Below are 481,646 nucleotides of genomic sequence, written 5' to 3'. Positions count from 1 at the left end.
ATATATTATATATTTGCAATCTGTGTTCTTACTTTCACAGATGTAATAAGTACTAATGTACCATTAAAATAGGTTTTTCAAAATGTTGTTTTAATGCTGAACAGACCTAATAAAATGATCTGCAAGATTCAGGGTGTCTTGACATGGGCACTACATGCGGGATGGGTCCCGCATTTTAAAGTGATATTTAAAGAATCACTCATTTTGCACAAACAAATGTATGGTCACACATTAGCACAAATTTTCTTTTTTTTATTAAACTGTGGGAAATTAAAAATTGTATGTGAAACATTGAACCAACAATTTATAAGCGGCATTTAAAATTCCTATGTTATAAACTGATAAATGATAACTGGCTCAACTATATCGTCATAACGATTGATTATTATAAATTGCAATACATAAATCTTTCTTTATTGGATGTATCAACATTGTTAAAAAAGCAAGTGGTCTGTAAAAATATTGTAGTGTGAAAGTTTATTTACAACGGTATTTGTCATGTTTTATGGCCATAAAATTATTTATAGAAATATGAATATAAATTAATATTGTTTGCATAATAAATATTTCTTAATGTTGGAATCTGTCCCAAGAAACAACTTATCACAAAGTGTGAAGTAAGCCAGCCCTTGGCCCCAGCCCTTGGCCAACCTAAATCTGGTCCAGGTAAAGTGTAATTTGGAACTCGGACAACCAAAACGTAACGTAAACTCAACTAATGTTCGCTGTGACACTTCAGTTTTTGATGAAAACATTTTTAATCGAGTCTTGACACTTTTCTGTAGGAAATGGTTAGGCACTATGGATCTGAACATACCTCAAACAAAAATATAACATTTACTGCTTGATACAGTAAAAATAAATACTTTATTGAAGAAAAAAAATTCCCACACAAGAAAAAGTGTGAAGTACAAGTTAAAGGATATGATCATTTTAACACCTTTTCTGAAAATACCTTATCAACAACCTTTATGAGGTTGAAAACAACCTTTACAGTCTGTGGAGTATTTCTGATTGATGTAATTTTAGTTTCAGGTGAAAAGTAAAAAGTATTGTCAAAAATTATGGCACCTTTGTGTTTAGTGTGCTTGTTGTAAATATGTTCCTATGGGAACCAGATGACAACTCCATATTTTGTTGTTTACACCTCTATTTTATGACATCAGGTGTTGATTCTAAATCATTTGATTTTTAATATTGTCACATTTTTTTTTATAATGATCAAAGTTTTATTTTTTTTTATATTACTTTTTTTTTATCTTATTAATTACAATGTCTTTACTGTATGTTGTGTTAAATACTTCAGTTTTGTAGAGAAAAAGAAATGTTAGTGTATCCCAAATTGTCCTCTAGTGATGGCTCACATTTAGATAATGTCTGCTAGTAGTTCCTAAGACTAGGACATCTACAAATGGTGGAAGAGCTTTTGCTGTGGCAGCTCCAACTCTGTGGAATTCCTTACCAATTTCAATCAGACAATGTACTACTCTAAACTTTTTCAAGACCCAGTTGAAGTCTTTCCTTTTCATTCATTTCAATTATTGCCACTTCTTGTCTATATAATTTATGTACATTAAGAGCTTGCTTATAATGTGATATATAAGAATGTACTATTATTATAATAATAAAAAACAAAGCCAGAACCCCAAGGCAGCTCATATATAAGTTCATATATAGTAGTTATTTTAACACTACAAGTGAACCCTGTAGTCTTCCCTCTGGACTAACCTGATTTATCACTGGATTGCTAAAACAGGTTTAGGGTATATTGGTGGCGTCATGTCCCCACAGTACTCCCCTGGCGTAAGGGTTTTCAATGGAGTCCTTCTGTCATTTTGAATTTAAATCAATGGGGGTGGTCTGGTGGGATATCACCTGTTATTTTTTATTTTTATATTGCTATAAAATAGTATAATAATGTTTACATACAATGTTCTAATTTACTGTTTTATTGTGACACTTGATAGAGCACAAAAATGCACACAATTTGTTATATTTTTGTTTACTAAACAAATTGACTTGCTTACCAACTCAAGGCCATAGCGAGAGGTTAAAAACAGACAAGCAAAGATGCTTTAAATATAATTATTAATTAATATAAAATATGATGATCTCTGTTGGAGAATTGCCTTGCCTTGCAACCCTGTACCCCTTTTACACTGATCTTGAGAGGAGAAACAAGTTGAACCATCCCTATACAAAAGATGTGGCTTTTTAAACCCCATTTACATTGGATTTCCAGCTTCAGCTCAGTGTTCTAAATAGCGACATGTACTCATTTCTATAGCAAATTTAAGCCTCGCCATATATTTTTCTCCAGTAAATATGCCTACACTACTTTATTGTGATTATTTTCTAATTTTGTCTAAAAATATAATCATACATTTCAAAAATCTAATTTCAATATGGCCATGTCTCAGGTTAATGAGTGGTTACAAAATAAGTGTATGTAAGATGTAAGAATGAGTGAATAGTAATCAACAAAACATTAATGTAATTGGTAAAAGGATACCTACAAACGCAACAACATTATTCAAGTCATAGTTGAACACTTCTCAAGTAAATCCAAAACTAACCACATAATATGATACTCCTAAAGTGGACCACTGTAAATGTTTGCATAATCAAACGACAAATTAGCTTTAACTTATTATAAACTACACATTGTTTCTAACATTAACTAGCAATGTACCTAAATCTTTATTTTTTCTATTCTTTAGATTTAGTTTTATTTTTAATTAACATATTTATAACCCCCACAAACAACAAGAAACAAAATTAACAAAAGTAAAATTAATTTTTTTAGTATGAGGTTGGAAAGATATCATGTAATACTGATGAAATGTAGTTTGAATGGTTTTTTTTTTGTGTCCTATTGTTTTTAAGACAAAGAAATAATTCATGGCATTTTAATTAAACATTTTTATTGGATGACTCAGGCTTATTACATTTAAAACTGTTTGCTGCCCTCTTTTATTTTACCAGATTGAAGTCGCCTGCAGAGAACCTTTTGAGTAGAAAGTTTAAACATGTTTCAAAAGTGATTATGAAAATAATCTGTTACTATCACTGACAGAAAACCTTGTTAGAATCTACTGCATGTTCACAAAATTCTTGAGTACAAATCTGATTTAAATATATGCATAATTCAAGTTTTATGCAAATTTTCCTTGTTGTTGACCTCATTTATTTGAAATTACTAATATGTAATAACACAACAGTATGGAAAATACATCTTGTCCAGATATTTGTGTCTGAAAAAGTTGATGAGCATAGAATATAGACAGATTTATTTCTTGTGTGTTGCATTGTTAAGCAGTTGTTTAATGTTATTACTGTCCTGTACATTATTAAGCTCTTAGGTATGTTGTGGTTTGAACCAATTCAGTATTTAACATAAATTAGATTTTGAAAAATTTAAAAAAACCTCAAATAGGTAGTTCTTGTGAGCAAATACATTTCAAACCCGTAGATTAATGATAAATATTTTTATGAAATCCTACATCAGAAAAAACATAGGCTACATAAACTACTGCAGATAATTTTTACCAGCCTCATTATATTCATATTGTAATGTTAATGAAAAGTAAAGTAAAGAAATGTTCATTGGTTGTATTTTCATCATACTATTTGTAACATATCTAAAATAATTATTTAGAGCACGGTTATTTAGGCTAGGCATGGTATAACATACATGAGAATAGGATAAAAGAGGCCGTCCAGTCTCCTACAGAGCAACACAGTAAAAGCCTACAGCTTATACATGTTACACACAATGAAAGTTACAGTTCCAACTACTAACGCAATTGGATGTGAGGGCCAAGAAAAGAAACCATTTGATTTTGGCCCCCCTGGCAGGCAAATCGGCAATGCCTTCGGAAAGCTGGTCAATTCCTCACATTCTTGCCGTAATTAAGAACCGCTCAAATGGCAGACAGTCCGATGATCGGTGGTTTTTGTGACGAATCATCTCGCGTTGTTGATTTTGTAACATGGTTTATGTCATTGAGATGGGTGTCGAGGTGTTGATACAAGATTAAATTAACAACTTGTCATTTTTTTCTATTATGATATTCTAGATTTGACCATTTTGTTGTTTTTTGTATTCAACCAAAAACAAACCATTTATTAAATACATATTACAATGATTGGTAAAGAATAATGTGTACAAAAAGATTATTTTTATGTAGTATTATGTACAATTATCATTCATAGAAAATAGGAATATTTATAACAATATTGAATTTCTTTCTGAGAATCAACATGTATGTATCAATAAAGTTTTGACAATTTTTACCTAAATTTTAACCAAAAAACAACAAAAATCCAGAAAATGTTGTTGAAAAAATAGTTTAAATACAAATTATGACTATCCCATTATCATTTATAGAAAATAGGAATATTTCTATTTTTTTTTCATTGATTTTTTTTTCAGAACAAACCTTATGTATATAAAACAGTTTTGACAATGTTTACCTAAATTCAACAAAAAAAAGAGTTATAATTTTACCCAAAAAAAGAAAATACAGAAAATGTTGTTATTAGCATAGTTTCTTACAAATGATGACTATCCCATTATCTTTTTGAATGTCACTATTTATAACATTTTACATCACATTTGATGATTCGACAACGTTCAATTTGCATGGAATCACGAAATATCTAATGGCTTATACCAACTGACAGTATCAAAGCACGCAACCTTCACGATTTAAGTCGCATGTTCATTTACGGGCTGTGAGCATGTACCGCGTAGAATTAAGAATTCTTTTGGAATGTAATACTTGTAAATGGCTTTTGCAACAGTCACTATCATAAGCGGCTCTGTATTAGATCAATACTGCCCGGTCAGGGGTAGCCTGACCGTAATGAAAATTGACAAGTAACTAGTTAGAGGCTTGCGTTTGTGTCAGATATTAATACGAAGCCGTTCTTTAGTTACAGTTATTCTACGAAAGGTTGTGTTGGGCTTATTAGTGCAGTATTACCGATTCATACAATGTTCTTCATACGTCATTACAGAATCATTACAAAATAAACATAGATGGTGATACAATATGTCTTCATCATTTGAGTGTGATACAACATTTATATTTATTTATTCTGTCTTTATACTGAATGACACTTTCAGTGCTAAAGCATTTATTTCCAAAGTGGTTCAGTAGAGAACATTAACAATATAATAACAGATAATTCAAAGATAACTAACACAGTAATTTACATTAGTACACACACATTTACAATAATTTAACTAAAACATACAGATATAAATAATGGAAGGAATTTAATAAAAGTATTTTAAAATGTAAAGTTTATAGTAACTTTATTTGTACCAATGTAAACACCAATCAAAAATATTTTAATATTAGGTACTACTATTATTTTCATCCTGTCCATTTACTTACAATTTTATCTTACACCTTATTTATTTATTTATTTATTACCATCTTTACTGAGGGTAACCTATCCAGTTCCAAATAGAACTGATCATTCAGGGCCCTCGATAAAACATACTGTACATACAGTACAACACATAAAATATTAAATATTCAAATGACATAATATATATTAAAGGCCTATAAATTTACAATGATTATATAAAATTCATATAGAATTCTTAATAATAGAAGCTGCTGAGAAAAATGTTCAAATTTGGTTGCCAAGAATTTGTTATTGTTTGTATAGATAGGTAATAACTATTTTTCTCTATCTATTATTTCTTCAATGTTTGTCTTGTTTGTTTCATCATTCCCAAGGTTATTTTGTCTTTTCCAATTTTCCTTTTTATTTTCAATAGGTTGCAATTTCTCTTTTCAGGGAACATCTTCATTAAAATAAATTGTGATTAGCACATTCTATTGTATACAGTCAACTCTCCCAATACCAGACTCTCTGAAATCTGGAAACTCTCCCAAAACCATACTTTTCTTGAGGTCCAAAAGGTCCCAAATTCATTTTTACCATTCCGAATACTAGACTTTCTGAAAAACGAGACATATAGGCCAGCCCAAAGGTGTCCGGTATTGGGACTAATAATGTTGTTATGGTTATAAGTACCATATTAACTTACCAAGTTATTATTTACTATGACAACTCAGTTTAATTTTTAACAACTAATGAATATATACCTTTCGACTGACTGCTAGACAGATGATGAAAATGTTAAAAAATGTTAAAACCAGACCACATCTAAGATCTGGTAAGGTAAAAGTTTATAAATGTATTGAGGAGATGAACTTGATACAAACTACATTGAAAGCCTACTTGTGTGTACTTAATATACCATTAAATACTGCAATGACGTAAGTACTCGTTGACAGCTACTTAAATACTATAAATAAACATGAATTTATTTACCAGACTCAAAATACCATTTTTTTTTCATCAATAATTTGTTTTATGAAATTTTCATTTTATACTGAATTAGATGTAAACTGTTCTTTAGATGACCTGTTGTTCAGTTATCAATTACAAATTTCTATTGATCTGAAAATAGAGAAATTCATTTTTCGAAACTATAACAAACATTAAAATCAGTTTATTTTTAAAAGGCAGAACATTATTCGTAAAAATATAGAAAAACATACTTTTTATTGGATGGGTAAATTTGGAAAGAGCTGTACGACGTGTTTCATTCGTCATCGAAGTGATGGATGATAGTATTATTCATTTACCAAGCTATTTTATCACTAAATTTGCAACTACATACTGTACCCCTTCTTTCGTTTTTCATACTATTTATTTTATTTAGAACAAAATAAAACTTATTTCCAATATTAATCTTTTTATTCTTTAATTCCCAAATTGGATAATCTAGTTAAGATTTTCTGTCAACCCTCCTAAAAGTTAACAGGTTATTTATTATTTGCATTTTGAACACCTGTTACAGGTTACTATAACCTGTTACTATAACTGAAATTCAATTATAATATTCTGTAAACTTTTGTTTCTTTTTAGCCTTTTATTTTATTTCATGTATTTGTTTGAAAAAAAAACCTTCTGGGGCTTCTAAATAGACAATGAAGCTCTATAGGTCATAAGACACAAGTCCCAGCTTAAAGTTTACTGACTATTAGCATTATCACTGCTGCTGCTAAGATTGGGTGTGTCATCAATTACATACTGTACTGTATCTGTCTTTTTATGTCATTTTTATGACGTCAATGAAGTATAAAGGTTTATTGTTTAGTTTGGCAATAAACAACGCTTTATTGTTTACTGAAAATGAATCAATTTGTATTTTTGATGAAGAGAACTGTTAAAAAAACCAATGAATATGAAAAATTAATTAGAAAGAAAGAAAACAAAAAGCACATTATGAAGAAAAAGAAAAAAGTTATCTACAAGGTAACAAAAAAGTTATTCAATAAATTACATAAAACAAAATTTGTCATTTTTATGCAAAAGTAAAATCTTGCATTCCTATTGGTCCAGAAGAAACTCATTTGCTGACAATAGCCAATAGGAGTTGTTCTATTGACAGTGTTCTGCAAAAGATTGTGATATAGTTGAAAGCCTTTAGAATTTAGATACCTAACTAGCTAGCTAGGTTGTTTTGTGTGGAAAGTCCTCCAGTGACTAGGCAATCGTTTGTTGCAATTGTTAAGAAGATTTACTCTGAATGGTTCTCATTTTAAAAGGATTTATTATAATTGAAAGGACTTGCTCTGAATTCCTAATACACTGTCAAGTGGCTGGATTACCGGAGAAGAAAGGGAGGATCTTGCCCTGACTGTGATCAACACAAACTACCCTAAGCTGTCGTGCCACAAGCCTAGACAATTAGTTATTCGTCTAATTGTAAACAACTTTAGTTTAGGTAGGCCAATACTATTTTTATTCATATCTAATTATCACATTGATGTTTATTAATTAAGTTGTAATAGTAAATCTTAATGTAACGTTTTTGTGTTATCTACTACTAACTACTTGTTGGTTCCAAACTTTTCATACTTCATTTGTTTTTTGTTTATCTGTTAATAATCTTGTTAACAAATGCATTTCTTTCTACCATCTATTACTATTTCCATTTTTTAATATTAGACTAACATCGAATCTTGAATCTTCATTTTGTTTCTACATTCTACTAGTCACCATAGACTAGGTCCCAGTGAATCTGCTTTTTTTTACATGATTTTTGTCATAATTTTAATACATTGGTCTTTCAAAAACTAGTACCTAAGTTCAAACTTATTAGTGTACCCTCAAGGTACCGGTAATTAAAGCAACATTAAATATAAGAGTGTTTTTCCTTCAGTAAAGCTTAACTTTCCTGTATTTTTTAAAGCCTTGGTTCTATGCCATCATAATACATTCTATATCAAATTTACTTTAGTGACTTGTAGCCTTAGGTAAGTAAATATACATATTAGTATGAACTTGAAAAACACAGTTCAAGAAACTGCTATCAACTAATACTTTTATCAGGATTTAAATATATTATCAATATTTACTTATATTGGATAACACACATGATGTTTTAAAGCCTATTGAATAAAGTATACGTCAAGTATAATGTATTTATCTATGGGTCTATGATTATTATAAACTATATAATTTGTATACAAAGTTTTTAAGGCAAGACTGGGTAGGTAAACCTTCTTCTTGAGGTAAATAATGCGCTGTTTTCACCTTGTTAAATCTCTGGTGGTTTGCTTACAGTTTCAACAACAATACTCTACTGTATTAAATAATCATGCTTTTAATTCTATCATGGAAGGAAAGAATACTTTCCTGATTGACTATCCCAAGGCTTTTGATTCAATCCTTTTTTAAAATAGTTTATTCCCTTCCAAAAGAACCAGCATGTTGGAAACAATTTATATATTGTTTCACTAAAGATCATTAAGACTAAATGTTAAACTCTGAAATTTGTTGCACAAAATGTCTTGTTTTATACAGAATGCATTTTACATACTAGGAAAGAATTTGGAACTTTTTTTGGACCTAACAGCAATTCTGATTGCAAGCCAAGGATTTTTAAATCTTTTTAAAAGGACACTTAAGAAAAAAGGGGTTTGTTCAAATTCACTAAATTCAATTAATGTGTTTGACCTACAATGTAATAAGGTTTTCCTTCTAAAGATGTTTTTACGAAGGAAAAGTAGAGAAGATTTAAGAATACAGCTTGGGGTGGAATTGTTGACAATATTTTGTTAAGAAGTTGAATCCATATTGATTTGTACGTATTGTGTTAGTCTAGGCTAGTTAATCCAGATGCAAATCATTAAACAATGCTTATAGGGTTGATAACCTGTGTTCAAATCGCTACAAGAATGCTTAACTATTGATAAATCTAGCCTACAACACCTGAACGGAAGTGTTTTCCAAGACAATCAAGAGAGGCATAGACTGTATATGCGAAAGAATTGACTTCGTTGATCATGTCCTACTTGTCTGGTACTGCCAATAGTTCATCATTTTTTTTGCCATTGTCTCTGTTAAAATATTATTTCAATTTCTTTCTATTTTATACTTTTGTTTATATTGTAATTTACATTTGAAATGTTTAGTTAAATTTGCATAAAGGTCTGTCTCTATTGTTTTTCTTTTCCACATATTTAGATTTTAAACTTCTACATTTTACATCTTTCTAAAGATAATGATATTATAATAATATTGTCATTGATACTGTAGTCTTGTATACTAATAAAAAATGACCATTGACACTGAAGTCTACAAGATCTAATATAAAAATTAAAATGTTTTTCTTTTTGTATTTACTGTACAGTCAATTTTAGAAAAATACCCTTAAACATCTGCAGAATATGGATGCCTATTTAAATATGTGAAGTATCATATCTTTATATCTACAATCATTTATTTATCCTTTTTGTATTATAATTGTTTGTTACGATGGAATGCAAAACGTATATTTATTTCTTTCAGTAATTTTAAAAGTCGTAAAAGTATCTGTAGATTTTGAGTGAGATAGTGATCTTGTGTGCAATTAACTGTTGATGGGTTTTGATTGTTAAATTACCTAGAACGAGATTAGTAATTCAAATATTTGTTCGATTGAGTAGTTTTTACATGAGAATTGTCAAGTCGTTTAAGTTTACTTGCACTATTGGAATTTTAAATAGTTCTGACTGTTTGCTTGGCACAAGTTTGATATATTTTATTCACAATGCATCTTTGGTAATTCAGATTTATTACCTCTTTTTTGTAATAAAATAACAGATATTGTTGGAATATTTAAAATATTTTCTATTAAAGTAATGCATTGTCTAAACAATTGAAATTTATATTTCCAAATGAAAAAAGAGAAAGTTTCTTGTTTGAAATTGATAAATTACAGTACAGTATGGTATTTGAATTTGTTTTATTTTGAGCTAATATTTGATTCTAATAATAATAGAAGGTAGAGCAATTTACATAAGATCATATGATGAACAGTATTAGCATGGTGTTAAAGGCCCACTCTTGAGATGAGATTCTCTGTGACTTAGTAGAGCAATGTAGTGTGATATAAAATTACTACATGCTACCTGTAGGCAGATATACAATATAACAAATGATATCAACTTTAAAAATCAATCGTTTGATCTTTGAAGTGATAAGAAGCTGTCTAAATATATAAGTTACAAAATTGACATAACATTGGCTAGTCAGGTGTGTCAGTATTTTATTGTCACATGCATGTTTAAGGTGAACTATAAGTGAAGTTTACTATGAAATTTAACTTCTGTGAGTCAAAAGCAAAATGTCTCACAAAACAGGTGCTTCCAATCTATTAACTATAAAGCAAATTCAAAAAGTGTTGATAAAAATTCATAAAAAAATATGATTTGGTTAAGTGTTTATTGTTTGTGCTTTTTGATATTTGCAAGATTTATGACCGTGTGCTGAGGTATTTGCCCTCTGACGCCATTCTGTAATTCATAGAGTATACCGACATCTGCAATTCATATTTAGTTTCTACTTTCTCTGGGTTTCATTTGTGTTCATAAAAATCAATGGCAGTTTTATCAAAAGCTGTGATTGTTGGTAAATTTAGGGTTGTTTTATGTTGGTGCCTTGGGGCAAAAAGTGTTGAGGTCTTTTAAATTGTGATGGACCCAGTCCAAAAGTTTATAACCTGTAACATTGTTTATATATCTGTTTACTTCATCAGAATTAACTTTTGGAAGAACCAGATTTTGACACAACCAACTCTTTTATTGTTATCCCATTCTTTTCAACAATTTGCATTACACAGTAGTTCCTTCTTCTTTAAAATATTGAGAAAATCAGTAAACTACTTTATACAATTATGTCATTAAGCAGACCAATTTAATTTCTGATTACTTTTTTACTTGACATAGGCCTACTGCAGGTATTTTAAGTTCTGCAACTTCTGATGAGGTTTTTAAATTGAAGTTAAGTCTGTGGAAGCTGTTAATTATAATCAGTGTTCAGAAGAATAAAAACATTGCTGCATTTTATAGAAGGTAGCAGCCTATTCTGGTTGCTATGCAGTCTGTCACTAGTTGTAGTGTTTTTCCCTTGAGTTTAACTTTAAATGACAGTTAGTGTACCAGCCTAGTTTATTGTACCTCTGAGATTGCTTCACCTGCTTTTTAACATAACTCTACAAACAACCAACATTCATCACTTTTGAAGGGTTTTATTTGTTCCTGGCTTATGCAAACTTTTTAATAATAAACTTTGATATGATTTTTATGGCTTTTTATAAAATGTTCCAAAAAAATAAGTTCACTGCACTATTTTTGTATTTTGCTTCTAAGTTTTTCTTATTTTTTTTTCTTCTAAAAATTCTTGTTAACTTTTTAATTTTATATCCACATACACATGACTTGGATAATAAATTAATAGATAATCGAGTAAATCTCTGAAATTAGAAGCAAAAGTTATTCCTGTCTTTTTGGGTCCAAAGCATGCAGTCTTCTCTAAATCATGTAGAAACACCTCCATCATGTCTAAACCATATATTCTTTCATGTTTAAACCAACATCCTTGGTTTATCTGCAGGACATCTGCCTGTGATTGGTGAAAACATTAGATTTGTAATAAAGTCATCATTTTACACCAAGTTGTTCCAATTTGTTCAATGTTTGAAAGATTAAGGTTACTTAGTCTCTCATCAATTGAATAATGATGTCTGTTGTTAAAATTGTATGATCTAACTGTAATTAAGGTAATTAATTTTGACCTCTTTGGAGGTCATTAGTCCTGTATTTCATTGACATTTCCTATTTAATCTCTTGAAGATTTATCTATTTACATTTACAGTTCTTACTAAATGTTTATTTGAACAATTATTATTATGATGAAATGCAGCAAATATTCATTTCTTCCTTCTTTCTGTTTCAGTCATTCAATTATCTCTTCATTCTACATTACTTTAGTAAAGCAAATCTTTAAATTCTGAACTGAACTGCCAATCAGTAAATGTTCTTGTAACATATGTTGATTTATTTGACCTTTCCCTTGGGCTAGAGGTAGTTGACACTGCTATCTGATGCGAAATAACACTTTTTATTTGAATGGTATCCAACACCAGAATCTGAAAGTTTAACATATCATATTTTATTTGGGTACACAATACTTGCTTTCACTTTAATTAACTCTGGTACCACAATACTTCCTGGTTGCATTAAACAAAATGCGAACGAATTTGAGAAAGGATTTAGTAGAAATAAAATAATTGAAATGCTCTATATATAATAGATTTTATATGAACAGAATGATTATTATAAATGGTCAATGGTTGGTTTGTATCTGTCTTGTCTAAAGCCATGTCTTTGCTATCAAACTTTATGTTACAACAAAATGTGATTTGGCCATATATGGACATGATGATGTCATATCACTATATTTGGGCATATCACTATTTTTGGCAAACTAGTTTGATAGTGTAGACAGAGCTTAACTGATCATTGAAAGTCTGAACATCTTACAATTTTATTTTTATATTTTGCTTTTCAATTGTCAATGAACTGTGTTGTTTCTACCTTTATAGGTGTGCCAAACCTGAGTGAAAAGTGAATAATTTGTATGGAAACCACTACTTCAATGCGGACGTCTCCGTCACCTCTTATCTAAGCCTGGTTTCAATAACTTCCACTAAAAGTAAGTTTTTCTACATGTCCTGTTTTTGTAAATCTGAATGGAAAATGTAAAAGCACACACACACAATTTCAATAAGCTGTTTATTAATCTGTCTAAAAAACCTTTAATTTTACCAGTTTCTGACACATCTTTTACAAATTTGTTTTTGCAATATTGTTCAAATACAGCATGTTTTCATTGATTGAATTTTATAACTTTTATACTAAGGGGAGATACACTTTAATTATAATAATATCAAAACGTTAGAAATATAGCAATCGAGTTAAGGTTTGTTTTTATTCTAGCCTTAGGCAACGAGAGGTTCAACTCAAATCTAATAGCTTGTCTAGCAATGAGACAAACTGCTATAATGTGTGCTTTGAAGCCTGTAAAATGCATTCAGTAAATGTAGTGATTTGTGAAATTAGCTAGGCCTGATTACATGAAAGACCATGAGCAACATAGTATGCTGGAGGCTGAACAGAAGCACTCAACTGCTTTGTAGGAAGTGCTGTGGTTTTGTTTTGTATCTGAATTCAAGTGTTTAAAATTGATAGAATCCTTTGGGAAGTAGAAGTAGTAGTAGTTAAATCATGTTACCTATTGTAAAATAACTATTTACTGTTTTTATTCACTTTTAATTAAGTCACTTATCAGTACAAGTTTAGTTTTTCAAGATTTGGTATAAGATTTCTTCTTCAATATTAAGGCTTGTCTCAGTAACTTCAAATCAATCATTCTATATAGATAAATGCATTAGCTGTCAAAAGTGAATTGATGGGTATTGAAACATTTCAACATATTAAAGATTATAATGATATCAACTATGATTTTTACAGTTATTACATCATGATATAAGTGATAGTTTATTACTTTACACCATGTAAATATTTCCATAAAAGGAAATGAACTATAAGTGAGGTTAATGAGAGAATGTCTTGATGTTTTGGTTTTTCTTTAATCAATGAATATTGTGTCATTGGTTACTGGTATCTAAATCTCTAGAATACTCCATGATTTTATTGGCTGTTCACTTTGTTGCATTGTGAATTTGACATCCCTCCAAGTTGTTAGAACATTAGAAACATTGTTAAAAATGATGATTTTAGAACTATTTCCTTTTTCCTATCATTACTCGGAAGTTATAGACAGTTCCTGCATCCAAGTTTTTAAGAGGCATGGGATGTACAAGGGTGCTGGAGTGTGCCATTAAAACAACAATGCTGTCCCACACTTTGATGTGGTCTCCCTAAGGTGTCAATCTGCAGCTTGGACCAGTTGCTTCTGATTGCCTTTGCAGGTGTTGGACCCTTCTAGGCAAATATCAAATCAAGCAATTTTCAAGTCAATCATGTGACCCCAACAAAATAGTACATATACTGACTTAACATTGCAAGTTTGATATCTGAGTCATATCACTACCAAGCTTTGATACAAATTAAGTTACATTTTCAACAACTAGGTTGATATCCAATTATGTTTCCAGAAGTTTAGATTCCAGAAGAACAAAATAATTTGTGTTATGGTAAAATATTTGATGAATTACTGAAAGCCTATACTGCATACATTATACTGTAAAGACATTTTTACATTTGATTATTAAATAAAAAAATAAAAAGAAATATAACATAATATAACATAAATATCAGAAATTTTGTTCACTATGATTTGTCACAAATTCTACACAATGTCTTTTATTTAATAAGTTTCTTTTCCTTCAATAAACTTGTCACACTTTTGTAGAGGGCACTATTATTGAATTTATTTAAATTTCTGGATGTTATCTCACCTCTGATCTTTAATTTCCAAACTTTTACAACAAACACAAATAAACAATTGCATCAATTGCTCCAACATCTATTCAAAGGTCAAAGGTAAGGAGAAATGTGCTGATTGAAGATATTGACAAGAAGTGTATGTGAACAAAGTTATTTTTTTTCTTTTGCCTGGGGTATTCTACAATGTTTGGTCAATAAATAGAAAGAGAAAGGGATGTAGAAATTATTTTTCTTTAAAATCTCATAATAAACAAATGAAAAAGAAAGACAATGTTAAAAACAATATAATTTTTTTATAAACAGTCTTGAAGCTATGTTAATGTTCATTTTAAGAGAAATGTGTAAAAATTGAAGTTGTACGAAAAATGAAAGCTATTATAAATGATGCCGTGTAAATGTCATGTTTAATTTGTTTAATAAATGAGTTTGTTTTTGCATTTAGACTCATTTACTCGTCTCCTGTAGTTTCCTAGTGGTGCTGTCAGTTCTGAAGTACTTTGTCGCCGCCAAACTCATACTTTAAAACTGCTCCTCACAGTTCCATTTTTAATTAAATTGTTCACCCTGCTTCGTAACTTTGTCATTCATCGTAACTTTGTTTCTCTATTTAAATAGATACATTTTAGGGTTGTCATGGTTGATCATGTTAAGAATTTCTAAAAGGGTCATGTAGTAACAGGAACCTAGAGAGCATAGAGGGTGTACGCAACAGTCTGTTGGAAGCAATAGGGCCTACGTAGGTCCAGATCCATCACAGCAAGACACAAAACAATTCACTTTGTGTACATATTTCTCTCGTTTTAACCTCTCCTATTAAAATATGTTTTCATCAGCGGACCTGCCAAAGATCTTGCCGAGATTTTGAGTTAATGATTTTCCGCATTTGGCGGCCATACAAATCCCAGCATGCAATCAAGCTGATTAGGTTTTGGCTAGAATAGCTAACAGACTACGCCAGCAGGGTACACATCATTTTAAGCAGCCTTCTCTATGCAAAAGGCCAGCAGAACAGCGTTTTAAATTGTTTAGCTAAATTCACAATCAACAATTAGGACGATTATAGGATATGTAATATCTAAGTCTATATTTACATAACAAATAAGTCTTTTTAAATTGTCTCTGATTTGTTAGGTCACATGTTTTACATATCATCCATCCAAAGTTTCAAATTTATTGATTATAATTAATGATTTAAAATTATACAATTTACTATAAAATTGTATTTCGGCATTTAGTAAGTTGTATAAACTTTGCCCTTTTATATTTTATTTAAAAGAAGGTCATTCTTAAAATAATTAAACTATGCAGACCTAAACAACTACAGGTTTGTCAATAAGTATCTGTTTGATATCTTTCTAATTTTAACCCAAAACTATAAAAATAACTATTGAAATTTATTTAATATAATACAAATGTAATTGTTTTCAGAATCTATTATTTTCATACCACTGAATTTGTGTTAATTGTTGCTATGGTTCCCAGGAAGTTTGTATAACATTTCTATAATGTTTGTTGTTAAAAGGAAATATATGTTGTTATTGTTTCTTTGTTTTGATGTGGATGTAATGTACCGACATACAATGGACAGGTGATTTTGTTTCGTATCATGTGATCAAGTTGTACGATAGTACATTGATAACTCGTTTTCTTAAAAATAAATGTTTTCATATCCTTGGGTTGTTGTTGGAGTCCCTTTGAGCTAAGTTGTTTTAGTGGGGTGTTAGAGGGTGTTAATTACAGCTGCAAAACTCTACCTTATCCACCTTTTTATTGAGCTGGAACTAATCAAGCGCAAGTATCCTGACCTGGTTGCCAAGGATAAGAGTCAAAGGTCAAAGGAATTCATAATTGAAAACAAGTTTTCAGTTTCAAAAGTAATTGTTTGACCTTTTAAACATTTTTTTTCCATTTAAGTAATTTCAAATGAAATGTTTGAAAACAAACAAAATATTGTAATGATGCTTGCTCTTCAAAATGCAAAAACAAAACTCATTTTCTTATCAACTTAGTACTAGTCTAAGATATTTTCAGTATTTCTGATTATTAAATTATAATATTTATATAAAGATAGTTTTCTTCATCAAACTACAATTTCTTATAAATTCCTATTTTTACCAAATAATATTTAATAAACTCAAATTTATAGACGTACTGTATTTAACTGTATTATTTATTTATTATTTCATTTAAATATTTGTTGCTGATATAATAAAAATAAATTTATATACCATCTTTGAAAATAAACAAAAAGTATTTAAATTTAGATTTTACGAAAATATAACACTTGGATTGAATTTAAAATTGATACACATGTATGGAGATCACTGTGGGGTGACATTCTGGGCTAATTTTGGAAGATTTGTACACGTTGCTGTGTAAACTTCTTTTCAAAACAAAAGTTAAGTACTTATAATAAGATCATACTTTAATACTCACAAAGATCGGTTGAAAAGAAATGACTACAAGAGGCACTCAAAAAATTAATTTATATTGAAGATTGGAGTATGTATTTAATATTCAATTTGCGAAAATCATGATCAGTAATTTAATGCTGATGTAAGAGTAAACCGGACATTGTCCATTGCATGTCCACATTGACCTTTAGCCTTTGACTTCCATCTGATCTCCCCTTTAAAATGCATACCACCTTTAAAAATTGGCACCCTGTTTGTGACATTAGGTGCACCTGGGGAGACCATAGTCCAAGTATATTTCTGTCCTTTTCTAATTCAATAGATAACTTCAGTTACAACTGCATGCTGATTCTAACTAAATCAAATTTACTATGAGGGCAGAAATAGCAGGCTCTGGTAGCGACACTCTTGTAGTCGTGGTGAGATTGTTGCATGATTTAAAGGGGGGTTCCGGGTTTAAAATGAATAGTAAAAAATGTAAAATATATTTGTTTGTCTCTTGAACGGTAAAAGTTTCAATTTATATAAGCGCCCAGTGAAGCAGAACGAAGGCTGTGAAATGAGGCCAGATTACAAGTGCAGCTACGGCGATATGACACTGTGTTACAGAATAGGAAATTCGTGAAATGGTCAATCTTCCGACGACTCGTTATCATTAACCATATCAATTACTTTTGTAAAATTATACTTATCTGATGTAATTTTAGTCGGTCTTCCCATTTATGAAGTCAATTTTCTATGAAAATTTATCAAAACAGTGAAAACTTAGATATGTTTGCACTTTACGTTTGCCGATTTTCGCACTGACTTAGGGAAAGCCTTCAAAATCAATGAAGCGTAACGTATACATTCCTGCTGAGCGAGGAGAGCGAGACGACGATACACGTGCTCTCTCTGCCCATGCTTGGCATCGTCACGTGATAAGCAGATACAGTATACAATACCAAACTGGTCGGGTCGAGTATACCCGTCTATAATCACAACATGAACGATGTACAGTATTTTATTGAAGGTCGACTCGACCTACCGGAATGGTATAGATAACATAGCTCGAATGAGAGAGTTGGAATATTTGTAAACATAAGTATTGCTAATTTTAACAAGTGTATCCTATAGTAAAAGGCCTGGTAGTATCAATTCGCATAGGGTCTACTACACTAGCTAGCTCAATTTTTAACTGGGCCGGATCGGCCAGGTCTCCTTCCTACTACCTGGTCTACTTGCTTGATGCAGTATCCGCTTTTTTGGAGAGTAAACTAGCCTAGGCCTATTTTAGGCCTACTTAGACGACCGGGACACCATACGTGCGGACGGCGATCGGACCTTGTTTTGCCTCAATATTTACAGCCGATTTTGTAGAACGTTTTAGGTTTAGATTGTTTAGGAGTTGGGTTGATAGGATGGGTTTGGATTGTTATTTATGGGCCAATCGTTTAGTAGTAGGCTAGCTATAGGCCCAACCATGATGGGCCCCAATGTTTTAAAACGTAGGGTAGCCATCGTGGCATGGAATCCCTAGTCAGAATGGCTCTCACCCATGACAAAAAATGATTTAGGCTAGGCCTAGCCTAGTACTTGAAGCCGATAATACGATCTGAACTATTCGAGGTATAAAAATACTATAACTGTATACAATCTATATATAATCTGTACTAAATTTTGTATTTCATTAAATGTCAAATAAATATATGCTACTACTGTTATTATTACACTTTAGGCCTAGCTTAGAAAATCTACAAAAAATGTATTTCACAATGATCGGGTGGTCGTCGTTTGACAGGGGAGAGAGATGTAAATTAGTTGACAAACACAACGTACATGACGTCGCGAGTTTGGAATCCACTGATGACGTGATTTTGTGAATATCTCATGAATATTAATGAGCTTCCCTAAGCTGCTGAAAGACAGACTTTCCATGAATTTACCCTAAAATGTATATGAAATTTAATTTTTTTAATTTCTCGTTATTACTTCTTCATTCTGACATGTCTATATTGTTATAATATTTTTTATTTAATAAATAAACGATATTTAAAAGCAATTTTAAACCCAGAATCCCCCTTTAAAGATCTACGAAACACCATTATTTTTTTCTTGAATGTCACATATTAAGTGTCCTCATTTGTACATTATTTGATTTCATTTTAATAAATATCAATTTGGGGTTTAGTTGAGTTCTTATAACTAATAATATTTAGGTTTAGTTTATTATAAAATAATTATACAAAGTAACAAGAATAAATGAAACCGTATTAATTAGTCTTCATTTTATTCATCAAGAAGGAAAATTTGTTTATAGAAATGTTTGCGAACTTCTTTCTTTCCGTGTTTTATATTTCTGGGAATGTAATATAGACGCAGGATGATGATGCTGATAGGTTTACTGATTTTTACCTTTGACCTCATGTTGTGCCAGTTTGCAGGATTATAGCCTGGTTTGTTGCTAAGCTCAGACATTGAAAAGCCACTGGAGTGAAACCAGTGCCTGAAGCAGATCAGATTGCAGGATTGTTACTGAAAATTATTTGGTGACCTGTCACAAACACTTATGCCTAGGCTGTGAGAAGTTTTGGAGCAGGGGATTATTTGGTGGCTAACGCGGGTATTTCTGAAGAGTTACTATTTAGAAACTGGCTTTCATTATAACAAACACATTTTCTTCATTCAGTGGATATGATATAGTTTTACTACTGTAAAGTGTTTAAGGAGTTTATCACTTAGATATTATATCAGTGGTATTTGCTTTCACAACAATACAATAAGTACTTTGTTTGGAAATATTGGAACTATATGGTTTATTATTAAAGTTATTCAATAGTATAGTGACTGGATAAAACGTGTATAATATTAATAATATGGAATATTTATTTTATACCAGGAGAACATGTCATAAAGAAGGTAAGTTTGAAAAAGAAAACAACTTAATAATATAAGTATTGGAACTGTTGTATGTTATTAAAGTTATTCAATAGTATGGTGACTGGATAGTGTTTTTATTTTATATCAAGAGAAAAACATTCATAAAGTCTAAAGAAGGTAAGTTTGAAAACTTGTAAATGGATTAGGACTTATTTCTCCATTAAATACCAAGTGTAGTAATTCAATTAAATCTTAATCAACAACTTCCTGATTGAATTACTGCAGTAATCACTGAAGCATTTTAACTGTTCAAGTAAAATCCAATAGTTTTGGAACTTACACTAGTTTTGATGTAATCTTCATGTTTATACTATGTAGTGTTTGTGAGTTGTTTTTTAAAAAAAATCTCATCAATTTCTCCAGAAGAAAGTAAATGAGCTTTTTATAAGTCAAAGATTGTTCAAAACGTTCCACAGAAAACTAATTTGGAATATTTAAACAGTTATGTTCATATATAGTTATAATCTTCTGTTTTTTAACATATTCATATATCGACTTGTAAAAGAAGGAGAAAGAAAGAAAATGTAATCATTAGTTGATTATAACCAACTAGTTAAAGAAACCTATATTAATTACAAGATATATATCGTTATGATAAATATTTTAAAGTAATAGTACTGGTGGTATATAATGTATTACTTTGCACTGTTCTCCAGTTATATCTATACGCATACTCCTTCCTAATATATTTATATATCTTATTGATTGTTGTCAGCATCATAATTTGTCCATATGTAATTAATAGATTATTATAATTAGTCCTTGATTTTCTAAGCCAGGTTACAAGCTTGTTGATCAACTTTACTCCTTAGAAAAAGCCCACTGGAGGCCACTTTGTCACCTGTTTTGCCAGTTAGGAGAAAAGTGATTTAATGGCCTAGAACAAAGACTTGTGTGATGTGAGATGCCATATATATTAGTGTTGCTTGGATTTAAGAGACCCCTATGCAACCTTTGTCAAAAGTAAAATTTAAAAATGATAATAAAAATATAATCTAAGAGGTCAATATACTGTACTTTTAAGAGAATTGTGTTTTATGATGTTTAACAGATGGGGAGGAATGAAAAAATGATTTTATTTTCAATTATAAAAACATAACTCTTAGTTTTTGACAGATTTCTGATGTAAAAACTATGATTAAATTTAGCAGTTCATTAAAAATGATTAAATTATAACTTGGTTGTAGCATGGAGAAATAATCTCCATGGTTGTAGATATGGAAATTTAGATGTATGTAGGTATTTATCATTCAAATCATGTTATCGTCGAGAGTTACAATAAAGATATAATATTAATTTATATAGTGTAGAAAATAGGATTAGATTTTAGCGAGATATAAATCTATAATTCATACAAACTATTTTAATTGTCCATAAAAAAACTTAGACCTACTAACTTTTTGTCCTGTATGCAGATCTAGAAAGATTTAATTCTCATTTTGATTTATGTAGTATAGTACATTTCAGTATCTTGTCTGGTTAATGAACTAACAACTTAAGATAAACATCCTTATGACGTCAATTATGTATTCCTTTTACAATGTATTACAATCTTTTCTATGAATTTCAGATATATATCCTTATGTCGTCAACAATGTATTCCTTTTACTATTTATTACAATCTTTTTCTATGAATTTAAAATAAACATCCTATGAAGTCAACAATGAAGGGTAGGCTGTGCCTGTCCCATGAATGTCAATGACCTTATGACCCTAAACCATTATCTTGTCTTTATCCATAATCTGTTTCTTAATCCCAACCTTTTTAAATTCTTAATAAAACTTTTTGATAAAGTGGTATCAAAATAGCATGATACAGCAATTCTACTAAGTAACAAAAATAACTTCTGAATTGGATACTATTTTTTAGTTTGAAATGTTTGTCAAAAACAATTTTTGTTCCAAAATTATTATTTCAGCAGACTCTTCATACCGTCTTTTTGGACAAGTAAAGTACCATATCAAACCAGTAACTACAGTACTTTTGTTTTTTTTTTGTACTCTTTTTGAACCTGATGAAATTGTTTAGCAAGCTGCTTTTCTTTAGTGTAATCCTATACACTTTTATTGCAGCGGCTGCTGCCTCATAAACTGAAAACAAGCTGAAATCATACATTATTAAATTTGTGGGAAAAGAATAGATTTATTATTAACACGATGTTTATATATGATAAGCCATAATAATACAATATACAAAATATTATTAGGTAAGACATACAACATTATTTATGCTGAATACTATAAGAGAATAAACAGAATGTGTACCAAGAGAGAACATACATTTGAAAACAAAATGTTTTTGAACTGAATTGAGTATTGAAATCCCAAAGATGTATCATTGACAGATTTACTAGGTTCAAGTTATAAGAATTATGAAGAAGTAGTGTGTTGTGTTTCTTTTCTTCCTCATTCATATGCTGAATTATTTGAACTTTACCCAGAGTTCATAAGTTTGTGATTGGAGAATTTTGAACTCATTATCTGTACTTTTGTTAAAAGAAAGAACAATAATTAAAACTGTTACTTTAAAAAGCCGAGTTTTTTTTCTAAGAAATGTTGTTTAAACTTCATTTCAAAGTACAGATATTCAGTATTATTTAGTAATTATTTGATTCAAAAGTATAATCATAGACATCTCATCTGATATCTTCATTCGCAGACTTTATCGTAAACAGATTGTTTTTAAATTTTGCTTGAGAAATTCTCAACGTACACCAATTATAAGACAATTGAGAATGAATTGAATGGCTTGAGAGAATTGGCCAGATCACAATTATAGATTTCGCTCGTTCTAAAGCTGAGATTAGATAGCGATTAGCTAGAGCTTTTGCCAGCTTACTCGGCAATTCCTAAATAATCATTTAAATTCCCTTATTACCCACTTGTGTTTACTATTATTGAGCAAAGCGGCCAATAAAGATTTCTGCAAGAAATATTGATATGATTTCAATTATTTCTTTGCCCAAGTGAGGGAGATAAAATCTGTTGAAATTCTCCTAAAATCATTTTTTTTAAACTTTAATAATTTAATGTTTCAGGAAAACAAAGTAAATAATTTAAACTGATCAGAAACTTGCTTCCTAAAATTTCCAAAATTAACTTGACTAAATCAATAAAAAAAACTTCTTCTTTCAATTCAAATTCAAAGTTAACATATTTATATCTTTTCCATATGATATACAAAATGTAAAATCTTAATTTGGTAATTAAATTTTAAGAAATAAAGATGTAAACATTCAGAAAGTAAACTTGTTTTTCTTTTGGAAAACATATGCTGTATAGCAAACCTGACTTACTAACAATACAGTTATAAACATTTGATTAAATGTTGCAGTAAAGTTGCACAATTTTATTTGAAAAACAGTTGAATAATACATCATCAGAAGAATTTTTAGTCAGACCACTCTCCATTTTAGATGGAGCAGTTAGGAATAATTTATTTTAATCTAATTTATCCCTTTATGGGTAAAGCTACTAAAAAAACATTGTTTATAGCCTATTAACTACAAAAACCTAGCCGCAATTATATTGAATCTTTTTAAAAGAAGAGAGATCATCAAAGAAGAGGCATTTTAAAAATTTATTTGGCGTCAGTGTGGAGAAGAAATTGTTAAAAGTGCAAGCAGTTTAACAAATTAATTCAATTTTGAGTGTTTGAGTGGGAGTAGATGTGTGAATTTGTGTAACAGTATGTACTGTATACCTTCTAAATTGAGTATAATTCAGTCAGGCTGCTGTCTCTGGTCTTCTCATTTCTCCATTTATAAATATTCACATCACTCAAAGTTAGCTGAAATATATAGTGACTTTACCTAATAGAAAACATCAAAGGATAATAAAAATTTATCTGTAAGTTATTTATTTATTAAAGGAATCAAAGCTACTGGTATTTAGAAAGTGGAAAGAGATTTTATGTCTCGACCCAGACAATAGTTATAGTTCTGTGGATTCCATACATCATATATAGAAATTGGAAATTCAATTGTATTCCTGTATTACAATTGTTGCTGTTTTTTGGCATTAAAACAAGTTTGTTTGTCTAATAATTATTTGTACTATATTGAAATGATTTGTACAGTATATCAAATGAAATCTTTGTTTGTTCCATTTATAAAACTTTGTACATATATAAATTGTTTTCCTCGACAAAAATATACTAAAACAAACAAAACATTCACAATTACATCATACATAGATAAAATTATTATTTTGTAAGTTGTATTTGATTAAGTACAGTATAATCTTATAGCAATAGTTTTCACTTCTTCAACAATATATTCAATTATATATTTAATTAAGTTCTAATAATGTCCAATGGGAATTGTTGGTGTGACATTTAGACCTGTGTGATTTCAAATTTCAACCTCAAAAACTGAAATATCTTGTAACTCTATCCTTTGATTCTCTTTGTGTTGCCGTGGTGATTAAAACACTGAGGGGTATGTAATTATCAACATGTGGCTTAAGTTGTTAAGTTTCAATTTTAGTTTACTTCTGAAATTTGAACTTTGACATTGATGAAATTACTAATTTTTGTTTGGCTGCTTCAGTTACAAATTAAAAACTTAATTTTTGATATTGTAAATTGCTATGAGCACAAGACTGTCCAAATGATATTAATTAATTTAATCATAATGAATTTCATATTTCCATGCTATTTTAATTTTTTCTTTTGGTACAAAATTAGAAATTTATATTGTTTTACCCAAAGTATATTTTGTTGCTTTGAATTTTATACAAAATTAGAACATAGCTTAAAGCAGTACAGCTGACATTAGTCGACTTTTAGCATTTTTAAGTCCCTCTAGGCCACAATTCGCTAAGCCATACGACGAATATTTCATTTTGACATTGGCCATGTTAAAATTATGTCCACTGAATTAACGAGAACAGGTTACGTGTCTTACTAACTTTTTTCCAAATGTTCCGCTCCATTGCCTTGGGCGTCAATCTTTCTCTGTCCAGTAAACCAGTCAATGATACTTTGTATCATATAATTCTTCCAGAGGGCTGAAATTCCTGAGGTCAGAGTTTAAAGTTCAAATGTTGTTTGTATTTGCAATTGTTTTTTTTTTTCATTTTTTATTATTATTATTATAACTTAGTTTTATGTGAATTTGTTTTTATTTCCTTTAATGTTTTCGATTATTGTACTAATTCAAAATAAATCTTATGTAATGTAGACTCAACTAGCATTTTTGTTTATTTCAGGCCCATTATAAGAACAGAATGATGAATGGATTATAGATTTATTAGCAAATATGATTACAAGAAGAATTGTGTTGTCTTGTTTGACGTTGGCAACGTTTTTAGCCAATGTTCATCGATGCAGGGCGCAAGGTAAGGAAAAAATTGTCAAAACTATGCATTATCAAATTTTATTCTTACACCAAGTGTCACTATTAAAATAACAAATAAAATACAATTGAAAAATTGGAATGAAATTTCATCTGTGTTTGGTAATATAACAATTTAAATATTAAAATGTTAGATCATACCATTTTCGTCTGGACTATATAATTCTTCAAGCAATTCGAGTAATGCACTGCAATGCCAATCAAGCAACTTAACATTACAGTAAACTATTATGTGTTAAAAAGTTATGTTAGAATCTTTATGAATTCTGAAATTCGCAATATTATGTTTAAAAATTGGAATGATATCAGTTAAACTATTGTGTATGAAGAAGTGACAACCTTTACTGTGACCTTGGCTGATTGGAAAAACTCAGTCTCTGCCAAACACAATCAGAAGTTACTCAGTGACATCATTACCATTAACCAATCAAAATGCTTGATTTCTTTCCTTAGCTAATACCACTGTTGCATTTTGCTACTCCCCTGTTGATACACAGTTTTATTTTCTCTTCTGCCTCCTAAAGACTATTTGAATTCGCAGCAGGCGGCCTGGTTAATCGACGTGAGGTGGAGTAGATAGCGTGCCGATGCAACTCATATAATTTTAAACCTGACCCATCCAATATGTATTTAAGAATTGATGCGTAATGTTTTAAATAGTTACTGTAGCAAATGGACTTGATTTAAACTGACTTGTTATTGCCTAATATTTTTAATCAATTTAGTACATGCTTAAGTCACCAAAAGTGTAAACATTCCTTCTATAGTTTATTGGTAGGAAATCTGCGAGTGTCAAACTATTACTTCTGTGGAATATTGTAATATGCCTTTAAAATTATATAATATAATTTACAATACTTGTATATCCAATGTGTAACTTTAAAGTACTCAAATTTTTTTTTTAAATGTAGGGTGAAATTTGTTTATATATAATAAAAAAATATATATGCATTTATTTATAACTTTTTGGGGGTTGGGTTAGGCCACACATAAGAACTGTTTTAATTTTCAGTGACTGTCTCACAAACTTCTACATTGAAACAAAATAAAATGATATGATTGCACTAAAAAAAAGTAAATATTGCAATTACTGCAGATGAAGCGCCCTGATTTTTCTTTTACTGTAGTGGAATCATTCTGACATTCCACATTTATAGTTTTTGTAGACAGTGTCAACTTGCATAAATTTATCATGTTTTGTTTTTTTTTATAGACGAAGCACCCTCATTTTTAAAAGAACCAAGTTCTCAAGTAGTAAAGCCTCATAGTCGTGTGAGGTTAAAGTGCGAATTTTCGCCAAAAGACGCTACTGTTCTTTGGACATTTAATGGACAGTCCTTGCAAAATACCTCAAATGATATAGAATTTCGTCATAATCAAATAATTATTAACTCTTTTCGGAGTAATGGACTTAACTCTCACGTTGGAGAGTATCGCTGTTTTGTAAACACAAGTATAGGATTAATAGTAAGCAGAACTGCCAAGTTACAAAAAGCATGTAAGTATGTCGAATAATTCATTGAATATATTTATTCTATCAAGTTGATAAAATATTGGTGTGGAGTGGCCGAACGGTTAAACCATAACCAAAAAAAATCAGTACCAATTCAAGACTCTTCCCGTCCATTCTTCTGGTGGCAGAACAGGTTTAATGAGACTCGGTGTACCAATCTGGCCTGTGTACACTTTAAAGAACCCACTGCATCTTTCAGAAGAGTAAAGATTTTCTTTTCATTTTAGATATTAAAAGGTTAAAGTTAAAGCCTCAACTACAGACCTCAACTTATCTAGGGGGAACGGCTGTGATCCATTGTAACCCACCAAAAAGTGAACCAGAAGCGATTATACAGTTTGAATATAAAGGACAATTAATAGAAAACACATCAGGTAAGCCAATATAGTACTCTATGTGGTATCTACTAAGATGAGAGGAATCCCTCAAACAAATTACTAAACTACTAGTCTGTTTAAATGGCCTCATGGTTGTCTTTGTCCAGAGTTACTATACTATATTTCTAGGCCATGTGTTTAAGTTTGAAATATAGATTCATGATATGAATAATTGAAAAAGAAAAACGAATTGAAGGAAACAATTTTTAAATTTAAAGGAATAACTAAAACAATATCTGTTTTAGAAACCTACTTCACTCAATTTAAATGGAAATAAATCATACCTTTGCGTCCGACTTGAAATAATACAGTTTCTTAACACATTGTTGTACATAATTTTATATCTGCGATTGTTCGTATACAATTTGTACAATAGAATATTCTCAACCTTTATATTCTAAATACATTTAATGATGGAAAAAATATTTAATACAATTTTAAAATATACTGTATGTTGTTTTTGCATTCAATTATGATGAATGTAGTTGAACGACCTAAAATGAAAATGTTATCCAAAACAGGTGCGTTACTTTTGACCCTAAGGAGTCAAAATTATAACATCGATTCATCATATTTGTTGCTGTGTAGATTTTGAGTGGATAAGTCTGTATATGAATAGTTATTTAATGAGTTATGCCAAAGGCTTGTGCATGCTCTAATCCCGCACCTTTCCTTATCTTATCTTTTTGATAGATCGCTGTTATTGATGAAGGTTTTTTTAAATAGAAAAGTGCCCCTCTCAAATCACCTCGCAAAAATCCGGAGGTTACGCATAATGGGCGTCTACACCAGTATTTAGTATGGTGTGCGCCCTGTAAACTAACAAGAGTTTTGGTAGGCAATGTAATAAAAAGAAGTGCGGGGGTGGCGGGAGAGAAATATAAATGATTGATGAATTGTACTGTAGATGATTATGTCAATGAATGTTAATTTGTCGTTATATTTTACTATATTATTAGAACGTCATGTAATATTAAAATCAGGCAGTCTTCAAATTCATAATGTAACTGAGAATGATGTTGGTACCTACACGTGTACAGGATACAACACAATATTAGATATTAGCAAAAGAGCAGAGTCAAGTACTGAACTCACAATAAAACAAGGTAAGATCTCAGTCATAGTCAAAAGCGATCAAAGTAAAGATTCTTAGCCTAAATTCTTGGTATCGGGCAATGAAAAAGAGAAGGGAAATCAACAATGAAAATGATTAGTTCTTTGTTTTTGAAATCCTGTATTACTTTTGTTAATGTTATTTTTTATATTTTGTACATAATTTAGTGTTTTTGAAAATGGGCCTATTGTTAAATCATTTTTTTTTTCTCTAACTTTTATTTTACTTACTCTGGACGCACATACATTCAAGTGTGCCACTGTTTCAAAAGTATAGCTTCCAAATAAATTATTATTATTCCTACTACTGTAATGTGCACACAGAGACATCACCTCTTATAAAATGAAGTACCTTGCATGCAATGTCTGTTCCATGATGTGCATGTCTATTTCTTTTGTCGTCAAAAGAGTTTGTTACTTTATAATTAGTAGAAACAGTTCTGCAGTATTACAATTGTTCTATTTTGTTGGCAGATTCTGGTGAATCACTTAACATCGTAGATGTCTCTGGAGCATCCGTTTTTATTGGTGAAAACGCCGTTTTAGGATGCGTATCAGAGGATTATTATGTACGGTGGCTTCGTAAAGAGGACCAAATGCCAGATAAGGTGGAACAAAAGTGGGGCAATCTTTATATTGAGAATGTTAGAAAAAATGATATGGGAGAATATACTTGTGTGTCATATTCAAAGAATGGAACTGTTACTATGGAGAAGAATGTTCATTTACAAGTTAAAAGTAAGTTCACATGTTAGGTATGGTGTATTCTAAGCTCTGTCTACACTATCAAATTAGTGTGATGTGCCCAAATATGGTAGTGATATGCCCAAATATGGTAGTGATATGACATCATCATGTCCATATATGAACACATCACATTTTTTTTGTCATAAAGTTTGATATTGTAGACAGAGCTTAACAAATAAAGTTATCATATATCATATAATCACAGTGGCTTAGTTGGCATGCTTACTACCAATCCAGGCCCAAGTACTAGAGTTTCAAAAGCAATGTGTGTGACAAATCTTTGGTATTCATTAATGGTACAGCATTCTGCGTGCCAGAGTAATAAAAATACTTAAGAAAACATTGTTAATTAAATAAAAAATAATCTTTTCAGTCCGTCCTGCCATCAGAAGTCCACCAAAGGATACGTCTGCCGATCCCACAATGACTCTCACATTAAAATGCAGTGTTGTTGGCGATGAAGATGACATCCGGTGGTTGTTCAATACCGTTCCTATTGACCCTCTAGACACAGACTACATTGCAGATGGTAAGATTCCATTAATGCTTTGCCACGAATATATTTATTTATTTTATTTATGTTTAATTAGGTTGGTTTGTGCAAGCAAAACTCATCTTAACAAAAACTGACATATCATCTACACTGTAGCAAATGTGGGCGCATTTTTTACTTGGCAACTTCATTTCATTTATTTATTCGACCAATAAACAATAACAGAACAGAAACAAAGCACAATGGTCAGGTGCAACTAAAGCAAAACAATTACTATAACTCAAAGAGTTAGTTGCCCCTTGAAGAGTCTTTTTGTACTCTCTATACTTTTGCTCACAATTGCGTCATTCCGTTCATTGTACTAACAAGAATATGTTCTATGTTTGTTTAGGTCGACAGTTAAAAATAAAACAACTTAGAGTGAAACATCTTGGAATGTACCAGTGCTATGTTGAAAATGAACTAGGCTCCGCACAGGCTTCTGCTCAGGTCAAGTTTACACGTAAGTGCAAAAGCATACTTGATATCAACAATTTCTCCCTGAAAAAATAATTGTTAAAAAATTGTTTGTTGAATATGCCATTTTAATGATGCATAACATTTATTCACCTTGACTAAAATTGGATCAAAAACAAAATTATTTACCTTATAAAACTGTAATTTAAAGAAAGAAAGTATAGTCAACTGGAAACCCATTGTCTTTAAGTCAATGAGTTTCTTGTTAAATGAAACTTTTTATATCTGTCTTTTATAGGGATTATTATTTGTGATTTTTAATCAAATTTTGAATATTGTTTAAAAGCCAAATTTCAAGGGGATGAATACACTTAAATACTAACATGAAAGTTGATTTATTTTTAGGTGGATATGCATTGCCGGTTTTCATTGAGAAACCTACCAACATGACTGCCATTGAGCATGAGCAAGTGTTTTTCGTGTGCAGATGGCATGGCCAACCATTCCCATTCATGCAGTGGTGGAACCCTAATAATGAACTAGTCAGAAATGGCCGCCGTTTCTTTATTGACGGAGACCCACAATCAGGTAAATTAAAGAGATACAAATAAAAGTAGAAAGGTACTCAGAGAGTGCAAACCTCCATCTAGGCGTATGCAAATGTAATGATGTGTTCCCATACAGCTATGAAACCATCCTTTAAAATCTTGTAAAAATTGGGCAATAACTAGTAATCCTAGAAAGAAACACAAACACACATGTGATTGACTACATAACCTCTCTCGCCATTCTGGCGGAGGTAATATGCGAAAAGCTAAATCAAAAGGGTAAAGTAAAGCAGCCAGAAAACACTATTCCTTCATCAGAAAATTAAATATGTTATGGTATTTAATTTGTTTAGCTGGACTTGAAATATCTGGTGTACAACCCCAAGATGCAGGCTGGTATACCTGCTCAGTAAAGAACTTAGTTGGTGAGATAAGAGCAAGAGCCTATTTGAGTGTCATAGGTAAGAGTATGTAGCACTTAGTAGCACACTACAACACACCATCATTGCACTTATGTCTATATATCAAAAGTTCGAGAGAAGTGCCTGACCAAGCTGTTTAAAAGACAGTGGAACCATAATACATAGTCCTTATATCAGCAAGCATTCAAGGCACACACCATTATGTATTATTGATTTATTACAAATAATTGTTTTTCAGGAATGAATGTTAAAATACCTACTACCCAACATACACCTTTATTACCAACCAGACAGCCTATAGAGGGCGCATTTAGCGATGAAGCACTGACAGTGACAACCAATAACGTGCAACCACCTATCAAAAAGGGAGCAGGTAAAGGAATTTTTAATTTTCACTTTCACTATGTTTTATTTTACTGTTTGTTTACTGTAGTGTGATATATATATCCTTTTCCTAATGTTACCTTATTTGTAAATAGTATTTTAACATTGCCTTTTGCAATTTGATGTATTTTTCTTTGTTGTTTTATTGTCTTAATTATACCAATACCAATAACAAGCAAAACAAATTTCCATTTTCTTGAATCTTGAGTTGATGTAAGTCGTATATCATTGCCAAATACCAATTTAATTTCAGTGCCTAACCAACCTGGTAAAGCGGTCGTATCCCAGGTGACCGACTCATCAGTAGATATCACCTGGACCTTTGAGGATGACACAAATGCTCCGGCCAGTGAGTTCTACATCCAGAGGTTAAAGGTGCGATCTGTTGGAGAGTGGATGAATACATCAGCAACGATTCCATTGAGTGCCCGTGAATACAGAATTATTAATCTTACTCCAGGTTAGTACATTTTTACATTTTTCATTTCATGTATTCGTCTCAAAACAATAAACAAAACAATAAAATACACAAACATAATAAATAACAGCCAGAACATGAGCCAGGGCACCCCAAAAGTGAACTAAATCACTGTCGGGTGAGGACCCTCAAACAGGGCACCCCAAAAGTGAATTAAATCACTGTCTGGTGAGGACCCTTAGACAGGCCCTCCAAAAGTGAACTAAATCACTGTCGGGTAAAGGACCCTTAGACAGGGCACCCCAAAAGTGAACTAATTCACTGTCGGGTGAGGACCCTTAGACACAAAAACAGTACAACAAATACATTTTAAGATAAATATAATATGTAAATATGTCTATTCATATTAAAATCGATTATAAAACAAATATACAGATTATAATTCAATACTATTAATAGTTAGTGTTATTTTTCATTGTTGATTGGCTGTACTGTACTTACAAATAATGACTATCATTATTATGACTAACAAAATGTTACGATTGACATGGTCGGCATTGACATGCAATTGATTGTTTAAACTCTGAAAATTCTTATTTTTAGTAACAAATGCATGTGTTTGTGTTTTCAAAATAAATTGTAAAATTGTTCATAAAATATTTCGTTCACAGGAACAATTTACCGATTCCGCGTACTTGCGGGGAATCAATTTGGTTCTAGTGAACCAGGCGAGCCATCGAATCGGTTCCTTGTTGGTAACGAGGCGCCTGGTCCCCTTCGACCCGCCCCACCAACTATTACAAAATGTGAGGCAGAAAGTGGAAACTCTATCATTGTTGAATGGAAGGTAATAACATTACATTCTACATTCATCACAATTGACATCTAATCGTGATTGGTCAACTCACTTGTGTCACGCTATGTCCTAGTGTTACGCCCAAGTGGGAATTACAGCCCTTTGTGATTCTTTAAACCATGATTCTACAGTAAAAGTAATTCATATTATGTTATATTTGCACTGGTAAAGTCATCTATTTCGTTACCAATCAAATGTTGAAATTATATTTTTTTTTACACAGTACAAAAGTGATTTGGAAAATCAACCAGTTGATGGGTTTTTTATTTATCACCGAGCCGATAGAGATGATGACGACGAATACGAGGCAAATATGATTTATGACACTGAAATAAATCGACACATTATCAAGGACTTGGAGAACGACATGTTGTACGACATCAAAATGGAAACGTACAATGCAGCTGGAAAAAGTGGATTTAGTAACATTATGTCAGTTTCCACTGATTGTAAGTAGCTTACTTTCTTATGTGGGTTCATCCTACTTTTATTTCTTCATTGTAAGTAGTTGATAATAGCGAGCTTTCACCTGAACGTAGAGTCGAGTTGTTGTTAAAGTGGAGTTGTGGCTTGGTGATTATGATGCTTGGCTACCAATCCAAGGGTTCAAGTCCTGTCATATGTCAGGATTGTTTCTAATGACAATTACAACTCCACCTCCAAAGACTTGTAATACGACTTTATTTTAGAGCATCTTGTGTATATGTTTGTCTTGTGAACAGGATTGCCACCTTTAAGAAAGATAGTGAATGAATTCGCTTATGGTTATCCTTGGCAATTTGCCTAAATATATAAAAAGAACAAAAATCTATTTTCCAAATATGCAACGTACAAGCTCCGACCACGTAAACCAATTGATCTGCATATATGTGTAATTACAAAAACCTACATGTGTCGAGAATCTTATTATTTTACAAAACACAGTAAAAGCTAGACATTAACCGAAGGCTATCAAAACATGGAATTATTCATTAAATTTTGACTGTAATTTAACATACTGTGCGATCATGTATTTCGTCCACGTTCCTAATAAGAATGGAGGGATACATAGAATATTTATAATCAAAAATTGTATTCTGATTGTAAGTAATTTTATTGTTATTTTAGCTGTGAATATTGGATCATCTTCAACTTTTATGAAGCCAGAGTACAAGCCACCTGTTACACCCAAATCACCAGTAGACATAGCACCAGAAGTACCATACAATAACGGTAGCGGTACCACTGGAGCTGGTAAGATATACAGAGTATTATGTTTAAAAGTACCCATGTTGTTTTTAAGTAGATTGTTGGATTCAGATTCTACAAACCTATGGTAAACACCATTCTTTTGCAAATCCTCTGTGCATCCTGCTACATTGATGTATTTATAGACCTGCTACTACCTCCTTCGACTTGTTGATGAAGAAATAAAACCAAAAAAAGCCCATATTCTACATTTTATTGAGCATTTATGTTTTTCTTTTCTAGATAAAGAGGAGATTTTGTACATTTGCATTGGTGTAATTCTAGGTGCTTTTGTCATAATCTTTATCATGTTTGCTGGAATGTGTATCTGGAGATCCAGGCAGCCTAATGGAATGTTTGCAGGTAACATTCTACTGCCGTTACTGCAGTAACATTTTTTTTACTCTTTAAACTGTTTGTGGATATATTATTTAACAAATTGTTTTGACTAATCATGCGCAATGTTTATTATAGTGACTACCTCATATTTCACATGTTATATCAATAAAATAAAAGTGGTTACTGCAGTAACTGCAGAAGAATATTTTGACATGATCACTTCATAGTTGCACATTGGTATTTATCTAGTATTGTATGATATAATGACCTGTAAACCTTTGTTCTTGTTTTGTAGCTATTAACTGGTCCCAGGGATATTATGGAAGATCACCATCATATTCTAAAGGCTCACAAGATATTAATAACCGTTACATGAACGGTTGTCCTGGTTACGATCAACAATATAAAAATGGCCCTTACAGTATGAAAAATGGTCATCTGGAACCAAGACCTCTCTATCTGATGCCTCAGGACACAGATCTTCCAATCGACGTTTCTCAATATCTATCCGCCGAAGAAAATGAAATAAATCAGACTGGATTAACTTTAGGCAGTCAACACGGGACATTAGAACGGCGACATCCGACGTATGTGCGTCCAGTGAAGCGTGAAGACTTGAGAGTGACCCCTAATGGTGTTGTTTGTCGACCTACTTACAGTTGTAATGGAAATGTTCCTCATGATGGTAATAGTGATATTTCTATTAACAGAGATAATAGATATAACAGTAACTGTAATTTCTGTTGCCAAGCAACCAATGAAGATGTCAATAAATACATGACCCCCAGAGATTCCCATGATTCCTTAGCTCATGAAAAGAAAACAAAAGGTAGGTTATTTTTATTTTTCAGTAAAGATAGTTTTGTATGTTTTATTTTTGTATGCAACATTGTTTGATTTTCATGTATGTACATTTTTTTTTTCTTCCCAAACTAGATGATCACACAACAGTTCCGACCTCAAATAATAGCCAACAAAGACGAAACAGGGAGGACAACACTTCAAACGAAGACACTGCAATGTCACGCTCCCGTTCATCGTCTGCCAATTCTAGCCAATCAACTCGCAGTATTGTTGAGTCGGATGTATAGCGACACCTAATGGTGTGACCTTATTGTACATGTGTAAAATTATTAAAGCAGATAGGTAGTAATTTATCTGTAAAACTTGAGAAATATTTGTAAAATATGCGTATGTATGATTTATTTTATGTTGTGGTATATATATATAAATTTCTATTTTAACCACAGTCTTTATGTTTTGCTGTATTATGTCATTGCAAGTGCCGCATAAAAATAAAATGATTAAAAATTTTAGAAAAATCATTTAAAAAATGATTTAAACTTTTATGAGAAGTTGTTGATGTTATCAATTTTGTGTACAGAGATTGTGTGTGAGTATTTAGTATATTTTTATTGACAAATTGTGTGTTGATGATTGAATCAATATTGTGTCAAATAGTAAATATTGATGTAAATGTTAACTTGCTGTTAACATTCTGGAGGTTAAAGGCTAAACAAGCCATTTAGGGTTGAGGGCAGCACTTATTATTTAAATGAGTAAGGGGATTTTATCTCAAATATATTTCTGCTATGTTTTATAGGAAGTATATATACCTGAAAAAATGAACTATTTTGTGATGACATGCTATAAATTCGAAAATAATGGTTTTTATGTTTTAATGACTTTTTTTAACAACATTACTTTTATTCTTATAAAGTGCTTGGATTAAGGTTGCGAAGGAAAACAATTTCTTGAAATTATAATGTTAAATACCTTGATGTATAGTATTAGATACACTGCAGGGAAAATACTTAATATATAAATATGCAGACTTTTTAAATATTTATACATTTGAGCATAAATAATGATAAGATATAATACATTGTCTTCAGTATTATAGTAGGGCCTATTATTATTTTAAATAATGCAGAAAAAAATGTATTTTTAATAATTGTCAAAACATTTTTTGTAAATAATTTTTCAAAAATACCTAAACAATATAATTTTTTTTCTAAATCATAATTTTAATGTGTTTATGACTTGATTTTATGTAATGAACGATGTTAATGTACAACAGAACAATTATAATTATTACTACATTGTTGAGTAACATTTTCAAGACATCATTAGTGTTTTTTACAGTGGACAGAATCAAATTAATGTTTTTATTGTTTACGCGAGCACTTGCTACCAAAAGTTGATGTATATAAGGCCACGCCCATCTCATTTTATATTGTAATTATTATACTAACACCTTATAAAATGCTGTGCAAACTTCCTTGTATTCAAAATAAATTATATTAGAAGCTGTACATAAGGGGTTAAAGGGAATGAACATTTGGTACTTTTATTTAATGCAAAGAGTACTGACTAAAGGACAGTATTATTAGTGATAACACTACTGAAAATGCGCTGAATAAAACATGTGCAAAACGAAGGTTGTATGTGTCCGTACGTCTGTATGTCCGTCTGTCTTCATGAGTCTTGAGAAATCATCGTCATCAGTTAAAATGTGTCATTATCATCAAAATAATTTTGTATCCTTTATATATTAATATAATACAGTAATCATTAATATAAAAATCTCATTATAATTACCATTGTCATCAATTCACTTTGATCATATCATTATCATAATAAAGGATTATTATTTTTAAAACAGGAGGGGAATCCATGGTTTTTAAAAACAAGGGACTGTTAATAACAAGGTACCGCTAATAACAAGGGACCGGCGCGCTAATAACAAGGGACCGATAATAACAAGGAACCGGCGCATTAATAACAAGGGACCGATAATAACATGGAACCGGCGCATTAATAACAAGGGACCGATAATATCAAGGGACCGGCGCGCTAATATCAAGGGACCGCTAAGAACAAGGGACCGATAATAACAAGGGACCGATAATAACAAGGGACCGCTAATAACAAGGGACCGCTAATAACCAGGGACCGCTAATAACAAGGGACCGCTAATTACCAGGGACCGCTAATTACCAGGGACCGCTAATAACAAGGAACCGCTAATAACCAGGGACCAATAATGAAATGAAAATAATAACAAGGGACCGCTAATAACCAGGGACCGCTAATAACAAGGGACCAATAATAACAAGGGACCGCTAATTACCAGGGAAACAAGGAACCGCTAATAACCAGGGACCAATAATGAAATGAAAATAATAAGGGACCGCTAATACTGCAATGTAGTCTTATTTCTTCTTCCTCTATTTGTCATTTTACGTTTTCCACATAATGGCATTATATTTTATACAATATTTTTTTCATTGTGAATGTCAACAGGAAGCGCCACTCCCCTTTCTGGTTCCTCCCCTGCCGTTATTAACTTTTTGAATAATCGTCGCCATTACCAACATTCACCAAACTGACAAAAAAACATTATAATTTCCCATCTCTTTCCCACACCTTTTAAATGTAAATTTTTATTTTTATAGTATTCATTCATCAAGTTTTTTCTCCTAATAATTGCATTTAAATACTTATTAGACTTTCGATTAACACAATACGGGGAAAACAAATGCCGTTTCCCCTTGTGGCATATATTTACATATTATACCATTCACTTGAGAGTAACACAACAATATAAGACGCACTAACCATGTAAATTGGAACTATTATAGTATTGTTGATAACAATATGTAATTAACCAACACAACTAATAATGAATATATATATATGTTTTTTTAATGACAATCTTCACTAAAACAAAGGAAATTGTAAGTACTGATTTTAATTACCTGGTCAGCCTATATATACAGAATCTCCGGGAGTAAAGTTGGTTTGGTTGGTTGGTAAAGTATTTGACGGATATCGTCAGCTATTAGTTAACTTACGGTATTATTAAGGAAGGCATCATGATGTTGATGGTGTTTATATTGCTGATTTCATTTGTACAGGTACGTAATGTGATACTGTAGTTGATGGGTAACTTTGAGTTTGGCCAAAACTATTAGTGGCTTAACCAATTTGGGGTGTGGGTTAGTTACTTAAAATGTCATCAATCATAGTATTCCATACGGTTAGAACTAATTGTTATGGAAGTAAGCCTATACTATAGGCCTATTAATTAATCGTTATGATCTTGCAACCAGTCTTGAAAAAAAAATCTTTTGAGAAAAAAATCCTGGGCCTGTTGCTGCTGAGAAAGAGAATACGGATTTAACCCGTATTCTACATAACGGTATTTTTTGCCAGGAGATACGGTACACATAAAGTTAAAATTCAAATACCGCATGCAACGTGATCTTTTTTTCGCAAAGAAATTCTTCCGAAACAGAAAAATAGGCCAATTCCAAACACGTGTTTTGAGCATACAGTATTTCGTCTTTTCAGGTGGATAATATTTAAATTGTCATAATTTCTATATTTACATGACAAAATAAACTTTGTGTTGTAATGTTTTCAGGAGGGCAGCAGCAGACTTACAATTGACGAGAAGCAATTCATTGTAGACATTCATAATGAATATCGAATGAACGTAACGCCAAATGCGGCTGATATGCGCAGACTTGTGAGTATTTCAATATTCCTTTACTAAATTTGGTCGCAACAGCGTCAGCGTCGTGATTGGTCAAAATTACTTGCGTTGCGCTTACGTTCTTGCATTGCGTCCTTAGGAACCAAGCGATAATCGGCCATTTCAACTTGCACGTGCGATACAGTAACTTTGAACCAACCGCTCGCTACGTCGCTTATGTGAACTGCCGAGTGGCGGTAAGCCTGGCTATGTTTAGCGTGTACCCATTGGCAGTTAAATAATAGTTACGCCGGTGTCACACAGCCGCAATTACGGCTCTTTCGGACATGTAATTGCTGGTAACCAATGATGAACAACGGTAAATAGCCACAACTGTACACATATAAATGTAAAAAGTAAAATTTAATAATAATCTTTGACAACCAATTCTTTCTTTTATAATTCAAACCCCCAAAAAAAAACCCACAAAAAAAACCCAACCAATTCTCAAACAATGATACCGTATTCCTATTCCCCACAAACTTTATGCAATTCCCCAAATTTCCCAATCCTTCCAAACAAAATATCAAATACAATAATATCACAAGATGAATAATTAAACAATAATAAATGTCCACAATATCGTTCCTTCTTGCCTTCTCTCCTACGCTGACACAAAACAAAGTAGAAAGATAAAAGTTAAAACGATTCTGCAAATAAACAACTCCCACGCCTCTGCTCCCGTTCTGCTTGTATTATCAATTATAATTCTTCCTATTTTCTGACATATAAATAAATCAAATATAAAGTTAAAATGTTTCTTGATGTCGTTCTGCCCTGCAATCCGCTCCCCGACCAATTATTTCTGTCTCCTTTTCCACGTAAAATAATATCAGTATCAATCCAGTTACTCTTCAATATTTCCAAACAATTCTTTACATGCAACAACGTCTGCTGTTTCCAACAGTTATTTCTTCCGTCAATTTACATTCACAATTTCAATAAATCCTCAGTAATCTCAACAATTAACAGTTCTACATTTGAGTACAGCCTTATAGTATTACTTCCAACTCACAATTTATTAACTTCATGTATATCACTTTATTTCCGTTCTGCTTCAGCTCTATATCACCATAATTATCTCCAACTCACAAGTCATTAACTTCATGTATATATCTTTATTTCCTTTCTGCTTCAGCTCTATATCACCATAATACAATTACTTCTTCTCCTGTACGTCTTAGTTTCTCATATCCATATTCACCTATCCCTTTCTGGCTTAACATAACATAGCCCTCCTTCTCTGTCTCCTCTCAATTTCCATCTACCTCAAAATTCCCTCAATTATCCACATATCACCACCTTATCCTTCTCCACCAATCAGCAACTCACACACTAACTTAACTCTTATACCTCTCCTCCAATCAGCAAACACCACACAATCCTTCTCTGCAACACAACAACTCTGCTCCACTGGCTTCACACAATAGCTTCCTAAAACAAAAGAAAGGTTCAAATAGTGAAAACAAAGGAACAGTAAGAATGACTTGCAAAATATATACACAACTTTATGTCACTTGTGACATTTACTCCCCTCTAAAAGAATAATGTATCAACATTTTCTCCATACCGTGACGGGTCCTATTTACACTCGACTTAAATAATCAGCTCCTACATTTTCACTGCCTTTAATCGCCTCTATTCGGAACTTGTACGGTTGTAGAGCCAGGGCCCATCTCATAATTCGCCCATTGGACAATTTCGCTCTGTGCATAAACACAAGCGGCTGGTGATCAGTTTCCAACGTGAAGTTTCGTCCATATAAATAAGACTCAAATTTTCGTACACTCCATACAATGGCTAAGCATTCTTTCTCCATCACTGAATATGCTTTTTCTCGAGGAAGCAGTTTCTTGCTAGCGTACGCCACGGGAAACTTCACGTCACCATACTGCTGCATTAGAACCGCTCCCACTCCATATTCGGACGCATCTGTTCTCAAAATAAAATCTTTGTTTAAATTAGGAAGGCATAAAATTGGAGTACTGTTTAATTTTTCCTTAAGTTTAACAAACGCACTTTCCTGGGCCTTCTCCCAACATATTCGGTTAGGTTCCCGATTCTTCGTTTTGTCGGTTAATGGACAAGCAATCACAGAGTAATTAGGAATGAACTTTCTATAGTAGTTGGTCATCCCAAGGAATGACCGGAGTTGTTTCTTTGTTTCTGGTTGTTTGGCTGACAAGATGCTTTGTATCTTCTCCACTCGAGGTTGAACATTTCCTTTCCCTACCACATGGCCAAGAAACTCGATTGTTTCATAACCAATGAAACATTTGCTTGGTCGAGCAGTTAGATTGGCCCTGCGGAGACGTCCAAACAATTCAGACAAACATTTCATATGTTGATCCCAAGAAGCTGTGTGAATTAGAATGTCATCAATATAATTAAGTGTATTATCCATTCCTTTGAGTAATTTTCTCATGATACGACTGAAAGTAGCCGGTGCATTGACTAAGCCGAACGGCATGACATTAAATTGAAACAAACCGTCTGGTGTTAGAAAGGCTGTTAAAGGTTTTGACGCTTCATCCATGGGAACTTGCCAATACCCTTTACTTAAATCTATCTTAGTAAAATAATGATCATGGGCCAACTTTGTGAACAGTTCCTCTTGGTCCGGAATCGGTTCGGCGTCAAAAACTGTAACCTGATTAAGTTTTCGAAAGTCCACGCAGAATCGATTTGACCCATCCGGTTTCTTTACCAATACTATTGGAGAGGCAAACGGTGCCCCTGAAGGCTCCACTACACCCAGATTTAACATCATATTTACCTCATCCTTAATGGTACCTCGCAACGCATGTGGAAGTGGATAGGGCTTGGAACGGATTGTATCATCAGTTTCCAGCTTGATTTCATGCTGCCCAAGTGTAGTCTTACCCGGTAAATCCGTCAGTACATCTTTGTAGTTTCCGATAAGTCGGTGCACCTCATGCTTTAGTGTATCATCCAGGCTTTCGTTGATGTGGATGTCGGCTGTTGTTTCTTTTGCTAGTAGAGGGTGGAGCTGTAAAAGATTCTCATTAGATAGATGATAATTTTGGTTATTTGTAAATGTTTCATTAGGTTCGCATTCAATAACAGCGGTGCTAGCTAATTCAAGGATACCAGAAGGCTCAGATACCCCTAAGGCAGCACTAATGTCTGCGGTTCGCTCATAATACTTTTTCAAGAGATTGGCGTGAAATATTTTGAATTTCCCGTTAAGGTCAATTTGGTAGTCTAGATACCCAAATTTCTTTACAACCTTAAAAGGACCTTTCCATTGAAGCAATAGTTTGTTTTTGTCTGTGGGTAATAAAAGTAGTACCTTATCCCCAACCTCAAATTCCCGGGACTTACTCTTTTTGTCATAATATTGTTTGTACCTGACCTTAGATTTTTGTAGATTCTTCTGAGCCATCTGACAGGTTTCATGTAGTCGTTCCCGTAAATCCATAACGTACTGGTAGGTGGTTTTTGTTTCTGGTGTTTCGATTTCTTCGGTCCACAATTCCCTTAGGATGGACATGGGTCCTCGTACGGTACGGCCATATAACAGTTCAAAAGGAGAAAACCCTAAACTTTCTTGTGAAGATTCCCTAACCGCAAAAAGTAGTGGGTCAATGTAACGATCCCAATCAGTAGGCCTTTCTGCACACATACGTTTCAGCATTTGTTTGAGTGTTCCATTGAACCGTTCGACCAAACCATTACAAGCTGGGTGATATGGAGATGTCATTACCTGACGTATAGACAACAACTTACTAACTTGCCTCATGACTTCAGATGTAAATTGTGATCCCCTATCGGTAAGCATTTCTTTCGGGATACCAAGTCTAGAGAAAACACCAACCAAGGCCTCAGCAACCCGTTCAGCTTCAATATTTGGTAGAGGCACTGCCTCTGGATAACGAGTAGCAAAATCTATTATTGTGAGTATATAACGATTACGACCTTTAGACATGGGGAAAATGGGACCAACTATATCAACGGCAATCCGTTCAAACGGCACCTCGATCAAAGGCATGCTTCCTAGAGGCACTTTCGTAACTCTACCTTTTTGTACAGTTCTCTGACAAATGTCACAGGATCGACAATATCGAGTAATATCTGCAGTTACCCCAGGCCACCAAAATGTGGTCAACACTTTATCTGTCGTCTTTTTTACCCCTTGGTGTCCTCCTAATAAGGTTTCATGGGCTTGGCGCATTACCTGGCGTCGATAGTCAGCTGGCACTACTAGTTGGGTAAACTTATCCCCGTGTTCAATATTAGGAGAGGAAAATTGCCTATATAATAGGTCTTTATGATAAATAAACCTAGCCTCGGCTTGTTTGTTACTCACAGTTGTAGTTTGTTTCTCTGCAAGATCCTTGAATTTTGCAAGGCTGATATCTTGTTGCTGGGCGGTTTTCATAATTCCCGCTGTGATGATTTGCTTGTGTATTTCTGTAGTTTTAAGTGTTCTGAATGGTTTATCCATAGTGTTAGCTTGAGACCGGGTAACAACAGAACATCCTTGAAGATTTCGCTCTGTCCATGTGGGATCTGGATTTCCTGGTGCTCGTACTCCTGCAATATTACCTAATATCAAGTCATAAATAGGGTTATTCATACATAGTGCATACGTCTTTCCTGAAAAAAATGGAGTATTAACATGTATTAATGCAACCGGTAAGTTGCGGACCGTGCCATCAATCAGCACACAGGTTTTCTCCTTACCAGTAAGTTGTTCGGCTGATACAAGATCTTTCTTCACAACCACCCCACTACAGCCACTGTCACGAAGAACAGAGACGCAGCGTGACCCAACACAACCTGTATAAACGGGCATTTTACTAATTGAATTATTTAGAGCCGCTGTCATAATTGGAAGACAGTGCCCACATTGAAGAGTGACCTTATCACCATCATTATTGATACAACATTGATTTAAAGACTCTGACATTTTCGTAACCATACTGGCACCCACATCGGGAATTTCTTCTTTGGCTTTACATTCGTGTTGTTTTGTACATTTCTGGCAATCAGACTCTTTTTGTGGTGAAGTAGACAACCCAGCGCAACTGTTGGCGTCCTGTCTACAATTTCTGGCAATATGTCCTGTTTTTAAGCATCGGTAACATTTTGGAGGAGAGTTTGGCTTATGCATAGTTGAGGCTCTGCAATTTCTAGCTAGGTGACCTACACGATGACATATAAAACAAGTTGGACTACGGAAACTAGAAGGGCTTTGTGATGAGGATGTACTGGGAACATTATTAGAGGAGAGTTGAGGAGAATTTGGCTCTTTTTGTTTAAACTCTATTGGTTTACCAAATAATCCCCCACGAGCTTCCAAATATTGCTCCGCAATTTCAGCCATCGCTTGTATCGTTTTCGGTTGACGTTCCCTTAGGAACAGAGCTAGGTCCTTCCCACACCCATCGGTAAACTGCTCTCGCAGCAATAAATCTTTTAACCCCTGAAAGGTTTTTTCCCCCTCTGCTAGGTCAATCCACCTATCAAGATAATTGCTTATCCTCGCAGCAAATTGCGGGCCGCTTTCTCCGTATTCGGGCTTAGCTGTTCGTAACTTATGTCGAAATCCATCGGCGGTTAACTGAAACCGTTTTAGAAGAGCCAATTTCAACAGTTTGTAATCGTTAGCTTCAGCTGACGACAACCTGGAATAAACCTCGAGAGCCTTCCCAGTTAGTAGGGCACTTAAGTTAACCGGCCACTCAATTTCTTTCCACTCCTGACTAGTCGCATACCGTTCAAACCTTTTCAGATAGGCATCTAGGTCATCTGTTCGATCATGGAAAGGGGGTAATTTAGGTTTACTGGCCTTAACCCGTGACTCAGGATTGGGTAATACTCTACCACCCGGCCGTGCCCGATTCTTTTCTTGTTCTAATTGGATTTCTAACCTTCGCATTTCTATAAGATAGGCCTGTTCGTTTTCTCTCTCTTTTTCTTCACTCGCTCTTTTTCTCTCTGCTTCGTCCCTCTCTAGTACCTCTCTTCTCTCTCTCTCTTCCTTGTCTCTGTTTCGCTCCATTTCTTCTCTCTCCCTGTTTCTCTCTTCTCTCTCTAGTGCTCTCTCTTCTCTCTCTCTGGCAGCTTCCTCTCTCTTTTCCACAAACTCTCTTAATTCCACTCCATCTAACCCCAACGCTTTTCCTGCGTCAACAATTTTAGTGAGATCCATTTCTTAAGGAAAACAAAAAATATATATATATATATAAGTATCCAATATAAGTATACAGTATGCCAATAATATGGCAAATAGACAATCCAAGAATCACGTACAATTGTTTCATCTACCACTGTTCACGCTAGGTTACAAAGTCTCCCGGACGAGCCCCCATAAATGTCACACAGCCGCAATTACGGCTCTTTCGGACATGTAATTGCTGGTAACCAATGATGAACAACGGTAAATAGCCACAACTGTACACATATAAATGTAAAAAGTAAAATTTAATAATAATCTTTGACAACCAATTCTTTCTTTTATAATTCAAACCCCCAAAAAAAAACCCACAAAAAAAACCCAACCAATTCTCAAACAATGATACCGTATTCCTATTCCCCACAAACTTTATGCAATTCCCCAAATTTCCCAATCCTTCCAAACAAAATATCAACAATCTTCTTATTTTTAAATAAATCCCCGAAACCCCCCCTTTCAAATACAATAATATCACAAGATGAATAATTAAACAATAATAAATGTCCACAATATCGTTCCTTCTTGCCTTCTCTCCTACGCTGACACAAAACAAAGTAGAAAGATAAAAGTTAAAACGATTCTGCAAATAAACAACTCCCACGCCTCTGCTCCCGTTCTGCTTGTATTATCAATTATAATTCTTCCTATTTTCTGACATATAAATAAATCAAATATAAAGTTAAAATGTTTCTTGATGTCGTTCTGCCCTGCAATCCGCTCCCCGACCAATTATTTCTGTCTCCTTTTCCACGTAAAATAATATCAGTATCAATCCAGTTACTCTTCAATATTTCCAAACAATTCTTTACATGCAACAACGTCTGCTGTTTCCAACAGTTATTTCTTCCGTCAATTTACATTCACAATTTCAATAAATCCTCAGTAATCTCAACAATTAACAGTTCTACATTTGAGTACAGCCTTATAGTATTACTTCCAACTCACAATTTATTAACTTCATGTATATCACTTTATTTCCGTTCTGCTTCAGCTCTATATCACCATAATTATCTCCAACTCACAAGTCATTAACTTCATGTATATATCTTTATTTCCTTTCTGCTTCAGCTCTATATCACCATAATACAATTACTTCTTCTCCTGTACGTCTTAGTTTCTCATATCCATATTCACCTATCCCTTTCTGGCTTAACATAACATAGCCCTCCTTCTCTGTCTCCTCTCAATTTCCATCTACCTCAAAATTCCCTCAATTATCCACATATCACCACCTTATCCTTCTCCACCAATCAGCAACTCACACACTAACTTAACTCTTATACCTCTCCTCCAATCAGCAAACACCACACAATCCTTCTCTGCAACACAACAACTCTGCTCCACTGGCTTCACACAATAGCTTCCTAAAACAAAAGAAAGGTTCAAATAGTGAAAACAAAGGAACAGTAAGAATGACTTGCAAAATATATACACAACTTTATGTCACTTGTGACAGCCGGTTATAATGCTAGTGTAGAAGTAGTAGCATAGGTTGTTCTTTCTGGCCTACCACCACCCAATTATTACGGAAGAAGGATTGTAATTCGTCCCGTTTTAAAATAATACAGTATTACAAAACTAATGTAACTAAGTGTGTAATATTGAACTGATTTTTATATGTACAGGAGTGGGATGATGAAGTAGCGGCAGTTGCCCAGAATTGGGCATCCAGGTGCCCTGGTGGTCATAACAGTAACGAGTATGGAGAGAATATAGCATTCAGCACTTTGCCTTTCACCGGTAATATAGAAAATCTATTTAAAGCTGGTCTGAAGGCATGGCACGATGAAGTCAACGACTATAAATACAAGACGGGAGAATGTTCTGGAGTCTGTGGCCACTATACACAGGTACGTACTGCAGCGTTTTATTTCATGCTCCCTCCAAATAATGACCACTCTTGTCAGCTGTGCCATTATAGAACATTGGTGTTTATGCAGCCATAGATAATTTTCGAAAAACATACCACTTTTTTCAAAAAAAGAGAATGAAAAAGTGGAAATGTTGGTGATGATGATTTTACCAATCACAAGCGAGGAAATATTTGAACTATTGCTTGTGATTGGTCAACTCGCTTACGTTGCGTCTATGTTCTAGTGTGAAACAAGCTTTAAGACTAGAATGTCTGTCATTTTTTTAGATGGTTGATACAAGAAGTATAAAGATTGGTTGTGGTACGAACTATGGAGAATGCTCGGGCAGATTTCCTTATATTTTAGTCTGTAACTATTCCCCAGCGTAAGTAGAGAAACAATAATATTTGTATTCACACTAAGCACATTATTTGACTTCCAAAAATGACATTGTATGTAATTGTATGGTAGAGCTGCAGATACCTTTTTTTTTTTTTGCTTAAGTGGAAACTATAATGGAAATAAACCTTATAAGAAGGGGAAGACGTGTTCAAAATGTGCCGATGATACTAGGTTTTGTGTTGATAAGTTTTGTGGTGAGTTTGAAACTATTATTTTCACTGATAATTCTTTCAGAAATTAAAACGGTTGGTTTGTTACAAAATGTTTTTTGTTGATTTTTTACCAATTATTGTACCAGTTTGATTGGGAATTATTATAACTATTATTTAGCTTTATATGCACTACACTGTATGCAAAACAGAAAAGAATTGCTCCAGTGGAGCAATAGCCTTCAACTATGAAGTTTGCTCCTAAATGGAAGAAAAAGAAGAAGTAGAAAGGAATTTCCACCTAGAACTTTTGTCCAAGTCCAAGTAAAAAAACAATTGTATTTAAGTGTAATAATTATTTACTTTTTGTTTCATTTTCTTTTGTTTAAAAGCTGCTGAATGTTCAGGGAACTGCAGTAAGTAACTGAGTTTATTTATTTATTTTTTTATAACTGATGATGACTGTTTAAGTACTGTAATGTGACGTCGCCGATCTGTGGCAAACATGCAAGACACATTTCGAGCCACTGTGTTTGACCAAATGAATTGAATTGTAATTGATTGTGGTGGTAATGATGCAGCGGACGAGGAATCAAATTGATATTTCTTATCTTTAAATCCAAATTAGAGTGTAAGAGAAAATGTAAGAAGGGCGAACTGGACAAGAAGACGTGCACCTGCAACTGCTACAAAGAGAATGGTTATTACGGCTCGTTCTGTAAACGTAAGTATCATTGTTTGAGAAAACGTATTTAAGCCGATTTTCCACCAGGCGAATTTGTTCGCGCGAATCGAAAGCGTCAGTTTATACGCATGAGTAGAGAAGGATTTGGAAGATGGACACATGAATACGCATGCGTATAGGCATCGAGCATGAGTTTTGACCTGGTTCAATTGCCAAGCTTACACTTTTTGTTTGTAATAACAATAACTATGCCTAATTAATATTTTAATCACTGTAGAGAAATGCAAGAATACCGACGAGTGCATCAACAGGGGCTACGATACATGGCCGGACGAAAATGTTTGCGTCGGTGATTATTTCACTGACTTGTGTCCTCTAAAATGCCATCCAGACTGCGGTAAGATCCATTACATTTCATCAAAGATTGTTTATGCGCGTAGCCGCGTGATAACGAAACATTTACGTTCTATTTGATTTGCCATTGCCGGACCGGAACCGTGCTGGAACAGGTGTGAAAGACACTTTAGTCGGTTTCATTCCGAAGACATTTATGTTTAAGAAAGCTTCAAATCTAACCGTAAACTGTGCTTTAATGACAATGATTATAGGCCTGCTAATCAATGGGCACGATTAAAACATCGTTCTGAAATCAAATACAGCTAATTATCATGATGATATAAAAAAAGTGCATTTTGATTCATTTGTAAAATTGTCACTTTGGGACAAACTAATTAGCCTCATTATGAGTTACGCGCGGGAGTTATCACGTGATGATGAGCAATTAGGAAGAACTAAATGGTTATGACACGTTTGGGGATACGAACACAATGTATTTGACTGAATCAATTTATCTGACTCTATAATAGCATTTTGATGATCTAATTTGGTTAAATTAAAAGACTTATTCAGAACATCTGTAGGTCCGTTAGAAACTGATGTTGACGACCAATCACAAGCGACAGTTCGGATAATCCACTTGATTGATCAACTAGCTTGCGCTGCGCTTAACGTTCCTAGTGGGAACGAATTCTTTTTTTATTTTTTTTTATTTCAACCAATCTTAAGATGACGCGATTAAAGTGTGACGTCATTATGTATTTTAAGTCTTATCAATATCCTTTACTTCTGATTTATATTTTAATCTTACAGAATACTTCAAAAACAAGAAAGGTTAGTTTGTTCCAGATAGGAATTCGTAGGCCTACCTATGCTGTACAATGGTGTAGGCCTACCTATGCTGTACAATGGTGTAGGCCTCTATCAAATAACAACATGTCGATTTACTTCTTCTTGTCATTTGTTCTTATATTATACTTAATCCGTAACATTAAAATGTCTATTAAGTTATGGTCGTTGTAAATTACTGATGAAATTTATATCAGGACCTAACGTAAGACCCCTTAATTAGTCAGGTAGAATTATTATCCTATATTATCATTATTTAAGGCTACTAAGAGTTTGAACAACATTTATAGGCCTGCAGTGACTTTAATTAAATAGTAAAATTTAATTTACTATACGGGTAAAACATTTACTACCAAAAATACTATACAAAGATTTTAATAATGTTTTTGTTTTGGAAATTGTCCGATTTGTAAACTTGTTACAAACCCCATTGGAAATATCATTATAAAAATAAAAAATAAAAGTTCTATGTCCAGTTTTGTCACTATGTTCATAAGTATTAGCTAACGGTGTGACAACACTAAATGGGAATGTACTTTTGACTATTCCAAACGTTATATTGACACCAAGTTTAGCAAATATAAATGGAAATACTCCTTTGACAATTTGACAATATGCCAGAACTAAGCTTGCTGTATAGTTATTTATACAATCGGAATAATAATTAGTACCTATGGAGAAATAAAATAGTTCCAAATGAAGAGGTAAAAGTTTGTAATGTACGACTAGAGAGCGATATGATACAGTGTTACGTAATACATATTTAATTGGATACAAGACTATATATAAATGTTTCAATTTGAAAGAGTGTGTAGTGTTGTTAAACTAACCTCGTCGGTCGGTAAAGTTTGGATTATTCTGAGGAAGTTGCCAAGATGTTTGTCTTTAAAGTGTTAGTAGTTGCATTGCTTATCGAGGTAAGACTTCTTCCTTTCGTATAAAGTCAGTTCTTCTCTTAAGTACTATATTATGTTAAGAAAGCTAAATTATACATATGTTAATGAGTGTTTATTTTGTTAATTAATGTCAAATTTATTAAAATGATTCTTTTTTCAGAGTTCTACTTGTTACACAGCAGAGGAACAGGATGAGATTGTACATTCTCACAATGAATACCGAAAACATGCAAAGCCTAAAGCAGGAGACATGCGCAGACTGGTAAGTTGTCAGTTCTGCGCTACGGAACAACGTTAGTGACGCTGCGAACTGATACAAAATTGACGCGCGCGTACAAATGCTGTACAATTATTATTACCTGGTCAACATGAGCAAACTCTTGAGGTTGTAAAGACCAGTTTGCTATATAGTATGGTAAACAGAAGAAAACTTTACAACTGGTCTGCACTGTAGCAAACTAAAGTGTATAGTCTAGGCTTTAGAGTTTAATCGCGTGTTGTTGTTAAAGTGTACGTCTTTTCCCTATTTATCGTTAACGCATCCTAAATGTATATCTTACCCTAGACAATTCCTCTGAACGCTTTACCAAGTTCATTAACTGTTGTAGTTTCATTATTCTCTTTTAGGTGTGGGATGACGAAGTAGCTAACATGGCAGAGTATTGGGTGTCAACCTGCCCCACAGATCACAACCCAGATCGTAACAATTATGGTGAGAACATCGCGTTCAGCACTGTACCATTTGAAGGGGACATGCTACTCATTGGAATCGATCGATGGTATGATGAAGTTAAAGACTACAAATATAAAGAGGGTGCATGTACAGGAGTATGCGGTCATTATACACAGGTAAATCATCTTTCTGGTTCTCACACTAAACTGGTTCACACTACTCACATTTGTTTCTTAGACTCACTTGGACGCCACGCAACTACGTAAGCGCAGCCCAAAGTTGACCAATCACAAGCGACAGTTTCATCGCGTCGTCATTGGTCAACTTATGTGCGGTGTGCTTACATCTTTGTGTCTCTATTGGAAACCAGGCTTTAACTAATAATAACTGTATTGTTGTAGCTTACTGAACTTCTCAACTTATTGGCAGGTCGAAGATGCAAGGAGTTTGAAAGTTGGCTGTGCAAGAAATTTGGAGCCATGTGTCAATAACAAATACCCGTATGTGTTCGTATGTAATTACGACCCCGCGTAAGTACTTCTTAATTTGTTTTTTTTTTTCAAAACTCATACCGGTAAATATCCAGTCTCGACGCAAACTGGCACAAAATATGATATAATAAACGGTAATCGTAATCTATCTCAATTGTTATGGTGCCACTAGCTGGAGAAGTGTTTTGAACCTGTTTTTCTCCGAACCATTTTAGTAAAAAGAAACTATTTTTTTCTGTAGGGGTAATATGGTTGGTGAAAAGCCGTACTCAGTCGGAAAACCGTGTAGTCGTTGCCATGATGACGCAAAGTATTGCGATGCCGACGGATTTTGCAGTAAGATTCTTTATTATTCTTAAAACTATATTTAACTTTTTAACGTATATATATTTTGTCAATATCATCACAAGAATCTATGTTGTGAAAATTGGTATGGTGACAATTCAGATATGTTTGCAATTTGTTTAGGCCTAATTTAAATAAATTTTTATTTTTTTATTTTTTTTTTTACAAAATGCAAATATTTACTACATGATATATTTCCTATTTTGTTTACAGGTGACTGCACACCTGGATCAGGAGATTGCGGTAAGATCATCATAATTTCATCCAAATCTTAAATCTTGATTTAGCAAGTAGCCATTGTCGAGTAAGTTAGACTTAATTATTATGCATGTGTCTTTCACCAGAGTGCAAGCGAATTTGTGCAAATGGCGGAACTCTAAATGAAGAAGATTGTTCATGTACGTGTGACACAACCAGCGGATACTGGGGAAGTTTATGTACTGGTAAGTACTCAGAAAGTTTTTTTAGAAAAGAAAATATGCCATGTAAATAAATCTATAAAGTTTTATGAAAATGTGACATGCATTGCGTAACTATTTCTAAATGAACCACGCATAACGTAAGAGTTGAAATGGCGCCATCATTATTATTATATCTCTTATTCGTATTCCAGACAAGTGCGAGAACTCAGCGAGTTGTGATCAGTATCTGACATGGGATAACTCCATTGTGTGCGCTAATGACTATTTCTACCAATCGTGCGCCCTTAAGTGTCAACCAGATTGTCGTAAGTATCGTTAGAGGGGGGGTATGGTAATGTATTAATCCCAGGTAGTCGGTTCTTATGATAAAATGATCTGTTGACTCCTGACATCAAATCAAAATATATTTTTGAATTCAGGCAGACGATATCTAGTAACATGCAAATTAAACATATTAGCTTAAGCTCTTTCTACACTCAAACCTTATGAGGAAAAAAATGTTGTGTGGCCCGGTATATGGACATGATGATGTCATATCACTACCATATTTAAGCATATCACTACCATATTTGGGCACATCACCATTTTGTTAAACTAGTCTGATAGTGTAGACAGAGCTTTACATTTTGTATTTGGTACTTTCTTTCAGATGCTTAGCTTATTATTATATTTTTTATTGAATTGAATTGAACTAATTTATATTAGCGAATACTATAATTTATTATTTTTATATTTTTTAGAAAACTCTTAATACCGGTACTACTTATAACCGACTGAATGTTGCATCAGATACGGACGCCGAAACACAATCCTTAGATTGTAATGTATTTGAGCAAAAAAAATCTTTCTTCGATTTTACTTAGGAATCGATGATTAATAGTAATGTAGGCCCTCTATATTATGTTCTGAGTAATATCAGGAAGCGAATAAAGTAGAGGATTAATGAATATTCATGAATAATTCATGAATAATTCATGATGCATCACTTACCCACGAAAAGAATGTATCAGGAAACGATTACAATTTGAGATATAAGTTACATTAATGTAGTAATAAATACATATTTAGTCAAAGCAACAGTATAGTATTGTTTTGTTTACTACTTTGTTTTTCCAGGGGCAAATTTATTCACGCGAATCGAACTTTCTTTTATCTGCTGATTGGTTGCGAATTTTCCCACATCGTAAAGTAGTTGGAAAAAATATTAATGCACAACCAATCGGAACCCAGGAATGTTCTATTCTAGTGAACAGATTAGTAGTAAAAACAAGGCCATATACATGGCTGCAGTCGCGTGCTCAAATTTGAGTTAGTGTTTACCGACCATCCGACCGACCAACCGACCGACATAGTGAGCTGTAGAGTTGCGTTGCATGCGACTAAAAACAGGCTTTTCTATGCGTAAAGTTACTAGAGACTGAACATAAGGACGACGTAAGCGCAACGTAAGTTATTTGACCAATCACAAGCGATGGATCATCCGAATTATAGCTTGTGATTGGTCAACTTGCTTGCGTTGCATCAGGGAACCAAATACAGTAGCTTAAACATGTATTTTCGGAAACGCTCTCCGTGACATTGATGATGAATAGCTTTTCACATTAAAAAATAAACATAGTTCAACATAATAGCTTAGTTAATATTTAAAAACGCTAGCATTCCGATTGTGTTAAATAAGGCGTAACATTGTTTATCTACTGATTTATGCAAAGAAAAAAGAAACGAACCGGAATATTATGTCTTTGAATGTGGTGTAGCCGATAATCGGATGCTGTATAATTAGCACAGATTTCGCCACTACTCAACGCCGATGTCTCGTTTACAAGAATTTTGTCGCCATGAGCAATGACGTGGCAAATAGCGTAATTTACGCCGTTTAAATGTAACTATATTTGTAATAGGTTGTGGTTTATAAATCGAAATATTTCAGTATGGTGTATTCTTTGGATGATTCATAATATCTATATTTGGATTATTCCACACGTTATATAAAGGGATACTAAATACTACTATACTGAAGATATTAAATAGGCCTACTAACTGTCATTTTATTATATTTAATTTTTTTTAAACGTTTTTAAAATGTATTTTGATAGCGCACGCACACATTAACATTTACGTATTGAAAATATAATTTGTACCGATAATTGTATACAGAATAATCTTTATTGTCTTTCTCAAATATACATAAAAAAAAAATCATAACCAAAGACTCCTGTATCGCCTAGTATAACAATTGCCTACCATGTAAGGTTACGTTAAGGGATACATCGGTGTGAAATAGATGAGATGCTGTATTACCGAATATTCTATGATACTGGGAAAATACTGTATTGTAGTATGTGGAGATACAACACTGAGAATTGAACCAGTGTCAATACTATTACGTCACCTCTGGTCCGGAATACATTTAAAATCAGCCGAGTAACAAATTAGAAAAAGAGTATTACTGTTGGCTAACTGTATTATAACACTCATTTAATCTCAATTGTCTTAATGGGAACAAGAAATCTAAAAGAAATTAAAATTTCATTAAAAAATACAAACATTAAGGTGCTAATTTTTAGGAAATTATCATATGAATAACATTTGTATGCAAATTGCAACAATAACTTCAGTCATCAGAAATGATAAAGAAAGATTTATGCTTTCTGTACCATGAAGAAATTACTTTATGTGTTATTTTCCCTCCTTCTTCAGTCACATTCTCCTCCTCTTTCCTCCTAATTTCCTCCTCCGATTTCATACTGTTATGAAATGTGTGTCTTTAAAATATATCATCCGCCTCGAACTTCCTCCTTATTCATCCTTCCATTCCCCTCCTTATTCCTAATTCCTTATTTATCCTTTTCCGATTTCATTCTCCTCCGATTTCAGAGTGTAATAAATGTGTGTCTTAGTTTAGTCTTATAGGCCTATGTTTATATGTAGGATTTTTGTATCAGGTCAGGTCAGGTCAGTTTAGTTGTACTTTACTATAATTATCATTAATCTTGCGGACCGTGACGTAGACATAACGATCTGTATAAAGAAATGTTTGTTTCGTCCCGCCTTTGAGGTACTGATACAAACACCATCTATAGGCTAATAGTAATGAATACATGGACAACCATATGGTGTTGAGAGGCTTTCTGCCGGCAATAAGAATGAAGACATTTGTCTGTGTCAAAGGTTAACAATTACAAACAACATTTTCTGAAAAGATTGAGTATTATCAAGATACATAAGTAGCCATTGTTTATTATTGTCATTATTATAAAATTATCATTAGCGATCTTCGGTAGAGAAGGTTAAATAGATAGGTAGGCCCTAATGAACGGAAAGATGTAAAACGAAAAATAAATCTGGCCATACTTATAAGTACTGTATAACACACCGTTCCTTTCACAATCGAAACGCCAAGATTGGAGAATGTACACCCACAACACTAACACCCCCACCCCACACAAACACGCTATTTCTAACTTTGGTTTCATTCCCCACAACCACCATCACGGTGATTCTTTTGTATGGCTCTGCATAATAACCACATTAGAAAGGTGAGTATAATGACAGATGAAAACTTATTCAAACTGGACATTTAAAATTTAAAATTAAGATAAATTACATAAATTACGAAATGATCAAATTAGGTAGGCTATAATTACAAAAAGGCCTGGAAATCGCGCCTTATATCAACATAATATCATGAAATCGTAAAGCGAGAACACGAAATGATGTTGTTTATTTCTACGCTCCGTTAGAAACGTTTCTCCATTAAGTTCTAGTAAGAATTAAGCACAGCCTCATTGCGGTTCTTCTAACTTAATGTGGTGTAAACTTATTAAGGAGAACCATTCATGTGTTTAGTTGTTAAAACTTAATGATATCATTTATTTTATAATATGTCATACAATATCGATCATGATTTACACGTGCCTATAAATGGTAAAATCGTGAACGGAGGTCCACTTTTGTTTCAATTTTATTTTGCGGTGGACGGGTATAGAGTTTAGAATGGCTTCAGCTTCATCGGCTTGGCTAGTGTGTGTTCTTGCTATATGGTGTATACAGGTACGTCAAATTATTATAAATCATTTTAATCTAATATTATATATAATTTATACAGTATAACGAAATATCTTTTTATAACGTATATCATCATATCTGGCGTTTACAGATTTTAGCCGTTAATTTTGTGTATCTATCTAGACGACAAACACTAACAATAAAACAACAGAAGACTGTATGTGTTAGTTACCTATTATCGCTTCCCAAATGTTAGAGCCACAGTATAAGCTTTGAACGTGTTCGTATTCAGTAAACAAGATTGAAATAATCGCCTAATAATCTTATTTTTTTATATTGTTTTGTACGAAATTTAATCATCTTTTGTTTAAAATTTAACTGTAAATATGTAATTTGGTAATTATCTATCGTTTAGATCTTTTAAAAGAATAGCATTTTGTCTGTTTTAACTAGAATTGTTGTGGGTTAACACCAGTGGAAAAGGCAAGAGCACTAAAGACCCATAATATATTCAGAGCCAATGTAAAGCCAAAAGCAGCCAACATGAGGATACTTGTAAGTATAGGGCTAATCACATTTAGACTTAAGTTTGGTTTCCACTAAGACGCCGTGCAAGGACGAAGCGCAACGCAAGGGATTGACCAATTACAGGCGACAGATCGGATAATCAAACGCGCGCTTGTGTTTGGTCAAACTACTTATGCTTCGTTCCAAGAGACGCAACACAAGGACGTAACGCAACGTAAGTGAGTTGACCAATCAAACTGTCGCTTGTCATTAGTCAACACGCCTGCGTTGCGTTTACGTTCTTGCGTTGCGTCCTAGTGGGAACCAAGCTTTACGTTACGCCTACGTTGTTGCGTTGCGTACTGTGAGAACCAATCATAAGCGATAATTCGTTGCGTTTATACGTCATAAATAAGTTTCGTTACCGGTATGTCGAGGGGAAAATGCGGACGTTGGCATGGTTTGGTTTTATCATATCATTTGAATGTTAGAGGTGTAATCCACTTTGAGCAAAACTTACTATATACTTACATGACTTGGTTCTGGATAGTAGAAATATCTCATGTCGTTTTGTTCTTCAAAACAGGTATGGGATAAGAAAGCCGAAGCTGTAGCCCAAGAATGGGCTGACAATTGTAACCAGTTCCATCGATCCAATCTTGGGGATCTTGGTATGGGCGAAAACCTTGCATTTAGCTCGAGGCCGTATGTTGGCAAACAGTTGGATTCTGGTATTCGCTTATGGTTCGATGAGGTTAAAGATTACAATTACGCCACGGGTAGTTGTAGAAGCGGTGCCGTGTGCGGTCATTATACACAGGTTGGTAATTGAGCAAGTATACACCATGGAGGTATAAAATATTTATATGTTTCGAGCTCCCTCCTTTTATTTTATACCTACATGCCTTTACAGTTCCATAGTACAGTAGATCATGATATACCTCCATGGGTAGATTATTATTTATCACATTTTTAAAACATGACATTTTATACAAAAATTATTTTTTACTATCATGACTTACCCCCATATTTCTCATCCTGATATTGAAATTAAAATAAATAATATAGTAGGCCTACGGTGCTCAGAAACTACTGAGCGAAATGTAGCAACCGACAGATTTATATTTCCGCCCATATTGAAGATACAAATAATTCGAGATTTTGATAAGCTTTTGTGACGACAACAATATATAGATAGATACCTGTTGGTAGGCCTATATAGTTTGAAGAAAATGAGAAGGTTAACATGAATATCGCGGACGTTGCCGTGCACATAAATTTGCAAACAAACAAAGGAAATATTTATTGGCAAATTCTTTGCAAGCATTTTGCCAAGTATGCCTACAATAATTATTAGTTATATTAATTGCGAGGGCTTGATAGTATATTTTTTGACTGAATAGGTTGTTGATACAAGAAGTTTAGCGGTTGGATGTGCAACCAACAGAAAGAAATGTTCGAAGGGATTCCCATACATGTTTGTCTGCAACTACTCACCTCCGTAAGTTACAGTACGACAGACCGACAGACAGACGGGCGTATAAAGTGAATGAATATAATTTTCTAAAATGAATTATAATATTTTAAATGGTCTATGGTCACTATGACGTAACGCGACGTGACGCAAATTCAAGAACGTAGACGCAAGGTAATCGTTGGCCAATGACAATCCATCGCTAGTGATTGGTCAAATCACTTAAGTTGCAATTATATCCTTTCATTCATTCCTATACATTTATTTATCAACAGTTTAAGATAATTTAAACATAAATTGATTAATCAAAACAAGATAAATAAACTGTTTATTGGGCCACAAAGTAGAAGGCTTAGCAAAGTCTCGCGAGGACCCTATGACATAAATGAAAAATAACAATAAAGGATAATGCGTAATGCAACGTCAAACGTACGTACCTCTAGTTGGAACCAAGCTTAGGAGGAGGAGGAGGATGCGGAATTGATTTACGAATTTCTTGTTCAAATATTAAAACAGTTTTCTTTAGTTTTTAACTTTTTATTTAACGTTATGTTATAGAGGTAATTATAATGGAGAAAAGCCGTATGAAGCTGGGCTACCTTGCTCCGGATGTCAAAGTGACACTAGATATTGTAAGGCGGGATTATTTTGCAGTAAGTTGCCACTTTGTTTGCCTTATGATGCAACGACGTAGGCGTAACGTAAACGAGTTGACCAATGGACATACGTTGTGATTGGTCAAATTGCTAACGATGCGTCTATATGCTGCATCCAAAAAGCTTTAGCTGGGGAACTGGGTGGGAATGTATAAAACAGTGACAAATATAAATGTAATTAATGAAAATCTGATTTGCTTCAACAACAATGTACAGTGGACTTTATTTCCATTAAATTTAAACTATCTATTGCAAGCTGTAATCATTATTTTATTTTCCACATAGGTGATTGCAAGCCTGGCAGTTCCGGATGTGGTAAGTTGCACACAAAATACCAAAATCCCGTAGGCCTACCTTTCAGTATCAAGCCTTAATCCCGTAGGCCTACCCTTCAGTATCAAGCCTTAATCCCGTAGGCATACCCTTCAGTATCAAGCCTTAATCCCGTAGGCCTACCCTTCAGTATCAAGCCTTACTAAACGCGCGCCATATAATTTTGCACAAATAATTTGACCAATCACAAGCAACAGTTTTGGGATGAGCCGTCACTAACGTTTAATGTTCGTCTTGCGTTCCCACGCAACGCAAGTGAGTTGACCAATCACACGCTGCATAAGATAGACGGTCCTTCGCTTCTGATTGGTCAAATTGCCTGTGTTGCGTTGCATCGAAGTGGGGATCAGCGACAAATTCCTTATCTTAATGAATTGCTATTTTTAGGATATAACAATTCTAAAATTATGTTTTAAAATTCAATTCCCAAAAGATTGTAGAATTAACTGTGGCAAAGGAAATGCGAAAAACCCTAAAGCCTGCTCCTGTAAATGCAGAGGCTCATGGGGAGCAGCATGCCAAAGTAAGTATTTTAGTCGTTTTACCTTTTTATATACCGGTTCGTCCCGCTTTGATTTCACCTTTTATTATATAATTGTTCATGATTATAAATATATAGTAGGCCTATGTATGCTATAACAAACATGTGTAATACTGTACTGCACTGTACAGTATATACTGTATAATTATTCATTTTTTAACCAATGTATATAGACACATTATGCATTGATGCGTACTAAACATCTCTGCTCCATGTTCACTCCAAATTCTTCAATTCATTATCATCATACCCGTATTTGTTCAAAATTAAATATTCCAACCCATAAAACCAACCACTTTCAACACAACATTAGGTATTCCGGACCCACTTTTTGGAACGATCTGCCACTCCCCATCTTAAACTCTGTTTCTAGCAAATCATTTTTATCTAAACTTAAAAGTCACCTTATTTCCAAATATTAACTTTTCCTCGGTCAATTTTATTTTTTATTTTTTATTTATATTTTTTTTAAAATTTTCATTGTCTGTGTCTGTAATAGGTACGTCCTCCACAAGATGTGTTTTTCATCTTTCTGGGCGTGTACCTTCTTCTTTCGAAATTTTGTTTACATATATATTGTTCATTGAAATCTGTTTTGTATATGAAAGGAGAAAATAAATGTTGCTTTGAATTGAATTGAATTGAAAAAAGACGTGATATCCTTTCCTAAGGCTTGGTTTAGGACGCACGCAACGACGTACGCAACGACGCACGCAACGACGCACGCAACGACGCACGCAACGACGCAAGAACCTTAGCGCAACGTAAGTGATTTTACCAATCACATCATGCAATATGGATTATTCGATCCGTCGCTTGTTATTGGTCAACTCGCTTGCGTTGCGTTTACGTCGTTGCGTTAGTCCACCCGTCGGAATTTTTATCTGGAAATGAGCTCAAGTATTATACGTATGAAACGCCACATGTGCCAAAATATTTGCTACTGTTAATTCTAGAACCTAGTCATTGCGTTGCGCCGATTCGTTTTATATGTTATCTACATTTCTCTTATAGAAAAATGTGTGAATGGACCAGCTTGCACCGGCAAAGGCTATGACAAATGGCGAGACCAAGATGTGTGTCCACATCCATTCTTTGCCGAAGCCTGTGCGGCAAAATGTCAACAATCTTGCAAGGCAAGGAAGAAAAATTAACCATAACTTTTTAAATTCGCAATTCAATCTAAGTGTGCGTTTACATGATGTTGATAATACTTTTACTGACCCAATTTGGAAATAATTTCTTTTTGTGAGTCACTAGAGACAGAATACATTCAAAACATTTAATGGTAGGTCTAATAAACACGCACATGATAAGTTGTAGCTTAAAGGTAACATACCATTGGTTTAAAAAGAAAAAAAAAAGACAAGAAAGTTTTCAACACATTTATATAATTGATGGTTTCAAAGGTTAGTTACACAATATATTATTATACATTGTTTGTGGTTATTCACTACGCTCTTGTGGGCCTAACATGGCGACGATGTAACTAGAAAAAACACAACACAACTGTCAGTAACTGTCAGCCTTGTTATTGCTATAGTTATTAGAAGGTAGTGTCAACGCATGCGTAGTTTTTTCTGTACTAATCAAAACAAAATGGTCCGACAATAAGCCCACCTAAGTTTAGGTGTGCGATTACTCAGGCCTCCTACTTAAACTTTATTCCTATTTTTGGACGCAACGCAAGTGAGTTGTTGACTCCAATCACACAGCGCGACGGTTCAGCGGCGCGGATGACTCGTCTAATCGTTGCACCTGCGTGGCGCGCTTACGTCATCAGTTCTGCGTTTGGCCATCAATGCGATGAACTTTACAATTTCTATCATTTTGTTTTGATTTCCACAGTATAATTAGTTCAAGTTTTGAATAGATATAATAAAATCGATTAGAAATGTTAGTATGTTTGCTTACTTAATTAAGATTGATATTCATCCTGTGTATTAGTACATGTATTATATTAAATGAATTAACAATTTTTGTTTTAATTTTCATTACGATTTTTTTCAATTACAATTATCATGAATATTATAGCCAGGATTTTTAATGAGGCCTTCTTTTTGTCCTAAAAAATGAGCAAGTGCAAACAACTGAAGATAACAAAATACATTTAGGCCTAGTAGATGAAAAGATGAAAGTACATTGTCTGCTGACTTGGTATAGGATTGGACCAAGTGGGGAAAATGGTTATGGTTAGAATCCTACGATTGTAAAGATCATCCTATAGAATAGGTCATCCTATCCTTTAGTTAGAGAATGTAACATCGAAAGAAATGCACGGGTGGCGAGGTGCAGTAACTGCACTCCCTCCCCTCTACACCTCTCCCTCACCAGGTACCCATCCGATATATCCATGAGGGTCTTAATCTCTGTCTACACTATCAAACTTTTTATAAAAAAGATAGATAAAAAATGTGTGTTGTGCCCAAATATGGTAGTGATATGCACAAATATGGTAGTGATATGACATCATCATATGGGCACATCACATTTTTTTGTCGCATAAAGTTTGATAGTGTAGACATAACATTAACAGAGCCTGCTTAGAAGTTAGTTAAGTAAACATTCCAGAGGGCGCTGTCTGACCGTTACTTTAGTTTAGTTTTAGTGCTTACCTTGGTGCTTACCTCTTCCTTCGATCGCGGTGTTGTTGTGTATCATCACAAAATTCGAATAAAAACCTACGAAATGAAGCTGATACTGTTGTTAATTACGGTAATTGTACTCTTCAAGTCAGGTAAGTAATATCAAATAATTTAATTGTATAAAGACCTTCCTTATTTTGTTCGAAATGGATGGATACTCTCTTTGCACACCCTCTCCCTAGCAGCTAGGCTAGGCTAGACACAACAAACTCGTCGCGTAACCAGCAGTATGTACTTGTTGGACTAGGCCTAGCTTGTGAACGCGTACGACGCCCACTAGGCCTAGCTAGAGGCTTGCCGTGACTAGGCCTGGGCTTTATACATAGGGCTAAATAGTGACACACCAACAGTCAGTAGGCCCCAAGTAGGTAGGCCTAATAGACGTATGTACTAGTCCCCACAAACACAACCACTGTCGTCACACACAGCCACTGTGCAATTAATCAGAGACTAAATATCATGCATGCATGCAATAGCATGCGCACAAACCCTGCTTGTTTTGATCCTTAAGGATCGTTAAGCAGTATTCCGAAAGAAGAAGAAGAAGGCCTAGTTTAGTTTCTGACAAATTAATTAATTAGCCTATCTCAGTATCTCTCTGAGATGAGCTGTTGTACACAAAACACAAAATCTATTTTTTCCACTTTATTTGTAGGAACAAATGGTTTATCTATTATCAAAATCCAAGACCAATACGTAGACAATGGTGATACCTTTTATTTGTCATGTATCGCCAGCGGAGCATCAGTTGGAGCGAATATGGGTTGGATTCAAAGGACCATCGACGGGATAAGTATAGGCGCCACATTCAACGACCAAATATTAGTACCGCAGCTTAGAAACCGTTACTCTATTAGAAACACTGGTTCGTCAACTCGGGAACACATACTCACAATAAGAAATGCACAACTGGATGATGCGGGCGAGTGGACATGCACTGCTTATCCGGAATCTGGTCAAATAGACACCATGTCGACTAAAGTAACCGTTCTTAGTAAGTACACTCAATATATGGTGTCAACCTCTCTTTCTCCAAGCAAATATTTGTACAGGCTCTGTTTATGAATTACCGTATTTTTTCGTTGTCGGGGTGTTTACTCAAATAAATACAGCAATGATTTTGTTACAATTCTTTAGCACAGTTGTACTGTAATGATTTAAATGTATGCACAGTAAAATCATAATCCAAGTTTGAACTATTTATAGTAACTAATACATTTGATTTTGTGTACAAAATGTAATGTAGATTTCAATACAAAAATTGTGTTGAATCGCCTTTATTTTGCATATTGAAATGTTACAATATATTGCATTTTGTTGTTGTCTCAATAGCGCCACCAGAAATAACGACAATCTCCTCTCCACCTGTTGATTTGCGGCTTGGTCTCAACTACACTTTGCAGTGTAACGCAACAGGGAGCCCGATGCCAATCATCAAGTGGCGGCGTGTCAACCCTCAATATCTGCCCAACTACATACCGTTTTCAGTTGGATACCTCTACAACCTAACTAGAGTTACAGCCAATCACAGAGGTCTGTATGAGTGTATTGCGTCAAACGGTATCGGGAAAGCTGCTCGTGAATCGGTCAAAATTACTTTTTCTTGTAAGTATAATTTTAAATGATTTTCGCTATTAACATTTTAATTAGTTGGTCATGTTGGTGACTTTGTGTTCTCCAAAAATCATGTCCAGCAAATTGTACAGTATATCAAATTTACAAATATAGCCTTTGACTTCTTTTGGTCTATGTTTTTAATGGCTAGGCCTAACCTACCACTACTAGATATATTTTATGTATAATTTTCTTATATTTTGTAATACCGGTTAGATCCAATTTAGTCTAGCAAATTTTACTGGCAAAACCTATTTCAGTAGAACACTGGGTGACTGGTACTACAGTTTTTATTACCTTACCTGTTTCAACATTAAGCTGAATAAGTGTTTAATCAATGCATTCACTGTGAACCTTAACACACATCAATATTTGAATAAACTATGTTAATTTAAATATTGCTAGCAAGCATTGTATTATTAGCATGGTTATAGCTCCATGAAGTTTTTTTCATTTCATTTATTCATTTAGCATCTATTCAACAATACATTTAAAATACATAACAAAGAAAAAAACAAACAATTGGAATATTAAAATTGATTAAAACCAAAGTGAATGGATGCAAGGACGACCCATAAAATCAACATGTCAATTTATTTCCAATGGGATCCATTGCAAGAGAAATCGGAGATGTTAAAGTGAACAAGGATCATAAGAAGGACATATGGAAATGTGAAAGACATAATAAAAAATCACATATAAAATGTTAAAAAGGTAATATAAAAAATGTACAATAAAAATATATATATAAAAAAGTGAAGAGCAACAATATCATAAAACCGGAAAATATAAAATCAGATAGGAATATCAACGATGAGATTCTTTCTTAATTTAATTTTTAAAATAGATTGATTATTGATGGATTTTAGATCATTGGGAAGAGCATTCCAGTCCTTGAAGTCAATTTACTGTACCTATATATTTAGGTTAGGTTGTAAAATCATGATTTCTGTGAGACTGTAGTGTAGATTCTAGCTTCTTTTATCTGATTAACTTGATACACATTTTCTACAGTGGTTTCAAAATATTTGAAAATAGTTGGTTGCATGATGTATTGAATTTTGAAGGCCAAAATTTATAGATACAGATTTGGAAATATTTAGATTAAAAAAAAAAAATTTACTGATGTTTCATACCAGATTCAACAATTGTTTTTTTTTTGTTGTTATTAAATGGTTAAATGGTTTTTGACCATTTTTTAACAACCATTAGTAATACTTTAATTGAATTCGTAATCTTTATTTTTAATTGTGTTCGAAAATCTAATATTCTCTGAACCTACTGTTTGAGCTATTTTAAATATAGCTTAAATATTTTTAGCAGGCACTGTTTGACTTACAGAGCTGTTTACTCTGATAAGTACAACACTGTGATGAATTGTGAATTGCCTATAACAATTCTATGAGTCATACGTCATATACAAATAAAAGTAAAATTGAAAAATATAATAACAATAGCACAGGTCACACCACCTCATCTAGGCTTTGAATACAAACACATTTTAGATTATTCCATTTCTAAAATAGGGGTGCTATTTTACCAGAATTATTTAATTTTCTTTATTAAATGTCTTTAGATTTATGTATTTATTTTATTTTTTCTTAAACACTATGTGTACTTGTTTTTGTGTATTTTCATTCTTATTTAGTTTATTTTCTACTAGTACTAGTAGTAATAGTTTACTCTCCCACTGTGTGACCTGACCCGAGTCATGTTGCGTTGGTGAAGCTTTCTGTTATTTGATACTCGTACTATGTATTCATGTTGGGCTTAGGAATGTGTGTGAAATATGTCTCTTTTTTATTTTATACACACTATCTTTAATTTCTTTAAAATTTGAAAATAAGTTTGAAAGTTAAACTACTAACACTAGATATTAATTTATAATTATATTATAATTTATTAAATTTAATTATAATATTGTTATTATACATCTCTTCTTTATTTTATTTTATTTTTTTTAAATGAGTAAACACTAGTTAAAGCAAAAGGAACTAAAATTAAGAATATTTTGACGTTTCGGTTATTTAGCTAAAACCATCTTCTGGAGTATCCTTTCTACCACAGTATGTATTTGATCCTACTCTAAATATTTCTTATTTCCAATTCCAGAGAATATTACATTTTATTATCTAATTTTTATTTACAGTTTTTGTTGAATATTATTTATACACCACAGCCTAAGGGGACATAGATTATCTAAAGAGGAATGTTTTTCTTTTAGACAAGCCAGAGGTGAAAGCAGTGAGGGAAGAGCTTGTTCTACCCAAGAATGAGGCTGGTAACATTAGTTGTTCTTGTGAGGCCTTCCCAAAGGTCACCAGAGAAAGTGATGTCAGGTGGTACAAGGGCTCACAACTCATTTCGTATGTATATTCAATTCTACTACTGTGTATAACCATAGAGAGAACGATACTAATAACATCTTTAGTCTGATGTTTTGACTTACATTGACAGTAATGTACTCAATGATCAGGACACTGAGGACACAATACAATTAATTACTTATTTTTACACGCAAAGTTTTCACAATGTACATTCGGTAAAATTATGTCAGACTAGGGCACTCGCCGACACAAAATAATTTGTAATTATCACCCAACACAATCTTAATATGTATTGTGGAGGGGACCGATATAAAAATTATTTTTTTTTATTATTAATTTTGTTTATATTTACGATTAGTTCCAGTGATACTCAGAACTATTTGATGGACGTGGTAGATGATAGAGAAAGTGACCGTACCGTAGCTATCTTGACCATACGTAATGTGACCAGTACAAGAGGAGGGGAATATAGATGTCGATTTAGGAATCAACAAGGTGAAACAGAAAGATCCCTCTCTGTGACAGGTGAGAAACAAACTTACCAGACAGGGCCTTGCGTTTGGTTGTTGTAGTCATTCTAACAAAACCCAAGTGTACAGTACAGACAAGATGAATTGCGACTCCCAAGCGTATGCAATATTAATCCTGACTTGTTTTACTCTGGACTTACGATAGATTTGATTTAGTACTACAGTACATAACCCAATGTAACCATATGGGCCAGTTGTTTGGCCAATATGTGCTAGTGCAATCAAATGTAAAAAGAATAACATCTTAAAAAGTTCCAAAATATCTTGATAATCAATTCAACTAATCTTGATTTTTAAAATTTGCTTTTTAGTTGGAGCAATTGCTGATCGATGTAAGTAACAAACTTTATGCACTTTTGTGAATTAGTATTATTGTAGCATTTCCTCTCTTCACCCAGGTGTACAAATGGGTACCTGGTAAGGTAAAGACAAAACTTTGCGCTGATTACTAGCTGTATTATGGGAGTACTATGTTTCCATACGCATTTGATCCAAAATGACCGGAGTAATAATATACAGTATACAGCGCTTTATAAACCCAGAATATCATAGTATATTAATAACGCCCTTAGAGCACAAATTGCATATTATTATATTATCTGTACATTAATATTTGTTTGTTTAGATGCTGGCAAGGTGCCATCTGGAGCGTCCACCATCACCCCATCAATCATCATCTCAACTGTCTTCATGATTTTTATGGCTACTTGTTTTCATTAATATCATTCTTCATTTTAATACTAAGTGTCTTAAAGCGTACATAAAAGCTAAGCGAGCAAATCAAATACTTGCAGTGTGTTCATTAGGACATTCATTACGACACTCGTAAACAAATCTATGGTTATAAAGCACTCAGAAATACACATATGGTTATAATGCACTCCGAAAAAAACATATGGTTATTTAATTCACTTAGAAACAAATATCTGGTTATAATGCACTCATAAACAAACATGGTTACAATGCACTCGGAAAAAAATATATTTGAACACAATTATCTGCAATTAGGTAATCGACATGGATCTTGGTAGGATTCGAACCCACTCTTTACTGTACTTTTCCGTTCATTTTCAAATTAATTTGTAGTTAATCCTGAAAAAGATTTCATATCAACACAAAGTGCCTAATGTCCACTTACCTGGATAAGTAAACTTATGCCTTTTATGTTATCTGTGTAATTGACACACTGTGTGTACATATTGAGTAATGTCAGGTAGCTAGTAACTAAAAACATTAATCATGCCAAAAAGGGTTTTTTTTTAAATAAAAATATCGGTTTTTTATATAAGCACATTTTGTATAGATGAATCACTAACAGGTTAACCATCTATTTTTACACATTTTTATATATATGTTTGCTTTGGTATTTGTGATTTAAAATGTTTGTTTAATAGTTTTTGGTAAGAAGTCAGATGAAACATCTTATATCATTTAATAATATACATTCCAAATGTAAAACAGATTTGAGGTAGGAAAAATGAAAGCGATTGAAAAATAATGATTTCACTTAAAAAAATAAAACGTTTAAATTTAACAAAAAAAAACTGATAGACAATGGACTTCCGGTTGCCTGTTTTTTATTTAATTATTCATTTATTAACAAATTGTATTAAGATTTGACTTAATTAAGTAACTGATAAAAACACACATTCCTCTAATGAATAATCATGAACTAATGAATAAACATTAACAGGAATAATAAATAACAAAGAAAATAATCAATAAGAAATTGGTAAAACTTCCGGTTTAATAATAAATAACAGATAAACATAACACTATATATTTTTTAAATGATTATGTAAAGTTCAGTATAAATACAGAACGAATTGAGGACTGATATTTAAAACCAGAACTTATTTCATCATATTAAAACAAACAAAATGTATGTTATTGCAGTAAAATGTAGTTACTGCAGTAATGTTGAGATGATCACCTTAAGAAGTTCAGCAGCACAACTTGCTTTGTTTTGTTAGACACTTTTAAGATACTTTTTAGTTGTATATATTTACTTTTTAGTTTAGTTGTATATATTTCATGTTTATGTAGTCACCATATTTTTATACTGTATAGTGTGGGTAGAGGCTGATGTTGGGATTCTAGTAACAGGGTTTATGTAGTGCAAATAGTAGTTAGTATTTAGAAGGGTAAATAGACATTGCAATAATATAATATACCTTGATATTCTAAACATTAAACAGTTTTTACCCGTTTCCCAGTGCTGTATCTCCACATACTATCTATTTCTGAAGTATCATAGGAACATTTGGTAATACAGCATCTCATTTATATCACATGTGGTGCCTGTATCATGTAAGGTTAGGTTAAACTAGATACATGTGAAACACATGTGATGTTGTATTCCTATGATACCTCGGAAATAGATACCGTACCGAGAATCGGCTGATATTTTATACTTTTTTTCTGATCAAGTTGACATTCATTGTGAACTTTAAAAGGTTTCATAACAATTTTTTTCAGCTGTATATGTACATTGTTAATTGTTTGCGAAAGCCAAATTTTTAGTGATTTCAATAAGAAATATCATGTAGAGTATTGTTGTTTTGCTAGAACATTAAATGTGTTTTAAAAGAACTTGTGAACTTATTATTTAATTCAGCCTTTTATCCGATTACACGTGACGACATGAAATGAAGATAAACGCCAGTAGAGTTGCATGACATGATTTGTTTCTTAAAATCCAGACTTGGAACGGAAACATTCTCTACCAAGACACTCAAAGGCAGTATTCTTCTTTGCTGGTACTATAGCATTGCCTTGGGTTATTCCACTCAAACTATCCAGCTCGTCGGTTTTTGTCTCGTATAAAATTTGGCCAACAATCAAGAAGATCCTACCATTTACAGAAACTGCTTTATCTTTGAACCGAGTAGGAATTTGAGATTGTGGTATTTCAAACTGCTTGCCTGAATCTAAGTCCATAGGTATATCTTTATCAATTGCTTGCCTGAATCTAAGTCCATAGGTATATCTTTATCAATTGCTTGCCTGAATCTAAGTCCATAGGTATATCTTAATCTAAGTCCATAGGACAATACAGTGCTTTAACCATTTGTACCATTTGTATACACAGCCGTTGGATATTATTACTGATACATGATTTGGTTTTTGAGCCATGACTGGCTCTTGTAATCAATACAGAAGTACTCATCCAGATTGATATTGTAACAACTACACAAGTACGTCTGCCACAAAGAGAGTGACCAAATCGAATGTACTTTTTTCAAAAGCAAATGATGTAGTGCAGTTATGTGTCACAGGTCTCCCATAGTTCTAAATCACATAGCATACAGCTACATCATCATGCATTAATAGATCATCAGATAAGAATGATGCGCAAGAGTATCTCCAGAGTTTGCTGCACGAGTTGATGTTAAAGAAAAGATAGTTCACAGTATCTTGCAGTACTTTTGTTCACTTAGTGCACCGTCCATTGCAGGTATAGCATGCCATGTATTGTGCTCATAACATCTTGAACGTCTAGCTTTGAATGTAACTGAAACCTGCAAAAACAAATATTAGGCCTACTTGTCACAACTACGCATTTTTTTCCGGAAAAGTCCTCAGTTTTAACTTAGAGGGAAAGCACCACAAGTAGAAATTCGACCATAGAGGAATTGTTCACCCCGTCGCCTGTGGAGAGTTATTTATTTGAGAGTGAGAAGCTTCTCTACAAACTGAGGTGCAGTCAAATAGGCATATAGGCATGCGTGATGCGATGCAACGATTTTCATACCATACATACCTTATTACTCGTCCTACATCTTTGATATCGCGGTCTTTGCGTTCGAGTTTCTCTAACCTCCTTTATAGCGTGGCAATGCAACGCATCAATGTACAGATCTCTACATGTTTTATCCTTCATGAATGCTTCCACGTACAGGTTCTCCTTTAAGATTCGTGCAGGCACACAATGAAGGTATACGAGCTGTAAGATACCGGCTTTGAGGGGGAAAAAGAGTTTGTTAAAACTTCAACGATATTGATATTGAATTCGAATCTTGCGTAACAGCACTTTGGCGGAGAGGAATATTTAAATTGAATTTAATACGGTACATAATTATTATGTAGTGTACTACCTTACCACACCTCTTACGCAATAACCGACTGTGTACAATAAATGAAATATTCGAACCAATGGATACAATGATTGTTTATGACTAATCATAAGAAATGTCATTTACCAGTAAATTGTTGTCGTGCAGGCAAATCAGAATTAATCCAATCCATAATACCTAAGAACAAGTTCTCTTCATTTAGCACGTTTAATTCCTCCGCTTTGAGTATCTGTATCAACTCCCTACCACCGATTGCGTTCTGGAATTCTAAGTCTCTGAGAGCCTCGGCCAAGTTAGACATCACAAACCTTCTAGTCAAGCTTTGTAAACTTTTGATATCAAATAAATATGCCAGACTGTAGACTTTAATCTCAAAGCTTTTCCCCTCTTCAAAATAATTTGTAGGCCCTATGAGTGTTTTGATTCCATCAATACATTGGTCAATAACCCAATGGCTTTGTGTAAAATTTGCAACCCTTAGGATCTCTAGAACGTTTTCACGCCTCAAAACGACAGATCCTGGATGTTCTATTTCTTCAAGCCAGTCACTAAATCCTCTCTTCGTCAGTTGAGGAAGATGTAAAGAAATGTTAATTTCTTTGCTCTCTCTCAAACCACAGCTGAACAGTTTTTCAAAGAAACTGCTCTGGGTCGCCAGTATTGTACTGTTAACTAAAAAGTGATGTCCATCTACGATAATCACCTTATCCCACTGATCCATTTTGGAACGCATAAAATCTGTTGTACAAAATACAGTAGATAAATTACTGGAAAATGAGTAGTTGTTAATTTGAAAACCATTTACTATTAATTTCCAATAATATTTCCGGGTATTTCTAACATATAGCAAATTGTTTCCTCGTCTGGTCTGTAGACTTTCAGTACTTTTGTTAGACTACTTTTGTTATTCTATCGACTTTTTATTTAAATAGTAAGTACAATATTATTATTCTTTCTTTATTTCTATTCTCATAAAAACATACATACATGAGCATGCATAATACAAAGAGAGAAAAATAGAATTGAAAGTGGGAATCTCAGAAGAATAGCTTATACATGTAGAAACCCCTGTTACAAAAAATGTATTTGAACATTTTGAAAAAGTCACAAGGGCATACAGGTAGGCTAATAATTTGAGGAAAAAAAAACAAAAACAAGAACGTATTGTTTTCACAGATAATAATAATTTTCATTGAATTTCCTTCATTACAAAAGCACTTAAATGACAACATTATTAAAGATATATTGTCCCCCTAAAAAATAATTTTTAAATTTTTTTTTTTGAATATGCCATTTTGATATCACATAATAGTTATTCACTATGACCAAAAACTTGAACCAAAAAAAAAACATTTTCCACCAAAAAAATGTAATTTAAAGCAAAATATACCTAAATTGTCTGGAAGACAATGATTTTTGATTGAAATTAACCATTTCTTTTGTCTTTTTATAAGTGAAATAATTATTTTTGATGATTTTCTTTCTACAGAAGTGAATAACTTTATTAAAACTGTGAAATTGCCTATTCAAAATCTGATTTTATTATTCTTTATTTTTTCATGTTTTTGGGGGACAATACATCTTTAAAGCAACAATGTTTTTTAACATAAAATTTGCTAAGAGCTCAATATATCTTAACTTACAATCAATAGAAAAGGAGTCTGAAAACTAATGAAACATTTGTAATTGTTTGATTAAAATCATTTAAAAAAGGGGAAACTTAAAAAAAATGGCAGTTTTATTCTGAGTATTGCAAAATGTAGGAGTATTGTTGTTTTGCTAAAGAACATTCATGTTTCTTAAGGCTTAATTCGGCCTTTTATCCGATTACACGTGACGACATCAAATGAAGATAAACGCCAGTACAGTTGCATGACGTGATTGTTTCTTAAAATCCAGACTTGGAACGGAAACATTCTCTACCAAGACACACAAAGGCAGTATTCTTCTTTGCTGGTACTGTAGCATTGCCTTGGGTTATTCCACTCAAACTATCCAGCTCGTCAGTTTTTGTTTCGTATAAAATTTGGCCAACAATCAAGAAGATCCTACCATTTACAGAAACTGCTTTATCTCTGAACTGAGTAGGGATTTGAGATTGTGGTATTTCAAACTGCTTGCCTGAATCTAAGTCCATAGGTATATCTTTAACAATACAGTGCTTTAACCATTTGTACCAGTTGTATACACAGCCATTGGATATCATTACTGATACATGGTTCTGTTTTTGAGCTATGACTGCCTTCTCTAGTTTGTATTCAATTTTAAAGTACATATCTAACTTTATATCGTAATAACTGCAATAGTACGTCTTCTTAGAATGACTGCGGCCAAAACGAATGATGTATTTTCCAAAAGCATATGATGTAGTGCAAATATGTGTACACTCTTCACAGGTCTCCCATAATTCTAAGTCGATCTCATTCACCTCGATTTTCCACATTTCTTTGTTGTGCATAGCATACAGCATGCCATTGTGAAACAATACATCATCAAATGTCGAGTATTTTTCTGGTAGAAATATTTCCGCCCAAGAATTAGAAACGCAAGAGTATCTCCAGAGTTTGCACGAGTCGACGAGAAGGAAGATATAGTTGACAGTACCGACGCACTTAACGTACTGTCCACTTGGCGTACGGTCCATTCCAGGAACATCATGCCATTTATTGTCTTCAGTCTCATAGTACAACGGACGTGTACCCTTGAATGTTACTAAAACCTGCGAAAATAAACACAATTACTTTTGTTAAAGTGACAAGATAAAATGGCATAAAATGTTAGGAAGGAGTTGCATGACATGATTTTGTTTCTTAAGATCCAGCATGGAGAAATAAGTTAGGTATTTCTCCATGGTAGGCTATATGTAATGAGTTTTGCACCAAGGATTCATACCTTATTATTCGTCGTACATCTTTGATATCGTGGTCTTAGCGGCCGAGTTTCTCTAATCTCCTTTATAGCGTGGCAATGCAAGGCATCAATGTACAGATCTCGACATGCTCCATCCTTCATGAATGCTTCCACGTACAGGTTATTCTTCAAGATTCGTGCAGGCACACAATGAAGGTACACGAGCTGCAAGATACCAACTTTGAAAAAAAAAGAGTTTGTTAAAACAACGCAGTACAAATGTGAGGGGAGAAGTTGAGCAAAATTCTTGTGTAACGTGACCTTCAGAGGAGTGACGCGTATTACATCAGCACTTCGATGATTAAGGGATGAGGGGTATTTAATTTCAATTTAAGTTTGGTCATATCAGTCAGAATGACTTTAAGTTTGACCCACCCCAAGATATAACATTAAATACGAATACGAAAAAGAAAAAAAATGTACATAAACTAATAATAAATAAAAGAAAACAAAGCTACAATTTCTATTTAAACCATATTATCCGATCTTAACTGGTCTTATAAAATATATATATATTTAACGTTCATCATCTTGAAAGTAAATATTCACGATATTTACCAGTAAATTGTTGTCGTGCGGGCAAATCAGCATTTATCCAATCCATAATTGCCAGGAACAAGTCCTCCTCATTCAACACGTGTAAATCATCCTCTTTGAGTATCTGTATCAACTTCTTGCCACCTATTGCGTTCTGGAATTCTAAGTCTCTGAGAGCCTCGGCCAAGTTAGCCATCACAAACGGACTGGTCAAGCCTTGTAAACTTTTGATATCAAATAAATACGCCAAACTGTAGACTTTAATCTCAAAGCTTTTCCCCTCTTCATAATTTGTACAGTTTACGAGTCGTTTGATGGCATCAATACAGCGGTAAAGAACCCAATGGCTTTGGGTAAAATTTGCAACTTTTAAGATTTCTAGAACGTTTTCACGCCTCATAGCAACACATCTTGGATATTTTATTTCTTCGAGCCAGTCACTAAATCCTCTCTTTGTCAGTTGAGGAAGATGTAAAGAAATGTTATTTTCTTTGCTCTCTCTCAAACCACAGCTAAACAGTTTTTCAAAGACTAAAAAGTGATGTCCATCTACGATAATCACCTTATCCCATTGATCCATTTTAAGTAACCTACGTCACTGTAAAGAAATAAAAAGAACGTGTTTTGTTATAACATACGGTGCGGTGACATGAGATAATATGTTTTATTGTAATGTAATTTCAATTGTTGTTCTGTTATTTTTAATGCAAGCAATGGAATTTCCAGAAATGGATAAGAATAAAGTTTGAATCTTTGAAGTAGTGTTTGCGCCAGAAAAGAGAAAAAAAGACGTCTACAAAAGTGAGGTTATTATCTATGTTGTAAAAATGAAATACAAAATTGCAATCCCGGGCATGGACTACGGTACGAGGCGCAGTTTGGGACATGTATAATTCTGTCTACAGAATTATTTCAAAGTAAACATTCTGTGAACATAATTTCTTCCAAAAGTACAGAATTTCTGCAAAGTAAAATTGTGTCTTCACTTTGGCTCTATTGTTACATAATTATACATTTTGTTCCAAATGGCGCCCCGTATCAGAGGTGTGCCCTTTTTTCCCCGAGGTTTTTTCCCCGAGAACTAAAGAGGACTTCTTTTCGAAAAATGCTATAATTTGTGTAAATTCCCTACAGCCTACAAAAAGATCACAGTATCACCATATAATTATGTAAACAACCAAACATATTAAGAGTTATGATAACTATATCCTCTGAAAATTGTTAATGGACCTAACGTTGGGTATGATCAGTTAGGAGGTTCTCAAAATACGCATTCGGTCAAATCCATCTAAGGAGTGGTTAGTTGGGTGGAGTTGTTGCTGGTGCTTAGGACATAATTGACTTGATATCACTATTTTACTCTACAGTTTATTTCATGCAGTAAATATTAAATATATATTCTGCCTTAATATTATATATATACTATTATGCCTACCGTTCTTCCTGTTTTTATTGCACAGAAGGGTAATCGGGGAGTTTATAGTTTCATAAATGTAAAAAGGCTGACTTCAGAAACTATCTGGAAAACCCAAAATGCCGTAATTTCCAATAATATGAACTTTCAGGTATATCTTCCATACCAAATTGGAGTTCGGAGTACGTTTCTACCTCGCCGCGTCTGTTGTCTTCTTTTCTAACTTTTGTTATTCAATCAACTTAGGGGAACTCTTTGAGACCATAGAGATATCATAGCATGGAACTATAGTTCCATGATCATAGAGATAATAATTAAGCCGAATCTTTCTTATATCTATGATACTTATTTATTTACTTGTATTAAACATTTAGCGAATAGCCCAAGAGGAAAGCACGGGTATCTCTTGAAACAATATAATAATATTCAAATTATTTCATAGGCCTACGTCTCCTCCCTAAGCTTTTGAAAAACAAATGTTTAAAGTCCGTTCTATGCCGTTGAGAATAAATTACTCAAAAAGTACATCGAATTTAGACTATTATAAATTAACTAGCATCAACGCAACAAATTACAATAACTTTGTATTTTGTTTAATTTCAGATTCTAGCTGCGATCTAATGTTAGAAATGTACACGTTTTGGTATTCAGAATATACCTCAAATGTGTGTGCAATATTAAGTAAAATACAAAATATATGCGGGTCGACACGATTCGGAAGCGCATCAGATAATCGAAGATAACCCCTCACGTTGGGCTCGGCTCTCATGCCTCGTCGTCGCGGTGTGTGTTAGCAAGAAAAGAGCACCCTTGCCCTGATTAGAAATGGCTGAAAACGTACAGGGAAGTGGAGGGGGATCGTGGTCAAAATGGCAAATAGCTCTAATCTTTGGAGCTCCTTTAGCACTTGGGGCAACTGCTGCTGCTGTTTATTGTTATAGTAAAAGCGGTGGAGATTCAAGTCAAGATGACGAGAAGACCCCAACAAATACACCCAGCGGTAGCGGGGAAAAGCCTGTTTCTGCAAGTGGAGACGGAGGAGAGATGCCCATACAGCCGGATCAAGTAAGTGTAGCCTAGCTTGGGCCAGTAATCGAATATTATGTAGGCCTAGTATTAAAATTCGTTAATACAGAGTACAAAGTACAGTACAAAACGGTAGCTGGATTATTTTTAATTTTAAATAAATTATTAAATATTATTTATAAATAGGCTAGGCTAGCAACAATTAATTTGGAATTTATTTATTTATTATTAAATATAGGCCTACCTAGGCCTAATATATTAATATAGCCTAGTACTATTACTAGTAGGCCTAATCTTGGAGGTAATATACTGCTATATTATTAGGGCCGATAGGCCTAGTAAATAGAATAGGCGATGGACAATTATAATTACAATCCATTCACTATACTATCTATGTATGTATGTATCATAATATTTAATTTTTGTACAAAAGACTCCACTTGAGAAAGCCCAGGCCAGCAAAAATAGAGGTAACAAGTACTTTAAGGCATCGCACTACGACCAAGCAATACGTTGCTACACGGAAGCTATTGACATCTGCCCTGTGGACAAGAAGGCTGACCTGGCAACGTTTTACCAAAACCGTGCAGCCGCCCGTGAGCAACAGGTACAGTATATTAATATTTAGTTGTAGAGATACTTCTGCAGATATTTTATTAATAGTATTGGTTAAGTTATTATATTATAATATATTCTACCAGTATACTATATTTAATAATTAATCTTCTTCTTGATTATATTGCACAATAGATATAGAAAATATGAGGGGAAAAAAAAACAGACTAACAATGAATATGATATTAGATATATTAGAAATAATGTATTGGTCTTTTGAAGTTAATACGAATATGAAAATATTGGTAAAGGTTTTTTTTAGACTTACTACTGATTGTTAATGTTTGTCTTTGTTTATTACATTTTTAGGGTAAATATGCAGAAGTGATATCAGATTGTAGCAAAGCAATAGATTTGAACCCAACTTACACCAAGGCTATGTTTAGACGTGCTAAGGCACATGACCATAATGGTGATAAGCTCCTTTGTTTAGAAGGTGAGTCATACATAATATAAAAACTAGACGTCAGACCCCAACACAATCAGTTCAAGTTTGATGTATAGTTCTTATAGCAAGCCTGATTCTCAGTGCTGTATTTCCACATACAACAATACTTTCCCACTATCATAGGAATATTCTATAAATATAGCATCTCATATGTACCACACATGGTGCTTGTGGAAATCTAGATACATACCCAGAATCAGGTGGCCTGCTATGGTCCTACATCAATTTGGAAAAAAATATTTAAATTTGTCACCTTCCGTCTTTTAAATCATTATCTAAGAGAAACTTAACAGTTCTTTTCAGAACTATTTAATATGCGTGGTGTACCATAAACTTTATATCTCCATATTGATTTCACTATGCAAACCTTCAAACAATACTTCTTTATTATTTATATGTTGTGTTAGATACAACAGCAGTATGTATACTAGAGGGCTTTAACCACCAACAGGGTATGATGCTGGCCGATAGAATGTTGAAAGAAATTGGAAAGGAAAAAGCAAAAGACCGATACAAGGCAAGTATTAATTATTACTAAGTTTACTAAGTATTCATTATTATTATTAATTTTCAACAAACTAAAATAATCATATCACTGTGTGTGAATAAATAAAATATAAAAATATGAAATATTCATTTTTATGAATACAATGTTAAAAGCCATATTGCATGACATTTAAATATTCATTACTAGCTTTCAAGTATAAGTATATCTACATTGTTATTATTTTTTATTTCAACCATCTTAAAAAAGATGGTAACCCTTGTAGTTTAGCCCAGTGGGTTAATTATTATTCAGGGTCCCTTTTTAAGTGATATCTATAATGAAAGCTTCTTAGAGAAATATTTGTTATTGTTGTTTTTCAGAATCGTGTTCCACAACTACCAAGTGGTCAGTTCATTCATTCTTACTTCTCGTCTTTCTCAAATGATGGTATTTCACTGGAAACTGATCCACCAGCAATTGGTGATGAGGCAGGAACTGATGAAGAACTAAGGTTTGATGCTCATCATACTTACATTTATTTCACCCTTTCAACATGAGTCAATAGGCGTGTATTGTATAAATGTGCGGTTTTCCACAGCACTTATTTGCCAACTATAAAATATCAGAAATTTACTTTCTGTAAACTACATATCATAACATTACGCATATAAAAAAACATACACAATTTTTCATGAGGGTGTTTATTCAAATAAATATTGTTGCATAGGACTGAATAAACCGTTTTCCCCTTCAAAACATATCTCAATATGTGCTCCCAAATTACTGCCAATATTGTGTGAATGGGTTGCTCTATCTGTAGTCTACACTTTTTTACAATATTTTTTTTAAATTTCTTATGCATCCAACAGTGAGTAACTCGCCAATTACAGGATGGATGCACTATTTGATAATTTATCAAAGTCTCATTTGAGGCTTAGGGAGTGGAGTTGAAAGAGTCGTGAGTTACAACCATGGCACTAGGTCAGGATTGAATTGAACCTTTGGATTGGAAGGCAAGCATGATAAACACCAAGCCACAGCTCCACTACAATATATATACTATTATATAGTATATTATACCTTTAAAGTATATTAATTAATATTTAATGTTTTTTAGGTGTTACTTAAAAGCAAAGAAGCTTTTCCACACCGGCAAATATGATGAAGTGGTACAGAACTGCATTGAAGAGATTGAGAGTGATGGAGAGTACAAGTATGAGGCTCTTCTAATGAAGGCCACGTTCTTCTTGTTAATGGGGCAAGCAGAGTGGGCAGTACCAGACCTAGACCAACTGATTGAAAAGGAAGACGCTGATAAGAAGGTAATCAATTTAAATACAATACAAGTTCACTATAAATAAAGTGCACATTTGCTCTGTCTACACTATCAGACTTTATGTGACAAAAAAAGTGTGATGTGCCCAAATATGGTAGTGGTATACCCAAATATGGTAGTGATATGACATCATCATGTCCATATATGGGCACATCGCATACATTTTGATATTGTAAACAGAGCTTTACCTAGAAAGCTTCACATAAATGATTTAAATTGATTTCTGAAACAAGTATGATCGAATACGCCAATAGTCTTAAAACATTCGTTAAGCTCCTTGAAGATATCTAGACATATTGATGATTATTATTTTTCTTAGCTTCGTGCAAATGCTTTGATTAAGCGAGGGAGTATGCACATGCAAGAAGGTAACTCTGCTCCTGCGATGGCAGACTTTGCAACAGCTGTCGAACTTGACCCAGACAACCCTGATATTTATCATCACCGTGGACAGGTAAGCAAGGCGATGGTTCCTTGCCGATGGTTCCTTGCCGATGGTTCCTTGGCGATGGTTCCTTGGCGATGGTTTCTTGGCGATGGTTCCTTGCCGATGGTTCCTTGCCGATAGTTCCTTGCCGATGGTTCCTTGCCGATGGTTCCTTGGCGATTTTTGTGTCATATTATTTATTTACAAACTCTAAAAATATTACTATTTTTATGTCTCTCTATTCCTGTTATATGATTATCCCAATTTACAACTCTTTAATTTCAATCACTAAAACTTTTTTTTCCACAGCTAAACTTGCTTTTAGAGAAAGTAGACGAGGCGGTCAAAGACTTTGAGAAATGCAACGAACTAAACAACGACTTTGGTTTGGCGTTTGCCCAGCACAGTTACGCAAAATATCGTCTTTCTATGCTGCAACAGAGCCCTCTACAGATGCAGAATGCAATGCAGATGCTGGACACGTGTACGACAAAATTCCCAAAGTGTGCAGAGGGCTTCGCACTACTTGCTCAGGTCAGTAATTTGCATTTGACCTTTATGCAAATTAGCTTGGAATATGAAAGGAGTATTGGTTTTTGCTGCTGAGAGTAAAAATAACAAAATTAATAACAATTTTCATTTGATTTTAATGTAGGCCCAGAATGAACAGGGCTTGTTTGCACAGGCTGATGAGAATTTCAAGAAGGCAGTGAAGTTAGAGCCAGATAACCCTACAGCTCATGTCCACAGGGGGTAAGTTAGAGCCAGATAACCCTACAGCTCATGTTCACAGTGGGTAAGTTAGAGCCAGATAACCCTACAGCTCATGTTCACAGGGGGTAAGTTAGAGCCAGATAACCCTACAGCTCATGTCCACAGGGGGTAAGTTAGAGCCAGATAACCCTACAGCTCATGTTCACAGTGGGTAAGTTAGAGCCAGATAACCCTACAGCTCATGTTCACAGGGGGTAAGTTAGAGCCAGATAACCCTACAGCTCATGTTCACAGGGGGTAAGTTAGAGCCAGATAACCCTACAGCTCATGTTCACAGGGGGTAAGTTAGAGCCAGATAACCCTACAGCTCATGTTCTCAGGGGGTAAGTTAGAGCCAGATAACCCTACAGCTCATGTTCTCAGGGGGTAAGTTAGAGCCTGATAACCCTACAGCTCATGTTCACAGGGGGTAAGTTAGAGCCAGATAACCCTACAGCTCATGTTCACAGTGGGTAAGTTAGAGCCAGATAACCCTACAGCTCATGTTCTCAGGGGTAAGTTAGAGCCAGATAACCCTACAGCTCATGTTCACAGGGGGTAAGTTAGAGCCAGATAACCCTACAGCTCATGTTCACAGGGGGTAAGTTAGAGCCAGATAACCCTACAGTTCATGTTCTCAGGGGTAAGTTAGAGCCAGATAACCCTACAGCTCATGTTCTCAGGGGTAAGTTAGAGCCTGATAACCCTACAGCTCATGTTCACAGGGGGTAAGTTAGAGCCAGCTGATTACCCTACAGCTCATGTTCACAGGGGGTAAGTTAGAGCCAGATAACCATACAGCTCATGTTCTCAGGGGTAAGTTAGAGCCAGATAACCCTACAGCTCATGTTCACAGGGGGTAAGTTAGAGCCAGATAACCCTACAGCTCATGTTCTCAGGGGTAAGTTAGAGCCAGATAACCCTACAGCTCATGTTCACAGGGGGTAAGTTAGAGCCAGATAACCCTACAGCTCATGTTCACAGGGGGTAAGTTAGAGCCAGATAACCCTACAGTTCATGTTCTCAGGGGTAAGTTAGAGCCAGATAACCCTACAGCTCATGTTCTCAGGGGTAAGTTAGAGCCAGATAACCCTACAGCTCATGTTCTCAGGGGTAAGTTAGAGCCAGATAACCCTACAGCTCATGTTCACAGGGGGTAAGTTAGAGCCAGATAACCCTACAGCTCATGTTCACAGGGGGTAAGTTAGAGCCAGATAACCCTACAGTTCATGTTCTCAGGGGTAAGTTAGAGCCAGATAACCCTACAGCTCATGTTCTCAGGGGTAAGTTAGAGCCAGATAACCCTACAGCTCATGTTCACAGGGGGTAAGTTAGAGCCAGATAACCCTACAGCTCATGTTCACAGGGGGTAAGTTAGAGCCAGATAACCCTACAGCTCATGTTCACAGGGGGTAAGTTAGAGCCAGATAACCCTACAGCTCATGTTCACAGGGGGTAAGTTAGAGCCAGATAACCCTACAGCTCATGTTCACAGGGGGTAAGTTAGAGCCAGATAACCCTACAGCTCATGTTCACAGGGGGTAAGTTAGAGCCAGATAACCCTATAGCTCATGTTCACAGGGGGTAAGTTAGAGCCAGATAACCCTACAGCTCATGTTCACAGGGGGTAAGTTAGAGCCAGATAACCCTACAGCTCATGTTCACAGGGGGTAAGTAACATACTCACTAGGAACTAAGGTTTGTTTGTCCAATTTTACAACTGATTTTAAGCACGTTCCTTGATAGCTTGATTGTTATTTCTTTGTAGACTTTTACATTTGAATTGGAAGAAAGATGTGCAAGGCTCCATAGACATGATTAAAGAAGCGTTGAAGATTGATGAGAAGTGTGACTTTGCTTATGAAACATTGGGAACAATAGAAGTGCAAAGGTAAACAAATAATGTATAGCCTCAGGATGGGCTAATAACCGAGTTGGGTCTAAGGGTGCGCTTATTTCCAAGTTAGCATGGGGTTGTTATAATAGTTGCTTTTTATCTCAATGGATATATGACCACTCTTTTGGTTTCCATATCAAAGTGATTCAATTGATTATATTAATAAATTTTGAGTGTAAATGTAGTTTGAATGTCAATGAAATATTCTAAAACAAAATTTAAGATGACAGGGAGTGGGTAAGGTACGGTTGTGTAATAAAAATTAGCTGAAATGGACCAAGACACCAGAGTAACCCACTGAAATGTACTAAGAATACCAGGGTAACCCACTGAAATGTACCAAGAATACCAGGGTAACCCACTGAAATGTACCAAGAATACCAGGGTAACCCACTGAAATGTACCAAGAATACCAGGGTAACCCACTGAAATGTACCAAGAATACCAGGGTAACCCACTGAAATGTACCAAGAATACCAGAGTAACCCACTGAAATGTACCAAGAATACCAGGGTAACCCACTACTGTTTCTGAAAGATGCACTAGATTCTTCACGAGCCAGACCTAAAGTTCTTTATCCGTGAAGACTTGTTCTTCCACCAGAGCCATAATTGAAGGATGCCCTGTGCCAATATTATGGCTGTGGTTGGCAGCCCCACTCATCAAAATATTTGTTTTATTTCACCAGAGGCAACATGGATGCTGCAAAGGAATACTTTGAAAATGCAATCAACTTAGCAAGAACAGAAATGGAGATGACACATCTGTACTCACTGTCAGTAGCAGCTGAGATACAGAGTAAGGTGGCCAACAAGTTAAACATCAAACCTCATATGCCTTTTACATGATCTAAGAATAGCAAACATGATTGGGCTACCTATCTATCTGTCTATCATCATAAAGCAGCCATTCCGATTATTATGTCTTGTTTGTACCATATTTTTATAAGGTCAGAGGAATACATTATACAGTTCTTGTCAGCATCTCTCTCTTCTTGAATCATCAGCTTTTAACCGGATATGATATAAAGATATATATACTGTATACACAAACAGGTCGCATGAATTAGAGGTTGACAGATTATAAATATGGAGCAGCCTTGTTAGTCCTAGATCCTATCTACTCCATTTGTCCAAGAGCCAGATTTTTATTTTTCCCGTCAATCTGTCTATAATTCTGGCTTAAAAAAACAAAGATAAACTTTTGTCATTCTCTGTCAAATTCCACAAGCAGACTGGCAAGTACCGTATAACCTATTTCTCATTTCCTAATAGATATAATTATCCTATATTAAATATTTTGTATTGACAGATAAAAGTTACCCAAGGAGTATTTTGAGACAGGTGAAAATCATGAATTAATTTTAAGTCTTTAAACGTAATTGTCACTTTTTAAGCTGACATGTTTTAACTGGTCAATGTTTTATATCAAACCCTCTTATTAAAATTTAGATTTACATATTTCAGTCAATAATGCTATCTCAATAATAATATATACATTTCAGAAATAAAAATGAATGTTATCACGTTATTATTAGCTCTAATATTACTACATATGGGACAGGAATTTTGTTTTAAATGTCCAAAATATGCACTTTTAAAAATTCAATTATTATGCAATAATATTGATGTAAATGCGTATATACTGCGTTATCATCATCTTATAGACGTATAGTAACCATTTATGTCAAAAAATAAAAGGGTCGAAAATCGGCCATTTTTCGAAATTTCGAAACTGGTTACTATAGCATAATAAACATGCACAGAGTCGAATAATGGGTTCTGCGCATGTCAATTGTGCTATAGTAACCAGTTTTATCGACAAATAAAAAGGTCGAAAATTTGCCATTTTTTGAAAAAATCCCTCTACTAGTACAGGGAAATTTTCGAAAAATGGCCAATTTTCGACCTTTTTATTTTTTGACGTAAATGGTTACTATATCATAATAAACATGCGTAGAGCCGAATAATGGGTTCTGCACATGTCAATTGTGCTATAGTAACCACTTTTGACATAAATGTTTAGTATAGTATAATAAACATGCGCAGAGCCGAATAATGGTTTCTGCGCATGTCAATTGTGCTATAGTAACCAGTTTTATCGAAAAATAAAAAGGTCGAAAAATTGCCATTTTAAAAAAAATCCCTGTGCTATAGTACAGGGAATTTTTCGAAAAATGGCCGATTTTCGACCCTTTTATTTTTTGACATAAATGGTTACTATAGCATAATAAACATGCGCAGAGTCGAATAATGCGTTCTGCGCATGTCAATTGTGCTATAGTAACCAGTTTTATCGAAAAATAAAAAGGTCGAAAATTGGATATTTTTTTGAAAAATCCCTGTACTATAGTACAGGGAAATTTTCGAAAAATGGCCAATTTTCAACCTTTTTATTTTTTGACGTAAATGGTTACTATAGCATAATAAACATGAGCAGAGTCGAATAATGCGTTCTGCGCATGTCAATTGTGCTATAGTAACAAGTTTTATCGAAAAATAAAAAGGTCGAAAAATGGCAATTTTTTGAAAAAATCCCTGTGCTATAGTACAGGGATTTTTCCGAAAAATGGCCAATTTTCGACCTTTTTATTTTTTGACGTGAATGTTACTATAGCATAATAAACATGCGCAGAGTGGAATAATGGGTTATGTGCATGTCAATTGTGCTATAGTAACCACTTTTGACATAAATGGTTAGCATAGTATAATAAACATGCGCAGAGCCGAATAATGGTTTCTGCGCATGTCAATTGTGCTATAGTAACCAGTTTTATCAAAAAATAAAAAGGTCGAAAAATTGCCATTTAAAAAAAAAATCCCTGTGCTATAGTACAGGGAAATTTTCGAAAAATGGCCAATTTTCGACCTTTTTATTTTTTGACGTAAATGGGTATAGCATAATAAACATGCGTAGAGCCGAATAATGGGTTCTGCACATGTCAATTGTGCTATAGTAACCACTTTTGACATAAATGTTTAGTATAGTATAATAAACATGCGCAGAGCCGAATAATGGTTTCTGCGCATGTCAATTGTGCTATAGTAACCAGTTTTATCGAAAAATAAAAAGGTCGAAAAATTGCCATTTTAAAAAAAATCCCTGTGCTATAGTACAGGGAATTTTTCGAAAAATGGCCGATTTTCGACCTTTTTATTTTTTGACGTAAATGGGTACTATAGCATAATAAACATGCGTAGAGCCGAATAATGCGTTCTGCGCATGTCAATTGTGCTATAGTAACCACTTTTGACATAAATGGTTAGCATAGTATAATAAACATGCGCAGAGCCGAATAATGGTTTCTGCGCATGTCAATTGTGCTATAGTAACCAGTTTTATCAAAAAATAAAAAGGTCGAAAAATTGCCATTTTTAAAAAAAATCCCTGTGCTATAGTACAGGGAATTTTTCGAAAAATGGCCGATTTTCGACCTTTTTATTTTTTGACGTAAATGGGTACTATAGCATAATAAACATGCGCAGAGTCGAATAATGGGTTCTGCGCATGTCAATTGTGCTATAGTAACCAGTTTTATCGAAAAATAAAAAGGTCGAAAAATGGCCATTTTTTGAAAAAATCCCTGTGCTATAGTACAGGGATTTTTCGAAAAATGGCCGATTTTCGACCCTTTTATTTTTTGACATAAATGGTTACTATAGCATAATAAACATGCGCAGAGTCGAATAATGCGTTCTGCTCATGTCAATTGTGCTATAGTAACCAGTTTTATCGAAAAATAAAAAGGTCGAAAATTGGATATTTTTTTGAAAAATCCCTGTACTATAGTACAGGGAAATTTTTGAAAAATGTCCAATTTTCAACCTTTTTATTTTTTGACGTAAATGGTTACTATAGCATAAAAAACATGCGCAGGGTCGAATAATGCGTTCTGCGGATGTCAATTGTGCTATAGTAACAAGTTTTATCGAAAAATAAAAAGGTCGAAAAATGGCAATTTTTTTAAAAAATCCCTGTGCTATAGTACAGGGTATTTTTCGAAAAATGGCCAATTTTCGACCTTTTTATTTTTTGACGTAAATGTTACTATAGCATAATAAACATGCGCAGAGTCGAATAATGGGTTATGCGCATGTCAATTGTGCTATAGTAACCACTTTTGACATAAATGGTTAGCATAGTATAATAAACATGCGCAGAGCCGAATAATGGTTTCTGCGCATGTCAATTGTGCTATAGTAACCAGTTTTATCGAAAAATAAAAAGGTCGAAAAATTGCCATTTTAAAAAAAAATCCCTGTGCTATAGTACAGGGATTTTTCGAAAAATGGCCGATTTTCGACCTTTTTATTTTTTGACATAAATGGTTACTATAGCATAATAAACATGCGCAGAGTCGAATAATGGGTTCTGCACATGTCAATTGTGCTATAGTAACCACTTTTGACATAAATGTTTAGTATAGTATAATAAACATGCGCAGAGCCGAATAATGGTTTCTGCGCATGTCAATTGTGCTATAGTAACCAGTTTTATCGAAAAATAAAAAGGTCGAAAAATTGCCATTTTTAAAAAAATCCCTGTGCTATAGTACAGGGAATTTTTCGAAAAATGGCCGATTTTCGACCCTTTTATTTTTTGACATAAATGGTTACTATAGCATAATAAACATGCGCAGAGTCGAATAATGCGTTCTGCGCATGTCAATTGTGCTATAGTAACCACTTTTGACATAAATGGTTAGCATAGTATAATAAACATGCGCAGAGCCGAATAATGGTTTCTGCGGATGTCAATTGTGCTATAGTAACAAGTTTTATCGAAAAATAAAAAGGTCGAAAAATGGCAATTTTTTTAAAAAATCCCTGTGCTATAGTACAGGGTATTTTTCGAAAAATGGCCAATTTTCGACCTTTTTATTTTTTGACGTAAATGTTACTATAGCATAATAAACATGCGCAGAGTCGAATAATGGGTTATGCGCATGTCAATTGTGCTATAGTAACCACTTTTGACATAAATGGTTAGCATAGTATAATAAACATGCGCAGAGCCGAATAATGGTTTCTGCGCATGTCAATTGTGCTATAGTAACCAGTTTTATCGAAAAATAAAAAGGTCGAAAAATTGCCATTTTAAAAAAAAATCCCTGTGCTATAGTACAGGGATTTTTCGAAAAATGGCCGATTTTCGACCTTTTTATTTTTTGACATAAATGGTTACTATAGCATAATAAACATGCGCAGAGTCGAATAATGGGTTCTGCACATGTCAATTGTGCTATAGTAACCACTTTTGACATAAATGTTTAGTATAGTATAATAAACATGCGCAGAGCCGAATAATGGTTTCTGCGCATGTCAATTGTGCTATAGTAACCAGTTTTATCGAAAAATAAAAAGGTCGAAAAATTGCCATTTTTAAAAAAATCCCTGTGCTATAGTACAGGGAATTTTTCGAAAAATGGCCGATTTTCGACCCTTTTATTTTTTGACATAAATGGTTACTATAGCATAATAAACATGCGCAGAGTCGAATAATGCGTTCTGCGCATGTCAATTGTGCTATAGTAACCACTTTTGACATAAATGGTTAGCATAGTATAATAAACATGCGCAGAGCCGAATAATGGTTTCTGCGGATGTCAATTGTGCTATAGTAACAAGTTTTATCGAAAAATAAAAAGGTCGAAAAATGGCAATTTTTTGAAAAAATCCCTGTGCTATAGTACAGGGTATTTTTCGAAAAATGGCCAATTTTCGACCTTTTTATTTTTTGACGTAAATGTTACTATAGCATAATAAACATGCGCAGAGTCGAATAATGGGTTATGCGCATGTCAATTGTGCTATAGTAACCACTTTTGACATAAATGGTTAGCATAGTATAATAAACATGCGCAGAGCCGAATAATGGTTTCTGCGCATGTCAATTGTGCTATAGTAACCAGTTTTATCGAAAAATAAAAAGGTCGAAAAATTGCCATTTTAAAAAAAAATCCCTGTGCTATAGTACAGGGATTTTTCGAAAAATGGCCGATTTTCGACCCTTTTATTTTTTGACATAAATGGTTACTATAGCATAATAAACATGCGCAGAGTCGAATAATGCGTTCTGCGCATGTCAATTGTGCTATAGTAACCAGTTTTATCGAAAAATAAAAAGGTCGAAAATTGGATATTTTTTTGAAAAATCCCTGTACTATAGTACAGGGAAATTTTCGAAAAATGTCCAATTTTCAACCTTTTTATTTTTTGACGTAAATGGTTACTATAGCATAAAAAACATGCGCAGGGTCGAATAATGCGTTCTGCGCATGTCAATTGTGCTATAGTAACAAGTTTTATCGAAAAATAAAAAGGTCGAAAAATGGCAATTTTTTGAAAAAATCCCTGTGCTATAGTACAGGGTATTTTTCGAAAAATGGCCAATTTTCGACCTTTTTATTTTTTGACGTAAATGTTACTATAGCATAATAAACATGCGCAGAGTCGAATAATGGGTTATGCGCATGTCAATTGTGCTATAGTAACCACTTTTGACATAAATGGTTAGCATAGTATAATAAACATGCGCAGAGCCGAATAATGGTTTCTGCGCATGTCAATTGTGCTATAGTAACCAGTTTTATCGAAAAATAAAAAGGTCGAAAAATTGCCATTTTTAAAAAAAATCCCTGTGCTATAGTACAGGGATTTTTCGAAAAATGGCCGATTTTCGACCCTTTTATTTTTTGACATAAATGGTTACTATAGCATAATAAACATGCGCAGAGTCGAATAATGCGTTCTGCGCATGTCAATTGTGCTATAGTAACCAGTTTTATCGAAAAATAAAAAGGTCGAAAATTGGATATTTTTTTGAAAAATCCCTTGTGCTGTAGTACAGGGATTTTTTCGAAAAATGGCCGATTTTCGACCCTTTTATTTTTTGACATCAATGGTTACTATAGCATAATAAACATGCGCAGAGTCGAATAGTGCGTTCTGCGCATATCAATTGTGCTATAGTAACAAGTTTTATCGAAAAATAAAAAGGTCGAAAAATGGCAATTTTTTGAAAAAATCCCTGTGCTATAGTACAGGGTATTTTTCGAAAAATGGCCAATTTTCGACCTTTTTATTTTTTGACGTAAATGTTACTATAGCATAATAAACATGCGCAGAGTCGAATAATGGGTTATGCGCATGTCAATTGTGCTATAGTAACCACTTTTGACATAAATGGTTAGCATAGTATAATAAACATGCGCAGAGCCGAATAATGGTTTCTGCGCATGTCAATTGTGCTATAGTAACCAGTTTCATCGAAAAATAAAAAGGTCGAAAAATTGCCATTTAAAAAAAAAATCCCTGTGCTATAGTACAGGGAATTTTTCGAAAAATGGCCGATTTTCGACCTTTTTATTTTTTGACGTAAATGGGTACTATAGCATAATAAACATGCGCAGAGTCGAATAATGGGTTCTGCGCATATCAATTGTGCTATAGTAACCAGTTTTATCGAAAAGTAAAAAGGCCGAAAATTGGCCATTTTTTGAAAAATTCCCTGTGCTGTAGTACAGGGATTTTTTCGAAAAATGGCCGATTTTCGACCCTTTTATTTTTTGACATCAATGGTTACTATAGCATAATAAACATGCGCAGAGTCGAATAGTGCGTTCTGCGCATATCAATTGTGCTATAGTAACCAGTTTTATCGAAAAGTAAAAAGGTCGAAAATTTGCCATTTTTGGAAAAAAAATCCCTGTACTATAGTACAAGGATTTTTTCAAAAAATGGCCAAAACCCGCACTTTTTAAAAACCTGTTATTATGCAATAATATTGCTATATATGCACATATATTGCTTTATAATCATCTTATAGACGTATAGTAAATATTTATGGCAATAAATAAAAATATCGAAATTTGGCAATTTTTCTACAAAAATCCCTGTACTTATAGTACAGGGATTTTTTCCAAAAATGGCCAAAAACGCACTTTTTAAAAACCTGTTATGCAATATTATTGCTATATATGCACATAATTGCTTTATAATCATCTTATAGACGTATAGTAACTATTTATGTAAAAAAATAAAAAGGTCGAAATTTGGCCATTTTTCGAAAAAATTCCTGTACTATAGTACAGGGATTTTTTCAAAAAATTGCCAAAAAACGCACTTTTTAAAAACCTGTTATTATGCAATATTATTGCTATATATGTGTATATATTGCGTTATCATCATCTTATAGTAAGCAGATATTTAAAAAATTAAAAAAATCAAAAAATGGCCAAAATATGCACATTTCAAAATTCAAATATTATGCAATAATTATTGCTATATACATAATGCGTACATATTGTGTTTGTAATCATCTTATAGATCATCTCTAGTAAAAGGTTAAAATGACAGTAAATAGCTCATACAATCAGTGCTTTATGATTCACCATTAATTCACTTAAATACTTGGATTCATTTTTTAAACGCTATATACTTCAACATCACACACAAAATCCCACAAAAATATTTACCACAATAGCCTCACTGATTACAATTTAAAAAAAAAAGAGAAGTGTTTAACACATTCCAGACTGTTTCCCTTATACTAAATCAATAAAGCGACCTTTATAATGTACGGCCTATCGTGGCATTGTAATATTATGTACAAACTGGCATGAACAAAAGTTTTAAATTACAAATTAAACTGAGAGGAATCAAGTTAAAATTATTTTGCTGAAGTAACTACATTTTTTTACTGCAGTAATGTATTGTTTCAATCATGGAAGAGTAAAGTTACTATTTCAATCTTTCCTGGTTCAATGTAGAAGTTATCAAGGATATATGATTCACTTATAGCATAGAGATATATTAGTGAATACTATAACAGCATAGAGATATTAGTGTATAATATAATATATCTATTCTTATAGTAAGCATCTATGCTTATAGTAAGCATCTATACTTATAGTAAGCATCTATGCTTATAGTAAGCATCTATGCTAATGTAGTAAACTCAGTAGAATAATTTGACATGATCCCTTCAACAAATATCAATCCTGATTTGTATCGGATTCCATATTTATAGGTATACTCTAGTATAAAGATTAGCGTTAAATAAAAACCACTAATTATATTGACTGTCCAACAATATCTGTGAATATCAATTGTGACATCATCATGTAACCATACTTGCCCCGGTAACCTATCATTATGTTCAGTAAAGCAAGTGACCACCAATTTAAAAAATGATATATAAACTAAAAAATACAAATTCTGAACTGACCATGTTTTGTTTTCAATATTATTTTACATAAAAAGATGGCCAAAGTGTTTACCATGGCCCGGGACCCCTATTAAGGGGACACTTTATTAAGGGGACACCCTATTAAGGGGACAGCCTATTAAGGGGACACTTTCCAGTGAAAAGAATGAAGGGAAATATATGTTTAACACTGTGGCCAACCCTATTCAGGGGACAACTCTATGAAAGGGAGGGGTTTCTTCGGGTCCCGAGGGTGTCCCCCTAACAGGGGTTCTATCTACTATATTATAGTGCAGATGATAATAGAGAGTTTTCAATTTGTGACAACTGACGACCTAGGTCAGGTCAACTGATGTGTCGTTGGTCGTCATCCCCGTGTGTTGACATACGTTTGTCGTCGGATGTCACAAACCAAAAAAAACCAAATTATTTGTGCAGATACCAAAAATATAATAAAAGATGAAGTAAATAATCTATGATGAACTTGGCATATTTTACAATTATTTGAAATTAAATTTGGTGCTTAAATTTATTCATTTTTATTATACAACAAACTAATACGACATTGAAATCAAATCAACATTGACATTAAAATTGTTATCAACTAACATAATTTAAAAAAAAATTGTTTTGAACATAAATGGTGAAAATAAACACACGGTCTTTTAGAAAACTTTACAAGAATAAGACAGAGAACATTGAATAGCAGATTGTATGACAGAGAACATTGAATAGCATGTTGTCAGCTCGCAATAATATTGGAACTAACAGGGGGCACCAAAGCATGGCAGTGCAAAATGCATCATAATTCGAACGTATTTATTTTACTAAAACCTTGAAATAATTTCCTATTTGGATCCTAATATTACAGAAGAGAAATGTTTCTTTTTTTGTTGATCCAGACTGTAACCAAAACCAACAGTCTACTTGAGAAAGCAAACTGAATGTTTGTCAAACGTTGTTGGATCTATTTTAACAACAAAAAAGAAAAAGAATCAGTTGCCTATCTATAGATTATGACATCATTGTTATAAGGTCCTGTTTCTTCTGCGAAAAAATTATTTTTTTAACCATGTGAATAAAAATAAAACTCCAATTTCTTGGCAGTAGAAACGGAACAAATTTGTAATACCTGGTTAAATGGCAGCCTGAAAATAACGGATATAATCACCAAAACAATTCGTTGTTAGAACGCCATTGAACCGGTCAAACCCAAATGGAAAGTTCATGTCAAAAAAACATTTAAATGAATATAAACATTTAATACATATAATTTTACAATATATTTTTAATGTTGATTATTTATCTGATAGCCTATAACATAATGATATGCTTATGAAAAGAAAAATCTACAAGAGGTAAATTGATAGAAAGTAAATTAAGCGTGATTTCATTCCATATATGGAAATGTGTACCAATCTACAATATTTTAGCATACTTATATTGTAGATAGATCATCAAATTCCTATATGTGTCCATTTTGTTACAAAATTACTATTTATTTGTGATGACTTGAATAAAAGGCAGTTAGTGTAGAGCATAAGCTATAGAATATGCTATATGGTGAGTAGTTGTATATTAAAACAATGCTTAACTAACTATAAATTGGTCAACTTCTTATTTCAGAAAACTACATACAAAAATCATATTTCATAAACATAAAACTTAAAACCTAAAATTTATGACTGACCGACATGTATCTATATATTGTATAGCCACCAACCCACTCTCATAATCACAATGTTAGGTAGATATGGTATGTACCTCCGAATCACAAGGCGAAGCTGCAAGCATTACAATGGATTCGTAATCAACGCCTCGCAATCTTCTTTCACTTGCTCAAATGACGGCCGATCTTTGCGTTGCGTCATCCAACAATTTTGCATTATGTTATACGCGTCGTTTGATATGTTATACGCTTCAGAATGATCACGGCGTGGCTGCGACTGCTTTAGTCTACCGCCACCCTCAAGAAAATCAACAATGATTTTGATCGATACTTCCTTCCCTTGATCATCGATATACCTGGATGGAAAATCAAACAAAAACCAACTTTAGGCTTAGTATTTTACTCAGAAGAACTTAAGTGCTTTGTAATTTAAAAGGAAACCAAATGATTTACTTACGTTGGGGCATTTCCATATGTAAACATCTCCCACATCAACACACCAAAGCTCCAAACGTCGCCCTCGCGGCTAAACTTCTGATGTCCGATGCATTCTGGTGCATACCTGAAAAAACAATAACACTCTCGCATCACAAGATCACATCACAATTTCTTGTTAAAGGAATTCAACGATTTTACAAGAAGTACTGCTTAGGTATTCAGCTAAGAGGAGGAAAAGTTTATTTTTATAAAGAACTGACACGGTCATCCCCCCGTGTCAGGGGGATGACAGGCTATCTGATAAGACCGTGATTAATTTAATATTGGTAATCCTTGGTCATGTGCCTAAAGACTTACAATAAATAAAAAGATAAATAAACAATTTTTATCTGTGCTCGTCAACGGTACGCAGAAGGGACCAATCTTCCAAAAGATGTTGCATAATAAATACTCACAAATAGTACAATGTATTATTAACAAGCGTTGCCTTTAAAACTTACCATTTATAAGGCGTGTCTTCACTGCCTCTAACAACATAATAGTCTCTATCTGACCCAAAACTCTTGGCTAGGCCAAAATCAGTGATTTTGACATGGTGTTCACTGGCCACTAGAATGTTTCTAGCAGCTAGATCTCGATGCACAATACACGTGTTCTTGTGGTTGCCAAGGTAATGCATAGCCTAGAAAAACAAGTGATTATACAAATAATTATTTCATCTAGGCACATTGCCAAGGACTGTCAAAGGTTGATTTAACGTTTGTCCTTCGTCTATCACCCTCAAATGAAAGCTTGTTACATACAGTATTAGTCCAGTATTAAACATTGGTTGTTTAATATGAATTTGATTGATAATTTGACGTCCGTCCTTGATCTATCGATTCAAAAGTTTGCAAAAGTTACTTACTGCACAAATCTGAGTACAAAATAAATACAACACGTCATCAGACAGAATGGACTTCTTATCTTGTAGATAATTTTTCAATGCACCAAGTGGAACAAATTCTAAAACTAATCTGAGATATCTTCCTGCAAAATAAAGAAAAAAAAAATTAAATGAACAAATTGTCTAAATTACCTTTTGTCCTACAGCAAGCAACTTGCCAAGACTATCATGGACCTGCCAAATGGCAGATGACAAGGTAGACAAGGTAGGTATTTAAAGTAAGAGATATCCTGATTCAAAAAGGGACAAAAATGCATTAAATAGTACAATAATTATAGTTTACCTTTTGAAACACCTAAAACTTTGACAATATTGTCGTGTTTTAAACTAGACATCCACTGAATTTCACGCTTGAACGCCTCGAAGTACTTGTCATAATGCTTCTCCTTTAACATTTTCACAGCCACAATTTTCTGAGGTTCAGTCGTGAAACCAGAATCCACTTTCCAAATTGCTTTGTTGACTTTTCCATAAAAGCCCTAAAAAAATAGGAAATTAGATTTTAAAGAAACCATATTCAAACTATTCTATTGCAGTTACTGCAGTAAGGCACCAAGTCAAAACTATTCTATTGCAGTTACTGCAGTAAGGGACCAAGTCAAAACTATTCTATTGCAGTTACTGCAGTAAGGCACCAAGTCAAAACTATTCTATTGCAGTTACTGCAGTAAGGCACCAAGTCAAAACTATTCTATTGCAGTTACTGCAGTAAGGGACCAAGTCAAAACTATTCTATTGCAGTTATTGCAGTAACTACATTTTGTTTGCAATTTTTTTTCTTGGTAATCATACCCACTGTTTATTGCAGAGACAACTCATAAACTTATACATTAAAACAAACTAAAATCATACATTAATGCAGTACAACAATGTAGTTTCTGCAGTAACTGCAGCAGAATAATTTTGACATGCTCCCAAAGAATTCATTAGATTACATATCAATAACATAATATAGTTTAAAGGTTTGCATGGCAATTAAACATTTTTGAAAGTCAGGCTTGCAGTACAAAAACATCACAACTGAAATGTTGAGATATCCTCAACTATACTTTATAAGTTATTTACAGAACACTCCAAAATATAGAGGGCTCTTTCTTCTACAAATTAATAGAGATCTTCACAAAAGGAGAACGTCAATTACGCATACCGATCCGAGTAATTTAAGAATTTGGAGATTGCTATCTGGTATGTCAGGCAAGTGAAACTCTTCATCTAAGGTAGGCATCGATTCCTCATCTATTTCATAGTCATCCTGCGAAATCAAATACACAATACAATACAACTTTTGGAATAAAAAAAAAACAAATTTAAAAAGACTAAATTTATCCTATAACATGGGTGTGAAAATATAGGCAACATTCTCAACAGATTTGTGTAATTTACAAGAGCTATAAAAATTGATCAAAAGCAGCTAAAAATTCAACCTTGTTTTGTTATAAAAAAATATATACATATAAAGTGAACCCATTGCTTAGGACACACCTATTCAGGGGACACTTTTGGGGTCCCAAAGGTGCCTCCTGAATAGAACAAGACCGTTAGGCACCAGTCATACAAAGCATTAAATACTGAATTTAACAAGCAAATATAGAATAATGTTCCTTATTGAAATACTCACAGGAAAAGATGCGTTAAAGAGATTTGCATTCTGAGATGGCGGCAAAACTGGAAGGTCTGTTTAAAAAATAATTATACACAATATTATGCATTTAGTATTCATTATGGGTACCATACAGTAATAGTGAATAGCAGAAGATTATGGGCCCGGTCAGGCTTAGTTATTTTAATAATTGTGCCCATGAAACCAACACTGACCAAATTAAATAGCTAAGTCTAAGTTTATTTCCAAATGAGTTGAAGCCTCTAAATATGCATAATATTTAATTATTAGGTACAAACATCTTATTCTTAATTAATTAATTAATCAAATTCCATTATATCACTGGGCGGTTTAGACAACTAATATTAGAAAAGAAAGAATTGGAATTTAGAAAACTTAATATTAGAAAAAAGAAATGACAGCGCCCTCATTCTGACATGGGAATTAGAGGGTATTTACTTGCCTCCATTTGGGTTGGGGTTTTGGTCCTCGAAATTGAAAACATTTGGTATATCGTAAACAAATATGTTGTTGGTTTCCTCTTTGGCCCCTGCATATTCACCAGAGACCTAAAATGTATCAAACAAAAATGAAATTTAAATTCAAACAGCCTAAAAGATGAGTACAGGTGAAAATAAGTACAAATAAAAAATGTATTATAGTAAGAATAATAGATAATATATTTATTCACTTTATACAATAAAATCTCAAAGCGCAGTGGACTAGATAATAATAATAATAGTTCATTCTTATATAGCGCATATAAGCAAGCTCTCAATGCACTGAACATTAATTACACCAGTCATTTTTTTGGATCAAACACGCAAGGAAACATACTCCCAGAATGCAGCTAGTAATCAGCGCAAAGTGGTGTCTTGATCTAACCGGGTACCCATTTTATACACCTGGGTGGAGAGACGCAAACGTAAGTATCTTGCCTAAGAATTCAAGCAATGCGGCGAGAGTTGGATTCGAACCTTGATCTCACGATCAGTAGTCGAACGTCCAACATGCTGCGCCACACGCCCTCACAGATGTAACACATACAAGAACTGTCTTCTTCCTCAAGGGTCCCTCAAGTCGAGTTCTGCTACCACAAACGGCGCTCATTTGTCTGCCGATGCCATATCAAAGTAGGTGCGTGGCTAGTTAATCTGTACTTTTTAACAGAATGTCATCTTCTGTGCCTTGTAGCCTAACCTAGTTAAATTGTGCACAGGTTTGAATAACACACATGAGTCCCATTGTGTTGGTGATCATTTGTTTGAGGGCAGGGGATGCGATGGACCAGTACACCGGGGTAACCCTTTACTCTTCCGAAAGATGCACTGGGTTCTTTAAAGTGCACACAATCGATCCAAGAACAATAAATATTATAATTATTTAGTATCTGTAGATTAGTTAGGTATCTATACCTTCAGCATAACTTGTCTAACATCTCGCAACACGTCTTTAAATGACGGCCTATTATTTGGATGGAACATCAGACATCTGGTGATTATTTCTCCTAGATCTTCACGACACTCGGTGCCAATGGCTGGCATCTTACCGCTCAGATACAGATTTCGCACCTTTTAAAAAAAAATTGTTCATCATTTTTCAATTCATTCAAAATTAATATTTATAAATTAAATTGTGGGAAAGTGATCTCCTAAAGCTCTGTCTACACTATCAAACTTTATGTGACAAAAAAATGAGATGTGCCCATATACGGACATGATGATGTCATATCACAACCATATTTGGACACATCACAGTTTTTTTGTCACACTAGTTTGGTAGTGTAGACAGAGCTCAAAGCTCCATTCACACACGTTAAAACAATTAAACAGCATCGTCTTCCATGTATGAATTTATAACAGTCACCTATGTTAGCTTATTTTGCTAAGCCTTACTTGTTCATTAGGCACGTCTGCAAAGGGCTTAAGTCCATAATTAATTATCTCCCATAACAGTATGCCATAGCCAAATTTGTCACTTGGCAATTCCGGCTCATTTTTTCCCCTAAGTAACTCTGGAGCAGTCCACCGAACTCTAAAAAAAAGAGAAAAAAATAGCTTTAATAAAACTATCAACACTTGGCCGGCCGCAGTCTAGCCCTATCATACATACACCCTTATCCCACCCACTTGGCCCAAAGATGCCAACTTGGACATTTGAGCCAAGGCTGGTGGGGCACTTTACCGGCACACCATCACCCAGTCTAGAAAGGATTATAAAATTTGTATTCATATTTGTACCTGTTCATTCTGATTGGATTGTCGTCTTCCAGCGTATTGAAGTAGTAGTGACCAATCATAAGGTCCGTTAGTTTGGTTACAAATGTAGGGGGTTTGTTTGTTACTAAAACGTTATGTGCTGATATACTACCATGGACAATCTGTTTCTTTTCCTAAAAATGAAAAAATAAAAATGACGTCATAGATCCTTGCAAATTGAAGGCTCTCCAACACTTTAAAAGTTTGACAAAAATAAATTTGACACCTAAAACAAATATTTACCAGAAATTCAAGAGCTGCAGCTATCTGAGTTGCAGCTTGAAAGAGGTACGGCTTTTTCAGGTGTTCTTTGTAAGTTGTAAGATATCTATCAAGCGGGCCTAAGCTAGCGTACTCAAAGATGCTAATGTAGTTAGACGTGATGCCTTCAAAGCGAATGATGTGGGCGTGCTTCAAACCAGACATCTTATCAGCTAGCTGGCTGAATTTCTGCAAAAGAAAACATTCGACATCTATTGGCATGCATTGGAAATATATGATAACTGTAATTTATATCTTTATCAAAATTATTCTAACTGCAGTAACTGCAGTAGCTACATTTCTTTTATACAATTAGCAAGCTAAGCAGTAATCATACCCACTGTTTAGTGCAATGACTACTCATAAACTTTCACCTTGAAACAAACTATAATCATATGCTATTGTAGTACAAAAATCTAGATATAAGTAGAATTATTTTAGACAAGATCTTTTTATTAATAAGGAAATAATTGTTTTTAATTTACCATATTGAAGCCGGACGGAGCTTGTTGTTTTGGCATCTTCATGACTGCATTTACTGAGCCTCGTCCTCCAAGCCTGATTAACTCGCCCACTTTGACCTCAATGAATTTACCGTGACTAGGTAAAGCTCTCCATCTACTTTGATCTGTTAACTCGGCTTCTGAGATGTAGTTGACTTTGTTACGTTGCGGAATTGGCGAACTTGGGGGCGCTGGACATCCTGTTCGACTTGTAATTAACAATGAGTTGTCTACATTGTTATGTACAATATAATAAAAAATATATTATTTTCAAAGTCTAACTACAATTGTAGAAGATTACGTACAGTATAATAGTTGATAATTGTTTCTATGCTATCAAACTTTATGTGAAAACAAAATGTGATGCGCCCATATATGGACATGATGATGTCATATCACTACCTTATTTGGGCATATCACAACCATATTTGTGCACATCACACTTTTTTGTCAAACTAGTTTGATAGTGTAGAGAGTGATTTACTGTTGGTGTGTAGTATTAAAATAATATAGTATAACCCATCCTTTGAAACGCTACTATTCAGGGGACACTGTTACAACAAATGAGGGACAACATATGTTTTAACACTGTGGCTACTATTTAGAGGCACACTATTAATGGGACGTATTGTTGGCTTCTGAAAGTGACCTCAGTGGTTCTACTATAAATAAATAAAATAATTAATTTCTAAAATTGACCTGACTGACCTGTAGTGCCACCAAAGCTTGCGGTACTGGTGATGCACTTCTTAAGAGGACCTTCTAAACACCAACAGTTTTCTGGGTGACGATAAAATTCCATCAATCCTCTCAACGAATCAAAAGAATTCTGATCGTTTAACGATACATGTTCACCTGTATGCAAATATTTGAAATTAAATATATTGTTTAAATAGGCACCTGTATGCAAATAAGTTTTAAATTAAATGATGGTATAGTACACATATGTAAATCTACATTAGTGTAAATAAAAGAGCTAAAGAAAATAAATAAAAAATGAGAATCAATACATAATTGACATTTGACCTTTGAAATTTCAGTGAACACAAAGACATGAGTTTAAAATTCAACATAGATTTAAAAGGTCAAAAGAATTCATTCATTGTGAAATAAATTCAAATTGTTATGGAGAAATTAAATTTCTATATTGTGTAAATGAAAAATATATATACAACTTCAAATATGAAAAATAATGATATCGAGAGTAAAAAACTACATTCACATATTTGTTTCAATTGTTGTTTAAAAACACGGTTTTTTAAGAATTATTCATATTTCTGTGAATTATGCAAATATTGACAATACGCATTCTAATATGAAAGTTATTTATAGTTGATTAAAGCATGAGACAAGTGTAGTATTTACAGAAATCTGTGGAGATAATAATCATTGTGATTATTAGCGCCAGCCAGTATAATAACCTGTAGTAAACTCAAGTCTGTGGGTTAGAAGTCATTAACTTGTAATGTTGTTGTAATGTCAAGTGGGAGGAAGAAAATGAACAAAATCACATTGTTGCCTCATCAACTCAAAATTTCAGAAAATCTGGAATAATTTTTTTTTTGGTATATTCTATATTTCTTTTCTTTTTAATTAACTGAAAATTGTGCTTGTTAATGAACAATTCAGAGCACTATTCATTAACAAGCACAATTTTCAGTTAATTTGTTTTAAAATAATTTCTCATTCTCACAGATTTCCTCATGTTTATCATTTCAAATTAAATAATTAAATTTCAGTATATCACAGGGATGTTTAGAATTCATGTTCTGTGATTGATTGTGTTTATGTACTATTAATAACTGTAGATCTACATTATAAGCTTCCTTAAGCATAAGTATTTTACCTTCTTCTATTTTGATTTTATAGTTTTTGAATTCTTGTCCATACACCACACTCAAACAGTAACTATCGTACTTCTCTGGGTTCTGGCGGATAAGATAAGTGCCGTCTTCCATACCAGCTTTTCGTAGTTTTTCAAAGGCCTCAGTTCGCCTGAAAGTAAGTAAAAAATCTTCCCTTGGAAATAATTGGGGCAGAAAACGGTTTTTTAAATATTTATTTATTAATTTGGCCTGTGTAAAATCCATTTTTTACTCATTTTAGCTACACAAATTCTAAAACTTGATTTTTCTAGATTTCTAAACCTGATTTCTAAAAACAGACAGACATATGTACATAATAAAACATATCAGGATAATGGCAGGAAGGTTATGTCAGAGGTCGTGTGAAGGGTCAAAGATCAATCGAGACACATGTTTCAAGTTGTAATGTGCATTATAAAGTTACACAAAACAAACAACATATTTAGATGAATTAAGACCACACAACAAAAGGAACAGAAATAAGAAATAGAAAGATACAAGGATTCTCAATTGTGTACAATAAAGGTATCAACAAGTCAACAGCCAGCCTAAAACTAGCTTGACATAAGCAAAGAGATTGCTAAATGCAAACTTGGGTTCTCATTCGGACACACCGCTAGTTTACAAGCAGTTTGGATGATCTATCGCTTTGTGATTGGTCAATGTGGCACTTTAGGTACTTGCATCGTGTCCTAGTGGGAACTAAGCCTTTGTGATAAACTCTTTATTTATCATAACCAATTCTTTTATCTTTGACTTTAGTCATTTAAGAGATTTAAGACCAAAAAAAAGTGATTCAATTTTGATATTTTTAAGCCAAATCATTTTAAAACAAAGCTAAGATGATTTTTTTGCTACAGATCATTTGATAAATTTGACCCAAGAAAAATATAGCATTAACTTAATGATTTGAATACAATGGCTAAGAAAGGCAATATGATAATAATGCTGCTGGTGCTGGTAAATTATTAAAAATGATAAGTAAGAAAGTACTTAGATACCAGCACAAAGTACACTACAAGAAAAATGGTTTGACTGACGCCAAAGGGCTGCTATGATATCAGGAAGCAACACATTCAATAATAACATTAGTAAATTTAATATGACTATGACAAAAATAATGAATATGATGAGACAGACGATGTTGATGATGACGATGATCATGATGATGATAATAATGATAATGATTAGATTATGATTATGATGATGATTATGATGATTGCAATGATTTTGATAATGATGAATAAATAAATTGAGGATTTAATAAACGAATATGACAAATATAATGATTAGATTATTATGATGTTGATGATGATGATTAGATTATGATAACAACGACGATGGTGATAATGATTAGATTATGATGCTGATGATATAGGCTAAAGAGTACACAAAATGTAGTGACTGTAGTAGAACAATTTTGACATGATAACATTGTTTACTGTAAATTGCCAGATATAACTGTAACAGTACAGTAGTAGTGTCTATCTAGTTTCTGCTGACGTCCTTCCATCGTCGTCTTTGATAACATTGCTCTGATTATAAACAACATACCATCCATCATTCTAAATCGATTCTAATTTATAAATAAAGCAGGCAGATACTATACTATTATACCTGAACGCTATTTATGCTTCAAGTCTAAATAAAGCAGGCAGATACAGTACTACTGTACACTATTATACCTGAATGCTATTTATGCTTCAAGTCTAAATTATCTGTGGTACACAAGAGATTGAATGGCTTAACAGCAAGACAAACTAATAGGAATTAAACATTAATGGATGCTGAACTTATGACAAGAATCATGAAACATATGTGCTACTGTGGTATAAACAATAATACATAATATTAATTAAATATCCCAGTCTTTTGAATTGCACATCAAATTATGCTTTACTTGGAACCCAACACCTGGTGATTGAAGACTGATTTTATTACCTTCATTAAACCTGTATGTTTTATGAAAAAAACATTTTATTATTTATCTATATTGCTCTACCTTTGTATCAAGCACTACCCCTTTTGTTCATACCCTGTATCAAGTCAAATACAGATTATTAATTACATACAGTAATATCTGTACATGTTATCTCAGCTACAGAATACACACACTATCTATCATCTGTATAGTAAATGTACTATAACATATATCATATAGTTTATTGTTAAAAGTACTATACTGTGTACTGTACATCCTATCTACTGTATTACAGTACTGTGTGTACTATCTGCTGTTCCTAACAATATTCTGATATCATAGCCTATTCTATACCATATGTAAATCAAATCAAAAACATGTACAGATTCAATTAGTTTATAAATTACATTTTAAAAAGTCAATATTCCTGATTTCATTTTTTATTTTCTATCTAAAATCAAATCTAAAAAAAATGTATAAATTTGGCTCAATTCTTTTCTAAATTCTATTTTTTTTAAGTCTATGGGTCTGGGTAATAAAGTAAAACAAAATCTAGATAATGATGTAAAGGAAATGGGCAGATGTTGTTGTTGAAAACTAGAACAAAAATTGCATTGTTAAAAGAAGGAAATATGGTCACACCTGGTATGGGTAAGGAAGTACACAGTGTTTATCCACAAAAAAAAAATGTTTTTAAATGTAAATACAAATAACTATAAATTAGGTTAATTAAAAGTCTGCCGTATATCCTCGGGTATAATCCCACTTCGGGTATAATCCAACAAATACTGTACTTTATGTCTAATTTCACAAACAGGCATATAGGGTCCCAGTATTGACTTTTGGTTGTAGGCAGCTCTCTAGCCAGTTCAGATGAGTTTTGCTTACCAATTGTTTTTTTCTGAACCAGGGTTTCCTCGGGTATAGTCTCACGACCAAAGTCGGCCAAAATTCATGTTCTAGAGAAGGGGAAGGAAGGTGGGGTTATACCAGAGGATATACAGTAATAGATCAATATTTAACAATCTTACGGTATGGGTCCGTGACATCTGTTCTTGGTGATCAAATCAAGAGAGGGCGGCGCTAGTTCTTTACACAAGAAATGATAATAGTCAATAAGTAGCCTGTAATAGCCATCCAACAGAGACACTAGCCCTTCCGCTTCTTGTTTGGTCTTCAACTGCAAAAACTATTAAAAACAATTTATTTAAATATATTATACCTTTTGGTAAAAACACAACAAATAAATAAGATAATGGAAGGACTGCTGATAAAGATCAGGAGTAGAAACAAATCACATATCACTGTACAATGGTGTGTACACATAATACAATCAAGACGGATATTTCTTGTTAAAATGAAACTAGAAAATAGCCAGCTTTCACTTTACGACGAAGACCTTTAACATGGTCTTGTTTTGTGTAGTACAGGTATGTGTGTGTGGTGAGGGGGGGGGGGGGAGGGTGGTGTTCTTTGTTTTGTGTGGTATGTGTGTGTGGTGAGAGGTTCCTTGTTTTTTGTATGTGTGTTTTGGGTTCTTTTGTGTGTGTTTTTGTTTTCACTGTTACTTTGTCATGATAGTTAACAATATTTATTTGAATAAACCCTCTTGAACAATAAAAATCTTTAGGCAGTTATTCAACTAAATACTGTACATTAGTTAATATAAAATTTATATCATAATACAGCTTCTATACAGTAGTTTTTCAATTGGATTTTCCCAATTGATTTTTACATTGGAATTTTTTTCCTTAATTAATTTTTTTTATAATTTGATCACCATATGTACATATTATATTATTTACATTTTTTTAATACAGTATTACAATATTTCTCAGAAAAAAAAGGAAATTCTGTAATAAATAACGTGTTAACTTTAATTCCATGAAAGAAATAAATGTTGATTTGATTTGACTTGTTGATCTATGACACTTTTTACACAACAGTAATTATTAACCACTTGTTGACGTATTGACATCTTTGGCACTCCATACTTGGTAAATTAATGTATATTATACTACATATAACAATCAGTCATTATTCATTACTTTAACATATGAAATAAATGAATAACGTCTGAGCCATGAATAATTAATGCTTAGCATTATTCACTTTTTTTCAAATAAAACGAGCACAGATTTGCCGAGTGTAATGGGAAGAGGTTAACAAACTATGATGCAGGTATTAGATAGTGATGGATTGGAGATTATACGCCAAGACAGGACGCATCCTGTTCACACTGGCATGAATACATACTATGATGTAAGCAATGTAAGGGATGTTGACTTGTTAAGGCTATAATCATGTATTACATTGTCCATTTTACTGTGCAATGTACAGTAGTGTACATTTTTATAAAATGTTGTACTGAAAAGATTATTATAATTTCATTGTTATATATTGAACATTCAATAAAGCTCTGTCTACACTATCAAACTTTATGTGACAAAAAAATGTGATGTGCCCATATACTGACATCATGATGTCATATCACCACCATTTTCAGGCATACGGTATCACTACCATATTTGGACACATCACATTTTTTACCACTGATAGAAACTAAGAAATGTTGAATTATTATTATTATTATTATTATAGTGTAAAGCTCTGTCTACACTATCAAACTTTGTGTGACAAAAAAAATGTGATGTGCCCATATATGGACATGATGATGCACATTTTATTTACATCACACGTTTTTTGTCATAACTAGTTTGATAGTGTAGATAGAGCTTGGAAAATTACAAATATGAACTTGGTTAACCAGCAAAGAAAAAGCAAAACTAAAACGAGAAATACTGTTAAGTTTAAAGTACAGTACTACTATGTACTATAAGCATTCATGCTTCTCCACTATACAACACAAAAAAGTGGAAAACAAAACACCATTATATTTGTTTAAAACATCATGAGGAACTAGCCAACTACATGGCGATAACATCGGATGTTTGAAACAGAATCTAACATATTAAATTTCAGTGAGTTTGTTGTGGGACAGCTGACTGTCATCACATGGTTCACTACCTAAATTGAACCATCTCTTACTGTACAACAATTGGTGGTCACTTTTTCTAATGTGTTCATTTTTTTTTTTTTAAATACAATATGCAGTGTTTGCTGGATAGTTGGCCAACAAACTTCAATTGGTTCGTACAATGGTCATTCATTGAGCCACTGGTCAATAAGCCAATGGACCTAGAGCCACTGGTCCTAGAGTCAATCTGTTTCAAAGAAGCAAAAAAAAGTCTTCTTTTGGTTCATGCCATTGCTATAAGACATTTTACATATACTCCCTGCCTTAACAATCTATAGGAAGAAGCGACACCATTATCCAATAGGGGTGCTCTACTGTTTTCTTCTTTCCATAAATATATTCCTCTCTTCGGAGACAGAGTCTATTGTAGGCTTATCCAGGTAAGTTAGGCTTATTTAGGTAAGTTAGGCTGAACTGTGAGGACAGTTAATGAAAATGTACATGCTAAAATTATACAGTTGCCTTGCTATCAAATACTATAGACAGATGTTTCCTTTGTAATACTATATATTTACATATATATTTATATTTATTGGTCTATTTTTTTCTTTTTTTGTCATTCATTTTTCATGGTTTTATAGTTTCCGTTTTTTAAGTGTTGACGGCCTGATGCACGTCCGCCTCGGTAACACTCAAACAAAAGAGCAGTTGATTGGGTTTAAATACCTAACTTATCATAATGTAGCAGATTTAGCAAAAATAACATAAAGTACAAAGGTAATGTACATAAGTGGATGATGCTCTATTGTAGTACAAAATGGAAAGTTTAATTTGTACTGTAGTTATCAAAAGGTCAAACCAGAGGTCAGTCTTGTATCAATAGCAGTGGCATTTCACTTTATTCAAATTGGTTTTAATTGATCAACAAATTGAAAGTATATTATCATCTAAAAATAAATAGTTTGAGGAAAAGCTATAATTTAATAATTAATAATCATTGATTATATTTATAATTAAAATGAAAAAGGAGCAAATTTCATCAACTTTTAAACTCTTGAACTTGCAGAATGTAACGACAATACATCCACCGATTCTGTTTTAAATAATATATTAAAACTGTAATCGTAATATTTTTTTATTTACTCTATTTTAATATAAAGATATTGTGTCGGTTTAAGTTAAATATAATTTATAGTAATATCGAAACTTGGCAGCTTAAAGGTGCTCTGACAAGATTGCCCACCTGACGACACCTTCGTCTAACTAGTTCAGAGAGGGCGCTTTGACAAGATTGCTCATCTGACAACACCCCTGGCTTAATATAACTACAGTAGTTAGGTTAGGCCTAGAAGCACCGTTTTTAATACTGGTTGTACAGTAGGTATAGATGGCATATAATGGGGTGGATAAGTGAACAAAAGAGTATTAATTAATAAAATAGTACAGTTGTTAGTACATTAATAGCTACACATAAAATTGAGCAAATAAAATAAACAAATATTGCTACTGAATGGAGGCAAGTTTTCATAATTAAAATTCATATTATTTAACAAAATAGTACATACAGTATAAATAACCAGAGGATAAATTAATTTAATTATTGACACAACCTTGCATATTAAGGGTAAATCTTATTAGCATTCTGCTCCCATATCATTTACTATTCATTTCTTTTTACAATGCAAACAGCCCAAACTAGGGCAGCAAAAAAAAGGAAAAAATTTAAATATTAATTGAAATTTATTAATTTGCAGTGCTTCAATACATACAAATTGCAGTTTTTATCGAATATTGAAATATAATTATAATGATATGACCGACTATGACCCTAGGGACGAGAAAATAGAGATTATTTAGCCGTCAGTACAACAACCTCTTCAATAGATAATTCTTAGTCCTCTCTCCATGACAGATGTCACATAACATGCTTTGTACAGTATTTCTTTCTCTTATTTATTGTATGTTTTCATATGGATAGTTTGTCTGAAATAAAGTTGAATTGAATAGAAATAGAATTAAAATGAATGTTTACGATGACTCACCTCTGGGAAACCATTGCGTCGATTTAACTGGACGGTCCAGTCTAGTTGGTCACCACCTCTGTGTCTGTATATATTGATGTCTGTAAGGTCCATCAACCTCCATGTAACAGATGCTTTGTTTTGCTGGGAAAAAAAATGGTCAACTACTTGTAAACGATTAAGAAATTAGAGAAATGATGATGGTGGACTATACCATTTGCGGAGATGGGAATGTAAACTTTCTCGCTCTTTGAGGAGAAAGGCTATTGTTGGTTTATCCATGTAAGCTAGGCACAAAATAGATTGTACATTTATACACTAAGGCATGTCCCGTGTTTTATATCTCACTTTTTTTTTCTAACAATTTTTTTCTTTATTATTAAATCCAAATTTGATAAAGGCTTATTTGAAGAATAATTTGTTAGTATTATATTTATAACTTTACCCTTTCATTTATGCTACTGCATGTACAAGGGAGATATTTTTAAATAAATAAAATACTCTGATTAAATTACCAGTTTCACCAAAATTATTCCCAGCTTTATCTTTATTAACATTTTCTATTAGTAATAGTACATAGGATATTTTGAACTTTAGGCAAAAATACAGTATTTATGAATTTTAAAACTCATTATGAAATGAAACAAGTTGCAGGTAAACAGAATACATACATCTGCCTTTACATTCAATTTCTCTATATTATTATAATTTAATAATTATGCATATACTGTAGAGAGTCTAGACTAAGTATAGTGGAATGACCTGAAGTGTTGTATGGAGTAATATCTAATACATATTTAACGGCAACCATAATACAATCCTTTACAGTGACCACACTGTTCCCTAGGGAGCATATAAACAATATTCTACCATTATTACAGCAGAAACTAAATGTTCTTTTGCAATAATTTCAGTTTGTTTGTAAAGTTTATGATGCAGTGAATGGAATAAACAAAGTGTGATTTGCCACAAATAGCTTGTTAAAACCTGCATCCTGTAAATGAGGTTAAGAGTATACAAATTAAAAAGATAGACATTTCAGAATTTAGGATGTAAGACGATGATTACCGTAATGATGATGATAGTGGTACTATACAATGATTCATGAGATGATAAGGATAATGATTAAAATCATGATATAAATGATGATGATACAATGATTCATGAGATGATAAGGATAATGATTAAAATCATGATAATGATACAATGATTCATGTGATGACGATAAGGATAATGATACAATGAGACATTAACAATGATATAATCATAACCTACGTACCTCTATTTCAATTCCTTTATTTGCAGATATACGTACAGTGCAAGCGGTGTCCCCTCTCATTGCCTTGTACTGTTCCACTATTAACATTGGTTTATTATCAATAAGAGAAGCTAAGAACATGAGACGGTAACACGTGCTGCCGTCCCCACTATCCTCCGTAAACCGGCGAAGATTCCCTCTCACCTTTAACTTCAACCGATGTTTATCAATCATGTTAAGACCACGAAACCACTGTTTTGGCACAAACGACCTAAAGTGCGTGTCAGATGTCAAGTTGACATGTTCATTACATTTATTGTATTGAAGAATGCTGATGACAATTAAACCTAGCCTGTCCTCTATACTCAAGTCCTCAATACGCCCGTGAATAAAATCGTCGTGAAACTGTTCGTAAAGGTAATTCAGAACTTGTTCCTCGTACGAATTAAGTGAGTGCGCGTCGGTTACAACGTGGAAACGAAATCTGAAAACAACCTCACTACCGTTCTCAGGGCATTCCTTAGGACTTAACCACATTCTGCTATCTTTGTAACAAATTGAGAATAACGTAGAACTAAGACATTGTATAGTGAATTTCGCCGCGGCATTCTTGCATACAGTTTCTGCCGTCAAATTCTCGTTCCACGGAACATACAGGATCTCCTTTTGGCCGTACAACTGCACCTTCACAGTGTTTTGATTGTTGGAAGTCATTTCGAGTTCTTGCTGGGTTTTGCACGGAGCATATATTCCCATTTTCAATCGCCTACAACATCGTCCTAGTGGCCATTGTCGCCCAGGCTGGTCTTTGATGTTTTTAGGCATCTATTGAAAAAAACAAACATTGTACAATACAATTAAGTAATTTTAGGATTTACTCAGAGAATAATCTTTGTTTCTGATCTCTTATTTCATTCTTCACTTGTCTATCAAGTTGGTCTGGTTTTTTTTTTTTAAATAATATATTTCCCATTAAAAGAATAAATCTAAATAAACCACAATTGAAAACTGACTGAGAGGTTTCTCCCAGGCACACGTTACCGGATGCAGCACCTGGACCGCTGACTGTCCTAATAATTATCTTTGATAAACATGCTTACTGTATCATTACCACTCCCGAATTTTAAAATACTTCCGTTTTCAGCAAATTTTTTAACAATCTATCAATACTTCCTTGTACTAAAAAGTACAAAAAAATAACAAGTGCTGGTCAAAACAAAAACAAACAAGTTCTGGTAAACAATAATTAATTTACTATTTATAGATAGTAAAAACATCCCGCATGGATTCTCAGTACTGTACAATACATTAAATGCAAATACCTCTACATTTCAGTGCAATACACAGATTCAACATTAACAAATCAGTTAAAAATACTGAATTGTTATTTCTTAGTTGATGACAACCACAAACATCCTGATATTGAAATAAGGAAAACTTGCATTTAAGTATTACAGTAACTGTAAAAGAATTTTTTTTAAAAAACAATATATTAATTTAATAATTAGGAAATTGAATTTGTTTGAGCTAATTAATTGGTTTTAAATTTTTTTAGGTTAAAAAAACATACAGTAGAAGCCCTCTTTATAATTTTTTTGCGTTTCAGTTTTTTCCATCCACAATCATTTTTCAGATAGTAAAATTCCTTGGAATTTCATAGGAAAATGAACAGACGTCAGAACTGCTACAAAACTGGTTTTTATGATGCATTACTGATATACTGTACAGTACTAGGGACTGATTATACAAAGACGATGACTACTAAAGGTCTCAGGGATTTAATTATTTGTCTGTCACTTAATGTGACAAAACATACACATTTCATTCAATTGCCTAGTATCTATGTACAACACACAGCCTAGTGAATCTCTTGCCAAAATCAGTCTGTGTCTTGTGAGTGACGTCGTTGATGCCTCGTGATCTACTATAATTTATGTCATTCCAAACTTCATCTTTATTATAATCAGTAAGTATAAAATTAATTAAATGTCTACTTGAATAAGACAGACAGAAAATACAGCAGTACAGGATATTAGTGTAATACACTGTAGGTCTGAAGATGCTTGCTTCTAAAGCAAACTTTCAACAAATGTGATGTGCCCACATATGGACATTTCATTTCATTATTTATTTGGTCTATTTAAGTATATACATAACAAAAAAAACTGAAATTGGGGAGACCAGGGTCAACCTAAGTGAACTTAATCACTGTAGCTGAGCCGGTTGACCCAACCCCAAAGTCAGTTTACACATAAAAGACATATTTAAGACAAAATACAGTTACAGCTGTACAGACATGATGATGTCATATCACCACCATTTTGGGCATATCACCACCATATTTGGGCATATCACCACCATATTTGGGCACATCACACTTTTTTTTTTCAAACTAGTTTGACAGTGTAGACAGAGCTTAAATTCTGTTTTCCACTTAAGAATTTATTCGCGCGATTCATATTTCAACTACTTTATTGTGACGCGGAAAACTTTGCAACTAATCACAGCTAAGGAATAGCCAATCCGTGCGAATTAATTATCCTTTGGTAAAAACAGGCTTACAACTGTCATAGGAAATCATTATGGCCTTAAAATAAACTGAACAATAAAGTATTGTCTGCTTTTCCTCGATATAGGGTCTATGTCTTATACTAAGTAACCACAAAGGTCGAAGGTCAGTAAGGATAATGTAACAACCCACTCTTCCCTTTACATTTTATTTAGACTTTTTCATGAAGTTTGCAATACTCAGATTGCGTTAATATTACGTAAGTTATAAACACCCTGACATTTTCGACGTCAAATACATTTTGATTATTCCTTAATAACTTTATTGAACAGACGCTTTTAGAACAGCGGCACACGTTTTATGACGGTGCGTTCATAAGTTTAAAGAAAGAAAAAAATAAATAAAAGGAAATGAATTATACAATAGTGAAATAGTACAACACTTAACTTTTGATGGAGTATAGGCCTACTGTATATAAGTATATTTATTCATTATTATTATTATTTATGTTCTTGTTAATACTGTATTATTATTATGAATGTTAATTGTAATTTATTTACAGTGGTACTATTTTTATTATTATTTATGTTTTCCTAATTATTTTTATACTTTAGTCTTTTTAGTATTTTATTAACATTTTTATCTTAGAAAAATCATGATTTATGTTTTGAGAGTTATAATGAATATACATTTTTAAGAAGAAACCTCCATGTAACAGTTAAGTGTTGTTTACAGTGATAAAATAATTAATAATATGAAAGGCCTAAAATAAACCAAACTTAGCATTTGTAAAAATTAACAAATTAAAGTATGAAGTTAAACATAAAAAAATAAACATTTAAAATCAACGAATACAGTAAACACAAATAGTAATTTTAAAAATATTTACAGAGATGTACACCAGTCTTTCTCTGTAACATTAAATACAATAATAGCGAAAATTAATAAACAAAATTATAAAGCAACAATGCAAATTAGCTCTTTTTTAACTCGGATCTTTTTTTCCAGGCAACTTTAAGAAAATTCTTACAGTATTTGTCAAATGCTGTCAAGACAGCTTTACTAGGATCCAAGTTAATATCCCCCCCTAAAACTATAGTAGTTTTTCCATTAACATCAGCATTTATAAATGCGACTTGCGACTATAAAAATAACATGATATCTTAACCAAAAAATATATGATGGATTCCTTTAGCAATGGTTCATAAAGATAATGGTGAGTAAAGTTTGGCTCTGTATTTGCATAACTACCATATTTGGGCATATTACCACCATATTTGGGCATATCACCACCATATTTGGGCATATCACCACCATATTTGGGAATATCACCACCATATTTGGGCATATCACACTTTTTTTGTCAAACTAGTTTGATAGTGTAGACAGAGCTTAAAGCCTTTTTTCCACTGATTAATTTATTCGTGCGATTCATATTCCATCTGTACTTTTTTTTCTTATACTCAATAAAGACAACATGGTGAGTAAAGACAGCAAAAATGTCACAAGTCTGAGATCTGTTGGCACATTACTACACCATCCAGCCAGTCAAATGAGCCTGTATGTGATTATTGTGGAAATGTGACTACATGAACTTTTTAAACCAACCAATAAGAACTCACCTTATTTTTTTTTGGTAAAAAAAATGGTTTAGCCTTAGAGCTAAGATGTGTACAGTACATTACACTTATTATTAGAAAATTGTTAATATTTAATTGTTCGTTTTAATGCAATTAATTTTATTTTAAAATCTTCCAAAATAGTGATTAGGCCTAGGTTTATCCAACAATTGACACTGTTTCACAATATGACAAATAAATCAATGTACAAATATCAACTATTCTAATTAAATTACAGTATTAACTGATTTTAAAACTTTTTTCTGGTACAAAATAAATACATATAAATTTAACAATCATTTCTATTCTAGGCCTATAGACTATTGTAATAATTTGCCTATTAAATGGTGTTTAGGCATACAGTAGGAAGTCTAGCTAGGCTGGGCCGATTAAGCAAATTGTCAATTGACTAGGCCTGCTAGAACCTAGCATAGACTGGCTTTCCAGAGCCTCTAGCTATGCCAGTCCTAGCTAGCGTGGCCTAGGCCTACCTTACTTAGAGCTAGGCCTAGCTAGGCTAGTAGGGCCTAGGGCCTAGAGTATAAATAGTAGAGAGAGGCCTACAATTTACAAATGAGGAAATAAATGTATAATAGGCCTATATGTTTACAAGAATATAGGCTAGGCCTAGGTTGATCATAAAACAATTCTACTAACAACGAGTCTAAGGTTGAATGAAATGTTAGGCCCAGGGTAGAGTCCACAAACAAAGCATTCGTGCACAGGGCCCGGCCCGGGTGTACAGCGAACTGTGTACGCCGCTTGAAATGATAGAGAAAGAAGAATGCAAATTGTGCTAGGCTCAAGTGTAACTTACCTACTACAGAGAATTTCAACAACACCACGCCTGAATTTGGATGTTTAGAATGCTGTAATTGGCACCATTAATTATTGTTTTGAAGCATCTACAGATAAATAACCAAATACCATCATGAAAGGCTTAAAAATCACATATTTTATCATCTACAAAAACTGATTGATGTTTTTATAGAACAACCAGTGACCTAAAAAAGCTCTATGCCGCCGCCGATCCTCTTTCTCTTCTCTCTCTAGAGCGGAAATGACATCTTGAAAAAACAACAACATGATAAACAACCGGCGACAGAGGGAGTACTTCTTTCTAACCACTATCAACTAATTATTTAATAATAAATTGAAATCATTTAATTTGGATTAAAAAAAAAATTATGAGTATAATTATTTAAAAATCGTTTGGCACAAGCAATAGGTACATTTTTTTTGTGGATACGTACGTGTTGGATAAACGAAAAATATTTACTCAATACATTTATGGTCACTAAAACCGCATGTAAGAAACAGTATTAGATTGTGTGTGTAACGAAAAACTTTAATTTCTTTATTATAACGAAAGTTCTGTTCAATTATATAATACAAGACTCAACCCACCCATTACACTCAGATATTATTAACTAGACTAGACTGACACAGAAAACAATTTCGACAAACCATTTCAGATTTTCAACACTGTATATGGCATGTCATTTATTTAATCAAAACTTTAAAAGATAGTAACTTGTATTCATTTATTTAAAAATGTATCACTTTGTATTATTTTATGATCTACTATGGTACAAAACATATCTCTCAAAATTGTAACATTTTGACAATAAAGTAAACTTGTATCTTGTATCTTGCACCAGCATAAAACAAATATTTTAATAAGATAAACATGGTTTTTATGTTATCATATTGTGTTCGGTTTTGTCCTATGTTTTAGGTTTCTTCTTTTTATCAAGAAAATTACCACATATGCAGAGATTGTTTAAGTGTATTTTATAATAACTATACATTTAGGCCTATACTGTACGCCGCGCAACAACAATAAAACGGTGGTATTTGTAGTAACACGGTCTTTCCGGCAGAAGTGTACACAGTTTCAGGAAATCGAAAGAGATTGTCAGCTTTTTTCACATTTTCTTTCTAAAGTTATATTCGCGAGCTATCAAAGCGCGTATTCATAATTCATCTATTTTTCGTGACGCAAACAAATGCGCAACCAACCACATCTCATAAAATTGTTCATTCGTGACGGTTGTGCGCATCGCTCGCTTAGTGGTGGTGGTGGAAATCCTTGATGACGCAAATATTGACCAATCACATCCCACGGATCATTTCTAAACTGTGATTTGTCAAATGTTTGCATTAAAAAATACGCTATTGCGCTGCGTCACAGAATCAAGAGAGCCTTTACGCACAATCATACATTTTAGGTATTATAAAATTTATTTAATTTTTAACTGTAATTTACAATCTGTATCATAATGAATGATTTACATTTTTATTAATACTAAAATATGGCATTTACCATTACTACTTGTATTATAGACCCTTACTAATAATAATTCAATTTTAATAAATATCATAACCTGAGATTGTGTTAAAATAAATTATTCTGGTGCCGCCCCATATGTTGAGACCTTTACGCGATATATTACATTACATTTCAATTTATATAGCGCCTTTACAAGGATCAAAGCGCTTTACAATTACCGATCATCTGGTGAACATAATTATTTCGGGAAAATATTGCGACAAAAGAGGTAGAAATTAAGCGTCCATATTATGGGATGTCACTTTCTTTTGTAGACCTCAATTCGGAATTTTATATCATTGTCAATTTGTTCAGAATCGGCAATTTCTGGATCTCTAAAAATAAAATAAAAAAAAAAACAATTAAGATACCATTGTAAATATTTCACAATGGAGCTTGATAATAAATAGACATAAAGACACTAAATGAACACAAGATCATTTTAAGTAGTACTTTAAAAATTCCCAGTATGGCGCAACGCAAGAACGTAAGCGCAACGTAAGCGATGTAATTGGTCAACTCACATGCGCTGCGTCCTAGTGGTAACCAATCAAAAGTACTGTATATTGAAAAAAAAAATTCTTTACCTAATTTTGATAAATGAGCTCCAATCAATTTCTGGAAAGAATGCGTCACATTGAAAATCTTGAAAAATTCTTGTCAAATAAATAAAATCACAATATTTTGCACCAACCTGCAATAAATGTAAGAAAGTTTAATAATAAAACATTTTATTCTAATTCTAACCCCTAAAGTAGTTCAATTCTAACCTTTAAAATAGTTCAATTCTACTTTATTTGCGCATACTAGAATTATCCACATCATTCACATTACCTTATATACTTCAGTTCCTCCCAAAATCCAAACACTTTCAACTTGGTTGGTTAAAGTTTTGCTATTGACCAATGACAAGGCCTCTTCTAATGATTGGCAGAGGTAGTCCGTCCATGAATACTTTTGTCTGATAAACAAATTAACATTTAATTAATATTATAATTAATTATAATTATGCTATTATAGTTAAAAGGCGTTTTTATATAGCTCGTGTGAAAAGGAGTTCTCTTTAAAAACCAGTACCTTCGTCCCCCGCCACATTGCCCTTACACAATGACGCTTCATTTTTGTTGTTGTAAGATAGGCTTAACAATAATAATATTTTTAAAAGGAAATATGAAAAACTTATATCACTAACTGTATTGTTCTGCTAAGAACTATTTTGATGGTGTTTGGGTATTTGGAACATTTTAAAAGCATCGCTATCTTCCGACCAAGTATCACCACATTACGTCGACTTTCATCTTTAACACTCGTTACAGATTTCACTAAAAAGTCGTGATCTTTTCTACAAAATGAAATAACATCATAAATACTAAATATATATCTATTTCATTACTTATCACTATAGTCCCATATTGCAGATAATACAATTGATATTGGTATACTGGTCAAATCAAAGCAAATCAAAATTTATCAAAATCAAAATCAATATTTATTGCTTCCAAATCATAAGAATGGTTGAACAATAACATTCTAATAATAAAGAAAATGTAAAAAAACTAATTAAAACAGAGATGCTTTACTTAAATGTAAAACAAAATAGAAGAGACAATGCGTAAACATAATGGATAGGCCTACTAGTAAATTATTATAAGCTATACTTACTTTATCCGGGGCCATGGTAGTTTGCCACCGTACCCAATGCCTAAACCGTTACACACCGCAGCTATCATCTTGACTTTTTTCTTCGTTTCTGTCATATTTTAATACTTCTTCACATACAGGCTTCCATGAGTTTAACTGTTGCTTACTGTTGGTCTATTTCATTTTACGTGGACATTTTATATGGACATGCCAATGAAGGATTAAGTTGCCTTATTGGCTGTTTGTCGGTACGTGACTTCTCGTGAAAATTTAAATTTGTGCTGGTTTGGTATGATAGTCTGTCGTTTGACATGATAGTCTGTTTGGCATGATAGTCTGTCGTTATTTATGTATTCCTACAGTTTATAAGTATATACAATCAAATACAGCCACAAAGAATATTGTGCGCCGCCGCCGTGCTCATTTAACAAAAGGCAATGCACTTCTACACTTGATCAACTTTTAAAATCATTATCGATTAGTGATTGATGACACGTTTCAGTATTCTGTACATTAAAGCTGTCAAATGTTTTTCCTGAAAAACTGTTCCGATTTCTGGAAAGAAAGACCTAATGGATCCGATTGCGTCACGTTTTTAACTAAGAAAATAATAATTCGCAAAAGCGTTTCTGACGCGAAAAAGTTGCAGCAAAACAATCAGCAATGTTCGCGCGTTTTGCGCAAATTCACGTCACCTATGGAAACAGTGTCGAAGGAAGCTGCATGGTTCCCATGGATGCAACGCAGTAATTTGACCAATCACACCACCGGCGAGCTGTAATTGGTTAAATACGTTACACGTACGCCATTGCGTTGTTGAGTGTCCACGAGAACCAAACAAAATATAGGCTTCACGTACAATCATAAAAACATTTTGGCAGTAGCCTCACAAAGAACAGCGCCTCCATCACCTAAACATCATGAATACGCGCGCGTGCGCATATTAATACCGTACATGGTCGGTCCTCTTTATTTGAGGAGTTGAGTTTGAACTTACACAGAATTGAAGACGACTATGATAAAGTGGAAAACAATTTAAAAGTACATTTTATATTCAATTTTATTATCATAAATATATTAATATTTTCCATAAACATCCTAATTAAAAAGTTGTTCGTACACTTGTTACGGTACCTATATTCCTACATTTTATCATACATTTACAAAAGAAAATGTTATTATAAAATCCTAAATTGTTAACATTTTATTAAAACCCAAATGATACTGCGGCTAAAATATGGTATTTACCATTACCTTGTATTATAGACCCTTACTATTATTAATTCAAAATATCATAACCTGAGATTGTGTTAAAATAAATTATTCTGGTTCCATATGTTGAGAACGCGACACAACAAAAAAGGAGGTAGGAATCATATACTGTATGTGAATTCACTTTCTTTTGTAGACCTCAATTTGGAATTTTATATCATTGTCAATTTGTTCAGAATCGTTGATTTCTGGATCTCTAAAAAATACAAAAAAAATAATTTATTAAAAAATATACAAATATTAAAACTAAAATAAGCGCAAACAGTATTACTTTAAATAAAAATATTAAATTATGGTTAGGAAAAAAGAAAACTTTCTTTACCTAATTTTGATAAATGAGCTCCAATCAATTTCTGGAAAGAATGCGTCACATTGAAAATCTTGAAAAATTCTTGTTAAATAAATATAATCACAATATTTTGAACCAATCTGTAAAATGCAAGAAGTTGTACTAAATGTTTTTATGTCAAACCGTATGTTACCTTATCCTTTGCATTATTACTTTATCGCAAAAGGCGCGACGCATGGTGGGAAGGATTTTGGAGCAAACGTCACGACGCATACGTACGTGATTTGTTGTTTGATTGTACGTACGCGTCGTGACGTTTGCTCCCAAAACCTTCCCATTATGCATTGTGCAATGACGTTTCTCACGAAATCAAGCTATATTTGCGATAAACCTTATTACCTTATATACTTCAGTTCCTCCCACAATCCAAACACTCTCCACTTGATTGGTTAAAGTTTTGCCATTGACCAATGACAAGGCATCTTCTAATGATTGACAGAGGTAGTCAGTCCACGATGGCTTTTCTCTGACACAAATTAACAAGAACAATGATATTAATTTACTATCATCCTAATTAGGTCTATTATTGAGTAGAACTTGGTTCCGGGCTTGTATCCAACGCAACGACGTACGCACAGCGCAAGTGAGTTGAACAATCACAAGCGACAACTCGGATGATTCATCGCGTCGTGATTTGTCAGCGGTGCGTTGTTCTTGCGTGGATCCAAGCATTCATCTCAAGGCTTCCAACAGCTGAATTCGCATCTAGGAGGGCCCTAAACCACCCGAAATAATCCTTGCTTCCACCACCCCTCCCATCAAAGACCTTAATTAGCTGCAACAACAATAATATTAAAATATCTCTTTTTTTGAAAAAATAAAATATGGAAAACAATAAATGAATGACTAACTGTATTGTTCTGCTGAGGACTATTGTTATAACGTTTGGGAATGATTTGCATTCTGCGTCAAATATCATTGTTTTCCGACCAATTATCACCACATTTCGTCGACTTTCATCCTTAACACTGCTTACAGATTTTCGTAGAAAGTCGTGATCTTTTCTGAAAAATTAAATATATCGATATTTAAACAAAGAAAACAGATCATCGGCTAGGCAATACAACGATAATTAAATCATGGATTGGAGGAAAGATTAAGATCAATCGGCAAAACAAAAATGTAATTTATAGTATCCATCATAAACCATATATATGGCATGAATGGCGTTCCATACTGATTTACATAATACGAGCGTACAATCATTTACTAATAATTATAATACTTTACTAGCGAGTAATATTATAAGCTATACTTACTTTATCCGGGGCCATGGTAGTTTGCCACCGTACCCAATGCCTAAACCGTTACACACAGCAGCTATCATTTTTACTTTCTTCGTTTCTGTCATGTTTTAAATATTTGTCAACGCAACGCAGATTTTCCAATTTCATGCAAGACGACTAGACGTTCACTACTACCGGTACTGTATTATTAATTCTGGAGGTATATAACATATACCATACTGGTAAGTCGACATGTTCAATCACGTATGGGGCGCCAAGCTGTAATTTATTCGGGAATTATTTTCGAGGATACGACACCTCATGACTTCCTAATTCTTATTGAATAGTAGTGACATTTTTTTGTAATATTATAACAGATCATACTTAAAATCACGACGAAAAAGAAAAAGTATTGGTCTACAGAAAATAAAAACAGAATACGAACATAAGAATAAGGTCGAATATCTATCAGATAAATAGTAAAAAATGGTACTGGCGCCGCCCTACTCGTTAAGAAGGCATAAATCCGTTCTTGTGCTCTACTTGATGGAATTGAGTATTAAGTACAGCTATTTGACGAGGTACACTTTATTAAAAACAAAAACCACTATTCATATAAAATACTAGCAGGGCATCGGAAAACCAAGCAGCCAAGAGCTGAAACCGTTGCATACGATTAGAGAAATATTGTCACTTTGTTTTTAGGTGAACCCTTCTAGTCTGTATTTAAGTCTCCCTAATTTTGTATAAAATGCGTATAATACATTCAATTATATATTCAAGACATACCAAACCAATAGTCGAACATGTTTGGCCGACTGAAATGGTACAGCCAGTGTCGCTCTCTATTCTGCTGCCCTCTATCGTCAAACAAATTCCGATACAAAGTTGCTTTGTATAATATCTTGTATACAATGTTTATTTATTTCTCGATGGTATAAATTGTGCAGTTATAACTTTGAATATCGACTGGTATGGCGAAATGCATATTTTCTCTTCTTTTATGTAACCGGGTAGATATAGAAAATATATAAGTTTATTATTATTACCAGTTAGCTAAACTGTCATGATCTCCTACGATAACTTAAGGTCCAAAGTTCAAACCATATCACAAATGTCATTTGATTTGAGCATTGACCTGTAGCGTATGCTTCACACAAAACAAGAATAATAATTCCAATAGTTTTGTACTTTTTTATTATTCAAATTTCACAATTATTCAACGTTGTGAAGAAATAGCAATATGGCGCCGCACCTATTTCTTAACTATTATGATTGTAATAAATGAGTAAATCTTGGAACATTTTATAAAATAAAAACTCAAATTAAAAGTGAAGTACAGAATTATATAATCTATGTTGTTAAAACAAGTGAAAATAGCTTATCAGGGTATTTAAATGTGAAAAGTTTGGTAAATAAAATTACGTTTAATTTGGTTACATTCATTTTGGTTTACAGTACTGTTTATATACGTTATATTAGCAATGGACGACCGGGCGATGGACGACCGGGCGATGGACGACCGGGCCACCGACTCACTGCGTCTATACGATTCTGAGTTCCATATATTTCATACCTTATTAAACACTACAACATCTAAGACCTAATTATGTCAAACAAAGTACAATGATTTAACAAATTTTGTGCGTAATTTTAAGTAAATTGGTTCCGAAGAAACATTAATATATAATATTATAAAACATACTAGTCTTTCAAGTATGACCAATCTAAGGTCCATGTGTGTTCAGAAAAGGGAGACCAGAACGGTACCACAATCATGGGTTTAAACAATTTGAGAAGACCCATTGGTATGGTGACCAACCTAAGGTCCAGGTGTCTGTAGAAAAGGGAGACCAGAACGGTACCACAAACCTGCTCTCAAACAAGACTAGTATATCTTATTCATATACAACTAGAAACATAGAGAAACTTAAAAACCCCGTCCATTATAATACAACCAATAATATAATTATTAACTATAAACTATCTGCTATATTTAATCAAAATATTTCGCACCTTTATATCTATACTTAATCAAGGTGTAAATTGATTTTTAAGGTGCATATATAATTATTTTTAAAAAACAACCGTAAAATTATTATCTAAAATCTGGAATGATCATTATACTAAGTATGAACTACCTACAGACTTAGACATACCAAAATATATGTTTATCCAATTACAGATGTATTTACAAGTTATTATTTTTTATCAATTTCATTCATATTTTTAAGAAAACAAGGCCATTTACAAATATTCAGATCTTTAAAATCTCCAAACTTGAATAAGTTTCTGGTAGTTTGATGATCAATATATGATACGTACAAAAGTTAAATATGAGTTTAAAAAAATGACAATATTTATATATTATTTCAACAGTGCATGAATAGATAAAGAATATAAATAGCAAGATTCCATGGGGAAAGGGTGATGCGGATATATACAGTCTAAGCTTAAATACAGTGCACTACATACTAAGTGAGGTACTTATGTTATATATAGTATTACTGAGTGGTCTTTGTGTCCTAAATTAAATGAATTTAATCTAGATCAGGTAGCAAAAAAAGTATTTTACAGACTTTTCAACTTAAAAACAAATCATGCACCAAGACATTTATGCTTGTGGAGAAAAAAGGTTGGAAGAAAAATATTTGTGGGTTTCTGGGACAAATTCTTGTACTGTATAACAACTGTACAAAGGAGCATTCAACACAAAACAAACATTATCCATCCATTTCACACTGGCCAATCAGGCTCCTGCATCTGATGTACGCTTGACAGTAACTCCATGACATCTTGACCAGGTACAACATATATATTTCAGCAGTACTGTAAGAGATAAGAAAAAGATAAATTAATATTGGAAGTTGTTCAACCATTATACCAATAAATAAGTCATTAGATGTTTTGCCCTACTCTGACTTTGTACTTTATACTAAGTACATTTGAGAATTTGAGAAGTAGTTCTCGGGTGGGACTCGAACCCACGACCTCCAGATCACTAGCCTGGAGGGCAAAACATCTAATTACTCAACTTCCTGATGCAAAACTACAATTACAATAAATAAGTCATTAAATAAATCAAATTCTATAATCAAATAGATCAAGGTGTCCCCTGAATAGAGCGGGGTTTTACTGTACATACCTACAAGAAATTTTAGAGCCTGAATCCTTTGACACACTGGTCGGATCGATCAGCCACCAGCAGGACTGGAGCGGTTCCGAGGCCAGCCTTCATCATGGTCAGACCACATGGCGACTTCATCTTGCTGTCTTCACCATTCACGCGGCAGATAAAGCGGCCGTCGCTGCTGTACATCAACACGGATGTTGTGGCACTAACAAAGATGTTGTCGCTGTCGTCCATGTAGACACCACGTGGGTTCAGGGCCTGGCCGCCACTTGGCATGACCTATTATAAAAGAGACGGTTTGAATGTTATACAATATCTTTGCTACTAAACGCTTCCATACACATGATGTAGTATCAAAATTATATTTCTAAAGATATAGCTATCAATTCTATAAATCTCTATACACATATACAGTATATAACAACTCTATTGAAAAGTATACTGGAATTCTATAGAATATATATAAAAGATATTATTACTGTATAGAGAAATCTTTAGAAACTCATTGCACTGGGAAGGTTTCAAACCATATTTTAAACTTGCTCTGAGTTGTGTATCTTTGCTAATAACCTATATAATTAATATTTTTGTGGGCATCAATTTTTAGAAGATAGTTTGAAAGTGTATTTGAATAGTAAAAGAAAATAAAGCCACTGTACGTTATATTAACAACTTCCTCACCTTGAATGCTTTAAGGAATCTGCCTTCAGCATCCAACAACTGGATCCTGCCGTTTCCTTCATCAGCAACAGCCATGAAGTTCCTAGAAGATGTCGCAATAAACCAAGGATTACTGAACTCTCCATCACCCTGACCACGTCGACCAACGGTCTTCAGCAGTTCACCTCCATTGCCGAACAACTTGATAGTCTGACCATCACCAACTGCGTATTTACCCGACTGGAACGAAGCCACACCAAGAGGACGAGACAGATCACTGCTTCCGAATCTCAGCTTCAAACTACGATCCATTCTGGTAACAAAGATTTGGTGGTTGTTGTAGTCAGAGCAGACAATCTCATTATTTGGAGTTGTCGCCAAACTGATCGGGCAGAACGGTTTCTCAAGACCTGCAAATGTAATTTGATCGTAGAACTTGCCAGCAATGTCTCTGATCAAGATTCGGTTGTTACCGTAATCTGCAATGGCATAGGTGTCATCCCACGCTTTAGTGACATCATGTGGTTGTTTCATGTCTTGCGAGTAATTGACGGTAACCTCCCATCGGCTACGGACTTCAAATTCCATTGGTGAGTCTCTGGTTGACTCGTCGAATAGCTTAGCATCTAGTCTGTATCGTCCAGGCGTATCAGGATTGAATGCAATACGGTAGTTACCATCACCAGTATCGACTGAATCAACGAGAGCCACGCCTTTTGAACCAGGGCGGGTCAACTCTGCTACGACTGGGGCACCACCTTGTTTCACTTCTAATCCATCATGTCCTACGGAACGGACTACAAAGACTTGCTCGGTTCCGATGAGCGGATAGGAACCGCTCGCCCTCTCCAGACGAGATTGGAAGGCAACGGCAGGTGTTGTTAGAACGTTTCCAAGCTTGAGCTTCACATTTTCATTGATGATTGACTTGAATCCGATGAAACTGTTTTCTTCTGGTTGACTCTTGAGTGGCACGTCGAGTTGCTCAATGATACGCTGTAAGGCGCTCTTCTTCGCAAACACGACATCACTGCGGTTTCCATAGGTCAACAAGTGACCGGTCTTTTCATAAGTATCATGAAGACTGTGCATGACCTCGCCAAAATTGTTAACTTGACGACGTAGTATATCTTTCTTTGATTTTGACTTCATCTTCAATTCTCTGATGAGCTCTTCTTTACGTTTGTCAATTGCTTCATGCATTCGTTCCGCATGTTCAACAATTTGATTTTCAACTCCTTTCTCTTCCTTCTCCAAGGTTTCGGCTACGGAACGTGTGCGTCCAGCTACCTCTTCGAAGGACTTCAAACGTTCGGCAAGTTTGTTACGGAGGCTGTCGATCTCCATGGCTTGTTTTTCGTAGACGTCCACAAGATTCATACGTTTGTGATCTTCGTGACCACATACCGCACATTTCATGCAGATGGGTACTTCACATACGGTACAAAAGAACTCCAACTCGCATCTTGGATGGTACGGGCAACTCGTCGGTTGCATCATGATCTTTTCTCGATCGGAGAGACTGTTGTATTCCTTCAGAGATATGATGCGATGGGTTTTGGTTCCACGCATGCGTTTATGCATCTTGGAGCACTCTGGACACAGTGGACATGGACAGTCAAGACACCTGTCGCTGGCGTCTTTATCGCAGCCATCGCAGTTAGGTACGTCATCTTTTGCGGTTCCTCCTTGCTCCACAAATTCAGAAAGATTGTGGATGAAATGGCTGTCCTGGAGAAATACAATAACATTTAAGAATGAATTACACATTTTTAAAAAAAGATGTCTTTATAAAAAATAAGCAATAATTTATTACAAAAAAATTTATTTTTTTGGCTATAATTTCAGAAGAAATTAAAGTGTTTATAGTAAATATTAAAATGTTTTAATTAATAACTTTAAATACATAAAAAGGAAAGCAAACGATACAATGCCACTCTCTTGTATGAACACAAATGCTTTATAGGTTAAAAAGTTGTTAATAACAATGACTTACTAGTAGGCCATCAACACCATCTGTCGACAGAGGGCAGTCTTTACGACACTGTGGACAAATCAATCGACCATCACTCTTCTTGACGTGCTGCTGGAGACATTCTCGGCAAAAGGCATGTAGACATGGTAACGATTTTGGGTTCTTCATGCGATTACGACACATGGAACAGTAGAGGAGGTTCTCCACATGTTTTGACGAGTTCATGGTGGGATTTGGTTTTGCTTGTCTACTGCTGGGAGCTTTACTATTCAGCCAAGGTTTCTGTTGAAGATACAATAAATAAATCCTGTTAAAAATAACATACATAATACTAAATAATTATAATTCATTCAAAAAGCTTTGTGGATTTCTTTTGCTTATTCCTCTAAACTTGCTCCTGTAGAATAAATATACTACTGTATGTATCAATTATTAGAAAACATAGAAAATGGACAGAAACAAATCAATAAACAATAATAATAGTAATATTACTAAAAAGATCATTATGACATCTACATAATAAAGGGGGAGATATGGGATATATTTTTTTATCATCACAATTATAAAGATTGTCACATTTAAAAAGGTTATTCTGATTGTGATTATGATAATATATTAAATATTATTGATTTAAATGGCATTATCAATGTGTACATCTTCCCATCAACATATCCTTTTAACAATGTAAAATGATGTATCACAAAACACAACATTTTAACCACCACTAAACTTTAATTAATAACCCCTCAGGTCCTGGTTCCCACTTTTTCCTAAGCACGACTGACTGTGCTCTTCGTGAAACAACAAGTGTCCCAGCAGTGAGAACATGCTTAGTTCCTATCAGCTAACGCAGCCTAGCGCCCATCATCATCGTCCATCTATGAACGATGTTTTACCTTACGAGAGCTCAACTTACCTGCTTACTATACCTATGGTTTTGCTCCATTGGCAAATAAAACCAAACAAAATAGTACAAAGAAACAGATAGTAGTACGAAATCGTTCCAACTAAATGGTAAAATACGCACCACAAAACAAGAGATGACACAGTAAGCTAAAACAATAGAAAAACGCTCCAGTCAGCTCGTTCATTCGTTGGGAAAGGTGGGAGATAAACAACGCCTACCAAATACCTAACTGATGACATCATCAATGAGTCCAACCATGTAGTAGATTTGAACAATATTTATTCATTACTCACGTTTCACAAATTTGTTTACATTCATAATTACTAAGCTGATCCAATTTTTCTGTATTATGTTTATAAATAATTACTCATGATTTGCTGGGATTTTGTTTATTAACAATTTTAGAGGAAAGAAGTTAAAATTGCAGTCTTTTTCTTGAGTGTGATATACCGGAAATACTTCCCGATGGTTACTCATAACGCACGCGAACACGCTTGTGGTTTTGGGTCATTGGGTCATGTGTACAAATAAACAATACAATCGAAATGTAAATAATGTTTTATTTTAAATAACGCGTAAAATCAGACTTATTTATAGTAAAATAATATGCATGAGAGAACAGGGCATGGTTACTTTAACCTTCGTAGTAAATTTATCTTTATTAATCATGCTTGTCCAAGGCCAGGATATCCAATAGGAGGCCTACCTCTCTATTGGATGAAATAGAACCAACATGGTACAGTACAAGCTATATATGTTCAGCTGCGATAACCGAACTATAAACAAAAACGTTTATTTACAAAACAAACAACTGGGCTAAAATATCATCTGTTTATTATAAACTGTAGTATACTGCATTGACTGTAGGCCTATAGATTTGTATAACGCTATATGAATACTGTTTATTTAGAGTAGTATAATAGGCCTACTTGGTGTCCGATAGTGTTGTAATTAATCCCAAAGGCTTTCCTATCCGGATGTAATCTAAAGTTTATGACGATGACGTCATCATGGAGCTAAGCTCGATGGTCTAAATAATCGATTCAATATGTATTTCACATTCATTGACTTTGTACAATCTATAGACAGATAAGAATGTAATACAGAGTTGTACCATGGAGCTATAAAACATTTTATAGCTCCATGTTGTATTTTGAGTAAATACAGATTCCGTAGTCCAAGTTTTAATATTACTCAGGGGACCACGGGTTATTAGATTATTACATATTATTTTGTCATCTTTCGGTTTATGCATTTATTCTTTATTTTGGATATTCATTCATTCATAACCATCTAAAAGATAAAATGTACTGGGCTCTAGCTCTATACAAATAAGATAATATAAATAATAATGCATGCTTTATTTACTAGGCATAGAAAATCATTCCATCTGCATGTTTAGAGTAGGCCTACAGCAAGGTCTGGTTTTCAACATTAGGCCGATGCGGTAGTATCATTATGTGCAGTTTATATATCATGGAGAAATATGCTATATATACAAATACAATATCGCATCTCTGTGGTTTATTATACTAAAATGGGTCGATTCTTTAAGACGCGCCGAGCAGCAATCTTTATATTATAGCCTATAATGGATATCATCTTTTAGGCGCGTAGTACAGAGTAAAAAGGTAAACATCATCAGTACAATCCATGTCATATATGTATGATATTTGACAATGGACTGTTAATGCTAAACAGTATAATTATGCTATATATCAATAAACTCATCATACCAGAGATAACTAAGTGGAAGTGTTATTTTAATGCACTTCTCCACAACAAAATAAAAAGCATGGTTGGTGCACGCCATTACTCGCCACACGCTTGTAGAGTTAATACGATAGAGGCCACGCCCGTCTTTCATAAAAGCAATAAAAATATTCGATTAAATTATGACTCACCGACATTGATAATGACATTGTATCCCAATTGCATATACAATGATTTTAAATATTCCTGTAGAAAAACGCTATAAAATACGGGTATTCACTCGTCTTGAGTATCTAGCGATCTCTCGCACTACAATGAAACTATCGCCTTAGGCACTGCGATCAAAATATGATAATTTTAACAATCAATACGTAACACACTTATATGCGTGATCAGATAAAGAGGTTTCGGTAAATGAAGTGAAATAAGTCTAATATAAATAAGAAAATAACTCGAAATAAATGAACCAGCAAATAATAATAAAATAACAGCAACTATCGCGAACTGTACAACACTATGCCTCGATATAACCCGGAAGTTTGGCTAAAATGAATCATTATTTAGGAATTTACTGTGGTACTATTGCTCAATAAATTACAAGTTCGCGTGTTTGTATACAGTATTTAATTTTGCACACGAGCCGTGGTTACTCAGTGGGCGCGTACGCATAATAAACCAATCAGTGGAGAGTGGAGTCACAGTGCTTAGCAACGAATGGCGGCGTCATCGAGGGCAGGAGAGGATACGCTATGTAATGTGTATATACCTAGTCAATAGACACTTTCTATCTGGACCTACTGTGGTGTATGTATGAAATAGTACATCCCTACATAATTATGTACGTTTTCTACCTGAACTTTATCTATAAATAATTTATTTTTTATGAAAAGTTCATTTGGAATCATGGCGTCCAGAGGGCGCTATTTAGAATCAGACTATCGGCTGCAAAGTGTACTGTTCAACTGTAATGCACTTTACTCACTACTAAACAACAAGCACGTATCTCTTCAAACCTGATTTACAACTATAGAATAAAATGTCCCAATGCAGCCATTAAAGTCCATCCACGTACTACAGCAATCCATTCAACAACAATGCTTATTATTATATTCATAATAAAGTCATGCCCCGTGATTATTGTTATTTTCCCATGGGGTTCTTGTTTACCGACTTCACAACATGTTTTTACATGCAGTGATTCCAAGCATACAGTAAGGGAAATACACTAAGTACACTCAGTAGTCTAAGTAACTCATCTATTGGTCCTCGGTCAGCCAGTCCTATCAACGAATTACTGTGTAAAAAGGCCTGTAAAGAATTCATTTTATTTTTTTCTATTCAAAAGCAATCATAACGGTACACAAATTAACAAAGAGACAAGTGAGGATGGGCATTTATTAAGAAGATTTTATAAAATTCAAATAATTATCACGATATCCTATCCTAGGGTAATCCTGTGCTGAGAAATACAAGACATTAAATTAATGACATCATCCGAGAATATCCATGTATCATGAGAATGCTTTGGAACATGAACATGGATCGGAATGTAATTTGTAATGGCAGAGGTTAGTTCCCGCTGAGAGGGGACGCTTAGCTCAAATTTCATACCCACATGCGTATGGATCTGTCCAATGAAAATGCTTATATAAATCAATATTTCTATTATTACACGATATGTTAGGTGCCTAGATGGATGATGAATGTTTAGCACGAAGCGATCGAATCGTCTTGTGATGATGTTGTTAATGGCGCGTGGGGAGGAGGATACACAGACGAATCCAGTTAAATAGGGAGAGGGGTGGGGTCGCGAATGTTGCAACGAAAATGTCAAAGGAAAAAATAAATATATTTCATTGTACAACTTTTCGGCCCACGAAATCCTGAATCCGTCATTACTGATACAATGACATGATTAAGGGCACCATACTACTGTAATGTATAGTGCATATCAAATAAGCAATAATAGTTTTAAAATAGATAAATACATTGTAGTAGGCCTACTCACCACCGGTATAATTTAGAACTGGAAATCGAATGGAAGCTATCAAGTTTAATACTGTCCTATTCAGGCCTAAGACTACAGTAAGACTACTGTATACTGAATACAATCAGGTAAAATCTAGATCAGGCGATCAATTATAGACTTGTGGTGGATCATAAAAAAATACCTGGCTTTGTATGATCATAGTTTGACAGAGTATAAGAAAGGACGACTTAAGTTAGACGCTACCATTTAGACAGACTAATCCTCACAACCATTGGTTCTAAGCAATGACTTTATAACCTCTGTGTGTCAATGCCTTTAAATACAAATCTAACACCCTTTAATTATAGCATATATCATGCTTCTTATTCGTTTTAATGGTTTTAAATCCAGAAGCAAGCAACTCTCATTCAATAAAAGTAATATGATATCAACAACAAAACAATGATTTAGACAAGGACAAGATAATAAATACCTAGTCTTTCTACTTAAAAGACTCCGACGGAAGTTCTTTAAGAATTGGTTCGGGTCACAGATTCTGAACAATTGTCTATACGTGCAAATACATACTTTATAATATAGATATTAATACGTTAATATAGCTGTATGATCCATTCTTAAGCAAGAGTGTTTGTTGTTCCATTAATAGAATTACTGTACCAACTGTACTTTAGAAAAGAGAGAAAATAATGAAAATGAAACGTGGTCCTCTTAAATATGGCCCTCACGTACTGAATGAAGAAATACTAACTTATTTCTCCATGCGTACTTGTACCCCTGTACTCAACACCAAGGAGGACGTAACGCCAAAGTAATTTGTCCAATCAAATACGAACATTTAGTCCAGATAATCTCTCGATTATTGCGATTGGTCAACCTATTTGCGATGCGCGTATATGTGTCCTTGCGCTACGTTACTAGCGGATCTAGTCAAAGAAAATGGATGCTCGTTCGGTTCCAACCATTCAAACGAGTTTTATATTGTATTTTTTACCTTAATCAATTCTAAAATTGACTCAAAATTTTATCCAACACGTCCGTCATACAAATGTCAAATATTGAATATTTTTTTAAATATTAGGATTTTTACCGTATTTTATTTTATACAATAATGGCCTACTTTACTGTGGCCTCTATGTGACTCTCCATTAATTCCTGCAATAAATTGGCGAGGAGCCCTGGTAGGCAAACAATACCACCAAACAAACGTGAATAGTTCAGTATTGTTCGTTCTTCTTTTTATTGAGTTGAGTAGAGCGTCTTTTGAAAATCGCCTATTGTGGTTGTAATGGTTGACGAAACATAAATTCAGTAGAAAAGGCTTGAAAAATAGCCTGACCGAGTACAGGCATGCTTGAATAAACAACCGGATGAAAAGAATGAAGGAAAAATTCATTCATGGTATTTTTATGATGTAGGCCTAGTGTATGATTCAAGCCCCGTTTCTTCTAGAAGCAAACACGGTGTTTGAACAGAACCTTACAATATTAATCATTACTGTTACTGGTATTACAAATCTACCGTGCTTTCCGCATAGTCATGATTTCAAAGCATATCGGCATAACTATATCCCACAATACATTCAGATATAATAAGTAACGGTAAAAGTAGCAAACACATTGTTCTGGTGTGAGTGAAAGGGGAGTGGCATCTTATAAGTTTTCAGTGGTATTACAGTAAAAGCATGCACTTAAAATAGGTCCAAATACATTATGTATAATATGTCCTAAATTATTATTAATATTCATGGGACTGGAAGCGTCTCACTGTACACATACAAACTACTATTTAATCTAAATAATGATGACCAGGCGAGTCACATGCTGTCATTTTGACCTAAATAATACCATCCCCCATTGGTGTACTGTAAAATAAAAGAGAGTCCATGCAGCGATAAATGTCAAATTAAGAATGAAGTTAGTGGACAGCCGGTGTGCATTTTTGGCCTATTCCACCACATGTAAACATTGCCAATGTTTAATCTATACATTTTGTTTTTGAACAAAATCAGAGATAAAATGCGATTTAATACACATCAATATTTCGACTGAATAATAATACAGTAAATCACAACTCAAAGTACCGATATTCTTTTTCGACTAAGATCGGTGCAAGATTATAATTGGGTACAAGATCGTCGACAAAAAGTGGCCGTTTTCATCTGGACTATTTATTGATATAATTTGCATTAAATTTGTTTTCAAATCTTTCTTCTCCCCTATTAATTTTTCCTATATTGTATAAAAATGCGTTATTGTTAAGTCAGAGTACTACACAAGTGGTCAGTTATGATAACTCGGCTGGACACGTACGTCTGGACCCTCTGGACCTAGTAGACCATGGAGTAATTACTCCATGAGTAGACCTACTACATGTACAAAAATACACTTGATCATAAACACACCAAAATGTTACCAGGATTAAGAACAATCTATATGTTTGCCACCTTTTTCAAATATCCGAAATAAATTGAGGAGGGGCGAATTACCGATGTTAACAAATCTCCGGAATGCGGGTGCAATTATTTTCGTCATCAAGGCCGATAAAAAAAACCCTTCATAACAATTTTCATATCTTTATATACCGTTTGAAAGCAATGATAACTAAGATAACCTATTAAGTGGTACTTAACGAGGTCATGATTGGTATGAAAATTTGTTAAGAAATTCGCCAAAACAATGTACAGTACTGTACTGTGTACTATCCCTGCGAACGAAGCTGTTACTACCAATTCAATGCAATTAGTACTCTGTGAAACCATGAAACATAACACTGCCTACCACAATGAGTCACTAATGTTAACTACATTATTGAATCTAATTTAGAACACAACAAATTGATTACATACCTGCAACCAAATATGACAAGAAACGTTCCCTAAATAATTTTGTTTTCGATTCCGGGTTCGAATTAGCCGGGTAGCAAAACTGAACCGCTGTCTACTTGAGCAGCTCTGGTGGTATGTGCGGTAGCTGCTAAACTAAAAGCGTCCCCTATTACGGGGATACCAAGCCTATCGCGATTAGTCAAGTGCACTTGCATGTTGCTGCCGGACTGCCACCACCAGACGGTATTGTGTCCGCCAGGTAAGCGAGAGACATTGTAAACACTGCCCTCAATCACCACAAGAAAGAATTTGGTTATTAAAAGATGGATCATGAAGGGCGGCAATCAACAACTTAATACAAAAAATGATAAATAAAATAGCTTTAACAAATTAAATATAGCTTTCTCTATCACTAATAAACCTTAAAGTATAATATCGGATGCACTAACACATATCTGTTGTCTCTCTATCACCTGTAAAATCGTGGAAGCCCATGGGACCTGTCAACATGTATATGTTGAAATAATTGAATATTGTACTAGTGTATCTATATAGTAAGAGTGAAGGCGATAGTCTTTAGTGTGAACCCGGCCCATATCATCTATCAAAGGCAAATATGACCATCCATTCTACACTTCTTATTCGTTATTGCCAAGAATACCAATCAATCAATCGTTCGATTTATAGCGCAATTCCAAACATACAAAAACAAAAAATTGGCATGAAACACCAAAGGGCGAAATCCCTAAAACTGGGTTCCTACTAGGACGCAACGCAAGGACGTAAACGCAACACAAACGATTTGACCAATTACAGTCGAATAAATCCATCGCTTGTGATTGGTCAAATCCCTCGTTGCGTTAGTCGTTGTGTTGCGTCTCTAGTGTGAACCAAGCATTAGATGTAAGTGTTCCTCTCTTATAATGTTCTGACATGTTCATAGAGCGCCATTTAATGTTTTAAGAAACCATAGTTGGTTGGTTATTTTCACTGTATTGAATATATGAACCAAAATGACAACCATTGACACGAAGTGAACTAAACCAAGCCAGTGTTTTTTAGAGCGTAAACTGTAAAAGACAAATCTCTATTATGATGCTAATACACATCAATTCATACGTTTACAAAATAAAACCCGCATTCAATTCAGCTCAATCAAAAGTTAAAACTACAGCTACGTGACTAAATCTAGCTTTTGTTCCATTTCTTTTGAAAGCAAATGAAGCCCACAAAACATAGTATTGATGAAGGTAAAAACGAAAGTGAAATACATTGAGGGCGCTAGTGTGATTACTCAATAAGTCATTCATCGAACAGCAATCTTGAGATCGAAAACAAGAGTTCTTCCCCCGAGGCAATATTAATGCTTATTATTATTCCATGTTTGGTGTACTTAATCTAAATTAATGTAAGTAATTGTTCCATCAAATCAGCGGCCAATAATATTTTATAATTTACGATGTTATCCATGCATTATTCAAACTCAATTGAAACATACTTTGATATGATATTAAGCCGAGCTGCAAGAGGACGGTTACATTTAGATTTAAAATAATAATTTTATATCTCCCTGATTAATTCTAGAGCTCTGTATGATGAAGACTCAATAATTGAATTTATTATAATAATAGAATTGTCAATAACCAATGTGGGTACTGAATAACATGGTATATTGAATGTTTAAATTCAAATGTCTGAGTCTGGGTGGTTTACCGTATATTTTAATTGAAACGTTCTCTTGCCATATAGAGTCTAGGCCTAATATTTTCATTACATTTATGCATCAACGTTGTGATTGATCAACTCGCTTGCGTTTGCGCATACGTCATCGCGTCGCGTCCATGGGAACCAAGTTAACTGACTATTTTTTACACCTACCTCATCGTCGTCGTCAGGCTCCTCTTCTCCATCTGATCGATGCCAGAGGACAATGAACCCTTGACTGACATCTAGATCACCTACGTCATCCTCCTCTTGTACGTATTGTTCTCTATAATCATCTTCATCCTCCTCCTGGTACCGGTAAACGCCACGCTCTTCAAAAACGCGTTGGTCATTTGCATAATGCGTTTCATTATCCTGATTTCGCGTCAACATTGCGTTGCTATAATCCTCGGTAGGCCTCCTGACAACATTGTCTAACATTGCAATCATTTCGTCCCTTTCTTTAAATCTGCTTTCAATTTCTTTTCTTTTTCGAATAGTTTCTTTATTTTCATTTTTTATTTCTTCATCATTGTCTTTTGTATAACTTTGTTTTTCAAAATGTTGTCGTATGTTTTCAAATAGTTCTTTATGTCTAGGCCTATCAGAAATGTCATTTCGTTGCACGTCATCACTAGTGTTATCAATAGCATGTTCATTTTCGCGCATCTCCGTTGTCGTTGTTTCTTCACTTACCAATTTAGCTTCATACGTTATTGTCTTTTCATTACGAGTTTCTTCGATTATTACAAATTTTCTATCATCGTAATATACCTCGTCACTTTCGAATTCCCCCTCTTCGAATTCATCATCGTCGAAATCATCATCGTCGAATTCGTCATCGTCAAATTCGTCATCGTCATCATCATCCACGTCATCATTATCATCAATATTGTCATGGTTGATATTATTCTCGTTTACTTTGTCGTTTTCTAAATGACATTGTTGTTTCTCTTCGTTCGTCACTGCGCGTTCGTCTACAACCTCTGGTTCGTTGAAGTGTACGCGCGGTTTGGCAGACGATTCCTCAGATGTCGTTTGATCTTTTTCCGGTTCCTGCCATTCTTCAAAACTAGCCATGGTCTTGATTTCACTCTGCCTGACGTCATCCATGTAAACAACCGCTTCGTATTGGACTGGTTCTTGCATCTCATCCTCCTCTTCATCCTCTTGTTTCTCCTTTTCATCAGTTCCTCCTAAGATTTCATCAATGTCATCGTCGTCGATTTCATCTCCGTCCTCATCAGACGAACTGCCACTAACAACTGTTGCGTCTTCTGCTCCCTCGAGGTCATCTGCTACATCATTTAAAGTCTTCTCGTCAAACGCTTCAGACTTGACGTCTCCATCAGTAGTCGAGTGGAGCTCTGATGCCTCCACAACGGTTACTTGACTGCTGGATTCAGACAGCTCCACGTCATCGTCAACCTCCAATGACTTGTTTCTGGCATCGAGTTTGTTCTCAGCGTCCATATACGGATGAGTCTGTTTCAGTGGAGTCGTGACGTCTTTCGTGTTCTTCGTATCGTCACCTGGCGTACTGGTTTGAGGGTGATCCACGCTCGTGCCATCATCGTCTTTCTCAGAACTCTGTGAAACCAAGACAATAAGGATGTTATACGGTATGATACCAATTGCTCAACTTAAGCACTGACTGCCTTTGTGCTTAAGGGCAGGGCCTGGGGTCCACCCATGGACCTATAAATTAGGTCTATGGTCCACCTATCAATAATATCTTTAAGAAAAATTGAGTCACTGCAGCCTAGGTTTTTAACTGCAGTTCACTCCCTTTCTAATGGATAAACAAAAACAATACGCGATAATTGATGTGATGGCAATTAAACGAGCAATTCGAATTTGGAAAAGCCAGAGTGATGTAGTAGGAAGAAAAATGAAGATATTGAGGAAAGAATTGAATGAACCTTTGATGAGTCAAGATAATATTTTTAGAATAAAACGAAGGAGCATCAAACCATGGAGGTTAAATTAGAATGTACACCTCCATGATCTAACGTGGATAAATGAAACAAAAGCCTACACGTTGTGTTTTGTACTCCAAGATTATGTTAACGCTCGACTGCCGATGGAATTGTTAATTCCAGTCGACAATACCGTGTTATTATCAATAAAGATAATATTCAAGAGCGTGAGAATAATTTGAACAATTCCAAATATGTATTCGTTAAATTTTACAATTTTTATCGTGATAGGCCTACTTCTAATATTTTTAAAACAATATTATTACTAATATTATTAATTCATTTATTATTATTAACACCACACCACCATTATTATTTCTATGTAGGGAGAATACAATATAATATTCGTATAATATTCATATTTAAAGTTAAAATATAATTTCATAATCGATAAGTAGGCTCATAAAACTGCAGTAAACATCAATTAAAAGTCTTAAACGTGTTCACGTATCACATTGTGTAACGTCGACTTTATTGAATAGACTGGGGTACCCCTGGTTTCTATTATTTTCCTACACAATAGGCAACAAGTCAACGTGGTTTGAAAGTCAATAGAAAGCGTCCCATTTGCCTTTCGTTTTAGGCATAAACAATCAAAATCGAATGTGCATTATGTAGGAGACATTTCCCATATTTATTTATCGCCTCGCACCACAGAGACCCCATATTTATTGTGTAATCCTGGCCTATACAGGCTCTAAAGTACCGTAATTTAAAAAATAGTGGCTACCGTGAGATACATTTACAGTTATGTACCAGTAGGGTCTATATATTACTGAATTGAGTATCTACCAAGACCTCATGAAAAGTGTTACAAAATTCATGCTGGATTAAACAACCAAGGAGAGCACAATTTCACTCTCCTTGAGTATACTTTAGTTTCCTCAATGAGCAAAGAATGAATTCTGACTTGACTGACTGTCGCCAACTATTTCACACAAAAACCCCTATTTAATCCAGTGGCCCAACAAGACATTAGTATGAATGTGACACGCCCACCTCCTGAAATCGTCACTCGACTAAACTATTTTGTATCGACCACCTTAACCTTCATTTAAATATATAATATTTATCACTTAGTCATAATAATGAAAAATTAATAATAAATATCAATAACCAATAGGAATATCATAATGACGTCATAACTACCATTGACACCTATGAAAATATTTTATTGATATTGTTGAGTTTACACGTGTGAGTGAAGATGTACTGAATTACGTAAGGTATGCACATAATCTTCTTAATCCCTGTACTATATTGCGGAAAACCGAACAACAATAGAAATAGCTCAATATATATCGTAGGCCTACTATTTTGGACGGATTTGTTTAAACATGGAATCCGTGAATCTATAGACCAATGTACATTGTATTTAGGCAATTCGTATTCAATTAAAAAGTGTCGCTGGGGTGTGACATTCTGATAAACAATATCGGTATAAAGGTTCCTCATCGTATTATAATCAAGGCCAGGATGAATACATGATTTCTCCCACTATTGTATAGAGTGTCATTAATAAAATGTGAAGTGAGGGCATTATGAGATGGGCAATGCAGGATTCTATAATTTGTTTCTAAAGCCCAATTTCTATCAAATAAGGTTCAATACTTGGTAATTACAATTTACACACCCTTATCCTCGTGTTTTCCCTGAAGAATCAATCCGGTAGTAAACGATTACCTTTAAGGCATGTTCAATTTTTGTTAACAAAATATTTCTAAAAAGAAATTTTGCTTGTAGTATTAATAATTTTTATTATAAACAGTATTACTCAGATTTACGGTAAATCTAAACAGCTCGATCATCACAAAGGGAACCACACGTCGGTGTAATCCTTGTGGGCATTGTTTAACGTTTAGGCCTCCGCGACTCACTGTCACGACGCACTATTGCCTTTAAAAGCAATATAAAATTCATTGCATTAAATAACAATAATGTACTTCATTAAGACTTAAAGAGGCTAGGCTAGTAAAAAAATTGATTTTTAACAATACCTACCTCCATGGTAATCAACAAACGCCGCCGAAGCCGATCGTATCAATTGGATATCGGTTGTGAATCGACAGGGCTAGAAATTATTGATGTGTAACTGGCTTGTTTACTCATCGACATCCCCACGAGTAATAACAAAGCGTACAATGAAAGGAATTACACAACGCCGCGTTGAACACTATAGCAGTACCGGGGTGTGAGTTGGCATGCTAATATAAACCCCCCACAAATTACTAAGCCAACACCACGTACTGTTACATTTACGTTCAAACCGTTATAGCTGTATTATCAGCCATGTAGATCATCGGCGTCGATCTAGATATACCAGTTGCATTAACAATATGCATGTTGGTTTGCTTGTTAATGTTTACATTGCTCGGTACAGTAGACAAATAATACACTACTTCTCACATCATTATTGTGACTTGAATCAATAAAAGAAATGTGAGACTATAGCAACACTATAAAAACAATCTATTGTTAATGTATAATCACAATGAATGATAGGCAAACAGTGTGTACCTGAAACGGAACGAAAATTTCAATTTTACCGGAGTGTTCCGCACCGGTTAAAAAAAAAATAGTCTAGGTCCTACACGGTGTACGATTCTGCTTAGTACTGATAAATAGTTCAACCTTTTGGCACATATGGCGTGCCATACGCATTGAGAAAATACTACAGTATCATAAAAATGTTTACTCTCGGATTTACCTAAAACCATTGATGGCGCTGTTATGAATTTACGTTATATCATAACTTACTGTATCAAACTCGAGCGAATACAAGTATCACAACCAATGCGACTCGTTCGTATCGCGTACTCAAATCCTATCTAACATGGACTTTGGTCCGTTGACGTTAAACAACTAATGTACTTAAAACAAAGAAGTATGCCCAGAGATAATGAACACATATTTAATATTTTTATTATGTCACATCTTTTTATTTATAATATATCACAAATATCATTTCGACAGAGGTAGTTACACTACAACTTACAAGAAAGTGGATTGTTACAAAATAAACACACAAAAAACAAAGCTGAGTCGTCACAGATACATTTGGAAAACAGTTATTTCTAACTCATCATCGAACGAACGGTCAACAAACAAATGAAAAAGCAAAAAAAAAAAATATAGACAAATTAGGAAGAGCTACCGTACGTGTGCAAATCATTTTCTCCTTTCTCCTCGCCAGTGACACGTTAGTTCTACAGAACTACAACATTCGAGTGTTATCACTCGACATATACACAACATCACATGTATTTTACTGTACCCTTTACATGTCAGAGTATAAATAAAGTTTTTGAATTGAATAAAATACACAATTTAGCGTAATGATTATAATGATATATTATGTTAATTGATAATGACGTCACTTGAGTAAATTTTGTGCCCAACATTGATGCGACAAAATATATAAACATAAGCGATATAATAATTATGCAAAAAAATGACGTTTCGTGACGTAATAGATGCGTATCTCGAACGTGATCAAAGCGTATACGTTCAGCATTACGGATATCACCAATCAGCAGGTTAGCTTACATTGTGTTGTACAACTATTTGTTATTCAAACAAAATTAAATTCCTACTATTTTTGTATAAGTAGGCATCCTAATTTAAATGTCATCCTTGGACAGCATCATAGAATTCGAGTCTAAGGACGAAAAAAACAAGTTTCAAATAGGCTAAATAATAAGTCAGTATTAATATAATCTAGTCTAAGTAGTTGACATAGGAAACGAGTTGCTTAGTATGTTAATGTTAGTTATACAATTATATAAAATGTATATAAATAATTCAAAAATGATTGCACAAAACCCATGTATTTATACAGTCCGTTGATGATAAATATAGCAGCACCTTCTTCGCTCGAGTTGTATACAAGCAGTATACACAAACAACAATCAATACAGTGCGCACCTTCTTCGCTCGAGTTGTATACAAGCAGTATACACAAACAACAATCAATACAGTGCGCACCTTCTTCGCTCGAGTTGTATACAAGCAGTATACACAAACAACAATCAATACAGTGCGCACCTTCTTCGCTCGAGTTGTATACAAGCAGTATACACAAACAACAATCAATACAGTGCGCACCTTCTTCGCTCGAGTTGTATACAAGCAGTATACACAAACAACAATCAATACAGTGCGCACCTTCTTCGCTCGAGTTGTATACAAGCAGTATACACAAACAACAATCAATACAGTGCGCACCTTCTTCGCTCGAGTTGTATACAAGCAGTATACACAAACAACAATCAATACAGTGCGCACCTTCTTCGCTCGAGTTGTATACAAGCAGTATACAGCAGTATACAAACACCAATAGATATTAGGCCTAGTTCAACTTATTTATAATATTATAACAAATCTTGTTTTCAACAATATTATATGCTATTTCATTTGTTCTTGTGCTCTAAAAGAATTGGTATGGAAGGCCACAGAAGCCAAAAATATTGAAGTACGTCGTAGCACGTCATTACGTAATGAGCCGACCGGAATGTACCATTATCGTGGCGGTATCATACGACGGATGATGATGCAACGTTTTTGTTCTGCTGTTCAATAATCGTGACCACTCGTTGGAAGAACCTTTTAAGGAAGGAACGAAATCTTTGTTTAATCCGCAAATATCAAACAGTTTTTTTAATAGTATGTCTTATCTTTAAACGCTGAAAAAACAAGACAACATTCAATGGAAAATCATTTTCAACAACGCAGTTCATCATTATACGATACGATACTGGCTGCATACATACGGTGTTTCATGTTTCGTTATTCCATGTACTTTATTATGTTGAAGTCCATTCTTGCTTACTGCATATCTAGCACGTGATTTAAATAAGATATATAACATATTGCTAATCTTAATATCTCAATCTTGGACAGTTTCTTTTCTGGCGGTAACGTTGGCAGCAACGTACGTAAATCTCCAAAAGCTACGTTAAACGCTTCTACGCGTATACGTTCACGCGTCGCATGCGCAGTGCGATACTTGGCTGTGGACCTACGTCTTCGACGTCTTTCTTCCCTCGACAACGCGAGATGGTCACTGCGGGATTTTGATGTGTTTTTATTCTCGTTCTGTTCAGGTCGTCCAGTGACGTCATCTGGTACCTCCTCCTTCACCACGTTTGGTAGGATCATACTGGGCATTGCAATGTTTTCGTTAGTTACAGTACACCGTTTTGAATCACTGTTAGAATAAATAAAACATGAGGTTAATGTATTTGCAAAATTTACATTTATATTAATTTACAGGCAGGTTTCCCGTACTTAAAAGAGTACCGGTACAAAATAGTATACTGTTATTCATTAAGGGGAAATTATATAAATATGAAATTGAAAGAGTAAAGTCTTCAACAGAGTTAAAAGCAACACATTTTATTCCTACAATTTATTAGCGAATGACACAGTAGGCATATGTAAACACTTTTTTGTATAATAGTCCCCACTATTAAAGGGACACATTCGGGACCAAACAAAATATCCTCGTAATAGGTATCTCTGGAATAGTTTCTCCCGAATAGAGGTGCCCCCTGAATATAGGTGTCTCCTGAATAGAGGTGTCCCCCGAATATAGGTGTCTCCTGAATATAGGTGTCCCCTGAATAAAGGTGTCCCCTGAATAGAGGTGTCCCCTGAATAGAGGTGTCCCCTGAATATAGGTATCCCCAGAATAGAGGTGTCTCCTGAATAGGGGTATCCCCTGAATAGAGGTGTCTCCTGAATAGGAGTATCCCCTGAATAGAGGTGTCTCCTGAATAGGGATATCCCCTGAATAGAGGTGTCTCCTGAATAGGGTTGTCAAAAAGGAGGAGCTCTACTGTTGCACCTTTAAACAAATGCTATGATTCTTTGCTTATTAAAATGTATTCAAATAAGACCACACTAAATATAGGTACATAGTCTACGTGAATTTAACATTTGGCTTTGCTAAATGAAATGATTTACTAGTATTACCGCGATTTTCTAATCAAAAGCGCTCACACATTTCATCATTATTAAGACTACAAAAAGAATTCTAATTGGCGCTGTTTTGCCCCGGAGAGATAATTTAAGGTCGTTTGTCATTGTTTGTACTTTCTCGGTACAACATTCGATCCTAATTAACTTCGGTTAATTTCCCTAATTATCATGCAAGCAAACTTATAATATAATCCGATATTCTAAAATCCATGAATTGTAGATAAGACCTAACTCACTAAAGCTTGGCAGCCACTATTACGTAACGTAGACGCACGCGCACGCGCAACGCACACAATTTCCGCATACTGTATTACACTACCACTAAGATTTGGATACGTAGTAAAAATAACATTGCCTATTTACACGGGGTTTTTTTTCAGGGTTAGCTATTTTTCCTTTAAAAAATTAAAATGATTAGTTAGCCATTGGCTATGTGTGTTCTTCACTAAGTAAATTTTGAACAACGAATAAAATGATTATAAGGAATTAAAAAAAAAAAACTGAGACTGAATGAATTCTGAGACAATTGACAATAAACGAGAGGCAGTGGGCATAATCGTTTGTATCATCACAGGTACATAAGATGCGTACAAGAAATATAAGAGTAAGAAAAGTAGACCTCAAACGAAAAAACAAAACATAGTATGTCATGTTTATCCACAATTCACAATTACAATTTCAATAACATTTACAACAACAACAACAACACCCAACAGTACACCAAAAAGAAGCGAGTGTTTGTCAGTTTGGTAACTATTATTTAAATGCATCTACATGTACATATACATACACCATACAACAATTATGTACAAAAAAAGTAAAAAACATTGGTCGCCCACGACCGGTCAGCACCGACCTATATAAAACAAATTAAAAAAAACATGTAACTATTAAAAGTACATCCATTGGGGTATAACATCGACCTCCCGTCGGAGTAGACTAACTGTAGGCCTATTAATAAAACATCAATGTTTTCTCACCTTACTGTATCCATTATATTAAATTCTTAAACACGATGTAGCCCTATAAAAATGGAACCTTTTGAGAAGACGAATGCCAACAAGCAACTGTTTATACCGCGAGCAAACGCCGGCGCTTTATAAGTTAACAACTAGTACTAATTAACAGAAACAACTCTTGATGAATAAGAACATGCCGCACCTGATGCCATGCCCTTCACATACGTCAAGCACTTCTACGTGTAATTTTATCAATTGGATAGTTAGTAAAGAGTGATTTGTTTGTTGGCACTATAGCGCATTCCGTGTACTAACTGTGATTAGTTATTTTTGGTATCATTTGCTCCTCCTTCGTGACGTAATATGCAGTCAAGCGTGAACGTTAATTGGCACAACTTTGATTGTCAGTCAGTCGGCTGGTCCCTATAGATGACTTGCTAAGCATCTCTTCTCATACCAAACGTTTACTAAATCCTAACCAGAAGAACATGGTCATCAGCGAGTACCGTAACATTACTGTTTACTGCCACTTTACACAGACATCATCAGGGGAATCTTTAAAAACATAAAGCTGTGTCTACACTATCAAACTTTATGTGACAACAAATGTGATGTGCTCATATGGACATGATTATATCATACCACTACTATATTTGGGTATATCACTACCATACTTTTGTTAAAATATAGATAGTGTAGACAGAGCTTTAGGCCTATATTACATTTGATGTTGATAAAATATAGGTGGACTATTACAAATTCGTCCGCTTCAAAACGCATGGTTTGCAAGACAATTGGCAACGAATTCAACAAACATATTTTGATGATTGATGGTGCTATAACCGTACCGTCAATATGCCTACAGCAGTCTAACGCGAAGGAGGAATAGTCAGTTTATTACATTAATTTAACCGGTGATATTCTTTCGTTTTACAAGGAGTGAGTGAAACTTATTTTAATTGGTTTTACTTTAGGCCTAACACACTTCTCTGTAGCCGCTTCAGAAGAAAGCTCCAAGCCTGCTTCTTGTCTGTTTACCATGACAGATGGGTTAAGTAAGCTGCTAATCTTCAAAGATGATAACATACATCATTAGGCCTACGATTGACAAGTGTAATGTTAACATATGGGTTTGAAGATGTCAATTGACGGTACCACCACGAAAACACACACGCGAAAAAATTCAGTGTTATCATTTGCGCTTAAAAGTTTGGGTCTTTTTGTGATTTTGAATCATTAAGACATGGGCAGTTAGACGATATAAATTATAGACAAAAATAAACGAATTTATGTATAGCGCGGCAAAAAGAACTTGGGAAAATCTTCAAGATGTACAATAAGTTACTAAGTAAATTAGAAATTGATAATAACAGTTTATATAACTACTATTATGTATAAAATATCCTTTACATTAGTATAGGCTGTTGTAACAAAGAATAATATAATATGAGTCTTAACCAAATGATATCAACTATTGCAAACACTACAAGTTTCTACAAAAGCTGTTAAATATAAATAATACTTTTCTATAAATACCAAAATAAATAATTAAAATTGTTTTTGTTGAATATACACTTCTTAATGTCACTTAATACGGTAGTTTTAACTTTGATTAAAAATTGGATCGAAAAAAAAAGATTATTTACATGAAAATTGTAATATATAATAAATAAATAAAAAATTATCGTTATCTTTTTATAAGTGAAATAACTGGTTTTTTTTTGCACATTAGTTCTACGAAGTGAATAACTAATCAACTAACTATTAAAACTGTAAAATGGCCTATTAAAGTCTAATTGTATTCATCTTCATTTTTTAAGAATTGGGGTACAATACATCTTGAACACAAACATTATTTTACAATATATTTTCCAAACGTTGATGAATATTAAAACAATGCATAAGTAGATTCGCTAATTATTAAATGTAAGCTCGCTGTGCTGTTTTGTATCGTGAGGAGCCTCATTATGCATTCCCTCCCGCGGCTGAGATCTACAAGACATGCTACTCAGGCCTAATGCACATCTGTTGACAAGAAAAGATAACATTTGGAATTGTAACTTGCTGTAGGTTTGATTGTTTTAATTAGACATTTATTAAAATTGTATTGAATTACAAATGGAAATGACCATGATGAATGGAAATGAATGAATGAATGATGTTGATGGTACGTACGGACGTGGTGCTTTGGTGTTTTCGATGGGTACAGAGTAGGATAACAGTCTATTTTACCCCTTTCACACTTACTTTCAAACTTGGTATAATGATGATGTTATCAATATTAGACCTGCTATTGATAAAGGTGATGTTGCCGATGATAATATTAATAATGATGTCATCATCATGACAGAATGGATTGATTTTTGTTGATCGATTTACTTGGAAATATTATGTATGTATTGTTTTGCTTGTGTTTTTCTGCCAAAAAGAAAACAATTATCATTGTACTATGTATGAATGCCTTAATAAATCGAATCTGAATCCGAATCTGAAAAATGCTAAAAATAATGGGTGTTACTCTGAGCCTATAATACTCGGATTGCCATCCTGAAAGAAATCATCACAATCACTGTTTATGTATATTTGTTATTTTTGGCTTATTATTTAATACAAGGTTTATCTCTAACCAACCTTCTTCAGTGTAGCCTATAGTCTATGTTGCATTGTGTTGTCTGTCTGACTTTTAGTATTTCCTATTAAAATATATAGTTACTGGTATGTCTATATTTAGACCTGGCAATAAATGAACTGGTAAGCGAGATGTATGCAATATAACATGCTACCGAGTCTTGTCGCAACATTGGCCGATAAATATGTTTACTTATTGTTGTCTACTAGCATCTTTAGCCATAATGTGCGCTTATCATCTTAAACATTGTTTCATAATGTGTGTTATGTTGTTATAACCCTAAGTAGGCCTATTATTTTTAACGAAACGTTGCATTCATCGGATTGGGCAAAGCGGTCATACCATACTTAATTAATACAATCACAATTAGGCCTAGGCCTAAAGTAACTTAAGTGTGAACGAAATATGAATTGTTATTAAAAATATACCATTAAAAATTGAACATACCTTCAAGTGCGCAAGATGTGTGTATCTTTAAGTATCGTACTTAGCGACTGGACGAGTTAGGCTCGCTTCCAACAGACTATCGACATATCCGGAAAAAAGGTGTGTTTTGATGCTACAGATAAAATAAATTAGAATGAAAACAACTTACTTGACACTCCTCACAAATGTCCTCTAAATAAATACGACAGAATAATGAAATTAAGCTTACCTTCAAAAATACGAAAACTGATGTTTGACGCGACGACTGCGCGGTAACTTGAGTCAATTGTTACGTTACACTCAGCAGCAGATGTCAAAAATGAATATGATGATTTTTGTTATTTCAAAGGTCTAACAGTAACGGATTCACCCGGTCTGTAAGCGCGTTTTATGTCCTGTGTGTAAATGAATATTTCGTGTTTCCATGTGAGCCTAGTACTTCAGTTCGACACAGCGTTTCTAATATTTCGTAAATGCAAGTACTTAAGCATTATACATTAGTTGTCTTCTTACCGTAATATATTTAAATGGTGATTGGTTTTACGTCTCGGGAGATGTTATCTTACGTTCAATGTAACCTGCGAGATATCATTAGTATACTAAAACAATAAGATGATTGGTTGAGTGTTTATCTCAATGCGCATGCGTAAAGCCATCTGTGCGTATTGCGTTCCACTTGAACGCGTTGTAAGGGATATATACATCTTAAAACAAAGAACTGACTCAAGTTACATTAAGATCGGATTAACATAGTAAGACAAGTAATTACTGCATATGTTACGGAATTATCAATTTATGCGTTTGTTAAATCAGTGAGGTTAAATAGTTAACGATTTCTCGACTCGCGTAATACCCGAAAGTTCAAACGGAACGATCGGTTGTCTAAACCTCAAATAAAGGCCAATAATATTTATCTTAATTTAACAAAATGTGATTTTATATTTTACGAATTAACTATTACTGTATTATTATCAATATGTTAAGTCATGGAGGTAGCCTATATACATCCATTGTTAAATGGTAGGCCTAACATACAATTGGGTATCTGTTTCCTTTTTTTTAATGATTCTCCGATACGGCTGCACTGTCTCTTCCTTAGTTACAATTTAAAGATACCGAATAACAGCTTAACATTTAACTGTGGAAGTTTCTCTGGGAATCTGTGCAATTAACACATAATACAATTGTTATCAATATCAAATGACATAATTATGCCAAAATAAGTATAATAGACGATACATTACAGAATAGACTTTTATTAAACTATCTATCAAATCTGGATACAATATTCGAACATGATTATTCAAGGTGTTAGTTTGTACCACAATGTCAACTACCTGAGTATAGTACCATTTTACTGATATTGGTCAATGTTTAAATTAAGCCTCTGTTTTTATTTTTTATTTTACTAATTGCAACTACACTATGGATATAGGCCTAGCCGCCTATATAAGAGAACATTATTTCAGAAGTCAACAGTACTGATACAGTATCCATTAATGACGGCCATGTGTCTTCAGAAGACGGCTACAAAAACAGTGGTTTGTGGTAACACATTAAAATTCTTAATTAAAATATTAAATAGCGTATCACAATAGAGTATCACAATGTTTCTAAAAACCGTCAAATATGCTTTGTACTGTTGTTTGTTACACCGGCGTGTCATCCGGGTTATCTCATTTACTTAAATCATGTTCTCTTATATTTCATACTAGGCCTAATACTAATATAATATAATCATAAAGAAAAGTAAATCTGTAAAATCGTACAAGCGACAGACTCAAAGCACTAAATATATTATACATGGCGCAACCAATGACAATAAACCTTAACATTAAGCTTATATACTAGAGCTTTTTACTGAAAGAATAACCACAATAATACATTTAAAAAAAAAACCAATTTGGCAGTGCAAAACATTCGCAGCACATGGTATGAAATCTAAGATATTCTATTATGTATTTTAGCCTAATCCATAATTTTTAGCGTACCATCACATTGTAGAAGAGCCTTTTCATGAACCAAAAAAAAAGACTAAATTTATTGTGCCGAAATCCATTTTACTTTGAGTGTATCAGGAGTATCAAAAGAGGTCAGAGGACCACTGTCGGCATCAACAATCAAAGCATAGACTCACACACAGAAATATTAATCAATATAAATAATTAATATTAATTAGGAGGCACAATGCAAATCAGGCACTTTAAGTTTTTGACAGTGGACCTAGTCCGACCCCTTCAAATTTACCGCTGTACACACTGTACGGTATGCATCGTTACCAAAAGGCCTACAGAAGGCATCCTTTAGTTGTTTTTCATTATCTAACATAATGTGTCTTAATTCAAGAGTGCCCCGCTCTTTGTCTCATCCTATCCATTACATACCGTCTGCCCAGCTATTTTACTAATCTTCGTTTTGTTCTTAGATTCTAATCATGTAAAGTACGATATAGAGTGATTGGCAATCTGTCAGGCTATTTTAATTATTAATTATATCGATGCCAATCAGGGATGACATTTTTGTACTTTTACAATAATTATATAAATCAAATTATTTTATTACAAAAATAAAAAACGTTTGTAAAATACAGTATTAAAATTAGTACATTACATACAGGCAGTTACAAAATGTGCACCTTATAGAAGATTAGTAGCAACATGTTATCAATCTTCCACAAACTTAGCAAATAAAATACTGTTTTAGTTTGAAGAAAATATATATATATAAATATACTATCCACATAAACAGTTTTACCTTCTACTCTCAGTTCAATTGGTAATTTACAAGCGTCTTTATCATTTCTTTCTATTTGGCTCTACATTTTGTATCGAGCACTTTAGTTTACATAATCTGCTTTAAATTCACCACTAGTTATATATGTATATATCTAAAATAGAATAGAATTTCTTCTATACCTGTAAATTAGCCTACATATATATATCTTAAATCTATTAATATTTATTAGAATCTACACACCATGTTTCTATAAAAGATTTTGGATAAAACATTACCCTATTTGGTGAGGAGTAGCTTTATCTAATTTAATGATAGTATTCGATGAGACATTAAATTAAGTTGTATTTCTGTATACAAATTGCATTCTTGTAAAAACACTATTACAAAACAAACGTTTATGCATAGACAGAGTTGTGTAAACATTATTGTTAATATACCTACTGCATATCTTTTACAATTTGTTTGAGTTAGTCAGTTATGTTATCTTTTTAAAAATCTGAACAATACTTATCAATAAAAAATCTACATGCAAAACTAGTTACTCCCAATTACATTAATTATGTGTAGAAATCTTAATCGTTATAAAAAACACACCATCTAAAAAAGTAAACATTTAAAGTACTGTAAAATAGTTAGAGATGTAAGCACTAACTCGACCCTAACTACAGTGTATATTCATTCAATTCATCTGAATACTATACAAATAATGAATGATTATGAGTTGAATGGGAGAATATTTTCATGAGTTGGAAGATAAAATAATTCATAACAAATGAACATATTTTTCAACAAAAACAAAACTTTCATTATTTGTAACAGTTACATATAGTAACCATTAGATATTATAAAAATAATGAATGTTTATGAGTGGAATGGTACAAATAATGAATGTTTATGAGTAGAATGGTACAAATAACGAATGTTTATAAGTGGAATAGTACAAATAATGCCATGAAGTGAATGATGAAAGCTTATATTTCCACGAGGCGAAGCCGAGTTGAAATAAATACAATCAAATGGCAAGTGCGTTATATTCATAAATATACCATACATTTCTAACCATTAATAAATAAATAACTTCAGCATGCAATTGCAATATAATTGTATTCAACCTTGTTATTGAGGTGTAATTAAAATTAAAAAAAAATTGCAGCAGCTATAGCTAATTTTATTACTTACCTACATATAATAAAATAATGTATCCCATCACCTAATTATTAGACCATTATTTAAATATCACCAAATTTCTAATTTCATATTTATGTTAATTAATTGCTTAATATACAAAAGTTTATTCACTAAAAACAAATATTGAGGAATTACTCTGCAGAATTATTGTTTGAAAATTAAAATAAAGAATGAAGCAACAGAGAATAAATATGAATTGTAAGGTACGAAAGAAGAAAAAAAGAATCAAAACAGATTAACAAGGAAATTCATTGATTATTTAAGATTATTTACTTTAAAAAAATACATTCTAAATTACTCAGCGGATATTTCAAACCTTCAAAATTAAACATTTGAAATTCGTATATATTGCCATAAAAAAATTAATTTACTGTTGTTTTACTAATTATAATATTCAATATCACAATAGGTCATAATTTCAAAACATACAAGGTATACATAAGCAATGTGTAACACATCTTAATATTATCTGCCTGTTTAAAAATCTAGTAAGCCTTGTAATAACAACATTTATAACTACTAAAATCAACAGTAAATCATTTAATACAGTGACAATTGTTTAAATGTTTGTATGAAGGTTTGCATGTCAACTAGTAACAGAGAACATGTCGTTTTGTGATGACCAGGAATTGGGTCATGTCCTTTCAATCAATTGACCAATCACTCTTTCATTTACGAATGCGATAGTCCTGGTCAAGAGCTCCACCACAATAATTGTAGGACAAGTAAGTAATCTTAACAAATAAAATGATAAGCAGCAATAAAAAAATTAAAAGGAAATTTTTAACATGTAAACTAATTAAATTTCTTTTTCCAAATTGTAAAATCTTTTCTGATACAAACTTTATAATAAGTTTGATTTACAGTGTCGATTCTACAAAACCTGCATCTTCGTTGCAGTTATTGGTGCTAATACTTTCTTCCAACTCAACTCCATCTCCAGTCTTTGAATTATTAAAACTAGAATATCCAGATGAATTCGAGTCAATTGCGTTTGAGCTGCTATTGCTTCCTCTGCCTGTACTTTTGCTGTCACTTTCTGAAGCAGAATCAGGAGCTTCTTCACTTTTCAAAATCTACAACAGATGAACAATATAAATATATAAAGATACATTATTGAAAAATTGATCTTGATTGTAAAAAGTTGGAAATGGAAATAAGAATTTTATTTTAGTTCTTTAAAAGCCATTGTCTGCAGTTGTTTATGTTTTGTAGAAATAATGCATATATTGACAGGTTAAAAAAGTAGTTTTGCTTTTATCTTTGATATTTGTTTTTTGATAAAATACTATACAAAATGCAGTGGTTGAAACCCTAGAAGTTGGAAACCTATCGCATATTCAAAAATGTTTTGGATTTTACTTAATTGTAAATTAAGTAAAAATATTAAATAAAAGATGATATATATATAATAATACATATAATAATACATATAATAATAATAATAATAATATTTATTCGGTCATCAATGTAAAAATAACCAGGAATGAGAATAGGCTAAAGCCCAAACAGATTCTGCACTCACTCCATAACATACAAGCAGCACAATGAATACAATCAAGAAGACTACAATCAAGACAACAGTTATAACTGCAATTTTCCACCCTTGAAATGATGTTGGAGACTCAGCAATGGCATCATCAGAATTTACTAAAACAAAAAAGAAAAATAAGCCATAGTATTATTATTATAATTTATTTATATAATGCACCTTTAATCATTGTTTTGATGCAAAATAAATCTATGTTTGATTATTATAACATTTTTAAACATTTAAATTTTACCTGTGCTATGTATAGTTTCATTCAACCGATCAATCGTTTCAGGATCTGAGAATACAACAAACACTTTTGTGAAAGATATAACATTTTATCTCTTAGTGTACGTGAATTCTGTAATTCGATTGGTCAATATGTATGAGATATAATTCCGTATTACGCCCATTTACTCAGTCAAGCGGATTAGAAGGGTAATATATCCCGTATTACCTGTTTGATGTTTCTACGCGCGCGTTGTTGATGTATTCTAAGAGATAAAATCGTTGCACCCTGCTTGTTCTTACAAAATACGGGAAATATCTACGTTCTGGTTCCATATTCCATACGTTCATGGAATATGGAACCAGAACGTAGATATTTCCCGTATTCCGTGAACAAGCAGGGTGTAACTAATAGTATACCAATGTAATAAAAATATAAGCTGATTCATTAAAACATTTTTATAAAAAAGCATTTTTTTTGTACTTACAATAAACAGTTGAGATGTCTTCTTCAAATAGTTGGCCTTCACTATTTGTTATGCCACATGACCATTTTGTTGAATTATCATCTTTTGTTACTTTGTCAATATGTAAATACATATATTTATTAACCTGGTCAACGATTATCAAATACCGCGGGTTATAATCATAATCGTCACTATCATAGGGATATGAAGCAACAGGTGTACCATTTGCTTTAAAAAAATATTTGTAAATAGGAGTTTCTGTTTCAGTTCTACAAACTAGCGTACCATTCTCCCCTTCAACAAACTCTGCTGGAAATGATTCTAAATCTAAAAAAAAAAACACAGATTCTTATTTAAAATATACAGTAGTGGTGTTACAATAGTTATGAAGGAGTATAAACAATTTTATGAATGGCATTTAAATTCGAAATAAGAACACAAACATAAATTGTAATAATATATCCCCACTATGCAGTTACATTTTATGTAGACATAATATTATCAGTTAAATTATTAAGCCAGGGTTTGCAAAGACAGAGGAAGGTAGGTATCCAAAAATAACGCAGATGAGACTTATACGATGACGTCACACAAGTACCAGCACCCCATTGGCTGATTATGACGGTAATGCAATTTTACCGTACCTTTAGCAAACGGAAGTTAGGATAGGGTACCGTATCTTTAGCCACGGCCAATGGGGTGCTGGTACGTGTGTGACGTCATCGTATAGGACTTGGATTTTTTTTTCATATCGCGTCTGTAGAGAATGCCTATCGGCGGCGCCAGCTGCATGGATGTGTGCGCTGATTCTGTGACTCAGCCCCGGGATAGGCCTAGCATCAAAGAACTTATAACACAAGAATCTCCTGTTCGTCCGAAGCGCGTAACAATTTCGAAAGGCATTGTGGGATAGAATAGAGCTATGGGTGGCGCCATTGTGAGCCATGGAGTAGGGCGCCCGCATCAAATTAGAAAGTCAAAATCATAGAGGGGATCTGCTAATACTCTATGGGGGTAGAGTAATTGACTTCCTAGTTTGGAGGGGGCACTTCTCCATGCTGTGAAATGGCGTCGCCCAGTTTGACCTTTTAACCCTGTACTTCCGATACTGTGTTTTGAATGCAAATTGAAGAACAGGAGATTCTTGTGTTATAAGTTCTTTGCTAGCATGCAATGTTGAATCCAGAAGTTTAATAACTGGCGACAACGTCGATGCTGTAATAATAGAGCAAGTTCATGTGGTTGGTGGACGTTACATAAAGCGTTTAAAACATGCACTCAATCTCAAATATTATTTCATTATACAACGTAGTATTATAATTCGATATGTTGATAGCCAAATTAGAAGTAAAGGAATTATAATTTGTTGGAAATTGTGTTGCGTCTAGTTCATTCGTCCATAGTTACTATATAGGAGGGTTGTATTTTTATTCCAAATGGCCTATTTAGGCCTATATTTTTTATTAAAATTTGTTTACAGACGGTGACCATAAACAACAAGCAAATGCGAACAATAAAGGGGCCCTCAAATACTATAATTTAGACAGTAGCCCCAGGGCTGAGTCACAGAAATCAGCGCACACATGCAGCTGGCCCCAGCCTGGCACCGATTTCCCTACACAAACAAACTCATATAATGAGGCTATAGGTTATAGTACGTAGTCGGCCTCTTTTGAAACGGTTTTCTGTATTCTAGAATTAAAAATCAACATGTTTTGGCTTTTCAATAATTAATAACAGACGTAGGCTACATTTAGTTTTTGTCACACACGACGGCGATAATAGCGATAAATGAAGCATAAAGAAAATGTTAAGCGGTTGATCACTGTTTTCACGATAAGACAAATCCAAAGTCCTTATACGATGACGTCACACACCCCATTGGCTGATTTAGACGTAATGCAATTTTACCGTACCTTTAGCAAACGGAAGTTAGGATACGGTACCATATCTTTAGCCACGGCGTTATATAATATTTTTGAATTTTAGTCCAAAATCGCCTCAAAAGTATGATTTTATTGATGAAAATGCAATTAACACTCTAAATACATCCTACTTTGTGTAATTTTACACTTGGTGGGGCTTGGTTATATAATTGATAGGGCGGCACTACTGCAGTTTCACACCACACCGTTATATCTTCGATTTCTCACCTAAACTTTCCTTTTTCACACTCACAACATAATATTATGTAAAATGTTTATACAATTCGACCACTTACGAAGTAATTTTTTTTTAATAACAATACTTTTCAAAACATTTTAAACGATACTGAACTCGCTGTGTCAACACATACGAAATGTTCGCCATCTTATATTTAACAATTAATTGCCAGAATGTATGCTTCATTTTCCCAAAGACAGTGTCACTATCTTTGATTTTCCCCAAAAATGTAGAAACTACAGAGGGCAGTGTTATAAAATCCGATTCAGAGCCATATATATAATGGCTCTGATCCGTTCACACATAATAGTTTTGAAAGGCAAGGCATGTTTTCTGCTGGCCTAATAGAGGTTAAATTAATATTTCATTATTATTATTATTATTCATATTAACAGGGCCTATAAAAGAAAATTATAGTCACTAATCAATACATTCACTAAAACAAAAACAAATCATTTTCTATTTTTTAATACAGATGAGTGATGATTTGCTATGTTGATAGACGATTAATTTTAGATATGTGTTTTACATGAAATTGAAATATGGTTTATGATTTTTAAACTGTGAATTGTTTAAAAAAAAATAAAATGTTATATGTACGGACTCATTTCTTTTGAAAGGCATTTTTTATTGTGATAAAGGTAATTTAACAGTGGCTAAATCATGGAAACTGTTACATAATGGCCCAAAATTGTATGATTTATTATTAGGTGAGAAATCGAAGATATAACTGTGTGGTGTGAAACTGCAGTAGCGCCCTTGGTTGGGTGGTTGTGTTTGGTTTAAGGAGGACTCCAAAATTTACTGTAAAATGTTAGCCCACTAGATAGATCACTGTATGATTACGGTAATAGGCCTATAGATAGGCCTGGGCGGTAACGGGACGATTCGGCCCTGAGACGATTCGGCCCCGGGACGATTCGGCCCGGGACGATTCGGCCCTGAGACGATTCGGCACACTTACATTTATCGGATTTGATATGCATTTATAAGCATAAAATAAGCTTTTTTCCCCAAACTTTATTTTCAGAGAGACTATGGGGTAGCACTACTAGGGATAAAGATGCAATAAAGCAAACATTTTGAAAACATTGTCGAAAATAATCATTTTTTAGTCACGCGCGCGATGTAAATAAGTTACGCCCTCTGTTGGCCGCTTGGCGAATGCACGAAATAAACAAGGTTTTCGAAGTAATTGAATATAAAATTACGTTTTTTTAGTAATTTATTATATACATTATATCAACTTTGTCAATATCAATAAAATACGGATTGTTAAACACCTTTAAAAACTTGATAAATAAAAAAAAAATGAATATGAATTTGGTCTAAAGTGAGACGTTTCGGCCCACAAAGTGGGATGTTTCGGCCCAAAAGTGGGCCGAATCGTCCCACCAAAAGTGGGCCGAATAGTCCCGGGCCGAATCGTCTCAGGGCCGAATCGTCCCTGAACCGCCTGGGCGGCCTAGCCTAGTAGGCCTACTTGCCTTTATTTAGGCCTAGGCCTAGGCCTAATAGAGTACACAACATTCCGAGTTTAACAGCTCTCTTAATCAGTCTCATAAGTCTGCTTAATTTCTTCGTCATTTTCAAAGTTATTCAAGACCTTGTAAAAAATAAATATGGATATACTTAAAAGCCTAGCTAGAGCAGCAGCCAAGATTACATTTGCTGGGCCTGGGTGGTGGCGAAAAAAAGACAGATTTTTCTAGAATTTAACAGAACAGAGAAAAGTACGAAAGCCCATTAATGCCATTTTAAGTAATGGCATTAATGGGCTTTTTTATATATGTTGCAATTCGTTTGAACGGATTACTAATTCGTTTGAACAGATTATTAATCCGTTCAAACGAATTACTAATTCGTTAGAACGGATTACGTTCGAAAAACATATACTTAAAATGGCATTAATGGGCTTTCGTAGAAAACAATAAAGTATTATTATTATTTACTAACGACAGTGTGTGCCATGTATAGCGCCGCCTCCGCATTTTTGACTTTACTAATCTTAGAAAAGTAGGCATACGGGATGGTTTTCCAAATTTTACTGTTTTATTACACAGATATTTACTGGGACATTTGAGAACCTCCTTGGGAATTATATATTTCTCTGGGACTATATTTTTCCCTCGAGAAAAATATAGTCCCAGAGAAAAACAAGAGAGGTTCAAAATGCTTTTAGGCCAATACACCGATGTGTCAATATCTGTTATATTAAAATAACAATAGCAACAACTAATACTCGGTAAATTTAAAACAAAATGTATTAGTAGGCCTAAAAATAAATTGTTTTGAACCATTTCTCACTAACTGATTATAATCCGAAGAAGTCATCGGTTAACAAAAAAAGTCAATGTACAGCGTACTGTATGCAAAATATACAACTATTATTTAAAGTATGTATTGTCCCTTTGACTAATTCCAAAAAAAAAAAAAGATTTCGACAAAAAGTGGGTCATTTTAAAGTATCATAATAGTTATTAACTTTTACCAAAAATTAGTCGAAAAAAAAATCATTTAACTGAAATACAGACGTTTTTTTGTTCAAAAAATAACTTTGACTTCCAGTCAAAGTTTTCGATCAAAACACATCTCATAATGCAACGCGCTTGTTTGGCTACTCTGTATGCATAATCATAAAATTTCCTCGCGATCTGTGTGAAAACACCTTCTCAACCGTGACGAGTTGTAAACAATCCTAATTAGCATCATGCATAATGCATACTCGCGGTTTGAAATCTTAGTTTACTTTCGCTCTTGACGAAATGTAATCAAATTAATTTACCTGTTATTACTTAAATTTGTTGTTTTTGGCTCGAATTTTCGACTTAAAGTGAATAACTTTAATATTACTTTTAAAACTATATTGATCTTAATTTACTATTTATGATAACAAATGATAAACTATGACGAAATGATCTAACGCAATTTAACTCCGATAGATGCAATAATAAACATGTGTCATTTATATTCTGTTCAGTTTTGACCTTTTATAATCAACAAAATAATTCATCGTGTTTATACAAAATAGATGGATAGACGATCTATTACAAAAGATAATTTTATTAAACCATATCAATCACATTGGACGCAATCATTTGAACATGTCGATATGGAAGCCCTTACCCGACATGTAGTTTGCCACCATGTCTAAAATATGCATTGTGATTGGTTATACTTTTTTAAATTTTTTATATTTTTTTTTATTTTATTCAATCGAAATCAACAGCGATAATTACCGCCACTAACAGGTTTGATACAAACAAAGCCAGGACTGTTTAAAGGGAGTCCGTTTAAAGCACCTTGATTGGTCCTAACGTTGATCTAGGGCTTTTCTCGTCCAGTGCCCACCTTGACCAGAGGAAAGGCATAAGCCAATACGTCTGAGGAAGATACTAGATGCAGGGGCTGCCATAAGAGTCAGCAGTGCTGATTTCAGATGCCAAACGGGACCCCAACTCCATATACAGCACCCAATATTCCCAGATGGTCTCCCATCCAAGCTCTAACCAGGCTCAACGTTGCTTAACTTCGGTGATCTGACGAGAACCGGTGTTTCAACGTGGTAAAGCCGTATTTACTACTGTTTTATAAATGTTTAAAAAAAGACGGAGTTTTGTCTTAATATTAGTAGAAAGATAATTATTTTGGCACATATGGCGTTTCATACGTATACTAAAATAAACAATAAGACAATGAATACAGACTTGGGGCAAGTCTAGTTTAAAATAAGCGTTTCTACCCTAATATTACCTCATAAAAGAACCATAAATATTCAGCCTCACAGAAACGTAAACATAAAAAATACCATATCTTAAATTAGATTTAACAATGATAAAAATTACACTTCCATATTTACAATTGGAAGAAAACAAAACATAAAATATTATATAAAAATACCATTATTGGTACCAATACCATACCTAAAAATATCAATGAATTTATAAGCACGATAAACCATGTGTTTGTTTTGTTTCACACAAAGCATTTGGCAAAATATTTATTTAAAGCTATTTCAAAAGTTTTACTATAAGCGCTTAAATAATAAAATGCAGTAAATAAATGAATTTTAAGAAAGCCTAATCATAATAAATACCTCTTTTCTACATAAATACAAAATACAAATTTCAGCCTAAAATACAAATACAGAATAGAAAAAGAACTTTGATCCACAGAATTGATATTTAAAGGTGCACCTTTATGAAAGTAAAAAGATAACTAAAAGAAAACATATTCCATGACATTATAATTATAATCAATTGGAAGAAACTTACACTGTATTTACGTTTCTATGGAATTTCAACTATCGATTAGATTGTATGAAATACTAAGTACTGTACTAATTTTACGACACTGTTCAAAAGTTGGCCTACACATAATTAAGCTACATTAAACATTATGCTACTACGCTGTACGCTTTAGTTAATATGCAAATGAATGTCGACATCATCCGTTAAAGTTTAACAATAGACAATTCATAATGAGTGCAAGTGGTTTTTGTTCCTTGCTCCAACTGATATGCATTCTTCAGGCATGCGCTGTGTAGTTTGAACCGGAGGTAGCTTTATATAACCACTATGTATTAATGATGAACCTTTTATAATACGGAAATGATATTTTCCTTTCCTTTTTTCCTCTGAAAACTTAAAAAGTACATTATATAAATTAGTATGGTGTATATAAATTTTAAGGATTACTTTCTCGATAATATAGTAATGTAACTTATTTCAACATAGTAATGGGATATACGATATCAGAAGAATAAGAACTTGTTCAATCAATTTAATATAGCTAAAAACTTTTTTTTTTATGGTTGAGGGATTCCAGAAACTCCATAGGTAAATAACGTCCTGAAAAGCTTTAAATAAATTGTAACAAATTTTTTTCTTCCATCATTCTGGATTGTTATAAGTGTTTACTGTTTCTTCAAATAACAGACTAAATATTGGCTAATTTAAGCCTACATAAATTAGAAATTGAAGTGACAGATCAAATGGAAATATAGTAGGCCTACTGTATAAGATCAATATCATTTCCACAAATAATAACCAGAATGATATAATATAATACCTTTATCATGTAACCGTCCTCCTCAGAATTTTCTACAGACGAAAGTGTCTTGATATTCCATGTTAGTCCATCTGACAGCATCACAAATATCTCGTAATTTGATACTGGCTCTTTTGATTTAAAAATGAATATTAAATAAGTGTGCATCATCTTAATTAGTTATCCGCTTGGTATACCAAGCGGATAACTCCTTGTAATTGTATGAGATCAATATTTTTTTTCTGTATTATTCTTCTTTCCTTCCTTCCTTTTTGTGAGTCGTGTTCCTCTAAAATGTGTAAACATAACATTTCATAACTTTGACAACATATGGGCATTTACGTGAAGTTGTGCACCTCCTATTTTTGAATGACGTCATAGTTGCGCAACGTGACTTATGCGCAATTTTATGAATTTCAATGATTGATCATAGATTAAAAACCAAAAGTCATTTAGTATTGACACTTTGACAAAATTTAAGTCATATCAGGGGCAAACTTTCTACGGATTAAAAATGGCATGTTTGACAAGAAGTTACGCGCGCACGCGCATTTAAAATTTCAAAATGCGCAAAATTAATTTCTAATCAACTTTTTACGCGTTTCTTGTCATTTTGAGCATGTCAAAAATTCCCACGGGCGCGCAATTTTTTATGCGCGCGGTGCGCACATAGCGTTAAAAACATATTTTTTTCTCTTGAATTATATTTTTCAAGCCTTTCCCAGTGATTTTGAAAACAATTTAGACCTTTTCCAGTTTAAATAACGCCATACGAACACGTTGAATTAGACAATTCGTGCGCGTTTTTTATGAAAAAGCTTAAAAAATCGTCAAAATTATGTCTTTTTTTAAACAGTCATAGTTTCTAAAGTAAACCGTTAACCGTTTATTTTTATTACAAAATCTAGAAGTTGATGAGTTGTAGATATCGGATCATGCATCAATAAGGCTAAAAAAACATTGTGACGTCATCGTATGGCCACACGAATGTAAAATATAGGATTTTTGTCTCTTTCGTTATTGCTCATCACATTCAATGGAGCGCATCGCGCTTATCTGTATTCCTTTTTCTCCTACATTTATATATTGTGTAGGTCAATCAACTTTCTTTAGCATGAGATAAAAATATTTTAATTTTTATGACGTCATCATGCCTAAAAATTTTAATTACGTGGGTCATTAATTTCATCTTTACAGTAAATTTTAATCTGTAATAGCTCGTAAGAATAAAATGTGATAATCACGATTAAAACGTTTTCTGGAAGCTATTGGATTGTAGATACGAATTCATGTAAACATTTTGCCAATCGGATGTTGTGACGTCATCATATGGCCAGTTGAATAAAAAAAGTCGTATTTTCATATTTTGCGTAATAGTTCATCACATTTAAAAGGGTGCGCATCTATATTTTACGTATTCAAATTTCTTCTACACGTTAATATGTTGTTCCTGAGATAATTTTCTTCTGAAATTGCTATCTAAGTGTTTCATTTTGATACCGTCGCCATGTTAAAAATTGGAATAAATGGCGGGTCCCGTAATTTCACCTATTCTACACTGTATGTAATATGTATACAGCTTATACTGTTTGCATGTATATACTATATGACACAAAATTCAGCACTAACAGCATGTCATATTCTTCAGTTCTTGTCATAATGCCATAATCTTTATCGTTGTGCAATATTCCAACGTATGACGTGCACGTGGCGTTTGTCGTGGTGCGGATAACTAACTCGTCAAAGTGACGAGTTTCATGTCTAGTTTGTAATTGGAGTTGTTATATCTAAAGTATGGGTGGTCACTAAATATCAAATAGAGGGGGAAGGGGTTAAAGAGATTAGTGGATTTTTGGTTGAGTTTAACCATTTATTTTGTCATTTTATAAGTGAAAACATTATTTTTTTCGTTTTTTTCTCTATGGAAGTGATTAACTTCATTAAAACTACAAAATAACATATTCAAAGTCTGATTTAATTAATCTTCATTTTTCATGTTTTTGGGGGACAATACATCTTTAATACAAGGCTACTAACCGTTTATTTCAACTTCTGTGTAATCTCTGTTACTTGTATTTCTTTTCTTGAACACTACTAAAAAAGAATTTTTTAAAACTGATTGAATGTTTTATGTGATAAAATACTGTATGATATGCAGAGCTTCCTCTGGATCCCAGCCTACTGTATAGTTGCTTGCTAGGCTTGCAATATATTTTCGATAAATTAGGAAGTTGGACCCATTTATATCACATCGCACCCACCCAAAATAAATCCTGCATACAGCCTGTAGTATTGTTATTAACTTATAAAGTGGTTTTACAAATATGAGGTATTCAGATATATTGTTTTGTACCAATTGATTACATCTGAATGTTGTAATCTACTACTACAGATCAAGAAACAGTGTAGTGGTACAATTTCTAGTGTGGTTTTTAGTAATGCATACATTAACTATGATAAGCTACCATACCCAAGGATTCTTGGGATATATATCATTAAAGATGTGTTTCATTCAGATCATTCATTCACATCATTCAGATGTGTTTTATTTTACTGTACAGTTTTTTATATGTTTCTCTTAAGGGAGGTGAATAAATTTGAATTTGAATATACTTGCCATCTGATGTATTCTTGCTGGTTGTCTTTCTTATATAACCACCAAAAATAAGCAAATTTGTGTTTGTCTTTTTACCACTGGAACAATCTATGAATTTTTAAAAAACATTTGTATTTTACACATGGACATGGATATATCTTCAGAATAACCATTTTTGTAATGAGAAAGAAGTACAACTGTGTTGCCAAATATTATGTAAAACGATGGATCATAGCTCAACATGCCATAAATGGTATTTCCAGTAAAATTCTTCAAATATGGCTATTCTGAACAATCTGACACCAAAACAAAATATATCAACATATTCAAACATTAAAGGTCAAATGTCAATAAGAACTTAATTTATGGTATTTTTTGTCAACAGTTACTATTAAACTACATGAGCATCTGAGCATGTTGCGCGTTTATAATATATTCAGAAATCAATGTCAAACTTAAAGCCTTTGCGGCCATTTTTGTACAAACCTGATAATAAATGATAATAAAAACCACTACACTACAACAAGAAGAGATATGAAACATTAAACTGTATGTATTCCATAACCAAATTACCTGCAAAAATATCATTCATTTACATATTCCAGTCAAATCATGGCACAAGCTAATGCATTAACAATAAGTCCTAGATGATGATCCATGATTGTTTAATTATAACTTTAATTATTAACAAAATAAAACTTTTTCTAAAAAACTTACCAAAATGTACAGAATTTATATCCCCCAAGGATTTCAATTTCTTGACACCTTCATTTATAATCTCATACGTGCCATCTGACTTGAACATAACTAATTGAAGTTTATTAAATATAGGTCTGTTAACATCCACAAGCCTAACAGATATCTGGGCTTGTTGTATACGCACATGTGCAATAGTGTTGCTTCTGTGAAAAGCAGAAAATTCTGTATTTATCATTAACACTAACAGTATTTAGTAACACTATAATTTATCAGTAATGTGAAATCGTTAATTTATAAAACCGGGTAAAATTTTAAAAATCATAAATTTGATTATCATCATTGCTATAAAATCTCACCTGGCAGAAATTTTAAGGCCAGACATTTCATGTCCAAAAATTGCACAATACTGTGGATATTTCTCTGGGAAAACAAAAACAACTACAAAAATTAGAAAAACAAAGATTCTATACATTCAGTATAGTAAAACTATCATACATCAATATCATAAACAGCAAACATCATAACCTAAAGTCTTAATCTAATAAATAAAATGAGAGGATACCATTTAATCTGTATTTGCTCAGATATTCTATGATATTTGCCATATTCTGCAGCTCATTTTCTCTTTAAAAAAAATAAAAACATTGAACATTTTCAAGTAATAATTATACTGCACATGCAAAGTTGTCTGGAATATAAATTAATGAGTATATATAGCCACATTTTATTCAGTCTGAACTTGTTTAAATTCTACATTTAAGGAGTGAAGAGATTCGAGGAATAGGAATAAATGGGATAAAACATTCACAATAGAACTGAATACCTACATAATTATGGAATTCAAACAAAATGCAAAAATTGACAAACATATCAATACAACAGCAAGAACGCTTTCTGTAACTCCCATTATTCTTTTCGTGCCAATAGGAATCTCATTTTCCGGATTACCTAAAAATAATGACACAAAATAACCAAAATGAATAAATATCCCAAGTTAACAATTTAAGTTATATTACACCTCAGGCAATATCTGTATATTGTGGTTTATTTATTTTTATTTATTTTATTTATTCTTTCTTTTGACTGGATTGCATTTTCAGTAACGCAGTACTGCTTTCCAAAATGGTCCAGTTATAAGTTTAAAAGTAAAGAAAAATTATAACATAAATACACAGTAGGCCTAATTTAAAAGATATATACAGAACAGTTAAAAACAAATAAAATATAAAAAATAAAATATAAAAAAAAATGTAGGATCACTTGGATGACATAAGAGTTGCTATATTTTTGAGTTTATAAATATGTTTCCCAGTTACTTTTGTTCTAGTTTCAGTTGGTAAAAGATTCCATTCTTTTGTTGCTCTGTATTTGAAGGTTCTTTTACCTTGAGCATTTTTCCAATTTGGTGTAATTAATGTTTTACAACTTTGGCTACGGGTGCATTTGGGGTGGAGGGAGTCATTAAACTTAAACATTGAGGATAAATATGATGGTGAATGGCGATTAATGCATTTGAAAGTTGTAAGTAGTAGATGTTCCCTCCATCTTTCATTTAGTGTAACCCAATTAAGTGTTTTAAAAATATCGTTTATCGGTGTATATATATCTGCGGATAGCAGAACTCTACCTAATCTATTGAATAATATTTGAAGTGTATTTAAAGTTTCTTTTGTACAATTAGTCCATACAGCACTACAATAGTCAAACAATGGCATTACAAGAGAATTTGCCAGCATAATAGTTGTATGAGATGGCAAGTAGTATTTCACACGTCGTATTACCCCTATTCGTTTAGAAACTTTTGATGATACACTATTTATTTGAGCCTTCCATGTCAATTTAGGATCAAATATAACACCTAAATACTTAAATGATTCCACTCTTTCAATGTTAGTTCCATTATCATCAAGTGAAATATTTTGGAAGTTATTTAAATCTGTTGTTATCTAACCATTTTGATATTTTACAAAAATTTGAGTTTAGATTGTTTTGCAGAGAGTTATAGGATTTGAGGAGCTACATAATAGAGTGGTATCATCAGCGTACATAACACATTTACAATCAACAGCATCAGGAAGAGAATTTACATATATAATAAATAACAAAGAACCTAAAATAGAGCCCTGTGGAATTCCAATGTCAATTTCTCTTAAATCAGAAATTGAACTATTTACATTTACAACTTGTGATCTATAACTAAGATATGAAGTAAACCAATTTAGGGCATCATTACATATACCAATTTCCTTAAGTTTAGCAATAAGTAACTTGTGATTAACAGTATCAAAAGCTTTTTTTAAATCTAAAAATATTGCAGCAGTTACATTACCATCATTATAATTATTTAGAATATAGTCAGATACATCTAAAAGTGTTGTATTTTAGTCCAAGAGCATTAGGGTTTGACCCGGAAATTTCTGGTAACAAGCTAATTTTTTCAGGAAAGGTCGAGAACTATGATTGGAACATCATATTAAAAGTCCTGAAAAATCCTCCTTGTGCTCTCCGAGAAATCCAAGATGGCGTCCAAAATGGCTGCCATTTTAAATTGGTCTATAACTTTGTAACCGCTTGTCGTAGAGTATCGATTTTGGTGTCAAATAGTTCACAATATATACATTCCTATTTACTCTAACAGAAAATTTTGTCAAAAAATGGCCGCTACTACAGTTTCTGGCAGTTTGACCTTTGACCTGGTCTTATCATATCTCGGTAATGGCTTGTCATAGAGAATTAAGATTAGGCCCAAATTGTTCAGAACATGCATATTTTTATTTGGTGTAATGAAATATTTTATCCCAAAATGACCGAAAGTGAGGTTATTGACCTCTTAATGACCTATTCATATCTCTTTACCGTATCTCAAGAAATATTTGTCGTAGAGCATTACTTTTGGTGTCATATTGTTTGGAATATATACATTTCTATTTAGTCTAATACAACAGTTTGCCCTCAAATGCTCGGAAGTAAGTTAATTTATTGAAAACTTAAAAAATCAAAGAGCTACATAGGCAGAGGATTGAATACTGTAGAAAAAATCGAAATCAAAGTTTTAACTCTGCCTTAAAACATGTTTTGGGCATAGCACATCATCAGGTAAAGTTACAAAAAGAAAATATCAAGTCAATAACTTACAAAGAATAACTGTCATTGGCTAATCAAAGTTGGTTAAGTAAACAAAAAAATTGGTTATTCCGCAACATTTTATTGGGTAGTTGAAGAGTGTTTTGTTATTTTCAACAATAACCTTGAGGGTAAATTTTACTGTAATAAGGGTATGAACTATACAAGAAAAAACCAAAATAATCATTTATTTAACTTCGATAGAACAAAGAATATCATGGGGCACGTTAATTGAAATTCTCATACTAGTATGGTTGAAAAGTTATTGCTTTATGATACTGTGAGTGTGAGAATGAAATGTTCAGGTCATATACATTTCGCATGGAAATGCTCAATTGGCAGGGAACACTATGTACATGGCATATATTATACTCCGGATTGTCAAAAACTTGTTAAAGACCATTTTATTTGTAAAAATAATGCATTTTGAAACATGAAACCAGGCCATTCCTTGTTTTAAAAGAGAATGCACTATTGAATGTTCTCTAACGTCATAACGTCATAACTTTTGGGCAAACATGCAACAACACCCATACAGATGAACATGATGATAATGATGTGAAAGAAGCAACAAACACCAAGATGTTGAAGATGCAACATCAGATGATGAATGACTGTAACAGAATGCTGCTGATCAATTTTGAAGAGATTTAAAGACCCTTATTTTGCATATTTTCAATATTTAATAAATCATATATAGGGCATATGGTGATACTTTTTTCATCTTTAAACAGTTAAATATGTAACTGGGGGACTAGCTCAAATGGTAGAGCTCTCACTTAGCATGTGAGAGGTACCGGGATCATTGCCCGGGTATTCCAATCTATTTTTCATAGATTTCAGCAAGAACCAAATAAAATCTGAATCTGGAAAAGAAAGTCTATGCATGCTGAGTAAAGAGCGTTTGACGTGAAATACCTAGGGTATATTCTCTTTTTATCATAAATAAGCCATACAACGAACATTTAAAGCAAGAAATGTTTCAAAATGCATTATTTTTACAAAGTCAACAAGGCCATATACATGGCTGCAGTCGCGTGCGTAAATTTGAGTTATTGTTTACTGACCGACCGACCGACCAACTGACCGAAATTGATGAAAATGTTTAAAAATGTTCACATTTTTAAAAACATTTCCTATTAAATAATATCCAATGTCAAAATAACGAAAAAATATGAATATGAGTTAGTGTTTACCAACTGACCGAATAACCGAAATTGCTGAAAATGTAAAAAAATTTGTAAAAACATTTATATTTGCCTACAAGTATTAATATCCAGTGTCAAAATAACGAAAAAATATGAATATGAGTTAGTGTTTACCGACTGACCAACCGACCGAAATTGCTGAAAAAGTTAAAAAATTTTTATTTATTTATATTTGCCTACAAGTATTAATATCCAGTGTCAAAATAACGAAAAAATATGAATATGAGTTAGTGTTTATCGACTGACCAACCGACCGAAATTGCTGAAAAAGTTAAAAAATTTTGAAAAATGTTTAAAAACATTTATATTTGCCTACAAGTATTAATATCCAGTGTCAAAATAACGAAAAAATATGAATATGAGTTAGTGTTTACCGACCGACATAGTGAGCAATAGAGTCGCGTTTGAACGCAACTCAAAATTGCATATAAATGGTCGGATATGTGCTGTGTACATAGGTATTTGCCAATTGTCTTTTGTTTACTTAACCAACTTTGATTAGCCACTGACAGTTATTCTTTGTAATTTATTGACTTTATATTTTCTTTTTGTAACAATTCACTTTACCTGATGATGTGCTATGCCCAAAACATGTTTTAAGGCAGAGTTAAAACTTTGATTCAGATTTTTTCTACAGTATTCATATCCTCTGCCTATGTAGCTCTTTGATTTTTTAAGTTTTCAATAAATTAACTTACTTCCGAGCATTTGAGGGCAAACTGTTGTATTAGACTAAATAGAAATGTATATGTTCCAAACAATATGACACCAAAAGTAATGCTCTACGACAAATATTTCTTGAGATACGGTAAAGAGATATGAATAGGTCAATAAGAGGTCAATAACCTCACTTCCGGTCATTTTGGGATAAAATATTTCATTACACCAAATAAAAATATGCATGTTCTGAACAATTTGGGCCTAATCTTAATTCTCTATGACAAGCCATTACCGAGATATAAGACCAGGTCAAAAGTCAAACTGCCAGAAACTGTAGTAGCGGCCATTTTTTGACCAAATTTTCTGTTAGAGTAAATAGGAATGTATATATTGTGAACTATTTGACACCAAAATCGATACTCTACGACAAGCGGTTACAAAGTTATAGACCAATTTAAAATGGCAGCCATTTTGGACGCCATCTTGGATTTCTCGGAGAGCACAAGGAGGATTTTTCAGGACTTTTAGTATGATGTTCCAATCATAGTTCTCGACCTTTCCTGAAAAAATTAGCTTGTTACCAGAAATTTCCGGGTCTGCCTATACTTATGAACTAATGCTCTTGGACTATTTGTGGAATGTTTCTTTCTAAAACCAGATTGTGATGGGTTTAAAATATTATTATTTGTTAAAAACTTATATACTTGATCGTGCACAGCACGTTCAATAATCTTAGATACAATTGGTAAGACAGAAATTGGGCGGTAATTATTTACATCAGATTTGTCACCTTCTTTAAAAATAGGGGTCACCTTTGCAATTTTCCAATCAGATGGAAAAGTTGACGTGAACAAAGAACAATTACATATATATGCGAGAGTTTCACATACAACAGGAGCAGCTAACTTTAATAATTTACAATTTATACCATCAAGACCAGAGGCCTTATTGTTAGAAATGTTATTAATTTCATTAAAAACATATTCTGGTGTAATTATATCAAATTTAAAAGTATTCTGATTTACAGCATTATTTATGTTATTATGGTTAGTAGGAGATATAGTAAGTTTTTCAGAAAGTGATTTACCAATTGAAGAAAAGTGTTTATTAAATTGGTTTGCAGTGTCTTTATCACTTGTAGTTTGCTCATTATTCTTATTTGTAACACTATTTATGCAAGATTTGTTTTTAGGAATTAATTTATGGATTGTATCCCAAAGTTTTTTAGGATTATTAGAATTTTCTTTTATAGAATCTGTACAGTAGCTTTTTTTAAGAGTTTTACTTAAATTGTTAATTTTATTTCTAAGTTGTTTAGCTTTTTCCTAATCACCAGCATTGTTTGTTTTGTGTGCTTTAGCATAGTAGTAGTCTCTGTCTTTTGTTAAGGTTATATAATCACTTGTGATCCACCCAGGAAGTGAGAAAGTAGGAAAAAAGCCACCCCTGTAAAAAGCCACCACTGTTAAAAGCCACCCAACAATGGACTATACCATTTCAAAATGGGGGTGCCATGTAATCAACTAGTATTTAATTGTGTGTTATGAATAGGAATGTAGCTTGAATTACAACATTTTATTAAATATAAATTTGGAATACTTAGGACTGACAAATGTAAACAAACGACACAAAAATAAGAATCAATTTTTAATAAACATTTATTCAATTTAATTTGAAATCTCCAAATAAAAAATATCACATAGTCAAGTCCTTATACAATGAATAATTATTTTCTTTGTTCTTACAGGAGCATGTTTATTACATGCATCATCAAATAGCTTTCTCCATGTTGACCATGCAGTATCTACATCATAGCTATGCATAACTTGGTTCCAATCTGTGTTTTTAATGGTATTAATAAATTCATTGTCATTAAATTTTTTAAATGAACGTGGTTTAATAATTTTAGGTGGAACCTTAACTTTTTTATTTTTTCGGATTAAGTAAATTAGTGAATGGTCACTTAATCCAAGACTATGAACTCCAGCAATTGAAATATTTTGGTTGGAAACAAATAATAAATCTATTATGGTTTTACTTGTGTTAGTTACTCTGGTGAAATCTTTGATTAGTTGTATTAGATTACTATGTTTAGCGATTTTGTTAATTTTATCAGCATTACACTTTTTAGCTATCAACATTGAAATCACCAAGTATCACTACATCCTTATAAAGCATAGTACAATTTTGAAACATGGTATCTAATTTTCATAAATATTCAGATGTGGCACTTGGAGGTCTGTATATCGTACCAAGAAGGATAGGTTTAGTGTGTGGTAAGTTTATCTCAATCCAGAGTGCTTCCACATCATCTTCTCTTAAGGTACTTAATTCTTTAAATACTATTCCAGATTTAATATAACATAAAATACCACCACCTGATTTACAGTTTGATCTATCTAATCTACATATATCATAACCATCTATAGTGACTTCCATGTTATCAATATTACAATTTAGCCAAGTTTCAGAAAGGCATAGAATATCCACATCATTAATGTGAAGGAAGACTTTTAGGTGATCAACTTTATTTGGTTGTGGCAACAAAGCCATGTTGTGAGAACCCAGTGATTCATGATGATATTGATATATCAAAATTTGGTCATAAATGTAAATTTAATTAACTATAATAAAGCTCTATGCAGAAAAAATAACAGTTCCTTTTAAAACATTTTGACATTGTAAATTTTAAACAAATTTTACCTGTGGAGCTTTCATTTGAATCATGATCTGGATTCATTATTTTAGGATCATCCACATCTGAAAATAAAACAAACATTTCAGCTAAATTTGTGCTTCCAAAAAAACGAGCGTCAACGAAAAATGTAAATTACCAAAATACAACACCCTCAGGCGATCAAATGTTCAAGATGCTACAGTATCAAAACATATGTAGTTTCTTTTAAAAATTTATCACAAAGTAGTTTATGATTATCTCGCCATTATTGTGAAGGAGGGTGCATCACTATGGTACAAGTATGAAAACCTTATCCTTGAATGCTATTTCCAACAATTTTTACCTGTGGAGCTTTCATTTGAATCATGATCTGGATTCATTATTTTAGGATCATCCACATCTGAAAATAAACAAACATTTCAGCTAAATTTGTGCTTCCAAAAAAAAACAAGCGTCAGCGAAAAATGTAAATTACCGAAATACAACACCCTCAGGCAATCAAATGTTCAAGGTGTATCAAAACAAATGTAGTTTCTTTTAAAAATTTATTACAAAGTAGTTTATGATTATCTCGCCATCATACTACGATCAATGTCAATAAATCATTACTCCAGTCAACATTAATTTGATTACTATGATATAGTTCCAATATAACTATTATTTAAAATTATAACTGATTAAGATGGACAGTAATACTAATATAAACATTACTGTAGGGAATTTTTACATCTATAAATGCATATACATAGCTTTTTATTATAAAACATATTTTTTATACAACTAAAGCTACATTATCAAACTTTATGTGACAAAAAAATGTAATGTGCACATAATGGACATGATGATGTCATATCACTACCATATTAAGTGGACCAATAACATTTCTTAAAATCACACTTTTTTTGTCAAACTAGTTTGATAATAGTATAGATAGTGCTTAGGAAGTATGGTGAAAAAACATCAAAACCAAGAATAATAAGGAATAATGAAATGCTATACTTACAAACTATTTTTATGGTAATAGGCTTTGATGTATGGATGGTATCTGTGATCTGGTGAGTTACTCCACAAACCAGTTCACCTTTTGTTAATGCATCATCCATACTTCTTGATACGTTGTCAATGACAAGTACAACATACCCTGACAAGGTATGGCCCACCGAATACCGTGTTTGGTTTTTTGATGTTGCTATCTGTGTTTCATTTAATCTGCACCAAGAGTCCCAGCGTTCATCAAGTTCTTCAATTTTTGTCACTAAAATATTCAGTGTACAGGTTTTACCTTCAGTACATGTTTTGTCAATTTCTAAAAAAGAAAAAGTTTTCATACAGATTCAGAAGGGAATGTAAGAGCAGCAAGCTAACTTGAAGTCAGTGCTGACTGGCCTCACATTGGGGTAGCGATTTAATTGGCCAATTAGTGTTGCGAGTAGATTTCTTTGATGACGCAGGACCCTCCTACAGACACAAACCAAATGTCTATACTAGAACGCTTCTTATTGTAAAAACAAAAGGCCTCCCACGTACTATGCAATGTACCTGCAATAAATGACTTCACTTGGAGAATGCGAAACATATTTGAAATAATAAAAAAGATAACTAAATTACCAACATCTTGACAAAACCCACCTAATTTTATCGCAACCAAAATAAATGTAAAACGTTTCATTTGTCACCGACAGATCAACATATCGATGTTTATCAACGAATTTTTCAATTTTCACTACTGACTGTTGTTAAATACTTATTGTTCTCCTATTAAAGGTACTATGGGCGTCCCATAGATGTTTGTTGCTGAAATTCATCGTTTTACCTAAATTTGCACGATTTTTCCTATAAAAGTTGGGTTTTAATCATTAATGAGCAAGTATCTATCCTCATTGGGGGTATTTGCAACATTTTGTCCCTTGTTTCTTTCCATTTGCCGTTGTTGGTTCCATTAACACAACAAATCACGTCGTCTCTCAGGGCATAATAAAGTATTGAAATTCTTCAAATGAGATTAAATAATACATTACTTTTCATGCTGCGGCTTTAGCCAGCAATATTTCCTGAGGACTACTCATTCAGAAGCTCATATCAAGCAGACGTTATAGTTCTAGAGGCTGACATTTTTGGTATTTTGTAAACTCAGCCGGGGCATGCTCAAATTACAAACCCATGGCACATCTGGTTACAGTTTTTAATTGAGATGCATGTAGACAGTAATCTGCAAAATCTTAAAGACTTTGTTCTTGCTGTCAACCTAGGCCAGTATTATAATAATTCACTGTCAAATCAAAACTTTATTTTGGCTGCCAAGCTACTAGGCAGATATCTACAATGACTCCAGATTGACTGTCAATCTAGTCAGATAATAATTGAATTTGTTCACACTTGAATATCCCTTTAATTTATAGCACCTCACTGGCCACTCACTTGTTGACATCTAGGCTTGATGAAGTGACCCCCAGTTGACCTTAGCAATAAAGATAAATATGGATGTGGATATAACCAACCTTGGTGATATTATTTGATTTGATTGAGTAATTTGAATTAAATAAATTAAAAGTACTGTAGGATACTTTTTTATATTTTTGTGTGGTTAAGTTAACCACTATCTACTCACATGATGGTATTTTGGTTCTGTACAGCAGGCCAGATTATATTTACATTACCTTACACAACATGTTTTACTACTGACTGTTAAACAAAAATAATTGACATTAAAGGCCCATTTACACTAGGACGATAACGATCGACGATATATATATAAGCATGCATTTCTTTAAAGATGTATTGTCCCTTGAAACACAAAAAAATGAAAGTCAAAATATTCTAAATTTAAATTGGCCATATCAAAGTAATATTAAAGTTATTCACTTTAAGTTGAAAATTCGAGCCAAAAACAACAAGTTTACGTAATTAACAGGTAAATTAATTTGATTACATTTCGTCTGGAAAATCATCGCGAGCGAAAGTAAACAAAGATTTCAAACCATGAGTATACATTATGCATGATGCTAATTAGGATTGTTTACAACTCGCCACGATTGAGAAGGTGTTTTCACACAGATCGCGAGGAAGTTTTATGATTATGCATACAGAATAGCCAAATAAGCACGTTGCATTATGAGATATGTTTTGATCGAAAACTTTGACTGGAAGTCAAAGTTATTTTTTGAACCAAAAAACGTCTGTATTTCAGTTAAATGATTTTTTTTCCCGCTAATTTTTGGTGAAAGTTAATAACTATTATGATACTTCAAAATGACCCACTTTTTTTCGAAATCTTTTTTTTTTAATTTTTTTGGAATTTTACAAAGGGACAATACATCTTTAACATAGAACAAAAGAAATTAGAAAGGGTTTCGTTATAGGACTATAGGATAATCATTTATGCTGTCTTTGATAAAAATAATATTTTTAAAATTCCAATCAAATGACGTCATGATAAATAAAAACAATAAAATCGTTGTATTGTCACGATATTATTGCTCTTACTAATCATGACGTCATTTGATTGGATGTGTGAAAATATCATTTTCATCAAAGGAAGCATAGATGGTTATTCTATAGTTGTAGAATGAAAAGGTTTTATATTTTTTTTATTTTATGTATGAATGCATATTATTGTCTATTTATTGTCGATCGTTATCGTCCTAGTGTGAATGGGCCTTAAATCATGTATTTTCTCCCAAAAACATGAAAAATGAAGATTAATAAAATCAGACTTTAAGCATGTAATTTTGCAGTTTAATAAAGTTACTTACTTCTGTTAAAAAATTTCATTTATAACAAGAGAAAAGAAACGTTTAATTGTAACATTAACAAAAAACCATTGTCTGACAGACAATTGAAGTATTTTTTTGTTTTAAATTACATTTTTTCAGGTAATACATTTTTCGATCCATTTTTAGGTTAAAGTGAATATTCAATAAGCAAATTTGAAAAAAACAACTAAATTAGTGAGACAATATATCTTTTTATATATATTTTTGTCAACAAGCGAGCAGCGTTTTTTTGTAAGAAATATTTCTTGTTTATATACTAATCATTTAATATCATATCCTAGGCTATTATTATTGATTTTTTACAATGTTAATATTTTGCTAAAAACCGTGATTTTATGGCCTACCCTAGTTCATACAATTAATTGCAACTTGTTTACAGAGATGTTTTAGACAGTAGGCCCAAAGGCCTAACCTAGGCTATTTTTTGGAAAGATTTTCATAATTCTTTCTTAAATAATATAATAGGCCTATCTAGGGAGAAAAAACGAGCACCGGCGATAGTTCGCATTTGGCGTTTCATAGAAAATAACGTTTTTCTGGCGGTGGCTCCGATCCCAACTTGTCGGCGGCTCAACTTGGTGGCCTCCTAATCCAGGAGGAGGCTAGCCCTGCCTGGGCCTACACTCTAGGCTAGCTAGCCGCCTCTTTTAGGCTAAATTATATTAATATCTAGCCTATGCTAATATTTCATACTTTTTACCTTCACTAGGTTGCGGAAACACAGCTGGGAGATAAAATATACCTATTATAACTAGGCCTATACTGTGATACAAAATCATCTTTCAAAAATCGACTAAACACTTGACTTGGTTACGTCACGCTGAATACACATAATAATAACTAGCGGGATGCAGTTGTTGAGCAGTTGTTGCTGCTGCTCATTTGTTGCTATTGCGCAATTAACGATCAACAGCTGCTTACCACACCACCGTACCTTTGGAAGGTCATGAGACATTTTGTAACGTCTGGAATCAAAGCCTAAACAACTTTCAAGATACAATTACCTCTTATTTCTTCTTGCTGTGTTTTATATTGGTACAGTATTTTATTTTTTGTTCGTCCCAGGTGTCTGTATTCCTCCTTTACATGATGTGGCTATAGTATAGGCCTATAGACTAGAGGCCTAATTCATGTCATTTTTCAAGAACATTTATTAATTTCAATAATGGCAAAATAACAATACAACATTAAGACATTTTAAAGACCATTATTTAGGATCCCAAAGAAAAGATAACAACAAAAAGTTTTCAGAAAAATGTGTTACTTTAATTTATTTAGTATTTGTATTTATTTTGAATTGAACTGAAGCAATTTTTTTTCTGCAATTTATTAGGACACGTCTTCAAGTCTTAACTTATTAAGTCTAAAAAAATTGAAACATTAATTGTATAATCTGTTTGTACTATTTATGTGTTTTTTTATGAATAAATAACTATATATAATTAATTTTAAGCGGTTGGGTGGCTGCATCATCAAAATTCTAACTGTTTAGTTGGTATGAAATTTGTATCTAAATTTGTATTCTTAATGTTTAAACTAATTAAATATTTGTTTATGTAAATCAAATGCTATATCGTTTTATATGGCGATCCTGTATTGGTGTTTTGATTTTAGGGGTATTAACAATTAGTTTATTAGAAATTAACCAGTCGTTGATGGTAGAAAAAAATAATTAATTAAAAATAACATTGTGGTCTATTAATAACATGTATTTTATAGTAATTATATCATAAGAACATCATACTTGATTTACCGGGCGTAGATTAGTAATGGCAATAACTAAGCTGGGTAACGCATGCTTAGGTTGCTGACCTTTCTTTGTGAACTAATTTAGCATGGTGGTAAAATAATATTTCTAGAAGTGGAAGTACAATAGTTACTATTAGATATTTTCTCTGAAATATTATATAAATGCAAAATATATCACTTATGCTCTTTTAAAAGTGCAAAAATCGCGGATTGCTCATTCTTCTGATTCGTATTCTTCTTTATTCAGATTCACCTGTACCCAATCCCAGTAGCTTCATTTAGCTGTGATTATCACTAAGAACCTTGCATACCTTAATTTTGCTCAGGGCATATATACCTCCATGCTCAGAGGTTTATTTGAAACATTTCCTTCAGGTGATTCTGATTTAAAACTGCAACTATAATATAAATACTGTACAAATAAAATGTATGGGACACAGACGTTTAAATTTTTAGAATGATACATAATGATTTCTATCTTATAGAGTAGAGTAATTCATATGGTTGATTACCAACTATCCTTTAAAATAAATTTTCTTTTTTTTTATTAAAGTATACAGTATGTGCCTAGAACTCTCTTTCACCAATAAATCAAAGTGTACATTGCATTGCTATTATATCTTACCACTATATTCCAATAATACTGTTAACATCAATGAACAAAAACTAAGCCATTCCCACGATCTTGTTATGGTCATTATTTCCAAATAACAAAGCACCAGCCATAAATCAATATACATAACGGTTGATTACTTTAGAAAAAAAAGGTTTACTCAACCTATAAATAGACATATCGTAAAGTACAATGTGCTAATATAAGATAATGAAACTCAACCAACCTATTCCTGCAACGTAGGCCTATTGTTGGGAATTTCCCACTCAGATCCACCTATGGATATACCATTACGTGTTATTTTCTATTGTCAAATTATACATATGATTGCTTTCACACATTATTGTTCCTATTACAGTATGTTGTTTATGCATTTTTTATTAACTATTTACAACTACTTCATATTAGAAGATCAAAAGCATGTCTTAGAAAACATTTTAGAAGGCGGGCCATTAGGTCTGAAGCACAGGGCATGTAAAGGCCTTTAGCCGACACAACACTAAGTAATAACAATATATAAAATAACATCTTAAACAATAAACTGAACTTATGAAGTTCCGGACTGAGATCGATCAATAAAAAAAAAATTAAATACAATTCAATAGACCATTACTGTTATAAATAACATTAATAATGGTTGCCACACTGTCGTTACATAAAATCCAGTACAATTAAATAAATGTCTCAGTTTCATATTTTCATTTTCACACTTGTGCTAAACAGCGCATAGAGACTATTTGTATTTTGCACTATACAAATTAAACCAAAACCATTAGTTTTATTCATTTTGAAATCATTGCAGATTTTGTTCATTGGTATTAATTAGAATATAATTATTCTGTAAGAAATGTTATAAAATTTGCATGAAAATTGTATAAAAAGTGCACCTCATACCATGAGAAATTATTATTATTGTTAACAGGGGATATCACCACTCTGTCAATTTAATTGAAAAGTTCACATTTGAACAAAAAATGCATTGAGCCATTGCAAAAATAAATAAGTGTAGTCGTCTGTTTGGAAATATAAATTTGAGAATAACAAGTAAATATATAATTCATCAAATCAATATTACTTTAAAGCATCGTGCACTATATTTCTAACAAAAACATGTATTTATGAATGGATGACTAAGTTAAGAGTAGAAACGCTAGTAGACCAACCTTGTACTGTACTTTGTCAGGGAGTGCAACTAACATCCCAAAATAATACATGCGTTTTGACCCTCACAAATCTTAGCTCCTTTTGCTCAACAATACAAATATATTATCAAACGTCAAAACGTTGTGAAACAAAAATATTACAAACACACATTTTTTTCACAGCAAAGTTTATTTATTAGATCAAAGCATGATTTAAAAGCAACATTTAATATCAGTAAATAAACAAATTGAAATCATCTTTTGTATTATAATCATCACAGTACAAAAACTGTATGCATGTTTTGATATGTTTAGTCTTTCAGATCCTCAAATACAAAAATTTTCCAATGGTTTACCATTGGAATGTTATACATTGGAGGAAACAGTTTGAGTAAACATTTAGAAATGCATATACTAAACAGAATTATTAAACCTAAAAACCTTACTTCTACTACTATTATACTGTACATTTTCAGGCTGGTTTATAGCTAAAGCTTCAGAAGGAATTATGTATGGCTAGATACCTAGTAAGTCATCCACAGTAAATTTCTTATTAAAGATACCAATCTTAATCGTGTAAGCAGAATAATATATAATACAGCTATCATAAAATAAATTCCTATTTCTACATAAACATTTTAAAATAAACGAAATGTTTATAATATTGTTATGTGAAATCTTATGTTAGATGTCTAACTGTAGCACACAATTAAACCTTTCAAGTTTAGATTTCAAACAACTAATTTTATGTCTTCTCCCAATGAAATTACTATTTCTTTGCAGCAAGTATCATTATTTTCTGTATATCTACAAAGAAATGACTTGCCATCTTTTAATGGCAATATATCTTTACATTGTACAGGACATTCTAATTCATTACCTGCTGTTATTTCAGATAATAATTCACCTGAATGGTTTATCAATCTAAAATGTAAACCATTTTTACGTAGTCTGTCCTGTACAATGTGGCATAAAAAACTGTATTGTGGATATTTCTCTATTTTGATCTCATTATTAGAGACATCCTGATAGATTTGATTTTCAATACATTCGGTTTTTGTGTTGTAATGACACACCTGTCGCAATCCATTTGTTTCTGCTGCAGCAGAGACCTACAAATCAATACAATTGTCATAAATTAGTACATTGATATTTTGTCTAGTTAGGTATGATATTTTATTCATTGAACCTCTTTCATCATCAGAATCAAGAAAACACAAACAAATTTCAATAAAAAAAAAAATTGTAATAATATAATTATATAACGATGAAAAAATCAATAAAACAATAGTCTCAATAAGATATTATATATATAAACCTTATTTATTCTTGAGACTATACAGTAGGCCTACAACTTGTTCAATCAATATTGATTGTTTTTACACAAGTTTATGATATTATTATTATCTAGCCATTAAGATGTACACCATCATAGATAACATACCATATTTTTGCAATGCATTTTTCAGATACGTTTTAAACAAATTAACTGAAGTTGGAAGTATATCAAAATTGACACTATTCCATATAATTGCTCCACGATAAGACAGACTTGGTTTTTTAAAATCGGTTTTACTTGAATGAGTGTCATAATATTCTCAATAATTTCTTACCTCAGTCTCGTCCAGGACGGATGCACTAGTTTGTCCATTACGAACTGCAGTAACGGTGAATTTAAGTACATCTTCTTGAATGCCAGGAGTTTTCTACAAATAAAAACAGTATCATAAAAAATGTATAAACTACTGTATCATGTTTTTTTGTTAATCTAATTTTTAAACTTCATGGGATAAATGAAATTGCTGTGGAATGTGACCAATCAAGATTTTAAAATAATGGGCTACAGCCTAACAATTTTAAAATGAAGAATCCAGCTACTAAAATCAAGTACAGTACATTTAAAATTGTAGTGAGAATAATCAAACCGTTTTCTCAAAAGATTGATAGTCAGCCCCAAAAACACCTTGAAACAACAATTTTGGTGTCTCCTTAGATCTTATGTTGACATACACGCCTTCTCTAAATTCAGTAAACTAAAAACAGGTAAAAATAAGTATAAGTATATATATAAAGGTTGAGGTTTAGGTTATAGTAGATATATACTTTGTTTAGTTTAATGTTAATCTAAATATATTTATAATGCATGTGTTCAAGTTTTTTAAAGACTGTTGTCAATCAATGTAACCAGAAACTTTGTCCAAAAGTATCCAATTCTTTGGATGTATTTTGAAAAACCGAATTTCACAAAACCATCCAAAAAGAATTGTTTGTACAAAATTTGTTGGTTGTGGGCCACCCAAATATAATGCGTTTCGGGTGGGTTGACTTTACTTGATAAATATGGCAATAGGAGCAATGAGAGCGATAGAAGAAGTCTGTAGTAAATGCAGAAATAGTACTAGTACTAATCAGAAGCAGTAGGATAAGTAGCCATCAGTAGTATTAGAAGCAGAAACACAAGCCATAGACTAGCAAAACCTTCAATTCCATGTTGGCCTCAGCATTGTTGATAGGAATTGGCAGCACATTCCATTTGCACTGATCATCTGACCACACCATGAAAGGTATACATTCTAAGTAGAAAAGATTTGAATAAAGCATTTGTAATTCTACAGTAAAAAGAATTTAGTAATTGATTCAATTATTCTGGTTACTGCAGCAATTGTGATTAAATATGTATGTTGAATCTTTCAAGCAAAATATGTGCTTATATTTTCATAATCATAATTGTCGTCAGTGTGTTGTTTTCTATAAAAATAAAAGATACATATATATAAAAAAAAAATGCTTACTGTGGTCTTTCTTGTACCAACCTCCAAATACAAGTTGGCCACTTGGAAACTTTGTGCCACTCAAACGATCTAAAAATGAAGATTTTATAATGTATGAAAACAACTAACTATAGTACATAAAAAAAAAAACCTCTTCCGTGTGTTAGCAGTTTTAATCAAATATTTTAAGATTTTTTTTTTATTTTTCAGGGTGAGAAAGAGGTTGGTCTAAAAATCTAGGGTTGGATTTTTATTTCAGCTCGCTTTTTTATTTTTCTTTAGTTGAAAATTCATAGATGAGTGTTTCTATAGCACCTCTATTTTTCAAATTTGAACACAAAATCATGTTAACACAAAAAGGGGTAATTAATCTAAACACCCACCAAATTGTATAGATTCGATAGGAGCCATCAATTCTGTAAAAGGGTTCTTGGAAATTTCCAAGCTACCATTTAGCTTGTGAACAATCATCGTTGGTTTATCTAGTTTCCATAAGGAAACTGAAATATAGTCATCTTTTATACCAGGCAATGTTACAGACGTCATAAGAAATTGGTATCTGAAAATAAACAGAATGCAAATGATTAATGGACTGATTGATAACTTTTGGAGAATAACAAATTTCCATACCATAAAAAATAACATGCAAAGAAACTAAAATGACACCAACAAAACTTTGTAGTGTGTAGTGTAGCTTTCTTTATTTTTGCATCATCATCTTAGAGGTAAGAATTATAGTTTCATCCTTCATGGTACATGCTACATATATAATACCTACTGTATTTTATTTGTATAATTACATCATAATTATTGCAGGATTCAGTGTTATTAGTAAAAAATTTAACCTTGATATATAATCTTACCGATAATCCAAAACTAATTTGGGCGAAGTATTCAATTCGCTCCCATTCTCTGAACACATCTTTTCAGTTATAGATGCTATACCATCACTGTATGTTACTTTAACCATTTTATCGGCATCATTCAAGATATGACTAATAAACAAAAACAATTCTGTCACTAAGCAATCCCAAAAAATTAGATATGAATAAAATGTGTAAACAAAATAATTCTGTACTTTTAATGGTAGAGAAACTAGTTTCAAATAACTTTAGACTTCACAAATTATTTATTTTCCTGTACATTTTAAACTATTATTCATCTTTAAAAAAAAAAATCACCATTTTTCTATAGGCGATGAAATATTGTTGTTTGTAATATCCACACTTTTTATCACATTACTAAAAAAAAACACAATTGTGATTATTTAGATCTTCTCATTAACTGCTGTGCTCTAAACTTAGTTGTTTTATTTTTACAGATTTTTAAACAAATTAATGTTATCTGTACCATTTACTATACTAGCAAATCTATGAAGCCACTAACGATTTCCAATTAATAACATAATAACAAAAACTAATAGGTTGTATAAACTTTTAATCAGCCTCATTCTGTAGATGAAGATCAGGACAAATTATAATACATTGTAGGTATACACTAAATTATATTGGTACACTCCATTGTTGAGTGGCTTAATATAGGATGACTATAAAAACATGGTACTTTTACTCTTTTGTATAATAATTGTAATACATTATAGATAAATACTGTACTAAAGTATTAAACTGATAAAATATAGGAAAATAAAACCACTATAAAATAAATACTTACCTGTATTGTTTTTTCTGGTCCTGTTTTAATATCCTGTTTCTTCTACAGAGACCAATGATAACGACAACCAAGATAACACAGAATACACCCAAGAATACACATAGTACAATGAGTCCTGTGTTTTGTTGTTCTGTAGTATTCTCGCTGCTTGGTATATCCTCCATGAGGTTCACTTTGTCTTCAAATTGTAGACTCACTATATATATTAAATAAATTTAAAACGTTTATTTGTTTTACATCATACAAAACAAAATTCATGTTATGAAATCATGGTATACAGTATTGCCAACATTTCAATATTTTGTAATCAGTAAAAAATGCAAGACAAACACATTCAGTCTTTTTTAATTTAAAATTTGAGAAATATAATTACCAACGAGTTCATCTGCAGTATGAAAGAATTTTGGGAAAAATTTAAAGAGAAAATATAATTAACTACAGCTGTTTCAAAACATTTCTCATAAAAACTAAATTACCTGTAGAACTTTTCATTTGGTGCCCATTGTCTGCTAAACAAGTCACTGTGTCGTTTTTATTAATGTTGTTAAGAACACTGCCCTTATCATTATAATATATGTCATCATACTTCGCAACATTCATATCGTTCTTATTCCAGGTGTAAACATTTGATGAAGATGAGTTTGCTTTACATTTGCACATGTTTTGTGAACAAGTTATTTCTGGCTTTTCTAAATCTGAAAATACAACAGAATTAATAAAAATAATACAATTATTATCACATGAGAATAAGTAATAAATAACAAGCCATGCACATCCTAAATACTTACTATAAGCAGTCTTTTCTATTTATATGATATTTAAATATATTTTTGCCAAGTTTACTCAAATAGGATTATTAAAACAGAGCTAACCTAAACAGACATTTTACAGATTTAGATTTAAAATCTAAACTAAAAATGGTAAGTACAAATAGTCTTCATTATTCAGAAATATTCTATATATTTCATGTTTTCACTTACAATGTATAGTCAATAGAATTCTCTTTCGATCAAGTGCCGTGCCATTGTTGAAATTTCTCAAGCCACAAATCAGTTCTGTTGATGGTGATTGAATGCTGGATACATCATCAATTGTTAACAACACATTTGATGATATGTCATGGCTCACTGCAAATCCTAAAGCATTTGGTCGACTTGTGCTGGAATTGACAATTTCTATTCCATCTAAAGAGCACCATGATTCCCAATCTCTGATGTTTTCTATATGGACATTTGTTGTAAACGGAATCTTGATCTTACAGATTTGATCCAAATTACACATTCCAAATAATTCTAAGGAAAGAAAAATTCATACTGTAGGCCCCTAATAAGTAAAAGTTGCTTTTTTCCAGCTGCCTTTTTACTGCATATTGTAGACTATTATAATACAAGGATATTCAATCAAATTCAAACGACAGTTCCTGACTGGTAAAGTGCGATACATCACGAACAATCACAATGTGTTGGTTTTGAAAGTAAATATGGGTCGCCACATGTGGCGTTAAGTTGACATGTCCACATATCTGCTGCATTTGTTTTTTGGGTGTATCAGCGCACTTTGGGCAAAAGACGTGAAAGTAACAACTGTCGTCTATTGATAGAAAAGTGCTTATTTTCAACAAAATTGTGTAGCACAATAAAAATCCGAAAAATGATTGCCGATTATTAGTATAATAGTATTAACGTAAAGCTCAAGCTTTGCTCGAAATATTAATGTCAAAATGTAGCACGTGAATCCAAACTATTTTAGTGGTTTTATTTTAAAAATACGATTTGTTGGTATTTTGGCCTGTATTTGGTGACCTTTAACCCCAAAATAAAGCAATAATTGAAATTTTATTTTTACTGCCAAAATGGTTAATAATAGATAAAAATTTCATGCAGTATCAAATCCGTTTTTTTCTAGAAAAAATAACAGCAAATGTATCAAAACTGTTCTTTTTGCTCATTTTAAGTAAAATTTATTATCTATTATTAATTAAAATTCACCAAATATAAAATTATTAGTGGATTTATATAATTTAAGATGTCTTCTTCCTAACCCAATATTAAAAAGTTGGATTGCCACATTCACCATTTTGGACTTTGAATTGATTCTGGCCCACTGTGGGGTGGTCTTTATAGTTTCGGAATAAACTTAATCAGTATTTTGACTTTAATAAATTAACTAATTTTGATTTTAAAATGTATAAAACGTGTATATAAATACTAAATTACTAGACTACTAAATTCTATTTTATTAAATTACGTCATCGTCATCACAGTGCGTAATAATGTATCAAATTAAATTGTAAAAGACTTTTCTTTTCTATACAAATCGCCCATAAATAGTAGGCCTAGGCCTATGTCTGGCCTAGCCTTAGATAATTAGTAGGCCGACCTTTTATTTTTTATTGTCAGCCAGCCAGATAGACTAGAGACAGATAGATACTTTCTAAGTACGTAGGAGGCCTAGTTAATTTACCTTCTATTTCAACAGACGACACAGTTTTACAGTTGTAGAGCAATTCAAATATTATGAAAAGATCTCGAAATAGTTTATACAAATCCATAATGATTTTCAGATTATTTGTTATGGTATTTTAAACGACTTCCTTCCAGCCGTCGATCCTCCTCCTCGTTCACTATCCTCGTAAACGTCACTAACACGCGCCGGCACGTGACATACACAAAAACCAACGCAGCCGCACAATGATCGATGACATAATGGCATAGTACAGAGCCATATATATAAAGAGTTACGACATTGGATTATAGTCACGTGATATGCAGATCAATTTGTGTCAAACTTGTCTCCGTTAATGCATGTAAAGTATAGGAGCAAGAAAATACTTTAAACTTTTTCTTATATTTAAAAAAATGTAATTGCACATTTTGCGGTGAAATATCGATGTGCACAGCGTACAGAAGTACTTGCGGCAAAGAATATTGCGCGCGCGTGCGCTAGTACATTATAAAGTTCGATTGATTGATTTTGGAACGAAACATCCCATAACTACGTCCTATTAATAACAATTTTGTAATATTTTCAATTCATAATGCATGCTTTGATGACTAAATAAAATAATAAAGTGTCGTGGATATATTTGTTAATATATTGAATAGGGTATGAACAATAATAAAATAATAAAGGCAAATTATTACAAATGAAATGATGAACGAGTCTCTGAAAGTTTGTGTCAAAAACACACAGAGAGCCATATACTGTATAAAAAGAGGGGTGAATTTGTGTGTTTTTTGTATTGGTTCATGCTTTGATGTATCCTGACTTGCATGTAGGCCCTAGCATTTATTCTTTTGTTATTATAGACACAATATATATATGTTACTAAATTAATACCATTAGTAAAATTAATTACTAAATAAAAACGGAATATAAGCGTTATTTCATAGACAAAAAAATCTAAAAATAATGCATGAACTATAGGAAAACGCTATACAAAAGAGACGCGCGCGCCCTCAGCGTGCGAATTCTTTGACACAAAAATGGCTTCTAATTTTCAATGTCGTAACTCTTTATATATATGGCTCTGGCATAGTACTACTGGATTGGAGGAGTAGGGGACGAGATAACCACCATACACCGAGATATTTTGCTTTATTTTGGTGAAGAAAATGTCTAAAATGTCACCCTGTTAACCTCGTCATGCACACAGCATTTAAAGTTATAATAATAACTAGATTTAAATCGTCATTATGACGAATTATATGCATTGATTTAAATAAAGATATTGAATTTTAAAATATAGGCCTATACTATATTGATTGACTGATTTTGTCAGAATCTTTAATTATTTATAATGAAGGATAGGATCGGGATAAAACGCAAATTAGCCGGTATCACAATCCGATCAAAGATCCCTCCGCGTATAATGTCATAAACCACCATTGTTACATAATAAGTTACCTTTTCTCTAGATTTCATTATAAATCATATGTATAATCAATCCGAATACCGATAATAAAAATAAATCTTATTTCGTTTCGTTTCTCGATCTCGGTACCTTGAATGCATAGACGCGAGCACAGACCACCACAACTGATACACAAGTCAGTGACAACTGATTCCTCCGTGTATTTACTATGCAGTAACCACTTTGGTGCAGATAGATTATTATACCGCAATGAATTTTTTACTATGATGACATCACTGTCAAAGTATATACTTTTAACTTGAATATATGAACATTTGAAAAGAAGAAAATGTCATTGTTTGATTGTTGAAATAAAAAAAAAATTAATGCAATTAATGATGACGTAATCCACTTTTTTCACTTAATTTCAAAATAAATCATAAATAATACATACAATAAAAATAAAAATAGGTGTTTCCGAGCATTCTGACGATCTATATTAATTTTAAAATTAAGCATATTTTCATCATTTTGTTAACTTACACGTGCGTAGCCTGATCACTTTTGACGTGCTCGTATAACGCGATTTAGAGTTAAAAAGTGAATAAAATATGATGAAATTGCCAAAGAAAGGTTGTAAAACAGCAATTAGTGCGCACTAACGTTTAACGCGCAGTGCACGCAAAAACCTACGCACTCATGGCAATTTTTTAAACGCTTAAAATTGCCTGAAACATCGAAAATAAATTTTGAAAATTTTAGTCGCGCGTACGCATGCGTTATATACGATATGCACGTAATTGTATTGCTATATGATGAAATATGACCTGATTTATGAATACCAAATTTACTATACATGCTTGTGAAGATCTGATTACAAAAGTGATTTCATCGTAATTGTTTATTGCGCATCGTGAAAAGCTAACCAAATCGATTCCTGGTCCTGAAAAATTGACGTAGCTCGATGAAATTGACGGACAAAATAATGGTAAGGAAAGAATAAATAAAGACAAAATCTAATAATAGTTATATACAGCGCATAAAAGCAAAGCTCTCAATGCGCTGCACATTATTACCCCGGTAATTTTTGGATCAAACATGTCTTGATCTAACATAATGTACTAGTAGTAGTAATTTTTTATTTAAAAAACTAATGAACTACTACTACTACTATGTGTAAAAATGTAGAATGTCTTTTTAATTAATGAATTAACTAATTAAAAAATAAAATACAATTTTAGAGGGAATGTTTCGAGTAAATTTTTTTAATTATACAAATGAGTCACTCTTGCAGTATAGAGAATGTCATTCATAATAAATATTCGCTCATAAATGTAGTTTTATGAAATTAATTTACAAAAATAAAAATTTAGTACATCAGAACTCTTTCACCAATAAAGTGTACATTGCTAATTTAAACATTATTAAACAATAAACAAACTTATGAAGTTCAGGACTGGAATCGATCAAATAATAAAATACAATTCCATAGATCTTTACTGTTACATAAATTCAGTTCAAGTAAAAAAATGTCCATATAGTTTTATTCATTTTGAAATCATTGCACATTTTGTTCATTGGTGGAACATCATGTAATTGTATCGTGAAGAGGTTGATTGGAATAATCTAGATTCAACTACCATAAATCATTTATATACTGTAAATTCATTTAGAAAGCATGTAAAAACTCTTTATTTATCTTGTTACCAAACCTACTAAATATGTTGCGCACTGTATAATTTATTTAATTGTATGCGTTGTATTTGTATATTTATACAATATCGTTCTTATTTTGTTTGAATTAATACTATTATTTTAGGGGTCATTGTGAGACAAGTTTTACTTCTAATTTTGATCCCTAAGATGGTCTTATATAAGTTGTTGATTATTGTTTATTGTAATATTGTTTGTTATTTATTGTGACCATCTTAAATAAATGTTATTGAAACTGAAATATTGGTGCCAGTCTACAGAGTACTACTGTACTTTAATTCTAATAATAGATATCTATGTACCTATTAAATGATGATCCAAATTACAATACCGTGTAAAAAAATAGAGATTTTATAATGTCAAAGCCAAACAAGAGAGGGCACTACAAAGACCCTACACATGTGCATCCAGACGTGGCGAAGGTGGAAAATAGACATTAAACTAGAAATGACATTCACATAATTTTGTTTAAAATAAATACATTACTTATTCTATAAAAGTACATGAAATTAATATATAAAAATACTAAAAACCATCAAAATTGAACTCTTTCACCAAAAAAGTGTGCATTAATTAGAATATAATTATTCTGTAAGAAATGTTATAAAATTTGCATAAAAAATTGTGTAAAAAGTGCACCTCATACCATGAGAAATTATTATGCAAATGATATTCTTATTCTTATATTAAATTAATTACTGTAAATAAATTTACTTATTCTTTTTATTAAATATTCAAGTAAAACGAATTTGTCCATTAGTCCTTATTCATTTTGAATCATTGCACAGCATTTTGCTCGTTGGTGGAAGAGTTCACATCATGTCATTGTGTCTTCTTAGTGTCATTTTCTATATCGTCAATAGTGTCTGGAAGAGGTTGGTTCAATGTCTCTGGTAGCAGAAATGCTGATATACCAGATGATAACGCAAGCAACCCAAACACACGGAACATCATCAATTTCCCCTGTAATGATACAGTACAGTAAGTAATACACTACATGACACAGCTTAATATCTCATCCGAAGGATTGAGTATATTCTGTACACTTAAAGCACACAAGGAGAGATAATTTAAACCTACAAATGAATTGTAGAGAGGAGTAGAGAATAGAGATTTTTTAATTGCTCCGCCTATACTTACATACGGTGCAACCATAGGTGCAATAGCGCCCCCTATTCTTGCCGACATGGTACACAAAGCAAGAGCACTACTCCTAAAAATAAACAAAATGACATTTAAATATAATAAATAATAATCAAAATAGCAAGTAGATGAAAAAATTAGTCAACTTATATATCTTATCTGTTACCTCACCTCTTCGGGCCTCTTGTGGCCCATAAGGCTGCAATATCTTATCTGTACTATAGTATAGCTGAGTTAAACTTCCACCTTATCCATCCCTAACTGCCAGTGACTATGAATATTGGTTTCGATAACATAATTTAACTTGACACTAAGAATTTAAGTTCAGTTTACCTTGCTGATGTTGGAGCTAACTCGCTTGAATAAATATAAATAACATTAAAACCAGCTGACACGCCCATTTTACCAATCAAAGCTAACGCAGTTTGTATCATCTCAGCACTACTGCCTGTGTGATAAAACAAACAAAAAATAGTATAAACTTGTTATTATTATATGTGTATAATATCTATACATATCTTAATATATATATTCTATATGTTTATAACGAATACAGCAGATACTTGCAACAATAATAATAATCAGTTAAATTATTATTCTTGTTATATTGTAATGTTTGTATGTTTAAGGGTTCTCACTCGTCAGTGATTTAGTTCACTTTTGGTTTTCCCTGTCTCATGTTTCTCTATTATTTTATTGTTGTATTGTCCTTGTTTTTTTTAGACGAGTAAATGAAATGAAACACAGTCACAACCATTTTCTTTTTAAGAAAGTTGCTGACTAATAATAATAATCCTTAGTAAATAGTTTTCTTTTCTTGACATTTTAAAATAAAATATTAGAGAGACTAACCTGCATTATCTGGAATAAAAATAAGTAGCAGACATGCTAGGCCACCTAATATGTTACAACCACTCAACATCGCACGGCGACCAATTCTATTATTTAAGACATTTTAGAATTACATTACTTATAGAGCAACTTGAATTGTTGTCTGTAGTAGTAATGAACATTGGAAGTAAATAAGTAAACCTTAAGTTATACAACCCAAAATATCTGAGCCAAATAAGTTACTTACACATCAAGAAGCAACACACAGGCTACATACGCTGGAAGTTCAACCAGACCTGAGAGTGCTAGGCTGATGTAGGCATTGCTACCAATATCACCAGCTCCCATTGTTAACCCCATGTATACCACACTACAAGCAAACCTACAAAAACAAAACATTTAATTCTTGAGTTATCCTTTATGGAAATACCTGGTAACATTTTTCTTAAATACAGTTTTACTCTTTTACATATCTACAAAAACAAATTCTGGGTTCGAATCACGGTTGGGAAAGCTTTTTCTCATTATCACAGATTTCTTCATCTTAACCATTTAAAAATGAATTGATTATTTTACAGTATATTTTATCGATGCATATCAAATCCACCAAAAACTCATCATAAATAAACTTGGTGTCTGGTATGAGGTCTGAGTTGCCCGTATAATCTAATTTTAAAAATTGTTGTTCTGTCAATATATAAATGTAACTTTCTTTTAGTGTATAAACTCACCATGTAAATATCTGTATAACCATTCTCCGTCGAATGTTGGGTGTCCTGAAAAATTCAGCATATCCTACCGATTCAGGTTGGCTTACTTTCTCTTTTTGACTGCTTTTAGTTGGTCTTGCAAGTGCAATATCTGTTCTAAGTATTTGTTTCTTGTTTCTTAAAGCCATTTTGAACAGTAGAGCTTCTGCTTGGGTTAACTTCCCCTTAGAAGCCAACCATCGAGGTGATTCTGGCAAAATCCTTAAAAACGCAATAATCAAGTAAGTTCAAGTTATCTTATCTAACATGGTATAAAAACGAAATTGGTTTCTGTTTAAAGCCAAAAAACTGGATACAATTTAAAGTCAAAAAGCTCTAGGCAGTTAACAAACTTACCCTATACAAAATACAAATGACATAAACATAGTATGACATTGAAAATAACGTGACATCAGAGATGGGATGACATTAGTGGTGATAAATTGATGATAATGATGAAGATAATGATGACAATGATGAATGAAGATAATGATGATGATGATAATGATGATGATAATGATGATGATGATGATGATGATGATAATGATGATGATGATAATGATGACTGAGGATGATTATCTTGACAATGATTTTGCTGATTGTCATGACAATAGTGACAATAATAATGAGCTGATATGACAATATGATGGACATAAAATCAATACTAAAAGTAAAATCTTACCAATAAAGAGAAAGATAAAAAATAAATGGAATTCCTGAAGCAAATGATAGTTGTCTCCAGTCTCGTATGAGATAAGCTAAACCACCACAGGCCTAAAGGTAAGACAAGAAAAAACAACAAACATTAAACAAATGCAGGCAGAAATCTTCTGCAATGTTACTTTAAGTTATTGATGCCAATAACAAACTTACAGTCTTGTATGAAAATTCAAAATTTATTATTTTCTATTCTTCATAATGAAATACTATATACTTACTGCAATTCCTACAGTATACTCTAGTATAAACTTACTGCTATTCCTAAGGCAAAGACTACTTGTACCATAGTTCCTGCTAGCACTCGGTAAGAAGCACCTACGTTCTCAGTTGAGTATACAAAAACAACCAATCCTGTGCCTCCTACTGCAGCACCATTGATGAACCTAAGAAATAAGCAAAACAACCTATGATTGGACAAAAGTTTTGAAACAAAATGAAGGTAGTATTTCAAAGTTTTAAGTTCAGAAAATAGTCGTTTGCAGAAACATTTTAGAGTCGATTGCTGAAAATGTCATATAACTGGTAAAATGCATAAATATCTCACAGGAGAATTTAAAACAAAGTAAAATAAAGAATACCTACTTAAGGAATGCAAACTGTAAGTAAGTTTGGGTTGTTCCACTTAAGATAGAGGTGGTTGCCAAGAGAATAATACCAGCAAATAATGTTTTCTTCCTTCCAATAGCATCTGACTGTGGACCCCATATTAAACCTCCAAATAACACCCCTATCATGTACATGGATTGGACCAAACTTGCTTTGTAGTTTTCTCCACAAATAAGTTTAAACTAGAAAGAAAATCAGTGTATCAAAAGTCAATAATTATTTAAGAGTATGTTAGTTTTGTAATTTAGCTAAAAAAAAATGAGGTATTTAGAGGTACTATGAGGATGAAATTAAATGCTATGGTTAATTTCAATAACAATAATAATGACGATTGACATATACCTCAGACACTATTGATGTAAACTCATCTACAAATTTAATGTTCTCACATGACTTCTCCATATGACAAACAGCCTCTCCTTGTATGTTGGGATCAGTGCATAGAAATGATGGTTCCTTAGCAACAAACGCTAAGTTGACCTGCTGGAATGCGAGTAGGATGCCCAACGAGGTCACCAGAGAAGATTGCAGGAGCTGTGCCAATCCGAACTCACCAACTTTTGATAAGGCACTGTCAAAATCCATCTTCTTGTCGTTCTAACTATTCTGAAAAACAATTAAAGAAACGTCATTGTTGTAAAATAAAAATGAGATTGTATTTTCTGGTTGTTGATAATTCTTCACCTATATGTCTTTCATTTGTAAAAGCTAAAACAAATCATTGTTTCTGGACAATAAAATAATGTTTAAATGGTGATGATGGCTGGTACAATCATTTACTAACTAATTGCAGTACTCCAATTATTAATTATTAATATCAATAAATCAACTATGTGTAAACTATTTTTTATCATCTCATAAACAATGTTACTATATGCTAGGCCTAGTAGTAGTTGTTAGAAACTACATACTGCAGTATACTCAGCACTGACCTAGTAAACAGACACAACTGGTTAGGCCTAGGCCTACTGCTAGTATACAACCAATGCCCGCACACGTACACACGGTCGGTCCTCGCCGGAAACTTTTTTGCCTGATGGTTAGTACTACTAGGCCTAGCTATAGCTAGGTACCTGATTGGCCTCTTTTGTGTAAATTTGATAATTGAATCCAGTATTAATTAAGGCTTATAGTACTGTTTTAAAATAAATGATTTCTCTCACACTAAAAAAAAACATCCCATTTATTTTACCTCATGTTCCATATGTACGCATAATAAACTGCTTTTTTTCCAAAATAATGAATGCATTGACATTTACTACAGCAGACGGATGTTTATATGGCACGTGGCAGCAGGGCACAGCCGCACAGCCCATTATATAATGGGTAAATCGATATAAAAAATAGCAATATTCAAGAGCATTATTTAAAATTCTTATAAATTAAATTTAAAAAAAATCTTATTGAAATTAAGAAAATATTGAAAGAAATGGTAAACTTTGTGTTTGTACTAAAATCCCTAGAAGCAAATGGTCCAGCTCGGGAATTACCCTTTTTAGTACTAGGCCCACTTCCTAACTGTAGTAGTACTAGTAGTAGAAGCATACTACTACTACCATCACTACTAATAACGTAAACAATAGTTTTATGTTTGTTTATCTTATATACCAATGATCAATTTTATGTTATATACAATTAGATAGTATAGTACAAGCAATGTGCAAATATTTCAAGAACTACCTCCTACGGTAGCTGTGTAAAAAGGTAAGCCTAGCCCTAGCCTCTATAGTTTAGTTAGGCTCTAGCCGAGTACCTACCACCAGTGTAGTGAGGTGACTGTTATATAATTAACAATCATAAACAGCTGGGCTAGCCATAGTATTAGCCAATTTGTACATACCACTTATTTTGCTTTCAAACAACTCTTTTTGTTTACTTTTCTTCGTACATCACGTCAGTAATTCATTTTATTTGATGCAAGGCTAGTATCTTAAATTATCATTATTTTATTATACTGTATCATGAATGGTTAATATATTCTATTGTTGTTTGTTTGATGTAGGCACTGGTGAACGGTTAAGTTATGGACTTCGATTCTGCTCTAAAAGTTGTCGGTGAATATGGATCAGAGCAAAAGAAATACCTCTATGCATTCTCATTACTCAATTTCTTCATGCCGATGCAAATTATCGGCCTCGTGTTCATCGGAAGAGAGCCTACAGTTACTTGTGAAAATCCTCACAGTGAATCTGCGTGTTCTTCCACTGATGTTTGTAACAAGTATATATATGGAAACGAGTTCACATCCATTGTGTCGGAGGTAAGAACACCGTACAGAAACGGTCTACAATTGTGTTCAACTGCCACTAAGTACCTGCATGTAATTTTAATATCTTTTATTGGAGAAGCAAATTTTTGAGTCTGATCCGTTATTTCAATGTTCATCTTTAAAATGATGATTGGTGATGGTTTGTTTTTATTAAAAGCATAATGCTAATTTTTTAAATAGTTTTGGATGGGTTTTTTTTTTTTAATATTTGAAAATGTATGTTTATATTTTTTAGTGGGATCTTGTATGTGATAAATCGTATAAAGTTTCTCAACTTCAATCGTACTTAATGGTTGGAGTGCTTCTGGGTAATTTTGTGTTTGGTGGCATGTCGGACTACATCGGACGCCGAAGCACCTTCATCTTTGCTCTGATTGGCTTATCAGTGGTCGCAAACTTGTCAGCTTTTACACATTCCTTGTTTTTCTTTTGTTTTTTAAGGTAATGGTTTTAAATCATAATAAAAATAATTCAAAATTATTATTTTATTCAGTATCAATATTTTTACACAGCCAAATTATAATGCATGTATTTGATTGGAAACTTTCATAGTCAACATAAAGATTCGTTGAGTACCTTTTATTCGAATAGTAAATTGTAAACGGATTATGCTCAACAGTAATCATTTGAATAGAAAATGCAAGCTTTTAAGAACAATCTCAACGTTCAAAATACTCTGTTAAGTTCTCAAAAGAAAAACTATACCCAACCGTAAAAGTCTCAATCGAATACGACAATTATCACATTATAAATGAGAATTAATTATCAATATGTACAAGTTTGTGATAAATAAATACTAAAATTTGTTCATTTTGATTTTCTTCAGAATTTGCATAGGTTTTTTTGTAGGCGGAGTAGGTATGGTAGCTTACGTCACAATCACCGAGTGTGTAGGTTCGTCCCAAAAGGTATTTGCTGGCAGTCTATTCCAAGGGGTCTTTTCAATTGGCATTATGGTGAGGCAACTATACATATTATTTATTTATCAAATATATTAGATTAAACATATTTCCGTATACAAAATTGTGTTAAAGACTAATTACTATATATTTTTTTCCAGGGTTTTGCATTAATGGCAAATTTTATACGTGATTGGAGATACCTGGTTGTTGCATCATCATTTCCATTTTGTTTCTTCATTTTCATTTATTGGTAAATAACTTTGCTAAATGATAATATATAAACAAACATAGATTTCTTGAAGATTATTTACTTTCTATAGTACTGCAGTGGAATCCACTTCAAGGGACACACCCCTATCAGGTCACTTTTCTGTTGAATGAACCACAATATGTTTTAACACCTATCAAGGGGACACTCGAGTCGGTCCCTTAAAGTGTCTCCTTAATAGAGGTTCTACTGTATAAAGCCTTGTCTACACTATCAAACTTTATGTGACAAAAAATGTGACGTGCCCATATATGGACATGATGATGTCATATCACTAACTTATTTAAGCATATCACTACCATATTTGGGTACAGCACACTTTTTTGTTGAGAGTAGACAGAGCTTTAGATAAAGAAATACTTACATCAGTTCTCCCTTCATACTATCCTTTACTACCATGGTCCTTAAGCAGTCCTTTAATAACGTATCATTACTATTACAGGATTGTTCCAGAATCTTCCAGATGGCTTGCCTCGCAGGGCAGGATATCAGAAGCAGAAGACATCCTTCTTTATATAGCTCACAAAAATGGAAATGAAGTAAAAAAATCGGCGATAGAATTAGTAGTGCCAAGTAAAACAATATCATCAACTAAATCATATGGCTATACAGACTTGCTTAAGACTCCTGTGTTGAGGAAAGAAATGTTAATACAGGCATTTTCATGGTACGGTATATCAAACACTTACCTATTTCAGAAATGGTACAATCCGCTTCTTCTTGGTCTAATAGTCCATACTGCCTGGTTGTGTGGACGACAGTTCAGTTTTCACTGTTTGATTTTTACAATACGCTGGTAAACTCATGTGTTTTGTACTTTTAATATGATACGATATTATTTATTGTCATTTTAACAACGAGGTACAATGAACAAATTTGGTTGGTTGGTTTACATTTTGATTTATACAATGCAATTTAATGATATTACTACTATATCTGATTAGGTTTACTTGTAGTCTAGTTTACTATGGTCTTACTTTGAGTGCAGGTGACATAGCAAGTAACGCCTACATAAGTGTTGCTCTATCCGGATTGGTGGAAATTCCTGGTATATTTTTCTGCGTCTGGTGCATGGATAGGTAAGATGATTGCATAATATCTGATAGCTCAATATCAACAGATATAGTTTTCAAACTCCTTACTGTTTATATGCAAGCAATAGGAATATTTCACCGCGAGGTGTTTGCGAGTGTCCAGTTGATTACGCCTAATAACTAGGGAAGTGTCTCTAGTACCAAATATAAGTATAGATGTTGACTCTGAATAAAACACATTGACTGTGACACGTATTGTGTTATACTACCATTTGTGCTATGTGTGTGTTTGCTATTTGCAGTGAAAGTAATAAGAGTCGAGTAGTCTTGTTTACCTGTGTAAGGGTTTAATCAACTAAATGCAAGCAGTATATAGGCTTAACTATCATGAATAACAATGTTTACAGAATCACCCTCAAGTATGGGGTGCCAAACATGTCACAACATTGTCTATTACTACAGTATTGATTAATCTTATAGAAAGGTGCACTATATAAGTATTTAATGTTAAGATTTAAGTTATTTGTTGATCTTATTAACATATTTGTTGATCTAATTTACATATTTGCCTTTTTCTAGTCTTGGTCGTAGGAAATGCATGTGTCTGTCAATGATTACAGGTGGTTTCTCCTGCTTTCTTGTTATCGCTTTCTCGCAATCTGGCGGTAAGAAAACTCTCTGACAACCAATCAAGTCTATTCGTGATTTCATGTTTCTTATTAATTTAAGCACACTCTTATTATTATATTTTTTTTTCAGGAGAATTTGGGAAGAGTGTGTCTGTAATATTTGCTTTAATTGGTAAAATGGGGTTATCAGCTGCATTCAATGTGGTTTATATCTACTCTTGTGAACTGATACCCACCGTAGTAAGGTAAATAATAATGTTGTACAATCCTATACTATCTGCTGTTAGGTGGAGAGTGGTGTTTGAGTGCCATGCGTAATGGGTGTGACATGTGCGATGATGAATAATAGTACATTTCACCAATTTTCTTTTAACATTTTTCTTGCGTAGAAATAGTGGAATTGGATTTTGTTCAATATGTGCAAGGATTGCTGGGATATTAGCACCAATGGCAACGTCACTGGTATGAATATTCATAAACTCATTTAAATATTCATACTTTCATTTGAATATTTATAAGTTCCTCCAATTTGGAAAAATGTTAGAATTTATAAGGATTTTACAAACTTTTTTCCATACTACAAAAAAAAATTAAATTAGTTTATTCATGCTTATATAATATTGTGGCTGCAATATGATTGTTTTTTATTTTGTGATACAGGGGTTTTTCAACATGTATGCATTATTTGGTTTCACCTCAGTGATCAGCGGTGTTTTAAACCTAAAACTGCCTGAAACATTCGGGATGACATCACCAGAGAGTATTGATGATGTGGAGAATAGAACAACAAACAAACAACAACCAACTGGTACGACAATGGTGGATAGTGAAACAGTACACAACATGGAAGAGAGGATCACTATGCTACAAAATACAGACACAAGTGTTACATAAAATGCAACTTAATTTACACTTAATTAGTAAAACGGAAAGATCAGACATTGGAGTAATATGCAATATTATGGAGCAAATCCATAATGAATGATTTAAATATACTAAATGAAATTTGGAGAGTTAATACCTTAAATAACCCAGGGTTTAATATTTGTTATAATTAATGATGAGTAAATAGTGGTGAAAGATATAAATATTTTTACAAAAAGTATTTAATGTGTGTTTTTTTATTCGATTTTCAGTCTTATATAACCTGTAAACGAGTATAAATGCGAGTACATATTATTTATATAAATATTGAACAGAAGAATCGGCTCAGCGATACTGTAAATATAAATAATAACGAATAATACAATATCAAACTGAACCATCATCCAAATATGAAAAAAAAAAATTCAATCACTTTTTTATTTCTGATGAAATTTTAAGAGAGTAAGCAGCTTTGTCTGCGCTTCCACGAGGGAGTTGAGTGCAGTATATGCTGACAACAAAAAAAAAGAAAACAAAGTTATCATACAGTAGAAAATTAATAGTATCAATGTAAATATATTCGATTGATATGCGTATAGTTTCTGTAATGCGCGTGAGACTCTTCCATTTTATTGTTAGGGGTGTCTAATTACCTTTCTGGCGAATTTCGTTGTTTGGCAATTCGACGTGATTTTGACACGGTGTACGTGTCCAGTCAAGTTTCTCTGCTGGAGTTTGCTCCTCCTTAACTTCTAAAAACCAAAGTTTTCAAGATAAAAACAAAAATTAGATTTGTAAATTATAAATCTTTGAGATACTGTATGCTTGTACTTTTCTCACTTTTCTCTAATTCCAAGTTGACCTTACCGTGACACAACAGGTCGTGATGGAGCACAACATTTCGTGACCTCACCATTTCTGTCCAACTATTTCTTGACCTCACTGGCACAGTGTGGAGGAACGAAACGCACAACCTATCTGGGTTCATTGAACTCTGTCTTATTAGAAAAACGCCCCTCTGTTGTGACGTGAGTAAACTTTCAACGTCCTTTTGAGCGATGTTTCCATAGTAACAACTACAAAAATTAGGTTTATATGAGTTGCAGTAGTATTTATTTATTTAAATACTATAAATACTACTGCAACTCATATAGGCCTAATTTTAGTATTATAGTTATTTAGTAGTATAGCTATAGGAATAATTATAACTCTATAAGCCTATATAAAATCAGCGCTTTTAATATAAAATTGATATAATTATTGATTGTAGAAGAACACCAAGTTCGTTGTGCAAATGTTTAAAGTATATTATCGTTTACCTTTCAATTGCTTCTGCCTGTGAATGAACAAAACAAAATAAATTCAACCATTTGATTGACAATTACCTATTTTGTGATACTGTATTTGCTAAACGGTGCGTTTGTATTTTACTTTATCGAAACGTCATTCAAACCATATTTTAAAACATATTATTGCCACACAAGATGATGTGTCAGAATATTTTTTTAAATATCAATCAATATTCATTTTATCAGAGAAGAGTAACACTTTACTGTTTCCCTAGTTTTATCCTACCTGTTGAATGATATTTTGTAACTCTGCCTTAATGTGTTCGGGTAATTCTGACCGGTCGCTTTTTAGCTGTACAGGAGGGAATACCGCTCGGTTCAGATCCAGTCCAAATTTACTGTGAACGCTGTCCTTATCCTTAGCGTCTGGCGTGACAACAGTCGTCGGCTTACGTAAAGGGTCTCGTAGGCAACCTGTACGACGTTGTCGGCTCAAGAAGTCCACGACTGACGTTCCTGAGTCACGTAAGAGTTTATCAGTTGCAGACGTTACACATTTTGCGCTCATCCAGTGAAAAAATCGCTTGAAATCTTGTTTATCGATGATATTAGCTGAAACACAGGATATTATTATAATTATCGTCTTTTTGAATGGAATTAAATGTTTTATAAGTCGTCACTATACAATCAATTTTCACTTACTGGGGAAAAAAGACTTTAGTGTATCTTCGGTTCTCTGCTTGGGATGACCAGTATATTTTGTAAAGTGTTGTATAAGAGAAATCCGTCTTGCCTGAAAATATTGTAAATAATATTAATAGTATAGGCCTAAAGTAGTTATTTATTAGTTGTATATATATACAACAGTAGCATCTTATTCACTCATGTACACGTACATAATTGAGAGCGTTGAAGGATACAGGCATGTTAATAAATAAGTCCAGCTACATTAGAAAAATATTTTATAATTATCGAATATGATCGAATACCGTTTATTTGGGGTAAACATGGTCGTCTTTGAACTATTAGTAATTTAGCCAACGTATACCTGTAAGGTGTCTTTAAACCAATAAGTCCATACGTACTCTGAGATGTCGTTCTCATCAGCTTTTGAGTCTACGGCTATCTCCTCTTTAAGAATCTAAAATTCCGTAAAAATAATCAATTAGATTTATGAATCGTCACGGGTCTCTGTCCGGTGGGCCAACCAGTAAAAAACAGTACGTTGCCAGATTACAACCTTCCTATCACAATATCTTATCAACATCCTATCGATCATATCAAAATGGTATCAATATCTTATCAACATTCTATCAATCCTATCAAAATTCTATCAATATCCTATCAAAATTCTATTAATATCCATCAACATTCTATCAATATCCTATCAACATTCTATCAATATCCTATCAACATCCTATCAATATCCTATCAATATCCTATCAACATGCTATCAATATCCTATCAACATGCTATCAATATCCTATCAACATCCTATCAACATCCTATCAACATGCTATCAATATCCTATCAACATGCTATCAATATCCTATCAACATATGCTATCAATATCCTATCAACATGCTATCAATATCCTATCAACATTCTATTAATATCCTATCAACATCCTATCAACACCCAAACATTCTATTTATTAATATCCTATCGACATTCTATAAATCTTATCAACATTCTATCAATATCATATCGACATTCTATAAATCTTATCAACATTCTATCAATATCCTATCAACATTCTATCAATTAGATAGTCAATATACTAACTTTGTGAACATTCTTTGCTTCTTGTATCTTCGTCTTTAAATCATCATGCCACGTGTACAATGTGTTCGTTTCATAACTAGTTCCCATAGCGTATAGTAACCTTCCCAATTCCGTCATGACGTCACAATATCGCGTCAAAATACCAACATAATCTAAAAGAAAATCATGGGGGTATATAATAATAGTAGATCAAAATAGTTGTCTTAAATGACGTACAGGTAAATAAAATCCAGTATAGTAAACGTTCCTCATATTTTACCTTTGATACTTGTTATTGTAAACTCGGTTTTAAATATGCGACCGAGTTTCTGGCTAACAACCTCTACGTCACCAGCCGAAACCGGAAGTCTAACCCTGACGACGTTATGCAAATCACACAGGTGTTCACCTATTTCTCTACATACTTCAAACACCTGTTGATGTTCCGAGTCTGACGTCATTATTGCTCTATAAAGTTATACAGATAAAATGCACGTTTATGAATCAATTTTCTTAACATGAGTAAAAATGACACCATAATTAGGCTAACAAATAAGATAAACATATGGACCCCGAAATATTAGAACAAACTTATAAAAATCTGAACAGAAAGTAAACAATACATCAATTCTAACAACCATGGTTAGGTTTGTCCTCAATCTCTACCGCAGAAAATAATTAGTTCATAGTCCTAATGAGTATACTCCATAGTTCTATACAAAAATAAACATTCAATCCACTATAGCCCTGTACAAAACCAACGCAATTAATACTATGTAGGCCTAGATACTTACTTTTAGTCGTATATTGCTGGTATTGCTATTAAAATCCCATTTTAAATATCGTCTGCCTTGTTCTGTTAAATAGTCAATGGCAACATCAACGTTGTTTGCCATTGTTCTGTTGTGTTAGTACAACACCGTGCTTACAGTGCATACCAAACCATTATTCACATATCCCATGGAAACGTATTCTATACAGAAAACGACACAATTAATTTATGTATTGTATTATTGGTTAATTAGTTCATATAATTCCAAATTATATACTTGTTAACGAAAAAAAAAATTATAGTATAAATATCGAATAATGATTCAAGTGCTGCGCAGTTGACATGTCGTTTTAAATAGACGCGCCGCGTCTCTGTTTTTTTATACCACTCTGCCTCTTGAATTGGGATTTTTTTATCAATGATCTCTGGCAACGAATAATCATGGCTGACAAGGCAGCAAAGACCGTGGCGACGAATTCATCTAAAAAATCAAATGAACAGATTGTTCAAGAATTCAATCAGCTTCGTCAGGAGCAGAGAGCGTTAGCTAGTAAAATGAACGAACTAGAGACAGAAGCAAATGAACATAGGTATTTATCGAATCTGTTAAAATATGAACTTTTGGTAGGCCTACTAGAGCTAGCGGCGGCTAGTAGAGACTCGACTTAGTAGATGCCCACCCGACCAGGCCAGTCGAGAGGTGTAACTGCTACTTAGGTCTAGGCCTACGCTAGCTTGTTCAGTGTTGCGATTAATTACCCACACATGGTGCAGTGAGACAGATGTTATTTAAAGTAAAATAATAAAATAATATGCACTCACTTGAGATTAATTCTTTGTACCATACCTCCTCAGGCTCTGCATTAATTAATATTTTAGTTTAAATATGTTTATTTTATTTTTTCAGTTTAGTAATTAAAACTCTTGGAGGTGTCGATGGAGAAAGAAAATGTTTCCGGTTAGTTGGAGGAGTACTAGTTGAAAGGACTGTTAAAGACGTACTGCCTGCACTCAAACACAATAAAGATGGGGTGAGTATAGGCCCTGGCTGGGCCTAGCTAGGCTAGATAGATTTCCTTATGTGCAGAAAATAAACAAAACATAAGAATTTGTACTACTATATGTACCATTAGGGTTCTGTTTAAAGTAATAATAGTATAAATATGTGCACTATATAATTAATTTTCCTTTTTTAACTGTTTTTTTTCAATTTCAGTTAACAAAACTGCTTGAAACATTAAAACAGCAGTTAGAATTGAAAGGGAAAGACTTGCAAGCATATCGGGAAAAACACAACATACGGATTCGTGGCGAAGAGACGGACGACAAGGAAAAGGAACCAGCGGCTAAATCTGGTGGATCTCAGAGTATTCTAGTTGCAAAGGGATCGTGATGATCTGATATCGAAGAACATACAAGTTGATACAATTTACAATATCTTATGAAGTAGCTATCTTGCAGACAGTTAATATTCTCACTGTTATAAAATACTGTCTTTAACGTTCCGCATTATATTACTGTCAAATTGCTAATGCTATTCCACAGATGTTAAACTGACTGTAATACTATGGCACTAGAAATTGACCAAATAACGTGATTTAGTCAATTAAATATTAATTTATTTCATCAGCTAAGTACAGTTCTTTTCTGAGTAACTGTTACTTCATTGATCTAGATGAAACTTAACCAGTAGAAATTTTGGTGGGTAAAAATGTAAATGAGAAAAAAGTTCTGTACTGAAATTGACCTGTCTACCATGAGTGTATGCCAGGTACAAATTATTCCCCTAATTAAAAGTGTTCATTTTATATAACTTATATTGTTCATTGTACTGTATCATCAATGCATTATTGAAGTGATTTTTATAAAGTGTATTTAGGATTTTTTTTAAAGTTTGATATTTTGATTTAAAACGTGAAACCTGCCACAAGACCTTGCAAAGTATTGAAGTAGCAGGCTTAATTTATGGATAAATATACCAAATGTCATCAGCAACTTAATGTGTATGGTGTTTTTTTTTTGTGTTATTATTTCTCAATCTCTCAAGCATGCTATAATTGGCGATTTTTTGCTGTTGGATGTGGTTGAAATAAAATTAAAATAACAAAACTAGTTGTTATTTGAGCATTAAAAAAAGCGCAACTATACATTGGCTATGAATCAAAATTGATGAAAGATTCTTGTTTACTTGATTTTAGACACGTAAGCTGCTTATACTTCATCAATATTTAAGGTCATATTGCAGAAAAATTGAACAATAATGGATGATTACTGTGAGCTTTTACAAGAGCAGATTTTGATGGCTAAAGGTTCACCAGCCAAGCCGCCAGCTCCGTGACATACATACCAAACACATTTATATAGTAGTTTTAGTCTTGTACATAACATTTAATTTGTTTTACTGGATTGTGTCCACGTACAGAATATGCAAACACTCACAATTCAAAAACGGTAAAAAAAAAACTTGGGAAGAAAACTATCAGATGTACAATTATACGCTGCGAGACAACTATTTTAAATATAGTTGCCTCTCATTATACATGTCTCAATAATATATAACATTTGTATTTGTCACATTGTAACCATTAAAATCCCAGTTTGAATTCATTAACAGAATTATCAAATATTATACTGTAGTAAGAAATTTCTTAGAATATGAATTTATGATACAAACTGCTATTGTTTAACCTTTACAAACAGATTATTTGTTTAAAACCCTAAAATAACATGATTGTAATTTGAAAGTGAGGAAGGGGGAAAGAGGTCAGAACAGGTCAAGAAATGATTTGATAGATACAAGATGAATGTGCTTATTGCACTGCCACACATACTGATATTATCTTCATGGTTTTAACGAATGAATAGTATTTCTGTGATCTATACTTAACCCTAAAAAGATAATATCAGTAGGTACAAAGTACAATTGGCTCATTTCAGATTCTAATTTGTACTAACACTCAAGAACTTAGTGGGTGTAAATCTACAAGTGGTGAAACAATATAAAAACAGCGGCTAGAGCTAAACAGTAATACTAAATATTGTATTTACACATTTTAGTTTTTATTGAATTCTATTCATGTTTTCATATTACATCATCCTATACACAAGCATGGTACATCCACTAATGTGCCCGAGCACTATTGGCAATAAACCACCCATCACAGACAGAATGTTGAGAATTAGTTATTTGAATGATTCAGCATATACAGTAGAACCCATCCGTCGGGAAAACCCCTAGAAAATCTCGCTCAACGAGGAAAAAATATGTTTTAACACCATGGCCAATTTCTGATTCAGTCGCTCACATTTTGGGGGCAAGACATATATTTTGTGTTCTTGCATGCCTGTCCATATTTAGAAGAGTTGTAACCCTTTATTATTCCTATATAAACCCACTTCTTACTTTACGGAAGATTGAAATCAAACTCAAAAACTGTTATATGATAAGTGCATCCTCTAAATAACACATTTAGGATGCTTTGTTTTATGGAACTGAATTTAAAAGTGCAAATGTACAGATATATAAAGAATTGCTTAAAGGTTACGCACAAAAAAATCAAGTGAGCTTTCGTTTTGGGACAACAATTTAACGGCCGTAACATGGACGCATCAATTGTTTCACCTGTCACAATCGTTAAATCACCATTGTCTTGCGTTCCGAAACGAGAGCTCGCTATTGGCTAATTAGATTACCTCACACCAAGACAAACCGACAGCAACACACAATGTGTACATACGGAATTACCGACAAAACATTCAAAAAATCTTTGTACATCTGCGGAAAATGTTCTGTTTGTTATGGTCAACGCATCCTAGGTATGCACGCGACAAGCTTATTTAAGCTTTATTTAATAATAATAGTGTCTATACAGATATTTCTAAAAAAAAACGATTTACATTTCATAGTTTAAAGACGGTTAAATTAATTTCTTTCAATACAAAAAGAAATTTATTTTGAGCTCATCAATACATACTATACAACCATGTCAAATTTTTTATAGTGAGAACCCAAATTGACCAATCATATTAGAGGTTGTAAACGCTATAGTCTATTGTAGTAGAGGTCATGACCCTCCAATCTCTGTATCTTAAAACTATGTTCATTGGTTGTCTTAAGAATAATCAGATTTTACTGAAGCTGAAATCCATCTAGGTTGATTAGCTAGTATTATATATAATAATTTATATATAATTATTTTTGTATGGATAATAACACATGATCACACAGAACACAGATCTTATGTTACTTCTGTAAGTTTATTTATTTATTATTCCATCGGCCGCTGAAAAGAGAAAGAGACACAAGAAATTATTTTCATTTTTACGTTCAGCAATTCATTTCACCATTGTTACGCCCGGACACTATTCCTATTTTAAAATTTCACTACTACAATTCAGAATTTTTTTAAATGCAAATTTTTATTCCATAACTTATAACCAATTAAAGATTAAGAATTTGTTTATAAATGTACACTTACATGCGAGAGCTTCTTTTGCGTAAAACTTCACATCGATGTCCGTGTCCGTTTCCATTTCTACCAGACAAGGTTTGATATCAGCTTTCACAATGCTATCAAAAGAAAAAAGGAACAGGTTTGATTTGAGCTTGCACAATGCTATCAAAAGGAAAAGGTTTGATTTGAGCTTGCACAATGCTACCAAAAGAAAAAGCAATAGTTGAATTCATTCTTTCACTTCATTTTGACCTACTTTGCATGGGAGTAATGTTTGCAATTATTTTGCCGACATTAAATTATACAGACTTACCTAGCATCTTTTAGGGGACCCCTTTTGGGGATTTAGAGGGCTACATATAATAAATCAAATATGATTGAAATACGATAGGAATGAATGATAACTTACTTTGGTTCTATTAAAGGTAATACGATTGAAATTGTTTTTGCGACATTAAATCGTACATTGGCAACATTATCCTTGGCTAGACTGACAATGACGGGCATGAGTGACCTTGTCGTGATTTCTGGACCGCACACGCCTGCCAACACGTTGATGCAGAATAAGCACGTCATACGATGCAGGTAATTGGAGTCACGTGACATTGCCAGAATCTTCGGAATGACTTGAGTATTAGCCCAATCTTTACCAAACTTCTCAACTAACTTTTTTAAGTTATTAGTAGCTGCTTCACGGATGGCAAAAACTGCAAAAAAAAACAACATATTACTTATTTACAAAAACACAAAATTGTACTTTACAAATTATTTGATGTAAATGGGGAATAACCTGAGACTTGTAGTCTACTGGGCTGAATTGTGCACAGGTGTGGACGACACATACCACCACTTTCTACTCCCCTATAAAAGTCCCTTCTTGTTGAGTGCTGCAACCAAACGGCGCCCGTTTGTCTGTCCACAACGATATTTTACTTTGCAAGAAAGGATCATGAGTTGATATGAAAACAATACGACATATTTCTAAATGACTATCAGAATAACAACAATTTAACTCAGTATTTTAAAAAAGAACGGTAAAACGTGTTCTCACCATGATCTATAAGCCACGTCATACACAGACCATTCAGTTTTTCATCAAAGAAGTCAACGCCTAGTTGCCCGGCTAGCAGGGGCATGTACTCTATTATAGCCAGCCTTACTCTCCACTTGCTGTCTTCCGCCAGTTCAACTATTGCCGGTAGTAAAGACTGTGATAACTGCTGTATGCCAATTACTGTGTTTACACAGTCAAGATTACTGATGATGTTGAGTCGTACCTCAGGACATTCATCCTTCAATTGTGTTAGAAATAGTGGCAACATGTGCTCTATTGTTCTGTTAAATAAAAACATAAATTTGTTGTGATTTTTATTTGCTAATTATTTTATTTGCAATTGCTGCAATATAAATTAGGGAAAATGGATTATCGATTAGGAGGAAACATAGTTCTGTACCTCTATTTTTGCTGTATAATTTATGAAAGTTTAGCAGTAAGTTTTTTGTAGCATTTTTTTTCACTGGCGAAAATTTACAATTTTATTGTATTCATTTTATACTGTAGTATTTTAGTATAGCATTTTATTGTATTTAATATTGTATATAAGGAATTCTGTAATTAACCTTTGGATGTGATTTCAAACAAAATAAATGTGCATACTCTAATATTAATAGTAAATTCATGACATATTACTTGCTGTTAAGTTAATGAGATATTACTTACTTGTCCTTGCCTAATATTGGTGACAGTCCCATGATGACTGAGGCCAATGCACTTTTGACGTGTTGGTTGGCATCTATCACAAGATCCTACAACAAAACAAGTTTATAATATTCAAAAACTTTAATTTTAACAAAATCGATATAGAATTGGCGTTGTGGCGAACAATACGCAAGTACTAAGAAATGGTTTGATAAACAAAGCCTCAGTTTTTCACTTAAGCACTTATATCTTGACTTAAGTAAAGAGAATGATAAATTACTCTTATTTACCTTGACACATGGTAATATATTAACCATAATAAGTTGTTCTCTACTGTCCTCAGGTTTTAGATTCTCACAGAATACTTTTACTTTATGTGAAGCAGCTGCACGAACCTCTGCTTCACAATCTTTGAGAAGACTTTGGAAAGCTGGAACTAAGTCTCGGCTGGTCAGCTCTGGACCTACTGCTTCTTGCAGCTACGAAAACAATTGACAAATTTAAAAACCATCAATATATTTATCAGAAATAAGGGGAGATTACTGTTGCTGTAAGATAAGTAAAACAAAACCTTTAATAATTAAGAAGAAAGCATTTCTTGACTTACATCTGTGAACTTGTCGGCAACCATATATCGCACCCTCCATGATTTGTCCTCTGCACAATTTCTAAGTGTTGGCATTATCAATGCTTCTGTATCCTCATCTGACAGTAAAGTAGCAATGGCTACACATGCCTCTACTGCTAACAACCTCACTGAATCCTACATAATAAAGAACATGTAGAAAACATTGAGGATCAGAACATTGGTTAGCAGAATTTATAGAAGACTGCTAACAACCTCAATGAATCCTACATAATAAAGAACATGTAGAAAACATTGAGGTTAACAGAAATGACGTAAGGAGGATGTGTAACAAGGCTTAAATTTATTTTCGTGTAAAGTGATATCAATGGGTGAAGATCAACAGAATTTAATAAACAGATTTATAATATTATTGTTATACAGTGGTACAGGTGAGTAGAGTTGGACCTACATTATAGTGAAAAAATAATTGTAAGATTTTATATTTTTTTTTTAAAAGTCAAATGTAATTCACATTGCCAAGCATAGTCTGTGTTCACACAGGGGTGCACAAACCATACAAAATACAGGTGTTGATGCCTCAGTGTGAAAGGGGTGTTAAATTGGCCTCTACTACTACAAGTTATAAAGTTAGCATAACCGTACCTGTTCATCACCAACTAAGTTGATAAACATTGGTATAAAGTCGCCTTTAACGTGTTCAATCTCTGTAACCTTAACCAGCTCGCCTAGTTTACCAGCCGCTGCTCGTCTTACCATCGGCGTGTCATCGCTACACAGGTTACGGAAATGACTGCAAATAAAAAACGATGAAGCAATTGGAAATTGAACACAATTTTTAATTTATTTTAAAAATGATTGTAATCTTATGAATCACATTGTTGTTTTTATTTACATTATAGGGTTTCAAATACAATAAATAAACACATAGCCTAGACAATGAATGAGGTATGTATACAGTATCATTAGAACATTGGGAAGTTTTAGATAAAGTCTACACTATCAAACTAGTATGACAAAAAAGTGTGATGTGCCCAAATATGGTAGTGATATGCTTAAATATGGTAGTGATATGACATCATCATGTTTATATATGGGCATATTACATTTTGTTGTCACATAAAGTTTGATAGTGTGGACAGAGCTTAAGAAAAGAGTGTTAAATTACTTTCTAAGATCTTGTCTGACAGCAGCAGAAGACTTAGGGTAACTGACGCTGAACAATCCACAAGCTGACGTTCGTGAAGTGAACCAATCACCAGCAGCTAGACGCTTTACCATGGCAACAAACAGATTCTCCATGTCCTCCTTTGAATGTTCTTCCGACAGTTTGCGCAAGGATTCTACAGCCTTGTCTCTCACTACTGTTTCCTCAACAGTTGCAAGGCTTTCCAAGGGTGGCTAAATGAATAAAACACAAGTGTACATCAAATGTTAAGAGCAGCCCACTGGTAATACTACATTTTTTTCAATTGCATTTAGCCTCATCTAAAGAAACTGTTTTTTTATCCAATGTCTGTTTTTGATATTATCTGTTTATTTTTCAATAAAACTATTTCAGACTTTGATGTTATTTTTAAATAAGGATATAAATTGTAAAACTATTTTACAGAAAATGTTTGGGTGGGTAATATGAATATATAAATAGCTGTTCATCAACTATTAGGATTAATAAAATGACAAGTGACTTACCAAGAGACAAGCCACAAACTCAGGTCCACCAACAAGCTGGGTGAATGTACCAAGCTGCTCTGCCAATGCCAATAACACCTCATCCTCATCATATATGGTATCTGAAGAGAAATATTTACTTTTTTAGCAACAATATAATTTCTATAAAAATAACTATTTGAAAACAAACCAAGACAAAGCAATTATTAAAGATAATATTTTCCCCCTGATTTTTTTTCTTTCAATAAACACATCGCATTTCTTATACTACACTGTATAGCCAACTGAATTACGTTAGGCCATTTTCCAACAGCTAAATTCCATTTTAAATCAGCACAACAATTTTTAATTGATGCATGATATACACAGTACATACATGTCAACAATGTGACCACTCACAGTGACAGTCAATTGAAACAATTGAATATTATGTTCTTAGTTTGACAAATGGTTATATAAGTGACAGTTAGTGGGAAACCTATATTAATTAGAGCATTATAGTAGAACTGAGGAATATGGGGAGAACTACATTATCAACAAAGTAATTAATAATTCAAGTAGGGTGATGCAATACAATGGTAAATATAACTATTGGTATTCGTGCCATTAACAGGTAAAGTGTAGATAACAAATGATGAGTCATAAAGGCAAATTTCAAAGTACACAACAGTAACAACTGACAAATTAATTCAATACAGACCAATTTAAAAAACATGTATACAAAAGTAATAAGTTTTCTATTATTTTAAAAAGTCATTGTAATACTGCACAGAGAATGATATATATTATATTGCAATGTTGTTTTAGACATTGATTATCGTAGGCCTAATTGAATATTTAAATAAGGTTATATAACTTCTGTCAAAAAAACAAATGATTGATTGAATTTACCGGTTAGAAAAGGGATGAGTTCACTCCTGGTTCGCTCTACTCCAAGAGCAAGTGCAATGGTAGACAACTTCTTTATACTGTTCAGACGAAGCTAAAAATCAAATAAACGTCATTTCATTAAAATTAGTTAATAATAATATACTGGATAGGCATACACACACCACTCACTATTCCTATAGCTAGCTATGCCTTCTCACTATAGGCTACTACATACAGAGTTCATCAGAACTGTATGTAGGCTAATAAAGTAATACCGCCACACGGGGCCTAGGCAAGCTAAAATTGGATGCGTAAAAAGTACGCAGTACACCGCTGGACTTGCGGGGATTATGCCTAGTTATCTGGCTGCAGCAGCAGCACAATCTCTTCGTCCGGAGAAATACCGGGCCTGGGTTTTTCATGTTTACCTGTATTCTGGGCTACTGTATGTGTGTTTAAAAGCCAAATTGATCGACAAACAAAATCTGTCAGCGCATATTTTAGAGAAGCAATTAGTATAAGAGTTCATAAGAAATAAAACTAAAAATGTACAACTTGACATTTTACTGAAGCTCAAGTTTCATTCGAACCTCCCGTTTGATGTGTCGTCGACGACGGACCGTCTTCCTGCATACTGAAACCTTTGAATTTATCGGTGCCAGACTTAGAATATCAAATATATTTTACTATACACATACACTTAAAAACATATGTAACAAAACAAATATTACCTGAACGTCTTCATTTCGAAGTTCATCAATTAAAACAGCAATTGGGTAGAGCGAATCTTCGGCACTTTCACTTGTCGCCATTTTGAATGGTAGAGCTAGCTGTCGGGTTTCATGCAGTGCTTTTAAAGTTAATTGTTGAGGGCGCTATTTATATATTTTTTTCAGAATTTTTAGTCAAAGATCTTAACTTTCCCCTGAATAATGTTTGTTGCAATTTTAATGTCACATAAAAATAATAGTTATTCACTTTTACCAAAAATGTTATCGGAAAAAAAGGTTTTCTTGAAAACACTGTAATTTAAAGCTTAAAATAATCAAAATTGACTGGAAGTCAATGGGTTTTTGGTTGAATTTTTAATTGTCCCCCTAAACAATTTTTTCTTAATATCTAATTTTAATGTCATATAATAGTTATTCACTTTGGCCAATGGATCGAAAAAAATTATTTACCTGAAAAAATGTAATTTAAAGAAAAAAAATACTCTTTGTCTGTCAGACAATGGTTTTTGGTTAAAATTAAACGTTTCTTTTGTTCTTTTATAAGTGAAATATTATTTTAATTTTGTTTTTTTTTGTGAATAACTTTATTAAAACTGTATTAAAGTCTGATTTTATTAATCTTCATTTTTTATGTTTTTGTGGGACAATAAATCTTGAACGATTTATTTTGTTATTTAAGTGACAAACTTCTTTTTTATTTTATTTTATTTTTTTGTTTGTTTCTACGGAAGTTATCAACTTTACTAAAACTGCAAAATGACCTATTCAAAGTCGTCGCCCCATAACGGGATGGTTACTACGTCACACGTTTACGCATCAGTGATTTTAATGTTAAAAAGAGTTTAATGTGTACAAACGTACAAACGCAACTGTTGAAAGCCTCACAATGCAACGATACTAATTATGTACACTGACGTTTGTTGCTATGAGGGGTCACAATAGATACTTAATGTTGTTGTTAGGTAACCAAGCGGAGTGCCAATCGGGTCAAAATCTGAAATCTGTCGTGCTGCATAGGCCTACAACAAAGATAGTAGTAGTCTGACGACGACTGACCTGATACAGCTAATTTCCTCTGCTTGTTTTTTACAAATTGAAATATTCATTAATAATAATTTGAAATAATAAATATTCCGTGCTTTTATTCGGTTGTATTAAAACAACACACATGACGCCGCTGCTAATTTGATAGGACACATTTAACTCGTACAAGATCGCTGAGGTTTCAACATGCCGAGTGCATTTGAACAGCAACCAGCCACCGCAGGCTCGCTGACCAGCCAAGAAATGGAATTGCTGAATGAACAATTTCCGAACTTCACTTGCATTTGTGAACTTTGTGACTGCGGGTAAGTTTTCAACGACGTTCAATTAATATTAATTCATTTCAACTTAAACCGGTCATATCTCCTAAAACGTTTGTGACTCTGTTATTTCTTCGACACGCATATATGCCTTAACATGATAAGTCAATATAGGCCTACAGGTACCGCTAAGTAAAATAATATGTGACTGATCCCAAGTTAAGAGTATAGATCTTTAATATATTTTGAAAAAGCCATAAATACTTGATCACCAGCACCTGTAAGGCTACCTATAGTTGACACTCAATTATAGTTTGGTACCTGAAATATTTATACGTAACTAAGTTTCCTGTTTTAAAACTAGCGTAGAGACTCTTCCCTGTATTGTTCTAAAGCTCTGTCTATCTGGTTTGACAAAAAAGTGTGATGTGCCAAATATGGTAGTGATGCCTAAATATGATAGTGATATGACATCATCATGTCCTTATATGGGCATGACATCACATTATGATTTTCAATCTGAATTTGGAGTAAAAAACACTTTGGCTTTACAGCATTTTTTTGCTATACCACTTGATAAACATGCCTAGTAATAATTAAGGTTGACGTTGTCTTGGCTATGCTACACTTGCGAACATGTTAGCTTTCACAACTCAAAACGAACGTGGTAATAATTGAGCAATTGTTATGATTCTTAATATTATATCCAAGGCCGCCGGACAAATCGGAAAAAAAAACAAACAAATGTTCAGAGGACGTCAAGAAAGCTGACAGGCATGCAATGTAGACTTTGGAACTGTTGGTTCAGTCATTCTATCAATTATCTACCAAAGTCAAATGCACGTACGACTATCATTTACTCATTAATGTTCGCTGGATCTATAATTACCAACGGTAGTTATTAAACATTACATGATGACGTCACGTGTATGACATGTTTCTAAAAAAATGTCGTCACTGATTACTGTTTAACCCCTACACCCCGGGAAGAGTCTTCTAATCTTCCTCCTCATCAACTATGCTTTAGCATTTTAAAAGCAATAACTTAATTTAAAATTCTTTTATATACTTTTTCAGTCGCCATGTTCACCACAAGGATTGTAAAAAACGCGCTAAACCAACCAAACCAGTTGACAAAGATTGCACGCTTAGCGATTACCAACGCACGTACGTAGCGTATCCTGGCAACCGCAGAAGACTACCCATCATTCCTCCTGCAACACCACGTGATCGTAACCGACCTCCGATGGACTTGAACACAATCCAACGCACAGACTTCGTCAATTGCCCCGTAGTAAAACCGGAAAGAATTACACAGGTAAGCGGCCTTGTGATGACGTTATATTACGTCATAGCTGCGCGTAAAATGCGCACACTGATAATACCAATGTCACACACCACTATAGACGTCAATATTGGGTCAGAAAATAAATATATCCAACTTAACATTTAGAATATTTTTTATGACAGAAACAAACTTACGAACCATCTAACGTTCCATTGGATGGAAACACTGTGTATAAAATGACGTACCCAGGTCACGTGGCTTTTCCGAATATCCAAATGCGCCGACCAATGACGAAACACGGACGAGGAAACACTTCGGCAAAGTTCGATTCCCGAACAACAAACAAGGAGCAGTTTAAACATTGGAACAGTAACCCAGCTCCCGCATTCAGTGAATATCCTTCTTTTACAGGTAACTTATAATTTATTCACAAAGATTATTCAATATTGGTATATTATAGGTTGATGAACCTAACTCAAATTATGTGAACATGCACGTGAAAAAAGTGCTTTAATGGCACCTACCATCAAAGACACTTATTATTCACGTCCCGTGTGATATCTATTTCAACGCAAAGTTTGTGAAGACCTATTTATGTCGTAATAGTAAAACGTTTTGTTGTGAATTAATTTCAGGTTCGATTATTTACCCTGGAAAAATGGAACACATGAAATCAACGACCCAACACGATTTCCCGGGCGCTATTGCTGAACCAGTTAAAATGGTTAAAATTGCCGAAGGCAATTTATCATTAGAAGGTATATAATGATCACTTTTTGTGTTAATATTGTTATTCGGTCTAGCCTTATACTTTTTCCAACAGAATACATATGAATAGTGCAAAAGAACGCAAATAAAACACACGTTTGCGTCAAACACCATACATGACGCGTCGGATGATTGCCGATTCGCGTCAACCAGATGATGTTTAAATACCCGAATGCGTTGGCTACTATGTGCATAATTTACGATACTGGCAACCCTTAAAATATATATTTCATTGCAGGACATCACGATCACTTAACCGTTAACCAGGCTACGTACCTCGATAACGGTACTGGTCACCGAGCAGAACGGGTGAAACGCAACCCCACGATCAAAACGCAAGGACATTTCCACGGCAAGACGCAGCACATGTACGACTTCCCCACGTATCGTAGTCAACCTCTTCCAGCGAAGCCAATTACGCCGCCACCTTCCACGATACGTCTAAGCATGGACTCAAGGTAGTACAGCTAGGCCTACATGCTATTCATTCTTCTTTCTTTTTCTTATATATGACTAACGGTAATACATCAGTACGTGAATAATGGTATTTGAAAGATAGGACTCAAAAGTTAAACAATTCTCCATGGAGTGTTTCGCAAGAACTTCCGAGTAGGCGCTACATTTGGAATTCAAACCAACCATCCTGTCACATGACTCGTGAATCGTCTGTACTTAATATAAAGTGCATTGATCTGAACATTAGTTACGTGATCGTATACAGCAATGACGTCACCGTGTTATTTAAGCCTACTTATTTCACATGCAAATGTTAACGTTATATTTGATTATTCTAATTTTAGGTTAGAATTTAAGACGGAGCAGCAAATGGAGTTTGGAGGGCACGATGTGAAAACCAACCCAAAACGAGAATTAATACGACATGATATGGACGAGTATAAACCGCCAAACGTCAGCTTTGAAACAAATACAACCAACAAGGTACGTACAAAATGATAACGTATTGCGTATTACGTTAATACGGGGCGCCATTTGAGACAAAGACACGAGTAGGTTTGAACCGTGTTGAAACATACCAGTATACAGTGTTTCCCCTCACTTCAATTTATTTATCGATGGGACGTCCCAGCCTGCAGTGACGACACTCGTTCGTTTCACTGGAATAGGGGTGTCCTAAATGAGGGGTTCTCTATAATATTGTACTATAATATTATTTCTGTTTTCAGATGACGTATAAACCAATCGATCTGAAAGCAGCTCACATTCCACCGTCTCACCGCCGACCGCACACCAACCAAAAACCGCGCTCTGCGACGTTTCACGATCAGACAATAAACAAGAAATTCTACAAAGATTGGAAAGTTAAGCCAAGAGTACGATACGGAGACTTTCACGAAACTACCTCATCGTACGTGAAGCCGCAGGGCAGCATGGAGATACAGTCATGGACTGGGGCTACGTTCACTCCGAAGAAATCGGACCCTGTAGAGAATTTCAAGCCAGACCCGGCACCTATTGAACATTCTGGGCAGTTTGATTTTATGACAGTGCATAAGGACACGTACAAGGGTACACGACCACAGTTATGTAAGGCACAAGCATACCTACTACAACAACAGCTGAAAACTCGCAAGGGGCTAAAAAACATGCCAAACAAACAAACAATTGGCGATTATGTCGAAAAACGGAAGGACGGCTTGGCGGTAACTTAGTGGAACCATAAACGGTACCAAGACGGGTTCCGATCCTTTGGTGCATCTTTTTTGGACTAAAACTGTCAAAACCAGTTGGTTGTCCTTTAAATTATATTCAGAAAAAATATCCATTTTAAGGATGACCTTTTTATAACCTAATTAAGAAATTGAATTCCCGTTGAACTCTTTGTCACCGGAATTGAAAATATTACCTTAAATTACATTATCGATGAGCACGTACTAAGTATTATATAAAAATTAAGCATTACCACGTCGCTCCAGCCGCCATTTTATGATTTGTTCTCAGTCCACAAATCACAGTCATACATTATAAACGAATATAAAGAATATTTTTGTAACATAATTCGATAACAATATTTTTTTTTTCATTTGTGGTTAAGTTAAGCGACTCCAATTCTACTTAATGTCATTTTTGTCCTTCTTGTCAGATGAGTCATTTTGAAAAGTTGGTAGCAGAAGTTTTGTAGCCTTGAGAACTGTCATGGCGATTATAGACCCACTCAAATATCATACAATGTTTAAAATGAATAGAATTATACATATTGACTTATGGTGCACTAATACATGGGTACACGTACGTGTCCAGATCTGTGTTCACTCTTGACTTGCCAACAGTCGTTCCATGATGTCTAAATAACATTCATTCCCGAGCCAACATACTTCCAACATACTTCCTGGGGAATAATGTAATATATATGTTTATGTATGTTGTGCCAATTATTATGAACATAGAACAACATTAATAATATAAAACATGCCAATATGCAAGGGTTTGAATTAATGTACAGGATCATTTACCTGGTTTTACTACATTATACCAGGGAAGAGCGAATTCACTCAAAGTAATAACATTCATAATACGGGGCGCCGTTTGGGACATGTTATGTTACAACAGAACCATTGTGTAGATACAATTATTAGTACGACGCCCCGTACCTATTAATAGTGTGTAGGCCTAATTCGTATCGTATCGATATCCTTTATCATTTACTTTCAATACGGTGCTGCTGTGTAATTCACATTGCTTTCACATTTTTGTTTAAACTTCATTTAGTTGATCAGCAGATTGTGTATATTTAAATTTAGAATTCTATGTTTTACAATTATTGTCTATTATGAACGAGCGCAATTGTTATTCGAACCTCTTCCGTATTTTTTGATACATTATGATTATTATCTTTGAAGGGTAAGAAAAGCCTACTGTACATAATAAATATTTATTTGAGTAATATTCATATAAGACTTGTTCTCCTTCTCTTTAAGCTCTGTTTACCCTAACAAAATGTAGGTGAAAAACAAATGTGATGTGCCCATATGGACATGGTGATGTCATATCACTACCATATTTGGACATATCACTACCATATAAATGTTATTATGATGATGATGATGATGATATTTTGTCGCATGAAGTTTGATAGCGTAGACAGAGCTTTATACTATTCAAATCAGCTGGTGTCACACTCGTTTCGCACCAGTACGCAACACAATGCGGACCAAACCCGGCGGGGATACTTCGTCATACGTAAACAAAAGGAAGATGTCCGGCTTAACGAATAATCCTCAGAGCTACGGCAAAGACAATCCACACAATAAGCTGTTGGGCCGATTAATACAATGTGATACAATTGTAACTGTCATTGTCATACTGGTGACGTCACAAATAAGTTTCGACCGTCCTGAAGAATACTGACCTTTCTTTTTTTACGACTCGTCACACGACTAGCAGCTATTGAGTCCAAACGTCATTCTGAACATACTCATTTTGTTTCTCAGTGTGTGCAAAATGACTTTTAGACTCGATAGCTGCGTAGTTTTGAAAGTGACCATCTCGAAAACGATAAGTCGTTATAGAGCGAAGAGGGGCGAGGGACTTCCGGTCAATCTAGGAAACTAATAGTATTAGTAATACTACAGATGATAATGGTAGGTCTATTACAGCTGTTTGGTACTCAAGACAACTTCCGTTTGGAAATAAATTCACAGACAATAATTATATCAAATCTGAACTTTACCATATAATTTTAACACCAAGTTTAACCTCAATGCACTTATCTAAATATTATATTAATTTTAGCAGCATCTGGTAGCCTAACGAAATTACTCAATTTTCGTTGATGGCGCTGTTTATTCCTATAATAAGAAACAGCAGAGCGAAAGGAGACCAGTTGATGTGAGAGCGTATAAAGGCCTTGCTAGTCTATGTCTTAAATATAGGATTTATATATTGTACTACAGGATATCCGTTTGTGCACCGTTTGTCTGTAAGGCAACTATTTTCATATTATGATACATAGCGAATGCAGTTGTCACAAAATGGTGTTACTTTTAAGCGGTCTTTTAATTATTTCTGTAATGCTGACTAGTATGGGTGCTACGACCAGTGTAAACGCAGCCTTAACCGGTAGGTATACTTATATTAATCTAAGATTACCATGAATATAAATTTAGCAGTGTCAGGTTAATTTATTGTTTCCTCACTAATTCCTAAAACACATTTTGAACTGGCTTACGGCTGTGGTCTAGTCTGGCTTCTTCAAAGGTCACACTGGCTGTTGTATATTACACAGATGTACTTAATAATAAATATTAATAAATTATATAATATACTGTACATATATACTTATATATAATATTAGTAACTTTATTCCGTCAAGACAGATCATCGATAATCTTCGGTTTTGATTGGCAGAAAGACTAAACATTTTACTTTTATTTAATGTATTCGTTATTCTTCGTGCACGCGAGGGGATGGTGCACGCGAGGGATGGTGCGCGCGAGGGGATGGCCCACACCCACCTCCTAAATTTACAATGCCAAAAATAGGATATTAAGTTCTGTTCAGCACCTAATTATCATGCATATAACCTTATTTTTTTACAATTATTTTTATCCTGCCTGCCTAGTGTTATCGGTGAGTTATTGAAATATTCGAATTCAGTGGAATTTTATTTAATATTTTCTTTACAAAGAAATAATTTTTTCATTTATTAATAGAAAACATACGATTATGAACAAACATGTGGTTAACAGCAGTTTATTTTTATATTATAAACTCCCTCCCATTGATAGTTAGCCGTATCACACTGGGGGATGTAAACGCGAGTTACTAATGCGGCGTGTGTGGAGGTTAGTGACACCGAATTATTCATCCATATAAAAAAAAGAAAGAAAAGGAAAGTGACATGATAGAAGGAATTAGGAGGAAGGACGTTTGGGCCGGCTGCTCTTAATGAATAAAAATAAAGAGGTTAGGTTAGCCATTACTATAACAAGTAAGCCTATACAAAATGGTAGCATTTGATAGCTTTAAGCTCTGTCTACACTATCAAACTTTATGTGACAACAAAATGTGATGTGCCCATATATGGACACGATGATGTCATATCACTACTATATTTGGACATATCACTACCATATTGGGTACGTCAAACTAGTTTGATAGTGTAGACAGAGCTTTCGTGGTCGGAACCAGCATTCACATTATATTATTTTGCTACGTTCGTTGGTTAAATATTTTATTTAAAAAACGATCATAATATCAGCCATTGTTTTTGGTAAATTGAACGATTCTTTCAAATTTTTTTTTACAATTTTACGACCATTTCGTTTCGAAAAAATAGAAAATTAAGTCTCCTCGCGGCTATAACATGTAATGAGGCGAGGCATTGAATTACATTTAAAAGTAATGGTTATTTCATTGATTAATGATAACACTGTTGTGTGAAGTGAAGCCTATCTCTAAAGCAACTAACAGTTATATAAGTGAAAATTAAAGGAAATAACTAAAATTAGCAAAACAAAAATCTATCTAAATCGAATATATTAATGTTACCTTGAAAATACCGAAAGTGTTACCCAAAAGGAAATACAATTTGACTATTTATAAAATCAATTTAAATGTTAACACTAAACAAACGACAATGTTAGGACAATTGTAGATATATGGACAGCTGTACACAATGTGATATTGTACAGTGACTGTAGTAGTTTAACATTATAACGACCTATCGTTTTCAAGACGCGCCGCAACGCGCGACTAGTCTACGCATCTATGAAACGTCATTGCGCATGTTTCTGATTCGAACAGTCGCTTGTCATTAGTCAACTCGCTTGCGTTGCGTCTCTTATAGTGGGAACGAAGCCTAACTGATGGCAATACTTATTTCGTAACGTGGTAATACCAAGCCGTACTAGGGTACCATAATAGGGTTATGACCGTTATTGGACCCGTGCGTGCCCTCAATATTGCGAACTATGATTAAGCTATAATACTCGTTGCTGATCATGACAAATTAAAAGGTAGACCGGAAGTTAAGGACAGTGATGCAACACACAAAAAAGTTCTACAATATATTAGCAGTTTTTTTCTGCCCCGCGAGATACAGAGGCTGTGGGTAGTAGCGGACGGAGGGAAGTTGTTGCGACGTCTTATACCTATTGTGGTAGTAGCTGTTGTGATGGCATGTGGTGACTCTCCACATCACGTTTGTCCAATTAGATGTGAATACGCCCCGGCAACATATTTAGGACAAGGACGACTGCTTACGCTCATCTATGGCGCGCCATACTCATCGATGCACCCGGATGTCACGCCCACAAGTTTGTATATCAACCCATTCGCGATGAATGGAGCAACCTGTCAATACAATTGAGTATCATTTCTTATATTGACAACCAATCTTAGCTAATACATTACATTACAATCGGAAATTACGACACGCCAAAGTCGTAATAACATCTGCATAGCGACGTACGCACACACTCGACCGACTGAAACATATACTGCTGACGAGGTTGAGAGGAAGTCATACCGAATACAATGCGAGTATTATTATGGAAACCCGGATGACTATAAAACCGATACCCCAATCAAACCGGTTCTTCTCACTTTTCGCACATATACAGTAAATTCCTTCAAACATTTTGCAAATTACTTCTTAGCAGCAATTGATTTTTATTAAAATCGTTTCTTCAATTCCTTTTTTTTTTCTTTTTTCCAATTTCAATCGTACATAGGTAAATTTTTCATTCAATTTGTAGAGGACCTGTCGCTAAAATGTTTCTCATTATTTCAACTTTCACAAGTTACTTCCTATTTAGCATCGCCTTTCCACCTTTCCAAATAAATTCCACCTAAGTAGGCATGCCAATACCCATCCAATCAAATAATAAAAATAAACTTGGTACCGGCAGCTGACATTAATGTGATTCATTATGAGCGCGAACTTAAGTCTTCTACATCCGACTATCTTTGTGGTTCACATTAGAAAGTGGTTCACATGATATAGCAGACAGTTGGATTATCGAGCTTGTTACATAATGATTATTGCGATGATCTGTGGTGAGATATTAACCTTGTTATGCGTCAGTGAATTACAAAATAATATTCATTATTAATTCCTATCATATTCCATCGGGATGTTAAAGGGATAATAACACAATTAATACTCGACACAATATCATTGACATTGAATGTCTGACGTATTTTTACTTTATCTGTGCTTTAAGTTTGAGATGAAATAAGTGGGGTTCTCTCACGAAAGAAAGAAAAATGACGTATAGTACATACATACATACATAATTATTTCATCGTGTTTGTAGTATACAAAGTTATGATGGTTATCTATAAGCTATTAACTTAACATTATAACTGAAATAATAGACCAAACATCAATCGATCGATCAATCAATAAGATTGCAATCAATATTGGCATGAAAAGTGATCCAATAGGTTGTAATTGGCCATTTACAAAATAATAATTATTATTTTTGTTCCAGTATATTTTTCCAAACACCCAAGGTAATGACGTAGGCCTATATACTTGATATTGCTATTTTTTAAATAGTTTATCCATTTTTAAATCTAAAATTGTAAGTTGTTTACTGTTTATTGTGTTTTGTTTTATCAGCCTGTTAGTGGAGGTTGTATCTCTGTTGGTTGTGAATTGAATAAAATAAACATATTGTATAGACACTTTTCTTGTAACAGAAACACTTTAAACAACCTTTGATATTTAATCCAAAGGCAAATGATTGAAAAAATGACAATTCTGTGGGTATCAGTGGCTGGATGATCTTAATGGAAATATTGTAATTGTATCTAATGCTGATTTTAAGTGAAATAAAAGTAGGCCTAATTGGGTTGCCGCCACGAAAGAGAAAAAAGATATATTATATAATATTGGCATGAAAAGTGCATTTAAAAATAGGTTGTAATTGGTAAATTACAAAAACATTTTTTCCAGTATATTTTGGCAAATAATCAAGGTAATGTGCATATAGACATTTTTATCGTAGAGCAGTGGCGTAACGCAGAGGCCTGATTTAGGAGCTCAAGTGGCCCTCCAACGCTGGAGGCCTTGGGCGTATTTAGCCCTTTTTGACATATTTTAATGCCTGTCTTCTCTCTGGGCACTGATCAGGGGCCCCCAAAAGCTCCGGGGCCCTGGGTTTAGCCAGTGTGAGCGCTCATAGCCGTTACGTCACTGCGTAGCAGAAACACTTTGAAACAACCTTAAAACATGCCAGCAATGCACCTTATACGAATTGTTAAAATATAAAGACCAACATCACATAAAATAAATTGAAACCTAATTCGATTAAATGAATAGAATGCATTCTGTGTGAAAGTTTTGGTTTGAATGATTCTATGGTTTTTGGAGTAACATCCAGACGCACTGGAGCGTGAAATCTAATATTGCATTTTGCCTAATGTATTTGACAGGCGTGGATTTGGCACTAAAGCCTCAATCATTATTATGAATATGTTGCTTCAAACGTGTAGTGTAATTCAATGTATTATACTTTAAACTAGGATAGTTTGTTTGTATCGATTGATGTCATATAAAGCTGGTATATTAGTGCTCAAGTGTCAGATCAAGAACTACTCATACTGCTGCTGGCACGCGCGCGTACAAACTGTCTCGTTCAATTGCCACTTCACTTTAATCCCTAGCATGTATTTTATTTATTCTAAGTTTAGTAAATTAATGAATTAATATTATACGTGATTGGGTTACTATAGCGTACAGTGTAGCAGTGTTGAAGGTGATCCGTTTTGGACGTCTGTCACTAATCATTGGCGTGTCATATACACGTAGGACGAACTTTCGCCTGCTGGCGATCGTGTAGGCCTACTCCTCATCAATTAAAACCCGTACCACAACGATACACCTTAAAACCAATAAACAAAATAACGTCGCATAATGCTGGTGTTTCGAATTAATATTAGCAAAAGAATAAATATTTTGGCATATATGGCGTTTTATACGTATAATACTGAGTTCACAATCACGGTCTAGGAACACAATTCAATCAATTCATTTTTATTTCAGAACAAAGTCCATATCATAACACATAACAATATTCAATAAATAAATGTAAGCAAAGTAAAAAATCATGTCACGTGTTTTGATACTACAAGTATGTATATCGCGTACGATTATCCATGGATTAATTCTTTAATCCATGGATTATCCGATTGACTAGTGTCAGCCGCTTGTGATTCGCTACTCACTCAAAACCGTTATAATATTTATATTTCAGAATTTTGAGAGAATTTTAACTTAAGTTGCGCATGCGCTCTGTTATGTTCAACAACATGGTCACAAACATTGTACAGTACATGGGTACTAACTCGTTTCTTTGCGAAATATAAGATACTATGGTAGAAAATGGTCACGATTTAATAGTGGTAGCAGCCGACAGCCTACTTAACGAAATACATTTTTTATTTTACTGTGCAGCAATCTTCAATCATCTCCGATTGGAGAGTGTTTAGTTTCATTTCATTTATATATTTTATATATAAGTTAAAGTTGAATTATGTTAAAAATTAAAATATTGTATTCATGTAATTTTCAGAAAAGTGTACGCGTAACTGCGTAGCCAGAAGTAAACCCGTATGTGGAAGTGACAAAAGAACCTACCCCAGTGAATGTCATTTGAAGAAACGCGCATGCGTCGTTAAGGACTTGGTGAAAGAGTGCAATGGACCGTGTAAAAAAGGTATCTAATTAATTTAGATTTTATCCGGTTTCTTGTAACCTAATTTTATACAAATTTAACATTTGGACTGATGATGATTTGCAATTATTTAAAATTATTCAACAACCTTTCAAAAATGAAATGGTTTTATTATTAAAAAACGATTTGGACGGGTTTCTGTTGCCAAGTAGTAATATTCAGGAAGCCAAGCCAACGTTCATAGAAGCATAATTTTCTTTCTTTCAACACCAATCAACTTAATGTTTCTAATTATGATTTCAAGGCCATTTTTATGTCAGTCATTTCTGTCATGCTTCATTTATTTATACCCAATCCAAGTAATTATCATTTTTCCCTTTTCTAGTGAAAGGACACAGTTGCTGCAATATTAAAAGAAAATGTCCAAAGCGATTTAGATCGTCAGGACCGGTTTGCGGCACGAACGGCGTCACATATCCAAACCTATGTCTATTGGCGGTTGCAATATGTAAAGAGAAAGGATTGAAAATTAAGTGAGTAAAACTGTCTCATACTTTCTGAGATATTTTAATAAAAAAACAAGGTAAATGACAATGGCGACTTGATGATGATGGTAGGCCTATTCTCCACGCTGAGGAGGAAGGTGTGGACCCGGTTATATATTTACTCTTCTGGCGTACAAAACAACGACAACAGCTAAATGTATTCGTACTTTATTTGCTGATCTGTTTTACAATTATGAAGCATTACCAGGCTCCTGTATTCACAGTGGACTCGACCACGAATACAATCTTGCTCTCTATTCGCCCGTTTATGCATTACGTCATTCGGAAATCACTCACGCATAACGGAGTGTAACTAGCGCCATCACTGACTGTTATAACCAAAGATTTACTCATACAGGATAAAAATAATACATTTTGAACTAAACTTTTATGTTAAATGTTTTATCTTTCGTAGAGGAGAAAGTAAATGTAGTGACCTGGTGGTAACAACGCAACTTCCTAGGCTAGTGACGTCAGAAGCGTTTTGTATCGACGAGAAACTTGGGAAGCAATGTTCCGGTGAATGCAAAACAGGTGAGTAATTGATTGACCAATCACGGTGACGAATCCAAAGCGCATGGCTCATCGAGTATAACATATTTCTACTTTGATTTAGTAAAGTTTGGTTACATGTTGATAATTCATCGCTTATGATTTATCGAGTTACTTTCGTTGCATTTACATGGGAACCAAGCTTCAGTCCTCCTCAAAGGTGATGAAAATTACGATGGGACTACTGACGTCATGTTATTTTCTATGTGTATTCAGTTTCAAATAAGGTCATATTTTTCTCCCAAAATGTTTTATTCAGTAAATGACGTTCACTGCTGCGACATACGTACAAGATGTCCACAAGTGTTTAAAGACAGTGGTCACGTCTGTGGCACTGATGGCGTGTCATACGTCAACCAATGTGAACTTGCAAAGAAAACTTGTCGAACAGCAGGTTTGCTCATTGAAAAGGATTACGACGGAAAATGCAAGTCACAGGAGGCTAGGCCTACATCAATGTCAGTAAAACAGACGAGTCCAACGGGAAATGAAGAATCTGTTACCGAAAAGATAAATTGTTACGACCCGGAACTCGGCAAGAAGTGTTCTGGCGAATGCAAATTTGGTAAGTATGAAAAACAGATAAAAAACTTTTCACAATCTATAGAGGGCGCTATTTAAATTACCGAGTAGGCGCGCCTACAGTATCAGTATTTTCCAGCATGATGTTTGTACTAACTTTTCACTGCGTTAAGCATTAGATTTTTTTTTATTCCAAACTTGCTTCGTTTCAATTCTTTGCATGTTCTTCTTTTTATTACAGTTCATGGGGTTGACTGTTGTAACATTATGCAAGAAGCATGTCTATCGTCTTTGATAGAAAGTGGCCCAGTTTGCGGCAGTGATAACATAACATATTCCAATCTTTGCACGCTTTCGCGAAAAGCATGTCGAACTCTAGAATCTGAATTAAGACATTCCTACATGGGTGCTTGTAAAACTCGAAACGAAGAAACAAACCTTGAGACTTTACCTCAAACGGATCCGACGACCCCTACACAGCAACATACACCGTTAGGGGGATATACTGATATTGGAACAACACTATCTTCTACAACAGTTTATAGAATGCTTAGAACTAAAACTAGAGTGCCTTATACAATTAAAAGTCAAAGTGGATATCGAACTACGAGTCCAGTATATTCTAGAACGGAAGAAGTATCGTTACCTCTATCGACTGACGCGGGAGTTTACTGTAACGATACGATAAGTGGTAAATACTGCCCGGGAGAATGTAAATCAGGTAAAAAAGTTTAAACAACATTCTGTTTGAAGGTTTGCATGGCGAAATCAATGTGTTGATTTGCGGTACACAACGTATATTTAGTTCTGATGTTTCTATCAATATACTTTGATTGTCCTCAAAACTAAACATACATGGTGTACAGCAACAACAAACTTCAGAATAATGTCCAATCACAAGCGACGAATCGAGCTGTAACTTGCGCCCGCTGTCCTGCCAAATTAGTTTACGTCTACATATATCCCGTGCGCTCTCGGAAATAGAACCACTCTGTGTTTTACACATAGCAACCTTTTTTTTCATAGGCCTCAATTGAATTTACCAATCTTATCTTTTAGTTAGTGGCGTTCACTGCTGCGACATTCGACAACGATGTCCTGACGAGTTTAAAGAAACTGGACCGGTTTGTGGGACAGACTTGCAAACTTACATAAATATGTGTGAACTTGCTAGAAAAATATGTAGGACTATTTGGTCAACACTTCAAAAACTCACCAACGGTGCATGTGAAGAAGACACTTCAAACGTCATCAAACTTGGGAACAATTCTACTCAATCACCGGTGTTTCTTCGACTAGAATCAACTTCATCATCGCCAACAATATCTACCGAAGGATCTGCTGTTTCCACAACATCAACGATCCGACAACTGACGTCACCAACGACGAGTACACAAAATGTATCTGAAATGACAGTAAATACAACAGTTATGGGGACAACAGTTTCTATAAATAATAATATTAATAACATTTCACATTGTCAAGATACAGTTTTAGGAAAAGACTGCATGGCCGAGTGTAAATTTGGTAAGACATTTATGACACTCATTTGAAAACTGTTTCAATTAGTTTGGTCATTAATTATTTGTTTTATGCGCATGCGTATTTATATTTCCATCTACTGTGCTTCTTTTCGACTCTATAGAGAGTGACTAGATATCCCACAATGCATTTAAAAAAAGCTATTAATGAAATCATCAATCAATGATGAGTTATTAGGCCCAAATAACATTTGATTTTGTTTAAATTTATAATTATACAGTAAGTGGTGTACATTGCTGTGACATCATCGATTCTGGTTGTCCGCAAACTTTTTCAACGAGTGGTCACGTGTGTGGATCAGACGGTTTAAGCTATGATAATTTGTGCGTATTGGCGCGCAGGTCATGTCAGACAGCAGGCTCGACATTGGTCAAAGTTAGATATGGCAAATGTGACGAATCTTCTCAAGTAATAAAAGACCAAGAAACCAACAAAAAGATCGTCTGCGTTGATGAAAAGCGCGGGAAAACATGCGACGGTGAATGTAAAGTTGGTGAGTATAGTTATATAGATTTAGGTTATTTTATTGATGAAATGATTCGCTTAGAAAAGTACATGCGTCTTAGTTGTTTTTTCCACAGGAAATAACGATATTAATATAACAAAGATTTGCTATAGCTTAGTTGGTACGTCAGCAGTTGAAAGTATGAAAGCAGGCTTATATGTAATCCTTTGGTTTATTTGTTTGTTTTAGTTAACGGCCAACATTGTTGTGACATCAGAAGAAGATGCCCAAATAAGTTAAAGAAAACTGGCTCAGTCTGCGGCAGTGATGGTCGCACATACGGGAACCAGTGTGCGCTTGCGCGGAAATCTTGCCGTGAGCATGGATCGCCTCTACATATGGCGCACAAAGGTTCTTGTAAGAAAGTGTCAGAAAAAGGGCCTACAAAACCGAGAAAGCTGTTTCCAGACGTCGTGAGGAATCGCTACGATAATAATCTACCAGGAGAAGGCGATATGACAATGCCACCTTTTCTCATTACAGACTTATCCATTCAAAGAGATCGAATCGAAGAAGGTGAGGAAAAGAACAGGGTGTTTCGAGGTTAGGTTTCCCCGGAACAGATACACGCGCAACGCAAGTAAATTGACCAATCACAAGCGATGGATTATTCGAACTGTGGTTGGTCAACTCGCGTTGCGATTACGTCATTTCGTTATGTCCTAGTGGGAATCAAGATTTAATAGTAAACCGATGAAATTGCAACGATGAAAAGTATGATTTTCATTATTTAATTTAGGCGCACGCCCTCAGGAGGTACAATAACTGTCTACGATGCTCATAATATAAGATAGGCCTACTGTTACTGCACACTTTTTTTTTTTTTTTGGCCAAACTATATCGTCACGTTTCCAACGAGAACAACCCGAGAAAACGAGATTGAGATAATACAGTATATAACGTTTAAATGGTTTTTTTTGGGGTGCTAAATCAGCTCATAGATAAAAAAAAATATTACCATATAATAAATAAAACTCTAAATCTTGTAGATCCCTGCGAAGTGGACTGTCCATCGTGGGACAGCCCGGTTTGTGGTAGCAACATGGTGACGTATAAGAACGCATGTGAACTGAAGAAGATCCAGTGTAAACGGCCATCAATACGTCAGTTATGCGACGCACGCTGCAGGCTTGGTAAGTGTGTATGGTATCAGTAACGGAACTGAACAGCGCCCAAAGGAGAAGCATCGATGGGGGTATAACGCTGAGTAAAATGCGATTCCTCTGGCGTACGTGTGCCTGGCCGAATTGAATGTCGACATTTGATTTGCATCGCACACGAGAGAACACGAGATGTCATATGCTATTTCAAAACAATTATTATCCAGATAACGTTGTCGTAATGCTGATCTCGACATACGTATTAGAATGATCTTATATAGAAAGATAAGACTAGTGCTCTCCTAGTCTGCTGGGTTCCAGACGGAGTTTTGACTTAATATTAGTAAAAAGAAAATATTTTGGCACATATGGCGTTTCATATGAGCTTGTGAACTTTGTATATTCAGACAGAAATCGAAACGTCGACTGGCGGACTAACATAAAAAAGACAATAAATACAGACTTGGGGCAAGTCTAGTGTTCTCCTCTAGTGCTGTGCTAGTCCTGCAGACATACAGAGAGAACAACCCTTTCAATGGGATTCAGTTTCTGGACCCAACAAAGTGTCTAAATAGGGTTGAACAGAGTGTCAGTGTCCGTAATCGCGCCGCCGGGGTGGGTGCAATACATTTATGTTGTACATTCATGTTATACAGATGATGGTAGAAATTGCTGCATGATGATGAAGAAATGTCACAAAAGTTTACGAAACTCGGGAGCAGTTTGCGGAAGTGACGGAAAAAGTTACAGTAATCAATGTGACCTGTTCCGTGAAGCGTGCCGGTCTCTTGATTATAATTTACAACAATTAAACGAGGGACCGTGTCCACCTGACCAACCACAAACAACCAAAATGAGTAAGTGTTCCAATTTGTACATTTTCACGCCGTAAAAGCGTAACGTTTTCAAGCCACACAACCTGTTATACACTACGTGCAGCAGTGTAAACGCGCGTTAAACGCAGTATACACAAGTATAGCAGTATTCCCAATAGGACGCAACGCAAGTACGCGAGCGAATTGACCAATCACAAGCGGATGGATCATCGCTTATGATTGGTCAATTTACTTGCGTCGGCTTTACGTAATTGCGTTGGTCTATAGTGGAAACCAAGCTTTAGCCTACTTCCGAACGCGCGCGCATGTACTACGTTGGTCTATGGAATGCAGTTCGCCATACACGTATCTTATATACATCGTTGATCTGATGTGCTCATCCTCTTAATTAACTTCATTTTTACAACAATGTAAATGCTAAACTATCGTATTGTCTTCCTTTCTTCAGAGTTCTCAATGATAGAGTGTTTATCAACATTTCATTGTCCAATCGAGTTTGCATTAGCTGGTGAGGTTTGTTCAGACGTTGGTACCACGTATCAGGACGAATGCGCACTCAGGTTTGACAGCTGTTGGGGCGACAATCGCAATATTGGATTAGATTATATTGGACGTTGTAAACCTTGACGTCACGTGTCTTCAGAGGTCACAGGTCATCACCAGCAATCTCTTTTTTAAGATAATGCATTTTAATAATTGTTACGTCACAAGCAGATGAAATACAATGAAGAAACCAGAGAGACATGAACAGAATGCGAAATCATGTAAAAGAAAGGGCACGACGATGAACAGGCGGTGTAACTGTTTCGTCGTCGTCGAATGCGAAGTTCTCTCTCTGCACACCCCCCCCCCCCTCCCCCCTCTCCCACCCTCTCTGAATCCTCTTGTTCCCTTCTTATCGACGATAACAAGTCGTTCGTTCGTTCAGACCAAATCTCTCTGTGACGTAAAGGTAAAGGTAAAGTTATTTATATTTGTCCTCAAGCTTAACTGGAAACTGAGGAAATTCGGATTAGGCCCTCCACGGACCCACGGCAGCCAGCAGTGCAGCGCCTATCAGATCTGCACACCGGGAGACGATCCCCTACTATTTTCGAATAGTGTACCTAGTTCCACAGCCACTGTCCTACTGATGTATTGATGTACTCCACTTTACTCCCAACTCATACCCGCATCTTCAGCTCACCACTTCAAATTCTGCTGCGTCTGTAGCTATTCACTGCATATTAATGCGCAACCTACAATAAACACAACTTCCTCTCTTTACTGTTTATGCGCAGTTCTAGTCTAGGTTACAGGCGGTGGTAAAATAGTTTGACACACATGGCGTTTCATAGGTATAACATAACTAGAGGGTGGGTCTAGCATCCTACGCCGAAAGTCAATGAATTCGTTTCACTGCAAGGGTTTCTTTAAACTCTTTCCTACGACATCAACCCTCATATTTAGGCCTACAAATTGTAATCCATACGGTAGTTAAGCTTGGTTCCCACTAGCGACGCAACGCAATGACGTAACGCAACGTAAGTGATTTGTCCAATCACAAGCGATGGATTATTCGAACAGTGGCTTGTCATTGGTCAACTCGCTTGCGTTGCGCGTACGTCCTCGCGTTGCGTCGCTAGTGGGAACCACGCTTTAATACCAATAATACGATTCCTGCGTGTGGCTGTTTATTACGTGTTTTTGCAAGCAGTTGAAATATTGTACATAATATAATAAACACTATTTAAGATTTCTATAGGTCTATTTATAATATTGTAACTTAATTAAAATGTTATGTTGCAGAACATACATTTAAATGTATTCATCTTTTTTTTTTATAAAAAGTGAAACAAAATGATTTGTTAATAAAACAGAGTAATTTTTAATGATTTTTTTTTTTGTTTTATTTTGAAATAATTAGGTATTCCGCGCGCAATTACTTGTTACTTGTCAAATATTGACTGAATTGAAAAAAAAACAACCTGAATTATACGAAAAACAAACAAGCGGCAGTAGGGTTGTCCCAAAAGAGCTCCTGTACATTATTAATATGGATCACCTGTGATGATCTTGCTATATTGAAAATTGCACACAAAAAAAAACGTTTTAAAAGAAGTTACGGTATCATTTTCAAATCTATCATTATTTTTTTTCTTATTTTATTATTAGACAAAATATTGATTTGTGTCCAATCAAACTGAAATATTCTGACATAAAACAGCAGATGCAGTATTTTGTGAGCGTACAAGTGATAAATCACAATTGTGTTCACAGATAATTAGCTTCTTCTTTCAAGTGACAGACAGACAATCGAAAAAACGCGCGACCGGACATCCTGACACGCATGCTCTGTCAGGTAAAACGTCGCGTCATCCACCTGTTTCGAACGGTCGCGGAAACTATTCTTTTTGTATAAATATTGTATAAATAAATGTAAGTCTAGTGACTGTATAATAAGTAGAATATTCATTTTAAATGAGAACCTAAATTGATGATGTTAAACATACTGTGACGTGTCCAAAACACCCGATCATAAAATTAAACCTTTGTGGACAACTGACCAACCACAACGAAACATTGAGAAAACGATTTTCCATTTAATTATTATTTCTTTATTATCATAGAAATCTGTTATCAATTAGGCCTATCATTTATTAATAAAGACTCTTAAAGTACAGTTGTTTAAGTTTAGTTCCCATTGGATGTTGCGTTAAATGACAAACACGCGCAACGCTGGCAATTTGACCAATCAGAAGCGACTAACTGTTGCTTGCGATTATTGGTCAAATTACTTGCCTTGCACGTACGTCCTTGTGCTGCATCATCCAATGGGAACCAAGCATCTATTTTCTGTAAAGCTCTGTCTCTACACTCTCCACTATTTTGACAAAAAAGGTGTGATGTTCCCAAATATGGTAGTGATATGCCCTAATGCGGTAGTGATATGACATCTTCATGTCCATATATGGGCACATTTTTTTGTCACATAAAGTTTGATAATGTGACAGATCTTTACATGTACAAAGGGGATACATATCGTATATCCGTCATCATACCTTCTTTGAAACCCTTTTATTTACACTAAATTCAATCAAAATGGTGCAGGTGTCAAAGATATCACAAATTGGAACAACTGACAACATATTGCCGTTAAATTCAACACATATCAAGTAAACAACACGCCATCCCGGAAAACATCTAACCAACATTGAACCAATACCATTGAGACTTCAATATCATGTAAACACACCTTATGACGGTTTGTATACATTGTGTTTACACGGTGCCTACGGCTCAAAATCACGAAGTCAATGAATCCGTATAAATAACCTACGACACTATCCCCCGGGAAAAGTTTCTTTCAAAGTTGTCTTGGGTAATTATTCGTTGAGGAGTGTGCTGTATTGTGACCGCTGTTCATTTACTGAACGAAATCATTCGGTAGCGTGCTGTGTAGCCGTAGCAACGCGTCTCTCGGATATTTGTCGAAAATTCGACGTAATTAGATGTTTGAGTAACTAGATATCTGAGTAGACCTGTGAAATCGTCATTTTTGTGTGATTTTGATTTATATTATATTTGTTATTAAATCGTTTGGCATTATATCGACCATATCACTTGCTATCAACTAGTGTATACGAAACGCCGTTGGAACAAGGTAATTCGTTTTTTCTTTGTATTGTAAGCCATTGCAAAATATTGTATTGTATCATTGTCACCGCCACCTAAGAAGCAAATACTGTTAACTATGCCAGATGGAATAAAATATTGAAAAACGCGCAAGGTAAATTATTTTTCTTATTAAATGTTTCGATTTTGCTGATGCGATACTATTAAATACTCCAATACCACACTTCTTTACCAAATATCGTCCACGTATTATTCGAGTTAAATTCGAGGACTGACATCAAGTATACTTCCATGCTGTTTCGGAATGTGAGGTTTTTTCAATCAACCCCACGTTAAAAATAGTGCCTCTCTTAGACTAACGGTTTTCATGCTCTTGGGTGGGTTATACACACACCACTAACAATATTCCCTTTTTTTCTGTAGTATTAAGTGTACCTTGTACGTGTTGTTGTGTGGTATGTGGATATCGTGTGGTAGTATATTAGTCGCGTGTTTAGTATATTTAGGAGCGGTTCATTGAAATGATAGTTTCTCATGTAAAGTGTCAAATTAATTCTTTATTTGGCTGTGAAGGCTATGTTAGAATAAATATTTATATTCTTCCCGTTCTGGCTTGTTTTAATCATTATCGTTAACTCAATTCTGTGTAGAGTTGAAAATATATCTATTTTTGTAATATATACATCTACTGGCAAATCAAGTACATTAATAACGTGGCTGGATCTACAAAATAAATAAGCAGAAAGCGGGAGAGTGAACCGCCTAACAAATAAATCTAAAATAACAAAATTTAAGAAATATTTAAGACGGTGATTCACTAACTGTCATCAGATAATGCGAATTTTTTTTAAAAGGATGATACAAACATTTTGTTTTAAAAATAATTCAATAACTTTGGTAGTAATTGTTCAATAAGAAACAAAACGGTTGCATTGACTCATGGGAAGTGAGTAACTGGGATTGCTAGACTTGCTTGTCCAGACCACGATAATATCTGAGTTCTGACCTGTTTATTGATGGGTGGTTGCGACATTTTGTGGAGTCTATCATAATCGAGTTATACTATCGTCACGTGATGACGACACCAGCTTTTTAGACAGTCGATCGTGTGAGATATTTCGGAAACACCCTTAGTAGTTTCGCTCGGTTTGTTTTTATTAGTGGGTGTTCCTGGGCGTTTTTCCCTAAATAAAAACCAAATTGCTGTCTGGACATTTAGAATTCGGTGTAGAAGTTCATGATTAACAATTATTATTCTGAGTCAATTTCCAAATAGAATTAAGAATTGGATTATATCACTCAATACCACCACCGGTCCTGAGTGAGAAAACGCAGTCAATGTTCAATAATTCAATAGATGAGTCCGATAAGCCAAACTGTGGTCTATGTAAAGCCTATTCACACGTGAAACGAAATAAATGATTTCATTTCGTCACCAAAAGCATGACTAAACGAAAAATGCTTTCAACCTATAAAAAGAAACAGATCGACATTTGATTATAAATTATAATGCGTACTAATATTTATTTAACAGCTGCCAACGTGTTTCCGGTCAATCGTTGCTGTGTCTGAACACACAGTAGTACTATCACATCATCATAAAGTTTGATAGTGTAGACAGAACTTTAATGTGAGTATGAACAGTAAACAGGATACAACACTAAGCTGCTTCAGGAAATGTTTTCAAATTTATTTTTTTTTTCAATTTTAATTATGAGTTCATTAAATTCCTTCTTAATTAACTTAATTTATGATAAATAGGCCTACATATGATGACGTCATACGTAACAACCAGTTGATGTAATGACCACTTCATTGATGACAAGATTGTCATTTTAGTCACATTTTCTGTTAATATATCTTCTTCAATCGTGAATGAACTCGGTTATTCCGTACGAAATTTTTAAACCGAATTAGTACACAACAACGTGCCAAAAGCACTTTCCAACGTCATAGCTGGGGCAGTCAATCTGATATTAAAACTTAGCTTTGTTCCGTAAACTCGGTTACCAATCCCAGGGTCCTGGGTTCAAATACTGGCCGATGATTTTTCTCATGACACCCACCCTCAAAGACTTGTAATAATACTTTGGTTTTTTTTGCATCTTTTTCATGTATGCTTGTCATACGAAGTATATTGCCACCTTTGAGGACAGTGAATTTCATCACTATGGTAAAAAAAAATATTCAAAATATAACCGTATTTGCAACATTTTTTAGAGTCTGAACCAATATGTTTTATGAAAATCAGCATCGTTATATCAATATCAGCGTTATATCAATATCAGCGTTATATCAATATTCTGACACATATCACAATAATACAATTATGGAAGTTCGCCAGTGGACCTCGAATACAATGAGTGTGTGGCTTAAAGTTTACCTCCCTAGGGGTAGCATCCATCCGGTGTGGCTTGTATGTGATCTGAGTCAGTATAAGTCACGTTGTTGGGATAAGCAGCTGGGATAGAGGACGGACGGCGGGTCGTTCTGGTTCCTACATCCATTGACTAGTTAAGGGGAACTCTAGGCCGAAATTAAAATGATAATAATGGGTAGTAACGCTGATTGGAAGGGGGATGGGCGGGGATCTTTCACATAAGGTGTCCTCAGCTTATGTAGGCCTACGAAAAGAAAAATCGCGGGCGGTGAGGTGTGTTCCAAATGATCGGATACGACTAACCACTTCCACGAATGTTACTTTTATAGAATCATGGATATTATGTGTTTATCATGTGTAATGTATTACAAATAGGGTGGGGTAATATCATATGATGTGGCATTAAATGAACTTATTTTAAGATTACACATGTAAGCCAGGTTTAAATGCATTAGTTATCATTATTTATATCGTTATACTTTAAAACCTAAGCGGCGATTAGGTCTGCCAAGATTACGTTCGCTAGATGTGTTTTTGACATGTTTTCAGAAGTCATTCGATATTTAATCAATTTTTTATGATTTTTCAGGAACGAATCACATTTCAATATACAAAGTCAATAACACGAATTGTATAACATGCATCTCATCAAAGTATATTAAAAATCAAGTAGAAATCCTATTCTGACATTTATTGGGTTAGGTTTGATATAGATATTTTCTACGTGCTTTGTATTTTGAATACTTTACAATTACCAGCAATGCGCATGCCTGAGCGTACAGTGTACGCGGCGAGTGTGAACACCACGTTAAATTAAAGATGCTTTACTAAATACACTGTATAACAAGTGACCCAGCTCAAACGGCGCTAATATCGGACTTACGGTTTAGGAGGAGATAGAGGAACACATTTTGGCTTAGTGCTATTATACACTATATATAAGTGCTGTCTAAATTGATAAAACCACGTGACTTCAACTTCAATATCATCAATGATAACATGACATTGAACATGACCACAAGTTATCTATGATGACTCCGGTGGTGTGCATGCATGGGAGTGTCGGGATGAGCACTGTATTTCCGATACACGCTATGCTTTATATGTGTATTTAATTTTAATTGATACTAAGCATATACTTATGACATAGAGCACGTTCGTAACAGACAGTCGACGTCTACAAGGCGGTATTAATGGTTTATATATTAACTCACCGGCAATATTGACAAGTTACATTTTGCTATGTATATATTTTTAAAGGTTAATTTGATTTTTTTCTTTCGAGTACATTCTCAAGTTTCAAATCTCCCAGTATGTTTAAAGTTTAAACCACTCGAGACAAAAATAAGCGCACGTACAAAAGACGGAATATTTTAATCAGCGTTTGAACGCGCGCATATAAAAGCAGTATTATTTCAATCAGCGTTTGCACGCGCGCGTATAAAGCAGTAATATTTTTAAAAAAATCGAAACAGTTTAACACGCGCGTCAACTGTGTAGGATCCTTGTACTTGTATTTTTTTTATAATTTCATTAGGTCTAATATTTTTTTGTATTTAGGTTTAAGTAGCATAAATTCTTTCATTTCTAGGGTTTTTTTGGTGGGGAGGGGGTGTGGTGGGGGACCTAAAAGAGATACAGTGACGTTAAACAGATATGTCATTAACCGTTTCTATGATCTATCACATACATCAGGCAAATCAGGAAGTGTTTTAATCCGTGTCATATTAATATAAATTAAATATTATCTCGTAACAAAATGTTCTGCCAGCCGTAAACCTTGAAAATGAATTCAAATTATATAAAAAGCTTAAGCTTAGCATATCAACGATTTGATTTATATTGAAGAGGTACAGCGATTTATATTAGCCGGTACATTTACGTTATGGTTCACATTAAGTAGGCTAGCCTAAACTTTCCCATCCGGCTTAGCCAGCCACGTCTCTCCAAGGGATTAGCGTCCCTGAACATAACCTTTACCCCTACTTCTTCGTTAACCGGGGTAGACTACATACAAGAAGCGTGAAGTGGCCGTCAAGGGCACTTAATAATCGACTGGGGTGCTCGTATAACGAGATAGGGATGTATGTGTAGACAAGGAAAATAAATTGGCTAGCTCTAGTTGAATTTATATAATTGCTGCATTGTGAGAATTAAAGGAAAGGTTACCAGTATTTCGCCGTTGCTTATAACATTAACAATCCTCATGTTATTCATAAAGGCCTACAGTTTTGTTTTTACCATGTATTTTAACTTTAAAATGTTTTAGCGGATATTGGAGATAAACATAACATCGTCACTTAAATGGCTCAACATATTTAGTGTAGTCATACGAAAGTGAAAACGATTATATAGAGAATATATTATAGGCCGAGCTGTTTGACTGTTTGACCTTACAGCCACTGAATCAACACCCCACATGGACCCGGGTTACTTATTCAGCTTAATGATGTTTTGAGTTCTAGGCCTATCAAAATATAATTATGGTACGAAATCGTTGTATTGCTTTGCTAATTTACAATTGACACAATTTTGCTTTCTCTCGCATATTCTGTCATCTGCATCTCAATTTTATTTATTTATTGTGTACACATTTTGAAGATGTGTAATTCTCGCTAGTAGGACGCGCAACGTACGCGCACGCACAACACAAGTGATATTTGACAATCTGGATGAACCGGCGCTTGTGATTGGTCAAATTAGTCTTGCGTTGTGCATGTGTGAAGAAAGACATCTTACAAACTCTAGATTGCATTCTTGGTCAGACTATAACCATAGATGGCCATTATCAAAATGTGTATGAAGAAATTAGAATCACTAATTACTGAGTACCACTTAGGATTAAAACTCAACTCTTGACCCCCATTCTAAATTACAACACGTAGCGTGTCAAATGAGCGGATATCTGAATTACATACTTCCCACCATGCTAACTGCGATAAATGAACAAAAAATGTTGTTAAAATATAGATAAGGAGTTTGCAGTGTACATACAGTGTTGCGAACAATTTTTTTTTTTCTTTTGTATATAGTCTAGTAATACTGCCCTATTTTCATATCACAATGGCCTACTGTCATAAACATGTTCAAGTGTATAGCTAATAACTTTAGCGTTACTCTCGCAAACGGACCGTATCATTGGCCTTCTCTCTGTGGCCAAACAGGAACATTTAACACTACCAATAGGCCCAATTATTATTTTATTATATTATACCATAACAAGACGGGTATACATTTGAAATATCATCACAGGCCTGGTTTGTATATGAGACAAAGAACACGGTTAACCACGTGAAAAACGACGAGGCACATCGCCTATGTGAATTATGACCACGCCCGTTAACAAATTTAAAAATACGCCTCCGCATTGTAAACATGTACTTCGTTTTAACCCGTTATTACACTCATTTCCAATTGCTTAATAAACAAAACTATTTAGGAAAAGTTTAATAACTTTGAGTGTAATGGGTCTAATCATGGGTGGATACAAATTGAGCTGATGACTACCGGAATACGGATTAGAATTTAGCATTATTACGATAAAGAAACTAAATTGTTGTAATCCTATTGAAGGAGGTAAAACCGGTTAGTGAAATATAAAAATATACGCATTACCTTCCTTTATACCTTTCCGTTGACTGAGGGAACGCCAGAATACAATTACTGTATATTTGACCTTAATAATAATTAAGCCTAATTAGAATGTATTAACAAGATTATGAAATGAGGCCTAGTGAAGAAAAATACCTTCAGTTGTTTTGTGATTGTAGGAGAATGTTAAAATTTGGAAAATGTTCAAGTTAGGCCGATCTCTGATTGTGTGTTTGTTACATTGATAAGAAAACCGTGTTTCCTCTCTAGGGGTTTATTAAAATGTTAAAAGCTGCGGCAAATAATTAACAACAATATCATATACGTAACAATACCAACAATAGTTGGAAAATGAATGATGATAAAGCTGCTTAGATGATGAAATGATGGTGGGCAGGGCCAGGAATAAAGCTCTGTTTACACTATCAAACTAATTTGACATAATAAGTGTGGTGCCCAAATTTGTCAAACTAGTTTGATAGTGTGGACAGAACTTAAAGCGATGATAATGTACTAATAAGTCACCAAACTAAAACAAATGTGTAAATGTGTACAAGAAAAAAAAAACGTCATATACAATCAAATATATCGATTCTTATTCACAAACTTCTGATGACGTCATCATTCGTAACCGGTACAAAAGGCTCGTCGCAATGCATGTCAAATCAAACCCCGTACCGTACGTGTCTTTATTTTGGCTAACCTAAGCTCTGTCTATCACCATCAAACTTTATGTGACAAAAAAATGTGATGTGCCCAAATATGGAAGTGATATGCACACATATGGTAATGGAAATGACATCATCATGTTCTATAGGTACATCACGTTTTTTTGTCACATAAAATTTGATAGTGTAGACCGTAGAGCTTAAGTCTCAGTACTCGCGATATCACCGATATTTTGAACAATCTGAGTAATTTCTCTACAAAAGAACTTTTAAAACTGTATTGTAAACAACTTACAGGAGGCAAGTATTATGGTGACTCAATCGGAATTGGACAAACAAATTCATGATAATTGTTTTGTCATTATGTATCATTAATTATATTATTGTAGTCTCTAGAGTTTAGGCCTACTTGGGTTTAGTTGATAGAATACTGTAATATGATGTTGGAGAAGAAATGTTATTATTTATCAAAGCTTCTTTTGGAATGTTAATTTGATCTTTGTAAAAACGTACTAACAAGATTTGTAAATTCCATTATTCACTCTCTGCATGGCGTTTCGTTTTTAGTCGCGTGCAACGCGACTCTACACCTCACTATGTCGGTCGGTTGGTCGGTCGGTCGGTAAACACTAACTTGAGCACGCGACTGCAGCCATGTATATGGCATTGTTTTAAAACTCAGATACTTTTCGTTTTAAAAACAATAATTACGACCGGAAGACAAAAATAGTAAGAAAACACACAATACTGTGAATATTGATGAAGATTGAATAAAACAATTTATCATTAATACAATTTGCGTGGTTAAAAGAGGGCCGCGTTAACAGATTTGTGACGCGGACGCAGCGCGCACACATGCAGCAACGTGCGCGTGTTAAGTTTCATCTATGCAAATTAGAGAGTATGCAAATTTGCATTATAATTTGCAACGAGTTATAGTGTGTGTATGGACAGTAATTTATGCAAATTTTCAAAAATTATCCTCAGCCTTCACGAGAAGAAGTTGACCCTTTGCTGGTGAATAATCACAGGTGGTCACAACTCCAGGTGGTCAAGAAAACGTGTTCCGTTTCCTCCGATGCAAACTTTACCTTATATAACGCGTCGTATAAGTCAGTCGTTTAAAATAGTCCCCGCATATCGTGTGTATAACGATAAGGTAATATGTTGCCTTACCTGTGTCCTGTATGTCTATTTTTAAACCGATGGATTAAGTGTGCGTTGGATATAGGTCAAAGTGTAGTACAGGAATTATAACATAATTATTATTTGATTTTGAGCCACTTATGGATGGGGTCACGGGGTTGGTTGAACAACGCCACTGGGCAGTATGCACAAACGAAACGCGTTCCGCAGCTCAAAGAAAACGCGTTCAGCAGCTCAAAGGAAACGCGTTCAGCATCTCAAACGAAACGCATTCACACAACATGAATGATGTATCAAAACATTGTCAATTTCATGTCTATTACATTTACGCACGTCAGTCGCATGATTTCTAAATTGAGCTAATCTTATATTAATGTATTATTAGCTCGATGATAGATAACTACCGTGTATGGTTAGCACAAGCAAGCGTCGTCAACAACAATCGTTACGTCATTCTTGAGATTAAACGATAGTATTTTGTTATTGCCTTTATTAATCAAACTCATAATAATAATTATTAAATAATGCAATGCTGCTGCATTCGGTAATTGACTTTTTAGTATGATTTATCACTTGCTTAAAAAAGCGTATATCTCCATGACCGGTCATCACTTACATAATTCTCTCGTTTTCTGTCTAACGCGCTCTGCGTAGCGCGCGCTACGTGTGATTGCGTATTTTGATTGGTAAAGCTTATTTCCTATATACTATATATATATACGCAATACCCTAATGCATTATGATCATCGGATATCACGTGACTAAAGTCGGCAACGATACAGGCCGCGTGTGATACAAACTCAACCAATATTGTGTGTCATTGCAGTTGTGTTCTACTTTATACATACTTGTATATGAATGCAACTTGCCATTAATATTACATATATTGTTGAGACTAATATAAAGTTCACTACTTAAGTATTTTTCTTATTGCAGGCTAAATGCGCTTTGTGGATAAATATTACGCTACTGGTAAGTTTTATTTTATATTCAATATTGGTTGCCTGTGGTTAATTGAGGATTCTATACAACTTCTGCATTTAAACTTTTTACTTGAATTTTTGAAAAAAGACCCTCTTCTTACACCTTTAGCAAACGTTGTTCACGAATTTTCTGCGTGCAGTGGGGATAGTACCCTTAGTAATCTGTTTTGATGAGACGTCTCTTAATAGCGGTCCTCTTTTTTTATGAGACGTCCCCGTCATAGCTGTCCTCTGTTTTGATGAGACGTCCCCCTAATAGCGCTCCTCTGTTTTGATTAGACGTCCCCTTAATAGCGGTCCTCTGTATTCATGAGACGTCCCTTTAATAGCGGCCCTCTGTTTTGATGAGACGCCCCCTTATAGCGGCCCTCTGTTTTGATGAGACGCCCCCTTAATAGCGGTCCTCTTTATTCATGAGACGTCCCCTTAATAGCGGTCCTCTGTTTTGATGAGACGTCCCCTTATAGCGGCCCTCTGTTTTGATGAGACGTCCCCTTAATAGCGGTCCTCTGTATTGATGAGATGTCCCTTTGATATAGAGTCGTTTGGAGTCCTCTGTGATGTCCAGTAAAAGTTGGATGTAATGGAATACAATACGGGGTGACCACTATTAAACCGATACGTCGGTGTTTTCATACGTAATAATTTATCCCAAGTAATTAAATAAACTTCGTTTTAATTTCTCCGCGTAATATAAAAAACTGATTATCAATTAAAATAAAGTACAGTATTGCAATGTGCGATGCCGGTGTGGTGGTGTTGGGGGTGTGCGTGCAGGAGCGTATTAAATATACAAAGATTATCAATCGTTTGTCCATATTTCATTTAATTAGCAGACTTATAAACGCAGTTTGTCGGGGTGTATGTAATCGCGTCGGGAACACAAGCTAAACTGATTATTCCCTTAAGACCTGTACTAACCGGAGCACTGTGTCTTTAACATGTTTATTGCGAATGAATCATATCCAGTGAGAAGCCGACTAGGCCCTATCCCTTTTTTTGAAAAACAGAATCTTGTTCCGCAGCCCGGGAATCAAGGCGGGTGGAGCGGTATAGGAATCAGTAAATGACGACACAAGTCACATTGGAACATTTGCACACGTGGGCCAACGAGTTAGACACGTGGAAACATTGACGCTGCGCTCAATACCATCAGTCATGTTTAGTTCATGTGGGAGCAACACTCATGCGAGGATGATCGTACAAAATTTAATAACAAACATCAGAACCTTATGTAATTTATTATTTTTAATATAACTTTAACTAATGTTACCGCTTAGGTCCCGGATGTCTCACCATCTTTCACACTCACTCAGACATCAGTTTGGTTAAATATGAAAAATTTAATCTTTATCATTTCCTGTGTTTATTTCCATCGTCTAGGGACTATTTTTCTTACATCCATTATAAGATGTACACATTTTATTATTGTTTGTAGAATACACTGTCAGCGAAGATTACGCAACCACACACTAATACTTCCAAGATATACGGGTGAATAGCCTTATTATTGATTAAGCCAACTCTATATATCCTATCTTGTAGTGTAAATATCCTTCTCACCCAGTCAAGTATCCTCTAATAATTTAGCCGTTTCTCAGTCTTTGAATTTGCTATATATATTTGTGTCCTCGAAGCATAGAATACGAAGATATTTTCTTCTTTTTTAGTCGCGTGCAAACGCGACTCTGCAGCTCAATGTCGGTCGGTCGGTTGGTCGGTAAACACTAACTCAAATTTTCGCACACGACTGCAGCCAAGAAGGCCTTGTTCTTCTTAGTGGCGCTTTCATACCTGATATTAGTATTACATAAGTACTATATCATAGCGGAATTATTGTGATAGCAATCAGACTCATTATGGGTTTTAATTTCAATCAAATTCATTATGGGTTTTAATTTCAATCAAATTCATTATGGGTTTTAATTTCAATCAAAAGTCCAACACAATATTCGATTAGAGTGGATGCAGAGCTCGTAGAAAGTAGGCCTAGAACTAAGGGAATAATATTAAGTTGACATGTGCTTATTTTGGCGTTTTCTATCATTTATGTTACGAGCACTACACTACACGGAACAACTCGCATTCGTTCGGAAAAGTAGGGGCACACGATATAGGACTACAAGAATCGCTGAGTCACCAACACATTATAATCTAGCATAATACTAAATTGTCTATAAGCTTTATCAACAACAGTAACGGGTGTGTTTCTTGGAGTTTTAGATAAATCTATAGTGTATCATGGATTGTCTAGGCCCTGTGTCTAGGGGATGTGACGATGTATTAACAAAGCGAACACAACCCCGGTTGATTGTCAAACACATGCAATCGAGGGTGCTACAGAAAACACGATATACAGGCTACTTTTGTCGTAGATATGATATATATTGACGTTTTAATATTTGGCGGGATATGATTCCACAAATTGGGACCTGATATAGTTATAAAATATTTAGTTTTAGTAAGTCTAGCAAAATGAATGTTTAAATGAGAAGTTCTTAAATTGTAATTGTGAAACAATCTTGAAACGCGGAATATTCGATGAAAATCGTCTTTTTAAAAGCCATGGGCGTGTTCAATACTGACAATGAGAAAAGGCCATAAAGACAAAGCAAGGAAATGGATGTACACTAAATAGTTCTTTTTCTTCACTTCACTGGAAATATTCGGCATGTTGATGACGGGCTTGTGCAATAGTGTTACATCATAGTAGGCATATTACTTTCTATGGTTACTATGGTTACATATACTGACCAGGGAAGAGTGAAATTATTATTATTATCTTCCCTGATACTGATGGCCATAACGGCAAAGCTGAGAAAATATTCGACGTGAGCAGCCGAAGAATGTAACTTTTAGGTGGATCTTTGACTTTTTACCTAAACGAAATAAAAGTCACATTTTGCGGCGCAAATCAACCACCTGGTGTACCATCAGAAGGCTTATGGATACCTTTGTACTTTTTATGTTCGATCGTCCTTGACATAGGCCTACTATAACGCTTTGGAAACAAATACATTGGCAACAAGATACGTAATAGCATAGTCAACAAGATACGTAATAGCATAGTCAACAAGATACGTAATAGCATAGTCAACAAGATACGTAATAGCATAGTCAACAAGATACGTAATAGCATAGTCAACAAGATACGTAATAGCATAGTCAACAAGATACGTAATAGCATAGTCAACAAGATACGTAATAGCATAGTCAACAAGATACGTAATAGCATAGTCAACAAGATACGTAATAGCATAGTCAACAAGATACGTAATAGCATAGTCAACAAGATACGTAATAGCATAGTCAACAAGATACGTAATAGCATAGTCAACAAGATACGTAATAGCATAGTCAACAAGATACGTAATAGCATAGTCAACAAGATACGTAATAGCATAGTCAACAAGATACGTAATAGCATAGTCAACAAGATACGTAATAGCATAGTCAACAAGATACGTAATAGCATAGTCAACAAGATACGTAATAGCATAGTCAACAAGATACGTAATAGCATAGTCAACAAGATACGTAATAGCATAGTCAACAAGATACGTAATAGCATAGTCAACAAGATACGTAATAGCATAGTCAACAAGATACGTAATAGCATAGTCAACAAGATACGTAATAGCATAGTCAACAAGATACGTAATAGCATAGTCAACAAGATACGTAATAGCATAGTCAACAAGATACGTAATAGCATAGTCAATTATTACACAATTATTACACATCTTTCTAAAGTTTGGTTCCCATTAGGACGCAACGACGTAGACGCAACGCAAGCGAGTTGACCAATGACAAACGACAGTTTGAATAATTCATCTCTTGTGATTGGTCAACTCCCTTGTGTTGCGTTACGTCGCTGGTGGGAACCACTCTTAAAAACTAAACGTTGAAAAGGAGAAAGAATAAGTCTGTATGGAATTTTGCAAACCTGTCACATGGATCATAAACGTTGTTATTTTATTTATAATTAAACATAAGTGAATGTTAAATTGTCTATAATGAATTGTAAATGGTTTAAATATGATAAACATATCAGATAATGAAATCAATCAATAATACATCCAGCAGGTGTTCCACATCAATGGCGATCTTTCGTTTTAACGATACGCCACTCACTCCGCGCCTATCAAGTCGAAAAGTCACTTCAGCTTAATAAATAAACCAAGAGAAATGAATGAGAGAAAGCGCCAGGAACCGAATAAAAAAGTATACGAGATAATAAAGAATATTGATGAAAAAAAAGTGGTAATTGAAGGAAACGAAGGGATACGGCGAGAGGTAAGAAATTAAATGAGGGTAAGAAAGGAAAGGAGGAGATGATACGAAGGGTAGGAGGAAACGAAACGATCGAGGGGTAAGACATGAGATGATACGAAGGGAAAGAAAGGAAAGGAGGAGATGATACGAAGGGTAGGAAACGAAACGATCGAGGGGTAAGACATGAGATGATACGACGAAGGGTAAGAAAGGAAAGGAGGAGATGATACGAAGGGTAGGAGGAAACGAAACGATCGAGGGGTAAGACATGAGATGATACGAAGGGAAAGAAAGGAAAGGAGGAGATGATAAGAAGGGTAGGAGGAAACGAAACGATCGAGGGGTAAGACATGAGATGATACGAAGGGAAAGAAAGGAAAGGAGGAGATGATACGAAGGGTAGGAAACGAAACGATCGAGGGGTAAGACATGAGATGATACGATGGTATTTCGAGACTACATAATCTTCTTCAGTAGTGCCATTCTAATATTAACTCATACCAATAGTTATTTAGAGGGTATTACAGGTGTTTCCATTTATTCTGATTACAAATTATTAACGACGACACCGAACTGATCTCAAATTCCATTTCATTCTTCGTTCATAGAATGTGTTCGTCTAAAGCAGCAACACGCAGGTAGTTTGTTAGCAATTACACTTTTGTTATTGACGCCCACTTTTTATGACGTTTATTTGTAAACGATTCCCAGAATATCAAACCCAAAGAAAATAAATTCCAGTTATAAAAAAAAGAAAATAAAACCCTACTACTACTATCATAAAATATTTAAAACAAAACGATACATCATGTTCCATACGTTCATAATTAATTATAATCATCATAATATTTATTTAACTAGTATAATATAATATTCCGGTTTATTGATCATCTGAAACGTAAAGCGTATCACATAACACCTCTGACGTCATTAATGATGCTTTGTTTTGTTTACGTACACGTGAAACAGTAGAAAAGTTCGAAATTTGCTGTTTAATAACGAGGTACTGGAATTCAACCATGTGACAGAAACAGACCGCCTAAAGCTTCGTTCCCACTAGGACGCAATGCAAGCACGTAACGAAGCGCTGGATATCAACCATAACAGGAGCCGGCCTAAGCTTTCGTTCCCACTAGGACGCAATGCAAGCACGTAACGAAGCGCTGGAATTCAACCATAACAGAAGCAGGCCTAAGCTTTCGTTCCCACTAGGACGCAATGCAAGCACGTAACGAAGCGCTGGAATTCAACCATAACAGGAGCCGGCCTAAGCTTTCGTTCCCACTAGGACTCAATACAAGGACGCAAGTCGCAAGCGAAGACCAACCACAAGCGACAGGTCGCCGCGATTGCATCGTTGCGTCCTAGTGGGAACTTTGATTTAATTTGAAATTTTTACTTACACAATTTTCAATGTTATTAACCTTCAAATACAGAAATAAATACAGTATAATAAATCAGAAGGACACTGTATTATCAATCTGTCGCTTGTGTCGATTGAATTAACGTTCGTATTTACGTTACGTCACAAATGTGGAAAACAAGTTTCCGATGAAAAAAATTTACAACATCGAAAACACGATAAAATCGTTGCCAAACATCACCGCAGTTTTCTAACAACAAATATAATTAAATTCCTAAATGATATATTTTAATCCTCGCTCCCTGGAGTGGTATTAAAGAAGGTTTTTAATAACTTATTCATATGATATTTTTTCATTGCTTGTTGCATGATTGACTTTCTGCTCACTGTAAACAGACCGCGAAACTATTGAACCGTGACGGAAATCACTTTATCTTAACAACTCATTGAGAATGATGACCATTTGTAGATGTGTCTTTGAATGATAGACTTACACATATTGCGAAAGAAAATCAATTTAACAAGAATAAACACTTCTAATCGTATACACCAAAGGTAGGAGTTATTCTATTATTATTTAAAATAACAACATTACTGCAACTGCAAATGATACATTTTTATTTGTTACGGTCGTATTTATTTATAATGCAGTGTGGATCATCACGAAATAACGTAATCTTTTGGTGGCCATGTGGACGCGACGCAACGCAACGACGTAGGCACAACGCAAGTGAATCCACCAATGGCAAGCGACGGTTAGCTAGCGTAGTAGGCATAAATGAGATCTTGGCGCGACATACATGGGTGATCCTCGGTGGTGATAATCATTGTAAATGAGAGCTTGGCGCGCCATACATAGGTGATCATTTTAGTTTACCTAAAAAGTACAGCAGCACAATTTCTTATTTGATGTAGGCCGGTGTTTTTTATCAAACACATAACTAGTAGATTCTATTGTATAACACACAAAGAAGATGATGTATGAAGTATGCATCATCTTCCTACAAATATAACCTCGTGTTTACATTTAATTCACCTTTTATTTTATGCCTCAAAATGAACAATTTCTGTACCTAATTAAACTTTTTATTGGAGTTTTGTGTAAAATATTAACAAAGTAGAAATCAAATGATTGTTGTATTTCCATACGTGTTTTTTCACAATTAAACGTTATGAAAGATATTGTATTGTAGTCATATTGTGCGTGAACATTACGGTAGGCCTACTCGCGTCGCTCGACACGTAAATGCACGCTTAAAAAAATTACCGTATCCACGACGGTACGTAAAATGTGCTCATGGAAATTACTTCGGTTGAGCTTTTGCTAACGCACGTCAAAGAAAAACCGTCCGTTTTGATGTAAATATGTTATAATACTTTCGTGGAATAAAACGTTTGTGAGTTACACCATATAGACCAACACAAAAACACGTTAAACTGTACGACTAGGACTGCGGGGGAAGTGATTAACTACAATATGGCCTATATTATCTGATTTTATTAATCTTCATTTTCATGTTTTTGGGGGACAATACATCTTTAATAATCGCACTATAAACTAAAGCTCTGTCTACACTATCAAACTAGTTTGACAAAAAAGGCTGAGGTGCCAAAATATGATAGTGATATGACATCATCATGTCTATATATGGGCACATCATTTTTGTCACATAAAGTTTGATAACGTAGATAGAGCTTAATACGTATAGATGTGTGTGCTCTTTTACTATGAGGCCCTATCCTAATCCTGTATGTCATTTTCGAAAATCTCTTTCGTTCGTTTATAGATTTAGTGATTCTCGTTTACTTATTGATGCTTAATATATTGAGTATCATTACAAAATGGTCGCCGTGACGTCACCATGTAATATTAGTGTTAATAAGACTTTAAAAGAACTTGAGCAAAGTGTGTTGACCTTTCGGTCAACTTTTTTAACCTATTTCTGTTGGAGAGGGTTGGTATGTTATAACTTGAAATTGTACAAAAAACCTCAACTTTCTCCTTAAATAAAAGTTGTGTTCTTAATAAATTGTGTCAGTTATTGGTTTTGATTTATGAAAATAAGAAGACACAAGCAGGGCTAGTTCGTGACCTATATATTAAAATGGGGGTAAGGAATGCGACCAAAAAGGCAGAAAACTACTTTAAAATATTACAATTTAAACACAAGATATCGTGTACCAACACTTTTGCAATGAAGCATTCAATGGTAAATAGACTGGTTAATAAAACATCTATAACACCTGTTTACACGAAGAATTATAGTCATCACTTGTAGAAACAACTTTACGGTGATATATGTTGTAGTTTTGACATCTAAGAATTATTATACTATTATTATTTTGACCGTTTGTCAATCACAACAGGCAGAGGTGGACTTGTTGTTTCCCCCGTTGTTAATCAGAGGTCATCCTCTTACGTGCCTGGGTCACCCATTCCTGCAACATTTAGTAATTCTAAAAACAACCGATTCCCGTACGGTATCACGTCTAGTGACGTTAAACGTCCTGCAGTATCGAGTCTGCTGACGGCAACAGGCCCATACCATGGCATCTAATTCTTAAATATTAACTAAACTAACCTTTTAATTTCTTACTTATAACTATAACATCTCCCTGCGTACATCCAGTGTCCCGCATGGGATGAAACTATAGTATCCCACATGGGATGAAGGTTGCTGTTAGCGGACGCGATACTGTAGAATGTTTAACGTCGCTAGACATGATACTGCTCGTGTATCGGGTGATGCATGTGTTGTATAAAATGTGATATATGTACTGATATGAATATTACATACGGTAAAGTATAACTGATAGACTAACATAATATTTTATGTTGTTTGCGTGGGAACAGAATTTCATATTTCATTTTCCAGACGAACTCGAGCGGAAATAAAAGGTCGGTTGCTATATTTGATACATTAAAACATGGCTTACAATATGATGAATGCGTTAGTAATATCAAACATTCATAATAAAGCGATTCGAACTTTGAGCGGCAATCTTGCAACTTAAGCATCATACTTGAACCGCTAAGTGTACTTAAGAGCACTGATAAGTTTAAATGGTGTGACTTATAACCCTCTGTTGGGTCATTTATTTTATTTCATTCAAGACCAAGAGCGAATCATCGCCACTGTCAGACTGGTATTGATAGGGGTCACTCCTCGTCGGGCATTCATTGAGGGTCACTCCTGGTAGGTCATTAATATGGTCACTCCTTGTCGGTCGGGGATTCATGGGCTCACTCCTGGTGTAATGCATAGGGGACACACCTGGTCGGACATTCATGGGGTCACTCCTGTTGGGGCATTGATAGGGGTCACTCCTGGTCGGGCATTCATGGGGTCACTCCTGATGGGGCATTGATAGGGGTCACTCCTGATCGGACATTCATGGTAACGGTGAATGCCACTGAAAGTAGCAAGCTCCAATCTAACTTATATATTTTAATTTTTCAAATGTTTATGTTTACAGATAAACTTACTATGAGAAGCACGACGAGGCAATGATGACGTGGAATACGACACACGTGTCTTCAGATGACGTCGACGAGGTGACGGTGTCACTGATTCTGTTCGGGATCGTCTGCTTCTTGTCCGTAGCTGGTGTCGGCCTAGCCATCTTCTTCATGACATTTAACATCAGGTACCGTCGCAACAGGTAAGCCTAAATAAAATATCCTAAAATAAATAAAAACAACTAAATAGATTTACCGTGTGGATAATATTTTGAAAGTGTCCAATATTCTATAAAACCAGAAGGATGTTTTTATACACGGTAAAATAATTCGCGGCAATACATTATTGATTCCAGTGAAGGAGATAAAATATGATGTCATTTCATTTATTTATTCGACGATAAAACGAAGTGAACGTTGATTGCGTCCGCCACCAAGCCGCCTTCAGAATGTCAGGGAGAGGGACTCCCGTGAACAACGCCCAAGATGTGGCGTCGCCACGCACCTGGTGCATATGCGCAGGAGGAGGAGAGTCCGAGGATTCGTATCCAGCGCGAATTGCTGCAACAATCCAATTTGCGATCGTTGACTTCGCTGCCGGACGGAATGGGGACACTGAAGCGATAAACAGGTGTGAAACACCATCTCGCAAAGCTCTGGTTCTGTTGATGTAGATCTTAATCGACATTCAAAATACAGTGTTGCATGACATCATTTTGATCATACAAACGCAAAATGGGAGTAAAGCCTTGTTCCCACTTCAAAGACGCGACGCAATGACGTAAATAATTTGGCCAATTACAAGAATCCACCCTGACGCTGGTTGCGTTGTCTTACTTGGAAACCAAGTCACTTGATTTGTTTCAGAAATTTTACATTTTATTTCTACAGAATTGTCAAGATGTCAAGCCCGAATCTGAACGTCATTATGCAATTTGGCGCCATCGTTCTCTACGCATGCCCAGTTCTGTTTGGTATAGAAGGAGTTGGAAGAGCATCGGACAACGTACTGGCTGGATTTTGTCAGGTAAGACGATGATGATTATGATAACAATGATGGTTGTGAAGCAGGGTTCTCACCAACATGTCAACTCCCCGCCCCCTCCCTAGGCCGACAACAAACATGAATTGGTGGTTATTAAAATTGCTGGGACTAACGCCGACGGTGATAATGACAAGATCTTTTTATGATGAAGGCGGAAATTATCGAGACCGTTGCGGCCAACGACGACGGCAATTGCCAAGACCGTTGTAGCCAACGACGACGGCAATTGTCGAGACCGTTGCAGCCAACGACGACGGCAATTGTCGAGACCGTTGTGGACAACGACGACGGCAATTGTGGAGACCGTTGTGGCCAACGACGACGGCAATTATGGAGACCGTTGTGGTCAACGACGACGGTTCATGAATTTATGTTTAAACCATTTTAAAATAAAAAATAAAATTGTTTTGAATATCAAACAATTCTATAACAATTTAAATGATATTAAATGTTAATCTTACGTAACTCTTTTACAGGCACGCGTGTGGTGTCTTGCGATCGGATTCACCTTAGTCTATGGCACAATATTCAGCAAATCATGGCGAGTTCACACCATATTCAAAAGCGCAGGTGTGAAAAGAACGGTAAAAACTTATTTATCAATGCACTTTGTAGATAATATAGCTACATTCACACTAGTTCCGTTTCACGGAACGGAAGACGCCACATTGTTAACCAATAGAAAATATTATAAACAATAAACGGTGCCGTCTTCCATTCCGTGAAACACGTGTGAATGTAGCTTATAGCATGGGAAGTCATAATAGGCCTTGATGTGTAATTGTCAACATGGACTCGTCTAAATGTCACCATGTTATCAATGAAAATGGGTTCTTCTCATCAATTCGGTCTTAAAGGGTGGCTCCGGCCCGAGCTCCGGGTATAAAATATAGTGTGTTTTATCAAATATAAACCGTTGCAACAACATTGATAATAACTAATCATTTTTCGTTATATAAGCCTCTTTTTAAAAAGGCTTGCGCACATTTTATAATAAGCATTAGAAATGTTATCCCGGAGCTACACTTTAAGATCATCTTCGACGGTGACGTGCTGTTTTGAATTAAAACTTAAACTTATATTAACCTTTACATAAGTGGGTCATGACTGTTGTTGCCATAAGGCCTACATTATGAACTGTTCATGTTTTTAAACACATGATACGAAATGTAATTACAATGTGCTTTAAATGTTCTTAAACATCATTAGTGAAACCGTGTGATTCTGCTAGTCAGTGGGATTATGTATAAATATGGTATTGTAAAACAATATTCACAGGACTAAGAAATAATCTATTTTGTGTTTAAAATTACGTATTACGGTATCAATTAAAAAGGTAAACAAAACCTGTTTTTACTAATGATGACCTAGTTATGTGTTGCAACTCTGACCTTAATATGACCTCAAAGCATTCTACGTCATTGTTGCTAGGCTATGCGTAATGTTCACGATATTTATTTTTAAATTTGCATCGCTGTATTGCTGACGAGTTTTCGCATTTAAACAGGTAAGCACTGTTTTAATCATTCAAATTCATCCCACATAATATATTGGGTAATCAAAAATGTTTTAATGATAATGAGACGTAGGTAAATTTTAGAATTTTCAACAAAAAATAAATACTTCAATGTTCATAGTTGTCAATGTTTTTTTCAAATTAAAGGCAGTAATTTGTTCTTTCTTTATGATGGCCTAGTTAAAGTTTCGTTTCCACGATACAAAACGCAATGCAAAGACGCACGCGCAACGCAGGTAATTAGACCAATTACAAGCGACAGTTTGAATCAGCTTGATGGTGATTGGTCAAATCACTTTCGTTGCTTGTGATTGGTCAAATTGCTTTCGTTGCTTGTGATTGGTCAAACTACATGTGTCCTTGCATTACGTCAAGTGGGAATTAAACTTTAGTTTTAAACGTAATTTTAAACGTAATTATTTAACACTGTATAACAATCCCTAATTTCTCAGTATGCGTAAACGTGAATTTAAACGGTTATTTAATTTTGTTTGATTGAGGTGATTCGGGACGAGAAACTCATACTCATAATTCTGGTGATGTTACTTATCGACATCGGCATTCTGTCCATGTGGACCTTACTTGATCCGCTTACACACACATTAGTACCCATCTCATCTCAGGTAAGCATTGTACAATAAGAAAACATTCTGAAAGATCTCATAACGATATCAATGATGATTATTTTTTTGTATTAATTTGTAATGTAACCGAGTAATGTAATTTATATTGTTTATTAAATACAGGAAATAAATAACATTTTAAAATAAAATATTAATGATGATATTGATGGCGATACCGGTGAGCCTAATTATGTTGTTAAAATAATTACAAGACAGCCGACATATTTCATAACAATTTATAACTATCCTAACCCTTTACATATTCTCTCCCAACTATAAAAAGTCCACAACCACTGAGCCAAACAGCCGACTCGTAGAAAACATATTTGATCTATATGTTCATGCTTATATAGCGCCTTATATAATGTCCAAATTGATTCCATATAATTCATTCATAGTTTCTGCTTTACTTGGGAAAGGTAGGAAACAAACAATGCCGCTACACGAAACGTTGTGCTGCCCTCTATGAATGAAGCCAGGTGTATCATAATTAGCATATATACTTATGTATATATGTATTATTCATTAGTTATATTTCGCCAACTTGTTGAATGCATTAGGTGTGACGTATGAATTGAACTGACTATAATTCACTAATACAAACGCTTTCCATGATTTCGCTTACCTCGAGAAAAATATGTGCGTACGGCTGCCGTAGTAATAATTTACAGGTGTGATTATTAATGCCTATTTCTTATTGCAGGCAAAATTACATGGAGTGCCATCGAACAATTTAGCAGTAAACCAATGCCAATCAGAATTCAGTGCAATTTGGCTCCTTCTTTTCTTTACATACAAATCCGTTACATTAATATTTGGTACGTTTTTATCATGGTCTACACGAAACGTTGTGCTGCCCTCTATGAATGAAGCCAGGTGTATCGTAATTAGCATATATACTTGCGTGGTACTGGTTGCCTTGGCAATGGGGATATCAACGGTAGTGTGGATGTGGCCTAACATCTGGTTCAGTGTTGTAACAACTGTCATCTTTACGTGTACAACTGAAGTACTCTTACTACAAAATGTTCCAAAGGTAGGCCTATGTTTTGTTACATTATAAAGATTTTCCCTAACTCCATTTGATCATCTGCGATGCTGGTCTACCGAAGTGTGTAAAGCTCTGTCTACACTATCAAACTTCATCATGTCCATATATAGGCATATCACATTTTTTGGTCACATAAAGTTTGATAGTGTAGAAAAGGCTTAACTAGCTGCAGCACTGTCGTCATGTCTCGATACAGCTTCACCCTTAATAGAGTATCCAGGCAACATCCCTAATAAATGTGTTTACCTTATCTATAATCCCTACATTACATCTGTCACATGTGACAAGCATGTGTGTCATTGTATCACGAACTTTCACATGATACATTTTAAGATACGATTACATTCTTACAGATGAAGGCGTGGAAAGAGAACCCTCAAGCTAACCTATCAAGGGCGATTACAGCGTCATACCTGGCATGCTCAGGGAATGCATCGTTCAACCAAATTGAGGAAGAGCTATTTTTACTTTCGGCTGAAAATGTTGCGCTTAAAAAGTCTTTATCTGAGGTCAGTACAGAAACATTATATGGGGAAAAAAAAGAGAGAAAGAAGGGTGTGAAAATAATTGGTGTATTCGATTGAGTAAAATTTATGCTGAAAATACGTTAACGCAAGCTTATTCGTTGTATACTAACTTAACGTTCGAATACTAACGTTGAAATCACCAATCGAATACGCCAAATGTTATCGAGCTTTCTTATACTTTGTACACGCTCCCGCGTCGTCAAAATAGTGTCTAAGTGTGTCACTGAAGTGGGTGACTAGAATAGGTGATGATGACGTCATGATATGAGACAAAATAGATGACGTCGATCGACCGAGATAATGATAAAATACATTTCTCTTTAACAGAAAGAAGAAACGATAAAAATGATGCAAGAACACGTAGAGAACGCTAGAGATAAACTCAAACAACTCCAAGTTGATGACGTTCGCCAAGACAGCGGATGTGACGTAGATATGTCGTCATCTTCAACTGGAAACGATGACGTAATAGGGCATACTGCCACTGGTCATGAAAAGCAGCACCGTGATCAACCTGATCCCGGTTCATCATTAATATTAAATGGACTTGCAAGAACTGAAAGTTTAGATAGGTTTAGCAACGTAAAGAAACGGGTGTCACATGATAGGAACAGTTTGAGGAGTATTAATAGTGCAACAAGCGGTAACAACAACAACACCACGAACAATTTTGCAGAATTAAAACATTCAATTGCAAAAAATCTACACGTCGCGCATACGTTATCTTCTACGCTCAGAAGTTCAATAGCCGAGGAGTTAAACTCGTGCCGGAAACGGCCTATGTATCACGAGATAGCAAACACTGAAAGAGACATTGCGCATGCGTTTCAGCAAAGCTATAACTTTGAAAATGAGGACGTTTTATCCGTAATAAGCTCAGGTAGTGTTTTTACATACGACAACCCAGTGTTTATGAGAGGCAGTGATTTTCGCCTTAGTGGGAGTAGTTATTATACTGGTCGTACGAGTAGACATTCGAGTTTTCGTTCCATTGCGAGTTTTGCGTCTGATTTTACAGATAAAAGTCGCTCGTCTTCAGTATCCAGAAAGCTAAGATGGCCGCGATATATTGCACCTCAACAAGACCATTTAATCCCACCACAAATTCATGAAGTACCAAAAATTGTCAAAATTGAAATGATGAGATCGACCGGCAAAATTAATTCCACATACGTATGATTGTTATTATACGAGATAATGTCTTGAAATATAGAGGGCGGTGTCTTAACAACAATGATTTGCTTTGCAATGGTTCTATAGCTGTAGTCACTGTCCATGAACTGTACGTGCCTATAGATCTGCTTGCAGCACCCGCAATTGCAATTTCCAGATAAAATAAGAAGATCCTTGTCATTTATAAGATTATGGGTCACATAACTGATACTAGTAACTTCTAGTTTATAGGCTGCGCCGCCGCGGACTGTAATTTGTCATAGAATGTTGAATGCGCTCGAGCTGCAAGACATGGTTGTGATGTCCTCTTGATATTTTTGAGTTGTTTAGCTGAATTTATATATTTATACGTCTTTTTTTATATTGTGACTGTACCTGTCAGTAATATTGTTTCGTGTAGCTGTTTGATGTAACTTTGACGTCAGTTAGTTGTGCACAAACCAATTTAAAGTTACTTTATGAATTTCAAAGTGGTTTCAGAAGAACCTTCTCTACCGACTCAATCCTCATTCACTTAAACGATTTTATTAGAACACAGATTTCAAAAGGCAATTATGTTGGCATGGTCATGCTTGACCTGCAAAAAGCCTTCGACACAGTCGACCATTCTATTCTGTGTAAAAAATTAGAAGCTATGGGGGTTGGGTCGGTAGAATGGTTCCGGTCTTATTTATCTAATAGAAGACAGATTGTTTGTATCGATGGAACTTTTTCAGAACCCAAACTTTGTACACATGGAGTTCCACAAGGTAGCATATTAGGTCCGCTTCTGTTTATATGTTACATTAATGATATGTCAATATGCATTGAGAATGACTGTAATTTGTTATTATACGCTGATGATAGCGCAATGTTGGTGGCCCATCGTGACCCAGTATATATTTCTAATAAACTAGGGCATAATATGGAAGTATGCAATAACTGGTTGGTCGAAAATAAATTATCCATGCACCCACAAAAAACGGAGTGCATCATTTTTGGATCCAAAAAGAAATTAAAGAATATCGAACAATTCGAAGTCCTCTATAATGAACATACCATCCATAGTTGCAATTCCATTAAATACCTTGGTTTACAAATAGATAATTGTGTGTCTAATGAAGAATATGTTAACAATATAATTAAAAAAGCAAATTCCAGATTAAAGTTCATGTACAGACAAGCTAGCTGTTTGGACATGCAAAGTCGCAAGCTGTTATGCACGGCGTTAATTCAAAGTATTCTTGATTATGCTGTCTCGTCCTGGTATTGTGGTATCAGTACTGTCCTGAAAAATAAGCTTCAAGTAACACAAAACAAAATTGTGAGATTTATTCTCGATCTCGCCCCTAGGGCACATGTTGGTCAGGCCGAACTTTCCGTTACTGGATACCTGAAAATAAGTGATAGAGTTAAGTATATTAGACTAATCCACGCTTTCAAAATATACCACGATATTGACGCTCCTTATCTTAATGAACATTTTACAAAGATTTCTGAACGGCACACTCATAGTACAAGGAAATCCAATGTAAACTTTGTAATTCCAAATATTAAAGGCCAAACCTCTAAAACATTTTATTATAATGCTATTAAAGACTGGAATGATCTACCTTCCGATATCAAGAGTATACAAAAATTAATTGAATATAAACGTGCGTTAAAGGGTCACTTTGGTATTGTGCATTAACCATGCTGATGATGATTGTTTTTTGTATATGGATGTTTCTGTTTATTGTATTAATATGCATTTATAATGTACACATTATCATCTAACTTGCTTGTTTAAAGGACCCCATTGAAATTAAGCTGTTTCAGCTTTATGGGTCATCCTGGTATTTTTGTTGTACTGAGTACCGAATAAAACAAACAAACAAACAAACAAATGCGCGCGCATTAAATTATTTGAATATGAATGAACTGGCTGAAACCAAGGAAAGTGGCCCTCTCTCCTCTTCTTCAAATAAATTTCCACTATTTAAAAACTTTCCACTATTTTTGTCGTTTCCTCTGCCATTGACAATTGTTAGGCTAATCATTAGGCTAATCATGGTATTGGAGTTATTCTAATATTTAATACTGTATGAATATTCAGCATTTTTCAATTACCGCAGACATTTATCGATTTTTTTGCCCAAATGGTAATAAATAAACAATAATTTCATAAGGATATAACAATACCTGTAATTATATAATTATAAATTAATTGTATTGTATTTATTATAAACATTCTACTGTATAATATTATATTGATACAAAAAAAGAAAATACTGAAAAGCATTAAAAGTTGTGTGTTGTAAATCAATCAATTTTATACCTTTGCTTCTGTACAATAGGCCTATATATAGCATGGATTTTTTTTTTCAGAGCCAACAGAAAAGTTGACTGCAATAGTCACAGTGAACTGCAAACTAGGGTCCAGGTTCAGCTAGGCCTGGACCACTCACTGGCCAGGTATAGGCCTACTCAGTAAACCATACATACAGAGACATTGAGTTTTGATATTACATGACGCCTTTAGTATTCAATACTATATAATATAGCCTAGCCTAGGATCCAGGGGATATGGCCCAAGGATCGATTGGACTTCACTGAATTCTATTTTTAAATTAAAATTATTACAACATGGCCCACTTTAGCTCAAACTGTCACAAGAACTGCATTTTGCCATATCTATATCATTCACTAAACTTAGAATAGACTAACAGTCAATTGCTTAATCATCATGATGGGTGGTGTGGCGCAAGCTGCGTATACTGTTCAAATGTCCCGCCCTCTATACCTAAACTTCCTCTCGCGATGTCGCCTGACGACGATGTGGGCCTGCCTGGTGTAAACAAAATCAGAAAATATCCAAGTTTAGAAAGAGTACTTATATTAGCCTACTTACCAGCATACGTTGGCCTACCGAAATCTACACCAACAGTTGAAAACATGACTGAAGATGAAGCATGTATTATACTTGCAAATATTAAGTGCACAAAGATAAGTTTTGTGTAAATTTTAAAGTTCCCGTGCCACATGTGGCGTACAAACACAAACAAACATTCTTTTTTAGTCAACACATCGTATGGTGGCGCACTCTCAAATAATTCCAAAACGCCTACACACGAGAGGTATATTCAGAGCGTCATTCTGGCGACTGGAGCATCCTCTACTTCTCTACGGAGCGCCATTTATGCCTTTATTAACTTCAATAATAGAAATTGTACTACGGTAACTGCTCAAGTGGACCCAATTTAGCACCAGGGTAGCACAGTGATATAAAATAGAAATAAAGTCACTAAATTTTAATATCTTTTCGTATGTTAATACACTGTGCTCAAGTGGACCCAATTTGGCGCCAGTGGAGCACAGTGATATAAAATAGAAATAAAGTCATTTAAGTTTCAATATCTTTTCGTATGTTAATACACTGTGCTCAAGTGGACCTAATTTGAAGTCACTTAAGTTTAAATATCTTTTCGTATGTTAAGACACTGTGCTCAAGTGGACACAATTTGGTACCAGTGGAGCACAGTGATGTAAACTAGAAATAAGTTACTGAATGTTAATATCTTTTCGTATGTTAAACTGTGCTCCAGTGGACCCAATTAAGTTTCAATAATTATATTTTCGTATGTTAATACACTGTGCTCCAGTGGATCCAATTTGGCACCAGTGGTGGAGCACAGCGAAATAGTCACATACAAAAAGAATTTAATTCGTCACTTTGACCAATTTTAGGTGATCATTTTTATAATTTTACTGATATTTAATTTTTAAAAAACATGCACGTATGTTGAATATTACTGCAAAATATTGATTTATGCAATCCTGTGACCTGATATGATGCTTATGGTGCTGATTGGTGCCTATTATGTGTCATAGAATTTATGCTCTATACTCTACAGTGTACTGTATATCTATATACAGTGTAACATAGGTGAAATTACGGGACCCACATCATGTTTGAATTTTGAAAATACTTCAAAAATAATTCAAACTTCCAGGTATATATGTTAAATATCGGTACTCTATAAAAATTAGTTTCAAGCCATATCAGTTATTTTAATAACTTGCGTTTGTCTAAGATAAATACTTATTTAGTGTCCCCGGAGAGTGCACCTATTCATGGAAATATGAAATTAAATATTAAGTACTCCAGTACTAGCCCACCATGGTTGTGGCAGAGCTAATAATAATGAAAATAGAGCCCAGAATTGCACTTATACTTATTACTATACATAATCACCTATGATAATTATGGTAATGTTAAAATTTCAACTATCCAGATGCGACTTCAAAATTTTAGGTGGGGTTTTCTAATTTAAAACTCGACTTCGTATAAGGCCTACCCGGCGGCGGAATTAGTCTAAGCTTCGAAATTGGTCTAAAAATCGGCATCTTTGCCAATGTTCCATATTTGATCTTATTTTACTCTCCATTATCTCCATACAAGAACCATCGAAGACAAACTATCTGTTTAAAACATGTTTATTCAGGGGACGGTGCAGCCATACACAGCAACTACCATCAAAGTTTATTCATAACATTTAACAATAGAATATCTTGCATGAATCGGACATTTTCGCTACCAATGTAGCAACATTGATTAACAAAATCAAAATTTAACAGTGTGGCGTGTTGACCGCGAATGACTAACAATACCATCTTTCCCACTACACCTGCACAACCATTGCATAACAACGCACGGCATACCAAACCGTTTCGTACACCTGCGATAAAAATATAAATTCAATTTCTTTTAAAATTGAGGGCGGCAAACCTAAAATTTACGAGATCGAATACGGGTTAAAAAAAAAATTAAATAAAAAAAAAGATGTTAAATGTGCTCTCCCTGCCTCAGCACTAAGGCCCTGCCACAGCCTTTTGGGGTCGTTTCCAGCACATCACCAGATGCATTGATGTTGTCGCCTCATGATGTGTGGTGGAAAGGGGGACGTATAATTCTGTGAACCCCAAACACAGTGGCCGCATGCCTTTAACTCTATTCCACCGACCAGCGTGGGAATCGAACCCACGACATACGTGTTGTCAACACGACGCTCAGGCGACTGAGCTAACTGATCATTTTGGTTTTAAGAAGTTTAATATGATAGTTATGACGTACTGATGAATTACGTAATACACGTATAAATGGACTATTATCAGCTGTTCAGTCATGTACTACTTTGTGGCCTAACGGGTAATGCTCGGGTTTAGGTGGTTTCAGCTCTAGTAGATTGGGTTCGAACCTCTACGGATACTTTTTTTTTTTTAATAAAAAAATAAATAAATAAAAAATAAATAAATAAATAAATAAATAAATAAAATAATGAATATTGTTTTTCTTTTATTTTAAAAGAGAGATATTTTGAGGGTTGTAAATGTCAGGCCTAAACAAGTGAACCTTTTTTAAAATCAGAAACAAAGTTGCATGGCATTATTTTCCATCCATTCTTTTCGAGATTACTTTTGCAAACTAAAAGAGGGGAGCTGATAGGTTCCCGGCCGGAAAATGTTTTATTTACATGATTTGAACAATCTTCTAATGTAAAGATTAACAACATCAAAATTTAACAGTGTGGCGTGTTGACCGCGAATGACTAACATACCATCTTGCCCATAATACACCTGCACAAACTCATTTGCATAACAACGCACGGCATACCAAACTGTTTAAAATAGAGCTGCAAGGTCTCCGGAAATGACATCTATTATTTTTTCAAACATGGTATAAGACTCTTCAATACCCCACCATGCTTGGGGCTGAGCAAAGATAATTTTGAAAAATAGAGCTGCATAGGTTCCCGCCCCCAAAAAATGGCACTTTACATGATTTAAATTATATGAAACAAACTATTAATAAGACTCACCAGGGACAATAGAGCTTGTCATCGGAAAGTGCTCCTATAATTCATTAACATATGAAATTAAATATTAAGTCTCCAGTACTAGCCCACCATGGTTGGGGCAGAGCTAATAATGAAAATAGAGCCAAGAATTGCACTTATACTTATAACTATACATAATCACCTATTATAATTATGATAATGTTAAAATTTCAACTATCCAGATGCGACTTCAAAATTTTAGGTGGGGTTTTCTACTTTAAAACTCGACTTCGTATAAGGCCTACCCGGCGGCGGAATTAGTCTAAGCTTCGAAATTGGTCTAAAAATCGGCATCTTTGCCAATGTTCCATATTTGATCTTATTTTACTCTCCATTATCTCCATACAAGAACCATCGAAGACAAACTATCTGTTTAAAACATGTTTATTCAGGGGACGGTGCAGCCATACACAGCAACTACCATCAAAGTTTATTCATAACATTTAACAATAGAATATCTTGCATGAATCGGACATTTTCGCTACCAATGTAGCAACATTGATTAACAAAATCAAAATTTAACAGTGTGGCGTGTTGACCGCGAATGACTAACAATACCATCTTTCCCACTACACCTGCACAACCATTGCATAACAACGCACGGCATACCAAACCGTTTCGTACACCTGCGATAAAAATATAAATTCAATTTCTTTTAAAATTGAGGGCGGCAAACCTAAAATTTACGAGATCGAATACGGGTTAAAAAAAAAATTAAATAAAAAAAAAGATGTTAAATGTGCTCTCCCTGCCTCAGCACTAAGGCCCTGCCACAGCCTTTTGGGGTCGTTTCCAGCACATCACCAGATGCATTGATGTTGTCGCCTCATGATGTGTGGTGGAAAGGGGGACGTATAATTCTGTGAACCCCAAACACAGTGGCCGCATGCCTTTAACTCTATTCCACCGATCAGCGTGGGAATCGAACCCACGACATACGTGTTGTCAACACGACGCTCAGGCGACTGAGCTAACTGATCATTTTGGTTTTAAGAAGTTTAATATGATAGTTATGACGTACTGATGAATTACGTAATACACGTATAAATAGACTATTATCAGCTGTTCAGTCATGTACTACTTTGTGGCCTAACGGGTAATGCTCAGGTTTAGGTGGTCTCAGCTCTAGTAGATTGGGTTCGAACCTCTACGGATACTTTTTTTTTTAATAAAAAAAAAAATAAATAAAAAATAAATAAATAAATAAAATAATGAATATTGTTTTTCTTTTATTTTAAAAGAGAGATATTTTGAGGGTTGTAAATGTCAGGCCTAAACAAGTGAACCTTTTTTAAAATCAGAAACAAAGTTGCATGGCATTATTTTCCATCCATTCTTTTCGAGATTACTTTTGCAAACTAAAAGAGGGGAGCTGATAGGTTCCCGGCCGGAAAATGTTTTATTTACATGATTTGAACAATCTTCTAATGTAAAGAAGTAACAACATCAACATTTAACAGTGTGGCGTGTTGACCGCGAATGACTAACATACCATCTTGTCCATAATACACCTGCACAAACTCATTTGCATAACAACGCACGGCATACCAAACTGTTTAAAATAGAGCTGCAAGGTCTCCGGAAATGACATCTATTATTTTTTCAAACATGGTATAAGACTCTTTAGTACCCCACCATGCTTGGGGCTGAGCAAAGATAATTTTGAAAAATAGAGCTGCATAGGTTCCCGCCCCAAAAAAATGGCACTTTACATGATTTTAAATTATATGAAACAAACTATTAATAAGACTCACCAGGGACAATAGAGCTTGTCATCGGAAAGTGCTCCTATAATTCATTAACATATGAAATTAAATATTAAGTCTCCAGTACTAGCCCACCATGGTTGGGGCAGAGCTAATAATGAAAATAGAGCCAAGAATTGCACTTATACTTATAACTATACATAATCACCTATGATAATTATGATAATGTTAAAATTTCAACTATCCAAATGCGACTTCAAAATTTTAGGTGGGGTTTTCTACTTTAAAACTCGACTTCGTATAAGGCTTACCCGGCGGCGGCGATGAATTACGTAATACACGTATAAATAGACTATTATCAGCTGTTCAGTCATGTACTACTTTGTGGCCTAACGGGTAATGCTCAGGTTTAGGTGGTCTCAGCTCTAGTAGATTGGGTTCGAACCTCTACGGATACTTTTTTTTTTAAATAAAAAAAATAAATAAAAAATAAATAAAATAATGAATATTGTTTTTCTTTTATTTTAAAAGAGAGATATTTTGAGGGTTGTAAATGTCAGGCCTAAAACAAGTGGACCTTTTTTAAAATCAGAAACAAAGTTGCATGGCATTATTTTACATTAAATAGACTACCATAAAACCTCGAAAAGAAGCCCATGTGCTCCTTCATTTTTGGTACTCTTGGGTGGGCTTCTTTTCCACATGAAGTTCTTTTCGAGATTACTTTTGCAAACTAAAAGAGGGGAGCTGATAGGTTCCCGGCCGGAAAATGTTTTATTTACATGATTTGAACAATCTTCTAATGTAGAAATTAACAACTTTAAAATTTTAACTTTTTTACTCTGCTAAAGGAAACACAAAGGATATTAGGAGGACTGAGGACGATCAAAGCATACTGTATATCAACAAAGGATTTTTTTTTCTTAAATTTATTAAAATTTAGTGACTTTATTTCTATATACCACTGTGCTCCCTGGTGGCAAATTGGGTTCAGTTGAGCACACAGTGTATGAACATACAAAATATATTAAAATTCAGTGACTGGACCAGTTTCAGTTTCTATTTCTGAAGTACATAAAGGCATAAATGGCGCTCCGTAGAAAAGTAGAGAATGCTCCATCGTCAGAATGACGCTCTGAATATACCTCCACAGTCCACACGACACACAATCAACATCCCGGAAACACTAGCAAGAAAACCGTATGTTTTTATAAAAATAATGAATTAAAAACAAAATGAGTACTTCAGTATCTATTCTTGGTAAGTATTCTCTGTAAGCTGGATTTTTTTCCATTTAAAAGTCTAAAAACCCGACGGAAAGAAGTCTTATTATAGTAGCGAAGCCTAGGCCCTAGGCTAGGCCGTCCTCCGACTCCGACGGTAAATAGCCTACGGGAATAATTCGTTTTCCCCCTGAATGATGATTGCTGAGTTTGCTTGGTGTATTGGAACATGGAGGTACAAAATTCATTTTATACCTGTATGATTGGAACATACTTATATTTTACTTGGATAGAGTAGTAGGTAATATTAATAATTGTCATTTTAAATTCTAAAGACACAATTCCCTTTTTTTTGTCTGTTTTTTTAAAAATTATCCACCACAATTGAAGTATTTCACGTCATTACATTATTGTGTTTTTAGGGGCATCTGTTTTAGCTTTATTATTAGCTGGTTACCTGGGCCAGCAATACCTACCTCCACCAAAGCCTAGGATAGTTGGCATCGACCTTGGAACAACCTTCTCGTGTATCGGAGTGTACCATGCTGTTACAGGTGATGTAGAGGTACAGTAGGTTGGATTTAAATTTTGAATGAAATCATTTTTGGAACTTGATCTCATAAAGCATGACAGCTCATGATATATTGTCATGTTACTTTCAGGTAATATTAGATTCTTCTCAACACAAGACAATACCAAGTATGGTAGCCTTCACTGGGGCCACTGAGCTTGTGGGATATGCAGCCCTAGCCCAGGCCGAACATAATCCATCCAACACAATCTATGATGCTAAACGATTTATTGGAAAGATGTTCTCAACAGAAGAATTTATGAAAGAAGCCGAAAGATATAATTTTAAGGTAAGAAATTGACGATGACATTGTCACTGTGCTTAACTACGGTATCACATTTAACCATGGTACCACGCTCAACCATGGTACCACGCTCAACCATGGTACCATGTTGGAAACAAGCCTCTGGGCTTAAAGGGCCATCCCCTGCTTTCCATGCTTATTTTTTTGTCTAGTCTTGTATTTTTATATTTAATGTTTCTCTTTTTATTTCATTTACATTATACTGTCTTATATATTTGTACTGTATTTGGAAAGCAATAAATATTACTTACTTACTTACTTACCACGCTCAACCATGGTACCACGCTCAACCATGGTACCACGCTCAACCATGGTGCCACGTTCAAACATGTTGCCACGCTCAACCATGGTGCCACGCTCAACCATGGTACCACGCTCAACCATGGTACCACGTTCAAACATGTTGCCACGCTCAACCATGGTGCCACGCTCAACCATGCTATCATTCTTAACTATGGTATCGTGCTTAACATGATTTGCTTAATTCTTTTTAGTTGAAAGAAGACAATGGATTAATTCGATTCATAGTTGGTTCAAGTAAGAATGCGACTGAAGTCAGTCCCGAGTACATCGGCTCTAGAATTTTGACAGAATTGCGCAAAACTGCCGAAGCGAATCTTACAAGTAGCATCACGAAAGCTGTTATGTCAGTGCCGGCAGAGTTCAATGAGATGCAGAGAAACTATACTATACAAGCAGCCAAACTTGCAGGTACTGACACCTAGCATCATAATAAGTGGCTTTTTACTTATTTTATTTGTATCTCAATTGAGATTCAGCCGCTGATACCCACAGCATTGTCATTTTTTCAGTAATTTGCCTTTGGATTATAATAACTATATACATTTAAAAATACTATTTTAAAATATTATATTGTAAATATTTTTCTGTAGGTATAGAGGTAATGAGACTTATCAATGAGCCAACTGCGGCAGCTTTAGCTTACGGCCTGCATGGCAAGGAAGGCGTTGAGAATGTGTTAGTGGTGGATCTTGGTGGCGGCACACTTGATGTGTCGTTGTTAAATGTTCAAGGTGGAATGTTCTTAACAATAGCTATGGCAGGTAAGTCACTGAAGCTATCACAACACAAATTTGTTTACATGTGCTGACGTTCATTACAATCATTCAGTTAACTGATGGTCACTTAGTTAACTGATGGTCACACAGTTAACTGATGGTCACTCAGTTAACTGATGGTCACACGGTCAGTAAACACTTTTTATTAAATAATGGTATTCCTCATCCTAATATCTTTCCTATTTTGTACAGTCTATAACACCTACAATGTACGAGTTACATCCTCACATTTTTACTGGCAAATAGAGGGCGCTTCCTCACATTATAACTACCGTTACCCGCTTGTGATATCTAATACTGAACAGTCAATGATTAATAATGTCAATCTAATACAGCTCTTCGTGCTCAAAGCTTTTAACCGCTGAATAAAAAAAATTGTAGGTAAATAATAACAAGTTGAAATAAACTTTCATTTTTAAAGGTAACAACCATCTTGGTGGCCAAGACTTCAACCATCGTTTGAATCAACATCTACAAGACTTAATAGAACGCAAATTTAAAAAGCCTCTAAAAAACTCGGAAGATATACAACGCTTACGACTGCTTGTAGAAGAGGCAAAGATTAACCTTACTAACAAACAATCTGTCCATGCGTCACTCTCTCTACCGTCGATGGGTGAGGGCAGTATTTACAACATTAACGTCACTCGTGCACAGTTTGAAAAACTGAACGAGGATTTATTTGCTAAAGTATTAGTGCCGATTAAAAGGGTTTTAGAAGCTGGACGATTGACCTTGGAGGAAGTGGACGAAATTGTACTGGTCGGTGGGTCAACTCGTATACCAAAGGTTAGATCTCTTATAGCAGAGTTTTTTGGTAAAGAACCAAATGTTTCAGTTGACCCGGAGTTGGCAGTGACGTATGGTGTAGCAATACAAGCTGGGATTATAGGAGGAATGTGGCCGCTACAAGTCAGTGCAATAGAATTGAATACTGCAACTAAGAAGATACAAGTTAATTAGTCATTATCATTTTAGAAATGTAAAAACTAAATATATTTAGTACAATCAAACTTGAATAAAACAATATTTATTAGCTATTTTACATACTTTTTCATTGATTGAAAGTAAAAAATTTTGAATTTTATTATAGATTTTACATTTGCTAATTTGAAATGAAGACATTTTTTTTTAATTAGACAGCAAACATTTATTGCATTCAATTAAAACAGTTTTATAAATGGTATGAATTATTTAATTTTTTAATGACATTTTATTATAAAATATTTGTTGATATTCATGTGATAGGGTTTTTGCACAAAGATACATATTTATGTTATTTATAACTATTGTATTATTGATTCAATTTATCGTGAAATAAAATAAATTGCAAAGAAAGTTGTTTCTGTTTGTGTTCACTTAGCTATATAATCTGTAATAAATTGTAAGTACAACACAGCTGAAATCAAAGTATCTCTGCAACTAAATATTAGTAGGCTAATGTAGAACGGAATGGTGTATAATTTACAGTATGATTTATATTTATATATATACATCTATTATTATAATTGAAATCATTTAGTTATACAGGGAGTAGAGCTAGATAGGCATGAAGTTGCCTTTTCTCTTCTTCCTTTTTATCCAATTATTTTAATGTTTTATATTATAATGTTATGTTTATGTATTTTTTTTGGATGAATAAAGAAAGAAATCATAGAAAAAATCAATCATAGAACCCGTATAAAGCTTGGTTCCCACTAGCGACGCAACCTACGCAATGTAAGAAAATGCCCTTCCAATCATTGTGTTTTCCCCCGCCTGCGTGAAATCAAACCTGCGTTGTTGTCGATTACGCAATACAGCACTTTGCGTTGATACGTCGTTGCGTTACTTGCGTCGCTAGTGTGAACCAAGCTTTAGAGGAACATTTTCAGAACTCACTACACTAGTAGACGATACTTTAAATATTGGTGGTAGTGTGAAAAGCATGTACAGTATTCATAGTTGATTTCCTATTTTGTGCTTGTTGTACTTTGTTTTTTATATATGTTTGGTTTATCTGTGATCTGCCTTGATGCTAACATATGCTAACATATATATATAAGGTGGTCATTACTCAAGGAGAGATATCGACAGATCAGTCGCGTTACAATATGGATTGGAAGATGGCGTGTCTGTCGATAACAATAGAAAAGTCTCATTTGGGTTCAAACGTTCGCGAAAACTGATATTAATTCATATTTCACGAGGCTTATCGATAAAATTAAACATGAATCTGTGATAAAAAGAACGTTTATCGAAAAAAAATCACAATTCGTGAAATATTAGCAGACAATATCTTAGATTTAGACTTAATCTTATCAAAACTAGAAATGTACATTCGAATAAAATTTGGGGAGGGAATTTGAAATGTTTTTTTTAAATGTTTAATAGATGGTTGGTAATTATTGTTATATTTTGTGTTAATCCCCTATCACGTAATCGAATTGCCCTCTGTAAAAGTTTTTAAAACGCTCATGACTGGTGGATGCCGATTGATTCTTCGTCTTGTAAGTTACCTCCTCGGAATTCGAAAGGCAAGGTAAGAATATTTGTTGCTAAGGTACCTGTCGTAATAACTTTACTCGCGCTAAAGCATGGTTCACACTTAGACGCAACGCAAGAACGTAAACGCAACCCAATCAATTTGACCAATCACGGCTGACGGATCGCGCGTCCGAACTGTCTCTTGTGAATGGTAACTTGCGTTTCGCGCCTACTGTACGTCGTTACGGTTGCGTAGTGTGAACCAAGCTTAAAGCTGAGTTACGCGATGACGAAACACACAAAACTAGTGTGAACCAGAGACTAAATGGTACTTGTATGAACAAATAGCGCTTATACATGTTGGTGGTCATTCATTTTGTAGAAAATACTGATTAAGAAGTAGAATGAACCGGGACCTGACTTACTTCGACTTTAGTTCAATTACTTGTTTTAGGATACATTTTATTGCAATGTTACGTCTGTATATAATTTTATACTGGTTTATATAATGTATTTTGTTACAGACGATGTCGCAGACGACAATATTTGTGTGTCTGTTATTCTGTTTCGTCATTGGTACGACGAGTGGCGTTGTGTTTAATTGGGGCGCATGTCCCGAAGTTTCCACCGAAAAGAGGTTTGAATATGAACGTTATGTTGGGTTGTGGTACGAAATTGCTCGTTATCCAAGCGCATTTGAGTTCAACACCAAATGTGTGACCAGTAATCACACGATGTTGGTAAGTATCTTGCACTCGTTCCACGCGCGTGTTTGATCAATAAGCACCAGTTCAGAATGATCCATGCGTCAAATCATTAAACAACAAGGCCAACAGCCATTAAGTCGCGTGCTACAATGCATAGTGATACCGGACCGACAGACCGACAGACAGACCGACCGACCGACCGACCGACATATATAGAGTCGCGTCCACGCGACTAAAAATACCCTGTCGTTACAACAGCACTGCTTTTCTAGACGTACCGGTATGGTATCATTTTTTTTATCAAATTTTAATAGCCATGAAATTGTTATTTTATTTTTACAGGACAATGGTAGCGTAGAAATAGCAATGCATAGGTTTTATCCAATCAGAGGCTATGTTGACTATATAATGTACGCTATACAAGATCAAACCAACCCTGCCATAATCTACAGCAAACTGAAATGGTGTAAGGACACTTCTTGAATAATCATGGAGGGTGGGGGGGGGGGGGGGGGGGTTGGTGGATGAGTTATGTTTCGTTCATAGGTATAGTCTATCACATAACACTTGTATATTACCTTTTATATTTTAGAAGTTTTGTTCTTGCGGAGGCAACAAATAGGATGTTACACGTAAAGGGTCTTTCACACCTGTTCAGGCACGGTTCCGGTCTGGGGCCGGAAAATGTTTAGTGAAATATCTATATTAGCGCATAGCCGCGTGGAGCGTCATGAAAACGAAACATTCACGTTCGATTTGATTTGCCGGCGCCGGACCGGAACCGTGTCTGAACAGGTGTGAAAGGCCCTTACCGCAAGCAGTTTGTCCAAGACCTCGTTTATGATTGCGTTGTGCGTACGTTCTTCTTGCGCGCGTTACTGAGCTGCTTGTTTGCATATTATCATTATCTCTTGCAGGGCTACCCGCTTATGAGTACAAGTTCGTTGACACAGATTACGACCACTATTCCATCGTCCATTCCTGCACCTCATACTTTTGCGGCACTTTCAATGTCCAGTTGTCCTGGATATTTTCGCGTCATGCTACTGTGTCCGAGAGCCTAATGGCCAATCTGATGGACCGAATTAATGACCAAGGTATAGATACAGAACGATATGTGTACACCGAGCAGAATGATTGTCCGGCAGACGAGAGGAGGACCAAGTACAAGAAGAAGTCTAAGGAAGGGGACAAGACGAAAACGGATTCCAACGAAATTGATGTTAACGATATAAATAGCATTTAATACTGATAATATAAATAATAGCCACGAAGAGGGAATGTAAAGGGACGGAAAATGACCAAACTTTCAACCTTTCAACAACGAGAAAAACGAGGTCAAAGGTTAAAAATCATAATATCATTTAGTTAGTATATTCATCTTTAAAACATATTTATAAGTAGTATAAAACAATTTTTCAAATTTACAAGTTATAAAAATATATGTATTTCTAAGGGTGAGACTACCTTATTGAAATGTGGATGGCGAATCGTTTATAAGTACAGTAGTGTATTTGTTGTTGTAAGAAATAAGTGCAGGGGAGTTTGTTCTATGGATATTCACCCTTTGTCTAACGTCACTTTGAGGAAATAATAAACACAGTAAAATATAGTCAAATCTATGTCTTTGAATGTCGTTTATGTGTGATTTATGACGTATGACCACTGTGATGCTTCTGATAGTGATGATGTTAAAGCTTGGTTTCCACGGCAACGCAATCAATGACGTAGACGTAACGACGTTGATGCAACGACGTAGACGCAACGACGTAGGCGCAATGAAGACGCAACGAAGTGAGTTGACCAACCACAAGCGGCAGTGTGATTACATCATGATTGGCGGCGCGCTTACGTACTTGCGTTGCGTCCAAGTTGTAACCAAGAAGTCTTATAAGGAACTTTTGGTTCACACTATAGCTTGGTTCACACTATAGCTTGGTTCACACTATAGCTTGGTTCACACTATAGCTTGGTTCACACTATAGCTTGGTTCACACAATAGCTTTGGTTCACACTATAGCTTTGGTTCACACTATAGCTTTGGTTCACACTATAGCTTGGTTCACACTATAGCTTGGTTCACACTATAGCTTGGTTCACACTATAGCTTGGTTCACACTATAGCTTGGTTCACACTATAGCTTGGTTCACACTATAGCTTGGTTCACACTATAGCTTGGTTCACACTATAGCTTGGTTCACACTATAGCTTGGTTCACACTATAGCTTGGCTCACACTATAGCTTTGGTTCACACTATAGCTTGGTTCACACTATAGCTTGGTTCACACTATAGCTTGGCTCACACTATAGCTTGGTTCACACTAGAACGTAACGCAAGGACTTGCGACTATTCGAATAATCTATCGATTGGTCAAATCACTTTGCGTTGCGTTACGTCCTAGTGGGAACCAATATTATAATAGACGCACCGCTAGCGAGTTGACCAATCACAAGCGACATCACTTACGTGCGTTACGTGTTGGAACCAATCATTAGACTCTGCGATTTGACAGCAATCATACCACTAATTTTTGTTTCTTTACTAAAACCCATTTTGAAGGTCAACTTGGTGGTAGGAGGAATTTTTGTTTTCTTTTCATATCATTTTTTTCCAATTCAATAAATGAATACAAGTTTCAGCAACTTAAAATCCCATATTAATAACTGGAATTCAATAAATAAAATTCTGTGCAATTTATTATATTTTTCTATAATTTTGAATATATTAAATCAATTTAATAATACAATTTTCAGTAATGTAAATCTAATAATTATTAATAACTTAATTTCCAATAATTGAAATTATTTACATAATTTATTTATTTGTATTTTTGTTGTTGTTGCAATTACTGTTTAATATCAAATATTTGTATTACAATTGGTAATTTTGTTTTCATTTCGTACTTTATTATATTTTTTTTTTGTAGTTTGTCCCATATGTTTTGCTGATTGGAGTAAACCCTAAAAAAACAAAAGTTTAAAAAAAAATAAAAATTAAGATCGTTATTACTCCAGGAAAGATAATAGACAGATCAGACGCATTACAGTATGGATTGGAAGATGGCGTGTCTGTCGATAATAATAGAAAAGTCTCATTTGGGTTCAAACGTTTGCGAAAACCGATAATAAATTCATATTTCAAAGGCTTATCGATAAAATTTAACTTGAATCTGTGATAAAAAGAACGTTTATCGAAAAATATCTCACAATACGTGAAATATTAGGAGGCAATATCTTAGATTTAGACTTAATCTTATCAAATCTAGACATGTACATTCCAATAAAACGTGGGGAGGGAATTTGGAGTGTTTCACTTAATGAAGAGGGTTGTAAATTATCGTAATATTGTTCTCCAGTTGTGTTATTTGTGTTAATATACCGGTACAACCCCTATCATATAAATCCAATTGCCTTTTTAAAAGTTTTAATACACTTATTATCCCCGACCAGCTTTTAGTCTTCACGTCTTACATGATAGGAGCCTACATCCTCGACATCCCAAAGGCAAGGTAAGAATTGTATTTCTTTTGCATCAGTCCTAATAACTTTACTCGCACATCAAATAATAATAGGCCTAGTGTGAACTAGAAACTTGGTATTAAGCTCTGTCTACACTATCAAACTTTATGTGACAAAACAATGTGATGTGCCCATATTTTACAGCGAATAAAGATGTCGCAGCGGAAGATATTTGTGTGTCTTTTAATCTGTTTCGTGGTTGGTACGTCGAGTGGTCAAAAGTTTGACTGCGGTCGATGTCCCGTAGTTTCCACCGAGAGAAGGTTTGATTACGAAGAATTTGCTGGGGTATGGTACGAGGTTGCTCGCTTTCCCAGTTTATTCGAGTATGCCTCGAAATGTGTAAGCGACAATCACACAATAATGGTAAGTCGTTTATTAATATAGATACACTTGTTATAGATAGGCTGCAATGTCTTTTTTTATCTGTGTCCGATTTCACGCGCGCGTGCCTACGCCTATCATTTTTATCAATTTTTAAACGCGCGTATCAAACTATGTATTCTCTCAATTTGTCAATGATAATTGATCGAAAATTATTTATAGATAATGTTTCAGCAGCATAAGTCTTGTATACGTCGTCGTTAGATCTACATTTCTGTACTGACGCATTATCGATATTTTTGTCAAATTGTATGTGATTCTTTATATTAGGATGACGGTACCGTAAGAGTAACAAACCAAAGGTACCTTCCATTCAGAGGCTATGTCGACAAAGTTATATACGTCACACAAGATGAAACTGATCCTGCCATACTCCACAGCAGATTCAAATGGTGTAAGCACACTTTTTAAAATATATAATGATTTAAAGCATGTTTCCCACTAGCGACGCAACGCAGCGACATATTGACGAAAAGTGCTGTATTAATTGCGTAACCACAAGTGCGCAGCGCAAGAAATTGCGTATCACACAATGATCGTGTATCTTTTGTCTTATAGGGCAACCTGTTATGTCGTTTGTGATCATGGACACAGATTACGACCACTACGCCCTCATCCATTCATGCACCGAATACTTTTGGGGAACTTTTAATATGCAGTTTAACTGGATTTTTTCGCGTAAACCTACTGTACCCGAAACCTTATTGAACAACCTGATGTACCGGTTTAACGAGGCTGGTATAGATGTGAGCCAGTTCGAGTATACCGAACAAGATGATTGCCCGTCACACGCGGCGAGGACTAAGTACAAGAAGAAGAAGGATAAGAAAGGGGACAAGACTGATTCCAACGAAATCGATACAAATGATAACAATATAAATAGCCATAGCCACGAAGAGGGAATGTAAGAGGACGAAAAACTGACCAAAAATGTTTTACGAGCAGAATAAAATGACTTATACAGTAAACATGGGTTAAAAAAAAATTAGTCACGGTTCATGAAAAATTCCTATTTTGATATGTTTCAACGATACAAAATTAGCATAAATACACAAACTCATTAGGCCTAGCTTAAAATATAATAACCGTACCGTACGTACTGTTTTGCTGCTGTTCACTGAAAAATCCTCGCGGACGACAGGTACACAGAAGACAACAGGGAGTTATTCATACAACGGCCAATTTAAATACATCCCGGTACTTTATTAACTACAATCTGGCCTGGCATTCCTCCCTACATACACTGCTGACATACGTGCATTTTGTTATACTATATTTATCGCACATCACAGTAGTACTACGTTGATGAATCATCATCAGTAATAACTTGGTTTCAAATAATAGTGGGGGAGTTTGTCCTACATGTAGGGATATAATCACCTTTTATCTGACGGTCGACTTTGTGGAAATAAAAAACACAGTATAAGTCAAATCTAAGTCTTTGAATGTTATTTAATTTGATTATGACGTATGACCATGATGATTCTGAAAGTGATTATGTTGAAGTTTGGTTTCCAAGATCAACGATGATGTTATAATAATATAATATTCAGATAAAATAAATACACTACCATCTTATGAACTACTTCATCAATCTTTAATAACTTCATTTTAATTACAAAATTACAATTCTAATCGAAATCTATGCCGATTTTAAAATTCAATGTATGATATACTTTATGTCAAAATATTGAATTCTAAAGCGTCTTCCGTGTGACGTCATGCATATGCTTATGGGTAATGTAACGGATTTTTGCCTAATAATTCAATATACCTGTGTTTCTTGACATTAGGAGTAAAGATACCAGAAAACATCAGCATTTAATTTATTCATTCCAACTTTAATTTTTTAATGAAGCCTAAACTTGTCGGCGTCATTCCTTTCCTGTGTAGGCTTCTGCTATACAATCATGTCTTTAGGAGGGCAGTTGACGTGACCGTAGAACTGAAATTTGCTGACATCAATTCCCTGCTCTTCGAATTTAGTCAGCTCAGGTTGTATCTTGCTAGCGTCACCAGTTGATAAGCTGGAGTCACGTACAAGAATCCAGTTGAATTGGACATTGACTAGGCCAAAAATTGACGTGCAAGAATGGACAAGAGCGGACTCCACATAATCGGTATCCAACACCCAGTATTTAGCCCGTGGTGACCCTATAAAAAGAATAAATTGTTATAAAGTTGTTAATTTTTTATAAAGCATGATTCCCACAAGAGACGCAGCGCAAGGACGTACGCGCAACAAGGCAAACGAGTTGACCAATGGCACGCGACAGTTTGAATAATCTATCGCTTGTGATTGGTCAAATCACTAATGCTTGGTTCCCACTAGCGACGCAACGTAAAGCAACCTACGCAACGTAGAAAATGGCCTTCCAATAATTGTGTTTGTCCCGCCTGCGTAAAATCAAATCTACGATGTTTGCAGCACTATTGCGTCGTCGGTTCCCATTTGTGATTAGGCAATACATCACTTTGCGTCAATACGTCGTTGCGTTGCGTTCTAGTGGGAACCACGCTTAAACGTGCAACGAAGATGCGCGTCACGCCTTTGGAACCCAGGAAAGTTAGCCGGCCCAAATGAATCCTAGTTTAGGTACTTACACCGACTGAATTTGACTCCAAGCTTGGCAGGATTGTCAGGGTTTGCCTTGGCGTCACCGACGGCGGATTGATATCCTTCTCCTGGAAAGTAAGCGGTGTTCAATACATTCACATGGCCGTTGTCCTACATTAGAAAATACAATATTTGTGAATAAAAATGATAGGCCTATAATAATATATAAATGTGAAATGGTGAAGATGAGAAATCGAAAACCAAGAAAAGCTTAACTAAACCAACTTAAACGTTGTTCTTCTACTTAAGGTGTTTATGGTGATAAAGTTTGATTGGACAGCTCTCTCTCATCGAAAGGCAGAGAATTAAGTACCGTAGTCAAATCAAATCAATATGATTCAATTTGACTTAATTTATTCACGGAGGCCCAGATCAACATAGTTGTTATTCCCGTTCACACACACAGTGTTATTTCAAAACACTTCATGCCGCGGGATGGTGTAACCTCACCTTTAAACTGTATTCAGCGACTACGCATCGTGCATCTCCCTGAAACTCTGCATAGAATCTAGCAGCTTCGTACCAAACGCCTAAATAGCTTGCAACGTCAAAATTATCTTGTACTGTGACCTCTGGGCAGGGACCGAAATCCCATACCTGGGCACTGATAGAACCAACGAGGCACACAGCAATCAGAAGGCAAGCAGACTGGATTTGTGAGGACATCTTTATATCTATGAAAACGAAACAAATCGAATCAAAAGCAGATCAACAAACGATTTGTTAGTACTCATTTGAAAAAAAAAAGCATTACTTAAAATATATTAATAAACTTCTTACCGATTTGTTTGAAAGATTTGGATGAAGTCTTCGATGAGGAGGATTTCAGCAGCGACTTGTACTAAACTGTCTTTGCGTATTGTATTTATAAGTTTAGAGTTACATAATTGGCGATTCCATTTACTAGATGGGTTTGAACATTGTATTAACAGTCCATCTATATTATGACGTTTTTTAGTAATCTAATTTGAAACATCCCCCTCGCCAAAATAGTACGGCCTGTTTTTCGTGAGAACGCTACAGAAGTTTATAATCTAAGAAAAATTACATAATTGTATGACTTATGTAAGAACGAAGAATTCCTGGGAAAGTTTCTTTAATTTAGTTCCTATCTCCATCTGTTTATTGTTCTGTATTATGTCAATGCTTTATAATCATCCGTAAAATAATCTTAAGCTCCTTTTGACCTTTAAGGTCATTTCACTATATTACAATTATATTATACATCAGTATTCTGTTTTTTCCCCTGTTTTCTATGTTGTTGTTTATATTTTTTTATGTAAAATGGGCTTGAAATAACCATTCAAAAATCTTCTCAGTGCAATGTCTTCGGACATAACTGTTAGTGTCACTCGTCGATTAGGAATACTTTATTTTTTTATTACTTTGTTTTTCTAAAGTTTCTAGGAAGCAGTGAAGGGTGCCATAGGCCTTTTTTTTTTGTCTGATGTTGAGACATAAAGGCATAGCTTGCGTGTCCCTCGGTATTCTGTATTATGCTCTTCCAGCCAAAACGTGAACGTACTATACTAAATAGGCCTTTTAAATTTCACGGTTTTACCTTTAGTTACTCTATTCAACTTTTAAATAGTAAACTAGGTTTTATTTATATTAACTTGTCAACTCGATGGTTTCATTTCTATTTGTGTTATATAAACAAGTTCCGTGTGCACCAGCTGACTTTTTCCAAAACAAAATGTTATGTAACTTTATCAGTTGATTCAATTCAATTAATAGACTAAAGTAGGTTTTAAGCTTTCTTTAACTAGTTCCATGCACCGTGACATGTTCATTGCTAAAACCAGTTGTAAGTTCGCAATAAAGCCTACTAAAAAGGAGATAAAAGATCAAAACACAATTGAGCTGATTACTAGCTGAAATATGGGAGTAGGTCTTATGTGTTTATACGTGTTTTACAGTTTAGTATCAAATAATGAAAACTTCAAAATTTATCTTTAAAGCTCTGTCTACACTATCGAAGTTTTTGTGACAAAAAATGTGATGTGCCCATATATGGACACGATGATGTCATATCAATACCATACTATGCACATAACAACATACCTAGGAGGCTAGTATCATTTCCTCCATATCAGTATAGGCCTACTTAAATATCGTACAATGCACTATCTTGATCCACAAACACCAATCATTGGTTTCAACAACGTTTTATGAGGCAATAACAGGTACAGCATAAACACAATTATAGTAGTATCAAAGTATTAAATAAAACATGTTACTTCCTTTATGCACAGATGACTATATCTTATTAGGCTTATGTATTACCATTTTTTAAGACACTTCTTTCTTTTCCAGTCTGTTTTATTCTCATATTAATATTTGTAAATTAAAAGAAATGTTCTTTTTTATTGTTATTTTGTTTTAACTTGAATGAATGAATGAACAAATTATATAACTAAACTAAAAACCAAGGCATGAGTGAACTTAACAGCTGCGCTTTAAGCCGCTGGTCCTAGTGTGAACAAAACAAGAACATATTTACATCTCCTCCCCCTGATCAAACAGTCTTGCGTTATCAAAGTATTGCTCCCCCCGGTTTGATCATGGACCATCTGCATGCTAATAATCATTAACACAAACAGAGATACTAATTTCCGGACTTATCTTACGTATGAACTACAGAGATTACAATCTTCCTTTGCAAACATGTATTGTTGGAGTAAAATTGCAAATTGTATCCGGACAACTACAACGGTACCCTTGAGAATAACCACACGCACGCATAATTCATAATAATGTCATAAAATTCATAAATACGTCAGAGTAGGGCAAAACTTCTGACCAATTCGCAACTTCTGACGTTACTCCACAGTAGTTACAATAACAACTATTTTGTACTTACGAGAAGGTTGATGAATATGTTATTGAAAACCATTTTACATGATAAAAAAAAAAGAATTTCAACACGCGCAATATTCTCCAATAATTATTTATATATATGACCCCAAGAAACATAGGAGCTTTCGTATGAAGAGCACTATTTCTTCTCTCTTCTTTTAGATAACCTATTATACTTACATAACGAGAGCGTACAAAACAGATGGAGATAGGAACTAAATTAGAGAAACTTTCTCATGAATTCTTCGTTCTTACATAAGTCATACAATTATGTAAGTTTTGTAGATTTTCAACTTATGTAATGTTCTTACAAAAAAACAGATTGTACTATTTTGGCGGTGAGGGGGAATGTAATGATGACGTAATCTAATTATTTTAAAAAAAATGCAGAATTTTACCGTTAAAGAAACCTGCAAAGAAACTTTTTTTATTGTATTTTTATTCTTAAATGGGACCATATCTATAGTTCGACAAATCCTACGATATACGGAAATAATTTGTGATTACGGTTGTTTTATATTATTTCATTATCAATTAATTATCAGTATTCTCATCTAGTAAATGGAATCGCCAATTATGTAACTTTAAACTTATAAATACAATACGCAAAGACAGTTTAGTATTCGTTGCTGAAGTCTCATCAAGTATTCATCTTATTCTCTTCGAACAAATCGGTAAGTTCCTTTTTAATTAATATATTTGATGCTTTTTATGTTACACATATCATGTGATTAATCCATCCACTCTTTTCGATACGTAAACCGTTATCATAATATGTCTAGTCTACTATGTTAACTGCTTGTATATACACAGTTTTTATCATTCATTTCTATAACAAAGTTTCGTTAAAAATGAAAATCATTTATCTCGTATCTAGGTTAACGCCTAGTATAAAATCGTTGACACTTATATTGTATACGTGTACCATATGCTTAAAAAAAGTACTTGTTAAATGATATTAATAACAAATACTATGCATGTGTACAAGCTTAGTAAACCGATGCCTTTCTGTGATACATTACCTTCTTTTTAGATCAGCCCATCAACAAAAATAATGCAAAATTCGTCAATGAAAGACATGACAATAACGCAAGAAATAATCGCACGCATCATATCTACCATGTTTTCCCACTGCCGCGTGAAAGTGTTGACCAACAATGCGCATTAATTTCGTGTGACGTAAAGAAATTCTCAGCCTATGTGGACAACAGGGTTAACAAATCGTTTGTTGATCTGCTTTTAACTAATTTGTTTTCATAGATATAAAAATGATGTATGCACACAAGTTTGCTTGCCTTCTCGTCACTGTCTGCCTCGTTGGCTCTATCAATGCCCAGGTATTTTCTAAAGGTCCCTGTCCAGAGGTCACGGTACAAGAGAATTTTGACGTTGCAAGCTATTTAGGCGTTTGGTACGAAGCTGCTAGATTCTATGCAGAATTTCAGAAGGAATCCCGATGTGTAGTTGCTAATTATACTTTAAAGGTAAGACTGCATAACAGTAGGCCTAGGCTTATCATGCGGTACCATTGATACTCATGGGTACTCCGCCAGCCCTGTTTTCTCATCTTACAGAAACATACGGCGCGTCGTAAAGACGAAAAATACATCATTTTACTATTATAAATATATTATAATATTTAAATTTTTATTTGCAAATTGTATTTTCTAATCTAGGATAACGGTCATGTGAATGTATTGAACAGCGGTTACTTTCCAGGAGAAGGATATCAATCCGCCGTTGGTGACGCAAAGCCAGACCCTAATAATCCAGCCAAGCTTGGAGTCAAATTCAGTACACGTAAGTAAGCCTACCAAAACAACTAGATTTCGTTGAGTTGGCATTTCCTTTTTCTTGTTTTCAAAAAGTTTTAGTTAAACGTTTACGCTTTTGCGGCAAACGCGCGCGCAACCATTGCTGAGTGTTTTTAATGATGCGTATCGCGTTAAACTTGGTTATCACTCTAGCGAAACGCAAAGACATACGACGCAAAGCAAGCGAGTTGACCAATAACAAGCGACTGCTGTTCGAATATTTCATCGCTTGTGATTGGTCAAATCACAATTTACGTTGCGCTTTATACGTGCCTGCGTTGCGTCCACAAGGTAGTGGGACGGAATGAAGCATTAGTGTACTGATTTAACAAAATATATACACACAATTATGCTTAAAAAAAAAGTCACACAGATAAATGCCATAGCTTATTCCATCAATTATACTTCTATGTTTATTTGGTGGTGTGTGTATCCACATTCATTTTGTAATATACGCTTTTCTAGAACTGCAGTTATGACTGCGCATCTGTGAAATATTCCAACTTCGATTTTTGTTTCAAAACTTCCGTCGGATCTGTCGTCGATATAACCACTTTGTACGATTTGTTCTTCCTACTTTCAGTGCAACCACGTGGTAAATACTGGGTGTTGGATACCGATTATGATACCTACACTCTCGTCCATTCTTGTACGGCTATTCTTGACGAGAACATTCAATTCAACTGGGTTCTAGTACGTGACTCCAGCTTGTCAACTGGTGACGCTAGCAAGATACAACCTCAGCTGACTAAATTCGAAGAGCAGGGAATTGATGTCAGCAAATTTCAGTTCTACGGTCACGTCAACTGCCCTCCTAAAGACACGGCTGTATAGAAGCCTACAGGAACGAAATGATGCCCAGTAGGGAATTCTGAAGAAAATTAATTGGTTACACAGAAATGAAAAAAAAATGAATCCTTGATACAATCATACTGCGCATGACTAGCTTTACAATTTTAGAGATTCTTTAGGCCTATTACTTTAATCATTGACTTACTATCAAAAACTAACAAGTTTACAATAAAATGAATTGAAATAAATTAATGTTCAATTTGTTCTGAGATCTTATAACTATTAATGTAAAAAAAACACGAGTATATTAAATTTAGATTTATTACTTGTTTAATGAAATGCCATAATGAAAATAAGGTGGTTTTTGAATATTCGTAATATTCAATACATTACCCATAGGCCTATGCATGACGTCGCATAGAAGACGCTTGATAATTTAATGGAAATTTAATATGTATAGATTTTGATTAAGATTGTAATTTTGTAATTGAAATGAAGTTATTAAACACCAATGAAGTAGTTCATAAATTGTTGTATTTATTTCATTGGTTAATCTTTATTTACCAAAGCCGCTTTATTTTTATTTATAGTGTTAGTACCACAGTGAGGGTTGCCATTTTGTATGTAATTTCACCTAAAGTATATTATACGTATGGAACGCCTTGTATGACAAAATGTATATCTTTTGACTGATATGTCTAATCACCATCTCATCTAGTTTATACGTTTCGTTTACGTTTCAATGTGATTCAACCATGGATCCAATTGGCCTGTTATACAAATTTACTTAATGGAGTTCATGTGTTGTGGATAGTAAACAGAAATATAAACATGTATGTATGAACACATGAATAAATGTGTACCGTATTTTAGCATTATCGCGTCATAATTATATTATAGGCCTACACTATTTTAGAATATTTAAATTCCATCCACAGGCCTCTTTGTGTCTAGTAGCTAATTATGGTTTTACAGTAGCACAGTATTATGGAAAAAAGAAAAGAAAAATACAGACACGAGGCAAGTCTATTTTATTTGTGTTACATAAACAAGTTCCATGTACATCACGTGGATTTTTCTAGGAATGGTTCATTTAATTTATTTTGTCTCTTCATCAAATAAAAAAATAGTATTTACTGATCACAAAATAGTCTTACAAAACATTTTATGAGGTAGAAGGGATTGTCAATAAGTAAACCGAATCATCACTATCAACTGACTCTCCAATTCTAACGAGTGTACAAAAACGAACTTCAGTTGATGCTTATACTTTTATACGGTAAGTTTTGAACTCATTTTCACATTACATAACCGGTTCCCTGCACCTTATGACGTCATGTTCATTGCCAAAAAAAGAAATAAATGCTGCAAGTTTGCAAGCTTAGAATTTTTGTCTAAAAAGGACTATTTTAAATCAATTTTTAAATTCTTTTAGCATTATATTTGTTTTCTGGAACTCAGCTGAACTGAACGTAATAATTGCACAATTGTGTATCTCATTGCTATTATTTTAGGCCTACATCAAACAACCTCACAGACATTTTAAATAATGTAAATTGTAAGTTTGTCTTCTAGATTTTTATAAGTATTCTGGATACATTCTCTAGGCCTAGAAATATACAGGCCTTCGTGACCAGGTTTCATTTCCGCCTTATCAGTAACTCAGGTCTATTAAAAATCATACAATGCGCTATCTTATTGATCCACAATGCCGATACTGGCTGGAATTACTTGAACAACGTTTTATGAGGCAATAACAGAATCAAAGAACTAAATTGAACAATTTACTTCGTTAATGTCTGCAGATGACTAAAGCTTGTTTCCCACTAGGGATGCAAATTTGACCAATCACAAGCGATGGATTATGTGGTCTCTTGCCATTGGTCAATTCGCTAGATAAACATTATACATTTTTCTAAAAGGAAGTTTTTTTCACAACATTCTAATGATTTTGATAATGATTAAATACAAATTGATAAACTTAAGTTTTATTTAATTGTCAAGTTCAATGATAATGTATATGTCATTTCAATGGGCAGAGAAAACCTTTCTGGTAATATAGGAACTTTTTCTTCGGTGTTTTGCCCTCCTTCTGTATGTAGTTTTTATATTCCTTTATTTGTTTGTCATTGTGTGAATTTTGGAAGGAATAAATATATTATTATTAATGTCATCATGGTTACTAAGTAACCAACATTGTAAATAAATGTCAATCGTCATGCGTACGTTGAGTGTTTAGATAATATATTTTTTATCAAACTTTTTATAGCAACAAACATTGTTTTTAAATCATTTTCAGGGTGATAATCTTTAACAGCAAAAGTGGAAAAATAAAATAAATGTATCAATTATTGATTAACAGACTCTTGAACTGTAATATAGATTTAGGCTTATATTAATCAAAAATGTCTAAATGAACCTACTAGCTGTGCATTAAGCTGTTAGCCATGTGTGAACACAACAAGAAAATACCCTTCTTGATCAAACAGATTTTAAAGTTGCTCCTCCCTGTTCATCATGGACCATCTGCCTGCTAATAGTCATTACACAAACAAAGATAATCAATTGCTGATTTACCTGATGCATGAACTACAGAGATCACAATCTTCCTTTGCAAACATGTATTGTTGGAGCTAAGATTATGCAAATTAGTGTCCGGACAACTACCCCCTCCAGAAACAAGACCACCCGGGACACCACCGGACACCACCGGATAAGTACCAACCCCCAAACAATCATCCCTCTAGTACAACTACCACTGGTAAATTTAAATACTTGTAGTTTCTTCTGAAGGTTGATGTCATCTTGTTTTCAATTCACATTTTAAATTTTATCAATGATGTTTTAAAGTTTTTCTTGCGCTGAAAATGTGAATTATTTTATTGCAAGACACTTTGAATGACTAAAATTAAAAACATCTTCAAATGTGCTAGATGGAAATACTGATAAAATGTTATTAAAAAAGTGACCAACACGCGCAAGAAGATCGTCCATTATTCCAGTAAAAACATCGCATGAAAAGCACAGTTTCTTCACCTTTATCATATATATATTTTATTTTTTAGGATAACCTGGACTTACATAATGGAACCACAAAAACAGATGGAATTAGGAACTAAATTTTAAAAAACTTTCTCAGGAATTCTTCGTTCTTACATAAGTCATACAATTATGTAAGTTTTCTTAGATTATAAACTTCTGTAGCGTTCTCACGAAAAACAGACCGTACTATTTTGGCGAGGGGGATGTTGCAAATAATTATAAATAAGATTACGTTACTATACAGACATATTAATTAATATCAATTATCAGTATTCCCATCTAGTAAATGGAATCGTCACTTATGTAACTTTATTTACATACTTTCAACTTATAAATACAATACACAAAGACAGTTTAGTACAAGTCGCTGCTGAAATCCTCCTCATCGAAGACTTCATCCAAATCATCTTTCGGTAAGATTTGTTATAATTATTAATTTATTTTACGTTATGCTTTTTTCTTATGTTACGATCGTTCCATTTGGTTTCATTTATTGTTGCCGGCACTTAAAACCCGTTGCTATACTCCTTGTTTAGGCGTAGGCTATAGTAGATATCGACTATTTCATAATTAATCTCTAGAATAAAGTGTATTATTCTGTTGGTGGTACAATAACGACAACAAAAACGAGCTTTTATCAACTTTTGAAGTGCATATGTGGAGTGCTCAGCACATTGACACAAAATAATGCGTAACAAAGGGTAATTTGTTAAAGCTCTGTCTACACATTGTATGTGACAAAAAATGTGCCCATAGTCATGATGATGTCGTATCAGACCATATTTGGGCATATCACTACCATATTTGGGCAAATTAGTTTGATAATGTAACATAGCTTTATGCAAAAGATAATCACAATCCTATCTTGATGCTCAACGAGTACTACTAACCATATTGTTTGGTGATTTCTGCTTTTTATTATTTTTTGTTTTCGTAGATTTAAAAGATGTACGCACAAATTCAGTATGCTTGCCTTCTGGTCGCTGTCTGCCTCGTTGGCTCTATCAATGCCCAGGTATACTCCCGCGGCCCTTGCCCAGAGGTCACGGTACAAGAGAATTTTGACGTTAACAGATATTTAGGAATTTGGTACGAAGCGGCTCGTTTTTATACCACGTTTCAGAAGGATTCTCGATGCGTAGTCGCAAATTATACTTTAAAGGTAAGATTGCATAGTAGGCCTAGGATTATCATGTGGTAACCATGGTTTCTCTTCTTACAGAAACATATGGCGCGTCGAACTAACATCATAGTGGCTGCTATTACTAAAATATAAATAGGCCTATAATTTTTATATATAAATATTGTATTTTCTAATGTAGGATAACGGTCATATCAACGTATTGAACAGCGGTTACTTTCCAGGTGAAGGTTACGGTTCAGACGTTGGCGACGGAAAGCCCAATCCTGATAACCCCGCCAAGATTGGACTCAAATTCAGTACGCGTAAGTACCTACTTCGTTGGTTTGCCACTTGGCTTGCAAAAGGTTAACGCGATTCGTTAAAGGTATATGCGACATTCTGTCCGCAACGCGTGCACACATTGATCACAGTGTTTTAAATAAGGCGCCGCTATCGCGCTAAAGCTATGTTCCCACTACAGTAGCGACGCAACGGAACGCAACCTACGCAACGTAAGAAAAATTCCCTTCCAATAATTGTGTTTGCCCTCACCTACCTAGACTAGGTATAGCAATTAGCAATCACGAATTGTAGCCTATAGGCCTAAACCGCGTTTTTTATATTCAAACATTGGATCGATTGTACGATTTGTTCTTCCTACTTTCAGTGCAACCACGTGGTAAATACTGGGTGTTGGATACCGATTATGATACATACACTCTGGTCCATTCTTGTTCGTCATTTTTTGACCTGTTCAACGTTCAACTGAACTGGATTCTAGTACGTGACTCCAGCTTGTCAACTGGTGACGCTAGCAAGATACAACCTCAGCTGACTAAATTCGAAAAGCAAGGAATTGATATCGACAGATTTCAGTTCTACGGTCACGTCAACTGCCCTCCTAAAGACACGGCTGTATAGGAAAAGAATGACACCGAGTAGGGAGATTCTGAGAAAAAAAAGTCGATGAAAAGAGAAAAAGAAATCATTGAATGTTTTTTAAAAATTTGGACATTCATTATGTTATCATACATCGTATTTCTAAATCGTTCTAGGTTTTGATTAAAATTGTAATTTTGTAATTAAAATCAATTATTTATTAAACATTAATGATATTGAAGTATAGTACATTGTCATGTATAAATGCTATTGATATGTTTACACTGCGCATGTGTAGGCCCAATAAAATAAACCACGGATTTGCCTGATCAGCATTTACGATTTTCGTTTTTTTAAAGTTTCGTTTTTATAAGACGTAGTTTGGTTGTGGATTGTCGAATCAAAGATATTTAATTTAGTTAATGCCTAAATGCAAATTGAATAAACGTGTATTTTTCACTTTATATCTTTAAAGATCTGTACACTACCAAACTTTATGCGACATATGTGATGTGCCCATATGGACATGATGATGTCATATTACTACCATATTTGGACACATCACACTTTCTTTGTCGAACTAGTTTGATAGTGTAGACAGAGCTTTGCTCTTTGTATCGCGTCATATCCTGTGAGATCACCTCAGTCCTACGCTTCCCACTTTCGAATAAAGATAAACTACCACGCGGCCCACAATGACACCTTAAAGATCTTTGACCTATCCTATCTAGGTTTCACTTTTTTAATATCAGTATTATATCTATTTCAATGTGATGTCTATTTTGATATTACATGGTGAAAAGAAGCCATCAAAGAATAAGTCAAATTTATGAACGTTGAAAAGCACGGGTTATTTTCTTAATCTCAAGTTCAAAAGCGTTATTGGAACGTGACTATTGTCTAAAATAAAGGTTACCAAGTTAAGAACTTTCACCTCCAATACTTAACTTTTTAAGAACCTTTTCTTAAGTTTATTTACACAGGACAAAAACTTATGTAAGTCAAAATCTTATGTAAGTTAATAAGTAAGACGTCCGGTCACGCAAAAGGCGAAACCATTACTGTGGCGGGGGGAGGTAAAACAAATTAGGGGCTAACTCCTTCCTATGTTAATTTCATTTACCATTATTGGTATAATTGTATTATTATAATCTTATGATAAAAAGGAAAAAAGGAAACAAATTTGAATTTGAATTAAACTGTAAACAAATCATGCATAATGGGAACCAGAATAAAATATAACCTATTTTGTAAATGGTATCGCCTATTACATAACCTCATTTAAATATCTTTACGCTTATATACACACTGTTAAATAAAGCTTACACAGTCGCTGGTATTGCGGGTCCCGTATTGCGAGCTAAATCTAGGCCGCTGTTGATCATAGATCTTGAAAATTCGCTGGTAAGATTTACTTTGTTGTGTATCTTTAAAAAGAATATTTCTTTGTTGAGATACCTTTTATTTAATCCCTGTGTATTAGGTAATACGTTAAACAATTTAATAATATTTAATTATTATTTCGGTTGATTAACAATTTTATATTAGTAGAATTTCCTTTTTTTCAGTATACAAGTTGGGACTATAGTTTTTTTTGTATAGTTTAAAAGAATGTTATAGTTTTAGAATATCTCAGCACACTATATACAGTATTTTTTCTGAAAATTAACAATTTTCATGAACAATGTAAATTTGTAGTAGGCCTACATGAAAGCTTATGATGCGGATGACTTTTGTTGGTACACCGTACTGTACTCGGAATAAAGAATTCGTGTTTAAACAATTTGCTCAAAATGGTAATCCGATATAGGCCAAATTTAAGTTTGTCAACACTTATATTGTTTTTTTTTTCTATCATTTGGATGTGAACTTGGGTTGTAGTCGACTGAGGAGTCGACTGTTACTCGTCGACAGGTGCCAGTAAACGTATCTGTAGACCTACTTTAGTTAGATATTAAATAGCCTAATGCCCTTTCTTAAAGCTTGTTTCCCACCTAGGACGGTTGACAAAAGGTCGTTTTAAGCGCAACGCAAGCGACTATTGACCGATGACAAGCGACAATTCGAATAATCCATCACTTGTGATTGGACTTGCACTGCGCGTACGTCCTTGTGCATTTCGTCTCAGTGTGAACGGGTGTGAACCAAAACGTTACAACGTATTTGGACAGTGTCTTGATCTGTTTAGTAAACAAACAACAATAGATTATATACTACGGCAGTACCTCTATATTCATAATTACTATTTCCCATTCAGGTAAACATGTGTTCACACGTACAGTTTGTATGTCTTCTCATTGCTGGCCTTGTTGGCGCTATTAATGGCCAGGTTTACGCCTGGGGCGGATGCCCAGATGTCACAGTGGTCAACGATTTTAATGTGATGCCATATTTGGGGACTTGGTACGAGGCTGCCCGTTTTCCTACTTCGTTCGAAAAAGATGCGAGATGCGTAACCGCCAATTATACATTAAAGGTAAAATTGTATATAACAAATATTTAAAATATGAAAAGGAAATCTCTCTCTACTGTTTTTTTACCAAAGTTTTATCTTGTTGTCTTTTTTATCATGACGTGATGACTAAGTCACGTTTTCAGATATTAACTGATTACTGTTAAATCTTGGTTTCCACTCACAGATGCAACAATACGAGGTGCAACGTAAGTGATTTGACCAATCACAAGTGATGAATTATTCATTGGTCAACTCGTTTGCGTTGCGTATACGTCCTTGCGTTGCGTATACGTCCTTGCGTGGCGTATACGTCCTGGTATGTGGGAACCCACGATTAACTGCGCGCACTCATTCACAATTCAGACGAGTTTCCACTAATACTTTAAAGTTTGTTTTAATTAACAGGATAATGGACATATTGAAGTTGATAACAGTGGTTACTTTCCTGGTGAAGGTTACAACACAGACATCGGCGATGCTAAGCCAAATAAAGACCCCAGTTTGGCGAAACTTGGAGTCAAATTTAGCTGGTGTAAGTACTACCTTAAAATCGCATTATGACCGTAATCGTGTCGAGGTCTAGTTTTGCTTTTATTAGTAATGCATTACTTTATTTATTTCTTTTTTATTTTTTATTTATTTATTTTTTCAATTAGTAGGCCCAAATGCACAATTGATTTAAATTACGTTGAAATAGCATTTAGCCTATTTACGAACAAGTTTGAAGTGCTGTTTCTGATGTGTAGCTTGACGGACAACACTCTCTCCAATATCGCCTCCCGTACCGTATAACTAGTTATGCAATGTTTACAATTGTATTTCAGGGCAGCCGAGAGGAGACTACTGGGTGTTGGCCACGGACTACGAAGAGTACGCCCTCATCCATTCCTGCACTGGTTTCTTTAACTTTTTCAATATTCAATTTAACTGGATTCTTGTACGTGACGTGACCAAGTCAGTTGGAGACATAAGTGTAATAGACAAGTGGGTGAACGAATTCGGCAAGCAGGGAATCGATACAGACAAATTCGATTATTACGGACACGTCGACTGTCCTCCTAGAGATACGACTGTGTAGATATCCACCTCACTCGGGGTGACGTACCGTGGATATGAACCAGGGTTCGTGGACAAAAAACGACACTTTTAGCGCATCTTCCTTCATATATACTTAATATTCTAGAGTGCTGAGAGGGTGTCGAGACCGTTTTAGAACGTTAAAGGCCAATTTACACACAGACGAGCGGTAAACACAAAGCGCGGAGCGGACGGGCGCGGTTTCCGATGTGGATAAATAGAGATTCTACGTGGGACAAGCTATGCGGTTTTCCGCTTAATAATACCGTTACCGCTCGTCGTCTGTGTAAATTCGCCAATCAATACACTCCTATAATATAGAATATATTAATAGTTTTCACTATTTTCACTTTCTCTTCTAATAAGTGATGTTATTAAACAAATATTATGCTTTAAAACCGAATGTGACCGGTCATACTGTTGTCAAACTGTATATGAACAATACATACGTTTATCGAAATATAATACCAAAGAATTTAAGCCAAAGCATCTTTTTAAAACGTCACTGGACTCTCAAGTCTAATCATGACGTCATTTGTTACTGGACTATCAAGTCTAATCATGACGTCACTTAGATGCATATATTTTTAAACATAAAATGTTTTGCATGCTTAGTGGATATATATCTTCTATTTTTTAAAGAAACCCTTTTTATACGTAATATAGTTAATGCATTAAATGAATAGTTTCATAAAATAGTTGTCGATTGTTTTATTTATATTTAACTGCTATTTATTAATATTACTTTATTTCTTTATACTGGGTACGGTAGCCTCTCCAGTCAAAGACGATCAGCGGTCGCGCCCGTTTGTATGCAGTCAGGCGTAACAAAAACAGATTTTTTAAAAATAATTTTTTTGTCTGTATTTCGCATTACACCATCAATAGTTAACTTTTCTGTTAAATATTTCTTCACTACATTATATGCTAAGTTGTAAGTATTTCTCAAACAGCGGTTAAATAAAATGGATTCAAATAAAAATGTTTCTGAAATGTAAAACCAAAGCAAGGATGATGACATTGATGAAGGGAAAAAACGAGTGATGTTATGAAATTAAGTTTCTTGAATCCGTACAGGTCCGCAAAATGCTAACATTGCCGATGATGACAAAGTGACTGCAAAATAACTCAACACTGTCATGATGTCATTAACAAAAATCAGATGTTTTTCAACGCCAATCACTCAAAATCATTGATATAATTAATTAACTATCGTCAACTATCTGGAAGTTCCATATTTTGCTTTGTGGCTGAAATTCATCTTTTATGATTACATAAATTACGTTTTAACTTTTTTGCATCCTTTTTCAAAATGCGTGAAAATCACACTTTCCGAAAAAACTGTTATGTCTGACCAAATGAGGTCTAGCTTTGAGAGAATCCACGTGCATGTGCGATGTTTTGTGTAAATTGAAACAAAATTGTTTTAAATCAACTCAATATGAATATAGTGTCTATAATAAACAGTCCAAAATCAAACAGTTACTATGACGTTTGAGAGGTTTATGGTTTCCATAAAAATAATGCAACAGCAGACACAGCTGAAAGACCTATCACTAGATATCCTGATCTGTACAGCACATTCATGTTGAAGCCATACCCTCTATCCCATATCTACACAGACACAATGTTAAACAGCGTTAGGAAAATATGTCTCTTATCTTATCTCTGTCTACACTATAAAACTAGTTTGACAAAAAAAGTGTGATGTGCCCAAATATGATAGTGATATGACATCATCATTTTTTGTAACATAAAGTTTGATAGTGTAGACAGAGCTTTATTCTAAAAATGTGACTAATATCACATGTATCATTGATAAAATGTGCACTGAAATTAAATTTAGACCATGTCACATTTTAACCATTTTTTTTCAATTCAATTATCAAGCAAGTTTTTTGTATTGGTAATCATACACTGTTTATTACAATGACCCCTCATAGACTTCTACATTGTAACAAACTCAAATGATACGTTTATTGCAGTAAAAATGTAGTTACTGCAGTTACTGCGGTAGAATAATGTTGACATAATCCTTTATATACCAACATTGATGGATGGAATGATATAAAATAGTGTGACAGCCACTTACCAAATGCCGAACACCGTTGATTGAATGATATAGAACACTGGCACTGAGTCCTGCTTTACAGGTCGTTATAAGAGCTGGACCTGCGGTCCACGACTTCACCTTTTCTAATGTGTCGGCAAAGTTTGTAGGTACCATCAGCATTGCAATACCAAAGCCATAGATACCTTAGGTAAACAATATAAAAGTGAGTCTTGTATTCATTCTGAGTGTAAGGGAATGAGCTGATAGGAGCTCATTGTACTTAAGCTCTGTCTACACTATCAAACTTTATGTGACAAAAAAACATGATGTGCCCATATATGGACACAATGATGTCATATCACTACCATATTTTGGCATATCACTACCATATTTTGGCATATCACTACCATATTTGGGCACATCATACTTTTTTGTCAAACTAGTTTCATAGTGTAGACAGAGCCTAAGCCTTGGCACTATGTATGTGGTAGGGTAGCCAGTTTGTTTCCATGGCACCTTAAGAAAGTGAAATCATTATGTGTGTAATATTAAAATTGAAAAATGGCCTATTAATCTTATATAATACATAATGTGGTTCAATGTCAAACTAGTTATTTAACAATCTCACTTCCTGGTATTCTTGTTTTAACAGCTGATCTATCAAAACAGCTGTTGTTACTTAAGATAGTGAAATAGTATGATAACAAAGGCCAATGCTAGGGTGTTATATAAATGTTATATAAGTAGTGTGAACAGACACTTATGATGATGTCCTCACCATAACTGCCTGTTCACACTACGTTTTCAGGGGTAAAATGCATACACATTGGAGATTGGTAATTGTGTTCCTATATTATTCACTTTATTTAGAAGTACCCCTAATGCTCTGTCTACACTATCAAACTTTATGTGACAACATCTGATGTGACCATATATGGACATGATGATGTCATATCAATACCATATTTGGGCATATCACTACCATATTTGTGCACATCACACTTTTTTTGTCAAACTAGTTTGATAGTGTAGGCAGAGCTTTACCTGTTGTTAGTGCTATGCCTGTTGCACGGTGACAGATTGACATCACTGGAGGTAATTGCCATCTAGAGGGTTAATATAAAATACAGACTCATTGTTACTGATTATTATTATTATTATTATCTATATTTTTAGCAAATTTGAAAAAAATAAGAATAGGAGAAAATAAAACACTTGACTAAGACAACAGCAAAAACAGACAAATAAAATGAAATGGTTGATTGTTACCTCCAGATAGTGACATGGGGTGACACTGGTCTACTGAGGCGTTCATTTCTTTTCCAAAATGCTTTCATTTCTTCTCTTGCAGTGGTTGCCATTCTGCACCTAAAATAGGCACAATGCATTAGTAAAAAATAGACCAACAAAAGACTATTTAAATTAAGCATTTTTATAAATATATTATTTTTTTTATTCACCTATATACAACTTAATCCCAACCAAAAATGAACATCAATTCTTTCACTCTTACTTACTTTATAGCTTGCCTTGATTGTTGTAGTTGACGATAAAAATGTTGCCGACATGACGACCTGTAAAGTTATGTAAAAACTGTAATAATAGTCATACTAAAATACAATTAAAAACAAGCAATTTTTAAGATAGTTACTGAGTATGTTATTAACATAGTTAAATTTGAATTATTATTAACTTGTTTTAATAGGTCAGAGAAACGGTTATGAGTAGGAGTGATTGTGAAGTTGTAAATCAGTAACGCGTTACAAATAACAGTTGACGCGAATTGCTTCAAAGTAAAGTAAAATTTTACTGCTTTTTATTTACTTAAAAATTACATATGATTATGATGTTGTTAAAAATGGATCTATTTAACATAATAATGAATAGCATGCATTGATAAGACTTTGATGCGAAAAACCATTACCGGGTGCGACCAGTAGGCCTATCTTCTTTAGTACACAAAAAGAAGACCGGCAGGAGGGCCTGCTGTCTGAGTGAATGAGGCTGCTGTGTGTGGTAAACTGAGACTAGGCCTCTAGCCTAGCTAGGCCTAGGGCCTAGAGTTGTCACATTCTCATTAACTGAAGTGTCATAACTTAATTATATTAAATTCATTATAACATATATATATTGAGTTGAATACGTATATATTTCATTATATTTTAAATAGTAAAATAATACCTTAAAATTAGTGCCATTTTTGTTAATTTGTTGTGAAAGCAACAAAATATTAGTTTACCCACGAGCGCCCTCTCTGACTGACTGCTGGTGGGTGGCGCTGTTTAGTCTCGGATCAAATATTTTGCGCGAAATCTGTGAAAGTGTTGTGTTTTTAACTTGGTCAAGTTGATGGTCACCTTTATATTTCGCCGTGTTTAAGTTACTGTTTACTAATTGTGTGTAGAAAATTACCCTTTTTGATCTGTAATAACACATTAACGACAAACCAGGTCGTGATTGAAAATCGGTTTTCTAGGAAAACTCAGTGCAGTGAATCAATTTACAGTACACGAATCTTTTCTTTCTATTCTCACACTCTCACTCATGCTGGACGGTTCGACGACGAATTGAGTTCTTTGACCACCAAAAAAGGCTAAACGATATCATGAATGCAAAAAGAAGTGAATTACAGAAAATGATATCGTACTCCGAGAAATACGACGATGGATATTTTGAGTACAGGTCAGCATACAGCTTTTAGAGAATTAAATATTATTATTAATAAAATTTTAATCGAATATATAGGCTAGGCCTATATATACTAGTCTTACTCTTAGGCCTATATAAATAATACTGTATTTTTGTAGGGCTGGGCCTATAAAAAGAAAAAGGTCCTTTAATTAATTTAAATAAATTAGGCCTACTGAGTTAAGTCTTTGTCTTATATTGAAGTTATGACAGCCTATTTTAAATGGCTATTTTACAACAATATTTTAATCCTACAGTATTATATTTATTAAGGCCTAATTTGATCTACAGTTGTGAATAAAAAATTGTATAATTGTTTTCACAGGCATGTAATTCTGCCACCTGAACTTGTGAAGATCCTTCCTAAAAACCACTTAATGACGGAGACAGAATGGCGTAATATTGGTGTACAACAGAGCCCGGGATGGATCCACTACCTAATACATTCACCAGGTAACCATCTTAACAAAACTATCTTCTTCTCCAAAGCCATGTCTACACTATCAAACTAGTTTGACAAAAAAAGCGTGGTGTGCCCAAATATGGTAGTGATAGGACATCATCATGTCCATATATGGACACATCACATCTTCCTATCCAAATGAAATTGTTCACATCCACAATTATGTTTTGATTGCAGGCCACCAAAACTATTTAAAAAGTTAATAATTCTTTTTTTTAACAGAGCCGCATATCTTGTTATTTCGAAGACCGCTATCACTCTGAGATGATGTCTGACTGAATACAGCAACTCAAAACAGAAATTATTCTCATACAGTACAAGGATAAGGATCAAGAAACATATTATATTTTTAGTACTACTGGACCTAGAAGAGCATCGTGCAATCCAGCCCCAAATAACAGTACCTCTAAGTTCAATACTAAGTGTATATTTATATTAAAAGAAAAAGAAAAAATAATAATGTAATCAATACTTGAAATCTGTTTTGTTATGTAAATTAGTTATAATTTAATTTTGAAATAAATCAGAGTTTTTTCAATTACAGTGAAAATTGTTGCCTTTTTACATAACTGTGTATTAATACAGTATTAGTCACAGCGAGTTTAGATAAGACTGTTAGAGAGAGAGAGCCATAAGGACTGGTTTGTGCTACGCTTCGTCGTTGGTGGTATAGCATTCTGTACAATGGTTCATAATGCAATGTAGTTTGCTACAAACTTATCCCCTCAACATATTAACAATACAGCAAGCAATATCAGCTAAAAACCTAAATCTCTGCCTATACTATCAAACTAGTTTGACAAAAAAAGTGATGTGCCCAAATATGGTAGTGATATGACATCATCATGTCCATATATGGGCACATCAAATTTTGTTTATAGTTAAAGTTTGATAGTGTAGACAGAGCTTAACTTCCACATGCAACAATGAAAAAAAAGAACTAGTTTCTTGAGAAAAGAAAGTTATCTATTATTTCATATACTGTACATATGAATTATATTATCACTATATTTTTCAGAGATTTCTCTTAGAGTTTACAATTAATATACATCAATTTCCAATAAAAATCAGTAACATTACAAGAAATGAAGAAATATTAATAATAGTACAACATTTACAGTAGTGATGAATAATCAAAATGAAGATTGTATATTAGAAATATAATTTTAGATTAACGTTTAATCAAATTATTCTAGACACATCTAAATGAAATAACAACACGTTTAAGAAGTAAAAATATTGATGGATTATCATTTAATACTAGTTTTAAGTAATTAACAAATTTGTTGTTTTAATCCTGTGTTGAATTGTCAGCCACCACTTTCTCATCTGTTTCTGTAGATTGCTCATTCTCTTCTGAATCAGCCATTTTGTCGTCTGCTCCTGTGTTGCTGTCAGCTGGTGCTGTGTTGTCGTCTGCTGCTGTGTTGTTGTCGTCTGCTCCTGTGTTGTCTGCCTTCTCCATCTTGCTCTGCGTTTCTTGTGACTGTGCTTCTAAGGCAATAGGTGCTGGTTCCTCCTCAGACTGCGTTTGTATTTCTGCAGTGTCTTGTGTTTTAACAGTGTCTTGGGCCGATTCTAAAGGTTGTGGAGCATGGGACTGTATTGAGTCAACCACTTGAGCTGGGCTTGAAGGTGGTGGTGTGGCTACTGGGGCTTGGGGAGCAGGCGACTGTACTGAGTCAACCACTTGAGCTGGGCTTGAAGGTGGTGGTGTAGTAAGCGGGGTTGGAGATGTAGTGACATCTTGAGTGGTGGTGGTATCAGGTGGGTTTGATGCTACTTCCGGTGTTTGTGGTTTTGAAGTTACAACAGGTGAACGATTTACAGGTGACTGTTTACCTTTTGACATCTGTAAACAAATAATACAATAATCTAATATTGACTTCCTTTATTATATCAGTGGGATAAAAATTTAAAATGTTTGTAGTAAAAGGTACAAAATGTAATGAAATAATTTAGTTTATGTTAGGAAACAAAACTGTTCAACATGCAATCAAAAATATGATTATTAAACAAACAAACAACACAAAGCAGTAAAATGAAAGCATAAAACAAGAACATTATTAATTTAGATATACAACAAAAATATCATATAATACTGATAGAATGATTTAGTATTATTTAATTTAAAATTCAATTTTTAAAATCAATAAGTATTCATTTTATCAAAGTAAGAAAAAAAAACCAATAAATTAAAAGAGACCAAGTTAAAAAAATATATTTTCATTATTGCCTTGATGTTATAAAACAAATACATTCATGCAACACTGAGATGGTGTACACATACCAGAGTGCTAGATCTCACACTAAGAGGAAGAATTCTAAAGAAACAAAAGAACACATTTTGTAGAATAAGTGTTTAGCAAATGATTCAAAGAATATTACCAAGGTATGTGAAATTATTAGAGCAAGAATAGTTCAACTTTACTGCAGCTTAGTACAAACTAAAGAGATTACTTGCTTACTACACCATTTGGCATATTTTATTGGTTAAACACTCAAAGGGAAAAAAGATACTAAAGCCTAATAAGGTTTATCACAAATAAAACAGCATGCATGACGCATGGTGAGAAGGACTTGGGAGCAAACGTCACGACACGTATGTATGTGACTTGTTGTTTGAACATAGGCGCCATGACATTTGATCCCAAACCCTTCCCATCATGCATTGTGCAATGACGTTCCTCCCGAAATCAAGCTAATTGGAATACACCAAATGTGTAGACTGTTAATGAGATTATAGCATTCATTGAGCTTTCTAGAACTGCCAATCCTACTCCCTCCTAAACTCTTATAATCAAACTATAAACAGTTAACACATACCGTTGGTGACCCGGTTCTGTTGCTTTTAATGGACGTGTTTGAACCTCTTCTTGAGACAGACTTATGTGATGCACTTCCTGGTCTTGATGTCACTGGTGCTGGTGACTGCTGTCCACTCGGTGACTGCTGTCCACTTTGCGACCCTTTTTAAAATTAAAAGAAGTGTACAATTAGTACAGTACTTGAAACTTAAGCATGGATTTGGGGATTGGATTGTCTATAGTTCAGCAACAGTTTCTGGCCAGAAGTCAACAGTCAACTGACATTATTATAATTCACAGTAGCTACAGTATATATCAATGGACATGGATTTCTAAACTATTTTACCTTTGCGTGACCCCTTGCTAGACTTTCTTGACCCAGCGCTTGGTGGTCTTGAGTTGGCAGAAGTAGGTCTGCTGCCACCTGGTGTTCTAGCGACATCAGGAGTGGCAGGTTTTGATACACTGCCATCAGATGGTGATCCTCTTCCAGTAGACTTGACAGTCCTTGGGAACTGACCAACCACTTCCTCACCTTCCTTGTGTATTATCTTGTGAGCAGCTAACAGATGTTTCCTCTGTGTATGTTTTACTGGAGAAATAATCAAGATACGATGTCATATCACTACCATATTTGGACACATCACTACCATATTTGGACATATCACTACTATATTAGGACATATCACTACGATATTTGGACATATCACTACTATATTTGGACATATCACTACGATATTTGGACATATCACTACTATATTTGGACATATCACTACGATATTTCGGCACATCAACACTTTTTTTTGGTCAAACTAATTTGATAGTGTAGACAGGTTAATGAGTTTTAGATAATACAAAGAAACAACAAATTTACATAATTCAAACAAGAGGTCAAAGTTGAAATGAACACATCAGTACAATTTCATCACAAATAATAAATGACAAATTAACTTGAAAAACACAATAAGTGAAAATAAACTAACTTTTTTCTCTGATGGTCAGCTTCTGGACCTCAGGCAGCAAGAAGCTGTGCACCAGTTCTGCTACAATTTCCTCAGATTCAAGACCAGTCCGCCTGTAAATCAAAGTTACAAGAAAAAATTAATTCTGTATTCTTTTACATAGTTTGTATACTGTAATCTATTTATTATACTTTACTTAAGCATATTGCCAAGGATAGCCATCCATGAGTTCATTCACTGTCCTTTTTAAAAGGTAGAAACCCTATTCCAAGTATTTGGGAGTGGACGTTTTTTTTTGTCATGAGAACAAATCTTCGCATCGGATTTGAACCTAGGACTGTGGGATCAGTAGCCAAGTATATTAACCACCAATCTACAACTGCTGATAATTACCTATCCTCCATTTCATAGGCTACTTGGTTGATCTGCTCCGCCATTTCTTGAATCTCAGTCCGAGCATGCTCAGAAGCCGTTTGCTCGATAGAACCCATAATAATATCCTCTAAATACGTATCCACAGAATTCTGATGGACTTTTATAACTTGCTTGAATATTTCATCCTCCTCTCGCCTTCTACGCTCTTCAACTTGACGTCTGCCTGATTCCTCCGCTTCACGGATACGCCTTTGTCGCTCGGCGAGCATAGCAAATGCGTGGATGCGACGTTCTTCTTGGAGTCGGATTAGCTCTTTGCTCAGGAAATCAAGAGTGTCACCAATGCTTGCTCCTTCTAGATTAGATAGGGACTCGTCAATATAAGACTCCTACAAAAGAATTAGAACAGTATTAATGGAAGCATACAATGCAACAAGTACCATTTATACATCTTAATTATAATTACATTTCGTCATTTCATTTCATTTACTTCGTCAATTTACAAACATGATAAAACAATACAAATAAACATCACAAAACCCATGACGGCAAAAGGATTAAACAAAAGCAAACTTAATTGCTGTACACATTTTCTCAGCCATCACGGGTGACATAAAAGACAATTAATGTCATTTAAAATAATTAATCAAATGTACTAATATTCCCTTCTGATTTTATAATTATTTACGTATCATTTATACACCATAATGTATACTAAAAAGTTTGTATCTTATAAAACGACAGAACGCTGACGGACTTTTATTACCTTCTGATCGTAGAGTTTGCGTTGTCTTTGCAGGTTTAGTGTTGACTGTTTCTCCTCTTTCTGCATCTGCTGCTCTGCTTGTTGCAGAGCGTGAGTACTACGCAGCTCGTTGATTAACTCCTGTCGTTTTTCCTTTCCTTCAAACATCTAACAATAAATAACACATTTTAAAGGTAATGTCCATTTGTATAGCAGTACTCCAACGATGATTGTTTATGGTGCTGTGCAGTTTAAAATATAGATATTTTAAAAGGATATGTTAATAGTGATTTAGAAACAAAAGAATAAAATAGCTAAATAGCTCTGGTCAGGGGCAGATTCAAGGGAGGCCCAGTGGTGCCCCTCTAAATTTCTCAAATTGTAATGCAAAAGATAAGGACATCAAAGTAAGTTCTTCAGTACTTCATTTCACTACTTTTAGGCCTCCTCCCCCTCCCCCTACCTATTTCAAAATCCTGGATATGTTAATAGTGAATAAGAAACCAAAGAATAAAATAGCTAAATAGCTCTGGTGATCCTACCATATTCTGTACAGCACGGCCTCTGATGACCTGCTGAAGAAATATGATAGCCAACTCCTTCTCTTCTTCCTGCTGGTCGGGGATGTCAACAGTTGGTGTAGGAGGGCGTGGAGCCGGCTTCTCGATCTTTTGAAGGAAGCGTAATGGCTTCACAGTCTCCTTTCCTTTATTCTTGGCATCCTTAATTCCTAAGAATATCATAACATTATTATAATTTATTAAGTGCATTTCTCAGAGACCAAAGCACTGTACAAAAATAGATGACAAATTTACAATACAATACAATTCAACACCATTAAGAAATAATTATACATTCTACAAAATTATTCAATAAAAATTATAAATATCGGGAGAAATAAAATAATATTTATTAGTAGTTAAAATTACTTAAAATTGATTGCTACTATTATCAGGATCCATAGTTATTTTTATCAAACTTATAAAACTAAAAAAAAATTTGTACCTTTGTAGACTTCATCCAATTCCTTCTCTTTTCGCTGAGCTCTTTTTATGAACCCAGTTTTGCTTTGGCTCCTGGGCCGTGGCGCTTTCACCCGAGGTTGAGTCACAAAATCAGGAAGTGAATTTTCTAGTTCAAGAAGACCTTTGGAAAAAAAAATCAATTATTAACAAAGCTATAAAAAAAACGGATTAAATACAACCAATTTTTAAATGTGGTTGTATCATTTTTAAAAATAAATATGAAGAAACATTACCTTGATATGTTGTTAAATATTTGCTTTTGACCACATTCTGCTCCGAGCCCTTATCAAGGAAGACGCCGAGCCGGGTCATTGGAGCATAGACCTGAGAATCGTAATCTGCGTAAGTTTTAGTGACATCTCGGCGTTCCAGTTTTCCTTCAACCGTGCGGCGCTTTTCTGTTAATCTGCGAATCGCTGCAAAAGACAATAAATCTCATATCCTTACCAGAAAAATTACTAAATGAATAAAGGAATCTAATTGTACTCTTTATAACTGAATGGAGTACAAGCTGTTTTTTCTAAACTTACTCTTAATGTGTTCTTTTCTTATCCAGGCCACTTTCTTTTCTTTTTCCTTATGTTTCTTACTCCACAGTTTGTCCAGTCTTTTACTATTCAAATCCATGTGATTTTCCTCTCGATCTTTCAGAATTTTACGGAGCATTTCTAGCCGTGCCTCTTGCAATCTGTTGATGTATTTGAAAACAAATTACTGTATATTGAAACATGCAGACAAAATGTTGCCTTTTGCTTTCTAATACTAATTTGTATGTTTTCTTCTTTACTGTTCTTGATATAGATTAAGACTCCCAAAGACTTGTAATAAGACTTTGTTTATGTAGAGCACCTTGTGTATATGTTTGTCTTGTGAACCTCTGAGGGTCCCTAATGATCAGCAATTGCTGGATGGATCACCCTCAATAAATATGGTAAAAAAAAAATTAAAAAAAACATGAAGTATTTTTTTAAATAAACAACTCTATATTGTTATCTCTTAAGTATGGAAAGCAACCAGTGTTAAAATTGTCTATAAACTAAATAAGTCTTTATTCTTCCTTTTCTATTTATTCTTCTTGATATAGTTTAAGATGTAAAGTATTTTTTAAATAAACAATTCTATAGTGTTCTTATCTCTCAAGTATGGAAGGCAACCAGTGTCTTATAAACTAAAGTCATTATTCTTACTTTTCTATTTCCTCTTCCCTGAGAGCCCACTCTTTACGTTCCATTTCTTCCATCATTCTCTTCCTTTTCTCCAGCTGGCTGACATCATTTAACGGTGGAAGTGTTTCTTCCCACGCCCTCTTGGCCCGAGCTCTTTCAATCATTTCTACTTCGGCCAAACCAGCAGGTAAACCATGACCTAGAAAAATGTTGTAAAAATCTTTCATTTAAAACCAGACAGAATAATAACAAAAAAGCACACAAAGAGAGACATTAATAACAATAATACTGAAAATGTACAAAATCACAAGAATGAGCAAATATGCAAATTAGGATACCATGTGATAAGGTTGCCAGAGTGAGCAGCTCTGGTTGTGATCCCGGTCTGACAACGTATTCAGGCGTGTACGGGTCAGTTTGCGTCTCGCTCTCTCTATAATCAGTTTGAATTTCAACCGTTCTTGTCAAAGGTGTTGGCGCCCTCTCTTGCATGTGATCATGATGGCCAAGTGGGTCCATTCTATTTTGAGAAAAATTGTATTAAAATTTGGAGGAAAAAAAGTAATGTACTTATTTTCACTCAGCACCCGGCCTTTAGAAGGAATGTTAGATGCTGATATCTGAGCATTACAATTGTTAGAAAAGAATTATAAGTTATTGTAATAATTTATCTTAGTTATTGCTCTAAAATGGATTTACTAGCTGTTAAATTATAATAATATTAAAAAAAATGAAAGAGAAAATATAACTACCTTGACTGCTGTAGGACAACTTCTGGGGGAACATGTTGTAGAAATGGAATGATAGGACGACGGAAAAATCTATAACGATTTTTGCCAGACACTTGAGCATCAGCAAACTGTTTTGGTGGAACTTGAAGGTGCGGAGCGTAGTTAAACCTACAAAGTAATGAATTTCAAATGAGGCCATCATACTACTCCATACTACAGTAGCTATGACAGTGAGGCATACTTCAATTCAATGTTTACAAGAAAATTGACCAATGACAAATAGATTTGACCAATATATTTTAAACAAATTAGGAAAAAATAGATTTTCAGAATTTCTTTAGCTATCTAGGCTTAATGTACATCTCATTAGAAATTATTAATGCCTTTAGCTCTAACACCACAAATTAGCTTGTCTTTTATTAAATTTAAAATGTACTAATCATGTCAATTTTGTAACATTCATACAAGCAACTCAACCTTTCTTACGTTGTATATCTTATAAGCGCTTCTCTATTTTGTTCGGAATAGCCTCGCCATTGTCGTGAAATGAACTTTGGCACCGGGTCTGTGGCTTCCAGGCGGACAGAGAATCTTGGATGATGGGATAGTTCACTGAACATGGTGTCGTACTGAGGTACACGTTTCTGGAAAAAAAACAAAGGATTTAAATTTAATAATTATTCATATTTTAATTTTCTTGTATCAAATCAATCTGTCAATATAATATTATTACATACACATATGTCATATGTAAACATCAAATGAATGTAGACGTCTTGCTTGGCTATATCATCTACATTACAATAACAATATAGCCTACTAGGCCTACATACTTACAACACGATTTGTGTTTGTGTGTGCTCGAAATGTTGCCCTGGCATGATCTCTTTCACTTGAAACTGTGTGGACTTTATCTATAATAAAATATGTAAACTCGATTAATACTAGTAAATGACAATAAAAAATTAAATTTATTTGATATTGATAAATTATTATAATTAATTATTTCCTATATTATTATTATTAGCTGCTAGGTTAGCCTACTTTCTAGGCATACATGAAGTAAAAACCTACCTTTAGGTAGGTTTACCACTACATGGGTTGGTCCTAGCACAGAGGTATAACATTATTGGCCCTAGCTAGCTAGGCCTACGCCACGGGTCACAGAACAGTGCATATCGGCCGCCGTTTTAGGGGCTCTGGTCTGCTGGCTAGAAACAACTGAAAATGAACGATTCAACTTACCATACAGATAATCATGAGTCCTAGCGGGATTTACCACTGGTTTACGTATCGTGTGTGTCACAGACATTCTTAAATATTATACTTTCTACTTAACTAACAAAATATTAATTTTATCCGATTTTACATCTTGCTAAACATGGATAATTAATTATGTTTTGCCTCCATACTACCAACTTGCGAGAGACGATAATAAATGATTCCATGGAAACAGGACATGCGCAATGCACGAAGAGTGAACTTTATTGATCGCGATTAATATTGAGGGCGTGTGGCAAACAAATGGATTTTATATTTCTGCTGCTGATGAGAGTGAGAGCGTTTTAAACTCGTGAATTATTTCGATTTTTAAAGTACTACCCCCGGTTTTTAATAACACAAGCTTCCTCTGACCTTTCATGGACACGTTGACGCTGATTCATCAAATTGAAGGATTATAATTTTATAACAGGTTGCTCCTACAAAACTGAAAAATAATGGATTCCAATTTAGCCTCTCTCAAAACGATGTGATTATAATTATAGACGCATGTCCGTTCTTTATTTAAACAATAATATTTTATTCGGGTTTTTTTCAGCGATTTGAGTCTTAACCTATTTGCCAACCAGAAGCATACATATTGGTTTGTATAATTTTTAAATATTTTTTTTAGTTTTAGGCGCAGCATATTTTCTCTGTACACAGTAGGAGAATTGTCAAAGTGATGTGTACCTTTTAATAGCTTTCATTAATTTCAATACATTTACGTAATATGCTATTGTGAATATCTCATACACAGTGGCCTTAATGAGCAAGCAACCCATTGTATTCCGTCTTCCAGCCATAACACAATCCGACTTGGGTATATTTAAATAATGATTCAACCATGTAGACACACCTACGGACAGCTTAGTAATTTCTTTTATTCACATCATGCCCACTGAATAGTATTATCGAACCGACACAAAAAGTCAATTTGTACTGCACGAACACAGAAACACTGTCAACTTAATGGAAAATGCATGAGCAATATATCATGACTTATTACTGTACTATTTTTTTATCATTAATTTGATTGATATTTGATTAAATTTTGATAAAATCCGCATTTAATATTTTATAAATTGTAAAATTATAAATTCTCATCGTTACTTTAGTAGTACACGACGACCACACAAATTACGCGTGCGTTAAATAATCAGGTGAAAAAAAAAAAATTAAAAATGCAATTTGGCGGGTGTCACTATACGTACGCGCGTGACGTGTCACGTCAAAGTGTATTTAGTGCCGCGCCTCCAAGCAGCATCCATCCATCAGAACTGTTACTATTTAAATTCATCAACATTGTTTAATAGTATACCATTAATATAATTTTTTTTTTCTAGTAACATGATGGAACCACGTGATAGAGAACGATTGAACCTGAACTACGAACTACTAATTTCGCGCGTAAACGTCGATCACGTGATGTTATACCTGAATAGGATCATCTTCAATGAGATTGAGTGCGACAGAATTCACGCAGCAAAGACATCTCAAGAACGAATGAAGAAACTCCTTGATTTATTAACAACTAAAGGTCCGCACGCGTACCAACATTTTAGGCACGCGCTCTTAGACAGATACGCTGACATCGTCAAAACTTTAGACGGGACTTACACGCAATTACACCGTTCAATTTCAACACCGAACGAGAAAAACGCAGAATTGGCAGCGATTCGAACTTCTTTAATTCGAAACTTAAAAACAAGTCGTGTTCTGGAGTATCTTGTAGTCGAAGATGTTTTTGACGAGAAGGATTGTCACAGCGTACGAGCTGGGTTGACCAATGAGGATAAAGCGCGTATTTTAGTTGATATCATTGCAAGTAGAGACTCAGAATGCTATCAGAAGTTTAAAATGGGAGTGATACTATGTGAACCTAAATTAGCCTCGTTGTTTGACAATAAGTAATGCTGTGTTTAGTTCGTTTTAATCAGAATATAATGACGAAGACATTTATGTTGATAGTACTGTAAAAATAATAGCAATGTGATGATGTTGTGTTACTACTAGGCTACATATGACTGAATTGTACACTGTCATACAAACTCGACTGTTTGTGTAATCCATCGCTTGTGATTGGTCCAAATCGCTTACGTTGCGTTATGTCCTCACGTTGCGTACTTAGGCAGGAACCAAGCTTAAGGCATGTGATTGGTCAACTCGCTTGCGTTGCGTGTACGCCCTTCTTGCGTTGCGCGTCCAAGTGGGAACCAATCATAAAGTGATTATACATTATTACATTACATATTGTTCAAACTACTGTAATTCTAAGCCACCGTACCAGACTATTGTTCTAGTTATCTAATGTGACGTCAACGTGCGTTTACCGAATTTTTCTTTCCACCATTAAATATTAAGTTAAGAATTAAGAATTAACCCACTTCTTGCTATTGTTCTGTACATACACCACCTTGGAAAATGTATAACTATAATAAGACAATAAGCCTTTTGTATATTGTTGTGGCGGAACTTTTATTGCATCTAGTCTTTTTATAGTATTCGTAATCGTGTTGTTTAAAAATAAAAAAAAACGTCGTGAACTAATAATAACTATGCTTAGTTCAATAATATTAGTCATTACTACTTCCTTTTGCTTTTGTACAAATAATAAAAGAAAAAACAAACAAACAATTCCGAGTATTCATTCTATTGTAGATTTGCATTGACTATAAAATGTTAGTGAAAAAATGTCAACGTCACCCAACTTTTGAGTTACAATACAGTTAAATGATGACGTCACTTGAGTGTTAAGAAAGTACAGTAATGTGCTGACGTCACATGTGCATACATGGTACTCAATTTTCTATGGATTGTACCGTTTGATATAACGCCTCAGTTCAGACTCTTTAGTGTGTTACTGTATTAGCGAATTTATTGCTGTTGATTTTAGTTTTAAAGCTAATTTCATTTTTAAATAAAAGAAAACAATTTTGGAAAATGCAGTACTTTTATTAGACTAAATAAATATACAACAAATGCCCTGTTGCTAAACTGATGCACAAGCTATGCGACTTCTTTAAAAAGGTAAAAAAATCAAATTTAAAATTTAATTTAAACACAAAATGTTAAATCATTCATAACTTATTTATTGACAATACTATTATATAAAACATTAAAATGCATTAATATTATTACCACTGTAGAAATATTGATTTATAAATCTATTTTAATATTGTTCCTACTAAAAACTGTATCAGTACAAAACTCATCAACATTATTTAATACTTAATTTATTGCTAAAAATATATAATATTTCAGTGCAAAATCTGTTTAATATGTACAAGTTATTCAGGCTACCCTGTTCAATGAATAGACAGTAATTTTTCAATCATTAAATGGCAAACTTTGACCTCATGACTCAAGTCATCTCTCTCTTGTAGAAGGCTAACAAGCTCTGATGAAACATCTGAAAATACAAAAAATAGTTTAAGTCAATGAAAGACCATTTGGTATTGGTGGGGGGGGGGGGGGGGGGGAGGGGGTTGTGAATGCAACAATAAGATAAGAAATAGAAAACATACTTTGTCTTTCAATTTGCTTATAATAAATGTGGGAGCAGGCATTGCAATGGGTGCACAGGGGTTGGGGGTGGGGATATTGTAATGTTAAGCTCTGTCTACACTACTGTATCAAACTTTATGTGATAACAAAATGTGATGTGCCCATATACAGTATGGACATGATGTCATATCACTATCATCATATTTGGGCATATAACTAACATATTTGGGCACATCACACTTTTTTGTTAAACTAGTATGATAGTGCAGACAGAGCTCATAAATATGGACATGATGATGTCATTATAACTACCATATTTGGGCATATTACTACCATATTTGGGCATATTACTACCATATTTGGGCATATCTTTTTTTTTTTCAAACTAGTTTGATAGTGTAGACAGAGCTTAACATGATGCAAAGATGTCAGCATCTGTCACTGGAATGTGGTGTTGACATCACTTCAGATATCAATTGTTATTATCAATAAATATTCCAGATATCAGACTACCCTGAAGTTGTTGTTTAAACATTCGGGTTGTCAAAAGTCATAAAATCAATAGCTAATGTTCTTCAGAATAATATAATTGCTTAAATGTTTATATTTTGGTCTTCAGATAACATTCTACATTCCTAAACACATTCCAGTGGATTTAGGGATCATGTCAAATATATTCTACTGCAGTTACTGCAGTACCGTTAACTACATTTGTTTTAACTGTTAACTTTCATATGATTTTGTTTAAAATGCAGGAGTTTATAAGGCAGTCACTGCACAATTTGTATTATTTCTTATAAACAGGTTAAAGTTTTTATTTTTCATTTTATTATTATTTTATTCAATCGAAACCAACAGCGATAATTATCGCCACTAACAGGTTTGATACAAACAAAGCCAGGACTGTTTAAAGCACCTTGATTTGTCCTAACATTGATCAAGGGCTTCTCTCGCCCAGTGCCCACCTTGACCAGAGGAAAGGCATAAGCCAGGCAGATACTAGATGCAGGGGCTGCCATAAGAGTCAGCAGTGCTGATTTCAAATGCACCCTATATTCCCAGATGGTCTTCCATCCAAGCTCTAACCAGGCCCAACGTTGCTTAACTTCGGTTAATAAACAAAATGTAGTTACTGCAGTAACTTCAGTAGAATACATTACTTGCCTGTACACTTTAACTTTATTGTTTCCAATATGTCAGACAGTTGTTCCAGACTTGAGTGTTTCACTAAAAAAAAGATAAATTTACAGATACATTTTGTTTATTTTGACTTTTACATGAACTACATTCAGTAAGTAATTTAGTTAGTAAAGCAGTACGCTAAGACAGAATTCATTTATATGTTTACTTTCTGTAGTTTAATAAAGCTCTGTCCACACTATCAAACTAGTTTGACAAAACAAAGTGTGATGTGCACAAATATGGTAATGATATGACATCATCATGTCCATATATGGGCACATCACATTTTTTTCTCACATAAAGTTTGATAGCGTAGATAGAGCTCTACCAAACAGTACACAAATATACTTCAATTATGATTTATTTTGATGATGATGATTAAATTTTAAATTGACAGTCATGAGCAATGTTATTTCCATTTTTTAAAATAATAAATACGGGTGTTTTATAATAATATAATAAAAAATAATTATATTTATACTAATCTTACACTCTTCATCCGTATAAATCTTAAAATGTTTATCTTTTTTATGTTCATCTTCTTTGGTGGTGACCTTTGAACCTTTTGCTTCGTAATTCAGAACAGGTAATAAATCATCAAAATCAGTATCAGTACTTGAATCCGATTGGCTGCTTATAAGTAAATCCGATTGGTTTATTCGCGGATGATGATGATGATGATGGCCACAAACATCACACACCAGGTCATCAACAGTCCATCCTTCACTCACATACTGATGTTCGCAGGGTAAATAAACAAACCTATCTGATGGAATTCCAATAGTGTATCCAGTTGCACATTCATTACCAGACTGTCTATGATGGCAAGAGCTAGCACTGTGGTTCGTCTTGACAAATTTAGGTTCATGTGAGTACGATTCTTTAACTTTATTTTGATCGGCCATTTTCACATTTTCATCATTTATTGCATGTTCAACTTTTGTTGATTTATCGTTTCTTATATCGTTCGTTATTCCTTCATATTTCTCGCGATAAATTGTAGATCCCTTCGCAAGGGCCGGATTTCTACCTCGTCTTAAGGCAACATTTTCATCACTATTGCATTTTCGTTTAGTAGCATGATCAAATCGTGCGTTAGAAACTCTGAGCGGGCTACTAGTTCGAGAACATGGCGTACTCTTCACTTCCATTAGAGGTTGAGGGACACTTAAATTTCCTTCGTTTCGTGCATATTTTATAATTTGCTGAAACTTTCCATCCAGAAGGCCCTTAAGTTGAGATGTTACGCTGTCTGTTGATAACTTGCGGTTACTTTTAAGTCCCTGGTTGAGAACTTGGTGAGCTTTTGAGAAGCAAGCTTCGTGGCCTAGCTGTTCTTGATGGACAACGCCAACTAGTTCATTGAAGCCCTCTTTGATTGTTTCTTCTAGAACGGGTTGGAAACACTCCTTGCATGTCACCAGTTCCTCTCCAGTACATTGGTGACAAATTTCACATTCATTCAGGTCAAGACTAATTGTCACAAAATGTTCACTTTTTATCATTTTCATAGTTTCTGAAAAAAAAATGTTGAATTTAAATAATTCCTCCTAATTAAATCATATGATTATAGTAAAATCTTTCTACGTTATTTAAAAAGCATCCATTTGAATTCTTCTACCCTACAAACCTAGCCCCACTTGAAGTTGAAAGGTACCAAAAACAAGGCAAGTAACAAGTGGCAGATCGACGTCTTCTCCGCTGCAACTCTCTCTCTCAGCTCCCTTTCTTCAACAACACAATCAATAATTTTCATTTCGTATTTTTGTGGTGGGTTCTCCTCTACTATTACTTAATTAATTTACCATCTTATTTAATATGTTTACAGAAACTATAAACTTACATTTGAATACCACACTCTGTTAAATGTTTTCATCTTCAGCGTATAAAAGGCAAATATATTATTTATTTCTTCTACTTTCTCGCAAAAAATGCCTTTGTCTTTATCCACTAAAAAAACATGCAGCTGGCTGGCCACACACAAGATCAACAACGAAACGACGTTTGACAGATGTGACGTCACCAATGTTTACGACTAAAACTTCCGGTTGTAGAGATAACCTGCTGAATATTCATCGTCGTCTTGCTTTTGACTTTTATCATTGGGTGTGGTCGATCAAGCGTGAATAAACGATGCCAAGGTCAAACAACGACATTTGACACGAAAACCACACGCCTCTTTTACTCAAAAAGTTCGGCTCTCGTTTTACAGAACGTAAAGTATTTGTTAAGGTCATTCCTTGGTAAATTCATTGAAAAAGGAACGTTCTGTGAATATTTTTGCATGTTTATTTACTTTGTCGACGAGGTAGAATAATTGGCGACAGGTTTTTGGGGGCCGGGTGGGGTGAGTTGAAGTTGACAGGAGGAGGAGAAGGAGAACACCACGAGCGGAGGAGAGCGTATTGTAAAGTCAGCAACCATTGTAAGTTTGCGGAAGTACATAATAATATTATAGGCCTAGTCTAGAGCCTATCAAGTACCATGCTATAAATTTGAAAAGTAGGTTAGGGCCTAGCTAGGCCCTAGACTCTTGCAGAACCTAGCTAGTAGAACCTAGCTAGTAGAACCATGGATAGCATGCCTGCATTTAAGGCATAGGCATAGCCTGCTCTGCCTTTTATATTGTAGATAATATATCTTATCTATCTATAAGTATATGATATATTGATATTATGATGATATTGATATTATGATATTTGTTTTTGCAGATGACTGAATCAACAACAGACAAGAAACATGCTCCACTTCTTCGGTCAAGCACCATTAAGTCCAGTACCAATAACCTTGAGTTGCTAATGAGTATGGGCTTCCCAAAACACAGAGTGTAAGTGCATTGTGTGACAAGTACATTCAGGTGCTGCTTCTATGTCTTACAAATTCTTCCATTTTGTTTCTACTAGAAAAAAATACATTTGTGTTTTGAATGTTATTTTAAACTCTACCAATGCTGGACTCTATGAAACTGGAAACATTCCAAAGATTTTTCCTGGGGTCCAAAAAGTTAAATTCTTTCCAAATTCAGATTTCTGGAAAACCAATTAAATTCATATTTCAAATTTGTACTTCCTCATTTTAATATTATTTGAACAGAAATTGTATTTGCTAAGGTTTTTGTGAATACACTTTATAACTACCAACGAAGTAACGATAAATGTTTATTTTTTATTTCAGTGAGAAGGCTTTAGCATCAACTGGTAACCAAGGTGTTCAGCAAGCCTCTGATTGGTCAGTATTTTAATTAATTCACAGGTGCTACTAAGAGAACGTTCTAAAATGATATATTCAATGTTTTATTGTTTTGGAAAACAGTGGTGTAAGTTCTACAACACCAAATACTCTACCACTTGTTTTCATACTACAGTTTACTGTATACTATCCAGTGTTTTCCCAATATAGAAATCAATCCTGGCAAAATACCAAATTTTATTGATATATGTAACTAAATCTACCCAAATACAAAAACGGCAAATAATATTGTACTTTGTCTCTGATTAAAAAAATATAGCCATTGATTGCTCTTTGTCTATGTTTGTAATGGTGAGGCCTAACACTACTAGTGCTACAGTAGAAAAGTGTTTATTTTATTTATTTCTAACACCATTTTTAATTTTAGTCCAGAAAATCTTGCTGGAAAAATCTGCTTCAGGAGAAAACTTTTACCTATATTTATATTAATGATGACTTAAATTTTATCACAGTTAGTGGTGACAGTTAAAACTGAATTCTAATTAATCCAAGTTAAACCACATAAGATTTCCGGAAAGTAAAATCTAGCATTCAGAAAGTGCTAAAGGAGGCTCTTAAACAGGTGCAGTTGTCCCTCCTGGTTTCTTAGTATTTGTGTGGTTTAAGGTCATAGGTCAATGTCAAAACACTGCAGAGTTTCCTGAATATTGTTCTCAAATCCCTAAACTAGAAATGTAAAATGTTTAAAGTATAAACTAGTGCTAGAAATAGTTGTTAAATGTAAATAAGTCAATTGGTGTGTTTATACTCCTCCATTACAAACCCAGTCAACCACATCCTATTATTGTAGTGTTTATAAAATATTTAATGATTCTAAGAATTTTGTTTGCGTTGTAACTGAACTTTTAGTGTTAATGTAAATATCCCTACAATAAGTACCTCATAGCATGGTACAGTGCTATATTTTAATGCACCTAACTGTGTACTTAAGGATGGTGCCATAGTTCTAAATATTCAACCCACATATTTAAAGATATGTTTGAGTTACTTGACTTGTGCCCTATGTAAGAAAATTGATGATCGAGTTCCATTAATTGAGATGGACGCAATGTAGCATTTAACATTCAAGAATTGCAGATAGTTGATTTAATTGCAGTTATCCCCAATGGAAAATTGGTTAGGCAGTATTTGAGTATAGTATTTGCACTATGTTGTTTTCATTAAACTATGTTGTAGTGTACAATTCAGGAACCATTAGAGTTTTGCCTGTCATCTTGCGACCTGACGCTAATTTTCACTATTTTCCACGCCATTTTCCTCTGTTAGACAGGATGGCTTTGTGTTCTGTCAGGAACCATAGCAGTCACCTAATTGCAATTATTACATTCAAACTTTTTTTAACAATTCTTGTTTTAACATTTTATTTTTCAAAGGCTACTGAATCATCTTGAGGATAGCACACTGGACGAGCACACTGCGCGTGAGTTCATCATGTACGCATGTCCTGTTGGCCCGTTTGCGGAAGAACTCGAAACATTTTGGGACAAATCTCTAATTGAAGTAGGTCGTAATGGAGCACATAGCCTTCTACCACATGTCACTCTCTGCTCATTCTTTACAGTAAGTACTTCATTGTTTTTATTCAGGGAGCAACATTTGTACTGCAGTTACTGCAGAAACTACATTTTGTATAGCCTTAACCTGTTCATTTGATTATTTTTACAAAGCTCTCTTTTTAGCTAATCATATTGTTTACTGCAGTGACTGACTCATAAACTATACATTTTTGCAGTAAAAAAATATAGTTACTGCAGTACTACTGTTTGTAGAGTAAATGTTTTAAAAAATGGTTTTATTAATAGATTAAGTCAAACTTATAATTCTTTTACTTTAAGAAACCCTGAGTTAGATATCTTTAGTAATAATTTCTGTAAGTTTCGCAACATTGTTAGTAGTTTAGTTTAATATTTGTTATTGTATGTGTTTGTCTGTGTTCCCTCCTGTAAGTGGTGAACCATGAGTTCACTATTGGTTGGGAAATGAAATAAATAAATGAAATAAATAAATAAATAAAATAATATTTGCATGATCCCTTAAAAACACAGTTTAGTTGAATTGGATAACTATATGAACCCATGCATGTTATTATATGTAAAAATGCAAATAAATAATTGTTTTCTAAGAAAATGTGCCAACAAACATGGTAAGGTAACAGTTACAGTATCAATATACTGTACTACCTCTTATCAATATACTGTACTACCTCTACAGTATCAATATACTGTACTACCTCTTATCAATATACTGTACTACCTCTACAGTATCAATATACTGTACTACCTCTTATTAATATTTTATCATTTCTCAAATACTACAATATTATCTATATTGATATAGTAGATAATAAGGTATGTTATCTATGTAATAGTATCTTGGTTTAAATACTTATGATTTTGTTAGAAAATAGATAGAAACTGTGGGAAAGCAGATCATTATGTAGATCTCCATTTTCAAATTTACTTTTTGTAAAAATCTTGAACTAGCCAAATGTAATTAACTCAAAATTTACAGAAATTGGGTGAACTTCAATACTAATACCTTTGCTATACAGTACTGAAAATTAACTACTATATTTTTTTTTTTTTTAAAGTCAACAAATATTAGCTTGATCAGGAAGTTGCCTGCTCCCTAAATATGTATGTAAAACAAATACTGTACATGCAAGAAATCCATTGTATATAAATCTTTTCAACTTAAAATTCAAAAGTATAATTTATGTATATAAGTCCCCCACCTTTTTAACTCAAAATTCAAAAGTATAATTAAACCTTTTTAACTTAAAATTCAATAGTATAATTTATGTATATAAGTCCCCCACCTTTTTAACTCAAAATTCAATAGTATAAATTATGTCTCAAAAGTATTTTAAATATGTTTATATTTTAATTTACTGTGATTTCGTGTCAAGAACTCAAATTTGTGACAATAACGTATCTTTCTTTCCTTTTATAATACAACACATTTGTTCAGTTGTGACTTATTGTTACTCATTTTCTAAATAATTGAAATCAGTGTATCGTGTAATGTTAGTTATTTGTGAAACAGGATTTCCGTCTCCAATACAAAATTCTTTCAAAAGTCAGCAACATTTCTGTTTAATTTGTTTGAATAGTTTAATAAAAATGAATGTAGGAAGAGATTTATTTGGCTGGCTGTACACAGTACTATTATAAAATGTGTAGGCCACAATCTGTTTTAGATAAGACAAGAACATTTTTTTTAAACAAAATGAAATGTCAGTAAGAACACTCCAGTTGTTTTAATAGCAAAAGTGAAAATTACTCTTCAACTAATTAATTGTTATTACTTTTTATTACAACTTACCTAAAGCTCTGTTTACACTATCAAACTAGTTTGTGATGTGCCCAAATAGGGTAGTGATATGCCTAAATATAGTAGTGATATGCCCAAATATGGTAGTGATATACCCAAATAGGGTAGTGATATGCCCAAATAGGGTAGTGATGTGCCCAAATAGGGTAGTGATATGCCTAAATATGGTAGTGATATGCCCAAATAGGGTAGTGATATGCCCAAATAGGGTAGTGATGTGCCCAAATAGGGTATTGATATGCCCAAATAGCGTAGTGATGTGCCCAAATATGGTAGTGATGTGCCTAAATAGGGTAGTGATGTTCCCAAATAGGGTAGTGATATGACATCATATGTCCATATATGGGCACATCACATTTTTTTGTCACATAAAGTGTGTAGACAAAGCTTACTTTGTGTGTGTACCATTTCTGTTTGTAAATTTTGATGATAATTTCTGGCTTTTATTTCATACTCTTAATATGAGTAGCTTACTTGAACAAGTAAAAGAATATAAATATAACAGTTAACATTATAATTACTTTTCTTTAGTTTCGAACTTTTAGCATTTTTATTGAATGTCTTTAGGCACATGAGGCCAAGGATTACAAATAGTAAATTAATCACTGTCCTATCAGATAGGTGGTAATCCCCCTGATACAGGGGCTATTTTTTGAACCAGTTCGCCAGGGGTAACCCCCTACTGGGTTCTTTAAAGTGCACACATGCAAACTGTGTACCTATGGTTTATAGTCCTTATCCGAGAAAACTTGTTCCACCACAAGGCCTATTGATTTGCAAGCATTAAATTGATCTATGTTTATGTTCTATCAGTGTGATGATAGTTTGGTTGCCCAGGTAACGCACGCATTCCAGCTAGCTATAGATCGATGGAAAAATGAGGCTCCGGACCAAATCGCGGTTGAATACTTCGCAGCCGCAAACTTCATCGGGTTGTTTATTGAAGAAGAAAACGCAGAGTACATGAGACGGGTTGCGCAAGATTTTTCTGTCGAAGCATTAAATATTGCAGGTATCGTTTGAACAACAACAATCTCGAATTTCCTTCTTTCTTTACTTATTAAAATCAACTTATTTTTCACATTTTTACCATTTAAAAACAAACAAATTATCGCAATAGCCCATATACTATGTTTACATAAAAAGCAGTTTGTGACCTTAAGTTAGATTGAACAAACATAGGGAAAGTGTCAATTTCCTTGTTTTTTTTTGTCGTACATGGGTTCATCCCACTTTTATTTCCATATACTGTACAGTACATTTCTCTTAACATCATTATATAGTACATCTCTTACATAACTTTTCATTGACAATGTGTTTTTTAATGTTTTTACACACAATTTCATGATAATTTATTCTTTATTTCAAACCAACAGTGTAAAACACCAATAACAGGTTGAAAATAAAATAACTAAACTATAAAATATGAGTCAATATAAATATTACAAAATGGAAAAAAGATTATTTAAATAATTTCATTAATAATACATTTAAATTGAGAAAAATTACAGTTAAAAATATCTAAAGAATTATTTTTTAAAAGACATGAATTGTACAGAGACGAGAGTCTACAGAAAATACAATTTTTCCTTGTTTCTTTACATTCTGTTACCTAATTTCTCCTTTAGGCATCAAACTTGAGCCTCATAAGAAACAGTTGCATCTTACATTAGCATATCAATTTCACCAGAGCCATCTTGAGAAACTAGAACAACTCTCCAAGGAAATCAATGTTAATAAATCAGCACGCTGGGAATTAAGGCTTTACTCAAGAGATGTTAGAGCGGGTAAAGGCGATGTAAGTTCAACTAATTTTTATTTCAAATGTAAAACTTCATTTAAGATGTCACAGCAGGTAATGCTGACATTTATGAGGGCAGGGGACACAAATCTACATTAATTTGCTAAATTATGGGAGCCATTTTGGATGAAGTTTTAAGGCCAGAGGAACCTCTTATTTTAAGCTCTGTTACACTATAAAACTTTATGTGACAACAAAATGCCCATATATGGACAGGATGATGTCATATTACTACCATATTTGGGCACATTATATATTTTTGTCAAACTAGTTTATAGTGTAGACAGAGCTTTAAAGCTCTATCTGCACTATCAAACTTTATGTGACAAAAAGTGTGATGTGCCTATGTCATACCACTACCATATTTGGCCACATCACATAGTTTGATAGAGTTTTAGAGTGGATATGAATGACAACTTGTCTTGGTTTCCATAGGTTTATCGTGTCTTGTATACCCGAGCAGCAAAAACAGAGGAGGAACTAGAAGCAACAAATGATGACTTTGTCTATCGTGACCAGAATGACGAAACATCAACTCCAGATTGGATTTACGGCGTATCCCATAAGACTGGTTGTTCCGGAATATTCCCATTAGATTATCTGGAATCATGTCCTGAATCAGACGTATGGACTTTACATAGGTTTGCAGAATTTTATTATTATTATATTATTTATTTTTTTTGGTGATGTTAAATTAATTAAAAAAGTACTGTATAAAACTCTGTCTACACTATCAAACTTTATATGACAAAAAAATGTGATGTGGGCACATCACACTTTGATAGTGTAGACAGAGATTTAAAAACCCTAAAATATTTTAGGGTGGGTTTATACTCAATGTGGGTTTTTAAAAAAAATGCAGGTTACCTCGATAGCATGAATTAATGTTTATAATGTCGTTTCCTTAATTTGTACACTAATGTCTTTTGCATTGTAATAAAAACCAATTAAACTGTAAAGCATTTCCTTATAGGTTCTAAACGCCCTTAATTCTGCTTTCCAAACACTGCCTCACCATTCACTCAGGTGCATTGAAACCTGTTCTATATCAACTATAAGTACACACTATTTAAAGTACATTATCTTGCTTGTATAGAGCATTTCCAATTACAAAAACCACTAGCGAACTGATTCCAGTACCACCGGTCCGTCCGCCCGCTCCCGCGATGGGGTCAGACGAGATGCACAGTAGTAAATACAGGAATTCGGTAGGACTGCTGCAGGGAAACCCAGAGTATGAAAATGTAAGTTTAACCATTCAGTGATACTGTATGTTTATTTCAACATTTTTCATGAATGTACTGTACTATTATTAGTTATCTTAGAATTATTGCATGGATATTCTGTTGAATTGTCCCCATGTTATGGACTAACAGATAGGAATAGGTCCAAATATTCATGGGTGGCGTACTGTAAGAGTGATTGGCCAGTGGTGTAACGGCCATGAGCACTCACTGGCTAAACCCAGTGGCCCCAAAGCTTATGGGACTCCTGAACAGGGCCCGGAGGAATAAAAAGGCATTAAATATATGTTGTAAAAGGCTAGGAATGCCCAAGGCTTCCAGCGTTAGAGGGTCAGTTAGCGTCCCTAAACCAGGGGCCTCGTGCCTCTGTTCAGCCACTTTAATCGTAATAAGGGGTATTGGACTAGCATGCTAAGCATGGGTTCGATACCTGTCTGTGCAATATTACTTCACTCTCTCACTGCCCTTTTCTTTCAATGGATGCAACGAATAAGCCATTGGTCCTGTGTACATAAAGTACAATGCATGTGTGCATAATAACTGATAAACTATTCACCAAACCGACAATTACACTTAGGACGATTAATAATACATACTTTGAGCTGTCAGAAACAGGATTAAAACAATAAAATTATTATTACTTTTGTTTAGATCACTATAAATAACCCAAAAAAGAGCGATCCTAGGCAACTGTTTGTCGTGCGGCATGCCGAGCGAGTTGATATAACGTTTGGACAGCAGTGGATACGTCTTAGCTTTGATGATAAAGGTACTTTAAAATTAAATAGTGCATACATACTATTGCACCCACAATCGTCCAATCAAATGACAAGAATTTATTTAGGAGTTATATAAAAAAGTATTAATTGATCATAATCATCTATGAACCAACTTGACCTATGCAACAAATCATCATGTATTTTTGGTCTGGAACCAAATGCTTATTAAAGAAAACTAAAGAAGACGCTTAACAAAGATATAATGAGTAGGTCAGGGTTGCACTTTGACCTTACGATGTGATTGCAACCATGCTAACCACCAAGTTACAGCGCCCCTGGTTAAGTTCGTTAATATACCACTTGGTTAAAAATAGGTAGAATTACAAGTAATAGTTTTCAAGTAATGTGATTTAACTTTTTTTTTTTTCAAAAGGCAAATATGTCAGAAAAAATATAAACATGCCACGGCAAGTGCCAGATAGAGCAGGGAGCCCTCAAACATTTATGCACGACTCACCGATTACAGAAATGGGTTTGTTCCAGGCAAGAATGACCGGTAAGGTTCTATATATTATCAATTATTATTTTATTTGTTTACATTATTTATGCTTTAAGTGGAACAGATGACCTGAGACAAGGCAAGGGTCATAAGGTCAAGGGTCATGACTATTTACTTTCCACCAATGGAATTATACATAAATGGCAATATACAAAATCCGATTCTTGGGCAAGTGACCTCATCTTGGGCAGGTGACCTCATCTTGGGCAAGTGACCTCATCTTGGGCAAGTAACCTCATCTTGAGCAAGTGCCCACATCTTGGGCAAGTGACCTCATCTTGGGCAAGTGACCTCATCTTGGGCAAGTGACCTCATCTTGGGCAAGTGACCTCATCTTTGACAAAAACACTAGAAGCTTGCAACCACCATTAATTTAATTTACTATAATCAGCAAAAACATTGAATAAAATTTTAAAAAAGAAAACCATTTACAATTTTTCAGGAGAAGCGATGCGGGATGCAGGAATTCAAATTAAATATATCTTCTCGTCACCGGCATTGAGAAGTGTGCAAACAGCAGATGCCATACTAAAAGGTATGTTATGTCTTTATTTTTGTTTCTGTATTTCTCATCAATTCTCCAAAAAAAATGGTTAAACTACACACACTCCCAAAGAAGGCAATCTGGATTATATCCAGCACATCAACACTGTCCTATTTTTTACAATTATTTTCTTAATCTTCATCATATATATCTCAACGATGTTAATCTCTCTATTATCTACTATAAACCACATCCTTCCTTTGTAATCCATCCCATCCATCCTTTCATCTCCACCACCACACACGATTTAAAAATAAATTGTCAATAACATAAATAATTTAAACACAATATAAGATACCTGTACACTGACTAAGTAATTTTTAGTTATGTAATTTGATTTTCAACCTAAAACAAATTTTGTTAAACTTTTTTTTACCTCATTTTTCTTTTTTATTTAAAAAAAATTGTTTTGGAATTATTTATTTTTTAAATTTATTTATCTTTTTATTATTTTTTTCTGCAATTAGCAATCATTAAAATTAATTCTGACTCATTTATCTTTGCACCTGAACATTAATAAAAAGAAACTGTTTTTTTCGTAGGTCTAGGAACACCGCCTTCTGTTATGATCAACATTGATATCACTTTATTCGAGTGGTTAGCGTGGGCTAAAGCTGGTCTACCAAAATGGATGACGCCCGAGGAACTGAAAGCATTCGGCTTAAACGTTGACACGAACTACAAATCGTTCATTACTCCACAGCAACTAAACCTACAAGAGAACTGTCACTCGTACTTCAAGAGGAGTGAACTATTTATGAGGCATATTCTGAAACATAACAAAGATGGAGGTATGAAACGCTTAAGTACACACTCAACATAAGTATGACCACTTAAGTACAGTATGACAACTAACGCTCTGTGTACACTATCAAACTTTATGTGACAAAAAAATGTGATGTGCCCATAATTATATGGACATGTCATAACACTACCATATTTGGCCATATTATCACTACCATATTTGGGCATATCACTAACATATTTGAGCATATCACTACCATATTTGGGCACATCATCATGTTTTTTGTCAAACTAGTTTGATAGTGTAGACAGAGCTTTGCTCTATACTTCCATTTGCAATGACTTACATATAATGGTTCGTTAGTCACCTCAAACTCAAACTTTTTCAAGGAATTGAGTGTGAGGAAGTACGTTCCAATGTCCCTGTATGCTCTTAATAAACTCAATACACATTGTAAACAAATCTTAACATTATTTGGTATATTATTTTCAGGCAATTTTCTGATTGTTGGGCATGCTGGGTCTCTTGATGGGTGTACACGTTTACTTCAGGGTCTGTCCCCAAGGCCAGCCTTGGAATTTACAAAAATTGTTCAGAAGGTAAGTAGAAAGTGTATTATTATTAACATTATTACTAATTATCATCATCATTATTATCATTGCCAGTATCATCATCAACATTTAATATCACAAATTATCATTATTATCATCATGATATCAATAAGTAGAAAGTGTAAAAGCATTGTTAGTATTATCACCAACCTTATCATCTGGGTTTCATTCGACATCATGATATCAGTATTATTATCATTGCTAATTTCTCTTGTAATCAGTAATCAATATATTTCTTTTATCATTCATGATCATCTCAAGATGATATTATTTTGATTAAAAGAGTTTAAAAAATCACACATAACTATATTGATAACATAATACATTGTAACTTTTTATCACATTATATTATCAGATCCAAATGAACTTATTTAACAATAATACATTGTTTCATTATAAGGTACCTTACTGTGGTGTAATCGCACTAAAGGAATACAAAGAGATGTTAGTTTGGGATATGTTTCCTCCACCTTTTCCTACGTTAACGCACGGACCAAACCCGCGATTTGATTGGAGGATAATGCAGCCTGAATGAATGAATGAAACAAATTAAGCATTTTATAACTTATAACCCTTGTCTACACTATCAAACTTTATATGACAACAAATGTGATGTGTCTATATATGGACATAATGATGTCATATCACTACCATATTTGGGCACATCACTACCATATTTGGGTACATAATACTTCTTTTGTCGAACTAGTTTGATAGTGTAGGCAGAGCTTTACAAAGTTTGAACAAAAACAGATATTTTAGAAGGATAGGCAGGAAGGACATTTGTATGTACAAATTATATAAATTGATAAAAATTCAGATATTTAAGCATAATTGTTTAAAATATAATTATTTAATAGTGATTTTATATTTTTATAGCGAACAATTTGTTGCCTTCTGTGCAAAAAAATGATAACTATAATATATCTATTATTATGGAACTATGTTTCGCAGTATGTTTGCATGAGCAGAACTATGAGTACAGGTCTTGCAGGGACAAGGGGTTGCAGGGACAAGGGGTTGCAGGGACAAGAGGTTGCATGGACAAGGGGTTGCAGGCCTGCCATCATATTAGATGTCAATAGGAGTAGGTGATGGTTAAATAAACATTCGTAGTTGTAGTCTTATGGTAATATGAAGCATCTCTACCAATCTCAGAGGCATGGGTTCAAATCTCTCTGATGTCAGGATTTCTAATTTTTTTTAAATGCTCTCACTAAGACTATGCATGTACATGTTCTATAAATAGAATGATATAGTTAGAGTAAATTAAACATTCTTTCTTAGCAATCTCACATGCTTTGGTTCAAATCCTCTCTGATGTTTGACGTTACAGCAAATTGACGGCGACGGCTGTACGACAAGCGCGTGTGGCGATATCCTTAATCTCGCGATTATTCTGAAATCAAATATACATCCCTAATATTTTGTTAAAATATGGTTCTCGGTAAAATTGTCCTTTAACGTTTATAAAAATGAGCTATACCTTATTTCAATAATATTGAGGCTGTTAGAAGCTCAAATGTAGCTTAAAACGCTTAAAACTGATTAGTTAGTAATTAGTATTTTACGATGTTTATATTGTTGATAATTTAGGCTGAATTGCTCTCAATCCTTTCCTAGCTGTACGCACTTTTTCCCATTGTATTTTTGTATGAAATAAGATGATGTTTTTTTTAGATAGACTTTACCTTCGTACTACTTTATCTAGGCAAATTCCTGTGGTGAAGTTTGACATGTGTGTCACATGTGTGACTACTGTGTCACATGTTACACTGTATTTGCCCTAACTTTCAACACAGTCACAATGATATTTATTTTTTCTTATGATTATTGTGGTTTTACTTGCAAGTCAGTATGGTATATACTTTATACTACGTTTTTGGTGCTTTCTATAGACAATTGTTTTTATACAAAAATGTGTATTTTTGCTAAGGTACATTTTGAAAGAATTAACTGTAATTAAAGTTAGTTTTAAATTAGTTTATTTTTTGGACCTTGCTTTTATAAGTACTGTATAAATATTATGTTTAATACAAAAAGTAAATTTCTTTTAAATTAAATTATATCATACTTAACATAAATATCATATATTTTATACCATAGCCAGGATTGTTTTTGTACGTTTAAAATGAAAAATATATGCGGTTCCTCTGTCATAATGTTCACAAAATAACTTAAACAAATTTATATTTGTAATAAGAGAGTTCCAATTTTTAACATTTTTTTAGTTTAATATATTTTGCAATTTATACCTACAAACCTAGATTTAAATAAAAATTGCATATGCTAGTCAAAATAGAGCTATGATACACGGACAGTTTGTCTTGTAGTAATATTTTATGTATAAAGTATTATAGCATAGCACATATGTGTTCATATTTATTATTATTGTTGATATAGTCTACTAATAATAGTTATAATAAATACAATTATATTTCGTAGATGAGTTTGTCGTTTTTGTTATCTGTGAAATTATTAATATTTATCAAAGGACGATTCCAATAGTATTCAAAGTTGTCCGGGGGGTAGTTGTCCTAGGGGTAATTGTCCTAGGAGGTAGTTGTCCTAGGGGGTAATTGTCCTAGGGGGTAGTTGTCCTAGGGGGTAGTTGTCCTAGGAGGTAGTTGTCCTAGGAGGTAGTTGTCCTAGGGGGTAGTTGTCCGGGGGGTAGTTGTCCTAGGGGTAATTGTCCTAGGAGGTAGTTGTCCTAGGAGGTAGTTGTCCTAGGGGGTAGTTGTCCGGGGGGTAGTTGTCCTAGGGGTAGTTGTCCTAGGGGTAGTTGTCCCAAGAGGGTAGTTTTCCAGGGGTAGTTGTCCTAGAAGGGTGATCAAAGTTGTCCGGGGGTAGTTGTTCCAAGAGGGTAGTTGTCCTAGGGGGTGATTGTCCTAGAAAGGTGATTGTCCCAGGGAGTAGTTGTCCTAGAAGGGTGATTGTCCTAGGGGGTAGTTGTCCTAGAAGGGTGATTGTACCGGGGTAATTGTCCGGGTGGTAGTTGTCCTAGACCCAAATAAATCAATCATATTCAACTGATTTTAGATGGTGATTCGACTTTAAAAAGGCAGTTATAATTACGATACCATCTTTATCATATCGTCTAAATTTAATTATTAAGTCAATTGTTTTTATTATTGATGAGAGAATCCGTTTTATAGATTATACTGCATTATTACTAGGCTAGTAGGCCTACTACTAAGCAATATGTATAATTCAGACGAATAGAATATCACGTGATGTTTAATGCATTTCTAATTACTATACCATCTTTATCATATTGTCTAAATTAAAATATTAAGTCAATTGTTTTTATTATTATGAGAGAATCCGTTTTATAGATTATACTGCTGCTATTAAAACATTACACAGTTAATGCATAATTACTATTACTACTAAAAGCCACTATGCTAAGGGTCTCTATGTAAAGTTGTGTTTGTTGATACAGATTCACAATTGTTTTATAATAGCCAACAAAAGAAGCGGGTCACATATTAATCAGACTTTAACAGTATTTTAACGTAGGCATATACACAGCATTTTAACATAGGCATATACACAGTATTTTAACATAGGCATAAATAGTATTTTAACATTACCTTTGCAATTTGATGTATTTTTCTTGTTGTTTATTGTCTTAATTATGCCAAGCAAAACAAATGTCCATTTTAAATTGGACCAATAAAATGTCTTGAATCTTGAATATTTAAATAATATATAAATAAATTAGGTATATACTTAAGTATATAAATTCGCCAACAATCTAAACTTCACACTGACCATTTGCACGTAAAGCGACACGCGACTAGTGTCAAATCGAAGCGACACGCGACAAGCGTCAAATCGAAGCGACACGCGTCTAATCGAATAGAAGCTTGAAAATGTTGCCGCCCGGCCCAAGGAGCAACTCCAGCAAATTCACGTCGTGCAAACGAATCATTATTCACGTTCGATTTGATTTGCGGGCGCCGGACAAGAACCGTGCTGGAACAGGTTTTAAAGACCCTTTAGATTAAGCGGTGAAGAGAGGGAAATTCGAGCAACAGATATAAATAATGTATTCTTCTTTTTTAAAAAAACCATATAATATTGATATTAAAATGTATACAGTCATAAATTGTATCCTGTGTCGATTCATTTTTAGATGTATAGCACATACAAGTAATACGCTAGACAATGGTTGATTTTACAAAAACAAATAATGAAGTAGGCCTACGAAAAATTATGTATAATTCAGACAAGTGGAATCATATGTACAATAGGCCCCAAAAGAACCACTTACATATACATACAGGCCAAAAAAGAAAGACAGTCACTCAAATACTCTGTCCCGGATGTGCCCTTTTCGTGGTTCCCAGCGACGCAAGCGGGAACGATGAGGTCTCGGTATTATTTCTTCGACATCCGGGCACTATTAAGTAAATTATTTTTTAAAAATCAAATAAACGTTCCTGTTGAGAAGCGCGCTTAACGAGCAAAGTAATTAATTACTAAACAAGACACAACATAAGAAGCTGACAACATAATATTATTTTCAACTTGTTAGGCATTTAAACAAATCATGATGAACCGATACGCTGTACAAATGGAGCATTTTCCTAAAAAGTGTTACGTACTTAGACTAGATATATGAGCTGCGGTCGTTATTTCATAGAATTACGTTAGTTTTACGTCAGTAAAGCTAACACGTGACAGGACCAGTCCACACACACACCCAAACACATTTTAAAATAAAGTACAGGCTTCAATTAATTAGGTCTTACGATTAAAAAACAAACTTCTTATATAATATGGTATAACTTTGGTACTTAAAAGAGTAAACAACAAATATAAACACGCTTTAAAATAAAGTACAGGCTTCGATTAATTAAGTCTTACGATTAAAAAGCAAACTTCTTATATAATATGGTATAACTTTGGTACTTAAAGGAGTAAACAACAAATATAAACACGCTTTAAAATAAAGTACAGGCTTCGATTAATTAAATCTTACGATTAAAAAGCAAATTCTTATATAATATGATATAACTTTGGTACTTAAAAGAGTAAACAACAAATATAAACATTTTTTTTCAGAAGTGTTCTTTCTTAATCTTAGTAGTATTGTCACATTGTCAATTAATATTATTATACTGTTATTATTAAATAAATGCAACTGTTATATATTATTCTTTATTCTTATGTTATTTAATTTCAATCATTATTTGTAATTTAATTAAACGTTTTTTCAAAATACAACAGCGATACAAAAAAAATAGTTAATTTGTCTTACATTGTTTTAGTCTATAAGAGTGTTATGAGTCCACAAGTATTAGATCTCTACTTCCAAAATGGTCGTTACTGACCACAAACATATATACTATTCTAGTCCTACTTTTAATATTAGGGAAATAATTTAGGCAATTTTTATGAAACATTATCTAACATTTCATTCGCCCACACATCCATTTGTATACAGAAAAACTACAATTGTATAGTTCTAATTAATATCAATTTCTTTTAAATACTTTAAAATAGAATATTTACTTTTGAAAATATATAAGCCTGTTGGGTAAAGTTGACTATCGCTACTTTGCGTTGATGATATTCCAGTTGTGATATCAACTCGATATATGCCAGCATAGTAATCTGTCCAGTACAGGTAGTTTCTATAAATGTCAATTCTATACGGATTCGTTTCAGAAAGCGTTATAATCGTTCTTCTGTTAGTTCCGTCAAGGTTAGCTTCCTCAATCACCCTCTTCATCCAATCACACCAATACATCTTTCCATCTAAAATATATAAAAGCTGTAGTGAATATAGTGTATGGATTAAATTTAATATTTTTGATAATAATGGATGTGCTCCTTGTCCTCATGTAAAATTGTACGTGAGCAGTTTTAAAACTTATGAAAGTGCAAGTGTTGACAGGTCTATAAATGGTGTAAATACTTAAGGAATTGGTTGGTACAGTAAAAGATGGTATTACATTATAACAGATAATTGTAACATTTTACGTGTGCATGAAACATGACCAAATTAGTCTTAGCACGGTGTAATTCTTTACTTCATGATCTTATTGAGACATTATCGTGTTGTTCAATATTAAAGGGTTTAATCTACTAGCCTACCTACGTGTAATAGTAGCCTACAATATATAACTTGCATACATTTGTAACTCATACTGTAACTTACCGGGAACTGCTAAAACAAATCCGGTTGGAGCACTAAGTCCAGTTGTCACTAAAGCGGTTCTTGTACTCAAGTCATTTAACTTCACTCGCTCTATCTTGTCGAATCCTCTATCAGTCCAGTACAGGTATCTAATTAAATATAGTATGTTATTTACAGTTACTGTGTACAGTCACACACATACCAGAGAAACACTTAGTAATTACTAAAACTGAGTTATTAAATGAAATTAAATTCTTATATTGAATGTATGAAAAAATATAAATAATTATTTATTTCCTAATTCATTATTAAAATAGGTAAATTATTTTGTAATGCATTAATAACACCCGTTTACGTAATAATCGATATTATGGATATGTGAAGTTAACTTAGTTGATCTTAATTGGAGAGATATTGTTTAACGGTACCAATAGAGAATGGCATACCCGTTAGTTGTGTCTATCTTAATTGCATGTGGCAAGCTTAATCCTGTGCCAATCAGTGTTCTTCCGTTTGTTCCATCCAGATTTATTACTTCAATTCGTTTTTGGACACTATGTGTCCAATAAAGCTCCTTCCCAGGTCCATCAACGGCTAAACCATACACCTCTTAAAATGATGAAAAATTAAACACGTTGTAATCACAAACTATTATAAACAATCTAACTACTGTAGGCCTACAGTTATGCTATAGGGTTTTATAAAGACAAACCCGTCTTTAAACACATTTTAAATGTCCAACCCCTCAAACCATAAATAAGACTAGAGTATCATGTAATTAATGTATGTTAGACCTATACATAATAATCTTTTAGAAGATCTACAGTAATAAAACTGTCTCTTATAAACTTGTGTAATCCCAATTTAATTGTTTGAAGACATGGATTTGAAAATTAGGCTTACCTGACAGAGTATGGGGAATAACAACATATATATTATTTGACAGAGAGCTTTTGGCAGAGAAATTATGATCTTTCTCAATTTTGTTTTGATAGACTATAATAATTACCATTTATGTGCAGATGTTTAGGTGGTCTCTATACAGTACGCGTTGATTTTGTGACGTAACTCTTTCCTAACGACTAATTTTCCTTCATGATTATTTAACAATAAAACAATTTAGGATGTGGTTCAACCATCAAAATATTCTTAAGAGTGCCTATTTGTACTATAATAAGCATACACAATTTAAACAATTGCTACCAAAATATAAAGATACCTATTTTTTTAAAGTAAAAAATAAAAAATAAACAGACTAAATAATTTTTTTCTTACGCTTTACATTAGACACAAACACTTCATGTTGGTTAGTATCAAATGAATATCGTTCAATGGTATCCGTGTTGAAGTCAGACCAGTATAGTGTAGATGTGTATTCATCATAACCAAGAGCGCGGGGTGAGGTGAACTCTACATCCTCCATCGCTACCGTAAACCTTAAAGGTGAGCTGTCACTGGAACTTACATTTGACATGTAAATTCCAGGTGGAGACAAGTTTGCCACAAATATAATGTCACCTGTAAAAACAATAACGATTAATTTATTGTAATACAGTAATATACAATATCACCCTGTTAACAAAACTACTAATCTGTATAGTTTAATATTAATTTATTAGTATTTAATGGATATACAAAATCGAATTTTTTTAATAAATCACTATATTGATTTACGTTAATGAGTAAGTAAATTATTAAAGTAATAATCATACAATAACAACACGTCTTACTTTGTTCTTTCCAGTGTTTGTAAGCCATAACACATCCTTCGGGATCATAACTATAATCTCCATTTTCAATCTCTAAAAATACAATGAGAAAACGAATATATTAAAAAGAGATTTATTTTATCATGTTAGACATACTATTTTGCTACGTTTCGGCTACTAGGCATATAGCTTAACATAAATCATTTGAAACCAGATGATTTTTTTCTAGAATATTACATTATTAACATGCTCATCATCATTTCAGCCATTGACATGTTACTGTTATAATAAGTATTAATTATTATTACTATTACCACTAAACTGTTTTTTTTTAGGGCTTAGAATATCGGTGTAGAGTAATAGCAACTGTCACAGACTATTACATATCAGTCACCGTGGTAGGGTTCCAGAGTAAGTCTTATTGAGGGATAACTTGTTGAAGCAGAGTAGGCCTATAGTTAGAAAGATTCATTTTTACTAAAAGATGATAAATCAAAATTGGATCCAATCACTGTGCATTGGATCCGCATTACTAAGTAAGCGTAGTATTTTGTAACCATCAAACATTGTTCGTCACCCTAATAATAACACAAACGTTAACAATTAATAATTATTTACCATTATCCGTGGTTGGCAGGACCGTAGCAGGCCTATCCCCCAAAACATGGGAGTTGATCACCAGGTAAAACCAAGCAAAAACAATCATTTTGTCTTCAGTTCAGTTGAGTATGTAAAGTAATACACTAGAAATGGTTGATGTACACGCAGCATACAAAGTAATACACTAGAAATGGTTGATGTACACGCAGCATACAAAGTAATACACTAGAAATGGTTGATGTACACACAGCACATACAAAGTAATACGCTGGAAATGGTTGATTTACACACGTCACATACAAAGTAATACGCTGGAAATGGTTGATGTACACACAGCACATACAAAGTAATACGCTGGAAATGGTTGATTTACACACGTCACATACAAAGTAATACGCTGGAAATGGTTGATTTACACACGTCACATACAAAGTAATACGCTAGAAATGGTTGACGTACACACAGCACATACAAAGTATACGTTGGAAATGGTTGATGTACACACAGCACATACAAAGTATACGTTGGAAATGGTTGATGTACACACAGCATACAAAGTAATACGCTAGAAATGGTTGATGTACACACGTCACATACAAAGTAATACACTGGAAATGGTTGATGTACACACAGCACATACAAAGTAATACACTGGAAATGGTTGATGTACACACAGCACATACAAAGTAATACGCTAGAAATGGTTGATGTACACACAGCACATACAAAGTATACGTTAGAAATGGTGGATGTACACACAGCACATACAAAGTATACGTTGGAAATGGTTGATTTTACCAAAACAAGTAATGAAGTAGGCCTATACGAATAATTATGTATAATTCAGACAATTGGAATAATGTCACGTGATGTTTAATAATGCATTTCTAATTACTATACCATCTTTATCATATTGTCTGAATTTAAATATTAAGTCAATTGTTTTTATTATTGATAAGAGAATCCGTTTTATAGATTATGCTGCATTATTACTAGGCTAGTACTATTAAGCAATATGTATAATTCAGACGAATAGAATATCACGTGATGTTTAATGCATTTCTAATTACTATACCATCTTTATCGTATTGTCTGAATTAAAATATTAAGTCAATTGTTTTTATTATTGATGAGAGAATCCGTTTTATAGATTATATTGCATTATTACTAGGCTAGTATTACTAAGCAATATGTATAATTCAGACGAATAGAATATCACGTGATGTTTAATGCATTTCTAATTACTATACCATCTTTATCGTATTGTCTGAATTAAAATATTAAGTCAATTGTTTTTATTATTGATGAGAGAATCCGTTTTATAGATTATACTGCTATTAAAACATTATGCTTAATTCATTACTAGTACTACTAACAGCCATTATGATAAGTGTAAAGTTTTGTTTGTTGATACAAATTCACAATTGTTTTACAATACTAAGCACCAAAGAAGCGGGCCACATATTAAACTAAACAGACAATTTTAACATAGGCATATACATAGTATTTTAACATAGGCATATACACAGCATTTTAACATAGGCATATACACAGTATTTTAACATAGGCATATACACAGTATTTTAACATAGGCATATACATAGTATTTTAACATAGGCATATACATAGTATTTTAACATAGGCATATACACAGTATTTTAACATAGGCATATACACAGTATTTTAACATAGGCATATACACAGTATTTTAACATAGGCATATACACAGTATTTTAACATAGGCATATACACAGTATTTTAACATAGGCATATACACAGTATTTTAACATAGGCATATACACAGTATTTTAACATAGGCATATACACAGTATTTTAACATAGGCATATACACAGTATTTTAACATAGGCATATACACAGTATTTTAACATAGGCATATACATAGTATTTTAACATAGGCATATACACAGTATTTTAACATAGGCATATACACAGTATTTTAACATAGGCATATACATAGTATTTTAACATAGGCATATACACAGTATTTTAACATAGGCATATACACAGTATTTTAACATAGGCATATACACAGTATTTTAACATAGGCATATACACAGTATTTTAACATAGGCATATACATAGTATTTTAACATAGGCATATACACAGTATTTTAACATAGGCATATACACAGTATTTTAACATAGGCATATACACAGTATTTTAACATAGGCATATACACAGTATTTTAACATAGGCATATACATAGTATTTTAACATAGGCATATACACAGCATTTTAACATAGGCATATACACAGTATTTTAACATAGGCATATACATAGTATTTTAACATAGGCATATACACAGCATTTTAACATAGGCATATACACAGCATTTTAACATAGGCATATACATAGTATTTTAACATAGGCATATACATAGTATTTTAACATAGGCATATACACAGCATTTTAACATAGGCATATACATAGTATTTTAACATAGGCATATACATAGTATTTTAACATAGGCATATACATAGTATTTTAACATAGGCATATACACAGTATTTTAACATAGGCATATACACAGCATTTTAACATAGGCATATACATAGTATTTTAACATAGGCATATACATAGTATTTTAACATAGGCATATACACAGCATTTTAACATAGGCATATACATAGTATTTTAACATAGGCATATACATAGTATTTTAACATTACCTTTGGAATTTGATGTATATTTCTTTGTTGTTTTATTGTCTTAATTATGCCAAGCAAAACAAATGTCCATTTTAAATTGGACCAATAAAATGTCTTGAATCTTGAATATTTAAATAATATATAAATATACTTAAGTATATAAATTCGCCAACAATCTAAACTTCACACTGACCATTTGCACGTGAAGCGACACGCGACAAGTGTCAAATCGAAGCGACACGCGACAAGCGTCAAATCGAAGCGACACGCGTCAAGCGTCAAATCGAAGCGACACGCGACAAGCGTCAAATCGAAGCGACACGCGACAAGCGTCAAATCGAAGCGACACGCGACAAGTGTCAAATCGAAGCGACACGCGACAAGCGTCAAATCGAAGCGACACGCGTCAAGCGTCTAATCGAATAGAAGCTTGAAAATGTTGCCGCCCAAGGAGCAACTCCAGCAAATTCACGTCGTGCAAACGAATCATTATTCACGTTCGATTTGATTTGCGGGCGCCGGACAAGAACCGTGCTGGAACAGGTTTTAAAGACCCTTTAGATTAAGCGGTGAAGAGAGGGAAATTCGAGCAACAGATATAAATAATGTATTCTTCTTTTTTCTGTTGAGAAGCGCGCTTAACGAGCAAAGTAATTAATTACTAAACAAGACACAACATAAGAAGCTGACAACATAATATTATTTTCAACTTGTTAGGCATTTAAACAAATCATGATGAACCGATACGCTGTACAAATGGAGCATTTTCCTAAAAAGTGTTACGTACTTAGACTAGATATATGAGCTGCGGTCGTTATTTCATAGAATTACGTTAGTTTTACGTCAGTAAAGCTAACACGTGACAGGACCAGTCCACACACACACCCAAACACATTTTAAAATAAAGTACAGGCTTCAATTAATTAGGTCTTACGATTAAAAAACAAACTTCTTATATAATATGGTATAACTTTGGTACTTAAAAGAGTAAACAACAAATATAAACACGCTTTAAAATAAAGTACAGGCTTCGATTAATTAAGTCTTACGATTAAAAAGCAAACTTCTTATATAATATGGTATAACTTTGGTACTTAAAGGAGTAAACAACAAATATAAACACGCTTTAAAATAAAGTACAGGCTTCGATTAATTAAGTCTTACGATTAAAAAGCAAATTCTTATATAATATGATATAACTTTGGTACTTAAAAGAGTAAACAACAAATATAAACATTTTTTTTCAGAAGTGTTCTTTCTTAATCTTAGTAGTATTGTCACATTGTCAATTAATATTATTATACTGTTATTATTAAATAAATGCAACTGTTATATATTATTCTTTATTCTTATGTTATTTAATTTCAATCATTATTTGTAATTTAATTAAACGTTTTTTCAAAATACAACAGCGATACAAAAAAAATAGTCCATTTGTCTTACATTGTTTTAGTCTATAAGAGTGTTATGAGTCCACAAGTATTAGATCTCTACTTCCAAAATGGTCGTTACTGACCACAAACATTATTATATACTATTCTAGTCCTACTTTTAATATTAGGGAAATAATGTAGGCAATTTCTATGAAACATTATCTAACATTTCATTCGCCCACACATCCATTTGTATACAGAAAAACTACAATTGTATAGTTCTAATTAATATCAATTTCTTTTAAATACTTTAAAATAGAATATTTACTTTTGAAAATATATAAGTCTGCTGGATCATTAAGTCGACTATCGCTACCTTGCGTTGATGATATTCCAGTTGTGATATCAACTCGATATATGCTAGCATAGTAATCTGTCCAGTACAGGTAGTTTCTATAAATGTCAATTCTATACGGATTCGTTTCAGCAAGCGTTATAATCGTTCTTCTGTTAGTTCCGTCAAGGTTAGCTTCCTCGATCACCTTCTTGTTGAAATCACACCAATACATCTTTCCATCTAAAATATATAAAAGCTGTAGTGAATATAGTGTATGGATTAAATTTAATATTTTTGATAATAATGGATGTGCTCCTTGTCCTCATGTAAAATTGTACGTGAGCAGTTTTAAAACTGTATGAAAGTGCAAGTGTTGACAGGTCTATAAATGGTGTAAATACTTAAGGAATTGGTTGGTACAGTACAAGATGGTATTACATTATAACAGATAATTGTAACATTTTACGTGTGCATGAAACATGACCAAATTAGTCTTAGCACGGAGTAATTCTTTACTTCTTATTGAGACATTATCGTGTTGTTCAATATTAAAGGGTTTAATCTACTAGCCTACCTACGTGTAATAGTAGCCTACAATATATAACTTGCATACATTTGTAACTCATACTGTAACTTACCGGGAACTGCTAAAACAAATCCGGTTGGAAAACTAAGTCCAGTTGTCACTAAAGCGGTTCTTGTACTCAAGTCATTTAACTTCACTCGCTCTATCGTGTCCAATCCTGTATCAGTCCAGTACAGGTATCTAATTAAATATAGTATGTTATTTACAGTTACTGTGTACAGTCACACACATACCAGAGAAACACTTAGTAATTACTAAAACTGAGTTATTAAATGAAATTAAATTCTTATATTGAATGTATGAAAAAATATAAATAATTATTTATTTCCTAATTCATTATTAAAATAGGTAAATTATTTTGTAATGCATTAATAACACCCGTTTACGTAATAATCGATATTATGGATATGTGAAGTTAACTTAGTTGATCTTAATTGGAGAGATATTGTTTAACGGTACCAATAGAGAATGGCATACCCGTTAGTTGTGTCTATCTTAATTGCATGTGGCCATCTTAATCCTGTGCCAATCAGTGTTCTTCCGTTTGTTCCATCCAGATTTATTACTTCAATTCGTTTTTGGACACTATTTGTCCAATAAAGCTTCTTCCCAGGTCCATCAACGGCTAAACCAGACATCCCTTAAAAGGATGAAAAATTAAACACGTTGTAATCACAAACTATTATAAACAATCTAACTACTGTAGGCCTATAGTTATGCTATAGGGTTTTATAAAGACAAACCCGTCTTTAAACACATTTTAAATGTCCAACCCCTCAAACCATAAATAAGACTAGAGTATCATGTAATTAATGTATGTTAGACCTATACATAATAATCTTTTAGAAGATCTACAGTAATAAAACTGTCTCTTATAAACTTGTGTAATCCCAATTTAATTGTTTGAAGACATGGATTTGAAAATTAGGCTTACCTGACAGAGTATGGGGAATAACAACATATATATTATTTGACAGAGAGCCTTTGGCAGAGAAATTATGATCTTTCTCAATTTTGTTTTGATAGACTATAATAATTACCATTTATGTGCAGATGTTTAGGTGGTCTCTATACAGTACGCGTTGATTTTGTGACGTAACTCTTTCCTAACGACTAATTTTCCTTCATGATTATTTAACAATAAAACAATTTAGGATGTGGTTCAACCATCAAAATATTCTTAAGAGTGCCTATTTGTACTATAATAAGCATACACAATTTAAACAATTGCTACCAAAATATAAAGATACCTATTTTTTTAAAGTAAAAAATAAAAAATAAACAGACTAAATAATTTTTTTCTTACGCTTTACATTAGACACAAACACTTCATGTTGGTTAGTATCAAATGAATATCGTTCAATGGTATCCTTGTTGATGTCAGACCAGTATAGTGTAGATGTGGTTACATCATAACCAAGAGCGTAGGGTAGGGTGAACTCTACATCCTCCATCGCTACCGTAAACCTTAAAGGTGAGCTGTCACTGGAACTTACATTTGACATGTAAATTCCAGATGTACCACCCACAAATATAATGTCACCTGTAAAAACAATAACGATTAATTTATTGTAATACAGTAATATACAAAAACAATAATCACCCTATTAAAAAAACTATTAATCTGTATAGTTTAATATTAATTTATTAGTATTTAATGGATATACAAAATCGAATTTTTTTTATAAATCACTATATTGATTTACGTTAATGAGTAAGTAAATTATTAAAAGTAATAATCATACAATGACAACACATCTTACTTTGTTCTTTCCAGTGTTTGTAAGCCATAACACATCCTTCGGGATCATAACTATAATATCTACTTTCAATCTCTAAAAATACAATAAGAAAACTACTTATATTAAAAAGAGATGATTTATTTTATCATGTTAGACTTACTATTTTGTTACGTTTCGGCTACTAGGCCTATAGCTTAACATAAATCATTTGAAACCAGATGATTTTTTTCTAGAATATTACATTATTAACATGCTCATCATCATTTCAGCCATTGACATGTTACTGTTATAATAAGTATTAATTATTATTATTATTACTACTAAACTGTTATTTTTTTAGGGCTTTAGAATATCGGTGTAGAGTAATAGCAACTGTCACAGACTATTACATATCAGTCACCGTGGTAGGGTTCCAGAGTAAGTCTTATTGAGGGATAACTTGTTGAAGCAGAGTAGGCCTATAGTTAGAAAGATTCATTTTTACTAAAAGATGATAAATCAAAATTGGATCCAATCACTGTGCATTGGATCCGCATTACTAAGTAAGCGTAGTATTTTGTAACCATCAAACATTGTTCGTCACCCTAATAATAACACACACGTTAACAATTAATAATTATTTACCAGTATCCGTGGTTGGCAGGACCGTAGCAGGCCTATCACCCAAAACATGGGAGTTGATCACCAGGTAAAACCAAGCAAAAACAATCATTTTGTCTTCAGTTCAGTTGAGTATGTAAAGTAATACGCTAGAAATGGTTGATGTACACACAGCACATACAAAGTAATACACTAGAAATGATTGATGTACACACGTCACATACAAAGTAATACGCTGGAAATGGTTGATGTACACACGTCACATACAAAGTAATACACCAGAAATGATTGATGTACACACGTCACATACAAAGTAATACGCTAGAAATGGTTGATGTACACACAGCACATACAAAGTAATACGCTAGAAATGGTTGATGTACACACGTCACATACAAAGTAATACGCTAGAAATGGTTGATGTACACACGTCACATACAAAGAAATACGCTAGAAATGGTTGATGTACACACAGCACATACAAAGTAATACGCTAGAAATGGTTGATGTACACACAGCACATACAAAGTATACGTTGGAAATGGTTGATGTATACACGTCACATACAAAGTAATACGCTGGAAATGGTTGATGTACACACGTCACATACAAAGTATACGTTGGAAATGGTTGATGTACACACAGCACATACAAAGTAATACGCTAGAAATGGTTGTTGTACACACACCACATACAAAGTATACGTTGGAAATGGTTGATTTTACCAAAACAAGTAATGAAGTAGGCCTATACGAATAATTATGTATAATTCAGACAATTGGAATAATGTCACGTGATGTTTAATATTAATGCATTTCTAATTACTTTACCGTCTTTATCCTATTGTCTGAATTAAAATATTAAGTCAATTGTTTTTATTATTGATGAGAGAATCCGTTTTATAGATTATACTGCTATTAAAACATTATACTTAATTCATTACTAGTACTACTAACAGCCACTATGATAAGTGTAAAGTTTTGTTTGTTGATACAAATTCACAATTGTTTTACAATACTAAGCACCAAAGAAGCGGGCCACATATTAAACTAAACAGACAATTTTAACATAAAATTATGCATATAGGCCTACTTAGTATCTTAACATTGCCTTTTGCAATTTGATGTATTTTTCTTTGTTGTTTTATTGTCTTAATTATGCCAAGCAAAACAAATGTCCATTTAAATTGGACCAATAAAATTTCTTGAATCTTGAATATTTAAATAATAAATTCGCCAACAATCTAAACTTCACACAGACCATTTGCACGTGAAGCGACAAGCGACAAGCGTCAAATCAAAGCGACACGCGACAAGCGTCAAAATCAAAGCTTCAAGAAGTTGTCCAATGATTTCACGTCGTGCAAACGAAACATTCACGTTCGATTTGATTTGCCGGCGCCGGACAGGAACCGTGCCGGAACAGGTCAACAGATAAAAAAACAAATACCATAATAATATTGATATTAACATTTATACAGTCATTCATGTTATCCTGTATCCATTCATTTTTAGATGTACTGTATAGCACATACAAGTATAATACGCTAGAAAATGTTTGGTTTTACCAAAACAAATAATTAAATTAGGCCTACGAATAATTATGTATAATTCAGACAAATGGAATAATGCCACTAATTACTATACCATCTTTATCATTGTCTGAATTAAAATATTACGTCAATTGTTTCTATTATTGATATGAGATAATCAGGTTTATAGATTATACTGCATTATTACTAGTACTAATAAAAGCTACTATGGTAAAGGGTGTAAAGTTGAATGTGTTGCCTCGTTGTCAGACTTGCTTGTGGAGTATTTAAGAGAACAACCACCAAGTACCAAGAAAATAAGTGTACAAATTCACAATTTACGATAGGCCCCAAAAGACATTATACATACAGGCCAGAAAATAAAGACAGTCACATAATTAAAATCTTATAATCATAATCTTTACATTTCGCTCAAAGTCCCGGGTGTGCACTTTTCTTGTGGGACCACCACCCCATCTTACTTGAATAATGGTAATACTTTGGCACGCATGTTGATTGTTTATTATGTAACCAATCAAGAGTGAGCCCTCAATTGTTCAACTTTTATTATTTTGGACACTTTTTAAATTACCAGAAATACAATACAACATATATACAATATTATTGAATATATTAGTTAACAGTAATTAACACTATAATAAACAAACAATAATAAGCACAACAACTTAAACTTTTCTTTAGTTAGTAATTAGTTGGTAAAGGTAATTTTAAATACAATGGGTCTCAAAGGTATAACAAAATGACAATGACAGTATGAACGTCTGGTTACAGAGCCTACCATATACGTTTGAAAAACATCAAAAAGTCGATCTCGCGACGAATATCAAACATGTCGGGTGTTTTATTTGAAGATATTTTCGATGTAAAAGATATTGATCCAGATGGTGTTAAATTTGACAGAGGTAAGCTGAAGATTCTCTTTTTTAGACATAAATGGCAGTGAAAAAAATATTCCAAGCAAAAGACATTACACTTCATAAACATACCCAGACATGCTGAATTCATGGGGGCCGCCATGTTTACGCCTATTGAGTGGAATGGTGATTTCCGTGTGGTGTGCATTTCGAATTGGGGTATGTAGGCCTAGCCTAGTGGCCTAGCTTATTGTAAGGCTTAATATCGTAGCATTAAAAGAAATATTGTGTTGTATGACTAATTAAATTATGTTTAAAGACCTTGACTAGGCCTACATGAACAATGTTTTTTATGTATTAAATTTATACAATAATCAATATGATCATGATGATGTGATGTTCAATGGCAATGCCGATGGGGAATGTTGATTATTGCTGGTGAGAGAGTGGTGGTGAATAGTTAGTGAAATAAAAAAGCAAGCCTACTTAGTTAGGCCTAGGTACCTAGTTAGTACTAAGAAAATAAAGGGTTAGCTTCTCTACTCACTCAAAGCCTGCCTGAGACTGTGCAGAGCCTGAGGAGCCGACCCTCCCAAAACAACCAGCAACCATTGCACACACACTGGTCTTTATAAAATTCATTTAATTTAATATTGTTATGGCTAAAGATACGGTACCGTATCCATGTACACTAATTAACAATTCCCTGCCGTATCCATACATAACCCTAAAAACTAAAGGTAAGGTAATTATAGAAAGCACTATGTAATAGGTTATTGCAATGGTCTTCAGCAAGCCAGCTGTGTTGCTTAGTGGGCTTGTGATGAGGCTCTGGCTTAAGGGGGTTGGAGGTTCGATTCTCTACTTGTCGTCTTCTTTTAAAGTTTTTAATTTTTTGGTTCCAGGACGATTCGGCCCTAAGACGATTCGGCCCAGGCCGAATCGTCCCACATTTAGACAAAACCAATGATTGTTAATTATAATGTTATACAGTTTTTTTTTTGGTTTTTATCAAGTTTTCAAAGGTGTTTGAACTAAACAATTATGTATTTAAATGTAAATAATTCTTCTGATACCATTGTGTTTACAAACGGTATCGTTTTGTGTAAGTTTAGTACAGGGAATTTGGTGTTTTGTTTACTATAAATGAATAGGACTAAAGAAAAAAAAAATACATTATTTAAACATTAAATAAAATTCTTGTCAAAGTTAATAAATTTGAGTGGGCCAAATCGTCTCAGGGCCGCATAGTCCCAGGCCGAATCGTCACAGGGCCGAATCGTCTCAGGGCCGAATCGTCCCGTTACCAATTTTTTAAAGGGTTAGGTTTTTAATATTTAGGAAAGAGTTTTAATATTTAGGAACGAGTTTTATTTATGTTATTTTACGAATGCAAGTATGGATACGGCACCGTATCTTTTGCCACAGCGTTTAATTTCTACTATTCTTTTGTTATAGTTTTTTCAGTTTGTTAAAGATGTATTGTCCCTTTGACTAATTCCAAAAAAATAGAAAATAACAGATTTCGAAAAAAGGTGGGTCATTTTGAAGTATCACAATAGTTATTAACTATCACCAAAAATTTTTCGAAAAAAAAAATCATTTAACTGAAATACAGATGTTTTTTTGTTAAAAAAATAACTCTGACTTCCAGTCAAAGTTTTCGATCAAAACATACCCCATAATGAAACGCGCTTGTTTGGCTACTCTGTATGCATAATCATAAAACTTCCTCACGATCTGTGTGAAAATACCTTCTCAACCGTGACAAGTTGTAGACAATCCTAATTAGCGTATGCATAATGCGTACTCGTGGTTTGAAATCTTTGTTTACTTTCGCTCGCGACGATTTTCCAGATGAAATGTAATCAAACTAATTTACCTGTTAATTACGTAAACTTGTTGCTTTTAGCTCGAATTTTCGACTTAAAGTGAATAACTTTAATATTACTTTGATATGGCCAATTTAAATTTAGAATATTTTGACCTTCATTTTTTTGTGTTTCAAGGGACAATACATCTTTAACTATGGACAATCTTTATAAATATATATTACTTTACATTTCAACAATACATCATTTGCATTCACACAAGATAGATAACTAATTGTTCATACTGGAATTAACCTTTTTGCTTTTCATCTGATGTAATATCTAAAAATAGAAAATGACATCATTGATTTCAACCTAGCCCACTTTGTCTATGATCACAATCTTTGTGATTTGTGATTGGCTACTTTGTTGCTGTCTGGATTTCTAGGATTTTTATTGGTCCATGTTGTCTGCAACATTTGATTGGCTGCACCAATTTATGAATCTATCAATTTAGTGAGTGGTTTTTTTTTGTCATGATGTCATCATATATGATTGCATGTGATGCCTTCCTTGTGATGATAGCATTTCCCTTTAAATATGTTTTTTTTTAAAAACAGCACTGGGCATACCAAGAAAATATAACTTTACTGAAAATCATTTAATTTACAAATTCCGAAAAAAATGTGAATTATTTTTATATTTCATAAATCAAACTTTGGTGGACCCTCTGGTTGATTTATTTTAAATGTATACTTATATTATACTGTATCATCAATGTATCATGATGTTTAATAAAATAAATAATAATAAAAAATAATGGCACAGCCCACCCACCATAATGATCTTATTTGTCTTTTTTGTCACCCGTCGTGACGGCGAAGAAAATTTATACAGCAATTCAGTTTGCTTCTTTTTAATCCTGTCTCCGTCGCAGGTTTTTGTCATGTTTTGTTATGTTTCTGTCTTGATGAAATAAATGAAATGAAAATGACCACTGTTAATATTTTGCCAACGATTATAAATTGTTACCTGCTTGAATTATTTTCAATAATAGATAATATTTTAAGGATGATTTTGTGTTCGGTATTAATTCTAACAATGGTCCTAATATTGTATCGGGGTTTTTGTAAATATTTCAAGAATCGCCAAGGTTAAGGAATACTGTAAAAGAAAGTCTACAATATTTTACTTAGTACATTACATTGAATAATTTGTTATCACAAAGTAGATATTTCAGAATGTTGCATTTTGAATGGCCTAGCCTCTGAGTTCTTGTTCTAATAATCCCTATTGCAGCTCGAACAAAGCCGTATACTCTGTAAATAATTAGCTTGTTTAATATTTTCATCTTCTCCCCTCATTATCTTTGTTTACTGTTAAACTATTATTTTGTAAACCAATTTTTAAATTATTTTGTTCAAATAATCTGTGGTCTCTATCAAACCTCCTGGTTTCCTGAGAGACATCCCATTTCATTATTTTCTTGAATCATTGTACATTATACTATTATTTTATTGTGATTTGATGAATAAATGTATTTTTATTTGATATTTGTATACTCTGACTGTGGGCTGAATTTGACCTCTATAACTGCTGTAACATCATCAGGGCTATTAAGTATGATTGCTTAATCGGTAATCTTAACAAGAAAACAGCTGAATTGATTGTACACTCATTTGTCACTTCTAAAATTGACATTGGTAATGCCTTGTTGTTTGGCATACCAAAATCTCAAATACAACGTTTGCAGCGCTTGCAAAATATGGCAGCTAGAATTGTAACTTATACAAAATCAAACGCTCACATAACTCCTGTCCTGATGGATTTGCATTGGTTGCCTGTTCAACAACGTATTAAGTACAAACTTGCGTTGTTTGTATTCAAGATCCTAAATGACAGTGCTCCTGCTTATTTATCTGACCTTGTGGATCGTTACGAATCATCCCGCAGAGGCCTACGATCATTGTCACAAAACCTTCTTCAAGAGCGTAGAGCGAAAAATCAGTGGGGTCAGAGATCTTTTTACGTTGCGGCCGCAAGTGTATGGAACAGCTTACCAGCAACAGTTAAATGCTCGACTAGTCTAAACAGTTTCAAGACCAACCTAAAGACGTCGCTATTCGCTGATGTTCTCGCACGTTGTTAATGCACAAAGCGCCATGAGCGCCACATGGGTGGAGGATACCGGCGCTATATAAATTTTCATTTATTATTATTAAAAGTTAAACCATTATGCGATTGTTTCATTTTAATACAAGGAAGTAAAAACATATTTACTATATTTTGCGTTTTCAGTTTGCTTTGTCGTCGTCAATTGCTGATAGAAAGCGTTGTTTAGTTTTGTTTCTAGTTTCTTATTGTTTACTTTATTACAGTTTAATGCATAAGTACTTTACATATTAATATTAATATTATAGCTAACTTAGTTCCTTGTATTTGTTTCAAATGTTAAAGGACGAGAAGGAAGTAATTACAGGTCATTTTACAAAATATTTCTTTGTTTTAATTTTGGAAATGTTCATATTTTTTATCTTTTCCTTGTTTGTGGATCCTTTGCTATAAAAAGATTAATATTATTTGAAAATAATGTCTGTTTATTTAGGGATCATGTCCAAATATTTTACTGCAGTAACTACATATGTCTTTTGCAGGAAAATGTATGAGGTATTGATAAATTGTGATTACTCACAAACTTGCTAAATAAATGCATGCAGATACTAGAGTAATAAAGAAAGAAAATAAAGTTACTGCAGTACCTGCAGTAGAATAATTATTTTACAAATTGAATTCATTTTCTTTAATGTATTTCCTAAATCATTTACTATCTAAAGTTCTCATGTCTACTGTACACTATCATCAAATAACTAGTTTGACAAAAAAAAGGTGTGATGTGACCAAATATGGTAGTGATATACCCAAATATGGTAGTGATATACCCAAATATGGTAGTGATATACCTAAATATGGTAGTGATATACCCAAATATGGTAGTGATATGACACCATCATGTCCATATATGGATACATCACATTTTTTTGTCACATAAAGTTTGATAACTTACTGCGCAGATGATGTACAGTATCTTGGATTCACAAAAGATTTATGAAATATGATACAATATTTAAATTAAAATGTTGACATCACTATTTATAATACCTGATCGAAGATCAAATTTCACATTAGATATGAATTCAAGAAAATGATTTACATACATAAATATATATGACCTCAATGTACTTTATAGGCAAACTATGCATAAACGTGCTAACATCAATTTATTACATAGGCCTACAGAAAGAGGTTAAACTGTATCTCCAAGGAAATTTTGGAAGATTTCAAATAATATTCAAAGGCTAAACAGGATGTAATTCAGATGAAATATTAATTAGAAATAACTATAAAAACAGAAGTATTCAATTTAAACAATTGATGATGAACAATAACAAAAGAATACAAAGAGGTATTCTCATTCTAAAATGAGACAAAAGGAGAAAAAAACTGAGAATTAAACACCACAAACAATACCAAGCTGGAGGATCTAAACTTAAATTTTAACTTGAATTTTTTGAGTTAGGCATTGTGTGTACAAAAAATGACCCTGGTGCAACTCATTGACCAATAGGAGAGGCTATATTCTCTCCGCTTGAGGTATAATTTAGAAGATTGTTTACCCTCTTGAGATACCATGTGAAAACAACTGACCAATAGGGACTGTTTATTTGATACTTGTCAAGACATGTTTGGTAGTACTGTAGCGACAGGGTGGGTAGCATTAACACATGTGTGTGTGGTGGAACAGAGTGACATTACAGGAGTGTAGTAGTGCCAGATTCATTTTAAACATTTTGGTTTCTATTCTGAATTTGAAAGAAAGTCAATATTAAAAATGGTAAGTTTTTATAGAGTTAGTTTAAGTTGATTCTTTTCAAAGTAGACCATTCATTGCAATACATTACAAGAAGTGAAAAAGACAATATTATAAACTGTGTTGCATCATGATGTACAGTATGTCTAAAATTAAACTTTTGCATATAATATTTTTTGTATACAGTCTTCAATTATTTAATTCAGAGGGTGCTTCAAAGTTAGTGAGTGGCCGAGCGGTGATTGTGAGTGAGTGGCCGAGCGGTTAAGACAGTGGAACCGTAATTACGTAGCCATAACATCGGCAGGGGTTCGAGACTCACTCACTCCATGGTTCTGGTGGTAGAACAAGTCTTCTCGGATAAGGACTATAAACCGTAGGTCCAGTGTACACATCTAGCTCGTGTGCACTTTAAAGAACCTAGTACATCTTTCGAGACGAGTAGGGGGTTACCCCGGTGTATTAGTACATCACAGCCACTGATCATAACTGGGCCCTCTGGGAGACCAGTCTTTGACCCAGTATAAATATATATTTCAATTCAATTCAATTCAACCCACATTGGTTAAAAAAGATTTACTAGTGACAAGGAATAATATAAGTAAGCAACTCTTTGGTTGGTTGGGTGAGAGGTACAAGTAGGAGTGTTTGATTTATGCCACTTTCACTAAAAATATTTGCTATTTTGCAATTTTAATGATATTCTTTTTGGGTAATAAAATAAAATAAATTCATTGCTGTGATCACTCATTATGTCATTATCAATATTGACTTATGTACATTATGAGTAATAATTTACCTTTTTATTGTTTTATAAGGTTTTTATTTGCTTTGTTTTTAGTTTCGCGTTTGTTCTGCGAAAGTGAAAGTTTTAAAATGGATCTTATTCTGGATGTGAACACGCAACTTTATCCAGTTGAGTTTGGTAAGTTTACAATTTGCATAATCACATGACCAATGTTACTGTTTTTAATAAATTGTTGTTGAGCAAAAGTGACCTTTTCTCCGTACCTTCCCTTATCCCCTTAATAGGGGTTGGTCGCAGTGTTAAACATACATCGGCCCTTGTTTGTTTCACAGGACAGTGTCCCCTAACAGAGGTATCCCCTTAATAGGGTTACCATAATAGAGTTGTCCACTTAATAAGGGTTCGGTGTCCACCGAAACATATAAATGTACCAGAAACATATAAATGTACTATACAATATTAGATTTTTTTCATTTATCTGAATAGCATCCTTATTATTTATATAGTTAGTGGTTACTGATGTTTGAGGAAATGTTTAATTTTAGACTTTGTACGCTTTTAAAGAAAAGAAATATTTCTACCACTGCTAGTACTGCAGTACTTCTGCTTTCAGTTCTTCTAAAGGCGCACTCTAAACACACATCGCATTTTTAATTACGAGAAGAATTAAATATTCACAGCTTCAGAGACAAAGACAATTTTAAACTGTTGGTTTGAAAAGAAAGTTGTTAAAGTTAGTTTTTATTTGAGTAGTAAACGATACTACAACATATCATGCGTACTGAAACTAGCTATTGGCTTTGTTTGATCCAAAACTGAGAGTTTTTTGTCGTGATAAAATAGAGAACAGGTTTGTTTTAGTGGTTGTTCTCAGGATGACTCTGAAGCAGTCACTTCTTCTTCAGCTCTCTGGATCCTCCAAGTAAATTCTTTTTAACATTTTCTATGATGCCATTCACGTTACACGCTATCTTTGTCTCTTTCGAGTTGTTTTTTTCTAAATATTTGTATGATGTTGTGCGCAACTTAGCACTGGCAGCAGTGTCTATACTGTAGTTCAATTACAGAATATGTAACGGTAGGTTTTTTAAAATAACTTTAACAAATATTGTATAAACTGTATTTTAAGCACTTTTAATGGGAAAATAGTCAACCAGAAACAAATACAGGATTTTGATTTAATTTGACACAGTTTATTTTGTATTTTTTAAGCAAAATCATTTTAGAATAACTTTTATTAACTAAAAAATCAAAGTTTAGTCAAGTTTGTCGGTGGCCCTGAAAATTCTTAGTGTTAGAGCAAGCTTTTTTTTGTCTCTGTTCATCCCCATTTAATCAGGATGTATAGAGCAATAAGATCACCAATCAGTACACTACGTGTATCATTCAATACCAAGAATACAACATCTGCTATGTATACTTGTAGCTTAGACTGCCACTTATTATTTTAACAGATATAATCTATACTTAACCATACTGTATCCTGTTTTGTATTTCAGGCGATAAATTTCGTTTGGTCTTGGCCACCACATTAAGAGAAGACGGCTACCCAGATGATGGGGAGTACGCCCCCATTGACGATGGCACACCGACGAGGGCGGAGAGTTTTGAGTATGTGATGTACGGAAGAGTGTACAGAATAGAGGGCGACGAGAATACTACAGAATCGGCAACAAAACTGTAAGTAGATTTTCATATTACTCCAGATTGGCAAAGTTTAATTAATACCTCTATCATACTTAAGTATAAGCCTAGACTTAGTAGTCTCACCTTCTTTAATTAGTTGGACTTGCTGTCAAACATCCTATCACATCATCCCTGGATGTTTCTTCCCTAGGCCAACAAAATATGTCATGAACTGTAGACAAGACAATATTACTGTCAAGCCTTGCTATACAGAGAACTGTATTTAGTCTGGCTCTATAATTAACACTCTTTAATACATCAAACAGGGTCTGAATATAGTCCCATGGTCAATATTTGTGAACACTACTTGTCACCTTAAGATATCATACTTTATTGAGAAAATTGAAATTTAAAAATTCGCTTTGATCAACAATGCAAAAAGACACGTCAGAATTATTCTACTGCAATTACTGCAGAAAAATCTATAATTGTTTACTGTTTAATCTGTTCATTATCCATTAAGTTTTTGTTTGTAATCATACACACTGTTTATAGCAGTGATTGACCCATAAACTAAATAACAAACAAAAATCATACTTTATTGCAGTAAAAAATTGCTTTTTTTTTTATTAAATTCTCATAAACTATTTACAATTACAAATCATATGTTATTGCAGTTTAAAAAATGTAGTTACTGCAGTAATTGCAGTAGAATAATTCTGACATGATCCCTTTATCAACACCATCAATGATACAACAAGAGCAATAATTGATACTTCATTCGCAGATGTTTCTGATTAACAAAACAGATTTCTTATCTCATCACACGCATTATAGTTTCCTTCTTAAATTCTAAAATAATTTTTAACGGTATTTCCTCATTCACATCGCGCTAACAACACCACTTTGTCATGTTATTTTATCATCGTAAAGTCAGCAATATTTCCTGCAAATATTAAAACAAACATTTTATTTGTTAACTGTACAATGTTGCATTGTTTTATTTGAAGTAAATCTTGCTTAAATCCGTCTTAAATTACCACCCCACCTTTTTAAAAATCATGGTGGGCTAGGCTACTCACACCAGACACACCATGCACACACCCATTAGGATGTGGGTTAGGCTACTCGGACCAGACACACACCCGTTATGATGTGGGCTAGGCTACCCACACCAGACACACCCATACTCGACACGTAATCAGGTGTACTGGATCGTGACTTCAGTTTGCCGACTTCTTTTTTGGCTTCAAAAGAAAACCGAAGAAAATATGTCTTCCATTCCGTGCCAACATTTGTATTCAAAATTGTTTTGATATTTGAATACATCTGCTGGTTACTGATTGGTAGTCATAATCGCAACCGAATAGGACGCTGTTTAATTAATTTTTTATGGTCCTGGTCAAGACTGATGTTTTAAAATTATTGTGTTCAAGCTTGGCAAGTTATTTGCCAATTTTTAAATCTGATCATAAATTTTCTTTGAGAATTCTATAATTGTATTTTTCAAAACATCATGATTTCTCTTCTTTAATTAAAAGTTAGATTACAATGTATGTACTTGTATTCTATTATTAAATTACCTTGTAAAATCAATATTTTAAATAAAATTGAATTAGACTACTATAATTCACGCCCACCCATACACCCACCAAAATATAATAGTACACAATGTAATTCATCGAGTCGGCGTATTATTAGTTTGTTTATTACTGTGGAATTTACCTAAACCTTATTTTGGGAGTAATATAGCTATCATAGTCTAATTATACCTCACCTGGGTGTTTTCCCAAATGGCAAAGTTCCAGAATATTCTACTATACGTCACGAGGCGTACTGTGATGTCGTTGTCGTCCCGTTATATAATAAGGAAACAACGGGTCATCATTTTACAGTTAGCATGATCAATCATTGACGGTGGTTATATTGAAAATGTATCATAGGTTTGACCATAGAGTTAGTAGCAACTGGTCAGCAGAATGAATGGTCCTCTAGTAAGTGGTTTTATGTTATCGTTTAAAAAATGCCCCATAGGTTTGACCATAGAGTTAGTAGCAACTGGTCAGCAGAATGAATGGTCCCCTAGTAAGTAGTTTTATGTTATCCTTTAAATCCCTAGGTTTGACCATAGAGTTTAGTGGCAACTGGTCAGCAGAATGAATGGTCCTCTAGTAAGTAACTTTTACTTATAATTAATTAGACAACTAGCTAACACTGTTAGTAACAGGTCCTTTAGTATTTCGGTGTTTTTTAATCAATTGTTTAGTAGTATTAGATTAGAATTGTTCTTTTGTCCCATGATCTGAGTAAAGTGCTTTACTCTTGCAAGTTTTCTAATCTCTTACCGTTGTATGTATAAATTAATGTTATTGATTATATTTTCAATCAAATAATTCAACAATATGTTGACAATGTTTTATTACACAAGAGTACTTTGACTGTAAGTAATAATTATTATGAGGGTTGGTTAATTATGTTATTAATAAAATATAAAAACTATGAACACTTAAAGACATACTTAACATAAGGCCAAGTTAAACATAAATTATTATTACTATTATTAATGAATTTGCTGTTACGCCCTTTGATTAGAATAAGAGGCATTTTGTTGGTCGTTTTAGGTTGAAACAATGTGGAATTAATTACTAGATCTGCTACACCAGACACCAGTTAGTACAAGCTTATTTTATTGCTATATAACATCTTAAAATAGCTCAGAAGTCTTTCATAAACTATTCATTTAAATATGCTGATAACTTATAATTAATTTTAAAATGAAAGTATAGAAATAGAAGTATTTATTACTATGAATAAATATTGTTTATTGTTCATGGTAGAACGGTCGATTTAGCAACAAGGCCCATCGATTGCATCAGTATTCTAAAAATAATACGTGGGGAAATTTTAAGTCAATAAATAGGCTTCAAATTTTCCAGCAATCCTTGAATGATGAAACAACAAAGAAGCCACCGGATGTTGGTGGTATAAAACAACAACTGGGCGTTGTTCTCTGTCGTCCAATCATATGATCAAAAGTATTGCGAAATTTAATTACTATTTTCTAACAATTGGGAAAACCAGAATTAGTAGGTGGAAAGTCCATAATTTATTATAAGTATAATAATTGGTACGTTTGTAATTGTTATCATTATGTCAATAAGTCTTATGGTACATGTTTGTACTTATTGCGCTATTCAAGTTTTAACTGTCACTGGGAATGTTGCTTAGCGGCAGGTGACAATCATTGTTCATCGTTGTAAGTGAAAAAGTTTTAAACTTTGAATTATTTTTCCGATTTATCTGGATTTTTTTTCGCATAGAATTTTCTTGATGAAGTTGATTTTCATTTTTTAAATTATAGAGTTCTACAATATTGGAATGTTTATTGTTGTGTTTCATACATTGCTATCGATGCAGCTGCTTCTATTATGGAGAAATTATTTTCTGACTACAATCATTTGCATTCAAAATTCTAAGAGATTATTTTAAATTAATGTGTCTTCCGTTTTTACATAAAGTTTTAAGAATAATCGATAGTGTAGGAGTTTAATATTTCAAACAGGCTGTCTATGCATTGATATATCGTATGACCCCAGCCTAGACTCGTCAACGTCCATTCTTGATCATGTGATGTCTTGGTGACTCATCGCTCGTGGATACATTATTTTTTAGAACGATTTTGTTGGATTTAGAGTTCAACGTTAGTCCACATCGACCTCTTTATTTCGTTTTTTAAGGATTAAAAAAGAGACAAACCTTAATACTATTGTCATCTTGACTATAGATTTATTCAATGTTGTGCATTTTACTAAGAATCTATCGTGCGTAAATACTTTGTTAGTCATCATAGGTTTTAACCAGATGATTAATGTAATCACACAATGCATAGCTTGTTATGTAATGAAGTGAGGTATGCTTTACAGTGATAATATTTAGTAGGGCTGTCATACAGTTGTGTTTGGAAATTCTTTTTTTTTTCAGTTATGCTTTAATAATTGTCTAAATTTATCTCCTGAGGGACCATTTCAAAATTATTCTACTGCAGTTACTGCAGTAACTACAATTTGTTTACTCATTAACCTGTTAATTCAATTATTTATTTAAAATGCTCTTTTGGTAATAGACTAATTGTACTAAAATCATACATTATTGCAGTAAAATATGTAGCTACTGCAGTAACTGCAGTACAATGATATTGATATTCAGTAACATTTTGAAAAGGAATAATAAAATACTTATTTAAAAAAGTCAAAATCAATTTAGATCATTCTATTACAATAATTATTGATTAGCATTGTATAGATGTTTCTGGAAGCTAAATTGATGACCTCATCTCTAAAAATAGAATATGAGTCATACTGTTGGTGGACCAGTAGCAGGCTAATGTTTACTACATGTTCAGACTTGCCTGTACTTGATGACTAATAATTTGAGGATTGACAAAAACATCCTTGAATGTTCATTTGATTTTTACTGTCGTGTGGATAGCAAGCACAATATTTTTTCGACAATCTTGGATTCTATGAATTGTTAGGTTCTGATTTTTTGCGGCTGATTTTATCGACGTCCGATCTGCAGGTATTGATTTGGAGTTTTACAAATATTTATTGAGATTGTTTCAGATAAAATTTCTAGGAATTGTAGATAATTAAAGTTGAATATTAATATTATTAGTTGGCAGGATATGATTATTTTTATTACCAATTGTTGATCTAGACTTCTTTTTTTTACTCGATGGTGGAATTTATAATGTGTTATAAATTAATTAACTTGTCAGCTAATGGTGTACTCTTGCGTAACTGAATTATTATTTGATGCTTTACTGTATGTTAGATTCTTTATTAACTTATTACATTACATCCAGGTGCCCTATCAGTGTTTTAATTTATTTAGTATTATACTTTAGTAGTAGTAGTATTATTTATTTAGGCCTAATAATATAGTTTTCCCGGATGAGCAGCGTTTGCCTTTTATCTTCTAGTTTTATTACTTTGTAAATGATTACAGTACATGTTGATTTTTCATAGAATTACTTTGAAAATTAATTATATTCTTACTAGTACAAAGGTAGCTTTATGATGTACAGTAATATTTTATATATTTCAACACTTAATGTTTTTATTTGCGATTGTGATTTCAAACTAGTTTGTACAGGTTAGTGATTTGATATCTGGTGACAAGCTTGTCCAGACTTGCTGTGGTTGTAATTACATCTGTCTCATACTGTCAGCCTCTTGTTTCCAATTAAGTAGTCTCCTTAGAGTCTAATCAACCTATCTAGTTTAAAAGGTTTTAACTTTAAAGAGAATTTTAAAACTGTGTTTATTATAATGTGTGCTCTTTCGTAATACTATTATTTTACTGGTTTTCCTGTAGTTGAGATTGTTATGTGATTGTTTTTTAATAATACTGATTTTATAAAGTTATAATAATGTTAGGAACAAACTTTATATAGTTTTATCACAGAAAACCAACTTTTATTATAAGTTTGTCTTAAGTCGATACCTTTTGATCATTTTGTTAATGTTTTTAATTCACTGTCCGTCATTTATTTTCCCTGCAATGTTCAGTGTAACCTGAATGTGACAGGATCAAATACATTTACCATACATAATTAAAGGAACAATAAAAGGATTCACCTCACCAACTTCCATGATGTCAAAGGTCAGATTAGATGAGGAAGCGAGGAAAGCAGGGACACTAAGATGAGAACTGACGTTGGCTGTTGAGGCAGTGTGGTTAGCTGGTGTGTGTAAGACAGTAGTCACACCGACTGACTGCCTTGCCATAACAGCTGATTATCTGCAGCTTTTCAACTGCCATTATCAACAAAGTCTGCGATTGCCAACAAGTGACAGAATCTTGAGAGGAACCGGACGAAACGTCTTGAAGCTGCTCAATTTGACAACATTTATTAATTCCAATACAAGACGATACATGGCAAGTTTAAGGTTGCTGCTGGCTTGAGTAGCCCCGCCCTAAACCCCTATCCCCAACCCTCAAAAGTGGGCCAAAACATAGAGTCTCGGGCCGAAACAATCCTGAATCATTGTACAGTACAGTAAAGTCCCAAGGCATAAAAATCAATCAAATACGTAAACATTTATTTCTTTCATTTAAAATTAAAGTTAATTTCTTATACTGTACTGTACTACTTTATTTTTTCCTATATGGTTACCATGTATACAACACACAATTAGCAAGTGAGAGAGAGTGAAGAAAATAAATATATTATATTGGGGTTTACACTTTTCATTAACAACTTTCATCATCAGGCTGAGTTAGCTAACTTCAATCTTCAAAAAAAATTTTTACAACACTACAGATTATGACATCATCATCAATGATTAACATAGGTTTATATTAACTGCTTTTTAAAGCAAAACCTTAATAGCATGACCATCATTTCAAACTCATTTTCATTTAACAGTTCATACAAGGACAACAACATTAAATTTAGCTCTCTCTAGCCTATTAATAATATTATTTGTTCAAGACGTTAATCGTGAGCTAAAATCTAAACTTGACTGATAATATACTGTCATATTAATATCAACTCAATTTTCAAACTGCTAACATCATATTGAACATGGCAAAACACAGAGTGGTGGTCATCTTCTATAAAACAATACCAGTTTTTAATGCACCCTTGTCTTTCCATAGTTATTTAAATTGCACATTTTTGTTAATTTTGGTTCTGCAATTCACCTTCCTTATCTGCATCAAAAAAGTTACTTAAGCTCTGTCTACACTATCAAACTAGTTTGACAAAAAATGAGATGTGCTCAAATATGGTAGTGATATGACATTATCATGCCCATATTATACTGTAGGCACATCACATTTTTTGTCACATAATGTTTGATAGTGTAGACAGAGCTTTAGATTTTCATTGAATAAACAATGACAATAATTGATTGACAGATTAAAATACCTGTACAACCTTTTAATATAATAATAATATTAAATGTATGCAAATGATTGTATATTTCAGGTCAGCTTACATTTCATATGGCGGACTGTTGATGAGGCTACAAGGCGACGCTAACAATTTGCATGGAGTAGAACAAGATATGCATGTTTACCTCTTGATGAAAAAACTCGCGTTTTAATTTTGTTTATTTATTTACATTCATAATAAAAAATGTATTTCTTTTTTCTTGTTTGTACATTAAATAAAACAGTGTTCGTCAAAACTGAACACTATTGGGCTGGCCCACTATGTCTAAAACCAAAAGAATTTTTTCTAAATCAATGAGGTTATAAAATGAATTAGTATAAGTGAGGCTAACAGGGCAAAATTACTGCTATATTCATTAAAAATATTAATTAAGTAATAGAAATAACCTGATATTTTATGAATTGAAAAAAAAGACATAAATCACAACATACTGTACATTAATGTATATATTTCTTTGAGCTGTGATTGTAGTTGACTCTCTAGTTAATTATATAACCTCTTTTTTCTAAACTAAGTCCTTCGTAATGAGTAGTAAATTTCTTTTAATTTACACAAACTCCTCTTGAAACCTTTAACCAAAATTAAATTACTTTAAAAATTGTTTTGTGGCATCACATGAACCTGTCTCCGTCTTCTAGCGTTAATTCAGTTTTACAGATTATAACATTTGTTTTTTCAAGAACTAGGCACTATTATATAAATATTGGATTTTACTAATAAAAAAATGTTGACTCAAAATTGTTGTTTTGTTCTGTTGTTGAATAAATGATGTATATTGATTAAGAGCTAAAGAATAGTGTGTGGGCGTAACGCCACTAAACCCACATGAATGCTAATTTTAATAAATTATACATTTCAAAATTAATGTTAGTGTACATAATATGTTATCATGTCGCATTATAATTAAGAGGGTCAAATTCAAGTCCACAATTTGTTACAAAGAAGATCTTGGTAAATAAAGCAAGAGGCATTTTAAAATTTGTAAAAAAAACCAGACGCAAATGTAAGGAGAGAGGGATAGTTTTTATTTATTGAGAGATGAGTGAATAAGCTTTGGTGGTTTCAATAAAAGAAGATCTTTGAATTTCTACCTCCCAACTTGCTTTTATGAATGCATGGACAAACTATAGAGTGTGCTATAACATTGAAAAATACATCAAATCATAGAGGGCGCTACTAAGAATTGATTGTGCACGGAGGTGATACTGTATAATAAAAATAAATGTTTGTTAAACTTGGTCTGTGAATTACATTGGGCATTTCTAAACTTTCTAAATCGATAATTGTTTGATAAAATTGTTTTAAAATATTCACACTTCCTTTATCTAATACTAGATTTTGCGGCTGCGATACGGGATCAGAATCATGTTTCTGTATTTTTTCTTCTTCTACTTTCTTTAGTATCTTTAATTTGTCATCGTAGAGATATTTATCTCTATGCATTCACACATCTCTAGTGTAGTACAGTACAGAGCCATATATATAAAGAGTTACGACATTGGATTATAGTCACGTGATATGCAGATCAATTTGTGTCAAACTTTTCTCCGTTATTGCATGTAAAGTATAGGAGCAAGAAAATACTTTAAACTTTTTCTTATATTTAAAAAAATGTAATTGCACATTTTACGGTGAAATATCGATGTGCACAGCGTACAGAAGTACTTGCGGCAAAGAATATTGCGCGTGCGTGCGCTAATACATTATAAAGTTCGATTGATTGATTTTTGAATGAAACATCCCATAACTACGTCCTATTAATAACAATTATGTAATATTTTCACTTCATAATGCATGCTTTGATGACTAAATAAAATAATAAAGTGTCGTGGATATATTTGTTAATATATTGAATAGGGTATGAACAATATTTAAATAATAAAGGCAAATTATTACAAATGAAATGATGAACGAGTCTCTGAAAGTTTGTGTCAAAAACACACATAGAGCCATATACTGTATAAAAAGAGGGGTAAATTTGTGTGTTTTTTGTATTGGTTCATGCTTTGATGTATCCTGACTTGCATGTAGGCCTTAGCATTTATTCTTTTGTTATTATAGACACAATATATATATGTTACCAAATTAATACCATTAATAAAAGTAATTACTAAAATAAAAACGGAATATAAGCGTTATTTCATAGACAAAAAAATCTAAAAATAATGCATGAACTATAGGAAAACGCTATACAAAAGAGACGCGCGCGCCCTCAGCGTGCGAATTCTTTGACACAAAAATGGCTTCTAATTTTCAATGTCGTAACTCTTTATATATATGGCTCTGGTACAGTATTGATATCACTCCCCTCTATGTGTATGATGAAAATAGAGGGCGCTCTTTCTATTATTGTTTACAATTTTCATGACAACAAGATGGCTGTGGCTGGAATTTTGGAATCAAAAACAACTATTTTCACCGGTAGTTCTGAAGAAGACAAAGCATGTGCCAAGCTGTTTTGGCAGTCTGTCACTTTACACCCTACAATTGAATCAAGGCTAGTGTCAGGAGATATACGACAGCGTCTACCAGTTGCACCTCAGCCAGGTCAAGAAGGTGGTAAGCTAGATAGCATGCAGCAGTACTGGAGTAGGCTACTAGGGCTAGCCTAGGGCCTAGGCTAGCCCTAGGACCAGGTCTAGTAGCCTAAACCTGGTCCTAGTACCTAGTAGTCCCACCAGCCAGGCCCTCTTCTGTCAGTCTTCTATTTAGTAGGCCTATGCTAGAGAAAGGCTTTAGGCCTAGGTAGGCTAGTAGCTAGCTAGAGGTACCACTACCACTATACATTTTTTCGTACGGGTACTCGCTAGGCAAAAAAAGCCTTTGTTTGTAGTCATGCATGTCATACCCGTGCATACTCGTCTCTCAGTCTCCTAATAATTTAATGTGTGATTTGCATATTTTGAACCCAAAACTATAAATTTCCAACAAGAAAAGACGCAGTGAATACATCATACCATACTTCTTTTGCGCAAATGTATCAAATTATGTGAGTACAGTAAAGTTGTGAGTAAATTATGCATTTAACATGAATTTAGGCGTTGATAACCAATGGCCGAAATGGCCGGCTCGTTGCTAGATTACCTGTTGCATCCACATAGTTACAGTTATTATGAGTTTGTTAAATGTATTAAAATATTATTATTTTCACTTTAACAGAGGTGAACTTATCAGGCAAACCTCAAGAAAATGACTTAAGTAAGTTGTGCATATATTTTGACAAAACTTGTATGAGCAGCAGTTGTTATGTACCATTATTAGCCTCACCTTTTGGCCTTTTTGGATTTCGCCCCTCTTAGTTTAATCAAATTATTGTTAATGTCAGTATGTTACTTTGGTTGATTGATTATGTGTCATTTTCAGTATTTTCGCAATTTGAACACAAATAGTTGTAAGGTATTTTCAATCATAAAACCTGTGTGTATACATACAGATACAGTATGTACATAGACATACACATAGGCCTGAAATTCTGAATGAATGCAATATAAAATAAATTTATATTAAAATTAAAAAGAAAGATTTTGATTATTGATGAACTCATCTCCTAGAGCGGCAGAGGAGTTATAGTGTTTAGAAGTATAAACAGGCATGAGTAGGAGGAGGAGGTATAAAATAGATAACAGAGTGTTACATACAGTAGCAGCTCTCAGCTACTGACTGTCCAAAACAATTTCATAATAGTTTTAAAATTGTTATTATTTTACTTTTACCAAGAATTAGAAGCACATCTTAACAAAGCTCATCAAGAAACAATTTACGAAGAAAGCAAGAAACTCACAAACCAGGTACGCACCAAATATGGTAGTGATATGCCCAAATATGGTAGTGATATGACATCATCATGTCAATATATGGGCACATCACATTTTTTATCACATAAAGTTTGATAGTGTAGAGTGAACTCAAGTACAGGATAGATTGAAGATATTGGATTAAAAGTTCTGTACTTATTCTAATTTTAAGTAGACGTCTAATAATAATAATTTGATTTTTTTTATTTGTAGGCTTTAATGCGCGATGCAAATCTGGCGCTATTACAAAAAAGGAAAAAGGAAAGGATTTCAAAGGAAACATTATCAAAACAAAAAAGATATTACCACCAGGATGTTATGGGCGCAGTTATTAACGACGATGAATTTATTGATGAAGATGAAGATGTGGCTGAAACGAGTATGAAGGCACTTGATGCTTTTGAAAAGGCCAAGAATTTGTAAAACTCTCATCAATGTTGTGTTTTTTGTAAAGAAATTAAATGTTCAAAATTTTTTTAATGTAAAATATAATATGATATAGTAACTAGTTATGTCAAAAAATGTGTATTGAGGTAACATACGGAGAATTTTTCTGTAGGAAAGGTATTTACCTATGTACTGTTTAAATTTTCCATTGAGATAACATGCGCAGACCAATGTACTATTAGTAAAGGTATTATTACATAATTGAATTTTTAGAAAAAAATCCCTGTACTTATAGTACAGAGATTTCGAAATATGACCAGTTATGTCGAAAAATAAAAACCTGTAACCCAATAAGATAACGTGTCTATCTTTATTTTTGCCTTATGCGCATGTGTAACGCTACAAACGGTCTAATATTCTATCAAAGAGCTTTGTCAATCACCCGGGTTCAACGGCTCAACGAGTAAAACGTCACTGTACAGCAGACACAGACTCAACAACAAAGGTAAGTGGTTCAAGTCTCTGACTAATCATGTAATTAAGTTCTTCTTTCAGCAAAAACAAAACGCGAAACTCCGAGTCGAAAATAAACGCGAAAAAAAACCACGCGAAAAAATAAACAAAAAACATAAAAATAAAAACCCCAAAAAACAAACAAAATTAAATTAAAGCAAAAAAAACGTCTTTTTTTTTTATTTGAATAGATTTATTATATAAGTACAGTATATTACATTTATTTCGAAATATACCAAATATGAGTTTTTAGAAATTCAATTATTAAGCTATATATATATATATGCGTATATATTGCGGTATCGTAGTCTTTTAGACGTATAGTAACCATTTATTTCAAAAACTATAATATGGATTGAAATTTTGCCATTTTTTAGCCAATTTGAGGTAACATGCGCAGAAAAAATAATGAGATTTTGCGCATGCCGATTTATATCGTGGTAACATGCGATGATATTATTTTATTGTGGTATGCGCAGGTCAACTCAAGTAAAATATTCACTTTTAAAAATACTAATAAAAAAAAAAAATTATTATTATTATGCACTAATATTGTTGAACAGAATATGCGCATATATTGCAATCTTATAGACGTATAGTAACCATTTATGTCAAAAATTAAATGGGTCGAAATTTGGCCATTATTTGGCCATCCCAATTTTTTGGAAAAACACTATTTGAAAAGTGCGTTTTTTGGTCATTTTTTGAAAAAATCTTTTGTAGAAAAATGGCAAAATTTCGACCTTTTTTTTGACATAAATAGTTACTATACGTCTATAAGATGATTATAAAGCAATATATGCACATATATAGCAATAACATTGCATAATAACAAGTTTTTAAAAAGTACAGGGATTTTTTCAAAAAATGACAAATTTTTGACCTTTTTATTTTTCGATAAAACTGGTTACTATAGCACAATTGGCATGCGCAGAACCCATTATTCGACTCTGCGCATGTTTATTATGCTATAGTAACCATTTATGTCAAAAAATAAAAAGGTCGAAAATTGGCCATTTTTCGAACATTTCCCTGTACTATAGTACAGTGATTTTTTCAAAAAAAGACCAATTTTCGACCTTTTTATTTTTCGATAAAACTGGTTACTATAGCACAATTGGTATGCGCAGAACCCATTATTCGACTCTGCGCATGTTTATTATGCTATAGTAACCATTTATGTCAAAAAATAAAAAGGTCGAAAATTGGCCATTTTTCGAAAATTTCCCTGTACTATAGTACAGTGATTTTTTCAAAAAAAGACCAATTTTCGACCTTTTTATTTTTCGATAAAACTGGTTACTATAGCACAATTGGCATGCGCAGAACCCATTATTCGACTCTGCGCATGTTTATTATGCTATAGTAACCATTTATGTCAAAAGTGGTTACTATAGCACAATTAACATGCGCAGAACGCATTATTCGACTCTGCGCATGTTTATTATGCTATAGTAACTATTTATGTCAAAAAATAAAAAGGTCGAAAATTGGCCATTTTTCGAAAATTTCCCTGTACTATAGTACAGTGATTTTTTCAAAAAATGACCAATTTTCGACCTTTTTATTTTTCGATAAAACTGGTTACTATAGCACAATTGGCATGCGCAGAACCCATTATTCGACTGTGCGCATGTTTATTATGCTATAGTAACAATTTATGTCAAAACTGGTTACTATAGCACAATTGGCATGCGCAGAACCCATTATTCGACTCTGCGCATGTTTATTATGCTATAGTAACCATTTATGTCAAAAAATAAAAGGGTCGAAAATTGGCCATTTTTCGAAAATTTTCTGTACTATTGTACAGGGATTTTTTCAAATAATGACCAATTTTCGACCTTTTTATTTTTCGATGAAACTGGTTACTATAGCACAATTGGCATGCGCAGAACCCATTATTCGACTCTGCGCATGTTTTTTATGCTATAGTAACCATTTATGTCAAAAAATAAAAAGGTCGAAAATTGGCCATTTTTCGATAATTTTCCTGTACTATAGTACAGGGATTTTTTCAAAAAATGACCAATTTTCAACTTTTTATTTTTCGATAAAACTGGTTACTATAGCACAATTGACTTGCGCAGAACCCATTATTCGACTCTGCGCATGTTTATTATGCTATAGTAACCATTTATGTCAAAAGTGGTTACTATAGCACAATTGACATGCGCATAACGCATTATTCGACTCTGCGCATGTTTATTATGCTATAGTAACCATTTATGTCAAAAAATAAAAAGGTCGAAAATTGGCCATTTTACGAAAATTTCCCTGTACTATAGTACAGGGATTTTTTAAAAAAATGACCAATTTTCGACCTTTTTATTTTTCGATAAAACTGGTTACTATAGCACAATTGGCATGCGCAGAACCCATTATTCGACTCTGCGCATGTTTATTATGCTATAGTAACCATTTATGTCAAAAGTGGTTACTATAGCACAATTGACATGCGCAGAACGCATTATTCGACTCTGCGCATGTTTATTATGCTATAGTAACTATTTATGTCAAAAAATAAAAAGGTCGAAAATTGGCCATTTTACGAAAATTTCCCTGTACTATAGTACAGTGATTTTTTCAAAAAAATGACCAATTTTCGACCTTTTTATTTTTCGATAAAACTGGTTACTATAGCACAATTGGCATGCGCAGAACCCATTATTCGACTGTGCGCATGTTTATTATGCTATAGTAACAATTTATGTCAAAACTGGTTACTATAGCACAATTGGCATGCGCAGAACCCATTATTCGACTCTGCGCATGTTTATTATGCTATAGTAACCATTTATGTCAAAAAATAAAAGGGTCGAAAATTTGCCATTTTTCGAAAATTTTCTGTACTATTGTACAGGGATTTTTTCAAATAATGACCAATTTTCGACCTTTTTATTTTTCGATGAAACTGGTTACTATAGCACAATTGGCATGCGCAGAACCCATTATTAGACTCTGCGCATGTTTTTTATGCTATAGTAACCATTTATGTCAAAAAATAAAAAGGTCGAAAATTGGCCATTTTTCGATAATTTTCCTGTACTATAGTACAGGGATTTTTTCAAAAAATGACCAATTTTCAACTTTTTATTTTTCGATAAAACTGGTTACTATAGCACAATTGACATGCGCAGAACCCATTATTCGACTCTGCGCATGTTTATTATGCTATAGTAACCATTTATGTCAAAAGTGGTTACTATAGCACAATTGACATGCGCATAACGCATTATTCGACTCTGCGCATGTTTATTATGCTATAGTAACCATTTATGTCAAAAAATAAAAAGGTCGAAAATTGGCCATTTTACGAAAATTTCCCTGTACTATAGTACAGGGATTTTTAAAAAAAATGACCAATTTTCGACCTTTTTATTTTTCGATAAAACTGGTTACTATAGCACAATTGGCATGCGCAGAACCCATTATTCGACTCTGCGCATGTTTATTATGCTATAGTAACCATTTATGTCAAAAGTGGTTACTATAGCACAATTTACATGCGCAGAACGCATTATTCGACTCTGCGCATGTTTTTTATGCTATAGTAACCATTTATGTCAAAAAATAAAAAGGTCGAAAATTGGCCATTTTACGAAAATTTCCCTGTACTATAGTACAGGGATTTTTTCAAAAAATGACCAATTTTCGACCTTTTTATTTTTCGATAAAACTGGTTACTATAGCACAATTGGCATGCGCAGAACCCATTATTCGACTCTGTGCATGCCAATTGTGCTATAGTAACCATTTATGTCAAAAAATAAAAAGGTCGAAAATTGGCCATTTTTCGATAATTTTCCTGTACTATAGTACAGGGATTTTTTAAAAAAATGACCAATTTTCGACCTTTTTTTTCTCTCGATAAAACTGGTTACTATAGCACAATTGGCATGCGCAGAACCCATTATTCGACTCTGCGCATGTTTATTATGCTATAGTAACCATTTATTTCAAAAGTGGTTACTATAGCACAATTGACATGCGCAGAACGCATTATTCGACTCTGCGCATGTTTATTATGCTATAGTAACCATTTATGTGTAAAAATAAAAAGGTCGAAAATTGGCCATTTTTCGATAATTTTCCTGTACTATAGTACAGGGATTTTTTCAAAAAATGACCAATTTTCAACTTTTTATTTTTCGATAAAACTGGTTACTATAGCACAATTGGCATGCGCAGAACCCATTATTCGACTCTGCACATGTTTATTATGCTATAGTAACCATTTATGTCAAAAGTGGTTACTATAGCACAATTGACATGCGCATAACGCATTATTCGACTCTGCGCATGTTTATTATGCTATAGTAACCATTTATGTCAAAAAATAAAAAGGTCGAAAATTGGCCATTTTTCGAAAATTTTCCTGTACTATAGTACAGGGATTTTTTCAAAAAATGACCAATTTTCGACCTTTTTATTTTTCGATGAAACTGGTTACTATAGCACAATTGGCATGCGCAGAACCCATTATTCGACTCTGTGCATGCTTTTTATGCTATAGTAACCATTTATGTCAAAAAATAAAAAGGTCGAAAATTGGCCATTTTTCGAAAATTTTCCTGTACTATAGTACAGGGATTTTTTCAAAAAATGACCAATTTTCGACCTTTTTATTTTTCGATAAAACTGGTTACTATAGCACAATTGGCATGCGCAGAACCCATTATTCGACTCTGCGCATGTTTATTATGCTATAGTAACCATTTATGTCAAAAGTGGTTACTATAGCACAATTGACATGCGCAGAACGCATTATTCGACTCTGCGCATGTTTATTATGCTATAGTAACCATTTATGTCAAAAAATAAAAAGGTCGAAAATTGGCCATTTTACGAAAATTTCCCTGTACTATAGTACAGGGATTTTTTTAAAAATGACAAATTTTCGACCTTTTTATTTTTCGATAAAACTGGTTACTATAGCACAATTGGCATGCGCAGAACCCATTATTCGACTCTGCGCATGTTTATTATGCTATAGTAACCATTTATGTCAAAAGTGGTTACTATAGCACAATTGACATGCGCAAAACGCATTATTCGACTCTGCGCATGTTTATTATGCTATAGTAACCATTTATGTCAAAAAATAAAAAGGTCGAAAATTGGCCATTTTACGATAATTTTCCTGTACAGGGATTTTTTCAAAAAATGACCAATTTTCGACCTTTTTTTTTCTCGATAAAACTGGTTACTATAGCACAATTGGCATGCGCAGAACCCATTATTCGACTCTGCGCATGTTTATTATGCTATAGTAACCATTTATGTCAAAAGTGGTTACTATAGCACAATTGACATGCGCAGAACGCATTATTCGACTCTGCGCATGTTTATTATGCTATAGTAACCATTTATGTCAAAAAATAAAAAGGTCGAAAATTGGCCATTTTACGAAAATTTCCCTGTACTATAGTACAGGGATTTTTTCAAAAAATGACCAATTTTCGACCTTTTTATTTTTCGATAAAACTGGTTACTATAGCACAATTGACATGCGCAGAACGCATTATTCGACTCTGCGCATGTTTATTATGCTATAGTAACCATTTATGTGTAAAAATAAAAAGGTCGAAAATTGGCCATTTTTCGAAAATTTTCCTGTACTATAGTACAGGGATTTTTTCAAAAAATGACCAATTTTCGACCTTTTTATTTTTCGATGAAACTGGTTACTATAGCACAATTGGCATGCGCAGAACCCATTATTCGACTCTGCGCATGTTTTTTATGCTATAGTAACCATTTATGTCAAAAAATAAAAAGGTCGAAAATTGGCCATTTTTCGATAATTTTCCTGTACAGAGATTTTTCAAAAAATGGCAAAATTTCGACCTCTTTATTTTTTGACATAAATGGTTACTATACGTCTATAAGATGATTATAAAGCAATGTATGTGCATGTATAGCAATATTATTGCATAATAACAGTATTTAAAAAATACAGGGATGTTTTCGAAAAAAGGCCAAATTTCGACCTTTTTATTTTTTGACATAAATAGTTACTATACGTCTATAAGATGGTAACGCAATATATGCGCCTATATAGCAATATCATTGCATAATAAATAGTATTTTGAAAATAGCGTATTTAAAAAAAAAAATCCCTGTGGGATTTATGCGCATGCGTAACGCTACAAACGGTCTAATAATTCTATCAATAAAGAGCTTTGTCAATCACCCGGGTTCAACGGCTCAACGAGTAAAACGTCACTGTACAGCAGACACAGACTCAACAACAAAGGTAAGTGGTTCAAGTCTCTTACTAATCATGTAATTAAGTTCTTCTTTCAGCAAAAACAAAACGCGAATCTCCGAGTCGAAAATAAACGCGAAAAAATATCACGCGAAAAAAAAACAAACTACATAAAAATAAAACTCCCCCAAAAAAAAATTCAATTCAATAAAAAAAAAATTGTTTTTTTGGCGTCATTAGGCCTATAGTAACCAGTATTTGGATTTGAATAGATGTATAATATTTTAAAAGTACAGCAAAAACAAAACTCCGAGTCGAAAATAATAAGCAAAAAAAAAATCAACGCGAAAATAATATTAATACCACGCAAAAAATCAAGAAGCGCATACATACATTTTTTATACATCGATCGATTGCTTAAAAAATATATTAGACATATTGAGCTGCTCGCTGATAATTGATTAATTTTAACAACACTACAAAAACTCACAAAATGATAGTTTATGGTTTAATGTATTACCACATACAAATACATTAAAAATGATCACGTGACATTCATCATTGCAATAAGAAGGAAGACTATATACATGCTCATTAGATGATGACGTCATTGCATAGAGGTACAAAATGCTTAAAGAATTAACAATAAAATAATATCATGTATGTTGTTAGGGATGCAATGAGCGTTTACACCGATGTAAAAATCTTAAAATAGGCCCATGGGCTTGTTTGACACCATATGTTGTGAGTAATCCCCACTTCTGATACCTCACATACTACTACTACTACTACTACTATTACTACTATTTTAAAAGGTTCATGTACTAATAATCGAAAGAAGAGAGAGAGGGGGAGGGGGGGTTATGGGGGACATTTTCTCGTGAAACCAACGAGGGCTGTGGCAATATAATATTTGAAAACACTAAGGCTAACCCCTATGCAAAGGAAACTTATCCCTTTAATGTGAGTTCTACCATGGAGGTTCTACCGTAGCTTACAATTATGCCAAATATCTTCCAATTTTACGGGTCTAGTGAATAATTCCAATAAAAACAACATGCCTAAGTGTTATGTACATTCTTTATGGAATTTTAAACATAATATTTCATTATAGATTAACGACGATGTGTTTGAAGATGGTGATATGCTGTGTAAAATGATGTGTATAACATATTACAGTACATATTAAAATATTAGTCAACGGTATGGATGTGACCGCTTTTAGAAAAAGGCTAAAATTAATTTAAAAGTAAACGGATACGTTGTTATTGTATATAAGTATGTATAGTATTATTATATGTATTCAATTACGTTCTACCAAGTTCACTAAAATCACACACATTCAAGAGAAAAGAACCAATATTTACAATCGATCACCTCCACGCATGCGCTGTATGCAGCATGTAAAGCAATTTACGATACATAGTTATATAAATCCAAATTGACCTCAAGTAGTGACGTCATGACACGAAGAAATACACAAAAGCGCGCGTACATAAAAGCATAACTTTTTCTACACGCGCATTTGGTTTGGGTTTTTTCACGTCAATTGTTTCACTTGGCGACATGTAAATCAACCAAATATTCGTCCACATGAGAGATTTACGCAAAGTTACACTACAAACAATAGTAACTGTTGCAACATACTGGTACCAAGAGTACGAATAAAATATTGGTATGTGTACGATCTCCCATGTGTGCGAAAGATATGCGCATGACCACCTTGTATTACAAAAAGCTATTATATATAATTATTATACTTTATTATTATTTGCAATAGGTTAACTTAAAACATCGGCCCGCCGTGTGTACTCACCAAATGAAAATTGGTATTATATGTTGGAAGATGATATAAAATATGAAGTTTATTAAAACATACCTTCTCAAAATATATTATCATAATTAGTGTTAAATGGTTCGATGAACTAGGTGCCACTTTGTTTTTGCAAACCAAGTTTTACAAAATCATCTTTATTTTAAGAAATTGTCTGAAGCAACCACAAATTAAATTACACTAATTAGTAAATACAATATATCAAAAGTACGAAAGCCTAATCCTGCCACAGAGTATAAATTATTGACTTGCTTTGTAATCTTTACTTCACCAGTGGAAGGAAGGAAGAGGCTTTCGTATAAAACACATCTATAATATGCAAACAGAAATGTTGAAAAGACAATCTATAATCACACCTCTGTATAATGCCAATGTGCTCTCACCATGGACGAAATTCGTTATTAGAATGAATTAGAGAAAGATAATCAACGATACATTTAATTCATTTATTTTAGCATGTACTCAATGCCACGCATTGGTAACAGTTCATTTAGGTGTGTTTCTCGCAGGCGTGACGCAAGTGAGTTGACCAATTACACGCGACAATTCAAATTATCCATTGTGTCGTGATTGGTCAACTTTACAAGTGGGAACCAATCTTTATAATAGAAACAAAGTAAGGAAACACCACACAGCCTCAGCAATCAAAACAAACTATATCAAAGCCAAATTATATAACACTAAAATTCTAGCGGTTTAATTAATTAATTTAAAGCGAAGTATTATTAATATAATTGTTATTAAAAATGTTCATCATTATATCAACATATTCCATATACATTATTACAAGAATTATTCCTTTGTGTTTACACTTTTATACATACATTATTTACAGAAAATGTTGAGGAACTTCGGCAGCATTAGTACATTATAAGAGGCAATATTGCTAGTTCAAAATACTAATAAATGACCGACTTAAGCTAACATAACGAGTTGTTGTATAAAATACCCTGTAAACGAAGCGTACACAATACACACCATTCAATGCATAATCAAATATTATCAAGAAAATAGGAAATAGTCGGTGATATTACGAACAAAGGCAAAGTAAACGATGCGCGTACAGAAGCCGTGCTTGTTTTATCAGCGTTTGAACACGCGCGTACAGAAGCCGTACTATTTGCATCAACGTTTGAATTCGCGCGTACAGAAGCCGTACTATTTGCATCAGCGTTTGAACACGCGCGTACAGAAGCCGTACTATTTGCATCAGCGTTTGAATTCGCGCGTACAGAAGCCGTACTATTTGCATCAGCGTTTGAACACGCGCGTACAGAAGCCGTACTATTTGCATCAGCGTTTGAACACGCGCGTACAAAAACTGTACTATTTGCATCAGCGTTTGAACACGCGCGTACAAAAGCCGTACTATTTTCATCAGAAAACAAAAGCCAGAAATTAACTAAAATAAAAAGATAATCAAATGAACTAATATTAAAAATAGATAGGATAGGATTAATAATACATAAAATAATCAAATTCAAATCGAGTTAACTTGAGCGGGTTTACTGAAGCCGACTTGGCCGACTATTTTATAGTAGAATTTTAAAAGGACAATATGAGAAATAGAATAAAATATAAAAAAATAGGTTTCTATTCCATGCGTGTTCACAAAAATCCATAGAATAACAATAACCGTGTGTAACTAAAACAAGATATAGGCCTATTTACATTATTGCTGCAACCAGAGGTAATATACGACTCTGAAATAACGTAAGGAATTTTACCAATCAGAAGCGAGTGTTCGAACTATCCGTCGGCTGTGATTGGTCAAATTACTTTCGTGTCGTGTACGGTGCGTGAAAGTGTGTGCCTCCAAGCTTTAAAGGGGGGTTCCGGGTTTAAAATGAATAGCAAAAAATGTAAAATATATTTGTTTGTCTCTTGAACGGTAAAAGTTTCAATTTATATAAGCGCCCAGTGAAGCAGAACGAAGGCTGTGAAATGAGGCCAGATTACAAGTGCAGCTACGGCAAAATCACACTGTGGTTACAGAATAGGAAATTCGTGAAATGGTCAATCTTCCGACGACTCGTTATCATTAACCATATCAAATACTTTTGTAAAATTATACTTATCTGATGTAATTTTAGTCGGTCTTCCCATTTATAAAGTCAATTTTTTATGAAAATCCATCAAAACAGTGAAAAATTAGATATGTTTGCACTTTACGTTTGCCGATTTTCGCACTGACTTAGGGAAAGCTTTCAAAATCAATGAAGCGTAACGTATACATTCCTGAGCGAGGAGAGCGAGACGACGATACACGTGCTCACTCTCTGCCCATGCCTGGCATCGTCACGTGATAAGCAGATACAATATACAATACCAAACTGGTCGGGTCGAGTATACCCCGTCTATAATCACAACATGAACGATGTACAGTATTTGATTGAAGGTCGACTCGACCTACCGGAATGGTATAGATAATATAGCTCGAATGAGAGAGTTGGAATATTATTTTGTAAACATAAGTATTGCTAATTTTAAAAAGTGTAGCCTATAGTAAAAGGCCTGGTAGTATCAATTCGCATAGGGTCTACTACACTAGCTAGCTCAATTTTTAACTGGGCCGGATCGGCTAGGTCTCCTTCCTACTACCTGGTCTACTTGCTTGATGCAGTATCCGCTTTTTTGGAGAGTAAACTAGGCCTATTTTAGGCCTACTTATTAGACGATCGGGACACCATACGTGCGGAAGGCGATCGGACCTCGTTTTGCCTCAATATTTACAGCCGATTTTGTAGAACGTTTTAGGGTTAGATTGTTTAGGAGTTTGGTTGATAGGATGGGTGTGGAATCCACTGAGTTTTGTTATTTATGGGCCAATCGTTTAGTAGTAGGCTAGCTAGGCCCATGATGGCCCCAATGTTTTAACGTAGCCATCGTGGCATGGAATCCCTAGTCAGAAATGGCTCTCACCCATGAATAAAATGATTTAGGCTAGGCCTAGCCTAGTACGTGAAGCCGATATACGATCTGTACTATTCGAGGAATAAAAATAGTATAATTTATGACTCCGTAAATCTGTACTACTAGTAAATTTTGTATTTCATTAAATGTCAAATAAATATATGCTACTACTGTTATTATTACACTTTAGGCCTAGCTTAGAAAATCTACAAAAAATGTATTTCACAATGATCGGGTGGTCGTCGTTTGACAGGGGAGAGAGCTAGAGATGCAAGTTGACAAACACAACGTACAAGCTTGACGTCGCGAGTTTGGAATCCACTGATGACGTGATTTTGTGAATATCTCATGAATATTAATGAGCTTCCCTAAGCTGCTGAAAAACAGACTTTCCATGAATTTACCCTAAAATGTATATAAAATTTAATTTTTTTAATTTCTCGTTATTACTTCTTCATTCTGACATGTCTATATTGTTATAATATTTTTTATTTAATAAATAAACGATATTTAAAAGCAATTTTAAACCCAGAATCCCCCTTTAATATACCAAAAACATAGACAGATCGAATTGTAATACCGATAACCGTACATTCTGAATGTTGTTCTGAGAGAGACGACATTTCTAAATGTCATCAATGATCATTATTTTGGCCTCTAAAAACTTTACGATCATTTTGTAAACAAGACAATCAAATAAGTCAGTAGTGAATGATCTTGAATATACGCATGCGCAACAATTCCGTATTTTATGAACATGTGTACGCTATCGCAACTGGATAAAGCGAAAACAAATTAAAATAAATAGTGGTATCATAAGGGAAGGAGTGGTAGAAACATATAATTTATGAAAATATAAAAATGATATCAAAATGTGTAGGTAGTAGAAAACACAGTTTGGATTTATTGCACTGTTCCATTTACCTCGGTCTCTTTACCTCGTGATTCACTTGTTATCTGAGATGATATCAATAAAATGTATTGTTTTGTTAAATCAATAACAATATTAATTATGCTGGTTTACATCAAATTATGTCAAGCCAATTCCACACAAAGTCATACAATCTTGGTTCACAACCACTTTAATGCAAGTTACATAGTTTCTCACAACAGTAATCCGGAGCTTTCGTTTTCACAACGCGCTACGCGTGATTCGACTGCGCAGATATACACAGAATCATATGGGCATGCGCAGACTGAATGTTAGACTAAATAACTGCGTAGTCTATTGGCACGTCGATGATATGCCTACGTACAAATAGTCAGCAAGTATTCTGCTCTTTGAAGCAAATTTCAAGACTCAGCAGGACGTACTAGAAGAAAAACTTTCACCCTGTGTCGTCTGACCAATCAGATAGCGTGTTCCTTCATTCGATGTCGATGATTGGTCAGGAATAAATGTGTGCAATTGATTGCTGAGGTCAGATCCTTGCGTTTGGACAGTATTTGTTGGAAGTTGGGCGAGATTAAAGTCTAAGTTCTGCATTTCTATTAGGTTACTATCCAAGGAATCTAATGATATAGTTTCTTTGGTTTCCATTGGATCAAAATGCTGCAACCACAAATTGTGTCTCCCTTGGTCGGTTACAAATTCTGGTGTTGATAATGATTTGGCTAGTATTTCGGCTGTTCTGCTTGACTGCGCGGTGACGTTGCATGTACTTGCTGTAAATGTCTCATGAGGTCTATATCCGGATGATGATGATCGCCTTTCGATATTTGGATACGAAGACCCGACTGTCGGCCTATTCAAACTGCCAGATTCCGCTCCCTGATTCTCTGCTGTCGAGTTTCTGAGAATATAAGCTTTTTGACGAGAAGGATTTGCAAAGTGACAATAAATGTTAGAATCACTATTGTCATCATCAAAAGACGACCATATACTATGCCCTGAGACGGCGCCATTTTGTTTTGCATACGTCTTGTTGCCAACATACGCTTGCTTAATATGTTGCGGATAGCCTCTCGTTAAAATTTCAAAGATGGCGTCGCGTTTTTCTTCGAATTTGTGCTCTAATTCTTCTAGTTTTGATGAGACGTTGTCTATTCTATTATTAAGATCACTGGTTGCTACTATTGGACTGACGTCTTCTACAACTATGTGTGGCATTGACATTGTTCCCTGATCAATATCCAACAAGTCTTTGGTAGTTTCTCCACGATGATGGAACGGAATTTCCAACTCATCGTCCTCATCATCCTCATCTTCATCGTCTTCTTGCTTGACTCGTCTGCGTTGCTTTCTTTCTTTTCCACCCAACTCCATAGTGATAAGAGGATCAAGCTCTTCTGCAAAATAAGAGTTATTTACTTAATGACATCTAGACAGATCATGTATATTATCAATATCAGTAAATGTTGACATTATGACGAATACATATATATGTGTCTCTGCTTTGGTCTTGATACACAACCTAATTCATTAAGAAGACACGTGGAAGAGAGTCGTTTAATCATCTACGGTACCCCAACAGCAGCTACTAAAGGGCAAAGTAAAGTAGGCCTAAGTTTCCATAACTGTGGATTTGAACCACTTCAACAAAACTTTCCACCAAGTTTGGCACTTTCTCATTGCTTTCATGCAATAATATTACCTTCTTTACATTCTTTGGTGACATCTTCGTCAGAAGAGAAGCCAGGAGTGATGTCACGTCCAGCCCACTCTGGTGAAAACTCCAGTAGTCCACTTCCGGATCTGATCATTTCAGAACTGCCTCCAAATCGTCGAGGAGGACATGGAGTCGTTGGAATGCTGGTTCTCCTCGATTTCTTGACTGGTGTTATTGGTTGACCCGCAACTGGAGGAAGATTTTTCTGGAAATGCAAAAATTTAAACCATAATTTCAAATAATCAAACCTAGTTGTCTGACAAAGATTGATAATTCTGTAGTTATTATTAGTAGGCCTAACTAAGATTATTTATAATTGGTTGTAAATGCCTGGAAAAATTTAGTCGTACCAATTCAATCTAACAACAGGACACTCGCATTGCCAAGATAAGAACTCGCATCAGTCCATTGATCTATTGATATTCTCTGTTTCTGTTAACATATCGTGTCGCAGCCACAGATAAACCATCTCAGCATCCTGTTGTTAGATTGCCTTGGTCGTACAAAAGTGCCATTAACGTTTTTCTAATCGAGTTGTTGTGAGTACTTACGTCACGAAGTTCAAATGTTATGTTAACTTTATCTCTCCAATGTTGTTGAAATTCCGGATACGAATCTATGACTTCATAGAGATCACCTCGTGTTAATGACAATAGGTCACAGTAGGTCAATGCTCGAACTGTGCCCTTTGACCTTCCCACTGTACTATATTGACAAAAGTTTTCGCCAAGAATGTCTCCTTTACCTAAACGTCAAAAAGTATAATGCAAAATGGTATAACATAATGTTGGTGGGTTTTCCTCCAAACATGGAGGGAGGGGGGAGGTATAATTGTCGTATGTTTCACATGCCATTCTATCAATGTAATGCACGCCTCTATTATTGCATCAGTGTATAAGAATATAAGTTTCGTTGACAGTTAGGCTTATAAGTGTTTTGCATTGGAGAGTAGATTATATTTAATTTAATCGTTCACAGCTTGTGGAAATGTTTATCGGATTTCAATAAAACATGTTGTTTAAAATTGTTTTCTCATACGCTCTGCATTTTCAGGTCAAACAGACAGGCTCATAGGTTGGTTTAATGACAGAAAAAAGTGTCCAGTGCGACGCTCTGAGTATCTATTTACAATTAGATTCCTACGTTGGACGAATGAATGTTGTATTAACAATGCAAATTGTAATGTAATCGTATGTAGGCCTACTTTCTTGTAACATTGTGTAAATCATTAGAAATCAATACAGACACATTATGGAGAAATAACATGACTAACGTTTCTTGAATATAACAAAAATCACACAAATTAACCTGGGCATGCGTAGTGTCAAGCATAATATAAATAATACATTCGCATTTTAAAAAGATTGTTTATCTTTTACTAAAATTAAAATGACGATTTTATATTAATATCATTATATAAAAATGTGGATAAAACTGGCAACAAGGCTCATCGATTTAAAAATAAATTTCTTTCGATAAATGGTAATTTATACTTTTCTTTAAAAATAAAAACTGAACATGTACGTCAGTGAATTGCGTGTTGCGTCACGTGACAATAAGAACAACTAACCTAGAATTGCAACAACTGCATCCTCATCCAAAATTTCCAAAGATCCTCTTGATATAAAATAAAGCGTTGCCAGGTTATCACCGATGTGAACTAGAACGTCTCCTGGGGCTAAATGAGTGGCTTGAAATTTCATAGATAGCGCCCTCAAACAGCCGACGTTGACACCTTTAAAAGCTGCAGTATTTTTCAATAGATTCCGATTTAGATGGAGGGAGATGTCAGCCTGAAGAAAATCTGGAAAAGTTTTCATTACCTAAAAAAAAAAAATGATATCAAATAATATAATAATTAACACCTTCCATATAAATTTAAATATGATGGTCTACCGCCACCTACCGACACAATAAAGAGTCTATTACTATTAGTTCCAGTTAGGCTAGCTGAAAAAACGATAAAATATGTATTTTATACTTCTTCGATTATTAACTGCTTCAAAATTATTACTTTTAGTTTCATGAGTCATCGATAGCTTGAATTAATAACGACAATGCTCAATATCTGAGATAAAGTGTAGCTCTACTTAAACGTAATTGAAATCTCACAGCTTCTGATAAATAATCTAACAATCTCAGTCAAACAAGTAATCGAACCAATCAAAAGTGGCGGTTTATCTGATTCGTCGTTTTTGATTGGTCAAACTTAAATACGTGCGTGGCACGTCAGTCATTTGCATTTCGTCCTAGTCGGAATCATGCATTTATTATTATATTATTTTAAATAGCATTGTCTTTTCTGTGTTATTAACCATCAACTAATTTTGAGCAATTGTATGTCAACATGAATTTCCGTTTGGACAAATAAAATGAACTATGAACTATGACGTGTACATACTTCATCGATTTCTTGTACGTCACTTTGTTTTGCAGACGTCCACACATGTTTAAAGTACTCCCTCAATCTTTGATTCAATGGGCTCGGCACATTATGAAATTTGATAAATTCTTTGACGAGCGCCATCTGTTGATGATACCTTGCCATTCCTTCATACAGTCGCTCAATGATGGCGGTCATGTTACCGAAAACGCATGCAAACATAAGAGCTGTAACAGAAACATATTTATCTTAATTATATGTAAAGCTCTGTCCACACTATCAAACTTGTGTGATGTGGCCAAATATGATAGTGATATGCCCAAATATGGTAGTGATATGACATCATCATGTCCATATATGGCCACATCACATTTTGTTGTCACATAAAGTTTGATAGTGAAGACAAGTTGGTGAAGAGTTCAATTCATTATTATTTTGGGATTTGATTTGGGAGGGTAGGTTCATGTCAGAAAAAACGAATTAAATAATTTCCAACATTCAGAAATATTGTTAGTTAAAAAAACGTGTGTGGCAGTTTCAATCTTTTATCAATACAGACAACTTCTCTTACAATAAAGTATCTAACCATCAAAACGTTATCTTAAAAATGTATAAAAACATGATCAAAAATTATTACAATAATTGAACGCATTTGAAGCAAAATGTGAATAAACATTTGAGTATTATTCTATGATACTGTTCTTATTGAATACACAGGATTTTTTGAAAAGAAATGTTATCATAATATTACCAGTATTTGATTGACAGAATTTTATTTCCTATAGTCTTCAATAACACCACAAAAGAGACGCAGTAAGATTATCAACGTCTGTACGCACGCGTAAAGATTTGTGTGTGTGGTTTCATTGACGATGGGAATTTTTTACATATTTTTTTACAATATTTAATAGCACACATCATGTTAAGTAAAGAGTAACGTTTATGACCTATATGACAACTAATTAATGGCATTCCTCTGACTGGGTTTATGTTCTATTGAACATAGTATCTAGTTTTACCTATCATGAAACACGTGCTTCTTCTTTTATCAAGATGGGAGAAGATAAAGGTCTCTATTTGTCATCAGGTATAGCACGCATCTGTAGTATTATCTTGAATGCGCAACATTCGCGCCTTTAATCACCATTCCGCGCGCGCAGTTAACACGTGACGAATACAACTAATGCACAACCTACTGTAGATTACTCCTGAGGTTGTCCTTCTAAAAGTTTCTTACTCTTTTAAAAAAAATAATTATCACCAAGATTGCTCTTGGGTAATTTTACTTAGAGATTCTTAAAGATTAGGGACTATACCGATACATAACATACCGTTTGTTGCTATATTCATTACTCTAGATAATAATACTGCTACAGGCTATGTTGATATGAACATAAATTTAACGAATGCTTTTCCAAAAGGTTATTTTTTTCAATTTATCTATTTCTCTCTGATCGAAGACCATAAATCAAGTTATAAAAAATCAGAAAGTAGTGAGTTGTGTTATTCCTAAGACATTTGCTAAGATGTTTGCTAGTACCGTAATTACACTGCGAGGAGCTGTACCCTTTTTCACTGACAACCATGTTGTCATCGTAATCACTAAAATGAAAAATGTTAAAGTGCAAAGTAGTTTGAAAGAAGGTGAATTAGACATTTGAATACTTCCGACGACGACAGATGATATATTATTTTACAGTCCGATTGTTTTGATGCCATTTTTATTCAAAACACTATAGGCTAAGAATAATGATGAGCTAGCTGTATAAATCTAAAGTACGCGCTCCTTGGATCGGTTGCTACGCAACGCAATGACGCGCAGGCAACGCAGGTAATTTGACCAATCACAATTCATATCATTTGTCACTTATGATTGGTCAAATTACGTGCGCTGTGCGTACGTACGTTGGCCTAGCGTTTCGTGCATATCGTAGCAACCTGTTATGCCATGCCAGGAATGGGAAAACATAAATCTATCAGTATCTGTAATTAGCTACTACTGTACTATCGGTAGTTATCGATTCAAAAGCAAAATCAAATTACAGTTTGTATTTTATAATAAGATTCAGAAAGTTTACGAGATATATTTCTCACCAATTCAGAGATATTAAATTGACGCTCGGTAATTGACTTGAGCTGAAATTATTCCCAAAACGCGTTCGTAAAAACAAAACCACGTTCGTAGTAACGCGTTCGAACGTGTTTATGGGCTGCGTTCGAACGTGTTCATGGGTCGCGTTTCGAACGTATTTACGGGTTGCGTTTCGAACGAGTTTGTGAGTTGCGTTCGAACGTGGTTATGAGTTGTGATACTTAACTTTGCGCAATGCGTACGCTTATAACGAATCCAAATAAATTTTTACCAATAGATGAGGTCAGAGCACTATTACGTAATCAATGAATTGCGTGTACTTACATCCAAGAAGCATAATGCAGATGGAGAAGAGCTTCTCGGCTTCGGTGTTAGCAGATACATTACCAAACCCTACAGTAGTCAAAGTGGTTAGTGTGAAGTAGAGCGCAGTCAGGTATTGCGCTTCTGTTGACGGTCCACTATCCGTTTCGTTCTAGAAATGAGAACGCCAGATAATTAGCTTAATTATTATGTAAAATAAAGTGCATTTTAGTTAAAAGCCGAATTTCATACTAATGCTTGGTTCCCACTAGAGACGCAACACAAGGACGTAACGCAACGTAATTGATTTGACTAATCACAAGCGATGGATTATTCGAACTGTCGCTTGTCATTGGTCAACACGCTTGCGTTGCCTTTACGTCCTTGCGTTACGTTCTAGTGGGACCACGCTTTAAAGACAAATTACGTTCGAGCGGTAACGGTAAGCGGAAAACCGCGTAGTTTATCCCACGTTTAAGTGTCTGTATCTCCGCGTTTTGTGTAAATGGTCATAAGAAAAACATAGATTCAATATTTTTTGCCGCTTTCTATTAATTACCGCTTACCGTTACCGCTCGTCTGTGTAAATCGGTCTTAAAGCGCCCCATTTATTTGTCAACTATGTCTTAAGTAATATAATGTTTACTATTACTGTTTAGTAGTAGTAATTAATTTAGTGTGATACTATTGTGATATTGAGTAAATACATTGTGTGTTCGAATCATTCTATTTTTGGTAGTATGTCATTTCGTTGTTTGATTTAATGCAACATTACTCTAAGGTCCAAATAGAAATATGAAACAACCACATGACGCATTGAGAGCGGCATGTGCCACGACCACCTGTGCATTTGAAGAGCGATCTTGAGAGGACAGATTAACATTAATGTCATTTATTTTATTCATTAATTTGACCACTGGATGTTAACGAAGGCAGGTGATGACGCTAAGTGCATCACAGCCTGTCTCATTATTGAACTGTGAAAGGAGTGGAAAGGTCTCGAGGACAAAGAAAACAAATGTCAATCAGGCAGTGAGGAGGCGCGCGCGTTCAAATGCAAATGAGTGGAAATGGCCACGACGACAAAGACAACAAATGTCAATCAGGCAGTGAGGAGGCGCGCGCGTTCAAATGCAAATGAGTGGAAAGGGTCACGAGGACAAAGAAAACAATGTCAATCAGGAAGTGTTATGAGCGCGCGCGTTCATATGCAGTCGAGCATACACGTGTACAACCATCACTTGGCTTCGTCTAATGCGAACCACCATTATTCTCAAACCCAAATAATTATGTTTAACCAGTTTTAACTATCTTTTGATTTGATTGTGCAAGTGTTTAGTTCCGGATATTAGGGGACAATACATATTTAATGAAACCTTAATATTGGTCCCAACTTGGACGCGGGCAATACAAATGAGTTGACCAATCACAAGCGCCTTTTGCATGATGATTTATTGCATCGTGATTGGTCAAATTACTTGCGATGCGCTTACGTCCTAGTGGGAACCAATCTGTTAATCTGAACTATACAACATGGTTTCTGCGCTCTACTGGAAATGTTTTTGGATGGCCTGCTTTTTTGGAAATAGGAGATGGGTTTTTGGAAATAATAGAGGTTTTTTTGGGTTTTTTTGGAAATAATACTTACTGTATAGGGTTCTTGTATGTCTTTTGCTAACTTTGCTATCCAACCCGAGTAGTTCTGTTTGCTACGTTCTGCGTCACCAATCGCGTACCATATACAAGCCATCCAATGGGCGACCAGTGCAAAGGTCAACATGAGGAGGCAGACAACAGCTGGACCATACTGTGAATATCTGTCCAGCTTTCGCGCCACTCTAAGTAACCTGAGCAACCTTGCAGTTTTCAACAATCCCATGGTTGTTGTGGTTTTCTTTAAAAAGAAGCAAAAGATGATAAATGCAGTATGCTACATAAGTTGGGTATAAAATCATAATACACCGTTGGGGGCGCTACTTCCTCTATGTTTATACATAGTGTTTTCTCAATGTTCATGTTGTAAATCTAATAATGCCTTGCGGATTTATAATTTCAAACTACAATTTTGTGACGTCATCATGGTTAACCATTTCCATCACACGGTTCACTATTTCCATCTATTATATAATAACTATTTAGGTACAAAGGACTGACGCAAAGCAACCCACGCATACATAGTTCACGTACGCGTAAACTAGTACACTGGTTTTCTATTTGCTATAGCAATCTAAACTTGTTTTGTACCGAGCGCAGCACGCATAATGTAATAATATTTATATCTAGTTTTCTTCATGGGCAATTTTTACCCTTGTGGTTAAATCACTTGCGTTGCGCGTCTTTGAATCGCGTCCATGACAACCAATCACGTCCTAGTGGGAATTAAGTTTTACCATGCATAACATACTTTACTTTACTAATCATTAATTGCAGACTACAATATAATTGTTTTTATCTCTTCATTTTCTACATAATGCTGTAAAAAATAGCAGCAACACAGCTTATTTATGAAGCAATTTTATGTAATGTTTTCTACTAATAACGTATTTCTCCTTTTAACCGCCTGCTCTGGATCATATGACTCCATTTACATTGAGCAGAAAAACGGAGCATGACATTATATTTTTTAAACCCATGATTTAAATCCTAGTAAAAGTGTAACGTTTTCAATATTTAAGCTGCCTGCTGATTTACGGAAGGAATTCTGCTGCTCTCTGTTGAAATCGATAATGTCGAGTATTCAAGAGAAAGTAGAATGTAATTAAGTAGATTCGCGAAAAGAATAATGTTAGCAAAATGCAAACAAGTTCTGATATTTTTTATACTATACTATTCATAGAGTACATATTTCACTTAAGGATTATTATTGATACTGACGGTGGTTGAAAATGTATGATTATTGTGACTATGATGATGATGATGACGGTGATGATGATTATAATGAATGATGATGACGACGATGATGATGATGATGACGGTGATGATGATGTGATAATGATGATAATGATGATGATGATGATAATGGTGATGATGATGATGAATGATAATGATGATGATAATGGTGATGATGATGACGGTGATGATGATGTGATAATGATGATGAATGATAATGATGATGACGACGATGATAATGATGATGATGATAATGATGATGATGGTGGTGATGATGATGATGTGATAATGATGATGATGAAGATGATGTGATTATGATGATGAAGATGATAATAATTATGATATTGATGATGACGACGATGATGATATAGTCATAATCTTAATTGAGATAGTTGATATATTGATGAGGCTAGAGTGTCAGTGATAAATTAAAACAACAAGAACCATTACAATGATTATGTTCATATACGTTTACAATATTGAAAGATAAAATGTGAACTGACCTCATCAACGGAAGCGCCAAAAAGTATAAGATCAAAGGGAATGGCCGCCATGGCGTCAATAAAGAACCATCCTTTTAGATAGTGAGCTGCAATATCATACGGATTTGATATTACTTCGCCTTTATTATCGTCCACGTAAGTGGTTCGAAAGTTTATTAGAATATCGAATATAAACATGACGTCCACAATGAGATCTATAATAATCAATGGGTTGGTATAACTTGAAGACGGTCCTTGGCTATCCCTCGTCTCGGCCTCTTTGTTCAGTCTAGCCCGCTTTGTGTCGTCTTTGAGTAGGAAGGCTACGGAGTATGGTGTTAAGATTGTCGTGTAGAGCACAAGCAGGAGTATGAACCAGTCCCAGACGGCTTTGAACGGCGAATAATGAAGGATTGTGCAGGCATGAAGTTGACGTTTACGACGCAGATTGTTGTGATTTATCTCGTCTGAAGTCAGATACTTCTTTTGCTGTAAAATGATAATAAAATAAATTGATAACGAGTAATAATTAATCATCATTATCATTTTCATCAGTTATCAATTGATAACGAGTAATAGTTAATCATCATTATCATCTTCGTCAGTTATCAATTTATACATTTTTAGTGATGGTGGTTTGACTGTCAATTAAGGCTTGTTTATCCAAGTAGGGGATGTGCACTGCAATATCAAATATCTAATGTTAAATTAACAATTAAAGAACGTAAAAACAATGTTTATAGATAGGCCCATTACTTTATTTATTATGACGTCATAAGATGGATAATTTTCACTTTTTCTAAAACAGTACAAAATAATTCGGTATTTACATCTCCAAACATCTCATTAGTATTGTTTGTATGACGTCATAATTAGATTTCAAAGACCACTTACATGCGAATCTATCGACGTTGCCGTTGACAACCTACTTCTAAACTCCTCCATCTTGACCATTCTAAAAATAGAAAACAATATTACATTAAATAGGCCTAATCGTGAGTCATCATAAAGATTGAGAACGCGGCGTAAGAACGTACGCGCAACGCAAGTATTTTGACCAATCACAGGCGCCAGTTCGGATGATCCGTCGTTTGTGATTTGTCAATGTTTACTTATGTTACGTGTACGTTGATGCGTTGGGAACCAAACATTACTTTGCCATGTCTATATTTATTGACGGCGGAAGCAGGCTTCCCTATATACATCAATACGCTATAGGCGTATAATTAGTATTGTCAGCAGAAATACAGTTCTCTAAACGTATTGAGTGTGTATATACACGTTGCAAACGCGTCAACTGTGATTGTTTTGCGTCAACAAGTTAAATCTCGATCGCAGCAATCCATCAACGTCAGTTGTTGAATTTAATTTAATGATTGAAACACAATTAATGAGTTAATTTTGAATAGTCTAGACAAAGCAGTATTGAAACAATTTAGAGAGTTTCCACGATACGACCTAGGTCAACCCTCGTGATTTCGAGTGGCCACTCGTAAACCACGAGTGGTCAATCATTGTCTGGAAAATAATTGCTTACATGATAAGATTCCTATAAAATGGAAGACAAGATCGAGATTGAATCTTATCTACCTATCACGTTAATGTACAGTGTACTTTTCCTGAATTTAATCAACAAAAGATAGTTGTATAAGATATTGGCAAACGATATCTGATGGAGAGACAGATAGACATAACATCGGTCACAAATTCAAGTGTTATTCCTTTGGTGTTCCATTTCTTAGCATATTATTTTATGTTTAATAAGAAATGGAAAGTACCCATGAGATAAAAGTTAACACTGTGTGCAAACATTTATTAAGCACAGCCCGTTTACTTGTTACAAACACGGTATCTCGATACACCAAACATATTATTTATCTCCTTATCATCCCAACTTATCTCCTATCATACAATCTTCTGATCTTATCTCATTTTATCGTCAATCATCTCATCTTATCTCCTATCATCTCATCTTATCTGATGTACTCTTATCTTATATCTAATCATACCATGTGATATGATGTTATCCCATATTATCTCCAATGATCACATCTTATTTGATCACATCTCATTTGATCTTATCCCATCTTATCTCCAGTCATCCCAACTCATATCCTATCATACAATCTTATATGATCGTATCTCTAATCATCACATCTCATCTTATCTCATCTTATCTCCAATCATCCAAACCTATCTCTTATCATACAATCTTCTGATCGTATCTCTAATCCTCACATCTCATCTGATCTAATCCCATCTTATCCCCAGTCATCCCAACTTATCTCCTATCATACGATCTTATCTGATCGTATCTCCAATCATCACATCTCATCTCATCTCATCTTATCTCATCTTATCTCCAATCATCCAAACCTATCTCCTATCATACAATCTTCTGATCGTATCTCTAATCCTCACATCTCATCTGATCTTATCCCATCTTATCCCCAGTCATCCCAACTTATCTCCTATCATACAATCTTATATTATCGTATCTCCAATCATCACATCTTATCTGATCTTATCCCATCTTATCCCCAGTCATTCCATTTTATCTCATCACTTAATCCTAAATCTTGTCGCTTAATCTCACCATAATCTCATATTTCAGTGCAATCACCTTGTTTGTCGGATCTAGGATATCTGTCATCACTCTTGTTCAATTCCTAATTAGTTTGAAGCTACAAAACCTGATTAACACATGCCTAATTTAATTGTTCTTACACAGACCGTAGTAATTGACAGATGACTTGAATGCTATTTCCAAAGAGCAAACACTCTCATCACTTTTAACATTGACGAAAAAAAGTAAACTAGCTCTGAAAATAATATAACAAACAAAACAACATACGAACACCATTTAATAAGTAAGTATAAATGCAGAATAAAATGTAATATTAAATATCTGCAATTCATCTTCTGTTAATTTGCATATTTCAATAGTGGTTTTACAAGTAAACTGTAACACACATTACTGTTACTATTGTTCGAGTAAATGTTTGTACCTCCTCATATTTGTGTAATAATAAAATAAGTATAACGTGTTTACATTTGGGTCTTGAGTCTTTTACGTTAACGACAGCTGCCAAAGCAGATCCACCTAAAAACCTATAATAACACTTAGATAGAATTTCACTTTCAAGAAAATTATTCGAAACATTCTTGAATGTATCCGTCAGCTCTTTATCCTAGAATCGATTTTTCGCTGCGGAGCTTCAGCTGTGTCGCCGCTTGAGCGAAGAAAGCTTGGATATACGTGTAAACCAAGACGGGCCTAGCGATTCGGTGTCATTACGCACAGTAATGATTTGTCGCGTGAAACAAGAGAGATTGCGTTACACATAGCTTAACGGTCGAGTTGGTGACGCATTTACGGTTCATCGCGTTAATTTTTATCGGTCATTATTGAACCTTTGAGATATTAGAGATGTTAAAAGAAAAAAGATAATATTAGGATAAAATAAACGGAATCTCAGTTAGAAAATAATTGAATGGTTGCATAAATGTTATAATGAACAAACAAAACATGGGCTATACTGCAGTTTTTAAAAAATAAACATTATGTTTAAATTGAATTAAGCTGGTGTTACTTATATTACTATAAGAAATCACGCGTAAGTAAATTCAAAAATTTCAGCGTATGTTTCATAATTCTTAATCGCGCCTTTTTTTGCAGGCGGTATTCGATCGGTAGGTTTTGGCGCGTTGTCGGTGTGATCGCCTGAAGACCTTCCGGTTGAATCGACAAAGATAATGATTTGGTTATATCGTGGCAATTTTGTCGACTTGTCAATGTATCATTTAGCGTGTAGACATATTGTACCGGTGCACATGTGTTAGTTGACGTTAATTGGAATCGTGCGATGACCCCGCGGCCTAATTTAGAAAATTCGATGAGATTCGCCGCATTCTATAAAGTCTCTTAAAGTCTCATATGTACATATCCTCGACCCTCTCTCTTGATTGGTCAAATTACTTGCGTTGGAGTTACGCGTTGGGACGTTAGCACAACGCAGACCCATCACCACGCGACGGATGAGTTTAGCGTACCGTAGGTGTTGACTCGAGCGATATAGTAATAGAGCGCTCTCTATCTATCCTTTCACTATACTGCTGAACTGTTTTTTTTAATATTTAAATATATTGCATAACATGAGTGACTAGGTCGCTTTATTGTATTAAATTTTAGGCTTTCAGCCTCCTATTAAATCAAAGTCATTATTTTAATTGCTATGAAGTCAATAAAATGCCAAAACCCACACACTACGAAACAGTCAGCCATCTCATTGACGCTTACAAAATATAATTAGAGGAAAAGGTAAGGTACATCCTCCAATGGACATTTAGATAAAATACTAGGCGAGAAAACAGTGACCAATACCCACTGGTACCTCTATTTATCGTCAGAACCTGGTCATGCGTAAAATTATCTAGAAACTCAATTTCAATTTTGTCATGTCCTTATAGCGCAATGATTCTCCAATCTGACGAATAATTCAATTCAATGACGTCATACGAACAAATGTTGAAACCAATCTGGTGTTAGCGATCATAGGTGCAGAAATTGAATATTTTACAAGAGAGTATGAATATTTTTCAAGCTATAATAGGCCTAGCTAGTTTACTGATTTAATTATAATAATTGTGAATAGTTATATCGTCTGTTTTTTTAAACAGTTATATCGTCTGTTTTTTTAAACAGTTATATCGTCTGTTTTTTTAAACAGTTATATCGTCTGTTTTTTTTTTAAACCGTTATATCGTCTGTTTTTGAAAACCGATTTATCTAATGATTTGCTAATTGAAACATGCAATATGCCAATGTACTAATATATTTTTATTGTGTAATTGTGCATATATTATAATGTAAATGGATTTCGAAAAGAACAACATCAAAGATGTTCTTGTTTTTTAAATATTTGAATAAGATACTGTACAAGTATCTGAAACGTGTGAGACGCATGGCACAGCTAAACTACGACATTCAGGAAAGGAGCAACATTATGGAACATCTTCATACAGGATTATGGAATAACATTATGGAACAACATTATCGAACAACATTATGGAATAACATTATGGAACAACATTATCGAACAACATTATGGAATAACATTATGGAGCAACATTATAGAACAACATTATGGAACAACATTATGGAGCAACATTATCGAACAACATTATGGAACAACATTATGGAGCAACATTATCGAACAACATTATGGAATAACATTATGGAGCAACATTATAGAACAACATTATGGAACAACATTATGGAGCAACATTTTGGAGCAACATTATAGAACAACATTATGGAACAACATTATGGAGCAACATTATCGAACAACATTATGGAACAACATTATGGAGCAACATTATCGAACAACATTATGGAATAACATTATGGAGCAACATTATAGAACAACATTATGGAACAACATTATGGAGCAACATTTTGGAGCAACATTATAGAACAACATTATGGAACAACATTATGGAGCAACATTTTGGAGCAACATTATAGAACAACATTATGGAACAACATTATGGAACAACATTATAGAACAACATTATGGAACAACATTATGGAACAACATTATCGAACAACATTATCGAACAACATTTTGGAGCAACATTATGGAGCAACATTATAGAACAACATTATCGAACAACATTATGGAATAACATTATGGAGCAACATTATAGAACAACATTATGGAACAACATTATGGAGCAACATTATCGAACAACATTATGGAACAACATTATGGAGCAACATTATCGAACAACATTATGGAATAACATTATGGAGCAACATTATAGAACAACATTATGGAACAACATTATGGAGCAACATTTTGGAGCAACATTATAGAACAACATTATGGAACAACATTATGGAGCAACATTATCGAACAACATTATGGAACAACATTATGGAGCAACATTATCGAACAACATTATGGAATAACATTATGGAGCAACATTATAGAACAACATTATGGAACAACATTATGGAGCAACATTTTGGAGCAACATTATAGAACAACATTATGGAACAACATTATGGAGCAACATTTTGGAGCAACATTATAGAACAACATTATGGAACAACATTATGGAACAACATTATAGAACAACATTATGGAACAACATTATGGAACAACATTATCGAACAACATTATCGAACAACATTTTGGAGCAACATTATCGAACAACATTATGGAACAACATTATCGAACAACATTATGGAACAACATTTTGGAGCAACATTATAGAACAACATTATGGAACAACATTATGGAACAACATTATGGAACAACATTATAGAACAACATTATGGAACAACATTATAGAACAACATTATGGAACAACATTATGGAACAACATTATGGAACAACATTATGGAACAACATTATGGAACAACATTATGGAACAACATTAAGGAACAACATTATGGAACAACATTATGAAACAACATTATGAAACAACATTATGAAACAACATTATAGGACAAATGGAAAAAAAATTATGAAAAAAAAACACTAACACTATGAAATATTATCATTATAAAATGTAGTGGAGCAACAACATCATAGGACAAAGTTGGAATATTATCATATAATATTATAGAACAGGGAACATCATTGTACAACATTATGGAACATTATGGAATATTTCATATATTATATAAGATAATGGAGCAACACCATATACAGCTTGTGTCACGGAACAATATTATCAGACAACATTATGGATATCATAATAAAACATCATGAAACACCATCCTGAAACATCTTCGTCGAACAATATAATATAACCACTTTCCATTCTAATGCTGTTCTATTGTTTTAGAATTTAAATGAATTAAATTCTTTTACTCTTGTTTATTTGTGTAATTTCTATACAGACTTGAATTAATCGAATTATAAGATTTGATAAACATTGAGTCATTGCGAATATTCGGATGGTAATTAATCCCATGGGGCACTTTCAATGAAGGTTGGGACAAATTAGTGACAATTGCCGAAGAATTCACGCGCGACGACTATTGAAACGGGACCGTAGATTACAAACGCATTTAACCGAAACGAGGAAGAACGTGGAACAACGCATCTAACAAACAACTCGAATCAACCGTTGACGGATGTACTGTGAGTTGGGAGGGGGAGTGGGGGAAGTGGTTTGTGTGGAAACCAAACAATCACTGGGTCACTCCGGTTGAGAAGGGGGAAGACACGCGTCGCGAGTACGCAGCTGTATTGCGTCGACGGATAGGAATGACGAGGCGCTAGCGGTGGGTTGATCTGCCCGTATAGACGAAGTTGTTTAGCAAACTGTCTGAGGTTTAAGTAAATTATGTGTGCTTTTAAGAAAACATCTCTTACGAAAATGTGTAATTATTTCTGGCACAATGATTAGTCATCTTCTGTACCCATATCTCAAAACTCCCCAAAGATATATCATAGCTCGAAAACGAGCTACAATGGTTGCCATTCAAGATATTCAACAATGTCTAAACATTTCACAGTTTCTGCTAAAACAAATCGTATACAATTTATTTAACTTATTAGTTTTCTAAATCCTACAATTAATTGAAGTGCCTAATATATTAATAAGAACAATAAATATAACGTCAATGTTAATTCAACTTTTGTAACTTTCCTTAAACATGTAATCTATCCAATTACAAAGCATTACAACTGAAGGATATCGGCACCTAACCAATAATGAAAACATACCATAAGTCGGTATTAGCCGTTAGAAGAATAATATCTTTATCAAATCCGTTAATTTACACTAAATATTCTATAATGGCGGATCATTGGCTCTATTGTTAATCCTGCTGTTTTACTGTCTGTCCACAATACATGGTTTGCCAGCCAAATTGAAACGTAACTACTTCATAAGCTGGGCGGAATTTTTACTTGGTTTCTTCCATCTTTGTTGAATCTTATCACACAGAAAACAGTAAATAAGTTCTATTAATCCGATTTTGATACATTGGTTTTAAATTAGGATTATTAATCTTCATAATCATTATAAAAATAACTCTAGAGTTACTCTAATTTGTGTTGGACAAGAGTGGGTTATTTTTTTGCGCGCGTGCTTACGTCACAAACCGGAAATATAATGATTTACAAGGTTTACTCAGTTTATCGTAGTGTTGTTTATTATTTAAAAAAATTATCGAGATTAATATATTTATATAGCTATGATGAAATTGATTAAGGAAATGTTGATCAAGACAGAACCATCGAGGATGATAGGCCAAGAGCAGCATCTTATTTCAATACATTAATAACATATTGCACCAACAACTGTTGTTTCAATTGATTTTAATTACGATTGTTAAGACTCTCAGAAACCGAATACATTATCGTCTGTTTGGACCCTGTAGCAGACGACCAACTTGCGAGCGCGCTACACGATTACAAAAACACTTTTAGTAATACTATGCTGCTACATTCCCAGTTATCGGTAGCGTTTATCCAAAGTTACCTAAAGCTCTGTCTACACTATCAAACTTTATGTGACAACAACATGTGATGTGCCCATATATGGGTACATGATGATGTCATATCACTACCATATTTGGGTATATCACTGCCATATTTGGGCCCATCACACTTTTTTTGGCAAATTTGTTTGATAGTGTAGACAGAGCTTTACAAATAAATTAAGGCACAAGACACGTTTCCTTCATACGACAAAAGAAAAACATGCTGCAGTAAAAATATTTCAATTTTGTAAAAATAAATAAAATGATGAAATATAATTTCGCCATCGAAAAAAACAAACGAATATAAACTAGATTCTAGCCTACTGCTGGAGAAAACAGGACCGTGAGGATGGCGGTGACTAGATGATTACTGCTTGCGTAAAAGCTTGAACTATGACGACTGTATAATGGCGCGCTTACTGAGGCGTAAAACGCTTGCGTAAGAGCTTGAACGACTGCGTAATGGCGCTTATTGAGGCGTAACGCTTACGTAACAGCTTGCTGTGATGACTGCGTAATGGCCTTTACTGACACATCACTATAGGAATTAATGTTCTAAAGATGAGTTTAAGGTTTGAATAAAAAAAAGGATTTAAAATCCAATTTAAGTTATCTGCGCCATGAGCGACGACCCATGCATTTACCGAATCACTTATCTACGTCTAATGGCGCAACATTATTTACATAATTTCTATTAAGAGAACATTACATTACACGTATACGGGGTATTAAGGGGCACGATGGCGCATAGAACATTGCTCGTTACCATAATACTTATTGATTAACCCTGAGTCGGATGGAATTAAGTGTGAACAATATTCATATGACGAAGATTGCATGAATGTAACAACTAGGATAATTTTAGAGAAAGTGAGGATGAAAAATAAAAATCAACAGGCGATTTGAAACTAAAGCTAGTCTAAAAAAAAGACAAAAAAACGTGATGTGCCCATATATGGACATGGTGATGTCATATCACTACCATATTTGGGCATATCACTACCATATAAGGGAACATCATCAAATTGATAGTTTAGACAGAGCTTTAGATTAAACCGACAACGCGTCAAGGAGGACGATAACAAGCATGGTTATGATGAAATAAAAATTATGGAGAATGTATAGTAAAGCAATCACTGATGTATCAAGATGTTGACGCGATGACGCGTCTGTTCGTTCTATCATTACTTTTCTTTAGTCCATATGGTCATTTGAATAATTGCTGTTTCAAATTTATTAAACACCAATATCAGTCATTGTATCACGTTGCCAATACAGTAATTGAAATTGACCGGCAAATAAAGTCCATATATTTCGTCCAATGTTATACAATGCCAGTGTTATTGACCGTTCTTACATATCCTACTAATTACTGCTGCTAATTATTCTTCTTGGTTGTCTAAAGCTTTGGTTCCCACTCTGACGCAACTCAAGGGCGAATTGACCAATCAAGCATCAGTTCGAATGATTCATCGTTCTTGATTGGTCAATTCGCTTGCGTTACGGCTTACGTGCGTGCGTCTCTGCGCCAAGTTTTAAGCTCTCTGTCTACACTATCAAACTTTATGTGACAAAAAAAATGTAATATATGGACATGATGATGTCATATCACTGCCATATTTAAGCATATCACTACCCATATTTGGGCACATCACACTTTTTTTTGTTTATATGGCCTAATTTCTTTTGCGCATGCCTTTGATTTTGGTTTAGAAATTAAGGATAATATGGAGTTTTCCTGCCAATCGACGCAGCAGAGTAAAAATGACATTCAGCGCACGCCCACCAGTGAGACACAAGACATGCGTAGTGTGAAATACCTTCTCGAGAGGGTATTGGCGCAAACAATGTTACTCACTCGTGCGTATGTTATAAGATGCTGTGTAACCATATCAATATAATCTTAACAGTAAATGCAATCGTGTGTGAACGGACGTTATCGATGGATTTTACATACAAGGACATGGCTATAGAACCGACAACTGGGACGTAGTATATAACACCCATTGATACGCCAGTGACATGATTATGTTATTAAAATACACCAAGAATCCAGTTGAGAGATAACATGTAATTTACAATGCTCTTAATAATTAGTATTTATATTATTTATCATCTCAAAGAAATCTTATCCAATTTAGTAACACAGATGCGCCACGTTATATAATAAAATAAATAGATGTAATCTATATTATAATTGAAACGAACTTTAATTTACGGTAACCATTGTATTGATCTCCCGCGAAAAAATAGGCCTACATATATAAACGGCATTCCTATGAGTTAAAAATAGTTTGAAATACTTCATTGCTAAAACAAAAAGACTCTTGTTATCAATCTGTTGTAATAAGTGCATACGCAACATTTATGTAAGGGACGAATTATTCGAGTCAGTCTTTCAGAGAAAGGAGAAGGGACCGTTTTGAAGACAAACAATTACGTCAATTTAGTTAGACAAAAATGAAGATCAATTTACTTCGAACTTTGGTCTCTACGTCATAAAATGTGTACGTTTAATACCACGTGACGTGTTTAGGCCTAACGTCGAAAAATGTGTTATAGCAAGCTAGGCTACTGTATAGGTACTTAAAAAATAGACATGTCCAACGAGAGCAGGGCTAAACAGTACTTGACGAAGAGGCAAACATAAGTCTTTACGTAAGTCTATGTGACAAACAGATGCGATTGGTACCACGGTTAGAATCTTCAAGTCAATAATTCAACAAAACGAAACTTTATAGTTTCAATTTATCATTTTACTTTACTAATATTTAAACTGTAAGCAAATACACAATTTATATTGCACATGTACTCACCACTTTTTATAAGAGAGTTTCCCAACACACAATTCCTTTAGACAATATTTGTTCCTGACTGGTTTTTGTTAAACCAATAATTGTTGTAAAACTGGCAGCGTGTTTAGGGTCGATTTGCTTTTGAATTCTTTTCTGCGGGTCGATGTAAAATCGATAAAACGAAAGAAAGATCTAAGGGCTGATACTGCCAGCAGTAACTACTCTCTTAGTTTGGTTCGATACAATATTGTTCGCACCATTGAACATCGCTCAAGTTTTATCATTAAAAAATAAAATGTTAATTAATTATTTCTTATTAGCATCATCTGTGTTTTTTCATTCTAATCTACTCAAAACACTTGATTGGTCATATAAGGGAATTAACAAAAGGAAGAAACATTAAACATTAACAATACTAAGCTAGCTCCATGCACGCAGAAATAACTGGGCATGATCGTAACACACACAACATTCCCTAAAACACAAGGCACTTTACTGAACTGGCGCTCCATAAACGAACTATGCAACACTAACAGTATTTTGCATTCCATACCCGCAGAAATATAACATGCACTGATCAGGGCCGTAGCCAGCATGAGGCATACGAGGCACTCGCCTCGTCTGAATTTTTTAATTTTCACTACCCACCCCAATTTCCCCAGCAGAGATAGTCATATTTTATATTAATAATTATATTTAAAGCATCTTTGTCTCTTCTCGTCTTTCAACCTCTCGTAGACCTTGCTGATGGCCATGGTCATAAAAGACACTGTTACTGGGCACGTAACCATCGGACACTAGCATAACTGTGCGTTCCATACACGCAGAAACATACACATATCTTTTTCTTTTCTCAATAAATATACAGGTATGAATAACATGATTGAATTATAAACTTGGACACTTATATTAATGTTAAAAGTAAAATGTATTTTTAATTAATTTATTCACATTTATTCAGCACTTTGTTAAATACAATACTACAGGGATCTTACAGAGACAAGTCTATGTACTGTACTTCACAAAGAAAAACATAACAAAATATGTATAGAGTATATGAATGTTTTTTTATTTATTCTATTGTAAAAGTAAGCTAAAACCCCTTTGCAAGAATTGGTAATCCAATAACCTCAAACAGTGAACTATCATGTGCATTTTATGGAAGTCATTTTGAATTAACAATCTTAGCTTTTGACGATATATGTTCATTTATTCATAAGTTTTCTCGGAAAAGATCATGTGGTTCGGAACGATATGCTTTGGGAAGTGGGCAAATCGATAATAAAGCCGGGTTGATAGACTGGGTTTCTTTAAAATACCTTTAATTACTTTACACCTACAGATCAAAAACTATATACATTAATCTTTACATGAATTAGTAATAACGAAAGAAAATATATAAAGCAGTGTGAAGAAGCCTCTCACGCACGTACGCGCGCGCATGTTATAAACCTACGTTTGAACGGATATCAAGGCACGCATTGATCCTGATAACATACCTAAACCAAGTAACCAACGGTGCTCCTCTAAATGAAAAAAAAGACCATCTTTATTGGATAATGTAAACTCAATCTCATTTTTCTAATCTTTCCTCAACATTCAACTTCATTGGTAATTCTTTGCACTACATAACTAACGAAGTAAAAACCTGTGAATAATATGTCAAAGGTCACCAAAATATTTTTTTTTTCAATTATTTTTATTGGAGATGAGCTGACTTGTAATTGTTGAATGTCTAGAATGTACTTGCAGCCAATTAAGGTGTTCTAACGAAGACGGAAATTGAAATTGAACGTACTCTGTGCAGGATTATGCACGATGGCGATAAGAATATGTGTATTTAAGATTAACCATGCGACAAATAAAATCCGCTATAATCAAAATCTTAATGATGGCCAAGAGACTATGCTAACATAATGTAAACGCTGAATTTCAATATGAGATATGTGCGTGAGATATTTGCGTGAGATATGTGCGTGAGATATGTACATGAGATATGTGCGTGAGGTATATGTGCGTGAGATATGTACATGAGATATGTGCGTGAGATATATGTGCGTGAGATATTATATGTGCATGATAATGAAATCAATTAACAAAACGAGTGAAAGAATTGGTAGATTATTCGAACTGTCGCTTGCCATTGGTCAACTCAATTACGTTGCGCTTACGTACGTCGTAAGGCTTGGTTCCTACTAGGACTCAACGTAAGGACGTAAGCCGCAACGCAAGCGAATGACCAATCACAGGCGATGGTTTAGTCCAGCAGTGGCTTGTCATTGGTCAACTCGCTTGCGTTGCGGCTTACGTCCTTGCGTTGCGTATCTAGTGGGAACCACGCTTAGCGTTGCGTATCTAGTGGGAACCACGCTTAGCGATGCTTCATAGTGCTTTAGGACGTAGAGCAAAGACGGATGCTCCACGCCACTAATGTGACCGACCAGATTAATTTCGTCGCGTCCTAGTGGCAGCAACAAATGCTATGACAACCTAATACGCATATTGAATGCCATGGTTTCACGATGTCAAGGTGATTTAATTATTTCAATACGTGATATCTAAAGATAACAATTTCTAGAAATCATGGACACATCCATACAAATATGATTACACTAACACATATTAACAATATCATATTCGTTATAAAGTAGCTGTGTATTGAATTATGGTGTAGACATAGTGCGCGTATCAAAATAAACACAATATAATTTATTGTTTGCACAGCTAGTGTCAATCACGGGTATATATACAATTATAGAATTTTATTAATAAATATGTGCGTCATCACATTGAATTACATCATATTATATTGGAAATCAACATCTTGGGCCGCGTCATAGAGCAGTCACGTGATGAAACATAACTATAGGTTAGACAATGCGTACTGTACGTGAACAACTTGAGGAAGTCGTGCGATAACATGACTCAAGCATAAATAACATTGTAGAAATGACTGCAGGTTAGATAATGCTTAGGCCTATACGAACAAAGTTGAAGTAGTTACATCTTAGATCTCGTGTCGCAATGTATATCAAGCAACAACCACAAAATCAATATACATTAAAATTTACTGTGTAAATTATTTAAATATACTCTTGATATGTACAAATTAACTTCTTATATCCATTACTGTTTTAATGACTTTGTATGTGCCTCCTTACGAGTCACATGAGTCACAAATGCGTACCTTGACCGATATAATATGCTGCATCAACAACCTTTCTAGCGTTTTGTCTTGTGGATGCATCACGTCTTGTAAGACGCATAGCGTCTTGTAGATTCGTAGTGTATTTTGGACGCATAGCGTCTTGTAAACGCATCGAATCTTGTAGATGCGTAGTGTATTTTGGACGCATAGCGTCTTGTAGACGCGTAGTGTTTATTTTGATACGCATCGAGTCGTATAGACGCATCGAGTCTGTTATATTACCGGTTTGCGCTCATCTGTTAAAATTGTGCAAGTATGTATTCATGTTCAATATTTCGATAGAGGGGTCAGAGGTCAATGGCATACCAAAGTACATTATTATCAACACGACGACCTGAACTACATTTCTCACTATCAAAGGCTGATGAAGGCTACTGTACAATGTAACTATGCTGACAGACGCCTCTGGGCCTACAGGCTAATCATGTACCAAACTAAACACAGCGAATAAAGACGGCAACTCTACCAATAAACACCCCTTTCTGTAACAAAATAATAGGCCTAGACGTGAAAACCCTCGTATGAATAGAATAATCGTTTTGTGATGAATTATTACGCGGCTATGAAACTGATAGACAGGAATGTAGCGTGTTTAATCTGTATGGAAAATACCGTAGCCTAGTTACCGATAAATCAATCAACCGCCTGACGCTAGCTTAGGCCGCCTGTACTAATAATAAAAGATGCAGTCGCCCCTGGGCCTACAATTTCTTCTTCATGACTGACTCGATAATTACGAATGAACACTCTAATACAAAACATAATATATGTTTATAATAATGTATATTTAGACAGTGTTGTAATAATGAATTGAATTAAATAAGGAAAGTTTACGATCAATTTCTTTATTCTGAATATAATAGGATCTTTTTCATCTTTCTTTATATTATTTTTACAAATTAAAAGAAAAAATGAAAACAATACACACAATAGCTATAATAGCAACACAATAATAAAGCTATAAAAAATCTCGCACGATAAAGTTTGTCTGAAACAATGCCGATGAGGGCGCTCTTTTACAATATTGAAACTGATCCATATAATGGCGCTGAAGTGAAGTTTAATTTAAAATTGAAAGTATTTATATCTCATCCATAGAACATCACTTAACATTCGACACAATCAAACATCTAATTTCCGGCTGTAGCGGTGTTATGTCTGTTTATAATTATTATATGTATTAGAAGGTGAAAAGATACACACGCGCGCGTGCAGGCATAATAGTGAACCGGTGTAGAAATATTACGTTTAGTTGTGCAGATATTATTGCAGAGATTGGTGTTGAATTCCAATTAAATTTCACTTTATGACACCAGAGTGCAAATGGCACATGTTCTATTATCAAATATTAATAAAAAAAAAGCAATACTTATTCTCAGAGTCCGCGACTTAATTCATATTGTACTGGGCTTATGATGTAGACCTACATATTGCAGCAAATGCCGATGATTTACTTTCCTCCTATGACCTATGACCCTAGTCAGTGGGAAGGTCATCGCTAGAGGATACCCATCCATGATAAAAAAAACCATGAAATAAATGAATTGAAATGAAGAGTATATAAAATGACAAAAGCTAAGCCTATGGGGTTCTCCAAAATAACTCATTCCATGGCTTTTCTCGCTGTTGGACCCGGGACGACTTGACCATTGATAATACTGGAGATACCTTAGCCAACTGACCATTGATACCAATTGTGAGACAATTGAGCCAAATGACCATCGATAGTACTGGAGGTCTGAGCCAACTGACCATTGATAATATTTGCTAGAAACCTACAGAGCCAATGACCATTGATACTGGAGATGCTTGCCAACTGACCATTGAACATATCTGCGAGAGATGCCAGAGCCAACTGACTATAAATTCTGTAAAGGTCTTCTGAGCCAACTGACCATAGATAATGTTTGGAAGAGATGCCAGAGCCAACTGACCATTGATAATACTTAGGAGAAGCCTTAGTCAACTGACCATTGATAATACTTAGGAAAGGTCTTAGTCAACTGACCATTAATAATACTTTTAAAGTCAAAATAGAAAATAATAATAGTAATTAGTTTCGTATTAAATGTCAAGAAACTAAAGCATTGTGTAAGCGTATTGTGCTCTCAGTATACAAATATTAGAAAATAATTAATTATTAACTAACTCCCCCAGGAGCGGTTCACTTACTACGCGGCACAGACGTTGTATTCAATGCCAGCAGAAGACACATGTTATTATTATTCACGCAAACAACTCACTAAATGATGATTATTATTCAAAAAATGTTTAATTGAGCTTCAAAATTAATGTTCACATGAGACAAATCAAAAAATCGATGTATGCTGGAAGTAAACATACTCGTGAATAGTGGCTGGGGTGACTAGTCTAGGCCTATTACAGTACAAATGGCGGCTGGGAGGAATAGACTAGGTTTATTATCATCACAATAATATGTTAATTAATTCATAAAAATTAATTCAATATTAAACCTACCATTCTGAAAGTCAAACGAGGGGATTATAGTATCCTAAAATACAACGAATTGTCCTCCTTACTAAAACAACTAGTTCGATTTAATTTACTATGTGTCGGCTGCTTTGCTTCCCGCCAAAACCAATTACGAGAATTGGTAATAGTCTGCTCTGCAGTGCAGGATACAGCACGTAAACAAATACACTTAATTAATTCGTAAAGTCAAAATTGATTTATGAAAAAGCATAGAAGAATGATAAAGGATTGCAATACGATACCGTATCGTATGACGGACGATACGAATCAAAATCGAAATAATTTAATAAACAGTGAGGTGAAATGCGCAGACGGTGATGATGATACGGGTTTCTTTAACATCACGTGTTTGCTTGTCAACAATTATTTTGTTTTAAATTTTAAAAACACATTATATTTCTTCCTCATGACTAATTATTAGAATCATTAAATAAAAATAATAATTTGCAATTCTAAGAAACCGAATGGGAGGTATTCAAAATTAGACTAATATGTACAAATAATTATTTTAAAAACCCATCTGTACAAAACACACTGAGCATTATATTATGATAATAGCATTACAATTTAAATCGCGTGTTTTGAAAAAGCCTTTAGAGCACATATACCTGTAAAACCGAGCTTTATAGTATGATAGCATTAAGCTAAGGTACCGTAACTAAATTCTGACCTTAAATCGTTTAAAGACATTAGACCCATTCACTGTATATACTGCTGTATATATTATGAAAAATCAATATTATTCTATACATAAATTGCCACCACCCACCTAAAAAAACATCAACTTGGGAAACTAATACAAATATGAAGAAATAAATCAAGTCAAAGGAGACATTTAAAATCTATCAACGCTAATTATTCTCATTTACAATTGTTAATTTTTCAGAAAGCAACATAATTAATCAAAACGCAACATTCACTGCATAAAATACTAGAATAAATTATCACGTGACTTCATCTTTCGATTAATTATGGTAAATACTATTATCCATTAAATACGTATACGTAATTAGGTTTTTTTACCGTTCAATTTATCGGTATTCTAACTACATACATCTGGGAAGGTGTGCATTGGAATGAGAATCTAAAAACGTTAATTTTAGTATTTCTTTATTATTTTCTTTATTGGGTGACCTCTTCAGTCAAAAACTGGTCTTCCAGAGTATCTTCTTTACGTTAAACCATTTTTCGAAGATGGTCTTCAAGATGTATAGTATTATACTCATTTATTTATGCTTATGTTGAATTAAACAATTTAAAATATTGCATTTTAATAAATAAAGTCACTCAGAAGAGACTTATATATTAAGACTTATATTAAGTAAGTAAACAAAATTAAGCTTGTAATTCTAACTAAATGGAAATGCAATGAGAATGTAAACATGTTTAATTTTAGTACAGCATTATTATACTATTTAAAAATATTGCATTTCAATATATCACTCAGAAGAGGCTTATATTAATAAAATTAAGCGAAAGCAAGATAAACACCGAACTAATATACTAAGTACAGTACTTAAATACGTGTAAGCTACAGAGTACTTGAAGCCTGTGAAGCAGCATGTGTGAGAAGTAAGAACGGTTAAAAGTTCAAGCTTACGACTACGACATTATAACATGAACTGAAGCATTAACACATCACACATCTCGACTAAAAAACACAAGTACAATTAAATAGTAATAACTCAAATTTCACTTTGCCATTTGACGTAAAGATACTAAATATCACTTCGGTCATTCCAAAATCATTGACATTTACAATATCACAACGATTTTATCATCAAATACATTTTCTTGGCGTTCATAAATCAATGAATGAAAGAGAGATCTTTGATTTAATATAATTATGGACGTGTGTTGGGCTGGATGAAGCTAGCTAGACATTTGCCTTGTAACCACATTGCTTAAAATAGAAACAGCCTTAAAATGTCACCAAAGTGAAGAAATGTCAAAACGTTTTAAAAGGTAACGTCATTTTATGAAGCCATGGCAGACGCCTGCTCGGAGACTTGGCTCATACTTAACAGTAGAATTCCTCATTTTAGACACTGCTATTTAGGGCCACCCTTAAGGGCATACTTTATAGATAGATAGGAACGAGAGGCATTATATTTATGTTTGGTTCATGTCATCCCGTATTCAATGGTCATCCCTATTAAAGGGACACTTTACAGATAGAAAGAAAGGAACGAACGGCAATATATTGTGTTTGATTCATGCCATCCCCTATCCAAGGGGACACTTGGGCCCTGATTCACGATTTTCATTGGTTAAAGCTTTCCTAATATCAATATGAACCAGTCATTACGTACCCTCATACGCCATAATCAATGATGACGTCACTCTATCTATTTTAGCAGTACATTAAGTTTATGTCATGTCTGCACGTCATACCTAACATGTTAGACTAACTAAATTGCTACGTCACTTTGCGGGTATAAATATTGATGTGTAGTAGCAGGGGATTGGAGGTGGAGTGTAACGATATGTTACCACCACCTGCAGCCTACTCGTTCGTTCGCTAGTTTACATAAAAGGAAATCGGTAAATGTCATGAATATGCTGCCACTACTGCTGAACATAATGTTATTGCATCTAAATAGTACACTAACGTCTTTATGCATAATCATTCCCACTAGGACGCAACGCAAGATGAACTATTACGCGTCTGCATCACGTGTAGTGTGGTCAACGCTACCAATTATATAATTTACAATATTAAAACGTACCGAATACAACATTATATACAGCTATAAACAATAACATTTTATACTTGGCGGCAACACATACAACAAAGCTAAAAATAGTGATTCAATTTTCATTATACTTTAAGGTACTGTATTCAGAAATATTACTTATTTCAATTTTTTTAAATGGATAAACTACAGTACGGGGCGCAACTTGGGACAATTAAATACCATTTTGTGGTAATAAAATATATTTTGGCTGGATAAATGCCTCACCGTCGTCAAGAACACACGTACGTACAGTGAAATAATTTGCCGTACGGGGCGCAACTTAAGGCATTATAATTATAAATTATATATAGTGTTTTGTGGTGACAATTCTTACGATCGTGTGTACGACACTAATGAATATACAGTACTCCTATATTTGAGCACATTGAACATTAGTATAATTGGATGCTGATTTCTGATAATAAAATTAAAATTTTGAAATGACTCTCACATAAATGTTGAGTGTTGATTAAAGCGGATTATTTGCGACTTCAAACGAATGTCTTCTAAGATAATGCGCGGCAACTTCAATACGGTAGTACCGCTACTTGCAAATGTTGCCTAAAAGGGCATATCGAACATTTAATGTGACCGGTGTGTGACGTCATAACAAACATCGCGTGGGGTATATGTTAATTCTTTGTACTTCAGCTTTGCACTATTAATTCAAAATAGATTTGATTATAAACACGGTACAGAAATAAACGTTTGACAATTGATAACAAGTATTGCTATACTATACACGCTATTTCGTACCTATTGGTACGTATAACATGACGTCATGAAATATGTACAGCCACCGGGGCAAAAAAATATTAAAACATAATCGTTAACATGAAGAAAACATCATTAAATATTATACAAACTTTAATAAATCAAATCGTCATGTATGTTTTCGGAAGTATTGTCAGAGATAATTACGAAATTTTCATCCGAATTATTTTAAGAAAAATAATACATAAGTTTAAATTATACTTTCCCAGGTTTGATCCTAGTTAATTATAAAGATAAAGTTGAAATGTCGATGCGTAGTGTTATTATGACACCCCTGGTAGCAATAAACATGACGAAGACGATCACGTGACACAGTGATATGACTGTGCATGGTTAATATATGTTATTTTATGGAGAGAGCAGACAAGCTAAGATCGCGCGCAAAAACACTATAAACGACGACAAGTCATAAATGATGTTTCTTATTAAAAGCTAAATCAATTTACTATGTTATGTAATACGTTTGATCTTTACTCGGAATGTCTTTAGAGATTCCTACTAAACTTACCACGTTATTTATTTCAGGGGGATTTTATTACAATTAACCCATATTTTAAAAAGGTTATAAACTTTGACCTTAATGGTAACAATTTCTAAAGCTAAATCCGTTGTAATACTGTTACTACCGCAGTTTACATTCTTTATTATTGGCATAGAGAAATAACTTTTTCTATGATATTAGGAAGTATTTTAGTGTTTTACATTAAACAGTAATTTTAGGCACAGTGACATATAAGCGCTGAAAAGTAAAGCCCGGTAAGATTAGGTTTGAGCGTTTGTTAGCTCTGTCTACACTATCAAAGTAGTTTGACAAAAAAAAAGTGTGATGTGCCTAAATATGGTAGTGATATGCTCAAATATGGTAGTGATATGACACCATCATGTCCATATATGGGAACATACAATTTGATTGTGTAGACAGAGCTATACTGTTAAATTGGAATATATTCAATATGCAAAACTATTACAAAATAATATGATGTTTAACTTATATAAATTACTCAACTGCCATTGTTTAATTATTCAAACTGTAAACATAAACTGTTGTACCAACTACTACGCATTGGAATGTGTACTTATACAAGTACTTAAAGTTTGTATTAATTAATCCAAATGTTGTTGTATTAGATTTAATATGGCCTTGGAATAAACTCAAAGTAAAAAAAAACAATTTTAACTGCGATACCCACGTAATCAAACGCAAATTAAATTCAATAAGGTTATTAAATGTATTATTTATTAGGGAGAAACACACTAAAATTCGTCTAAAGGTATAAGTGGCTTGCTGTTGCATATTACAGCAAAGATGGTTACGGTAATGGTATCGTGGATTTCCATGAATAGCGAGTTGGACGATTGTTATATTAGTGTGAAATGCCTGATTGCTCTTCTTTCGCATTTTCGTTGATTACTCTTGTATTTTGCAATCAATTTCATTACTGATTTTCCAGAAACGATAGAGAATTATATAGCACAAGGTTTTTGTAATAATTAGAGACAAAAATTAAACGGTTTCTGCAGTAATTGATTTGTGGTCAATTTGTTAACGCGGCTATATGTTGCTAATAACACAAGTCATATACGAAATAACTTTGACTCATTAAGCGTTGTAAATTATCAAAATGCGTATCACATTTTATCATTTTGGTCTGTCGCGTTCTCAGGATGAAATTTTACAACAAAATCTAGTGGATTTTTCATCAAGTGTTGCTGAATAAATAAGACAAATAGCAGGGCGTGAATCATTACGTTTTAACATATTAATTACAGTAGAAGCTCTCATTTAAAGCATGCCAATAACGGACACTTATTTGAGAAGAAAACGAGAAGCGATATATATTTCAACATTACGACCGATTCTTATTAAGGCTAAATCCCTATTAAGGGGAAACCTTATTGGGTCCCAAAGTTTGCCTATTCATTCAATGTAAATTTTGCTCATTCTGTAATCATTCAATCATCATTATTATCATCATCATCATTTTGTAATAATTCAATCATCATCATCAATTGTATTAATGATACGCACCTTCAAAATGTATGTGAAAAAACGACATTGCAGCAACTAACACAATAACACTCATTTCATATCAACTCAAATTTTCTCATATCGATTTTTTTTCTCAATTCTAAATTTTCTCGTTTGTGACGTTAACTACAACTCAATTATTAGTAAAAAGATAAATATTTTGGCACATATGGCGTTTCATACGTATAATACTTGAGCTCACATTTTCAGACACTAATAATAAAAAAGACAATAAATACAGACTTGGGGCAAGTCTACTACAACTCATTTCATTCATAACTATCATAATACAATTTACCTTCCTATTTTTTGTTAATTACTATTCTGGTTTTTGTTTGTTTTGTTTGTTTTTTTTAGTTTAATAGTTGGTTATTGACTCCTGACTTTAAACCTCTTCAGGTAGGTGAACACATGCTGTAGGTTGTGATTTATCTTACTCATACGTAAGAATCATGTTCACATTTCAATAATTTATTTTCTTTATACCATCTATTAACGTTAAAGTTGAAAGGTTGAAAGGTAAGTTATATGATGGAGCAATTAAAGGCGGATAACTAACTTATACCTGCATACTCCAAAGGGCAAGTGTATGAATGGGTAGAATACTACACGGTCCAAGTAAATGTATAGCAGCCGTATGAATGGGTAGAATACTACACGGTCCAAGTAAATGTATAGCAGCCGTATGAATGGGTAGAATACTACACGGTCCAAGTAAATGTATAGCAGCCGTATGAATGGGTAGAATACTACACGGTCCAAGTAAATGTATAGCAGCCGTATGGATGGGTAGAATACTACACGGTGCAAGTAAATGTATAGCAGCCGTATGGATGGGTAGAATACTACACGGTCCAAGTAAATGTATAGCAGCCGTATGGATGGGTAGAATACTACACGGTGCAAGTAAATGTATAGCAGCCGTATGGATGGGTAGAATACTACACGGTGCAAGTAAATGTATAGCAGCCGTATGGATGTTACACGACATGGCAGTTATACCTTCTTAAGAGGTTAAAGGTCAACATCTTAAACTTAAATTTGTGTTCTTATGATGTCATGACGATGCTGATGATGATAATGAAGATGATAAAGATGAATGAAATGATGGTAATGATGATGATAATGAAGATGATGATGAAGATGATGATGAAGATGATGATGATGATGATGAAGATGATGATGAAGATGATGATGATGAAGATGATGATGAAGATGAAGATGATGATGATGAAGATGATGAATGATGATGATGATGATAATGAAGATGATGATGATGATGATAATGAAGATGATGATGATGATGAAGATGATAATGAAGATGATGATGATGATGAAGATGATGATGAAGATGATGATGATGATGATGACGATGATGATGATGATAATGAAGATGATGAAGATGATGATGATGAAGATGATGAATGATGATGATAATGAAGATGATGATGATGATGATGATAATGAAGATGATGATGATGAAGATGATGATGATAATGAAGATGATGATGATGAAGATGATGATAATGAAGATGATGATGATGATGATGATGATGGTGAAGATGATGATGATGATGATGGTAATGATGATGACGATGATGATAATGAAGATGATAAAGATGAATGAAATGATGGTGATGATGATGGTTATGATGATGATAATTCAGATAATAAAGATTACAAGGATAATGTGTATGGTGACAGTGAAAAGCAATGGACTAGAAGATGATGACGTAATTGAAGATGACGTCAATACTTATAATGAATGACTATTAGTTAACAATGATGGATAACAACTTTCAGAAATCTAGGCTAAGTTTTCAGAATTTCATCGCTTTAATATGACATGCTTAGATGTGAATACGCTTCATTGAAACACAGACAACCCATTTATTACGAAAAACTGCACAGACATTTTATGAAATGCCATTATATTACCGATTAATTTTCATCAACAGGAAACTTATCAATGAAATGTAATCACGGTCATTGACGAAACTTCAAAATCTCCAAGTATATTAAAATTCGAAAAAAGGCTTCGCTTCGACAAAAATCGATAATGAATACAAAATTAAAAGTCAGCCTTCAGCTTTAGGAGGAGCAGGATGACACAATGGTAATTCTTGGTGTTTTTTTTTTTTCGTTGAATTAGCAAAATCGATAAAACCTACTTTATTCAATTTAATTAATGCTAACTGCCTAGTAAAAATGGACTGCGTACAGTGGTGTACTGGATACGATTTAAAAATGGACTGCGTACAGTGGTGTACTGGATACGATTTAAAAATGGACTGCGTACAGTGGTGTACTGGATACGATTTAAAAATGGACTGCGTACAGTGGTGTACTGGATACGATTTAAAAAAGGGCTGCGTACAGTGGTGTACTGGATACGATTTAAAAATGGACTGCGTACAGTGGTGTACTGGATACGATTTAAAAATGGACTGCGTACAGTGGTGTACTGGATACGATTTAAAAATGGACTGCGTACAGTGGTGTACTGGATACGATTTAAAAATGGACTGCGTACAGTGGTGTACTGGATACGATTTAAAAATGGACTGCGTACAGTGGTGTACTGGATACGATTTAAAAATGGACTGCGTACAGTGGTGTACTGGATACGATTTAAAAATGGACTGCGTACAGTGGTGTACTGGATACGATTTAAAAATGGACTGCGTACAGTGGTGTACTGGATACGATTTAAAAATGGACTGCGTACAGTGGTGTACTGGATACGATTTTGAAACGCACAGACAGTTTTTGTATTACCTAATATACTTTATTATATATCCAAGACGGTTGGAAAGATTTCGCGGCTCTTGTAATGTATACTTGCTTAGTGCTTAAATGCTTAATGTTTCTATTAGTGTGATAGAAAGAGTAAAAGTAGTAGAATCTAGAGTCTCTATCATACAAACCTCCTGGTTTCCTGAGACCCCCATTTCACCATTTTCATGAAGCATTGTACATATAATTATTGCTATTGTGATTTAATGAATAAATGTATTTGTATACTATTAGAAGGCCATCTCCATTATTAGTGCTTTTTCTAGCTTATTACTTTATTATTTTTAGTGTGAACGCATGCTTCATCAGGTACATAAAAACGATCGTTTGTTGCCCATGCCTTTTTTCCTTCACGTTGCATTATGAATAATACATTTCGAATAATTAAAAATTAGAAATATATATTTGGGAAAAGAAAAAAAATGATTCTTGCTCTTAGCTAGGATCACGTGATTAATCATGTAAAGGCACGATATTTTTCAGCAGAAGACACATGCCGCCTGAGGGCGCTTAGCCTGTCATTACCCAACTCGCTTAATTCAATATGACGTTTCAACACAACAGGAATAAGGTATATACCTGCTGCAGACTCAGTTGTGTACAGTTGTGGATAGGCAGTTGTCTCAACTGGAATTTTATATACGATGGTCAATGATGATGATAAAAAAAATGTATTCATTATTCCACATAATATTAGGCATTATGTCAACATTATTCTTCTGAAGTTACTGCAGTAAATTCAGTAGAAAAATAATACGTTTGTTTTCACTTATAAAATGACAAAATGAACGGATAAATTAAACCAATTTGACTATTTTTTGCTTTAAATTACCTGATTACCTTTTCAGGTAATTTTTTTTTTGGGTAAAGTGAAACTATTATGTGACATTAAAATGGCATATTAAAAAAAAAATGGTTTTTTTTCAGGGGGACAATACATCTTTAAAGAGTAAATTTAGTTACTGCAGTAGACTGAAATGATTCCTTAATATAATTCTAAAATAAAAATAGCTGTCCTTATAAATTATTAGTAGGCCTACCTATCACACTTCTACGCATGTCCACGTTAGTCACAAACACCCTGCTATCACTACATCTACGCATGCTCATTCCGTAACTAAACACGCAAGCCAACATTTCTAGAGTAATCATTCACCATACAGAAAAATAAATTTAGCAAATTGTTTTTTGATTGGTTTTAAATGTCAAATCTTAGATTCAATACTAATTGACATTTTGAGACCACGTGGTATACCCTTTCTACAAGTCGTATAAAAAAGGCGATAAACGTATAGTACAGTATTTTACGATATTATTAATTGTAGGCCAAGTATTGAAAATGTATGTATTAATGAAAATCACAATAACGTACGTTCATATGACATAACGGAAGGTAGCACCCTTTTATGTGCTCCGAAAACAGGCCCATGTGGCGTCCCATACAGGCTTATGTGGAGTCCCACACAGGCCCATGTGGCGTCCCATAGAGGCCCATGTAGAGTCCCACGCTGGCACATGTGGCGTCCTATTCTACAGGCCCATGTGGAGTCCCACACAGGCCCATGTGGCGTCCCATACAGGCATGTAGAGTCCCACGCTGGCCCATGTGGCGTCCTATTATACAGGCCCATGTGGAGTCCCACACAGGCCCATGTGGCGTCCCATACATGCCCATGTAGAGTCGCACACTGGTCTCATATGGCCCTACGTTACTTAATCTTCTTAGACTAGCGATATATGATAAAGTTGAAAGCAAACACAGATGCTATCTTTCTTTTCCTAAAAATATTCTAAAATATTCTTTAAAATGTACAAAATAAGTCATACGAATACTCTTCAATAAATTGTTTAAATTTTCTCTAAAAATATTCCACTTGCAATCGATATAAAGCTCAAGGGTAGTGATACGTGAATTATTCAACGCATTTTAAGAGAAGTCTACTACAAGAAATAAGAAACAAAATCTATTATTCAACCGTGCGCCAAATTATATGAATGAAATCCGTTGAAATTGTCCACCGATTGTCTGATGCTGGTGGTGCACGCGCGCGGCAGACTATACATTAATATGTTTTCAAATGTTCATCTAATTGCAGATCATGGTTAATGACCTATCACGTGATCACGCATGAATAATTTATAAATATTACTTAATTAATCAAGATAATTTTCAAATTCAATAACAGTGTAAAAAATATAAAATTGTAGGATTATTTTGACAATAGGGAGAAAATATGTTTGTTATTAGTAATTGTTTAACTGTATACTGTGTTATATATTATTACAAGACATTTACACTGTAATGTATATAAAACCCTTGTAATTACAAAACAACAGAACATGACTATTGAATCAGATAATCGGTGAAGGAGACGATCGGTGAAGCAGACGACCGGTGAAGCAGACGATCGGTGAAGCAGACGATCGGTGAAGCAGACGATCGGTGAAGCAGACGATCGGTGACGCAGACGATCGCAGAAGCAGACGATCGCTGAAGCAGACGACCGGTGAAGCAGACGATCGTTGAAGCAGACGATCGGTGAAGCAGACGATCGGTGAAGCAGACGATCGGTGAAGCAGACGATCGGTGACGCAGACGATCGCAGAAGCAGACGATCGCTGAAGAAGACGATCGGTGAAGCAGACGACCGGTGAAGCAAACGACCGGTGAAGCAGACGATCGCTGAAGCAGACGATCGCTGATACAGACGATCAAAATAAAGTGTGTACATCGTTTGCGGTATACAAACACACATTTGGGAGTGGCGAAAACTGCTGGTTTTATTATTGGAACCAGGAATCCTATGATTTGTAGGCAAGTAGGCTTATATCATATATCACCTGCATTCGTTCTACTTCAATACAGTAGTCAACTTTATATTATCATTCTATATAAAAAAATGTCTGCCCATTGTTAAGCGCGCTTCTCCATCGATCCAAACGATCACGACAATGTGTTAATAAAATCAGCATTTATATTCGTATTACCGTTATAAATGATCTAATCCGATAGAGCAATACATTACAGTAGCTATTGTTGAGAACAATGCTAATAGATAGTTTAGTATCAATCATAATTAGCTTGAACTCATCTACTCATAACAGTTAAGTAAGTTCTTAAATTCCTAATCAAATCAAGATCCAATTACGTGATAATGAACGATTATTCGCCTTTGTGATCACCATTCACCACTGGTAGTCTGAAAAGAGGAGGAGGGAGAGACTAATGCATTTTGCAAGATCGTCCGTTTGTCACGTGATCGCTGATTTTGCGCCTTTTAACAGTAGATTGAATCTTTTAAACGCTTTGATAACTTGTTATATAAGTTTGGACATACTACATTACTTTCAGGCCATTATTTACACCACATTCTGCAGGAATTCTTTCATGTGTGGAAGAGAGATTAGGCCTGTGTTATTTGACGTTACCGTTTCATCATGGCAATCTGTTACACTCATGAATGCGTCGGTCGCACATTGCCAAAATAGAAATGTATTAACAGAGTTACGCGACCGAACCTACCGACACTTTTATTTCAACTTCTACCACGAATAAGAATAAAAACAATCTTCAGGGAAAATATGTTTTAAAACATACAACTTCTTCTGAAATGACCGTCTTTTCAAATTTCACACTTGTTTGGTAGGCCTACCAAATTAATGCCGGTAATGGAATGATACTGCTTTTTGTTACTTCAATTGTGATATATGTCGACAAATAACTCATGTTGACCAAAACATATACTGTAGTTTACTTAAATTAATGTTTTCTAAATCCATTTACATGAATACAAAATTAGATGAGAATTCTGTGACGAAATATGAAACCGCTTTTGGCTACAATTAGCCTAATTTAAGTTGATTGATAGCTAGCAAGGCGTACAGGTAGCGTATGTTCTTATCAATAGAAACATTTCTGGGTTAATTTGCCCAAAAAATGTGAATAGCACAGACATTTTTTTTCATAATCAATTAAAAAAAACAATAGGCCTATTTACTTGTCTAACTATACACATGTTTATAGGTTTAATTAAATGTACAGTAACCAGCAGCGGGAGAGCAATTCAAAATGGTTGAACTACTACGCTCTCAGTTTGATTATTATTACGTTTACTTTGTCATTACTCGCGTTCCATATCCAACAAGTGACGATATGTGTAGGGGTTAGGCAAGGCACACCCTTATACTTAACCGTTATAATATATGGTTTGTAAACGTAAATATGATGTTTTCTTTACGGATTTATGATAAATTATTTAATAAATATTGTCAGTTATTGCGCCAACTAATCAAAAAAATAATATAACCATCAACCACAACTAGTTTATATTGACCACATAAGTGGTCTCTGATTGGAGGTTTGTCCAATCAGAAGAGTGATTATTTGCAGTGAGAGACACGTGCTGTGTTGACAGTGTGGGTGAACTAGGATTTAATTAGCTGGAGCCTAATTAATTAGCGATAGTCCAGGTGAACATCTTGTTTTTTGTAAAGCCTTCTAGAATAACATCGATAAAGTAATAACGACAATTGACATTATAATGATGCCGGTTTTTAAGATGTTGACAAAGACTATGATGATGAGAAGGAGAATGGTAACGATGAGAGACAATTAAGCGAAATGAAGATGATGATAAATGATGAAGCTGATGAGGATGATGATGATTAGACGATGACGATGATGACGACAATAATAATGATAATAATAATGATGATGATGATGATGATGATGATGATGATGATGATGATGAAGATAATGATGATGATAATGAAGACGATGGTGATGAAGATGATGATGATAATGAAGACGATGGTGATGAAGATGATGATGATAATGAAGATGATGGTGATGAAAATGATGATGACGATGATTATGATGACAAGGATGAGGTGGAGAAAGGAAGATATACTGCTAGAGTAAAGAATAGGAAGATGATTAGTAGATAAGGGTACATTATGAGTATGTGATGATGATTATAGAATGACGATGATGTTGATGATGATTACTAGGAAATGGAGATGATAATTATAAACACAATGTGTTGCTGCTAAGTAGGAGGATAATGAGAGGAAGATGATAGGGAATTGATGATGATGACAGGACTTGTGATAAAGAAGATGAACAACGTGTTGTCTCACACATCATCCTAATAAGTACACGCAATCTCACTCCCAAACATCGTATACACTGCTCGAAGCATTCTCATTTCTGTATTTTGCTATTTAGCACTAAGTACTAATTCTTCAGTAAACATGTTTAATGTTCCACTTCCATTCGAAATACGAACCTACACCGTAAGAGTGTACAATACACAAAATGTCACTTAATAGCATTGATTCTGTGCACCACTCGTTAGCGACTGCTGTCGCAAAGGATAATGCCCGGATGTCAATAATAATAATAATGCCCGGATGTCAATGGGTTTCTTTGATTGGCAACTAAAGGAAACATTCTCCATCGTCTAAATGTTGCATCAAACCACTTTAATATATTTACATAATAATGGCTAAAAGTCATCAACCTAAAAAGTGTTTCGAAAAGCAATACGTACGCACGCGCAATGCATCACCGAGATTTACCCAGACATTAGTGTACTTTAGATTGATGAATTAACATAATGTCAAAAGATATTGTTGACATTTAACTTTATAGATACGTGTAATATTATCTTGAATTTGTAAACGCATAACATTCTTACGCGTCAACATACACCTCCGACGCGTTTGCATGATACGTATCAAAACGCGTTTGAATTTTTCTATTAATAGAATATATAAAAATTACATACAACGATGCTCGTGGAACGAATACCCGAGAAAACCCGAAGATGAGGTCATCGGGTACACGTCGTCGATTAGGTAGATGAGTTGGCTTACTAACCGTGTGTGTTATTCTAATGATTTCTTTTTATTGCAGGTGATATTACATGTTCAAATCTATTCTGAATACATAATTAGTATAGCCTGAATGGCTAGAGGGAAAAATCAACACTGGTATGCATGATGGGAAGAAGAAGGGGAGCTTTTCGTTCTTGAACGTTGAAAAATAAACACTGGTATGCATGATGGGAAGAAGAAGGGGAGCTTGTCATTGTTGAACGTTGAAAAATGAACACTGGTATGCATGATGGGAAGAAGAAGGGGAGCTTGTCATTGTTGAACGTTGAAAAATGAACACTGGTATGCATGATGGGAAGAAGAAGGGGAGCTTGTCATTGTTGAACGTTGAAAAATGAACACTGGTATGCATGATGGGAAGAAGAAGGGGAGCTTGTCATTCGTGAACGTTGTTCAAAAAGGAAACAAAGCGTTTACACACGCGCGCATAGCCATCATTTATCACAATCATAATCTACTTACAAACAACACAAATACAAATTTGTTTAGTTTTACTAAAAAACCAACATGACAATTGTTCGCGGTTGAACCACAAAATGCTATAGAATACAGAGATCATCACGCATTGGTGGAAAAAGTCAATTAACCAAAAACGTATTTAATAGATCAGCAGACGATAATTGTAGAATATCTATCTCATTATTATTCTGTGAATGTGTATACTTACCGTTGTGTTTCTCTAACTGTCGTGTAAGCGCTAGGCCTGCTGTATTTCGGCTTCCGAGATGCAGCTTTTCGATATTTCGAGGCAGCACTGTGGGCAAAAATAAAATCGTTATTATATTTTATTAATTTTGTTGGTATAAGGAAGTCTTTATGTTTGACCTCTCTCTTCTTTTTATCTCAGAAAAAGCAATTAATTAAAATGTTCGTAGGTCAGTAAACTAAAGTAAAGTATATGTAAATTAGGAGTATATATAAAATTGGCTTATAACGAAAATGCTGTTTTGGACGGTTGGCATTGGGATTCTGAGAGTAAGATGCTATACCAATTGACTCCGTTGGCCTCCCATACAAATATGAGTAAAACTCGGCAGGAAACGGAGGATCTCCTGGTTTAGGAACAATCATTGCGAGTACTTTACCCAGTTTGAGATTTGAATAATCGTCCTTGCTCATCATGCAGCAGAAGTTTGATTCACACTCAGACGCAACGAATTGACCAATCACAAGCGACAGTTCGGATGACCTATCGCGTCGTCATTGGTCAAATTGCTTGCGGCGCGCTTACGTCCTAGCGTTGCGTCCAAGAGTGAACCAAACTTTAAGTGGGAAAGACGCTTTAGTAAATAAGTTGAGTGCTCATGTTAATGTTTATTATTTTATTCTTCTATTGAATATTGTCTGCAACCCTTAAACGTATAACTAAAGCGGCGATTAGTGGTGACCAGTCTGTGCCCAATTCAAATACCCCATCAACGAGGGCCTATTTTATCTTTACAAAATATGAAATATACGTCTTATAAGAACAGGACTTTACTGTATATACCTATATAACAGGAATTGAATATATCAGACAATCACATGTATTCCGCTCATCTGATCTCCTTAAGCTACTAAAAAATATTATAATAATTAAAGGCATTTAATTTTAACCAGGATTGTACTGAGGATAGTGCAAATAACTTAATTTCATTGGGGTAATTTTATATGTAAACTAAGGAATGAGCACATTATAGCCTACGTTCTTACATACATATATTTGGCATAAAATGAACTACGACGCACACATAACATGAGGCAAGATCATCCAATTCCCCAGCTACTATTATGTAAAAAAACAAACTATAAAACGGAATATTATTCCTGTGATGTCGCTAGAGAATCATTACGCAATGGAAATGCAACAAACAAAATACCCAGCATGCAATGCAGCAAATTTATGTCTGGATATAGTCAGTTCAATGCTGTTAAATTAAGTGTTTAGACGTCGCTTATGTTTTATTAAGAGACTGCATATGCGTATTAAAATGTAGGCCTATTATACCACTCAGCTATGAGGCAGTTATCTATGCGTAAATATGTCCATTACGGATGCGTACTCGTCCTGCAGATTGTTAAAACTACACTTATCATCATTATGCACACATCTTTATTCACATTAATGAATTTGTTGGCTGCGGACTGCAGTAGCAACAGCGGGGTAGTTTATCCATGGTCATAGAAAACATTTCAAACGAGCTTTCAACTGTGATACAGTGATCTAGGCCTATTATTCATATATGCGATAAACACACGGTACTGTCGACCTGTACCGACACACGGTACTGCACCGACACAATACTGTGCTACAGAAACACGGTACTGTATCGACACAGTACTGTTCTACATAAACACGGTACTGCGCCGATACGGTAGTGCACCGACACACGGTACTGTATCAACACACGGTACTGTATCAACACACGGTACTGTATCAACACACGGTACTATGACAGAACACGGTACTGTATCAACACACGGTACTATGACAGAACACGGTACTGTATCAACACACGGTACTATGACAGAACACGGTACTGTATCAACACACGGTACTATGACAGAACACGGGTACTGTATCAACACACGGTACTGCACAATGCACGACGATGTACTACAAAAACACGATACTGTACCTGCATCCGGTATTTTCAGAGACAACATGTCTATTTACACCAAACTATTAACTTTACATTAATACTAATGTATGTCTTATCTTACATCGGAATGCTTATGACCTCTTTGAAATTATGTAATATAATAAAACATAATTCTAACAATTGCCGTCTTTTACGACTAATAAAAATGAGATAAATGCTATAAAAATACGGAAGGTTTTAATGTGCTTTTATGCTCTATATACCTGAATAGCAATAGAAACAACACGCATGCGCATACGAGCAATTGGATGCATTCAATTTCATTGCATATTAATGTATATTTTGTTGGTATTCATGAATTCTCTCACATTTTTATGAAGAACCTGGCAACCCATCTTTCTAATCAGCAGCAGGAAACGAGATGGTTGTTGGATCGATGTTAGCGGCGTCCGATACTGCCGTAAACGATGCATATTTAAACACCCTTCCCTGTTAAACATCTGAGATCATTATGTTCACCCTTTCAACCAACACTACCTGCCTAAATATATACATTAATCAGACGTTTCGTTACGATTAGCATACGATAGAGTCCACATTGAATTGTATGCATTATACACACTGTGCATGCAGGGGTAAAACAGATTATTCGCCTGTGAATATTATTATCATCTCATCTGCTATTCTATATTCTTATTTTAAGCTTACTATACATTTTAATCACATTACAATAAATGATTTGTTTAATATAATACAAATTTTAGGGTTTTACGATTATTTTCAATGACATCATCGCGGCTCATCATTTTTCTTCATCTTTTTTTTTCCAATACAAAAATAGGAAAAGGAATATCACACCCGAGTATCGCTACTGTATCTAGATTTCTCCAGTATCATAGGAATCTTCGGTAAAACAGCATCACATGTTTGTCACATGTACCACCTAGGCCTATCAAAAACCATTTAACCCTTAACTACCTTACATGATACAGGCATCACATGTGATACCCAAATGAGATACGATTTGATATTATATGATGAATATTCCTATGATACTGGGCAAATACTGTCGCATGTGGAGAGCACTGGGAATCGGGTACATATATCATTCTGGTGATGACGTAATGACATATATCATTTTGGTGATGACGTAATGACGAAATTGAATCGTGGACCGATTACTAGGATTATGTTTAATTAGATTTGTATTTTTAATTTAATTAGGAGAGCTTTCCGTTAGTTCTATAAATTAACATATTTTTAAATATTGTTAAAACAATTCTCTGTATTGTAGATCTACATCATTCATTAGTTCAGTAAGCATACTGTATCTACGGAATCTTCTGTGATACACCATCACATTTCGTCACATGAATTATTGTTTAGGTCAAGGGTAAAAGTAATGTCACATGTGACACTGTATTTAGAAATTGTGTATGATATTATGTACATTGATATTTGAAACGATTGGAACGTGTTGCAGTAACCACTTTGGTTCCCAATATAAGGATACAACGCAGGAAAGTTGACCAATCACAAGCAAAGGACTGAACAGTTGCTAGTGATTGGTCAAATAACCTGCGCTGTGCGTACGCCATTGCGTTGCGTCCAAGTGGTAACCAATCTAAAGCTAGATATTATGTGTATGATATTGGTCGTCGGCACGTGCACCACATACGCCAGAAATATGTCAAAGGCTAAATTTACTACGTACATTGTAAGCTGGAAATATCATATACAACCAAGGTATTTATAATATTACTATATTTAATAATGCTAAATATTTTCTCTGTATAAATTACAAGCAAAAAGTAATAAACGTGACAAATAATTTAATAATAATTGAATTTTCTATATTAAAATAAAGAAATAGGTCATAGAATACGGATAGGGCGTGTGGGTTTATATCGTAAGAATAATAAAGTGGTATTGTTCACACTGTAATAATAATGTCTATATAAGAATATTATTATACACATCATTTATACTCAGAAGGAAAAGCATGAAAGAAATAACATCTTGACAAAAAAACTAAAAAGAACATCAAGGCTGTTACAATATACATCACAATGAAGAAACATTAAGACATGAAATAAATGACCAAATAAATTGCTCATACTCGATACATCATAATAATGTGTTTAGAAGCGAAGCAACACAGATTTTGATAAGAACAATTTAGAGAATTGTCGAGGACACCAACTCAGTATAGAAAATCCGTTAGGCTCGTATACTTAATAAGCTAAATCCAGTCTGGCTTAGCGAGTAAGACCCCGAAAAAAGAAAGCAGATTACAAGACGATTTGAACCCTGGACCTTGGTATCAAAAACAACAATTCAACCTGAAGCAGGTATTTCTACAGACCTTCAAAATAATTCTAAAGTAGAAAATAATCCGTTATCATACAATAAACCGTCATCACATTATTATGAGCTTTATTTTGTGAAGCGCAAACTTGAATCTAAAGATTTATATTTTATTTTTGAGAACGCGTTCTTCTAAATTTAATTGTCTATTTAGGACGTACGAGCTTGAAGATATTGATCACTGAACTATATTCATTTCAAATTGGTTCCCGTCTTTTCACTCGGCTTCTCCTCGCCATTCCGATCACCAATACAGGTTTCGAACTTTTAATCGGCGCAAGCGTCATCTGGTGTTTCCAAGGCTACTGTGCGTGATATCAAAATTAAAATAATGGAATTTATAATTCATAAGAATTATACATTTCAAAAACCCTGAAAACTGACAGGAGGTATAAAGTATAGCATCGCAGCAGCGCGGAGGTAAAGTCAAACACACCCGTTCGTTCACACAGCGCCTATGGGGTATAAAGTCAAAAATACTCGTTCGCACAGAGTTTATGAGGTATAATGTCAAACACAACAGTTCGTTCACACAGCGTATACGGGGTATAAAGTCAAACTCTTTCACATAGGCCTATTAAAGTCCAGCATGTGTGTCCACACAGCGTCTATGACGTAGAAGTCAAGCACCACGCCAGGTCACACAGCGCTAAGGAATCGATTTTGCGAGGTACTCATAGTTCATTTATATAAAAATCACTTTAATAATGCTAACAAAGGCTAGCTTGAGTTACAATCAATAATGTTAAGTCAAGATACCTTAGTTGACACAATAGGAAATGACAATGTACGTCTCACGACGCCCGTATTCAAAATACAAAACCATTTGTATAAATATAATAATTTCTGTAATAAAAATATGTTTATACAAGCCTCCCCCGATACAACGGAAGACATTAATATGCATAATAGTACTTTAATCTATTATGAAAACTAAGAAAAATGACGTATACCCTAAAAAGGAAAGAAAATTGTAAAATGCTAACCAAACCATCTCTTTAATTTAATCTTCAGAATGCATTGAACTCCGTGTAACACTATATAAATAGGATAAAGTACTTGTTCGAGTACGTGACTAAACTACGGCTGAAGTCAAATGGAAAAGGTATACCTTTTCATGTAAAGGTATAGGCCTGTAGGTATTCATAAGGTCAATGGCCAATGCGACCTACTCAGACCCACGTAACACAGTCATCTAGCTGGTGGACACACAAAGGGAGAGAGGCCCATCTAGCTGGTGGACACACAAAGGAAGAGAGGCCCATCTAGCTGGTGGACACACGAAGGGAGAGAGGCCCATCTAGCTGGTGGACACACGAAGGGAGAGAGGCCCATCTAGCTGGTGGACACACAAAGGGAGGAAGGCCCATCTAGCTGGTGGACACACAAAGGGAGGAAGGCCCATCTAGCTGGTGGACACACAAAGGGAGGAAGGCCCATCTAGCTGGTGGACACACGAAGGGAGAGAGGCCCATCTAGCTGGTGGACACACAAAGGGAGGAAGGCCCATCTAGCTGGTGGACACACAAAGGAAACACACAAAGGGAGAGAGGCCCATCTAGCTGGTGGACACACGAAGGGAGAGAGGCCCATCTAGCTGGTGGACACACGAAAGGAGAGAGGCCCATCTAGCTGGTGGACACACAAAGGGAGAGAGGCCCATCTAGCTGGTGGACACACAAAGGGAGGAAGGCCCATCTAGCTGGTGGACACACAAAGGGAGGGAGGCCCATCTAGCTGGTGGAGACACGAAGGAAGGGAGGCCCATCTCCATCAGGTTCAACCAGTCCCGTTCCTAGAGACAGAGCCACAATACATACACATATATCTATTTGCAGAAACAATATCTTTAGTTACTCATGATTGGTCGTGTTTAGAGTGTGACGTACGTAAGAGAGGATAGTACAAGAGACTCTCAATGGACTGATATACTGGGACAATATTCAAAACGACACATGACAGTTACTTGGTCCATGCTTATATACTCTTTACGGTCTTATACATTTTGTTTAGTTGATGGGTTAAATTCTGTAATACCGTGCCTACTGCATAGGCCATAAGCAAACTACCTTCAACAACAGGCGTCACATATGATACATCTGTAACACTGTATTACAGCACTTGCCTATGTTACAGGGCATGATAATGACATATGTGGAGATATCGTTTGCGTTGACGCTCCTCACAGCAAGTAAACAACAACCACCCATTAACGCCGACTGTATAAGCTTGAATACAGTCGTGTATTTAATGTGTTAATTGAATGCCTATTACTTACTAAGTAAACGATGTAATAGTCTAAAGCTCTGTCTACACTATCAAACTTTATGTAACAAAAACATGTGATGTGCCCATATATAGACATGATGATGTCATATAACTACCATATTTGGGTATATTATACCATATTTGGGCACATCAGACCTTTTTTTCTAAAAACTAGTTTGATAGTGTAGACAGAGCGTATATAGGAAAACTGAAAACATCTCTATAATAAACTACAGTACTGTACTACTTAATTATGTTCATATGCTTTCTTATAGTGTGGTTGTGTTTTAATACATTAACATTATTCATCATACTTGCTTTTGTTATATTCCATTTGTAGTCTAATACACAATGAATAGTTACAATAGTTCAGTAAAATAAACATATTTACGTCGAGTGCAGCTGTGATAAATGCGAACGCGTCGATTTATCCCAGTGTGAACAGACCGTTAAAAACGTCTTATTTATTACAAAGGCTATTTTTAGTTAAGATATTTTATTAATCGTTTTAACCTATATAAAAACAGCTCTCCTTAATGTGTTTACGGTATCAGGCAATTAAAGTATTTTTCAATCACACGTTCATTTCAACCTAGGCGTGAGTAGAGTGTTACGTAACCGTTAAGTCACGGTGTCCATTGAGGAATTTTCTGCGTCTCTCGGGACACAATGAGAACGCGCGCTTACCGAGTGAAGCGTACACTGTGGATATCAATATTAGAAATTAATCTGCTATCGTAAACTAAATTGGGCTGGTAAAAAACTAAAGCACACGACGAAATTTTGCTTGTTTATGTACAATAAGACATTTAGCATCAAAAAGTATTATTGTATTTGTAATAATATTCATTCACAATTTAGGCAATTTTGATTAGGTCCTAGCTCTATAGACCCACGGCAGCCACGAACGATGGACCAGTACACCGGAGAAAGCACTGTATTATTTAAAGTACACACTTGATCTTATCTAAGAAGACTTGTTTCCAACAGCACTATGGGTCGAGGAGGTACCTATACCGAATTCCACACAACTCGACGATGATAATGCCTAATTACATTTCATAAATTATTTACATTCATATGCACAAATATAAGACGTCAATTAGTTTCAGTTATACAAACTGACGATAATTGTACAAAGAACATTGGTAGAGATGGACTACATTGAATATACTGTAACGCAATATATACCGTATATATCACATTATGTTAGAGCATGTAAATATATATAAATTCAGATCTCATGAACTCGACAGGTAGGTGAGCTAGTGCTACATACTACATACTTAGAAGATAAGAAGAATACATTCTGATGATAATCAACTTACATTACGTGTGCCATCTTGCTTAAATACACGTTTTCACACAAAAAACAACAAAATGTCAACACACTTCTAATCCGTAATGTATAAAGCGTATAGTGCGCATTGTAGCCTAGTAATGTATAAAGCGTATAGTGCGCATCGTCGTAGCCTAGTAATTCCGAGGAGAGCTAGCGAGGCAAACCCTTAAACATGTTCACGGCGGCCGGCAGCGTAGAGAACGAGTCGTAAATTTCCTAACGTTCACATTCTTTGCTTTCCAATACTCAAATGTAGGAGAAACAGTCAATTCAGAGATGATACTCTCAACTGAGGGCGCTGTTTAATTGTACAAGATTGGTGAAAATTATGAAGAGTAAAAAGTAAAAATAATATTATACAAATTGATTCTGACATTTGATTTGAAATAATGTAAATAGCAATTATTGATTTAGTAAAGGCTGACTTTCTGATATGAATAATTATCGAGAAACGACGACGACGACGACGCGATGGAATGGATAAGCGTCAATTACCATTTCTGTCCAATCGTATATTATATGTTTTGTCTTTTCCTATCCTTTTCTTAAAGATATATTGTCCCATCTGAACAAATAATTTTTTTAATATGCCATTTTAATTTCACAAAATAGTAATTAAGTTTGACCAAAAACGGGAAATTATTTACCTGGAAAAAAAATGTAATTATAAAAAAAAATTGTCTGTCAGACATTGGTTTTTGGTTAAATTTAACCATTAATTTGTCCTTTTATATTAAGACTCTTGATATAGGCCTAAGTGATGTTGATGTATGATGATGATAATATCGTGATTTAGGTATGGAACGCCAACAATATTGTGGGCCGGATGCATGCTGCGCTGTACTAATTCGCCTGTGGGGCTACACGCACCGTATAAATTCCACGCGAGTTTCTACCAGAAAATATCCCAACCCACAGGCTTACCACATATTATGCAAAAAGAAAAAACATAATGTTCATCCAGCACAGTTTGACATACCCACTGTCGCGTAAAAGCAGGCATACAGTAAGCTATTAATTCTTGACAGCTCAGCAGTCATTGAAAGGGATAACATGCTTCCTCAAACCCCTGATAATAACATCCCGGCATTAACAGTATGCATGACCTCTCGGTCCAAAGGGAGATACGCACAAGGTTTAAGATAAAACTGCGATTTAAAGTAATTGGTATTTCCAGTCAGTACAGTCATAAGAAGGCAATCCCCCACGAGACCTAGTATTCCGACGACATGTCTGGTACACATTCAAGGTTTTTTCTTGCAGCGCTACGATGTGCAGTTATGAGTTCAAATCTTTGCCTTATCAGTAAAAAAGTTTTCTTAAACCTAAAGCTACATAATGTAATAAAGTAGCTTTAGTTGAAACATTAATGACAGGTTTAGCTAAAACTCAAGAAGGTCTAAATAAAATCTAGTAAACTTTTACCGATTTTTTGTTTTCAAACTTCTGCAAATTTGCTTTCTACAGTTTGCCGAGGTTTGGTTCACACTAGAAAACTTTACCGATTTTTTCCCCCAAATTTTGAGTTGCAAACCAAAGTTTGCTAGTGTAAACTTCTACAAATTCTTTTTCTGCATTTTTGCGAAGTATGTCAACTGGTCAACACTAGAAAACTTTACCGATGAATTTTTTTTTTTGCAAATTTTGAGTTGCAAACTAAATTTTGCAATAGTGTAAACTTCTGAAAATTCGTTTTCTAAAGTTTGTCACTGGTCCACACTAGAAACTTTACCGATTTTTTATTTCTTATTTGTTTTTTTTGTGTGCAAATTTCAAGTTGCAAACTAAAGTTTGCTAGTGTAAACTTCTGCAAATTAGTTTTCTGCAGTTTTTGGTCAAGTTAACAACTGGTTTGCACTGGCGAAAACTTTTCTTTAAAAACTCGAGATTGCAAACAGTGTAGACGAAAGAAAATGACTATATATGTCTCGAGCCGTTTCTTAAATACAAACATAAGGGGAATGACGAACAAAAAATGGAAACGAAATGCACAGCTTTGGTGCACACGAAATAGAAATATGTATGCCTCTGAATCACCAATTAAAAAAAAGTTGTGTCGGAACTTATAGCGGCCGGTAGAGTAATTTATATTCCATTGGCATCCGTATCCAATTAGGGCAAGTATTCATAAAGGGTGTGACCATAGTTTAGCAAATGTTGAATATTGTTCCAATTCCAATACTTCCCATTAATAAAGGTTATTTTATGCTAATTGATTTCCTTTGGTTTCCATTTTCCGTTCGCTTTGTTCTTTTATTAAAGATTTAAATTTGTAGATACTAAAAATACATGTCACACATTGGACCGGCAGATAAATATGAGTCATATTCGTGTTTCCTGCATTGCTCATGTTAAATTAAGTTTGTTAGAATCGCAACCAGTCGAATCATTCCTTCAACGGGACTACACCGTACTTGCTATAACTGCGAAAGTTCTAACTTTTAGAAGTTAAAACTGCGAAAGTTACCAGCTAAAACCTGCAAAATGAAGATCGTTTTGCAGTTACTGTTTGCTGCATTTGTAGCAATTCTAATCGGTAAGTTTTTTATTTTATTTTTTAACAGATGTCAATTAAATGCATTGACCAATTGCCAACGCCTTTTTAAGCAATAAGTTACTAAGCAGAAAATATCTTCACAGGCATGTAATGTTTTTTAGTTTGTTGCAATTTATATTTATCGGTAATATAAATTACATTCCTTAATTCAAAATCAAAAATGGCTTCAATATCATTTGGAATAACTGAAAATGTAATAATTATAATGAAATTCTTTTTTGGAAAATCTTAATTTTGATGTGTCCTGTCAACTAAAGTTTTAATAATTATCCATATAATTAGCATAATTAAGTCTAAACAAAATCTAGTAAACCGAATGTGTGTTTGCAAACTTCTGCAAACTTGTTTTCTGCAGTTTGATAACTGATCACTAAGTAAATGTTACAAAACTGTTGTTCTTCGAGTTTTCTCGAGATCGATAACTAACTTTGCTAGTGTAGACAAATTTGTTGGCAAACTAATTGCTTTCTGCATTTTTCCAAAGTTTGTCAAACTATGGAAAACCTTTCATTTCTCGAGTTTGCAAACTAAAGTTTTCTAGTGTAGACGTCAATCTACCATTGAAATAGTTTACCTCAAATAAAGTGCAATATATTCTAAAACTGTTCTGATAAGTTGCCTTAAATTGTCAAAAAACTAATTGAAGAAGTATAATAGTACTCATATAAATTACATTGTCTCTTTATTAAAACAAAAAACAAAGTTTGTTTATCTATATACACTACCTGTAAATTATAACAAATTTACAATTCCTTTTATAATGATACAGTCATAAACTGTTACTATAAATACCAACAGGAAACTGGAAGTCAACTTATCAATTTAACTAATTTCTTCCTAAATTCGTTAAACCGGTCTGTTCAGGCACGGTGTCATGTATAGAAACAATATACTGTGGGACTGTTTCATGTCAGCAACGGTAAAACACGAATACACAACTATGTAATAACTGAACATAACCCTTTAAAACCACGCCCACGGGGAACCATAGTCTTTGAGATTGAGAAAGTAAAGCTCTAATCAACAGCAGACTTGCCGAAAATTGTAGTGGGAGGTTGTAGCCAGGAGACAAGAAACTGGAGATGCTGTTTATTGTCTCTTGACATAATACCGCACGAGAATGTGATGGCTTGTTCCACAACTGGGAAACAAATTTGATTTTGAAAGACATTATTCTTAACTTATTTTTAGTTAATGTTTGACCTGAAGTAATACAATTAGCACACATTAGTCAAAATATTGTTAATATATTTATCTCTACTCATTATATCTCATTATGTATATAAAACATTTGCAAACTTTTATATATTGTTTCTACAACATGTTAAAAACTTTGGCACTGTTCAAAAGGATTTCGACAAACCCTTGATAGTACCACCGTATCCCGTCTCCATAATGGTACAGTCCAAGTGAACCAGGCATTTCAATTTTGACATTGTATGACTCAACCGAATGATAATCTTGTAGTTGTGTGAATTCGTAGAAATACTATGTGTGTTTTGGAGTCTATCTTTCATGCAAGTTTATCACTTTATGAATAATAATCATTGATTCACATCAATCGTTCGATGTATAATTACCCAGGAAATTTTTTTACACCTGCTCCGGCTCGGTTCCGTTCCGGCGCTCGAACGCCAATGGTGGGTTTTCAAGCGGCTACGCGCATATATCGATTGGCGCATACAGTAGCCGCGTGGAACATCGTGAAAACGAAACATTGTTTGGCGTTCGATTTGATTTGCCGGCGTCAAGCTGGAACCGTGCCGGAACAGGTGTGAAAGACCCTTTAGAGGTAGGTTGGGTTTGTTCTCGAAGTATGGTGTCTTTGAAGACCGGTGCTCTGAATATCTATATATAAAGATGTGTTTCAGAGTGTGAATGTTTTCTAGGCTAAAACCTAAGTAAACTATTTTTACATTGCAGACCCTTCAACTGGACTTCAGGTGTTTGTGAGTGGACCTCAACAACCGGTTGCTATCGGAGCACAAGCTAAACTGTCCTGCTCATATTCCCCATCCGCTGAGGTGGACATCAAATGGTTCAAGAAAACAACACCACAATCCTTTCAAAAAACAATCGTCTTATCAAGGGTAAACGGCCGAGTTAATAACCATAATAACAATCGAATGCGTTTTGAAGGGCCTAATGTTGCGCATATGTTGATAAGACAGGTTAAAAATATTGACGCTGGTACGTACGTATGTGAGGTGACAGAACGCGGCTACGCTCCTATTGAAGGTGTGGCGATGCTCAAGGTATTACGACGTAAGTTTCTTTTCTTATTATTTTTAATGTATGAATTCATTTATTTCAATATATAACACAACAATAATAACAATAAATGTATAATTCAAATTTTTTAGCATAGCAATGTCGAGTGGACATAAAAAATATAACCACATATGGAATTCTTAAATTTGCTTGTTTTTATTAATGTAATTCTTCATGCTTTTTCTATGTTTAGTTAACATTAATATTAACATCGTTAACAATAAGATTTGGTTAGCATATCTCTTGTCCAGAGTCCAGATAATTTTTAACAATCAAGCACTAAAAACGCTCTGATTTTCACGAAATAGCGTTATATAGGCCTAAATGTCGCATTAATAATTAATAGTTAATACACATATTATACAAATCTTAAATTTGCTACCTTTTTAATGTAATGATTTTCTTTGTCACTATTAAACATCATAACTATTATATTTAGCTGGTCAACAACCACCACAACGACCAACAACAGCACCAAACAACCCAAATCAACCAGGAGGCGGCGGAACCGGTGGAATGAATCCTGGAACCGGTGGATTCAATCCTGGAACCGGTGGATTCAATCCTGGAACTGGCGGATTCAATCCAGGAACCGGTGGGATGAATCCTGGAACCGGTGGGATGAATCCTGGAACCGGTGGGATGAATCCTGGAACTGGTGGATTCAATCCTGGAACCGGTGGATTCAATCCTGGAACCGGAACCGGTGGGATGAATCCTGGAACTGGTGGATTCAATCCTGGAACCGGTGGATTCAATCCTGGAACCGGAACCGGTGGGATGAATCCTGGAGCTGGCGGTGGAATGAATCCGGGAACTGGAACCGGCGGGTTCAATCCTGGAACCGGAACCGGTGGATTCAATCCTGGAACTGGAACCGGTGGATTCAATCCTGGAACTGGCGGTGGTATGAATCCTGGTACTGGAACAGGGGGGATGAATCCTGGAACTGGTGTAGGAAATCGACCGGGTGTTGGAACTGGAACAGGTGTAGTACCTGGAACTGGTAACTTTGGACCTGGAACCGGAGGTGGGATGAATCCTGGTGGATTCAATCCTGGAACCGGGATGAATCCTGGTGGATTCAATCCTGGAACCGGGATGAATCCTGGTGGATTCAATCCTGGAACCGGAATGAATCCTGGAACCGGAAACTTTGGACCAGGAACTGGCTTTCAACCTGGAATGGGACCGGGAATGACAACAAGGAGACCAGGGTTCGGCGGTGGTGGACGCTTCACTGATCAGATACTATACGGAAGAGATCCTATCAACCCTACAGAGGCTTACAGCCGAAAACGTAAGAGACTAGTATGCGTGATTCCCACTAGAGACGCGCAACGCAAGGACGTACGCGCAACGCAAGCGAGTTGACCAATGACAAGCCACTGTTCGAATAATCCATCACTTGTGATTGGTCAAATCATTTACGTTGCGTTACGTCCTTGTGTTGCGTCGCTAGTGGGAACAAAGCTTTATTACTTTACGTTGATAAATATTAAACCAAAATTCCATTTGATTTAAATCATTGATATACATTCGATTTATTTATCTACTACAATTTTATTGCTAAATTTTTTTTATTTACTGACAACAAACCGTATAAAAATGACAGCAAACAAACATCATATTTTTGTATTATACTAATAATTAATATCTTTCTTTTTTTTTAGCATTCTATGACGAAAATGCGGGTAAGTTCTTCCATTTCTTATAGACTTTTTTAAACATGATATTGTATCTAAAAGTTGTAGGCCTACAAGCTCGTTTAATAAAATTGTTTCCGTTTCCGATATACAATATAAAACAATGTAACAATGCACTAAATAATTAAATAAATTTCTTTGCAGGTATGAATGTTCGACCAGTTCTACTTCTTGTGACAATACTGCTTATTGTTGGTGGCGCCCTTGTGTAATACGCTCGAGCTGTTTTGTTTTTGTTTTTTTTTTGTATTTCATGTACAAATAGTAAATAACCTATCTAATGTGAATTTAATTAGTAAATTACGGCCCCTATGCTGTTTAAATAACATACTGAATGTTTGCCTATCTAGCTTAATGTGAATAGTGTATTGTATTTGTCTCTACTTATGGCACAGGTATTATGTTGAAATAGCCTGAATGATGTTTCTTTCACTTACTACGCCTAGCAGGCCTGGATGATGTATTATGTTTAGGTTTGACACCAGAATATTAAGTTGACGCACGAGCCTGCGTATGTGCGCGTACTTTTGTCTTTTTACCGTTGGAAACAATACGGTGATAGGAATTAAAATAGATTATTTCTTAGGCTTATTGTTAAAGAAAGTAATTGGAATTCTTTTGTTTTTTGTAGCTAAATAATCTATCCATGACACAGTTGTCTATAATTGTCAACAATTATTTAAAATTATTTTGACCTTAGATGAGATGCTGTATATGTAAATAATATATCAAGGAATTCATGCATAAGCCTGGTTCCCACTAGAACGCAACGCAATGACGTAAGCGCAGTGCAAGTAAATTGACCAATCACGACGCATTGCGATTGTTCAAACTACTTGCGCTGTGTCCTAGTGGGAACCAAGCTTTATTCGTGTAAAGTTGTAGGGTTTGTACACATTTCATGTATCTTTGTATTGGGACACGTGCCAATTATGACAATTACTCATCGCTACAAGTCTATCTCTGATTGGCTACTTCTAATCACACACCCACACACACATCGACAGATGACCCAACTAGTTAACAAGTTTCCTGCTAACCATATTTGATTTTAAAAATAGCTGGCTATAATTTGTTAGTATTTAATAAGGTAACTATTATAACAGAAGGTATACCAGAAGGTATATATAGAAATATACGGAAGGTACTAAAATTAAATATTGTTTAATTTTTCAGTATAATAATCTTGATTCGTATACCTTAAACAGGAAGAACATTGGTTTTTGCAGTACAGTATATTACTACACGTTGTATTATTTACAATAAAAATGTAGAAATGTCACTCATACATATTATTATACTTTGTTTATGTGTATTGTACCCAAGTACGTAGGCCTAATGTCCCCATCGCGCGTAATTTACATTCAGAATGTTAAATACATTTGTTCAAGTTTGGTTCCCACTAGGAAGCAACACAAGGACGTACACGCAACGCAAGCAAGTTGACCAATGACAACTGACAGTTCGAATAATCCATCGCTTGTGATTGGTCAACTCACTTACGTTGCGTTACGTCTTTAGTGGTAACGCAAGTGAATTTATCCAATCACACGCGACGACAGTTTCAATGATCCATCGTCGCGTCGTGATTAGTCAAATTCTTGCGTTGCATCCTTGCGTTTTGTCGTACTGTCGAAACGATTAGCCACACGTTGGGTTTTACGTGATCAAACTATTTTCATTCTAAATTTATATATAATTTACATTTTTAGTATGTTCGGATTGAAATCGATTCGTTCATGGGGTCGTACCCACACTGATTATACGGTTAAAAATGATAAATAATCGACTTGTTCTATATCTGGTACCGTAGGCATATCTATTTTTACGTTCACCTCAAAATATCGTTTAAGCTTGGTTCCCACACGCAACACAGGTGAGTTGACCAATCAGAAGGCACAGTTCGGATGACCCATCGCGTCATGATTACTTGCGGTGCGCGTTACGTTCGCGTTGTGTCGTCTCCTAGTGGGAACCAAGCTCTAAATATAAACAACCTACTTCTGTCTTATTACAGCGTTATGAATAATTGACTTAATTTCCTTTGATTATGTTTAATTATATTTGACTAAACAAAGATAACGCGTGACCCGGTGTTGTAATTGTTCCTTGTCAACGATGATTCATACCAGTTTACACATAAACAGCATAACATTTGTATTTTGTCTTAATTATTTTCAATTAAGTTTATACTTAACGATTGAGAACAGTTAACAAGGTCGATTTAATAAATGTAATTGAATGTATAATGGGCATTTTCCCTTTCCATTAGTGCAATAACTATTAGGCATGCGCAGTAGAGGTGTAACCTGTGGTAAGCAAGGTTGAATGCATTAAGAAGTGACGTTTTTGAAGTGCTTAACTTAATTACAAATGGCCGGCAAAAAATAGCGATAACAATAAAAATAGGACCAGAGCATACTTCCTTACATATCAGCGCATCATGTGACGTTGTTGTCGGTTGGTCAATTTAAGGACGAAACCGGTCAAATTCACAGTTTGATGGACTAGAGTATCAACACCAAAACAAGAGGGTCAATGGTAAAGCTCTGTCTACACTATCAAACTTGTTTGACAAAAAGTGTGATGTGCCCAAATATGGTAGTGATATGCCATCGTGTCCATATATGGGCACATTACATTTTGTTGTCACATAAAGTTTGATAGTGTAGACAGAGTTTAAGTGTTGGTTCCGCATGTGGACAGACGAACGGGCGCTGTTTGGTGGCATCACTCGACAAGAAGGGACTCTTATAGGGGAGTAGAAAGTCGTGGCATGTGTCATCCACACCTGTGCGCAATTCAGCCAAGTAGGCTTCAAGTCGCAGGTTATTCTCTTATTTACATTTACAGAAATGGGGCCTGCCATAACTACAAAACGTGGACAATTAAACGATTTTTCAATAATAATGAAAATCTTATAAAAAAAAACACACTTAAGTTATTAGAAATAATGTAATTTAATTAACATACATTTTCAAGAAAAAGTAATATTTATACATTCTTTTAGTATAAAGAATTACACAATCTATCATTTATATACGAAAATCTAAATTCTTATAACGCACTGATTTATGAATAGCGACGGATTAGGTCAACTTTGGTACATTTTATCAATAAAAATTATTTTAATAAATACCTTTAACATTTATATATTAATTACTTTGATTAAACTAAATATAAACTATATGTAAATATCATTTGTTCAATACAATATTTAGAGAAAATATTTATCCAATCGGACTTGAATGAGCTTTAGTTTTTCCCCCACATGGCGAATCGAACATTCCTGATATCTGATTGGTTGCGCATATATTTTTAAATTGCAAACAGTTTATGAAAACATGAATACTAGTACACATGCGCTGGTGGCAATCAAGCCACAATCCGAAACTTAGATCTTTCTTATAATTTACTGAGAATTTACCGATAAGTTCATCCTTATTGCCTGGCTTGTTTCTTTCGGTTTATGTACAACTTTTAAAATATTATAAAACGATAGGCTACTACAGAAAATATTAAATTATATATTCGCGTATAAATATTCCTTCGTATAAAATTAATTGTTTTTTTTCAGTTACATACTAAATTATGTATCTTCGAAGAAAAGTTAAACTTGTTTATAAAATATATTTGATTCGTTTCCTGATTTTGGATGACAACAATAATCATAAATATTATTTATGTATCTAAAGTTTACTAAATAAATGTTGTGTTATCAGACTTATTGGAAACTAACAATAACCATTCTAACATGAAGAAACATGTTAGAAGAATGTGCATATACCAAGCCGACTAATAAATTAAAAACCTAAGGTTAGTACGTACTTACAAAATATTATAAAATACTTATCTATTTTTTTACTGTATTATCATAGTTAAGAATGTGATACTGTAGCTACTTGATAACACATAAACATTATTACACAAAATAGTATTATTACACCAGCTCTACAATCCCCAGACACTAATAAACGAAAATCCAAAAAACAAATCTATATTTTTCTTGGGAAAATGATATTTGACTTGAACATGAACATGGCTTTTTTAAATAATATACATTTGTCTAAATTAACAACTTGAAAATATAGGAACATACCGAGAATGTGTATTAACATTAGTTTTTTTAGTTTTATTTTATTTTTTTTAATGACACAAACGTGTGTACATATTCATACAAAGCTCCAGATGTGCGTATATCCATGGAGTAACAAAACTCCATGGTAATAATATAGAAGGCAGCATGGTGGTAACTCTATCTGAATTTTCTTTTTTTATTTCCATTTATTTATTAATTAAGTACTGTGACAAAATAATAAACACAGACCTTTTCTCAGAGTAAAAACAATTTGGAATGATTATATATATTATATTTAGTTTTAAAGAATTATGCAAAATAACTTTTTTGGCAATTGTTTTTTTTTACACATTCTATACACTTTTTGTTTTTCTATAAAAGCTTACAAACTCTACTACTCTGCTACGAAAAAACTGTAAGGCATTGAGTGGATTGAGTTCGTTTTTTGTTTTACAACCCGATTTTGTTGCCCCTGATTTGAAAACTCAAACTTTGTATAAATGATCTTTGGAATAGCCTTATACTCCATACTATAAGGTTGTTATAACTCTAAATAATTGTAAGCAGCTGTTAGATAATCTCTAATGAAATTTGGCGAAAAAAGCCAAAGGCTAAAGCTCTATCTACACTATCAAACTAGTTTGACAAAAAAGTGTGATGTGCCCAAATATTGTAGTGATATGTCATCATGTCCATACATGTATGTTTTGTCAAATAAAGTTTGATAGTGTAGACAGAGCTTAACATGCACTCCTAGAGAGAGCAGAATTGTTTTCTCTGAAGAAACAAACATCAGTTTAAACTTGTACCATGATTTGCCAGATCAAATCCCCACAGGAATCATAGCCTTTCTGAGAACGAATCTCTCCACTAGTTATCAATGTCGGAACGCAATAAAATATCAGCGAGTAACCACGTGAGAAAGCAAGATGACAATAACTGTACACGTCGTATGTTGTTAAAATCACGGATACACAATTCTTGTTTTTCTCATTTTTTTCGCCATTAATTCAGTTAAAGCATTACAACAATTTTACATTACAAAAATCAAGTAAACAATAGTCATGTTCCATTGGTTGGTTCAAATAATAGTACTGTTAGATCATTAATTGAATGTGATACTCCTTCATGATTGGTTAAGAGTTTGAGCGTTAGTTCTGTTAGAAGAATAGCCAAATAAAACATACTTTCCTCTGATTCACTCTCTTGTATTGATAGTTGTTGTTGATTGGTCAATCATACATCTTGAGTAAAAGGGGGAGGAGTTATACTTGGGAAACGCCCAGAAGAGAATGGGCACAACCAACATAATCTGGAACCTATATGTAAAAAAAATGTAATTGTGTTAAAAATAAATAATATAATGCAACACTTTTATATTCTTTGCAATTATTACAAACAAATAGTTTTCATCACCACCCTTTCCCACCATTTAAAAAATCCTGAAATACATAAAAATGTTTGAATACCTCGTCCAAAGACTTCTCTTAATAATTCTTTTCTACTTCTATTTTGTTGAGGGCGTACACCATTTACACGTTTGACTTGTTCGACAGCTGTTTCATCTTCTAAAATGGCTGATACCTATAGAAATCAAAACTATAGTTTATACTTAAGTGTATATGTTATAGTACAGTATGTGTATGTTCTTCCGGTTGAGTGGAGCTAGTTCTATTACAAACTTAGTACATTCTCTCAAATAATTACTGTACCACTGAAACGTATAGTATTTAAAAATAATTACCACTGAGCTGACATGAGTAATTTGCATTTAGTACTTTAAATGTTCGTCCAGTTTCACCACTTTTGTTTTGTATTATATATTACGTGTAAAAAGTGTAAATAACTTTTTAAATTAACCATACCAGAGTAGAAAAACACTTACCTGATCACAGCCTATTGCACATACAAACAGCCCAAACAGAATGCTCTCCACGATTAACACAATTGTATGTGCTCTGCTGGGGAAAGTCAAACACAAAATAATTATAAACCAAAAGGAAAATTACTGAAAAAAAACAATGCTGTGGGTATCAGTGGCTGGATCTCAATGGAGATACAAAATAAAATAAGCACTGAAAAAATGACAATGCTGTGGGTATCAGTGGCTGGATCTCAATGGAGATACAAAATAAAATAAGCACTGAAAAAATGACAATGCTGTGGGTATCAGTGGCTGGATCTCAATGAAGATACAAAATAAAATAAGCACTGAAAAAATGACAATGCTGTGGGTATCAGTGGCTGGATCTCAATGGAGATACAAAATAAAATAAGCACTGGAAAAATGACAATGCTGTGGGTATCAGTGGCTGGATCTCAATGAAGATACAAAATAAAATAAGCAATGAAAAAATGACAATTCTGTGGGTATCAGTGGCTGGATCTCAATGGAGATACAAAATAAAATAAGCAAAAAGCTATAATCAAAACAGTGCATGTAATTTTAGTTATAATGCAAATATATATTTATTACAATACAATTTAATTTTCTATCCAAAAACCCTAGGACACCATCGTATTGAGTCATTGGTTGTTGCCTGTACCTACAATATGCTCACACTACAATAAATTAACATGTTGCTAGGCAACTCGCAAAACAAAAGCCCTTTTGTAAAAGATTGAGGCTCTGCAATCCGCACTTTGAAATACCTCTCCTTCTACGACAATAAAACAGATTAAAAATACTTACACTTTTGCGTTTTGTTCCGCAAGTTTTATATGTCTGTTTGACGCTGTTGTCCAACACAAAATCACAAGAACTATTGAATATATTGCAGCAAGACCTAAAATAATAACATAATATTTCTAAAAAATGTATTTATCTGAAAAAAACTGCTGTAATGTAAAGCAAAAAATAGTCAAATTGACTGGATGGAAGTGAATGGGTTTTTGGTTAAACTTAATCATGTATTTTGTCATTTTAAAAATGACAAAATGGTTTTTTTCTACCGAATTGATTAACTTTATTAAAAATACAAAATAACTTATTCAAAGTCTGATTGAATTAATCTTTTTTTCATGTTTTTGGAGGACAATACATGTTTAAATGAATTTTACTGTAGACTTACCAACATAAAATAAGAATTGTATAAAAAACTTTTGATTGAATTCCCCCACACAGTTATTAATCCTGAAAAAGAAAATATCAAAGAAGAATATTAATATCGATCGATATTATTGACTCCAAATTTAAGTGGTGCGGTGGTCGCAAGAAAAGGAACAATCTCCTGTGAGGGAGGTGTGTTTGTTATCAGGTGTAAAATTTTCAGGTTTAAAGATGTATTGTCCCTTTGACTAATTCCAAAAAAATAAAAAATAACAGATTTCGAAAAAAGGTGGGTCATTTTGAAGTATCATAATAGTTATTAACTATCACCAAAAATTTGTCAAAAAAAAAATCATTTAACTGAAATACAGACGTTTTTTTATTAATCAAAACATATCCCATAATGAAATGCGCTTGTTTGGCTACTCTCTGTATGATATGCATATCATAAAACTTCCTCACGATCTGTGTGAAAATACCTTCTCAACCGTGACGAGTTGTAAACAATCCTAATTAGCATATGCATAATGCGTACTCGTGGTTTGAAATCTTTGTTTACTTTCGCTCGCGACGATTTTCCAGACGAAATGTAATCCAACTAATTTACCTGTTAGTTACGTAAACTTGTTGCTTTTGGCTCGAATTTTCAAAATAAAGTGAATAACTTTAATATTACTTTGATATGGCCAATTTAAATTTAGAATATTTTGTGTTTCAAGGGAAAATACATCTTTAAGTGGTAGTAAGTAAATGTACGTAAGTACATACCACGGACAATGATGATCCATTTTGCGAATACATCTACGACAGATCCTACAATGATGTGCTCTAGGGGGTCGGTATGCCTCACACTTCTGACATATACTCCAACTCTCACCATCCTATCAAGAAAAAAATACGAAATAGTTTTAAGAATTATTTTTTTTTAAATTACTGCAATGACTGACAAATAAAAATATAATATGCAGTAAAAAATGTAGTTACTGCAGTAACTGCAGTAGAATAATTTGTTTTTATCAGTTACCTGTGATAATATGCTCTTAGGAATTGCACCAACCCTCATATCAGAAAAATCTATGGCAGCAGCTGGTAACGGGACAATACCTAAAAACAAAAATAATAACGATATGAAAACATTTAAGAAAAATTCAGTAGTGTGAGAGATTTTCTGGTCCTACAAAGTTGATTTGTACTGTAAGAAAAGGCACATACCTGGGTCTGATGTGACAGCTCGTACATGTGATGATATGAGAAGAACTACAATCAGATTGAAGGCAACTGCATGGAAGTATCCACTAATGCTAGATACGTAAAAAAGAGTATTAAAAATGATTAGAAATAACTTTTCTATATTAGTAAAGTAAATAAACTACAGTTTTATATAGGCAGACAGAAGGTTGTACTAATGTATCTAAACTTGCATTGAGGCCGACACTCAGCCTTGCCTATAGACAGTACAGGAGGTCCTTATTAGATAAAACAAAACATGAAAAAAATATGTCAAACTAAATTACTCGCAATTCGGCAGTTAAAAATTAAACCCTAAATTATTTTATTTTTAAATTAAAAAAGGAATAAATAGCTTAATTTAGTACTACTAGGCCTACGCTTGCTATTTATGTTCTCATAATCAAATAATGGTATTGATATTAATGCAAAATGACAAAGTTAGCCTAGGCCTAGCTAGAGTGTATGGGGGTTGATCATCACCCGACTCTAAAACGTAAAAATACGGTCTCACACTTCTGTTGTGTCGTGTGTGGTGAGGCTACGCGGTTCGGCCAAGCCCAGTCGTTTAAAAACAACCTTCTACCATACTGTTAATGAACTATATTTAGTATAATTACCTCATAGCCATTGTTGGAAGAATAAGCCATTGAACTACAACATAATCAGCATATAATACAGCAGCATATGTGATTATAAGGCATATAATACCACAGGGATCCTTACGAAACACCGCCATGTTTGTTGATATTGTCGTAAAACCACGGTTTCCAGAAAAGAAGTTATTTTTTGCCTAATTTCACGATCAATGTTTCACAAATTCAAAGGCGACCACCAAACTATATTTTTAAAAGTATTGCTTACTCTATAAATAGATAGGCTTAGGCCTAGTATAAATATTTTTAACACGGTAATGCAAAAATTAATGGTAATACAAAAAAAACCACAATATTTTGCATAGGAGAGAATGTTTTCTTTTTAGTTGATTCAATAGATAAACAAGAAATATTTCTTTTAAAAAAACGCCGCTCGCTTGTTGACGTAACAGTTTTAAAGATATATTGTCCCCTGAAAAATAATTTTTACTTCAAATTTGTTTTTGAATGTGTCATTTTATTGTCACATAATAGCTATTCACGTTAACCAAACAAGTATTTACCTGAAAAAATGTAATTTAAAGCAAAAAATACTTTAAATTGTCTGTCAGACAATGGTTTTTGGGTTATAATGGTTATCCGCACTTATTGTCAGGATCTTTTTTTTTTCTGTCTTATTCTTCTTTCTTTCCACGAATTTTGTCGGGCGTATCTCTAAATCGTCTCAACATAACATTGTACATAACTATATCAGAAGATTGACCTCTATCTGAAAAGATGTACGTCGTAATAAGGTTTTCGGTGCCTGTCTAAGTTGCGCAGCGTAACATTACGTATGATTATACGATTTTTAAAAATGTATCTTAAATTCAGAACCAAAAGACATTTCTACGTATCCACATTTCTTCAACACGTCAATAAGTTTGTTGCTCAGACAATTCCGTTCCAAAATTGCTATCTACGTGCTTCATTTTGATGACATTATCATGTTAAAAATTGGATTAAAAGATTAGTCTCGTAATTTCAAATCAATCATACAAACTGTTCAATATTTGTAGCCAAATGTGCTCCTAGCCAGGCTAAGCATCGGCATCTTTACACATTTCTATTTATTTGCTCCTAATTTTCTGACATAACTTAGGTGTTCTTAAAACTGAGGGCGCCAAACATAAAATGTACGAGAAAAAAAATGATGGTGTGCTCCCTTGCCTCTAGCACGGTAAGGCTCTCTCACAGCCTTGGGGGTACCACACATCAGATGCTTTGATGTTATTGCCTCATGATGATGTGTGGTGGAAAGGGGGACGTTTAAATCTGTGAACCCCAAACACAGAAGCTCGCATAGCTTTAACTCTTTCCCACCGACCGGCATGGGGTTTGAACCCACGATAATCGGCCCTCTGGTTTATAGCAAGGTTAAAACTAGATTCGTTTCATCAAAATACGTCATGAATATGCAAATTTATGACGTAACGATTAGAATGACGTAATATGAAGCCCGTATAAGACTATACTATTGTTACCTTTCATTACTCGTGTACATCGTGGCATAACGGGTAGTGCTCTAGCAACTATTGTTTGGATTCTCTCATCTCTACTAGCTGGGTTCGAATCTCTACGGATTTCTTTTTTTTTAAAATAAATATAAAATGTTTTTATTTTATTTTGAAAGAGAGATATATATGTTGACAGCAAGAACAAAGTAATTATTTATTTTACAGATTACTGTCTACATGCATATATATAATACTGTATTATAAAGTTTTCATAGACTCTCTTCTCCCAGAGGTGCTTTGGGGTTTTGAGCATGACCCGTCCTAGTTTACAAATTATCAAAAACGTCGGCCTCTAGAACTATAACTGCTGCTTGCTTATAGCTTCTGAATGAGTAGTCCTCGTGTAGCTGGTTAAAGCAGCAGCGTGAAAAGTACTAAATATGGTACTTATTATACCACGACGATTTGGTCAATACATCGTATTGTATTTGAATATTTTTTTAATTCCATATTGATTTCCAAGTGAATTTTCACATTAAACTAAGGCTTATTTCAGATCATAAAGAATCCTCTACAACATTTCAACTTTGTTATTAATACAATATTTATTTACGATGACGTCACTTTGCAAATATTAGTCATAATATAAGCATTTTTATTTTTTAACAATAATAAAACAAAACACGAACTCAAACAGGACAAGAAAAGAAATACAATCAAATGACGTCATGATCAACAACAATAAAATCATTTTACCGTCACGATGTTATTGCTTCTTGCCATACTAATCATGACGTCATCTGATTAGACTTATAAGAATACTTATATGGCTATCCATAGCTATATATATATATATATATATATGAATACTTTTTCTTTCTCTTTCTTTTGTTTTCTGTAGGAAAAATGCATATTTATTGTTGATCGTTATCGTGCAGTTTAGGGCCTTAAGGAAAACAAGCATTGTGCGTGTGGTCAATTTTAAAGAAATGTGTAGGCCCGGTATGTTTGTATAATTGTTCATTAATAAAACAAAGGCTTGTTCGTCTGATCTGCAGTGTATGCTATCAGGTTAATGTTTGTAGATATGTCGACCTTTGGAGTCTATTTAACCATACAACGCTTTCTTTTGGCTCTCACGATTAAATTAGCGGTAGACCTATAAAATTGCTGGGGTTGTAGGATACATTATCGTTTTCCCTTTTTTAGTTTCTTTCTGCACATTTTCTTGTGAGATGAGTACTAGGAGAATATTAGGACATATTGTCCTTGTTATTGCATATTTGTCGTCATCTTATGGAGGTAAGAGTATTATAATTAATGAAGGGGAGGGGTCATGACTACAATGTTCATTTTAAAACGTCGTTTGTTATCTGCGCGCCAAACGAACATAGATCATGGCGTAGGTACTGTAGATGTAGAGTGCACACGTTGAAGAGACGAACAACAAAGACAAGTGTATGTAACGTAGCATTAGAACCGGTAGAATAAAGCGTACAGCGTCACGTGTGGACACATGTCTAAGCCCATAATAAATCCCCTATACATAGTATAGGCCCTAATCCAACATTTAGTTGTTGAGCTAATTTTCTGAGCGGTACCGACATCTCCAAGGGAATATTTTATTTACCAAAATCTACCAAGGGAACATTTTACAGGCATCTACCCAGGGAACATTTTACAGGCATCTACCCAGGGAACATTTTACAGGCATCTACCCAGGGAACATTTTACTGGCATCTACCCAGGGAACATTTTACAGGCATCTACCCAGGGAACATTTTACTGAAATTTACCAAGGTAACATTTTACCCCACCCAATACCCACAAGAGAACATTTTACCGACGTCTAACCGGGAACATTCGCCAGTGTAGCTGGCTCACATCATGCACTAAAGAATATATGCTTTAGTCCATGCTCACATTTATAAAGTTTTTAAAATTAAAATAATGTTTGTCTATAATTACCGTAATGAGTTTTTTCCCCAGCATTGTATGATTATGGTGGAACAAATGCTGACGCTCTACCAAAAACAGACGATGCGTATTCACCTGAGATTGTACTAAATCAAGGCTTTCCATTCTATGAACATGTTTATTGGCACCTTTATGTATGTACACAATTTTTGGAGAACTAATACAAATAAGTTAAAATTCTAATTCTATGGGTAACACCTTGTGTTTTATATACTGTACTCTTGCTACAGTAGAGTAGACACTTGCCCCAAGTCTGTAGTTATTACTTGGCAAAATAGAATTTTGCTAAGTATAGTACTTGCTTTGTTTGTTTGCCCTCTGTAGTGGCAATATTTTACCAAGTAGGTAGGTAGGCTAGCTACTTCACTTCACTTTCATTACTAAATATAGTACTTGTTTTATTTGTATGTTTGTTAGCACGATCATTCTGAATCTTTCGGTGTAAATAGGTATACTTAGAGACCACGCCTATTGGAATTAAGAAAATCGGTTTATTAATAACTTTACAAACAGAAAATGAGTTGAAATATCAGCATGCGCCCTCTATCGCAATAATTTGCCAAGTACTTCAATTCACTCAGTTTCTGAGTGATTTCATTGTCTTTTTGTTATGTTAGTTCACCGATTCAGCGTTTCGAATTTTGTCTCAAAACGAGCTCACGTACACGTATGAAACGCCAGCGAAGTCAAAAACAGTCTGGAAATAGACAAGTGGAGTAACGTCATCCAACATTAAACAAAGTCTAGAAAATGTTGTTTTGTATATTTATGTTTTTAGGTAAATGAAAATGGGTTGATTTCTTTTGAACACGAGGTTGGTGCTTATTCAGACATGCCGAATTTTTTCCCACAAGGTCCAGCTCTGGTAAGATCTATTTGTTTTATTATAATTGCTGTATTGTTTATACAAGATCATTTATATTAAATAAATTATTTTAAATATCAAATATTACGATAGGTTTCATGTCTAGTCTGGCCATGGCCTATAGTCTGACTATACAGTAAAGTACACAATCTGTTTTTTGCAAATCTACACAATATCTGTTACAGGAAGCTGTCAACCTCCAGAATAGCTCTGGACGTGACTGCACTGTGATCGGAGTTCACAAAATATGTTTGTCAGTACGGTGTAGGTCTACCGTCTGCAAACTATTTGTATGTAGTTTGCCGAAGTATGTCAATTGGTCATACAGTAAACAGTGAAACAAAATATTGCTAAAGTGTAGAGGAGCTAATGTTCTTTATTTTATAATAATTGTTGAGATTAATTACCTTGTTTTTAGGACGGTCCTGACAGTGGTAGTGAGCCCGACGAGCGTATCATCATCGCGCCGTTTTGGGCCGACATAGACACCAGATCGATCGGATCCGTATACTATCGCCAGGACCAATCAGAAGCCACGTTAAATCAGATCACGGCAGATATTAGAAAATACTATGTGATGGCACGTGACTTTACCGCCACTTGGTCATTCGTCGCCACGTGGGCAGGTGTGACGTTTAAAGGATATAATACAGAAAACCCTGATATTCCTGTAAGTGGTTTTCACTATACCGATTACCTGATGGACTGACTGACAAACAGGCATTCAATAACTGAATCATGTTTAAATGAATTAACTTAACAGACTACTTCATAATTAGGTATTCTAAAATTACATTTTTGTTTCACAGAAAAACACATTTCAAACAGTTCTAGCAACCGATGGTTATAGGTCGTACATTCTCTTCATTTATGACGACATTACGTGGACATCCTCTACGGATATGGGAGGCAAGGCGGACACCGGAACAGGAGGGACACCAGCACTGGTAGGAGAGGATATCAACCTGTTATTTATTATAAATTATAATTTCCTAATTGATCAGGATTTATAAAAATAAAATATCAATACATTATTGCTCAATTATTCTTATTATTTATTTATTTATTTATTTATTACCATCTTTACTGAATAGAATAGAACTGATCATTTAGGGCCCTCGATAAAACATACATACAGTACACATAAAATATTAAATATTCAAATGACATAATATAGGCCTATAAATTGACAATGATTATATAAAATTCATATAGAAGTTAAAATCGTTGACAGATAAAAAAAATGTATACACAGTACAAACAATATTAACTGGAAATAAATTCTTTAAGTTTACGTTTAAAGGAAATAATATTTTCAGATTGTCGAATGATTTTAGGAATCATATTAAAATACATAGGCGCTTTATAACTGAAATATTGTTATTATCGTCCTTTAGATTGGATTAAATGCCGGTGATGGTTATAGACAGTTCACGGCGTATGATTATTCCCGCAAAGACACACAGACTACACTTGATGTGGTGACAAACTGTGATGAAACTGGCAGATTCGTTTACGATGTGTCGACTGTTGACATTAAGGAAGGGGGTTGCAAACAAACTCGTAAGTATGGGGTGCCGTAATTTGAAGGAATAACAAATATTAATTGGTTGCAAACAAACTCGTAAGTATGGGGTGCCGTAATTTGAAGGAATAACAAATATTAATTGGTTGCAAACAAACTCGTAAATATGGGGTGCCGTAATTTGAAGGAATAACAAATATTAATTGGTTGCAAACAAACTCGTAAGTATGGGGTGCCGTAATTTGAAGGAATAACAAATATTAATTGGTTGCAAACAAACTCGTAAGTATGGGGTGCCGTAATTTGAAGGAATAAAAAATATTAATTGGTTGCAAACAAACTCGTAAGTATGGGGTGCCGTAATTTGAAGGAATAACAAATATTAATTGGTTGCAAACAAACTCGTAAGTATGGGGTGCCGTAATTTGAAGGAATAACAAATATTAATTGGTTGCAAACAAACTCGTAAGTATGGGGTGCCGTAATTTGAAGGAATACCAAATATAAATTGGTTGCAAACAAACTCGTAAGTATGGGGTGCCGTAATTTGATGGAATAAAACATTGGTTGTAAACGCTACTCAACAAGGTCTCTGATTATTATTATTATTATTATTATTATTATTATTATTAATTTGAGTCGTCTGCATATTTCTTATTGCGCCCCGTACTTCCGTTGGTGCTACCATTGTATTGCCTTGCACGTAATATATATCATATCTGTGCTATTTGCAGCCTCTAGTGTGTACCCGCCATACATCAGTATGATGGGTGGTAACAAGTTGTACATTGTGGGTCAGTGTTGGACCCCTACCGAAATCAACTGTACCTTTGAACGTGATGGCGTCATACTACAAGTTGCCAGAGTTGTGTACGTCAATCCGTCAGAAGCCTACTGTGTACCGAACCCCTTCTTTGTGACTGGAGAGGTACTGGTCACGATACCAGCTTTAACGATTGCTTTTAAGGCAAAAGTTGTTATTGGTAGGTAGCTGCATTCACGTGGTGTATGACGTACGTGTAATTTGACCAATCGTAAGCTACAGTTCGCATTATCCGATGTGATTGGTCAAATTACTTCCGTTGCATCATAATAAGAACCAATATTTAGTTTCTCATCAATACGCCATTAATGTACGCAAAATGAGTCGCATATTTAAATTTTGTTCTTATAATCAGTTGAATACGAACGGTTTGCTGCCATTAATGATTATGACGTCACTTTGGTTAACTCAAACGACAAAAAATGGAGAAACTCAGGAAAAGAACTGACAATTGAGTGGGTTACGGACTACTTTGGTGCGACTGACGCTATCGTCGCAGCTGATGTAATCGCTTACAGGTAAATCTTATTAAACCATTTTGAAACATCAACTAAATAGGCACATAGACAGGGATATAAATACATATTTGTTAATGCCAAGCAATTAAAAGGCAGTTAGGGCAATACTATATATTAAAATGAAATACACATTTGCGTCCCCAATTACCTTGGTGACGCAGGGAACGCGTCGCAAACTGGGTCTATTTTTCAAACTGGTGCAACATGATTTTGCGCTATAGGATATTTAATCAAATTGAATGAGCTTTATACCACTGTGAATTACCGATGTTTTTATTAACTCTTAAATCATACAACCGTTTGTTTGTTTACAGAGAGGACGGAGAGAATCCTGAGTGGGAGACGGTATATACAATAACCCCGATGACTAGCAACGATGGCTCGTTTTCATTCGTCCCGTCAGCAATGGCTAACGTCACGGCGGACAACGCGTTTGGCATCATACGAGTCCGTGGATCGTCGTACGTGTTATATCGTTTCCAAATTGTTTAAAGATACGATTAGAATAGTTCAGTGTTTGTAATTATTAGAGTTAATGAAAGGTACTTTACTTAGTGACGACGGTTCCAGTTATCCGTAGACAGTTCAAAAGGCGTATAATAAGGCCTAACGACAAATGAAGATACAGATAATGTGTACGATAACAGTGAAGATAGACGCTCAAGGGCTAAACCCAGGGACCCCAAGGCTCAAGGGGCCCCAGAGCATGAGCAGTCCAATGCAACTACCCAGCTTTGAAAGGCCCCTTAGGAGCGCTAAACAAGGGACTTTTACCATATACGTCACGTCACACTCACACTGCATACGATTTTTCATTGTTTCAACCAGGAAGGTATAAAAATATGTTATACCTCCCTGTTTCAACAATCAGCGCCATCTAAAGCTCTGTCTACACTATCAAAAAACTTTATGTGACAAAAAAATTGTGATGTGCCCATATATGGATACGATGATGTCATCTAACTACCATATTTGGGCATATCATTGCCATATTTTTTGGTCAAAGTAGTTTGTAGTGTAGACAGAGCTTTATGTTCCATGAAATGGTTTAAAGTGTGGATGCTACAGCTTTAGTCCACAATTGAGGGATGGTACAGTAATGTCAATATAATCTTGTTTTTTTCCAGGTCAGATCCTATACTGTACAGCAAGATACACGCACTCGGCTATCTTCTTGAGGATTCGTACCAGGATAGGTCATTTAACTGGTCGCAGAACGCCTGCGTAAATTGGTACGAAGCTGACCAGACGACTCCAGATTACATTGCCAACCTACCAAGCTGTCCATGTACCTTAGACCAAGCGTTGGGGGACGGTTCTAGGTTTCAACCGGACACCGGGTGTAGCTTATTCCAAAGGAGCGTCTGTACGTACCATAAAGGGGCTAAACATTGTGTTCGAAGTATATTTCCAACGTAAGTACAGAATAGTATTATTGTACAACTTGGTCAAATCTGGCAAATTAACCAATCACAAGCGAATGAATGTTTCTTGTGATTGGTCAAATTACTTACGTTGCGCGTTGGGAACCAAGCCTTACGTTGCGCGTATGTCCTTACGTTGCGTCTTAGTGGGAACCAAGTCTTGCGTTGCGCTTACGTCCTTATGTTGCGTCCTAGTCGGAACCAAGCCTTACGTTGCACGTACGTCCTTGTGTTGCGTCCTACTGGGAACCAAGTCATATGTTACGCGTACGCCCTTGCGTTGCGTCCATATTAGGGAACCAAGCCTTACGTTGCACGTACGTCCTTGTGCTGCGTCCTAGTGGGAACCAAGCCTTACATTGCGCGTACGTCCTTGCGTTGCGTCCATATTAGGAAACCACGCTCTTACATAAGTATGTGTTATTCTTTAACAGGACTGATAATTCGGGAGTGCAGTGTTGTTATACAGAGGAAGGTGACCTCATGTATGCTGGGGATTCATTTAATGGCAGTACAGCAGATCGATCACACCCCTGGGGTGTCGCTCCATATGGTACAAAAGGAAAGGTACGTTTGTTAAAGTAACACTATCAAGAAATTACATGGATAACCCTTGTGTGTCATTCCATAGAGATAGAGATGAGACCACCGACTTAATGTCTCACCTGAAAAGCGATGGAATTGAACTAGGGACCAACGACAATGTATAGATCGTTGCGCACGTTAGTTTAGGCACCGCGCTGTGGTTCGTCATTTTAGGCAACTATGCTAACTTATCACTAATCACTATCTCCCACTACGTAGGTTCCTGCTATGTCACATTGGGTTGATGATGTCATTTCGTTTTACTATTGCTGTATATGGACCGATAATTCAGACGACTGTTGGAACTATATGGAACGCCGACCAACAGCAGATTGTCGAAATTACGTGCCACCAACACATGGTATTTATCGTAACATAACATAAAGGTTTATCGAAAAGTTGCTTTATCGAATTGAAGAAACGTCGGTACAAACTTTCTTTATTAAACTCTATTTTATTTTTCAGCAACAATGTACGGTGATCCACACGTGTACACATTCGATGGTTTGGGTTACACGGCAAATCTCAAAGGAGAGTTTGTACTGTTACAATCCATAGACAGCGATGCTTTACAGATCCAGGGACGAATGGAACAGATCAGTAACTACAATGGTATATAATATTCGTTGTTTTCCATGAACAATGATGATGATGAATGATGATGATATTGATGATGATGATAAATGATGATGATGACGATGATATTGATGATGATGAATGATGATGGTGACTGATTATGATGATGATGATGATAATATTGATGATGATGAATGATGATGATGACTGATGATGATGATGACTGATGATGATGAATGATGATAATGATGATATTGATGATGAATGATGATAATGAATGATGATGATGGATGATGAATGATGATAATGAATGATGATGATGGATGATGATGAATGACGATGAATGACGATGAATGACAATGATAGATTATGATGAATAATGATGATGAATGATGAATGATGGATGATGATGATGATGATGATGACGATGACTGATATTGATGATGATGATGATGATGACGATGGATGATGTTGAAGATGATGATGATGATGATGACTGATATTGATGATGATGAGGAATGATGATAATGATGATGATGATGACGATGATATTGATGATGATATCGATATTGATAACGATGATATTGATAATGATGATGATATTGATATTGATATTGATGATGATATCGATATTGATAACGATGATATTGATAATGATGATGATATTGATATTGATGATGATATTGATGATGACGATGGACGGTGATGATGATGATTTATTTTATCGTTGAATTATATTTGTTAATACTAACAGGTCAAATCCAGCTTGCAACAGGTCTTACAGCTATCGCAATGCAAGATCTATCTACAGACATCGTTCAGGTTAAATTAGATCCAATCAGTATGTTAATAATTTCACATGGATCAGATAAAGTAGCCGTCAAGAATCAGAAATTGATTAATTTTAAAGGTTGGTTTGTTATAGGCTACTTGTTTGTAAATGTTGAAGATTGTATTGTCTCCTATGGTGGCAAGTGCGAAAAATATGTGTGAAAATCGGATTCCATTTTCAAAGTAAAATAATTGATTAAAGGAAAAATAAAGAATGAATAAATAGCAGACCATATTGTTTTAAATAGAAATTACAAAGAAAAGACAAACTAAACGTATAATTGATACTGTAGTCGTCTAACCCTAAAGCAAATTATTTCATTTCAAGGTGTTACAGCAGTGTTTAATGCCGACTTCACTGGTGGAAACATAACAAAAGTGTCGTTTATATTTGACTCTGGTATTGCTGTCCAAGTTAACGCAATTCCGCAACTCATGTCTTTGTCAATCACTATACCACCAACACTCACGGTAAGTAAGCGCGTTGTTAAAGCCTGTTTTCATGTCGACGAATAACGTCGACAGAAAAACAGGCTTAAGCACTGTCAGAGCAATATCACCTTGAATATAACATTTGATTGTAACAACATTATCCGGTATTCAACGCCTCAATCCGATATATTAACATGTATACAGATGTTTTAACAAAAATGCTAAATGAAATGAAAGTGATTTAACAAAAATAATGTCCAGTAATGGCATGATACTAAAGGTTAAAATTATAAATTATAGTAAAGGGTTAAAAAGGGGTAGAAAATGTTGAGAAATATTATATAATCATTATTCATGAAACATTGAATGAATAAAGGTGGTGGTGAAACACATAGGGTAAAACAATGTACACTGAGGCCTACTATACAAAAAAAGACAACAGACTTCTTACTTATCTCGATTTTGTCTTGCGTTTAGGAAAAGGTTTCAGGGTTTTTCGGTGACGCAAACAATTTAACAAGTGACGATCCGTTTGGTGATGATGAATTATTTACCGACGAGCAGAATCTATTCGCTTACGCCAACGCTAACAGTAAGTAATTTATGGTTCACATACAATTATTGTCCATGTATCTGTTATTGTCCTAAAAGTCGGTTTCCACTAGACGAATTTATTGTGTTAACTAATGCGCATGCGTATTAATATATTTATCTGCTTTTTGTGACGTGAAAAAATGCACAACCAATCACAACTGAGGAATGTTCGATTCGCGCGAATATATTCGCTAACAGAAAGCAGGCTTTATGTTGTTAGGCCACCAGTCGACGTTCAATTGTTTGTAGCTCAAATATTGTGCGTATGAAACGCCATGTTTGCCAAAATATTTATCTTTTTACCAATATTAAGTCGAATCGCTGTCTAGAACTTGACGTTGTGAAGCGCAGAATGACATCATGATTTTCTGTTTTCTCTCTTTTTTTTTCTTGTTCTAAACTAATTCAAACTTTTCAATGAATATTTGTCCATTTTATTCTGAGAATGTTTTTATTATACTACAACTTACAAGTGTGTACTAATTATTTAGTGGAAATTGAAGCTAAAGATTCATTATTTAAATATGAACTTGGTAAAAGTCACAGCGATTACCAGAATGCATCGTTCAGACCGCTCTTTGAAGATCCGCCAGGCACCAACATTCCAAGTAACACTCTCAACCTAATGCCAGAGGTAAGAATCAGATCCACCTTTCGCCAATAAGATCTTTGCTTAATAAAAAGTTATTTATTTTATAATTTCAATGCAAAAATGGTAAAAGCACGTTAAAATGAATTGCTAATGAATCGTGCCAGTTCACATCGCAGACGTCATTATGTTCCTAGCGCCATCGATCCCAACGTCCATCATTCATTATGATGTGTACACTTTCTACTACATACATCACGTCATGTCAGTGCTGCCAATACATGTGCTCTCTCATATGTTCACAACACAGTGGCTATGTGTGTGTATGTGTGAACAACAGGCTAGTGAAAGATATATAGTTGTGTGCACTGAAACTAGACGGCTTACAGTCCTTATCCGAGAAGACTCGTTCTACAACCGACTGAGCCGAGAACCTTTTCCGGCTGCATATACCGCCCGATATTCATTCTTCATAAGATGTTCTTACATTTTTATTTTCTTTCAAGACATGTGAAGGTATCTCATCATGTGAATATGACGTACTGACGACCGGTTTACTTGACGTTGGAGAAGCAACGCGACAAGCTGTCTACCAATATTTTCTTAATAGAAACAGGTCTTTAGCCGGTACGTAAACGATCGATTGGTATTCCCATTCCGCAACGACGTTCCGTTGCAATACACATCATGTTTTCCATTAGCTGAACGTTCATGTAACTATAGTATCCATGGTTCCCACTTTGACGCAACGCAAGCAAGTTGACCAATGACAAGCGACAGTTCCCATAATTGCTTGTGATTGGTCAAATTACTTGCGGCGCGTTTACGTCGTTGCGTTTCGTTCAAGTGGGATTTACATTTAGTTTGTTTCCCACTTGGGCGGCGCGGCGCAGTTTGACCAATCACGACACGATGGATCATCCGAACTGTTGCTTGTGATTAGTCAACTCGTTTACATTGGGCATATATCCTTGCGTTGCATCCGAATAAGCTTTACACAGTAAATGGGTACCATCACTAACATTATGAGTGGCAATAGCGTACCGTAAATTATAATCTATACTACAACGTTTGTATAATTGTAATTTCAGTTCTAGCGTGTCCATATATTCGAACACCTTTAAACGGTAAAAAGGGATTCGTGGGCGGACAGAACAACCACTTGGTGGGGGCAACTATAACGTTTTATTGTAATGACGGCTACATATTATCGGGAAGTACCACAAGAAATTGTAAGAACAATGGAGAATGGACGGGTACTACCAGTGAACCAATTTGTTACTACGGTAAGGTGTTTTATATTGTTTTCAATTCAATTTTTTATTTCCACATCGTGACCACCCACAATGTACATGATGCATTCAGATCTGTGCTAAGCAGATACTCCATCTAATTTATGCTAATAACTCACCCTTGAAAAGGTACACTCATTTGTATTCATTTATTTATCAAACATCCACATTAGATACAAAAAAAACCCAATTTTTCCACTAGACGGATTTGTTCGCGCGAATTGAAAGCGTCAGCTTAAGTCGAATAAATTACTTTGTTTCCACCTGGGAAGGGTGTAGGCTAATGTCACTCTTTCCTGATTTCCACGTAGCGGATCTCTGGCACATGGATCAACACACATCATCCAACCTAATTACAATTTTTCATATTCTTTTAATGTTTAGCACGGGAATGTGGAAGCCTAGAGCCACCAGAGAATGGTTATATAACAGTTGACATGTCAGGTGATGAGATTGTGGCCGAATTCACATGTAATGACGGATATAACCTGGGAGGCAGTTCAGTGAGGACGTGTAGTAGTGATGTCTGGACGGGTGAAACAACGGGATGTTACGGTAACTAATTATAGATCTAATACTTTACAATCCTTAATGTCACCATGGGTATAGGTCTATGATGTTACCAATGGTCCGTCTATATATATATATATAGTCCAGTGGGCTTAATTTGAAAAAGCTACCAAAACTCACACCATATAACGTCTAAAGCTCTGTCTACACTATCAAACTTTGTGACAAACTTTGTGACAAAAATGTGATGTGCCCATAATAAATATGGACGTGATGATGTCATATCACTACCGTATGTGGGCGTATCACTGCCATATTTGGGCACATCACACTAGTTTGATAGTGCTTTAGCCATACCTTAAAACGCCAATTCAACAAGTGAGTAAATATATATCTGAGTATAGGCCCTGATCAATTAATATGTTCCTATTGCAGACGGTTTAACGCCAGATCAGCAGCTAGCACTAATCCTTGGACTCGTTATTCCAATTGTTTTCATCGTCGCAGTCGTCATTGCATTCATCCTGTATAGGAAGCGCAAACGAGAGAGAGATATATATGGGGGAACCAGTGGGGGAACTAGTGCAGCAACACCGATGAAAAACACAGCGAAGGCAGAGGAGTACAAGGATGAACCAACGAAGCATGTTCCTTCCGCTGCCAATATTTGAGCTTACAAATCACTTCATAAATTTAAAAAAAAACAAATTTAATCAACTTTACAATCCTGAGATTGGACAACTTCGTGAATACTCATGACAAACAACGTTTACTCTAACTACGCCTACGTCCTCTTAACATAAACATCTTCTAAAGTTTATATTTAAAAAAAATTAAAATAAATAAACAGATATAGACCTACAGTACATAATGCACATAAGTTGCCGGTCTCTCTCAATCGAGAACGGCTAAATAAACAACAACAAGAAGTAGTCTATTACAATGTTTCACCCCATTCTTGGTAGAGTATCATAGGAATATTTCGTAATACAGCATCACATGTGTTTCACATATATTCCCAGTATCATAGACCATAACTTAACCTTATATGATACAGGCACCACATGTGATACATGTGATACGCTGTATTACGGCATTTTCGCAGATAGAATTGTTTTATTTCCATGTATGGTATGTAGTAGGACATTAATGCAATAGCTAGCTAGGTAGACACCCGCATATTCATTCCCTTGTTAAAGTTTTAAAAAGTTAAAGATTCTTTTTTTATATGAACCAAAAAAAAATGATATGAAATGATGTTTTCTTAGTTAAAATAATTTGAATAATACAAAACACTTGTATACAGTTAGTCTAACTCTACTTTTTTTATTTCTATATATTCATTAATACATTTGACTAAATTCATCTTTAAAACATTTTGTAAAAATTAAACATTTAGGCCTAATGAACCTTTGTGGAAAGACTCGAATGTAAGAAAATAAAATGAAAGTTGCTTTGTGTTTTTATATTTCGTGTGAATCAAATTAGAAATAGCATAAATTAAATAAAGTAGATAAATTAACGGGGTTTACACAGAATATTATTTTGTTAAAAGTCTAAAGATAGATAGTTCTTCAATAGAATACATGGTTAGCGTAACATTGTGATTGCTTCTGATTTTATTACTAATAAATGTTGGGTTTTTTTCAAATTAAATAATGAAAGTACGAATAAATGCAAATGTGTTATAAGAACTGCAATACTGAATTTAGTAATAGTAATTTCAACTTTTGTTTATAACTATTATACCGAAGGAATAATTTGCACAGCTTTTTTTTTCCAGATTAATAAATGAAAGATTGTCAACTTTGGCCTATTTCTATTTAGTGTTTTTTGTTAGCTTTAATACCGATTTAATCATTCTACACGGTTTTATGCAAATGAAAAATTGTCAACCTCTTGACAATGTTTTTAACCACAATACTGATTTAATCTGCAAACCTTTTACAAATAAAACACTATTTTGCTTTACTATATTTTTGTAACTGTAATTCTGCATAGCTAGCTCAGTAATAATAAATTATTTAAAAATAAAACACAGTACAAAAGTAGGAATGAAAGGAAAACGAAATATTTTCGCAATATCTTTGAAACCACTACCGGTACTATACGCACTCATTCTGTTACCTAATTCTTCTTTTGGAATTTACATTATAAACATTTTGCTCCAACATTTTAATAATAAAATGGCGTAACTACTAAAATTCAATTAAAACAGCCTCAGCGTTTTATAACAGCAATAATGTCATCATTATTATTATTTCAAAACTTTTTTTAGTTAAGGAAGTTTTTCTAAAAATACATTAAAAAAATGTGGTTTCGATTCATAGCGCATATCTAACTTTTTGCCCGGAAAACGTTTTCCTTAAATCGACCTATGACATTGCCCGGCGGGTCATAGTTGAACACGGCGTAAACCTCGTTAGGTTTTTTGGGATTGATTGCCATGCCAACGCCAAGTCGCACACTATCTTTCCAGACGACTTGTGTGAAGTGACCTATAAAAATACACATTTGCACATTGTTAATTGTTGTCACAGATAATAAAAATAGACCAATGTTTCTATCGGAAGAACCAAAACGTATACTATTATTGCAGTACGGTATAGTGACGCAGCCGCGTACTCGCGAGCGCATGCGTAGTCCGAACTTAGCCTACCTGTGCCTTGGGTAAAATCGCCTCTGTTGAAATCGTACTTGCTTATTTCATTGTAGAAACTTGCAACCGCCTGTTCACCTAAAAAGACATTTACCAAATTTTAGTTTGCAATCTAATTTCGAAAGTTGAATACTAGGCCTACCACATGTTATGACACGTAATATCATTACGTCATACATATATCACAACTTACCATTTAGATTGTCGAGACCTGCTGAGTTAAAAAACCAATATATGTTTTCTCCATATTTGTTGGACGATCTGTGTTTTTGTTGGCCCGCCTTTGCGCATCGTTCAGCCCACTTTTGTGCATAGCTGTTAAGCTTAGATGAAATCTGAAGCGGGCCAGACCCGTGTCGTGCGCGGTAGTTGTTGTGTGCATCTAACGCCTGCCGCCGAAACTGGTCTCTTTGACCTAAAAAGAAATGAAGGTGTCGCTAGGTAAATGTAAGGCATATAAGAATTTTACTCGAGCTTGAACCATCTCATTAACTGTCCTTAGTGTGGGATTATAATGCACTTATTGCGTTCCATATGTCTACTCAATCAACATTGCAAATTTACATTCCTACGTACAGTTTGGCCTACTTGAATGAATTAGTGCGCATAGATCTTGTTATATAGAATATAGAAGCAAATGTCTTTGGAACACTTCTATTCAAGGGCACCCCTTTAAAGGGACACTCATTTTCTCGTAAAACCATGGAGGTATAATGAATAATTCAACTGTTTTTGTCTCATACAATTTAATTTGGTTTCTTTTTGACCCCATCGCGTATAAATATGGCTGATTTTGTAACAGTTTGTATTTTGCCGAAGGGATGGAGTTATCTCCAAATAAGGAAGAAGATAACTGTGAAACTTTAAACCCAGACAGAAACCAGCGCGCCAAAAGCATCGCTTAATTCAATTCTAATTGCCTGCTTCATATAAAAACTTTCTTGATTAATTACAAGTTTGTGTTGCTTGTCCCTAAATGTGAATAATAAGTTAGGTATGCTACATCTGTACGATATAAAAGTAGACCTATACAATGAATAATTTTACTTAATTTACAAATTAAACCAATTTTACATCTTAAATTACGAAGGTCATTTGGTGTAACGTGAGTAAAATGATACAAAACAGATTTTTATACAGACACTCTGTACCTCTGTACGGACTGGCGCTTCTAAAGCATTGATTCTATTCTATGTTTTACGAATAAATACAACTATATTTAATATAAATTGAAATTAGCACGCATACAGTGGTATTTATTATAGGCCTACTGTAGGCCATGAAGCAGATGTTGGGGTGAGTTGACAGGTGTAATTTAAAATCCAATGTATTATGAACCTAGTAGTCTAGTAGACATAACAACGTGGTAACTGGTGGCCTGGTGTAAACAGTAATAAGCAATATCTAGGCTTAACATTATATCAATAATTAGAAAGTAGTAAACAAGAATATACTATACCTCTTCCAGAGTAACACTGTCCCATTGCATTAAGTTTTTAAGCACTGCTAAGTTGTAAACACTTGATCACGTCTTGGCATAGGTACTTATAAAACAACGCGACGATTGGTATGTCACCTTGCTCGCGGAAGTGGGTAGACTATGGAACGCCAATTAGTAGGATTGTTCACATCAAAATTGTGGTGTGCCGTAGGCGTGCGTATGATGTCTGTATTTTCTTTAATATGTGCTTATTATAACGTCAGTTAAACCAGGGAGTGGTACTCTCTGATTCAACCACAAAGATGGAGAGATATAAGTTATCGTACGAAGCGTAAAAAAACCTGGAATGGATGAATGACGTATAGCCACATTACGCCTGTAGTCGGTTTACGAATTCAAGCACGAAAAACAGTACATTACAATTTGTTTTATGTACCCAAAAATCCGGGCGATTTCCGCTAAACGGCACGAAATCACCGAAAAACAGCTATTTTTTGAAAGTTTTTTCAATGTAACTTTGTTATTAATTGACCGATTTTTATGGCTGTTTCGACATTGTAATGCCTAATTAAGTACCTACAATGTCATGTTTTTTTTAATTTAAAAAAACTTAAAACGTCGTCGGCATTGATTTTTAAAGTTAGACGATTTGAAAATTGCCCTGTGTTAAAGAATAGGCTTGTTTTGCAAATTTGTTGAGATCTTTACAAAAACGTTCATAACGTTTGACCTAGTTATCCAATGATATTGGCTGTTCCACCATGCAAAAGCTAATCAATCAAGCTTTCTAATGACCTAAAGTAAAATTTGATTGGTTCAGATACTTCGTCGGCACAGCCCCTTTTTTGAAGCAGTGTTTTAGTTTGTCAGTGACCGGCTAGTGTTAAAGGATAGGCGAACATTTTCGAAGTCGACAAAGCTTTCCTTAACAGTCAGAACGTAACGTTAAAACTAAAATTACAGTTGCTGTTCCAAAAACTTAATTTTTTCACGAAAGTTAAGAGTTATTATCCCTTATTTGTAATATGTAAATATATTTAAGATTAGGGTACAGGATTTTTTACATAAATAGTTTTAAAACACTTGGTTTATTTGAAAACCACCAGCGTGGTTTTGCCGTATTGGCGGACTCGTCCATTTTACTAATAGGACAAGGATTGTAGCACATATAAAACGTTGAATTTGACCTATGTGGTTTCCATTTCTGTTTTCTAATGTAAAATTAATATTATATTATTAGTATCTCTATGTAATATATTATATATTCATATTGTACTAGTTAGCATCTACATACTGTTATACTGCACTTTGTTTTGATGATTTTTCAACACAGGGAGTTGGTATACCCTTAGTTCTACTAAAATTATTATTACTTTTATTTGTTTGTGCAATATTTGAAAATTGCTATAAAAATAGAAATAATTTAAATATAATATATTTAACAGATTAAGTGTACGCACTATGCCTATGGACCAGATTACCTATTGGGCGTAGTTCAGTATGACACATCTGATGTTCTATTATTACCTTCTGTATCAGCCTCCGCCCTTTTGGGATTTTTTTCTATACAATACTTATTGTTAATGTACCATAGTTATTTTAAGGGGAATAGTCTCCTAGTAAATAGTTCTTAACACTCTAACATTGTTCTTTTGTACCTATTGTATTGCTTTGTTTTCTTGTATTAAAAACTTGTGTTAACTGTCTGAAAGTTACCTCCTAGCAAAGTGGGACGACCCAACATGGTTCATTAACCACCACTGTATTAGGGAGCAGATTGAGATCAACTGATAAGAACCCAACGCACTAAAATTAAATAGGCCAAAAAAACAAAACAAATTGTAATGTTTTATAGTACGATGTTAAAGTGGAGCTACACTCAGACTTTCTCAGCTTATATTATGTTTAAGTATGTTTAATTGAAAGTGATTACATACAAAAAACAGGGAAGATATGGCAATATTTTCCAAAAACTAATTTCTAAAAAATCGGTCAGAAAATAGTGTTTTTTACTACATTACACTTTTTCAGTAACTTAGGGGTTATTCGTTTACAATACGTCGCAAAACGCGTTACACTTAGCGACTGACGCGTTTTAGTCGCCGGTGAACGCGTTGCAAGGTGAAATGTCTCCCCTTTAGTAAATTATGTGTTGGGAAAATGGCGAATCAATTTTATACCAGGGAGTTGTAAAATAATTTTTACAACTCCCTGTTTATACACACAATTAATACGATTTGTTTAGGCCCAAGTAATATTTCCGATAAAAATTTCAGCATAATTTACATGTAACATCATGATTTGCACTGTACAACAACAGCATAATAATCTTAATCAAATTGCTTATTAATTTTAAGCTAGGCCTAGCTAAATCGTCTGCTCAGCCTAGTTAGCTAGGCTTGAATTCATGTCTAGGTAAGACTGTAGTCATGGGTTCGAAAATGCTTGGTCGTTTCGTCCCATTTATCGTTCCTGGGTTTTCTCGCACATTAAGAATTGTGAAACACAAAATTCTCTACAAAACAAGACTGGTATTGCTCAGAATAGTAAAGAATAGTAACGGATGTGGAAGCTTATGTCTGACTGAAAAGCAACTATTCAGGCACCCTATCATGGCCCATGGGTAGGCCGAGATTGGGTGCCAGAACAAACTTCACTGCTGTAGTGTAAGGCTATCAGGCAGCCAGCTAGAGGCCAAGCAGCATCGTTACATACCTAGACTCTAGTAGGTCTAGGCCTAGCTTTATTGAATATATAGCCACGTCTTTCTCAAATCTCGTTAAATTTGACATTTTAGTAATAATCTCATAATCACTTATTACACTGTGAAACATGATAGGGTCACATCCAGAATGTTTTAATATACTTTTCGCCCGTCAAAAATAACATCGCGACAATAACAGATTGCCAGCTGCAGTGTGAAAAATGTCGTGAGAAATGTCACGTGATCATACTCCCTAGCAAAGTAAAAAACCCAATTGGACCCAACGGGGGAAAGTGTCTATTTACGCGAAATTGCGCAATGTATACGCAATAACAATACCAGAAATAAAAAGATCTGGAAAAATTACATATAAAAACATTTTACTTTTTTTTTTTAGTGAAGAAATTAATTTTTTAGGAATATTCAAATATACCCCCCTTTTGCATGTAAAAGAATAGGAAATTACAAGGTATCCCCCCAAAACGCAAAAAGGCGTGATTTTCAAGAAAATCATACTCATTGAAAAACTTTTCAAAAAAATATGAAGTATGAGGGATGATATTTTTAAAGAATAGTTGAAATGTATGAAAAATAGCAATTTTCTGGGTGGAGCTCCACTTTTTAACAATGTTATTATTTCCTTCAAACGTGAGTAACCTTTGTCTTAAAGACCTTAGCAGTTGTCAGGAACTCTGTCAGACACATTAACCCTACATGAAGACAGTACCCACGCAATAAACTGTGAACGAAACCGCACAAATCGGTAACAATATAGTACAATTCTCCGTCAGTTTTAATATCAACATTCTTTTTTTGTATAAACAATTTTTAGTAAATTATTATTCTTCCACTTAAAATAAAACAGTTCTTTTATTGTTTCTATTTTTAAGCTTGTTGTTGTTTAATTATCAACACGATTCCAACATCTTTCCTCTGTGAAATACAGATGCTCAATCATTCTTTCAAACGCGAAAATAAGGTTACTTTAAATGGGCGAATACACATTAATATTTACATACTGTAAGTACAATAAAACTGAAATAATACAAGTTATAATAATTTGATTTTAAGCACATCTGTACTGTTTTACCTAAGAATTTACAAATAAAGTGCAGACCGCCGGGATAAAAACAATATTAATTCTACGAAACTTTCTACATCGGCGTACTGTGATGGTCCACTAGGCGAATTTTTTAGCGCGAAAATCGAAAGCGTCAGCTTATACGCATGCGTATTTATGTTTTCATCTTCCAAATCCCTCTCTGCGCATGCGTATAAGCTGACGTTTTCGATTCGCGCGAACAAATTCACAATATGGAAAATGCTGTATGCGTGATTACTTTTCGTAGAGACCTACATGAGAATTCTGAACAGCACAATCGTAAAATAATACATTACAATCGAAGACGAAAATAAAAACGAAATTGATAATAACGATATTAAATGACAGAACGACGGACCACGAAAATATTTAACAGTATAAAATAAAAGGATGAAATGTTTTAACAGCAGGCCTACGCTGTCCGAATATTGAATATATTGAATATATTGAATATCAGGTAATTCGTCGCAATTTCTAGTTACACATTCTTATCGATGAAGATAAAAAGAACATCTTTTTTTGCTTAATAGGCCTACCGTAATGTTTCCCGACAAAATATAATTTCAAATTGTACTTGTAATTGTGTTCAAGAGTGTACTGTATTTACAATCGCAACTTTACTTGGTGCAGTCGATCAGGCAAGACCATGTCAGAGTTCACCGTCTCTTGTTGACGAGGGTCATCCAATCAGGGGATCAGTAGCTGTGTCATATAAAAAACAAACAAATGGGCGGGTAATTAAGCCTTCTGCTCCATTGATTTCTTCCGATCGTCTGCCTGCTTGATGTCTTCATACCGATAGAGGGCATCGTTCAGTGTCTCTACCATGGTTTCTTCAATTTGTGGAAATAACTGAAACGTATACAAACATTAAAGTTTTATTTTAAGTTTAAAAAAATCAAGCAATCTTATAGAGAACATCTACGACAAAGAGTACGTTTAAAACAATCAAGCAATCTTATAGAGAACATCTACGACAAAGAGTACGTTTAAAACAATCAAGCAATCTTATAGAGAACATCTACGACAAAGAGTACGTGCGTGTTTGACAATGATGATGGCAAGGAAAGGAAAGTCTTTAAACAGTGATTGGGTTCACGTTTGACAATCCTGGCTTTTTGTTTCTTTTTGTATTTGTATGTATTCTGTTGAATTGTAATGAGCCGATATTAAATAAATCTAAAAATCAAATCAAATGATGATGATGATTATGATAGTGATGATAATGATCTAGATATATATGCCTACAGTTTTCTGTAATACCTTTGCAACCGATTGGAACATCGGAATTAGTATGTACTTAATGAATCCAATCTGAGTGGCCGATTTCGTTACTTTGTCTCTGTCCATAAACGGTAACACGGGAAGGCCTTCCATTTTCTCCCGGTCGCTCTAAAAATACAAAGAAATTGGAAATGATTTAGGTACATACTATTTCATTCATTTCTCTTTATTGCGGACTTTATATCCATATCATTAAACAGTACATACAAAAGTTACTCCAAGTCTGACAAAGGTTTACATTTAGGCTGACTTACCTAACAATTGAAGCTCATGCCATTGTTTCTGTAGTTTCGATACTTAATAATAACATACCGTAATTAGCAGTAATGTCTCAAGCAGCGCCCCGTATTTTAAGTGTCTCTTACCTGCATAAAAATTAAAATACTCGCCGTGGTGTCCTGTGTTTAAGTGGCGCCCGTGTTTAAGTGGCGCCCCGTGTTTAAGTGGCGCCCCGTATTTAAGTTGCGCCCCGTGTTTAAGTGGCGCCCCGTATTTTAAGTGTGGCTTACCTGCATAAAATACTCGGTGAGTAGGCAGTCAACCCATGGCTCTGATACCTCCATCGGTCGCACTTCGTTCGAGATATCACAACATTTGATCAACACCATCTTCAACTGTGGGTTAAATAAAATAATGCTTTTAATGTGGAAACGATGTTGATCACAATATGACAATGATGATGATTATAACGATGAAGATGACGGTGATGATGATGAATGATGATGATGATGATCAACCATCAATAAGTGATCAAATGTTGGTAAATAGACCTAAATAAGTTAGTAAATTTTGAACGAGTCGAAAGTGGGAGTTCGTCTCTAAGAGAGAGGGTGCAACAACAGAAAAAGTGCGTCCCATATATCTTAGTACACTTGGAACGAATAGCAATGATTTATTAGGGGAAGGCGACGGGATGAAATATATCGAGGAACAAGTTGGGTGAAGAAAAAAAAACAAAACAAAAAAGACACATCAGATAGGAGAGAAGGTGGCTGCTAACCGATTTCAGATGATCTTCGTTGTTAAAGTCAAAGCCTTGCTCAATCTGCCTCTTAAACTCGTTCATCACGTCAGCATGGTTACCCATATCAGTCGCTAGGATCAGTGTTATCATTTCCTGCATTTTAATAGAATATTAAAAAGAAAATTAATTTTAGAAATAAATTGAAGGTCATAGTATCAAATGACATTATTAATAATTTATTAAAACGACGATATTTTTCTGGTTCGTTCATTTGTAAACATTGTAAAGCTCTGTCTGCACTATCAAGCTTTATGTGACAAAAAAGGTTGATGTGCTCAAATATGGACATGATGATGTCATACCACTACCATATTTGGGTATATCACTACCATATTTGGGCACATCACACTTTTTTTGTCAAACTAGTTTGATAGTGTAGACAGAGCCTTAGTGAAACTTTCCGCCTTTGTGTGTCTTTTGACGATAGATAGTGAATACAGTATAGCACGAACCAAAGCACAAACATCATATAGGCCTAGTCCAACTAGTAAACTTATTAGAGAAACGGCCGCCGTACCTGTCGGATACGTCTGAACCGTTCGGGTTCCACGTTTGCCAGTATATTGTACTCTGGGTTGCCCAGTATCCTAAAGGCCACAGAACAATGGTGATTTTCTAGCGGTGAAATATCGTTGTATCGGACAGCTAGCTCCGTGCGAGCATTGATTTGGTAACTGAAATTAGGAGAACCGTGTGAAATCAATGTTTTAGTTGTTTTTATAAAAAATGATTATCAACTACAAAACAGACAATATATATGTTTTTATTTATCAATGTATGCAGGTATACAACATACTAAATGTCAACTGTTATAAATTCATTTGCAAAATGTATTGATATAAAAGGCAAAACTATATCTTTTTTTATCCAGGCCTATATATTTCTTTTCTAAAATGGTCAACAAGATATGAAATTTTGCTACACAAAAATAACTAATTGGTAAAACTTACGAATTACTGTAACCGGGATGGTCAAGATCGTGACAGACTGCCGATATCATGAGTATTCCCACATCCTCAAGACTCAGAATGTTCTTGAGTTCACACAGATGTACCATACCGTACATCATTTGCGTCACACAGAAACAATGTCGGAAATTGTGGAACGGGTTGTTTCGGTAATTTTCTTGTATGCACAGCTGTAACAAGATAGATGTATTGTATATAACGCGTTGTACGTCACGCGTGCGGCAGTTGACGCGTTCGCGTTGAATCTACGACAAGGCGCGCTTACATTAACATAGTATACCATCATATAATGTTTGAAACTGTCTTACATAAGCTAAGGACTTACCAGCCATCTTTTCAGTGTTATAGGATTCATGTTAAATTCAGCTATCAGACCAAGTTCGTGGAACATATGCTCCATCAAACATAACATCTACGTAAAAACAATCACATTTTTTATTCACACAAAATTGAAGCAGTAGAGAGGGTACAAAATTCATATTTGTATTTTTTTTTTTTTTTTTTTTTTTTAACATTTCTTTCTTTATTCATCCAAAAAATTCAAAACAAATACATAAATATAACATTGTAATATATAAAATAGTTATTTAGTTATTTGCATTCTCAAATCCTTTTTAAAAAGAAGAAAATAACTATAAATATATATGTATATAAATAGCACTATAACATAATAGAAATATACGGTAATAGAAACAAGGAATGGAAAGTGGAAACTTATCATTTTGAAAGTGTTACAATTAAGTAATAAGTTCACTTACTTCGTTTGGTTCCCAGTGCCAGATGTCGAATGTAGGATTTCGTAAGTAACAAATTGTTTCTTCTGATAACGTGTACTAAGAAGTAACATAATGAGCCATGTGAATACGGTATCAGAACTCACTTTATATTCAAACTCACTTTGTATCAGACCTCACCAAAACCCATACAGAAATGACACAAGTTATGCTAGTTATGATGTGACTAGTTTTTTAATATCATGCCTATACTATTTATATTACCTATATTATTTATTTTTATATTTATATAATAGTCTATATTATGACGTGTTACCTTGTGATATTTTGGGACATCTCTTCTAGCAGCGATCATGACACTCCTCATATCAAAGGTTTCACTGTCAACACAATAGTACATAATGATATAATCACGCAACATTGTTGTATGGTTTCTAGATAATTAAAAGCTTGCTCATAGCACTTCAAATAATCAGTCCATACGTAACATGATAATTACCTAGGCTACACAATGCGTAGGCCTAGAACATGTTCATGTCTACTGTTATCGTTGAACAACGTTACCCGGCAATTGGCGACTAAATTTAACACAATCATATAATTATGTTCAGCCTAGCAATATATGTACTTACTCTTTACTGTTCTTCATTCCTTCTTTTATTCTCGATATTTCCAGCTTGCATTTTTCAATTTCTGTGGCCTTCATACCTTCAACTATAACACAACCAAAGGTGGTTTTAAAAATAGTTTAACGACGATAACGACGATAGATAAATATAAAGTTTTCCTAGAACTTCATTGTCTTCGTCGATAAAAATGATATCCATCGTCGTTAGTTATCACACTAGTGTAAACAGGCCTTAAGACTATCACTTTGAAGAAATGTCGTGAGATATAAAAATAGTAATAATAATTTATCTTTTTTATTAGGCCTACATTATTTCTCAATATAAATATGATAATATTACTTACATTCCATTCTTTTTTCTATAGCGTTCAATCTGTCATGTACTTCTTTCTTTAGATCGTAAACTCCAAATGCCCTACACAATATAACGCATCATGTACTTTGGTTTCAAAACTTTAAAAACCCTGACTAATAGGCTTATATCTTTTATCTTTCAAATTAAACGTGCTTTAAAATTCATAACCAATGTTATATCAACAACATATACACGCGCTATATCTATCAAAGCAGCAACAATACGTGCTCGCGCTATATCTATTGCAGCAACAAACGCGCTCTGCCTACCATCAGCAAGAAAAACACGCGCTCTTTCTAACGTTGAAGTAGAAATAAATACACGCGCTGCCAGTGCAGCAACAAATACACGCGCTACCCGTGCAGCAACAAATACACGCGCTAACAGTCTAGCAACAAATACACGCGCTACCAGTGCAGCAAAAAATAAACGCGCTACCAGTCTAGCAACAAACTTACTTTGTGAATTGTTCAGCTACTTGCGACAACACAGACTGAAACAGCACGTCATCTCCTAAAAGGTTAATTTCAATTTAAAAATAAATAGGAAAAGAGACTTGATACCCAATACCATGAGGATTTCATTTAATCTTTAATACATTACTGTTATTTTAAAAGTAATAGAGTAATATAAAGTTAACGTTTTTTTAGGTTGTTATGCGGATTCTCCATTTTTTAATTCAACACATTCAGAACATTTTAATTATCTAAAGAGGCGTTTTTGCTTTGACTAAATTAAGCAAAAATTACAATCTGGATCGTAGCCAATATTACCTAATATAGATTTCGGGAAAATTAAAAAGACAAAAATAGAGAGGGTTTGTCGATCTTAACTAATTTAAAAAAAGCTATTATGCAATCTACCTTTTATAACGCCTAATAAAAGGTAAAAGACACACAGCAAAAACCTTGTCAATATCTAATAATCAACGCATTTCACTTTGACTAAATTAAAACGATAAGCAATTTTGCAATTTCACCTCAGCGGATTCCTTCTTCCAATTAAAATGATTAGTAGGTAAAATCCACGATTATCAACACTTATACGCGCGCTTTTCTTCATTTTAGAAAAAGGTGAATTTTACAGTACACAACATGTAATTAACTCATCGATAGAATTAAATCCAACGAAGTTAACTTAAAATTGAAAATATAAGGCCTACAAAATTGTATCAAATTGGTAGTAACCTTTAGTTTAAGCGCCTTGAAAATTACAAACAAGGTAAATAGTTAAGAGCGTCTCATGAATAATGTGTCTATACTGGGAATTTTATATCATATATATATATATATTACTCATAAATTGACCTACGGGAAATAGAAAAAAAAGTCTTAAGAAGACCGAACTGGACTTTCTTAAAAATTGCAAAAGGTTCGAAGTGTTTTCAAATTATTGATAGTATTAGGATATAATAATTATGCGATACAAACGATAATGCGATAATTTAATCATATATACTATACTGTGACGCAACGACTTAGAAACAACGCAAGTGAGTTGTCCAATCTCGTCGTGATTGGTCAAATTACTTACGGCGCGCTTAAAATACGTTCTTGCACTGCGTCCAATTTGGAACCGAACGGATATATAACATCTTTGTAATCAACGTTTAGATCTTCAAAGCATTTAGAGTTAAGTGTTCTGTTATTGTAGACCGTTTTACGAGACACTAATTAGCAATGCTATTTTTAGCTATAGGCAAATATGCATACATTATAGTTCTAGTTGAAGATAATTATATCACATAGATTTTCTTTTAAAAATGGTCGAAAAAAACCATTCTAAATAACGTGAGTGAGGAAGACTTTGACATCGCGAATAATACAGCTGCGCTTTACACTAAAGTGTTTACATTTCTTCAACTAGCCTTATAAATAAAGAAGAGAAATCTTACCATGCGTAGAATCCAACGAAGACTCCACTACCTTATATGGCGTGCTAAAATGAAAATGATAATCAATATATAAATGATAATGTTATTAATATTGACTCGAAATTGGTGGAAGATTGTTTTCTTTACATCGCTTTATTTTGTTTCTGGGTTCCTTTTGATGTTAGTTTTGATGGACCATCCCGGGAATCAAACTCCCACTATGCTTAGAAGGTGTTCACGCAACGCAAGGACGTACGCGCAAACCAAGTGATTTGACCAATCACAAGCAACACTTATAATGATCCGTCACACACGATTTTTAAAAACTAGTTGCTGTGACTTCGTCCTTGCTTTTCGTCTAAAGCTTATACTGCTCAAACACTAAACATTAGAACCTTATAAATAGAACACTGTAATGTAATGTAATGAAATGTAACATTATGTAATGGAATGATTATTGATAGTAAGTGGGGTTTTAAATTTTTTTTTTTAAATGTAATATTATGTGTATCATTGATTGTTTTAAATAACTAGGCCTACGTCAGACAAGGATACACAGACAGACACCCGCAAACAAATTAGATATTATCAGGGAATATTATTAAGCTCATCTTCCGCAATAATATATTAATAATTAACTAAGTGCAAACACTGCACTGTACGAATGCAGTGTCATTGTAACACGTGCGTTTTGCGTGAAAGGCCGATATAAATGAAAAATAGAAAAACCAAAGAGATATTGTAATTCTAGAGGGAGACCGGAAAACATGTGTCGTTCTTTAAGCTTCATTCCCACTCTTCTGACTCAACGCAATGACGTAAGCGCAAAGTAAGTGATTTTACCAATCACAAGCGATGGATTATTCGAACTGTCGCTTGTCATTGGTCAACTCACTTGCGTTGCGCTTACGTGCTTGTGTTGCGTCCTAGTGGGAACCGAGTATTACAAGGCACGATATTAGCAATCAAATTATTGCGACATTTTATCATCGCGACTGTGTGACGTAGGTCGAGAAAGACACGCGCGCACAAAATATGAATTCATAGAAAAATTAGGTAATCTGTCTTACGTATGTGTGTTGCACGGCATCGTAGGAGCAACCGAAATAAGAGCGTTGTTACAGTCGACTAGGTTGATTGGCGTCCATCTAGAATAGAAATAGTACAGTATTATAGATACCAAAAGTGAAAACAACGTTTTCAAGAAGAATTATAGACACTATAATTAAATGTAATATCGTTATAAAGCATCAGCCTCATCATCAATCACCATCATCATTATAAGTAATGATTATGACGAAATCGTCTTACCTGTTTACAGAGATAACAGCTGTCAGTAAATCATATATATCACGTGATGAGCAATGGAGACTGAACCGAATCTATATAACATAAAAAAAACATTGATTAAAAAAAATAATAGGTCCATGGATATGGGACATGGGTTCTGACGCAAAAGCAATTTCGTTTAGTATTTAGTTAATGACAAACACATAGCACAATACAGAGACCAAGGATGTCTTATTTTATAAAATTTGAAGAAAATGAGATACTTTTGAAGAGGACCCTGGGCCTAGGCTTACATCTTAAATGAGTAAGACTGTAAGATCCACATGAAATAAACTGAACTGAACAAGTAAATATTCAACGAAGTAAAAAAAAAAAGATTCACTTACTTTTTGCACATGGCCGTTTGTCTGTATATAAATAGTTTTTGTAAAATCCTTAGACGCTCCAGTACCCATGATAGCAACTAAACGTACAACAACAACACGCGCACGATGCTAAAATGCCGAAACGACTCGACGCGATGTAATATCACAAATTAATGAAATATATCAAAGCTTAAAGACATACTTATCGGTAACCATGGGAACGTACTTACAGTTCTGATTTGTTCGTTAAAGCGTTGCTACGCAACAGTGGTGAAACCTTTTAAAGGTGATAAACTTGTGTAAATAATCAAGGCGTATTATCTGGCTGAGACAATGGCCTAATTAATCAATGTATTCACTGTAATGATACCATTCATTTCCCACAGGCTTCCTTCATTTTAATATTTCAAAAACAATATGTGACATCAAAATAAAGAAAGAAATGATTAATCATGATGATATTGATGATGATGATGATGATAAAAATGATGATAATAATTATTATGATGATGATGGATGATGGTGATCATATTGATTATGATGACGATGATATTGATGATGATGATAAAAATGATGATGATAATAAAAATAATGATGAATGATGATGGATGATGATGATGAATGATGATGATGATGATGAATGATGATGATGATGATGAATGATGATGACGATGATGAACGATGAATGATGACGATGATGAATGATGATGGATGATGATGAATGATGATGATATTAAAAATGTTTCACCTTTATAGAAACATATCCTAACAAGTATTGCAAGACATAAAGATTTCTTGATTTATTACGCATGCGTGGGAGGTACTATCTTTTAATTCTTAGTGCATGTTTTGGTATTAAATCAGCTTGCAATTATTCTTATTTTCAACCTTGGATATTTACACACTGTTGTTGGTAGCTAAGAACAGGCTTTACACATTGCTCATTAAATAAGTCTAATATATTAGGTCTAATATTGTTAATTTTGTTTATCAGAACACAATGAAGATTTTAGATAGCACACGTTAAATATGAGATAACAACATCTTCATTAATAGAATTGAAATTGATTGAAAATCCAAAATGGCGGCTTTTCTCAGGCCAGATGAACTGGAACTTTTTTTTTGTGGATATATAGACCCCATATGACACAAATCAGCTGAGAAACACTGTTTCTAATTTGCTCATTTTTTCTTTCAAAGCGGATATTATGACAATACTCCACGCGCGCTTACTGCATATTGTACGCGAACGCACTTCCGATTCCCATAGCATGATTCGCGCGCTTTTAATTCATTGCCTAGGAACGGGTTGATAATATTAACCTGTGTAACCGCGTTAAAGTACAACATACAGTAGATATACGCAAAACATAGACATAGCCCTAGCTAGGCGGCTATACATCATCAACAATTTAATACAAACATGATGTATACAGCGGCCGAAACGTTGACGAATCAGCCAATGATCAACACACAGATGAGGTAAATTTAAAATAGTTTCATCGTTAAAATATAACAAAAAGGAGACGTGTGGAACCACCTCTTAACTTATAATTATTATAGGCCTAAAAATATTGTATTGTTTAATTATACTGTAATTAGTGGGGTTTTTTGGAGTTGGAGGGGGAAGGGGTGGGGAGAGACTCTGCAAATACTAATGTAGTTTTATTGTCGCATGTTTTCGTATACAAAGGGTTATAGGCCCAGTGAGCATACAATGGCACCTAGGAATGAGTAACTATAAGAGTGACTACACAGTAATGCCACTCAATCCACGTAAAAAGCAACAGCCATCACAGGACCATCATCGGAAGAATAACCCTCATCCAGAGTACGTCTACCACCTGAGAAGGATGTATAATGAGGTAGGTTTACGGCGGGCCACAACTTAGTGGGCTAACTATTTAAGAAAGGTTAACACCCTTGGGGTTTTTCTGGAGGAAAATGCTATAGGCCAACGTACAATATCGGTTAGGCCCACATATTTCCGTATAGTGGTCTTAAAGCACCTGTATCGTTTGTATCAGAATTAAACGGCAATTTACATAGAAAAAACAACTTTTAACATAATTATTAATTCACAAATGAAACTGTGAATGATTGTCAATTAGACGATGAAAACATTTTGACGAAAACGAACGATAACGAGGCGGAAACAATCATGAAGTCAACAACAAGATGACGATTTCTTTATTGATAACTATCACTTTGTGTGGCTCTCTCCTTAGCCTGTATGCAACGTTCGTACATCAGAAGACGACCAACAACGACTATTGAATGCGGACTCTACGTCATTTATAACATCAATGCGTCACCACTACCCAATACTACCTGTCCCTAAGAATCCTGGTACTCGTTGGGGTTGTAACAAAGGAAAGAAGGTTCCTGCTAAAGGCATAGGTAGTAAAACGCTATTATAACTATTATTACGGTTGGTGTGTTGAGAGTGTAGCGACGACGATGACGACGACGGCTGTCAGTCATGATGACGATGAAGATGGTACAGATACAACTAGCTGTTGACGACGACGTAACGAAAATGAAGACGACTGCCGACGACGACGGTAATGGCAATGAAGACGACTGCCGACGACGATAAAGACAATGAAGACGACTGCCGACGACAACGGTACAGACAACGAAGACGACTGCCACCGACGAAGGTAATGACAATGAAGACGACTGCCAACGACGACGATAATGACAATGAAGACGACGGCAAACGACCCGATAATAAAGACGATAATTAATTACAGACCTAGTTATTACTGAAAACAACAGTGTAGATACATATTCATTACTTGTTTTTAATTAGTGCCGACGTCGCCGACGTTTAAACTTATCAAACGAATCGAGAGGATGCTACCAGCTTCCACCGAGGTAAATGTTAAACTTACTGCAGTACATAATATGTATTGCACGGTTGTCAGCTTATAGGTGAAATTTTGAATAGGCCTACATATTTGTGACTTGTCTTGTCATTGTAGTTAGTACATTCACAAGACTACCAATTATACAATGCCAATCAATTACCGATATTATACATGTATGTGTATTATCCAATTTGGGAATTGTTTTCAGGACATCTGAGGCCTCATGAATAATTCATGAGATCAATTATGGCAAAATGCCGTATCCAGCTCCTGTTCTGGGTCTAAATTTAACATACAGTGCCCAACACAAATCCTTTTAATGCAATACGTACCGATAAATATATGTAATGTATTATTTATATTCTTTAGCCTACAACAATAATGAGCACGTCGCATCCGTTTTCATACGTGCCGCGGCGGCGCCGCGTTGTGCCGCCGCTAGGAGAAGGTAAGTTTCACAAGCTTAACTGAATTATGTTTGTATACAAATCAGCAATTATTGTAAAATGTTATTTCTTCATTCAAACACAATCATGCATAAATTAACGAATTGCATTATAGATTTCGCAGTACGGTACGATTGCGCTGTAGAGCACAAAATGCCTGTTGTTGGAAAAAGCGAAGGCACCAAAAGGCCGGCTAGACGAAAACCGGTACCAAGCGCACCGAAAGATACGCTGAAGGTGACTATACAACCACTGATAGGACATAATGAAAAGTAATATCAATAGGCATTAAGCGTGGTTCACACTAGCGGCGCAACGTGCTGTATTGCGTAATCACAAGTGGGAACCGACGACGCAACAATGCTGCAAACATCGTTTGATTTCACGCAGGCGGGGGCAAACACAATTATTAGAAGGGCATTTTCTTACGTTGCGTAGGCTGCGTTACTTTGCGTCGCTAGTGGGAACCAAGCTTAATACATAATTGTTTCTCTAGTATTTATATTTATTATTCTTCATTTAAAGGTGAAAGGGTTTGATGGTGGGGCTAGTAGAGATCCATCATCTGGAAGGCCTTCTCGTAGACCAAGAAGCACCGTTGTACGACGCGTCAAGCTACCTGGTTGGATGACGGCATAACTAACACATTTTTACTCTAAAAGTCTATATTTTATCTATTTATTAAAAAACTACAACCTGTGAAGATTATCATCAATAAAAACAATCTGTACAAAATCGAGTTTTATTATTATTTTATATGATTATAATTTTATGCAAACAGCCCTGGTATGTTAGGGTCCAATTCACAGTCGACAGTTATCAAACTAATTTTATGAAGGAACTGGTCTTTTATTGGTCGAAAGTTTCAATTGGATAGGCCATGGTTATTGTTTTTATACAGTACGCTTTAAGTACATTTATTAATGCTAAAAGAATCATATATATGTTTACAAGTAAATACAAATATATAGCCATACACAAATGAGTTTATGAGTATAAACACCTGATCAATCAGAAAGTAATAGGGCTGGAAAAACACAATAGCAAAAAAATAATAACAACAAAATAGCACCAGGTATTATTTTAGTTAGATACAAATATAATTTAGCAATGCAACGTCATTTCGGCCTATTACCTCATAGGTACTCCATTTATACTCCTGGGTGGGTTGGGGATAGCACATTTTGATGATTGAAAATCATGCCAAATTATTTGTATAATTTATCAATAATAATAATAATAATAATAAGATTTTTATAGCGCACATGCCACTCAAGAGTGCTCAAGGCGCATATTAATATACATCTTCTTAAGAATATTATACCATATTATAAATATAATTAATATATATAAACATCACAGGCACAGAATAAATTCTATCGTCATGCAACATGCAATGCTTTCAAGATGTTTTCTTATTCTTGTCAATGCTATCAGAAGATACACATTCAACATAGAAAATATATACACAATATCACACAGTTACGAACGATGCGACAGGTCATAGTTCATAGATTGTCACCTATCAACAATGTCACTAATTAGGTGTCAAAATAGAATACATACATTTGTGACATCTTCAGACATTCTGAAAGCAGAGTGACGCGTTCGTACCACCGAAGCCAAACGAGTTGGTGATGGCAATCCTATTGGCTGATGACCAACACTGTGCGCTATTGGCTACGTAATTCAGGTCAAACTCAGGGTCAACTTCATCTAAGTTGATTGTCGGAGGAAAAACACCCTAAAATACAAACACAGTTACTTTAATTTAAAACAATATTCACTAGCCAAGAATGGTATAACTTCCTGCTCCAATGTATTTCATTTATTAATGAAAGGTGTTGATTTCTTCTAACAATTTAATTAATAAATCATATTATTTTAGATGTTTGAGAATGAGACTTACTTTCTGGCAGGCCAGCACAGAGAAGGCAGCTTCTATAGCCCCTGCTGCCCCTAGTAAGTGACCTGTGGCACCCTTTGTAGACGAAATAGCAAGGGTATAAGCATGGTCACCAAACACACCCTTAGTAGCACGGTTCTCTACTGCATCACCTAGTAAATGAAATATATGTACACACAATAATAATTAGATATGTTATGGTAGAAAGGGCAAGGAATTCTTTTTGTTCATAGGTGGGTTGAAGCAGAGTTCTTCCACCTAAAACCTGAAAATACAAGTACAATACTTTATACTACAATTTGTAGGCCCTGACACAGCTGTTGGCAAGAACAACACTAGAACACATCTATTCCTTAAATTGCAGCTATATAAAGGTATACATCTCATCCAAAATACTAAAGGGATTACGAATGCTTATTGTTGTTTCTTTTCCAAGTAAACTTTTGATGGAATAGTGCTGTTAACCTTACCTAATGGAGTGGAGGTTGCGTGGGCATTCACATAGCCAATTTGTTGAGGTTCAATGCGAGAGTCACGCAATGCTGCCCTCATACATCGGATCGCACCTGATCCATCTTCACTTGGAGCTGTGATGTGACTTGCATCCCCTAAAAACAATATTACTGAAGTAATGACTACATTACTGAAGTAATAACTACATTACTGAAGTAATAACTACATTACTGAAGTAATAACTACATTACTGAAGCAATAACTACATTAGGTATTGACAAACTTACCAGAGAGCCCATAACCTAATATCTCTGCCATTATCTTTCCCCCACGTCTCTCTGCATGATTATATTCCTAAACAAAACATTGCAAAAGTTATTTAGAATTTGATTAATTATACTGCGGTGGATGCTGAAAATTATTTTGAAACTCAAAATCAAGAAAATCATGATATTAACATTAATAACCCTATATATACCCTTTACCTCTAATATAAATAATTCTTACATTACCTCTAGCACTAATACAGCAGCGCCCTCTGCCATTACAAATCCGTCCCTGTCCTGGTTGAAAGGTCTTGATGCTTTTGTGGGGATATCATTGAAATTTGTACTTAAAGCTCGAGCTCTAAATAGCAAACAGAACAATAAAAATCTTCAATATGTTTCCATTTATCACTCAAGTACAGGAACAAAATACTCGCTTTTAGATATAAAAGAAAATTCCTTCATGTCAAAAATATTCTACTGCAGTTACTGCAGTACCTATATTCTATTGCAATAACATATGCTTAGTTTCAATGTAGAAGTTTATGAGGCGGTCAATACAATACACAGTGTGTATATTACAGAAAATAAAATACTGCATAACAGGTTTAATGACTAAACAAAATGTTCATAATAGACTCCTTTGTTTTCTAGTGTACCCTTTTTCTATTATGTATTCGTCTTTTACCAATATTCTATCAGTACCTGATGATGACCTATGGTCAAAGTACAATAAATATTTTATTTTGAGGCAGAAACAAGAACTTTGTCCGTTATATTTTTTTACATGATCCTGCCTATGCAGCACCTATTTCCTGATACCTTTCCTGATATTTACTAAACAAAATGTAGTTACTGCAGTAACTGCAGTAGAATAGTTTTGATCTCTTAAATTAACAAACCTCCCAAAACCAGCCATACTCATTGGAGAGATGCATGCCTCTGTACCCCCCGTCACCATGACATCAGCATCACCATTGCGTATAAACCTCATGGCATCACCTATAGAATGAGCTCCTGTTGTACATGCTGTTGAGACAGAATGGTTTGGCCCCTAAGGTACAAACAACATACAGTTTACCTTTATTTAAACTTTAATCGTAAGTGTCTAAAATATTTTCTTTCACTGGTCCACAAGTACAGACATCCATTGTGTAGTACGTCAATTTGTGTACAGTAGAACTCCTCCTATGGGGCACTCCTATTCAGGGGACACTTTACCGTGAAACAAAGGAGGGGCAATATACGTTTTAACACTAAGATAACACTAAGATTATTATAACCCATATTGAGAGAATACCCCTATTAAGGGGACACTTTACTATGAAATGATGGAGGGGCAATATATGTTTTAACACTAAGATAACACTAAGATTATCATAATCATATTCAGAAAACACTCCTATTAAAGGGACACTATTTTGGGTTTTAGTACATTTGAAATATAAACAAATTACTTGCCTTTAAATTATATTTGATGCTAACATTACCAGCTGCCATATTTACTAGGATCTTTGGCACTAAGAATGGACTAATTTTCTTGTAACCCTAAAAAGCAAAAAATATAAAATATTATTCATTTATTTAGTATATAACATGAATGCAAAGATGATATGACAATTAAAACTAATTGTACTGAAGAGGTAAGCTAGTAAAAAGGAAATACATTTTTTTAAATAATTGTTATTACTGTACTTACCCTTGCTTCTAGAGACTTGCCAGATGCTATGATCTCATCCATACCAACCATGCCCATACCAATGGCAACACCCTATAATGAACAGATAAAATAATTTAAGATTGAGTCAGACAATTTGAAGATAAAACGCAATACTAATTATTATTGTTACCAGAACACCAAAGTCACAATGTACAGTGGCATATCCAGCATATTGAAATCAGTGTAAATTCGCTGAACTTAATCTGAAATTTCTTTTCCTTTATTTTTGTGCTTCACAAAAAACCCAGTCACACTATTTTACACTCTGATCTGGCATACAATGTTTCCAGAACCTAGGAACTATAGCCTCTGTACTTACCGTGTACTCACTCTGTTCTGGTGTAGAAGGTTTCCAGCCTGCCTGCTCCAGTGCTTCATCTGCAGCTGCTAATGCAAATATTGTTGCATTGCTCATTGAGCCTCGTTCCTGTAAATAACACAAAGTCTAGATTTAGGTCACCTTTTTTCAAGTTTACACAGTTCGGCCTTTAAAGTTTTTTTATAGTTTCTAAACCTATTCCCATCTCCCATGAAGTTTAAAACAAAAGAATTGTTTTATTTACATTACTGTATTTAAAAAATAAAAAGTAATTCACATACCCTTTTTGACAAATAATTATCAACATTAAACTCTCCTTTGTTTTCACCAACTGGTACATATCCAGCTGAAAAAAAACAAAAAACACATTTACTTAATAAAATGTCAAGAGGGTGACCTGGCCAGCGTGAGCTCTTAGCAAGACAAACAAAACAGAATTATAAAGTTAAAATAAAGATATACTTATTATTATTATATATACAGTTAAAAATGAATTTGTACGTACCAACTTGACTTGGATTGCCTTCAAAACCATCACCTATTAGATTACTTATTCCACAATCACCAGCAATAAGTCTCGACCAAACATGCTCAGTCCCAACACCAAGTGGGCAAACAATCCCTGTGTAGAAAATTACAAGATTGAACAAAATAAAATATTAATCTGTAATATCGAAAAGGTAATATCAATTTATTAGTACGACCTACACATAACGCCACTAGCTAACAGTGGTACGAACTGACAGTGGTACGAACTGACCACAAGTAAGTATTGCTCTTAGGTAATTCGAATCTAAACGCAGAGATTCTACAACAGCAAACCACGTTTGACATATTTCAGGCAGGCCTAGATTTAACTAAGTGTAAACGTAGTCAAAATAGCTAAATAGGCTTATTAATTACCAATTCCTGTTACTACCACTCTTCTTCTTATATCACTTGAATAATATTTTCTTTGAACTAAGTTTTTAAACACCAAAACCGAACTTTTTCGAAGCATGGTAAACTTTGAGGTATATTCAGAGCGTCATTCTGGCGACTGGAGCATCCTCTACTTCTCTACGGAGCGCCATTTATGCCTTTATTAACTTCAATAATAGAAATTGTACTACGGTAACTGCTCAAGTGGACCCAATTTAGCACCAGGGTAGCACAGTGATATAAAATAGAAATAAAGTCACTAAATTTTAATATCTTTTCGTATGTTAATACACTGTGCTCAAGTGGACCCAATTTGGCGCCAGTGGAGCACAGTGATATAAAATAGAAATAAAGTCATTTAAGTTTCAATATCTTTTCGTATGTTAATACACTGTGCTCAAGTGGACCTAATTTGAAGTCACTTAAGTTTAAATATCTTTTCGTATGTTAAGACACTGTGCTCAAGTGGACACAATTTGGTACCAGTGGAGCACAGTGATGTAAACTAGAAATAAGTTACTGAATGTTAATATCTTTTCGTATGTTAAACTGTGCTCCAGTGGACCCAATTAAGTTTCAATATATTTTCGTATGTTAATACACTGTGCTCCAGTGGATCCAATTTGGCACCAGTGGTGGAGCACAGCGAAATAGTCACATACAAAAAGAATTTAATTCGTCACTTTGACCAATTTTAGGTGATCATTTTTATAATTTTACTGATATTTAATTTTTAAAAAACATGCACGTATGTTGAATATTACTGCAAAATATTGATTTATGCAATCCTGTGACCTGATATGATGCTTATGGTGCTGATTGGTGCCTATTATGTGTCATAGAATATATGCGCTATACTCTACAGTGTACTGTATATCTATATACAGTGTAACATAGGTGAAATTACGGGACCCACATCATGTTTGAATTTTGAAAAATACTTCTGAAAATACTTCAAAAATATTTCAAACTTCCAGGTATATATGTTAAATATCGGTACTCTATAAAAATTAGTTTCAAGCCATATCAGTTATTTTAATAACTTGCGTTTGTCTAAGATAAATACTTATTTAGTGTCCCCGGAGAGTGCACCTATTCATGGAAATATGAAATTAAATATTAAGTCTCCAGTACTAGTCCACCATGGTTGGGGCAGAGCTAATAATGAAAATAGAGCCAAGAATTGCACTTATACTTATAACTATACATAATCACCTATTATAATTATGATAATGTTAAAATTTCAACTATCCAGATGCGACTTCAAAATTTTAGGTGGGGTTTTCTACTTTAAAACTCGACTTCGTATAAGGCCTACCCGGCGGCGGAATTAGTCTAAGCTTCGAAATTGGTCTAAAAATCGGCATCTTTGCCAATGTTCCATATTTGATCTTATTTTACTCTCCATTATCTCCATACAAGAACCATCGAAGACAAACTATCTGTTTAAAACATGTTTATTCTGGGGAAGGTGCGGCCATACACAGCAACTACCATCAAAGTTTATTCATAACATTTTACAATAGAATATCTTGCATGAATCGGACATTTTCGCTACCAATGTAGCAACATTGATTAACAAAATCAAAATTTAACAGTGTGGCGTGTTGACCGCGAATGACTAACAATACCATCTTTCCCACTACACCTGCACAACCATTGCATAACAACGCACGGCATACCAAACCGTTTCGTACACCTGCGATAAAAATATAAATTCAATTTCTTTTAAAATTGAGGGCGGCAAACCTAAAATTTACGAGATCGAATACGGGGTTAAAAAAAAATTAAATAAAAAAAAAGATGTTAAATGTGCTCTCCCTGCCTCAGCACTAAGGCCCTGCCACAGCCTTTTGGGGTCGTTTCCAGCACATCACCAGATGCATTGATGTTGTCGCCTCATGATGTGTGGTGGAAAGGGGGACGTATAATTCTGTGAACCCCAAACACAGTGGCCGCATGCCTTTAACTCTATTCCACCGACCAGCGTGGGAATCGAACCCACGACATACGTGTTGTAAACACGACGCTCAGGCGACTGAGCTAACTGATCATTTTGGTTTTAAGAAGGTTAATATGATAGTTATGACGTACTGATGAATTACGTAAT

The 481,646-nt window shown here is 34.1% G+C and overlaps 44 protein-coding genes, 3 long non-coding RNA genes and 1 pseudogene across 57 annotated transcripts; 26 read left to right on the top strand and 22 right to left on the bottom strand.

Moving 5' to 3' along the window:
* Window positions 1–7,550: 7,550 nt before the first annotated feature.
* On the top strand, window positions 7,551–36,854 carry LOC144850168 (cell adhesion molecule-related/down-regulated by oncogenes-like). The gene is made up of 19 exons (XM_078707391.1): window positions 7,551–7,819; window positions 12,965–13,074; window positions 25,376–25,504; window positions 26,735–27,019; window positions 27,262–27,408; window positions 28,371–28,517; window positions 28,999–29,262; window positions 29,645–29,800; window positions 30,156–30,266; window positions 30,626–30,808; window positions 31,122–31,229; window positions 31,429–31,563; window positions 31,828–32,034; window positions 32,664–32,839; window positions 33,072–33,297; window positions 33,956–34,081; window positions 34,319–34,438; window positions 34,710–35,243; window positions 35,351–36,854. Exons 3-19 carry the CDS (start codon window positions 25,426–25,428, stop codon window positions 35,503–35,505), a joined length of 3,159 nt encoding a protein of 1,052 aa, XP_078563517.1. The 5' UTR covers window positions 7,551–7,819; window positions 12,965–13,074; window positions 25,376–25,425; the 3' UTR covers window positions 35,506–36,854.
* A 1,413-nt stretch (window positions 36,855–38,267) lies between these two features.
* LOC144849567 (GLIPR1-like protein 1) lies at window positions 38,268–49,876 on the top strand. The gene is made up of 9 exons (XM_078706517.1): window positions 38,268–38,334; window positions 38,844–38,948; window positions 46,782–47,006; window positions 47,297–47,394; window positions 47,514–47,605; window positions 47,953–47,976; window positions 48,189–48,284; window positions 48,523–48,642; window positions 49,395–49,876. The coding sequence occupies exons 1-9, from the start codon at window positions 38,293–38,295 to the stop codon at window positions 49,418–49,420; spliced, it is 828 nt and encodes a 275-aa protein (XP_078562643.1). The 5' UTR covers window positions 38,268–38,292; the 3' UTR covers window positions 49,421–49,876.
* LOC144850466 (uncharacterized) lies at window positions 40,540–45,132 on the bottom strand. Its single transcript, XM_078707751.1, has one exon. The coding sequence runs from the start codon at window positions 45,130–45,132 to the stop codon at window positions 40,540–40,542; it is 4,593 nt and encodes a 1,530-aa protein (XP_078563877.1).
* A 373-nt stretch (window positions 49,877–50,249) lies between the features above and the next one.
* LOC144849569 (GLIPR1-like protein 1) lies at window positions 50,250–53,334 on the top strand. The gene is made up of 9 exons (XM_078706518.1): window positions 50,250–50,347; window positions 50,487–50,588; window positions 50,954–51,175; window positions 51,429–51,529; window positions 51,732–51,826; window positions 52,049–52,078; window positions 52,180–52,278; window positions 52,449–52,562; window positions 52,998–53,334. Exons 1-9 carry the CDS (start codon window positions 50,306–50,308, stop codon window positions 53,006–53,008), a joined length of 816 nt encoding a protein of 271 aa, XP_078562644.1. The 5' UTR covers window positions 50,250–50,305; the 3' UTR covers window positions 53,009–53,334.
* A 2,847-nt stretch (window positions 53,335–56,181) lies between these two features.
* On the top strand, window positions 56,182–61,764 carry LOC144850029 (cysteine-rich venom protein LEI1-like). Its single transcript, XM_078707193.1, has 8 exons — window positions 56,182–56,310; window positions 56,719–56,820; window positions 57,359–57,592; window positions 58,176–58,273; window positions 58,805–58,899; window positions 59,188–59,217; window positions 59,669–59,758; window positions 60,791–61,764. Exons 1-8 carry the CDS (start codon window positions 56,254–56,256, stop codon window positions 60,928–60,930), a joined length of 846 nt encoding a protein of 281 aa, XP_078563319.1. The 5' UTR covers window positions 56,182–56,253; the 3' UTR covers window positions 60,931–61,764.
* A 644-nt stretch (window positions 61,765–62,408) lies between these two features.
* Window positions 62,409–69,484, top strand: LOC144849993 (neuronal growth regulator 1-like). The gene is made up of 7 exons (XM_078707141.1): window positions 62,409–62,513; window positions 63,077–63,415; window positions 63,754–64,026; window positions 66,260–66,401; window positions 66,721–66,887; window positions 67,204–67,224; window positions 67,518–69,484. The coding sequence occupies exons 1-7, from the start codon at window positions 62,465–62,467 to the stop codon at window positions 67,610–67,612; spliced, it is 1,086 nt and encodes a 361-aa protein (XP_078563267.1). The 5' UTR covers window positions 62,409–62,464; the 3' UTR covers window positions 67,613–69,484.
* Window positions 69,485–69,583: 99 nt separating this feature from the next.
* Window positions 69,584–71,689, bottom strand: LOC144851074 (kelch-like protein 17). The gene is made up of 4 exons (XM_078708596.1): window positions 71,095–71,689; window positions 70,656–70,852; window positions 70,319–70,413; window positions 69,584–69,857 (listed from the first exon to the last, which is right to left on the bottom strand). The coding sequence occupies exons 1-4, from the start codon at window positions 71,687–71,689 to the stop codon at window positions 69,584–69,586; spliced, it is 1,161 nt and encodes a 386-aa protein (XP_078564722.1).
* Window positions 71,690–72,855: 1,166 nt separating this feature from the next.
* Window positions 72,856–75,963, bottom strand: LOC144850394 (kelch-like protein 7). Its single transcript, XM_078707667.1, has 4 exons — window positions 75,851–75,963; window positions 74,437–75,013; window positions 73,861–74,057; window positions 72,856–73,687 (listed from the first exon to the last, which is right to left on the bottom strand). The coding sequence occupies exons 2-4, from the start codon at window positions 74,993–74,995 to the stop codon at window positions 72,857–72,859; spliced, it is 1,587 nt and encodes a 528-aa protein (XP_078563793.1). The 5' UTR covers window positions 74,996–75,013; window positions 75,851–75,963; the 3' UTR covers window position 72,856.
* A 632-nt stretch (window positions 75,964–76,595) lies between these two features.
* Window positions 76,596–84,348, top strand: LOC144850144 (mitochondrial import receptor subunit TOM70-like). The gene is made up of 11 exons (XM_078707358.1): window positions 76,596–76,894; window positions 77,289–77,462; window positions 77,780–77,906; window positions 78,326–78,435; window positions 78,786–78,916; window positions 79,523–79,727; window positions 80,061–80,195; window positions 80,478–80,702; window positions 80,824–80,921; window positions 82,690–82,812; window positions 83,507–84,348. Exons 1-11 carry the CDS (start codon window positions 76,655–76,657, stop codon window positions 83,664–83,666), a joined length of 1,728 nt encoding a protein of 575 aa, XP_078563484.1. The 5' UTR covers window positions 76,596–76,654; the 3' UTR covers window positions 83,667–84,348.
* Window positions 84,349–91,061: 6,713 nt separating this feature from the next.
* LOC144849502 (tyrosine-protein kinase JAK2-like) lies at window positions 91,062–114,884 on the bottom strand. Its single transcript, XM_078706430.1, has 19 exons — window positions 114,688–114,884; window positions 109,764–110,567; window positions 108,506–108,628; window positions 104,518–104,675; window positions 101,547–101,695; window positions 100,409–100,555; window positions 99,683–99,930; window positions 99,180–99,386; window positions 98,919–99,070; window positions 98,574–98,712; window positions 98,094–98,249; window positions 97,142–97,247; window positions 96,697–96,752; window positions 96,226–96,330; window positions 95,362–95,557; window positions 95,040–95,161; window positions 94,633–94,814; window positions 94,152–94,256; window positions 91,062–94,050 (listed from the first exon to the last, which is right to left on the bottom strand). The coding sequence occupies exons 2-19, from the start codon at window positions 110,565–110,567 to the stop codon at window positions 93,819–93,821; spliced, it is 3,387 nt and encodes a 1,128-aa protein (XP_078562556.1). The 5' UTR covers window positions 114,688–114,884; the 3' UTR covers window positions 91,062–93,818.
* A 1,573-nt stretch (window positions 114,885–116,457) lies between these two features.
* Window positions 116,458–117,155, bottom strand: LOC144849650 (uncharacterized). Its single transcript, XR_013613989.1, has 3 exons — window positions 117,037–117,155; window positions 116,790–116,896; window positions 116,458–116,537 (listed from the first exon to the last, which is right to left on the bottom strand). It is a non-coding gene; the product is annotated as an uncharacterized LOC144849650 (long non-coding RNA).
* A 1,833-nt stretch (window positions 117,156–118,988) lies between these two features.
* Window positions 118,989–120,872, bottom strand: LOC144850171 (dihydrofolate reductase-like). The gene is made up of 5 exons (XM_078707397.1): window positions 120,724–120,872; window positions 120,316–120,468; window positions 119,804–119,930; window positions 119,438–119,544; window positions 118,989–119,311 (listed from the first exon to the last, which is right to left on the bottom strand). Exons 1-5 carry the CDS (start codon window positions 120,813–120,815, stop codon window positions 119,236–119,238), a joined length of 555 nt encoding a protein of 184 aa, XP_078563523.1. The 5' UTR covers window positions 120,816–120,872; the 3' UTR covers window positions 118,989–119,235.
* Window positions 120,873–121,873: 1,001 nt separating this feature from the next.
* LOC144851178 (uncharacterized) lies at window positions 121,874–139,730 on the bottom strand. The gene is made up of 6 exons (XM_078708747.1): window positions 139,577–139,730; window positions 135,771–137,186; window positions 126,480–126,740; window positions 124,505–126,214; window positions 123,836–124,102; window positions 121,874–123,519 (listed from the first exon to the last, which is right to left on the bottom strand). Exons 1-5 carry the CDS (start codon window positions 139,580–139,582, stop codon window positions 123,848–123,850), a joined length of 3,648 nt encoding a protein of 1,215 aa, XP_078564873.1. The 5' UTR covers window positions 139,583–139,730; the 3' UTR covers window positions 121,874–123,519; window positions 123,836–123,847.
* A 19,612-nt stretch (window positions 139,731–159,342) lies between these two features.
* On the bottom strand, window positions 159,343–159,460 carry LOC144851192 (5S ribosomal RNA; annotated as a pseudogene).
* Window positions 159,461–179,353: 19,893 nt separating this feature from the next.
* Window positions 179,354–186,219, bottom strand: LOC144850125 (uncharacterized). The gene is made up of 11 exons (XM_078707330.1): window positions 186,076–186,219; window positions 184,593–184,904; window positions 184,089–184,307; window positions 183,613–183,808; window positions 182,805–182,936; window positions 182,325–182,500; window positions 181,963–182,031; window positions 181,649–181,743; window positions 181,096–181,203; window positions 180,784–180,876; window positions 179,354–180,282 (listed from the first exon to the last, which is right to left on the bottom strand). The coding sequence occupies exons 1-11, from the start codon at window positions 186,161–186,163 to the stop codon at window positions 179,902–179,904; spliced, it is 1,869 nt and encodes a 622-aa protein (XP_078563456.1). The 5' UTR covers window positions 186,164–186,219; the 3' UTR covers window positions 179,354–179,901.
* A 2,808-nt stretch (window positions 186,220–189,027) lies between these two features.
* On the bottom strand, window positions 189,028–194,492 carry LOC144850169 (solute carrier family 22 member 15-like). 3 transcript variants are annotated; one of them, XM_078707394.1, is made up of 12 exons: window positions 194,420–194,492; window positions 193,570–193,833; window positions 193,204–193,409; window positions 192,875–193,004; window positions 192,584–192,675; window positions 191,884–192,123; window positions 191,400–191,534; window positions 191,174–191,259; window positions 190,655–190,769; window positions 190,319–190,391; window positions 189,977–190,141; window positions 189,028–189,041 (listed from the first exon to the last, which is right to left on the bottom strand). In XM_078707394.1, the coding sequence occupies exons 2-11, from the start codon at window positions 193,810–193,812 to the stop codon at window positions 190,001–190,003; spliced, it is 1,461 nt and encodes a 486-aa protein (XP_078563520.1). In that variant the 5' UTR covers window positions 193,813–193,833; window positions 194,420–194,492; the 3' UTR covers window positions 189,028–189,041; window positions 189,977–190,000. The 3 variants fall into 3 exon arrangements, with proteins under 3 accessions (XP_078563520.1, XP_078563518.1, XP_078563521.1); XM_078707392.1 differs by lacking the exon at window positions 189,028–189,041 and having other exon boundaries at window positions 189,059–190,141; XM_078707395.1 differs by lacking the exons at window positions 189,028–189,041; window positions 194,420–194,492 and having other exon boundaries at window positions 189,059–190,141; window positions 193,617–193,747.
* A 303-nt stretch (window positions 194,493–194,795) lies between these two features.
* On the top strand, window positions 194,796–199,434 carry LOC144850576 (solute carrier family 22 member 15-like). The gene is made up of 11 exons (XM_078707877.1): window positions 194,796–194,931; window positions 195,230–195,487; window positions 195,732–195,937; window positions 196,323–196,452; window positions 196,557–196,648; window positions 197,109–197,333; window positions 197,611–197,745; window positions 198,280–198,365; window positions 198,460–198,574; window positions 198,719–198,791; window positions 198,990–199,434. The coding sequence occupies exons 2-11, from the start codon at window positions 195,251–195,253 to the stop codon at window positions 199,221–199,223; spliced, it is 1,533 nt and encodes a 510-aa protein (XP_078564003.1). The 5' UTR covers window positions 194,796–194,931; window positions 195,230–195,250; the 3' UTR covers window positions 199,224–199,434.
* On the bottom strand, window positions 199,433–203,161 carry LOC144850578 (uncharacterized). Its single transcript, XM_078707880.1, has 10 exons — window positions 203,041–203,161; window positions 202,527–202,714; window positions 202,268–202,419; window positions 201,531–201,623; window positions 201,185–201,275; window positions 200,769–201,094; window positions 200,513–200,529; window positions 200,061–200,269; window positions 199,847–199,945; window positions 199,433–199,704 (listed from the first exon to the last, which is right to left on the bottom strand). Exons 2-10 carry the CDS (start codon window positions 202,705–202,707, stop codon window positions 199,631–199,633), a joined length of 1,242 nt encoding a protein of 413 aa, XP_078564006.1. The 5' UTR covers window positions 202,708–202,714; window positions 203,041–203,161; the 3' UTR covers window positions 199,433–199,630.
* A 270-nt stretch (window positions 203,162–203,431) lies between these two features.
* LOC144850579 (prefoldin subunit 2-like) lies at window positions 203,432–205,013 on the top strand. The gene is made up of 3 exons (XM_078707881.1): window positions 203,432–203,608; window positions 203,926–204,049; window positions 204,235–205,013. The coding sequence occupies exons 1-3, from the start codon at window positions 203,460–203,462 to the stop codon at window positions 204,409–204,411; spliced, it is 450 nt and encodes a 149-aa protein (XP_078564007.1). The 5' UTR covers window positions 203,432–203,459; the 3' UTR covers window positions 204,412–205,013.
* A 372-nt stretch (window positions 205,014–205,385) lies between these two features.
* On the bottom strand, window positions 205,386–213,154 carry LOC144850575 (serine/threonine-protein phosphatase 2A 65 kDa regulatory subunit A beta isoform-like). The gene is made up of 12 exons (XM_078707876.1): window positions 213,030–213,154; window positions 212,320–212,410; window positions 211,450–211,550; window positions 210,926–211,158; window positions 210,403–210,550; window positions 209,779–209,934; window positions 209,462–209,650; window positions 209,193–209,278; window positions 208,524–208,807; window positions 207,882–208,179; window positions 207,497–207,588; window positions 205,386–207,301 (listed from the first exon to the last, which is right to left on the bottom strand). The coding sequence occupies exons 1-12, from the start codon at window positions 213,108–213,110 to the stop codon at window positions 207,276–207,278; spliced, it is 1,785 nt and encodes a 594-aa protein (XP_078564002.1). The 5' UTR covers window positions 213,111–213,154; the 3' UTR covers window positions 205,386–207,275.
* Window positions 213,155–214,068: 914 nt separating this feature from the next.
* LOC144849557 (uncharacterized) lies at window positions 214,069–218,405 on the top strand. The gene is made up of 7 exons (XM_078706499.1): window positions 214,069–214,378; window positions 215,411–215,651; window positions 215,804–216,032; window positions 216,257–216,379; window positions 216,628–216,847; window positions 217,190–217,328; window positions 217,574–218,405. The coding sequence occupies exons 1-7, from the start codon at window positions 214,260–214,262 to the stop codon at window positions 218,057–218,059; spliced, it is 1,557 nt and encodes a 518-aa protein (XP_078562625.1). The 5' UTR covers window positions 214,069–214,259; the 3' UTR covers window positions 218,060–218,405.
* Window positions 218,406–220,252: 1,847 nt separating this feature from the next.
* LOC144849588 (uncharacterized) lies at window positions 220,253–233,506 on the top strand. Of its 2 annotated transcripts, XM_078706544.1 has the most exons (12): window positions 220,253–220,466; window positions 225,929–226,072; window positions 226,416–226,563; window positions 226,991–227,109; window positions 227,387–227,692; window positions 227,891–228,370; window positions 228,709–229,176; window positions 229,412–229,684; window positions 229,886–230,212; window positions 230,686–230,829; window positions 231,453–231,653; window positions 232,081–233,506. In XM_078706544.1, the coding sequence occupies exons 1-12, from the start codon at window positions 220,349–220,351 to the stop codon at window positions 232,257–232,259; spliced, it is 2,907 nt and encodes a 968-aa protein (XP_078562670.1). In that variant the 5' UTR covers window positions 220,253–220,348; the 3' UTR covers window positions 232,260–233,506. The 2 variants fall into 2 exon arrangements, with proteins under 2 accessions (XP_078562670.1, XP_078562672.1); XM_078706546.1 differs by lacking the exon at window positions 227,891–228,370.
* Window positions 233,507–246,864: 13,358 nt separating this feature from the next.
* Window positions 246,865–261,944, bottom strand: LOC144849660 (uncharacterized). The gene is made up of 3 exons (XR_013613992.1): window positions 261,918–261,944; window positions 253,141–253,322; window positions 246,865–246,894 (listed from the first exon to the last, which is right to left on the bottom strand). It is a non-coding gene; the product is annotated as an uncharacterized LOC144849660 (long non-coding RNA).
* LOC144849659 (putative G-protein coupled receptor 156) lies at window positions 253,162–261,293 on the top strand. Its single transcript, XM_078706647.1, has 7 exons — window positions 253,162–253,316; window positions 254,005–254,140; window positions 254,635–254,742; window positions 256,175–256,297; window positions 257,001–257,333; window positions 257,702–257,857; window positions 258,203–261,293. The coding sequence occupies exons 1-7, from the start codon at window positions 253,162–253,164 to the stop codon at window positions 259,052–259,054; spliced, it is 1,863 nt and encodes a 620-aa protein (XP_078562773.1). The 3' UTR covers window positions 259,055–261,293.
* A 5,809-nt stretch (window positions 261,945–267,753) lies between the features above and the next one.
* On the top strand, window positions 267,754–271,089 carry LOC144850577 (heat shock 70 kDa protein 13-like). Its single transcript, XM_078707879.1, has 6 exons — window positions 267,754–267,869; window positions 268,255–268,397; window positions 268,495–268,692; window positions 269,202–269,418; window positions 269,601–269,771; window positions 270,208–271,089. The coding sequence occupies exons 1-6, from the start codon at window positions 267,845–267,847 to the stop codon at window positions 270,747–270,749; spliced, it is 1,296 nt and encodes a 431-aa protein (XP_078564005.1). The 5' UTR covers window positions 267,754–267,844; the 3' UTR covers window positions 270,750–271,089.
* Window positions 271,090–272,153: 1,064 nt separating this feature from the next.
* On the top strand, window positions 272,154–274,571 carry LOC144850094 (apolipoprotein D-like). Its single transcript, XM_078707289.1, has 4 exons — window positions 272,154–272,307; window positions 272,777–272,992; window positions 273,302–273,425; window positions 273,877–274,571. Exons 1-4 carry the CDS (start codon window positions 272,254–272,256, stop codon window positions 274,203–274,205), a joined length of 723 nt encoding a protein of 240 aa, XP_078563415.1. The 5' UTR covers window positions 272,154–272,253; the 3' UTR covers window positions 274,206–274,571.
* Window positions 274,572–276,310: 1,739 nt separating this feature from the next.
* Window positions 276,311–278,296, top strand: LOC144849700 (apolipoprotein D-like). The gene is made up of 4 exons (XM_078706708.1): window positions 276,311–276,470; window positions 276,625–276,846; window positions 277,135–277,258; window positions 277,423–278,296. Exons 2-4 carry the CDS (start codon window positions 276,634–276,636, stop codon window positions 277,770–277,772), a joined length of 687 nt encoding a protein of 228 aa, XP_078562834.1. The 5' UTR covers window positions 276,311–276,470; window positions 276,625–276,633; the 3' UTR covers window positions 277,773–278,296.
* Window positions 278,297–278,516: 220 nt separating this feature from the next.
* LOC144850333 (apolipoprotein D-like) lies at window positions 278,517–280,150 on the bottom strand. The gene is made up of 3 exons (XM_078707592.1): window positions 279,932–280,150; window positions 279,469–279,592; window positions 278,517–279,018 (listed from the first exon to the last, which is right to left on the bottom strand). The coding sequence occupies exons 1-3, from the start codon at window positions 280,145–280,147 to the stop codon at window positions 278,765–278,767; spliced, it is 594 nt and encodes a 197-aa protein (XP_078563718.1). The 5' UTR covers window positions 280,148–280,150; the 3' UTR covers window positions 278,517–278,764.
* A 2,754-nt stretch (window positions 280,151–282,904) lies between these two features.
* On the top strand, window positions 282,905–285,392 carry LOC144850069 (apolipoprotein D-like). The gene is made up of 4 exons (XM_078707256.1): window positions 282,905–283,014; window positions 283,601–283,824; window positions 284,017–284,140; window positions 284,738–285,392. Exons 2-4 carry the CDS (start codon window positions 283,609–283,611, stop codon window positions 284,986–284,988), a joined length of 591 nt encoding a protein of 196 aa, XP_078563382.1. The 5' UTR covers window positions 282,905–283,014; window positions 283,601–283,608; the 3' UTR covers window positions 284,989–285,392.
* A 562-nt stretch (window positions 285,393–285,954) lies between these two features.
* LOC144850067 (apolipoprotein D-like) lies at window positions 285,955–294,218 on the top strand. 2 transcript variants are annotated; one of them, XM_078707255.1, is made up of 4 exons: window positions 285,955–285,966; window positions 292,248–292,466; window positions 292,851–292,977; window positions 293,270–294,218. In XM_078707255.1, the coding sequence occupies exons 2-4, from the start codon at window positions 292,254–292,256 to the stop codon at window positions 293,521–293,523; spliced, it is 594 nt and encodes a 197-aa protein (XP_078563381.1). In that variant the 5' UTR covers window positions 285,955–285,966; window positions 292,248–292,253; the 3' UTR covers window positions 293,524–294,218. The 2 variants fall into 2 exon arrangements, with proteins under 2 accessions (XP_078563381.1, XP_078563380.1); XM_078707254.1 differs by lacking the exon at window positions 285,955–285,966 and adding an exon at window positions 291,328–291,394.
* LOC144851073 (apolipoprotein D-like) lies at window positions 288,935–290,032 on the top strand. Its single transcript, XM_078708595.1, has 3 exons — window positions 288,935–289,150; window positions 289,311–289,434; window positions 289,779–290,032. Exons 1-3 carry the CDS (start codon window positions 288,935–288,937, stop codon window positions 290,030–290,032), a joined length of 594 nt encoding a protein of 197 aa, XP_078564721.1.
* A 153-nt stretch (window positions 294,219–294,371) lies between the features above and the next one.
* Window positions 294,372–297,862, bottom strand: LOC144850070 (succinate dehydrogenase cytochrome b560 subunit, mitochondrial-like). The gene is made up of 6 exons (XM_078707257.1): window positions 297,757–297,862; window positions 297,093–297,149; window positions 296,845–296,943; window positions 296,620–296,681; window positions 295,615–295,778; window positions 294,372–295,136 (listed from the first exon to the last, which is right to left on the bottom strand). The coding sequence occupies exons 1-6, from the start codon at window positions 297,771–297,773 to the stop codon at window positions 295,026–295,028; spliced, it is 510 nt and encodes a 169-aa protein (XP_078563383.1). The 5' UTR covers window positions 297,774–297,862; the 3' UTR covers window positions 294,372–295,025.
* A 28-nt stretch (window positions 297,863–297,890) lies between these two features.
* On the top strand, window positions 297,891–299,264 carry LOC144850071 (cyclin-dependent kinases regulatory subunit-like). The gene is made up of 3 exons (XM_078707258.1): window positions 297,891–298,257; window positions 298,589–298,716; window positions 298,949–299,264. The coding sequence occupies exons 1-3, from the start codon at window positions 298,181–298,183 to the stop codon at window positions 298,987–298,989; spliced, it is 246 nt and encodes an 81-aa protein (XP_078563384.1). The 5' UTR covers window positions 297,891–298,180; the 3' UTR covers window positions 298,990–299,264.
* Window positions 299,265–299,652: 388 nt separating this feature from the next.
* Window positions 299,653–307,954, bottom strand: LOC144850060 (cilia- and flagella-associated protein 91-like). Of its 2 annotated transcripts, XM_078707236.1 has the most exons (17): window positions 307,783–307,954; window positions 307,375–307,451; window positions 307,024–307,181; window positions 306,559–306,705; window positions 306,145–306,326; window positions 305,828–306,005; window positions 305,171–305,328; window positions 304,874–305,056; window positions 304,621–304,761; window positions 304,158–304,345; window positions 303,637–303,783; window positions 302,889–303,259; window positions 302,517–302,608; window positions 301,880–302,125; window positions 301,553–301,695; window positions 301,017–301,050; window positions 300,460–300,578 (listed from the first exon to the last, which is right to left on the bottom strand). In XM_078707236.1, the coding sequence occupies exons 1-16, from the start codon at window positions 307,847–307,849 to the stop codon at window positions 301,036–301,038; spliced, it is 2,493 nt and encodes an 830-aa protein (XP_078563362.1). In that variant the 5' UTR covers window positions 307,850–307,954; the 3' UTR covers window positions 300,460–300,578; window positions 301,017–301,035. The 2 variants fall into 2 exon arrangements, with proteins under 2 accessions (XP_078563361.1, XP_078563362.1); XM_078707235.1 differs by lacking the exon at window positions 301,017–301,050 and having other exon boundaries at window positions 299,653–300,578.
* Window positions 307,955–308,092: 138 nt separating this feature from the next.
* Window positions 308,093–310,343, top strand: LOC144850126 (uncharacterized). Its single transcript, XM_078707331.1, has 2 exons — window positions 308,093–308,401; window positions 309,144–310,343. The coding sequence occupies exon 2, from the start codon at window positions 309,148–309,150 to the stop codon at window positions 309,709–309,711; it is 564 nt and encodes a 187-aa protein (XP_078563457.1). The 5' UTR covers window positions 308,093–308,401; window positions 309,144–309,147; the 3' UTR covers window positions 309,712–310,343.
* A 399-nt stretch (window positions 310,344–310,742) lies between these two features.
* On the bottom strand, window positions 310,743–451,234 carry LOC144850066 (uncharacterized). The gene is made up of 5 exons (XM_078707253.1): window positions 451,225–451,234; window positions 314,330–314,417; window positions 312,977–314,002; window positions 312,469–312,531; window positions 310,743–311,209 (listed from the first exon to the last, which is right to left on the bottom strand). The coding sequence occupies exons 3-5, from the start codon at window positions 313,995–313,997 to the stop codon at window positions 311,106–311,108; spliced, it is 1,188 nt and encodes a 395-aa protein (XP_078563379.1). The 5' UTR covers window positions 313,998–314,002; window positions 314,330–314,417; window positions 451,225–451,234; the 3' UTR covers window positions 310,743–311,105.
* On the top strand, window positions 313,266–327,322 carry LOC144850063 (ubiquitin-associated and SH3 domain-containing protein B-like). Of its 3 annotated transcripts, XM_078707250.1 has the most exons (16): window positions 314,631–314,911; window positions 315,198–315,313; window positions 315,661–315,714; window positions 317,109–317,295; window positions 319,882–320,080; window positions 320,697–320,866; window positions 321,305–321,510; window positions 321,966–322,113; window positions 322,765–322,882; window positions 323,266–323,388; window positions 323,834–323,926; window positions 324,478–324,726; window positions 325,173–325,279; window positions 325,692–326,294; window positions 326,327–326,943; window positions 327,094–327,322. In XM_078707250.1, exons 2-14 carry the CDS (start codon window positions 315,198–315,200, stop codon window positions 325,824–325,826), a joined length of 1,905 nt encoding a protein of 634 aa, XP_078563376.1. In that variant the 5' UTR covers window positions 314,631–314,911; the 3' UTR covers window positions 325,827–326,294; window positions 326,327–326,943; window positions 327,094–327,322. The 3 variants fall into 3 exon arrangements, with proteins under 3 accessions (XP_078563375.1, XP_078563376.1, XP_078563374.1); XM_078707249.1 differs by lacking the exon at window positions 314,631–314,911 and adding an exon at window positions 313,266–313,354 and having other exon boundaries at window positions 326,327–327,322; XM_078707248.1 differs by having other exon boundaries at window positions 326,327–327,322.
* On the top strand, window positions 343,376–359,216 carry LOC144849582 (DNA-directed RNA polymerases I, II, and III subunit RPABC3-like). The gene is made up of 4 exons (XM_078706536.1): window positions 343,376–343,512; window positions 349,985–350,068; window positions 351,391–351,571; window positions 358,512–359,216. Exons 1-4 carry the CDS (start codon window positions 343,440–343,442, stop codon window positions 358,627–358,629), a joined length of 456 nt encoding a protein of 151 aa, XP_078562662.1. The 5' UTR covers window positions 343,376–343,439; the 3' UTR covers window positions 358,630–359,216.
* On the top strand, window positions 353,572–357,123 carry LOC144849583 (uncharacterized). The gene is made up of 3 exons (XR_013613987.1): window positions 353,572–353,688; window positions 355,820–356,095; window positions 357,107–357,123. It is a non-coding gene; the product is annotated as an uncharacterized LOC144849583 (long non-coding RNA).
* On the top strand, window positions 360,841–363,018 carry LOC144850365 (cilia- and flagella-associated protein HOATZ-like). Its single transcript, XM_078707643.1, has 4 exons — window positions 360,841–361,037; window positions 361,638–361,676; window positions 362,196–362,266; window positions 362,486–363,018. The coding sequence occupies exons 1-4, from the start codon at window positions 360,854–360,856 to the stop codon at window positions 362,693–362,695; spliced, it is 504 nt and encodes a 167-aa protein (XP_078563769.1). The 5' UTR covers window positions 360,841–360,853; the 3' UTR covers window positions 362,696–363,018.
* On the bottom strand, window positions 375,008–424,920 carry LOC144850061 (potassium voltage-gated channel unc-103-like). 3 transcript variants are annotated; one of them, XM_078707238.1, is made up of 11 exons: window positions 424,671–424,920; window positions 416,793–416,879; window positions 385,783–385,843; window positions 384,910–385,377; window positions 383,166–383,411; window positions 381,539–381,689; window positions 379,141–379,349; window positions 378,310–378,562; window positions 377,291–377,484; window positions 376,725–376,944; window positions 375,008–376,419 (listed from the first exon to the last, which is right to left on the bottom strand). In XM_078707238.1, exons 1-11 carry the CDS (start codon window positions 424,682–424,684, stop codon window positions 375,431–375,433), a joined length of 2,892 nt encoding a protein of 963 aa, XP_078563364.1. In that variant the 5' UTR covers window positions 424,685–424,920; the 3' UTR covers window positions 375,008–375,430. The 3 variants fall into 3 exon arrangements, with proteins under 3 accessions (XP_078563364.1, XP_078563365.1, XP_078563366.1); XM_078707239.1 differs by lacking the exons at window positions 416,793–416,879; window positions 424,671–424,920 and adding an exon at window positions 396,211–396,448; XM_078707240.1 differs by lacking the exons at window positions 416,793–416,879; window positions 424,671–424,920 and adding an exon at window positions 387,941–387,973.
* On the top strand, window positions 427,078–432,506 carry LOC144850065 (uncharacterized). Its single transcript, XM_078707252.1, has 5 exons — window positions 427,078–427,220; window positions 429,165–429,506; window positions 429,952–430,812; window positions 431,186–431,206; window positions 431,363–432,506. Exons 1-5 carry the CDS (start codon window positions 427,169–427,171, stop codon window positions 431,428–431,430), a joined length of 1,344 nt encoding a protein of 447 aa, XP_078563378.1. The 5' UTR covers window positions 427,078–427,168; the 3' UTR covers window positions 431,431–432,506.
* Window positions 435,959–440,319, bottom strand: LOC144849956 (palmitoyltransferase ZDHHC7-like). Of its 2 annotated transcripts, none has more exons than XM_078707092.1 (9): window positions 440,193–440,319; window positions 439,558–439,646; window positions 439,370–439,449; window positions 439,114–439,226; window positions 438,368–438,429; window positions 437,989–438,082; window positions 437,182–437,257; window positions 436,766–436,880; window positions 435,959–436,615 (listed from the first exon to the last, which is right to left on the bottom strand). In XM_078707092.1, the coding sequence occupies exons 1-9, from the start codon at window positions 440,309–440,311 to the stop codon at window positions 436,533–436,535; spliced, it is 831 nt and encodes a 276-aa protein (XP_078563218.1). In that variant the 5' UTR covers window positions 440,312–440,319; the 3' UTR covers window positions 435,959–436,532. The 2 variants fall into 2 exon arrangements, with proteins under 2 accessions (XP_078563218.1, XP_078563219.1); XM_078707093.1 differs by having other exon boundaries at window positions 437,182–437,254.
* LOC144851072 (sushi domain-containing protein 2-like) lies at window positions 442,900–454,876 on the top strand. Its single transcript, XM_078708594.1, has 21 exons — window positions 442,900–442,966; window positions 443,654–443,775; window positions 444,420–444,506; window positions 444,925–445,176; window positions 445,316–445,453; window positions 445,904–446,069; window positions 446,766–447,014; window positions 447,210–447,372; window positions 447,687–447,833; window positions 448,500–448,787; window positions 449,231–449,363; window positions 449,601–449,742; window positions 449,847–449,993; window positions 450,712–450,867; window positions 451,117–451,259; window positions 451,698–451,812; window positions 452,306–452,448; window positions 452,910–453,030; window positions 453,495–453,689; window positions 454,080–454,250; window positions 454,641–454,876. The coding sequence occupies exons 1-21, from the start codon at window positions 442,900–442,902 to the stop codon at window positions 454,874–454,876; spliced, it is 3,381 nt and encodes a 1,126-aa protein (XP_078564720.1).
* A 1,637-nt stretch (window positions 454,877–456,513) lies between these two features.
* LOC144849741 (Golgi-associated plant pathogenesis-related protein 1-like) lies at window positions 456,514–458,468 on the bottom strand. Its single transcript, XM_078706768.1, has 4 exons — window positions 458,324–458,468; window positions 457,058–457,279; window positions 456,865–456,942; window positions 456,514–456,703 (listed from the first exon to the last, which is right to left on the bottom strand). The coding sequence occupies exons 1-4, from the start codon at window positions 458,346–458,348 to the stop codon at window positions 456,543–456,545; spliced, it is 486 nt and encodes a 161-aa protein (XP_078562894.1). The 5' UTR covers window positions 458,349–458,468; the 3' UTR covers window positions 456,514–456,542.
* Window positions 458,469–461,878: 3,410 nt separating this feature from the next.
* On the bottom strand, window positions 461,879–470,765 carry LOC144850064 (high affinity cGMP-specific 3',5'-cyclic phosphodiesterase 9A-like). The gene is made up of 16 exons (XM_078707251.1): window positions 470,654–470,765; window positions 470,289–470,359; window positions 470,048–470,125; window positions 468,999–469,042; window positions 467,563–467,617; window positions 467,094–467,164; window positions 466,754–466,835; window positions 466,438–466,501; window positions 466,146–466,220; window positions 465,713–465,799; window positions 465,370–465,557; window positions 464,937–465,093; window positions 464,396–464,512; window positions 463,905–464,009; window positions 463,375–463,503; window positions 461,879–462,963 (listed from the first exon to the last, which is right to left on the bottom strand). The coding sequence occupies exons 1-16, from the start codon at window positions 470,720–470,722 to the stop codon at window positions 462,850–462,852; spliced, it is 1,506 nt and encodes a 501-aa protein (XP_078563377.1). The 5' UTR covers window positions 470,723–470,765; the 3' UTR covers window positions 461,879–462,849.
* Window positions 470,766–471,990: 1,225 nt separating this feature from the next.
* LOC144849509 (uncharacterized) lies at window positions 471,991–474,655 on the top strand. The gene is made up of 7 exons (XM_078706437.1): window positions 471,991–472,114; window positions 472,326–472,497; window positions 472,861–473,032; window positions 473,448–473,512; window positions 473,875–473,953; window positions 474,067–474,188; window positions 474,477–474,655. Exons 1-7 carry the CDS (start codon window positions 472,056–472,058, stop codon window positions 474,588–474,590), a joined length of 783 nt encoding a protein of 260 aa, XP_078562563.1. The 5' UTR covers window positions 471,991–472,055; the 3' UTR covers window positions 474,591–474,655.
* Window positions 474,656–474,662: 7 nt separating this feature from the next.
* LOC144849508 (3-oxoacyl-[acyl-carrier-protein] synthase, mitochondrial-like) lies at window positions 474,663–479,649 on the bottom strand. Its single transcript, XM_078706436.1, has 12 exons — window positions 479,519–479,649; window positions 479,121–479,237; window positions 478,897–478,961; window positions 478,616–478,723; window positions 478,276–478,347; window positions 478,038–478,124; window positions 477,479–477,630; window positions 476,823–476,937; window positions 476,598–476,664; window positions 476,328–476,465; window positions 475,861–476,009; window positions 474,663–475,695 (listed from the first exon to the last, which is right to left on the bottom strand). The coding sequence occupies exons 1-12, from the start codon at window positions 479,613–479,615 to the stop codon at window positions 475,531–475,533; spliced, it is 1,332 nt and encodes a 443-aa protein (XP_078562562.1). The 5' UTR covers window positions 479,616–479,649; the 3' UTR covers window positions 474,663–475,530.
* Window positions 479,650–481,646: the final 1,997 nt, after the last annotated feature.

The sequence above is a fragment of the Antedon bifida genome, chromosome 8 (assembly GCF_963402885.1).
Source record: "Antedon bifida chromosome 8, ecAntBifi1.1, whole genome shotgun sequence".
NCBI lineage: Eukaryota > Metazoa > Echinodermata > Crinoidea > Comatulida > Antedonidae > Antedon > Antedon bifida.
Note: the sequence above shows the minus strand (reverse complement) of the source record. Positions and strands in the feature narration are given on the sequence as shown.

Bases quoted from the DNA above. Each gene is read 5' to 3' on its own strand.
- LOC144850125 (XM_078707330.1), bottom strand. From the start codon at position 186,163: ATGGATTTGTATAAACTATTTCGAGATCTTTTCATAATATTTGAATTG. The intron at 184,905-186,075 runs GTAAATTAACTA...TTCTTTCCTTAG, and splicing joins GTCGTCTGTTGAAATAGAAG to AATTATTTGGAATGTGTAAT. The intron at 181,204-181,648 runs GTTTTGCTAGTC...ACCTGTTTTTAG, and splicing joins AGGCCAACATGGAATTGAAG to TTTACTGAATTTAGAGAAGG.
- LOC144849567 (XM_078706517.1), top strand. From the start codon at position 38,293: ATGATGTTGATGGTGTTTATATTGCTGATTTCATTTGTACAG. The intron at 38,949-46,781 runs GTGAGTATTTCA...TTATATGTACAG, and splicing joins CGGCTGATATGCGCAGACTT to GAGTGGGATGATGAAGTAGC. The intron at 47,606-47,952 runs GTGAGTTTGAAA...TTTGTTTAAAAG, and splicing joins TTGTGTTGATAAGTTTTGTG to CTGCTGAATGTTCAGGGAAC.
- LOC144850168 (XM_078707391.1), top strand. From the start codon at position 25,426: ATGATTACAAGAAGAATTGTGTTGTCTTGTTTGACGTTGGCAACGTTT. The intron at 25,505-26,734 runs GTAAGGAAAAAA...TTTTTTTTATAG, and splicing joins TCATCGATGCAGGGCGCAAG to ACGAAGCACCCTCATTTTTA. The intron at 30,267-30,625 runs GTAAGTGCAAAA...ATTTATTTTTAG, and splicing joins TGCTCAGGTCAAGTTTACAC to GTGGATATGCATTGCCGGTT.
- LOC144849956 (XM_078707092.1), bottom strand. From the start codon at position 440,311: ATGGCGGTGTTTCGTAAGGATCCCTGTGGTATTATATGCCTTATAATC. The intron at 439,450-439,557 runs GTATGTGCCTTT...TTTTGTTTTTAG, and splicing joins AGCTGTCACATCAGACCCAG to GTATTGTCCCGTTACCAGCT. The intron at 437,258-437,988 runs GTAAGTATTTTT...GACTTTCCCCAG, and splicing joins GCGGAACAAAACGCAAAAGT to CAGAGCACATACAATTGTGT.
- LOC144850064 (XM_078707251.1), bottom strand. From the start codon at position 470,722: ATGGGTACTGGAGCGTCTAAGGATTTTACAAAAACTATTTATATACAG. The intron at 470,126-470,288 runs GTAAGACGATTT...TTTCTATTCTAG, and splicing joins GCTGTTATCTCTGTAAACAG to ATGGACGCCAATCAACCTAG. The intron at 466,221-466,437 runs GTAACACGTCAT...GTTACTTCTTAG, and splicing joins ATGTCCCAAAATATCACAAG to TACACGTTATCAGAAGAAAC.
- LOC144849557 (XM_078706499.1), top strand. From the start codon at position 214,260: ATGCCGAGTGCATTTGAACAGCAACCAGCCACCGCAGGCTCGCTGACC. The intron at 214,379-215,410 runs GTAAGTTTTCAA...ATACTTTTTCAG, and splicing joins TGTGAACTTTGTGACTGCGG to TCGCCATGTTCACCACAAGG. The intron at 217,329-217,573 runs GTACGTACAAAA...TTCTGTTTTCAG, and splicing joins AAACAAATACAACCAACAAG to ATGACGTATAAACCAATCGA.
- LOC144850063 (XM_078707249.1), top strand. From the start codon at position 315,198: ATGACTGAATCAACAACAGACAAGAAACATGCTCCACTTCTTCGGTCA. The intron at 315,715-317,108 runs GTCAGTATTTTA...TATTTTTCAAAG, and splicing joins GTTCAGCAAGCCTCTGATTG to GCTACTGAATCATCTTGAGG. The intron at 325,280-325,691 runs GTAAGTAGAAAG...TTTCATTATAAG, and splicing joins TTACAAAAATTGTTCAGAAG to GTACCTTACTGTGGTGTAAT.
- LOC144850394 (XM_078707667.1), bottom strand. From the start codon at position 74,995: ATGGATCAATGGGATAAGGTGATTATCGTAGATGGACATCACTTTTTA. The intron at 74,058-74,436 runs GTAAATATCGTG...TTTTTTTCAAAG, and splicing joins CGCACGACAACAATTTACTG to TTGGTATCTTGCAGCTCGTG. The intron at 73,688-73,860 runs GTATGAATCCTT...TTATTTTCGCAG, and splicing joins GATGTACGACGAATAATAAG to GTTTTAGTAACATTCAAGGG.
- LOC144849502 (XM_078706430.1), bottom strand. From the start codon at position 110,567: ATGCCTAAAAACATCAAAGACCAGCCTGGGCGACAATGGCCACTAGGA. The intron at 99,071-99,179 runs GTAAATATTTGT...TTTCATTTTTAG, and splicing joins CTGCAGCTCTTGAATTTCTG to GAAAAGAAACAGATTGTCCA. The intron at 94,815-95,039 runs GTAAGTAACTTT...TTGTTTTTCTAG, and splicing joins TTTGTACTCAGATTTGTGCA to GCTATGCATTACCTTGGCAA.
- LOC144849659 (XM_078706647.1), top strand. From the start codon at position 253,162: ATGATGACGTGGAATACGACACACGTGTCTTCAGATGACGTCGACGAG. The intron at 254,141-254,634 runs GTAAGACGATGA...ACTCTTTTACAG, and splicing joins TACTGGCTGGATTTTGTCAG to GCACGCGTGTGGTGTCTTGC. The intron at 257,334-257,701 runs GTAGGCCTATGT...ACATTCTTACAG, and splicing joins TACTACAAAATGTTCCAAAG to ATGAAGGCGTGGAAAGAGAA.
- LOC144850071 (XM_078707258.1), top strand. From the start codon at position 298,181: ATGAATGCAAAAAGAAGTGAATTACAGAAAATGATATCGTACTCCGAG. The intron at 298,258-298,588 runs GTCAGCATACAG...TTGTTTTCACAG, and splicing joins GATGGATATTTTGAGTACAG to GCATGTAATTCTGCCACCTG. The intron at 298,717-298,948 runs GTAACCATCTTA...TTTTTTTAACAG, and splicing joins CTACCTAATACATTCACCAG to AGCCGCATATCTTGTTATTT.
- LOC144850060 (XM_078707235.1), bottom strand. From the start codon at position 307,849: ATGTCTGTGACACACACGATACGTAAACCAGTGGTAAATCCCGCTAGG. The intron at 302,126-302,516 runs GTTAGTTTATTT...TTATTTCTCCAG, and splicing joins GCTGACCATCAGAGAAAAAA to TAAAACATACACAGAGGAAA. The intron at 301,696-301,879 runs GTAAAATAGTTT...AATTTTAAAAAG, and splicing joins TAGCAAGGGGTCACGCAAAG to GGTCGCAAAGTGGACAGCAG.
- LOC144850579 (XM_078707881.1), top strand. From the start codon at position 203,460: ATGGCTGACAAGGCAGCAAAGACCGTGGCGACGAATTCATCTAAAAAA. The intron at 203,609-203,925 runs GTATTTATCGAA...TTATTTTTTCAG, and splicing joins ACAGAAGCAAATGAACATAG to TTTAGTAATTAAAACTCTTG. The intron at 204,050-204,234 runs GTGAGTATAGGC...TTTCAATTTCAG, and splicing joins TCAAACACAATAAAGATGGG to TTAACAAAACTGCTTGAAAC.
- LOC144850466 (XM_078707751.1), bottom strand. From the start codon at position 45,132: ATGGATCTCACTAAAATTGTTGACGCAGGAAAAGCGTTGGGGTTAGAT.
- LOC144849741 (XM_078706768.1), bottom strand. From the start codon at position 458,348: ATGGGACAGTGTTACTCTGGAAGAG. The intron at 456,943-457,057 runs GTAAGTTGTGAT...ATGTCTTTTTAG, and splicing joins AGGTCTCGACAATCTAAATG to GTGAACAGGCGGTTGCAAGT. The intron at 456,704-456,864 runs GTAGGCTAAGTT...GTATTTTTATAG, and splicing joins CGATTTTACCCAAGGCACAG to GTCACTTCACACAAGTCGTC.
- LOC144851072 (XM_078708594.1), top strand. From the start codon at position 442,900: ATGAGTACTAGGAGAATATTAGGACATATTGTCCTTGTTATTGCATAT. The intron at 445,454-445,903 runs GTAGGAGAGGAT...ATCGTCCTTTAG, and splicing joins CAGGAGGGACACCAGCACTG to ATTGGATTAAATGCCGGTGA. The intron at 451,813-452,305 runs GTAAGTAATTTA...CTAATTATTTAG, and splicing joins CGCTTACGCCAACGCTAACA to TGGAAATTGAAGCTAAAGAT.
- LOC144850067 (XM_078707255.1), top strand. From the start codon at position 292,254: ATGTGTTCACACGTACAGTTTGTATGTCTTCTCATTGCTGGCCTTGTT. The intron at 292,467-292,850 runs GTAAAATTGTAT...TTTAATTAACAG, and splicing joins CCGCCAATTATACATTAAAG to GATAATGGACATATTGAAGT. The intron at 292,978-293,269 runs GTAAGTACTACC...ATTGTATTTCAG, and splicing joins TGGAGTCAAATTTAGCTGGT to GGCAGCCGAGAGGAGACTAC.
- LOC144850169 (XM_078707394.1), bottom strand. From the start codon at position 193,812: ATGGATTTTGACAGTGCCTTATCAAAAGTTGGTGAGTTCGGATTGGCA. The intron at 192,676-192,874 runs GTAAGTTTATAC...TCTTACCTTTAG, and splicing joins TCTTTGCCTTAGGAATAGCA to GCCTGTGGTGGTTTAGCTTA. The intron at 192,124-192,583 runs GTAAGATTTTAC...TGCGTTTTTAAG, and splicing joins TTTTATCTTTCTCTTTATTG to GATTTTGCCAGAATCACCTC.
- LOC144849509 (XM_078706437.1), top strand. From the start codon at position 472,056: ATGATGTATACAGCGGCCGAAACGTTGACGAATCAGCCAATGATCAAC. The intron at 472,115-472,325 runs GTAAATTTAAAA...TCGTATACAAAG, and splicing joins ATGATCAACACACAGATGAG to GGTTATAGGCCCAGTGAGCA. The intron at 472,498-472,860 runs GTAGGTTTACGG...CTCTCTCCTTAG, and splicing joins TGAGAAGGATGTATAATGAG to CCTGTATGCAACGTTCGTAC.
- LOC144850094 (XM_078707289.1), top strand. From the start codon at position 272,254: ATGCCGATTGATTCTTCGTCTTGTAAGTTACCTCCTCGGAATTCGAAA. The intron at 272,308-272,776 runs GTAAGAATATTT...ATTTTGTTACAG, and splicing joins CTCGGAATTCGAAAGGCAAG to ACGATGTCGCAGACGACAAT. The intron at 273,426-273,876 runs GTAAGGACACTT...TATCTCTTGCAG, and splicing joins CTACAGCAAACTGAAATGGT to GGCTACCCGCTTATGAGTAC.
- LOC144850065 (XM_078707252.1), top strand. From the start codon at position 427,169: ATGAAGATCGTTTTGCAGTTACTGTTTGCTGCATTTGTAGCAATTCTA. The intron at 427,221-429,164 runs GTAAGTTTTTTA...TTTACATTGCAG, and splicing joins ATTTGTAGCAATTCTAATCG to ACCCTTCAACTGGACTTCAG. The intron at 431,207-431,362 runs GTAAGTTCTTCC...ATTTCTTTGCAG, and splicing joins ATTCTATGACGAAAATGCGG to GTATGAATGTTCGACCAGTT.
- LOC144851073 (XM_078708595.1), top strand. From the start codon at position 288,935: ATGTACGCACAAATTCAGTATGCTTGCCTTCTGGTCGCTGTCTGCCTC. The intron at 289,151-289,310 runs GTAAGATTGCAT...TTTCTAATGTAG, and splicing joins TCGCAAATTATACTTTAAAG to GATAACGGTCATATCAACGT. The intron at 289,435-289,778 runs GTAAGTACCTAC...TCCTACTTTCAG, and splicing joins TGGACTCAAATTCAGTACGC to TGCAACCACGTGGTAAATAC.
- LOC144850365 (XM_078707643.1), top strand. From the start codon at position 360,854: ATGGCTGTGGCTGGAATTTTGGAATCAAAAACAACTATTTTCACCGGT. The intron at 361,038-361,637 runs GTAAGCTAGATA...TCACTTTAACAG, and splicing joins TCAGCCAGGTCAAGAAGGTG to AGGTGAACTTATCAGGCAAA. The intron at 362,267-362,485 runs GTACGCACCAAA...TTTTATTTGTAG, and splicing joins GCAAGAAACTCACAAACCAG to GCTTTAATGCGCGATGCAAA.
- LOC144850144 (XM_078707358.1), top strand. From the start codon at position 76,655: ATGGCTGAAAACGTACAGGGAAGTGGAGGGGGATCGTGGTCAAAATGG. The intron at 80,703-80,823 runs GTCAGTAATTTG...ATTTTAATGTAG, and splicing joins GCTTCGCACTACTTGCTCAG to GCCCAGAATGAACAGGGCTT. The intron at 80,922-82,689 runs GTAAGTTAGAGC...ATTTCTTTGTAG, and splicing joins ACAGCTCATGTCCACAGGGG to ACTTTTACATTTGAATTGGA.
- LOC144850126 (XM_078707331.1), top strand. From the start codon at position 309,148: ATGATGGAACCACGTGATAGAGAACGATTGAACCTGAACTACGAACTA.
- LOC144850333 (XM_078707592.1), bottom strand. From the start codon at position 280,147: ATGTCCTCACAAATCCAGTCTGCTTGCCTTCTGATTGCTGTGTGCCTC. The intron at 279,593-279,931 runs GTGAGGTTACAC...TTTCTAATGTAG, and splicing joins TCGCTGAATACAGTTTAAAG to GACAACGGCCATGTGAATGT. The intron at 279,019-279,468 runs GTAAGTACCTAA...TTCTTTTTATAG, and splicing joins TGGAGTCAAATTCAGTCGGT to GGTCACCACGGGCTAAATAC.
- LOC144850575 (XM_078707876.1), bottom strand. From the start codon at position 213,110: ATGGCGACAAGTGAAAGTGCCGAAGATTCGCTCTACCCAATTGCTGTT. The intron at 209,935-210,402 runs GTACGGTTATGC...TTTATTATGTAG, and splicing joins ACTTAGTTGGTGATGAACAG to GATTCAGTGAGGTTGTTAGC. The intron at 209,279-209,461 runs GTAAATAAGAGT...GTTTTGTTGTAG, and splicing joins ATATATTACCATGTGTCAAG to GATCTTGTGATAGATGCCAA.
- LOC144849569 (XM_078706518.1), top strand. From the start codon at position 50,306: ATGTTTGTCTTTAAAGTGTTAGTAGTTGCATTGCTTATCGAG. The intron at 51,176-51,428 runs GTAAATCATCTT...ACTTATTGGCAG, and splicing joins TATGCGGTCATTATACACAG to GTCGAAGATGCAAGGAGTTT. The intron at 52,279-52,448 runs GTAAGTACTCAG...TTCGTATTCCAG, and splicing joins CTGGGGAAGTTTATGTACTG to ACAAGTGCGAGAACTCAGCG.
- LOC144849588 (XM_078706544.1), top strand. From the start codon at position 220,349: ATGATACATAGCGAATGCAGTTGTCACAAAATGGTGTTACTTTTAAGC. The intron at 227,693-227,890 runs GTAAGTATGAAA...TTTTTATTACAG, and splicing joins TTCTGGCGAATGCAAATTTG to TTCATGGGGTTGACTGTTGT. The intron at 229,685-229,885 runs GTGAGTATAGTT...TGTTTGTTTTAG, and splicing joins CGACGGTGAATGTAAAGTTG to TTAACGGCCAACATTGTTGT.
- LOC144849993 (XM_078707141.1), top strand. From the start codon at position 62,465: ATGAAGCTGATACTGTTGTTAATTACGGTAATTGTACTCTTCAAGTCA. The intron at 62,514-63,076 runs GTAAGTAATATC...CTTTATTTGTAG, and splicing joins AATTGTACTCTTCAAGTCAG to GAACAAATGGTTTATCTATT. The intron at 63,416-63,753 runs GTAAGTACACTC...TTGTCTCAATAG, and splicing joins GACTAAAGTAACCGTTCTTA to CGCCACCAGAAATAACGACA.
- LOC144849700 (XM_078706708.1), top strand. From the start codon at position 276,634: ATGTCGCAGCGGAAGATATTTGTGTGTCTTTTAATCTGTTTCGTGGTT. The intron at 276,847-277,134 runs GTAAGTCGTTTA...TCTTTATATTAG, and splicing joins GCGACAATCACACAATAATG to GATGACGGTACCGTAAGAGT. The intron at 277,259-277,422 runs GTAAGCACACTT...TTTGTCTTATAG, and splicing joins CCACAGCAGATTCAAATGGT to GGCAACCTGTTATGTCGTTT.
- LOC144851074 (XM_078708596.1), bottom strand. From the start codon at position 71,689: ATGGATCAGTGGGATAAGGTGATTATCGTAGATGGACATCACTTTTTA. The intron at 70,853-71,094 runs GTAAATGACATT...TCCCCCTCAAAG, and splicing joins TGCACGACAACAATTTACTG to CCGGTATCTTACAGCTCGTA. The intron at 70,414-70,655 runs GTATGTATGGTA...TTGTTTTTGCAG, and splicing joins GATGTAGGACGAGTAATAAG to GTTTCAGTTACATTCAAAGC.
- LOC144850061 (XM_078707238.1), bottom strand. The intron at 385,378-385,782 runs GTAAGTGGTCTT...ATCATTTTACAG, and splicing joins CAACGTCGATAGATTCGCAT to CAAAAGAAGTATCTGACTTC. The intron at 383,412-384,909 runs GTCAGTTCACAT...TTCTTTTTAAAG, and splicing joins TTGGCGCTTCCGTTGATGAG to AAAACCACAACAACCATGGG.
- LOC144849508 (XM_078706436.1), bottom strand. From the start codon at position 479,615: ATGCTTCGAAAAAGTTCGGTTTTGGTGTTTAAAAACTTAGTTCAAAGA. The intron at 478,724-478,896 runs GTATGTGAATTA...TGTTATTTACAG, and splicing joins ATAATTATTTGTCAAAAAGG to GAACGAGGCTCAATGAGCAA. The intron at 475,696-475,860 runs GTAAGTCTCATT...TTTGTATTTTAG, and splicing joins CTGTGCTGGCCTGCCAGAAA to GGTGTTTTTCCTCCGACAAT.
- LOC144850069 (XM_078707256.1), top strand. From the start codon at position 283,609: ATGATGTATGCACACAAGTTTGCTTGCCTTCTCGTCACTGTCTGCCTC. The intron at 283,825-284,016 runs GTAAGACTGCAT...TTTCTAATCTAG, and splicing joins TTGCTAATTATACTTTAAAG to GATAACGGTCATGTGAATGT. The intron at 284,141-284,737 runs GTAAGTAAGCCT...TCCTACTTTCAG, and splicing joins TGGAGTCAAATTCAGTACAC to TGCAACCACGTGGTAAATAC.
- LOC144850577 (XM_078707879.1), top strand. From the start codon at position 267,845: ATGAGTACTTCAGTATCTATTCTTG. The intron at 269,419-269,600 runs GTACTGACACCT...ATTTTTCTGTAG, and splicing joins ACAAGCAGCCAAACTTGCAG to GTATAGAGGTAATGAGACTT. The intron at 269,772-270,207 runs GTAAGTCACTGA...TCATTTTTAAAG, and splicing joins CTTAACAATAGCTATGGCAG to GTAACAACCATCTTGGTGGC.
- LOC144850171 (XM_078707397.1), bottom strand. From the start codon at position 120,815: ATGACAGAAACGAAGAAAGTAAAAATGATAGCTGCTGTGTGTAACGGT. The intron at 119,931-120,315 runs GTTAGTCATTCA...AATTTGTGTCAG, and splicing joins GTCCTCAGCAGAACAATACA to AGAAAAGCCATCGTGGACTG. The intron at 119,312-119,437 runs GTAAAGAAAGTT...TGTATTTTTTAG, and splicing joins AGCTCATTTATCAAAATTAG to AGATCCAGAAATCAACGATT.
- LOC144850066 (XM_078707253.1), bottom strand. From the start codon at position 313,997: ATGAAAATGATAAAAAGTGAACATTTTGTGACAATTAGTCTTGACCTG. The intron at 312,532-312,976 runs GTAAGATTAGTA...TCTTTTTTTTAG, and splicing joins GATTTATACGGATGAAGAGT to TGAAACACTCAAGTCTGGAA. The intron at 311,210-312,468 runs GCAAGTAATGTA...TTGTATTTTCAG, and splicing joins AATAAAGTTAAAGTGTACAG to ATGTTTCATCAGAGCTTGTT.
- LOC144849582 (XM_078706536.1), top strand. From the start codon at position 343,440: ATGTCGGGTGTTTTATTTGAAGATATTTTCGATGTAAAAGATATTGAT. The intron at 350,069-351,390 runs GTAAGTTTACAA...TTTGTATTTCAG, and splicing joins ACTTTATCCAGTTGAGTTTG to GCGATAAATTTCGTTTGGTC. The intron at 351,572-358,511 runs GTAAGTAGATTT...TGTATATTTCAG, and splicing joins ACAGAATCGGCAACAAAACT to GTCAGCTTACATTTCATATG.
- LOC144851178 (XM_078708747.1), bottom strand. The intron at 126,741-135,770 runs GTAGGTGTAAAA...TATCTTCAACAG, and splicing joins AGCCTGACGACGACGATGAG to AAACCTTGGCTGAATAGTAA. The intron at 124,103-124,504 runs GTGAGGAAGTTG...CTTTTATAATAG, and splicing joins GATTCCTTAAAGCATTCAAG to GTCATGCCAAGTGGCGGCCA.
- LOC144850070 (XM_078707257.1), bottom strand. The intron at 295,779-296,619 runs GTAAAGCTCTGC...TGTTTACCTAAG, and splicing joins AGGCATAGCACTAACAACAG to GTATCTATGGCTTTGGTATT. The intron at 295,137-295,614 runs GTAAGTGGCTGT...GTGTCTGTGTAG, and splicing joins TCAACGGTGTTCGGCATTTG to ATATGGGATAGAGGGTATGG.
- LOC144850576 (XM_078707877.1), top strand. From the start codon at position 195,251: ATGGACTTCGATTCTGCTCTAAAAGTTGTCGGTGAATATGGATCAGAG. The intron at 196,453-196,556 runs GTGAGGCAACTA...ATTTTTTTCCAG, and splicing joins TCTTTTCAATTGGCATTATG to GGTTTTGCATTAATGGCAAA. The intron at 196,649-197,108 runs GTAAATAACTTT...TTACTATTACAG, and splicing joins TTCTTCATTTTCATTTATTG to GATTGTTCCAGAATCTTCCA.
- LOC144850029 (XM_078707193.1), top strand. From the start codon at position 56,254: ATGGCTTCAGCTTCATCGGCTTGGCTAGTGTGTGTTCTTGCTATATGG. The intron at 57,593-58,175 runs GTTGGTAATTGA...TTGACTGAATAG, and splicing joins TGTGCGGTCATTATACACAG to GTTGTTGATACAAGAAGTTT. The intron at 58,900-59,187 runs GTAAGTTGCCAC...TTTTCCACATAG, and splicing joins TAAGGCGGGATTATTTTGCA to GTGATTGCAAGCCTGGCAGT.
- LOC144850578 (XM_078707880.1), bottom strand. From the start codon at position 202,707: ATGACGTCAGACTCGGAACATCAACAGGTGTTTGAAGTATGTAGAGAA. The intron at 201,276-201,530 runs GTATACGTTGGC...CAATATTTTCAG, and splicing joins GGTTTAAAGACACCTTACAG to GCAAGACGGATTTCTCTTAT. The intron at 199,946-200,060 runs GTAAGGTCAACT...TTTGGTTTTTAG, and splicing joins TCACGACCTGTTGTGTCACG to AAGTTAAGGAGGAGCAAACT.